Genomic DNA, 570,574 nt, shown 5'->3' with positions numbered 1-570,574 from the left:
AAGTAAATAACAAAAGCAATAAACACCACTTCAACAGCAGCAGCAGCGGAACAAGCAACTCCTATGGAATGCCTTCTGAAGGGTGGAGCTGTCTTCTGGGCACTTCCAACATAATGTTTAAACACTACACCACCCTAGTAGTAGGTGGTCTTTCCATTTTACAGATACCACTCAGCAAGGGTCAGTGCCTTACCAAGGACAAAAGTTCATTAACCATCAGATTAACCATTAACCATCAGAGTTGCCAAACCAAATCCTTACACACAGTGGCATAAAGGAGACAGATGCAATTGTGTTCCAGTCCTTGGCACTGCCTTTTAGTCACTGCAAGAACTGAGGTAATTTATTTAACCTCTCAGAAGGCGCATTTTCTCGTAGGCAAAATGAAGCAAATAATGCTATCTACCATCCCAGGTTGCTGTGAGAATTAAATGCACCATTACATTTAATGAAATGGGGAGTCCCTTGGACAATATCTGGCACACAGGATTCACTTCACAAGGATAAACTTACATCTCTGTCCTTTTAGTAGCTACTTCACATCTCAGAAGGGATCCTGATGATAATGGAATATTGCTGAATTGCCATCCAAATTCATTTACAGTGATTGTGGGTGGGGGGACAGCTAAAAAAGAGGGACAAGATGACAGATTAGAAAGCTTCAGGCTCACCAGTTTCCTTTTAAGAAGAAAAACACATGAAATAATTTTAAACTACACTTCAGCCTATAGATTTTTAACCTTGCTGCCTGTTAGAATTACTCAGACTGATTATATCAGAGCCTATCTGAGATTATTTTTCATCTGCAAAATGAAAGATGGCGTGAGGCTTAGATTAAAACAACAACAAAAGCGTGTCTAGCAGGTGCTCAAAGTGGTAGGTGGTATTACCATGGTAGGGGTCATTCTCATAGTTATTATTATACTTGAGAGTGTTCTGTTTTCTGACCCATGGAGGGCAGGAATTGTATGAGACCATTGCTAAGATCTCTTCTTAGTTGTGACAGTCATTGGTTCTAGAGTTCTCTGGACAAATATATTTGAGACATCTTGGAAAGAGGATCATGCAAGGGCTATAGGTAAGCTCATGTAATTAACTCTGCAGGCTCTGTAGTTCCTGATGGATTACACAAGACTCAGCTGCCTCTTGTGTACACAAAACAACAACACAGCAACCAAAACATTATCCTAGCATTCCACTGACTGTTTCTTCACAGCCCTCACTCCCAGTAGCACATTAAAGACATAGTCAATCAAGCCACTGGGCTGTTAAGATTCTCTGGAATCCATGCAGCTTTTCCACTCTCACAAGCACATTTTTTCAGCTTCATTTCTGGCCACCCTGAACTTGCCAGTCTGGAGTGGGGGGTGTTTGCCCACTGTTTCCAACTCCTCTCCTCTCTTTAGTCTCATCTGGTTCTGGCTCCAGCTCTACATGGACTCTGGATGGCTTCATGCAGAGGTAACCTGACAGCACCCCTCATCTCTTGCCTCTATTATGTATGTCTCTCATGTCTGGGCCTCCATATTGACAATGCCATGGGGTGTAGATGAGCAGCCCTCAATTACAAAAGAGTTAATTCCCTATGAGTTAAACCACTGGTCTGTGGAAGACTGGAACCATTGGATAAACTTTCCTGTTTATAGAGATTCTTGGGGTGCAGTCCCACAGACTCAGCAATCTTTTATACTTGATGGTGGCCAACTCAATAACACAGTATGGATGGCTCTCCCTCCTTCCCTGAGTAACTCCCCCTGTGGCTCATTCCTGCCCTGTGGAATTGCGCTCACTAACAGCCCTATGATGAGCCTTAAGCTTGGCTCTCTGAGAGAACCGGGCACTTAGCCATTGGGTGACCCTAAAGAGTGCTGCTGTAACAAATACCAAAGACTGGGTGTCTTAAAAACAACAGAAATTTGTGCCTCACAGTTCTGGAGGCTGGCAGGTCCAGAGTGGTGGCAGATTGTATCTGGGGGAGGGCCTGTTTTCTGGGTTATAGATGGTGCCTTGTAACTGTATCTGCTCATGGCCAAAGTAGTAAGGGGTCTCTCTAAGTTCCCTTTTATATGAGTACTCATTCCTTTCTTGAGAGATTCATGAATTTGGAGGGCACACATACATTTAGAGCAATATGACAGTGATAAGAACACTATTGCTGGTAGTGACTGCAGATACAAATAACCTCTTGCAAGGCGTAGAATCAAAATGAACCAAGATTTCAGCTCTGAGTACTTGAAATGAAGCTTGGGGACAGGTGGCAACTTGGCACTTCAATTGTACAGCAGTCTTAAAGTTTGTGTCCCCTTCCCAAACTCCTATGTTGACATCCTAACCCCCAATGTAATGGTATTAGGAGGTTGGATTTTTGAGAGGTGATTAGGTCATGATGTGGAGCCCTCATGAATGGGACTATAAAGGAGGCTCCCAAGGGACCCTGACAAGAAAGTACCATCTGGTGGACCCTCACCAGATGCCAAATCTCTTGGCACCCTGATCTTGGACTTCTTAGTCTCCAGTACTATGAGAAATAAATTTCTGTTGTTTACAAGCCACTTGGTCTGTGGCATTTTATTATAGTGGCCTGAACAGACTAAGACAGGAGCCAATGCTAATTTTAAGGAGTACTCTGACTTCTGGTTGGTAAAGGAATAGGATTGGCTAAGGGTAATCAGTTGTGAAGGCCAGAGTGCACCTTGGCAGCTTTGGGGGTAGGGAGAGGTACTGAGGAGGCTTTGTGCATACTAAGCAAGTGTTCTACCACTGAGTTACACCCCCACTTCCTGGCAGCTTTTAAGAAGCAATTGCAGAACAGACTTTGCTGATGATAAAGCCCAGAGTATAACTGTAAGTTGAAAAAGACACAGGATGCATAGTCTTAACCAGACTCCCAGTCAAAGCCAGCACCCTGACGGAGAGTGGAAGTCTGAGTTGTGAAGTGAGGACAGAGGTGGCTAAATCCAAGAAACTTGAACTTTCAGATCTCTCTAGCCTCCTTCAGTCCTCCAGAGGAAAGAGACGTCATGTAAGTTGCCAAGTGGTCTGTTAGACATAGACACCCCCCCCCCCCCCCCCCGCTGCTGACAGTTTCTAGGTAATCAACCAAAGTCAAATCACTGCAGCCTGAGCAAGGAAGTCAATGCCTGCTGGGTATAAAATATCACACTTGCCCAGAGGAGACCCTGGTTACTGTGTATTGGAGGAACTAGGGGATCATGTGTGAGTTCATTTTGGAACTGTTGGATTGTAGGTAGGGTGGAATATAAACCCAGGGGAGGATTTCTTCCCATTTGGGAGCCTTCTTCCATAACTCGATACTATAACAAGAACATCTAGAACTGGTCATAATAGATTGTTGGGATGTAACTTGGCATGGAGCAAATAAGGAAGATATTTCCAGAACTTAAGTATTAGTACTAAGGAAGAGGTCAGAAAGCTGAAGTAGGGAGGAATAGAAGAACTGGCTTACTATGCAGGATCTGAGAAGTCTTGCCACAAGAAGACACCGCCTTCATTAGGGCACTTGAGAGGCTTGATGGGGACAGTCCTCCATTGGACAGTGAGAGGTGCTACTATCCACCAATGGGAATGCTGGGATTCTGAAGTGGCAAAGACCAGGTGATTACATTTAATTATCAAAGGAAGGTAAATGTAGTTGTTGTACAAGTTAAGCATCCCTAATCTGAAAATCTAAAATCTGAAATGCTGCAAAATCCCAAACTATGTGAGGGCCATCATTATGGCACAAGTGGAAAATTCCACACCTTATCTTGTGATAGGTCAGTCAGAAAGCAGACACACTAAAAATATTTCATAACATTACTTTTGGGCTTTGTGTGTATGATACATAAATGAATTTCATACTTAGACTTGGGTCCCATCCCCAAGATATCTTATTATGTATGTGTAAGTATTCCAAAATGCAAAAAAAAAAAAAAGTCCCAAATCCGAAACACTTCTGATCCCAAGCATTTTGCGTGTCTGTATTGGGAAAATTGGCTGGATTGACCATTGGGATTCTTTGACCCCCAGGGATCTGGAAAATGGTTAATGGAACATAGATACAGTAAACATTTCCTCAGCCATTTTCCTAAAAAGACTTAAGGTTATCTTTCAGGGTCATTGAACTGAGAATTTCTAAGGACTGTGCAATATAGGATGTGAGATATAACTGACTGAAACCTGAGGACCCAAAACTTCATGTGCTCTCGTGCTTACAGTGAGGCTTATGGAGTCCTGACTTAAGTACAGCCACTAAATCCTCTCCGTGGTTATTTCCTCAGGAACTGGGGTCATAGAGCAGACATTGTAATCAATACAAAAATATAAATGCAATATTTTTACATTCCTTCTTTAATCTCAAGGTTTTTGAAACCTGGCCTGGGGTCGTTAACTCACTGGCTCTTCCATCCTGCTGTATCCACAGGCCAGGTGCAGTCTAGGTGTTAGAGAAAGGCCATAGACAGAGTCACAGGTGTTCACAGCTGGAGGCTGTCAGGTTAAAGTGCACAGAAATAGAATGTGTACGATTTCTACTTACAGCATACTTTAATTCTATGAGACATATTTAGTGCTGAATGGCTCCATGTGACTAGCAAGCTATCACATTGAACAAGTCAGGTCTGAAGAATCCTTGATTGTCTGGACATGCTGCAGAACATCACACTGGGGCATATATTGATACATCACACCAATCAGACCCAGTTAGCAAGAAAATGGCAAGTATTCTAGATATGTTGGCAAGATACCTACGTGCCACAAGGGTAAAATAGAAGCCTTACAAAGATTTAGGAGCCTGCCACACTGGTGAAGCTTAGAAACCTGTTAAATGTTCATGTAGAAAAGGATTTAACCTTGCCAATGAGAGTTTGGTTTATGCCTTCAGCTACTAGGCCATTGGAATGTCATTCCCGGTAGGAGTGGTTTGTTTTGACTGGGCCTTGGGCCAGCTAGATAACAATGTGATTTGAGTTCAGAACTTGGGGTCATACAGCATCAGAATGACCTCCTAAGAGGTTGGAGATTGGGATCAGTCACATGGGCAGAACCATAATTACATAATGGAACCCCCAAAAGACTTTAGATAGGCAGGCTTGGGTAAGTCACTCTTGTTGGCATTCTTGTTTCTTGCTGGGAAACTGCCTGGGGAGAAGACAGCCAGAGGTTCTGCATTTGGTACTTCCCTAGACTACCTTGCATATTTTTCTCTTTGGTCAATTCTAACCTGTATCCCTTGGCTATAACATACCATAATCTCCTGTGAGTATAACAGCCTCAGGGAGTGTTGTGAGGCTTTCTAACAAATTATCAAATCTTATTATCTAAACTTGAGGTTAGTGTCAGAAGTGAAGGTGCACTCTAGGACTAAACTATACTCCCAGCCCAGTCCTTTTTTCATGAACAGCAACTGCTCCCACAGTAAGAGGGCCCCAAGTACAAGACTTAACTCTCTGGAGTTTTTCTTCTTTTGGTGGGACTAGGGTTTGAACAAGGGCTTTGTGATTGCAAAGCAGGCACTGTACCACTTGAGCCACACCTCCAGTCCATTTGCTCTGGTTATTTTGGAGATGGGATGTAGAGGACTATTTGCCTGGGCTGGTCTCGAACTGCAATCCTCCCAATCTCAGCCTCCCAAGTAGCTGGGATTATAGGCGTGAGCACCTGACTTGTTTTCCTTCATTGTCTTTATACAGTAATTCTTCTTTACCTTCTTATTGTTCCAATATCTATTCTATTCAGCATTTTGTTCACTCTTTTTAGTTTTCCTTAGCACATGCCACTCCAAATTACTTGCAAGATCTGTTGTACAAATTTAAGAGATTATTATTGTTGATATCTCCTGGGTACTTGTTTTGAGTTTTTTTTAATGGGATAATGTACAATAAACTCCCATTTATTTGGCACAATTAGAAACTCTAGAAGTGATTGATTTAATTAAAACTAAAATCAGAAGCCACAATTGTTTTAGATCAATTTCAAAAAACTATTGAGGAAAGTGCTTTTGATAACGTAAAACACTGGGTTAAGAATCAATATTTGTGGTTCACATGGTACAGTGGCTGCCTAGCAAGAGTGAGGCCCTGAGATCAAACTCTAGTGTCGTCAAAAAAAAAAAAGAGTCAATCTTTGGCCAGGTACCCATGGCTCATGCCTGAAATTCTAGCTACTCATGAGACAGAGATCAGGAAGATTGAAGTTTGAGGCCAGCCCAGGCCACAAAAGTGAGACCTTATCTTGAAAATACCCAACACAAAAAAAGATCTGGTGGAGTGGCTCAAGTGGTACAGCACCTGCCTAGCAAGCTTGAGGCTCTGCATTCAAACTTCAGTACCACAAAAAATACAAAATCAGTCTTTGGGGATAAGAGTGTGGCTCACATGGTAGAGCACCTGCCTAGCCAAGTGCAAGGTCCTGAGTTCAAACCCCAGTACCACCACTACTGAAAAAAAAAATCACTCGTTGTTTAGACAATTAATGAGGATTTTAAATTATATTAATATGCAATATCAATCTTTATGCCATAAGTCTGAGTTTGCAATTGCTTACTAAAAAAGGTCCAGGTTTTCTTTTTCCTTTCTCAAAAGATGTGTTCGAGTAGTTTCACTGAGGTTGTGAATGTTTGATGTAAAAAACTAGAAGCTATTCTTTTAAGAATGCTTGTTGTAGAACATTATCCATTAATTTACAAAAAGTGTTTAATATAGATTAATTTTATTCACTGGCTTTATGATAATGAACTTTCTAATTTTACATCACTGATTTGTTACAATTAGTACAGCTGACATTTAAAAAATTCTGAGGATTCCCTTAAAATTAGGAGCATAATTAAAGGAAGTCCTTGTAAGAATTTATTTTATTTTGCATGTAAATTAAAATGACTCTAACATATTAATTTGGAAATTCAATACTGTAACAAAATACCTAATATAATCAACTTATAAGGAGCAAAGGTTTATTTTGGCTCATGGTTTCAGTCCATGGTCACTTTGCCTCATCTCTTCAGGCCTTTACAAGGCAGAGCATCATGGCAGGGTATGTAATAGAGCAAGGTTGCTCACCTCATGGTGGCTGGGAAGCAAAGAGAGAGGAATGTTACAAATGACTGCTGCGGGTTCTTCTGCTCAATGTGAATGGGAAGGAACAGCTCCGTGAGTGCAGGGTTTGTAGCCCTAGCTCTTGGGTGCCAGTGGCTTATGGGCTGGTCTTATAAACCCAGAGGCTTGGAGCTCTTGGCCCTAAGAACTACAGCTTATGGCTCCAGGCCTTCAAAGATAGAGACTTACAGTCTCCTGACAACTAGATACTTATTGCGCCAAGCATTCAAAGCCAGAGAGAAACTTGTAGCTGTAGGTGTTCACATCAGAAGCCTATTGCTCTGAGCTTTCAGTGCCAGTGGCCTAGTACCCAGCAGCCAATGCTATTGCTCTGAGCTTTGGGTGTTGGGGACCTTATATAATACCAGTAGCATTCTGCAACTCTTTTTCAGTGATGGCGGCTTGCAGCTCTTGTAGTCCCAGCTCTTGCCTTTGGCTTGTCACAGCCTTTTGCTTTCTGTAGTTTCAGTTCTCTACAATTTCTACTCCCCGCCACTCTCTGGCACTCTTCAGCTGCCTTCTCTCTGGCAGTTGGGTGAATCTGAGGTTAAAAACCCCAAGAACTTGCTTTTGATGCAACCAGCTCAGACCACTCTACCTATGATAAAGAGTGCAGATAGGCAATAAGACTATGCTAGAGAAGCTTTTGTTGCACCTAATGTTATAACATGGGGGTGAAGGAAGAGTTCACAGGAGAAGCCTTCTGGACTAACCCCAATAGAATGAGAAATAGCCTGCTTATACAGGTAGAAAAGGGGCGCGGTGGGTTTATGTTCAGACTCTAATATCACCAATCACAGCCTTACATGGGCACTTCTACTTCTACCAGTAACAAGCCTTGCAAATACACTTATCACCAGCCTTGCTTATGAACCAATCCTCGAGTTGCACCAATCACAGGGTTTTTGCTGAGTCACTGGGGAACATTCTCTTCCTCCCAAACCGAGTAAGAATAGCTGCGTGGTGAGCTGACTCCTCTAGAGTTCACAGGGACTTGTCCTGCCGGAGTGGAGTTCTCCAAAGCCCAAGCAAGTTGCCTGGAGTAGTCATGACTGGAACAAGGCCTGAGTCAGGAGTCATGGCTTCAGCAGCAGCTATGGTTGCAGGGGTCCTTGCAGCTGAGTGTCCTCAGAGTGATTATGGAGTGTTCACAATAGCTGGATTGCCCTCAGCTGGTTGCCAATGGTGCTGCTTATCTAGAGGCTCTCTGCTCATGGCAGCCTGGCATAGGAGAAGGAACTCAGTTGTAAAGGATGATTATAATAAAGACCTATCATGGAATTAACATTCTCAACAGAACTTAATTGTGCTTAACCCCTGGCCAAATACCTTAGGGAAAGTGGGTCTCTCTGATCTGTCTCAAGAGGAAGAGGCTGAGATTCCACAACCTTCTTCAAGGGCACATCCCCAGAAACCTAATCTTCTCTCACATAGTTCCACTTCTTAAAGGTTCTACCAACTCCCCAATAGCACCATAGGCTGGTGACCAAGCCTTTAAAAATATGAGCCTTTGGGGGGACATTTCAGATCCAAACCATAACAGTGATTGTGATTCAGAAGGCACCTGAAGTATCTGGGCTGATAAATACAACTTATTCCCTTATACATGCTCAATAGGGATCCTGTTCTGGGATATTGGATGTATGAGTCTTAGCTGGAGGTAGAGGGAAAGACAAGAGGAAGTGGTATAAGCTCATGGCTTTGGAGTCAGACAGACAATGACAATTCTGTCTCTACCTCTTATTAGTCTTATGATCCTGGATCAGATACACTAAAACCTCAGGCTGTCCTTGGTAAATTTAGGATAATGATGAAAGCCATCTCACAGGGTCTTTTTTTTTTTTTTGAGGGCGATCATGGGCAAATGATTAAGTGAGGTTGTGTCTATAAAGTGCTAAGTACATGAAGAGCACATCATGAGACTTCATAATGACAGCTATGCTTAGCTGACTGCATGTCTTGTCTTCAGCTGTCTGGGGGAATAAAAGCAATTCCAGAATTTCTGGTAGGAGGGACTTCAGGAGCAGCGGTCATACTGGAAGTCAGGGTAAGACACTGCTTCTACATTGGTCATGCCAACCTGGAGAGAATGAGAGCATTTGAGGTGATTTAGAGGAACTAGTGCCCTCCCCTTGGTCCTCTAGGCTCTGCTCTCATCCAGGAAATATTCAAAGAATTTGTCCCCCTCCTCCTTTCTCTATGTCGCTCTGGCTCTAGCTCAGACCAGTCAACAAGTACAAAATGGCCTCAGCAAGGGAAAAAGAAGGGAATGAGAGAAGGGCTCTGGGCTTGCTTGCTAAGAGTGTGGACATGCTTGTTAGATCATTTAGTCCCTTAGACTCAGCTGGTAGAGAGATCTCACTTAGACCACACCCCAGGCCTGTTTGTCTCCAACCTCAGCCAACCTCCCTTTTGATCTGTGGATTTATGGGCCATAGACAAAGGTGGGTGTCCCTCCAGTGCAGATCATTTTCCAAAGGCATGGAGCAGTGTCACCACTCAGACTCTCCTCAGGGGACAACTCACTAGTGACACACATTCACAGCCTTTGTCAGTCTTTCCTGATCCTGCCTAGCACTCCTATACAGGCTACCTGGGAGAGACTGGACCTTGAAATTCAGGTCTCACCTCTAGTTAGCTTGTGACTTTGGACAGGTGACTTTTCTGTGCCTAGTTTCCCCGTAACAAGACCAAGCCTGGGGACTATTGCTAATCTGGAGGAGTTAGCAAATTTTCAGTAAATTTTAGCTCTGGTGACTTTTCATGCATTTGCAAACATGTCCTGAAACAAAGCAGGCAAATCTGTTAACTTGCTCTTATATGCTGAAAGGACCCCAGGTTCTAGTTATAATCTTAATGAAACCAGTTTTGGACCCAAGACAAATATGCCATGTCTGATCACCCTTCCCTAAGCACCAAATAGACATGGTGAAGGCAGAGAAAAGAGATTTATTACACGGCTCGGAATATGCCCTGGGAAAAGGCACAGTAAGCACTCAGCTCATCCTCAGTCGTCTTCAAGGTACAAACAGGTTTAAATAGACAAAGAATTGGGGACAGGGGACAAAAGGTATGCATAGTTAAATAGTCCCAGTTACAGGTGTGTCCTGGTTGACTATTATCTGTCCTTATTCTGGGAAAGGTTCCAGAGTTGTTATCTGGATTTATTGTCAAGTGGCAGGTGGTCCATCCTGAGGAAGATCTACTGTTGAGGGTAATTTCGGTGTCTTGTCATGAAAATGTTATCATCTGTCTTTCCTGGAATCCAAGGTTACTGCAAAGTGACCGCATAGAGAATGGCTTGGAGCAAAGAAAGATACAAAAAATGGAGGACAGATGCCATGCTTTTCTCTTACTATTAGTTAATTCATGAGCCCAATTAAACTCAGTGTTTTTCAGCAAAAGCAGGTTAAGGACCTGTCACAGAACAAGACACAAGTTTCCTCTTCTGGACCTCAGTTTCCCTGTCTGTCCCATGACAGACTTCATTGATTTAAAAAACCCAGTTAGCCGATACTTTAGTACTGAGTTGTTAATACCTGTCTCCTTCCCAGGCTGGAGAAGCTACAATCACCAGGCAGTCGCTGAGAACCTACCGGGTGACAAGGGGCACTAAAGGTTGTTGAGGCTTGATTCACTATGCTTTAAGGGAGGGCCAGAAGATTCACAGGTAAATGGCATTCAAACAAGACTGAAAAAAATGATGCATTGGCGAGGTTTTTCCGCGGCCCCTTTCGAATTTGCGCATTTGCAGCGATCGCGTTCTGAAAAGTAAACCCATTTCTCCCCTTTCCATCCTGAGGTCACTATGAGCAAGGGAGCCTTCGGAGCAGAGCTGCGTAAAGCAGGTCATTCCACTTACTCATTATTAAGGTTCTGGCTCGACTTGGTGGCCGGGTGGGATTGAGTGAGCACAGTGCAGATGCCTAAGTCCGGCAGTGCCTTTCAGTAAAGCTCTGCGAAGCAGGGGGCGTGGCAGTGTAGGTCGCGCCTTTAGAAGAACAAGCTCTGCAAAGTGCCCATCGGCAGGCTCCCTGAACCTGCTCATCCAGCTCCAGAAGGGATAGTTTACAGAGCCTGGGTCGGCAAACACTCCACCGAGGGCCAGGGCCTGGCATCAGAAAGCCAGGGCGGGAACCGTTTCTAGCTGCAGACACCAGGTCACCGGGAAGAGACGCAGGCCGCACGCGTCCGTCACGTGGGTGGCGTGGGCGCGCGCCCTTGCACTGACGGGAGGAGGCGAGCGGGAGGGGGCGTGGCCGGCGGCCGGGCCTCCCGTGAAGCCTCGCGCGGGGAAGGACCGGAACTCCCGGCGGGCGGCTTGTTGATAATATGGCGGCGGGAGCTCCCTGGGCATCCCGAGGAGGCAGTGGAGCCCACACCCGGAAGAAGGGTTTCTTTTTGGGATAGTGCGCGGCGCCTGCGGACCCGGAAGTCCGGGCAGTTGCTGAATGAGGGGAGCCGGGCCCTCTCCGCGACAGTCCCCCCGCGCCCTCCGCCCGGACCCGGGCCCTGCCATGTCCTTCTTCCGGCGGAAAGGTAGCTGAGGGGGCGCCGGCGGGGGGCCAGGCCGGGCGTCTGGGACGCGGCGGGTCAGGTGGGGCAGCAGGCGTTTTTCTGTAGCGGCGGCGAAGGCTCTTGGGGAGCCTCCGCCTCCGCGCAGACGCCCCCTGACGCCTGGCTCTGCCCGGTCCTCTGTAGGAAGGGAGAAAGTGGCCTGTTCGGGGGAGGTCGGAGGCAGTTGTCGCACCGGTGCGAAAGTGTTTGCTCAGACCAGTAGAAGTTAATGCTTGGTTGCCTCGGAATGGTATTTGAGGTTGTCAGGTTTTTTGGTTGTTGTTTTTTGCTTTTGTGTGTGTGTGTACTGTGGCTCAAGATCTAGGAAATCTCTTTTGAACTTTATTACGGAAGTCTCTTTCTATTATTGAGTGTTTATATCTTAAAAACAACACGCGAAACAATAGTTCAACCAGTGTCATTTTCCAGTTTCCTCTTTTGGTGGGGAAGGGGACCAGCTCTTATTCCTAAAATAAAATTCCTTATTGCTAAAGTTCCCTAATGAGGAAGACTGCTTCTTTTGATGACTTAGCAAGTTTACTTATTACGAGAACCCTAACTTGATAAACGAGCTACTTATATTTCTGATTTTCAGTTTAAGAGCTGCCCCATTTTTAAGTGGAGACAGTATGGTTTTGATCCTGGGAGAAGGTTGTTGTATTTCAATGGCAAGACAGCTCCAAAGTGAAAGACCCTCTTTAGAAGGCAATGGTTATCCTGTCAATTCTCGTTGCCTCATTGAAAATGTACCAGACATCAGAAAGGGGTTTTGAAAACATTACGCAAAATCAGGAACTTGGGTTCACATGACAGCTCTGGTATTAACTGTATAACCTGAAACTGGCCAGTTAACCCACTTTTCCCTCTTTCCTCAACTGACAATCTGATGGTCTCTAAAGGCCCTCTTAAACTATAACTGACTAAAGAATTTCTCTTCGGTAGGTGCAGGGTTTTAGTAGCTGATGCTAGGTGATGAATGAATGAAACTGCTAAAATGGTAGGAAGCTTTATTGGTTAGGTACCTTCATAGCTTTAAAGAGTTATTAATTATTCTTATTGTTGACGTGGTTAGGGTTTTGTATTTCTTATATTTTTAGGGTTTTTTTTTTAATTGGGGGAAAAGCATTCTAAGTTTATTGAGGCTAACTGCGTGTTGTATTCAGACTGTTGACTTTTCAACAAATATTGTTGAGTTATTTAACAAATACTTTTGAGTATTTGCAATCTGCTAGGCGCTGTGTTAGGCTCTCATTGACCAGTGAGACAAAACCTCTGCACTTACGGACCTTATTGTCTGCTGCTGTAGACTGACAATAAATAGGCAAACAATCTTTGTGTATAAGTGTGTGCACGTGTGGGGGGGGTGCTAACAAATTGAATAAAGTGTAATGAAAGAGTAACTGGAGAGGAAAAAGATGATTTGGTTGGATGTTAGAGAATGGACTCACAGGTAGCTTTGAAACAAAAAGTTAAAGAAACAGTAAGTAGGAGGGAAAAGTTCCATAGACACAGGGAGCTAGGTACCCTTTGGGAAAGGAAAGATAGCTGCCATGGCTGGGGCACGGATAAATGGGCAAGCATCAGGTAACTGAAAGTTTTATTGACTGTGGTTAGGTGTTATTCCAAATACAGAGAGAACATTACTTTATAAAGTTTTAAAGAAGAATGATCTGATCTGTTTTGAAAAGAATCATTCTATGCTGACGATGTGGTTCAAGTGATAGAGTGAGGACCTGTGTGGCAAGCGTGAGAGCCTGAGTTCAAACCTCAGTGCTGTCAAAAAATAAATAAAGTCTTCTTGAAAAAGATCATTCTTTATGCTTTTAAAGACTGATATGGCAAGAATAGAGGCTGGAGACAGTTTTGCTTAAAGTCCCATCCAGACTTTAAATGCCATCTCTTTTCTTTCTTTCTTGACAAAGAAAAGTTTATTTCACAGCATGTTTCACTTAAAACAGTAAATTTGAAAACAGGAATTTCTTTTTAAAATTACCTTAGGATTTTTTATTTTCGTCATATTTGCCTCACTGTTGTCTATTATCTTTTGATTTTCTTCTTCATCTAAATCTTTTGAGAGATGCTTTTTTATAATTTTACTGTGATGTTATCTGTCCCTTCTGATGTCAAAGAAAATTGTGAATCTCATGCCCTTAAGTGAATGAAATTACAAGATGAATTCTCATTTGCCTCTTTGAGTTCTTTTTCATGATAATTCTTTTGTTTCCAGTTTCATTTAGAAATTCTCTCTAGGAATCAGTATACTTTTTTCAGCACGGTTTTCATCATCTTGGTTTCTTGTCACATGGCATTTAGTTTTAGAAGTGAGTTTCAGAGGTTTTAGTCCATGGTTTGCTGGTTCAGTTGCTATGGGCCTTGTGGTGAGGCAGAACATCATGGTAGCAGGAGCATATGGTGGAGGAGGCTGCTTATTTCATTGCATCCAGGAAGCAGAGCCAACACATCTTTAAATACCACCTGTGTGTTTATGACTTTCAAATTTACTTCTTCAGCTTGGCCCCTCAATCCAGACTGGTATATCCAGCTGTTGGTCCACTTTTTATCTCTACCTGACAAGTTTACTTACAATATCTAAAATTTAACTCTAGACTTAGTCCTTCTAAACCTGTTCATCAGGTTTTGGGCTTTTAATTACTCAGGCTAAAACTTTAGTGCATCCTTGAACTTCTCTTTCTCTCCTAGTCTATCTGACCCATCAGCAAATCTAATAGGTCTGTCCAAGAACATGTCCAAATCCAACCACTTCTCACCATTCTGACAATTAACACCCAAGTGTAGACAAGTCATCTCTGTTTAGATTGGGTGGTTAAGGAAGTCCTCTGAGATGTCATTCAGTTTCATCTCAAATACCAGGAGGGAGCTGGTTTCATGAAGATGGAGAAAGCAGTATTATTTTGCTGTATCTTTGCATTTGGTTTCTCTTCTTTTTTTTTTTACTTATGGTGCATTTTCAAAATGAATGCACAGAAACAGATCCAGGCGTATACAGGAACTCAGTTTATAAAAAGGAGTTCTTAGGCTGTTGGGAAAGGATGGAGCAATCAGTAAATGATGCTGTTACCCATCTTGCAAAAACAAAGAAAAAAATTGTTTCCAGATTATAAATACTTTAGTCTCTGTCACATACTCCTGTGTCCTTGTGGCCATAGACAGTATGTAAACAAATGTGTAGTGCTACACTAAAACTTTATTAAAAAAACAAACTGGCAATGGGCTAGATAAAACTCATGGGCTATGGCTTGCCAATCTTTGCTATACAGAAATAAATTCCTGGTAGATGGAACCCCAAATTAAAAACAAATAAAAAACATATAGAGGGGAAACCAATCTGATCTTAGGGTAGGAAAGAATTTTTTTTTTTTTTTGCAGTACTGGGGCTTGAATTCAGGGTCTTCACCTTGAACCACTCCACCAGCCCAATTTTTTGGTGATAGAGTTTTATCAGATAGTGTCTCTTGAGCTATTTGCCTGGGCTGGCTTTGAACTGCAATCCTCCTGATCTCTGCCTTCTGAGTAGCTAGGATTATAGGCGTGAGCCACTGGCGCCTAGCATAGAAAAGAATATTAAAAAAAAAATAAGACACAGGAAAATAAAACAATGTAAATTTAGCTACATTAAAATTAAAGCTTACAATAAAATATGCCTAGAATATTTGCAACACAAATTGCAGACAACAAAGGGTTGGCACCCAGAATATGTATGGAATTTTTAAAAATAGTATCATAAAGTAGCAGTCATAAAAGAGGAAATCTAAATGGCTAATAAACATGAAAGACGTTGAACTTCAACTGAAATAAGGAAATTAATTTAAAACATCAAGTAACATTTCTTTCTGTCTTTTTTTATGGTAAATAGAAGATTTTTTTAAAGCAAAAAATGCATGTTGTTTTCCTTGTCAGACCTCACATGAGATACTAAATGTTCAGTTCAATTTTCCATCCTCTCTCTCTTAGTTTTGAATACACAATAACAGAAAAAGGGGATCAATTCCAAGCACAGCTCCTAAGAGTGAATTCTTGGGATTAGGTTTGAAATTGGGATAGACCTGCTGTTCTTGATAATGTCTAATGAATTCAGGCTCATTATGGATGAGCCCTGGGCACTTGGAGTTGTTATGGATACATTTAAGTTGGAATCTTGTGGCCTACCTGCTTCTGGTTTCCAGAAATACATTGTATTCATCTAGGTTGAGGGTAAAGGGGGAAGAATGGCCACAGCTGATGCTTATACGTTGGGGATGACATCTTGGCACACAACTGCATCCACCAAATAACTAGTAAGTTGGCAAAAATTTAAAAATACCAAGGATGAGAATATGAAGCATGGCTGAAGAAGTATTAATTGGTATAGCCACTTTCATTTAAAATGCAGTTTGTTATCTTAGCAATTCTATTTCTAGGGATTTGCCATAGACAAATTTTTGCATATTTGCATAAGAAGACATGTACTAGAATGTTTCACAAACACCAATGTTTGTAAGTGAAAATTAGGAAATAAATTTACTTACGGGAAATGGGTAAGTAAGACATATTTATAAAGGACCTAAGTAGCTATACTGAATGAACTAGAGCTGCATCAATGTAGACGTCAAAATGTTAAATGACTGCAAGTCCTATAGGCATAGAATAGTATTTATGTAATTTTAAAGAGGAGCAAAATAATACCATTTTTATGTATTTATATATGGTAACAGTCTAAAAACATGGAAGACAGGAAAACATCTAGTTTAGGATAATGTTTATCTCTGATGGGGGGGGGAAGCAATGGAATCAGGTGGGGATTCACAGGAACCTCAAGAGCTCGGTTGTTAGTACATACCTATAATCCAGTACCCGGGGAAGCTGAGAGCTGAGGAAGGAGGACTTGAGTTTGAGGCCAACCTGACCTACATAGCAAGAGTGTCTCAAAACAAAACAAAAAAATCAAAGCATAGGAACCTCAAACTATATTTACAATATTTACAGAGGAAAAGGAAATAAAGCAAAATGCTAGTATTTGATGCGCATTTTTATGTTTGAAGATCAAATAGGAGGAGGAGTTTTTTCTTTTTTGGTGGGATTGGGGTTTAAACTTAAGACTTCGAATTTAGAAAAGCAAGTGCTCTACTGCTTGAGTCACACCTCCAGTCCGTTTTGCTCTGGTTATTTTGGAGATGGAGTCTTATGAACTTTTTGTCCAGGTTGTCCTTGAACTGTGATCCTCCAGATCTTAGCCTCCCAAGTAGCTAGGGTTACAGGTATGAGCCACTGGTGCATGGCAAAGAGAATGTTTTGAGTGTGGCAAAAGTGGAGCTGTGGTGGCATATTTTGCTGGTATAATCCATTCTTAGAAGTGGTTTGGGCATGGGAGATAAAGAAGAGACATTGTTAAGGATAACTCCCAGATTTTTGTTCTGGGTATCTGGTGGCTGATGGTATTAAGTGAGAGAAGATGAAGACTGAGGTAGGAACAGGTATGAGAAAAGATGGTCCACACAGGTAGGTGAATAGCTGTATGAATTTGATATGAAAGAAGAGATTTAGAATAGAGATACAAATTTAGGAGCCATAGCTTATACATGGTATTGAAGGCCTTCCAAATAGGGAACCCTGACCTGATCATGACATATACATGTATTGAAAAGTCACACTGTATCCCATAAATTTGTGCAATTACCATGTGCCAACTGAAAATATATAAGCCAAGCATTGTGGCATATGCCTATAATCCCACCTACTTGAGGCAGGAGATCACTAAGCCCACAACTTTGGGGCCTAGGCAACATAGAGATTCAGTGTCTTATTTTAAAAAATGTATGTGTGCATCTGTATATATAAACATACAATGTAAATATATACATAAAATATAAATATATATTTACTTATGAAATACACATGTACTCATTTATAAAGAGTAGGAAAATAAGCCAGGAAATATACATGTATATGTAGTGTAAAAAAAAAGACAGAGACCTACTCTTTGCTGAGAATCTTCCAGTGGGCCAAGGCAGAGAGGTCAGCAAGAGGATAAGCTGAGAAGGAGCAGCTAGAAAATCAGGAGAGTGGAGTGCCATGGAAGCCAACACAAGCTAATGCTTCAAGCAAGAGATGAAGCTGTTTGGCAGATGCTGCTGAGCAGGCTGCAGGTACATCACTCTCCCACACTTTGTTATTTTACTTTCCTGATAATACTAACTGGTATCTGAGATGATCTCAATTTTTCTATGTTAGTGTCCACTCTCTTGAAAGTAAACTTTTTTTCCCCCTTTTTTTGAGGTACTAGGGATTGAACTCAGGCCTTGAGCTTGCTAGGCAGGCTCTCTACTGCTTTAGACACCCCCCACTCCCCCCGCCTTTTTGCTTTGTCATTATTTATTTAGGAAGTACTGAGGTTTGATTTCAAAGCCTTGTGGGTGCTAGACATGTGTTCTACTACTTGAGCCACACCCCCAAGCCCTTTTTGTTTTGGTTATTTTGTTTATTTATTTATTTATTAAGGGCATTTAGGTTTAAACTTGGCATTATGCTTGCTAGGCAGGTGCTCTTACGCTTGAGCCACTCGACCAGCCCACTCTGATTATTTCTGAGATACGGTCTCACTTTATGCCTGGGCAGGAATCATCCTATTTATACTTCCCTGCCTGATGGGATGACAGGCAAGAACCACCATTCCCAGCTTTTTATTGATTGAGGTGGGGTTTCCTGAACTTTTGTTTTGCTGAGGCTGTGCTAGGCTGGCTTTGAACCTCCAGATTAGCTAGGATTACAGGCTTGAGCCACAGACCTGGCCAAAAGTAGACTTATGGAAGGCAGGATCACTCTGCCTTTTCTGAGCCAGAAGTCTGGCATATGCTAGGCACCTAAATAGTTGTTGATACCCAAATAGTTGTTTAGAAAGATACCGTGAGAGCTTAGTTATTTCTTCCTACTAGCCATTTAACTTTGAACGTTTTTGAGCTCATACAGAGAGATGGGAACATTTGGGAATTTCTTATTTTGATAAACTTTTTGTGAATTTAAAGAAAGCTTATTGTTGAAAACAACATAAGAAAAGTAAAGCGGGTTAAAACAGTCTTCTTTCAGATCCTGTAATAGAGTTCATTCCTGACTTCAGCTACCTTGCACTTTCCTTGAATGTCACATTGTTAGCTTATCTGCAATAGAATTTTCATTGTTTTGTGTAGTAGAGGATAGTTCATGTGATCATTTTAGAAACAACTTATTAAATCTTGAGACTTAGAAGTTTAGAATGTTTGTATTTGACTTGGGGAGGAAATATAAAAGAAGTAAGATATGAAACATAACCAAAGAACTTTTTTCTTCACTACACTTACAGCAGCTAGCAGAGTAGGTAGTATGTGGTAATAATGATAGTTCACATTTATCCTAGATTTAACATGTTAGTGAGAGCCCTCAACAAGCATTCCTCAAGTGTTTAGTTTTTCATCAGTATCCCTGTAAGATAAGTTTTATTATTGACCTAATTTTATTTTTAAAACATTTTTATTAGTGTATATTAGTTGCACAGGGGGGTTCATTGTGACATTTCCATATGTGCTTATAATGTGCCTTGGTTAGATCCATCCCCACTATCATTCTCCCTCATCCCCCTCTCCCCTACTTAAAACAATTACAATAGGTTTCATTGTTCTATTTCATATAAGTATATAAAGTGCATTGACCATATTTACCCCCCTTATCCCCTCCATTCACCCCCTCTCACAAATACCTGCCCCCTTACAGGACCTGTTTTACAATCTTGTCCTTCATTTTAAGTCCATATCCCTTGTTCAAAAGTGTTTCACAATGGTATTTCACCTGTGAATATACTGAACTTCAGTCAGATTAACCCCCCTTTAATTACTCTCCTTCTCTTTTCCCCCTCCACTGCCCCCCCCATTATCCAACAACTTTCAGTGTTTTGTTGTTGTCTAGTTTTATTAATCAAGGAAATTAAGACCTAGTGAAGTAATCTGCCCAAGACCACACAAGTAATAAGTGGCCAAGGCAGATCTTGAACCCAGGTATTGTGACTGTGTTGTCTCTTCAAAAGCCCAAAGTTTTTGACTGACCACTGTGCAGAAATCACTTTCTTTAGAGAAATCTTCCCTGACACCTACTGTTACTGTGCCCTAATCCCCTTTAAGTCACATAGTCCATTGTTCTGAAACTTTAATACTTATCTGTTAGAGTCAAGCTTCTCTAATTTTGACAATGTCAAAATCAGTCTCTGTCTGCAGAATTTGGTCACAATGCCCTTTTGTCTTCCAGTGAAAGGCAAAGAACAAGAGAAGACCTCAGATAGCAAGTCTATTAAAGGTGAGTTCAGTTGCATTACATTGTATTAAAAAGTGATGTGCTTTGCACTTACGAGCTCTTTAATCTTGTAATCTTCTCCCTTCTTTTGGCATTAATCATTTCTGCCCTCTTGTAATTACTTATGATTGTGACTTATCTCCCTTTTTAACCTACTGTTAACAGTTGACTCATTATAGGCTTTTACTGAGCATTTATTAGCTGTGTTAGTGATTACAGCGATCCAGTGCCCTCATTAGTCAGACATTTGATTGTTTCCAAAAAAGTAATTAGTTGACTTTATTCAATTAACTAAAAACTGAGCAATCTGACAATGGAGGGAAAGCACTCCTACCTATGTTAGAGTTGGTTTTCTGTTTTTTCAGAAATGTGGATGATTATAACCTTTACTCTTTATTACTTTGGATGAATGACAATTTAAAATTGATTCATAGTGGATTTTTGGCATTAACATAGGGTCCTTTTTTATTTAGGGTATGCTTTTTTAAGATTGTAATCTCTGTGGTAGTTTTGACTCATTTCATTATGTCCAATGTACAGAAAATGGAATGAGAAAATTACAGTGGAAAATTGGGTCCATAGTCACTACATATAAATTTCATAAATGTAACTTATATAAAACCTGCAAATTGCTACTTATTTAGTTTTTCTTTCCAGTGTTCATATGTTGTATGGCCAGCATTGAGTGTGGATGTGTTCTATTTGCCAGAGAGAGATTAATTGTAATTTATTATGAGATTTGGAAGATTAGAGAAAAAATAGGTACTTTACAGCCTCGTTGTCTGCATATTTCTGATCATTTAAAGCCAGATGGATTCCATATTAGTTCAAATGGCCTTCTTTAAGCCAAATGTGACTGGCATTGATAACAGCTGAAAGCTTTTAACAAGCAGAGGCTGTGAAGACTAGATCTAATTGGAGGAGAAGGAAGGAATTTTGATGTCTTGGCAGTCAGAATGAAATTAGCATTTTAGACCCCAGCCTCATATTCCTGCCAGCCACTCTCCCCATATACCAAGTAAAGAAACATGGTGAAGCCAGAGAAAGCAGGTTTTTACATGGCACAGGCATGCCATAAGAAGACAACATTTCAGTTTATCTTTGGTCATCTTTGGGGTACAGATATGAACAATAGGTTTAAATAGACAAAGAACTGGGGCTGGGGAAGAAGCATATAAAATTAAACAGTCCCAGTCACTGATGTGGCTGATTGACCATTATCTCGATCTTTGTTGTGAGAGGAGATTCTGAGAAGTTGTTATTGCAGGTTCAGGAGGGTCTCCTCTTTCAGGGCAGTTTCCTCTATCCCTCCTTGTAAACATGTTGTCCATGAGTTCCTGTTCTTCCTAGATTCCCAAGTGACTGTAAGGTGAATGGCTTAGATAAAGCAAAGCTTTTCTCCTTCTTTTAGTTAATTCCTGGACCCAAGTAAGGAGTCAGTGCTTATCAGAAAAACCAAGGCATTTGAGATCAGCAAATGATTTCTGAAATTTATGGAAGACTTCATGGAAATAAGACTTAGCTTGTACAAAAGTTGAAGAATAAGAATTTGGTTGAAAGGGAAGATTGTTTCTTTTCTTCCTACTAGCCTAGATATTACTTCTTTGAGTATATTTTGGGCAAAGGGGCCTTTAGCTAAGTAAAGGGAAATTTTTAGAAAGATTGAGATGAGGTTATAAGAGGATCATAAAGACCAGAAAAGAAAGTTGAGCCAGAGAAAAGAGGGAGTCACTAAAGGCCTTTGAGCAGGATACTAATGCTGTATACACCATACAGCATTAACCTTATGAAAGGTTAGTCTGGAAGAGTTATATAGGATAGAGACCCTAGAGGTTCTTTTGTAATTCAGAAAGATGTGTATTAACAGTGGGATGTTGAAAATAAGTAGATGTTTAATAATCTTGAAGAAAAAGAACAAATATTGACAGGTAAATAAACAGTGAAGAAAAGTTGGACCATGATTTTGAGCTTTGAGAACTAGTGGATTGAACAGAGACAGGAAAATTAAGAAGGAGAATTGGTTTAGAAGAAGATGTGATAAACTTGATATTTGGAAAAACTAGACTTGAGATGGTAAAGTCAAAGTGGGAATGCCCACCAGTAAATAGACACAAGACCAGAGCTAGGTCAAAGAACTGAGATTCAGTTTTCAAAGTAAGATTTGTCTGTTTTAATTTTCATTTTTGTATAGTATTTTGAAGGTAAGAAATAATATTAGAGTATTAGGCTTTCCGGTTTTCTGATGCTTGATTAGGTTGTGTTTCATCTTAAGTATTTTTTGGTGAGTGTGCAGTTTAAGTGAAGTGTTAGAAATTTTAACTTTTTTAAGTTTTCTTAAAGCCCTCTTAGGAGAGTTTTAGACTATCAAATTGTGTTTAATTTTTAACAATTTTTTTGAAAAATTATAGCTTCAATATCTGCACATTCCCCACAAAAAAGCACTAAAAATCATGCCTTGCTGGAGGCTGCAGGACCAAGTCATGTTGCAATCAATGCCATTTCTGCCAACATGGACTCCTTTTCAAGTAGTAGGACAGCAACACTTAAGAAGCAGCCAAGCCACATGGAGGCCGCTCATTTTGGAGACCTTGGTAAGTGACTGTCACTTTTTGTTAACTCATGGTACTGTTTTTTTTTTTTGGTTTTTTTTTGTTTTGGCAGCACTGGGGTTTGAACTCAGGGCCTCATGCTTGCTAGGCAGATACTCTTACTGCTTGAGCCACTCTGCCAGCCCTCACTTTTTGTTAACTCATAATAGAGGAGTACAATTTGTGAAACTCCTGTCATAGGATACTGAACTACATGCATAATTGGAAGGGATTTTGAAAAAAATACATTTAAGCTGGGCATTGTGCTACATGCCTATAATCTTAGCACTCAGGAGTAATCCTAGCTGAGTCAGGACAATCATGAGTTCAGGCTAGCATGGGCTACGTAGTGAGTCCTTGTGTAAAGGAGGGAGGAAATAGTTAAACTAAAATAATGGTAACAAGTATGAGTGGCATTGCACTATGTTTCTATGAATATAAAACATAAGAAAAATGACCAGTTTCCAGAAGAAAATACACTTGACCACTAAATAAAAATAGATGAAAAAGATGCCTCACTTCAGTAGTACTCAGGGAAACAAATTAAAATAGTAAGTTAAAACGCATTAGCATATATTTAAAGTTTGATCATTTGAGCATTTGTAAAGATGCAGGGAAATGGCCACTCCCCTTTAGTGAAAATGTAAATTGGTGTAGACATTTTTGGGAAGCAGTTTGGAAATAGTTATCAAAAATAGAAAACATGGGCCTGGATGTGTGACTCGAGTGCCAGAGCATCTGCCTAGCAAATGCAAGGTCGTGAGTTTAAACTCCAGTACCACAAAAAGAAAAGTTGTATATGTGGGGGGAAGTGTATATGCATACATTCATTTAGACACGATCTGGCCCTCAGATAGGCTCACGTGTGTACAAAGATGTATATATAAGTATGTAGAAGGGTATTCATAATAGTATTGTTTATGATAACAAAAAAATAACAACCTAATATCTGTTAATAGAGAAATAGTCAAATTGTGGTGTACTCATACTCTGAAATACAATGTAGCCATTTTAAAAGGCAGAAAAGGCTTCAGTGGCTCACGCTTGTAACCCTGATACTTGGGAGGCTGAGATTGAGAGGATCGTGGCTTGAGATCAGCCCAGACAAATAGTTTTTGAGAACCGCCCCCCATCTCCAAAAGAACCAGAGCAAAGTGGACTGGAGGTGTGGGTGAAGTGGTAGAGCGCCTGCTTTGCAAGTGCAAAGCCCTGAGGTCAAACCTCAGTCCTCAAAAAAACCTCAGTCCAAAAAAAAAAAAAAAAGCCAGAAAAATGGGAAGGTAGAATGGCTTAAATGGTGTCTGTCTAGCAAGCCTGAGACCCTGAGTTTAAACTCCAGCATTGCCAAAAAAAAAAAAAAAAAAAAAAAAAAAAAGATGGGCACCGGTGACTCACATCTATAATCCAGCTACTCAGGAGGCAAATATCAGGAGGATCATGGTTCAAAGCCAGCTGGGGCAAATAGTTTACAAAACTCTATCTCCAAAATACCCAATATCAAAAAGGGCTGTTGGAGTGGCTCAAGTAGTAGAGCGCCTACCTAGCAAACATGAAGCCCTAAGCTGAAGCCCCAGTACTACAAAAAAAAAAAAAAGGCAAGAAAAGTGTACAACACATGTTAAAGTGAAAAAAGCAGGCTACATGACAGTATGTATAGTAAGATCCCTGTTATATTAAAATAATGTTCCCCAAAACAAAGACATATATAAGAGATCCTTGTTTTCTGAGTGTTACTCAAATTTTGTGCACTTACAAAAATTGTATGTCATGTTGTCATAAATTGAAAAAAAAATCCACGAATGAGTTAACTTGTAATAAAATTACTCCCAGTTTTGACATGTCTCTGCTTAACAGTTATATGTGTATTCAAAGCCAGGGTGTCAAAGAGTATTTGTGGGTCACATTCAGCAATGTACTACAAACGAAATGTTTATTAGTCAGAAAATAAAATTGGAAGTTTTACTCATGGAAATGTAAAATCATACAGCCACTCTGGAAAACAGTTTGGCAATTTCTAATGATGCTAAGCATGTAGTTACCATATGACTTTTGCACTTCTGGCATTTATCTCAGATAAATGAATTTATGTTCATATAAAAACCTGTGGATAGCCAGTGCCAGTGGCTGTCACCTGTATTCCTAGCTACTTGGAAGGCTGAGGTCAGGAGGATTGAGGTTCGAGGCCAGCCCAGGCAACTAGTTTTTGAGACCCCATCTCCAAAATAATCAGAGCAAAATGGACTGGAGGCATGGCTCAGAGCAGTAGAGTTCCTACTTTATATGAAGCCCTGAGTTCAAACCCCAGTCCCACCAAAAAAAAAAAAAAAACCCAAACCAAAAGAAACCCTGCAGGTGAATGTTTGTGGCAGCTTAATAGTGAAAAAGTGTTGTCCTTCAATAAGTGAATGAACAGATACTTTTATACCAAGGAATACTATAACTATTTGGATGACTCTCAAGGGAATTATGCTGAGAGAGAAAAGCCAGTTCCCAAAGGTTATAATACAGCATGATTTCATGTATATAGGAGTCTTGAAATGACAAAATTAGAGTTATGAAGAACAGATCAGTGTTGGTCAGGTGTTAGGGATGTGGAAGTAAGAGACATAGATAAGTGTGTTATAAAAGGGCAACCTGAGGGATCCTTGTGGTGTTGAAACTTTGCTGTGTTTTGGCAGTAAATACACATATCTACACATGATAAAATTATAGAGAACTAAATACACAAAAGAGTACAAGTAAAATTCTTGTTTTTATTGGCCACTTTACTTTCTTTGGGACTAATGTTCTAAGATTTCTTTTTCTTTAAGAATTTACATAATCAGGCACAGTGATGTATATCTATAATCCCAGCTACTAGGGAAGATTGTGGTCTGAGGTCAACCTGGGCAAAAGTTAGCAAGACCCTATCTCAAAAACAATCCAGGTGGCATAGTGCTAGGAGGCCCTGAGTTCAAACCCCAGTACTACCAAAAAAATATAAATGAAAGAAAGCTGGATGTAGTGTGGATGCCTGTGGTTCCAGCTTGTCAAAGGGCAGAGGTAGGAGGATCACAATCCAAGTCTAGCCAGGGCAAAAGCTCAAGACCCTCTCTGAAAAATAACTAAAGCAAAAAGAACTGGGGGCATGGCTCAGGTGGCACAGCACTTGTCTAGTAAGCACAAGGCCCTGAGTTTAATCCCCAGTACCGCCAAAAAAAGGAATTTATGTGGTCAGAATTGCTACTGGAAGGGATATGAGGACTGAGTGACAAAGTACTATTTTTTTTTCCTTTTGGTAGTAAAAATGATAGTAAAGTTTATCAGGGAAAAAAATTAGTATAACAGGTTAAAAGTGGGGAGAAAAGGAAATGGGAGTAGAGACTCCAAAAAAGTAGCTTTTAATAATTTAATGATAAGTTTTAGACAATTTTTCTTTGCCATGTTTAGAAACCAAACTCTTAGTACTTCTAATTCTTTGCTCATTTTAATTGCTTGAAAGTAAAACTTTTTCAAGACCTCTGGTTCCACTGTTGCTAAAGGTGGTTGACTATTCTTTAGATTTGAAATTGTTACTGAACTAATTATTATTTTCCTTCTGTCCCTTAGGCAGATCTTGTTTGGACTACCAGACTCAAGAGACCAAATCAAGTCTTTCAAAGACCCTTGAGCAAGTCTTGCATGACACTGTTGTCCTCCCTTATTTCATTCAATTCATGGAACTTCGGAGAATGGAGCATTTGGTTAAGTTTTGGTTAGAAGCTGAAAGTTTTCACTCTACGACTTGGTCCCGAATAAGAGCACACACTCTGAACACAGTGAAGCAGAGCTCACTGGCTGAGCCTGTCTCTCCATCTAAAAAGCACGAAACTACAGCATCTTTTATAACTGAGTCTCTTGACAAGAGATTCGAGGATTCTAACTCAGCTCAATTGCTTATGACTCAATCAGAAGGAATTGAGCTGAATAGTAGAACTAACAACACTCAGAATCACTTGCTGCTTTCCCAGGAATGTGACAGTGCCCATTCTGTCCTTGAAATGACCAGAGCAGGAACTCATCAAGGTTCCATGGACATCCAAGAGTCTTCTTCCAGACTTACAGTAGCCACTAGAAATAGTCCCTCTTCTCCACTGAAGGAATTATCAGGAAAACTAATGAAAAGTAAGTATGTGACTTTCTTTTCTCTCAAAACAGAACTTAAGATGAGTAATAAAAGTATTATAATTGAGTCTTTTCTCCTCTAATTGTTTACAGATGTGGGAGGATTTGGGAAGTGGAGTGGAGTCAGGTCAGTGAATAAAAAAAGAATCGAAGGGTATTTTCAAGTGACTACATCCTCTACAAGTGTATTGGCAAATTGACAAGGGAAGCAGGGTCAGTGTCCTGCTCTTCCTTCACAGATTTGGAAATCAAACCATTATCCAGATAGGCTTATTTCTTCCCTGTCTTAATCTTAATTCTATTGCTATTATATCACACTTTGCAGATTAATTTTTTTAATTGCCACTAGGTGACATTGAGTTCTGTGGCAAGTGTATGTTTGGATCTTGTTTAGTAGTCACAGTGCCGGTATGAAGTGAGAAAACCGTGGCCTTGAAACGTTTAGTAACTTACCCTCAGTTGTATAGTAAAGTGAAGAGCTAGAATTAGAACCCACACATTTGACAGCAGCACTTTTTCTTTTTTCTTCTCTATTAGTTTAGAAGCTGCAGGTTCTTATTACCACCTATGGAATTCTGATTACACAGCCTCCATATTTTTCTCGTCTTTCATCTTATCTCTTCTGTTTCTCAAAGGGCAAGGTGATTTCTTCTGATCTGTCTGTTCATTTATTCTTCCTAAAGATTGGTCTGATTTGCAGTTGAATCCATTTTATCATGTTATTTTCATCTTAAAATTACTGAATTTTTCACTTCTAGAAAATGTTTTTCTTTTTTTTTTTTCAAATTTCTTGTGTTTCATAGTTTCTTGTTCCTTTTACCCTTCATCCCACCTTGGACCCATTCTTTTATTTCTTTAAACTTGTTGAACTTACATTCATGTCTGATACTTCCACTATCTCCAGTTTTTGTGGATTTGATTCAGCATTTCTTTGTTTCTTCAGATTTACACTCTTGGTATGGTATGTGATTTCAGTTATCTTTGGCTGTTAATACGTCTTGTGAATTTTTATCACGCAGCTCTGACTACCTGTTTTGTGAACTTGTATCTGTGGACATTCTTTTTTTTTTTTAGTTTAGTTTTTTTGGTGGGACTGGGGTTTGAACTCAGGGCTTTGTACTTACCGTGCAGGCACTCTACTGCTTGAACCATACCTCCAGTCCAGATCCTTCTACAATGGTAAGCAATTAGAAAAGACTCAATTCCAATACTTCTAGTTGTTGGTGATTATAAATAGAACTGCTATAAACATTTATGTACAGATTTCTGTGTGGACATAGTTTCTATCACTATAGGGTAAATACTTAGTAGGGGAAATACTTTTGCTGTGCTAAGTATATATTTAATTATAGAAGACAGACGTAGACTGTTGTAAAGTGTACCATTTAGCATTCTTAACAGCAGTTTATTACCTTGTCAGCACTTGGTGCTGTCTGTTTGCTTGGAGATTTAATAGCTAATAGCTGTGTAGTAGACTCTGCATTTCCCTACTGTCTAATGATGGTGCATGCTTTTATGTGTGCGTTTTTCATCTATGTGTGTTCTTCAGTGAATTGTTCAAATCTTTCCTCATAGTGTATTGGATTTTCTCTTAATGTCAAGTTTTGAGAGTTCTGTATATATCCTGGATATAACAGCATTATTATTTATGTGACTCGCAAATGTTTTCTTCAAGGTTATCATTTGACTTTTAATCCTCTTAGCAGAGAAAAAGAACTTCGAAAAGTTCAACTTTTTCTTTTATAGTTTGAAATAAAACCTAACACCCTTTGCCTACTCAGCAGTCAGGAAGATTTTCTCCTAAAAGTATTGTGGATTTATCCTTTACATTTAGAGATATGATCTTTTTTGAGTTGATACTATGCATGTTAGGTCAAGGATCTTGTTTTCTTTTGTTATTTTTACAAATGGATGTCCAGTTGTTTCAACACCATTTATTGAAAAGACTACCCTCACTCTATTAAACTGCCTTTCCACCTTGGCCATGGTAGTATAGGCCTATGAGTTCATTGAGTTGATATTTTTTTCAAAATTATTTTGACTGTTTTAGGTTTTGTTTTTCTTCCCATGTAAATTTTAGAATAATCTCCTCTGTACCTCCAAAACAACAACAAAAAAATCCTGCTGCAGTTTTTATTGGAATTATGTTCAATTTATAAGTCAATTTGGAAAGAATTTAAATCTTTTTTTTTTTTCCCTGGGTGGTTCTGAGGTATTGAATTCAGAGCTTCCCACTTTTTAGTCAGACACTCTACTGCTTGAGCCATACCTCCAGCAAGAATTTAAATCTTATACTCTATCTTACAATCAAGGAAGGAACATGGGATAGCTCTCCATTTACCTAGGCCTTAGGTTCCTTTCATTAGCATTGTATAGTTTAAGCATACAGATCTTTCATATTGTCTTAGAATTATATTTAAATATTTCTCTTTTCGCTTTGGTGCTATTGTGAATAGAGATTAAATTTTTTTTGTTTTAAGTTTCTCATTGCTAGTAAATAAAATATGATTTTTTTATATGTTGACTTTGTATTTTATTACCTTGCTAAACTCACTACTTCTAGGAGCTTTTTTGTAGGTTTCTTGGGGTTTTCTTTTTTTGTTTGTTTTTTTTGTTTTTGAGACAGTCTCATTATGTAGCCTGGCTGGTCTCAAACTTGGTGTTCTCCTGCCTCAGCCTTCTGATTGCTGGGATTACAGAGTGTGAGCCGCCACACCCTGTGGTTTCTTGGGATTTTTCTACATAGGTAATTGTGTGGAGGTTAGCTATGGGATTTGTGTAAACTCACTTTTATCAGTTTGATAGAAGTTCTCTTCACTTGCTAGTTTGCTGGATTGTTTTTGAATCATGAATGAGCATTGAATTTGTCAGATACTTTTTTGTGTCATATTTTTTTCTATGTGATTTGATACGACTTTTTGTCAATTAATATGGATTGCATTGATTTTTTTTTTTTTCAGTACTGGGGCTTGAATTCAGGGCCTTCACCTTGAGCCACTGTGCCAGCCCTTTTTTTGTGAAGGGTTTTTTTTTCAAGATAGGGTCTCAGAACGATTTTCCTGGGCTGGCTTCGAACTGTGATCCTCCTGATCTCTGCCTCCTGAATAGCTAGGATTACAGGCCTGAGCTACGGGTTCCCAACTTTGATCTTTTTGTTTGTTTGTTTTGGTGATACTGGTGTTCAAAAACTCAGGGCCTAGCACTTGTTAAGCAGACATTATACCATTTGAGCCACAACTCTAGCCTTGCAGTGATTGATTTTTGAATATTGTTTCAATGTTACATTCTCAGGCTAAGTTCCACCTGTGGTGTGTTACTCTTTTTATATGTTTCTGAGTTTGATTTTCTGATGTTTTAAAAACACTTTTGCATCTTTGTACTTCTGTTTTGGTATCATTGTAATGCTAGCCTCATAAAATAAGTTGGGAAATTTTTCCTCTTCTATGTTGTGGAAGAGACAGTATAGAGTTAGTGCTATTTCTTTCTTAAATGTTTAGAAGAATTTACAACTGAAATCATCTGGGCCTAGACTTTTCTTTTGCAGAACATTTTAGACTGTGAGTTCTGTTTCTTTGGAAGGTATAATGCTATTTCTTCTTGAGTGAGTCTTAGTAGTTTGTGGCTAGTAGGAGTTTGAATGTAGTAGGTGTGGCTCACATGTGTAATCCCAAGCCACCCAGGAAGCAGAGACCAAGAGGATCATGGTTTAAGATTATCCGAGGCAAATAGTTCACACCCTGTCTCAAAAATACCCAACACAAAAAGAGGGCTGGTAGAGCAGCTCAAGTGGTACAGCATTTGCCTAGCAAGCATGAGGCCCTGAGTTCAAACCCCAGTACCGCCAAAAAAAAAAGTAAGTATTGGTAAAGTTCTAGATATAGTTGTATTATCTCATGCAATCAGTGCCTTGTGTTTTGAGGTTTGTTGTGCTTAAAGGTTGGTTCTAGTTAAAAAACAAGATCTGGGTTTTTTTCCAGTTATCTGACACCTCCTAGGATCCTAAAATACACATTTAAAAACAAAATGTTTTAAGCAATTTCTCTATTTATTTATTCATTCATTTATTTTTGCAGCACTGGCGTTTGAACTCGGTCTCATACTGGCTAGACAGGCACTCTACCGCTTGAGCCATTCCTCTGTCCCTGTTTTAGTTGGGTGTTTTTTGAGATAGGGTCTCACGAACTATTTGCCTGGCTGGCTTCAAACCATGATCTTCCTGATCTCTGCCTCTCTTTGTAGCTAGGATTGTGGGTATGAGCCACCAGCCTCTGGCTCTGTTACTTTATTTTTATTTTTTATTTTGTCAGTACTAGAGTTTTGTTAGGCAGGTCCTCTACTACTTGAGCCACACCTCCAGCTCTTTTACTTTAGTTATTTTTGAATAGGGTCTCACTTTTATGCCAGGGTCAGCCTGGACTGCAGTCCTCCTGTGGTTAACTAAGATGACAGGCATGTGCCAGCACATCCAGCTTTTACTGTTTGAGATGAAGTCTAGCTAGTCTCCCAATCTCTGCCTTCCAAGTAGCTAGGATTATAGGTGTGAGCGTGAGCCGTAGTGACCAGCCTCCTTTATTCTTTTTTTTTTTTTTTTTTTTTGGCAGTATCAGAGTTTGAACTCAGGGCCTCATGCTTGCTAGTCAGGCACTCTACTACTTGAGCCACTCCCCCAGCCTTCCCTTATTCTTTTTATTAAAGAATATTTTTAAGTGGGACCAAAGCATTTATTTTAGCCTACATTATTGGGTTTTTTTGTTTTTTTGTTTTTGGGTTTTTTGTTTTTCAGTAATACAGGCTTGCCCTGAACTCCTAGTCTCAGGTGATCATCTTATCTCATCCTCTGCAGTACCTGTGACTACAGGCAGGTATTACTGCATCCAGCTTACCTAGTGTTTATTATTTTTTAATGTATTGATTATTTATTAAGGTGTTTAAGAATGTTTAATGTCCTCTTATCCTTAAAATATGCAAAAACCGAGTTTTCTGGATCCAAAAGAAAAATGTAACGTTCTGTGTTTCTAAAAAGAAATAGTTAGTGTTTCATTTAAGGTATCAAAACATCTTTTAGTGTGCTTAATCCCCTAGAAGATGCATAGATGTCTACATAAGTTCTCATTGCATTTGTCAGGGATTAGAAACTTTTTTTTTTTTTTTTCCTTTTTTTTTTTTTTCCGGTGCTGGGGACCGAACTCAGGGCCTTACACTTGCCAGGCAAGCGCTCTTCCACTGAGCTAAATCTCCAACCCCTAGAAACTTTTTTGATTAGTTGAAAAAACAAGTATTTACAAACAACCCAAGTTCTAAGTAAAGCTTTTTGTTAGATGTTTTCTACAAACCAGGTGTCTTTCTTCTGCCTCTTAATTTGCTCATAATAACTACAATAAATGTTTGCTCAAAGAATGGTGTTAACTTGGATTAATCCATTTTAGATCTTCACTAGATGAGAACATATCCCAAATCATCACAAGTGGTATCTTTCATCAAGACCTGGGTTACAGAGAGGATTAATTCACTAGCACAGCCCCCCTTCCCAGAAACATTTCTATTTGTAACTTTTTATCTTGGAGACAGAACAAGGTATGAAATCACACATGAGTTTTAGTCCTGACTCTGATGCTTTCTTTTCTTTTTCTCTATGAATAGCAAGAGAATACTTTGTTAAATTGACAAATAAACATTACATATACTTTGGAATAACCATATAATGTGTTGATATATTTATACATTGTGAAATGGCTAAATCAAACAAATTAAATCTATGCATAACTTGCCAAACTTTTTTTTTAAATCTTAGCAGTTTTCAAGTATACAACAAATCATTATTAACTACAGCCCCCATGTTGTTTAGTAGAGTCTCTTTTTATGGCTAAATAGTATTCCATTGTATTAGTATATCACATTTCATTTCTCCATTTTACCTATTATGAATAATGCAACAATGAATATAGGAGTAGAAATATATCAAGATCCTGGTCTCAATGCTTTTAAATAATTGGCCAGCAGTAGGATTACTGAATCATATAGTAGTGCTATTTTTAGTTTTTTGAGGAACCTTCATACTTCCGTTCTAGCTACCCCATTTGAAACTCCCACCAGCAGGGTATAAAGGTTTCAACTTCTCCACATCCCCACATCTTTGCCAGTGCTTGTTATCTTTTGGCTTTTTTTATAATGGTAATCCTCACAAGTGTGAGATGACATTTCATTGTGGTTTTGAGCTATATTTCCCTGATCATTCTGACATCAAGCATTTTTTTCATGTATCTCTTTTCACAAGAAGATATTTGTTTTTCTTCCTTTGAGAATTGTCTATTCAAGTCCTTTAGCCTGTTGTTTTTAATAATCCAATTAGAGCTGAGAGAGTGGCTCAAGTGGTAAAGCACCTGCCTAGACAGCACCAGGCCCTGAGTTCAACCCCCAGTATTGCCAAAAGTAAAATAAAAATTGTTTAATTTGGGAGTTTAGTGCCATTAAGTTATAGGAGTTCTTTATATATTTTGCATGTTTAATCCTATATCATATATATGGTATGCATACATTTTTTCCCATTCCACGGGTTGTCTTTTCAACTTTTCTGTTTCTTTACTATACAGAAACTTTGTAGTTTGATGTCGTCTCCCACTTACTTGGTTTTGCTTTTGCTGCCATACTTTTGATGTTACATCCAAGATAGTATTGCCTGGTCCATGTCATGAAGCTTTTACTGTGTGTCTTCATGTAGGAGTTTTACAGTTTTAGGTCTTACATTTAGGTCTTTTATCTTTTGAGTTAGTTTTGGTACATGGTGTAAGATAAGGGTCTAGCTTCATTCTTTTGCAGTGAGTTTCCAGATTTCTCAGCATCATTTGTTGAAGATATTGTCCTTTCCACATTGTGTGTGTGTGATGCTCTTGTCAAAGGTCATTTAACTGACTTTATTTTTAGGCTCTCTATTGCAGCCCATTTGGTCTGTTTATTTTTATGTCAGTACCATGCTGTTTTAATTATTGGCTTTGTGATCTATTCAGAAGTCAGAAAGTGTGGAACCTCCAGCTTTGTTCTTGTTTCTGAAGATTGTTTTGGCTGTTCAAGGTCCTTTGTGGTTCCATAGGAATTTTGGAACTTTTTTCTATATATGTAAAAAATGCCATTGGGTTTTTTTATTTCTGAACTTTTTATTTCTTATTTTAAATTTTATTTCATTTTTAGTTTACACATAATCACTGTACATATTTATGTGTTAATAGTATAATATTTCAAAACGTATATATAGTCTATACTGATCAAATCAGAATAATTAAACATTTCTATCTTATGATTTCTTTGTATTTGGAGCCTTCATGCTTCTTTTCTAATTCTTCATTTGTAACAGGTTTATTGTGCTGTAGTACTCTAGAGTATATCACTCCTATCTGGTACCTGTTATTCCAGTAGTCCTTACCTCCCTCCTCCCCTTTCTAGGCTCTGATAATTACTCTTCTACTTTGACATCACCTTTTTGGCTTCAACATGTGAGAGAGAACACACAGTATTTGCCTTTCACTTAGCATACCGTCCTCCAGTTCTATCCATTTTGCTATAAATGACAGGATTTTATTCTTTTTATGGCCAAATAGCATTCCATTTTGAATGCCACATTTTCTTTATCCACTTATTTATCAGTAGGCCTCTAGGTGGATTCGTGTCGTTTGACTATTGTGAATAGTGCTGTAATAAGCATGCCTTTGGTATTTTGATAGGGAAGCATTGAATGTGAAGATCACTTTTGGTATTATAGACATTTAAAAAATATTAAATCTTCCAGGGCCAGGCATGGTGGTTCATGCCTATAATCCAGCTACTGAGGAGGTAGAAATCAAGAAGACTGTTTCCAAGGGAGATATGAGGATAGGTAAGACACTTAAAAAATTAAATAGCATTTGTTGCCCTCAATGCAGAGAAACTAAAGCAGATACCTTAAAAGCAACTGAGGCCAGTAAGAGAAGGGGACCAGGAACTAGAGAAAAGGTTAGATCAAGAAGAGTTAACCTAGAAGGTAACACACATGCACAGGAAATTAATGTGAGTCAACTCCCTGTATAGCTATCCTTTCTCGACTAGCAAAACCCTTGTTCCTTTCTGCCAGGTATCAAGGGGGTGGGAGGGAGAGGGAGGGGGAGGTGGGTGGTAAGGGAGGGGGTGAGGGGAGGGGGGAGAAATGACCCAAGCATTGTATGCACATATGTATTAAAAAAAAAAGCATGAAGCCCTGAGTTCAGACCCCACTCCCACAAAAAGTAAAGAAACACATAAAATCAATCTCTTCTTTTTGTTTCTGATTTTTTGAGGGGTCAGGGAGGGAACTGTTTGAACTCAGGGCCCCACACTTGCTAGGCAGGCACTGTACTACTAGAGCCATTCTGCCAACCCTTTTTGTGTTGGGTATTTTTGAAATAGGGTCTCTCTTTTTGCCCTACTTGATCCCTACCTTCCAAGTAGCTAGGATTACAGGTATGAGCCATCAGCATCCAGCTTAATTTCTGATTTTATTTGAATCTTTCTTTTTTCTTACCCTAGGTAAAGGTTTATCAATTGTGTTGATCTTTTCAAAAAACTGTTCTTATTTTATTTGATTTCTCTATTTTCTTCATTTTGGTTCCAATTTTACTGCTTACTTCCTTCTAGCTTTGTATTTAATTTGTTTTTCTTCTAGTTTCTTGAGATATACAGTCAGGTTGCTTATTTGAGCTCTTTTTTTTTTTTTAATATAAGTGTTTAGCACTATAAACGCTTTTTTTTTTTGGCAGTATTGAGGTTTGAACACAGGGCCTCATGCTTGCTAGGCAGGCACTCTACCATTTGAGCCACTCCACCAAGCCCTTTTTGTGATAGGTTTTTTCAAGATAAGGTCTCTCGAACTATTTACACAGGCAGGCTTGGAACCATGGTCCTCCTGATCTTTGCCTCCTGAGTAACTAGGGTTACAGGCATGAGCCAACAGTACCTGACTATAAATGCTCCTCTTAGTGCTATTTTTGCCACATCCCAGAAGTTTTATCTCAAGATATTTTCTGATTCCCATTTTGATTTCCTCTTTGATCCATGTGTTTCCACTTACTTTAAATTTTTCCAGTTTGTCCCTCCATTGTTGGCTTCTAGTTTCATTCTACTGTGTTGAGAAAAATACTTACTATGATTTCATTCTTTTTTTTTTTTATTCATATGTGCATACAAGGCTTGGTTCATTTCTCCCCCCTGCCCTCACCCCCTCCCTTACCACCCACTCTGCCCTCTCCCTCTCCCCGCCCCCATTCCCAGCAGAAACTATTTTGCCCTTATTTCTAATTTTGTTGAAGAGAGAGTATAAGCAATAATAGAAAGGAACAAGGGTTTTTGCTGGTTGAGATAAGGATAGCTATACAGGGAGTTGACTCACATTAATTTCCTGTGCGTGTGTGTTATTTTCTAGGTTAATTCTTTTTGATCTACCCTTTTCTCTAGTTCCTGGTCCCCTTTTCCTATTGGCCTCAGTTGCTTTTAAGGTATCTGCTTTAGTTTCTCTGCGTTAGGGGCAACAAATGCTAGCTAGTTTTTTAGGTGTCTTACCTATCCTCACCACTCCCTTGTGTGCTCTCGCTTTTATCATGTGCTCAAAGTCCAATCCCATTGTTGTGTTTGCCCTTGATCTAGTGTCCACATATGAGGGAGAACATACAATTTTTGGTCTTTTGGGCCAGGCTAACCTCACTCAGATTCATTCTCTTTACATTTGTTAAAACTTATTTTGTGGCTGAGGCAGAAGGATGGTGAGTTCAAGGACAGCCTGGGCTATATAGTTAGTATGATGACAGGTTGGGCCTCATAGACTTGATTGATGACCTAACATCTGATCTTTCTGGGAAAATGTTCTGTGTGTGTGTGCTTGAGGAAAAATATATGTTCTGTTGCTGTTGGGTGAAATATGTTAGGTCTGCTTGTTCTATATTATTTAACTTCCTGTTTCCTTACTGATTTTCTGTCTCATTGTCTTATGAAGTACTGAGAGTGGAGTATTGACTTTCCTACAATTATTGTGTTGCTGTCTGTTTCTTCCCTCAGTTTTGTTGATGTTTGCTTTATATATTTAGGTGCTTTAATTTGGGGTGCATATATGTTTATAATTGTCATATCTTGCTGATGGATTGGCACTTTTGTGATTACGTACTGTCCTTTATCTCTTGTGACAGTGTTTTAGTTAAAATCTAATTTGTCTGATATGTGTATGGCTCTCTTTTAGTTATCATTTGCATGGAATATATCTATACACACTGAGTTTTTTTTTTTTTTTCCATCCCTTCACTTTCAGCCTGTATGTATCTGTCAGTCTAAAGGATTTTGGTCTTTTGCAGACAACAAAAGACTGTCTTTTAATTCATTTAGCTGCTTTATTTCTTTTGCTTAGGGAATTTAATACATTTTCACTTAATATAATTATTGATAGGATAGGCTTTTTTTTTTTTTTTTTTTTTTTTCGTTTTCCTTCTTCCTTTGTTTTTGATTTTTTTTCAGGATGCCATGCTTTGATTCCTTTTACCTTCCTTCACTTATTTTTTATAGGTATTTTCTTTGTGATTACCACAGGGCTTACATAAGACTTACAAAAATCTATTTTAAGCTGATAACTTCAAATACTTATAAAAATTCTTTACTTTTACTCCTCACTTTCATGTTTTCTTTTTTGTACACAAATTTTCTTTTCTATAAAAATGAGGGTAATAGTCTGTTCTGCTAATCCGGGAGTTGTCAAAATGTGGTTTGCATGCCTGTAAGGGGTCCCTGAGACTTTTTTTTTTGTGTGGTACTGAGGTTTAAATTCAGGGCCTCATGCTTGCTAGGCAGGTGCTCTACTGCTTGAGTGATCAAGCCAGCCCTTTTTTGTGTTGGGTATTTTTGAGATAGGGTCTCTCAAACTATTGGCCTGGGCCGACCTCAAACCATCTGCCTCCTGTGTAGCTAGGATTACAGGGATGAGCCACCAGCACTTGGCTGCCCGAGACTACTTTTTCATGGGAGGTCATGAGGTCAGAATTGTTCTTTTTATGATTCTAAGATGCTGTTTGTCCTTTTCACTACATTGCTATTTGTAATGATGGTACAAGAGCAATGGTGGGGAAAACCTCTTGGCATTGGACCAAATTGTAGTAGTAGTAGCAGCTTAATTCTTTACTGACACGTATTCATAGTCTAAATAAGTCCCAGTTTTCTTCAGGATGTCTTTGGAGCAATAACTAGTCTTATTAAATCTAAGCCTTTGGGTACATGATGTGCTGTCTTCTTAATATGTGTGAGGAGGTGGGAATTGTTCGTAAAGTACTTATGAATGATAAAGTATTGTAGTTGGCGCAAAGAAGCACACACTTGTGATTGTGAACTCAGTTAGCTGCTTTTTTAGTGGAACACCATATTTATTCCAAAGAATGACTTCTTATAAACTATGATTATTTAGACTTGGGTATTCGGCTGATACTTGTTTCGATATGAATGAAGTAAGCCTGACATTTCAAGGCAAATACCTGACAGTTTTTGTTGTCCAATGATAAAGTTCAAACTTTTCAAGTGAAAATTAGAATTCTGAAAAACTTTCATCCACCATCATGTAATTTGATAGTGTTAAAGGGTATTCTGAGACAATCATTGGTGGTGTTAATGATACTTTTTAAAAATACTTTTTGATGCAGTATGTCAACATATGGAAGACCTATAAACCGATGTACTAGTATTTTCCAAAGTAGCAGAAAATGTATTATATTATAAAGTCATTCCTGAGTAAAAGAACAGGAGATGGGCCAGTAGATTTTAATGTAAAAGAATATGAGAAGTTCATTGACACATTCTAATTAACCTTTAAGAAACTACCATTTGTTAAGTTTTGGTGTAGTATCAAAGAAGAATATATCCACAGTAATATCAGAAAGCTATTTGAATTTTACTTTTTCCAGCTACATATCTCTGAAATCAGATTTTCTGTATATGTATTTTTCAACCAAAGCAACATTGCACAAGATAGAATACCAACAGTTTGCCATCAAAATAAATACTAAAGAGTTCCAAATTGTTAAAATAATCTTTTCATTAATATTTTCATTTTGAAAAGTTATTTTTTTATAAAAATGTCTATGTTGATCACCCAAAGATGTGATATTATTTTAACTGAATAAATAACTTTTTCTCATTTTTAGTTTCTGATACCTTAATATGTATATATAACATTCTTTAGGAGCCTGTGTTTTGTTTTGTTATAGTGCTAGAGATCAAACCTAGGTGTGCGAGGCAAATGCTCTACCACTGAGCTCTATTACTGGGGTATCCCAGCTCCACAATAACTTTTAACACTGCAGAAAAGCTCTGAGTCTAAAACATTTGAGATTCATTATTTAACCTTCCAGTTTGTTGAAGGTCAGATGAATATATTCATATATGTGAGATAATTCAGTAAAATATTTTATTTATTTGTTTATTTATTTTTGGCAGTACTGGAGTTTGAACTCAAGACCTCACACTTGCTAGATAGGCACTCTACCACTTGAACCACTCCACCAGCCCAATATTTTAAATACAGATTCATAAATAATTTTTGGGCTCCTATTGTTACATTGCTTTGCAAGTTGGGACTTTGGAGAACAGATATGGAAAGAGAATGTGGATAGATAATTGCTATTAAGGAACTTGTTGGCTCACGAGGAGACTGGAAGAGAGAATTCACATGTAAGGTTTTTGTCCCATGATCCAATCAATTACAAAGCACCTTTGATGGAAGTTTTGTAATAAGGTCACATAGAAAACAAAGCCATAGTCCATTGCTGTGATCCAAGTTGCTTTTTGATTTTGAAGTTGTCCCCTTCTTCCCTTACAGGTATAGAGCAAGATGCAGTAAATACTTTTACCAAATATATATCTCCAGATGCTGCTAAACCAATACCAATTACAGAAGCAATGAGAAATGACATCATAGGTAAGCAGTGCTCAAAGCTATGGCAAAAAAAACCAAAAAAACTATTTTTAATTATTAACTAAGAATTATTTATGCATATGGAATGTAACATTTCCCTCCCTAGTCTGTTTTCAAAGTACTCTCATATCTGATAGCTTACTTAAAAAGTGTTTCTCACATATGGACTCAGATTCCCAGACTTCACCTAAATAATAGCAACTCTGCTGATTATAACTGTTTTCAGCAAATAGGGGCCATCTCCACCTTGAAACACCTAAGTTTCACAAACTAACTCAATTTTCACAGGGAAACAATGTGGTTGATGCTTCTGCTTCTACAACAAAGGATGTTCTTTTGAGAGATACATTTGGTTCTTAAACTTAGCTGAATAGGCCTATTTTGAAAAAATGAGACTTTCCCCACCTTGATATTTCCTATTTGACAGAAGTATTCTTTCAAAAACTAACTCGGTTTTCACTGGGAAAGAATGTGCTGGATGATCCTCCCTGTAACACAATGGTTTTCTTCTGGGAGATACACATGTTTCTTCAAGTTAGCTGACGAAGCCAATTTGCATGAAAGTGAGCCTTTCTGAATTTGAAATTCAGCACAGTTCTTTAACATTCACTATGTCTTAGACAGCGTTCTAAGGACATCTTATGTATAAACTCATTTGATGGAGGGAGGGACGGTACTAGTGTTTGAACTCAGGCCTCACACTTGATAGGCAAGGTTCTACCACTTGAACCATGTCCTCAGCCCTCATTTAATCTTTTAAAGAGCCTTGTGGGATAAGTAGTTACTATTTTATAAATGAGAAAACTGAAGCACAGAGAAGTTAAATGCTTTGTCCAGGATAACAACTCAGATATGGCAGTGTTTCCATACTGTAGTTTGGGCCCAACCTTCTTTTATTCCCTCACATCCCTGCCAAAAAAAAGAGACAGGAGTGAAAATCAAAGTGTTGTAGAGTAGAAAAGGCAAATATCACTTTAAGAAATTGTTTCTATCGTGTGTGTGTGTGTGTGTGTGTGTGTGTGTGTGTGTGTGTGTATCTATCACAGTAAAGAAAAAGAATTTGAAAGCTTCTGTGTTTCATCAGGTAGACTTTAGATAGTTCATTTTTTTTTTCATTTTTCTTTTATTATTCATATGTGCATACTAGATAGTTCATTTTATTGATTCAACAAACATCCATTACAGTAGACCTTTGGTATCCTGGTGCGTCTGGTTCCAAGGAGACCACATTGAAAAAAAGCCATGAATGCTTAGGATGAATAGAGTTCAGTACTATACTGTGGAAGCTTGATGCTCTTCTGCTAAAGATATGCCACCTAGCCAGGTGCCTGTAATCCTCCCTACTCAGGAGGCAGAGATATCAGGAGGATTGCAGTTTGAAGCCAGCCCTGGCAAATAGTTTGTGAGACGCTGTCTCAAAAATAACCAACACAAGCCTGGCGCCGGTGGCTCATGCCTATAATCCTAGCTATTCAGGAGGCAGAGATCAGGATTGCAGTTCTAAGGCAACCCAGGCAAATAGTTTACGAGACCCTATCTTGAAAAAACCAACACAAAAAAGGACTGGTGGAGTGGCTCAAGGGGTAGAGTGCCTGCCTAGCAAGTGTTAAGCCCTGAGATCAAATCCCAGTATCACCAAAAAAAAAAGACATACCTTCTTTCAACAAATCTAAAATTTTTGCTTTATCACTTAAATTAAGCACATTCACTTTTATCTTACTGTTGGAGCACCATTTGCTTTATGAGAGGCATATTTTCATAAAATAAATGACAGGGAAATAGCAGATCATATAATTTAAACACAACTGACAATAATGTGATACTGACCAAGAGTTTCTCCACATCAACTGAGCTGCAAGCATTTAAAATTTTCTTTTTGAAATTTCTTTTATTATTTATTTTTGACTCTGCTTGGTCAAAACTGCACATACTAAATCTGTAAATAAACTTTATTATTTATTATATTTTATTATATATTATTTATTATATAATCCCACAAGTCCTAGTACTAAGTTTTGTATTTTTATTCATGAAAAATTTGTTGTGGTTTACAAAATAAATCACCTTGTTCCACTCCTACCAGATTCTTCCAAGTTAGAACTTCTTTGGTTTGTGAGTACTTTACATTCATTGTGAAGAAAGCATGCCCCTTTTCAGATCTCAGCTGTCTTAAACTAGCCCACCAGACTTCCCAGCAAGCATCTGTTGGCTGTTCTGGGGTCCATTGGATGTTGCCTCTATTTCCCTTTTCTTTCTCCTATGCAGACACCTATAACACAGAGTTCTTATGACTGTTCATGGCTTGTCTCTATTTGCTTTTTGTGGTACTGGGGATTTTAACTCAGGGCCTGCACCTTGAGCCACTCCACTAACTCTTTTTTTGTGATGGGTTTTTTTGAGATAGGGTTTCACAGACTTATTTGCCTGGGTTGGTTTCAAACTATAATCGTCCTGATCTCTGCATCCTGAGTAGCTAGGATTATAGATGTGAGTCACTGGTGCCCAGGTTCATTTGCTTGTGTTTTGGAGTTTCACCCAGTTTTATTGACAGATATTGTCAAGGAATTCTGCATTGCCTTTGTAGTTGCTCTATTTTTAAGTGGGAGTTTGCTGCTACCATCTCCCAAACTTCCAACTTTTCCTAGTAATACAACTTGGGTGTCCCAAGTGATTAGAATTTGGCTATTTGAAGAATTGATTGGCTAGTGATTCCTTTGGAAGTCTGTACCAATTGGTAACCAAACTGGGGTTGGGAAGAAAAGGAAGAAGTTTTGAACCAAATGAAACATTTTATAATGAAATGTCACTGCAGTTCTATTTTTGCTTTACTTAAACTTTATCAAATTAATGTTGTAATCCCGCGAGGAGAAAAAAAAAATCTTCTGAAGGTTCAAGTTGATGACATTTAATGATCAAGGGACTTAAGAATATTTGATCCCATGTCAATTTTGCATTTTAGAACATTAATTACCTGTATGGCTTTAGATAAATTACTTGTCCTCTTTGAGCTTCATTCTTCTGAATCTTGCCCTAATTATTTATCTACTCATGCAATTGAAATAGATTAATATAGCTGTCCTTCAACTGAATTATTTCCCAAGGAGCTATTGTCATGTATCCAACCTGCCTAGTTTTGTTGTCAGTGCTAGCCATGGGGTTTTAGAGTTGCTGTCTAATTACTCAATTCTCTCATGTGAAGATTCAGAATGATCCAGAGACTATGCTTCTTCTCTCCCATCTTCCACAAATCCTTGAAGTAGCAGAATTTTTTAAATACTTTGATGATATAGCTGACAGAATCTGCTGTTTCTCTAGAAGTAAGTGGTATGTAGGAGAAAAAGGAACCAAGCATGACTCTAAAACACTGAATGCCTAGAATAACGGAATTGCTATTTATAAGTTGAGAAATACCATGGCGGAATGGCTTATGAGGAAAATCAGGAGTTTGGCTGTAGACTTCCAAATAGTGACTATCAAGTCGGCACCTCCATTAGGAGTTCATGATAGTGGTTCAGATTGGAGATAATACGTTTGGAAGTCATCAACATAAAGATAGTGTTAGAACCTCCAGAATGGGTCATATTACCAAAGGAGTGAGTGTATTGAGGGGAGACAAGAAGTAGAAGGACAGGCTGGGGATATAGTTCTGTGGTAGAGCACTTATCTAGCCTACATGAGAGAGACCCTTGGGTGCACCTGACATTTAGAAGTCTGCAGAAGAGAAAGAACTAGCAAAAGAAACAAATAATAACCACCAACTAGTCCTTTTACATCAACTGTATATCTAGAATCGTTTTTTCTGGAGGCCAGGTGAAAAATGGAGTGAGTGATCAAAGATGTTAAATGATGCTGGCAGGTTAAGTAAGATGAAGACTAGGAATTGAATGGATTTGGCAAACCTGTGTACACGGTCATCTTAATAACTGAATTATTGCTGACAAAAATTTAATTGGAGGAGTCTTAAAAAAATAGTAGAAGGAGGGAAACAGCAAGTGTTGACAATTGTCATGAGGCCTATTGCGCTGAAGGTGAGCTAGAAGGGTATGTGAAGTTCAGAGACAAGATCTTTGATTTTGTTTTTCAAGTGAGATGTATTATAAACATATAAAGTGTATGATAACATTCAAACAGGCATGTGTGTATTGCATACAGTCTATGCAGCTGCTGAGAATGAGGCAGCAGTGAAGGAAAAGTTGATAAAGGAGAGAGAGAAGACATTTCTCACAGGAGAGAAGTCTTAACGATGCAAAGGAGGAAAGACTCCATTCCATCTAGAAGTAAGAACAGTTCATCTTTAGTGAGATGAGAGAATTTAGAATACATGGGTAGAGATGCGGGTGAGTTTGAAGTTAGAAATAATTTTCCTATTGCTTCTGTTTTCTTAGCGATGCAGGAGTCCTCAGGCAAGAGAATAGGAGAAAAGGTGTTAGATGTTTGAGAAAGAAGATGTGCTGCTGTAAGGATATAGAAAAAATAACTCAGTTTATCCTACTATAGTCTTACAACTCAGAAGACTTCTGTGACCCCAGATATGAGGGCCTTTTTCTCCATCACCAACCAATTCTACAATGAATGTTCTCTATTTCAGTTCAGTTCTGTCAGTGTCTACCTGGAGATAGCATCAGATCCCACAGATTGAGTGCTCAGACTTTAAGCCGCCTCCCTTGAGATGCCATTCACAGCATAGGTTTTGGCCTATCCTTCCAACCAGTGGGCTGTAAATTGGGGTTGGAGTTCTGTGGGGAGTGGATTATGAGACAGACCGAGTTTGGCATGGCCCCAGCTGCAGAAGGGATCAAAGGCAAGGCTTTCCAAAATTATTTACATTCAGAGAAGTAAGAAGGCAGGTTTCTCTTGTCACAATGTCATGTCTCCTCCCAGAGAACTGTTGCTCCACCTTCTTGTTTACCGCTGGATACAAAAGACTTGCTGAAGGAGGTTTTTTGGAGGGAGAGGTTTTTTGAGGGGGATTTTGATTGGCTGCCGCTGACACTGCTGCGGGCTGTGTGTCTCTGCCAGAGCAGCTTTCTGCACCCAAGAACTTTATACATAGGCTTTAGAAAAGCTAAGCTAAAGAAAAGCTTAAAAAAAAAAGCTTCTGATTGTAATCTATAATTACTTCATTTCATTTGACCTGTATCTTTTCATGTTAGCTATTTTATGTTTGTTCTTTTGTGAGTTGTATGTCTTGTCCTTTGTTCACTTTTTTTTTTTTTTTTTTTTTACAGCACTAGGGTTTGAACTAGGGCTTCACACTTGATAGGCAGGTGCTCCATCACTTGAGCCACTTCACCAACCCCCCTTTGCTCATTTTTCTTTCGAGACATTTCTTATTAGTTTGTAAGAGCTCTTGATAAATTAATGATAGTAATCTTTATCTTACATGCTCTGATTTTTTGTTTGCCTTTCTATTTTTTTTTGGAATAATGTATAAAGATCAATTTTATGTTGTTAAATCTTTTGATTTCTGCTTTCATGTGTATATCTCAGAAGACTTTTCCTACCTCAAGTTATTACCTATATTTTCTTTTAATTTTACTTAAAACTTTATTATCTTTATGCCCCATATTATTTCCAAGTTTGATTCACAAGTGGGTATAGTTTGAATTTAAAAAGAGTTTAACTATTTACTATTTCTTTCACAGCAAAGATTTGTGGAGAGGATGGACAGGTGGATCCCAACTGTTTCATTTTGGCACAGGCCATAGTCTTTAGTGCAATGGAGCAAGAGTAAGTTAGTTTCATATTTTTTTACTTTGCATTCTTGGGAATTTGGATTTAGTGTTAGGACTGGACTTCACTCAACTAAAAACAATGTTTTATTTTTGAAGACTTAAGTAATGTGAATATTTAGAAAATCGTACAAGCATGCTCTAAGCGTCTCTTGGTTAAAAATCTCTTTGAAATATAAATTATGTGAACTCTATTAAAGATAAAACAATTTTCACTTTTAATTTATTATTTCCTAAGTTGACAGAACTTGTTTTTAGTTTTGAAGTCATTTGGAGGTGATTCAGACTATAGCATATGACTGTTAGAATTGGTTTATTTATTTAAATAATGCTGTCTTTAGGTAGATAATCCTGATTTGTTAGCTCATGCTTTCAGCTCAGTATATGTTATTATAGCTAAATTCACATCTGTTTGTTGAAACTGCCTCCAGAGTTTTTTTATATCAATTATTGCTGCACGTCCTTAAAAAAAAACCAATGTATGCATTCTTTAAACATTTATTAAATGCCCTATACAGGGCACAGGTAGATATAGTACTTGGCTGAAAGGAAGTTATAGCCCATTGAAAGAAATAGGGCATGCTCTTTGGTTACTGTAACATGAGGTAGCATGTGTTAAATATCAGAGGAGAGATACAAAGTCATTTAGAGGTGGAAAGAGATTACTTACAGCTAAAGAAATAGGGAACAAGAAGATGGAAGTGAGATGTCCTTGACCTAGTCCTTTAAGATTCAAAAAGGATAATTATGGAAAGAGTATGTTTTTCCCAGTTGAGCTCTTTCCTTGGTCATTCCCTCAAATTTTCCCTTTTATCCACATGCAGGCACTTTAGTGAGTTTCTGCGAAGTCATCATTTCTGTAAATACCAGATTGAAGTGCTGACCAGTGGAACTGTTTACCTGGCTGACATTCTCTTCTGTGAGTCAGCCCTCTTTTATTTCTCTGAGGTAAATTCTCCATTTCCTTTTACATTCTACTAGAGCATTCCAACCTTTTAACTGTAAGCACTGGGGCCCTGTCTATAGGAAATGACAGAAGAAACAAATCATTTCCAAAAATGTTTATTGTTTTAACTTGTATCTAATGATCTAATGGCAGGAGTACTTTTTTTTTTTTTTTTTTTTTTGTGGTCCCTGGTTTTAACTAACTGCTTCACACTTCCTAGGCAGGTGTTCTACCACTTGAGCCAAACCTCTAACCCAATGGCAGAAGTACTTTAATGGCATATTTATCGAATTAAAGAGAACATGAAAGTTCCGTGTAAATTAGTTCTTAGTGTTGAAAAACCTAATTATGCTACCGCTGATAAGAGAATGCATATTTTTAACTAATTGGAGCTCTTAAAATTCTAGTGCACAAATAATTGCAGATCAGACTTTACAAGAGAAAAGGAAGAGCAGTGAATTTTTTTCCTGTTCTCATTTTTATTTTACCTTACTGCTTGATAGGATTGCCCTGTGAAGCATTTGCAACAAATAATAAGTACATTAGCTTCTTTGAGGCATACAGTTTTCTATAATGGTATTTACTAGCCTCCAGCAAGTGAAATTCTCTTGCTGTAAAGCAAATGGCTACTAAGAGGATTCCCAACCTCATAAAGCAGTAACCAAGACACTTGGATTTGCCTCTTCACAAGAATACTCAGTTGACTTGGTTTTTTAGCATTTGTTCAGATTAATCTGTCCTCTCTTGTGGAACGATGGAAATGATCAGGTATAAACACTTTGATTTGGTTTGGTTAGCTCATTATATGTTCGCTGGTAGGAACTGCTAATCCCATTTAGTGTAATTTTTACTTCAGTTCACTAAACTTTGCATCCAGCTATTTGTAGTGGTTTTATTGCTAATTTTAGGGTTTTGTGATTTTTTTTTTCCTTCTAAAACCATATTTTAAAGCTGTCTTCCTCAAATGACTTACATTGCTGACTGATGTTCAGTGAAGAAGTGGATCTTTTTTGCTTCTTGCTTATGTCCTGTATTTTAATACTTGGAGCTTATAGATTACAGATGGTCAGAGAAACCTGTTTTCAGTCTATTTTCCTTTTTTGTATTTTTTTCCTTCCTAGTACATGGAAAAAGAAGACGCAGTGAATATCTTACAGTTCTGGTTGGCAGCAGATAACTTCCAGTCTCAGCTTGCTGCCAAAAAGGGACAGTATGATGGACAGGAGGCACAGAATGATGCCATGATTTTATATGACAAGTGAGTTTGGTTGGTAGATGCATTTAGTAGATATTTATTGAGCATTTGCTGTGGATCATGGAAATACAGATGAATAAACTCAGTCTCCTCTGTCGAGTTTACAGAGGACAGCACAAAAACTGATTTGCATATGGTAGATGTAAAGCTTTGTGGAGGTCTTAAAACAAGTTTCTGTTGGGAAAAGGAAGTGTTGATATGTGGCAAGCAGGATAGCGGCAGTGTTCAGGGAGGGTTTCACAGAAGAAATATTTAATTTGAGTCCTGAAGAGTAAATTGGATTTTTCCAGACAGAGAAAGTAGCAAAGAAAATTTAGGCAAAGGCATGGCACACAGCAAAGTCATTGAAACTTGAGAGAACGTGGCACATTAAAGAAACTTGAGTTTGGGGACATAGTATGTACAGCTCAGTAATAGAGCCTGAGCCTAGCATGCCCAAGGGCCTGGATTCCATCATTCCTAGCACAAGGAAAGAAAGAAAGAAACTTGAATTTGGATAAAAGGGATAAGGAATATAAGGAACATGAAACTAATTGGAACAGACTGCATATAGTCTGAAAATAGTCAAAGTCCTGCCACTAACTTGCCCTATGACTTTTAGAAAATCACTTCCTCTCTAGGCTTTAATTTTCTTATCTGTAAAATGAAGTGTGGCAGGGCGGGGTGGGGGGTTGGGGGGAGAGATCAGACTAGATCTCCAATCTGGCTATTCATCAGAATTATCTGGAATATTTTCTAAAAATAAAGATTCCGGGGTCACACTTCAAACCTATCCCTGAGCCGATTTTTCATTAATTCTCACTGAAAACAAGAGATTAGGAAAAACAGTGAATGGAATTGAAAACATCTGCTCAGGGGTATAAGACTGTGGCCAATTCCATAATCCTTTTCATTTAGTTTTCTCACTTTGTGAGGAAATTTGGTATTTGTATCCACAAGCAACTTGAGGATAAGAGAACTCCATGGGATGTTAGGGTTGGAAGAGGACCAAGAACATCTAGGCCAGTGGTTCTTGAACATCAGACTGCAGGTTCACACCAAGCTGTGTCTGCAAAAGAGTCACCCAGCAGCTTGTTAAAAATAGGTTTCTTCTCCTCCTCTCCAAGAGATTCTGATTCAGCTGGTTTGAAGTGTGACCCAGGAATCTTTATTTTTGGAAAATATTCTAGATAATTCTGATGGATAGCCAGATTGGGAGATCCAGTCTGATTTTTTCCCCCCATTTTGCAGATAAGAAAATTAAAGCCTAGAGAGGAAGTGATTTTCTAAAAGTCATAGGGCAAGTTAGTGGCAGAACTTTGACTGGAATACAATTCTTAGTATTCTGTCCAGTGCTTATTCTAGTGTAATACATTTGTGGAAGATATTGTAGAAACAATGTTAATGACTGTTGAAATAGCAAGAGTTTACATTTGGAAATTTTGTCTGCAGTACCTGAAAATTCTAATCACAAAGAATTATTTACTAACTTACTGGTTACAATAAGGAAGACTCACTTTTTGTTATGAAAATACTGATTAAAAAAGAGAGGGTTTCTTTATATTGGAATAGAACAGTGGCACTAGCTCCTCGCTGGAGCTCAGTAACCATATGGAGCAAGACCATTTTCCTACTGGATCTCATTTTCACCTTGGGAGCCGGTTTTAAATGAAGAGGACTGACATCCCAGTGGTGCTGTCATTTTGTCAAGTTTGATGTTCTAGATTTGACTTTACAACTCCCTGCTTGTTTATTGTTATATTCTATATGTGCATCATCAGCCCTTCTATGTTTCTGCCATAAACAGGAGATATAAACCTCTAGAGTGCTTAAGAGAGATCATTTTTTTGTATCCACTTAATAATCATGTTAACAAAGCATTAGCTATATTCCATAAAATTAGGAATCTTTGAGTTCTCTTTAACTGCTCCTTTTCCTTTCTGTGCCAAATCATCAGCAGGTCCTATGAGTTCTCCAAATACATCAAATCCATTCACTTTGCCTTCAGTGCCATTTGTTTTTAATTCCTACATGTTTATTGCTTGTTCTTCATAGTTAGGGTGATCCGTTCTCACTGTATCCTATGCACAATTCTTTTCTGCTGTCTTTTCAGGGGAAATACCATATCTTACTTTCTCATGAACCCATTTCTATCTGCTAAGTCCTGGACAGAGAATAGGTGCTCATTAAATGTGTGAGGTTGATTGATTTCTTTGCCTTTGTTGTAGCCTGACTCTCAAAGCTGTTAAACAGGGCTGGTGGAATGGCTCAAGTGGTAGAGTACCTGCCTAGCAATCTAAGGTCCTGAGTTCAAAACATAGTACTGCGAAAAACAAAACAAAAAGACAACACCAAAAAAGTACATCAGAGCTGTTAAACAATGGCAGAGTTGGCTTGGTAGGAACTAAGGATGGTTGGAAGGCATATAAGAAGGTAGCAAGTTGATCCAATTATCTTTGAGGATGTAGGTATAAACAAAAGTTATATATAGTAGGGTTGTCATCACCAGCAGTATGGTACACAGTCTGCAGCTGAATCATATAGCTCCATATAGGATTCTCTAGTGTAGGTGCCAAAAGTTGCTTATACTTGCTATGGAATTTTGTCTTACTTTGGATGTCTTTCTGCCATAGGTACTTCTCTCTCCAAGCCACACATCCTCTCGGATTTGATGATGTTGTACGATTAGAAATTGAATCCAATATCTGCAGGGAAGGTGGACCACTCCCTAACTGTTTCACAACTCCATTGCGTCAGGCCTGGACAACCATGGAGAAGGTAACCAAGATCTTCAAAGGATTAAATTACACGAAGTTTTACTGGTGGAACTCAGAAAGTATAACATGGGAAAAGCCATACTTAACATGGGAAAATTGAAGCAGTACAGCATAGTGATTAAGAGCAGAGACTTTGAGTCTGACTTGGTATGTATTAATCTTCACTTTTGCAGGCTTAGGGAACCCAAACAGTTACTGAAATTCTCTAATGCCATTTTCCTCATCTGTAAAGTAGGGTAATATCAAAGCTATTTTTAGGATTAAAACAAGGTAATGTATATAAAATGCTTATTAACTTAGTGCACAGTATATGGTAACTATTAAAAAATATAACTGCTATTATTGTTATTATGATAATTATTACTAGTTAAATAGCAATATGAGACAAATATTTACCAGTATCTGTCATCACGGTTGAAACACTAGTTTTATAAGTGTCATGATTGTTAACAAAGAGTCACGAATAGCTTATTAAAAAGAAAGTGTTAAACTTGTGAATTAGTTATTTTTCTAATGAACTAGATTTTCCTAGGAATTTCACATAGCCTAGGGTAAGTCTGTTATGTTGCTGATACATGTCAGGTGAATCCAGGTGAAAAAAGGTTAAGTAAGCACTCTTACATAATACATCTGCAAAACAGAATATAAAAGAATAATATGTAAAAGTCAGATCATTGAAAAGCTGAAAGTAATGTAATAGAAAATAATTACCAAGAGATAATAATTTTTTCATGATTAAAATTAAAGATTTTCTGATTTTAGAGGAAAAGTCTAGATTGGTAGCATACAAAGATTATAAACTTACAGCTGGCTGAGGGGTTCAAGTGGTAGAGTGCCTCCCTTGCAAACATGAAGCCCTGAGTTCTAACCCCAATACCACAAAAAAAAAAATCCTCAAGAATGTAAACTTTCTACGTGATAAAATATTTAGAAAAATGCAACTGGGCATGGGTATATATTCCTATAATCTCAGCTACTTAGGAGCCAAGGGAAAGGATTGCAAGTTTGAGGCCAGCCTGATCAACTTAAGGAGAACATGTCTCAAAATAAAAATAAAGGGCTGGGGATGTCACTTAGTGATAGAGCACTTGCCTAGAATGTATGAGGTCCTACGTTCCATTCCCAGTACCACAGGAGGAAAAAAAGAGCAGAAATAGTTCTTATTAAACATTTGTAGATAAAGAACTTGCACTAATTTTAGGAACACTAGCAGAATCCTTTTAGATAAGTGGGGAAAGGGCATTAATGGTTCATTCAATAAATACATTGAGTATTTCTATACTAGTTATTGATGTTACATTGATAAACAAAAAAAAACTTGGTTTCTAACCCTCTGGCGCTAAGTCTGCAACAAAGACACATACCAAATACAGATATAAATATTTCCAGTTGTGCTAGGTGCTGTGAAGGAAGTTTGTAATAGAAAATGCAAATAGTAAACATGGAAACTTCACATCATTAATAATTCCTGAGTGCAAATAAAAACATTTATGCAATTAGGCATTTATGTAACAGTGATTGGTGGGGGAGTCTCATAACCCAGCATTGGAAAGTTTATGTATAGAAACAGATATTTTGATACTGCTAGTGACAGAAATTGATAATGTCCTTTTCAGAGTACATTGGGCATATATTCCAAGGTTAAAACTTAACTCAGCAGTCATATACTGGGTAATTTATCTTAGGGAAATTAATTCAGAAGCAAAAATCAGCATATCCCCAAAGACTTTTTTTAAAATGAAAGTAATAGTAAAGCTTATTAGGAAAAGAATACATTTTCAGTAGACTGAAAGAGGTCATCTCTAAAGTGAGAAGGAGAACCACTCCCAAACAAACCAAAAAAATCTAGTTGGAAACTGTTTTCTGCTCACTAAGAAGTATTAGTATCAAGCTGGGCACCAGTGGCTTGTGCCTATAATCCTATCTGCATTGGAGGCTGAGATCAGGAGGATTGTGGTTTGAAGTCAACCCAGGCAAATAGTTCAAAAGACCTCATCTCCCAAAATAAACAGACCAAAATGGACTTAGAGGTATGGCTCAAGTGGTAGAGTACCTGCTTGGAAAGCCTAACACCCTCAGTTCAAACCCCAGTCCCACCAAAAAAAAAAAAAAAAATATATATATATATATATATATATATATATATATATATACACATAATATATACATACATATATATATATACATATATGTATGTATATATTATATACATATATATATACATATATATATATACATATATGTATGTATATATTATATACATATATATATATATACATATATATATATACATTTATGTATGTATATATTAGTATTGAGTATTCATGACAAGGTTTTGGGGTAGAAAAACCAACAACATTGTATGCATTGTAATTTTAGAGTGTAAAGGGATAATACTAAGAATGTAATAAGAAAAATGAACAAATACTCTGTTACAAGAAGTATAAACATTTGTATTAACTGGTAGAGTTATAGGTAAAGTTTATTTAAAATAAAGTATCAGGTGCATTTGATTTTCAACTTTGATGTTTTTCTTCTTTTTCAGGTCTTTTTGCCTGGCTTTTTGTCCAGTAATCTTTATTATAAGTATTTGAATGACCTCATCCATTCAGTTCGAGGAGATGAATTTCTCGGAGGGAATGTTTCACTGGCTGCTCATGGCTCTGTTGGCCTTCCGGAAGAGTCTCACTCAGGAGGTTCTGACAGCTCCACCTCTCAGGTATTGCCTGATTTGAATCTACCATTAGGAAGAAAGACATACAAATGGTTTCCTTCAAATACCAGCAATAGACTCCATCTATGACTTTTAAGAGACAGATATAAAAAAGAAATAAAATTAGCCTATTTTTTATAAATTCTAATCAAAGTATGTGTGTTGATTAAATTTACATTGTAAACCTATATTGTAAAATATACTTTTCCATTCAGGTCATTAATCTGGTTGACACCATCTGGCTTTTCTTAATAATCAAATACTTGAAGTGAAAAAATATAGCATCTGAAGAGTTCTTTGTGTACTTAGTTGGTTTCTTGATATTGTATGCCACTCCAAGACCTTTTACGTTCATTTTGAACTAAAGTGGGGAGTTTTGTTGAGTGTGGTCATACATCACACCTTACTTGATCCTCCCCAAAATCAAATAAAGTTAAGTATTCCCAAGACAAGAAATCAAAAGGAGACGTTAAAAAGTTAACCGATTTTATTGAAATCACACAATAACTGGCAGATCCAGAAATGTTCTGTCTATTGTTCTTCACCAGAGTTTAATAATATAGGTTAATAATTTTCATATCACTATTACTACATTTTTTGATACTGAGTCTTAAATAAGTTTCTTATTTTATAAAATAGTACAATTTTATTACCATCAATAAGACTCTTTCCAAGAACCTTTTTTCCCTTATAAATTTCATTTATAAAATGATAAGTAAAAGGGGTATGGGAGGGGAGGGAGGGGGTGAGGGTCGGGGGGAGAAATGACCCAAACAATGTATGCACATATGAATAAATGCATAAAAGAAAATGATAAGAAAACATAATGCTAATCTATGCTACCATGTCAGGACAGTGGCTACTATCATGTTACAAATAAAATCGTACTATATATTCTTTGTCTTTTTTTACCTAACTTTATGTGATAATTCACATTTACATTCTATAATTCAGTGATTTTTAGTATATTCAGAGTTGTATTAACCATTTCTGCAGTCAATTTGAGAACAGCTTTTAATACTGAGAAGAAACCTCATTTACTTTAAATGTCTAACTTCTCTAGCTCTAGATAGGAGCTGCTTTTTGTCTCTGTAGAGAGCATAGATTTGCCTATTCTGGTCATTTAATACAAATGGAGCCATAAAATCTGTGGTCTTTTGCAACCGACTTTTTTCATTTAGCATCATATTTTCAAAATTTGTCCATGTTTAAAAGCATACATCAGAACCTTGTTCTTTATGACTAAATAATATCTATTCTAAAGATGTACCATATTTTATATTATCAGTTGAATTGTTCCACCCTTTCTGCTTCTGTGAATAATGCTGCCATGGACATTTGTAACACAAATTTTTGTGTGGATATATGTTTTCATTTGTGGCATTGTATCTATGAGTACTTTTTAAGGAATTGCCAGAGTGCTTTCCAAAGTACACTGCTTAGCCATCCCACCAGCTGTGTATGAGGTTTCTACTTTCTGTGGTGAAAGTTCTCAACAGAACTTACTATCTATCATTTTGATTATAGCCATCTCAGTGGATGTAAAGTTCTGTCTTACTATGGTTTTTATTTGCATCTCACTGATGACTAATGATGTTGACCATCTTTTCATGTATTTATTGGCCTATCTTCTATCTTTGGAGAAAGTTTATTCATACTCTTTGTAATCACAAAAGAGTATTGGATTTTACTATTTGTTCTTTATCAATTGAGATGACCATGTAGGTTTTGGAGTTTCATTCCATTAATATGATATAGTATATTAATTGATTTTCAGATGTTAAACCAGCCTTGCATTCCTAGAGTAAATCCCACTTGGTCATATGGCTGGCTTCAGTTTTATTGTGGATTTTCTATCTATATTCATGAGATATTACTTGCACTCCATAGAGTAATTGGTCTTAGTTTTCTTGTGATGCCTGACTTTGGAATCTGAGTAGCAGTGGTCTCCTAGAATTAATTTGGATGTAGTCCTTTATTCTAGTGTTGTTTTCTTTTTTAATTCTATGTCTAGAGATTGTTTCTTTTCTGCATATAAAGAAACACGATTTCTTCCCACTATGGAGAGTTCTCTAAGTGGCTATTCACTGTGTTTATTTAATTTGTAATGTCTGTGGATATTAAACTTCTTCCCTTTCGCTAGTCTAAACAACCTTACAGAGAACAAGCATATATAAGTCATCTCACATAAGTGTGAATCTGTCTATAATTGTATTTCTAGGAGCAGAATTTCTGGGTCAACCCATAATAAGTATTTCATAAAGATACCAATCCTGACTGGCTTTTTGTGTGTGTGGAGGAGTAGGAGATAAAATGCTGGAGGGCAATTTCCTGTATTTACCTAACTAGCCACTATAAAAAATGTTTTTTAGCTTCTTTCTGTCACATGGCCTCACTGAGAATAAAAAACATTCATGGTTGTTTACCCTGTAAAAGTTGGACTTTATATTTGTTAGCCAAGGTATAAATGCCTGGATGATGAGAGTTTTGTACACTGGGGACATAATGCCTATAAGGACAGCATATTTGTTTGAATATAAGTCGTTAAGGAAATAGGTTTGTACCAAGGCAAAACCCCACTGAACAGTGAACAGACACTGAAACAATGAAGGACAGGAGTGTAAAGCAGATCATGTTCAGGAAGGGCACTAGGGAGAAGAAGAGGGTAAAGGAGGGTGAATATGGTTGGTATATTTTCTACACATATATAAATATGTATGAACATTGAAGCCTGTGAAAGCCATTTTAAGAAGGGGGAGGGAGGAGAGGGAGAACAATGAGATGAACCAAACTGGGGTATATTGTAAGCATGTATGGAAATGTCACAATAAAACCCTCGTACAACTATTATTTACTAATAAAACATTTTCTTTAAAAAGAAAAACTGATAGACAAAAATAAAAAGAATATGTGATTTTTCAGTGGGAAGGTAAATGTCTTGTAAAAGTCTTTGTTTTTTGTGGGGTTTTTTGGTGGTGGTACTGGAGCTTGAACTTGGGGCTTCATGCTTGCTGTGCAGATGTGCACGAGAGAGAGAGAGAGAGAATAGGTTTGGCACATTTTAATCTTGTGCTTCCTTCTGTAGTTATAATTTGAGGATACATTTCAGAATCATTGCCATTAATCTTCTTAAAAATGAGGGAGTTCAGTAAAAATTATACACTTGAAACACTGAAGAGTTTCATATTCCAAACTCACAACTGATTTGTTTCCTGAATAACTTACTACTAATTTTACAATTTCTGTTATAGTCCAGTGTGAAAAAAGCCAGTATTAAAATTCTGAAAAATTTTGATGAAGCGATAATTGTGGATGCTGCAAGTCTGGATCCAGAGTCTTTATATCAACGGACATATGCAGGGTAAGCTTAGCTTATGTCTCAACTGTTTACAAGTATAAAGAACTTAGCGTCTTTTTAAATTTTTTAATTAAATTTTAAATAGTTTTGAGTCTGTTGGTATATGCCCAGCAATTTCATGTACATTGTAATGTGGTGTTTAAAGTAGGCTCTGGAGCCAGGTGATGGTGGTTCACAACTGTAATCCTAGCTACTTGAGAGACTGAAACTGGGAGGATTGAAGTTCAAGGCCAGCCCAGGCAAATAGTTGGAGAGATTTCATCTCCAAAATAACCAGAGCAAAATGGGCTAGAGGTGTAGCTCAAGTGATAGAGCACCTGCTTTGTAAGGTTAAGCCCTGAGTTCAAACTCCATTGTCTACCAAAAAAAAAAAAAGTGAGTGACTTCCTGAGTTCTCATCTTGGCCCTGCTAATTCTGGGCAAGCTGCTTAACCTCTTGTCTCATTTTCACCTATAAAATGAAAAAAATGTTACTATTTCATTGGGTTATTGAGAGAAATAAATTAGATAACATTTTTAAAAACATTTAAAATGTTGCCTAATACCTACTAAGTATTCCATATACGGTAAGCCTGCTTTGTTCATGAATTATAAACGGTTTTGACCACAGTCAAAAAATAATAAATAAACAAATGAAATTTCAAAAACAAAAGTTTTCAATTCCCACACACAAATTAAGCAGATCAGTTGATTTGGAGAAGTTCTGTCAATCCCACATTATCGTCAACTACATTTAAATTGTGTGATCCGCTGAGTGTTTCCATGCCCTTAATTTTGTAAAAATATACCGCCCAAACAGCAAGGTAAAAATTACGGTAATCTTCCCAAGCCAAAAAGAGCATATAATACACTTAATTTTAAGTGATAAAGTGAAAATTTCAGATTTGTTGAAAGGTAGTATGTCTTTAGTAAAAGTTGGGTTGCATTAAGGGAAAAATGAATCAAGCACTCATGGTATTTGAGATAAAGAGTATGAAATAAGATCTAGTTTTGGTGAGCAGTATTAATGTGTATAACAGTAGTTTTTGTGGTAGTGTAGCCTTCTCAGTGCAGTTTCAAGTTAAGGATGCTCAGATCTACTGTGTGTATGTTAAAGGTAAATGTGAGTAATTTTAGAGTACTGAACTCTTCCCCCTAAGCATTCATGGGTTTTTTCTCAACAGCGGTCTCCTTGGAACCATATAACACAAATACCAAAGGCTTCCTGTACAACTTTACCATTTGTATTCTATCATCATATACAGATTACTGAGTGTCCTATTTATAGAGTATGTTCCAGTCTTATCTGTCTCACACATTTCATGTGGTTCATATGTTAGCTTTTTCAAAGTCTTGATCTTAAAAGATATTAAGGTAAAAAGATGCCAACCTCGTTTATTGTGGGCTATATAACTAATACTTGGAAAATGGGATAAAATTAGTCCTTTGTATTTAAGAATTAACTTCGGTGTTTATCTTAGCCTGGAGCAGAAAGACAGTGATACATAGATATATCACTTAATGAACTTTACAACAGTCAAGCCATAAAATCACTTCCTCTTCCCTAAAGATGGTTTGATAAATCTGTAAACTGTGTAGACTTGATACCCTGCCCCATTTTCTACCCATCTCAGCACCATGAAAGAGGGATTTCAACATGTCTAATTGCTTTTACTGAGAAGTGTGCAAGGAACTTTGGAAAAGATAAAAGGTCATTTAATCACATTTTCTTTGGTCAGTAAGCCAAATGAGTTAATTCCTCATGACATTTATTCTTAAAGAGTGGTTCATTTACTTGAAATTTTGAATGGAATTGCATTAAATTAGTGGGGGGTTTTCTGTTGGGTTTTTTTTTTTTTTTTTTTTTTTTTGGTGGAACTAAGGTTTGAACTCAGGGCTTCACTCTTGCAAAACATGTGCTATACCATTTGAGCCACACCTCCAGCCCATTTTGCTATGGTTGTTTTGGAGATGAGCTAGCCTTGAACCAAGATCATCCTGATCTCAGTGTCCCAAGTAGCTAGGATTACATGTATGAGCACTGGTGCCCATCTGGAATTACTTTGCTTTCTTGTGAGGAAGGTTCTATTTCAAATAGTCCTACCTTGAATGACATGGAATAACTGTCTAGATTTAGATGGGATACTTTAAAATTGATTTTGATTGTTAGAAGTTATATTCTTCTTTTCATCCTTACTTAGGAAAATGACATTTGGAAGAGTCAGTGACTTGGGGCAGTTCATCCGAGAATCTGAGCCTGAACCTGATGTAAAGAAATCAAAAGGTTGGAGTATTTTTATACTTCATATCTATAAGCTTTTTCTCACAGTAGTCACTAACTGTAAAAGAAGTATATAAGGTATAAGCTGGTTATAACTGCCACATCTTTGACTTTGTATTTATAGTTTTCAAGTAAGTGTAAGTGTGATTACTTCATGTAATTGCACCTTTATAAAATCTCTTTCTTTGAATGAGAAGTTATTGAACCTACTTTACCACTACAGAAGGCATTGCAGTATAAAAAAACATTGTTTACCTTTTTACTTAATGGATTTAGGGTCATAACATAAGACCTCTTATGTTATTAAATTTCCTCAAAATTACTGAAAGTTTATTTTTTGGTGGACTGGAGTTTGAACTCAGAGCTTTACGCTTGCAAAAGCAGGTACTCCACCACTTGAGCCACACTACCAGTCCATTTTGCTCTGATTATTTCAGAGATAAGGGTCTCTATTAACCTGGGCTGGCCTCGAACCTTATTCCTCCCAATTTCAGCCTCCCAAGTAGCTAGATTGCAGGTGTGAGCGACTGGTGTTCAGCTGTTGAAAATTATGAAGTGTATGTTGAAAATGTTAGTGAATTGAAATGCGTATCCTTTTTTTTTTTTTTTTTTGTGGCATTGGGGTTTGAACTTAGGGCTTCGTGCTTACTGGGCCAGTGCTCTTACCTCCAACTCTCGAAGCTTTTTTAACAAGTACCTTCTTCATGACTGATTTTAGCTTCCAGTTTGTTTACACAGAGAGATTGTGGGAACAGATTGTGGATGATCTTTTCAGTGTTGTTGAAGTGATAGTACTGTCTTGAGTAAATGATGCTAACTTTTGTAAAAGAAAGTAAGTGTGCTTAGGGCTGGTGGAGTGGTTCAAGTGGTAGAGTACCTGCCTAGCAAGCCTGAGGCCCTGAGTTCAAACCCCAGTACCACCAAAAAATAGATAAATAAATACCAAGAAAGATTGTCATTCTTCCTGTTGAATTTAATAGTGCTGCATCCCTGTTACGCTGATCTTATTTTTTAATGAGTGTTAGAAGATGAGAGACCATGGCAATGGCAAGGCCTGGAAAGGTTGGAACAGGGAAGCAGTGTGATGTGACTTATGTGTTAACCAGATTTCTCTGAGAGCCCCTTGGAAATAGACTTGTAGGAATTTAAGAGGAGCAGAACATTCTTGTTGGAGTGTTAGTAAGGGATAATAGTGGTTGTGTGTTAGGCTGGTAGAAGAACAGTCAGATTTGGTTTTGGGTTATATTTGAAGGTGGAGGCAACAGGATTATTTGCCTGCTGGCAAGTCTATGTTACTTGCATTATTAATTTAATCTAGATTTGTCTATATAAAGTAGTAAATGGCAGTTTCTGCAGTTTAGTTTAATGCATCCATATGTACTGATACTTCCTTCAGTTGTCCAGATGTCTCTTTAGATGAAGTATTTTTTTGGTGGTGAAGGAGCATAAAGGTAGAATTTATTCACTCAGAAGTCATTTAAGTGATTCCCATGGACCAGGTGCTGTACTAGAATGAGAGCTATAAATAAGAGGAGGCAGAGATCAGGAGGATTGTGGTTCAAAGCCAGTCAAGGCAAATAGCTGAGAGACCCTATCTCAAAAAAAAAAAAAAAAAATCACAAAAAAGGACTGGTGGAGTGGCCCTGAGTTCAAACCCCAGTACTGCAAAAAAAAAAGAAAAAAAGAGGGTACTACCTGAGTCAGTTTTATTCTAGGTTGGTTCTTTATTAGTTAGGACCCTTACCTGTTAAACATGTCAGACTAATGACACTGCAGAATGCTCAACCTTCTGGATGTTCCTAATTTTGTTATTTAATTTATTCTCTCTTCTCAGCATTTCTTGTAAACTGGAAATCATATGGAAAGTCTTGATGATTCAAGTTACACATTTTTGGTAGGAACATGTCATAGGTTCTGTTGAAAGTAGTGTTTTTAAATGGCTCTCCATAATATAATATTGGAGGTATACATTAAAATAACACCTGAAAAGATATGAAAAAAATAAATTACAACAGGATTTAACTTTAGAGATGAGAAAGGGAAAAGGTACCTTTTACTTTTCATTATACCTTTTCCTCTAATTTTTTATTTTTCTTACCCTGTATATACTTTGCTACTTCATCATCTACCCCACCCCTTCCCCCATAGCATCCTATTGCACTTGAAATAAAATCTATCCTCTTTACTGTAACCAATCAATGTCCTCTTCTGCCCTGTATAACTTTACTTTGAATCTCTCTTCCTTTCATAGGCTGAGGTCTAGTTGGACTATCTTTTACAGTTCTGAGGTTTCTTCCTTTGCAGCACCTCTATAGTTGCTGCTGCTTCTGTCATGGCTTTCACACAGTGACTTGACTCTTTTTTCCCATCTCATATTGTCTTTCCAAAGAGACTTTTCCAGCCCACATGATCTAAAATCATCTGGCCACCAGCATATCATTTTCTCATTTGCTGTCTGTAATTGTCTTAACTTATTTGCATTCTTGTTTATGGTCTTATTTTCTTTTGTGACTAAATATTACCTCTGTGAGAGCAGGGGTTTTGTCTACCTTATTTGGCACTGCATTCCCAGATTCTAAAATTATGCCTGGCACATGGTAGGTACTCATTAAATATTTGCTGATTGAATTAATCTTTAAGAATTTCCTTGAAGATTATCTGAGTGTTAAAATTATGGGCAATATTTATTTTATTTGAGGAAAAAAACTCATTTTTAAACTTGGTTGAAATGGTAGAGATGAAGCTGTGCTCTTGTTTGAAGAGTCCTTCATGCCATATTAAGGAGCTTGGACTCCCATCTTACAGGCATCAGGGATTTATAAACAGATTACTGACCAGATGCATTTCTCTGGCAGCAGAATGAGAATGAACTGGAGTTGGGGAGAGACTGGGTGTCAGGGAGACCATCATGCTGTAGGATTATTGGTAATGAGAAGAAGATTTGAAGTTAGGTAGTAGTAGCAGGAATTAAAAGGAAAGTCATATTTAAGGAGAGTTCCTAGGTTGGATTCAACAGATTGAATTCCAAGGCATAATTTTGTGATAGATTTCATACGTAAATGAGTAAATGAGGAAGATAGATTTGAGGGGAGGGTTTTTTTTGTTTGGTTGGTTTTTGGTTTTTTGTGATATTAGGGATAAACACAGGGTACTCCTGCATTCTAGACAAGGGCTCTACCACTGATCTGCAACCCTTACCTTAGTTTTAAGCAAAAAAATTTTCTTAACTTGGGTTCTCTGCATGAAAAATTATGATATTATCTGAGAGAAGACACACACAAAAAAAAGTTAGATGGGAAGCAAATGAGGTCACTTTAAAGCCTGTTAAATTTGAGATGTCTTTGGATAATTTAGAAGTATGAATTTGATACCCAAGAAGGAGTTTCTGAGTTATTTGCATATTAAAGGAAGTTAAAGCTACAGTGGGGGAAGGAGGGATGAAATGCCTCAAAGAGGATGTGTTGAAGAAGAAGACTGCAATGTCACCTGGAGAAGCACCATGTTATAGGAGGAGGGGCTACACAGAGGAAGATTCAAAGGTATAGATACTAGAAGGAAAATGTGAGCAAGTCGGAGACTGTCAGAAGTGTGACTGATGAAAAAGAAGTGTGGTAATTGAATAGTCAGGTGAGATTTTATGCAGAGCACTTAACATTGTGGCCCTATTGGCTCTGCTTGACAGTAAAATTTGACCAGACCAGTATCCAAACCCTAAGTAATAATAAAAATTATTGAAAGAAAAAGGACCCAGTTTTTGTACTTTTCAAGAATGTTCTGTCTAGGCCTTAGGGCTAGAGTCAGTTGGTGAATTTATCAGGACCTTGCCTTAAGAAATAATCTACCCGGGCTGGCAGAATGGCTCAAGTGGTAGAGTGCCTGCCTAGCAAGCGTGAGGCACTAAGTTCAAACCCCAGTACAGCCAAAAAAGAAAAAAGAAATAATCCGCCAACAATAATTCGCTTGATTTAGGCAATGCTAGGAAGTGAATTATTAAATAAATGGATAAGCTGTGTATTTCATTCATGGAAACAGAGGTTAGCCCACTTCCCTGGTAGTCCCTTAGCATCTGAGGGCAGATACAAGTCTGGGAGTCCTAGGAAGTTAAGGTGTACTGTGTCTTGGATAGAGCATGGCTGTCTAAAACACTGCTCTCCCCCAGCTAATTTATGCAGACCAGGCATCTAGCTTGTAGCAGGATAATCTGTACTAGAATCCCTTTTGTACAGGAGCTTATCTGGATGGTTTGAAAATACAAGTGAACTGGTGTTTTCTGATGTGTTGTTAAGATTCTTACTGAAGACTAATATCTTTAGTTTTGTTTTTAATGTTTGCTACAAATGTAACATTAGATGAAAGTTTCTTTTGTCAGGTGAGGAAAATAGAAGAAAATTCCATAACTCTGAAATAGCTTTCAAAAGCATTTCAAACAATGATGTTGGCCAGGTACCAATGTCTCGTGCCTGTAATCCTAGCTATTTGAGAGGCTGAGACAGGGAGGATCAAGGTTCGAGGCCAGCCTGGGCAAACAGTTCATGAGACCCCCATTTCCAAAATAACCAGAGCAAAAATGGACTGGTGGTGTGACTGAAGCAGTAGCGTGTCTGTTTTGCAAGCATGAAGCCCTGAGTTCAAACCCCAGTCCTATCAAAAACAAAAAAAAACCCATAATGTTTGCAAGTTGAGTACTCTGTTATAGAATGAATATAACCAGTTTTTATTACTAGTAACGTATTCCTTAGTGTTTTAGGTGAGATCATACTAGAAAAAATACCCATATCTATCAGTAACAACTTTTAAGTAGGAGGAACATTTTAAATGTAAAATTATGCGTGAAATCCACATTCAATTTTATCTTTGTTTACTAGGATCCATGTTCTCACAAGCTATGAAGAAATGGGTACAAGGAAATACTGATGAGGTAAATTCTACTTTTAGTATAAAAGTACACTTACTACTCTTCTCTACGTAAGGTTTCAAGTTTTCTCTTTCTTTAATTTCTGTGTTTAAGCAGCATGACCCATCGTGCTTCCTAGGTTGTAACAAGAAAGGGTGGCCCTTCTTAGCAACTATCAATTGCCTGTAGATGACAGTACAGGTATCTTCTGTCCAGAGGCTGTGGCTACTGAGGACTATCCATCAACCAGGCATCAGTCGTCAGTGCAGAAACAAAAGCTGAAATGTTTCCTTTTCTTCTGTCAGTTTATTTTACTTATAGAAGAAGTTTGCTTTTTGAATGGTTAAATTCATTGAGAGGTAGGAGTAGAAAAAGATAAGATATAGTTTGACATCTAACATGAAATTAGTCATGATGTTAGCTACCTAGTTAGCTGACTCTGCAAGGCAGTGGATGACATGTTAATATACCATAGCTGCAGGGCATTTGGATTCTTTCATACATAAGTGTGTCTTATCCAAATGATAAGCATATAGAGTTATGTTTGGAGCACTGATTATAAGCTTCTGATTCTTCTAATGAGTAACCATTATCAACAACTTGAATTGTTTCTTTTAGGCTCAAGAAGAGCTAGCTTGGAAGATTGCTAAAATGATAGTCAGTGATGTTATGCAGCAGGCACACTATGATCAACCATTAGAGAAATCTACAAAGGTAAGGATGACTTGTGTTCTAACCTAGCCTGCATTAAACTGAAAAGAATTGCATTTCAGGTATTTAAAAATAAAAAAGGACGTAGGGTGCTTCTTCATCTGCCTTTGAAATACTAACTGCTGTAGTAATTGCCTTCTCATCATAAAACAACTACAAGATGAAAAACTAAATTAAATATCTGTTTCCAGACACTGAACAATGGGCAATATAGGGCTGTAATTCTTGAAAGAAGAGTAACATTGAAGTGATTTAATTCGCTGCTTAAAAGCAGTTTGTAAAGTTTAGAGAGGGGAATCCAAACAGAAACCAGGAGATTTGCTGAAACTAGTAATCACAAAACAAAGTTTGGAGAGCCTAATATAGCTAGAGTAGTAAAACAGGGTACCAGAAAAGCGGGAACTACTCAGAAGGAGTTGCAGAGATATTGGGGAGGTCTCAAATTGTTGACCAAGGACTAGTGTTTATATATTCTGCATATATGTGGGATAAAAATGCACAGGGAAAGAATCCCCAAAGTTAATACCCCGAGTGATACCTGGAATATGGAGCTAAGGGTAATTCATATTCCTTTTGACTAGTGTAATACACAAAGCATTGGGTAGATTATGTCTTAATACTAGAGCTAAATTAGCCCTAGAGTAAAACACCTCAACCAAGTTTAAAAGCAAGTTTTTGAGGACTGGTGATGTGGTTCAAGTGCTAGAGTACTTGCCTACCAAGTACAAGGCCCTGAGTTCAATCCCTAGTACTATTTAAAAAAAAAAAAGTTACTGCTCTGTAAGTAACAACTGCACACCAAAACAAAGTCCAACCCTAAAATCAGCTAATTTAAATAGTAGAAATTCATTAAAGATTGTCAGAATAAACATGAATACAGTGAGAGAAACAGAAGATAGTTAAAAAGGCCAAACTCAGATTTCTTGAAATAAAAAATACATAAGATCAGAAACGAAAAATATACTGCATGAGATGAATTGCCACTTAGAATCCACAGAAAAAATGATCAGTGAAAAGTAGTGGAAGCTATCCAAAATGAACTCAAACAGAAAAAGACTAGAAACAGAGATAAGAAAAAAATCAGATCACTAGTAAACTATGTTAGAAGATAAGACCATCTAACATACACACACAATTTAAACTTTAAAGAAGGTGAAGTATAGAAAAGAATACATGAAGAAATAATGATCAAAGAATCCCAAATTTGATGAAAACTATAAACCCATAGAATCCAAAAGGCTTATCAAAACCCAAGCAAAATAAACATGAAAATTGAACAACAAAAAAAAAAACGAAGAAGAAGCAGGGTGCCAGTGGCTCATGCCTGTAATCCTAGCTACTTAGGAGGCTAAGATCAGAAGGATCTCAGTTCCAGGCCACCCTGGACAAATAGTTTAAGAGAGCCCATCTCCAAAATAACAGAGCAAAATGGACTGGAGGTGTGACAAAGGGTAGAGTGCCTGGTTTGCAAGCACAAAGCTTTGAGTTCAAATCCCACTCCCATCAAAAAGAAGAAACAGAGTAAGGCACATAATCAATTGCTGGAAACCAATAATAGAGAAAAATCTCTAAAATAGCTTATTTTTATATTATGTATAAAAATAAGAAAGATAGTCTTCTTGTCAAAATCTAAACAAGCCAGAACAGCTGAGCCAACATTTTTAATTTTTTAATTTTTGTTTATTTTTTGATGAGACTGGGGTTTAATCTCAGGGCTTTGTGCTTGCTCTGGTTACTTTGGAGATGGGGTCTTGAAAACTATTCACCCTGCATGGCCTCAAATTGCAGTCTTCCCAGTCTCAGCCTCCCACGCAACTAGAATTACAGGCATGAGTCCCCCACACCTAATTTGAGCCAACATTTTTAGGGTACCCAAAAGGAAAAACTCAAGAATGAAGACTTCTTTTTAAAATTAAGTTAAAATAAAAGCCTTTATCGTTCAAACTCTGAGAGAATCCTACAACTAAAAAAATATCTTAAGAAAGTTCTTTAGAAAGGAGGAAATGATGCCAGATAGAAATTTCATCTAGAGCTGGCAGAGCACCTGCCTAGTAATCCTGAGGCACCCCAGTGTCACCAAAAAAGGAAATTTCATCAGTACAAAAGAAGTGGCAAATAAATGGGTAAATGTAAATTATTATTTTCTCATTTTCAGATGTATTGAAGATATAGCTAAAGAAAAATAGTATGTCATGGGACTTCGAATATACATAGAAGTAAACTATATGACTAGTACTAAGGACAGGAAGGGAGAAATGGAAGTGAACTGTTTTGATTCTTACTCTAAATAATCTTTCTTTTTTCTTTTCTTTTTTGAAAGTGCTGGGGTTTGGACTCAGGGCCTCACACTTGCTAAACAGGTGCTCTACCACTTGAGCCACTTCACCAGCTTGATTCTTACTCTAAATGTGAAGTGATATGATGTTACTTGATATAATGTGATAAATTAAAGGTGTAGATTCCAAACCTTAAGAGCAAACACTACAAAGAGAGATACAATTATTAGGCCAATAGTGAAAGATTAAAAACCAAACATACATATATGCAAAACATGGAACTGTTAGAGGAGACTAAGGGAGGAGGAAAAGAATGATAGCAAGTCAGTACTGGAATACTTCACGTCTGTGGGTGAAACACACTGGAAACTAGAACAATACAGGGTAAGAGGAAAAGGTTAGGGAAGAAGAGTGTGGGGGGCGGTTAGATTGATTAAGTAAAATATATTTACAGGTAAAATGCCAAGGCAGACCCCCACTGAACAGTGAATAGACACTAAAACAATGAAGGACAGGATGGTAAAATAGGTCATGTTAAGGAGAAGGTAATAGCAGGAGGAGGAGGGTAAGTGAAGAGAGTAGGGAAGGGTGACTGTGGTTGATGTACTTTCTACATATGTATGAATATGGAACATTGAAATCTGTCGAAGTCACTTTAAGAAGGGGAGTAGGGAAAGAGAGAAAGTAATGGAGGGGATAAACCAAACCAGGATACGATATATGTGTATATGCAAATACCACAATGAAACCCCTATATAATTATCATATACTAATAAAAATGTTTTTTAAAAAAGAGATTAAATAAACTAAACTCTATAAAATGCTGAATCAGGGAATAAGCTTGGGAAGACTCCTGTAATCTTAGCTCCTTAGGAGGTAGAGAACAGGAGTATCATGATTTGAGGCCAGCCCAGGCAACAAGCTGGGTATGGTGGTGCATACTATAATCCCACTCACCCAGGAGGCCGTAAGTAAGAAGATAGTGGTCTGGGATTGAAGTAGAAAGAACCAGTGAGATGAATAGCAAGATGATAAATTTAAGCCAGATCATATTAATAATTGCTTTAAATATGAATGGTCTGTTAAAAAGCAGATTGTCAGATTGAATAATAAAGTAAGACAGTATTAAAGGAAAAGGATGAAAACAGTATACCATGCAGACACTGGACACTATCAAAAGTAAGCTGAAATTGTTACATTAGTACAGAGCTGAGTAAACATCAAAATAACGAGTATTACCAGGCACATGTTCATCCAGTAAATGTGTATATATCTAAGAAAGCTTCAAAATGCATGAAGCAAAAATGGGTAGAACTACACACAGAGATACACAGATCCGTAACTGTTGGACATTTCAGCAGTCCTGTCTGGGGAATAGAGCAGTGATACAGAAGACTTGAGCACTGTCGACCATTTTGGTCTATGTGACATTTATAAAACAGTGCATCCAGCAACTACACAATATACATTTTTTTATATACACATGAAACATCTACCAAAATATACCATACTCTTGATCATAGAACAAGCTTCAGGTTTTTGCCTTTTTTTTTTTTTTTCTCCATACTGGAGTTTGAGCTCAGGGCCTCACACTTGCTAGGCAGGTGCTCTACCACTTGAGCCACTCTGCCAGCCCTTTTTTGTGTTTGGTAATTTACAGATAAGGTCTCTTGATGCATTTGATGAGCTGGCCTCAAACCCCAATCCTTCTGCTCTCTGCCTCCCAAGTAGCTTGGATTACAAGCATCAATCACAGGCACCCAGCCTCAATACATTTTAAAGGACTGAAAGCATACAGTGTATTCTCTGATCACAAAAGAATTAAGCTGGAAATTAAGAAAGATAATGTGATAATCCCCCAAATATTTAGAAATCAAACACTTCTTAGTAACCTGTAAGTCCAAAAAGAAATCAATGAAAAAATGAACCTTGGCTATTACATGATATACAAACTTAACAGGAAGTGGATTTTAGGCTTAACGAGGTCAAACTATAAAACTCATAATAGAAAATCTTTATGATCTTGGCTTAGGTAAAGATTTCTTAGATTACACAAAGCATGAACCATAAAATAGGGGAAAAATGATAAATAGACTTCATTAAAAATGAAACCTCTGTTCTTTGACCAGATTTTATTTAAAAAAAAAAAAAAATAGAAGTACAAGTCACAGATTGGGAGAAAGTATTTGCAAAACACCTTTCCAATAAGGGACTTGCAACCAGAATATTTAAACAATCCTTGAATTCCTAAGACTGGCAGTCTTGATTTTTTTTTTTTAATGGCCAAAAGATGTGAACAAACACTGCACAGAGAAGATACTCAGATGGCAAATACTCCCATGCAAAGATTCCCAACATCATTAGCTATTAGGGAAATGCAAATTAAAGGCACAGCACAGTGATACTCCACCACAAACCCAAAAGAACTACCAAAATTAAAAAGGCTGACTATCGTGTGTTGATGAAGACGTGAAATAGTTTGATCACTGTTGGGTATGAAAATTGGTAACAGACACTTTGGAAAAAAGAACAATTTGGTAATTTCTTATAAAGTTAAACTAAGCAGACATTTCTTGGAGAATCTGATGTCAGAATTTTTTTTTTTAAGTTCTTTCTTCATGGACCATATTCCCCAGAGAAAACTCTACCAGCCTCCTGCCTACAAAATAAAAGCCAGGTGGCCAGTTATCTAAGAGGCAAGCTAGAAAGGGCTCAGTATTGTGTTCAAACCCCTCCTTGACTCATTTTCAGCACAGCATTGTTGATTGAGACATGCCTATTCTTCCTTAGCCCAGAGATACTGTGTTTTATTGTGTTCAGAGAAGAGATCTCAGATTTTCCTACTAGAGTTTTAGACAAGGACAATCACTGACTGATTAGTTGGTAGAGCTATCACTGAGCTGTAATTGCTTCTAAACTGAGCTTTTTAAAAAGTCCTTGGGTTTTCACACACCCCCGTTCCCTGCCCAGCTCCCTCAACTCCCCTACCCCATTCCTTTTACCAGAGGTACCAATGCCTCCAGTTCCCCAGGCTTTGAGGGGTTCTGTAGCATTAGCCAGATTGCTTCTCTGCTTTCTTCATTTTAGTTTTAAGGTGGAAATTTTTAAGTCTGTTAGGTCATTATCACTCATCCATTTGTTTCTAGCTTCTGACATTTTTTGTTGCCTCTTCCCTTTTTCCCATACATGTGAGTTTATGCTGAAAAAAGTCATTTAAAAAGGAACAAATTGATTGGGTGTGATCAATCTACTATCTTTTCTTAGAGGTCAAACAGCTGTTAGTGAATTCTGACTTCCTGAAAGCTAATATTCTGTTTCTCTGTATCACCATTTGGTTCTGGTTATATCCATGAGAGCCACACAAACACCTTTGGAAAGTTGAAGGCATTCTTAGTACCCCACACACACTCTTTTATTTAAGCCAGATGTTCTCAGTTCTTGACATTTTACCTCCCCTAACTCAAATTGATTCATGGAGATTTAATGTGATAGAATTTCTGCTCATATTCATTGTGAAAGCAAAAAGTTAGGAATCAGGGAAAAGTATGTTTGTTACAGGTCCTTTGTTTTTTAAAATTTTTTTGCTAGGGATCAAACCCAGAGTCTCAAACATGGTAGATGAGAGCTTTACCACTTGCCACTGAACTATACACCCCAATCCCAATCCAAGGAATGTGTGTTCAGTGACATCCATATAACCCTCAGTAGTCTGGAGGGTTTGAGTTCAGTATAAGTCCAGCATCACCCTTTCCCTGCCAGCTGTCTAGTCATCCTTTTTCTCTGAGAGCTATCATTACTCATTACAGAGCTTAGTTTAATTGTGAGTTTTTCATTGACCTGATTCACACCAAAGCCCTATTCACTTTTGCAGACTATCCTCTCTCCTGTGTAAGGATGGTAATTTTTGTCTGTATTTATCTTTTGGCTCAGTCAAACCTAAAATAGTAAAGAGCAAGTTTAAGGTGTGTAAGAAGTGCAAGGAAGTTACTTCTGTGATTCCCCATCATGTTGCTTATCAAAGATCAACAAGGAAACGTTCTTTGCAAACCATTTTGTAGCTTTACGTGTTTAAAATTCAGGCTTTTCATCTAAGTTGCTTCTTCAGATTTTATTTCCAGGTGTTTTTCAGTTTTAAGATGTACAGATATATTTTGCTATATTTTGTTTTTTGAGCTTGCTTGGCCTTGTGTATGTTCTACCTGGCCCTCAGAGATCAACAATATATTAATATGAGGGTGGGGGGGAACACTAGAAGAACTAGCTGAATCTGTTTGTTTGTTTGTTTTAGTGGTGCTGTGGATGGAGTCCAGGTTTAGGCAATATGTGTGACCTTTTGCAAGTGACTTTCCTTCTCCTGTGCCTCATTTCCTCATCAGTAAATCAGAGATACTGGACAAGAAAACCTGGAAAGATCCCCTTTGATTTTCATTCTATGGCTTTATGAAATGTGAACAGTCCTAAGCCCATGCAGGATCATTCAGTCTGTGTAACCCATGGTAATGCCTCTGCTTTGAACTCCCATCCCTTCACTTGCCCATAGAGTATACTTGGACATTCAGCATAAACCAGCTCATGTCACTACTGAATTCTTTCATGAGTTTGTCCCATCTTACAAATAGCAGACCATGTCTTCCGTGATTTGTGTTTCCTACCCAGTACTCTGAGAAAAAGGAGGGATTCAGCCTCATGAGCTTGGTCTTGGGAGCCTAAGAGATACTATTCTTCATAAAGACTATAGGGTATTCTATATTAAAGTTTCATCATTATTTAATGGATCCCCTGTGAATGTTTGTTTAGGATGTTTGAGGTTTTTCTCTGTTAGAAACAATATTTTGCCAGTGCTGGTGACTAATGTCTATAATCCCTGCTACTTGGGAGGCTGAGATGGAGAGGATCATGGTTCAAGGCCAGCAGGGCAAATAGTTTGCAAGAGCCTATCTATTTCCAATCTAACCAACCAAAATGGACTTGGAGGTGTGGCTCAAGCAGTAGAGCACCTGCTTTGAACTCAAAGTCCTGAGTTCAAATCCTAGTCCCACAAAAAACAAAGCCAGGTACCAGTGGCTCACATCCGTAATCCCAGCTACTCAGGAGGCAGAGATCAGGAGAATCACAATTTGAAGCCAACCTGGGCAAATAGGGCAAATAGACCCTATCTTGGAAAAACTTATCACACACAAAAAAAGCAGCTGGTGGAGTGGCTCAAGGTGTAGACCCTGAGTTCAAACCCCAGTACTGCCAAAAATAGTAATAATAATAATAATATTTGAATGAATATTTGTGTATGTATGCCTTTAGTCTTTCTCATGACTATGAAATAAATCCTAGAAGTAGATTTACCCTGTTACAAAGTGGGAATGTTTTTCATTTTAATAACCATTGCCAAAACAGAAAAATAAAAGCAAGTTCTCAACCTCTTCAAGCTTCTTTTTACTCATATGTAAATAAGAATAATTTGAATATTTAACCTAACAAGATAATAATCAGCTCTGGCTATCCTAAGTTCTGACAAATAGTAAACACTGAGTAAGTGCTGCTTGCCTTCTTCTTTCATCTGTAATGGTATGTCGCTTGTTATAGAAATGTACCTAACCTTTCTCTCTCTCTCTTTTTTTTTTTTAGCTTTGACTCAAGACCAGAGATAAGGAAATCCGCTTTTGAAAAGTGAGAGAACTTATTTCCTTTGGTTGGATTCTTCAACACAGCCAATGAAAACAGAGCACTGAATTTCTTTTCACTGGTAGATCACTGTTGTTTCCATGAAAAGAATGGGAGACAATTCTAGACTTCCACCACAATGCAGAGTAACTTGTAGACATAAGTGATGCTATAATGTTCACACAGTGAGTCACAGAGATGCAAAGTGGAATTGTTGACATTATTAGAAAATGGAAATTTTCTGGTGGCAATAACCCACTTAGAGTTGCCCACTGGAATAGACAGGAAGCACGTCCTGTGTGAGGCAGATAAGTGCACAGCTGGTATTTGACGTAAATCCTTGTAGCGAGAATCCATCTCTAGCAGCATCATAAGGCACATGGCAGAGGTGCTTTGCTTTGTCCTCCTAAAATTCACAGGTGAGTCAGCCCCACCAAGAGTCAAGCTGCTCCAACTGACAGTGTAGGGCCAGCGGCCTGTGGAGCAGGGTGAGGATTCCTTGTGTAGTCTTCCTTCACAGAGGCATTAATTTAGGAGGAAATTAACAAGTCACGGTCAGACCTTCTGTTTGATGGCAGGATATAATTTTCACGTTACTTGTTCCTGAGATGCAGCATCCTTAAAACCAGTCTCTCCCCGCTAACAAAAGGGCAAACTTAGTTTACTTTGAGCATTAGGACCTGTTTCTGGAATTTTGCACTCCAGTTGTTTCCCACACATATTCTGTGTGGGAAGAAAGAAATAATGTAATGATCACTCCAGTTTTTCCCTGTGGTACCTTGAAGAAAATGGTTATTCCTAGATTGTACTTGTTTTTTTTTTTTTTTTTTTTTTGAAAGGTAAAGTGGGGAGGGGAGCACTCAACTGTGCTTGACTGCCTCCACATTTTTCACTGTGAGTGAGAAGTATGCAGTTGGTGGCCTTGTCCCCTCCTGTATTCAGGACAGTGAGAGGCTCACTTACTGCCCTTCTGCTCAGTCAGCTTTGCCTTGGGACCGCACAGCCATCATCAGTTGGCAAGCACATTCCATTGGCCATCCGGTGCCAGCGCTTCCTCCATGTGTGTGACTGCTTTAGGGAAAGAAAGTTCTCTTAGGGATTACTGCTTTACTCAGACTTTGAAAAAATAAAAGTGAAAATATATATATACATATATATATATATATATAAAAATATATGATTATTGATCACCTCTGTCCTTGAGAAAGTCTTGAATGAATACAGAATTTATTCCATTGCAATATTGATTGTATAGAGACACACTGTTTCATCAACAGAAGAAGCAAAAAAGCTGTGTATGAGTTTTTGGTACTATGTACCACCTCTGTTATTCTTCTAAAGTTGAAGTATTCATGTACTTAAACCACATTCTATTTAATTGTGTTTGATTTTAAATATATACATATGAATTATATTTAAAATGGTGTCAACTTTCTGCTTTCAGGGCATTTATGGCTCTTCTATTGAAATATATTGATCCTTCCTAATAGTACTATTTGTTCTACAAAACCCCAAAATATGAGCCACTATTGAACTTAATCTTGTGTTTGGAGTATAGGCATAGACCTGAGGTTTTTACTAGGTATATCTGTTGTAATTAACTTATTTTGCTCTTTTAACAAAATATTTTTATCCATCTCACATTGCTCCAAGCTTTAAGAGTAAAGCAATATAAAGGTCAGAGAATAAAATGTGGTGTGGGGTAACTAACTGCCTCCCACAGGTTTTGGGGCAACAATTTCTATAAGACTTTAAGGCTATTTAAACTAATGCTTTTGGTTAAGATAATTTCTAGTCATTTCTTTGTGTACATTTTGTGTGTCTGAGCTAGAGATTCCAGTAACTATAAACTTACAAAGGGAAGAATAGCAAATTTGAGATTCAGTTACTACTTTCTGCCCCACTTGCTATGGGACACAAAAGCAGTGTAGCCTGAAATTATTAACCAGATGTAATATTTGATCTAAAGTAGATCCTATACTTATGTTAAAATTTGAATTGTATTCACCTAACAATGAGCACTAACTCTGTTCTAGGCTCTGTGCATTGTGCCGACAAAATATGACACCCTGACAGGGTTTTTTTAATAAGTTCAAGGAATTAGTTGAATATTCTTCATCCTTCTTGTGTCATTGACATCAGCACAAATTGTTTAAAAAGTAAAAATATTAGTAAGAGAGTGGTACCTTTTGTAACTTGAGGTGTCTTCATCACTCCTGTAAAATTTGATGAAAATAGAAAGCAGATATCAACCAAATCCAGTGAAGAACAATAAACCAGGGAACAACTTTTTAAACTTTTTCTATTTGTGTTCCAATATTCAGTAGAACTCGTTTCATAGTTACTTGGAAAGGTCATTCTGAACTATAGAAAATGATGTAAACTTCATTGCTGTTTTATTTAAGTACTGAGAGCTAAGCACCTGATGAAGCAGCTGGCCTCTCTAATGGCATTCTTGGAAACCTGCCTGAGTCAAATACCTCCACACACACACACACACTGCACAGGAGTGAAAGCCATGTTTGTGCACAGTGACCTTTTTTCTCTCACCCTTTCCCCCTGCATATCAGTTGATTGGACCAGGATCGAACTGATCCAAACAGGACAAAAACAATTCTTTATCTTAAAAGAATTGCATGAATGAGAGAAAGCGGTACCATCTGGGACAGTGGCTTAGATGGTAACTTGGGTCAGGCACTTACAAAGACAGGAGCTGGCACTGCATGGACAAGCATCCGAAAGCAGCTCCCTTAGCAGCCCTGAGGACTTCCTTGGTTTTTGCATCATCCAGGCCTGCGTCCTTGCTTGGACTCTATTCATTCCTCAGGTATGCTTAAAATGAATCTTGAGTGGGTTTTTTGTTTGTTTTTTGGCAGTACTGGGGTTTGAACTCAAGGCCTTGTGCTTGCTAGGCAGGCACAGTGTACTAGTTGAGCCATTCTGCCAGATCTTTTTTGCTTCAGTTATTTTTCAGATAGGTCCTGTTTTTTTGTCTGGAACTAGCCTTGAACCACAATCTTCCTACCAACACCTCTTGCATAGCTAGAATGACAGGTGTGTACCACCATTCCCAGTTTATTGATTAAGATAGGGTCTCACTGAGTTTTTGCCCAGGGCTGGCCTCAAACCTCAATCTTCACCTCCCAAGTAGCTGGGATTATAAGCATATACCACCATGCCCAGCCTGAATCTTGATTTTTAAAAATAAGCCTTAAGTAAGTTTTTATTAATACAACCAAAAGGACCTTGACTAAAGTACTACCAGCCAGCTCTGTTTCTTAATGATCATGTGTGTTCTGCACATCTGCAAAGTAACACTGCATTCTGGAGCAGAATTTTTCCTTTTGTTTGTGTTTTTTGTTGTTGTTATTTGATGGTACTGGGGTTTGAGCTTAGCCTGCACCTTCTGCTACTCCACCAGCCCTTTTTTGTGATGGGTTTTTTGGAGATAGAATCTTGCAAACTATTTGCCCAGTCTGGCTTCAAACTGCGATCCTCCTGATCTCTGCCTCCTAGAAGTTTTCAGTAGTAAACCTTCCTTGGTCATCTGGTGTATGCTGTCAAAATGGAATCCTAACCTAATGTAATTAAAAGACACTCCCTTGGTTTTATAGTGAGGAGTTACTGAGGCCTCAGAAAAGTCCCTGACCTATTGTGGGTTGGTCACTATTAGAACTCATCCCTCCTAAGCCAGGGCCTCTTCATACTTTCCCACATCCTACTGGAGGATAAACATCATTCCCACTCATAACGATATAATAAATGTAGAAATAGAAGGCATTTAGCCTAATGAATAAATAATACAAGCTTAAAATGGGAAGGGAGATAACTATTATCAAATCCGTAAATGCTGACTACTTCTATGTATTAGGCTAAGTCTTTGGCCTTTGGCTGGAGCTACAAAGTAGGGAGTAAACCACAATAAAACCCTTCACAGTTATGAGCCCTGGGAGAGGGCTCATGCTAATAGTCACCCTCTGAGGTCTTTTCCAGGTGGGCACTGAGGAAGCCTCTCTCAGCTTGAGTGTGGCTCAGAGTAGTACTATGGATTCCAGATAGGCAGGGATAGCTATGGAAGGCATTGAGGGGATAGTGTGAGCAAAGGTCCTAGGAGCATTCATGTTCAAGCAAGGTTTCTGCCTAGCTGCCAATCTGGCACAAGTAAAGTGAATGTTCTTGGCTTAGTGATTTTATGCAAACAACTATTTGCTTTCAAACTGCCTGCTTTGGCACATCCAGGATGTCACAGGACTTAACCTGGAGTCATTAAGCTCTTTTTGCCTAGGGTGGTGGTGCATTCACACTCCCTGGTACCACTAAGGCATCGTAGGCCTGGGCCCTCAGGGATCCCCTGAGTAGCATTTGGAGCATGGACTGAGGCAGTAGGGTCCTTTGGGCCGGTAAGTGTGTTATGGGCATGGAGCTCTAGAGAGAGTGGGCTTGGGGACTAGGGGCTCAAAGCAATAGAATACCTGCTTTGCAAGCACAAAGCCCTGAGTTCAAACCCCAGTCCCACCACAAAAAAAAAAAAAAGGCTAAAGTTCAGCTGTAAGGGAACTGCAATTTTCCAAGTTGCACATGAAAGCTGAGGGCTGGGACAGCTGTGGCACATCCCTCAGCTTCAGATTTCCAGGTCCCCTATCTTGAATGTGCCTCAGGCTCATCCCTAAATGATCCCAAGCTGTCCTCCGCCTGTGTCATGGTAAGAATTCTACCTGCATACAACTTGTGAAAGAGGCTCCAGCAGATGGGTATAATAGTGCACACCTATAATCCTAGCACTCTGGAGGCTGAGACTTCCATTGTGAGTTTGAGGCCATCCTGGGCTACATAGTTCCAAACCAACCTGGACCATATAGTGAGAGCCTGTCTCAAAAGAAAGACGAGAAGGAAAAAATACGTGCTGTGCTGGGGTATAGCTCAGTGGTAGAGCACATGCTTAGGGTTCATGAGGCTCGGGCTTCAGAGCTAAGCACTAAAAATAGCTACATAAAATATGTGCTGGGTTTTTTTTACTTAAGATGACTTTTTGAGCCCATGATTTTAACTTCTTTATCTCCCAGAGTACTACTGGAAGTCATGAAGCTCCTGCTTAGCCCATGGAAGGAACTGCAGGAGAAGGAGCAGGAGTTCCTAGGCAGGCGTCACCCTTCCATGAGGACCAGTTTCTGTGTCTGATAACCTTCTGCAAGACTCAAAGATTGGGCACTTAGGTTTTGAGCAGGGTGTCGCCATCTTGAAGTCTTATGATAAAGGCTAGTCTCTGAATAGGCAGGACTTGGAAGAGCCAGTGCCTTGGGACATACTCATTCTTAGAAACCAGAAACACAAACAAGAATGTAAGATGTAAGGTATTCCATGAGTGTGTTATAAAATCAGATACCTTGGAAAAATATGGCTAGCTATTGAGCTAATTCTATGAAGTGAAGAGCTCCATGTGAGTGTACTTTAGTGATAATAACCAACATCATTCAGTATTACCATGTGCCAGGTATTATCTCATCTGATTCTTATGACTATCTTAGAAGGTAAGTGCTTGTTTTGTTGCTTGTTTTGTCTTGTTTTTCTTATAGATGGGGAGACTAAGCCTTAGGAGGTGAAGGAATTTCTCCAGAATTGTAGAGCTAGGAATCAAACCCAGGCAGAGTGCCTCTTACCCACTTTGCCAGACTGCAGATAGTCGTTTCTCTTCCTTCTCTCATTTTGCCACTTACTGATATTCACCACAGACAAGTATAGTAGATGTCTAAGGCTACCATAATTTAGATGGGTATAGCTTTAAAATGGAAAATATTCTATCATTGCCTTAAAGTAATAGTCGTTAGCTGGGCATAGTGGTGCACATCTATAATCCCAGTATTGAAGCAGGAGGATCGTGAGTTACAGGCTACCCTGGGCTAGCAAACAAAGCAAAATGAGTAGTAGTTCTTAAATGTTTGCCATATCTAGATTCTTTAAAAGATTTATTAACATATGAGTTGCTGGGCCTAACCCCCAGAGTTTCTGATTTAGAGGTCTGGGGTGGAGCCTAGTTTTTTTTTTATTTCTAACAGGTTCCTAGATGCTACTACAGGCTTTGAAAGACCACCCTTTTGAGAATCACTGCCTTGAAGTCTTTCCTGCAACTTGGGAAATGGATATTTTCATTCCCACTTTTTAGAGATGCCATGCTATACAGAAATGTAGTTTGAGACCTATTCGACTCACTTGATACAAAGCACATGAGTCCTCCATTAGTATTCAGTTGTTATCAAAGCTGTGAACACCCAAACCACCCCACTCTCTCAGTTTTTGGGAGCCTGGTCAGATCTGAGGCCACGGATGCCATTCTCTTTGTGGGGAGCTTAAAAGAGTCCACAGATCCAACAGCAGCAGCAATTGGCAATTCCCAGTCTCAGTGCCCTTGCTGCAGATAGGGCCCCTGGCCTATTCCTCCAGGCTTTGGCCGCTCAGGATCACACCCAAGATCCCCATGGAACCTTTTGCACAATCCTGTGTAGTCCATTTCCTTCCAGTTTGCCTGCTGCCCCCTGAGGTCCTGACCTTCCTCTCCTTTGCTGACCACCTTTCCAAGGACCTTGGTACCTTAGCCTTCCTTTCTTCCCCTCTTTTTTCACCTTCTCCCTCCTTTGATTCTTCCTCTGGCACATACTTCCTGGGGGTCCGTTATAATATGCCTGCTCTAGTTGCTAAGGATATAGTGGTCCCCAAGGCAGACATACTGCCTGTGCTCCTTGGCAGTCTAGAAAACAAGTAATGAACTCAACGTGACAAGTGCTGTAGAGATTGCAAGGAACTTTTGGGAGTGTATTAGATGGACTTCCCCTCCCCTCTTGTGATCAACACTCCCTGCCCTCTCAGTCTTTCTCCAGGACCTGTCCATTTTCCCTCCAGATACTATGTCCTCACCGTCTTGACATGTGCAGGCCATTCCCAGTCTCCTAAACTAGACCAGGGCTCCATGACACCACTGTTAATGAGTATCTCTTCCTGCTGGTGCCACTTCTGTTTCCACAACCTTGCTCCAGATCCTCATTCAAACTCTTGCCACCTGGAGAGGCTATCCCCTCATTTCAACCCTCTGCTCCACTCCTGGCTGCTCTGGCTTCTTTCTCTGAGTCTTTGATAGTCCACTCCCACCTTTCTTCATGCCTTCATTCCGGCCCCCCGCACAGGAACCGTTGCTGTCCATCTGTTAATAATGATCTGCCCAACAACTTGGCCTCCAACACTGGCCTCTTCTTGCTCTTTTACTCCTCGATCACCCCATAACCAACCTTGTCATTTCCTAAAGCTGCCCTGCTTCTGACTGCTCTTCACATGATTTAGCCCACACCAATCTTAAGCAAGGCAAGTTTTGTACGGCTATAGATTCCTCCTATTGGAATGGGTTAGAAGAAGGGAGGGAGAAAATTGTCATTATTCCAGGAAGATGTTCTCTCACTACTACAAGAGTTAGGTTTTGCAAGCCAGCCTTTCAAAGAGCAATTTCAAAAGCAATAAGCAATTGGTTCTGTTGAGAGGATTACAAACATATACACACTTAATAAACGGGGTTGAAAGGACAGTCCTACAGTGAAAACTCAGATGAAATTTTCCAGTGAGAGTGTCAGATGTTTATTTTTAAAGAATTGTATTTCAAACAATTTCAGTGCAAGCAAAGGATGTAGGTTTTACAAAACTGCAGATATCATGCAGACGTTGATACACAAGATGCTTGTAGAGAAATTGAATAAAATTGTTACTTGAAATGTGAGAATGGGAAAAAGCAATATTTTGTATTACTGTATTATATATACTGTTATTTTAAAATAAGCATGTGTAACTAAATAAATTAGATATTATAAATCGATATCTGACTATTTGATGGACATTACTAAAAGTGTCAATACTCAGATTAGTGCCTTAAATTTTTTTTTTTTGTAATAATTGAGTTTTGAACTTGGGGCTTCGTACTTGAGCCATGCGTTCAACCCTTTTTGCTCTGATTATTTTGGAGATAGGATCTCACTTTTTGCCCGCGGTGGCCTGGACTAAGATCCTCCTATTTTAAGGAGGATCCTTATTATCCCCACTGTCGCTGGGATAATAGGCAAATGCTACCACACCCAGCTTTTTTCATTGAGATGAGGTCTCACAAACTTTTTTGCTCAGACTGGCCTGGAACCAAGATCTTCCCAGTCTCACAGCTTGGGATGACAGCCATGTGCCACTGTATCCAGCTGTTGGTTGAAGTGGGGTCTCATGAACTTTTTCCCTGGGCTGGTCTTGAGCTTCCTAGCCTCAGTCTCCCACATAGCCAGGATTACAGATGTGAACAGCTGGCACCCAGCTACCATAATTTTTTTTTTTTTTAACTTTTGAGACAGGGTCTCACTATATTGCTCAGGCTTGCCTTGAACTTCTGGGGTCAAGCAATCCTTCTGCCTTAGCCTCCCAAGTAGCTAGGACTATAGGCATGCACCACCACTCCTGGCTCAAAAAAAAAAAATGTTTTTCATTAAGAAAATAGGAATGTGCCTTAAATACAGGATTATCTGTATATCTGATGAATTTCCTGTTTGCTGAATAAAATCCAAATTCCTTAGCACTGGAGACCCTTTCAGACATCGTCTAGTTCTCAGAGCCTCTGCCTTTGCTCAAGCAATGCCCACAGTTTAAAATGTCTTCCCATCACTGAGTGTGGTCGTGCATGCCTGTTATCATAGCTCTCAGTAGGCTGAGAGGAAGATCACCAGTTCAAGGCCAAAAGATTAAGTCTTCTCTTCACTCTGCTTAAAGAAGCCCTTATCTTCAAAGAAATCCTCTTCACACTTCCTTTTTCATTTCCTCCTCCCAAAGCCTTCCCTGGTGCCCAGTTTGGCCGAGTCTCCCAGAATTGTCCTTACACGTATCTGATTCGGAATCGCTGTGAATTGATCTGCTCCACCAGATAGGCGAGTTCTTCCCAGGAAAGGCCTGGGAAGCATAACCTCAGGGAGCATGACCTAGGAGATATGAGGGCAAAAAAAAGTTACTTTAAATGAAGCAGGCCCAACTAAGGGCCTAACGGTGCTCACCTGCACAGACTCTGAAGCAAGTAAGCCTTCCTATGCCTGAGAGGCTAGACATCCTGTCTATTCTGCAAAATCTAATGTTGGGATGTCCCTCTCGTGCTAGCTGAGCAGTTCACAAGGCATCATTTGTGGGTATCTTAAGTGTCCCCGAGACCCTTTCTGGAGGTCTGCGAGGCCAAAACTTTTCATAGTAATTTTAACATGGGGGCTGTCTTTGTCACTTTATGAATATTTGCACAAATGGTGCAAAAAATCAATGGGTGAATTTCTGGCATCTTAGGAGGAATGACACTAAACAGTCCGGGTTGTCATCGTGTTCTTCAGCACTGTACACTCACCAGGGGGTGAGGGAAAAGCCAGCTTCTCATAAGAAGGTCCTTGGTGCAGCAGTAACAATGACTCATTTTGTAAAATATCAGCCCTCAAGTACATGTTCTTAATATAATGGGACAAAATGTGACAGCCACATAAAGCACTTGTGCATGCTGAAACATGGTCATCGCGTCCAGGAAGGGCAGTTGTATCCTGGCTTAGCCACCATTTTCACAGAAAACCATTTCAACTTGAAAGGACAACTGACAAACCAGCTATTCATACTTGGTATTTAGAAGACATTTTCTTGAAAATGAATGAAAGCCTGTCACATCAAGGAAAACAACACTGACATTATTTAGTGCCAAGGATAAAATCTGAATTTTCAGGAAAAAATTATGATTTTTTTTTTTTTTTGGAAAGCCAGTATTCACCATGGCGAGTTTGATAGCCCCCAAAGTATAAAGCCATTTCTGATGAGATCTGGCTAACAAATGTGATTTTTAAATGTTGTATAATAAAGTGTGTCAACATTTGGAAGGTCTGCATTAGCCCAGTGAGACAATCTTTTCCAGACGATGAGTGCATGATGTACAAAACCATGTGTGTAGGTAAAAGTCTACAAGTGCAAGGCCCACCAACACATTTCAGTACAATAGAGTATTTCCTTGTAAATAGTAACTTACTGTTAATAAACAGCCACTTGGGCCAGCAGAGTGGCTCAAGTGGTAAGAGCACCTACCTAGCAAGCGTGAGGCCCTGAATTCAGATCCCAGTGCCGCCAAAAAAATTAAAACCACTGTGCAAGGTCCTGAGTTCAAGCCCTAGTACACCAAAGGAAAAACAAAGACCACAGCTTTGTTTGTTATATTATCAAAGAATGTCCACAATATCTGAATAGGCTGAGAGTTACCCCCTTCTCCAAGTGTGAGGCCACATTTTCTTCAGCCAAAGCAGTATATCACAACAGAGTTAGTGCTAAAACAGGATAATCCAGCTGTCTTCTGTAAGCCATACTACAGAATTTGAAAAACGTAAAATAATGCTAAATTAGATTTTGGAAAATAGAGTTTTATTAATGTTTGTCAATTTATAATGGGCTTATTACTGTTTTCTTTAAAGAATAAATATTTTTTAAATTTCATAGTTAATTCTTTTTTTGGTAATGGTAGAATTTTGTTTTAGTAGTACTGGAGTTTGAACTCAGGGCCTCACACTTTCTAGGCAGGCACTCTACCACTTGAGCCACTCCACCAGCCCTTATAAAGTGCTGTTAACATCCCAAATCAAAGAGAGGTTTGGTCTCTGCCCTGACTTGTCCCTCAAGGATGAAAATTGTTCCAGTAATCTGTTGCTAAATTGCAAAACTTAGTCGCTTTTTTTTTAAATGTTCACAATCCATGAAAGCCCATTAGTGGTGGCCCATCTCTGCCTGTGGTGGCTCAAATAAGGCTGGAGGACCCAAAACAGCCTCACTACATTCTCGATGCCTATCTGCAGTTATGGTTGAACAGCTAGGGCTGGTTGGGAATGCCATTCTCCTGTAGGGTGGGCTGGATTCACTGTTATCTGGAAATTCAGTCCCCCCCTCAAAGACCCCCGCACTACCCTGTCACTACCCCCAAAGGTAGCACTACCATAACTTCTACATTTTTTGTTTGGTGGTACTGGGCTTCACACTTTCTAGGCAGGTGTAATTCTTGAGGCACTCTGCAAGCCCTTCTTTGTGTTGAGTTTTTCGAGATAGGGTCTCAAGAACTATTTGCCCAGGCTGGCTTCAAACCGTGATCCTCCTGATTTCTGCCTCCTGAGTAGCAAGGATTACAGGTGTGTAGCCACCTACACCTGGCTATCTTTCTAACTTGTATATTTAATTGTGCCTGGTTCACATCAGCATAACACATATGAGAGCCGTCCTGTAGTTCATATAGTAGGCATAGACCACAATTTATCTATTCCACTGTTACTAATTGTAGATTGTGCCAAGGTTACAAATAGTGCTGTTGTGACCACGCTGGGACGTGAATTGTGGTGAACATATGTGCACATTTTTATTTGGTATATATACATAGCAATAGAATTGTTGGATTGTAAACAATGCATGTACTCAACACCAACACTAATAAAATGTTTTCTAAAGTGTCTCTGCCACCAGCAGTGTGTGGTTTCTCCATGCTCCATGTCATCAACACATAGTGTTAATAGTCTTTTTATCCATTTGGTATCCATTTGGTGGATGTGACAGTACAGTCTTAAACTATTCCTGGTGGTCTGTAAGCTATATTCTATAGCCCAGGGAAGACCAGGTGCTGGTGTCAGGGGCACAGCTGACACCTCACCTCTGGATTGCAGCCCTCAGGAACTGCAGCTTCCTGGCAATGGGCTGGTCAGAAGGCAATTTGAAAATTAAAGTTAATTTGAGGGAAGTGGGTGGTGGTTTTGGTTTCCTTGAAGTCTCATACATCACCAGAACCAGAATCAGGGCCCCTGGATCCTGCTGGTACCTGGCTCAAGTGATAAAGCACCTGCCTAGCACGTGCAGGGCCCTGATTCTGGTTCTGAGAATTCATGAGACACCATGAATTCAGACCCACACACCTTGTCCCAGTCATTTCCCAAATACATCAGCCCTTTACATCTCTAAGACCTCATCGCTGTCGTGATCTTTCTGGCTGGCATGACTTTCTGTCAAAATCCTTCACATTCTCAAAGGTCCAACTCTAATGTCACCTCTATAGAGGTCTCTGATTCTCTTGCCCTACCTGAATCCCCTTGCCACATGTTCTTGGGTCTTGCATTAGGGTCTTGCCTGACAGGAAAAAGCCTGAATTTGTTGAATGAATCTCCTGTCTTGATTTACCTGGTCCCTTGGCCCTGTTGTAGCCCCTATTCCTCTTTTCTTTCTCCACTAAATGACACATTCCTTGGCCTCAAGGATCATGTCCCAGCAGTTCTGTAGTCTTAACACCCAGCCAGGGCTGTTATGTAGTGACTGGAGTACCACACAAGCTAGATCTGTCAACACCAGACCTAGAATTAGAAGCAATAAATGGATCTGAATGAAACCATGGGAGACAAAAACTGACTTTAGACAAATTGGGAAAGCAAGTCAGGTGTACATGAGGAAGAAAGGGTTTTCACATCAAGTTAGCAGACTGTGACAGGTACAGCAACTGGAAATAATCCAGAAGGGCTGGACTATGGGATGGAGGAGATAAAGCTAGGAAGGCAGTGAAGGGTACACTTCATTTCTTCAGTAAATATTTGCTTGGTACCTAGACAAGTGAGAGACTTGGGATTCATCAGGGAATGTTTATGAGAGAAAGCAGAGAGAGATTGAGGCAACAGAGACAAAAAAAAAAAAAGATGGACCTCAGGAACCCCAAAACAGATCTTGTAAGGAATCCAGAGCTATTGAAGCAAGAGGGCATTAAGAAATCTCCCCTAAGCCAGGAGTCATGATACAAATTATAGTTCAAGCTTCTCAGGAAGCTGAGTGAGGCAGGAGTTCAAGGGCAGCCTGAGCAACATAGTAAGACCTTCTTTCTTTAAAAAAAAAAAAAAAAGTGTTATGGTTGGACTATAAAATGTTCCCCAATATGTTCTCGTGTCAAAGTGTTGGTCCCAGCTGGTGGTGCTGTTTTGGGAGCTTTAGAAGCCTGAAGAGGTGGGGGCCCAGCTGGAGTAGGCCAATGGGGTGTGTCCTTGGGGGATTGTGCCATACCCTGGCCCTTTCTGTTACTCTCTCTACTTCCTGGCCACCATGAGGTACACATTTTTGCCCCCTCATACCCTTTTGTCTTGACATGCTGCCTCACATCCCAGAAACCATGGAGCCAGCTGACCATGGACTGAAACCTCTGAAACTGCAAGCCTAAATAAATCTTTCAAGTTGTTTATGTTAGATATTTGTCACAGGTGACCAAAAAACCTGACACAAAGACCGAGAGGGATTCACTGTGGAAATTCTTGAAAATTTAAAGTGCCACTCAGTCTTAGTAATGAAACTCACGGCTCCTTGTCCTATATGCCTTGTAATATGCCTGAGTACCTCTAGGGTTTTGTATGTTTTATTATTTTAAAATTTATATCTTCGTGTATACACAAATACTTTTGAAAAGGATATAATAAACATGCTGGGGGTTTATTTCCATACTTGTTTCTTTTTCATTTATTTTTGCTCACCGCCCTCTTCTGCCTCTCCCAGGAAACACATTAACAACCTATTGTTAAAGTGGGGAATCTTCCCCATCCAAATGCATACAGAAACATATGCAATCAGATGGTTGTTAATGTGTACAGGCAATGTCTGCCTGTGCATGTCAAAGCTACACAAACACAAGACCACGTGATACGCTCCTGCATTTTACTGTTTGCAAGTTATTAGCTGATGAAATTCCTTCCTGTCAGCTGAAGTGACTCGAACCCTTCTCAATGGCTGCATAATATTCCATGGTGTGGATGCACCAGAATATGTTCGGCCATTCCTTATTGCCAGCCACTCCCTGTTTCTTGGCACACACGCCACTGTGAACTATGTATTGCTGCTTTTATTTATTGGGATAGACTGCAGGGGTGGGATTTCTAGGTAAGTGGATTTTAAAATGTGATAGCTTTTTCCAGATCACTTTCCTAAAATGCAACCATACTTCTCACTTCTACCTCATTAATTTTTGCCTGCCCAATGACAATAAAATTATATTTCATTTTCCTCTCATGTACTGTTCCCTAGAAGCACATCTTTCACATATTTACAGACCATTTGGATTTGCTCTTTTTTGATTTGCCTCTTTGAATATTTGGGTCAGAAGTCTTCATAGAAATATATACATATATATGTTACATACATACACAGTCCACCTATGAACACACACATGCATACACCATCATTTGACTTGAAAATATTGCTTCTCAAGATCTGTTATTTCCCTGTTGCCTTTGTTTACGAATTCCTTCCTGGTACATTTTAAATTTCAAATATGCCTTTCTGCTTTATTTTCGTTCATTTGGGTTTCTTAATTTGGAAGTTTCTCTTTCTCTATCTCGCTGTTCACTTAATTTTGAATCCATCTAAAACTGAGATTTCCCTAAAGTATAAAAAAATGAAACCCTACTTCTTAAAAAATTGCTCTTTAGTGCCTGCCTAGCAAGCACAAGGCCCTGCTTTCAATCCCCAGTACCGTAAAAAAAAAAAGCTCTTTTGCTCTTGCAAGGTAGTTTATTAAATGAGGCACTTTTGTTTTGTGACATCACAGTCATTTCATCAACATATCAGGTGTGTTGAGCATAAGGTCAGGCACTGGGACCGCCATGATGCAGGTGTGGATAATGGGCCTTTCATAGGAGAGCTATGTGGACAGGTTGCCCCTCAGAGTCAACATTCAAAACCAGCACAAATGGCTCACAGCAGAGGAAATGCAAGAAGCTTAGAGAAATAACACTGCTCCAAGTCAACAAGACCTTCAAGATAACCATGTGGAAAGCAAAAGTGAGCCAGTTAGAAAGGGGCGGGGAACCTTGGAAGAGGAAAATAATGTAGTCAGAGAGATGATCTGGGGAAGAAAGTATTGCTTAAGAGTTTGCGGTGACATAGGTGATACCTCCAGCAACTTTGCACAAGGTCAGCACGCACCCGTGACACTGATTCCAGCTTACTCTATCCTGGAAGCTTTACTTTCCATGTAGCCTAACAGGTGAGGGTAGGTGATGACCTACAAATATTCTAGCACATGGAACAGACTGTCCATTTATTCATCCAGCCAACAAGTAGTCGGGATATTTACTTACTCATTTATTTAGATGAGACAGGGTCTCACTTTGTAGCCCAGGCTGGTCTCAAATTCATGACCCTTCAGCCTCAGTCTCCGGAAGTGCTGGGATTACAGGCATGAACCATCATGTCCTGTTCAACAAGTGTTTAGGAACAAACAAAACTGATAAAAATCCCTGCCCTTAAGGAATTTGTTCTATAGTGGAGGAAGCAGACCATGAACAGGAGAAAAGGAATAAACTAGAATGTGAATTAGCAATAAGTACTAAGAATAAAGCTTAATCTGGGAAGGGACACAGGAAATATGAAAGGAAGGATACAATTTTAGAGTAGAATGGCCTCACTGAGAAGGTGCCATCTGAGTCAAGACCTGAAGGAAATGAGGAATTCCAAATGAAAGTATTGAAGTCACTGATGATTCTAATCAGATTTTGGTCCTTGTGCTCTGGTGAGGAAGAATCCAAGCAGAATATGTGGATGTCGTGAAGGAAATAATGGAGTTTTATTATAAGAAAGGGGGAAGAGGATTACAGGTGGGGTCTCTGCCAGGTGGGATGGAGGCACTGCATGCAAGGAAAAAACACAGGGCAGGGATTTTATTTTACGTCGTTTTTATATCATCCTTAACTTGCAGGTGGGGAGAAGACCCATGTCACTCCCATCTCCATTGACCACGCATACACCTATACTAATTCTCAGGAACCCTAAGCCCAGGCGGGAGGAAATTTCCACTCTAATTTAGCCTAACAAAGAAGCTCCAACTGGAATGGAGCTCTCTGGGCTCAGAGGGGATTGGTAAGGGAGGGCTGAATGAGATGCTCTAAATCAGGCTGTATGGTTTTTACAAGTCCAGAACTTTCCCTAATGTCTAGTCTGCCTCAAAAGGAATAGCAAGTGGAAAGATCCCAAGGCAGGAGCCTGCTTGAAGTCTGGTTATTGAAGCCAAGTGAAGCAGATGGGAGGTGATTAGAAACACCACAGAGAAAAGAGGTCAGATACTGTAGGGTTGCATAGGTCATTATAAGGATTCTGGTTTTCCTCTGGGTCAGATGGGAAGACTTTGCAGGGTTTTTAACAAAGAGAGGCAGACAGGCAGAGGCAGAGAGACAGATTATTATTATTAGGTTCAGAGCAAAACTGAGCAGAAAGTACAGAGAATTGGGGCCGGGGTGTAGCTCAGGGTAGAGTACTTGCCTAGCATGCATGAGGCCCTGGGTTTCATCCCAACACCACAAAAGGTACAGAGAATTCCCACAGTCCATTTCTCCGCCCTCAGGCATACACTTTCCCTGTCAGAGTGCTACTTTGGTAATAATGAATGACTACACTGACACACCTATTTGCCAGAAGTCTAAAGTTTACATCCCAATTTTGTCCCTTCTATGAATTTTGACAAAGGTCAAGGTTAGGAGAAGCTCCTCTCCGTTTCTAGTTTACAGAGTGTTTTTATTATGAGTAGTATTAGTTTTGTTAAATGCCTTTTCTAGTGCTCATGAGATCAGTTTCGTGGACCAGCCAAGTCAACTTTGACGTCCTGCACTGTGATGGATTCTCTACAGAAGGTGCCTATTGTGAAGCCTTCAGGAGGACAGCAGGGCCGCCAGCTTCTCCTGATGATGACCCCGTAGCTATCATCTCGCAGTGCCACTGGATGACCTCACAGCAGGGCTCAAGTTGGTTTCTCTGATCTCTACTTCTGTCTTTCTTTTGGTGCTGGGATGGAATCCAAGGCTCTGTGAAAACTAGGCATATGTTCTTCACTGAGCCACACCCCAGACCTTGTCTACTATTTCTTCTCTGAGATCACACATAGCTTTGGGTTTTTATATTTTTGGTGGCACTGGGGTTTGAACTCAGGTACTCAATACTTGCTAGGCAGGTGCTCTACCTCTACCACTTGAGTCGCTCCACCAGTCCTTTTTTGTGAGGGTTTTTTCGAGACAGAGTCTCTCCTACTATTTGTCCAAGCTGTCTTCGAACCACAGTCCTCCTGATCTCTGCCTCCTGAGTAGCTAGGATTACAAGCATGAAGCACCAGCACCTGGAGCACACATAGTTTTAGTGCTTGGTGCCACTGGGTTTTGCTCCTTTCTTCCTTCCAGGAAGGCCTAAGACCCAACCCATGGACTTCTTCCCCAAGAGGTGCAGATGTCAGCTGTCATTGTGTAGCTGATCTCAGACAGAGATTTGGGCCAGGTCCCCAAGAGGAAGAGGAGATGGCCTGGGGCCCTGTTGTCAAGACAGAGTGTTCACTTCCTCTTGAGTTGGATGAAGAAATCAGATCAGCAATTCTTACCACAGTGGGAGAAAAAAGGGGAATCTGTTTCCCAGTGTTGGCAGTTACACAACTATAAATAAATCCTCATGATTAGAGACTTCTCTAATAATGTACCAAGAGCCACTGGAGTTGCACCAGGAGAGAAGCCTTGGGGACACAATTATTCAATAGTCATTAAGAAACAAACAAGAAAACAAACAAAAACCCAAGTCTTCACACATACACCCTTTGAAGAAGATATTATTGGGAGGCTTTTTTTTTTTTTTTTTTCTCCCTGGACTACAGAAGGAGACCTTGAGCTCATCAGCTTCCTGTGTCAGCCAACTTTTTTTGGGTGGGACAGTGACTTGAATGCAGGACTTCTGGCTTACTCTACCAGTTGAGCCACAACTCCAGTTCATTGTGTTCTGGTTATTTTGGAGATGGGGGTGTCTCTCGAATTATTTGCCTAGGCTGGCCTTGAACTGTGATCCTCCAGATCTCAGTCTCCCAAGTATCTAGGATTATAGGAGTGAGCCAACCTCACTCAGGCACCTGGCTCCTGGCTCCTGGGTCAACCTCTGAGTGCTAGGATTACAGGCTTGAGCAACCATGCCTCTTTTCATAACACATCAGGACCTCCTGATTCTACCACTAACCAAATGTTTCTCAAGTCAGCAAACTTTTCTCTCTGTCACCCCTAGCCACGGACCCTCATTCCCTCCATTTCAGTAGGTAACACACAGGCCCAGACAGGTAAACGAAAGGCTGCAGGTCCCACAGTGTGGATGTGATACAGCATGAACTCAAGTCTACTTTCCCGCAAACAGTACAATGTAGACAAAGCTTGGCTTCCTGAGCTCACTAACCTGAGCTCGGAGTAGTGGAGTGGTTCTCAAGCCTTTTCATCTCATGAACTCTTCACACTTAGAAAATTTTGTTATTATTTTATTTCTTTGTTTTTCTTTCTAGGTGTGTGTGTGTGTGGTGAAGGGGATGGAGCACAGGGCCTTGCATATGTAGGCAAATGCTCTACCACTGAGTCACATCCCTAGCCCATTTTATTTCTTTGTAATTAATTAATTAGCTAATTAATTAATTTCATTGAGACAAATGCTTACTCTGTCGTCCAGGCTGGCTGCAAACTCCAGGTGAACTCAAGCAACAATCCTGTCTCAGCCTCCTGAGTAGCTGGTACTACAGGTACCCATTACTACGCCTAGCTAACTGAATATGTTTTGAGGGTCTCAAGGAACTTTGTTTTATGGGCTCTATCTTTTGACTATACCATATCAGAAATTTTAATGGACAAAATTTTTAATTTTTTACTTTATAATTCATTTTAGAAGAAGAATAAATCAGTTCACATTCACATAAATGTCATGAAAAATAAATACGCTATTAGGAACAGAAAAGTTTGTGAGCATTGCTTCGAATGTTTGCAAATCTTTTTAATGTCTGTCTGGCTCATGGAGGATAACTGAACTCTCATATCTATATTTGCTTGCAGTTTGTTTTGATATGCTATTTTAGTGGAAGTATACGAAAAAACATGGCCTCATAGATATGTAGTTGGAAAAGGGAGGAATTTAGTTCACCTAAATTTGAACTTTTCTTAATTTAGGTTAAAATCTGTTCATGAATCTCATACTTTTTTTTGCAGTACTGGGCCTTGAACTCAGGGACTGAAGTTTGCTAGGCAGACACTCTACCACCTGAGACACACATCTGTCTATTTTGTGGTAGTTGTTTTAATTATTTTCCAGCTAGGGTCTTAAATTTTTGCCCAGACTGGCCTCAGACTATGATCTTCCTACTTACCACCTCCTGAGTAGCTGGGATTGCAGAATTCTGTCACCACGCCCAGCTTGTTGTTTGAGACAAACTCTTGCTAATTTTTTGCCAGGGATCAGCCTTGAATCTTAATCCTCCTAACTACTACTGTTGGATTACATATGTCTATCACCATACCTGGCTTTTTTTTTTTTTAAAGACAAGATCTCTACTGTATAATCCAGTCCAGCCTCAAACTCGTAATCCTCCTGCCTTGACCTCAAGTGCTGGGACTATAGATGTACACCACCATGGCTGCACAAATTTTGCACTTTGAATGGAATTTTTACCTACACATGCTTTTGTACATGTGGAAAAGATTGGTTCTTTGCTGACATTCCAAATGTTGACACATTGTACTAAACAACATTTTAAAATCACGTTTGCTAACTGATCTCATCAGAAATGTCTTTAAGATTGGGGGAGCTGTCAGGGTAGCTCACAATGGTCAATACCAGTTTTCAAAATCATAATTTTTGCTTGAAAACTCAACTTGCATCCTTAGTAATAAATACTATTGGTATTATTTTCCTTGACATGAGAGAGGCTCACTACATTCATTTTCAAGAGAATGTCTTTTAGGCAGGCACAGTGGGGTTGGGAAGGGTGGGAATGAATGCCTATAATTTTAGCAACAAAGGAGGCTGAGGCCAGAGGATTGTGAATTCAAGGCCAACCTGGGCAACAAAGGGAGACAACCCCCTCCAAAAAAAGTCTGGGAATACAGCTCAGTGTTAGTCACTTGGCTAGAGTTCATGAGGCCCTGGGGTGGATCCCCAGCACCCCCTTCCCAACACACACACACAAATGTTTCTTAAATATCGAGCCTGGTTGCTGGTGATTGTGTATATTTGTAATCCCAGCACACAGGAGGCTGAGGCAGGAGGAGCAAGGGTTTGAAGCTAGCCTGGGGATTACACAGGGATGCTGTCTCAAAACAAAAACAAATAAATAAATGCCAAGTATGTAGACAAGTTGATCCTTCAAGTGGAACTGGTATTCTGTGAAAACAGTGGCGTGGCTAAGCCAGGGTATGCGTGCTCTCCCTGGACACGACCACCATGCTTCAGCCTGCAGAGGTGCTTTATGTGGATGTTCCGTTTTGTCCCATTTTGAGGTTAAAAACATGTTCTTGAGCAGTCATTGTTACTGCTGCACCAAGGACCTTCTCCTGGGGATCTGGCTTTTCTATTTTATCCTGGTGAAGGTGTGGTTGTGAAATATACCACGATGACTAGTAAAGTTGGGTGTCACTGTCCAGATTCCTGCTCAGATGACAGAAGTTTCAACCACCACTGGTTTTACAACCCAGGTTAAGTACTGGGATAGTGAAAGGGGCAATTGATCTGTGTGTATTCCTATGAGCCTTGAGAGTGTCTTGGAGACCTCAGGGTGTCTCCTCAAAGTCCACACTGAGAATGATTGGGTTGATATGCCAGTTTAACAACTTTTTTCCTTTTTTGGTGCTGGGGATGGGATTCAGGGCCTCACATATACTAGGCCAGTGTTCTACCACCTAGCTTTACCTTCAGCCCAGTTTAATGATACTCTTGTAAAGAATTGACTTTCTGTTACAATATCATTTAGTAAATTCAAATTCTTAAGAAGATTTTACTTATTTATTTCTTTTTTAGCTACTCCCATTTTACTTTTTTTTTTTTTCTTTTTGAAACAGGGTCCTACTATGTAGCTCAAGCTGGCCTGGAATTTATAATCCTAGTGATTCTCCCACCTCAGCTTCCCAAGTACTGAGATTACCATGCCCATCTCTGTTTTACAGTTTTCATTAAACTTAACAAATAGGGATTGATAGCATTTTTTTTATTTGCAGTACAGGGGTTTGAACTCAAGGCCTCATAATTGCTAAGCAGGAGCTCTACCACTTGAGCCATTCCACCGGCCCTTTTTTGTGTTGGGTATTTTGGAGATAGTGTCTCATGAACTGTTTGCCTGGGCTGGCTTCAAACTGCAATCCTCCTGATCTCTGCTGCCTAAGTAGCTAGGATTACAGGTGTGAACCACTAGCACCTGGCTTTGATAGCATTTTTTAACTAGCTTGTCATTCCAGGGAAACAGGTGTTATCAAGGTCCATGTTTCCATCCAGTTGTCTTTGTTTCAGTCCCAGCTTTCAGATATTTTATTTCATTTTTCCTTCAGTTTATTTTATATATAGCAGCAAATATAAAATTTAGCAAAGATGAATCTGTTTTCTTTTTCTCTTCTTTTTTTTCTTTCTTTCTTTTTTTTGAGACTGATTTCACTTTGTAGCCCAGACTGGCCTTGAACTCAAGTTCTTCCAGCCTCAGCCTCCCAAGTAGCTGCGATTTCAGGCATTTTGCTACTGCACTGGGCTAAAACTTGTCAAGGAAGTACTTAAAGTGATTTACTTGATTTATAAATTTGTTGCATCATCCAGTGATAATTGGAATATAATAACTAAATGCCAAATTAAAATGTCCAAAAATTCTCTAAAGGCTAGATTTTCTCCCTGGCATTAATTACACTGTTGCCATCTGTACAAAACCCAATACAGTTTTTCCTGTTTTCAGTGATGGAATCAAACCCAGGACCTCAAACATGCTAAACACACACTCTACCACTAAGCTGTGCCCCCAGGCCCCCAGTGTAGTTTTCACCAGCTTGTTTCTCATTGAAACCGTTTTTCTTGGGCACTGACAATAAAACTTCATATACACTTTCAGGTGTTGTTTCCACTAGCCCCACACAGTTCACCAGGCTCACTAAGCTGCACATTATTGAAATACTTTTATGTGAAATAATAGACATGACACTGACAATGGTGGAAAATTACAGCCCGACCTCTAAGTTTTCCAGTTGACTGGTGGCTGACTCAGTGATGTGCTGTCCAGACTCCCCTTGGGAGGATGGAGGTGCTGCCCAGTTGGGGAAGCACAGGCTCCAGAGGTCTACTCTGTCAGCATCTCGGCTGCAGACAGTGACTTCACCTGCAGTCAGAGACCTCACCTGCAGACAGCAACCTCACCTGCAAGGCAGGGAATGGAGTGAGGTGGGGCACTGGGCTCCATGCTGATCAACTCTGATGTTTTGCTCCAGAACTCTCTGGTCAACCTGTATCAGGTTCTTCTCCCTCTGTCCAGTCCTGCTTCCTTTCACTACTGATAATCACTAAGAATTGCACCCAGTCCACATCAGTGTCTGTTTCTAAAGAACCATTCCTTGAGAGCTGTCTGGTCATTTCAGTGGATCTTTGTTTTATGAAAAGAAGCACAAAACTAAAGATTTTGATGATGTTCTTCTCTGTTTCTCTCTTTTTTTTGGTGGTACTGGGGTTTGAACTCAGGGTCTTGCACTTGCTTAGCAGGGGCTCTTACACACACACACACACACACACACACACACACACACACACACATACAGCCTTTTTTTGCTTTAGTTATTTTAATTATTTTGCTTCTGCCCTGGGTTGGTCTTAGGCCATGATCCTCTATCTCTGGCTCCTGAGTAGCTGGGATCACATTCTCTCTTTTTGAAATTCTAATAAATCCATGATGGCTAAAAATGCTGTATTCTTTTTAAACCATACAATAGATTCTGTTTAAATTTTTTTTCTTGCAGTTCTGGAGTTTGAACTCAGGACCTACACCTTTAGCCACTCCATAAGCCCTTTTATGTGATGAGTTTTTTTTTTGTGATAGGATTTTGCGAACTACTTTCCCCAGGCTGGCTTTTAACCATGATCCTCCTGATCTCTGCTTTCTGAGTAGCTAGGATTACAGGTGTGAACCACTGGCACCCAGCTAGATTCTGTTTAATTTTTTGATATTTAAAATGTTTTCATTTTCTTTGTTATATGATCAATGAAATATTTTGTTTAGGAGTTTTAATATTTTAGATGCTTCATTTGGGAAAGACTCATGATATTCCTTGAAACATCTCAGTGATGCTTGCAAACATTCTTTATTTCAACAATGTGCATTGTCAGAGCACTATTAAATCAGCCACTCATTTTGAGGTGAAATAATCAAATTATTGTTCGTTTTATTTTGTTTGGTTTGGCTTTGGTTTTTGGTGCTGCAGATTGGTCTCTGGACCTTGCATCTGCTAAGCACACACTCTGTCACTGAGTTACGCTCCCAGCCCCTGTTGTTCATTTTATAGATGCAAATTTTAGACTGCTTCTTGCATAACATTGAAGCTACTCTCTGCTCATTTTATTTTCTGTATTCTATCAAAAGATGCCCAAGCCGACAGCTATTATTGATATTATTTCAGAAAATTTATGTGTATGAGTCACAAGGTTTTTGCTTATCATATTTCTTTAAATATTTAAGAAACAGGGCTGATGGAGTGGCTGAAGTGTAGAACTCCAGCCTAGCAATCTCGAAGCCCTGAGTTCAAACTCCAGTATCGAAAAAAAAAATTTAAGAAATATATCCAAACTTTGTTGTCTCTTCCTTTTGTGTGGTTAATTTCCATATTTTATTGCATATTCTTGTGTGTATAAATATCAACACTGCACCCTAAGTAGTCACAAGAATTTCAAAGCTTCAAAGATGAAGCAAAGTAGAAACAATAGAACTAAAATAGCACCAGCAATGATGTGATTTGGAGATAATAATAAACTGAGGGTTCTGTTAGATCTCAGAATGCTTTGGTGCCAAGCAGAACACTTCTCACACTGATTTTCACAGGCGGTTCTACACCATCACAACATCCTACAGCCTTGGGCTGAGCAACTAATGAGCTTATATTAGAATTTACATTAGTCATTCATTTTACCTCTCACTGCAGTTACCAACAGACTATTTACTAAAGGTACTGAAACATTTCAGTAGTTTGTCATAGTCACACACACAGACACACACTAACGGGACAAATTAAGAACAATGAAAATGAGTCCAGTCGACAAGCAAATTTCAGAGGCAAATTGGATATCTTCCCCTGCCTCTCTATTCCTGAACAAAGTCTAAGTGTCAAACATTGTCTGGGGGACCTGCTCAGACCCACCTTCTAGGGAGTAGCCATGATTATCCAAGGTGACTCAGCCCTTCTCAGCTCCACTGCCCGCTTTAGATGGTGGTTCACTGCTGAGCACCTGACCAAAGTTGAGCTTCTCAGAAACTCTTCCTTAAGGTTGGGGCTTGAGACTGGTGTCTGTGAGTGCTTATCTTTCAGCTACATAGGACATCTGTGGTAAGAGAGGAATGAGGCAGGTATATGTGGAAAGCAGTCCTCTGGTTCTGCTGGTAGTCTTCTTTGGAGGCCCTGCCTGGGGACTTGGAGTGGCACCCTTGTAACTGTATCTCCATCCTTTACTTTTACTTTACCATGTTTGAAGATCCTTATTTGTTACCCATATAGTCCTAGCTAAGCTCCTACTGTGGCCACTTCTCATTGACCATGCAGCTCAAGGTTAAAACTCCTTATGTGTGCAAGCTGCCGTGCTTGGCTATGCATACAAGCACAATGCACATGCACATTAAGGACCCAGAGGTGGCTTTTTTTATTGTTTTATTATTCATATGTGCATACAAGGCTTGGGCGGAGGTGGCTTCTTAACACCTTTGTAATGTCCTAGTGTGGGATGTGAGCTTAGTGGCATTAATTATGAACACCTCAAAAGGCCGGCGTGTCGGAGGCTTTGTCCCCAGCTGGCAGATCTAATCCTTGAGAGGTGATTGGATCCTGAGGGCTCTGACCTAATGAATGGATTAATCCACTGGTGGACTCATATTTTGATGATATCATTGGGAAGTGGTGGAAACTTGAAATGGGACCTGTTTGGAGGAAGCAGATCAATGGGGGAGTGCTCTTAAAGGGTACATCTTGTCACCTTGCTGTCTCTCTCTCTCTCTCTCTCTCTCTCTCTCTTTCTCTCTCTCTCTCTTTTTGTGGTACTGGGGCTTGAACTGAGGGTCTACACCTTGAGCCACTCCACCAGCCCTCTTTTGTGAAGGGTTTTTTTGAGATAGGGTCCCATGAACTATATGTCCAGGCTGGCTTCGAACTGCTATCTTCCTGATCTCTGCCTCCTGAGTAGCTAGGATTACAGCTAGGATTACAGGATTACAGACACCCAGCTTCTGACTCTCTCTCTCTCTCTCTGCTTCCTGGCTACAGTGAGGTAAGCATCTCTGTCCCATCCATGCCCTTCTGCCATGATGCTTCTGCCTTGCCACAGGCCTAAAAGGAATGCAGACAGCTGCCCATGGACTAAAACCTCTGAAACCGTGAGCCAAAATAAACCTTTTCTCTCTTAAATCCTTTATCTCAGGTATTTTGTCACAGCGATGACAGGCTAACACAGGCAGTTTTGAGGTCTTCAGTCGGACTTTTAGGGGTTATTAATTATATCTTACAAGAAAAGTATGGAGACACGGATATGTGTAAAATATATATTGGTTCAGTCAACAAAAGATTCCTTGTCCTCATCTGGATGGTGAGGAGACCAGCAGGAAAGCTGGGTGATCCTTCATGAGTACTCTGACACCCAAGGAAGTACTTCAGCAGACAGACACTGAAGCCAGCTTTGTCAGCCACCTTGGGACCAGGGCAGGCTCTCCATGAATTCCTTTCGACACTGGCTGCCACCAGGTACCACATGGAAACTGCTGCTAGTCCCACTCCAGCTGTGTTGGCCCCCTCCCCCATTGCATCCCTGATATCCAGATATTTTATACTCACTGCTTCCTCAAAGAGAAAACTATGGGTAGTGAATTCTCCAGGTATCTGTTAAGGGAACTGCCCTGAGGAGGTATAGGTAAGGAGGATTTACCACTGGAGGTGAAAAATTTGGTCTCTAATTTACCTGAAAACCAACTGAGCTGGTGTGCTGTGGTACAAATGACAGCCTCCTCAGTAGTGTATGAATCCTGTTGCTCGTGTGGGTTGCCCTAAGGGACCTCAGAGACAGGTTTCCACTGGATGTTCATGTCTCTGATCTCATGTTGTCCCCAGTCTAGGGTCCAGATAGGTATGTGGGGTGCATTTGGGAAGCTCCAGGACATAGTGGCCGGGTTCACATTGGCCAGGTAATCATTTCCCCTAATCGTGGTCCCCTGAACAAGTAGGGGGCCCTGCACTCGTGAGGGCTTCCCATTGTGCTGTCCCCTCCTTAGTCACCTCAGTCAGGCTCAATAATAAATCATCCTTTCCACCTTAAAACAAAACAAAACACCTGGGAGTGTATGGAGGACAAGAGAGGGGAAAATCCTGAGGGCACTGAATTGGGAGCTGCCTAAGGCCGGCTTTGATGCCACTTTACTTACTTCACCAATACTTAAATAGTACTTTGTACATGCAAGGCAGTGTTCCAAGCACTTTACACTTTGAGTTCATTTAATCCCCTTAATGACTGAATGAGGAAAGGGCCGTTCATATCTTCAATTTACAGATGAGGAAACTGAGGCAGGGGAGGCTAAGTAACTTGTTCAGGGCCCTATCTGCCTCTAAGGTACATACTCCTGAAGAGCTATTATTTAGTGAATTTTGGCATTTTAAGTCCTATATCCTCTTTAAATGCTTGTATTTAAAGATAAACTGTAGAGGATCTTTCAATGAGCTAAGGAAACTTCTCCAAATCATTCTTTGTATGGATGTGAGCAGATTTTCAGTGTCTAACACCACAACCTGGGTCAGATTTTGAAATAAGGATAGGATTATGTAGGGATATACAGTAGTGGAAGCAGAAATGGAAAAGCCCTACAATTTTTTTTTCAGTATTTAGGGGTTGAACTCAGGGCCTTGTGCTTACTAGGCAGGTACTCTACCACTTGAACCTTGGCCCTCAGTCCTTTTTTCTTTAGGTATTTTTTGAGCAGAGACTTTCATTTATGCCCAGGCTGGGCTGGTCTGTGATCCTCCTTATCTCTTCCTCCTGAGTAACTAGGATTATAGGCCACCATGCCTGACCAAAGCCCTATTTTTGAGGATGTGAGGAAGAAAGATGCTATGAGAGTGGGTCTGCTATAGAAGAAGTTTGGAGGATGTAGCTCAGTGGCAGAACACCTGCTTAGCATGTATGAGACTCTAAGCCTGATCCCTAGCACAGGAAAAAAAAAAAAAAGCCAGTTTGGCTGTCCAGCTCAGGATCCTGCCAGCAAGAAAGTGACCCCCAGATGCAGTCCCTCAATGTTGAACCAAGAACTGTGAGCTAAAATAAACCTCCTTTCTTCATAACTCTTTTCTATGGTTTGGATAGGATTTGAGTGTGTCCCCCAAGAAATTGTGTGCTGGAAATTTGATCTCACTGTACTGGTGGGGAGGTGGTGGGAACCTTAAGAGATGAAGGCTGGTGAGAGGTCATTGGGGCACTGCCCTCTAAAGGAATTCATGTAGATCTTCTGGACCCATTAGTTCTCTCTGGAGTGAGTTGTTATGAAAGAGTAAAACTGGTCCCTTCCCACCCCTTGACTTTTTCCTTGGGTGGTCTTTTCCTCTCTTAGTGGCTCCCCTCACAATGCTCTTGTCCATGAGTCCCTTGCTGGAGGTGGTGCTACTAGATGATCAGCCTCTCAAATTGTGAGCTAAATCAATCCTCTCCTCTCCCCCACACGGGAGGTCAAACCCAGGGCCTTGCACTTTGTCACTGAGCCCTTGTGTTTTTGAGATAGGATCTCTGTCTATGTACCCCAGTCTAGCTTTGAGCTCATTATGTTGCCCAGGCTGGCCTTGAACTTGAGATTTTTCTATCACAGCCTTCCAAATACTGGGATTACAAATGTGTACCACCACTCCTAGCTCTATAAATCGCCCTTCCTTATAAAGTACCCGGTCTTGGATATTTTGTCATAGCAATGGAAAATGAACTAATGCACTTACTCAGTCTGTGGCTATTGTGTGATTAGCAACAGAAAGACAAAGACAAGTTTCTCTCAGAATTTGGCAGACAGTCTCAAGGCTGGAGGTTTTTAAGGTCCTTGTCTGCCTTTCAGAGATAGGTTTGCAGAGATAGGCAATGTATTTGAAGTGATAAGAGACAATCTCAAAGCAAAGTTCTAAAAAAACCAAATACACACTGAACTACAGGGCCTGAGTTTTCTAGGACATTTTCAAGCATATAAAATGATTTCATAAGACACTTCCTTGAGGGAAAGTTATCAAGTAAGTTCCTTGTCACTTGAACAATCTTAAAAATCAGGTAGAAAAGAGAGCCTGAGGTCAAACTGGCAGCACACCTTGAGTGGGCTAGGGGAGCCCACGGAAAGGCATGCGATATAGAGTCACTGTGTTAAGCATTTCTCTGAGCTGTAACTGGCTTCTCAGAGGTTAAGGGGTCCCCTCCCATTTTTCTCCCCTCCCTTCCCCCAAAAATGATGCAGAATCCCTGCCAGACTATCTCTTTCGAGGCTCTGAGTGAGCAGAGCTCAAGAGGGGTGGGAGAAGTTTTGAGGGGGGCATGGGAAAGTCCAGGCGCTAGGAGTTGCTTTGTCCTCTTAGGGTCTACACTGCACAGGCGATACCCCGACCTGCCTGCAGCCAGCTGGAGTGCAACACCGGCTCCTGTGAAGCCCGCCTCCCTCCCAGCAGACTGGAGGCCAGGGCGTGGCCGGCCACAATCTGCTCCAAGAGCCGGTGCGAAGCCGAAGTGGCTCACCAGCCGTGGCCACAGAGGGTTGTGCAGTGCGCGGCTGTGGGCCCGCAGGGGCGGCGCGCGCCGCATTCCGGGGAGCGCACTCCTTTTCTCGGTGGATGGAGCGGGCCCGGCTGCGCGCTGCGTCCTACAAGACGTGCTGACGTCGCGGAGGGCCGGGAGTCGCGCGGGAGCGGCCGGCGCGCGCCTGTGCGTTGGGCGCCGCCGCGAGGCAGCCAGTCAGGCGCGGGGATCGCGGCTGTGCGGGGTTTTAGGGCGGCGGCCGCCACAGCAGTCGCGCCCCGGGCAGAGCGGGCCGAGGTGGCCGTAGGAACTGGGGATGGGGAGGACTGGGCCCTTCACCTCTCTCGGGTGCGTGTGCGGCTCCGGGGGCGCCCAGTGACGGCGGCGGCACCCCTGGCCCGGCAGCGCCGAGGCCGCTTTACCAGACAGCCGGCGGCGGGCCGGGCCATGAGGAGCCACTGGGGCTGGGCCAGGCCTCTCTGACCCCGGCTCCGCGCGGCGGGTTCCCTCCTTTCCGCTCCGGCCTCTCGGCATGAGCGTCCGCCTGGGCCCGGGGCCGCGGCTGCCCCAGTCCCGCCGCCCTCGGGCGCGCTCGGGACCCGCGGGCCCGCGGTGCTGATCCCGGTTCGCCGCGCCGCACTGCCGGGCCGCCCGCTGTATGCCCCGGGGGCGCGGCCATGGAGGTGGTGGGCGACTTCGAATACAGCAAGAGGGACCTCGTGGGACACGGGGCCTTCGCCGTGGTCTTCCGGGGGCGGCACCGCCAGGTGAGCGCCGCCCGCCGAGCTGGCCCGGGGAGGCCGCGACCCCTGGACCGCGACTAGACCGGAGTGGAGGGGGTGGGGGAGGGGTGGTCTTGAAAGTTGGCGAAGCCCAGGGAGTCAGCCCAGGCCTGCCATTGTGCGCCGCTGTCAGTGTCGCGGATTTGTTTTGGTGGTTGGAGGATTGTTTTGAGGCCGGAGCCTCTAGGCAGCGCTCCACCTACCGATGGGCGCCCGGCCACTGATGTCCCCTCGCCTGTGTGCTTGGTAACCACAGTGCGCCCAGGGATGTGCCGCCCGCAGAAGCCATCCACCCGAGGCCACCCAGGGCCCCCAAAGACGTGCTGCAGGGTCCCATGCACCTCCCAGGCTCCAGCATGGATGAACCTTTGGGGTCCCCGCCCTGGGATGTAGGGCTTGTCACCTTTAAGGTTGGTTATCACAGCCCACTGGAAAATGGGCGGGTTTCCCGTTAGCTAGAGGCTTTCTCAAACGGGGAGGTATCATTTTCCCCAGCGTTGGTTTCCCTACGCCCCAAAGATCCTCATTCTTCTCCCGCTCCTCGGCCAGACTGGCTCCGGGTGGAAGATAGTTGAATGCTGATCCAAATAAACACGAACTCATGTTCAAGCCTTTAAAACATTAAAAAAAAAAAAAAGCCTCTGCTATTTTGCAAATTGGGTCATAGGAGGTTTTTGAATCTAAAGAATTTGAGAAGACACATCGGTCGTGGAAACGATCTTAAAGCTTTGGCTGTTTCGATTGCTGTCAAGGGGCATGTTAAAAGTGGGCTTTCTTTGTTCTTTTTCATTTATTATGCAAATAACTTAAAAATCAAGAAAAAAGTTAGAACGCCGTGTAATCCAGCTGAGAGAATAAATGTTTTCAATTAACCATATCACCTTCCAAGTTCATTACACATTTAGCTGTGTGTTCATCACACATGCAAGCTGTGTTCTTCTTTCACTTAAGTATTAGTTCCTACGTGGTGATCATATTTACCATTTTTAGTGACTGTGTTGTGGGGCATTGGCTTGTTACACTGTAATTTATGAAATCGTTTTCTTGTTGGTGGAGTTTGAAGTTCATTTTCATTTTTTTCTCCAGTGCCATACATTTATTTATTAAAAACATCTTTGTACTTACAGATTTTTTTTTTCTGTTGAATTGTTTCAGTGCAATTAATTTCCAGGAGTAACACTGTTTTTCTTTTTCAGAAAACTGATTGGGAGGTAGCTATTAAAAGTATTAATAAAAAGAACTTGTCAAAATCACAAATACTGCTTGGAAAGGAAATTAAAATCTTAAAGGTATGTTACTTTATGTAGTATTTGCATGCTAGCCTAAAACTTAATTGAAATTAAATGAATACATGACGATAACCTTTGCAATTTTAGTAATTGGGTTCAAGTTTGAGAATTTTCAGCTGCTCCTCATTTTTGCATGCTTGAGTTTTTGAAACTTTGAGTACTCTGAAGCTATTTTTAAGAGTAGATGTTTGTGGCTCTTGGCCAAACTTAGAGGAATTCTATGAAGATTGAGTTTAGCCTCATAACTTCTTCTTTTTTCTAGTTCCTATATTACTGAGAAGAGGGACAAACAGGTGCATCTGATACCTATTTTATCTCTTCTGTTGACCCCTTCATGTTACCACTAAGTTTTTTGAGAGGAGTAGAGGGACTTTGGATATTTTTTTCTTTATAAGTTGAAAGTTATTTTCCTTGGAGGTGGTCTTTAGATCACTCAACCTATAGTATTATCCAAAAGATACTTTCAGAAAAACAGGTTCCATGATCAGATAAATTTGAAAAATCCTATTAACTACTTAAATAGTCACAAAACACTTGGCTCATTAAAGAAAATGCAAAATTCTACCAGTTTTGGTGTACTTAACCCATTGTTTCGCAGACTAAACATGAGCTTGGAAACCTCATCCAACACTTTCCACCAGCTTTCCTCAAAACTGTTCTGTGGAGCCTGGTGCTGGTGGCTCACACCTGTAATCCTAGCTACTTGGGAAGTAGAGATCAGAGGTATTGCTGTTTGAAGTCAGCCTGGGCTAATAGTTGGCGAGACACTCTCTCAAAAATACCCAACATAAATAAAGGGCTGGTGGAGTGGCTCAAGTGGTAGAGCGCCTGCCTAGTAAGCATGAGGCCCTGAGTTCAAACCCCAGTACCATCAAAAGAAAAAAGAAAAAAACAAACCTGTGGGAGAGTTCTTTGTTAAGAATTATAGCTAGTTGAGCTAAGAATTATACTTTGTTTTCTTTCAGGCAAATTACTTTTTAAAAGCTCTTTGAGATTTCATGTCTCTATTGGCAATAAAAATTTATATTAAAATTTGAAGATTAATAGAAAGTCTGCAGTCATAGTGACTGTACTGACTTTAGCATTTATTTTGTAAACAGAAATACTCATTTTGTTAGGAGTCTAAAAAATTACAGTGGTGAAAATATACAATTAGACCCCAAGTAAAGTTTGATCAGGCACTTTTTTTTTTGTTCTTTAGTAGATTGAATTCTTCTAGGTTATTAATAAAGGTGTAATATGCTAGATATAGTGTATTTGTGTATGTATGTAAATTATATTATTTGCATATTATATTTAAATTACTAGAATGCATATTAATATTTTTCATTCTTAATTTCCTTACCAGGAACTTCAGCATGAAAATATTGTAGCACTCTATGATGTTCAGGTACTTTATTTTGGATTTTTAAAAAAAAACTTTAAAAAATTTTAAAATTCTTTTCATGAAAATTTAAGTGACTCTTAATGAAATTTACAATTGTCGATTCTCTTTTGAAAAGACAAGTTTGAGTTACATTAAAAATTGTTTAAATAGCAGAGCAGTAGGCTAAAATGCTAAAATAAATAATGTGCTACATGATGAGTAAATTTATTAACAACTGATCATGTACTGTGGGGTAGTATTGTTTAGGTTAAGTAGAGGAATACTGACACCAAAGCCAGCATTTCTGTGATAGATGTGGAAGGGACTATTGTGGACTATTTAAAAATTAGTTGGTTTTTTTTTTATTATGAAAACAACATTTGTAAATCTTAGAAATTAGGGAAAATGAAAAGGATGCTATACATACTCATTATCTCTATCTCTATCTATCTATCTATCTATCTATATGGCGTACAGTAAAGTTACATTTTATTTGGAAGTGGAAAAGCTGGGTTCTAAAGTAATTTCCTAAGGCAGAATTTCTCTATGGTTAGAATTATTCTTGAAAATTCTTTTAGGAGTCCACTTTTGGAGAAAAACTACTGTCTTCTTAGTAGAACATCAGATGAAGTAGGTGGCTTATATTTAGGGGCTGTTATGTTACAGAACAGAAACCTTCCTTTACATACTAGAATCACACTTTTATATTTTTTTCTTTTGTTTTGTTTATTAGTCTGGACAGTTGAATTCTAGTATACCAATGGACATGTTATGTGTTATGTGTTATATGTATTTCTAGCTAAAAACTTCTCTGTCTTCATTTGCATTATTCAACTTCATTCATTTTGCAAGTTTGTGAGTGGTTATTTTATGCCGGGCATTGTTCTGATTGCTAGAAATAAAGTGGTGAGTAAAACAAAGTCCTTTTTCTCTGTGTGCTTAATTTTAGTGGGGTAAGACAAAATAAACTGTTCTAGATAAAGATTTTTTTTGTCTTTTTTTTTTCCTAGATACACTTTTTAATGTCATTTTTCATGTCATATATCACAAAATATTTAACTAAATATTAAATTACAGAGTATGACTGCTAAAAAATTTGAAATTTAAATTCCCAAGCACAGAATACATGAATTCATGAATACATGAATATACATGTGGGTATATGTTATTACCTGTTTAAATAGGTATAATTTGTTCCTTCATTTGAGAAATTCAAAGCTGTATAAAAAGGAGAAAAAGTTCTGTAAAGTCTGAACTCATTTCACATTCCCTAGTTGAAATTCCATTCTCCTCAGAGCTGTTTGTGTAGTTTGTCTTAGTCTCTATAGATAGAGGGCACCAAGTAGTACAAGTCAGTGCCTAGTACAAAAGTTGTTAAATAACATCAACTCTTGTAGTGGGGCTGGGGAGAAGGCTTCCTGAAAAAAATGATATTTAAATAGACTTGATCGATGAGTGGGAGAAGGCTAGGTTTAAGGGGTTGTGGAAGAAGAGCAACTGAGCTTCCCACACTGTTGAAGTCTTGAGTAAAGGTCAGAGACAGAAAAGATCACTGAGTTTGAGGACCTGGGAGAAGGCCAGAGTACAAGAATGAGCAAGAGAGTATGATGCTGGAAAGGTTTGTGGGGACCAGATGTGATCTTTATCTAAGGATAGTGCAAAAACAGGAGAGTGAAGTCATCTCTGTTTTTGAATGATAAATCTTGAGTATTCTGGGCATGAGATAAGTATTAACAGGTATACTAAACCTGCCCACATGAACAGGGTAAATATCCACCTCTTGGTAGTTTTTAGCATAGCAAGAAAAAGGTGATTCATTTAATAGATGGTACTGGCAAAACAGACATCCGAGAAAAAATAAAGTTGGAATCTCATTCTTATCGTTCGCCAAAGTAATTTCCAAATGCATTACAGGCTTGGATGACAGTATATACTTCAAGGGGTAGAAAGACATTTTATTTATTTATTTATTTTATTTTACTTTATTTAGCAGTATTGGGGTTTGAACTCAGGGCTTCATGCTTGCTAGGTAGGTGCTCTACCACTTGAGCCATACCTCCAGCCTAGAAAGACAAACATTTTAAATTAAGAGAAAACGCTCAGAAGCTATAAAAGGTAGAGACATGAAAAAATTTTAAAGCTTGTTTGATGGCAAATAATACTATGAATAAATTGATAAATAAATGGAACAGATAGTATATATTATAACATGAATCTCAAACATAGAGAAAAAGAAGCCACTATGCATCTGTTTTTGTGAATTTCAAAAGCTAGAAATTAGGAAAACTAGAACAGAGGTTCCTCTCTGTTGATGAGAAAGGGGTGTGAGAAAATGTTCTGGGAAAAGGTTATGTATTTTGACTTGAAGGCTAATCACATTGGTGTATAAATTTGTTGCAACTCAGTGAACTGTATGTACACTTAAATAAGTGTGTATTAATGTATGTAAATTATACCTCAGTAAAATGCAAAAACAGGGTGATTGACAAATGAGAGTTTGAGAAAATATTTGGAACACAGGCTTATATCTAAAATAGCTAAATATATAAATCCTCTCAAAAATTGATAAGAAAATACAATCCAAGGAGAATAGAGCTGCCTTGTCCCTTCTACCATATGAGGATGGAGAAGATGTCTGGCTGTGAACTAGAAGTGGTTCCGCAGCAGACACCAAATCTTTCTGTGCCTTGATGGACTTCATAGCTTTCAGAATTTTGAGAAATACATTTCTGTTACTAAGCTACCCAGACTGTGGTATTTAATTATAGCAGAATGGACTAAGAAATGATCTAAGGTGAAGAACCCTAGATGTGAATGAGACCTGGCTTAGAATACTGTTCTTATAGCAAGCTCACTTAGGATCATGAGCAAGACACTTTTCTCCATGTTAATACTATCCCCTCCTAAAATGGGCATGATTATTTTGTCCCTACTACAATCAGGCCATCCAGTATCTGGTAGCCCCAAGGAAAATAAGTCTAAGGATTGTAGGAATGGTGTTTTTTTAACTCCTCTTTTCCTGTGAGATAACCCATAAAAGAGTTGCCTAAAGATTGGAGAATGAATGAAGAAATGTGGCATAGAGATGGGATTTTTCTGGCAATTTCTCTTTTAATCTTTCTTTGTTATTTAATTCTTTTCTATTGCTTTGTTTCATACTGTTGCTTTCTCCGCTTTGCCTTTAGTTATCTGAATTCTGCTGGAGAGAATTCTGCTCATAATATCCACCTTTTTAAAAATTCATTTTATTTTTTGTATTACAAAAGTATTAATTTCTTAGTATGAAAATAGTTCAAATGGTCTAAACAGTATAGAAAGTAAAAAAAGAGCATTTTTATTTATTTTATTTTTTATTTTTATTTTTCTTTTGTTTTCTTTTATTATTCATATGTGCATATAAGGCTTGGTTCATTTCTCCCCCCTGCCCCCACCCACTCCCTTACCACCCACTCCACCCCCTCCCTCTCCCCCCCAATACCCAGCAGAAACTATTTTGCCCTTATTTCTAATTTTGTTGTAGAGAGAGTATAAGCAATAATAGGAAGGAACAAGGGTTTTTGCTGGTTGAGATAAGGATAGCTATACAGGGCATTGACTCACATTGATTTCCTGTGCGTGGGTGTTACCTTCTAGGTTAATTCTTTTTGATCTAACCTTTTCTCTAGTACCTGTTCCCCTTTTCCTATTGGCCTCAGTTGCTTTTAAGGTATCTGCTTTAGTTTCTCTGCGTTAAGGGCAACAAATGCTAGCTAGTTTTTTAGGTGTCTTACCTATCCTCATATCTCCCTTGTGTGCTCTTGCTTTTATCATGTGATCAAAGCCCAATCCCCTTGTTGTGTTTGTCCTTGATCTAATGTCCACATATGAGGGAGAACATACGATTTTTGGTCTTTTGGGCCAGGCTAACCTCACTCAGAATGATGTTCTCCAATTCCATCCATTTACCAGCGAATGATAACATTTCGTTCTTCTTCATGGCTGCATAAAATTCCATTGTGTATAGATACCACATTTTCTTAATCCATTCATCAGTGGTGGGGCATCTTGGCTGTTTCCATAACTTGGCTATTGTGAATAGTGCTGCAATAAACATGGGTGTGCAGGTGCCTCTGGAGTAACAGTCTTTTGGGTATATCCCCAAGAGTGGTATTGCTGGATCAAATGGTAGATCGATGTCTAGCTTTTTAAGTAGCCTCCAAATTTTTTTCCAGAGTGGATGTACTAGTCTACATTCCCACCAACAGTGTAAGAGGGTTCCTTTTTCCCTGCATCCTCGCTAACACCTGTTGGTGGTGGTGTTGCTGATGATGGCTATTCTAACAGGGGTGAGGTGGAATCTTAGCGTGGTATTAATTTGCATTTCCAAAAAAGAGCATTTTTTATAATTATTTCCTTTTTTCAGAAGAAACTACTGTTGTATCTCCTTTGTGACCTCCTTTTTTTTGCCTTTTTCAATACATGTATGCATGTATACATACACTCAACATTTTTTTAAAGCATGCAACTTTGAAGCCATGCATGGTGGCATGTGCCTGTGATCCCAGGTAGAAGGGTGGTGTAAGTAGGAGGATCACAGTCAGAGGCAAAAAACAACAGACCCTATCCAAAAAATAACTTAAGCAAAAAAGAGCCTCAGCCGCCATTCTCCTATTTATACTTCTCTCATGACTGGGATGACAGGGCTGTCTGTATCCAGCTTTTTATTGGTTGAGATGGGGTCTCATAAACTTTTTGCTGGCCTGAGTAGCTAGGATTACAGATGTGTACCACCATACCTGGATGATTTTATGTTACTTTTTACACTCTCCCATTCCCAGTGCCACCTTAAGAGGCTTATAGCAGAAGTGATAATGGCTTGTTGCCATGGTTTCTCCTTTGGTTCCTCATCACCATTCCTTCATGTTGAAATGGATCTTGCAAGCAGCAATCTCTAGCAGAATTTCTAGATTTTAGGGTCTGTATATGCCCAACTGTATTAGATACTGCCAGTGCATTGCTTTACACTCCTACCAGCAATTGTTTGACGAGTCTAGTTGCTCCACATCTTTGCCTAATACTTGGCAGTTTAGCCATTCTGGTGAGGGTATCTAATTATGATTTTAAGTAACACCTTCCTGTTGACTACTGATTGGAGCACATTTTTAAAGTTTTTATTAGCGATTTAAAATATCTTTGAAATTCCTGTGGAAGTCTCTTGCCTATTTTTCCATTGAGTTGTCTTTGTTACTGATTTTGTTGGAATTCTTTGTATATTGTATGTGTGAGTCTTGCCAGATACATGTATTGTAAATGACCTATCCCACACTGTGACTTTTTTACTTAGTAGTTTATTTTTTACTTATTTCTAATTTTTTAAACATTTTTATTAGCATATAATAGTTTTACAGGGGGTTTCATTGCGATATTTCCATATGTGGTTACAGTGCACATTGGTTAGGTTTATACCCACCATCATTATCCCTTATCCTTCTCCCCTCTATTTAATAGGCTTCAGTGTTCTGTCTTTATTCAGTAGTTTATTTTAATGAGAACTAAATTAAGTTCTTAATTTAGGTTAGGTTATTGTTTCTTGGTTTTATATTTAGTGTGTTTATATCATATTTAAGAAGACTTTCTCTGCCTACCTTGGAGACATGAAGATATTTTCCTATGTGTTTTCCCTAAATTCTTTATTGTTTTTTCATTCACATTTAGCTCTATAATCCTCCTGGAAGTGATTTTTTTGTTGTTGGTGGTGGTGGTACTAGGGTTTGAACTCAAGGCCTCACACTTGCTAAGCAAGTGCTCTATCACTTGAGCCAGTCCACTGCCTTTTTTTTGGTATTGGTTATTTTTGAGATAGGGTATCACTTTTGTTGCCCAGGCTGGGTTTGAACCAAGATCCTTCTGATCTCTGCTTCCTGAGTAGCTAGAATTACAGGTGTGAGCCATGGGCACCCAGCTGGAAGTGATTTTTGTGTATGTCATGAAGTAGAGGTCAAGACTCATTCACTTTTACAAATGGACAGTGAGTAGAGCTCCTGTCTAGCAAGAACAAGGCCCTGAGTTCAGACCCAGTACTACCCCTACCCATTCCCACTCCCCTGCAAAAAAATAAAAGTGGACAGCCAGTTGACCCATTGTATTTATTCCCTTCTGTGTGGTAGTGTCTCCTTTGTTATATATGAGTGGCCACATTGGTGCGGGCCCATTTTGGGACTCTTCTGTTGCTAAACTTTTACAACACTGTTTTTTTCTTACTGTAGTTAAGCCTTAATACCTAGTAGAATAAGTTCTCTGATTTTAATTTTTCTTCTTCCAGATCATATCTAGGTATTCTTGGCCTTTTGCACTTCAATACAAATTTTAGAATAAGCTTGTCAGTTTACACACACACAAATCATATGTGATTTTGATTGAGATTATACTGAAATGAGAATTCCTCTGTGGAAAGGTTTTTAATAAATTAAATTTCTCTAATAGCTATTGGCCTTTGGAAATTTTCTGTCACCAGTTTTGTATTTTTCATCAAAAAATTTTATTCATCTAAATTTTCATGTATTGTCATACAATTGTTCATAATAACATCCTTTTTCTTTCTTTTCAGTAATTAGGTTTTTAGCCTTATTAAGGAATTTGAGTAAGGAATGATAGAATGAAATTCCTCTGACTGGTTTTATTGATGGAAGTGCTAAAGAGGAGTGTTGAGTGAGGATTTCCAGATACTAGGAAAACAGAACATGTGTGTAGCTGTGGCAACCCTTAGTGGTCTGGCTCACAGATTATATGGGCCTCACTTCTCAGCCTTTCTTATCCTACAAATACCTCTTCTAAGTTCTCCTGTGTCTAAACCACATGGGTTTTGATGTGTCTATAGGTGACTTTTGATTGGTTCTCTTAGGGAAAAAAACAAACCACTTTTTCTTTATTTACTCTTTCCTTTCACTTGTAGTTACTTATGTTACAGATTACTTAAGTACTTCATTAAAAAAAAGTGAACTGTTTTGTAAAGGGGGTATGAAAGGAGAGGGTATGGAAAGAATGGTTAACTTTGTGGAGATCTTCATTGCTTTGAAGGTAGACAAAGAAAAGTTTGCAGGAGAGGTCAAGGATATTAAAAAGCTTTCTGTTTCATTTATTATTTATTAGATGAATGAATGAATGAGTGAAGAAAATTAAGTAGTTAATGTGTATCTTCAAAACCATGACTACCAACCCAGGCATGATGGCACATGCTTATAATCCCAGCTACTCAAGAGGTGAAGGTAGGAGGATTGCAGTCTCAGACTGGTCCAGGCAAAAGTGCAAGACTCTACCTGAAAAACAAACTAAAAGCAAAAGTAGTGGGGATGTGGGACAAGTGGTGGGGCCTTTGAAGGCCCTGAGTTCAATCCCTAGTACTGTCAAAAAACCACAAACAAACAAAAAACCTCAAAATTGTGAAAACCAAATATGAGTGAGTAGAAATTATTGATAGCTGTTAAACCTTCTCTTAAGTATTCCCAGCTCTCTGTTCTCTGCAGTAAGCTATAATGTGCTATTAAGAAAAATTGATTTGAGATAATATTGTGTACTTCATACTTAGGAAAATACTGTTGAAAGTATTTTTAGGGTTAATATGACATTTTGGTCTGGATTTGACCAGATTTTGTGATTAAAAACTATCTGGTTCATGATAGAGATGATTTAACTCTTAAAAATATACATGGTTTATTTCTGATACAAAGAAATAAACCAAAGCCTTCCTTCTTTCCTCTTTCCCTTCCTTCTTTCCTCCCTTCCTCCCTCCCTCCTTCAAGACAGGGTCTTCCAGGCTGGCCTGGACCTCACTTTGTAGCCCAGGCTGACCTGGAAATCAACAGTCCTCCTGCCTCACCCTCCTGATTGCTGGGATCGCAGGCATGCGCCACCGTGCCCTGGAAGGAGGTGTTTATTTCTTACAGACCTGATCTTCTAGCCTGCTGGACTTTGGCTGTTCTCCACCTCTCTCCTGCTTTTTTTAGGGTAGCTCTGCTGTTATGCATCTGTTTAACTCCCCCAAGTTGGGATTCTGCTGTGACAGGAGCTGGTTCCTTCTTCCTTAGCAAAGAGTAAATGCCATCACCATTCTTGGAAATTTCTGTATACTTCTGGGATTAAAGAACTGGGCATGATGTGTTTCCATTTTTTTATCTGGTCCTCTTTGAGAAATAAGTGAAGTGTAGAGCAAGTTACCCTAAGACCCTGAGTTTCTTATAGACATAATTTTACATTCAGGTCTTGAATTGCACTGTGCAGCCTCTTTATTTATTTTGTGCCTCCAGCCTCTTGATGATAGTGAAACACTCCATGGTAGCTCTTGTGCTGATCCTCATTGCAGCAAGAGGGCACTAGATTTGCTGTTCTTAAGCACCAGTTTTTATTTTTGATTGGGGTGAATGGGTACTTTTGTGAGATACAGTAACAGTAAATTACAATAAAAATGAAATTTAAAAGGGCCTACAAACATGCACACTTTTAGACATTGTTTTGTTTTGTGGTGCAAGGGATGGGTTGGGTATGGAACCCAGGGACTTTTGTATGCTAGGCAAGCACTCTACTGGTGAGCTACACATACAGCCCAAAGTTTTATTATTAGGTTCAAAGTTAGACAAAATTATTTTGAGGTGTTGCTTTAAACCTTTTCATATTCTTACTGTCAGTTTCTATGTATCTCCCATGTGGGCCCCTGTGAAATAATTCTCTGACTAGCACTGGTTCTTGAACTGACTTCTGAGTAGGACTGATCTAAAATGCCCCCTTTCTGCCCTGCTCCTCTTGTTTTCCCATAGAATGCTTATTTTTGAGTTTAGGATGTTGGTGAAGTCCAGTGTTACTTGGGAGCAGTATATTTTGAATCACATTTAAGTACTGGCTTAAATTAAGCCATAGGGAAACCCAACTTAAAATTTACTTAACATTATAAAAATTAACATTGCAGAGCCAGCTAATCAGTCTTTGAATTACTTAGCCAAGCAACAGATCTGGAGCTATTTCTCGAACAATTCCTAAAAATCTTGGAACATGTCTTTGTGTAACGTGTGATAAAATATCTTCCCTTTGCCAACAATTTCCTGCTAATGTGACTGCCCCAGATAAACATAAAAGTCAGAAAAACAAGAAACTACTCATCCGGTGTCACGAATTTTCAGAAATCAGTTTGTGAGCTTAGTGTTGCAAGGGAAGATTGTAAATCATTTTGCTACCCAACTCTTAAACTTTTCAAAGTGTCGAGAATTGAATTTCTTGATGACTAGATTGGTATCATAAAAATCTTGATTTGAGGGCTGGACACCAGTGGCTCACACTTGTAATCCTAGCTACTGAGGAGGCAGAGATCAGGAGGATTGCAGTTTGAAGCCAGCCTGGGCAAATAGTTCTGAGAGACTCTTATACCTTGAAAATACCAAACACAAAACAACTGGCAGAGTAATTCACATGGTAGAGTGCCTGCCTAGCAAATGTGACACTCTGAGTTCAAACTCCAGTGCCACTGAGGAAAAAAACAACTACTTTACTAGACTTAGGAGATACGTAAATTATTTGTTGAAATTTTAAATTTCTCTTTCTGATGAGTTTAATGAATTTATTTAATAATGAAAAGTATTTTTCATTAACTGTCATTATTTTTAAACTTATTGTTTCATTTTTTTTTTCTCTGATATTTTATATGTTTACTTTGTAGGAATTACCCAACTCTGTTTTTCTGGTAATGGAGGTCAGTATTATATCAGCTTCTGTTTAATTTATTTCAAATTTCTTTTAATTAATAATACACTTTAAGATTGATAGTAGGTTATTATTGGAAATTTTTTTGGGGGGGTTCAGAGTTTTTATTTATTGGGAGATTTTGACTACTAATTAAAGTTCCTTCTAGTTACAGGTCAATTCAGATTTTCTATTACCTCATAATTTAATTTTTTTTTCTTTTATTCATATGTGCATACAATGTTTGGGTCATTTCTCCCCCGGTTCCCCCTGCCCCCTCCCTTACCTACCCCACTCCGTTATTGGAAATTTTAAATTAAGTTGATTTGCGAATTTAGATTCTACTTTATAAGGAATATAAAATTTAAACATTTTGATTATGTAATGATATGTTTTTCGGCTATATTTATATTACATACAAGTGATTTTTAAAATTAAAATCAACTGAGAATTAAATCATTGTCCTTATTTTGATAATTTTTTCTTTTATGTATCAGTATTGCAATGGTGGAGACCTGGCAGATTATTTGCAAGGTAATTTCTTGTGCATGTATCAATGTTCAGTACGGTATCTTTTGCCTGTCTCTCTGTTACAGTGAGAAGGGGGTCTTCTCATTGAGAAGAAATCAAATAGAATTCTCTTTTTTAAAAGGCTTGACTGGGTTGCCATCCATGAACTGTTAGTCCCTTTCATTTTTTTTTGAAATAAAAAAATCATAGTGGAAAGATATATTCAAAATGTATTTATATGAATATTTATTATAATTTTTAAAATCTCAAAAATGTTATAAAAGATTAAATATAACAGTGAAATTATTTTGTAAAAAATAATCCTGTGGTACCAGATAGTGCTTGCAATTTTGTACCCAAAACACATACATGCAAGATTTGAAGCATTCAAATCAAATTGTGTCTCTTCAAAGTATTTTGTTTTAATGACGCTACATGAGGCCAGTATCTATTTGTTTATCCCTTAAAAGATGTAAGAGAAACACTCAAAAAGATTGTAAAAGATTCATACATTCAGTTTAAAAATAGGTCATGGGCTGGAGGATGGCTGGAGTGATAGAGTGCCTGCCAAGCAAGTGCAAAACTCTTGAGTTCAGTGTTTCCATCACTTCATTGCGGTACTGCCAAAATAAAATAAAACTAAATGAAAACAGGTCATGACAACTGGTGATAAAAGCACTGAGATCAAGCTGGGCGCTGATGGTTCAGGAGGCAGAGATCAGAAGGATGTAGTTCAAAGCCAGCCCAAACAAATAGTTCGTGAGACCCTATCTTGGAAAAAACCCTTCACAAAAAAAGGCTAGTGGAGTGACTCAAGGTGAAGGCCTTGAGTTCAAACCCCTAAAATAAAAGCACTCAGATCTCAGTGGATACACACACAGAAAATTTACAAAAGAGAACATATTAAAACTATTCGGTTTCACTTAGCAGCCAAGGAGCGCAATTAAAGATGAGAATTTAAAAGTTGTTAAAATACAGAATATTGCCCACATTCACAGGCGTGTAGAGAATAACATAAAGAACACTGATGTACACCCTCAATTTAAAAAATAATTATAAATACACTTGAAGCTTCCCTTCTGGTTCTTTTCTTAGGGCACAACCATTGTCATGAGTTGGTAGTTTAAAACATTAGGTACATTTAGAAAAAAAGATGTTTTGAAATGCCAGGGGAATGAATTCTGCCTTGTCTGTCTCTGCATCTTGCATTCCTTGACATTCTTAGTGTTCCAGATGAAAGCACCTTTCTACTAGAATCAGGCCTGCCAGCTCAGAGCCCTCATTTTTCTCCTTCATAAACAAGTATTACTCACTGATGTAAGTACTTTATCCAGTGTAGCAGATTTAAGTTTAAAAACACATGAAGGAAATTATAGTCCTTCTCAGCACTCAGGAGGCAAAGACAGGAGGATCGCAGTTTCTAGGCCAGGCTGGGCTACATGTAGGGACACCCTGTCTCTTGCCCTTCTGGCTAGATAAAGATACCTAGACCACACAGAGGGTCTTGAACTGTCACTAGTCTGAATTGAGATGTAATGTAAGTATAAATGCACACTGGATTTTGAACACTTCATCAGAAGAAAAAATGGTTGATTCTCATTAATTTTTAATATTCATTATAAGTTGAAATGATAATATTTTGGATGTATTTAAATATATTATTTTCATCTTAAAAAAATGTGACCACAGAAGATTTAAAAGTTTCATATGTGGTTTATGTTTTATTATTGGAGAGCACTGGTAGCAAGGTTTGGAATGTCTAGAAGGTCAACTGCCTGTCATTTTATCTCAACGTGGTCATTTAGTTTTTTTATTTGCTCTCATAAATAGGACTTTCATATTTTTAAAAAATAGAAAACAAATTCTGTCATTTACAAGTTTAAGATGAAATAAATTCTAAGTTAATTAGTAAATTGTAATTTAACATTAATTATAGTGACTATATTAAGTGTGGTAGCACTGCCAAGCCTACTTTCTCAGTGTTAATTTGCTCAAGAATTCATTTAAAAGAGTTTTGATGTTGGCAGTGCCTTTAAAGTATTAAGGTTTTGATGTGAGAATTTCAGTTTTGGGGATTGTGTTGAAAGGAGAACACACTATATTCATTTATATGTATGTGTTTTTATTATAGTTTGTACTTAAAAGTGCTTAAGACTTTGGTGGTACTGGGGTTTGAACTCAGAACCTCAGACTTGCTAGACAGGTGCACTATCACTTGAGCCACTCCACTTGCCCTCAGAAGAACTTACATTAGGTCATTGTTTTTATTCCCCGTATGAACACTTTTAGAATTTAGACTCTGGCAGTACTTGGGTTTGAACTCAGGGATTCACACCAGCTTAGGCAGGCATTCTACCACTTGAGCCACACCTTGAGCCCAGAATTTGGACTCTGAATTAAATCAATCTTGGGTGTATTCAGTAGTATGTCTCAGAACAAAGAACAAATGCTGGAGTAATTTTAAAGTGGCAAAATTATTCTAAGGTCTAAAATGAAAATATAAATGAATGAAATGGTAAAATCCTATCCATTTTAATTGTTACAATGTAATTTAACTAAAATATTACAAAAATAGGGCTGGTGGAGTGGTTCAAGCAATAAGAGCTCCTGCCTAGCAAACTTGAGGCCCTGAGTTCAATCCCCAGTGCCACCAAAAAAATAAAAATAAAGCTCTAGTCATTGATTGATCCACCCACTAATGTACATGTTGGTATCTGTAAGAAAGTAAATCTGGAAGAATGTACTCCAAATTCTTAAGTGTTCGTCTCCCAGGATTATGTGAAGATTGTACTTTATATGCTTTCGTGTATTTTGAATTTTTTTTTTACAGTGAGCATCAGGAAAAGAACCCCAGAGAATAAAGAGGGAGGATAGGATAAGGACAGCCCTCACAGGAAAAATATTTGGTAATTTTTAAACCATGGAGATTTGTTTTATTTGAAGATGTTAAGGACATAAATGTGAACATGTCATGAAAGTGATTTTTGAAACCATGAAGTATCACTTTGACATGTCATTAAAATTATTTAAAAATTATAATTCACGTGTTCCAGGTATTAATGTTATTTTCACCTTTCTTAATGAAAGGAAAGTTTATATAGAATATATTTTTTTGAGAATTGTATGGACAGAAATATGTTCACAAAAGATTTAAAATAGGTTTAAGAATACTAAATCTTTAATGTAGATACAAGTAATTGTACTTGTGATGTTTAGATCCGTTTCATTAGAAAGTTTATATTCATATACTTAGTCCATGTGAGTGTGTATTATGTGCTAATCTTTTTAGAAGTTTGTTACCAACTGTGTTATCTTGTTTAATCATCACAGCAACCTCATGTACACAGTCATTAACCTTATATGAAGGAGGGATCATCTTCCAGGGTCACACAGGTGTGGAGCCAGGATGTGAACAAAGGCAGCCTTATTCCACACCAGGCAATTAGCCATTACCCACCCCAAATGCTGTGATGGTTACTGAATGATGTTTACCTCCTAATGATGTGCACACTACTTCCTTGTAGTAATGAAAACATCTTTATTTATTTATTTATGAATGACAGGGACTCTAAACTGGCCTTAAACTCGAGATACTCTGTCTCAGCCTTCTGAGTGCTGGGGTTACAGATGTACACTACCATGCCTGGCTTAAACATCTCTTCTTAAAGGCATTTTTAGTTGGGAGAGATCCTGCATGGGACAGAGTTGTTGGGACCACAGGGGAGACAAAAGAAATAAATAATGTGGAACATAGATCATCTGTTTTTAATTTGTGCTGACAAAATGATTGGAATTAAATGTGAACCTTTATTCCAGGTACTTGATTAACATGAAGGAGAACTTATTTTTTGGCTTGCAAAGGAGATTCGCATTTGTTGAGCCGGGTGGGCACTTTTAGCAGTAAAAATGGGAAGGGAAAAGAAAAAAACACTAGCGAAAACAAAATGCAAATCAGTTCTCTTTATAACAGATTGGTTATCAGTTTTGAGAAATCTGTTATCTTTTCATAGACTTCAGTTATTTAAGTTTAAAAAAAAGAGGAGTAAATGTGAATCTCTGTTTCTTATTCCTGTCATGCTCTGTCACAACTCAATTCTCTTGATGGAATATGCAGGTGGTATTTGATATTGGGTGCTTAAATATTTATGTCACTCCTTTTCTTCCAGCTAAAGGAACTCTCAGTGAAGATACTATCAGAGTGTTTCTTCATCAGATTGCAGCCGCCATGCGAATCCTGCACAGCAAAGGAATAATCCATAGGGATCTCAAACCACAGAACATTTTGTTGTCTTACACCAATCGCAGGAAGTCAAGTGTTAGTGGCATTCGAATCAAAATAGGTAAACAGCAATGTCTTTTTTTCAAGGGAAAGAAATTTTGAGGCTCAGTACTTTTAGATAATTTTAGTTCAACTTTGTTAGATGATGGATTTTATTGAAGTAATTTTGAAAATTTGATGGAGTTCATTGAGTTCTGTTTAGTCTGTGAATCCTTTTTCCTTATTGGCAGTATATGCTAAATTTCAGAAGAGCCAAACTAAACATGGATCCCAGTAACAAATCCTAATACTCTGGAGCTGATGTAGTATGCATACTAGTACAAATTAGTAACCCTGATTCTTCTTAGCTTGTGAGATTTTGACAGATCCAAAAGATTGTCTAGTTCGGCCTTTGGCAGTCTTAGTGCTTTTGTATCTAAAGTCATTTGACGCTGTTAGTAAAGACAGCTTAAATTTGTATCTGCAGAACTGGGGGTTGAACTCAGGGCCTACACCTTGAGTCACTCCACCAGCCCTTTTTTATGAAGGGTTTTTTTGGGATAGGGTTTCATGAACTATTTGCCCGGGCAAACTTTGAACTGTGATCCTCCTGATCTCTGCTGCCTGAGTAGCTAGGATTACAGGTGTGAGCTACTAGTACCCGGCTATGCACTATGTATTATAATTAGCATTTTTACTTGTAGAGATTGGTGCCCCTTCATTACAAAACTAGTAAAGTAGTGACTTACACGTTGATTATTACTGCTATTTTTTAGCTTATTGAAATTGAGATAGCTACTTTGTTGTCTTTGGTGGATGGACTTATTATTTTCACAATTCTTTTGTGCTTCTTATGTCTTGAATCATATGGTACATGTTAAGTGTGAACAGAGTTATTTGTCATTCTACTTTTTATTTTATCAAATAGCGGATTTTGGTTTTGCTCGTTACCTGCATAGTAACATGATGGCTGCAACACTGTGTGGATCTCCAATGTATATGGTGAGTGAGACTTTGCATCTTGTGTGTTTAAAGCCCAGCACCATAAACATTGGCACTTAAGCTTGTTTCCAAGTAAGATGTGATTTTCATATATGGTCTGAATTATTACTGATGTTAATTATGTTACCAGTAATTCTATAATACAGGTATCTTTTGCTTTAGCCTAGTGAACTGTAAAGTAAGTCATTTTTGCCCATTTGTTTTTATTTTTTAAGAAGATTAGCTCTTATGATAGAAATTCCCTGTTAAATTAAAAATAAAAACTCATAAACTATAGTTATGATACAGTTTATGTGTAATATACTGGAATACTTAAAAAATACCTCTTTTGCTATAGGATATGCTCATCCTTTACATGTTGTCTGTCTCAACAAGATTCCTATATTTAAAAACAATTTTTTTTTTAGGCTATATTTGTCATATGGGGGGATTCATTGTGACAGTTCCAAATAGGCTTATTGGTTAGATTACCCACACTACCTCTCCCCCTCAACCCCCTCCTGGCCCCACTTGAAGCAATTGCAAGACGTTTCTTTGTTCTATTTCATATATGTATGTGAAGTTCATCAACCATATTCCCTCACCTTCATCTCCTTCACTCCCACTCCCCTCCCATAAATACTCCCCCCACACTGTACTTATTTTACAGTCCTGTTTTTCATTATTAGTATTTCAAGATTCTACATTGTAGAGGTTTTTTTCTTTTAGCCTTGCACTTAGTGTTGAAAAATCTTTACTCTTTCATATGTATTATCCTTTCTATTACGGTAAGCCATGAAAATTCTGAACTAATGTGAAGTATTAAGCCTAGAAATAATTTAATTCTGGAGCTTCAGAGTTATGTGAAGTAGATAAGTAAGCTGTTTCAGGTCTTAAGTTTAAGATGGGTTTCTGTACCATGAAAAATTTCTCTTAATTGGTCTGGGGTGATAGAATTCATTTCATGTAGATAAAAGCGAGAGCACACAAGGGAGGGGTGAGGATAGGTAAGACACCTAAAAAACTAGCATTTGTTGCCCTTAACGCAGAGAAACTAAAGCAGATACCTTAAAAGCAACTGAGGCCAATAGGAAAAGGGGACCAGGAACTAGAGAAAAGGTTAGATCAAAAAGAATTAACCTAGAAGGTAACACCCACGCACAGGAAATCAATGTGAGTCAACTCCCTGTATAGCTATCCTTATCTCAACCAGCAAAACCCCTTGTTCCTTCCTATTATTGCTTATTCTCTCTCTACAACAAAATTAGAAATAAGGGCAAAATAGTTTCTGCTGGGTATTGGGGTGGTAGGGGAGAGGGAGGGGGCGGAGTGGGTGGTAAGGGAGGGGGTGGGGGCGGGGGGAGAAATGACCCAAGCATTGTATGCACATATGAATAATAAAAGAAAAAAAAATTCCTTTCATGTAAAATTTAAAGCTGGGTTGGTAGTACAACCCTGTAATCTCAGAACTGGGGAGACAGAGGCAAGAAGATCACAAGTTCAAGGCCAGCCTGTCTCAAAACAAAACATAAATGAATAAATCAGTTTTGGAATTAGAGGAACTAGTAGTCAAAGGTCACTGTTTTGCATCAAATTTATTTATTTGTTTTGATTGATGGGATTTTTGAAAGGCAGTGTTTGAAAAGAGGTAGGAAAATACTTTTAACAAAGCAGCAGAGAGAAATGCGTTTGCTTTTTTTTTGAAGACGGTTTTGTCATGTAGTCTAGTCCCCCTCAAACTTGGAGCTCTCTTGTTTCAGCCTCCCAAATGCTGGGATTATAGACATGCACCACCATTGCTTTTAACACAGTTTTTATTAATGTGTTTTATGTCATAGTTTTTTTCCCCCCTCAAAGGAAAAGAGTTATTGATTCTTTTAAAAAATTGAAACAATATAATGTAAAATGCCAAAAGTCAGGTGATGTTAAGACATATTTTGCTTCTTAGGAGAGTGGACTTGCATGGAAGTTTTCTCAAATCATAGCTTCTGTTACTATGAAAGCTTTCAAATTACAAAAATATATATGGGATAATGTGGCAAACACTTGTGTACCTACCAATTGACAAAGTTAGCATTTTGCTATGTTTGCCTTGATCATTTTTTAGGAAAGAAATATTTCAGATAGCCTGAATCCCTTTTCTGCCTCCCTCTGATTCCATTACCCACTCTCCACCTTTCATAGCCGTTAGGGAACCCCTATCCTATAACTGATGTGCGTTTTTCTTTATTATTATTTATTTTAATACACTTGCTGTACTTTGTGTCCATCATAATATTAGAAACATTTGTTTCTCCTTTTAATGCAACATTGTTTTTAAGATTTTCTCATAAATCTTAATATAAAAATTAGTTCTAAGTTTGTTGCAGTATCATTTGATGGGAGAAATATTACAATGTATTATTTTAGTAGTTAGGAGTGTGACCATTACCAATTAATAATTAATATATATGCACTAGTTATATAACTAATATAATTCATATTTTTTAATTTTTTCTATACCCAGGCTCCTGAGGTTATTATGTCTCAACATTATGATGCAAAGGCAGACTTGTGGAGCATAGGGACAGTGATCTATCAATGCCTTGTTGGAAAACCACCTTTTCAGGTAGCCTGGACTTTTCTTCTATCATCAGTTGTGGGATCTACTCATTTTGCAGTTGCCTTTGATTTATAAAATGAGGACTAGTTTGATAGCAGTGTATTTGGCTCCATTAAGACTTACTTGATTTTGTTATAGGCAGAAACTGCTATGGTGAGCCAAATATTGTTTGTCCCCCTGCCCCCCACACCCCTTTCATCTGTCTGTCCTTTGCAGTTGGATTGAGCATGAGCATTGGTGGATTTTTTCCAGAGTGAACTAGGGTCAAGGCACACAGCTGGTGGGAAGTGGGTATGAGCAGTGACAAAATCTCTTCTTGCTTAGCCAAGTTTTGGGGTCCAAGACTACAAGTGAGAAGTGGGACTGGTCTTGGAGATCATTGGAAACTCTGTCTCCAACTCTATTACTGACACTGCTGGGTGAGAGGGAGGTAATTATTGAGGTTTTATGGAAATTATTTTGGGTCTTTATTTGCTTCTTTTCCCCTAATATCCTATCAAGAGGTGGCTCTGCAGAGGATAATATGACGATTTCTCTTGAGTCCATATCACCATGTTATAATTTCTCAGGACAAAGAATTTTGAATCTGAGAACTTAAACAAAAGAAATTATTTGCCCAAGATGGTAAAAAGAAACCAGTAACAGCCAGATTAATCACTTTTAATTTCCCAATCTATTTTGTATGTATCAGCACTTTCACTAAATTCAGCAGCTCTTACCATAAGGGTGCTATTGTTGTTAGGGAGAGACTGGTTGCAGTATACTTAGTTCTTTTCCTTGAGTCCCAAAGGTCCTAAGGTACAATATGCCAGATTTTACATAATTATGAACCTATTGGGTAGGCCATGTAACTTCCAGAATAGTGATTCTTCTACTTCAGGCTCCTTTGACATCTGACTTCAGAAAATGTTTATGGTACCCAGATGTGGGGGATTTGCATACTACTTCCTAAGTTTCTAATGCCCAGCTACTCCTTTTTCAGTAATTTGTGGCTTTCAGGGTAGACTTTGTATTCTATAGCAAGAATATGGGTATCAGTCATGATTTGGAAGTTTTGCCCTCCCCTACTTTGTTTAGGAAATTAAACCTTTTTTTTTTTTTTTTTTTTTTTTTTTTAAAACAGGCCAATAGTCCTCAAGACCTAAGGATGTTTTATGAAAAAAACAGAAGCTTAATGCCTAGGTATGTGTTTAGATTGCACTGTGTAGCCCAGGCTGATTTAGAACTTGAGATCCTCCTACCTCAGCCTCTTGAGTGTTGGGATTATAGGTGTGCACCACCATGCCTAGTTTGTGTTTGCTTTTTACTCTGCAGTATTTATTAGATGTTCAGCAGTAGTCTGTAGAGTTACTCCATCCTTTTTAATGACTACATGAGTCTAGTAGTTAGGTGTTTCATATTTTATTTAATCAGATCCCTGTTTTCTTTTTTTTTTTTTTTTTTTTGTTACTACAACAAGCATTGTGTGTGGGGGGGATAACCTTTGCATATTTGTGCATTTCTTTTAGATGCTGTCATAGAAATTAAATTGTTAGACTGAAAGGTATGCTTTCCAAATAGGCTAGCCCAGTTAATACTACAGTATAAGAGAATGCTCTTTTCCCCACATTTTTACCAACATGGAAAGTTACCTACAGCAGATTTAATGTCTTACAAATGGAGAAAGACCAATTAGCTATTAATTTAATTTGCATTATTCTCAATAGTGAAGTTGGCTCTTTTTTATTTGCTTTAGTATTTTTTGATAGATTTTATTCTGTGACTTTTATATTCCTTTTACTCATCTTTCAGTTGCATTGTCATTTTCATATTGGGTTTAAGAAATTGTATTATTTTTCACTTGTATTTATTTAAGCTTTGCCTTTTCTAGACTAAATTAGAGATGGCTCTTTTTCTAAAAGACAACTTTATGTTAGTAAAAGTTATGCTAAAATTCAAGATGTCTTTGAAGTGCTTTTTTTTTTTTGCAGATGCTTGTAACAAATACCAATAATAAGCATAATACAGAAATCTTCTCAAATTGATGGTATTTATCAAAAGTTATTGTAGTGCTTATTTTTCCCCTCCTCACTTGAAGGCCTGAGTCTTCATGGTCTTCTTGTTTTGGACATAGTATTTGTGAAGCTGCCTATACATTTTCATTTACCATAATGAAGGTAAAAGTAATATAGTTAATATATATAGACTCACCACTTAGGTTTTTTTTTTTTTCTTTTCTCTCAGTATTCCCAGAGAAACATCACCTTTTTTAGCTAATCTCCTTTTGGGTTTGCTTCAGAGAAACCAAAAAGATAGGATGGACTTTGGTAAGTAATAGTTTTACATTTTGCATGCTTTCTGATTTTATTTTTATGTGTTTTGAAAAGATTAAAAATGACTATAGAGATTTCAGAGGAAAATTAAAGTCAGATTCACTTTTGTTTTTATTTTCTTTCACTATTTTTGTAAATGTTTATTGAGTGTTTATTATGTTCTAGGTGTGGGAGTAGAGTAATAAAGAAAATCCCTATCCTATAGTGTTTATTCTAGTGTGAGAGAGACCTAATAAACAAATTATAAATTGCAATTATGTATTTTAGTAGAAGGTGCTAGGTACTGTGGGAAAATGTAAATAAGGAGGAGACATGGAGTAGGGAATGGAAATAAGATAGTCAGTGAAGACCCTATTGAAAAAGTGGCATTTGAACAAAGAATCAACTTGAAATGAGGGTGAGCTGTGTGGATATCTGTGGGAAGAGCTTTTCAGGCAGCACGAATAGCTAGTGCAAAGGCTTACAACTGGAAACATGCGTTGAAGCTTAAGGTCCAGCTAGAAGGCCACTTAAACATGGGTTTTCCCGCAGAGTGTAATTTGGCTGCTGCTTGAAAATAGATTGTCTGATGGAAAAATCAGAAGCTGGGAGAGTAATTAGGAGCGTGTTGGTGAGAGGAGGAAGTACCTTAGACTTGGGTGATAGTATTGGAAGTTGTAATAAGTTGTTAGACTCTGGATCCATTTACTAATAGATTCCATGTGGGGCATGAAACAAAAAGATTAAGGATGACTCCCAAGTTTTTGGCCTGAGCAACCGAAAGCATGGAGCCGTCAACTGCAGAGATGGGAAAGGCTATACATAGAGCAGGCTATGGGAGCCAGAAGAGGAATTCCTGTTGGACATTAGCTATCTTAAGTGCAGATTTCAGAAGGCATTTGAATTTCAGAGGAGATATGTATGCTGGGGAGAAATTTGGGAGATGTCAGCCAATGGATGATATATATTTTAAAAATTTTATTTATATGTTTTTTTAATGGCTCTGGAGTTTCAACTCAGGGCCTCACACTTACTAGACAGGCACTCTTACTGCTTGAACCACCCTGCCTGCCCTTTTTTGTAATGGCTTTTTTTGAGATAGGGTGCCTTGAACTGTTTGCCTCAGGCTGGCTTCAGACCTCTATCCTCCTGATCTCTGCCTCCTGAGTAACTAGGATTGTAGATGTGAGCCACCAGTGCCCAGTAGGATGATATTTATTAAACAGATTATTTTCTAGTTGCACCATTTAAATTTCTTTATTGATTTTTTTTGTTTAAAAAATTATTTTTGCATTATTTTCTTGATGGTTGCTCCAGAGATTATAATGTGCATCTTATCAAAGTCTGTTTCATATAAATAATAGTTGAATTCCAGTAAAATATAGAAACTTTGTTTTCTTATGTAGCCCCATTCCTTTCTCTGTAATGTGTGTGCTGTAATTGTCACATCTATGTTGTAATCTCAACAATTCACTATCATAACTATTGCTTTACATAATTTTATGTTTTTACAGACATTAAGGGAAAGAAATCTTTATACTATAATGTGCTAATAAATAAAAAGTCTTTTATAGGATCTTACATTAACCTATATATATATTTACAACTCTTCTCCTCATCCTTTTTTCTTGTGGATCCAATTTGCTATTCTGTGTCTTTTTTTTTTGGCTCTAATATAATTCTGTTTCTTCCTGTTTCCTTTGTGCTGTCATTGATTACCTTACATATTATTCAATGTCTGTTTAAAGATTATATTTTCATTTTTCATTACAGAAGCATTTTTTAGTCATCCTTTTCTTGAGCAAGTTCCAGTAAAAAAATGTGAGTTCCTCATTTTTTGCATTTTTTTACTTAGAGTAAATGCAAGCTAAAGGCAAAACTAGTATTTTGTATCAGAAATTTAATTTTTTACTGTGCTTCTCAAGATTGTATTGAGCTTTCCCTAGATACCTATAATTGTGTTTACTTAATAACAGTTCTGGTTTCCCCTGTCCCCAGGAACAGGGACTCGCATATCCTTGGCAAGTACTCTACCACTTGAGCCATACTCCCAGCCTCCCACCCAGCCTTTTTGTTTGTATTTTGTTTTTGAGATAGGGTCTTAATAATTTTACCTGGGTTGGCTGAAGTGTATACTACCACATATGACTTAACAGTTCTGTTTTATTTCCACATCCAAGTTGAAAAGTGTTTAGTAATTCTGAATTTTTAGTTTCATCCATGGAAGTTGTAGTAAGTAGGCGAATGTAAATTTTTGGTTAACACAAGGTGTTATAATGTACTATAGTGTGATGTGGCTCTTTGGCTGTGTTTTTTTTTTCTTAGCTTGCCCAGTCCCAGTGCCCGTGTATGCTGGCTCTGTCCCTGGAAGTTCTTGTGGCAGCTCTCCATCTTGTCGCTTTGCCTCTCCACCAGTAAGTTCTGGTTTTATTAAAAGTAATTTCAGAGTTAGCGCTGTTGTATCTGTTTACAACAGAACATGCAAGCACACTGTGGATGCTCTTTTTTTATGTTTAGTGTTTACTAACTTAGCTGAGGTTTTAAAAAAAGAGCATTAGAGTTGGATCAAATGGGTCTACCTTTGGACCTCTGCTCACTCTTAGCTGTGTAACTTCAGCAAGAAATGTCACCTCTCTACCATCACCTTTTATGCCCTGTGGGATTTTGGTGACGTGCAAAGAAAGTGTACCCATTATAGGTGGATATACAATAAATCATTATTTTTCCTGGATGCTGTTAATGTCAGGATTACATAGGATTTCCAGTGGTGAAGGAGTGACCACAGAGCCAGATTTTACTGGCTTTGATTCTCTCAATTGTGATTACTGACCCTTTAAGGTCACTTCCACTCAAGCTTCTTGTGTCTCTTGAAGTTCCTAAGCCATTTCCTCCATGACCATGTTCCCTCCAGTATAAGTGCTTCTTCTTGATCCCTGAGGTCTTCTGATTACTCTGGTCTCTTCCTATTCTACTGTCCCAGGTTTTACCTAGTTCTCGTTTGTGCTTCATTAGACTGACCCTCCCCCAAATCGCTGTTGTAGCCTTGTGACCTTGAGGTTTTTCTCAGCTGAATGCCCAAGGGCTTGGTCAGCTAATATGAGTATTTTCCAGATTAGCTGTACAGACATAATTTCTTGGATTTTGCTGGCAGAAAGGTGAGGGAGCCATAAAGGAAGGCAATTGTGTGATTAGTCGGTTGAAGCAACTCGAGGTTTAAGATCGTGGGGCTTGGGAGCTCCTGCATTCCCTACTTGGATATTAACTAGGATGAGTGCTTTCATCTTTCTGAGCCTGTTTCCTCCTATGTGAAATGACATCTACAGTTTACCTCTTACATAGGGTTCTCTAAGGATTAATAAGCATAAGCCCTTATTACTGTGTCTGGCACGCAGTAAATTCTAAGGTAATGAAACTTCTGTTATCATTATTTTCCTCGGAAACCTAATAGCCCATAGCCAGAGCAGATGGTGAAACAGCCAAGTCTTAAAACTGGCAAAACAAAGCAAAACTTGCACAATTCCTCAACCACAATCAAAATAGAAAAAGCAGGTATGTTAAGATTTACATTGCATTTCTATGAATATGAAAAGTTAAGAGGGGAGAAAAACCATTGTATCTCCTGTGTCAGTCTGAAATATTTTGAAAAAACAAAAACTCAACTACACTGGATTTGGAACTTGTTGATGAGAAATGTAGAGGAAGTAGATTGACTTACAAAGGCTTATTTCCTGGAGCCAGCCAAACTGGCCTCAGTCCTAGCCCTGTGGCTTGCTCACTGGTAACTTTTTTTTTTGTGGTGGTACTGGGATTGGAACTCAAGGGTTCGTACTTGCCAAGCATTTGCTCTACCACTTGAGCCACACTTATAGTTCAGCTCACTGTAACTTTAGGGAAGTCAGTTAGAGAGCTGAGCCAGGGTGTCCTGATGTAGAAGTAGGCTTGGTTAACCTTTGCTTGCAGAGCTGTGCCGGTTATAGGTGGGAAGGTCTAGTCATAGTGAATTGTAGCTAGTATATATATATATAAAGTATATATTTGACACAGTATGATACATAATATGAAAAGCAGAGCTTATGGTTGAGAAAAAGAATAACTGGAAAGATCTAATTATGGGAGAGCAAAGGACATAGGCCACTAGGGGGAATTGGCTTTGGCTGGCAGAGCCTGTTGGAGTTTTGTTGAAAGGTGAGAACCAAACAGAAGCTAGATTTGGGCTGCCTGAAGAGAACAGAGTGGGGGACTATCAACAGGAATGGGGAGGATGGAGGGAGAAAGCAGGCTTGTTTAGATGTTAAAAATTTTGGACTGGAGGTATGGCTCAAGTGGTAGAGTGCCTGACTAGCAAGAGTAAAGCCATGAGTTCAAATCCTAGTACTGTCAGAAAAACTTTGATAGGAGAATTATTTTTAGAAGACCTTTATTAAGAGTTAATACTTGTACTTGTACATGGAAGCAATGCTAGGAATCTCTCTGTATAGCTATCCTTATCTCGACTAGTAAAAACATATGTCTTTCTTATTATTGCTTATGTCTGCTCTTCAACAAAATTAGAAAAAGGGGAAGAACATGTTCTGCCTGGAAGCGAAGGGGGTTGGGGAGGGAGAGGGAAGGGACGGGGGGATGGAGGAGAAATGGCCCAAACAATGTATGCACATATGAATAAATGAATTTAAAAAAAAAAGGTAACAAAAAATGTCAATACTTGAAGTGAAAATACAAAGGAAACCAGGGGAGAAAAAGAAAGCAGAAATGTTTGTATATAATTTCCAATTAATGAGATTAAAAGATGAGGTGGTTTCATATACCTCATATTTAACATAATCTACATAAAGCAAGATTATTTTATTTATTCATCCTCTTCCTTCCTAATACTAGTGTCAACTCATACTGATGGTTGATACACACAGGCCTGTAATGTAACATGCTTGTCTTTACATTCTTATGAAAATATTTAGCTGCTTCTTTATTTCAGAAAAATCTTTGAAAGGGGGGGGGAAAAGTCATAACCACAAAACCCCAAATTGCTCTTTTAGTTACGATTGCTGGCTTTAGATTAAATGCTGTTTAGATAACAACTCTTGATTATCTATTTGCTGATCTCATAACATTTATTGAATTCCTGCTTCTTGTGAGGTTATGGTTTATGCTCACAAATGAGATGATTAACTCCCTGACATTTAGGTGCTTTTAATTTTATTGTGTGGACATTAGGTAGATAACTTAGTCTCTATTAGAAGCATATGTGTATATATATCTTTATTGTGTATGGGCGCATGGACAAGGGGCATCAAATCACAACTAAGACTTAGGAAGGCTGTTCAGAAGGGATTCTTAATCAGCTGAGTTTTAGGGAAAAAAAAAGGCTTGCAAGATGAATTACTTTAAAAAAAAAAAGTTGATGGTGTGGAGGGCTGATGGAGTGGCTCAAGTGATAAGAGCACCTGCCTAGCAAGTTCAGTGCTAAAAAAAAAAAAAAAGGCATTGTAGTCTGAGGAATCCTATATAAAGTTATAGACGCGTGACTCACTGAAGAAACTCTGCAGCTCCCTGTGATCACTTACGTTTAAATTTGTTAGAATTCAATGAAATCTGAAATAGTAAAATCAGCTGGGCATGGTGATGTGCTACTGTAATCCCAGCACTCAGAAGGCTGAGATGGAAGGATCATTTATGTCCAAGAGTTCAAGAATAGCCTGAGCAACATAGCGAAACCCCATCTCAAAACGAGGAAAAAATTGTCACACTAGCACATGTTAAGGGCTCAGTAGTCATAGCTGGCCTAGTGGCTACCATCTTGGACAACTCAGATATAGAACTTCCCTCATCATTGCAGAAAGGACAAGGCTGCTCCAAGTTGTTCAGTCTGTGGATATTGAGGCATTGGTAATATGGTGAGAGGAAAATAAAGCAGAGAGCTAGGCAGAGACTTCATCTTGACAGGAGTTGGGTGCTGAGCAAAGTTTGAACTGTATCCTGAAGGTTGCTGTGAATCACTTGAATGATTTTAAGTGGAAGAGTGCTATGATTCACTGTTTAGCTAGATTCTCCCAAAGCAGGGTAGAGGACTAAGTTGGAGAGAGAGATACAGTGTTGAGGAGTCTCTGCTAGAGAAAAGAGATCAACCTGAGACTATGCAGCTCTTATTATTATTATCATAATTATTATTTTGAGAAAAGAAGGAGCCATCTAATAGGAAGGTAAAGAGTTTGTTTAAACTTGTGACTCAGGAGAAAGGCGACCTTGTTGGTTGACTGATGAAGTTCACTCAGTGAGGGAGTAAGGGAGCAGTCTTGGGAGTATCGGGATGAGCAGTTACTGTTGCACAGGCATGGAGGTGAGCACGTGTGGTCTAGAGCTCCTCACAGAGAATCTAGGTAGCAGAGAATCATTTCATTCTCTTTAAGTGGTAGTTGAAGATATGAGGGGAGAGTGATCAATAGGTAAAGAAATAAAGTGAGGAGTGGAGGGTCTGGGGTGGTTCTACATCTTTATTCTACTCTTTAAGTGGCTAATTAGAAAATGTACCCATAAAAGAGAGTCCCCAGTAAGTAGGAGGACAAACGAGAGAGCAGGAATGTGAATGAAGGGGAAAGGTGTCAAGTAACTTTAGGATACTTGGAATTACATCTCACCTTGACTACTCAACTGTGATCTCTGGCAAATTACCCAACCATCTGAGCTTTTGTTTTGGATGTGGAATGGAGTTCAGAATAAGGCTGCAGTTGTGTAACAGAGAGTTCTGAACAGTGCATGGCCCATGGTTGATGCTTAGTAATGTTAGTCCTTCCATCTTCCTTTCTCTTTATTACATAGAAAGTCTTCAAAAAGTGCTATGGAGAGTTTATGGTGAGTGTGTGTCAGATACACAAAAAGGTACTTTAAGACTGGTTTCACTGCATAGTGATATTCAAAGGAACAACAGGACTGAATTGAGTATTTAAGGCTTGATGGTTTTTTTTTTTTTTGGCAGGGAGTACTGGGGTTTGAACTCAGGACCTTGTATTTGCTATGCATGTGCTCTATACTTGAGCCATGCCTGCAGACCACAACTTAGGTTAAAGAGCATGATTTAGTGTTTTTCTACTTCTGAAATAGAAGCAGGGATTAAACTGGGTCAAAGAGAATTAACACAAGAAGTTATGAAGTTCATTGTTTTAGAAAATCATTGTATAATCAAGATATTCAGAGTTGCCACTAGATTCTTTGAATTAGGTAAATGCCAAAAGATAGGTAGTTACACCTAAGTATTTGTTTAAATATAATTATATATTTTCCTTCCCCTCCTGTTCTATTTCCCACAAACCACTTGTTCCCACTAACAAAATAAAAAGGAACACATCCCTACCTGTAAGGTTTTCCACATCTTTCTTTCTGTAAGTAAATATCTAGTTGAACATAGTTATTTCTTCTGATTTGTCTATTGTTTTATATAATGTGGTCTCTTGCTTTCCCATGTCGTGTATGTTTTCTTCCTCTCTCTCTCTCTCTCTCTCTGTGTGTGTGTGTGTGTGTGTGTGTGTGTGTGTGTGTGTGTAGAATGTGATTAAAGTTCTGGACATTTTGTGTTTAGTCATTAAGTGAATAGTTACTAAGTATCTGTTTTGCAAGGCCACAAGCTGCAAATGGAGATGTTCCAATGATTAAAAACTCTCAAAAGCATCGGAAGATATAGACACATACATGTGCTAGGTAGTAAGTATCATTTTTGGAAAGCATTTTAGAACTACTTACAGAAACACTTTTAAACTGTGCTTTTTCTAAAAGAAAGATTTTCCAATGAGATTTTTTTTTTTAATTTTAGATTGAATTGAACTTTATGGCCATTTTTATGATCAAGAATATTCCTTAGTCTAATGACTATTCTGACTTGCATTTGACTTTTAGGTCAGTTTTAATTTTATGTTGTTAATTTTAGTCCCTTCCAGATATGCAGCATATTCAGGAAGAAAACTTATCCTCCCCACCATTGGGTCCTCCCAACTATCTACAAGTATCCAAAGACTCTGCCAGTGCTAGTAGCAAAGACTCTTCTTGTGACACGGATGACTTTGTTTTGGTTCCACACAACATCTCGTCAGACCACTCATGTGAGAATCTTTTCTACTTGTACACATTATATTTATTAATTTACTAACAGCATTTTAAACTTTTTTTAATCATACATTCTTGTGTAGAACACTTTTTTAAATGGGCATTTTATTTAGTTGTTTGAATTCTCAGAATTATATACCTACCTTTCTACGATCTGTTCAGTCATCTTCTATAAAACAATTTTGGATTCTGGAGGTACATGAAATCTTTATAAGAAATGATCTCAAATTATGTTTGTATCTAAGCAGAATGAGAAAAGTTATGAAACAAAATAAAGAACTCATTTTGGGGGAAGAAAACCTAAGAGAGGACTCTTGTTTTGTTTCAGTTTTTGTATGTGTTTTGGGACAGGGTCTCACTGTATATCCCAGTCTGCCATTGAACTTACTCTGTAGTCCAGGCTGGCCTCAAACTCATAATTCTCCTGCTTTCACCTCCCTAGTGCTGGCATTATAGGCATGAGTCACCATGCCTGCCTTTGAGAAGTGTTAAAAACACTGTGTGTTTTAGAACATACATGAAAGATTGTCCACAAAAATAACTAAAAATTGCCAGGTGCCGGTGGCTCTTGCCTGTAATCCTAGCTACGAAGGAGGCAGAGAACAGGAGGATTGTGTTTCAAAGCCAGCCTGGGCAAATAGTTTGCAAGACCCTATCTCAAAAAACCCTTCACAAAAATAGGACTGGTGGAGTGGCTCAAGGTGAAGGCCCTGAGTTTAAGCCCCAGTACTGAAAAAAAGACTAAAAATCAAAAAGATCTGGGGTCATAGTTCAAGCAGTAGTGTGCATGCCTAGCAAGTGTGAGGCTGAGTTCAAACCCCAGTATCACAAGGAAAAAAAAATATTCTTTTTTAAAGGAGCCAGGTTAACTAAATACAGTTTCTTTGGATTAGTAGTAAAAGGTACCAGAAAACCCACAGAAGAGAGAAGTTAGGGAAAACTGTTAAAAAAGAAAAAAGCAAAATTTGAACACAAAGCAATTAGGATCAGAGGAGCTGGAGATTTGGCTGGTTTAGTTATTAAGTCATATCAAGGGCTGTCTGTGCAGGAGAAGTTTGCAGCAAGAGCCCTGTCTACTTAGTTGTTTGTCAAATAGTTATTTAATAGGTGCTTCTGCCAGGTGCTGTGCTTATTGTGAAGGCCATAATCTCCATCTGAACAATTTAAGGATTTATTGCCTAGGGAAGAGACAACATGGACTATAGCAAGTGCACATGCAGCTTAAAATCAGTGCCGTGAAAACTAGTATTTAACTTTTTAAATCACCCAGTACAGTGGTTTTATTTCCTTATAAAAAGTATTAAAACTTTTGGACTTGGGTATGTGGCTCAAGTGGCAGAGCACATGCCTAGCAAATGGACCTGAGTTGAAATCCAAGTACCACCAAAATAAAACTTAAAAAAAAAAAAAAATTTAAAATCTACCACTTGAACCACTTTCTGCCTGCCCTTTTGGTGTTGCTTATTTTTGTGACAGGGTCTTGTTTCATGCCTGGACCTCAATCCTCTTGTTTTTGCTTCCCCATGTAGTTGGAGATAACAGGTATGTACTACTGCCATTGGCTGATAAGAGGTCTTGCGAACATTTTGTTGGGCTGGCCTCAAACTGTGATCCTCCCCAGTCTCTGCCTCCCAAATAGCTAGGATTATAGGGTTGAGCCTTAAAAAACGTATGTTATGAAATGTTTCAAACAGAAAATAATACGGTACATACTCAAGTCACCCACCATGCTATCTTGCTTTTTTTTTTTTTTTTTTTTTGGTGGAACTTAGGTTTGAACTTAGGGCTTTGCACTTGCAGACCAGGCACTCTACTGCTGGAGCCACACTTTACTATATTGCTTTTATCCATGTCAACATTTTGCTATATTTGTTTTAAATGTCTTTTTTTTTTTTTGGTAGGACTGGGGTCTGTTAAGTGTCTTTTCTAAAGAAATAAAAATGTTGTAGGTACATCTAAAGGCCCTTTCCTTCTCTTAATCTTTCTGGACATATATTCTTCCTGTAGGCATTTTTATTCCTCAGGGTGTGACTATATCCATGTAGAGCATAGTATTTTTCTTTTCACACTTATGAGTAAGTGGTATAGAGAGTGTTTACTTCATCTAGTTGATTTTTGCTTTTCTGTTCCTATTTTTGTTTTATATCCGGACATGTATCTAGTTAATGTGACTAGTTCATTTTAATATTTCAATTTCATAGTACAACTAAAGCCCAGTTTGCCCATTTCCCTACAGATTTATACTGGATTCTTTCTGCCTTTTGAGTACATTGTAAATATATCATACTAGGCATTCTGTGTACATGTGCTAGGATTTCTTCTAAGTATATAGCCTAAAGAGGTGCAACTTCACCTCTATAAAAGATTAGCACAAATCTAAAAGAAATGGACAGATTTCTAGATACATATGATCATCCAAAACTGAACCAAGAGGAAATTAATCACCTGAATAGACCTATAACACAAAATGAAATTGAAGCAGCAATCAAGAGTCTCCCCAAAAAGAAAAGTCCAGGACCTGATGGATTCTCTGCTGAATTCTATCAGACCTTTAAAGAAGAACTGATACCAACCCTCCTTAAACTGTTCCATGAAGTAGAAAGGGAAGGAAAACTGCCAAACACATTTTATGAAGCCAGTATTACACTTATCCCAAAACCAGGCAAAGACACCTCCAAAAAGGAGAACTATAGGCCAATCTCCTTAATGAACATTGATGCAAAAATCCTCAACAAAATAATGGCAAACCGAATTCAGCAACACATCAAAAAGATTATTCACCACGACCAGGTAGGCTTCATCCCAGGGATGCAGGGGTGGTTCAACATACGAAAATCAATAAACGTAATAAACCACATTAACAGAAGCAAAGACAAAAACCACTTGATCATCTCAATAGATGCAGAAAAAGCCTTTGATAAGATCCAACATCATTTCATGATAAAAGCTCTAAGAAAACTAGGAATAGAAGGAAAGTTCCTCAACATTATAAAAGCTATATATGACAAACCTACAGCCAGCATTATACTTAACGGAGAAAAATTAAAACCATTCCCTCTAAAATCAGGAACCAGACAAGGATGCCCACTATCTCCACTCCTATTCAACATAGTACTGGAATTCCTAGCCAGAGCAATTAGGCAAGAAGAAGGAATAAAAGGAATACAAATAGGTAAAGAAACTGTCAAAATATCCCTATTTGCAGATGACATGATCCTATACCTTAAAGACCCAAAAAACTCTACTCAGAAGCTTCTAGACATCATCAATAGCTATAGCAAGGTAGCAGGATATAAAATGAACATAGAAAAATCATTAGCATTTCTATACACTAACAGTGAGCAAACGGAAAAAGAATGTATGAAAACAATTCCATTTACAATAGCCTCAAACAAAATCAAATACCTAGGTGTAAACCTAACAAAAGATGTGAAAGACCTCTACAAGGAAAACTATACACTTCTGAAGAAAGAGATTGAGGAAGACTATAGAAAGTGGAGAGATCTCCCATGCTCATGGATTGGTAGAATCAACATAGTAAAAATGTCGATACTCCCCAAAGTAATCTACATGTTTAATGCAATTCCCATCAAAATTTCAATGACATTCATTAAAGAGATTGAAAAATCTACTGTGAAATTTATATGGAAACACAAGAGGCCACGAATAGCCAAGGCAATACTCAGTCAAAAGAACAATGCAGGAGGTATCACAATACCTGACTTCAAACTATATTACAAAGCAATAACAATAAAAACAGCATGGTACTGGCACAAAAACAGACATGAAGACCAGTGGAACAGAATAGAGGACCCAGATATGAAGCCACACAACTATGAGCAACTTATCTTTGACAAAGGCTCTAAAAATATACGATGGTGAAATAGCAGCCTCTTCAACAAAAACTGGGAAAACTGGTTAGCAGTCTGCAAAAAACTGAAACTAGATCCATGTATATCACCCTATACCAATATTAACTCAAAATGGATCAAGAATCTTAATATCAGACCCCAAACTCTAAAGTTGATACAAGAAAGAGTAGGAAATACTCTGGAGTTAGTAGGTATAGGTAAGAACTTTCTCAATGAAACCCCAGCAGCACAGCAACTAAGAGATAGCATAGATAAATGGGACCTCATAAAACTAAAAAGCTTCTGTTCATCAAAAGAAATGGTCTCTAAACTGAAGAGAACACCCACAGAGTGGGAGAAAATATTTGCCAATTATACATCAGACAAAGGACTGATAACCAGAATATACAGGGAACTTAAAAAACTAAATTCTCCCAAAACTAATGAACCAATAAAGAAATGGGCATGTGAACTAAACAGAACTTTCTCAAAAGAAGAAATTCAAATGGCCAGAAAACACATGAAAAAATGCTCACCATCTCTAGCAATAAAGGAAATGCAAATTAAAACCACACTAAGATTCCACCTCACCCCTGTTAGAATAGCCATCATCAGCAACACCACCAACAACAGGTGTTGGTGAGGATGGGGGGGGAAAAAGGAACCCTCTTACACTGTTGGTGGGAATGTAGACTAGTACAACCACTCTGGAAAAAAATTTGGAAGCTACTTAAAAAGCTGGACATCGATCTACCATTTGATCCAGCAATACCACTCTTGGGGATATACCCAAAAGACTGTTACTCCAGAGGCACCTGCACATCCATGTTTATTGCGGCACTATTCACAATAGCCAAGTTATGGAAACAGCCAAGATGCCCCACCACTGATGAATGGATTAAGAAAATGTGGTATCTATACACAATGGAATTTTATGCAGCCATGAAGAAGAACGAAATGTTATCATTCGCTGGTAAATGGATGGAATTGGAGAACATCATTCTGAGTGAGGTTAGCCTTGCCCAAAAGACCAAAAATCGTATGTTCTCCCTCATATGTGGACATTAGATCAAGGGCAAACACAACAAGGGGACTGGACTATGAGCACATGATAAAAGCGAGAGCACACAAGGGAGGGGTGAGGATAGGTAAGACACCAAAAAAAAAAAACAAACTAGCTAGCATTTGTTGCCCTTAACGCAGAGAAACTAAAGCAGATACCTTAAAGCAACTGAGGCCAATAGGAAAAGGGGACCAGGAACTAGAGAAAAGGTTAGATCAAAAAGAGTTAACCTAGAAGGTAACACCCACGCACAGGAAATCAATGTGAGTCAATGCCCTGTATAGCTATCCTTATCTCAACCAGCAAAACCCCTTGTTCCTTCCTATTATTGCTTATACTCTCTCTACAACAAAATTAGAGATAAGGGCAAAATAGTTTCTGCTGGGTATTAGGGGGGGAGAGGGAGGGGGCGGAGTGGGTGGTAAGGGAGGTGGTGGGGGCAGGGGGGAGAAATGGACCAAGCTTTGTATGCACATATGAATAATAAAAGAAAAATGAAAAAAAAAAAGATTAGCACAAACAAGTTGTAGCAATAGTCTCTGTCATGCTTCTCCAATGTTATAATGGTATTTTATTCTAGTTCCTTCTAAAGGTTTTTATTTTTTATTTTTTGTATTTAACCTTATCTGGAATTCTACTTGAGCTGTGCCTCTACCCCCTTTTTATTTTGCTTGTTTATTTATTTATTTATTCATTGTTTAGTTACAAACTGAGATTTGTACTCAGGCCCTTGCTCTTGCTGGGCAGGTGCTGTACCACTTGAGCCACTCCCCCAGCCCCTTTTGATTTAGGTTTTTTTTTTTTTTTTTTTTTTTTTCAGATAGGGTCTAGAGCTTTTTGGCCATTCTTACCTTTGTCTACAGTCCCTCCTTCCTCTTCCTCCCAAGTAGCTGGGATTATAACTTGCCTGAGTTGTTCCTTGAGATAAGGTCTCATTAACTTTTTGCCCAGCTGGCACTGAACCTCTGTCTTCCTACTTATGACCTCCCGAGTACCTGACATTATACGCATGAGCTATTGCACACAGCTCAAAGTTCATTTTTGTAGATGAAGTGTAGGGATCTGACAGTTATCCAACATTATTTGTTTGACTGTCCCATCCTTTCTCCATTGATATGCAATGCCAGATTTGTCAAATCAAAGTTAAATACAGGATTGGGTTTTTTTTAAGATTCTTTATGCCAGGGCTAGAGGTATGACTCCAACAAGTAGTAGGCTGCCTGCCTAGCAAGTGCAAACCTCTGAGTTCAAAACCTAATTAATAGTACTTAAAAAGAAAGAAAAGTTCCTCATTCTATTTCATTGGTGTGAGAGTAGGTGTGTATTTTGGGTTTTTTTTGTTGTTGTTACTTTGTTTTTTCCATCACTGGGAGTTTGAAACCAGGACCTCACTTTTTGCTAGGCAGACCCACTACCACTTGAGCCACTACCTTTTTGCCTTTAGTTGGATTCAGATAGCATCTCTTGCTTTTGTCCAGATTGTCCTTGGTCCACAAACCACCTTCCTCTGCCTCCTATTTAGCTAGGATTGTAGGCATGACCACCATGCTTGGCTTAGTCTTTGAGATAGGGTCTCACTAACTTTTTGCTTGGATTGGCTTTGAACCTTGATCCTTCTTTCTCTACTTATGAAGTAGCTTGGGTTACAGGTATAAACCACCATGCCTAGACTGGTCTATTATTTTACGATAATTTTTTGTATTTGTGTTAGTATGTACATATGATCAGGAAGGGGGAGGAGAGACAGAGAGCATTGTAGCGTTCTTTGTAATCATACTAGTGATCGCCTATCACACGTAGTTTAACTTCAGCTTGACAAATTCTATAAAAACCATTTGGGGATTTTGATGGGAATTACACTGACTTGATAGATTTGTTCAGGGTTAGTTAAGATCTTTAAAATATTAAGTTGTCTAATCAAAGTGTTTATGTCCCCACTTATTTAGATTTCTTTAATGTGTTCTGATACTTTTTTTTATATTTTTCCACATAAAGAGCATTCAAGAGCATTCACATCTTGGGCTGAAGGTGTGACTCAAGCAGTAGAGCACCTGCCTAGCAAGTGCAAAGGCCCAAGTTCAAACCCCCATACCACCAAAAAGAAAAAACAGTGAAATATATTCTGGTCACTTACATGTTTTGTGTTGGTGTAAACTTTTCAAAACTGTTCCTGTCAAGGTCATTGTACTACCAAATTCCAGTGGTCAGTTCCTAGTCCTCCTTGATATATTCTCGTTTGTTATAGTTGACCATGTTCTTTTCAGTTAATGAAAATTTATTATTGTAAAATATATATGCAAAATATTTTTTTTTCTCTCTTTTTTTTCATTATTCATATGTGCATACAATGCTTGGGTCATTTCTCCCCCCTGCCCCCACCCCCTCCCTTACCACCCACTCCGCCCCCTCCCTCTCCCCCCAACCCCCTCAATACCCAGCAGAAACTATTTTGCCCTTATTTCTAATTTTGTTGAAGAGAGAGTATAAGCAATAATAGGAAGGAACAAGGGTTTTTGCTGGTTGAGATAAGGATAGCTATACAGGGAGTTGACTCACATTAATTTCCTGTGCGTGTGTGTTCCCTTCTAGGTTAATTCTTTTTGATCTAACCTTTTCTCTAGTTCCTGGTCCCCTTTTCCTATTGGCCTCAGTTGCTTTTAAGGTATCTGCTTTAGTTTCTCTGCGTTGAGGGCAACAAATGCTAGCTAATTTTTTAGGTGTCTTACCTATCCTCACCCTTCCCTTGTGTGCTCTCGCTTTTATCATGTGCTCAAAGTCCAATCCCATTGTTGTGTTTGCCCTTGATCTAATGTCCGCATATGAGGGAGAACATACGATTTTTGGTCTTTTGGGCAAGGCTAACCTCACTCAGAATGATGTTCTCCAATTCCATCCATTTACCAGCGAATGATAACATTTCGTTCTTCTTCATGGCTGCATAAAATTCCATTGTGTATAGATACCACATTTTCTTAATCCATTCATCAGTGGTGGGGCATCTTGGCTGTTTCCATAACTGGGATATTGTGAAAAGTGCCGCAATAAACATGGGTGTGCAGGTGCCTCTGGAGTAACCTGTGTCACAGTCTTTTGGGTATATCCCCAAGAGTGGTATTGCTGGATCAAATGGTAGATCAATGTCTAGCTTTTTAAGTAGCCTCCAAATTTTTTTCCAGAGTGGTTGTACTAGTTTACATTCCCACCAACAGTGTAAGAGGGTTCCTTTTTCCCCCGCATCCTCGCCAACACCTGTTGGTGGTGGTGTTGCTAATGATGGCTATTCTAACAGGGGTGAGGTGGAATCTTAGTGTGGTTTTAATTTGCATTTCCTTTATTTATATGCAAAATATTTAAAATATCTCTACAGTTTAATGGTAGTATGCAACAAATATGTGAGTGACCTCCTGATCTTCTTTGTCTGATTTTCCATCTTTTTTGTCTTACTGCTTATTTTTTTCTAACTCTTGTCAAAGGACAAAATTACAGCTTTATTTTCTACTCTAGAGTTGGACAACATGTTCCATGAAACAGGACAAGTGTTCCCGTGGACTGAGGAGAGAGATTTTATAGACAAGCAAAGAGCCAATTTTTCACTTCAGAGTTACTTTTCTTGTAAGACTTGGACAGGGAGACAGAACAATGAAAATTAACTGGTTAGTTAACATCAGATTACTTTAGGTTACCCTTCTGTGAAAGACTAAAGGTAAGGGAACTTCATTAGCAAGCCTGTTGGAACTGAGCTGCTTGCAAAATTTGGCTGTTATCTCCCTAACCCTGATTTCTTGGTTGGTCAGATAAAAAAAACTTAGTTTCAGATTGATGATATGGAGCTTCAGTGTGAGTGACTCCATTTTGATTTTTAATTGACCCCTAGTACAGAGCTTAGTCCAAAAACAATGGCTTCCTTTAATTTTTATTTAACACCCTTCTATTTAAGTTTTTCATTATGCCATTATGTTTTTAATTTTCAGAAGTTCTTTTTTCTCATTCTGAGATTGTTGTTTTAAGGTCCAATATTCTGTTTTGTTGTAAGCTCATAGTTAGAATGGAGAATTTGAAACTTACTAGAAAGCTCTGTATATAGGTAGAGCTTGTTGACAGTAAGCCTCTATTCTGGGTCATATGGCTGGAGCATTTCCTTGGGTTATTTCCTTTTTGGATCTTTCAAAGATTTATACACTTGTCTGCCTAAACAATGTAAACCTGATGCTATTTGGGGGAACAATATGGGGTAATCTGTATGAAGGTCTCAGTAGTCAGTATACAATTTCACCTAATAATTTTTCTCTCACCAACCTCTTTTAACTGTAAGTACCCATGTTTTAAATTTTTTATGGTGTCCTATAGTACAGAGATCCAGTTTGACTCAGTCTCAAATATAAACATCTGGTCTTTGGCTGTAGTGGGTGATGAGCATTGCCTATCTGCATAGAGTTGGAGAAAGGATATGAAATTCTAACTGCATTTCATTTATTTATTTACTTATTACTTTTTTGAGGCAAGGGTTCACTATATAGCCCAGGCCATCTTCCAACTCTCTCTGTTATTTAACTCACAAGCCTCCTATCTCAGCTTTTTGAATGCTGATATTATAATCAGTATTTTAAAAATAAATTTAACTGTGCATCTTTAAGGTATACAGCATGTTGTAAAGAGATTCCTTGTAAAATGTACAATAATGAAACAAACTGACACATCCACCTATTATTTTCCAGGTGGCCTCAACAGATATAATCTACTCAGTTAGCAAAAATTCTGAATATAATACACTATTTACTATGTTATGACTTCTTCTAAACAGACTTTCAAATAGTCCTACTTTCTAGGTTACTTTGAAAGGTATCTGGTACTGCTAATTATTCAGTCTTTTGGTGTTTGTGATATAAATTTGTCTACTTCTGGGTGAAGGATTCTATCTTCTTGGGTCAAGTACATATGAAAGAACCTAGTCTTAACTGTTAACTTTCTGGCTTCCTTGCTTTTTTTTTTTTTTCTTTTGAGGCAGAATCTTGCTGTGTAGCCCAGGCTGGTCTTACGAACTCATGATCTTCCTGCCTCAGCCTCCCAAGGGCTGGGATTACAGGTCTGTGCTACCATGACCAGTCCTGGCTTTAAATTTTTGTGGCGATAGGCTTTTCTTTTTACATGTGTGAGCTTAGACGCTTTTTTGTCCTTCACTCTTTTGAAATAACTATTTCAGAATAACAGTATGGTATCAAAAAAGCAACTGAATATCACTTAAAAATAAGTATTAAAGGTTGCTTAAAATTTTTGTGTGGTTCTTTTTGCCTTTAGGATAATCCATTAGGGATGTGCAAACTACTGAATTTTAAAGTCACTTGGAATCATTTTTCTCTGGCAGTTAAGCTACCAAATTGATATGTAATTAGGTTCCTTTGCTTCATTTTACTTTTCTAGGGATTGATTTTTTCTTTTGATTTTATTGTGTTTTATAAATAATAATAATCAATTGTAAAAACTGTTTTACAATCAGTTCTGGTATAATTTGATGTATGTGTGCGTTGCAAAACTATGTAACAAAAATGACAGAGCAAGCCCAGCATGGTTGTACACAGCTATTTGAGGGTGGAGTAGGCTGAGGCAGGATGGTTGCTCGAGACCAGTCTGGGCAACATAGCAGAATTACATTTCAACAACAATAAGCAAGGTTTTCTCTTTCTCTCTTTCTCTCTTTCTCTCTCTCTCTCTCTCTCTCTCTCTCTCTCTCTCTCTCTCTCTCTCTCTCACACACACACACACAGACACACACACACACAAATCTGGCGAAAGGAAGAAAAGATAGCACATGGGCAAATTAGGATCAGAGACACAACATTTGAAAGTTCTTTCAGTGAGCTATGAAAAAGAATCTGACAAAAATAACAGCATAGTTTTTGCACACTTTAAATGGTAGATCATGGCAACACATGTAGTTTGCTTTTAGAAGTGAGCAGTAAAGGGTTGTAGCCTGTGTTTTCAGCGGGGTGCTGTTTTCTGTATTCATCTATTTCTCATGGATGATATCGAAACAGAAAATAAGTAAAAGGTAAATTCATATTGTACTCAGATTGTTTCCCAATAATCATATTGGAATGAAAGCATGTGGTATAACAGAACTGATTGTATTTTTCTCTTTCTGCTTAGATGATATGCCAATGGGAACTGCTGGCAGACGCGCTTCAAATGAATTCTTGGTGTGTGGAGGGTATGTTTATATGCATTTTACAAAGAGATTTTTCATATTTTGTTATTTTTGTGAATTTATAGAACTTTTGTTTTTGATCTAATATTTATTTCATTTTAATAACTCATTTTTTTTAAGAAAAAGTTTTGGTTTTTTTTCTTTTTCTTTTTTCATTTTGCAGTACTGGGGTTTGAACTTAGGACTTCACGCTTACTAGGCAGGTGCTCTACCACTTGAGCTGCTCTTCCAGTCCTTTTTTTATGTTGGGTATTTTCAAGATAAGGTCTCATGAACTATTTGCTTGGCTTGGCTTTGAACCATGATCAAAGCCTCCTGAGTAGCTAGGATTACAGGTGTTTGCCCCTGGTGTCCAGCCAAAGGAAATGTTTTAATTATCATAACAAGTGCACATAATCTACCCTTTTAACCACTTTCAGGTTTCCAGTTGAATAATGTTAATTATGTTCACATTGTTGTACAACCAATCTCCACGACCTTTATCATTGTACAAAACCAAAATTCCATACTTATTAAACAACAGTTCCCAATATACCCCTCCTACAAGGCCCTGGTAACTACCATTATACTTGGTGTTTTTATGAATTTGACTTCTTTAGATTAAGTGAAATCCTATAGTATTTATTTTTATTTTGGTGAAGCTGGGGTTTGAACTCGGGTTTGTGCTTGCAAAGCAGGTGCACTTCTGCTTGAGCCACATTTTGCTCATTATTTTGGAGATGAGGTCTCATGGATTATTTAGAGTGGCTACAATCTTCTGAATCTCAGCCTCCCAAGTAGCTGGGATTACAGGCATGAGACACTGGCATGAAACACTCTTTTCCATTTTTGAAAGAATATTTTACCTGATGTAGTAATCTTGTTAATAGTTTTTTTTTTTCTTTCAGTATTTTGACTGTCATTCCATGTTCTTCTGGGCTGCAAGTTTCCTCCTGAGAGATCTTCTCATAATCTTTTAAGAGCTCCCTCATGTGTAATTAGTTACTTTTTTTCTTTTTGCTTTCAAGAGTCTTTCAGCAGTTTGATTATAGTGTGTCTCTCTGGATTTATCCGTTTCTTGAGCTTCTTCAATTTGTATGTCAATTTCTTTCCCAGATTTGGAGTTTTCTGCCATATTTCTTCAAATGTGCGCTCTGCCTTTTTTTTCTTTCTTCTCCTTCTAGTAACCTTATAATACATACATACATTGGTTAGTTTGTTTCCCTTAAATTTTCACTTTTCTTCTTGTTTTTTTTTGTGGGGGGGGGGTACTGGGAATTAAACTGTGGTCTCTCTCTCATCCTAAACATGTAGTCTATTGTTGAGTTAAAACTCCAGCCTTGATTCGATTTTCTTTTTGTCCCTCTGACTTGATGATTTCAAATGACCTGTCTTCACATGTGCTCTTTTTTCTGCATTCTTCCAGATCTCTGCCTCCTGAGTAGCTGGAATTAGAGGCTTGAGCCACAGTACCTGCCTTTCTCATACCTTTTCTAGATGTATATTCTGCAAGGGTTGTACAGTATACTTTATTGTAGTATATACAGATACTTCTTTTCTCATGTTGGGGATTAAACCCTGTGCCTTGTACATGCTAGTCAGATTTTCTACCCCTGAACTATAGCCTAACCCCCTCACAGGGGGTTTTAACTTCCTGGTTTTTTGTTTTTTTTTTTTCATTTCTGATCTGTTGTATTCCTCTGCCCTCAGTCTCTTTCTCCCTGGTACCTATCTTTAGAACTACAGAGTTTCTATTGCTCTAATGCGCTTGGGAGTTTGCGTCTATTTTCACTGGCTTCCAATCTGGTAGACAAACTGTGTCTTCATTCTCATATATGCCCCAAGCCAGGCAAGACAGACACCAGTTCCTTAGGCAGATCCTAGACAACTCATAGTGCTGAGCGCAAATTTTTAAGGGAAGAACTCTTTGATTCTACCTCCATTGGTTTGGTGGGAGGAGGGGCCAGAGCCAACAAAGTGTGAACTCTCTTATCCTTCTTGTACTATCTCTTTTCGTGTATGCACTCACCAGGGTGTTGCTACCCTTAACTAGTTTCTGGAGTTCCCAAAAAAGATACTTTGATGCCCATATGGCCATTAATTTAGTGTCTCCGTGGGAAAAAAAAGACCTGTAGCTTCCCAGTCCTCTATCTTACTGACATTATGTGTTCTCATTGTTTCTTATTTTTTAAATTTTCATTATTTATTTTAATTTAAAAACAAATTTTTTTTCAAGAGAGGGTCTCACTTTGTAGCCCACAATGGCCTTGAACTCGTCATATTCTGAGTGCTGGGATTGTAGGCATGAACTATCATGCTTGGCTTTATCATTCATTTTAACATGAGGTATCTCAAGCAAAGAATGGCGAAAAATATGAAGAATAATAGACTCATTACTTGTGTACTCATCCCTGAATTCTATTAAACCCTTAACATTTTTGCTCTAAAAGAGTCATGCTATGTAGCCCAGGCTGATCCTCTCACCTCAGCCTCCTAAGTGCTGGAATTATAGACATGAGCCACCATACCTGACTGCCTTTTAATAACTTTTAAGAGAAATAAAAATATCATAAGGTCAATTGAAATCATTCATATACATATATATATGTATGCACATATGTATATATTATCTATATGCAATGTATATTTTTGCATGTTTTATATAAGTGGTATAGTATATATTTTCAATTTTTTTTGTTTTTTTACTCAATAAGGCTAAGCTGATGTTTCAAATTATCTGGGCTACAGTATTGAAGTCAATAAGGAAAACTAGACAGGAGAGATGTGAACACAGTCAGATTCAAGCCTTCTGTAGCTTTTTAAGGGGTGAGGTTAGGGTAGGAGGGCTGTGGTACTAAGGAGATGGTATAATTTAGCTTTTGTGTGTGTCTGTGTGTCTGGTTATTGAACCCAGGTCCTCGCAACATGCTATACAAGCACTGTCAGACTGAAGCTATGCCCTCCAACATTTTGTTTTTTCTGTTGTCTTGTTTTTGAGGTAAGGTCTTGCTAAATTTGTCTGGTCTGGGCTCGAACTCACCAGCTACTCCACCTCCTGAGTTGCTGTGATTACGTATGTGCGTTACCTTGCCTGGTATTATTGAGCTTTTGCTAGATTAATGCTACGATAACAAATAATCATGAAACTTCAGTGGTTTATAAGAAGGATTGATTTTTTAGTCATGCCACTATTGACTATGATTCTGCTACATGTACCTTCTTCTTTCTGGCTTCCATGTTAGAAGCATAGCTCCTGTTTATAACATGCTCTCCTCATAGAAGAGTGACTAAAAGTGAAAGAAGACTCCACAGTGGCCTTGAAAGCTTCTGGCCTGCCATTAGTCTCTTATCCTCTGCTATGAGGAGAGTACCATCCAAATAGGAACTGCTCTTTCAGCCTGCTTCCAAGGGTTTATGGCAGAGAGAGGGTACTCATGGAATGTACAAATGGGTTCAGAGAGAGGTCATTAATAGTTTGAAAAAATGAATACATTCTACCATACTTACTAAGTACAGGTGGAAACAAGTATAAGTGAAATATTAAAAGTTATGGTGTATGCAAGATTAAAATGATTGATGCAGGTGAAAAACTTCTTCATGAAACCATTAAGATTTTGTATCTTCATATCCCAATGGATATTACCTCATGATAGCTCCTGAGTTTTTTATAGTAGGGGACTCAGCAAGTTAAGTGATAGTAAATATTGGCAGCTAGGTGGAAATCCAGGGGAGACTTTCTTTTCTTTCGTTTTTAAATTAATACCATTTTTAAATTGTACAGTAATTATACTTACTAGGTACAATGTGGCATTTCAGTATGTGTACAATGTGTAATGATCAGTTCAGGGCAATTGACATATCTATCACCTTAGAACTGTTACATTTCTTTGAATTGGGGGTCATTAAAAATCCTCTCTACTCACTATTTTGAAATACTCAATTAATTATTGTCAGTCATAGATACCCTGCTGTGCTATAGAGAATTAACTTCATCTTCCTGCCTAGTTTCCCTTGAGCCCATTCACCACCTTACCACATGCTTCCCCAGGCTCTGGTAACCATGTTCTATTCTCTACTACTTTGAGATCAACCTTATTTACTTACTTGCTTATTTGTCAGTAGTGGGGTTCAAACTATTAGGCCAACTGGTATTTCCTTGAGAGGGATGTGTAGAATTATGAGGTTGCTAAGTGCATTTCTTAGAGTACCTTTCCTTTGGTGGTTAACAAGTACAGGGAAAATACTAGAACTTGACAATATATAAGTTTTAAAAAATTCCCTAATGTACTTCATCAGGGAGTGAATGCTTCAACTACTTATTTATTCCCTAAGTGGACTTAGAAGAAAGATGGCATTGGCTCATTCACATTCTGGTTGGCTTATGGCTGTGCTGATTACTTTGTTATTAAGGAACTTAGGGCTTTGAGGCCTAGAAGTGCACTGGCTCGCCAGCACCAGCGGTGATTAGTGACGTTTTCAGAAACTCTTTTAGTTTTGAGTGGTAGAAAGCTTGATTTTGTTTGTATTTTGTTTTTCTATTTTGAGGATGTAGCTAAACCTCATAATGAGGTGGATACATATTAAAAACATTAAATACTGTGTTTCAAAGACACTTGATAGAATTACCTAAATGGAAAATAAGAGCATGTATAAGTACATTAAATGGTGGAGCAGTTACAAATTCCACTTGTCTATAAACAGCTGGGTCCTGACTATAGTGTGATTGAACATGTCAAGAGAAGTCAAGATATTGGCCTTTGTTTCTGTGGCTCAAGGAAGTTAACTATCTCCAATTTTCTTGACCTTTTTATAATGTTTGGAAAGTAGCTACCAAAGCTCCAGCAAGCTTACTCAGATTCTGGCAGAGATTAGGAGGATCACGGTTCAAAGCCAGCCCAGGAAAATAGTTTGTGAGACCCTATTTCAAAAAACCCTTCACAATAAAGCAACTGAGGCCAATAGGAAAAGGGGAACAGATACTAGAGAAAAGGTTAGATCAAAAAGAATTAACCTAGAAGGTAACACTCACGCACAGGAAATCAATGTGAGTCAATGCCCTGTATAGCTATCCTTATCTCAACCAGCAAAACCCCTTGTTCCTTCCTATTATTGCTTATACTCTCTCTACAACAAAATTAGAGATAAGGGCAAAATAGTTTCTGCTGGGTATTGAGGTGGGGGGAGTGGGAGGAGGCGGAGCGGATGGTAAGGGAGTGGGTGGGGGCAGGGGGTAGAAATGAACCAAGCCTTGTATGCACATATGAATAATAAAAGAAAAATAAAAAAAAAAAACCCTTCACAAAAATAGGGCTGGTGGAGTAGCTCAAGGTGAAGGCCCTGAGTTCAAGCCCCAATACTGCAAAAAAAAAAAGAAGAAGAAGAAAAATGAGTAGAAGACGACTTTCACTTATATCTCACTACTAAGAAAGACATATGGTTACCTTTCCCTACAAGGGAGTCTGGGATATGTTGTAATTTAGCTGAAAACATCCATCAATAAATTCTGAGTTCTGTTAGTAAGAAATAATAAGTGAATAGATACTGAAAAACTAGCTAACATCTCTGCTACACATGAGATTTTTATTTAAATATAAAATACTATGATGGCTCACTAAGTTCTAAAGTGATAACCATATTGTTTATTTGAATGACTAAATATCTGATCTCTTTATGTCTGTAGAGTTGGGAAAAATGAGAGATTCCTGTAATTCTTTTTTTAGAATTATGAAGGGCAGAAAAGTGAAATAAGTTATCTTTCTTACAGTCCATTATTGTCCCTAATATGTTTCAGTATATGTTGTAAAACAAATTGAAGGTCATCTAGGAACATACTGTTTGTGAATTTATGATGTTAGAATAGGAACTGTCAAACCAAATGCTAACACTTAAATGTGAACTTCACATCAGCTGTATGTTCTTGAGTGTTGCACAGTGTATTTTCAGTCTTTGTGTAGTGAGAGTCCTTGGGAATGCATACTGCATTCATGTTTACTAAAGTAAACATTCCGGTCATCTTTGTTCTTGAACTTCCTTTTCTTTTACCCAGCAGATTTTCCTAGAAATATTTTTCTCTCATGTACAGTAATAGTAGCAGAATGAGCAGATGAAACAGTGCCAGCCTGTGGACTTTTTTTGTTGTTGTAGAGGAACTTTTTTCCTGGTTATTGATACAGTTCTTTGTCCTCAACTTTGATATGAATGCCAAGAGAGTTTTTTAGATTACAGGTGTGATTTTTTTGGTTTTAAATGTATTTTTAACAGGATTATTTCTTGCTTACATACAGAAGTGATCATTTTTACTTTTTCTAGAATTTTCTCTAAATATCATTAAGAGTTCAAATGAAAGAAAAACCATCTCACCAGTATTTCTTTTCTTTTTCAATAAATTATGATGGCAGGCAGTGTCAACCTACTGTGTCACCTCACAGTGAGACAGCCCCAATTCCAGTTCCTACTCAAATAAGGAATTACCAGCGCATTGAGCAGAATCTTACATCTACTGCCAGCTCTGGCACAAATCCACATGGTTCTCCAAGGTAAGCCAGTGTCTTAAGTCTTTTTATTTTTTTACATATTTTTGTTACTAAAGATGTGTGCATGTGTACACATACACGTATTTGCCCACAATTTTAATTACTTTAAAGAATTGAGGAAGAACTTATTAAAAAATGAAATCTCTAGCCAGACATGCTTGGCACACTCCTATAATCATAGCACTCAGGACCCTGAGGCAGGAGGATTATAAGTTTGAGGCCAGCCTGGGCTATATAGTGAGTTTCACACCAACCCCTCTCTCTCTCTCTCTCTCTCTCTGGCAGTACTGGGTTTTGAACTCAGGGCCTCACACTTGCTAGGCAAGCATTGTATCATTTGTGCCATACCCCAACCCTCAAGACCAGCCTTTCTCAACAGCAACGACAAAAAGAAATCCCATTAGTTACAGGAGATTATTTATGGATTGTATTTTTCTTCTTTATTAACATTAAAATGTTAATAAAAGGTTGGGAATAGTGGTTTAAGCCTATAATTCTAGCTACTTGAGAGGATAGCAGTTTAAGGCCAGCCCAGGCTAAAAGTTCCTGAAACTTCATCTTAGCCAATGTCTAGGTATGGTGGTGTATGCCTGTTGTTCCAGCTACTGGTGAGTACAGTTAGGGAAGCATAAATGGGGGATTGTGGCCCAGCAGGGCGTATGTAAGTATGTGTGTAATCAGGATTCTGACAGAATGAGAATTAGTGTGCCACACAGTAGCCCCAGAGAGGCATAAATCTCTGAGAATTCATGTAGAGTAAAGGGAAGAAATAGCACCTCACCTCAGCCTTTGGTAAATAGCTTACCTTATGTGTATGTACATAGTCAGATACATATTGTCCATAGATACTCTTGTGTATGAAATTGCATATATGCAAAGTTATTAACAGTTATGATAGCAAAGGATGAGAAGAAATAAGCCACGTACCCACCAGTAAGGGACTGATTTATTAGTCCATCAAGAATAGGAAGCTTTCTAAGCACTGAAGCAGAGAAATTTCCAAGGTATAGTATAAAATGAAAAAAGTAGGGTGGCTAACAGTATATCAAGCAGTGGTTCTTATAAGTGTAGTCTGTGGCCAGATGGGTGGCTCACACCTGTAATCTTAGCTGCTTGGAAGGTGGAGATTGGTAGGATCCTGGTTTGAGGACAGTTCAGGCAGAAGGTTAGCAAGACCCCATGTCAGCTATTAAACCAGGCATGGTGGTGTACATCTGCGATCCCAGCTATATGGGAGACTGCAGGAGGATCACTCTCCAGACCAGCCCCGGACGAAAAAAAAATAAAAAAACAAGAACAAACAGCAAAATAAACCCATGAGACCCTATCTGAAGAATAACTAAAGCATAAAAGGGCTGGGAAAATGGCTGCAGTGGTAAACCGCCTGTCTACCAAGCATGAGTCCCTGAGCTCAAAGCCCACTACTGCCAAAAAAAAAAAAAAAAAATGTAGTCTGTGAATCCCCCCATAGAGACCATGAGGTCAAAATTGTTTTCATAATACTATGATATCGTTTTCTTTTTTACCACATTGATATGTGCACTGATGTTTAGTAAACAAAGATGAGTAAAATTGCTGGTGCCTTAACATGAATCAAGGTGGTGACATCCACATAGTGTTAGTCTTTGTACGCTTCACCAGCACATTCTTGCAGTGCAACAGAATATCCTTGATGAAGCAGCAAAAGTTACTTCTCTTTGAAAATTACAACCCTTAGCTGGGTGCTGGTGATTAAGGCCTGTAATCCTAGCTACTCAGGAGGCAGAGATCAGGAGGATCACTGTTCAAAGCCAGCTTGGCAAATAGTTCATGAGACTCTATGTCAAAAAAACCCAATACAAAAAAGGGCTGGTGGAGTGACTCATGGTAGAGTGCCTGCCTAGCAAGTGTGAGGCCCTGAGTTCAAGCGTCAGTACCACCAAAAAAAGGAAGAAATAAGAAAATCACAACACTTGAGGTAGAATGTACACATAAAGCAGTTTTGCTACATATTAGAGTAGTTGTCCTAGGAAAAGCATTGTCTGATTATTGTAGTTGCAAGTTAAACTAGCCACTTTTTCATAGAGCACCCTTTTTATTTTAAAGAATAGTGGGCAAACTACTATATGAGAATCTAGCATCCACTTTGTCAAAAATTAACTAAGTTTTGCTACTTTGAAGGAAACAAGTGACTTCTGGAAAACTCATATTCACTACTGTGATGTTGATAGTTTCTGTTTCTCTCTTAAGGTTTTGATGTAGATGTGACCTTTTGATATCTAATGTGTCAACATTTGGAATAGCTTTGTAACAGTGAACAGTATTGTCCTAACAACATGATGTTAAGCAATGATGCACAGATAAAAAATTTATTAAAAATGCAATATATTTTGCAGAAGAATAGAGTTTAATGTAACAGGGTACAAGAGTTCATGGATACAACTTCAGATTCCACGTTGTAGCTCACTACTTGCTGAGGTTTGGTTTAATATCAGTTACTTGAGAAGGCTACCAGACAAAATATTCCTTCCTTTTCTAGTACATGTGTGTATAAGAGTGGGCCTTCCTCAGATTCTCCAAAACAACAGATTGAATGCAGAAGCATTATAGAAGATTATAGAAATCCAGATGTCTTTATTAAGCCAGGTGTTAGAGATTCACAGAAATTTAAAATAATACAGTGCTTCCCATTAATTTATTTTGTTTTGGAAATACTTATTTTTCATAATCTTATGTTAAATGCAGTAAGTTTATTACTGTTAATGAATTAGTGATTTTTAAAATTTTTTTATTTTAAATACTGTGTATATCTGTAGATATGTTATATAAACAAACTAACTCTTCAATAGTTTTTAAAAGCATAAAGGAGAACTAAGACCCAAAAGGTTGAAAATAATTGGTATGTAATATAGCACCTTTGGTGTTAAAACAAGGTGAAAAATATTATTATATATTAAACTTGCTTGTATATGCATTAAGGAGCTCTGGAAGGATCTACTAGAAGCTAAAAGTAATGGTAACCTTTTGAGTAGGATTGTTAAAAGTTAGGCTGTATGTCCTGGTGGCTCACACCTATAATCCTAGCTACTCGGGAGGCAGAGATCAGGAGGATTGCCTTTCAAGACCAGCCTGGGCCAGGTGCCAGTGGCTCGCTCATTCCTGTAATCTTAGCTACTCAGGAGACACTGATCAGAAGGATCATGGTTTGAAGCTAGCCCTGGGCAAATATTTTGTGAGACCCTACTTGAAAAAACCCATCACAAAAAGGGGCTGGCGGAACCTCAGCACCTCTTAAAAAAAAAAAAAAAGACCAGCCTGGCCAAATAGTTTGCAATACCCTGTCTTGAAAAATACCCAACATAAAAAGGCTGCTGGAATGACTCAAGCAGTAGAGCACCTATCTAGCAAGTGTGAGACCAAGTTCAAACAGTACTGCAAAGCAAAACAAAACTCTATTGTGGCATTGTTAGGAAGCATAAATAAAATAAAATCCCTAGACCCTGCCACAGAAGGAGTAATTCTCTTTTTTCTTTTCAGATCTGCAGTGGTACGAAGGTCTAACACCAGCCCCATGGGCTTCCTCCGACTGGGATCCTGTTCCCCAGCACCTGCAGACACAGTCCAGACAGTTGGACGAAGACTCTCTACTGGGTCTTCCAGGCCTTACTCACCTTCCCCTTTGGGTAAGGAGAGTGTAAACCATTTGTTTTCATTGTAACAAATCTGACATGGCACACTGCCTTTAGAAACAACGGCTCACCATGGCATTTATTCTGAGCTGATTAGAGGCCATGTCCTATCTCACCTGCTTTACCCCACTTCCAAGTCTCCCTTGAGAATCTCTGTATAAACCTGTTAGGTTAGCTGTTGGGAGTATAATAATATAAATGGATCTTACACATCAAAATTGGATTTGGGTTCTAAACATAGTCAGAAACCCTAGGCTAACATGCATAAAATGCCAGTCCTACTTATCACTCTTGTTATATGAGGATTGAAATACAGCAGTTCTGTGTCACATTCACCAGAAGCCTTCTAGCTCCAGTGGGAATATGGCTGCAGTTTTTTTTGCACTTCACCTAGATGTTATTCACAATTACATGAAGAACCCTAAAACAAATAATAGAAACCCTACTAAGTAGAAAAACAAACCACATCTTCCGTGAAACTAAGGAACAAAATGCTGAAACTCAGAGTATTTGTAAGGGAGGCCAAAGCCACTAAGTCTAAGTCCATAGCATCTATGAGCAGCAGCACACAGGTGGTGGGAAAAACAGGTGATGTAGAGGGGCCCCACCTGCAGTCAGAAACCCACAGGAGCCCTGGGATAATGTGTTTATAAAAGTTTAAATTGCTTTATCTCCTATTGCAATAGTTTTAGCTGTTTCTAGCCAAAAATCTTCAAATAAAATCTTGGCCTTTCCTCATTCCCCTGGTAGTCCTTGGAGCACTCCAAGGTCTCCAGAAACAAGATCTAAACCTTATCCTTACTCTCAAGGAAAAGGCTGTTGCCTTATCACCATGACCCTTCTTGTAATAGACTTGTCTCTTATCTGTGTAAACTCCCTGGAACCTTCTTTCTGTGTTAGTTTGGGTTCTCAGGGAGGTGGGTGCAAAGAAAATAGTGATAGTCAAGAGATCGACTGGGATAACACCTGTGAAGGCTAAAAGGAGACTTGAGAGGGCCTGTAGAGCAAGGTGCAGGTCTGACACCTAGGAAAGGGAGTGTGGGAAGGAGGTAAAATTGGGTAAGAAGAGCCTCAGACTACAGTGCAGTTCCCAGAAACTACAGGAATAGCCCCAAGTACTGTGTTATCATAGGAATTCACTCATCTACTTCAATAATCCTGAATTAGTCATTGGCTGCGAGCTACCCTGGGAAGCCTGGTCTCAGCACAAATGTGAGTCTGCAAGAACCACAGCTGGGCTGACAGGTAGCTGTGCCCTGCAGCCTCAGAAACCCCAAGCACGTTGTACAAATTCTTGTGTTTCAGTCTTATACACATATCTGATATGGGTATTTATTTGTTTTTATAGCTTTCTTTCCTAGTGATCTAATGATCTTGTTTTAAACTGGTTGTATGGTATTTTTTATCTCATTGTGCCTAGTGCCTAACACATTGGTTGCTAAGTAAATGTTAATTGAACTAAATCTTTGCAAATTAAAATTTTGTAAACTGTTACACAGTGAGCAGTTTGTGCATGTGTTACCTGTTTCTATCCTTTGCTGATTTAGAGTAATTTCTTCTTCTTTTCCCATGTCACTTCATAGTTGGGACCATTCCTGAGCAGTTTAGTCAGTGCTGCTGTGGGCATCCTCAGGGCCATGAGTCCAGGAGTAGAAACTCTTCAGGTAGGAAAATAGATTTGGTAGATTAATAACTTGAATTTTATTATGAACAGATTTAAGGTATGTTGTGCTATTTTTATCAAAAGAACATAAATGATATGGAATAGTTTCCCTGCTATCTGTGTTTTAGAATTTTTGTCTAATGTGTTTTTAGCCTGTTACATAGTTCATGTCTTTTGGGCATAAGATTCTCTTTTGAAAATAAAGGTAAAAGTCCCTCCCACCCCCCACCGGAAAAAAAAATCTTAGATATTAAATTAAGTAACATATAAGTTTTGGTCTTTGTCATACAGATAATGAAAATTAATTTAGAAAATGAAAGTCATCACTTTGATTAATATATTTCTTTATAAGAGTCACCAGTCAGCACTAGATATAAGGAAATCTAGATGTTTATCGTTTTATTACATAATACATGTGCCTGAAAAGATGTGTGTAAGCACACTGGTATAAGCTAAATTCTATTTGTGTGGCATGTGAGGAGTTGGTGACTTGAAGGAAATTCAGTATTATTTTAAAAAGCACTCAGTGGCTCACACCTGTAATCCTGCCTACTCAGGAAACAGAGATCAGGAGAATTGCAGTTTGAAACCAGCCCCATAAATAGTTCATAAGACTCTATCTTGAAAATAATTCACCACAAAAAAAGGGCTGGAAGAGTGACTCAAGTGGTAGAGCATCTGCCTAGCAAGCATGAGAACCCTGAGTTCAAACTCCAGGACTGCCAAAAACAACAAAAAACCCACTCATTAGTAAGTTTAGTGGTTTTTGTGGGGTTTTTTTGGTGGTCCCAGGGTTTGAACTCAGGGCTTTACGCTTACTAGGGCAGGTGCTGTACCACTTGAGCCACTCCCCCAGCCCTAAGGGTTTTTTATATTTTATGTTTTCTTAAAAGTGAAGCTGAAATAACTTTTCCCCTGATCATACCATTTTGCCACTATTTTTGCTTACTTATTTATTCATTTACTTATTTGGCAGTCCTGGGGTTTGAACTTAGGGCATTGTGCTCTACCACTTGAGCTACACCCCTATCTTTTTTTTGCTTTAGGTATTTTTCTGGTAGGGTCTCACCTTTTTGCCTGGAGTAAGCCTCAGACTTCAATTCTTCTACCTATGCCTCCAACACAGTTTAGCATTACAGGAGTGAAGCACCATGCCTGGCTTATTGATGAGGATGGGGTTTCTCTGACTTTTTGCACAGGCTGGTTTTGAACTGTGATCATCCTGAGTAACTGGGATTACAGATATGCTCCACTATGCCCATCCTAATTTTACTTATAAAGGGCAGGACATAATTTTGAAAAAGTGAATGTCAGGTTTGGAATGAGGTCAAGCCAGGAGTAGTCCATAACAAAGCTCCTATCAGTGTCTGTTTTGTTGATGTTTGAGGCAGGGTCTCACTATATAGCTCAGGCTATGTTCAAACTCAATTCTCCTGCCTCAGCCTCCTAGTGCTATGTTTATAGGCATGTGCCCGCATGCCCAGTTTCAGTGTCTGTTTTTAAAAAGACAGCGGTTAGGTCATTAAGAATAATTACATGCCCTTAATGTTACTGGTGATAGTTGGGCTTGCAAGAAACTCCAGAGAACTTATAACTAGAGTTCAAAAATGAGTGGACTTTCAGTTGGCAACAACTTGGTTTATATGGAGAAAGGGGTGCCCAATCCCCCAGGCTCTTGGTATGGTGTTCCCTTAAAAGTTAAGAAAATCTGCGAAGCTAGGTGCTGGTGGTCACACCTGTAATCCTAGGGATCAGGGTTCAAAGGGGATCCTAGGGATCAGGAGGATCAGGGTTCAAAGCCAGCCCTGGCAAATAGTTCATGAGATCCTATCTGGAGTGGCTCAGCTGATATGAGCGCCTGCCTAGCAAGCATGAGGCCCTGAGTTCAAATCCCAGTACTACCAAAAAAAAAAAGAAAAGAAAAAAATCTGTTAGCAAGTGTTTTCTTTGTAGAGAATACCAATACTTTAGATTTTAAAGGTTACTAATGAAACTATTAAATACTTAATTTTCTTTTTTTTTTTTTTTCTTTTGGATGATACTAGAGCTTGACCTTGGGGCTTCTCACTTGCTAGGCAGGCACTCTATCATTTGATCCACTCCTCCAGCTCTTTTTTTTTTTTTTTTTTTTTGCTCTTGTGATTTTTGGAGATTGGGTCTCTCTTTTTTTACCCAGACTGGCCTGGACCGATCTTCCTATTTCACATTTCCCGCCATAGCTGAGATAACAGCTGGGTGCCACCACACCCAGCTTTTTTCCATTAAGATGAGGTCTAGCAAACTTTCTTGCACAAGCTGTCTAGAACTGCGATCCTTCTTATCTCAGGCTCCTAAGTAGCCAGGATTACAGGCATAAGCCAACAGCCCCCAGCTAAAATTTTTTTTAAGCGGGGTAGTACTTTGAAATCAGGGCTTTGCTTCTGCTCAACAAGAGAAATGGTCTCTAAACTGAAGAGACCACCCACAGAGTGGGAGAAAATGTTTGCAAGCTACGCATCAGACAGAGGACTGATAACCAGAACATGGAGGGAACTCAAAGAATTAACTCTCCCAAAATTAATGAACCAATAAAGAAATGGGCAAGTGAACTAAACAGAACTTTCTCAATAGAAGAAATTCAAATGGCAAAAAAACACATGAAAAAATGCTCACCATCCCTAGCAATAAAGGAAATGCAAATTAAAACCATACTAAGATTCCACCTCACCCCTGTTAGAATAGCCATCATTAGCAACACCACCAACAACAGGTGTTGGCGAGGATGCGGGGGAAAAAAAGAACCATTTTACACTGCTGGTGGGAATGCAAACGAGTACAACCATTCTGGAAAAAAAATTGGAGGCTTCTTAAAAATCTAAACATAGATCTACCATATGATCCAGCAGTACCACTCTTGGGGATATACCCAAAAGACTGTGACACAGGTTACTCCAAAGGCATCTGCACACCCATGTTTATTGCAGCACTATTCACAATAGCCAAGTTATGGAAATAGCCAAGATGCCCCACCACTGACGAATGGATTAAGAAAATGTGGTATTTATACACAATGAAATTTTATGCAGCCATGAAGAAGAATGAAATCTTACCATTCGCAAGTAAATGGATGGGACTGGAGAACATCATTCTGAGTGAGGTTAGCATGGCCCAAAAGACCAAAAATTGTATGTTCTCCCTCATATGTGGACATTAGATCAAGGGCATTCACAACAAGGGGATTGGACTTTGATCACATGATAAAACGAGAGCACGCAAGGGAGATATGAGGATAGGTAAGACACCCAAAAAACTAGATAACATTTGTTGCCCTCAATGCAGAGGAACTGATGCAGATACTTTAAAGTGACAGAGGCCAATAGGAGAAGGGAACCAGGAAGTAGACAAAAGGTTAGTTCGAGAAGAATTAATTTAGAAGCTAATACACATGCACAGGAAAGCAATGCATGTCAACTCCCTGTAAAGCTATCTTTATCTTAACTAGCAAAAACCCTTGGTCCTTCCTATTATTGCTTATACTCTCTCTTCAACAAAATTAGAGATAAGGGCAAAATAGTTTCTGTCTGGTAGCGAGGGGGTACGGGTGGGGGGGGGTGGAGAAGGAAGCGGGTTAAGAGAGGGGGCTGGGGGTAGGGGGGAGAAATGACCCAAACATTGTATGCACATATAAGTAAATAAAAATTAAATAAAAAAAAAGGAAAAGCAATAGTCCTTTTACTCTCACTAAAATCATTAGTTGTTAATAAATATGTTGAATAAATTATCTTTAAAATAAAAAAAAAAGAAATCAGGGCTTTGTTTCTACTTGCATCTGCAGGTGCTCTATCACTTGAGCCTCCAGCTGTCTCTCTCTCTTTTTTTTTTTTTTTGGTACTTGAGTTGAACCCAGGGCCTGGAGCATCCTAGGCAAGTTCTCTGCCACTTAAGCCACATCCTAAACCTATAAGATATCCATTTTCTTATTATTTTAGACAAAGTAAAATCCAGAATAGGTCTGTTATCTTTTGATCTTCTTTCCTCTGTCCTACCTATTTTGTTTTTTCAAATAAGAGGTTGTACTAGGTTGAAAAGTTTATTTTAGTTGCTACGTAAGGAAAGAGAATAATTATATTAATGTACCCAAGTATGTATTCATATAAAGAATAGAAGTCATCCTGTTCAATGTAGGCCTTTGTGGTTTTTGTTAACTTTAACCATTATCTAAATAGATCTCTTTATACCTTGTGTTAATCTAAGTTGTCAACTGCTGATAAAAGCAGCTAATATATCCATCACTGAATTCTATCTCCTGAGAATAACAGCAGTGTACTTGTTGTTTTGAAAAGGATACCAGAAAATACCTGTTGCCAGGCAAACTCATCTCATAAAAAAATCAGACATGCATTTGAATTCCCATTTTAAAAATTGCCTTATTTCCTATACTTCTTTACTATGGGCTAATACTGCATTCATTTTGTTGGTAGGTTCTCCAGTGCCACAGACTCAGTCACCACAGTCTCTCTTATTGGGTGCTAGACTGCAGAGCGCCCCCACCCTCACTGATATCTATCAAAACAAACAGAAGCTTAGAAAGCAGCACTCTGACCCTGTGTGTCCATCCCACACTGGGGCTGGCTACAGCTATTCACCTCAGCCCAGTCGGCCTGTCAGCCTTGGAACCTCTCCCACCAAGCACATGGGATCATCTCCACGGAGTTCTGATTGGTTCTTTAAAACTCCTTTACCAACAATCATTGGCTCTCCTACTAAGGTGTGTTTCTTAAACCTTTTCTGGGTTTGGGGAAGAATTCATGATGAGGGAAAGCCATAATTTTAATGAGCACTTGCTGTGTGCCAGCACAGTATAAGTACTTTACTTGAATGTTTTATGTGCATGATCCCATTAATCTTTAGAAAAGGTAAATAGAAGAGCCAGTATTTGAATCTTGTCTAATTCCAAAGTAGATACCATGTGTCCTTCCAATTGTGAACACTTCACATGTCATATTAACTAGCTTACATATGTTTCTTCAGACCACCGCTCCTTTCAAAATCCCTAAAACACAAGCGTCTTCCAACCTGTTAGCCTTGGTTCCTCGTCATGGGCCTACTGAAGGGCATTCCAAAGATGGGAGTGAGCCACGTGAATGTTCCCATTGCCTGTTAGTACAAGGAAATGAGAGGCATCGGTCTGAGCAGCAGAGCAAGACAGTATTTGGCAGGTAAACACCGTTTCCTCTCTAACTTTAACATGGAAACTGTTAGCAGAATAAATGTATTTCTATTATAAAAGCAACCAGACCACATTAATTTAATAGCTGGTTTATGCCATATGATTAATAATAATATGTACCAGGTACATTGAGAATGTCTGCAATCCCAGATGCTTCCTATGACTGTAAATACAGAACTCTTCCTGAACTTGTTGAATATGCTGTTTCTGCCTTTTATTTTGGTTATGGAAGTTTATCTACCCTGAATTGTTTGGCATCTATTTTTTGTTTCCTTGTTGTCTGACTTCCTGTTAAACTACCTATTTTTACAAAGTGTACTTTCCCATTACTGACAATCACTGTTCTTTTTAGATCTGTCAGTACTGGAAAGTTATCAGATCAGCAAGTGAAAGCACCTTTAGGTGGACACCAAGGCAGCACGGATAGTTTAAATGCAGAACGACCGATGGATATAGGTAAGAAAAATCTAGTTTTTTTTTTTATACAGCTAATTTGTTAGTACATACATTAGTTTGGTGGCTTGCATTATTTTACAGTTGTGAAGGTTGTCCCTGTCTCTCATCTTCCTTCGTAGTACCTGTCAAGACAGAGATTTTCTCAGTATCTTGATGATCAACACCCTAGAGTTGGATTTCTGATCAAAATTGTTTATCATCAGTAGGATCACACTGACCAAAGTTAGCCTAAACACACATATGCTCCTGAGCGTTTCTTCAAAAGCAGTTGGATCCTATAAGACACATAGTTACTTAGATACTGAAACCTTTCATAGTGTTCTAGGGATTGTTACGTATATTGATCACTTATATGTAGATTATTTAAACTGTCAAAAAGTAGAAACAAGGGCCAGGCACCAAGGATCAGGTGCTGGTGGCTCACACCTGTAATCCTAGCTACTCAAGTGACAGAGATCAGGAGTTTCACAGTTCAAAGCCAGCCCCAGGCAAATAGATCATGAGACCCTATCTTGAAAAAGCCCATTACAAAACTGGGCTGGCAGAGTGGCTCAGGTGTTAAGAGTGCCTGCCTAGTAAACATAAGTCCCTGAATTCAAACGCCTGTGCTGCCAAAAAAACAAAATACCCAAACAAAATGGAGATTCCAGAGCCTAACCCAGTCTTGCTTAATCACATTTTTTTGAGTATGGATTTTAGGAATCTCTGGGTGGTTATTATGTACACTCAAATTAGGGAATCTATTCTAACCTCTTTGTTCTTGTTTTTTTATAATTTTTTAAATTGACATTCCCTCTGAGCATCCAAAAGAGGAAATATCTGGGCCAGCAAAATACCTGATTGAATACAGTTTCTAATCCAAACAGAATCCTGTAGGAATTAATATTTCTGCTTACCCACATGATTTCCAAAGAGAAATACAATGTAATTCTTGTAATGGTTGTTTGCATGTGTCATTTCTTATCACTTTACTTTCAAACTAGTTTGTCTTTGACAGAAAGTATGTCCTCTATAGACACATGTAGTTGGATCTTATTTAATGTGACACTCTACCTTTTGATTATATTATTTCATCTGTTCATATTTAATATTATTGACATAGTTGGATTTACCTATGCTTTTTCCTTTTTACTTTTTTCTATCATGTCATATTTTGTTCCTCCATCACTGCTTTCTTTTGCATTAGTGAATATTTTCTAGTGTCATATTTTGATCCCTTTAATGTTTTTCACTTTTTTTAGTTCTTACTAAAAAGCCTTTATAGCCTATTATCTGTCTATCTATATATTAAGTTATCACAGTCAACTTTAGATTTACACTAACTTGAGTAAAATAGACATTTTAGTTCTAAGTAGCTCTTCCCTCTGCTCTTTTTGAGTACTATATTTCCACCTTCCTTTTATAGTGCTATATTGTTATACATATTTTGTTTGTGTATATATAAATATAAAACTAGAAACCTATTGATACATTGTTATAATTATTTTATATAATTTTACCTCTTTTAAAGAAACTGAGTTAAGAAAAAAGGTTATTTATAGTTTGTTACGGTATCTTCTTAACTTGTTTCTAGTTCTCTTACTTTTTGTGGATTTGAGTTGCCATCTGGTGTCACATTCTTACTCCAATACATCTTGCCTCCATCTTCCCTCTTTGTGTTATTACCAAATATATTGCATTTGTGTATGTTACAAGCCCAACAATGCAATTATATATACATACAGTTGCTGTATACAGCTGCTTTTTAAATCTTAAATTTAAGAAAGGAAAAGAAAGATGCTATCATGTTGCGTTTTCTAATCACTAATTACTTTTATCTGTGCTGCTGTATTTTTCCCCTCATGCAGAAGAAGTTCCCTTGGTATTTCTTATAAAAATACCAGATCTGCTAGCTATAAATTCTTTCGGCTTTTATTTATTTGGAATGTCTTTCTTTTGGCTTCATTTTTGACAGAGTTTTTCTTAATAAAAGATTTTTGTTTAACAGCTTGTTCTTTTAGCACTTGATGCTATCCAACTGCCCTGGGGCTTCAACTGTTTCTGATCACAAGTCAACTTTTACTCTTACTTGGGGTCCTTTGTATATGACAGGCTATTTTTCTCTTTCTTCTTTCAAGATTTTCTTGTAGTTTGTGTCTTCACCAGTTTACTGTGATGTATCTGGGAGCAGTCTTCTTTGCTTTTATACTCTTGGAACGTTATTGAGCTTTTTCATATAGAAACTAATTATTTTTATCAAATTTGGGTAGTTTTTGGCCTTTTTTTTGAATTTTTTTTTTCTGTTCCTTTTCCTTCCTCTTCTTATATTCTTATTATGTGTATATTTGTGTACTTAATTGTCTCATATTTCTCTGAGCCTCTGTTCATTGTACAGTTGATCTTTGAACAAGTTTGAACTGCATGGGTTCACTTATGCAGATTTTTTTTTTTAGAGATTTATGACAAATTGAAAAAAATTCACAAACTGTGTAGCCTAAAATTAACAAAAAATTAAAAAGATATATCATGAATGCCTAAAACATATGTAGGTAACAGTCTGTTTTATCATTTATTATCATAAAATATACAGAAATCTATATACATAAAATATACAGAAATTATAAAATTAAAATTTTCTGAGTGTAATGGCATACACCTGTTATCCCAGAGAAGAAAAGGCAGAATTTTGAGTTCGAGACCACCCTGGACATAACTATCAAGACCCTATCTACAAACAAACGGGCTAGGGCCAAAATCCAAGAGATAGAGTGCTTGCCTAGCAAGTTTGAGATCATGTTCAATCTCCAGTACCACACACACACACACCAAACAAGAAATGTAAAATTGCAGTATTAGAGCATAACTGCATAAAATTAACTAGTACTTACTGTACCACTGTAATAATTTTATAACTATCTCTTGTTGCAATGGCAACAAGTACCTGCCTAAATTGCCATGCTACTTTATAATCAACTCCAAATGAGCAGTTCACCTCTCTTAAATCATATCACAGTGCCAAGAGCATACGCTGGGGAAAGGACAGTCCCTTCAGTAAACGGTGCTGGGAAAACTAGACATACATGTGCAGAAGGAATGAAGCTAGACCATATACAAAAAGTGAACTCAAAATGAATCAGGACCAAAACTAAGTAGGACCTGAAACTAAGACACTAGTAGAAGAAACCAGAGGGGGGAACACTTCAAGACATTGATATAAGCAAAGGATTTTTTTTTGGATAGACTCTAGAAAACACAGGCAAGAAGACAATGGAGTATATGAATCTAAGAAACTTCTGCACAGCAGAGCCAAGAGAAAACCTGCAGAATGGGAAAAATATTTGCAAACTAATGATCTGGCAAGAAATTTTTGTGTCCTGAGTGATAGGAACTTAACAGCAAAAACTTAAATAATCCAGTTAAAAAATGGGCAAGGGTTGTGGGTATAGCTCAGTGCTAGAGCATTTGCCTAGCCTGAGCAAGTCCCCAGGTTCAATCCTCAGCACTGCATACAAATAAGCAAAAAAGAAAATCATCTGAATTAAACAGTTCTGAAAAGAAAACATACAAGTATATGAAAAAAAATGCTCAAAATCCTAATCACCAAGGAAATGCAAATCAAAGCCACAATGAGATTGTCTTGTCACTCCACGTAGAATGGCTATTATCAAAATGACAATACCAAGCCTGGCAAGAATGTGGAGAAAAGGGAACTCTCATACATTGTTGGTGGGAATATAAATTAGTACAGGCATTATGGAAAACATATGGAGGTTCCTCAATAACTAGAAACAGAGATACCATGTGATCCAGCTATCCCATTACTAGGAATATATCCAAAGGAAGTGAAATACATGTCAAAGAGATACCTGTACTTGCATGTTTATTACAGCACTATTCACAACAATATCCAAGATATGAAATCAACTGAGATGTCCAACAATGAATGTGTATATAAAGAAAACATGATATATGTACACGATGGAATATTATTCAGCCATAAAAAGAGATGAAATGCTGAGGCAATATGGATGGAACTGTTAAGTGAAATAAGCCAGGCATAGAAAGACAAATAGCATGTTCTCAAAGTTGATCACATACAGAGAGTAGAGTAGAGATTCCTAGAGGATAGAAAGAGTAGAGGGGAAGGAGGTAGAAGGTGGATAATGAGTATCAAAATACACTTGCAGGGGAGTAGATATAATGTGTTCTGAAGCACATTAGGGTACCTGAAGTCTGTAATAATTATACATTTCACAAAAAAAACAATGAGTTGAGGATTCTCAGCACATAGAAATGATAGCATTTGAAGAGCTAGAAATGTCAAATACCCTGATTTGATTACTACAGTGTGTACATGTATAGAATTATAATATTATAAGCCATATTTTGCCAATTAAAAATTAAAATTAAATGTAAAGTAATAACCCTACAGTTCTTACACATTTTTGCCATATATAATTCATGTACATAAAACAAAATGTGTTAATCATGTATTTATGTTACTGGCAAATTTTGGGGAGTTAAAAAATTATACTAAAACTGTTCTTCAGATTGCTTAATTCCTGCTGATCTGTCTTTAAATTCATAAGTTCTTCCTGCTAATTCATATCCACCATTGAGCCCCTAGAGTAAATTTCATTTCTGCTCTTATACCCCTTTTCTTGTCTCCCTTTTCTGCGGGGGTTACATTTCAAGACCCTCAGTGGATAGTGGATGCCTGAAAGCACGGCTAGCACCAAACCCTGTGGATACTGTGTTTCTCTTTTACATGTACACCTATAATAAAGTTTTAATTTATAAATTAGGCACAGTAAGAGGTTAACAATGACAACTAAAAATAAAACAATAATTATAACAGTATAATAAAAGTTATATGAATGTGGTCTCTGTCTTGTGTTCTCAAAATATTTTGTTATAGTGTACTTACCCTTCTTCCTGGAATGATGTGAAATGATTTATAAAGGAAGTAGTTTATGGCTTCTGTTTGACCAAAATCACTCCTCTTGCACTTTGGGACCATTAATGAAGTAAAATAAGAGTTAGGACAAAAGCACTGAGAACTGCAAAAGCCCATCCAATAAGCAAGACAGCAGTAAGTGACTATACGACGGGGCGTGTGTACAGCAGGGTATGCTGGACAAAGTTGTGTCATGTCTCAGTGGGACAGCAGAGGTTTCCTCACACTACACAGAATGAAGTTGACTAAGGGTAACAGAAACCACAGAAAAGTGGAACCGTAGATAAGGGGGATCCACTATACTTTTTAACTCCAGCATTTCCATTTGGTTCTTTTTTTTTAAGAATTTCTCTTTATTGATATTCTGTATAATGAGACATTTATTCATCATACATGCCTTTACTTTAAAGCAGGATTTCCTTTAGCTATTTGAGCATGTTTTAAATAGCCACTGTGAAGTTTGCTTGCTTTGCAATTTGAGCTCTCTCAAAGGTAGTTTTGTTGCCTGCTTTTCTTCCTGTATATGGTTATACCTTGCTGTTTATTTGCATGTATCAAATTTTTTGTTGAAAACTGGACATTTTCTACAACATTTTGTAGCAATTCTAGATGTGGGTCCCCTCCCCCCACCTGTTTTTTGCTTTCTTACTTGTTTAGTCTTGGTGGACCGTTTCAGTGAAGTCTATTTGCCCTGCAGTGTGAAGGCTTTGATATAATTCCTCAAAGGTCACAACCTTGGCTATGGGGACAGTAGTTTTGTTTCATTTTTTCTTTTCTTTTTTTGTGTTTTTTTAATTGGTGGGGCTGAGGTTTGAACTTGAGGCTTCATGCTTGTAAAGCATGACCTTTACTGTACCACTTGAGCCACACCTCTAGTCCTTTTTGCTCTGATTATTTTTGGAGATGAGGTCTTCAGAACCATTTGCCTCAAATGGTTGGCCTCAAATGGCTATCCTCCCAATCTCAGCCTCTCAAGTAGCTAGGATTACAGGTATGAGCCACTGGTTCCCAGTACTTTTTTTTTTTCTCCATTTTTTCCCAGTGCTGGAGGTCAAACCCAGGCTTTTGCACTTTCTATGCAAATGCTCTCCACTGCTGAGCAGTTTCCAGTCCTGGCATGATAGTTTTAGAAGGCCTTTCTTTGTCTTTTGCTCTCATCTCTTAAACTGCATTCATTGGTAGTGCAGCCAGCTGTTAAGCATTCTAGATTGTCCTGTTGTCTTTGACAGTACTCTGAGGAATAAATTGTTTCACAGATCTAATTAAATACTGGCCCTTTTGCAGGAATGGTTTCGAGGATAATATCTGAACTTTGGACCACAGAAGGGTTTTTCTTAGATGTCTCCATGGTTCTCTCTTATAAACTTGTAGATGGTCTCTTCAGCTTGTTGCTCTCATATCGCCATCAGCCTCTTCTTATTTGCTTACCACCAAAGCCTTCATCCTCTTTTTTTTTTTTTTTTTTTTTTTCATTTTTCTTTTATTATTCATATGTGCATACGAGGCTTGGTTCATTTCTCCCCCTTGCCCCCACCCCCTCCCTTACCACCCACTCCACCCCCTCCCGCTCCCCCCCTCAATACCCCGCAGAAACTATTTTGCCCTTATTTCTAATTTTGTTGTAGAGAGAGTATAAGCAATAATAGGAAGGAACAAGGGGTTTTGCTGGTTGAGATAAGGATAGCTATACAGGGCATTGACTCACATTGATTTCCTGTGCGTGGGTGTTACCTTCTAGGTTAATTCTTTTTGATCTAACCTTTTCTCTAGTTCCTGGTCCCCTTTTCCTATTGGCCTCAGTTGCTTTAAGGTTCTGCTTTAGTTTCTCTGCATTAAGGGCAACAAATGCTAGCTAGTTTTTTAGGTGTCTTACCTATCCTCACCCCTCCCTTGTGTGCTAAAGCTTTTATCATGTGCTCATAGTCCAATCCCCTTGTTGTGTTTGCCCTTGATCTAATGTCCGCATATGAGGGAGAACATACGATTTTTGGTCTTTTGAGCCAGGCTAACCTCACTCAGAATGATGTTCTCCAATTCCATCCATTTACCAGCGAATGATAACATTTCGTTCTTCTTCATGGCTGCATAAAATTCCATTGTGTATAGATACCACATTTTCTTAATCCATTCATCAGTGCTGGGGCATCTTGGCTGTTTCCATAACTTGGCTATTGTGAATAGTGCCGCAATAAACATGGATGTGCAGGTGCCTCTGGAGTAACAGTCTTTTGGGTATATCCCCAAGAGTGGTATTGCTGGATCAAATGGTAGATCGATGTCCAGTTTTTTAAGTAGCCTCCAAATTTTTTTCCAGAGTGGTTGTACTAGTCTACATTCCCACCAACAGTGTAAGAGGGTTCCTTTTTCCCCGCATCCTCGCCAACACCTGTTGTTGGTGGTGTTGCTGATGATGGCTATTCTAACAGGGGTGAGGTGGAATCTTAGTGTGGTTTTAATTTGCATTTCCTTTATTGCTAGAGATGGTGAGCATTTTTTCATGTGTTTTCTGGCCATTTGAATTTCTTCTTTTGAGAAAGTTCTGTTTAGTTCACATGCCCATTTCTTTATTGGTTCATTAGTTTTGGGAGAATTTAGTTTTTTAAGTTCCCTGTATATTCTGGTTATCAGTCCTTTGTCTGATGTATAATTGGCAAATATTTTCTCCCACTCTGTGGGTGTTCTAGCCTTCATCCTCTTTGACGATACCCATAGACTAGAACTTCTCAAGACCTGTGTATCAGACACAGGAGAAAGCTTCAGAATTCTCTGTTCCTTGCCTCCCCCACCACTAGGGGAGCTCCTCTGGAGCTGGGGAAGAGAGCACTAGCCCATTTTTCTTGTATGTACACTCCATCTTTGTGAGCGAGACACTGGGCAGAGGTGGAAGCCCTGGTCACCTTGGTTTACTTAGACTGGCATGGAACGGATAATCTGGGATGAGTACGCTAAGGGCCCCAAGCTGCTGGCCTAGGTTAGAACTGTTGCTCTGTGAGTAGCTTATGGATAGAGTTTTTAACCGAGATGGAGGGTTTCTTCAGTGTTTCTTCTTCTCTTGGACACCCTAAGGACAGTTTCCTGCTACCTTAAGTGGTTGTTTTTAAAAACATTTTCACCAGTATAGTTTCTTTGAGGGACAGGTAGAGCTCTTCACACCGATAATCTGGAAGTCATTCTTCTCCTAGGTGTTGTCAGAGTCCAAACCAGGAGTTAGGACAGTTTTTAAAAATATCTTCTAAGTGACCATATAATGTTTATTTTCCTTTATAAAATTTTACAGCATTTACTAGTTCTATATGAATATGTTTTATAATTTAAGTATAAGTTAATAGCTGTGAACCCAGATTTCTTTTTTTTTTTTTTTTTTTTTGTGGCAGTACTGAGGTTTGAACTCTGGGCCTCATGCTTGCTAGGCAGGTGCTCTATCACTTGAGCCAGTCCTTTTTTGTGTTGAGTATTTTCCAGATAAAGACTCTCAAACTATTTGCCTAGGCTGGCCTTGAATGGTGATCCTCCTGATCTCTCTCTCTCTCATGTAGCTAACTAGGATTAGAAGCATGAGCTACTGGCCTGGGTTGTTTTTTTTTTCGGGGGGGGGGGGAGCGGGGGGCAGGGCCAGGACTGGGGTTTGAACTCAGCTTCACACTTGCAAAGCAGGCATTCTACTACTTGAGCCACACCTCCAGCCCATTTTGCTCTGGTTATGTTGGAGATGGGGTCTCACAAACCATTCACCTGGGCTGACGTCAAACCACGATCCTCAGCCACCCTGAGTAGCTAAGTAGCTAGGATTACAGGCATGAGCCACTGACACCCAGCCATATTTCTTTTTCTTAAAAAATATTTAGGCATGAAATGCATCTTTAATAATTCATATTCTCTTTTTTCTTTCCTGCACGTGTTTTGGAAAATAAAAGCTGTTGATAATAGGAAAACCTTAAGACCTTCAGAAAAAAATAATTAAGGCTACTTGGCCTTAAAATACACCAGCACCCTTAAATGCTTTATACCTGATAAAATATTAGGGACATTACATTGAATAAAGAAAATACCTGCATTATTTTATACACCTCGTGTAATAGTAGGTACTGTTTAATGTCTTCTTACTGTTCCCTTGCTTCTTTTGATAGATGCTTTGTTTGCTGTGCTCTGTTGTAGATGAGGTGAACACTAAGGCATTTTCTTCCAGACTTTGTCCAGTATTATTGTAAGACTTAGGACCAGCTGCCTACCACTTGAAAGCCCATACCTACACATAACAATTGGTAGGAAGGAGATTAGTTTTATTTAGGGACTTGTACCCCAGAAGATAGAAGGGCTTATCATCCTCAAAGCTACATCTTAGCTCAGGAGCAAGCACAAAGGGCTCCTTAGGGAGGGAAAGGGGGAGCAGGATGCAATGGTCAGGAAGACTGTATGCTGAGTTGTGCATCCAGACTCGGTAACCATCTCTGTCTCTCAAGGGACCTTTTTCTTTCTCTTTTCCCTATTGGAACATCCTTGCTATAATAGTCAACCATCCTCTTCTAGGCAACTCTTTGTAATAAACACGTTTTCCTGTAAATTAAGCAGTTACCTATACTTCTGCTTTTAGTTAAAGAATAGGATTAGCAACTTAAGTGTTTTGTGTTAGATGATGCACATTTTGATATCTGAAGGTTATTAGATGTCCTAGATTCTGTAAATCCAGATAAGAGTTGTTAATTAGTAAATTTTGTGGCTTATATCCTTTTAGTTTCTTTTCCTAGGAACAGAGTGTTTTTGCATTGTTTTGTGTGTTACTGGGGATTGAACTCAAAGCCTTGTACTTGCTAGACAAGTGCTCTGCTGTTTGAGCTACACCCCCAGGAATAATTAACCTTGCAGTTAACATAGAGAGCAGAGGAGGACAACAGAAAGCAACTTTTTCTAGTGAACAACTTTAATCCCTTTTAGGCACTTTCAGTCAGAGGTATCATCTACACCAGAGCTAGTAGGAGACTAATAATATGTTGCTCAGCTGTGTGATCTCCAAAATTAGTGCTTTTTAAAGTCAACTAAGAACAAATGAAGGTCTGGGGATGTATCTCAGTGGTAGAGTACTTGCCTAGCTTGTGCAAGGCTCTGGGTTTGAGCCCCAGCACCATAAGAAAACAAAAACAAACAAGAAACATTGTCACCAGGTGCCAGTGGCTCATGCCTATAATCCTATCTACTAAGGAGTCAGAGATCAGGAGGATCATAGTTTGAGGCCAGCCTGGGCAGTAGTTCATGAGACCCTATCTTGAAAATATCTAACACACGAAAAGGTTGGTGGCATGACTCAAGTGATAGAGCACCTGCCTAGCAAGCTCAAGGCCCTGGTTCAAACACCAGTACTGCCAAAAAACAAAACAAAAAATCTTACTGTCTAAAAGCAAATAACACTAGAGGATTTATTTAGGTTTTCCCTCAGTAATAGTGTCTCTTTTACATTTATGATTTGTGGTGTTATCTCCTGCCTCCATTTCGTAGTCCCATAAATGCAGTATTTGTCAGTTGCCTGTATGTAAAAGGGCTTTGGACAAATTTTATTGATTCTTCATGTTTCAGTGACCAGGGGATTTTTTACTTATTCATTTAGCCCAAGCTCTGCCCATCAGACCTTTGCAACACCTGTCTCTCTTCCTTCTTGACAGATGTAAGGGTGTGATTCTAAGGCATAAATGTACTTTGACTCAACTTTCTGTGTCTTTCTAATGCTATATTTCTATAAAGACTCCTAATAACAATTCAGCTAATTTAACCTCATGTTTTTATTACGTTATTCTTGGTTTTTACTTTTTCAGATTATCCTCAACAGGTGTAACTTGAAGTTCATGTATTTTAGAAGTATTCAAAAATAACTCTGAATACTAGACTTTGGTTTGAAGAAGATTCAAAACTGTGAAGAGATTACTTTTTTTTTTTTTTAGACATGGTCTCACTATATTGCTGAAGCAATATAGTCTCAAGTTGGCTTTGAACTTACAATCTTCTTGCCTCAGCTTCCCCAGTGCTAGGATTATACATACACACCACCACACCCAGCTCTAAAATATTTTTAGTGGAAATATATCAAATTTTCTTATTTTAAAACTAATACAGGGGCTGTAGAGCACATAGCCCTGAGTTCAAACCCCAGTACTGCCACAAAAAAAAAAAAAAAAAAAAGATAGAAGGAAAAGGAAGAGAAGAATGTGTGTGTGTGTGTGTGTGTGTATGTGTGTGTGTGTATGTATGTGTATGTCTTGGGCTGGTGGAGTGGCTCAAGCTGTAAGAGCACCTGCCTAGTGAGTGTTAGGTCCTGAGTTCAAACCCCAGTACTGCCAAAAAAAAAAAAAAAAAAAGTTAAAGTCTCCTTATAATCTCACCTCCAGATAGGAACATTATCAGGGTAATGCAACATTTTGCAAAATCTTTATTCTAGCTCCTGCAGGAGCCTGTGGCGTTGTACTGGCACTGCCAGCAGGAACAGCAGCAAGTTCCAGGGCTGTCCTCTTCACTGTGGGGTCTCCTCCACACAGTACCATGGCCCCCACTTGTACCCATATGGTCCTACGAACAAGAGCCACCTCAGGTGAGGAACATTTGTCCTAGTGTAATATGTGGCTAGTATCTGGAGTGTGGTGTTCTGATAGTGAGGCTATGTTAAGCTTAGATTAGTCACTTAACTTCCAGTGAAGTGGACATGGATGTGGGTGTTTCCTTCCCTTAAAGGGTTATAACATTGTGAGGAAAAACTTTATGAAGTAAAAGTGTTATATATAACATGTATATTAATCTATAAATATACACTATATACGTTACATATGTTCACATGTAATGTAACAATATAAATATGACTTTTCCATGAAGAAACAACTACGTATCTATAGTGTTTCTCAGGTTATGTGTTGAAATCCTATTTTGGTATATCCAGCAAATTATTTGAAAATGATATACTGTTTTTGTTTTATCTTTTAGAAACTTAAGTTTTACTTCCTTTTATTTTTGAACTTTGGATCCAAATGTCTAAATTAACCCAATGTATTTTTAGATAGGTTAACAGATATTTTTATTATTTATACTCTATATAAGCAAGTTGTTAATATCAAAAGTTAATTAAGAAAGCATTTAGATTGGACTTGAAATCAATATATATTATCATATGTATCATACCTTGTGTCTTTTAAGTTCTCCTTTTCTAAATAAGTTGCTAATCAAGCTATCAGTAGATTAATAAGAAAAATATAGAAATAGATAATAGGAAATGAGCTAAAACCTTATTTTTAAACTAACAAATAAGAAAATACCATTTTTTAAGTGTAACTAACACCAGTGTTGTAGAGGTTTAGTGGTATCTGTGCCTAATGCTGCTTTAGAAAGTAATATGGCAGTACGTAGGAACAGCTACAGAAATGTTTTAATGTTTGAACTATGGGAATACCATTCCTATTTATAATACACTTTGGAGTACTTATCACATGGTAATCATTCAAAAGAAGTAAAAGCTTTGTACATTTCATTGCACATTGGTATTTGTAGTACAAAAAATCAGAAGTACTGTAAATGAATCCATATAAACATTATGTATTTAAAGTTAGTGAACCACTGTGCATCAATTGAATTTCATAATTATGAGGCCTATGGAGCAGCAAGGAAAAATGTATATGATATAAATTGCATATGCTATAAATTTGTTTAGAACAGTATATAAGAAAGCTGGCTATGGTGACTTGTAAAACATGTATGAATAAAGAAGAATGAACATGGAAAAATATGCTCAAATCAAGTGAGGGATCAGGGATTTTTCTTTGAATGTTTCCTTTATTAGGAGGAGTAATGGGTTTGAAAGCTCCTCGAACCTAACCCTGGCCATGGTGCTCTGTGTCCTGTGTTTCCTTGCAGTTGGGTCCAGTAGCTTGGGAGGCTCCCTTTGCTCTGCGAGTGGCCGTGTGTGTATGGGCTCGCCGCCTGGGCCAGGCTTGGGTTCTTCCCCTCCAGGAGCAGATGCAGCTCCCAGTCTGAGATATGTGCCTTATGGTGCTTCACCTCCCAGCCTGGAGGGGCTCATCACCTTCGAAGCCCCAGAACTACCAGAGGAGACACTGATGGAGGTAGCACAAAGACCACCATGGTGTGTTAATATCATGTTGATGTGAATGTTCTAGTGATGACAGAAGAACAAAATACATCAAATAATTCTGGAGATACTTTTTTTTTTTAAGTTTTCTATTTAAAAAAATGCTGGCCTATTTTCACAATCTTGACTGACACTCCATAGCAGCCTTTGAACGTAGGAAGTGACACATAGTTTATGTATTTTTAACTTTCTTATTAAAAGTTTCTTTACTATTTGTTTTATTTTTATTTATTTTATTTTATCTTACTAGTTTTTAATTTCATGCAGTGTCTCACTGTGTAGCCAAAGCTGGTCTCAAACACCTCAGCTTCCCAAGAGCGAGGATTACAGGCCTGCACTACCCACACCTGAATCTATTTGTAGGATTTTTTTTTTTTTGGGTGTGTGTGTTGTACTGGAGTACAACTTGGTTGAGCAGGAGCTCAACCACTTGAGCCACGCCCCCACCCGTTTTCTTTTAAATAAATTTTTTGAATAGAGTCTTGTGTTTTATCCCAGGCCAGCCTAGACTGCGATCCTCCTGTTTGTACCTCCTATGTAGCTGAGATGACAGGTGCTTGCCACCACACCCAGCTTATTGGTTGAGATGGAGTCTTGCTAACTTTTTGCCTGGGCTGGCCTCAAACTGTGATCTTCCCAATCTCCACCTCCTGAGTAGTTGGGGTTCTAAGCATGAGCCACCATGCTCAGCCCCTCCAGCCCTTTTCACTTTAGTTATTTTTCAGAGAGGGTCTCGTGCTTTTTGCCCAGACTAGCCTCGGACCTCAGTCCTCCTACCTATTCCTGCTGTGCAGCTGGAGTTACAAGCATGCCCACCTTGTTCTTTTAAATAAGGTCTTACATTTTTCCCCCCCAGGCTGGCCTCAGACCACAGTCCTGCTATATCTGCTTCTTAATTAGCTGAGATGACAAGCTATGAGCCACTGTGCCTGACTATTTTTTTTTTTTTTTTTTGAGATAGGGTCTCACTCTGTAGCCCACACTAGCCTCAAACCCATGATCTTCCTACCTCTACCTCCCACATGCTAGAATTGCAGGAGTGTGCCAGCACACCCAGCTATTTGTAGGATTATTTTTTTTCAGTACTAGGAATTGAATTCAATGCCTCACAACTTGCTAGGCAAACACTCTACCGCTTGAGTCACACCCCCAGTCCTTTGGCTTTAAGGTTGGTTTTCAGATAGTCTCTCATTAACTTTTTTCTTTTTTCTCTACATGGGGCATATTTTTTGTATCGCTGACTTTTTGCCCAGGCTGGTCTCAACTGTGATTCTCCTACTTCTGCCTCCCAAGTAACTGGATTACAGGTGTGTGTTAATCACACCCAGCTTATTCATAGAATTTTTAAAGTGCAGTCTTTGCTCTAAAAACATTTTTTTGTTAAAAAATAACTTTTTATCCTAGTAAAAAATAATGTACTTAAACCTAGGTTTAAAATGTAATGTCAGGAAAGACCCTGTCTCAAAAAAAAAAAAAATTAACTGTGCCAGATTAGTCAATAACAAAGAAATGACCTGCCAAGCACATTGGCTACTTGTATTTGTAGATCATTACCCTCTCTGTATGGGTCCAGTTCTACAAAGTCTAAGGGTGCTCAGCACCAGTCCAGAACTACAGAGGTTCGTTTTTTTTATTTCAGACCTGTGCCCACTTGGTTTCTCAGGACAACACTCAGTGCAGTAATGTGTCCTCAGTCCCTGGATGCCTGGGTTTTAAACTTTGTTAAGTTAAAGTAACTCTCCAAGCCAACTAAAGAAGAAATTTTCTCCCCATGGAAGACTGCTGACATTTCTAATTGTGTGTGAATAAGACTTAAATATTTTACATAAAAGTTAGAAAATATTGCACACAAAATTTTAGTAGTAGTTTTGAAATGTCTAAACCAGTCTAAAGTTGGAAACAGTCCTGAACTCGTTCAGCCTTCATCAAGTTAGGTGTAAAGTATGCTACAGCATGTGTTCCAGTGTATTGGGAGAGTCCAATCTTTGGTCATAGAGCAAAAAAACAAAAATTCAGTACTTTATCCTCCTGTCTCTAGGAAAATGGTTTTCTTTTAACCATAAAAGGAGGGAAACTTTTAGTCTCATTTGAGATTTCAAAATTCATTTATAACTAAAGATAAATCTCAAAATTAATTTTAGAATATCTGTTTATGTATTTTGACTGTACTAAGGTTTGAACTCATGGCCTTGTGCTTGCTAGGCAGTCACTCTACCTGTTGAACCACTCCACCGCCCATAGAATGTCCATTTTAAAATGACGTCCTCAGAATGCTGTTATGTACTTCTGTCTGGATAGGTTACAAAAATTAATGCATTGTTATTAAAAATCACTGTTAACAAAATTCACAAGAAACTAAAGAATGTTTGAAAAGTTAAGTCAGTAGAATTTACTGAACCTGTTAAGAAGTGTGATTTAAGAGCCAGACATGGTGGCAAGCACCTTGAAGTCCTAGCACTGGGAAAGCAGAGGCTAGAGAATCATGAGTCTGGAGCCATCCTGGGCTACGAAAATGAGATCCCATCTCAAAAAGAAAAAAGTGTGGTGTACTCCAAAGAAGATCCTTGTAATCTTGATATCTATCTTGTCATGTTTTTGTCTCATGTGTTGATCTAACCATTTTTTTTCTGGTAAAAACACAATGATCCTCTTCAGAGCTTACTTATGAGTGCTCTGATACATGCACAGAAACATGCACTCCCCCATATTTGGTTTCATTTGTGGTACTTGTTTTTCATTTTTGGTGATACTGGCGTTTGAAGTCAGGGGTTCATGCTTGCTGTGACGGTGCTCTCCCACTTGAGCCACCCTCCTAGCTCTTTTTTTTGTGTTGGGTATTTTTGAGATAGGGTCTCAATTTTTTTGCCTGGGCTAGCCTCAAGCCTCAATCCTCCTGATCTCTGCCTCCTGAGAAACTAGGATTATAGGTGTGAAACAGCTGATGTGTGTTTATTCTCTCAACAGTTTTCTGAAATTTAAAAATGTGAGTCTCTTTGACATTTATAAGTATAGGAAACATATATACAGAATATACACAGAGCAGGCAGAGTGGCTGATGTTGTAGGGTACCTGCCTGGCAAGCAAGAACTCCCCTTCCCCCTAAAAAAGCAAAATATACACAGAAATCCTTAATCTGACATGTTCTAAGACACATTGCCTTTGCTGCAGCGAGAGCACACAGATACCTTACGCCATCTGAATGTGATGCTGATGTTCACTGAGTGTGTGCTGGACCTGACAGCCTTGAGGGGAGGAAACCCTGAGCTGTGCACATCTGCAGTGTCCTTGTACCAGATTCAAGAGAGTGTGGTCGTGGACCAGATCAGCCAGCTAAGCAAAGACTGGGGGTGAGTACCTCCTCTGTCCTTCATTTCCAGATTTCTCATGCTTTCTGTAAACTTGAGTTTAACAAGTAAGCAGTATCATCTGCTGAGAGTCCTATTTCATTATTAAAATTTGCAAGGGAATCTCAAAGTTATTTTATTGTGTAAGATGTCTCTGTATGAACCAAGAGTTTATCATGCAACCTTAATATTGCCTTTTCCCTGTGAATTATACTATTAAAAATACTTTATGATAAGGAGATGCTATGGATTTTTTAGTATTTCCGTTGCATTCAAAGTTCATGCATCTTTCTCTATGTCACGTCCTTCAGGAGTTATATGTGCATTAAAAAAAAGTCAAGGATGAGCCTATGCTTGTAATCCCAACACTCAGGAGGCTGAGGCAGGAGGATTACAAGTTTGAGGCAAACCTGGGCTACACAGAGAGACCTTCTCTAAGGAGAAAGGGAGAGAGGGAGAGAGACTGGGCATAGTGTCTCAAACCTATAATCCTACTTACTCAGGAGGCAGAGGTCAGAAGGGTCATGGTTTGAGGTCATTCTAAACAAAAGTTACAGAGATCCTATCTCAACAAACTAGCCAAGCTTGGTGGTGCACTTTTATAATCTCAACTATGCAGGAAGTGGAGTTAGGAAGATATGGTCTGAGGCCAGCTCCACGCAAAAAAATAAAATAAGGCTCAAGACCCTATCTGAAAAATAACAAAAGAAAAAAAAAGGAGAACAATACCTCCTAAGAAAGGTTGTTTGAATGGTGACCTGTTAGGTACCACGGAGCCTGGTGGGTTGGTTCACAAGGTAACACTATGCTTCTGTCTTCCCATGCAGGCGGGTGGAGCAGCTGGTATTATACATGAAAGCAGCACAGCTACTTGCAGCTTCCCTGCATCTTGCCAAAGCCCAGATCAAGTCCGGGAAACTGAGCCCGTCCACAGCTGTGAAACAAGGTACAGGAGCAGATGGCAACATGTGACTCCAGAGGCCCTGGAGTCATCTCTTCCCATCCCACCAAGATAGTTTCTGATGGGGAATCACTGTATTACTCATGATTCTTGTTTGTTTGTTTGTTTGTTTGTTTGTTTTCAGTGCCGGGGATTACATCTTGAGCCACTCCACCAGCCCTTTCTGTATTAGGTGTTTTCAAGATAGTGTCTCATGAACTATTTGCCTGGGGCTGGCTTCAGACCACTCAGTCCTCCTGATCTCTGCCTCCTAAGTAGCTAGGATTACAGGTGTGAGCTACTGGCACCTGGCTACTCAGGATTATTAACAGGGAAAATGGTGTGGGTTTTTTTGGTTTTGGCAGTGCTTGGGTTTGAACTCAGGGCTTCATGTTTGCTAGGTAGGTGCTTTACTACTTGAGCCACTCCACCACCTCTGGTTTTCACCATTGACTTTTTTTTTCTTTCTTTTGACACGGATTTGACTGCAGGATCTCACACTTGCTAGACAGGTGATCTACCATTTGAGTCACGCCTCCATTCTCTGTACTTACTTGATACACAAAGAAGTCAGAAGGACTTTTTTCTATCTTTTCATGCTGAATGATCATAGAAACCAATTTCTGGTCTTCTTCTTCAGTGATCATATAGTGTCACTTTCCTTCAGGAAGGGTGTGTGTCACTGTGCTGTTATTTCTGGAGGAAAATTAAAATTAGTTCCCATCTTAACTTTTTTTCAGTTGTCAAAAATCTGAATGAACGATACAAATTCTGCATCACCATGTGCAAGAAACTTACAGAAAAGCTGAATCGCTTCTTCTCTGATAAACAGAGATTTATTGATGAAATCAACAGTGTAACTGCAGAGAAACTCATCTATAATTGTGCTGTGGAAATGGTAACCATTTTAAGTTTAATATTGCATAGCACTGTAGTACTTCCTCTAAGATTTCTTTGGAATTGAATACCTATCTGATATTGTCCTTTAAAAAAGAGTTTATGTCCTCCCCTTCTCAAGCCCTTAGTAAACTGATTACCTCCTACTGAAGGAGTAATTGGACTTAATAACACTTAAGTGATACATATATAGTGAACTTAACTGTAATTTATAAACCTGTTTACCACATTTCGTACTTCTTTGCTAACATTAGGCACAATCTCATTTCTTTGTAGTTTGGGTCTAAAAGCGTAGGCTGGATCTATTTCTACATTGTCTTTCACTGAAGAAATTTTGACTTGATAAAATTGTTAGGAAAAAAATACTGCTTTTTTAACAGTATTTTTTTGAAGTACAGACACCAAGTAACATCTGCTTTTTTAATTGTCTGCAGTAATATCTGTTCTGTTTCTATTGCTCTGAAGCATATATGTATTAAGTGGGAAAAATTTACTGACTAATATTATTTTTACCACATTAACATGGTAAATCTCCCCCCATTTGTGTACTTGGAATTGTCTTGTACCCATGACCTTATTTTGAAAGCCATTAAAATAGTGGTCATGTGAAAATAATTTTGGAACATAAACTGACAATAGTATGTTATATTATTCTTACATTGCTCTAAATTGTTGATAGGCATAATATGCATTACATAGAAAAAAATGTTCTATCATAAGGAGCTATATTGCTTCTTTCCTTTTTTGATAATAACACTATAACTTTAGTAGTTTCTGTCTTCCTACATGGTTAAGTAGGCTTTTATCATTTCATTAAAGTATGTACATTTTAGGTAGATGCTGCATTAGAGCTGCATTGCCCAAATGTATTTGTATTTTCTTGGAAAAGTTGAGAATCTTCTTGTTTTTATTGACTGGTTCCAGGTTCAGTCTGCAGCCCTGGATGAAATGTTTCAGCAGACTGAAGATATTGTTTATCGCTACCATAAAGCAGCCCTTCTGTTAGAAGGCCTAACTAAGATTCTACAGGACCCTGCAGATATTGAAAATGTACATAAATGTAAGCTGACTTACACAGTAGTCTCCCCTTATCCACAGTTTTGCTTTCTAGTTCCTTTTAACCAAGGTCAACCAAGGTCCAGAAATATTAATGGAAAACTCCAGAAATAAACAAACCATAAGTTTTAAATTTTGCATTATTCTGAGTAGTGTGATGAAATCTTGAGCTTTCCCACTCCATGCCATGTGACTCATCCCTTTGCCCAGTGTATTCATGCTATATATGCTACCCATCTGTTAGTCACTTGGCAGCAATCTTGGTTATCAGATCTCCTGTCTTGATATTGCAGTGCTTCTAGATAAGAGTTTGGTATTATCTGTGGTTTCAGATATCAACATGGTTGTGGGGATGTGAGGAGTGTTGGAACAATCCCTTGGGGATAAGGAAGGAGCACCGTATTATTGATTGCAATTTAGTTGTCTGCTATAGGTATAGTCGAAAGAGCTTAGAGTTTGGAATCTTACTGCCTGGGTTGAATCTTAGCTTTCTAAACTTTACTAGATCACTTAACTTTTCTGTGCTGTCAGTTCTTTCTATAAGATGGGATACCTACCTTGCAGATTTGTTTTAAGGATTAATGACAATGCTTGTGAGCATAAATGACTTGTTATTAGTCTTTAGATTTATGTAGTACATTACTTTGTTGGCAAAGTATGTAGGAAGACATTGTTTTTATTACTAACTGCAACTATTTTAAGCCTCCTGGGCTTAGTGACTGAAGAATCCTATAAAGATCCTATGTGGTGCAGATTTGGTGGAGACATGGCAGAGTGGAGGACACCAGGATGATATATTGCTACTATCAGATATGAGCCCAGTAATCTGGTTTTGGGGAATTTGTTTTTGTTTGTGGTGGTACTGGGGTTTATACTCAGGGCCTCACACTTGCTAGGCAGCCACTCCACCAGCCCAGTAATATGGTTTTTGAGGAGTGGTGGTGGACCTCTTGGAGTACACATGATCACAAGGAGATGGCAATCCCAAAGTTATTGACACTTGTAATCAAGTTAGCTATAAAAAATCTAAATGTTCTCTGTGTAAGATGCTTATCTGAATTTTATTACTCTCTTGCTAGCACTAAACTAAAAATCATATCTAAACTATTACCAGGTAGGGGGGAAGAATATGTTCATTTTCTGTTAACTTTTGGGACAAAGATAGAACAGAGATTATGGTTGAGATTTAGTGACTTTTTCCCCTTAGTTCTTCTGTCCTCACTATGAATTTAATTTTTAATTTTATTTCTAGATAAATCTAGTATTGAAAGAAGATTGTCAGCACTCTGCTGTAGCACTGCGACTGTGTGAGCAGCAGGCTTATCTATGGACCACTGTGGGAGCATGAGGTGATGCGTTTGGGATTACAGCTTGGTTCTGTCACCCATCCCCAGGAAACTGGTTTCTTAACTGGTGACTACCAAAGAACAAGCAGTGATTTAAAAAGGAAAAACAATCCAAAACCTACATGTTTGTAGAAAATCTGCCTTATCAGAGAAGTCCCTTTCCCTTTTTCTTTGTAGAAGCAGAAGTAGGAGCATTCCGTTGGCTCCCAGTTTGAACTTGGTAAATAAATGTACCTTAGAACTAGAATCATCAGTACAGTTTTTCTTACGGATAATTAAACATGAAACAAGTAAGTGGCACTTCACTCAGTTCACAGAGCAGTGTGTGAGATTCCATGTTCACTAAATGTGTACAAACAGAAGAGTCAACATTTCATCCTGGCAATTTGATATTTGGAGTGAATTTTTCTGAATCTGAGCATGTGTCTTTAAACACCTCAGGAAGAAATTGTTTAAGAAGAAGCAAAATATGATTCTTGGAAGAAATTTTGAAATCTTCAATTTGATCTAATATGGACACTTTAATCTTACAAAATCTTTCATATTGCACTAATTTATTAAAACAGCTGTGTATTGGATTTTGCAACTTAAAACTAACTGAGGCACAATGGACTTGTTTAAAATATTTTACTTGATTATATACAAATACCCTTTCTAGAATTCACATGTAATCTCTATTGAACTTTGAAACGGTCATGGGAATTGTGTTCATGTGAACTTTTGCAGGTTTTTTTTTTAAAACCTGTTTGTTCTACACCTGCAGATCTCAGTAATATTTTGAGTTGCTGGCTGTTTGCTTTCATTTGTGTTTTTTGTTGTGCATGCAAAATGTGCATTGATGCCTATGACCTTAGGTTTATTAAAGGCTAGGTTTATTTGGGCAGTGTTAGAAAAGCTATCATGAATCAAGAGATACTCTTGAGAATTTTAAGAGGGCCAAAACAAAGTGATGATTAAAGGCTTGATAGTGATGTGGAGCTTCTGTGTGAAGTTGGTGAGAGATGAGATTTGTTTTCTCATAGGAAAACGGGCAGCTCTCTCCAGCCCAGTGTGTATTTTTAATGTTTATTTTGGCAGTTTGCTGAATAGCCAGTCATGGAGGATACAGGCAGTTAATTTAACATCCCTCCAGGAATGGCTCCTATATTGTATACTTGTTTTCTTTTATTTACCTGCTAGAATACTTGAATAAACCATTCACCAGTTTTAATCCTTTTATTTTAATCCTTTCACATAAAATAATCTGTACTCTGACAACTGCACAGAAGCTCTTTGGCATTACTCTGATTTTAGTGTGCTGATAAAAACTAACAGACAACATTGTTTTCTTTTACTTGGACAAAGTAATGTAATTTTTTACCTTATTTATCTGTATGAAATTTCAGCAGTTAATTTGAACATTTATTTATATGATGTTTGTATTTTTAGGTCTTTAATACAGTGTTTCTACCTCTCATTTGTAACTGCATGCATTATTCTTGAAACTAGGTAAAACTCACTGAATCATTGTGTAATAGCCTTTTTATTATTGCCAGTACAAATGTATATTAAGGTAAAATAAAACTGACAGTGTTTCTAGGTTACAATTGGATCCATATTAAGTGGCTTATCCAGCCAGCTGTTCCCTCAGTGAGTGAGTCTGGAGACTTGGTCATTAATATCCTTTGTCCTGACCCAAGATTTAAGACTCTCAGTGACTGTCACACAGGCTTCCATAAACTCAGACTGTTCAGTGATGATTCCTCCCCCTCCTTGCATTAGCGATACTGTATTTTGTATAGTTTTTTAGGGTTTACAGTGTGATTTCATTTATGTTCTCTCCATTACCCCCTGTGTTATCTTAGTTGATCCTCTTAAGTGGGTAGTTTTATTCTGCCCCCTCCTCTCCCACTTTTTTTAAACACAGGGTGAAGCAGGTTCAGAGAGAGAGTAATTGGTCTGAAGTCAGGAACTAGGCAAGTAGTGAAGCCAGCCTTTGTAACTTCCAAGTTCTTTCTTCTTCTTGTATAACAAAGGTGTTGTAGTAGGCGGTGCCGTGTCAAACAGTGAAGTCTCAACAGCAGCAAATAAACTGTAAATTCATGGGTTCTGATTATACTTCCATTATCAAGGCCAATTGTTTTAAGAGATTTTGCCTTGATTATAGCAATAATAAACAAGTGCTTTATGTTCTGTGAGTATTTTTGATTTCATATCATGCATTTTTAAGATGGAAATGGACACCTAAATGCAAGTCATAATCTGGAAAACTATTGACCATTCAAATGTAAATAGAGGAAATAATTATCAGTGAATTTGCTCATTGTCTCATCCTACTGTAAGAATTTGGTTTCCCACAGCCCCATACTCCCTTCTACTTAGAGGAATAACCATACCAACAGGAGTTAGGCATAGGTGGGGAGGAGGTTAATGTTAGGCCTGGAGCACCTTGGTCTCCAAGGGTAGTAAGGAAGAAGCTGAGCTAGATGGAGTAGAGGTGAAGGCATGGAGTGGGTCCCCTAAACCAATGCATGTGACACAGCTGGATCCCCACACTTCATCCTCCATGGAGGAGGTGCTTCATGTCAGCCATCTGTGACCTCCTCAGGTCCCGGGGGTGGCATCCCTCCCACCAGCTGAGCATTCCCGCTCCCCCACCGAGGCTTCCTTCTCTATTCAGTTGGCTGTTTGTAGTAGCTTCTCTTCTGGTCTGGGAATATTGTGTTTAAAAATGCCAACAGTCAATGAAGACCGATAAATAACTATTTCCCATAGTCCATGCTCCCTGTGTCCCCAGAAGAGGAACTGTTCTGCCCTTCCTAGAGTTGGGCATAGGAGCCATTGTTAGGGCCAGGCTGCCTCAGTCTCCAAGGATAACAAGGAGTTGGGCAAACCGGGTATGAGGGTGTGGACTCAGACACTGATAGCATCTTGAGGTGATACTAGTGTATGAGCTCAGGCTTTGGTGGAAGGCATCACATTTTTGTATGTGTTCCCTCAAAGTTTCTGTAAGAGGTCTGTTCTTTATGGAAAGCAAGGTTGATCAGTACAGGAGGGTTACTTGGTAGGGAACAGCTGTTGTTCAGAAAACTTGTCTGATAGCACCTGATATGAGTACCTTAGAAGTATCTGCACACACTTCTAAACAGCTTTAGATCTTTTACTTCTGTGTCCTAGCCTCTTGAATCTGCAACTAGTTTCCTCACCCTCAATCAGGAAACCAATCAGAAATGATCCCCCTAAAAGCACTGAATATAGAAAAACTATGACAATCTAGCTGAAAATCACACCATTTGCCTCTTCTAGTAAAGGATCAATTCAGCGATCACACAGGGAGGGAGCAACAGAAGTCACATAAGAACCGGCAGAGGCCGTGCAGGAGTCCACCACAAAGCAAGGATGAACTGGCCTCCAGCGCCCTGTCCTGGTCCTGAGTGAGGCTATCTGGTGTGCTGGGCAGGTAGATTTATTTGTAGTTTTTTTCCTTTACCTAGAAACCCTCTTAGCCCAGTTTCAATGTGCCATGAAGATCTTTTGTTACTGAATGTGTCCTCTTTTGACAGCTCTCCCAGCATGGCCCAGAATGGATCTGGAGCAGTGGAGGTTGAGCTGGTGACAGCCCAGGTCAGGAAGGCCTCAGGCTTGGCTTGACCTGCAGGCTCTTCTGCAGTCTGTGTGTGGGCTGATGGGGCTGATGGGCAGGCCTCTCCCGGGCAAGGCCACCTCTCTGTGACAGTCCTAAGCTGACATATCATGAGGAGATGTCAGCTTGAACACTCACCTGTTGAAAACTGCTGTCTCCACCTCTTTTGGGGTTTCTGCAACTCAGTTTGGCAGCTTAGCTTGGGGGCTGCAAACTCCAGCTCTGACCTCTTCAGTCCTTGGGCAAGTTTTTCCATTCTTTTCATTTCCTTTCCCTTCCTTTTCTTCCTCTGTCTCTCCCTCTCTCCCTTCTCCCTCCCTCTCCATCTCTCCCTGTTTCTCTCCCTCTCTCCCTGTTTCTCTCCCTATCCCTCCCTCTGTCCTCTTTAGCCCTATCAACTGTGTCTCTATGAGTAACTTTTTTTTTTTTTTTTTTTTGACAGCACTGGGGTTTGAACTCAAGCTTGATGGGCAGGCACTCTATCACTTGAGCCATGACCCCAGCCTTTCTTTCTTTCTTTCTTTTTTTTTTTTTTTTTTTTCAATAGGAGCTCTGAGTTTTAATTTTTTTTTTCCTCAAGGATTTTGAGGATACAAAAGAAATTTCCATTCAAAAATTTAACACAGCCTATACTCCTAGCTACTCAGGTGACAGAGATCAGGAAGATCATGATTTGATGCCAATCCAAGCAAATAGTTCGTGACACCTTATCTCAAAAATACCCAACACAAAAAAGGACTGGGGACTGGCTCAAATTTTAACACAATAGTGGGAGGCTGAGCTTGGGAGGATAGAGGCTCAAGGCCAGCCTGGGCAAACAGTTCTTGAGACCCCCATCTCCAAAATAACCAGAGCAAAATGGACCAGAACTGTGGATCAAGGTGTAGACCACCTGCTTTGCAAATTCGAAGCCCTGAGTTCAAACCCCAGTTCTACAAAAAAAAAAATTAATACACTAAAGCTGTTTAAATAAACAAAAGAATTAATGCAGATTATAATTCTCGTGTTAAGTCATAAATGAACTATATTTCAGGTTTTAAAAAATATTAAAATGGAATTACATTAAGAAGAATAGTCTTAAAAATAGCACAGTACAAGGAATATGAGAAAACTGGCATTGTGATCACTAGTGCAAAGGAAGAAAAAAATTGAGTGGTACCAGCAGACTGGTTAAAAGTACTGCAACTAAGGGGATTGAGGGGGAGAGGCAGCGGGGGCAATGGAACTAGTGTACAATGTCTAATTGGAATTCTCACTATGAATCCCCCAATAATGAATGCATCCTAATGAATTTATTTTTTAAAAAGTGCTGCAACTACATGGTAAAATGTAGTTTTTAATTAGGTTTTAGTTTTATGGGATACAATATAATGTTTTGACACATTCTGGAATGAGCAAGTTAGGTAGTATCTACTTTGTGATGAGAACGTTGAAATTAACTCTTGTAGCAATTTAAGAATATACAGTGCATTATTTTTAACTATAGTCACCTTGCTATATACTTGTTATTTTTTCCTGAATTCATTTTAAAGTCATCATACAACAAGGCATATTATGTTAACTTTTATTTTTAAGCGCATTCCTTATGTAGCATTTTACTTGTATCTAATGACAGAACAATTTTTAAGACTTCAACAATGCAAAGAAGTTTCATTTTGCACAGATTTAAAGATGTTACTCTATAAAACTAATAATTCATCAATACATATTCCTTAGGAATTCTGTAACATTCTCTTCTAAAAGCTGTTTGGCAATTCAGCCTCCTTTTCACAGCTGCTTGTAGTTGGGCTTTCCTTTTAAGAAGTATCTTCTTGTTTCTAGGCACTTGTCCGTTTAGGACCTGCTCCATTTTGGGAGGCACAAGGGAGCACAGCACAGCCCAGTCAGTGACGGGGAGGCATCATCCAAGTTTCTTAGCCTCATATCAAGTAGGAGGAAAGTTCAAATCTTGTGAAGTTGAGGCAAATTGATGATACAAAGTCATTTGAGCAGCACCTGGCCCAGATGAGAACTCAGTGCTGGTCACTCTGCAGCTCCTTATGTTTTTATTATGTTTTGTTTGGGGTAAGGCCTATTCTCCGGGTTCTCTGGAACCATTTGCCCTTAGGCCAGACGGCTGCTGAAAGTATCCGGTTCCACAGCTGACCCACCAGGCACCTGGCTTCAAGCATCCTTTGACTTGTACTTTTAAGTCATTTTGGCTGTTTTAATAAATTAGTTGAATCTGTCTAGTATGTATTACTTCTTGAGATCCTCACACCAGTCTTAGCTGCCCATTTTACAAATGAAAAAGCCAACCTGATGTCATTCCCCAAGAGCAAAGCCACCCAGCTAGACAGTAGTGGGAGCTGCCAGTCACTGTTGGGGTTTGAACCTGCAGGAACTCAGCTGACCACAACTCAGAGCCCCACAGTGACTCACCCTCAGTTTCTCAAGCTGACATTCAGTACCCATCAAACTCCCTAGTTCCCTTTCCTCAGCTCCTGTCAACTACCCATACTACTTTGTCTCTATGAATTTGACTAAGTAACTCACATGTGGAAATATCCAGTGTTTGTCCCTTGGGACTGGTTCATTTCATCTACAACAGTGTTCCCAAGTTTCATCCATGCTGCAGCATGTGTCAGCATTTCTTTTTTAAGGGTGCATAATATTCCATTGCACGTGTCATGAGGATGGTTTTGAATGGGACCTCACACTCTGTATATGTCTTAGGGTCCTGAGATCAGTTGGCAGTCCCTCCCCAGCATCACCAGGCATGGGCACAGATGATAGTATGTGCTCCCATCTGGGAGGCACCTGGAAAACTCACCAATTCCCCACCGCCTAATCAAGGCTTTAAATGCCACTGTTAACCTTGAGTTCTATATTTACTTTGTGTAATCTGGGCCCTTTGCCCCTGCTAGGCACCTCTCCCAAAGGTGAGGGGGCTGAACTAGACCTTCCATCCTTCCAGCATCTCCTATGCTACTGGAAGTAAAGGTCTAGGCTGCTTACCTCTCAAAGGCCAATATGCAGGAGATGAAAGTCGGTAGGAAGGAATCAGGTTTATTCAAGGGCTGGCATCTTGAGAAGATGGAGGGGCTCAACTTCCACATTCTGTGTTGGACTCAGTGGTGCAAATGGCTTTTATGTGGAGGGAAAGGAGGAGCAAGGAAGACAGGCTATGTGCTGAGCAGGGTCTTTGCCATCCAGGGCACGTGGCTCCTTTTCCCGGCCCCCTGGATCATTGCAGTGGACCTTAGGCCCTGGGCCACCTCCTGCAGTTCTCCTCTGAAAGCTGGTGCACAAAGGCAAAGCAGGAGCAGCATCAATGCCAAGGCCATCAATGTTCTGGGTTTTAACGTCTTAGCCATCTCGATGGGGCTTGTCTACAGCGAAAAGATTGGGGAGGGCTGCGAGCAAAGGGAGAGGAAGTAGAGGACACCTCCAGAGGAGCACTGCCGCTCCACCTGCCATGTTAGCAGAAACCTAGACACGGAAGAACTTGTAGATCTGAAGGAGACGAGGACCTCCAGGCAGGGGCTGCTGGGCCGGGTTCACTTGAGACTGCCCCCTCGGAATCCTGCTGGAGAGGAGCCCCTCAGGTTAGCCAGCTACGGGGGGTGGAAGTCTTTGGATGCTCCCCCAGAGGAGGATGCTTCCTGCTCCTCTGCAGATCCCACCTGCACCTGTGCAGATGAAGATCTCATCCTGCCAAGACCCTCGATTCCCACACCCCAGCTCACCCCACTCAGGCAGCCAGGAGAGAGACCTCACTCCACGTCCTGTGGAAGTGGAGTGGGGGCGGACAGTGGGGAACGCAACAGAGCAGGGAGAAGCCACGTTCACACCGTCAGTGGGATAGTACAGGAAAACGTCCACAACAACAAACCCGTTGCTTTGGTGATTTGGGGGGAGGGGAATTGGAGTGTGAGGTGACGAACTGCCTTCCCTCCCCATCTTTAGTCTAACGATCGTCCTTTTCACACGATTTTCTCCATATGCCCTCTCCTCTCCTCATGTTCTATGGGTTGACTCAGATAAATCTAAAAACGTGCAGGAAGAGCAGATAGCACTCTGGAGAGGGAGGCCCCACCCAGCAGGGGATTTACTGGCATTGTCCGTTGTATCCCTTTGTCCCCCACAAAAGCCCTCACACTCCCTGAGCCCTTGAAGATGAAGATTTGAGAGGAGAGGTCTCCATTTTCCCCAGGACTGTCCTTGAATGAACCTGTTTCCTTCCAGCAACTTCTGTCTCCCAGGTGTTCTGCAGAGCGGTGAGCAGTATGGACCTCAGATCCCTGTAATGGTTAATTACCAGGATGGTTAATTCTTCTTTAAACCAAGACTCCTGAGACCAAGGATCTCTGAAACAGGAGGGTTTATCGAGCCTTACAAATGCCAGCCAGAGAAAGGATCAGGTCCTGGAACCAGGTCCAACACTTCCAGCGGCTGGGCTGGAGAGCAGCTGGGAAAATGGTGCTGGACCTAGTGTTTAGAGTGTTTTTACAACGAAAACCTGGAGAAGGAAAGCAGAAGTTGTTTCCACTGGACCTGCTCGGGCTGCGGAGGGGAGAATTGGGATGCTGGCAGCAGGAAACGTTGTGGAATGGGAGGGCAGTAGGGACTTCTGTCCAGATTGTTGGGGTGTGAGCAGGATGCAGTGGCTCCTGGTGGGTTTTAAATCCAGGTTTTAACATACATTCAGGAATGTGGACAACTTGTTGGCTTGGCCCTGCAGCTGTTCACTGATTGACTTTCCCGATCTCTTCCCACCTCTGTCCTTCTGCCCTTATAATTAAGTTTAGGACATCCCATCCCAGTATCTTCCTCCTACCACTACTTTCCCTCCTTATAACTTGCTTTTGCTAAAAGAAGTAACTTCACTTGAGTCTGTACATTCTCTGTCTTCATTTTACATACATCTCCTTTGCTCTTAGCATTCTCTCCTGCAGTCACTTTGTAGCCATCTTGGGTTCCCAAAAAGGGACAGGACTGATTGATAACATCATGACAGGGGCTGAAACTACTTCCAAAGAAAGGAACAGCAGAGCCTGGAAGGACAGACCACCTCCCAAATGATGACCTTTACCTATGATGGTGATGCTGCCGCTGGAGCAGAAGTGATCATCTCGGGAACCAGATTGCTCTCCTCAAGTAATGACAGTGATAACAACGCCAGAACCCCTCACAGAACCAGAGCCAAGATAATGATGAAGCAGGCCATGTTTGCTGAGGACTGTTTTTAATTACATGAACCTCTCATCTCCCACCTCAATTATTCCTCACCAATTTACCATCTACCTGCAGCTCAGTTGGAGCTCTTGCGCTCACTCAGGACACTGGAGCCAGAAGGCAGTGTCCTCCCATTTCAGGAGCTTCCAGAGGGGCATCAGGAGCAACCCAAGTTCAAGTGCAAGCACAAAGTGAAGCTCGAACCAATAAGGGCTTTCAGAGAGATTGGGTTGTGCTAGCACAGATGCCGGAACCCCTGCCCTCAGCAAAGTACTTAGGACCGGGAAAAAAAATGACCTGTGTTGTGGGAATGGATGAAGTAGCCCAAGTGCAGCCAGCCTCACGCATGAGAAAATTGATGTGCAAGACACAGACAATGGGGCCTGTGTGTGGGAGGGGTGAAGGGGTTTGGCTGAAGAGGTGAGGCAATGTGGGAGAAGTGCCACTTTCCCTGGATGCCAGGAAGAGGAGAGAGCTGGGCTACACTTTCATCATGGATGCTGGGCTTTCTTCCCACCACAGGCTCCTCAGCACCTGTGACTTGCATCCCTGGGAGGAGTCTAGCTCCCAGGCTGTCTTTATGAGCAACAGCAAAGATCAAAATTTTTACTGGTGTCCAAATCACTTACAATTCACCTTATAAAACACTTTAATGACTGTTTAAAAGTACTTAACTGGACTGGTGGAGTGGCTCAAGTGGTAGAGCACCTGCCTAGCAGGCATGAGGCCCTGAGTTCAAGCCCCAGAACTACCAAAAAAAAAAAAATATTTAACAAAATTAAGTACATACAGCACTTTTTAAGTTGTGGTGATTATGAATATTTATTTACAAGTCATGAAACATAAAAACCCTTCCTAGTACTATTCCTTAAGTGGGTGATTGAGGCTTTGATAAAATTTCCAATGACAGCATCTGGAAATGCCTCTTACAGTGTTTAAGTTGAGACAATACCAAGAAGTTGTTGCATTAAAACAACATTGACATCTCAGGAATAGGAGTCTAAGCACTGTTAAGGCTTTTGTCGTATTTCCACATACATGATGGAATGTTGCTCTGACCATTTCACACAGAAATTGTCATGGGAGTGGGTTTTTCACTGAGTGGAGAAACTTGGATGTTGCCTCTCACTTGACATAATGGAAAATAGAATGTTCTGGCTGAAGCCGGAGATAGAGGCTCTGGTGGACATTTGTTCTTTATAGCTGTCCAGCATCTCTTCCTCCTTTGTCTGGTATTAGAAACCTTCCCCCTACCTAACTACCGGCTTGCATTGCTGGCCGGTTTACTGGGCTGCTTATTCAGGGATCCAAATTGACATTTTCCCCGCTTTTCTCTGTCTGTTTCTCCTTCAAGAACCAAAAGATTTAACACTCTTTCAACCATGCTGGACAATCTCCCTCCCGTCCCCTCTTACCTCTCTCTGGCCACAGGAAGGAGTAACTTAAAATTTCAGAAATGTGGTGCCAGTAAACCAGGAGATGAGACCCAAACAGAGCCAGGTGCAGCGGCTCACACTTCTAATCCTAGCTAACCATCAGGCAGAGTTCAGGAGTATTGCAGTTCCAGGCCGGCCTGGACTAAAAGTTCATGAGATGCCCATCTCAATGAAAAACGTCGGGCATGGCGGTGCAGGCTAGTAGTCCCACCTTGATCAGGAAAGCACAAATGGGATCATGTTCCAGGCTGGTCTGGGGATACAGTGAGACCCTATCTCAAAAATAATCAATACAAAAAGGGCTGGATGTGTGCTTCAAGTGCAGAGTGCTGGCCTAATAAGCACAAGGCCCTGAGTTCAAACCCCAGTACTGCCAAAAAAAAAAAAAAAGCCAAGTGGGGCACCATCTGTCTTGGGGCACACACTCTGTCACATACCCTGGAGCAAAGCCACTGAACGTCCCCTTAAAACACATTTTCTCCCACAAGCAGGATGGCAAGCCTTTGAGACTTGATCCCACTGTTTTCCTCATTTGCCTGGCAAATCAATTACAACCACAATTTCCTTTTCCTCAGAGCCCTGCTCGAATTTTTAAATTGACATAGAGCCAGGGGCTGAATTACTTGTTGCAGTGAGAACCAATATACTGGCAGACACTGAGACTAATTGCCCTTCACAAAATACCTCTACTACTTGAGCCATGCGCCAGTCCTTTTGCTTTTCAGTTGATTCTTCTAGACAGGGTCTCGAGCTAACTTGCCCTGGCTGGCCTGAGAGTGCAATTGTCTTCCCTCTTGAGTAGCTGGGATCATACCATGTTTGGCCCTATCATAGAGTTTTTAGGAGAGTTTTTGCTCTGTTTCTAACTTTGGTTCTATATTTAAACTAATACTAGAAATTGTAGAAATTTAGAAATGCAAAATCTGTCTCAAAATTTGTATTACAAAGGGATGGAAAGGTGTTTTCTAAATCATTCCATTAAAAGTATATTTAAAACATTTTTTATATTTTGCTGTTTTACTTTTTTAAATGTCTCTCTTATTCTTTATATAATTAAAGTATACATGTTTTGCTCCAAATAACAACCAGTTCTAGAAGCAGAGTTTCTCAATAACCACATGGTAAAACAAATTTAAAACATTTTTTGTATTCTAGTTTTTGAAAATATCTACTACAACTTCCTTGTATCACATTCTAACATTTCAAACTTTAGAGGAGTTTGTGCTTAATTATTTAAATATTCACTTAGAGCTCCTTCATCACTGTGCGTTACAGGCGGTTAGGGACCTGGAGCACCCAGAATTTGGTATTGGATGTAAGAAGCATTTTCATATTTCTCAAATATGGATAAATGAACAAATGGATTTCTACAGTGGAGTGTTAAAAGTGACACTATGCATTGTATACATAGGAAAGTCTACTGAATTTCTAAAAATAGGACTTAAATTTATATGCTTTTCAGATATCCAGGGTGTAGGTTCAGGTGAAGCAATCATGAGGAAATACATCATAATTAAGAAGGAAAAATAGAGAAGTGTCATAGATACGAATGGTTTTCAGCGTATTCCTACTATGAGCTTAGATTAGGATTTTGGATTAAATTTTCTTAATGGCTTTTCAGCCCCATCCTAAGTCCTATTAAATGTACTATTTTCAAGCTATATATTACTCTTTAGAATTCCGATAACCATGTCTTTCTCCAAATGGAAATTAAGGGAGTATTTATTTTACCATTTGGTAAATAAACATGTTTAGCTAATTGAATTGCTTATTTGATGAAGTTAAACTTCATCACAGTGATTCTTGCAGAACCGTGATTGTACCACAGTTAAAATCAGTATTATCAGAGATCCACTGGACGAAAGTCTGTTATTTGTTTGCAGACTTTGTTGTTCTGCAGTGAGGGCGATGGAACTCAGGGTCTCACACACAGTAGGCCAGCGCTCTGCCACTGAACAGCACCAGCCCTGGACAGGACTCTTCATCTGTGTCCGTTAAGAAGAAATTAAATTATAAACTGCAACATCCTTATACAAAAAAATGTTCCTGGAGTGATTGCGATTTCTCTCTCTGTCTGCATGTAACGGAAACACATGCGCACACATCCAGGCAATGAAATCACAAGTCATCATTTTTTTTTTCTAAATGAAACTACCTGTTAGCATAGAAGCATAAGGAAGGAAAGATTGCCAAATAATCTCTGGAAGATGATTTTCTGCTTTTCAAAATATCACCAGCAATAGGAACATTTCATGTTCCTAATAAAGTTTCTTAGGAAACTTTATTAACCTTAGTTTTCACAGCTATTTTGTTGTTGTTTTCTGATTACTCTTTTCTTTTTACAGTGCTAGCTACCGATGAAACCCGGGGCCTAATGCATGCAAGGCAAGTGCTCCTCCACTCATCGGCATCCCCATCTCCAGCACTTACACCTAAGTTCTCTGGTCTTTGAACCTCTGAAATTCTGCTGATTAGATATTTTCATCCATACTTCACTCCTCATATGAATGTTGGGTCCAGATTGACAAGCATATTTGAATAGAATTTGAGAAGTATTTGCAGCCTTATAAACATTCAACATAGGGAATGATAGCTTTATGTTTTCATATGAGATCCTTTCTCTGTTGTTTAATAAATTAGAACTGTTAGCATGCTATTTATGGGGGAACAGGAAAACCATACGGATTTCAAAGTAAGGTTTTACATTTCTTTCTTTTATCATACTGGTACTTTAAAAATGCCTAATTGTTATAATCACATAAGAATTTTCTTTTCTATGCCAAGGATGGTAGCACACATCTGCAATCCAAACTACATGGGAGGCATAGGTAGGAGGATTGTGGTTCAAGGGCATCCCCAGACAAAAAGTTCAAAGACCCTACTTGAAAAATAACTAAATCCAGAAAGGGGTTGGGGGACAGTGGTGGCTCAAATGGTAGAGCACCTACCTAGCAAGCCTGAGGCCCTAAGTTGAAACCCCTGTTCCACACACACACAAAAATTCTCTTCTACAATTGAAAACTTTTTTGAGATGCAATTTCACTGTGTCGCTGAGGCTGCACTCAAATTCATGAATGAAGATTCTTCTTCCACAGCCTCCCAAGCTGTTAAGACCACAGGCATGTACTACCAAGCCTGGCTGCAATGTTTATGTTCCTCCCACTTGAAAATCACACCCATTCCCACTTAATACTTGCCTCAGTCTCTAGTCTCCATTTTTTATGATTTCAGGCTCAGGCTTGAGGTGTAATATTTTACCATCATCATCGAGCCCAGGTGGGGATCAGGTTTCTAGATTGCTAGAATGTAGCACCTTGAATACAATTCCTCTCCATCCAAAAACTTCAAAAAGAAAGTGGTAGGTTATCTGCAGCCCACACACCAACCCTCTGGTAAGACCTCCCATTCCAGAGGGAAAATGGGAGGCCCCAAGGAGGCACTGAGCCCACTGCCATATCTTTGATGAGGAATTGGTCCTCAGCCTGGGAGTGCTTTTCCACGGTCCTTTGCAAGCCCTCTGGGGTATCTTTCTTTTCTTTTCCTGTGAAATAGCTTGTGTTTGCAGCTGAGAGTTTTCTTGGCCTGTCTCCTGCCTATAGAACTTCCAAGGTCCAGTGGCCTCTTTCATTTCTCCTGGCCTGGCCTCTCCTAATCCAAGCTAGCAAGCAGTGTTTTTACTCCCACGGACCCTTCTGATGTACCACCAGCAGGCCATGCAGGCTGTGCATAGTGATGTGTGATAGTGGTGTGACTAGAAAGGGGGCAACCAACTATTTTCCGATTGGGACTTAGACCTGCTCCACAGGAGGGGACCTGTATTGGTACTGTGAGCCAGGACAGGAACATCCTGTGGTGGGACGTCATAGGCCCCAGCAGAGAAGAAACTGTCATTGCTTTGTTAGATGGCTGTGATAGGCCAGTGACAATGTCATCTAAACACTTGGTTCCATGCCCATAGGCTGTTGCTGCTGCCAGCCACAGTGACCACCCACAACACAGAAAATTCCACTTGGTGAACTTCTCCTATCCCATCAAGGGGGCATGCCTTAGAATGTGCTGCTCCTGCACTCCCCCCCCCCCAGAATTGAAGAAACTTTCTGGGGACCCTGGCACCAAGACAGGCTCTTTTTTACTCTTAAAGTAAAAAAGTGAGGGGAGTGGGGCTTTGGTGGTCTCAGTCCCAGGATGACACCTTGGTGGTAGTGAGAGAATGCATGAGTGAATACCAACCCATCCATCCCACAGTATGGGATGGAATAATCTGGGTGATAGCTGAGCACAGACACCCATATACTTATAAAACTGACACTTCCCTTCATCAGCATAAGGGGTAGTTACCCCCAAGAGCTATGTAAATACATGCAGGTTTGGATACAGGATAGACCAGGAGACAAAATGCCTTCTGCATACCTGGAGCATACAGCCTACCAGCAGGTGTGGGATAGTTGTGTGGGAATCACTTGTATCTATATTTACCATACAACTGGGCTGACAGACATTCAGGTGACCTTTCATGCTTGACCCTATCTGTGACCCCTTGCATATCCAGTACTGATGCCCATTTTCCCCAGGGTCTGGCATGGAGGACCCCCTCACCCTGCTTGCACCCCAAGCAGGAGTGCTGGATGCTTTGATTCAGATAAACGCTGTCACCAACTTTACCACCAAAGCATTAAACCACACACGTGAAAGCATACTCTCGCTACATGAACCCTGACACAGCACAAATGAGGAAGGTAGTAGTGCAAAACAGACATGCTGACTGCTGCCCAGAGGCACCTGTGGCCTCATTAGCACCACGTACCATGTAATATAACAGATGCTTTATTTTGTTTTCTGAGACAGGATCTTGCTGTCACTCAGGCTGGCCTCAAACTCACCATCCTCCTGCCTCAGCCTTCTGAATGCCGGGATTTCAGGCATGCCCCACTATGCCCAGCTCTCAGCGGATTCTTTAAACTGCTTAAAAAAAAAAAAGATGCTGATGATATAGATCATTTAAGATGCCTGTGGTGCTCTTGCACATTGGCTGGGCTGTTCACCTGGTGGTGACTGGGGATGTGTGCTCCTGATGGGTGCTTGTGACATTTCAGGAGTAAGTATTGCTTCTGCAGTCTGTGCTGCTGCTGTGGCATAATGGCCAGCACTCAGATCTCAGCAAAGAAGACAACCATATAATGCTCCCTCCAATCCTCAGGGACAGTCCAGGAGAGGGGGTGGCATGTAGGGAAAAATGTCCTCCAAATCCAAGCCAAATGAACACCATTTTGCAGCAGGCCACCATTTAGCTGTTCTGGTCACTGAGGCTGTGCCCCAAACTGCAGCAAAACAAAGCCATCTTTCCCATTGGCTGACAGTGTGTGCTGAGACATTTGACATGTCTAACAAGGACAAGGATGGAACACACCCAAACGCAGAGTTCCTTTCTAGGTCTGGTTTGCTTGGGTCCTCAGCTGAGTATCATGTAAACTTGGGGCTCTATGCAACAGAAGCATGGATGGGGGGTGTAGGGCCAACCTTGTGGGTGCAGCTGCCTGTAGGTTGTCCGGTGCCCTGTAAGTGATGCCTAATAAATTCATTTGCTGGCCAGGCTTGACTTGCTTGAGTCATTCTTTGGTCTCTTGGTGCCTTCCCAATTTGGCATTTCTTTTATGTCCCCCTAGGAAATTCACACCAAGGTGAAGACTTAAGATAACAATAAGACTTATATAACATGAAGAGGCGTGATGAAAAGTAGCACAGATGCAAGTAAAACGTCACCTCCATGCACGATGACATCGAGAGCCTGGGTCCCTGCCTACCCTTTAGATGTCATAAAGTTATACTCCTTTGTCCAATGCTTCAAGTCAGCTTGGGGTTTTCTCTCCCCACATGCTGTGCTGGCTCTCTTATATACAATATAAGAATAAAGCTTTCTTAAACAAGCTGCTTCTGTCTGATTCCTCAGGTAGACAGCACCCACGGAGTTGGAAACACCCCCTCTGGCAGATCCTCCTTAGCCGTTTTGAAACATACACCATTATTATTAACTGTGCCCACAAAACAGTGCAGTAGATGACAAAAACCTTTCTCTCCATTCCGACTGGGGCTTTGTACCCTTTAATCATCATCTTCCTTTTCCCCATCCTTCTGGGAACTAGATTATTCTTTTTGTTGTTGTTGTTTTCTCCCTGTATTCCTCTACTCATTTTGGCTGCCACAATCAGAAAGCATAAAGACACTTTTTTCTTGCATCAGTAGTGAGAACCTTAGCAGCAGACAGTATCCATTATTCTTAAAAATAAAATTGCAAGGTATGAAGTTTCAAATTCCTTGGATCACACTGCCAAGTCAGGCGTTCCCTCACCAGCAGAACATGCTGTTCCAGATTAAACAACTAAACAAAACATACTAACACTGATGCTTTAATGTACATTTCTTTCATTACTAATGAGGAGATACTGGGTAGTTTTATTTTATCTATGAATTCAGGTGTCATCAGTCCTACCCTATTACTAATCTGTAGGTGCTGTTATAAAGAAAGTCAATTTATGGTATGTAAATTATGGCATGCAAATTAAAAAAAATAAACCTATCTGAATGGCTCAAAGACAAAAAAAAAAAAAAAAGCCAGAATGCTGTGGCACCACCTTTGGGGGCTTTAAATGGGCTCAGTTGCATGGGAAACAGCAATGTCTGCTAATGAGAAAAAATATATAAAACCCCATTCCACTCATAGGTCTATACCCCCAAATGCATGTGTGTCCAGCCAAAGACATGTAAGCGCTTCAGAACAATGCAGCTCATAATTGCCCCAAACTGGCAATCACCCAACAGAATGGGCAAGTGAGTGTGGGAACCACAGAGTCATGAGAGCAAATCATTTATAATGTGACAGCTCACAAATATAATGGCTTTGTGGATGAATGGATAAACTCAACACTGAAGGGCTGGAGGTGTGGCTCAAGTGGTAGAGCACCTGCCTAGCACGAAGCCCTTGAGTTCAAACCCCAGTAATGCAAAAAAAAAAAGGAAAGAGTAATGTTATGTGAAAAAGACTCCCAAAAAATATTCTGTAAGACTCTGATATAGAAATGACAAAAACAGGAAAGGTTAATTTCCATTGTGGTAAGTCTTATCTTTCGGGAGGAAGAGCAAGAAGTGTCTGGTTACATGGACTTGTTCACTTTGTGGAAAATCATCAAATTCAACATGTAAGAGTCACTTTTCCACTAGGTGCCAGTGGCTCACACCTGTAATCCTAGCTACTCAGGAGGCAGAGATCAGGACGATCATGGTTCAAAGCCAGCCCAGGCAAATAGTTTGTGAGACCCTATCTTAAAAAAAGAGGACTGGTGGAGTGGTTCAAGGTGTAGGCCCTAAATTCAAACCCCAGTACCACAAAAAAGAAAAAAGAGTCACTTTTCTACCATGTGTGGTGTCACATGCCTGTAATACCAACACTTGGGATGCTAAGGCAGGAAGATCACAAGTTCAAGGCCAGCCATAGCAGGACTTTGTTACCTTTCATATTAAAAAGTACAAATAATGGATCAAAAACAGGGCTGGTGGAGTAGCTCAAGCTGTAGGCCCTGAGTTCAAACCCCAGTACCACAATAAATAAATAAATAAATAAATAAATAAATAAATACAAAGAATGGAGACTGGTTTCTTGCTTCTCCATCTTGTCCTTGTGGTTACTCTGTAAACTACAATGCTCAAACTAGGTGCTGGTGCCTGCTAGCACTGGGCCCAATGTGAGGAATGCTGGTTAATTTTAGCAGAAGACAAATCCAACCAGTCAGACAAACCAGATCTATTCTAACATAACATAGTTCTCAGATACAGGACCCAAATGTCTACCCAAATGGATTAAGACCAAGTTAGCAAACCAGTCACTTCCTTCTGGTCTTCCCTCACAGCTGCCCCCATCCTACCCTTCAGAACCCAGTTTCACCTGGATTCCTCTCCTTTGCCCAAGGTCTCTGCCCATGCTGACTCCACCCCAGCTCCAGCTGTGACCGGTGGAATTCACCACAGGACAAATAGTGCTGACATTTCCTGGCTTGAGGATTGGTTCAGTCAGACATGTGAACAAGTCTGTCCAATCACAGTGAATCCTGAGAATGTTAGTTCCTGAAGAAGACAGTTCAAAAAGCCATGGCCCACCATATGATGACCTGTCTGCAAATGGAAGCAACATTGAGGCTGAAGCCAAGGACATAGGGAGAGATCGTCCTTTGATCTCTGGGTCAATACTTGCCTGAAACTGAATCCAGAAGTATTTGGTTATGTGAGAGACAGTTCCCTCCTCTTTTTCTTCCTTCCCCCTCCTTTTCCAGGTAACTGGAACACTTAGATGGGTCCTATGGTCAGGAAATCAGAGGGGCTGCAGGAGACGGATTTGTATTAGGACTTGAGGACAGGTTGATTTTTTTTTTTTTTTTTTGGTAGTACTGGGGTTTGAATTTAGGGTCTCATGCTTGCTAGGCAGGCACTCTACCATTTGAGCCCCTCCACCAGCCCATGGATTTAAACAGGCAGATTTAACTCATCAGCCATATATCACTTAACCTTGAGGACATGTTCTGGGAAATGTGTTGATAAGTGATTTTATTGTTGCAAAAATATCATAGAGTGTACTCACAGACACTGAAATGAACCTGATGTTACTAGGGGATACAAGGTAGGGCCCCACTGTGTTTCCTGTGGTCCATCATTGACCAAAATGTTATCACGTGACTCATGATTGCATAAGCAAGAAGCAAATTCCTCCATTTAATAAAGATTTTTTAAAAAAGGGTTGGGGGGTTGGGCGTGGTGGTTCATGCCTGTAATCACAGCAATTCAGGAGGTGAAGGCAGGTAGATCACAAGTTCAATGCCAACCCAGGAAAAGTGAGAACCTGTCTCAAAAACAAAATGAAAACAAAGGGGCTGGGACCACACAGGTCAAGTGGTACAGCACTTGCCTAGTGTGCATTAGTCCTTGAGTTCAATCCTCAGTTCTGAAAAAAAAAAAAAAAAAAAAGGCTGGGGTATAGTTCACTGGTACAGCACTCACCTAACTTGCGTGAGTTTCCATCCCCAGCATAGCCAAAGGAAAAAAAAAAGATTTAAAAAAGTTTCCCATAATGAAAATTTTAAGCATAGACCAGAGGAAGAAGCATTTGGTAAGCATCCGATTTCCCATGGCCTAGATTCAACAACTTAGTGTTTTGCTTCCTTCCTTCACTTACTGGCTAAACCATTTCATAAGTGGCAGACAGCACCACTGGAGGGAAAGCCATCAGATCAGCCAGTGTGTGAATCCCCTCCATTCTACGCATTTGAGTTCTGCTCTGAATTTGAATGAGTTCCCGATGGGCCTGTTCTGTGCTGTGAAACTAACTGAAGCATGCCAGTGGTTAGTTCTAGTGGAATTTGGAATTTATGTTTCTACGGGAGAATGGGAACCAACTGCTTCCCTTTACAGAGAATCTACGCCAAGGGACCTCAGGCCCATGGGCTTCCCCTTGCTGATGGTACCTGAGCTCAGGTGTGCCTCTCCTTTTCTAGGCTCACTGGTGCCAGGTGGCCCGATTGCTTGGCTTCTCATGAGTTCAGTTGTCAATTACAAACCAAAGCCCATTTCCATGGTCTTGTGGTAACTTTTCAACTCTCGATCCTCAAGCATGTGCCTCCTAAAAATAAGGATATTCTACATAACCAAAAAGGCATTATCATGTGCAAGCACATCTTAAAATTCTAACCATAAGAAGGGGACCAAGGTAGAAAGAAGAAAAATAGAGGAGATGAAACAATTCAGGTTATAATACATACATATGTACATGGATATGTCACAAGAAAACTCCCTGTATAGCTAGCTTAAACAAACAAAAAGATCATTTTTTTAATTTTTTTTTTACAAAGTTGGAGAACAGGAGGGCAGAACAGTCCTGTCTGGGATGTTGGTACCAGTGGGAGGGGGGAGGAGATGCGGAAGGGTGTGGGAGGTGAATATGGTGCAAATACTGTGTGCACATGTATGTAAATGGAAAAATGAGACTTGTTGAAACTGTTCCAGGAATGGGGGGTGGAGGGAATAAAGGAGAATGAGGGAGGGGGTGAATTAAACTATGATATAAGAACGTTTGTAAATGTCACAACAGTAATTTAAAACAAATAAATAAAATTCTATAGTGTTCCTCTATTATCCAGTCCACTTTTAAGTTTTCTCAACTATATCCAAAATGCCACATTTAGCTGATGTTTCAAAATGAAATGGAAGGAGAGATTTGGATGGGCCAAACCTTAAGCACTGTGTGAATCGCCTCTCACACTCCACCTTCCAGAGTATTTCTATGGCCCAACTTCACTGCAGATACTGTTGAACCAAGCCATGTTTCCTTCTCTTCCCCCTCCCTCTCCTTCCTCTTCTTGGCAGTACTGGGTTTGAACTTAGGGCCTTGTACATGCTAGGCAAGTGCCCTACCATTTGAGCCATACCCCAGCTCTTCTTGCTTTAGTTCTGTTTTGAATAGGGTCTTGTGCTTATGACCAGGTCAGTCTGGACTGATAGCCTCCTATTTATACTTCATGCTTAGCTGTAATGACAAGGGTATACCACCACTGGTTGAGATGGAAGCTCATGAACTGTTTATCTGGGCTGGCCTCAACCCACAATCTTCCCAGTCTCCACCTCAAGTAGCTAGGATTACAGGCAAGAGGCATCATGCCCAATGCTCCAAGCCTTGTTTTCTCTTACACAAAGTCATAGAAAGAACAGACACCAAGAACAGCACATCCCAGACGAAAATTTTGATTTGTCTCTGTCCATTTGCTGTTGCTGTAACGATACCTGAGACTGGCTGATTTACAAGTAAGGGCTTATTTAGCTCATGGTCCCAGTGCTGGAAGCCCATGATTGACAGCTGCATCTGGGGAGGGCCCCATGTTGCACCATACAGCACATAGCAAGATGAAAAAGCAGGGGTACACGCAGAAGAGGAGGGGCAGCCTCAATTCCTAGCAACCCACTCTTGTGTAACTAATGCAGCCCTTGGAGAGTGGGAAATCAGTCCTGCAAGAATTAACCCAGGAGAGTAGCAGTGGGACTCTGGAAACCTAGACACCTCCTATAGGTCCACCACCTGTTACATTGGAAATCGAGCTTTCTTTTTCTTTCTCCCTTCTCTCCCCACCCCCCACTTCTGTATCTCTCTCTTCAGCTACCATAAGGTAAGCCACTTCGCTCCACCATGCACTCCGACCCCGATGCATTGCTTCACCACAAACCCAAAGCCAAGTGACCATGTACTGAAACCATGAACCAAAATAAACTTTTCTTCTTTTAAGTTGATTATCTCAAGCATTTTGTCACAAAAAGCTGACGAGCACAGTGTGAACCAACAATGACTTGGGGCTCATTTGTTACTGCAACTAAACCCGGCCTATCTTGACCAGTAGAGAAATATTTATTGCCCTCCTACAAGGCTGTCTCCCTAGACAGGCCATGCATGTCTGCTGAGGCAGCTCTGACAGCTTCCTGAAGCTCAGGTGAAGCCTGTTTCGCTGCAGCCTCGCCATTGGCCCTGGTTGCCCAAGGTTGAGCAGGGCCCAGCTGCTCCCTCCCATTGGACAGTCCTGTGATTTGCAGGGAGAGGGTCCTCTGCAGGGCCTGCCCCCTGGCTTCCAGGAAAAGCCCACTTTATTTGGCAAAGATCTTTTGGCACCAGGCCCAGAGCTTATGACTTTCAAAAACCCTTCATTTATTTATTTTTATTTCTTGCAGTGCTGGAGATGGAGCCTCTGGGCCTTGCCCATCTTAGGCCAGTGCTCTACCACTGAGCTACACTCCCAGATCTTCATTTATATTTGAAAGCTAAAAGTTTTTTTTTATTATATCCAAGAATTTTTTAAACCTAAAAATAAAAAAATCATAAATATGATCTAAGATTATAGTCAATGTATTCATTGTTAAATCTGGTGTTCATAAAAATTTCAGACAGTGGACATCCTCATGAAGCAGGGTGAAAGACAATGGTTAGAAACCCTGGTTGGACTTAAGTTGAGTGAATTGCTTTTAGCCAAATGATTTTTGAAGTGAAATCATTAGTATAGCAATGAGCTATATTCTCTGCACTACATGAGTGGGTTTTTACACATTTGATGGGGGTGCAGAGAGTGCATCCAAAGGCAAGATTTGGAGGAATGTCCATAAGTTTGTGGGCCTTTGTGGGACATGGTTTGGATCCCTCGTCGACTGTGTTGGAGATAGCCAGTAGCTCCCCAACACACACTTTCCTTCCGTCCTTAGAAACACAGCATCTGGACAATGGTTCTCAAAGTGTGACCCCCAGTTCCACTGTGAGCTCAAGTTCCTCTGGGAACTTGTTAGAAGTCCCAGATTCTACTCCAGCTCTACTGAATCATGAACTCTGGTGCTGGGCCCAGTGCTCTATATTAACAATCCCTCAGCTGAATACAGTATCTGCTCAAGTCTAGGAACGAATGCTGAGGCTGGGGATGTAGCTCGGGCGGAGCAGCACTTTCCGAGCATGCATGAGGCCCTGGGTTCCATCTCCAGTCACTGTATTCTATCTGATTCGCCATCCGGGCCAAATTCTCAGGCTCACAGGCTACGGAAGCAGGAGCCCTTGTTCTGCTTTTTTGAGTCCTGGAGCCGGGCCATGCCTGTCTTCTCAGCCTCCTCCTGGGTCTGTCCTCTCCTCCCAGGTCCTAGTCTGTGTCATCCCCTCCTCCTGGACAGTGAGGAGGTGGTTATGGCACTGTCCATCCGTGCTCCTGCTCTGAGTCTTCACATCCCATTCTCTTCAACCATAACCAATTTCTTGTGAGTTGGCTCCCTCAGACCTTAGCAGGGGCAGAATATGATACCTCAAAATGTCAGAAGAGAATTGGGGCAGAGGGAGAAGCTTCTCAGAGCTGGGCCTTGGTGAGGACAGGATTTTTGCAAGCATCAAAAGGACAGAGAGAACATGCACAGTAGAGTCACTGAGGAACAAACAAGCCTAGCTGGAGGGCAGGGCACACCAAGGGTGTGATGGTTAGGATATGATTTGAGTGTGTCCTCCAGGGGTTCATGTGCTGGAGGCTTGGCCCTGGTATAGTGAAGTCAGAGGTGGTGGGACTTTTAAGAGGAGGGGCTTAGTGGAAGGAGTCGAGGTTATTGGGGGTGTTGCCCTTCTAAGAGATTAGGTAGATCTGTGAGACTCCTGAGTTAGTCCTTTAGTTCTCACAAAGGGTTTATATAAAAAGAGCAAACCTGGCCCCTCTCCATGCTCTGGCTTCCTGTCCAGTGAAAGATCTCTTGCTCCCATTCATGCTCCTGCCATTATGATGTCACCATGTGGTCCTCACCAGAGTTGAAGTGATGCCCTAAGCCTCCAGAACTGTGAGCTAAATAAACCAGTTTCAGGTATTTTGTTGCCGTAACAAAAAGCAGACTGATGCAGAAGAAGCAAGTCAGGACAGGTGAGGTGAGGACAGATAGGTTCATAGGGACCAGCGTACAGGGTAGAGGGTCTGTTTCTTAGGCCAGGCAGAGTTTTAAAATAAACTTTATAGAGGTATGACTTACATATCCTAAATTTGTATAATACAAAATGGAAAATTTTTGTGATACATGAAACTACAGAACTTTTCTGTCATTGAGAAAAGTTCTCCCTCGTTGCTTTGCAGGCCTTAGGCAACCTCTGATCTGCTTTCTGTCAGCAGAGATTAATTTTATCTTTTCTGGAATTTCATATAAAGGGACCAATACTGTGTAGGCTCTTTCTTGTTATCTTCTTTCACTCACACGATGGTTTTGAAAGGTATCCAATGAGCCAGATTCCATTTTATGAGTAGATTACAATTTGAAGTTGCATAAAATGTGTACCGCACATTGTATGACTATAGCACATCCATACAATAGGGATAGTTGGGGTATTCCCAATTTGGGGAGACTATGTTTCAAGCTGCTGTGAATATTTATGTATAAAGCTTTTTCATGGACCTAGAGGAGGGATTGCTGAGTCTTATTGAGATTGAAAGTTAGGAGATAGAAAATGGTCAGGCAGATGGGGACAGATGAACTCGATGGAAACTTACCAACGACACAGAAACAAGATAACCAGATGTGGAGAGTCTGGGGAGTCTTAAAACTGCTCGCCCAGGCCTTGAAACTACTGAGGCATGCTTTGATACGATGCCCAGCCGATTTGCTGGACCTTGGAGCCATTGGGAGGGGAAAGGGGCATGCACAGTGTCCCGATGAAACACATTGGCTGGTGATGACATATATCCCCTAAATGAACCAACAGTACAGAGACACACCAGCTTCCCTTCAACCAGGAAATACAATCCTTATAAAAACCTCTAGAGTAAGCAAATGTAAGAACAATAAAATAACATTAAAACAAAACAAAACAAAACAAAAACACTAGTCAAAGAGCCTGGGGCGGGGGCAGGCTCAGCCTTTCTGGGATCCCACCCATATGGGCGTTTCTTCTCTCCTTTCCTTTCTGCTTAATAAAACTGCTCTTTTGGTCACCCTGTTGTCCGTGACTTTCATTCTTCCATCACATGAGACAAAGTTCCTCGTAACAGCTATAGCACAACTGAGACCATGACAATGTTATGGCAAGTGTGCATTTTTTTTATAGACTACCACCCTACTTTCCAAAGTGTACCATTTTAAATCCCCACGGTCAGTGTGGATTCCTTTCCTCCACATCTTCACCAACAAAATTGTTTGTGTGAAACCAGAGTTGTGGACCCAAGGCTCAAACTCCTGGGCTCTACATGTCAGATCTGGTCACTTGTCCCTATACACCAAATAAAGAGACATGGTGAAGGGCAGAGAAAGGAGTTTGTTATATGACAAGGAACCATGGGAAGAGGCAGAGTAAGCACTCTGCTCATCCTGAGCCATCTTCTGCATACATTGAAGGGCAGAGGACAAAAGGTATGCATAAACTGTCGCAGTCACAGGTGTGTTCTGGTGGTCAGAGGTAGCAGCAGGCAGGCAGTCAAGAAGCTCATTGTCTCAAGATTGGTCGGGTGGGGTCTGGTTGACCAATGTCTCAGCTCTGGTTCTGCAGGTCCAAACTCTAGAAGTCTTATTTTTAGCCGTTTTGGTGCTCGAGAGGAGCAATCTGGTTCCCATGAGTTGATTACTCTGGCCCCAGGTGCAGCCTTGTCCTTATAGGTAATTGTCTTCATTTGGGAGGTGGTCCGTCCTGCCAGGAGCCACAGTTCCTCAGGAGTAGTTTTGGTACCTTGTCATAAAAAAGTATTGAGCAGCCCTGTTCTTTCTGGGTTCCAAAGTGATTGCAAAGTGAATGCAGACAGAATGGCTTAGAGCAAAGACAAATACAAAATGAAGGCAAGCCAAGCTTTTCTGCTTTTGTTACTTCTTGGGCCCAAGTAGGGAGTCAGTGCTTTTCAGAAAAAGCAGTTTAAGTACATCTTATATGTGTTAGTTAGCTTTCTGTCATGATTACAAACTATCTTAAAAAATCAATGTAAAAAGATTTATTTTGGCTCCTGGTTTCAGATGTTTGAATCCACGGTCACTTGACCCTGTTGCGTTAGGCCTCTGGTGGCACAGCACATCATGGTGGGAGCTTGTGGTAGAGGAAGACTGTTCAGCTCATAGCAGCTTGGAAGCAGACAGAGAGAGAGAGAGAGAGAGAGAGAGAGAGAAGGGGCCAGGGTCCCAATATTCTCTTCAAGGGCATGTCTCCAATGACCTAACTTCCTTCAACTAGGTCACATCGCTTAAAGGTTCCCCACCTTCTAATAACACCATGGGTTGGGAACCAAGCATATGGGGTGTTATTCCAGGTCCAAACTCTAGAAGTCTTATTTTTAGCCGTTTTGGTGCTCACTTAGTGATACAGCATTGTGCTTTATATCTTGCTGAAGACCAACGAGAAGTCTGGTGTTTTTTGCAACTCATACATCTTCTTTTCTTAAGCCACTACGTAAATCTTGTGGCTGCTTTGAAAATTGCACTACTCGCCCTCTTACTATTGATTTTTAAAGGTGAAATGCAAATAACCTATCTTTAAGTTATTTACTTTGCAGTGCCAGATGACTGGCAGGACTCTACCAGTGGAGCAAGATCCCAGCCCAGCCCCAAATAGCCTTTCTTTTTTGGCTGCACTGGGGCTTGAACTCAGGGCCTCATGCTTGCTACACAGGTGCTATTACTGCTTGAGCCCCTGTGCTAGTTCTTTTTTGGTGTATGTGTGGTGGGTTTTTTGGGATAGGGTCTCATGCCTGGGCTGGCTTTGAGCTGCAACCCTCCTGATCTCTGCCTAGGATTATAGCCGTGGGCCACCAGTACCCTGTCCCCTTCAGCAGTCACTCCTATTCTCCCCTCCCTCATCTCCTGGCAACCACCAATCTGCTTTCTGTCTCAATGGACATTTCATATAAACAGAATCATATGTGTGAGTTTTTGCACCATGTTTCTGAGGTTCACTTATGTTACAATATGAATCAGCATATTCTTTTGTTGTTTGTTTAGGTGTTTGTTTGCAGTGTGTGTACGTGGGGAATGGAACCCAGTGTAACGCACATGCTAGGCAAGTGCTCTACCACTGAGCTACATCCTCAGTCCTATTTTAATCCTTTTTATGGATGACTAATATCGCATTGTTAGTTATGAACCACATTTTATGAATCCGTTTGTGGAGAGACATTTGGGTTATTTCCACCCTATAGCCATTGGGGAATAATGCTACTATGATTCAGATACAGATATTTGTTAAAGTATCTGTTTGCAATTCTTTGGGGCACATAACTAGGAGTAGAACTGATGAATCATAAACTGATTAACTTTTCAAAGATCTAAGAAAATGTCCTCCACAGTGCTTGCATCATTTTACAACCCCCATCAGCAATGTCCAAGGTGCCAGTTTCTCCATGCCTTACCAACACTTGTTATTTTCCCCTTATTGCACAACCTAGTGGGTGTGAAGAAACCTTACTATTGATTCTTCAGAGTCTTTTATAGCCGGGTGCTGGCAGCTTGTGACTGTAATCCTAACTATTTGAGAGGCTGAGATTGGGAAGATCGAAGTTCAAGACCAGCCTGGGGAAATAGTTCATGAGAACCCCCCCACCCCCAATCTTAAAAATAACCAGAGCCAAAATGGACTGGTGGTGTGGTTCAAGCAGTAGAGCACTTGCTTTGCAAGTGCAAAGCCCTGAGTTCAAACCCAGTCTCATCAAAAAAAAAAAAAAAGTACCAAAGATAATTTTCTCTCTAGGTGAGATCAAGGCAAATATCTTTTTAATTTTAAAAACAATTTTCTCTTTGTTTACTTGATTTTTTACAATATGTAAATATTATTATAAAAAAAAAGAAAATGAAGTTCTTTCCATTTAGCAGAAAATTAGAAAGAGGAGAAAAGCCAGAAGATGGAGGAAAGGATTCAGTGAGTAAAAACTTCCCAGGCTCCTTGACTGGCCACCTGATTTTGGCCTTTGCTGCCTCCCACAGCCAGACTAGCTGCCATTTTCCTCCTCCACTTGGGGAAAAACAGAAGCCTTGTTTTTCTTCCCTGATGGGCAGGGATGCAGGGGTGGGGAGAAGCCTTCAAAACTGACTCTTCTCTTCTCGCACCTCCTCCTCACAGCCTGCACCCTCCCCCCTATACAGCTAAGGGACCATATTTCAGGTGAGGAAACAAAAGCTCAGAGAAGTGATGGGAGCTGTTCAAGATTATTTCTAGAATGTGAAGGAAGCAGGAAGCCGACCCTGGTCCCAGCATCCGACAGTCGTGTCCCTGATTTTTTCCATTTCAACAGCATTTAAAGGAGATGGAGACTCATTCTGTTGCAAATTCTGCAAAAGTTTTTTTCTTTCTTTAAAAAAATGTCAAAGGGAAAAGTCCTAGTCGTGGACATCTTGATTCATACTCTGTGTGCAGCAGTTTGGCCTTGAATATGGCCAGGGCTGTGTGGAGACACACAGAGTCAAGGTTAGCAATGGACTAACCAAACAGGGCACTAGTGCACAATTGCCTGCAGCCTTTCAATTTTGCACTTGTCCATTTTTGTAACAAAGTATCCCCAAGCTCAGTTCCTGAACACAACATGTTATCATTATCTCTCAATTTTCTCTGGTTTGACTGGGCTCAGCCCGGTGGCTCTTGCTTAGGCAATGTCTCTCATCCAGTTGCAGTCAGCTGGTGGCTGGGGCTGCAGTCACTTGGGGGGCCATCTGGGCTGGATGTCCACCTTGGCTCATTCCCGTGACTTAAACCCCAAAAACAGGAAGAATGGGAGATTTGATATCAGCCTATGAAAGGGTTCGAGAGTCTTCAGAGAATGCAAGCGGATGGAGGAGGAGTACTGTGGTAGCTGCATTGCAGAGCAAAGGAATGTATGAGCTTGGGGCCTGCAGAGAGGGCAACGGAAAAGAAAGTGCTTCATCTCACTGCAGCCCCTGGAAGCAGGAATATGCTAGAGGGCCGTACTAGTGTCTGAGAGATAGATTTTCTCAAATCTCAGGAACATTGTCCTTGTGAGGTGCAAATAATACCCTATTCTGTGCTACCACTCATCTCTTTTCCGAACAGCAAGGGGCACTCACTTGACATTTCTTTGAGTACTGGCCTTATGCCAGGCACTTTGCTGGTACTGTGATACAGTGATTGGCTAGAGAGACAAAGAGCCTACCCTTGGGGGGCTTACATGGTTAGCGATGGGGATATTTATCCAATTATTGCCCAAGTCCAGGTTGTGTATCCCTAATCCAACAGTCCAAACTCGAAAATGCTCCAAAATCCAAAACATTCAGAACACTGATTAAAACACAAGTTTTAATTCTACACCACGAGTGATACTTTCTTCCATACACAAAATTAACAATATTGTATAAAACTATCTTCAGGCTATGTGTATAAGGTGTATATACCATATAAATTTCATGTTAAGACTTGGGCCTCGTCCCTAAGGTATCCCATTATGTATATGTAAATACTCCAAAATCTGAAAAAATCATTTCAGATAAGGGGTACTTAACGTGTAAACACTTAATTAGAAATTGTGACAGGATCAAGGAAAAAACAGTTTTATTTGCGTAGGGCGTGCTTTGGAAAATACTTGAAAGTAATAGTTGTGCTGAGATATAAAGTTTAAGGAGAAGTTAATTGGGGAGGGGACAGCAGGAGGAAGTGGAGGGAGGCCTGCAGGGTCTGCAAGCATGGCTTCTGTTCAGGAATGGAGAAGTGGAGAACCAGGCAGTGAAGTTAGCAGAGAGAGAGAATAAGCAGGACTCTGCAAGCGAGAGAAACCAATCCATCTCCACTGACCTACTGACTTCAGGGTTCAGCTTAGTCTACGTGGGGGCCAGTCTGTATCCACCTCTTCTTTTCTCTTCTTTCATCTTTAGGTGGTTTCCCTCCTGGTATATCAGCAGCAGAAGCTGCAAAAGACAACGAACCTCCGGCCACAGGGCCAGCCCTGAGCTCCTGAGCTCTGATTGGCTCAGCTGCCTGCCCTTAGAGCGAATCAGCGAGCGGGGAGAGATGACCTGCCCTGATTGGCCAGTTCCAAACGCATGCCAACCAGTGAAGGATGGAGTCGACTCCACCAGATGCAGATGGAGTTAGGCCAGCAAAGGTCCTCCAGAGGAGGAATAAGTTCTGTAATGCAAATATATCAGTGGGCTCATAGGCAAAGAGGTATATCCCAATAAATTTGTCAGGCAAAGGAAATGAACGTCTCAAACAACTCTATTTTATAAAGTATCACCTTTGTCTAACCTGCAATTTGAGGTGCTTATGTTCTTTGTAAAGAGGTGGGGCTGTATAGCCGGGGGCTGCCTGTGCAACCTCCCGTGAATGATTCCACACCTCATTCGTGTGAAAAATCCAAAGCGAATTGGAGAGGCAGTGTGGCATGAGAGTTAAGTCTAGACCTAGCTGCAAGGCCTGCTGGGTTGACAGTCCACCATTGCTTTATCATTGGAAAAGTTATTTTAGGCCATTGTCTCAGTTCCCACAACTATTAAAATGGAGATAATAATTCATATCTCATCTCTTGTGAGGATTAATTACTGTTAATAAATGGAAAGTACTGACAGCTGGCAAGTGCTACATATACATTAGTTATTATCATGTTATACACACACATATATAAAGAATTGAGCCGGGCTTGGTGGGACACGTCTGTAATGCCAGAACTTGAAAGGTGGAAAGCAGGAGAAACATGAGTTTGAGGCCAGTCTGGGCTACATAGATAGCAAGACCCTATTGAGCAAGTAGGCTAGGCAGTATAACAGTATACTAGGACAGAAATTTCTAGTATATAAATACTAGTATATAAAACAGATATAATAACAGTATATCTAGGACAGAAATTTCCCTGGAAACCTCCATTATGACCTCCCTGTGACCTTAAAGAGTGGAAAGAAGGAAAAGTAGGATGGACCAGAATGAGGACACTACAAGGACTAGGGCACAACCAATCAGAATGCTGCAGGCACAGCCAACCGAGATGCTGCCTTCTGCACACCTAGTTAGCGGAGAGTTGAGCAATGCCTTGAGAAAATGGATAAAAACTTCTGATAGCGTCACTTCTGATTCAGCCTTTCTGAGACCCCTCTCCTATGGGGGCTTTTCTTCTCTGCTTAATAAACCTCTGCTCTTTCGCTCACCCCATTGTCTGTGATTTTCATTCTTCAAAATTGCGAGACAAAGACCCCGGGTTCAAAGCAAGTTTGGTAACACTATCGCTCAATAAATAAATAAATAAATAACTCAGTCATAAAATTTTCAAGCAATGGATACCAAAAGGACCGACTCCTTTATTATAACAAAAAAAATAACAACACAACAAACTGATAATATTTACTGTATGACAGGAACCATGCTAATAGGACTGCAGGTATCTCATTTAATCCTCACAATAACCCCATGAGATGGGCACTAATATCATCTCTGCTTTTCAGAGCCTCAGAGAAGACTTGAACCTAGACATCTGTAAACTCCAAACCTCATACCCAGTTCACATAAACCTTGCAACCCGCAGCGTCCTCTCACAACCCGCCCGGGGCTAGCTGCCTCCCACGAGCCCAAACAGGGGTGGCCCCACCCCTGCCCCGCCCCTGCCCCGCCCCTCGTGTCAGCCTGACCCCACTCCTCTGGCCACGCCCACATACTAATCCCTTCCCCTTGGGCGGACCACGCCCACAGCCCCAAACCAAATGCCCCCGTCCCAGCCCTAGGCCCCGCCTCCTCCCCGCCCCTCTCGCCACCTGGCCCCACCCCATAGGCTGACCCGGAAGGTTCCGCTCCTCTCCCTAGCGGGCCACGCCCACAGCCCCGAGCCAGGTGACTCCTGGATGCCCGCTCTGGCCCCGCCCCGCCCCGCCCCCAGGCCTCGCTGTCGCTGCGGACGCCGTTCTTGCGCCTGGAGTCGCCATTTTGCTCCAAAGAAGAGACGCCGTCTGGAGGCCCTCGCTTTCTTCCTTCGGCAGCGGAGGCTGCGGCTGGGCCAGGGCTGGGGTCAGGACCAGGTAGGCGGGCGAGAGCCAGCGGCGAGTGGCGGCGCGGATTGGCGGACTCTGGCAATACCCGGTGCAGGTGCACGGGGCGTGGAGTCCTGCAGCGCCGGCCGGCTGTCGGGCCGGGTCCTGGCGGCGGCTGTCGGGGACCGAGGGAGACCCCAGCCTCGCGCTGGCAACCAGCCGTCTCTCTCTCCCTCCTTCCTCTCGGACGAGGGGCGGGGGCCTGGCGCGCGGCCCCGGGGGTCCCAGGCGCCGTTGAGGGGGTCAAGCCCTAATTAAGGGACCTGCTGCAAAGCAGCTCCACGAGTCCCAAAAGGGCATCTAATCTCTTATCCCTAATCCACCCGCAACCCCTGATTTTAATTTGCCTGGCCTTGCTGGTCGCGAACATTTACCCAAGAAAGGATGCTTTTACTCCACTCAGAACTCAGCCCTGCAGAGTCTTAGGGAGGACCGAGGTGTAATTTTCACATCTTCTACATGAACTGTTTTGCCCCAATCTGTTCTCTTATTACTGGCGTAATTTGAGTGTTTAGCGTTGGTAAGGAATATGGAAATGCGAACTGAGGCTTTGGGGCTTGAGGAAGAAGTGTTTTAAGTTTTTTGTCCTTTTTTTTTTTTTTTTGCCATGCTGGGAATGGAACCGAAGACTTTGCTAGTGCTGCACAAGTGCTCTACAACTGAGCTGGCCCTTAGTGTTTTAAGAACTTAAATGCACAAATAAAAAAATAATTCACCAGCATTATTGAGCTCCACTAAAGAATACCTTTCTTGCCTGTATTCTTTTCCAGCCTGAATTGTACCATTATTACCAGTTTCTGCTACATCATTCATAAACATCTTTGCATAGTGTTGACTGTTATATTGAACGCATATCCTGAGTTTACTTAATTACCCCCTTATGGAATGTTTCCCACGGGCAGTGTTCCCGATGTTACAAAAATCTTGCAGACAACCACTGAGCATATAGCTTTTTCCTTCTTTCCTTGGAATAAATTTGAAGAGTTAGAAATAGTGAATCAAAGTTCCGTGTTCTTTTCTTTTGTGCTTGATATAAAATATTTTCTAAACAAGGCATGTTTACAATAGACATTATTCAAAATCTGGATGTTTGTCCTTTTCTGCTCACTATACAGAATTCAGCAGGTTGTTGAATCATTTTTATATGGGTTGAGAGCCAGACTGCAGCTTACTGTTGTGTACTACTAACTGTACTACCAGCCAGACTGCAACCGAGGTCTGTCTGCTGCTTAGAGGCCAGGCAGCCTTGAGCAGGTTTCTTCATCTTAAACCTCACTTCCCCATGTCTAAAATGGTTTTAATTCTAGAACTTGCTTCATTGGGTTGTGACAAAATTCAGGACACTGAAAAAATGTTGAGCCATAAGAAAACATTGTGATGACAGGAGCAAAGTGCCTGGCATCCCAAGAATGACAGAGTAAATTTTGCCCTCCAGATTCTTCTCAGTATTGATTTTTAGTTTTTACTTATTTGTTTTTGGTACCAGAGATTGAACCCAGAGCCTTCCTTGTGAAGCACCCACTCTACTACTTATACTCCAGCCCATCTTTTTTTCGTGTGATACTGAGGATGGAAGCCAGGGTCTCATGCATGCTAGACAAGTGTGCTGTCATTCAGCTACACCCCAGCTCTTGATATTTATTTATTCTTGCAGTATTGGGATTGGAACTCAGGGCTCATGCTTGCCAGCCAGGTGCTCTGCCACTTTATCCACTCAAACAACCCTTTGATTTTTAATAAAGCAAATTTTCTTGGAGTGAGGTGCATCACTAATAAAAGTAATAATCCTGTTTTCTCTTTGATGCCTTTCACTGACAGATAACTTTCAGTTCCATTTGTTACTCATTGCAAGTCAGTGGGGGGAGGTTTGTTCACGTATTTCTTAAGCCTCTACCATGTGCCAGGCATTGGGTATACGGCACAGAATAATACAGTATTTTGTTTTCTTTTGTTTTATTCTCTGCTGCCTGGACCTTAAATTCTGGTGGGAGAAGCTTAAAAGCTTTTGTCTGACTGGTCTGCAGAATAAAGACAGGCCCAGGAGGCTAAGAGATATGCCCCAGACACATCTGTCTGTGAAAGGCAAGCCCAAGACTTCATCCTCCTCCTTTAGCCATCTTTTAAGTTTGAATGGGTGGTTTTGAAATGAATGCTAGTCCATCCAAAGCAAGTGATCTCATTCAGTGTGGTTTCATTCATGAGACTGAACAGATTCTTGTTTGTATGTGTGTGTTTTCTTTGAAGTACTGAAGTTTGAGCTAAGGCTAGGTTAGGTAGGTGCGCTACCACTCAATCCACACCTCCAGCCCTCAGATTCTTTTTTTTTTTTTTTCATTTTTCTTTTATTATTCATATGTGCATACAAGGCTTGGTTCATTTCTCCCCCCTGCCCCCACCCCCTCCCTTACCACCCACTCCGCCCCCTCCCTCTCCCCCCCCAATACCCAGCAGAAACTATTTTGCCCTTATCTCTAATTTTGTTGTAGAGAGAGTATAAGCAATAATAGGAAGGAACAGGGTTTTTGCTGGTTGAGATAAGGATAGCTATATAGCAGCCCTCAGATTCTTAACTTGCAAAGAGGAGTAGAGAGCTTGAATCCCAGTGGCTCACACCTATAATCCTAGCTACTGCGGAGACAAAGATCAGGAGGATTGTGGTTCAAAGCCAGCCCAGGGAAATACTTTGCAAGACCCTATCTTAAAAGTACTCAACACAAAAAAGGGCTGGTGGAGTGGCTTAAGTGGTAGACTGCCTGTCTAGCAAGCATAAGGCCCTGAGTTCAAACCCCAGTACCCCTCTCCCCCTCCAAAAAAAAAAAGTAGAGGAGTGTGATTTGCTCTTTAAGAGGTGCTGAGATTCTCTCTGGAAAGCATGTGTTTTCACACATGCTATAAATAATTCTCACACATTCCAGAGTAAATTTTGGTTAAGCATGAAAGCAACTGTAGATACTGGGAAAAAGTGGGGTCAGTCTCTGTACTCTTCCATTTCATGCTGAACCTTGAGTAAATGAGGTGCTTGCCGGCCCTGCCTGTCATACTTGGGGAAAAAGCACACCTGAGTTTCTAATGGGAGGAAGGAGAACTGAAACTAGAAACAGCCTGTGGAGTGAGTAGTCACAGAGCATGACTATATTGATAGTTGTTTCTTGGTGGGTGCCCCTCCCTATCATGCCATTTACATTAGGGTTTGTTTTTGAGGTCTGGGGATGGAACCCAAGGCTTCACACAAATGAGGCAAGTACGCTACCCAGCCCTTACATCAGGGTTTATTCATAGAGGCCTAATCTCTGGAAACTGGAACTTCAGAGACCACAGTTAGGCTGATACTATCCATATGAACCTTGAGAGAGAGGGAGAAGTTTCAGGAAATGTCCTGGAGAAAGGCACGTGTGGGCAGGAGAGCTGTCTTGAGATAGATTGGGGGTTGTTTTTGAAAGAGGAATCTGATGTTTCCTATAAATCTTCAAAGGAAAAACAAGAATGATAGCGGCTGTAGGGAGTCTCAATGTGTTTTAAGGAGAATGTGGAATGAAGGGCTCAGTGATGTGGGCATCAGGCTCTGCGGCGGCTCAAGTGTCTATGGAGTGGTTCCTTGGAATCCTGCAGATGGGTTCCTAACAACAGATGAGGAGAGAGAGGCCGAATTACCTCTAAGATCTCTTCCTATCCTTAAAACACTCTAATTCCAAGTCCTCTCAAGAACACCGTTCTTTGTCATTTAGGAGCTTGATATTTGAAGGCAGGAGGCATAAAAAATGGATACCCCATGCATATTACTGTATTTGGTAGATAACCAAGATGTTAGAAGTTGAATCACATTGTAGCTTGTCCTGTATGCAACGCACTGTGTTAAGTGCTTGGCAGAAATTTTACAGTAATCCTATGGACACTTTTCACAGTTGCTTGAATGATAGACCTTAGAAAGTGTTACAGAGATTTTAAGTGACTTACAAAAGGTCTTCAAGGTAGTTAAAGGAAAGTAGGAGCCAAGCTGCAAACCTGACTCCAAAGCGTATTTGTAACTAGAGAATTAACTTTTGCTTCGGTGTCCACTCCTGGACCTGTACCCTCTGTTCCTATCAGGGCCCTAAGAGACGGTATTAGAGGACATCTGAGATCCCTTTCAACTCTGAATGTGGATGATTCAATGTGGAATTTCTTTCATTTATGCCATCCACTATGTCTTACTCTCATCAACCTTTGCAGATGATGCACTCCCTTGAAAGCAGGGATCAGCAACCTTTTTCTGTAAAGGGCCAAATGATACAGGCTCTGTGGCTTTACTCAGTGTACTGTTGTGTCCAGGAACAGTTGGTAAACTAGTGAGCTGCCTGAAGACTTTGGAGAGACCCAGTTTGGCTCATGGGCTGTATTGACTGATCTCTGCTCCAAATCCACATTCCAGGTAGACTTACTTCAGTGGTCCTCCTTGGTCTCTTTAGGGCTTTGGTTGTGCATGCATTGTGTTTGTGATTTGTAGACTTAAGGTAAATTGTGGGGGTTGGGGATTTAGCTCAGTGGAAGAGCGCTTGCCTGGCAAGTGTAAGGCCCTGAGTTCAGTCCCCAGCATCGAAAAAAAAAAAAAAGGAAAGGTAAATTGTGTAAGCTTAAGGTAAATTGCACCATAGCTTGTTAATTTTTCTGTTTTGGAGTCCTGGGCTGACCCACTTGGAATACCCCTTTTTAAGGGGTGCTCGGCTGGAAGTGCACTCTCCTAGCCTGTTAGTGGGCTATGCACTAAGCTACCATTGTGAGCCAGCAGTCCCACTGCACATGTGCACAAGGAGGCCTGTTCAGGAGGCTAACAGCAACAGATTCACTCCATGGAAGACTAGGCAGCAGTTAGAACAGAATAGGTCTGTGTCTTTTAACCCAGGTTGTTTGGTAAAAAAGCAAATTACAGATAAAGTATGTGCAGTGATACCTTTTTTATGCTAGAAATATTGTATATATTTTTCATCCATATTTTTTATAGAGGTTACACATGTGTAGGAAAGGCCTAAGGTATCCATATCAAATTAGTAGGAACCTTACTACTGGAAAAGAGCCTGGGGTTGGGGTTGGTTGCTTCAGCCTTAACTGTCATGTTTCATTAAAAAGTTTTAAGAATAACAAAAGTGGCTCAATCAGTTTCAGCCCATTCATAATCTCTACCAGCCTTCCCAGAGCTATCCCAGGTAAACACACAACCAAAGATGTGCTGTGGGTTTCCTGGGAGCCTGCACCTTCCCCCACAGCCTGCTAGATTGTTGCTCTTCCTTCCAGGTGTGAGGACACTCAGCCCAGAGTGGAAGATGACCCCTGGGTCAGGGTCCTATTTACTTGTGTCCTGCTGCCTGGCACTTGGTGGCCACTTAACTTCTCTTCAAGGTTATTATCCAGTCAACCTGGGGTTCCAGTTGAGGGAAATGAAGTTGACCAGGACAGTTTTAGAATGACATGGGGCAACTAAAAGGGCAGGGGGAGGCTTTCTGGGAAACAGGTATTATGCAGGTGGGTCATTTAGTCTGTTTAAGGATCAATCAGTCCATGTCCTTGCTAATGGCTCTGCCATTTTTCTGTGTGTTAATCCAGGAGGAATTTTGTTGTCAGAGAATAACAGGAGGTTGTCCATAATTGACTTTAAGCAGCAAACAGTAAAACACTGAGCTCTTCAGCTCCACCTTTCTTGTAAGTTTATCATTTATTCCCAATGGTTATGAAAAGTTAAGTCATATGATAATGTATTTCCATCAGTTTGGAATCCTAAAATCCAAATGAGCTTTCTGTTTGCCCATGTATGTATGTACATATATGTATATATCCTCTAATATAAAAGACACCATTATGGTAAAAACTGCTTTCCTTCAAGCTAAAGTCATTTGCTATTTAAAAAAAAAATCCATTCAGGTATATTTCATATCATATGGCAGTTCTTAATATTTATGGTATTCTTCTAGGCTCTGAGAATTGGAACATCAAGAAGGTTTTGATGTTTTGTGTGGCGCCATCTGAATTAGAAACCAAGATGAATGTAACCAAAGGAGGTCTGGTTTTGTTTTCAGCAAATTCCAATTCATCATGTATGGAACTTTCAAAGAAGATTGCTGAGTGAGTATAATTTTACTGTTCAAATCTGTATTCATTGCAAGATATTTTAAATTTGATAATCAAGTTAGCAGTGATTGTCAAGCTTGAAAGCAGATATTTTATAGTCAGTCTGTGTATTACGTGCATAGATTAAAGGGTAACCTTTTTGTAAACTATCTATCACAACTCCTTACATAGTCATTTGCGTATTTATATGAGGGCCTCATAAGCACTAGGGGTTGTGTTAGGTGCTACCTTTATGAATAAAATATTCATATAGCAGGGAAGTATATAGTATGAGAATGGTTTATAACTTATAGTTCAGTATAATTTATTTTTTGGTGGAACTCAGGGCTTCTTGCTTGCAAATAGGCACTTTACTGCTTGAGCCACACTTCCAGTCATTTTGCTCTGGTTATTTTGGAGAGGGAGTCTCACGAAGTTTCATGAACTAGTTGCCTGGTTTGGCCTTGAACCACGATCCTCCTAATCTCAACCTCCCAAGTAGCTAGGATTACAGGCATGAGCCATTGGCACCTGGTATAGTTCAGTATAATTTTAGATGTAGTAAACAAATCCCTGCTGTGTACAAGACCTTGATCTAGATGTTGGGGGTTAACTGAGAACAGGACAGTCAGCCTTCCTTGTTAGGAAATTTTCATCCTATCATGGGTGCCAAACAAGAAGCAGCTCCACCCAACCAACAAGAAAATTCCAGATGATGACATATGCGAGGAAAAAGGCAATGGGAAAGCAAGGATGGGGCAGGATGTTCTACTTTAGCATGGGTTCTCAGGTACCTTTAAACTGAGGGAATGGTGTGTGAATTGAGAGATCTGAATGAGCCATCAAGTGAAGGTTGATGGCAGAGCCCTCCAGGCAGAGGGAGTAGCAGATTCCAAGACGCTGTGGTATGCAGGAGAGGTGTTGGTGCATGTTGGGAACATGAACTGGAGGGTCAAGAACACCAAGAAGATGATTGGTGAAGCAAGCAGAGCTGGATTAGGTAGGCCCTGGGTAGACATGGGGTGGAGGTGGGGGTAGACAGTGAACAGACATAACAATTTAATACTGACTTTTTTTTTGTAATAAGAATAACTGTTTCATTTTACTTTCATCAATTTATGAGTCATCTTAAACAGTGAAGATGTTGGGTTTATTCTGTTACCTTCTCAGCTTTTTTCCCCTTTCTCTTCTCTAGGCGGCTGGGGGTGGAGATGGGCAAAGTGCAGGTATACCAGGAACCTAACAGAGGTGAGCTATCTTGGATATGCATACTGCTGATCATTTTGTGGTGTGTGGTGTATTGGCTCAGGCCTTCATCCTCCAATGAGACCTTGTCTCCAAGTTGAGACAATTTGATTCAGTTGTCCAGTTAGTTCTTTAGCAGAAAGTTAGGCAGGCGAGGCAGAAGGGGATGGTTTTTTGGCTCTTACTAATACCAACTAGATATAGAGCCGTGGTGCAACTCACATTTGGGGGCTTGAATGCTGGTTCATAGGCCCCATTCAGTACGTACTGCTGAACCATAAACCAGCTGGTCATTTCAATGAGAACATCAGCACAGCTGTCGGTTAAATTTATGTCATTTTAGGGAGGATGAATGAATCCATGTGGCTACAGTTCCAGTTACTGGTTACTGTGTGTGTTTGCTGGGTTATTGAACCCGACCCGGGGCCTCATGCATGCTAAGAACACACCCTGCCACTGAGTTGTGTATACACTTCAGCCTCAAGTGGTAATTCTTTATTTCCTCCTAATCTAATGACATCTAATGGATTAGATGTCATAAAATCTTGGTAGAAAATAGTTTTTGCTAATCAGTATCTTTTATTATGTAATCACCCAAGTTGTAAGGAGTGTGTTAATCTTTGTAATTTTTTTAGAAATGATGGCTATTTGAAATTCTAGCAGGAGTGATGGGCAGCCTTGCAAGGGCATGAGAACTGTACACCTTATCTTGACAAACTATTTAACCTTTCTAAACTGTAGACAAAGCTGTTTGGAGGATTAAATGAGATAATCCGTGTGCCTAACAAGTTGTTAACGCATAGTAGGTGCTCAATAAATACTCATTCCCTCTTCTTTTCCACTGTAGGATTTTTTTCAAGTATTTAGATACCACAAAGCTTTCAGGAGGCTTTGATAGAAAAGCACAAATCCCCTATTGAGCTCTCCAATACCACTTCTTTCTTGTTTCCCAAGATCCTTCAGGACATCTCAGCAGAGATGAGTATGATTGAAAAAATGATGCTGGGAGAGTCAGGGGAAGAGTTTCCTCTAACAGGGATTGGATGAGGAAGGGCTACAGGGAAGACCAGTGCTATGGACTTAGGGGAGCTGGTTCTCTTTCCAGGTTTATGAATGAAGGGAGGGAAAACATGGTGTCCCTTGGGAAGGAGCTAACATTTATGGATTCCTTATTGTCACCAGATACTGAAAAAATGATTTCAGAGATGATGTTAGGTAAAAGCTCTCAAAAGTAGCAGCATTGGGATTTGAATCTAGATCTCCCTGACTCTAAAGGTCATTTCTGTAGCATTACACTGCATTGTTTTGTTAGCATTCATTCTGTTTTTCTAACTTCTTTTCCTTGGTGCTGGAGATGGAATGCAGGGCCCTCTGCCTGCTAGGCAAGCATTCTACCACTGAACTACACTCCCCAACTCTCCAGCATTTTTAGTGAAAATGTTCAAACATACAGGAAAGTTGAAAGAATAGTAATATGAACACCTGTATGTATATCTACCACTTAGGTTCACTATTTTAGCATCTGAATATTTATGTTTGGAATCATTTGAAAGTAAGTTGTTGCAGACATCAAGACATTTAATCCCTGGGTACTTGACTATAAGAAGTACGTTCTAGTATATATGTAAAATATTGTCACATTTAAAGAAATTAATAATAATTTTGTGATTATGTAGTATTAGTCTATATTCAAATTTTTCTAGTTATCCTATCCTAAAACAGCTTTTTATGGCTATTTTTGTTTTTAATTCAAACCACAAATTTTAGTTCAAGTTGTGTTTTTGGTTTTTTTGGCAGTACTGGGGTTTGAACTCAAGGCCCTAGTGGTATGTTTTTTATATCCCTGTGGTCTCTTCTACTCTAGAACAGACCCTCACCTTTTCTTTCATCTTCCCATAACCTTGACTAGTAATGCAATAGTCGCGTACAATGTCTTATCCTGGATTTGTTCAGTTGTTTCCTTGTGGCTGATCACAAATATTTGAGAGTCAGATACTGAATTTTCTTTCTTTTTGTCCCCACACATTCAACATCCTATGCCTAAGATCTCAGTTGGCTCTGGTTGGATGAATAAGGCCGTACTTCCCTATACAGATACATTGCTTTGAATGACACAGCACTCATTGCTTGTGTGTGAGGGATGAGAAGCTAGATTTGCTTATTTTAAGTCAGAAAGGAAATTCCCATTTAAGGTTGTATAAAAAGTATAATTAATGGCATTGCATATTGTCTATTGTAGCATCTAATAGTTTGAGTTTCTGTATCTTATAACATAGGAGATTGATGGAGATGTTTTGTATTTTTTTTTAAAAATTGAATTATATGCTTTCCTCTCCCCTCTTTTTTCCTTCCTGCCAGAAACAAGAGTACAGATTCAAGAGTCTGTGAGGGGAAAAGATGTTTTCATTATCCAGACCGTCTCAAAGTGAGTAGTTACCTAACAGAGATGTTGCCTTCTGGGTTGCTGTTTGGGCATGAGAGTTTAAAATACTAAGAGTTGACCAAACAGCAAGAATTAAGTGTCCTAAAATTGGTGTCTCTTCACTGATTTTTCTGACATAACTTCTGACTTTTATGTGTTCTTTTCAGTATTTCTCCTTATTTTAAGAGACAGTGTCTTATTGTGTCCATGCTGGCCAAATTCCTGGACTCAAGTGATCCTCTAGCCTCAGCCTTCTGGGAAAAATAAATAAATAAATAAAAAATTTTAATATAAAATTTATATGTATATGATTTGTATATAAAATTTATATGTATACATAATTTTATATTTATATATATATATATCTGTATTTTTTTTTGTACTTGAGGTTGAACCCAGGATTTTGGGCTTCCTAGGCAAGTGCTCTACCATTGAGCTATACCCTCTCCCGGCCCTTTTTGAGATTCTCCTGCCTCTAACTCGCAAATAGCTGGGATTATAGATTTATACCACCATGCCCATCTCTGCCATTTTCTGTATTCTTGATGGGTGGAAATAATCAAGTATTAGAGTGGAGGCTGTCAATGAAAGAACTCATTAAGATCCTCATAATCAACAACCAGGATTTTTATTTTATATTTTTCACAATGCTGGGGATCAAACCCAGGGCCTTGTACATGCTAGACAAGGGTTCTACCACCAAGCTGCGCCCCCACCCAGTAACCAGAATTTTATTAAATTTGCAGGGTCACACTTCTGTTCCTCCCTCAAAAAAAGACGGGGGTGTTGGGGAGGGGAATTGCATGTAATTTAAAGAAGGCCACCATTTATTATTTTGTTGCATAAATTAAATGAACTGACAAGATAGAAGAATGGAGTGATGGAATGTATGTTTCTGTCTGGTGTGATAGTTGACATGATGTGTTCTAGAAATTGTTCACATCAGCTGGATGTGAACAATATAGTGCATAAGGCTGCCTGTGCCACTTTCAATCAGGCTCAGAGAATGATCATGTGGAGCCCCACTTTCCACTGTACTTTTGTGCCCAGATGCCTCTGTGTATGAAAATTCTTCACTCAAAACAATTATTTTTTTCCTTGTTTTAATGGCCTAGCTGGACCTCCCAATTCTGGGCTTCCCTGTTCAACAGTACTGTCTATGTCCGTCCATCCCCCTTCTCCACCCCACCCCACCCCCAGTAGTCTACAGTAACCATATTGCTCCAGGTCAGAGTGGGAAGGGATGGAACAGCTTCGGTTTCTGCCTAAACAAAGTTGGAGCAAAGGTCCCAAGTGCCCCAGCCTTGACCAGCAGAGTAGGCTGCACAGTGGCTGGAAACTTCCAGGTGCCCTCCAGCCTGATCTGCCCTGCCCTCTCCCAGTAATGATAAAGTAGAAGAATTCATGGGTCCTAAATCAAAGAACTCAGATGTTGTATATCTCCTTCATGGAGGCTGGAAGTTTCCCAACCAGGGAGATTGACTCCTGTCATGACACTTCGGGAGAAATCTGACTGAGATAAAAACATAGAACTGTGTTCTATCTTCCATCTAGTCTCCTGAGGGCCTGTTTGTTTTTTCTCAAAGCCACTTTAAGTGTCCTTTCTCTGCTAAGATGGCATATAAGCGCCTCATTCTAACCACTTTGGTGAGCCACATTTTCTTTGAGCTCCTACTTTTGCAAATGTAAGAACTGTGGCCATTGAACAGTTTTTAATGATGTCTAGAAATCAGTTTGTATAGTACATCATTTTTTAGCAAAGAGTCTGAAAATTGCTGCATGATGAACTTAGATGTGTGTGTAGCTTTTGTAGAATAAATAGCAAAGAAAGAGAAGAAAAGCCAATTTCAGAGGAATTAGTCTTGGAACACATATACTTGCACCTAAATTTTGCACCCATCTCTCCTGATCTTTGCTTCCAATGGAATCATACCCAGCCATCCTAGGAAGAGAAGTGGCAGGAATCTTTTGTAGCATCCCATCTCCCTGGAAAGCTCGTGTGCCATGAGAGAGGAAGGCATAGCTATTCTTTACTGTGGAGCCCTTGCTTCCTCTTTTGTTGAGACATCAGGGTCCTTAGCAGATCTGGGAGTGGGGTGCCACGTGCTTGCTACCCTGCTGCTGCTCTCCTTTTGCACCTGGGCGCCAACAAAGCACCCACCTGTGACTGTCTCCCCCTCACCGTTGGGGAGGGGAGGAGCAAGCACAGGATGATTGGCTGATTTGGAGCATCTGCAGTACTCTATCCCAGACAATTGTGATACCATTCAATAAATACAGAGGTTCTGCAGATTCCCTGGGGCAAAGCAGATGATAGTACCCCAGTTGAATTAGAATTCAGGACTTCAGAGGGGTGACTTTGCTAAGCTTTCTCATTTTCAAGTCCTTCCATTTCTTTTCCTTTACTTGTTTTGTTTACTCTAACACTGTTGTCAACTGTCCCTGCCTTTTTTCAGTTCCTTATTCCTCTGGTCAGAACCACTCAGCATCCCCTTAATTTCCTCTTCAGTTTTGTCTCCTTTTGTCATCCCCTTAGTTTTTTCATCTTTTGCATCATCTCATGTCCCAGTGTGCCACAGACTCGTGTGAAGTCAGGTTCTTAGTTTTGTCCAGCTTGCAGGAATCCCAAATATCAGGGTCATCTTTCTGAAATACCATGAATTAGCCTGGACATTAGCTGCTGTCAGATACAACTGCTGCTTTATTTTATTGATTGATTGATCGATTGATTGCAGTGCTGGAAATCAGACACATAGCCTCTTGCTTGCTATACCCTGCTGAGCTATACCCTAGCCCCTTACTTCATTTTAGTACAGATTAGTTATAGCTACTAAAGGTATAAGACAAATTTCAGATGAAGAAATTTTGTCCATTAGCTGAAGTTTTCCTATAGTTCACATGAGATTTTCATCATTTGTGTTGGGTCATAGAAAACCTTATTCCTTGGTGCTTTGATTTGGGAGCCTGCAATGACTATTCTCACATTCAGTTCCTCTACTCATCCTTCCACATAGAATGCTTTTCTGAAAGCATGGACGTTGGACTTGTTAGTTAATAACAGAACCTACTCATCCAAATGTTCTCTGTTTCCATGTATTCAGTAACAAATATTTGTTGAATGTCCTTATAATTGAGTTTCTGTTGCAAGTGTGTAAGATGCCTTCTTGCTTGAAACAAGTAAAGATGCCTGTGCTTGTGGAGTTTGTATTCTAGTGGAGGAGAACACTAAGAGGGCTGCATAGGTTTTCTAGTATGTCACAAAATGTTAAGTGCTGTGGAAAAAAACAAAATGGGATGTCAAAGAAATTGGAAGTGATGGTGGTGAAGGGGCAGAGGGCCAGACAGTGCAGGACTCATCTTGAAGGAAACAGTGGAGCCAAAACCATAGAAAGGCCAGGTTCCACTGGCTCATACCTTTAATCATAGCTAGTTGGGAGGCTGAGATAGGGAGGACCATGATTCGAGGCCAGCCTGAGCAAATAGTTAATGAGACCCCATCTCCAAAATAACCACAGTAAAAATGGACTGGAGGTGTGTCTCAAGCAATAAAGTGCCTGATATGCAAGCATGAAGGCCTGAGTTCAAACCCCAATTACACAAAAAAACCCCAAAAACAAAACAAAACCTAGCAGGACAAGCAGCAGACCCTCAGGGGCAGCGAGTAACCCAGGACTAACCAGGGTAGACTGTGGCTGGACTGAGAAGGGGTGAGGAGCAGGAGATGGCAGCAGGGGTGAAGACAGGTTGCAAAGGGCCTGGGAGCCTTTGTGAGGCATTAGGCTCTGGCTGTGGGTCCTGAGCAGAGGCCTTCATTGTCTTTCACTTTCAAGGCAAGCTGCTCTGTATGCAGCAGCTCCAGGAGGAACACAGGCCTGTGCCAGCAGGCCACTGTCCTTCAGTGGAGGGTGAGTGGACCAAGTGGTGGGGAGTGTGGACCAGGTGGGGGGGAGTATGGAGTGCTGAGGTGTGAAACTGTCTGGAAGAGAGAGGAATTCAAGATGGCCTTGACGTTTTTGTCCTGTGTGACTTAGAGGAACAATGTGGCCAACAGCTAAGCTGCTGGTGTGGTGACACAGATGTTGGAGGAGAGTAGGGGGAAGGGCAGTTCAGGGAATATTAAGTTTTGTGATGTCTTAATAGACATTCATGTGGAAACCTCCCCCAGTAGCAGTAGAATTTCGTAGACTGGGGTTCAGGAGAGGAACGTGGACTGGAGATTAGGACTGGGACAGTCACCAAGATTAATAAAGCCCCACAATTGGATTATTGGATGTGAAGCCCAAGAGGTGAGGGGAGACAGGAGGAGAAGACAAATGTGTCTTAGACAGAAGATTGGGCTAAGGGAAACCAGCAAAAGATTCTGAGGAAGGCTGGAGGAAACCAGAGGGGCATCCTAGATGCATGTGCAAAGTGTGCCTAGGAACAGGTGAGTAGCTTCATCAGATGCTGTGGAGCAGCCAAGGAAGAACACTGAGATGAATTGGATTTAGCTAGTGAGGGAGGTCTTTGATGACACTGATGAGAACTGTTTGGAATGTATATGGGTGAGATTGAGTATATGTGCTGCTGAAGGGAGCCCAGTGTTTGGAAGATGTTGAGAGTAGATGGACTGGAGATAGCAAGTGTATAGATGACTCTCTTAAGATGTACTACAAAGGGGCTGTGAGAAAGGTAGTTAAATGTTGTTTCTAACAGAAGAAGGGCTAGCTAGCATGTTTATAGGCTAGTGGGAGTGAGCTAGGGGAGCCTAGCAAGTGATGGTAGAGGCAGGAGATGGAGCGTTGCTAGAGCAACCTCTTCCAGTGGGTGAGAAGTGATAGGGATTAGTGTGTAATTTTAGGGTAACATGGTGTGGAAAGTTCCTCTCCGACTAGTGACTGAGAGCAGGCCAGCATGCACTTGGCAGTGGAAGCCCAGGGAAGCATTCTTCTGATCGGTTTATCTTAGTGAAACAGAAAGTAGGGTTATCCATGGGGGCAGCTGATGGAGACCTGAAGAGAGGGATTTATTCATTTCTGTGTCTTGGGCCTTAAATCTTATTAGAGGCATGAGTGGCACACTGCTGACACCTTGTTGGAACAGGAAAACATTGCTGTTAGTATTGTTATTAATACTTTGGTTATGGGGATGGAACCAAGGGTCTTGACCATGCTGAGCACATGTTCTAGTGTGGAGCTACATTCCCAGGCCAAGGAAATAGTAACACCATGCAGTGAGATTTTCTGCCTCTGTTCCAGGGATGTGAATACCACCATCATGGAGCTCCTGATCATGGTGTATGCCTGTAAGACCTCTTGTGCCAAGAGCATCATTGGTGTGATCCCCTACTTCCCTTACAGCAAACAGTGCAAGATGAGAAAAAGAGGTTCTATCGTCTCTAAACTGCTGGCTTCCATGATGTGCAAAGCTGGTAAGTAGAATGGCAGATTTGCTGGGCATCGGTGACTCACATCTGTAATCCTAGCTACTTAGGCTGAGGTCAGGAGGATTGTGGTTTGAGGCAAACTGGGGCAAATAGTTCACAAGATCCCCAAGGCCAAAATAATCAGAGAAAATGAATTGGAGGTGTGGCTCAAGCAGTAGCAAACCTGCTTTGCAAGTGTGAGTTCAAACACTAGTTCCACCAAAAAAAAAAAAGAATGACAGATCTTTGACAGTTAATTGCAGCCCTGCAAGGTTTATTTTTTACCTTGGAAATTTCAAAGCATTGTTGTAACTAAATTACAAGAGAGTAAACATAGTGACACAACTTTTACAACTAGTTTATATAGTAGTCTATCCTTTCCTGCAAGAGATAGGTGCCAAGACCCCCCCAGTGGATGCCCAAAACCACAGATGGCACTGAATCCTGTACACAAGCACTACAATACTGTGACAGCAGATCTGATAACTTAGATAGATACTGAGTGAGTAACGAATGGGTTGCATAGGAAGCATGGATAATTCTGTCCTGGGTGGTAGAGTGGGGTATCAAGAGACTTGATCACATTACTCAGAATGATACATAGTTTAAAATTTAGGAACTCTTTATTTCTGGAATTTTCCATTTAGTATTTTTGGATCATGGAAATTGCAAAAAGCAAAACCATAGGTAAATAGGAACTACTTTAATGAGAAAATTGCAGAAAATTCTGTTTCCAACTCCCTAAAACACAAAGGTAATGAGAACAACTTTTGTTTTCATTTTTTCCCAAATTCTGTGTTTGAAAGTTATATTGAACTTTGAACTGGTGGCTCACACCTATAATCCTAGCTACTCAGGAGGCAGAGATCAGGAGGATCTCTGCTCAAAGGCAGCCTGGGCAAATAGTTCACAAGACCCTATCTTGAAAAAACCCTTCACAAAAAGGGCTGGTGTAGTGGCTCAAGGTATAGGCCCTGAGTTCAAACCCCAGTACCTCAAAAAAAAAGAAAAAGTTATATTGAAGAGATGATTTAGAATCATAGTAAAGTTGTTTTGAAAGGGGAAAAGTCATTCTGAACCTTACTACTACACTCTTTATACAGGCTTCTTCCTTTCCAGCACAGATGGGCATATTTTGTATGCTGTAGGTATTGTTTTATATTCAGCATTCTCAGATAGTTTACCTTTTTCTAAATACTCTTCATAGTTGCCATTGTATATGTGTGTTTGTATGTGTATGTCACATTTGTGAGTGTCGTGTGTGCTGTGTACAAGTGTGTATGGTTATAGAAGGTACATATCACAGAGCATTTGCACATTGAGGAAGGGATAAAACATCCTCACATCACTGCTTTTTTTTTTTTAATTTTATCGTTTTTACAATTACTTACATGTGTATACATTATTTGGGCCACCTCCCCCACATCACTGTTTTTTAACAGAGACACTTACTATAAAATACATGGTCCAGTATAGCATTGAACAAACAGATTAAAAAAAACCCAGAAACCTTAGGCACGTACCCCCTTGAAAGCACTGTGTCAGTCCTTGGCAAAGGGACAGGCTGGCTTACTGATCCTTGTGGAAGGTTTTACCTGTCTCGTCCATCCTTGCTACTAAATGGACCACCAGGCTCACTTCCCTGCTCTTTTGGGCAAGTGTTGAGTTTTAAATGTTTCCATACACTTTTCTGGTGACCATGTTAAATGTCCTTTAAGAACACGGGTGTGTGTGTGTGTATGTGTGTGTGTGTGAGAGAGAGAGAGAGAAGGTTTCTCATTTTCTCCAGTTTCCATGTTGATGCACTTTGTCTTGGTATCTTCAGATCAGGCTTCGCTGTGTCTATTAAGGAAATATCCAAGAAGTATAATCTGCTCTGACAGAACTTTTAGAGACATTTCTGTGCTATTATCACCTTTGCTATTTCTGTTACTTTAAATTAACATGAAAACCATGCATCTCATCGTGCTAAAAAATTCTGAACAGTAAAGGTGCCAGTTTTTTTGTGGTACAAGAGCACTTTTTTCACAGTAATTTATTATATATAGCATATTATTTTATATTACATTTACTTCCTACAGTGCAACTTAATTTTAACTATGTATTTGTATCTGCATTATTTTCAAAGGTTTGACTCATCTCATTACTATGGATTTACACCAGAAGGAAATTCAGGGCTTCTTCAATATTCCTGTTGATAATTTAAGAGCATCTCCCTTCCTATTACAGTATATTCAAGAAGAGGTAAGCTAACTCATATATTTTATTTTAACATTCATGTAAGCCAGGTGCAGTGGTTTACCCCTGTAGTCCCAGCTACTTAGGAAGTAGAGATCTAGAGGATCATGGTTTTGAGGTCAGCCCAGGCAAAAGTTCTCAAGAGCCCATCTCAGCCAATAAAAGCTGCGTGTGGTGGTAAGCATCTGTCTTCACAGTAACATGGAAAGTATAAACAGGATTGCTGTTGAGGATAGTACAGTCATAAAAGCAAGACCCTGTTAGAAAAATACTTGAAGCAAAATGGACTTGCTGCATGCCTCAAGTGATAGAGTGCCTGCCTAGCAAGTGTAAGACCTCAAATTCAAACCCCAATGCTGCAGGGGGGAAAAAAGAAAGAAATTCTGGTAAAGGAAGGTATAGTTCCATTTCTTTGAGCTGTCCTTAAGGAAACAAAATGTGATATATCTGTCCTTTGTAGATCCAGTTCTGTGTATTTCCATTTTTTTTTTTGTTTTTTGTTTTTTGGGAGGCTAAGATAGGATGGAGGTTTGAGATCAGCCCAGGCAAATAGTTCATGAGACCCCATCTTGAAAATGACCAGAGCAAATGGACTGGAGGGAGGGGTGGCACAATCCAATTTCTTAATCTGCAGTTTACTTCTTTTGCTCAGCTCTTAAAGTCACTTTTTCTTTTGGATCTCAAGTACTTAGAATTGGACTGGTCATTGATAATAACAAATAACTCACTCAGCATTGATCCATGTGTGTTCTGGCCCTTTGGAATATATCCATCGTCTGGCATCATTTGTTGAAAAGATTATTCTTGGGCCATGTATAGTGGTACATGTCTGTAATCCTGGCTATGTGGGAAGTAGAGACAGGCAGATGGTGGTCGATGGCCAGCTCAGGCAAAAATGGGAGGCCCTATCTAAAAAGAAACACACTAAAAGAAAAAAAAAAGGACTGGATTGTAGCTCAAGTGGTAGAGTGTTTGACTTCAAGCTCCAGTTAAGTACCACCAAAAAAACCTACAAAAGGATATTATTTCCCCTATTGGATGGCTTTGGTACCATATGGTCAAAAATCAATAAACCATAAATGTTTGGGTTTGCTTCTGAACTCTGAGTTGGTCATATGTTATTTTTATACCACGACAATATTGAATTTTATTTATTTATTTATTGATTGATTGATTGATTGATTGATTGGTGGGAGTAGGGTTTGAACTCAGGGTTCACACTTGAATTTTTATTTAAATTATAAGTCTTCCAAGTGTTGTTTTTTAAGATCATTTTGGCTTCTTGGAGCTAAAACAGGTCATCGGAGTTTTGATAGGGATTGTATTAAATCTAGTTCACTTTGTATAATATAATATTGGCCACCTTGTTTTTTGTTTTTTGGCTTTTTTTTTTTTTTTTTCCTTTTTTAGCTGTAGTGGGGTTTGAACTCAGGCCTTGACTTTGCGAGATAGGTGGTTCCCATCCTTTTTGCTTTGGTTATTTTGGAGATAGGATCTTGCATTTTTCCCAGGCTGGCCTGGATTATAATACTCCTATTTTAAGCTTCCCACCACTGCTGGGATGAGTGTGCCACCACGCCCAGCTTTTTTCCATTGAGATGAGGTCTAGCAAACTTTTTCTCTGGGTGGGAACTGTAACTGGGATCCTCCCATTCTCAGTCTCCTCTGTAGCTTGGGATGGCAGTCACCTTGGCCAGATGTTGGTTGAGTTGAGGTCTCCTGAACTCCCCGCTCAGACTGGCGTCTCTTCCATCATCCTGCCCTCAGCCCTCCAAGTAGCTAGGGTTACAGATATGAGGCACTGGCTCCAGCCAGCTGGCCATGCTGGTATTAACCCTTCCAGCCACGAATACCAGGTAACTTCCTGTGTACTGAGGCCTTCTTCAATGTTTCCCAGCAGTGTTTTACAGTTTTCAGTGTAAGGCGTTTCACTTCTTAGCCTAGGTTAGGTTTATTCCTAGATAGTTAATTATTTTATAGGATACTGTAAATTTTTTTCATTGGTTACTTTTTGGTGTGTTTGTTGCTGGTGTATAGAAAAATTAAAATCAGCTTTAAGAGCTGAGCTGTTGATCTTGCGCTCTGCAGTTCTGCAGTCCATTTATCAACTGCAGTAGTTTGTTATGTTCTACTTATCAGGTCATGTCCCCTGCAAATGGAGTTAGTTTGACCTCTTCTTTTCCAATGTAGGTTCCTTTCATTTCCTTTTCGTGTGTAATAGTTCTGGGTAGAACTTCAGTGCAAAGTTAAATAGCAGAACTGAAAGCAGTCATCCTTGTCTTGATCCTGATCTTGAGGAAAAGCTTTCAGTCTTTCACCATTAAGTCTGAAGTTGGTGGTGTGGTTCTTACACCCTTTATCACTTGGGAAGAAATGCTCTCCCAGTCCTAGTTTTCTGAGTGGTACTTTGTTTGTTTTTGCAGTTCTGAAGATTAGACACAGGGCCTCAGACACTCTAGGTATAGGACTGGGGTTACATCCCCAGCCCCTGAGTATTTTTGTCATGAAAGGGTATTGGATTTGTCAAATGCTTTTTCTGCATTAATTGAGATGATTATGTGGGGGTTTTTTTCCCCACATGACTTACTATATAGATCAATTTTTTCTTCATGTCAAATTACCCTTGCATTCCTGGGTAAATCAGTCTTGTATAAATTTCATGTAATCACATTAGTTTTTAATTTTAATTTTTTTCCTATAAAAACTTTTTATAGGGGTTATTCTGATTAAAACACAATTTTATCAAGTGATACATAACAAGAGTATAAACATTCATATCTAATGTAAGAGCAAAATCTATTCATCAGCATCCCAGTTTAAATACAGTGAGAGTCAGTAGTGCTTACAAAAAGGGCCCTAAGTATCAAAATAAGGCACAGCCTGTTATTGTCACAGATTTGTGTTAGGCAGTAGTGTTTTTTCCTGGAAGGCACAAGTTGGAAATTTGATTACCCAGAGGTTTAAAAATGTGGTTTTGAAGATATTGTCGAAGACCAGGACAGCTAATTTGAACCAAATTCTCTTAACTGGAATCAATGGCAGGTAATTAGTGACAACATGTTGTCTAGATGACAGCATTCTGGAGCTCAAGAAGTCTCTCCCAGCCTGTGTGTACATCAGTAAAGACCCTGTGCAAGATGTGAACAGGGCTGGCCACACCTCGAGTTGGTAGTGCATATTCAAAACAAAGGCACATTCCTTAGAAACCGAACTCTATGTGAACTAATGAAATTAACCATTTTAGAAAGAACAGTAGGTAAGCTTGATGATGTAGCAGGTGCTAAGTCAAAAGTCGAAGAGGTTTCGGAACAGCAGGATCCCGCCTCTCGGGTTCTTCATGAGGTGACATGCCACATGATGACCATGACAACAATGGTGGTGAAGATCACCAGAACGCTAATCCCTATTACCACATCTTGCAGTTTCTCCACCAATATTTTCTCTTCAGCTTGGCAGCACTTGTTTCAGATTGAGAAACTCCTGCCTGCAGCACATGCGTCTGCATGGTTGTCTAATTCAGAGATCTTCTGGTCTCTTTCTAATGCCTCATCCACATTGACTCTCATTATGTCCACCATCTCATCTACTTGATGCTGTGTTTGCTGAAGTCTTCGATTGCTGCCACTGGCAGCACTTAAACCTGCATTTGCACCTCCAGACATTTTGGTGGTTGCGGGGGTAGCTGGCAAGGGTCAGCAGAACTGCACAATGGGCTGCACAGGCCAGGGAGGTGGGCGGCACGGCATGGCGGTGACATCATCAGAACTTATTTTTATTTTCTGTTGTTTTTGAGATTGAGTCCCTCTATGTAGGTTCAGGCTGATCTCAAACTCTAATGTAGCCCAGACTGCCTGGAGCTCTCCATCCTCTGGCCTCATCCTCCTAAAGACTGAGAATGCAGGCTTGCACCACCACACCGAGCCAATATTTGTTTTTCTTTTTTGTTGGTACTGGAGTTTGAACTCAGGGCCATGTCATGCTTGTTAGGCAGATGGTCTGTCACTTGAGCCTCTCTGCCAGCTCTTATTTATTTATTTATTTATTTTTGGGGGGGGTGGCTTCACACTTGCAAAACAGGCTCTCTACAGCTTGAACCACACCTCATGTCCCAACATTTGTTATTCCTTTTTTTTTAAGTTTTTTTGAGACATGGTCTTGCTTCATAGCTCAGGCTGGCCTCCAACTTAATCTTCCTGCTTCCTGCCTCATCTTGTGTGCTAGGATTACAAGTGTGTGCTTCCATACCCAGCTTTTTTCTTTTTTTATTCTTAATTTAAATTTTTGCATTTTATATATAGCATTCTGAGAAAATCCTTGGCTTGATCCTCCCAGGTTTGTTGTTAAGCTGTGTTGTTGTGTCATTTCTGTTGTTAAGCCAGCCAGCTGGCTACTGAGCTTTTATTTAGACCACAATAACATCCTCTTCCAAGATTTCTTTTGGCTCTTTTTCATGCTACCTTTTTTTCTTCCTGTCTCCCTCCCTCCCTTCTTTCCTTCCTCCCTCCCAGGGCTTCACACTTGCAAAGCAGGCACTCTACCACTTGAGCCAAACCTCCAGTTTGTTTTGTTCTTGTTATTTAGGAGATAGAATCTTGTGACCTGTTTACCTAGGCTGGCCTCAAGCTGTAGTCCTCCTGATCTCAGCCTCCCAAGTAGCTAGGATTACAGGATTGAGCCACCAGCACCTGGCAAAAACTGAACTTTTTTTTTTTTTTTTAATGGTACTAGGGATAGAACCCAAGGCTTCATGTATGCTAAGCAAGTGCTCTACCACTGAGCTATGTCCTCAGCTCCTGCCTATTCTTTCTTTATGTATATGAACTCCTGTTTTATCCTCTGAAGAGACAATAAGGCCTGGCTCTATTAGAGTCATTTTGTGTTATTAACGGTTTTAATAGTGGGTATATCTCTTCTTGGTAGGGTTTAGTGCTATTTGATGATGTTCAGTGAGGCAAGGGATGTACATGAGACAATTCAGAAAGGCTTCGACCAAAAATAATAGAAGTACTGAAATGAAATTGTACTTTGCTGCCGTCCTCGCAGAGTACTGGATGAATTAGGCTTTCCTGTACACACACTGATCTGAAGTGATCAGATGGTCAGTATATGGATACCCTTGTACCGCATCCTTCTTCAGAGTAATTAGTTTTTTTCTTCACCTACTGAGTATTTAGTGCTTTTTACGTGCTGGACATTGTAGCTCTAGGTGTTATTAACCACTTACATTAAGATTCATTGGTGTGTCTGGTGTGATGGTGCAGGACTGTAATCTCAGCACTAGGAAGGTTGAGGAAGAAGGATTGAGAGTTCCAGGCGAACCTGGGCTGCATATTGAGGTCCTGTCTCAAATACAAAACAAGATCAGATTCAGTGCCTCACACTCATAATCCTCACTACTTGCAAAGAGAATCGAGAGAATCACTGTTTGAGCCCAGCACTGGCAAAAAGTTTGCCAGAGCCCATCTCAACCAATAAAAAACTGGGTGTGGTGGTGTACACCTGTCATCCCAGCTACCTGGGAAGCATAAATAGGGGGCTCCCATAATCCAGCTGGTACAGGCATAAAATGAGATCCTATTAAAAAAATAACTAAAGCAAAAAGGTCTGGCAGCATGGCTCGGGTGGTATAGCGTCTGCCTAATAAGTGTGGTATCACCAAAAAAACAACAAAAAATAAAGGTTGGCTGGTGTGATTGTGAGACAAAGCAATGAGAATGTACTTAAGTGAGATAACATAATTTAATGGTTATTATTAATTTAACATTTCAAGAACATAATTTGAAAATATTGCCAAGATGTCTCTCTGCTGAGCTTAAAAATAGTTCTCTTTTCTACACTCTCAGAACTTGACAGTGGTTATATCTTTGACTCTAATCATCACTAGCACTGATTAAATTTTTAACAGTAACAAAGACTCCAAAATAACTGATATTTTAGTTGGGATTTTTTGTTGTCTGGTTTTTTGTTTGTTTGTTTGTTTGTTTTTAAGGGCTCTTAAAGTCTTTTTAAAATAGCACTGGGCTGGGTACCCTCTCTTGGGACCCCTCTCAGCTCTGGGAGCTCTACTCTTTGCTACTTTTCTATCTCAAAAAAATTCTCCTACTTTGCTCACAATAGATAGATGGACAGATGGATGGATGGATGGATGGATGGATGGATCAAGCACTGGACTGATTTGGTTGCCCTTTTACAATTGGCTTTCTCAGTATGTTGTAACTATGTACAATATGTTAAATAGTCACTTGTTTGGACCACAGTGATTGTGATTTGACAATTAACTTGGATCAGACTGGATGGATAGTGTCCTTCTACTGTGAAGTTGCATTTTAATTGGGACTCATGAGAGGACAGTAGGCTTTTAGACTTTATATTTTTATTTATTTTTTGAGACAGGGTCTCACTTTCTAAACCAGGCTGACTTTGAACTTTTGATCCTCCTGCCTCATCCTCCTGAATAGCTGAGATCACAGGTATGCACCACTTTGCTCAGCTTCTGTTGTTATTTCGAAAATATATTTGTATTGCATTATCAGTTTTTGCTGGCACAGAGATGTGAGCTAATCACTGATTGTCCATACTTTTTTCTTAAGTCTGTGTGTCTCACAGTTTAATAGTACTTTTCCTAAGTAGGCAAAAATACTCTTTTAGAAAACATTTTCATTTTCATTTTCCAAAGGAGAGTTTTACTTTGAACTTTTTCTTTTTTTACAAGTAAGTAACTTCCAAGTAAGCAGATGACAGTTTTGAGTATTTTGGAATGCTCCTTTTTATTAATTGTCAGAATATCCTCTTAGAGACATTGTGATAATCCCCAACCTCTTGTATGTCACAGATCCCAGACTATAGGAATGCAGTCATCGTGGCCAAGTCTCCAGCCTCAGCCAAGAGGTAGGTGGGCCTTACAGCCTCTGCTTGGATCTACTTCTAAGGGTGATATATCTGCTGAGTCCCAGGTGTTCCCCCTGGTCTCACTTACTTTTCTTCCATGGATTGATTTTAAGATTGTCCTGCCAGTTCCACTTCTGAAGTAAGTATTTTAGTTTCCTCTTTTATTTTCAATCCCAGTCTGTGACTGCCAGTCATATTTCTTGACCAAAGGTAGCCAGAAGTGGGGAGTACTGATCTAGCATGTCCCTCCTTTCCAGATGGACAACCACTTGGTCTTCAAATCAGTGGTTAAAATACTGGTGAATATACTTCATGATTGTTTACTGCCTTTTATTCAGAGAACTCAGTAATTTATTAACAGAGTTGTATCCACCTGAGAAGCCACTTGTTTGTATGTGTTAAAAGGTGACATTTAACAAAACTTAAGCATGCTGAGAGTCTGTAGAGAAAGTTAGATTTAGCCTGGAGTAACTGGTAAATCGATAATACTATACTTAAAATTGGATTTTGAGAGGATTTCACACAGCATTGTTTTCTGAAAAAGCCACCATCAGAGAGAGTAAGAACAAAATCACATGTAGGAGAGAGGCTTTTTTTCCTTAAAAAGCCCTTTAAAATTATTTTCTAGTTGAATATTTGGGATTACTGGATCACTTTTGAGTCCTGAGACATGTAAAGTTCCTCCAGCCTGGGCCCATGGGCTCTCAATGTCAAAGGATGATGGGGAGTTTGCACATAGTAAGCCATAGTTTTAGAAGTTTTACAGATAAGTTGTTTGGCATTTTAAGTTAAGCATGACACTTGGTGCATGCTCTTGTAATAAAATAAATTGACTTTTACCATGTTCTTATGGCACACCAGGCCTGTGCCCCACCCCCCTGTGTGCTTTCAAGAAGCACACGGGGCCCCTCGTCTCCATTTGTCTACATTACAGGAAACCTTGACTCATTGTGGAACATAAATATTTCAGTCAGCTTTTCTGAACATTAGTTCAAAGGCTTAATTCATTTTAATTTAATATGTGCTTTTTTTTTTTTTCTTTCCTTCTTTTGATGATACTGGAGTTTGAACTCAGGGTCTCATGTTTGCTAGGCAGGCACTCTACCATTGGAACTACTCCACCAGCCCTGATTTACATGCTTTTAAAAAATTAAGGTGAAATCATATAGCATGCAATTGTCTTTTGGTGTTTATAGGGCCTTAGTTTCAGGACACCCTTTCGATACCAAAATCCACAGATGCTCAAGTCTGTATTAAGTGGCATAGTATTTTCATTTGACCTATGCACATCCTCCTATATTCTATAAATTATCTCTAGATACTTACAATATCTAGTAAAATGTAAATGCTGTGTAGTTGCTTTACTGAAAAAATGACAAGAAATAAAGTTCATACATATTCAGTACAAATCAAGTTTTTTTCCTTATGTTTCCAATCCTTGGTAAATTGAATCCATAGGTGTAGAACTTGCAGAGATGGAGGGTGATTGTAATCATTTTCAAGTTTGCAATTCTCTCGTATTTAGGGCATGTAGAGGGTTGTGCAGCTGCCACCTGCCCCTCAGAAACACCCTGTGCCCATTAAGTAGTCACTCCCAATTCCTTCTCCCCTTCTCTTGGCAACCACTTACGTAAGTTCTGTCTTTGTGGATTTGCCTGTTCTGGACATTTCTTATAAATGGAGCTACACAGTATGTGGCCTCCTGTGTCTGGCTTATTTCACTCAGCATTATGACCAAAACATTCATCCATACAGTAGCATGTGTCAGTGCTACATTCCTGATTTCATGATATTCATGAATCCTGGAGACCTGTGCAGGTGGATTCCTACTGGTCTCTTCTAACTGCGCCTCTGGTGGCTGCTGCAGCCAGTGGTTACCACCAGTACTAAGTTTTTAATTTGGCTATTACTTTTTTGTTTTGATTTGACGATGGTAGAGATTGGACCCAGGCCCTCAAATGTGCTACCGTTGAACTACACCCCAAGCCCCTGGTTATTGTTTTTGGTGGGGTTTTTTTGTGTGTGGCAGGGGGAGGAGAGTACTGGGGTTTGAACTAAGGAGAGCCTCAGGCTTGCTTGCCAGGTAATTGCTCTACCACTTGAGTCATGCCCCCAGCCCTTTTGCTTTTAGTTTTTTTGTTTTCCATGTAGGGTCTCATGCTTTTGCCTAAGCTGGCCTCCAGCCATGATCCTCTTGTCTCCATCTCTGTCTTTTTGAATCCTAAATCTACTATTTGGTTCTTTGTTCTGTTTTGTTTCTTTGCTAAGACCTATTTCTGTGTACAGGCTTTCTGTTTCTTCAAGCACATTCATAATTGCTCCTTACTGCATTTTTCTGATAACTGCTCAGATTTCTCATATAATCCTAATGTGTCTGTCGTCTTGGCATTAGCATCTGTAATTGGTTTTTTTCATTCATTTTGAGATTTTTCTGGCTTCTGATATGGTGAGTGACTTTCAGTGGGAGTCTGTACATTTGGATATTGCTTATGAGTGTCTGGATCTTACTTAACCATGTTTTTGGCTGAAATGTTTTTACTCCCCCTTGGTGGTACAGGAATTTGAATTTAGGACATTGCACTTCCTATGCGCCTCCTCCCCCGCAGCCTTTTTGTTTTAGTTATTTTTCAGGTAGGGTCTCGTGTTTTTGCCCAGGTCTGACTTCAGACCATAATCCTCCTACCTATGCTTCCCGGGTAGCTGGAATGACAGGTGTGAACCATCATACCCAGCATGTTAAATAAGATGGGGTTTCATTAACATTTTCCTGGGCTGGCCTTAAACTGTGATCCTCCCAGTCTTCATCTCCCAAGCAGCTGGGATCATGGGTGTAAGCCATTCAGTGACTTCTTATGACTCAGGCAGAGAAAGTGGTGAAGAAAGAAGGTTAGGTTTCCCATCCCACCTGTGGCAACAAGCCAAGGTGAGAGGGGCAGCTAGACACCTGTGAGAGGAAGTGGAAGCACCTGCTCCCCATAGGCCCTCCACTAACACTAGAGGGCATGTCTTCACTACTGCTGGATGGTGATAGCAGTCCTGATTCATTGGGCCTCTTCTAGACTAGCCTGGACTACATAGTGAGAACCTATCTCAAAACAAACAAAAAAAGAAATATAAATTAGATACAATTTATATTTAGAAATACAAATTCAACCACACCAATAGGTTTTTTGTTTTTTTTTTTTGTGGACCCTCTACCACTTGAGTTATACCTCCAGCCCTTTGTACTTTTTCAGATAGGGTCTTGTGCTTCTGTCCAGAGGCAGCCTTGGACTGCATTCATCCTGCCTATGCCTCCTGTGTACCTGAGATTACATGTGTGTGCCACTACACCTGTTCTTTGAGATAAGGTCTTGCTAACTTTTTTCTCTGACTAGCCTTGAGCTCTGTTCTCCTTTTTCTACCTCCCAATGTAGTGGGGATTACAGGTATGTATGAGCCACTGCACCCAATTTGATCTTACGTTTTTAGTGTCAACAGCAGAGTTAAACTATTGTGCTATAGTAATAATGTCACACTCTGCTGAAATAGGCAAAATACAGTTTTTTACTAGTCTATAGCAAAGCTTTCCTTAATTGTAGAGCGCATATAGAAAACCTGACAGAGGCATGAATTCCATCCCTCTAGGGAACAGTATTCATGTGTTCAAGGGCCCAATATGTCTTTCAAATGTATTGGTTGTGTCCAGTATAGATAGTGCTGATGGGATTCGGTACTGTCCTTATTGCTTCTTGTTTGTTTTTAGCTCCCAAGGGGGAACTTGTTTGGAATTTTTGGTGTAAGAAAACCAAGATTGGGAGAACTTGTTGGGTACCTCAAGCACTTGACATTTACTGTACATTAGGTGCTGAGGATGGAAAACAGTGGGGACCCAGTGTCCCACTCAGGAATGTGGCCCATGGGGGAGATGGACCTAATGAATTAATGAAGCAAGGTGAGGAGGAAGGAATAGGTTTAAAGTAAAACGACAGAATAGTGATATGCCTTGGTAAAACTAGTACTTTAAAAAAAAGGTGGAGTGGTTATATGACTATCAGACAAACCAGAACAAACAGAATTGCCAGGGATAAAAAAAGTGCTTTCATAATTATAAAAGGGTCAGTTCTTCAATAAGGTTTGATAATACTAAACAGTGTAAACTGAATAACAATTTCAAAATGTATGAAGCAAACCCTTGTAAGGAGGGTTTTGTCATAAGGAGAAATTGATAATAGTAGGCATTGATCCATTATTCCATTGTTAGTAATGTGTAGAACAAGTAGACAAAAACTCAGTTAACACTGCAGAGGGCTTGAACTGTACTGTCCACCACCCAGGGCTAATCAACAGGTTAGAACACTCCATCCAAGGACAGCAAAATATCCCGTGTATATGTGCATATGCAAATGTATACACATTCATTTATTAAGATATTCTAGGCAATAAAACAAGTCTCAAATTTAAAATGACTTAAGTCATGCAGAAGGTATTCTCTGACCACATTGGAATTAAGACTAATTCCAATAACAAGTATAAATCCTGAATATACAGTAACTAAATAACACAATTGTAGATAACCCATGGGTCAAAGAAGAAATGAGAAGGGAAGTTAGAAAGCACTTAGAAGAGAATGAAAATGAAAATTTGTGATGTACCACTAAAACAGATTGCCAGGGAGAGATATAAAGAGCTGTAAGCACCTTTATTAGAAAAGAAGACAGATCTCAAATCAGTGATCTCAGCTTCCACCATACGTAAGGTACCAGAAAGAGGACAGCAAATCAAAACCAAAGTAAGCATAGGAAACAGAAATCAGTAAAATAGAAAGTAGACAGACAAACAAACAAACAAAAAACAGAAAAGCAGGGAACAATGAGAACTTTGGGGAAATCAATAACGTTGATAAGCCTTTATCCAGACTGGACAGGAAAAAAAGACACAAATTATAAACATGAGGGATGAGAGATGTGGCATCCCCGCAAATTCTGTGAACCCATCTTCTAATGGTAATTTCTGTCAAACATTTAAGGAGGAGGTAATGCTAATTCTACATTAACTCTTCCAGACAGTTAAAAAATACTTTCCAACTCACTCCACGAAGCCATCATTACCCTGATAGTCGGACCAGACACAGACATACAAGAAAAGAAAACTACAGACCTATATCCATAATGAACATAGGTGTAAAATTTCGGAGCAACATTTTAGCAAACTGAATCCAACAATATGTAAAAGGTTAGTATATCATGACCATTTGGAGTTTGTCCCTGGAGTGCAAAGTTGGTTTAACATATTTTTTTTTTTAAATGTAAGTCACCATGTTAATGAGCTAAAAAAACAAAACAACAACAACAACAAAAAAAAAAACTTATGATTCCCAGTAGACTTTTGACACAATCCAACTTCTATTCCTGATGAAAACTTTAAGCAAACCAAGAACCAAATGTTGCATTTGGATAGTATTCAATCTGCCACTTTCTTCTTTTACAAAGTTGTTTTGCTGTTCTACATTCTTCGTATTTCCATATGAATGTTTTAATCTGCTTTTTCATTTCTACAAAGATGTCTGCTGAAACTTTGGGATGGTGTTGATGATATATGCCAATTTAGGGAGATATTACATCTTATAGTGTGAGCACAGTATCTCCATCAGTTGAGGTCATTAATTTCTCTCAGCAGCGTTTTCTAGTTTTCAGTGTAAAGTGTAAAGATCTTTTCATAGATTTATTCCTATGTGTGTCATTTACTTTCCTGTTTGTATGTTCTTTTTCACTTTATTTCCAGTTGTTTGTATGTTGGTCTTGAATCCTGCAACCTTGCTAAACTGATGTTTTTGGATTCCATCAAACCATATATGCAAATTAGATCTGTTTTACATACTCCTTTCTATAATTGCATTCCTTTTTTGTTTGTTTGTTTTTGTTTAATCAGTACTGTCTAGAACCTGGAGAACAGTCTGGCTATATTTTAAAGAGGTGAATAGATCCCTACTATATGATCCAGCCATTCCACTCTTAGGTATTTACCCAGGACAAAAGAAAGCATATGCCATGCAGAGATCTGTCTGTACATGAATGTCCATAGCAGCTTTATATGCTTAAAACAAAAAAACAAAAAAAAACCTCAACAGTCTGACAAGACAATGGTTAAACTGTGTTATAGTCATACAATGGAATATTACTCAGCAATGAAAAGACTGAACTCTTGGTATAACATGGGTGAATGTCCAAAACGTCTTGAGTGAAGGAAGTCAGACAAAAAAAAAATACATATTATGGTTCCACTTCCATGAATTTCTAAAAATGGTTAAAAATGGTGATAGAAGGCAGATCAATGGTTGCCTAGGCCTGATAGGAGAAATACAGAGGGCACAAGAATACTCTGTGTAACACTTCAACAAATACTTAATGCACTTTGTCTTGTGTGGTTGGTTCACACAGGTGGGCAGTTAGAGTGAGCAATTACAGGAGATGAAACAGGCTGAGAGGAGGCTCCTGCCGTGCTCAGGCTCTCAGCTGGCTAATTGCAGACCAGACCAGGCTGCTGGTCATCATTGGTGCCCATGGCCAGAGGGCAGCATCTGTCATATGTGCTTGCCATGCTTGGCCTTGGGTTCTAAGATTCTCTTTTCATTATTCCTTCAAAAACAACATTTTATTTGTGTCCTCTTAATGTTGTCTCCCTATACATGAGCAGACCCCAGGTGCTGCTTGAGTATTGATTTGTGTTTCATGCTTCCTCTTTAGGGCACAGTCTTTCGCAGAGCGCCTGCGCCTAGGAATCGCTGTGATTCACGGAGAAGCACAGGATGCCGAGTCAGACTTGGTGGATGGTCGGCACTCCCCACCCATGGTCAGGAATGTAGCTGCCATCCACCCCAGCCTGGAGATCCCCAGTAAGTGTGCCGCTGTCCTCTGATTGTAAGACTGACTAAATTGTGGTTTTTTTTTTTTTTTTTAAAAAAACATGAGCTCTCTCTTTTTGGTTTGTTTTTTGAATTGGCAAAAACTAGTCTAATACCTTTTCTTCCCCATTCTAACAAATGCACTCCTGCTGACCTATGAGTGGTAGAGCTCTTTAGAAGCAGTCTGGTCTGTCATTGTAAGACCTAGGAAGATGTTCAAACTGTTTAGACTCAGATGTAGCACTTCAGGGAAGTTCATTTACTTGTTCAGCTGTCTATCCCAGGGTGTACTTTAGCATAAGCAAAAAGCTATTTTATACACAAAGTCCTTCACCATTATGTTATATTCAAAATACTGAACAGGTTTAAATGGTTTAGCAGAGAGGAAGGCCTGATTAAATTATGTTGTGTAAGTACAGCTAATTATGCAGTCCTGTGAAATAATCAGGACTGTCTGGAAACAGGAGAAAAATCTGTGGAATGTCAATAAAGGTAGAATACAAGACTGTATTCCTGTCTGTCTTTCCTCAGGCCACTGTGTGACAAAATACCTTCGACTGAGTAATTTAGAAACAACAGAAATTTATTGCTCATAGTTCAGGAGGCTGGGAGTTCAAGGTTACAGTGCCAACAGCAGCAGTGTGAGCCTATTCCTCACATGATAGAGGCTCCCTCAAGCCTTTTGTCAAGGCACTTAATTACCTCCTAAAGGCCTCATTTCTCAATACCACCACAATGAGTTTCAGCATGAATTAGGAGGGATACAAACATTCAGATCATAGGGTTTCACCTTTGGCTCCAAAATTCCTGTTAATTTCACATGCAGAACATATTTCTTCCATCCCATAGCCCCAGAAGGCTTTTACTTAGTTCTAGCATCAACTCAAAAGTTCATAGTCTCATCTAAATCACATATGGTTGGGGCCCAAGGTAGAAGTCATTTTAAAGCAGATTTCTCTCTTGCTTTAATTTCTCTCCCTCTGCTCTGTGAAATCAAATAAGCTATGTACTTTCCAAAATGTAAAGATTGGACAGGCACAGGCCAGACATTCCCCTTCTAAAGTGGAGAAATAGGCAAAAAGAAAGGAGCTATAGGAACTAACATAGTCAAAACCCAGTGGGGAAGACAGCATTAAATCTCTCAGGCTGGAGTTGCAAACAGGTGGCTCTACCAATCAGGAGTCTCGGGTATCCCTGTCCCCATGGCTCTGCAGGGTATTGCCTATAGGGGGCTTTCCTGTGTTCTCTGCCAGGGCCTGAAGGCTCTCAGAGTTTTCCTGTGACGCCTAGGATGTGATAACCCTGTCCCAACAACTCATTTGCTCTGTGTTTCATTGAGATGGTACTGCACAGAGATGCTGCTGTGCCTTCCAGAAGCGTGGCTTGAGCCTCAGCTGGGGCATCCAAGGAGCACTGCACCAGAATGTAGGAAGCAGAGCCTTGAAGTTGTTCTGCTCCCAGGGCCCTGGTGTTCCATTGCAAGAGTACATCACTCCTTATCCATCATCAGTTGACAGTAACTTAGATTTTACTACCTTTTGGGTATAATGCTGCTGTGTGCACCCGTGTACAAGTTTCTGTGTGGACATGTGATTTCATTTCTCTTGGTATATACCCAGGAGCGGGATTGCTTGGTCACATGGTAGTTCTGTGTTTAACTTTGAGAAAGGATTCCAGATTCTCTAGTACTTCTGACTGTTTTTAAAAGTCTAGCAATCCCATGGGTATTAAACATTGTGCAAATCAAAATTTGCATTTCCCTAATGAGTAAAATGTTGAGTATCTTTTCATATGCTTATTGGCTATTTGTATATGCTTCTTTGGAAAAATATCTATTCATAGACTTTTAACAATTGGGTTATTTTTATTGAGTTATAAGTGATTTTTTTCCGCTATATTTTGAATACTAGATACCAGATACGTGATTTGTACATACTTTTTCTTATTCTATGGGTTGTCTTTTCATTTTCTTCACAAAAAGTTTTAATTTTGATGGAGTCCAGTTCTTTTTTTTTTCTCTTTTGTTGCTTTTCTTTTGGTGTAATGTTGAAGGAATTTGTTTTCTTTCCTTCCTCTCATGTTTTGTCATTTTCAGGAGTTTTTCATCTTTTTTGGTTCAGATGTTTGTGTAAGTGGAATTGCTCTCTTAATTTGCATTTGTATTGTTTGTTTCTAGTGTGTAGAAATAAAACTGATTTTGTCTATTCATCAGTTTCTGTGCAATTTTACTGAATTCATGTGTTAGCTTTGGGAGTTTTTTGGAATTTTCTATATGTAGGATCACATCGTCTGCCAGAAGAATTTTACTTCTTCCTTTCCAATCTAGATGTTTTTTATTATTCTTTTTCTGCCTAATTGCTTGGTTTACATACGCATTGCCACACAAGGTGCAAGCAGGCATCCTTGTCTCATTTGGTTTCAGTCTCTCACCATTGAGCATCACGTTAGCTGTGGGTTTTCATAACTGCCCTTTATTGGTTGAGGAGGTCCTTTCGCTTCCTAGCTTTTTGGGAGTTTTTCATCAAGAGACATTAACTTTGTAAAGTCTTTGTTTTTACTTTAGCATAGACACTCAAATGTGTGTGTTTTATTCTGACCAGTGCTGATTCCTAAAGAAAAGCCCCCAATCACAGTGGTTGGTGATGTTGGAGGAAGGATCGCCATCATTGTGGTATGTAGGCCTCTTTTATTCTGTTGACTTATTTGTAAATTGTGTGCATAGAAAGGCCTAGGGACAGTGTATGACCAGGTAAGTCTCCTGAAAGTTGGTCCCTTGTGCTAAATGTTTGCTTTGACCCACGTATTGAAAAATGCTAGTAGTTTGTTCAAATTTGATAATTAGTAGGTTATTATGCAGCTGTTTGTTAATCATATTGTGGGCAATTGTTTTATGATAAAAGTAGTGTACAGAGTTGATTATAACCATTTCAAAACACATACTGAAGACTAGGGATGTAGCTCAGTGAAGCCCTGAGTTCAATCCCCAGCACCAGAACAAAACAAAAGACACGAATCATTTCACACTTCATAAAACCAGTGCACACACACAGTACACACACTATCTCTTTAATTAAGACGAATGGATGAGCACCTGGGAAGTTCACTACTCTCTGGAGAGAGAGTGGGTGGCCAGGTGCTCCAGAGGCCTTCCCAGGTTTTCCCTGGTCTCTTCCTTCTCCCTCTCCAACAGAAGTTGTTGCCAGCCTGAGAGTTGTAGGTTCACACCCTTACTTATCTTTACAGTCTACAGTGAGTGCTGTGTGACTTCAGTGTTTATAGAAATGATGTATCTGTGTAGTTTGTTCCCTTTCTTCAACATTGTTACTAAGATTTACCTGGGTGGTGACTTGTGATTGCCCTTTATTCTTTCTCACTGTTAGATGGTGTTCCATGTTGTAACTGTTACACAGCTATTCTCCAGACATACAGTTTTTCCTAATTCCAACTAATGCCACTTTGAACATCCTCCTTCGTGTCTGTTTTCTGGTGCATCCCTGTGAGAATTTCTAGGTGCTTGGGGTGGAGTTGTTGGGTCTGAAGATCCACACGTTTGCAACTTAACTAGGTCCTGCCAAGTGTTTCCAAAGTGGTCCCAACAGTTTCCCAACCACAGTTTCCCTAGTGGTGCCCCTGCTTTCCCCAGTGCTTGATTGATTTTTATTGGCACCTTTTTCAAGAAACTGGCTGTAAAAACAAGGTGTTATAGGTACAGTAGCAATTTCTTCTCCTTTCTATTCCAATTGTGTGTGTGTGTGTGTGTGTGTGTGTGTGTGTGTGTGTGTGTGTGTTAAAAACAAACTAACAAACCTTTTTATTTTGAAATAGTTACCGATTCACAGGAAGTAGTAGAAAAATGTACAGGGTGGTCCTGCATGTGCTTAACTGATGCAGTAATACAACCAAGAGTTAACAGTGTTCTTTTATTACTTTTTGATTCTCATTTTGTGTGTGTGTGGTACTGCAGAGTGAACATCATTTCTTTGGATAGTAGCAGTTACATGTACTGTGTGTGTGTGTGTATAGCCATCGCTGTGGTCAAGGTGCAGAACTAGCCTGTTTGCTCCCCACCCAGTCACTAACTCCTGGCAGCCACTTATCTTCCTCAATCTCTATAATTCTTATTTCAAGAATGTCATAGGGCTGGAGGGCTTTCCTCAAGTGGTAGAATGCTTGCCTAGCATATGAAAGGCTCTGAGTTCAATCCCCAGTACCTCCAGAAAAATACAGAATGTTATGTACATAGAACATATAGTTTTTAACCTTTTGAGGTTAATTTTTTATTTAGCATAATTCCAGCACCTGTTAACTGTTGTTCAGAAGGCATCTGAGTTGTTTCCAGTTTTCACCTATTATAAGTGAAACTGCTGTGCACTTCTATGTATGGACTTTGTGAACAGTTTTAATTTCTCTGGGTAGTGCCCACGGGCACTTGTTGATTTGCATGGTGGTTGCATAAGAAACTGAAAGCCAGCATGGTAGTTAATGCCTGTAGTCCCAGCTACTCAGGAAGTAGAGGATTGCAAATTCAAGGCCAGCCCAGACAAAGTGAGAAAAATCTTACCTCAAAAAAACAAAAACAATAGGGCTGGGGTTGGGGTAGCTCAAGTGACAAAGTGTTTGAGGCCCTAGGTTCAGTCCCAGTACCACAAAAACAAAACAAAAAAACCCTGCCAAACTGCTAAGTTTGATCACCAACACTGCCCACTCCCCAGAAGAAACTGTCAGACTTTTCCAGAGTGGCTATACCACTTTACCAGTAGCACATTTTAAGTAATATGTGTGTATATATATGTTTTTTTTGGTTGTTGTTGTTTGAAGTTTTTTTCTTATTGTTTTTTGTTTTCACAGTACTGGAGGTTGAACTCAGGGCCTCCCATTTGTACTACTCTACCAGCCCTTTTTTGTGTTGCTTATTTTTGAGCTAGGGTCTTGTTTTATGTCCCAGCTCGCCTGGACTGTGATCCTCCTATTTGTGTTTCCCCACATGACATGACAGACACGTGCCACCACCATTGTTCAGATAGGGTCTTTTTTGCCCAGGCTGGCCTCAAACCTCGATCCTCCTGATTTCCACCTCTCATATAGCTAGTATTACAGACTTGAGCCACCATGCCTGTCTCTGTGTGTGTGTGTGTGTGTTAATCATAGTATTAATACTATAAAAGATCAATGTTAGGCAAATTCAATTCTAGACAGTGCTTTATACCAGAATGGGTTTAAAAGAACTCTGTGAGTCTGGTAATCTTGGAAGTATCAGGTAAGGTATCTTATTATTAAAAATAATAATTAGCTGTTGTCCCACCTACTGAGGAGGCTGGGGCAGGAGGATCACTTGAGCCTAGGAGTTCAAGACCACCCTGGGCAATATAGCAAGACCCTGTCTCAAAAAAAAGAAAAAAATGAGTAATTTTTTCCCATTGTAAGGACATATGTCAGAAGCATATTTCCCATATGCTCAGTGGAGAAAATATGGAAAATAAGGAAAAGTTGCAAGAAAAAGCTAGCAGAAAGCCAATTCCATTACCCAGCCAAAGCCTCTAGAACCCTCAGACGAGCCTGGAGCATGTGCCTTGGAGGGCTCAGTTCTGGCCCACCAGGCATGCTCAGAGGGTGGAATGGCTTTCCCCAGGAAGCCTCCGGCCTGGCGGGAGCCTGTCCTGCAAGTGGAAGGGCAGGAGGTGACTCATAGGAGAGGCCTCGACAGACGCTGGGGCCAGTGACAGGAACATGCCACCATGCTGTCTGCATGTATCAAGATGCATTTAGGCAGACCCTTCTTTTCCTGGTTGTTTAGTCTGTCTTTACAAGTGTTCATGTGCCTTTTGCTCCTTGTGATTTGACAGGATGACATCATCGATGACGTTGACAGCTTTCTTGCTGCAGCAGAGACCCTGAAGGAAAGGGGCGCGTATAAGATCTTTGTGATGGCAACTCATGGCTTGTTATCTTCTGATGCTCCCCGGCTAATTGAGGAGTCTGCCATTGATGAGGTAGTGGGCCTGGTGGTGTGTGGGTGGTGTTGCCCAGGCATTGCTTGTCCAAGTCCCTCATTTCAGAGAACAGGTATAAGAATGAACTTGTTTGTGGTTAAGAATAGAATCAAAATGTGGTTGTATTTGCATTTCATTGCATATAAGCTTCTAGCTCTGCCACTTTTGAAAAATAGCTTTATTGAGATATAATTCTCATACCATATAATTCATCCACTTAAAGTATACAAGTCAGTGGTTATTAGAATATTCAAAATTGTGTAATGATTACAGTTGATTAAAGAACATCTGTCCATAAAGAAACCCTCTACCCATCAGCAGTCACTTCACATTTCCTCTCAACCACCCTGGGAACCGCTCATCTACTTTCTGTCCCTATAGATTTGCCTAACCTGCACGCTTCATATAAAGGAGATCATACAACAAGTGGTCTTCTGTGACTGACTTATTTCAGGTTTCATCCATGTTGTAGTATGGACCAATACTTTGTTTCCTTTTATGACTGAATTATATTCTGTTGTACAGCTGTGCAACATTTTGTCTGTCTCTTCATAAGTTGTTGGAAACTTGAGTTTCCAAGTTTTGACTGCCATGAACAGTCATGTGTAAGTTTTTGTGTGGATGTGCTTTTTCAGTACCCTGGGGTGAGAGTAAGATTGCTGGCTTTTATGGTAAATCTGTAAACTTTGAGAGATTGCCAGACTCTTTTTCCAGAGTAGCTGCAGAGTTTCACAGCCCCACCAGCAGTGAGCAGGGATTCCAGTTTCTCCTCATCCTCCCCAACATTGGCTATCCCTGTCTTTTTTGGATATAATTGTCCTAATGGGTGTGAGGTAGAAACACAGGTAACTTCTCAATGATGGGGACCTTGTTGAAGGTAAGTTAGACTAGCCCTGTCATGCCAAATAGAACCACATCACATTTTCAGAGCAAGGTATGGCTTTCTTGCTTGCTTGCTTTCCTTTCTTCTTTCACTGGGGATGGAACCCAGGGCCTCACACATGCTGGGCAAGTCCTCTGTCATGAGCCACACCCCCAGCTCTGAACCTGCTTGGCGTCTGATGCTCTTGGTTGTTTCTCATGATTCACAGGTGGTGGTGACCAATACAATCCCACATGAAATCCAGAAGCTTCAGTGCCCCAAGATCAAAACTGTGGACATCAGCATGATCCTTTCAGAAGCCATCCGTCGCATTCACAATGGGGAGTCTATGTCCTACCTTTTCAGAAATATAGGCTTAGATGACTAAACAGCTTTCTTTTTGTAAAACTGCCAAGGGCCAAACTGGAAGCCTGGGCAGGCGGGCTGAGGGTCGTGCCCAACTGGATATACTTGACAGGAGCCAATGTGTTTCTTTCCTTCCCTTTCCCCGACCCTCTCTTCTTGCTGATTCCTAGGAAGACAGACCAACTTTTTATGTCAGTTTGGGTATTTGTGAAATTGGGGCATTTTTTATAAAAGAAAAACTTTATTCTCCTCTTAAATAAATAAGTTAAGACCTGATTGATTTTAGTTTAACTATTTTTTAAATCGCACTTGGAGTAAGATTTTTAAGCTCATAGCCTTTTTCCAGAGTTGCTTGAGCCAAGTGTTTGGATGGATTAATGAAATGATCTACGTCTAACACCTGCAGTCAGAAGGCCAAAAGGAATATACGGTTGTTCCAGTAAATGATGTTTTCAGAAATGCTTGTCAAGACGAGCATATGGACTATGTGGTCATATTTATTTTCTGCAACAAAACAAGGAATAAAACTTTGTGTTTTGTGTGTTTTTTAAAACTTTGTGTTTTAGCAATTGTTTTATAACTAAAATAAAATGGAAGCTGAATATATGTGCTGTGGATGTGTAAATGTTCGTCAGCTTGTTATGTTTTCTCTCCTGCAACTCCTTGGGGTCACAGAACCTCTCAAGTATATTATTCCTTGCTCTGACGATTGCTCAGAGGTCCTGAAAGTTGATGATGTGAAGTCACTTGGCTGAGGCAGGAGAGAAGTTGGAAGCAGGGACAAGAGTTGCAGGCTACATCTGAGTGTGGCTTTGCTTCCTTTGCGAGAGTCAGGATGTACCGCCGCATGCTTTGGGTAAGCGATGTGCCAGGGATGGGTGCAGCATCTCAAGTGAGTAGTGGCACCCTTGTCACTGTCACGGGTCTAAGAATTGTCTCACTTGGAGTTTTGAGTTTAACACTCTTTGTCTCTCTTTTGTGTGTGTGTGTGTGTGTGTGTGGCAATACTGGGACTTGAACTCAGAGGCTTCTGCTTGCTAGGCAAGTGCTCTACCACTTGAGCCATGTCCCCAAACCTTTTCCTTCTTCCTTAGAGGTTACTCAACAATGATCCCAGAGAACTCTGGGGCCCAGAGGTGGCTAATCAGACCTCCCACTGAGCTCACAGTGGCAGTGGTAACAATATTCAGGAAGTACTAGTTGTACACTTTCTCCTGCATACAAACGCTTAAACCTTTGCCTTCTGCCTGTTTGTGTTTTAATATGGAATAAATAATTGGCTTAGCGCAAAATTAAGGTTAGTAACTTATTTGGGTTTTTAGCACTCCTCAGAAAACAACAGACTCAGGGCTTGCTGGAGCAGGCCTGGGCCTTGTGTGTACAGAAGCCACAGAGGCTCTGCTTCTGGCAGTGCCCACCCACCTCATTTCACTAATGAGGTAACAGCTTGGGAAAAAAAGTGTCCCCACCACCAAGTTTTCAGATTAACAGAGCTGCTAAGTTGGGGAGCGTGTCCTTGCTTTTCAGATCTGTCCCTAGAATGGGGAAACCAATCTTCATGAAGGGATGGGCATAGAGAATGCCACGTTGACGGCCATATCTTGAAGAGCTTTGGGAACAGTGCCACTAGTGGCCTATTAGAGGAACTAATCTGTGTCAGGAACTGGACTTAACTGGGCTGGAGAAGCTGCTACAGCAAAGGTCCTTTCTTTTTCCAGACTGCTGTGTGTGGTTTCTCACTGTCTTCCATATAAACATCAGTGGAGGAAGTCACCGTGTAGTTTCACTTTGGAACAAGTACAGCACTTTCTGAGTGGCCTTGAGCGCTTCCATGTGGTGCTCCCCGTTGCCACAGTAGCTCTACCAAGTGGAGGATGGGCCCTGCTCTAACCCTGGGAGGAAGTGCACTCTTCAGCTCTTTTCAGTAGGAAATTTTCCCTGGGTGACTGATCAGTGAGCATTGACCTCTGTGTCCTCTTTCATGAAGAAAGTCAAATTTACCGAAGAGAAGTGAGTGAAAAGAGACATCATGTGATGAGGCTGGGACCCTCCCAACCCAGAGACTTGTGTTCATTAGCTCTGGTGGAGTATGAAGATGAGCAGTGGAAGGAGTCCAACCCCAGGTGTGGGTAGAGCCTGACACCTGCCAGCACAGGGCTTAGCAGAGTGGAGGGCCTGGAGGAGCTGCCCCTTTGAGAATAGGAAGGCATAGCAGGTGTCCGGGCCAGGTACACAACAGCAGCAGAGTGCCATGTCCTAGCTTGCTGCGGCTGGGCAGCAGGATGGAGGTCCTTGAGAGGCCCATGTGGGAGGCCCTGCTGCATGGTGGGGAGCTTGTGGGGCGAGGGCCACAGGAGCTGCCAGGGAGGAGGAAGTCTCCCATTTGGGCCCCTCTGCCACCCACTTCCTCTTCGAGAGGAAACCATAGTGACCAGGTCTTCTGTGTCATAGGCTTTTCATGAGCCAGGGAAGCCCTGCTTGCCTTTCAGACTGTCTCTACTTAGTGACCAGAGACTGAGGAGTGGAACCCTGAAACTTACAATAAAAATTGACTTTGTTTCTCATTTGGATTGGTTGCCTGGGAGGAGCACCCAGAGAGTTCTGTTGGCCTTGACTTGGTTCATTCATCTCCATTGATCTGAATCCAAGTGTTGCTGGGTAGCCAAGCTGCCCCCCTAGTCCTTGGGTGGAACTATTTGAGCCTACTCAAATACAGTCAGATTGGCTAACTGCTGTGACAACCAATAATGGATGCTACCATCTATTAAATATGCCGGGCATTGTCCCAGCATGCTACTTCATTAACCATCACTGTCACAGCATTCCTATTTGAGTATGAGAACACTATCCAAGAGAGCGAAGGGCTTTTCCTTTGACACCAGACGTCAGCCATCCATCCCGTGATTGCTTGTGCCCTGCACGTGCAGGAAAGTACTCCTCCTTAGGTGATCATGTGAAGTAATACAATGATGTTTGGGCCTAATCAGACTTGAACTCTGCCTTGTTAACCCAGCCTCCTCACTGCTGCTGACCTACAAGGATGCAGGCTGCCCCGTCCGTGCCTGGTCTATGAGCAAAGTTTACTAGGAGATTAAAACAGTAACTGGTTAGAGCATGTGATATAAATTGAGGTGGGTTAGGGTTCTCTAGAGAAACAGTGGGAGACTATAGATAAAAGGAGACCAACAAGCAGAGACTGCACTACTGATTAATTTTCAGAACTGGTTCCCATAGTTGTGGGATCTGGCAAGTCTAAACCCTGCCAGGCAGGTGTAAGCTGAAGACCAGGAAAGAGCGGATGTTGCAGTCTCAAATTCAAAAGCAGAATTTACTCTTCTCTGAGACCTTGTTCTTCTCTCTTAAGGCCTCCAACTGGTTGAACATGGCTACTGACATTATGGGTAGTAGTCCACTTACAAAGCCTACTGGTGTGTGAGAGGCACAGCAAAGCTCTTGAGGGCCAAGGAAGCCCAGGTCAAGAGCATGCAACCCCATCTGAAAAAGGAACCTAGGGCTGCGGAATGACTTGAATGGTAGAGCACTACCTGGCAAGCACAAAGCCCTGAGTTCAAGCCCCAGTGCCATCAATATATATATATGTATATGTATGTATGTGTGTGTATATATATATATATACACACATATATACATATATACATAGTAGAGGAAAAACCTATGAACCCCAAAGTCGGTTCATTGAGAAAACTGACAAAATTGACAAATTAGCTATGCTAACCAAGAAAAGATGACAGAAGACTCAAATTACTAAAATGAGAAAAGAGTGGGGACATTTCTACTGACTTTACAGAGTCAAAAGAAATTATAAGAAAATACTAAACAATTATATATCAACAGATTAGATAACCCAGGCAGAATGTACAAATCCCCAGAAATAAACTACCAAAACTGACTCGAGAATAAAGAGAAGATTTGAATAGATCTATAAAAAGGAAAGAGATTGAATCAATTATCTAAAACTCTAACAAAAAGAAAACCCAGGACCAGATGGCCTCACTGATAAATTCAACCAACATTTGAAGACGCATTAACACCAATTCTTCCAAAATTCTGAAAAAATTAAAGATGAGTGCTATGAACCTCTCCTCCCCCAGTTCATATGCTGAAGCCTGACCATCAGTGTGTTTGTAATAAGAGATAGTCTTTATGAGAGTAATTAAGGTTAAATGAGGTCAAATGGGTGGAGCCCTAGTCTGACAGCATTAGTGTCCTTATAAGAAAAGACAAAATCAATCTCTCAGCCCCGCCCCCCTCCAGAAATAGAGCCCTCACCAGCTGTAAACTGGCACACAAGTTGCTCTTTCTCACTGCTTGGACATTGTAATGGAAGTTACAGCTACAGCAACTAGGCAACAAGTCACACATGATAAAGGAAGAAGTCTATTTGTAGATGACATGATGTTCTGCACAGGAAATCCCAAAAGACACACTCAAAATGAACTATTAAAACAATAAGTTATCTTGGCAAAGTTACAGGATACAAAAGCAACAAAAATCAGTTACATGTCTATACATTAAAATGAACATTTCTCAAATGGTAGCATCCAAAGGAGTGAAATGCTGAGGGGCTGGGCACAGTGGTTCATAGCTGTAATCCCAGCTACCTGAGAAGTGGAAAATGGGAGGATTGTAGTCTGAGGCCAGCTGAAGCAAAAAGTAATTGAGACCCCCATATCAACAAAAAAGCTGGATGTGATGGCAAGCAACTCTCATCCCAGCTACATGGGAGGTGTAAGTAGGAGGATTGTGGTCCAAGCAAACCTAGGCAAAAAGTATGAGAACTTACCTGAAAAATAACTAAAGCAAAAAGAGCTGGGCGCATGGCTCAAGTGGTACTGCAAAAAAAGAAAGAAAAGAATGAAATGCTGGAAGTACCGTCATCTTAGCAGCATTAAGTCTTTGCAATCCAATAACATGGAATGTATTTCCATTTATTTAGCTCTTTAATCTCCTTAAGGTAGTGTTTTATAATGTTCATTGTGTAAGTGTCATACCGCCCTGGTTAAATTTATTCCCAGGTATTTTTTGATTTTGTAATGGAAGTGTTTTCTTAATTTCATTTGTGGATTATTCATCACTAGTCCACAGAAATACAACTGATGTTTGAGTGCTGAGTTTGTATCCTGTAATTGTACTGAGTTTTTAAAACTCTTGTGTGTATATGTGTGTGCTCTTAAGGACTTTCTACACAGAAACAAAATCATATTGCCTGCAAGTAGAGATCATTTTACTTTTTGCTTCCTACTTGAAAACCTTGTTCCTTCTTATTTGTCTGAGCACTCTGGCTAGTATGAAGAGGTAAAAGTGTGCAGCCTTGTCTTATGCCTGATCTTAGGGTAGAACACTTCCAGTCTTCCACCATTGAGTATGATGGTGCCCATATGTTTTCCTTATATGGACTTTATCATGTTCTGGAAGTTCTCTTTTATTCCTAGTTTTGAGTCTTTTTGATCATGAAAGGGGATTGGATTTTGTCAAACATTTTTTTTTTTTTAGCAGTTGAGATGATCATGTTGGGTGTCTTTCCCATCACACTTTGTTCTGTTAATGTGGTGCTATATAATCAAATTGATTTCATTTGTTGAAGCACCCTTCTATTTCTTAAATAAATCCCACTTGGTCATGGTGTGTAATCCTCTTACTGTGTTGCTGAATTCACATAGTTGGTATTTTGCTGAGGATTCACATCTAAACATCTAAATCAAAGGGCTATTGGCCTTTATTTCTTGGGATATCTCTGCTGGCTTAAGCGTTAAGGTAATGTTGGTTTAGTTGGTAATGAGTTAGAAAGTGTTCAATTTTTTTTTTTTGATACAGGGGTTTGAACTCAGGGCCTAGACCTTGAGCCATTCCACCAGCCCTTTTATGTGATGGGTTTTTTCCAGATAGGGTCTCGAGAACTATTTGCCTAGACTGGCTTCGAACCATGATCCTTCTGATCTCTGCCTCCTGAGTAGCTAGGATTATAGGCATGAGCCACCAGTACCTGGATAAAGGTGTTCAATTTTTTGGGAAGAGTTAGTGAAGAACTGACATTAATTCCTCTTTAGATATTGGGTGGAATCCACCAATGAAGCCTTCTGACCCTGGGCTTTGTTTGTAAGCATTTTGGACTTCTGATCCTGTCTTCCTTCTTATATTATTTAGTTTGTATTTTCTAATTCCTCTGAGTCCATTTTGACAGTTTGTGTGTTTCTAGGAATCTGACCATTTCCCCTAGGTTATCCAATTTACTAGAATGCAGTTGTTCATAGCATTCATTATAATCCTTTCAGTTTCCGTAAAATTGGTTGTAACATTTCCACTTTCATCTTTGATTTTAATAGCATGAGTCTTCTCTTTCTTAACCCAAATAAAGATTTGTCAAATTTGTTGATTTTTTTCAAAGAACCAAGGTTGTTGGGTTTCTCTATTATTTTTCTATTTTTTTTGTTTTATGTCAATGCTAGTCTTTATTATCTATTTTTTCCTTCCTTCTAGCTGTTAGATTTAATTTATTCTAACTGTTAGATTTAATTTGTTAGATTTAATTTAATTTAATTTAACTTAATTTAATTTGTTCAATTAGGCTGTCAATTTGAGCTCTTTTTCTTTTAGAATTAGATGTTTACCCTGTGCATTTGTATCTTGGAAGTATGAAACTTTCTTTTTGATTGTCCCAGACCTCACAGCTAAGAGTTTGTCTTGAGTCTCTTAGGAGTCTCAAAGAGACTAAGAGTCTCAAAGGAGATTTTGGACTTGGCCTTTTGAGCAGTGCTGGAAGAGTTAGACTTTGGGGACTCTTGGAGATAGTCAGAATGCCTTTTCCATTGTGAGATGGGCATTAGCCCTTAGAGGCTAAGGGCAGACTATAGAAGTTTGCATCAGGAATGTCCCCAAAGGACTCATGTGGTAAAGACTTGGTCCTCAGCTCAGCGCTATTGCTGGGTGGTAGAAATGTTTAGGTGAGGCCTAGTAGAAGGTTTTGGGACATTGGGGGCACACCCTCAAAAGGAATTATGGATAGCCAGTCTTTTCAACTCATTTTTGCTTTCCAGCTGCCATGAAGTGAGCAGTTTGTTCTACCATGCACTCCCCACCCCCCACCCCCAATGATGTTCTCCTTTGCCACAGGCTCCAAAGCAACAGGGCCTACTGATCATGGACTCAAATCATGAACCAAAATGAATCTTTCTTGTTTAAAGCATTTTGTTATAGTAATTGAAAGCTAACACTGGTGTTTATAATTTTAAAATTGCTTCCGTGTATTGCTTATATCCCATAAGTTTTGGCTGTGGCATTTTCTCTTCCATTCATGTCAAGACATTTCTAATTTCCCTTATGATTTCATCTTTGTTTAAGAGTATGACATTTGCTGGGTGCCAGTGGCTCACACCTGTAATCCTAGCTACTCAGGAGGATTGCGGTTCAAAGCCAACCCCAGGCAAATAGTTTGTGAGACCCTATCCCCAAAAAATCCCATCACAAAAAGGGCTGGTGAAATGGCTCAAGTGGTAGGCCCTATGTTCAAACCCCAGTGCCACACAAAAGAAAGAGTGTGACATTTAATTTCCACATACTTGTGAATTTTCCAGTTTTCTATTTCACTCATTGCAATCTGAAAAGATACAATGTATGGCTTCAAACATTTTAAATTTATTAAGAATTGTTTTGTGGCCTAGCAGGTGGTCTGTCCTAGAGAATGCTTTAGGTGTCCTTGAGAAAAGTGTGTTTTCTGCTGCTGTTGGGTGGAGTGTTTATCATATGCTTATCAGGTCTAATTAGTTTTCACTTACCTAAGCGCTCTATTTTCTTGTCCATCCTCTGTCTAGCTATTCCATCCATGATTGAAAATGGGGTATTGAAGTCTCCAAGTGTTATTATACAGCTGTCTGTTTCTCTCTTGACTCAATTTTTGCTTCATATGTTCTAGAACTCTATTGTTTTATGTAGTCAATTTAACTCATTTACATTTAAAGTAATTACTGATAAGAAAACACTTTCTTCTGCCATTTATCTGTGGTTTTAAAATATGATTTATCATATTTTATATTATTTTTATCTATATATTTTTATTTATATATATTTTTTTTTCTCAATTCTTCCATTATTGGCTTTTTTGAAACCCATTTTTTGTAGTGTCCCATTTCGAGTCCTTTGTTCTTTCCTTTTCTGTATATTCTTTAGTTAGTTCCTTAGTGTTTCTTTGGGGATTACAGCAAACATCTTGAACTTGTAATAATCCAGTGTGAATAATACCAGCTTAGTTTCAATTGTATGTAAGCACTGTGTTCCTGTACATCTCTGTACATCTCTGTCCCTCCTATATGTTATTGTCACAGATTACATGTTTTCTTTTTTTTTTTTTTTTTTGGTGAGACGGGTTTGAATTTAGCTTTGCGCTTGCCAGGCAGGCACTTTACCACTTGAGCCACACTCCAGCCCTTTTTGCTTTAGATAGTTTTGGATAGGGTCTTGTGTTTTTGCTCCATGCCAGGCTCAGAGCGTGATCCTCTTACCTGCAGTTTCCTGGTTAGCCAGGATTGCAGTATGTGCCACCACACCCGGCTAGTTTGTCATGATGAAGTCTTGGTAACTTCTTGCCCAGACTGGCCTTGAACTCTAGTCCTCCTGATACATGCCTCCCGAGGAGCTGGGATTACAGGTGTAAGTCACCACATCCAGAGATGACTTCTTTATGCATTGCATACCCACTAACACAATTGTTGCTGTGCACACTTTCCTTCTAAGCCATATGGGGAAAGGGAGTTACAAACCAAAATCCCAGTAACACTGGATTTTATTTTCATTTACGTAGTGAATTTTACTATTGTTCTCTGTTTCTTCTTATGGCTTTCAGTTACTACTTCTTGTGATTTTTCATTTTAGCCTCAAGTGTTCCATTTCGGGTTTGTTCCTTATAGGGCAGGTCTAATGACAATAACAAACTGTCTCAGTTTTGTTATTTTTTAAGTGTGGAATGCTTTCATTTCTCATTCAGTCTTGATGCACATTTTTTCCAAGTATAGAACTCTTGATTTATAGTTGCTTGCTATCAGGATTGCTATGCCAATGGCTGCTAGAGGCTGAGGAGTGAGTTGTGCTGCTTTTATTAAGGCTTCTTTGTCCATCACAAGTCGTGTCTCTTTGACTTTTGGGTTTGGATAATACGACTATAATATGTCTCGGTGTGGGTCTCTGAGCGCACCCAGCTTGGACTACATCATGCTGCTTGGACGTACATACTCATTTATTCCATTTTTCTGCTTCATTTTCTCTTCTTGCTGTGTGCTCAGTGGCGTCCCACAGGTACCTAGGCTCATTGTTAATAACTCATTTCTTCAACTGCCTCATTTTCTAATTCGCCCCTCGTCCTTCTACTCAAGTCTATCCTCAGCCCTCTAGTAACATTCTCATAAAGGCCGCCCTTCTCTCAGCACTCCACTTCTTATTCGCCTCCTGCTTATCACATTCCCTTATCAACATTCCCCATTGTCCATGTGTCACTCTTCTGCTTGCCTTTTGGGTTTTCCTGGTAGTTTCCTTTAGCTCACTGAGCACGTCAGAAGTGGCTGTCTTCCTGTCTTTGACTAGAAATTCCAATACCTGGGCTTCCACATTGGATGGTTTCTGTGAAATCTCTTCTTTCCTATGATTAGGCCACTCTCTCATAATTGCTTTGTGATTTTTTGTTGAGAACTGGTGGACCTGTCGAGTATTATAATAGGTTAATTCTAGAAATCAAATTCTCTGCCTCCTCAGAAATTTCTGGCTGTTGCTTGTTGTGGGTTGTGATTGTTCATTTATTAAGTGACTTTCCAAACTACTTTTTTGCAACATGTGTATTACTCAGTTGTTTGTGGTCATTTAAGTGTGTTTTGTTATATCCAAAGTCAGCCAGTGGCTTGACAAAGATTTCTTTAAATTTCTAGCTCCAAAAAGGAAAAAAATCCAACGGGGACAGGAATGCGGGGAGGAAGGAGGAGCCAGGGAAGATTTCACAGAAGCAGTGACATCTCAGCACAACCTTGAGGGATAAGCAGAAGTCCACCAAGTGGAGCAGAGGTAGATGGGCGTGGAGGGTTGGTGTGGCATCTGCATCCAGGGAGAAGCTGGGCCGCAGGTGCTCGAGTGAGTGGGGAGGAGGGCAGGGCCCTGGACTTGACCTTGGGGCAGTGAGGACCATTGAAAGGATTGTAGGTTGTTCTGACATTCTGATCAGCACGGGAGCTTTGACCTGCTCCGTTTCCGACCTGGGCCGGTTCACCCCTCCTTAGGCAACCTGGTGGTCCCCCGCTCCCGGGAGGTCACCATATTGATGCCGAACTTAGTGCGGACACCCGATCGGCATAGCGCACTGCAGCCCAGAACTCCTGGACTCAAGCGATCCTCCTGACTCAGCCTCCCGAGTAGCTAGGACTACAGGCGCGCGCCACCGTGCCCGGCTGTTCTGACATTCTGTATATGGCAGATTAAAGGGGGGAGAGATGAGATTAGAAGCAGGGAATGTGAGAAATACATAGACAGCATAGTCAAGAAGACCGGATGGGTCATTTGTTCCACTAAAAGCCTGTCATGGACTGTACCAGGCAGTAGAGTTTAATATTAAAAGGGCAGACCCAGGAGCTGAATAGCTGGGATTCAAAGCCCTTCTCTGCCTCTTAGCTGCTGTGTGACTCTGAGTAGTTTCCTTAATTTCTCTATGCCTCAGGTAGTCCATCCATCAAAGAAGTATGAGTGTTGAGGGTGGGCAATGTCTGGGCACACCATGACCACTTAGGATCAAGGACCTTGAGCAAGATGGTGAAGGCTGGAGCCAGCTCTGGGGTCATCGCCAAGCCCTTTGAGCTTTGGAGAGGAGAGGTTTCCATGGGGGATGTGAGGGCTGGATTGTTGAGTCTGAGATGCTTGAGGGAACTGTTGAGTGGGCATCAGGACGTGAGCATCCAATAGCTCACGCTGCCGACCAGCGGGGCAGAAGTTCAGGGAAGCTGGTGGGGAGGCTGGCCATGCAGACATGGCCAGGCAGGAGGCAAGCAGGCAGGCATCCAGGTGGCCTTGCTTGCCTGAGAGTGCAACGTGGAGGAAAAGCTTGGGTTCCTCTCTGCTGTCCTCTGGGCTTCTCTCCACAGAAGCTGGAGCCTGAACCTGCCCATCTGAGCCAGAGCCAATGCTGAGATCTTACAAAAGACTCAAGCACACAGAAACATAAAAAGTAATGGTTCTCCCTTACTCTCACCCTTTATCTCCTCCCCTTTCCCACCAACTTGGTGTGTGTCCCTCTGAACATTTCAGCCATTCAGATACTTACTCTTAATGAGAGGATTGGTCTATTTATCTATCTATCATCTATCTCTCTCTTCAATTTACTTTTACTTACAAAGGTACCATCTTCCATGTCATTACATAAAGCCTAACCTTTTTGTTGAGGTACTGGATTTGAACTCAGGGTCTTGTGCTTTCTAGGTAGGTGCTTTACCACTTTAGCCACTCCCTAAGCCCTCACCTAACCTTTTTTGATGGACACAGCATGGAGGTTCCAACATTCCTTCATCCACCCACTATGGGAGATTATGAGGAGTATTTCCAATTTTCTGCTGCCCTAAGCTTTCTTGCACTTGTAGCTCGGACCTCCGTGTGAGTGTTTCTACAGGGACAAATAGGCAAGTGATAGTTTGCAGGAATAAAAAAGTCCTGTGTTTATTGTAAAATCAGGGGCAACAGATAACCCAAACTAGTTCAAGCAGCCAGTCCTGGGAGAGGCTCCCAGGGATCAGTCCCCTGGCTGTTGGAGAACATCTGTCACTTCAATAATGTGTGGCCTTTTCAGCTCTTCCACATGGTTGTCCTGCCTCTATCACAATCCTGAGGCACTTAAGAGAGAAATACACCTGTAGGTAATGACTTCCCCAACAAAAGATAACATGGTTCCTGTTGTTAGCTGCCAGGCAGGAACTCCCAGGGTGAAGCACCTGTGCTTGCAGGACCTGTGCTTGCAGGGGAAGAAGGTGCTGACTCTGACATCCCATCAAGTTGTTTCTTTGTTTCAGATGAGACCCTCCGCAGAAGGCCAGGCCACCAGGAACCGGGCTAAGCCAGCCAAGGCTGCCAAGCCTCTCTTTTAGGTGACCTAGAATAAACTTTGCTCATCCTAATTTCAAGATAATGCTAAATTCTCCATGGAGAGGGATTCCTGTCCACCATCTTTGAGCGTGTGATGTATGAAGAAGAATGCTGTCTACACATCATGACAGTCTCCCCAGTCCAAATATACGTGTCTCCCTGTGTTCTGGGAAACCCTGCTTTGTGAGACACCCAGGGTTCTCCTTACTTGCTGCAAGTAATAAACCTCTTCTCTCTAACCTACTGGTTATGCTGATAGTCTTTGCACTCACTAAGAGGCATCCCCCATTGTGTTGGTCACATCCTGCTCTGGCCCCACCCCCACTATACCCATTCCTTGTCCAGGAAGATGGTTCTCCTGAGTCCAGGTACCTTCCTCTGGGATGGATGCAGCTTAAAGAGGTGCAGTGCTCTGCTTTTAGTGTATTCCCACATTTCATGAGCTGGAAACTTAATCCCCAAAGTCATATGTTAATTATGGTCCAGGGGGGACTTTTAAGTAGATGATTGGGTCATGAGAGTTCTATCCTGGTGGATTGCTGATGGATGGGTTATCTTGAGAGTGATTCTGTTACCAAAGCCAAGCTGGCTTTGTTTCTTGGATATACTCCTCTCACCACGTGGTACCCTATACCACCTCCAGACTCTGCAGAGTCCCCACCAGCAAGAAGAGACTCACCAGATGGGGCCCCTTGGACTTGGACCTCTCAACCTCCAGAACAGTGGTCTGAGTAAACCTTTATACTTTATAATTTACCAAGTCTGTAGTAATCAGCTATAGCAACAGGAAATGGACTAAGACGTGTGGTCTGGATGGCTTCCCAGCAAGGGTTAAGTCAACAAGAAAGGCTGGGTCTCCCATGTGATTGTGATCAGGAATCTACTGTGACCGGGTTTAGGAGGAAGGGTGGCATCTCTCCTCCCCCCCAGGGATGTGCTGGGGCCAGGCTTGGGCTGTGCAGTAATTCTCCCCGTGTCCTCCACTGCCACTCTCCCCCGTCCCCGCCTTTCAAGGCAAAACCACAGCTTCCTTGCTGTAGGGCTTTTGGTTGGAAGGGACCCAGGTTATCCTTCTGAGACGCCACTGGGGAGAGAGGTCCGAATGTTGTTGGTTCAGCCGCTTGGTCTTAATGAGGTTTAGCAACTCTGACATTACGGGCTGAGTCTTTGGGTCTGGTGCCAAGTGAGCTTTTGATTGACAGCACATTGATTTATAGTCAATGGCTTGGGAAACAAACTCCAGCCAAGGCTAGCTGGTTGAAGGTGAGCATTGCAGGTGAGCCTTGCTCTGAGCTTGCGTGAGATTTGCTCTCAGCGTGACTCATGTTCCCCTTCTCAGTCTGGTCCTATGTGGAGAGGTTAATCTTTACCCCTGACTTAGGGGTAAGAAGCAAGGTGGGTTTGCAAGCCAGCATGTTCTCAGCACAGCACTCACTCATTAACACTTCTGGACAGGCTGCATGTCCAGTTAAACTCCAAATACTTTACAGAGCCATAAGCTGTGTCGCTGAGTAGAGGTGTGCATTCCAACTTAACTAGAGAGTGAGCATCAGGCCCTGATGGAGTCTAAATGGAACCAGAGCCATCACTGCCACCCCGGTGGAGACTCTGAGTCCAGAACTGCAGCAGAATGGCAGTGACAAACAACTTAGCCTCCTGCCCCCCCACCCCCGTTGCCTTGACTAGGATGAGATGTCACCTACGCTGCGGCATTGCTTTGAGTGTGACATGGGAGCTTATGTAGAACCACATAGCACGGTCCTTGGGTGTCCATCCTGTTGTCCCAGGCAGACCATGGTGTCTGAGTGGATGGTCAAGAGGAGCAGCTCAACCTGTCTCACTGGGTGAGAGAAAAGAGCAGAAATGTTCACAGCAGGACTTATTACCGAGGTGTCAGGAGCCACTATCCCAGGTCCATCTCAGTCCACTCACAGCCCCATGGCTGCAGAGGACACAGCTGCCTGTCATGTTGATGTCCTAGAGGGGAAGGCATCTGTCCCAGTGTCTCACATGTCTTTTATAAATTAAATACAGGTCCAGCCACCTGTTAGGCAGTGAGGCTTTGTCTTTCTGGAACTATTATCGTTTCCTTCAGATACACTAAACTATCTTTGCCCCAGCCCCTCTGAATTTAAGGAGGCTCCCTCCTCCTGCCCACCCCTTCTTCTGGCCTCCCCAACTCTGGCTCTGGGATGTGCCTACCTAGAGGGGGATGAAGGAGACTGAACTGTACTGCTAAGCAGTCACTCTGCATGCAGCCACATCGTGGGCTGGAGATGCTACTGACTCGCTCGGTTTAATGATCAATTAATTCCTGGCCAGAAAGCCCTCTCCGACCTGGTTTGTCCTCAGTCACTTGGGCTCAGCACTGGCACCTGCTGCAGGATGACTGCCAACAACTCCACCAGTGGCCTCCATGCTCCCGGATCGCAGCTGAGTGTGACCGACATTGTTGTCATCGCTGTGTATTTTGTCCTGAATGTGGCCGTGGGCATATGGGTAAGAGACCCCTGCAGTGGTGGCCAACTGGGCTCTTGGGTGGGAACTGGGACTGGCATGTCCCTGAGGAGTCTGTATCACTCTCATCTGGTGGCCTGCTCTCCAAATGATAGAATCACAGGTCACAATTCAGAGTTGAGGAGGGGACCTGAGAATCTTCACTTTGAAAAGGTGTCCTGCCAAGCTTAGCCCTAGTGCATAAGCCCACTTGCTTCCCTCGAGAGGGGGCACAGGGGATTCGACCCCATCAGAAGATTCCAGCAACAGTAGGTCCCCGCCATGCAGGCAGGGTGCCAGGCCCTTCCTCGGCCCCATCCCCCACAGCCCTGGAGAGAGGGCAGCATGTGTGCCTGGGAGCCCTGCGCAGGGGAAGCAGCTCGCTCTGTATACTGAGGTGCTCCCCACGGTGGGGTGCGTGCAAGCGCCAGCCATGCTCCATGTTTAGGACTAAGAGAAGTCAGTTCCTCATCAGGCCCAGACGTCCCCAGGTAGCACTCCTGAGGAGAACGAGTAACTCTTGCTGCTAAAACCCCTGGCCTGAGATTGAGAGCCTGGGGAATGAGAGACTCAGCTTTCTGGAACACCTGCCTCATGGGGCTTGCAGAGGACAGGACGCTGCTGCCACCATTGGATCTGTGGTAGTAGGGGTGCGGGAGGAGGGGCTGGAGTGGCCCAGTGGCGGTAGAGGTGGAGGTAGAGGATAGAGGTGGTGGAGGTGACGGTGATGGCCGTAGCAGTGGCAGTGGTAGCAGCAGCAGTAATAAAATTAATTACAATGGCCCATGCTGCCCATCGGCAGGGCTGGACTCCAGTTCTCTTCTGCTCTGTGGGAAGACGCACCTTTATTGTGCTTTGTCAGTGCTGAGGGGTTTTTACTTTTTTACAAATTGAAGTTGTGGCAACCCTGCATGGAGCAAGGCTTTTGGTGACTTTTCTGACAGCACGTTCTCACTTTGTCTCTGTGTAACATTTCGGTAATTCTCACAGTCCCTCCAACTTTCTTTTTATCGTTTTATCTGGTGGCACCCTGAGCAGTGGCCATTGAGGTTACTATCAGAATTGTTTGGGGGTGCTTCGAGCTGTGCCAGTGAACTTAGTGTACACATATTGTGTGTTCTGACTGCTCCAACAACCAGTTGCTCCCAGTCACACTCCCTATTTCCCAAGACATGATATTAAAATGAGGCTAATTAATAAACCTACATCGGCCTCTAAGCGCTCGAGTGAAAAGAAGACTCACACATCTGTCTCTTTAAATCAAAAGCTAGTAATGATTAAGCCTAGTGAGGAAGGCACGTGGAAAGTCAAGGTAGTCTGAAAGTTAGGACTCTTGCTCTAAACTGTTAGCCAAGTCATGAGCGCACAGGGAAAGTTCTCCAAGGAAATTAGAAGGAACAAGAAAGCCAAACAGCCTGCTGCTGACATGGGGAAAGTCGTCGTGGTCTGGACAGATCAAACCAGCCACCACATTCCAAAGCCTAGTTCCCAGCAAGGCCCTAATTCTCTTCAACTGCGAAGGCTGAGAGAAGTGAGGAAGCTGCAGAAGAAAAGTTCAAAGCTAGCAGAGGCCGGTTCATGAGGTGCGAGGAGAAAAGCCGTCTCCACGACCTAACGGTGCAGGAGAAGCAGCCGAGCCCATGTACGCACTGTGGCAAGTTATCCAGAAGATGGAGCTGGGACAATGACAAAGGAGCCGCAGTAGACAGCAGGTGCACAGGGTCACTGGGCAGCCGTCCATTGGACAAAGACGCCATCTAGGACTTCCACAGCTCGAGAGATGCTAACGCCTGGCTTCAAAGCTTGAGCCCAGGCTGACGCTCATGGGAATGAATGCGGCTGGGGACCTAAGCTGAAGGCCACGCTCGCTCCCCTCCTGATGATGCAGGGTTTTGGAATCACTCACTAGGGTTAGGTGCCTGTCTAAGTGTGAGGCCCTGAGTTCAAACTGCAGTATTGTCCAAAAAAAAAGTCAATCAGCATGGTGAACTTCATCACTGTCTTATTTTAAGGAACTGCCACAGCCACCCCAGCCCTCAGTCACCACCACCTGATTGGTCAGCAGACATCACATCAAGACAACACAGATCCTCTGTGATAGTTAGCTTTCTCTAACTATCACAAAATACTTGAGATAATCAACTAGAAAAAGAAAAGAGTTACTTTGACTTACGATTTGGGAGCTTCTAATCCATGATTGATTGGCCTTATTGCTTTGGGCCTATGATGACAAGGCAGCGCATCCAGGCAGGACTGCGAAGTGGAGCAAATCCTCACAGATCATGAGTCAGGGAACAAAGAGAAGGAATTTGAGCCAGGTCCCAGGATCCCCTCCAAAACCTCACTCCCAGTGACCTAAGGACCTCCCACTCAGCCCTACCTCCTACAGACCCACCACCTCCCAATAGCACCACTCTGGGGACCAAACCTTTAAGATGTGGCCTTCTGGGGAACATTCAATATCCAAACCACAGCACCATCCAACAGCAAAAAGATGAGGACTCACCAAGAGCACAGATGAGTGGTACTATTTTTTAAGCAGTAAAGTAGTTTTAATTAAGAGATTTACATTGTTTTTTTAATGCTATATTGCTCACTCAGTTATAAACTAATAAGATACAGTATAAACATAACTTTTTTGAGGGGCAGTACTAAGAGTTTGAACTCAGGGCCTTGAGTGAAACCCCAGTCCTTTTTGTACGTTTTGAGATAGGATCTCATACTTTTGCTCAGACCAGCCTCAGATCGTGATCTTCCTACCTCCACCTCCCAAGCAGCTGGGATTGCAGTCATGAACCACCACACCTTCCCTAAGCATAATTTGTATATGCCTTGGGAAACCAAAAAAAATAAATAAATAAAAGCATGTGACTCGCTTCAGTATGATACTCACTTGGCTGTGGTGGCCTAGAATCCAATCTGCAATGCCTCCAAGGCAAGTCTGTGCTTCTCTGGGCTCCAGTTTCTTCACACACACCACATGGATGTCTGTGCTGCCCACTGCTCAGGGCTCTGCAAAGAAGTAATGGGCCGGTGGATGTGAAAACTTGTTGCAAACTACAATGGTCTGTCCTCATCTCAAGCTTTACTTTCCATGGGTTTCAGTTCCCCAAAATCTGAAAATAGTAAGCAGAAGGTCCCAGGAATAAATAATTCATGAGTTTTAAATTGCATGTCCTTGCCAGTAGTGTGACTACATCTCATGCCTTCTCCTCCATCTTGCTTGCAAGGTTAATCAACCTTTGTCCAGTTTTTCCACACTGTGTATGCTGCTCACCTGTTATTCACTCGGCAGGCAGCTTGGTTATGAGACCTGCTATTGTGGTGTCACAGTGCTCGTGTTCAACTAGCCTTTGTTTTACTTAATAATGGCCCCAAAACATAAGAGTAGCGGTGGCAGTGGTTTGGAGATGCTAAAGAGAAGCCATCATGTGCTTCCTTTAAGTGAAAAGGTGAAGGTTCTCAATTTCATATCTAAGGTCTTCAGGAAGAATCTTCTATCCATGAAATTGTGAAGAAGGAAAAAGAAATTCTCACTAATTTTGCTGTGGTACTTCAAACTACAAAAGTCATAGCCATGGTGTGTGATAAATGCTTAGTGAAGATGAAGAGACGGAGTGGCTCAAGCAGTAGAGTGCCTGCTTAGTGTGAGGCCCAGAGTTCAAACCCCAGTACCACCAAAATAAAAGAGATGGAAAAGACATTAAAGACAAATGTGCATGTATAGGGAAAAATAGTATGTCTATATCTGTGACTTCAGGCATCCAACTGGGGACCTAGAATAGGGGACTTTTATCCCCTGTGGATAAAAAAGGGATGAGTGTATACTCCGCTACATTCCTGTGAGGTGACAGGAAGTCAGAGGAGGGTGCCCTGGGGCCGATGTGGGGCAGAACACGCAGTGACTGCTTTCGGGATGAGGTGGAGTGAGAGCCAGGCGCCAGAGGTTGGCACGACCTGAGAGGGACAAGGAGAGAAGCTTTCCTGGCCAGCATGGTGGGGAATTTATTTATTTATTTGGAAGTGCTCATCTAAGAAGGATGCCCAGTGCACCTGGGGCCAGGCCCTCTGCCACCCAGTGACTCAAGTCAGCAGCCCTGGCTGCCCAGGCCCTGACTCTCAGCTCAGCCTTCCTGTGTGTAGGCTGGTGCCCTGGGCAGCAGGGTTATAGGAGTTCCTGCTCTGTCCCTCCAGGGAGGCCAGCCTGGCCCAGCTGGGTGCAGCTGGCCAGAGAGGGGCAATCCCATGAAGGAAAGAACAGGACTAGACAGGGTAGACCTGGAGCCACATCCCACAGGGAGCAGCACACTCAGCCCACGGCAGGCCTAGCAAGCTGGGGGGCTTCAGTCCTGCAGCATGCCCAGCGGGTGCAGCTGGGAAAGCCCCGAGGAGGGCCGTTAAGGAGGAGGCACTCCTGGAGACAGAGACATTAACCTGACCTTTGCATTCATTAAAGTATCTGTTAAAAAGTGACAGAAAACCATTTCCAAATAAGCTCTAACAAAGAAGGAGATGCAATACTGTCCATACAGCAAAGTCCAGCTAGATAAGGCTTCAGGTACAGTGTGATCCAGGTGTTCACAGCATCATTAACACTATGGCTACCCTTCATTGTGGTTCTCTCAACCTCCATTCATGTGTGGCTTCGTCATCATTTGGAGGTGGCATGTGTCACAAAGGTTCTCGAGTTGGAGGCTTGGTTCTCAGTGTGGCCATGTTGAGGAGGTGGAACCTTTAAGAGTGGGGTCTAGTGCAAAGTAACTAGGTCATTGGATGTGCTGTGCTCAGAAGGGGTGACTGCTATCTAGTTCTCACGCGAGTGTGCTGTTTATAAGAGTAAGCCTGCCACTGGTTTGCAGTCTGGCTTCCTGCCTCACCGTGTGATCACCCATGTGATCACTCTCACAAGTATTCATACCCTTGTGGTGCTGTCTGCCATGATGTCCTCACCAGAGCTGAGCAAAAGCCGGTGCCCCACTCTTGTGAACCTCTTGTCTTTCTGCCTCTCCCGGCTTCAAGTAGTCTGTTATAGCAACCAAAAACAGACCAATACAATCCCAAGACCAGTTTCCCCACATCTGGAGGTGAGACGACAAGCCTAGTGATTGAACCTGGATTCAAATCTTGGCTCCACCACTATTGGCCAGATGACCTTTCACTTCTGAGAGCCTCATTGATAATGTGGGATGATCAAAGTGCCTCCTTCACGGGGCTGTAATGAGGACTAAAACCCACACACAGGTAAAGCAGCCAGAGCCACCTCTGACTCAGGGGCAGTTGGGGAGTATTAGCTGGGTATACATGCCCTCCAGCAGCCCCTGGAGTCAAGGAGGCCAGTGCATAATCTCAACTGCACCAAAAAAAAAAAAAAATTCTTAGGGTCTCTGGAGCTGGAGATCGGTCAGGACTACCCAAGCCAGTTGCTGAGGAGGACAAGGCCCCTTTAGGAAGAGAAAAGGAACTAAAGAGCAAGTGCCAGTGCCCAGTAATCCTTGAAAGAAGACAAGTGCTAAGGAAGCCTGGGCCACGAGCCAAGCTGCCTGGGATTGTGCAGTGCACAGTTTACGCTGCTGCCAAGGGCCATCGTGGCTGAGACCAAAAGGGTCAGCACAGCGAGATCACAGTGCACAGCGAGAAGGTAGTCAGAGGCAAAGCTGGAGCGAGGCAGGTGGAGGCCACATCAAAAGTCTGAAATGGGGGGGTTAGGACAATGAGAATCTCATTCATATAGACAAGGCGTGACAGAGTCAGGAAGGACCTGCAGATTGATTGATATTTTCTGACCCAGCATTATAATGTTGTGAAAATAAAATGCAAAACTCTGTTCTAAGAAATGTGTTTTTTGATGCAGCTGGCCCCTCTGGTCAAGTTTCTCATCCTTACAATTGCACGTTTTCTGAGTCTCTCCATCCAGATAGCACTCAATGGAGATTTAAAATCCACATAGGCTGGGTGCCAGTGGCTCACGCCTATAATCCTAGCTCCTCAGGAGGACCAGAGAGCATTTTCTGAGCTAATCTGCTGTACTAGGTCCCAACAGACAGGCTAAAAAATAACTCACACTGAGGTTGCACATTCCAAAGGTGAAGCAAAACTGTTTTTCTGATCTTCTAAGGAATCAGGATTAAAATGGAAACACACAAATTTCCTAAATAGACCCATTTCCAGTGGCATGATTACACGTTTTCTGCCTCAGTCTCTCCACAGAGAAAGTGACCTAAAGTCACCTAAGGCTAACCAGTTACTCATTTGTCCTGTGTCCCTGTCCCTGCCTTAGAAAGAAAGTAACTTTCAAAAGGCCAACCTGCTTCTTGGTGTTTTGTCATTGTTATTCCGCAAGCTTGTCTAGAAGAGCAATTTCTGCTGCTGCTTCTTGGCTAATACGAACAGTTATTTTAATTTTAATTTTTATTGTTTTGGTGGCACTTGAGTTTGAACTCAGGGCCTCATACTTGCTGTAGCCCTTGAACCATGCCTCCAGTCCTTTTTGCTTTACATATTTTATGAAAATTTTTCACCTTTTATGAATAGGATCTCACTTTTTGCCTGGGCCATCCCAGAATGCAACTTTCCTATTTAAGCTCCTAAGTACCAGGATGACAGGATGAGCCACCATGCCTAGCCCCAATTCTAAAATAGAAAATAAAGCCAATTAAAATGATTAAACTAAACTGTTGTCATTTTGTCCTTTGATGAGGTAAAACTCACATCACATAAAATTCACCATCTTGTCCCTTTTAAAGTGCTAAATTCGTGGCATTGGTACATTTAAATTCTTCTATCTTGCTCAAAAATATTTTCATCACTTCAAAAGGAAACCCTCCTTCTTCCTGCTTACCACACCCTGGAAATCACCGTCAGCATTCTATCCCCATGACTTTGCCTACACTGGACAGCTCATATAAGGTTCATGGCCATTGTGTAGCCCTTTGTGCCTGCTTCTTTCATTTAGCGTCAAGTTATAAAGGCTCGTTCAAGTTATACCATGTGTCAGAACTTCATTTCTCTTTTTCTTTTTCTTTCTTTTATTTTGGTGTCAGGAATGGGATAACTCGATTCTTTTTGATAACTGAGTAGTATCCCATTGCGTGGATACACTGCATCTTATTTACTCATTCATTAGCTCGTGGACCTTTGGGCTGTTTCCACTTTGGCTATGACGAATAGCATTGCTGGGAGCATCCCTGTGTAACTGTAACGGGACATTTGCTCTCAGTTCTTTGGGGCGTAGAGTAGACCTGGGAGCAGAATTGCTGGATCACTTGATAATTGTATGCTTAATTGTTTGAGGAGTCACTACGCCGTTTTCCTCAGTGGCAGCACCGCTCTACTCCCCTGCGCCCACAGCAATGCATGGAACTCCCATTTCCACCTCTTTTCTCTCCCCTTCCAGTCTTCCTGTCGAGCCAGCAGGAACACAGTGAGCGGCTACTTCCTGGCAGGCCGGGACATGACATGGTGGCCGGTGAGAGCATCCCGATTTCTGAAGCTTTGTCCGTTGGGCTGTCTGACTTGTAGGTCAACTGTCATCTGACTCCCTGAGGTCACTTCATGTGCCTTTTTCATCCAACACCACTGCCTGCACCAGCTCAATGGGACAGGTCTGAGAGTGGCAGGAGAGCCCCAGCCTGGGGGTATAGGGACAGGGTCTTCAGATGTCAAGGTACAACAGCACAGCCGGACAAGTGGGGCTTTGGAGTCTAGAACTTTGTTCCTTGGCTGGCCATGGACACGTAAGCTTGTACCCCTGAGTCTGGTCTCCTTATCTGTGAAGTAGGGACCGAGGTCTCCCTTAGGCCTGTGAGGTTGAAGGTGTTGTTGGGTCCAGGGTGGGGCTGGTGTGGGAGTCCTGCCACTGATTGTTTTTCCTCCTTCCCTTCCAGATTGGAGCCTCCCTCTTTGCGAGCAGTGAGGGCTCTGGCCTCTTTGTGGGACTGGCAGGCTCGGGGGCGGCTGGAGGCCTGGCGGTGGCTGGCTTCGAGTGGAATGTGAGCCACAGAGGACGGGTGCAGCCTGCAGGGGCCGGGGCAGAGGGCAGCCAATATGGCTGGCGCTTGGACGAGGCAGCTTCCAGCACTGCATGTCAGCCTGCGTCCAGGCAGGCTCTGGGAAGCAGTGTTCCTGGGCAACCTGGCCATCAGAAGTCAATGTACTGACCAGGGCTGTTGACCTGGCCTGGCCCATCTGTCAACAGAGGCCTGGAGGAGGGGAGGGGCTGCCCAGGTTTTCACAAGTCAGGCAGGTCTGGGGCATACGCTCATCTCCACCTCACTCAGCTGTGTCTAGGGGCAGGGCTTTGGGGAGCTGCACCCTGGTCCTCAACTGCCTCTGTCCCCACAGGCCACGTATGTGCTGCTGGCACTGGCATGGGTGTTTGTGCCCATTTACATCTCCTCAGAGGTGAGTCTGCTTCAGGGGCCACAGACAGGGACTGGTCCTTGGGGCAAGTTGGTGACAGTAAGCAGGACACCTGAGGCTTCATGTCACAAGTTAGCGAATCCTCAGGGCTAGGTAAAACTAACTTTCCTGTCAGCCCTTTGAGGGAAGTCTCTTTGGACCTCAGTCTACATGTGTGGCTGGCTACTTCCACTGCCCCACAGGATGCAACTCAGGCAACACACCTGGACTGCACATCTGGGTGGCACACTTGAACAGCATACCTGGAGTCACACTTGGCCGCATTGTCTTTTACTCTGCTCATTCCGTCAGCCCCAGCCCTGTAGTCAATCCATGCTGTCAATTCCATTCTGCATCTCTGTCAGTGCCTCCTCTGCTCTGCATCTCACAACCGCTTCCCTGTTGGCCTCAGCGCAGCTCATCTGGATTTGTCATAATGGCCTCCAAACTTGTCCCTCTGCTGCCAGATGTGATTCCTTCAACCCATTCCTCATAGCGCTGAGGAGGCTGTCTCAGACCAACACACCCCTGCCTAAAACCCTTAGGAGACAAGGGCAGGGGCAGGAGTCAAGTGATAGACTGTTTTCCTAGCAAGCATGAGGCTCTGAGTTCAATCCCCAGTACTGCAATGAACTCTTAGGAAATAGTCAGAACTCAGCCTGGAATTCAAGGTCTGGAGCTGGGGCCGGAGAGAGTAGGCCTTTGACCCGAAGAGGCTCATATGTCAGGGGAGAGGCAGCGATGGGGACAGCCCTCTTCCCTGAAGGCTGAGCATCATGTCAAGAAGTGCTTGGCTCTGTCCCCTATGCCTCAGCAGATTGTCACCTTGCCTGAATACATGCAGAAGCGCTTCGGAGGCCAGCGCATACGAATGTACCTGTCCGTCCTGTCCCTGCTGCTGTCTGTCTTCACCAAGATATCGGTGAGCTTGCCCCCTGCCATCCATCAGCAGAGCCCAGAAACACCCAGGGTCTGAGGCTCTTCTAAAGGACCTGACATCCTCTCATCTGTCTCTTCCTTGGGCAACAGCTAGTGAAACTGAGGCCTAGAAAGGGATAGTGACTTGGTCAGGATCATACAGCAAGCCTAGGATAGCTGATCCAGGGTCCCTGGCTGTTAGGTTCAACCACAGGCCCCAGTGGGGCAGAACAGTTGGGGGCAAGACTTGGGCATCTTCCCTGGAGCCCACACTGAAGTGATCAGGGCCTTCCCACCAGGGGGCGCCAAAGCCCATGTGGTACCAGCGACTTCCGCATCTGCTAGAAGCCGGACCTCCACCCTGTCTGGGGCTGGCAGCTCCGGGGCTTCATCTTTCCCATGGGGACCTGGCCCTGGGAACATCAATAGCAGGACATCCACCTTGAATGGCAGAGTCAGGAGGAGCTCAGGCCTGTCTTGGGCAAGCCCCTGATTTTATACATAAGGAAAGAGAAGGATCTGGTCTTAAGCCTCTCCCTCTGTGACTGTGGCAATACCACACCTTCCATCTCTCATTCTAGTTCCCTGGGGGTGTCCTCAGTCCTGGTGCTCATGATCCTTGCTGAGGCAGAGTGACACTGGGCCTCCCTGTCCGTCCTCGGCTTCCTGACCTGTAAAGTAGGAGGATGAAGCCTGATCTCAGGGACTGGTTGGGGATGGACAAGGGCCGGCATCTCATCTGTGCTCCCTGAGTTATGGTTTTCTCCTCCCAGCAAAGTTTTTCCTATCCCTCTTTATTCGCTGGGCGTGTCATGGATTTAGTGGAGGGAAAGGAGGCCACAGAGGCTGAGGCCTCTCTGTTTAGCCAGGGGCTGTTGAGCCACCTAAGAATTGGGCCCTGAATGCCCCAGACCCTGCCCGGGGCCTGTCTTGGCATTGACTTGCCCTCTCACTCCCTCTGCTTGGTGTGCCGAGGGCCATCTTGTAGCATTTCCTAGGATTTCCTAGGATCCCTAGTGGAAAGAATTGCATTCACTGCTTCATTGGATGTGCTCAGAGAACCTGATGAGTTTCTTCCTCTGGGGGTCCCTTGCCAGACTGGAGGGACCTGGCCTTGGGCTGCTCCTGGATTCCCCCTCACACTTTTCCTCACTTCCTGCTACCTCTCCGGAACCAGGGCTGCAGAAATAAATAAGACCTGGACCCCAGACCTGCCTGGGGCTCACACTGCAGTGTGGATAACAGGACAAGCAAGTAGGAACCTCAGCAGGGGAAGTGACAGAGCTGGGGGTGGTGTGTGGGGGGAGTTCAATGGAGAAGGGGCAATAAGTGGGAGGGCAAATGCCAAGGAAAGAGATGCGCAGTGTATGATGTCACCTGGGCTGGACTCTGATGATCCTAAGCAGGATGCTTCCAGGGACCAGATAGGACCCTGTGTGAGGAGAGGAGAAGCTGGGAGTGAGGTACTGGGGAGAAGGGGACTGGGGCAAGCCAGAGCCCATGCTGCCACATTCACAAAAGCAGAGCCAGGTGCCAAATTTGGCTCTGGGGTGGCCTGCATTCAGCCTTTACCCTAGAGCTACCTGCCAGTCGGCAGGTAGAAGAGCCCCAGGCATCCAGCGGGTGTGACAAGGAGTGACAGGGTCAGGCTTGCATCTCAATGCCCCAGAAATTGGGCTGGGGGAGGGGGCAGGAGGGAGGCATATGAGCTGAGCCCTGGCCTGGGGTTCCTGTACCCCGTTTGCCCTGCTGGCCTCCACATGACAGAGCTCACACTGGGAGCATACTGGGTGGCTGGGGCAAGACTTCCAGAGCAGCAGAGGGACACACTTGGTGAAATGGGACAGTCCTGAAAGACCAGCTCATTCTGTCCCCCAGTTTACAGATGAGACCCAGACCACAGCTGGCCATTTCCCTTGGCCAAGGTTCCAATGACCCAGGCCTGGAGCCCATCCACCACCCCTCTGAGACCCAAAATAGCTAGAACGAGGTCCTTCAGACTCCGCCTTGGGATGGGGTGACTCAGAGCACCAGCTGTAAAATGGGGAGCAGCCAGTCCCACCAAGGCTGGGCCTCAGAACCAGCACCAGGGTGGCCTGGGGAAGCGGAGGACGCTAATTGCTGAGCTTGGTTTGGGAAGGGCTTGGGGCCGCCCTGGCTCTCCCTTTGGAGTGGAGCTGTTTGAAGTGCAGGCTTCCCACCAGCCCCCAGAGTCCTTGACTTCTCTGGGCCAAGCCCCAGGAACATGCCCACATGTCGGCCCAGCCCGAACCTGGCTCTGAGCAGTCCATCCAGCAGAGATCACAGGGTCACAGGACACTGGCCTGTACAGGACCCACCATGGCAGGGTGTGGAGAATTACCACTCAAGCTTGGTCACCGTCAGGCTCTGAGACAGGATTTTTAGGTTTTTGGTTTTTTTGGGTTTTTTTTTTTTTTGATAGTACTGGGGTTTGAACTCAAGGCTTCGCGCTTGCTAGACAGGCGCTCTACCACTTGAGCCATTCCATCAGGCCTTTTGTTGTGTGTTGGGTATTTTGGGTATTTTTGAGACAGGGTCTCTTGAACTGTTTGCCCAGCTGGCTTCAAACCTACAGCCTCCTGATCTCTGCTTCCTGAGTAGCTAGGATTACAGGTGTGAGTCACCGGTGCCCGGGGTGGGGCTGGAACAGGAATTTAACTTCTGGAAAATAGGGAAACTGGGCATGACACCCCACGCCCCTTGGAGTAAAGGCCAATTGTGGCCCACGAGGTAATTTGTTATGTGGTCCCTGCTACCTCACTGAACTCCCTCTCCCTCTTTGCTCCATTGCACACTGTTCCAGCCACATTGGCCTCCTTGCACTTCCATAAACACTCCAGGCATGGTCCTGCCTCAGGGCCTTTGCACTTACTATGACCTCTACCTGGAACTCTCTTTCCCTGCTTGTGCTCATGGCTCCTCACCTCTCTCCAGTCTTTCAAATCTCTCCTCCTTTACTCCTGCCCAACAGGTCCAGTCCCCTGACCTTCTCTCCTTTTTATATCCTTAGCATCTTCCAGGCTGCTGAAAAATTGACTTACAACATCTATTGTCTGTCTCCCGTTTTCTCTTTGTCACTGATATGTCCCAGTGCTATGGCACCCCTCATGGGACTGAGTGAAATGACATATGCCAGAGGTTGGCTGATTTTTTCTGCAACAGAGCAGACAGTAAACATTTTCAGCTTTGGGGACCACATGGTCTCTGTCCTGACTCACCTCTGCCAGCTGTGGACAATAGTACCATGGGATAGGACTGGCTTTGGCCTCCAGGTTTTGGGGTGCCACTCCCTGAGTTAGAAAAACGTGCCTAGTTATTGTGTACCTATTGTATGCCTTGCTCTGGTTGAGCAGCCCAACCCTACGAGCACTTTCCAGACAGACACTATCTATAAACAGATCAATACAATCAACACTGCCAACGTCCCATCTGAGTACATGTGACAAAGGAAGAGTGTGGTCCGGGGTGGCCATGCCGCCCTTGCTGCCGTGTCCAAGGCAGGAAAGAGAAGGGGAAGCTGGTGGCACTGGCACATGGGGTGTGGGAGCGGGGAGCGGGGGCAGTCATGAAACACCCAGGCTTGTGCACTTTATTCCTGTTGCCTATACTGCCATTCCTTCACATAGGCAGGGCCCAAGAGGGACTGCAAAGGGCAGGAGGTAGATCATGGGGATGAGCGTTTGGGGAGAGAATCCTCAACAGTGACTGGTGGGTGGAACGCAGGGAGTGTGAAGCCCCCAAGGGACATGACGGCCTATACAGAAATGGACAAGGGGGCAGGAAGTTTGGTTCAAGTGGTAGACAGCCTGCCTAGCAAGTGCTAGCCTTGAGTTCAAGTAATAGAACTTCCAAAAAACAAAACAAAAAAACCCCCAAAAAACCAGAAATGGACAAGGTTCTGGGCAGGAGACACAGGGGTTGACTTGGAAAGGGGAGGGATAGTACAGTAGCTTGGGTAAAATGTCAGCACAGGGACCTCCCCAGCTCCTCTGCTTCTCCACTGAGGAAGGAAGAGAAGGAGGAGGGGGCCAGAGGGTCAGAGGAGGAGGCAGGAGCACTGAGGCAGTCCCCTGCCTTCTTCAGCTTCCCTGGATGTACTCTTAGGGGACCCAAGGGGAATGGTGTGAGGCTCCATCATGTGTGTCAGGCTTTCAAGCTGTGTAAGCCCCCACGCAGATCAGCTCCAGGCTTTACCTGTGCAGTCCCACGCATCCCTCACTTCTCCCCGCATCCCACGTTCCTGCCTGGCACCTGCCCAGTGGCAGTGAGGCGATGCAAGGAGTGGGGCTGCCTGCTTCTTTGGGGACCTGGTCAGGAGGTGCCTCCCCAGGAACTCATGGGCGGGGGCCAAGGTCAGGCAGCAGGAGGACTGGGTGGGACACGGAACATGACGCTCAGAACAGAGCCAGGCATGAGAGCATGTCATTTAGCAAAGTTCTTGGCAGTTGGCAAGGGCTTCCTATGGAGAACTGGGGCCTTGGAGGGCCAAAAGGGTTTCAGGGCACAGCAGGGGAAGCAGCATATGGTATAAAGCTTGGCACAGTGTGGGAGACACACTGAGGAGGAGCAGGGGAGACCTGCCAGCAGCAGCAGGAGCCCAGGCTGGTTTCCAAATCTGGAGTAGGGCAGCAGACCCAACCTGCTGGGCAGCAGCCTGGAGTGAGGCCCTGGCTTACTTCAATCCTGAGTGACCCTTCCTTAGGGCTGCAGGTGCCTGTTGCTGTCCTTTTGACTGTGTCCCCAGGCTTTTCCCATCATCAGCAAGTCCCTCCACTCTCTTAGCCTCTCTTGGTCCTTCCATCTGTGACTTTCAGCTACCCTCTGGAGCCACCAAAGGAGGGAAAGAGACAGGAGAGGAAACCCAGGTCTCCATTGCCAGGTAGCAGGGGGCAGGTGGAGAGGGCTACAGGATGGCTGGCCGGGTGCTCTTGCCCGGTTGGCAGAAAGGAATATGTGTGCTCCACACCTGCTCCCCCATTTTACAGATAAGGGCAATCATGACCCAGGAGGTGAAGTGACCTGCTCAATGCCGCGTGGCTGGGACATGCAGACCAGGGGCACATTTCCAGTTCCCTGCAGTTTTTAGCTTTTACCAGGCCCAAACTTGCTTGGGTCCCAAGAAAGAGCTCAGGCTGCAGAAGGATGAGACGGGGCAGGTGATGTCTGCACCTCCTCATTGGGAGCTCCTCTGAGGTTGCTAGCATTGTGCCCTTGCAGGCTCTCTTTACTGGACACTGGGCAGGGTCTCATAGAGAAGACAGTCAAGATCCAACCCCCACACCATGCTTGTCTGGTAGCCTCCTGTCACCTTCCACAGTTGGCTCCCACAGGAGAGAGGGACAGAGGAGTAAGCCTCCATGAGTAGAGGAAAGGGGCTGGGATGGTGAGTTTGGAAGATAATGGGCAGAGACTGGGACAGTCCCAGGCAGAGGGGAGGTAAACTGAGGCCTGGAGGCCGCAAAGTGCTGGGCATGATAAGGAAAGCCAGTGGTCAGGTGCATAGACCAGGGCTCCATCCTGGGGGCAGCTGGGGTACAGCAAGGAGTCTTGAGTAGGGCTGAGGACAGGAAAGGGAGCCTGGAGCAGTGGGCCCTCTAGACGTCTCCTGCCTCGCCTGGCAACTGCAATCGCTGATCACGCAGGAGTGACTTTGGGAAATCTCTTCCCTCCTTGGGCCTCAATTTCTTCTCCAGTCCAGCAGGTTGGGGACTCAAAGATTCCTTCCTGCTCTTATGCTCAGTATCTCTGCCTCTGCTACGCCTAGAGCCCATCTCTTCCTGAACCTCCCCCCACCCCCCACCCGCACAAAACATGCATACATGCACACAGACACACGCATGCACACACATGCAGACACACTGCTGAAGTCAGGGGGTCAATGGCCTGAAAGCAGCCAAGCTGGCTACCCGGTCTCCTCTCCAGAACAGAGACACCAGGAGAGGGGTTGGGAACAGACTTTGGAGTCAGATCCTGTTCCCACCTGGGCTGTGTCGCTGGGTCTCTGGTCCCTGGAGCCTGGCTCAGAGGAATGCTGGCTGCTCCAAATTGGGCCAGACCCTGGAGGCCAGACCTCAAAGGGCTTGGGCTCCATATCTCCTGGGTACCAGTAAGGCTGGCCTTGTGCAAGCTTGTTCCACACATCTGTGGACTCAACGACCCACAGCCTTTCTTCCATCTTCTCGGGAACCTCTCAGTCCCTAAGGCTAGTCAAAGTGGCAGATTGAGACATAGGGATGGGGAAGGGAAAGCCCAGATTCTGGTCCCAGGTTCTTCAGCTCAGGGCTTTTCTCTCTCTCTGGGCCCCACTGCAGAGTGGAGGGCGGGATTATGGACTGCAAGCCCACTCCTGCCCCACCCCACCCCAGTTTGCCACACCCCAGGCTGCAACACCTGCCCCATACGTAGCCCCAGGGTTTGGGATGGCAAAGGCAGTGTCCAGATCAGCCCTGGAACTAGCCTCAGCTGGTGACCTGTGTCTCTGAGTATCCTGTCCCCACTGGGACAGCAAGCAAAACTGTCCTTCCATTCTCACACCCATCCCAGCACGCCAGCAGCACCCACAAGTCCTCCTGGTCCTCCCCTGAATTCCTCTCTGACTTTCCTAGTCAAAGTCTCCTAGAAAGTAAAGTGACAGGGATCTACCTTTTATTTTCCATGAGTACAGGCCAAATTCAATAACCACACTGCTGTCTGGTGGGCACTGGCTATTTTGGACTTTATTAATGGCAGTAATGTCCTCTGTACGTCTGAACACAGCACCCAGATGTTCACAGCCAGTTCTTCCTCCCACCCTCAACACAGCCCCAGGAGGGAGAGCAGAGGGAGTCTCCCCTCTTCATCCACGGGTGCCAGGCCTTGCCCGGGTCACACAGCCAGTCAGTAGCAGCACCCAGGTTCTGAGCTCTGTGTCTTATGGTAACCTCCAACCCCTGCCTGCCTTTTCCCTTCCCCAGATTGACCTGTATGCAGGGGCACTCTTTGTGCACATCTGCCTGGGCTGGAACTTCTACCTCTCCACTGTCCTCACACTCGTCATCACTGCCCTGTACACCATTGCAGGTATGCTGCCCATGGCAGAGTGGGTCAGGGCTGCAAGGGGGACCTGTTTGCCAACCCACAGAGCAGCCCACGACCCCACCTGGTAGCTGACTCACTGGCCGGGACCTAGGCAACATGTGAAAGAGTGGAGTGGTCTGTACTGAGCCAGAGAGACGAGAATCAGGGAACTGGCTCTGCAGGTCCAGCTGTTTCAGCTCACAACTCAACCACCTATGAAAGGGCAGGGGGCCTGCAAGGGGACAGCTGCCCCACTGGGAGCTCTGGAGATTGCTGGTGTCCCTCCTCCCCTGAAGACCAGGCGCATCCTCCAGCAACCTCGTTCCCCTACAGGTGGCCTGGCCACTGTGATCTACACAGATGCCCTACAGACGATCATCATGGTGGTGGGTGCCATCACCCTAGCAGTCAAAGGTGAGGGCTGGGGGCTGTGACCTGCGGTGGGGGAGGGCTGTCTCAGCATCCCACAGGGCTCCTGAGGTAAAGCCACTTGGCTGGCCTTCCTGGCTAATGGATGCTGCCTTCCTCCTGCCACGCTGCCCAGCTGTCACTATGGCACAGCGGGGCACTGACTCAGGAACACAGGGCCGCCACACCACCCTGGCTCAGGGCTGGAGTGAGGTGTGGCTGCTGGTGGGTGTGGAGGCACACAATTAGGTGACCACAGAACCACCCGGGTGTCTCCTCCAATTGTTTAAAATCATGTACACACTCCCAGGAGGTGATGCTGCCTCCTGCCAGACAAAGGCCAGGGTGGAAGAGTTTGGGAGGTTGACCACACCAGTCTGGGAACAGAGAAGAAAGCTTACAGAGCTGCCCTGGGAGGGAGGGAGGGAGAGGAAGAAAGAGAGAGAGCTCCTCATCCCAAGAAGCATGCATGCAGGGCTGGGAGGATCCCACAGGTGAACAGGGTTTTGAAAGGTAAGGCTGCTAGGCAACCTGCCTAGACTCAGGGTCTGACCTTTGGTTGAGCAATCTCTGACCCTGTGTAGCATTTGTTCATTTACTCTGAGCCTCACAGAGATTCCTGGGTTGAGCCCAGAGTCTAGCCTGGGCGCCATAGTGCAAACAACAGGCTTCCTTTTCCCGGGTCCTGCTGGGGACCAGGGCCCGGGGCATAGACAGGGGCTCTCCTACACTTGCTTCTGGGGTTAAGTCTCCAGAACCCACTGGAGGTGAGGGACCCAGATAGCCAGGCCAAGTCTGGATCAGAAGGGAGTGACAAAAATATGGCAAAGTCACAGACAGGCCAAGGCTTGGCCACACACAGCCGTGACCCTGAGGTAGACAGGACAGTGAGGGTACAGACGCGCTCGACTTGAAAGACCCCTGGCTAGAGGCCCACCTGCCCAGAGGGCTATGTGGCCTTGGAGGCACCTCTACCTCTCTTCCCAGTGACCCAGCAGGGTGGGCCCAGGTCAGGACTTTAACACTTAAAATGCCTCCGGAGGGTTCTGGAACGCCAAGCAAAATACTTTTGCTTCCTTAGGTGGACAGTCCAGAGCTAGGCAGAACCCCCTGCTTGAGGCTAATAGGCCTCTAGAGATCAGCAGTGATTCCCTTTGGGCCAAGAGGACACTGTGGTGCCCACGTGCAAAATGCTCATTTAATAGAATTATTTTAAATACAATAAAATAGTTATTCAAATTCATCTTTTTCAAAAACCTCTACCTCACCCCACCTTCCCAAATACCAGGAAAGGCGAGGCGGGAAAAACTCCAGTTTGATGCATCAGAAGTTGTGAGATGAGACCAGCAGGAGTGGGGAGTTGGGGCCACCCAACCAAACTATCCCTGTCCCATCTAGCTTTTGGCCAGATCGGAGGTTATGGGCAGCTGGAGGCAGTGTACGCCCAGGCCATCCCCTCCAGGACAATCGCCAACACCACCTGTCACCTGCCGCGTGCAGACGCCATGCACATGTTCCGAGATCCCTACACGGGGGACCTTCCGTGGACCGGGATGACTTTCGGCCTGACCATCATAGCTACCTGGTACTGGTGTACTGACCAGGTGAGCACCAGCATCACCTGCCCACCCCACTGTCCTGCCCTCCAGGGTGGGCTTGGTGGGTACAGCCCGGGCCGGGCTGCTAGGGGTCCTTGTGGTCCCGGGGGGCCTGGGCCCTCCGCTTAGAGTCAGACGGGGCCCACTGGCTGCTACCCGACTTGGCCTTTAGGTGCTTCGACTGGGACAATTTGGAGTATGGGATTCCGAAGGGACTGGGATGCTCCTCGGTGGTTCTGCCATCAGCCAGGATGCCAGTATTTCGGGCCGGCCTTGTGTTCCTGGGATCTGGCAGCATGCGGGGTGTCGGGCCACCCTTGGGCTGCCATTGGTGTGGCCCTGCTGTGGCTGGGTTCACTTTCCTGGGAGAGCTCTGGGTGCCATCAGCAAGGCGGAACCGGGGTGCCCCTGGGGTCCTTGAGGTTGGGCCCCCAGGATGGTGCAACTGCTGGCCCTGGGAGAGAAAAGATACAGTGAGGAACTCCAGAGGACACACATGGCAGGGAGGGTCAATTGTCCTTTGCAAGAGACTCTCACCAGGCACGGCGAGGCCTGGGTTTACCTCCTGGCTCTGCCACTCACCAGTGGGTTTCCATGTTTTTCCTCAGTTTCCTCATCTGTAATATGTAATAATCCTGCGCTTTGTGGTTATAAGGCAAGTTCCTGCCACTCTTCCTTGCTGTCCCAGCCCCAATCCCCACTCTGTAATAGGGTGGAGGTGGCTGGAAAAAGCCTGAAAGGGGTTGAGTCTGCTGATGGTAGAGAGATGGCTATCAGCCACATCCCCCATCGTTAACTCTCCAGGTGACCCCAGATGAGCCACGTCCCCTTCTGAAAGCCAGGGCATCCCAAAGAGCCTGAGGCAGAAAATGGGCCTTGCAAAGAAGCAGAGCCTTGGTGGGCACAGGTCCAATGACCATCTGTGCCTCCAGCCCCAGCCCAATGGGCCCATCATGGGTTAAAGCAAACAGGCCACAGCTAGCCAAATGTGACAAATGTGACAGAGCGCACAGGCCTCCCCGTGAGGCAGGCCAGGCCAGCCCACACACAAGCCAAACAACTGAGGCCCAGGGACAGACCTGAGTGCACACTCAGGTTGGCAAGACACTTCTGGGGCTCCCAAGCAGGAGGGGCTCCATCAGTGTGTGCCTGAAGATCCTCTCTGGCTTCTAAATTGGGAAGTGATCCCAGCTGAAAGGTGTCAGAGGTGCTGGGAGGCTGGTTCTGTTTCACCGTCTGTAACATGTTGCCCTCAGTCAGGGTGGCATCCAGTGACTCCAGACCTCTGAGATCCCTACATGGGCTGAGATCCCCTGCCTGGGCCTTCCAGGGAACAGGTGACTCACAGGAGGGTCTGCCCAGCTCCCTTGGGAGGCCTGAGGCTCAGACCAGGAAGGTAAAAGGTGACAGTGGAGTGGAGGGTGTACTGGGGGTGTGGACGTCCCTCCCGTTTCCTCCCACGTGTTGTGGGCCTGGCATGGCCCAGGCATCTCTGAATGGAATACCATTCAGGAGACTTTCCCATAAAGGACAAGTGAGTCAGCACACATCCTGGCTTCAGAGTCAGGCTGAATGGGCCTCATTGCACAAGGGACTCTTAGGGCACCCAGGCACTCTATTGTGCATGCTGGAATGATGAACACTTGTTGTTGACTTTTCACTATCTTCAGGCTCATCCAGAATGAGCAGGTAGCAGTTTTGGAATCAGAAACAAATAGCAAGTGAGGCAGAGGGTCCAGAAGCAGAGCCGTGGCCTAGGCCCCTTCCCAGGGCTGTTTCTGTCTGAAATCAGAAGGCATACAGACAGGAATACCTCCAGTTTGGGAGGCTCTGGGCTTTCTGTCCCCTGCTAATTGTGAAACCAAGCATCTTCCTCTATTGGTCAGCAGCAGCCTCAACCACAGCCATGACCACAACCTTTTGTGGTCAGCTATGGCTGGCTGGTGACCACATGCTAAGGAAGCCTCAAACTCACTGAGAAAGGGAGCTGACATCTACTGAAGGCCTGTGGAGTCAGGCACAGGCTAGGTCTTCTGTATCAGTGGCCTCACTTGGTTGTGTAGCAGTCCTTGGGTCAGTGGCAGTAATCCATTTGCAGTTAGGAGGTGAAATGGCCAACCTTGGGGTGGCAGCATTGGCCTCTGCAAGGAGGAGGACAGGCTACCATCCTGGTGAGAGGCAGTGGCCTGCTGACACCAAGGGGAGGACCCTTGCTCAGCTGGGGAGGGAACTGATGGGCTTCACATCTCAGGGGTACTCTGAGCCTCAGGTGACACACATGTTCCAGGGCCAGCTGTCGTGAGCACAAATGTCCATCAACACTAGAAGATGACAGACACTCGGGGCTTAAGGGACGCTTCTTTCCCATGACAGTCACAGGACAGAGGGTCAGAGACTAGACAGAAACTCTCTAACACCTTCACTGTCCACATGGGAAAACTGAGGCACACAGTGAGGCAGACTTGTCTTGAGTTACAGCAAACTGGTAGAGAAACATGACAGAAATCAGCTGTCCCACATCCCAGATGCTGGAGCATAGGCAGGCTCTTCCTCTACAAGGAATGCCTTGGGAGAGCTGCACTTGAGTGGTCAGTGCACCCGAGGGGTTGGTGCGCCTGAGGAGCTCCCATTACACATGCTCAGAAAAGCAGCGAAAAATCACAGCTCATTTCTACTTCTGAGTTGCAGGCAGTGACTTAAGCTGTGGAACAGCACAGGGGAACTGCATTTCAGAGTTCTAGGATGTACAACTCTGTGAACATTCTGCAAACTGTTGGAAAGACCACTTTAAATGGGGTGGAGTATTAGAGTCTGTAAATTACCAGTTCTCCACCAGACAGGTGCTCTACCACTGGGCTACAACCTAGCTTCCCCTTGTTGGTTTGTTTATATATTTATTTATTGGTGGTACTGGAGTTTGAACTCAGGGCCTTGTGCTTACTAGGCAGGTGCTCTATCTCTTGTAAGCCCCGCCCCCAACCCCCATGGTTTTTTTAAAGTAGAATATGACAGCTGGGAGGGTTCTTGGATGTCACTGATCTGAATTATGGCTCACTCCTCCCTCCACTTTGCAGATCTGGAAACTGAGGTTGTTAGGATTTGCTGAAGGGCCTCAGAGAAGTTGGTGTCCTGGCAGCTTCTAGTGACCCTCACCACTGAGCTGCAAGCTTCCCTAACCCTAGGTCTTAGCGCTCCCACCTCTGCCTGTGACACACAGTTGGTGCCAACATCTGCTCCTGGTACATGCCTGAATGCTCCAGCCACTCCAGTGAGGGTTTCAGGGAGCTGTCTGATGCCACCCCACCCAGGGTCTTCTCCAGCAGACAAATGTCAGGGGACATTTGGGGATGGGGAGACAGTCCTGGAGCAAGTGTATCTGGCCTACTGAGCTGAGCTCTCCTGGCAGGTTGCAGTTAGGTGTTATCTAGGGTGGGCCTGGGGCTCCTGAGACCACGTGCTGTTCATGCCACTCCGAGGCCCATCAGAGAAAGATCCTGACACAGGCCTCTCCAGGGGCTGGACTCACTCCCTCTCTCCTCTGGCCCCTAGGTCATCGTCCAGCGTTCACTGTCTGCCCGGAACTTGAACCACGCCAAAGCGGGCTCCATCCTGGCCAGCTACCTCAAGATGCTGCCCATGGGCTTGATGATCATGCCGGGCATGATCAGCCGTGCGCTGTTCCCAGGTAGGACAGGCTCTGGGGCTAAGCCAGGCGGCAGGGCGCCCGGGGTGCTGAGGCCTTGTCCTGCAAAGGTCACTAGGAGGAGGCAACGGAGGGATGTGAGCTGTTGCCCAGTATGGGTCATGGAAGGGGACTAGTGCCTGGGGCCACAAAGGCATAGACAGAGACGTGGCTTGGTACAAGGCCCAGACAAGGGCCACTTACAGCTGTATGATCTTGAGGGTCACACAGGACCATCTCTGTGCCCCGCCGCTCCTTTGCTGCAAATGGATTGTACCACCCACCTGCAGGCAGTATTCTGTAACTGAGGCACTTGGGACCTATGGGTATGGAAACAGGCATTTCTTTAGGTTGCCTCGTGGAGACTCTGTGACCAAGACTCCTGAGCAATGGTAATGGCCAGCCAGTCACATGGCTTTGGGTGTTCTCACCCTTCTGTATTCATCAGCTCCTCTGTCTGTAACAAGAGGAGCCTTCAAGCCCAGGGACACAATGGCCCAGGGGACAGCAGATCTGGGCTGTCTGGCTGACTGGGGAGACTCCCATGATTCAGGGACAAGGAACGTGGACCCACCTGCGTCTCCCTGTCCACAGGGCGCTGGGCCTGTGTCCTCCTTGGTGTAGCCACCTCTTCTCTCCCCTGAACCTGGGCCCATGGAGGGCCACCCAGAGGACTACCAAAGGTCCCTCGGGTTATGTGGGGGGCACTCAGCTGTCGGCGGGGTGACTGGGCTGGCCCGTTGGCCATCTGTTCTGAGTGGCGCCTCCGGAGAGGGACTGCACGCTCCCTCACCTCGAAGTATTCATCTGACATGGATGAGGCCACTGAGGGCCGCCGAGGGCCAGGGCCACGGCCAGAGCTGCCTGAGAGGCTGTCCTGGTCACTGAGAGTCACATAGTCATCATCATCTTCCTCCTCCTCCCCATCCAGCCCATTGGGGAGCTCTGCTTCCAGACCATCAGGGTCATCCTGTGTTACAGACAGCTGCCGCTGGAGTGAGGTATGGCCTGGGCCTACCATCCTGGGCAGCACAAGGTCTGTCCCATTTGGGGGTGTCTCCTCTTCTGAGGTATCCAGGGCCCAGCTGACACCACCGCCATCCTGGGCAAGTAGGTCTGCCACAAGGACTGTCCGGGGCTTGGGTACAGGGGGCTGAGACTCAGTGTCCCCTTGGGGGAGGCCGTTCTCAGCTGGGGTCCTGTCCTGGGGATCCCTGGGCCCTGGAGGAGTGTGGGGCTCTACAGAGGGGCGGTTCTCCTGGCTCTGCTTCCACAGCTGGTGCTGGGTGCTGGCATGGGAGGTGTCGCGGATCTTGATACGGTTCATCTGACTGGGCTGCGGGTTCCAGATGTTAGGGTCGATGATGTTGATGTAGCCCAGGATGTCACTACCAGGCTCCGGGTCTGGCTCCACCCACGTGGGCAGGTACTCAAACATGTTGGCCCTCTCCAGGTTTTGTAGTCCTGGGTGGACAGGTGGTGGCAGGTCAGGGAGGTCCCCTGGCCGCTCAGGCAGCGCAGGGCCCCGCGGCCCTGGGGGTCTCTTGCTGTCCTGCTTCTCAGAGGAAGTCTTGGCAATCTCGTCGACACTCTTGGCCTTGACCAGTGCATACTTGGGGTTGACAAGCTTCTTGGCCACTGTGCCTGTGGGGGCCAAGGGGACCACAGAGGGCAGCACGATGGGCTCTGGCTCTGGCTCCTTCTCCATGGGGATGTCCTTGAGACTGACACTCTGTGACATGAGGTACAGCTCCTGGAACTGCCGGTCAAACATCTCTACCACTTGGCCGGACAGCACAGAGATCACATTCCGGTCAGTCCTTGCTGCCGACCACGTGAAGCTGCAACACAAAGCAGGGGCCATGCAGTCAGGCACGCAGCACCTCGGGCCCAAGGCCCCCATTTTAGCAAGTCTCCCGCCCCTGCTGCAGTGGGCATGTAGAGCCCACCATGTGCCCCTGGATGGTGTTCATTAGACTATGGCCACAGGACCCTGGGATCAAGATGTGGCATGGGAGGGCACAGAGAGTAGCACATATCTGTGGGGTTGGACCCGAATCTGGGAGCCCACACCTACCTCCCTGCAGCTCCGTGCTCCCTCAGACTGCTCCTGGCCCCATTAGGGCCCCTCAAGGGTGGCCAGTACAGCCTTGGGTATCAGGCATTGCTCCGCATGGGGTACCATTGCTGCTGGCTTTGCTGCCATCAATTCCCAGAGTGACTGTAGGCATCTCTGCCCTACTGTGTCTTGAGGGATGCAGCCTGCAGAGCTGGCCCTGTCCCCAAAGATGGTACTCAGAATGGTTTTGGGAGCCTGGCCTGGCTCCACCTCACCTCCAGGCCAGTGACACCACAGGCTGGAACAACAGTCTGCTGGAGCAAAAGCCCTCCCCTGCCTTCCTCCAGAGACAGATGGGCAGGCAGTTTTGGAACCAATGAACCGGAATAACCAGAGTTTCATTTATTGGGATTAAAGGCAGATAGCAGCTGGGAGCCACAGATGCCTCTTCACCAAGTCCCCATGGAGACTCACCTGTAGGAGCCGCACACAGCCCTGTCTCCATCCACAAACATGAACTTCTGAGCCAGGGCGCCCTTGAACTTGGTGGCTGACCGGGTGAAGAACTCAGTTCCCCCACTGCTGCGCACCCTGAGATTCTGTGTTGGGGGACAAAGAGGCAGGACTAGATACCACAGCAACTGACACAGGGGCCAGGGAAGGCTTGGGAGAGTGAAGACAAGGAAGAGGCTGCAAGGACTAGAGAAAGGGCCTGGGTGAGGGAAACCTGGGGTGGACGTGATGCTGCTCATGGGGGGGGTCTGGGCCAGGATGGTGAGAACTTTGGCCCCAAGAGTGTCCACAGAACATGATGGAGCAGGGAGAGATCTGCATGGCCAGCTCGGTGTGGGAAATGCAGTTGCTAGGGCATTGAATGGAAGGGTGATGTTTGAGAAGTCTGCGAACAGGTGGGGGATATACAGCTGGGAGAGGAGGGAGAGAAGTGGAGGGGTAGGAAGGGGCCCTCCCTGAGGAATATGGGCCTTGCACTCTGACAATCCCTGGCCTTCCAGGATGAGGTGACTGCCCAGGCCTCTCTTCTGCTCAACACCCTGTGTCATTGTCCTTGTGAACTGTGCTCCCTGAGAGCAGGACTCAGCATCTCTACTACTTCCCCAGGCCAGGACCAGGACACCACCAACACCATGATAGGCTCAGGACACAACCAGGAAGGCCCTGGGAGTCCCTGGATGCAAACTTAGTCCCAGAGAGGAGGGGGACTCTCCTAGGCCTGAGGAACAGGGAGGGGTCCACAACTGCAGGCTTTTTCCTGGACCTGTGAGGGCCCCCCTCCCCAGTGCCAAGTCTCTGGAACTGTCCGAAGGCCTGGGCACTACAGGGCTCCAGTGCAAACCCTCCTCCCCTCAGCAAGCCAGGACTGGCCCAGCAGAACCAGGAGGGTACCCAGACATCCAAGAATGGCTAAGGCTCTCAAAGTGGAACCTCAGGTGGAGGGGGGACCTGGAGCTCATCAGGTCCTGGGTATCCCTAATTCTACAGGCCTGTGATCAGGCCAGGAACTTCAGTTTTAACACAAAACCCAGGGACTCTGTCACCTTCCCACGGCAGGAAGGGTTTGAGAGCATCCTGACAAGTAGGCTTGCACGGTTCCTGTTCTGGGAACCTCACACCCTCAGGGACTCTGTGGTGGTCGGACCTCTAAGGTAACACATGCTTTGTCAGACTGAGCTGTGACTTACCCATCTGTCCTCTCACCCACTCACTGGCTCCCGCCTATTAACTGCCCACAAGTTCACTTGTTCACTGACCCCCACTGTGGCCACCACTGGCAGACAGATGTGACAGTGACCAGGATCCCTCCATGGAGACAAGGAAGGAAAGACATGGCATAAACAGAATTGGGAATGTCCAGACATGGAGGAGTAACTCTAGGGGTGGGTGGCTAGGGGAGGCTCCCAGGAAAGGATGACGCAGGTGAGAGTGGGAAGAGGGCAAAGCCCTCCGGGCGGAGGGGTACAAAGGCCTGGCATGAGAGGAACAGGCTGTTTAAGAAACAGCATCAGGGAGGAGCAGTTGGGGGGCAAGGGAGTTGGCCAAGTGGGCTGAGCCAGATGCTGATGAAAGACCCTACACCTGCTTGGGGCCTGGACTTGGCCAGGTACGAGTGGGAGCCATGGGAACACACAGGGCAGAGTGTGAGATGCAGCTGTTGGTCAGGAACAGCTCTGGCATGGGGAGTGGGGCACGATGTGTGAAATGAACAGGGAGCTAGAAGGTAGAGAAAGAGAGGCTATTGGGTGAGGGAGGTGGGCCTGAAAACAAGAGCACCATCCCCTGAAGTAACGCTCTCTGTGCTCCCGTCTGCATCCCGGTTCCCTGTGGCTGGGGCAGCCCTAGGGCAGTACCCTCAGAGGCTATAAGGGGTAGCCCCTGCGTGGGTCCCCACAAGATGCCCACCCACCCAGCCATGGGGCGAACAATCACCTTGCTGTTGGGCCTGGCCCAGAAGGCAGATAAGCCTCGTTCCCAGGGCCCTGAAGGCTGCTGTCAGCACATAGCCAGCTCAACAGGAAGCTGGCCCCGGTCCAAGGCAATTAGTTCTTGTGACTTTGTACCCAACACAGAGCACGCTCAGGGACCAGAGGTCAAAACAAAGATCTTGGAGGCCTTCTCCTAAGGCCTGTGCTCAACCACAGCCTGGCTCTAGTCTCCTGCGGTCCCCCAGCCCAAGGCTGTGTGCTGGGGCCCTGTGTCCCTCCTTGGCCATCTGTCTCCACACCTCTCACGAGCGTCTGTCCCCACCCATCAACCTTGTCGTGACAAATGACTCAGAAAGTCACCACTTACACCGCAGAGTGACTCAGCCGCCACATGAGAGGCAGATCTTGGTTGGTCCACTCACCTGCTGTGTGACTCTGCAAGCCCCTGACCTTCTCTGGGGTAGTTTCCCTGTCTGCACTCTGAGGCTTGGGCCTGAACCCCAAGGCTCATCTAACACTGGGGCTCAATGGAAGTGGGAGCATGCATTGGGCCCCCCACCCTCTGCCTCACAGTCTGTCCCTGGCCTGCTCCTGGGTGGCCCCGCCCCATAGGCCTGGCCCAGATGAGGTAACGTCTCAGGTGTCTGGGCTAGTGTGAGCAGAGGTGGAGGATCCCACAAAGCTGCATTGTCTCAGGTCCTGGGGACGCCCCAGCCGAGGATGAGCAGATGGGTGGAGGGACACTGGGCTGGCCCAAGTGTGAGCATTGGGCAAGTCCCTGGACCCTCTGAGACCTCCAAAGGTCAAGGGCAAGCCAGGGAAGGGTGAGGAGCACCACAGCTGGGGCAAACTGCAGGACCCTAAGGCCTCCAGGCCACCTGTGCTCATAAGACCCCATGACCTGAGTGAAGCCAGAACCCTCTCAATAGGTGCGTGTAGGCCATTCTTGGGCTCTGATCAAAAACAGCTCCAGTCCTGGTGCCAAACAGACTCTGCCCAGGCCTCTCCATGCCTCAGTTTCTCACCTGGGCTACAGGCTTCCTGAGGACCCAGTGGAGTGCAAGGGTCCTAGAAGGTGCCTGACTCTCAGTGGAGACCCAAGAACTCTAGGTGGCACATGGACTGTGACTGTACAGTCTGGTGAGAGACTAACATGGGGTCCAGAAAACACCTGGGCTGGCAGGGACCCCCTTCAGGGAAACCAGAACTGTTGGCCACACTGGGTAGATGACTGGGTGGGCTTGTGGAGGGTTGTGATTTGGCCATGGTCTCTCAGTGAGTGGGGCCCAGCCTAGATCCGAGGACTGTGGCTGAGGTTTTCAGCTGTCCACCCTCTGCAGGAGACTGTCAGCCTCTCCTGGTCTAGAGGAGGGGTGGGGAGGCCCAAAGGTACATCCTGGCCAGGGCTGAGCTGGGAATGGAGGGGTCGGGCCGAGTGTGTGGAATGCAGGGTAAGGAGCCTGGTGTAGGAAGTGGGAGCCCATATACCTGAACTGCTGGGCCACCTCAGCTCTCTTCTGAATGGCCTATCTCACTCTATAAAGCATGTGCGTGTGGACATTCACCCCGGCCGTCATGAAACCAGGATGGGAAGTTCCTTGTGAACCAACTTCATATGCTGGGGGATGGGGACAGAAAGGGCTCCACCTGGAGCCACTCTAGCTCCAAGCCCTTGTTTGAGGGTTCCCAGGCTGCTCAGTTGTAGCAGGACTGATGATATGGGTTAGGTCACTGTGGTGGGGCCACCCTGACACTGAAAGATAGGTAACAATGTCCTTGCCTCTACCCACTAGTTAACTACCTATAGTGCCCTGATTTGTGACAAAAACATCCCTGGCCAGGCTTGGTGGTATACACCTGTAATCCCAACTACTTGGGAGGCAGAGGTAAGAGGATCATGGTCCAAGGCTGTCCTAGGCAAAAGCACAAGACCCTGTTTGAAGAATAACAAAGCAAAAAGGACTGGAGACATGGCTCAAGTGGCAGAGCACCTACCTAGGAAACACAAGGTCCTGAGTTCAAACCCCAGTACAACCAAAACAAAAAAACATCTCTGGGCACTGCCTTTAGCAAGGTGAGCCCTCCTCACCCCTGGGTTACAAATCCTTGCCCTATAACCTGGATCCATCAGAGACCCAGGCCCAGGCCACAAGCATGGTGGGGAGTAGAGGGAGCCATGGACCAGCCTGCCTCCCACATTAGACTTGTCCCCTGGGTCCCCAGCTCACTTGGGCCTCCCCATCCCTCCTCTAGCCCAGGAGAGCCTGGTAGGCCTGGCAGCCAGGGCCTGGGCTGCAGCTGAGCCTGGCATCCTCACCATGTGCCTTCCCATGAGTCCACTACCATTCCTTTGTTCATCAGAAACGGACTGGGAACAGCCAGCCCAAATGCCTGCTGGTTTTTCCAGTTTGCCTATACAGTCTGGGCTTTTCACATTTGCCAGCCTCCTACAGCTCCTGTTCTAGGGGAACCATGAGTTTCATCCCCAACATGGCTCCCACTGACTCTGGGGCACCCCTCACACCAAGATCACCCCCAAATGAGGCCTCGTCACTGGCCTGGCCCTGTGATCCTGTGGGGGCTGAAAGGCTGGTTACTCTTCCCAAGGCCTGCTCCCCATTTGTAATATGGGGGTTCATTCCCCTACTCCTGCCTGTAGGGCACTGGGGGCAACTGGGCCGGTAGGCTGGAATGCTCATGGTGGTTGGGGCCCACGTCTGGGGAGAGGCTGGGCACCTGACTTCCCTTCACCTGGAGACAGGAGCAAAGTTGGCCAAGCATTAACAGCCCCACTTTCAGAATGTGTTGGTGCAGACTCAGAGCTACAGAGGTGGGAAGAGAGCAAGGGTGGTCCAGCCAGACTCCAGCTACCAGTCACCAAATAGGACAGGAAGGGGCTTGCTCCCAAGGCCCTCCCCATCATGCCTCCTTCACTCTGAGCAGCAGCCCTGCTACACAGATGACATTGTGCCCAGTTTTGAGATAAGCAATGGAGGCTCAGAAAGAGTCGATGACTGTCCAAGATTACTGTGCAAGGCTAAGGCTCAGGCCTGACCTTTGGTGTCTCCTCAAACTGACACATGACACACCCAAGTTCACAAACACGACTACCAGGTGCAACCTGTACTGTGGGCCTCATGGATCCAGGGGGCAAGTTGGTGCAGGGACGGGCAAGGGCAGGCCCACCAATTACTGCACAGGAAGTGCTCCTGAGACAGGTCCGGGCCCAGCCAGCCCGTGGGCAGAGATTCTGGCCAGGTTCTCCACAAGGTGACATCTGGCCAGGGAGGAGAGGTAGGCCAGCACAAGGCAAGAATAAAGAATACAGGGTCACACTTTCCCATGAAGGTGTCTGGCTCCTGGGTATGTCACCCTGAGACCTGGCCACCTTCCCAGAGAGGGAGGCAACCAAGAGGGGCAGGCTGAGCCAGGGTCTTTGGTGCCAGCTGCCCTTCCCCTACTCTGATGGTCATGAGGCAGCTGTAGGGCTGGTGGTGGGTGTGGAAGGCCTCACACCCAGGCCCTTGCCTAGGCCGCAGGCCTGCGGTTTATGATTTATTGTTACTGCCAGCAGCTGCAGAATTGTGCTTGGCTCGCAGAGTGCTTTAACAACCCCCATCCTTTAATTTCACCCACAAGCAAACCTATGTGAGGCACTGGAGATCCACAGGGGTGGAGCCACACGCCGAAGTCCCACAGTGGGTTATTGGCAGCCCCAGGGCATTCTGAGGTACAGGGTCTGTGCCCTCCTTGCCAAAGCCCATTTCTCACTGCTGGCTTTTAGGTTCAACCCCTGACTTGGCAGGATGTTTGGGCAAGTAACACCTCTCAGACCTCAGTTTCCCCACCTGTCCTATGGGAGCCTAGTCCAGGCGGCTCAGTACTCCTCAGGAAGACATGGGTAGGGAGTCAGGTAGGGAGTTTTGAAGCCACCCCTGCCATTTCCCACCCACCTCCCACTTCTGAAAACTCAGAAAACTCCAGGCCAGAGGGGCAGGCCCTGAAGGGGAAGGGCTGAGGCCTCTGGAGTGGCCAGCCTTGGGTCAGGATGCCCCAGAACACACAGGCCCACACCCTGCACCTGCATCTCACCCCGGGGGACAATTGGGCTGAGTGACACAATGCGTAAAGCTCCTGGTGGGCATGTGGCAGATCCAGAAGTGTGGTGGCCCCTGCAGAGCACCCTACTGCCGTCCACAGAGCAGTCAAGTTCTTAAAGTTGCCTTTTCCACTCTGGCATGAGCTGTCTGCCACTGGAGCCGATTCCAGTGGCTAATTACATGATGGCAAGTGAGCATGGGGTCAACTCTCCAGGGAGACCACATGAAAATGTCCCCGAAATTAAAGACTTGCAGAGAGAACTTGCACCCACTTGAAAGGATTCAGCTGGGGGAAGTGGAGCTTGACAAATGCCGACAAATTACAGGCGCAGAGCCAGCCCAGCCCTCGTTAACTAGCCCAGCGTTGCCCCTTTTGGGATCTGTGTTCCAATCACGGGCCTGCAGCTCAGGAAACTGGGACCTAGTGGAGTGTGGTGCTGACCTCAAGGAGCCTAGGGATGGCTGTCTACTCCCTCGTCTCTAACCTCCTGGCAGTTACATCTGGGCCCATGCCTCTACTTCCCCATCTGTAGGATGGGTTGTCAGCAGAAAGTGCCTTGGAGGGGGCCTGGCCCATGTCCCACAACGGAGAAGCAGAAGCTGTCTCTGCACACTGAGCTGCTCTCAGGGAAATGCTCTGCAGCAGTGGCTGAGCAAGGGCTGAGTGGAAGGAGGGCTCTCCTTGCCCCCAAGCCAGGTGCCAAATGCCAGTGTCTGAATGGAACGGCCCAGCCACAGACTCTCTGCCCCTCCGGAGGACCAATGGGATCCTGGAACTCAGAAAGGGAGATGATGAGCTCAAGGACACACAGCAAAGCAGTGCTGAGAACCCAAGCCAACCCAGACTATGCAAAGCCTCTCCTCTCCAACTCTGTTCCGTGTCCCCGTCCTGAAGACCCATCTATTCTGCTGGTGCCTCTTAAGTCCACATTAGCTCTGACCTTGGCCTTGCGGAGCTTCCTCTGGCTGAGCCAGATTCTTGTACTCACAGGTGGCTATCCTAAGGAGACAGGTGTGGGTTTAACCCAAGAAAGCCCTTCCAGGGTCAGAGCTGCCCTAATGGGCAGGAGCTGCCTAAGGAGGTGGTGAGCATACGCCGGTCACCAGAGGTATGCAGGCAGACAGGTAACCTGTGCGGCCTGGGCTCTGAAATAACACGTGATGCTGTACTTGGCACAAGCTCCGGCACCTGGTGGGTACGCACTCCATCCACGTGTATCTTATCTGCTTGTTGCAGGGAGTATCCTGTCCCTCGGGCACTCAAGTTATGTGACCACTTGGCAGGAGGCTAGAGAATCACTGAACTCTGTGTGCCCCGACAGGGCTCTGTCCACAATAGGCAGGTACTCATAAACTGCTGACTGACTAAATGATCCCTGCAAGTGAACAGCCAGCTCACCTTGAGGTGCCCCAGGTGCATGCAGGCCCGCTCACACATGTGCAGGAAGTACTTGACATTACTCTCGTCCACAATGATGTACACGGCCACTTTCCTCTTGAAGCCAGCGTCCAGCAAGTCCTTGAAGATGTCCACATCAGTGAACGTGTCCATCACCACAGCTATCACCTGGAAGCAGAGAGGGACCAGGTCATGAGTCACTGCAGCAGTGGAGACCTCTGCAGGATACACGCCCCTCCCAGTCACCCCCTTGAGGGTACCCACACTAGTTCCACCCCCATAGCCTCAGGACTGGGCCTGGGTCTGCCGAGGGCCAGCATTCAGTCAGTGCCTCAGGCTGGACTTGCCAGGGCAGCAGGGGGCAGAAAGCACGCACAGGCGCCTGTCTGTTGTTCCTGTAACACAGACTGTGGAAAACACAGCCCAGCTGACCAGCAGTGAGGAAGGTAAAAAGAGTGGGACGGCACCGGGAGAGCAGGGGGCCCACAGGCTGCTTGGAAAAAGTTATTCTGCCAAGGTCAGCAGTCAGGAAAGTCTGTGGGCTGAGGTTCTGCAGTGTCCCAACTGGCCACTAGGGCCTTCTTCCTCACCCATGTGGGGACCCTGGGCCCAATGAGGGGCTCAGCCCATGGATTCTCTGCTGGTCCATTTCTGAGCCAGAGCCAGCTACGCAGTGCCCTCTTCCCGGTGCCGACCGATGCTGAGCGTCAGTAATCAGGAAAAAGGACAGCGGCTGGCACGATCATTCCCTGGTCCCTGTGCTGTGGTGGATTTTGGCCAGCCTCTTGCTGCCATCACTCCTGTCTGGTCTGGACAGAGCCCACATCAGCACATGTGCTCTTCTTGTCACCTGACACCTGTTTCCATCACAGGTGATCTTCACTGTCCTGGATCTAGTTCAGGGTGGGGCTCTAGAGGTCAAAAAGTGCATCTACCCACCTCCAGCCTGGCCCAGCTCAATCATCTTCCTTGGCTTCCTGGGCCAGGCAGACAAGTGAAGACTAGGGCAAGGCAGGCCATGGACAGAACTGGGGGTGCAGGCCTGGCGCTGGGCCTTTCATCCCCTCAGCTCCTCCCTGGCCACCAGGCAGCACAGGGCAGTGGTCAGATCAGGCTGTGCCAGCCATCACAGCCACCCAGTTCTCTAGACTTTGCAGGGGGTCCCTCTGCCCCTGGGAATGTGTGCACAGGGAAACTGTACAGAGACACCAGGGGCTGGCTCCAGCCCATGCAGCAAGCTGGGATGGCTGGGCTGGGACCTACCCAGGCCAGGGAGCCAAGCTCATCCCCTCCACTGTGATGCCTGACAGCTCCCTTCTCTGGGATGCATGCACACAGGGTGACAGAAGGCTGCCTGGAGCCTGCTGGGGACGTGTCTGCACACCCACAGTGAGCTCACCAGGCTGGCCACTGCAGGCCCATCTGGACTCCTCCCAGGCCTCAGGCCCTTGCTGACGCCTGCTGCTCATCTGGCACCAAAACCTAAACTCCAGCACAAAAGGGTGCCAGGCCTGCCCTGCCACGGACCTGCTGTGTGACCCTGAGCAAAACCTCTCTAGGCCTAGTTTTCTCATCAGCACCACAGGCTCCATCTCTCAAGGCAAGCACATTATTCTGATCCAGCAATGCATGTGAAAGACCCCAACCTGAAGGAGGTCCTCAGGGACGCCCATGTGCTGCCTTCTTCCCACCACCAGCCTCGCAAGTGGTCCTCTCAGCACCCACCCTATCCTCACACAAGCACCGTGGTGGTGATTCCAGCACGCAGCCAGGCAAACTGAGGCTCAGAGAGGTCCTGAGGCTCGCTGGAGGTGATGAAGCAAGCCAGCTCAAGGCTGGTCTCCTGCCCTGTACCTTGGAAGCATGGTCTTGGGGGCCTGGAAGGTACTGGTCCTCCCAGAGTAGAGATGCAGGACCCACCAGAGAGAGCTCCATGGGGACTGAGGCCTAGGATCCATGTCCTCTGAGGAATAGGTACTCACTGTTTCTGAGTCTGAGGGGATGTTTGGGGGCAAAGGGGGTGCAGAGTGGGACTGGAGTCAGCAGGGTAAGCCAAAGGATGTGATGTTGGTGTTAGATGAGGAAATGGTGACTGCAGCACCCCCAGCTGTCAGAGGCTGGGCAGAAGTCTTGAGGGAAGGAAGAAGCACTCTGACCCAGGACATGTTCAAGCAAAGCCCAGAGACTGCTCGGGTAGATGGCAGGCAAGGGAGGGAGCAAGGAGACACAATGTCTGCTGGGTGGGCTTCTTGGATCTCACCACAAGCTGAGGGTGATGGACTCCTAAATTGGTGGTGGGTGGCAGCAGGGACCTCCTTGCCTGGGATCTCACAGACCCCAAGTCACTCCAGTCCTGCAGCCCCCTTGGACAGCCATTAATGGGGAGACAATCAGCCTCACATGCTGCCCTGGAAAGGGGCTGAATCAGGGCACAGCCAACACGCCTCTGCATGGAGGTGCACCAGCCCCTTCCCAGCCCTGGATCTGTCATGGATGGTTTCAGGCTGGCAGTTGGGATTTGCCCTGGGCTTTGGCTGGGGACGTGCCCCAGCAGGACCTGCACCATGTGCACTTGCTCGCCGAGGGCTGCTGTCCTCAGCCAGGCAGGGTGTCTGATCCAGGGATTGTCTGCTGCCAGGTTAGATCCGTGGATGCCTGCTCGCCGGGATGGATGAGTAGCGGGGGCCGGTGGCTGAGGGCTGGCTCTCCCCAGGCATTGAGGTCAGTATCTGGGGGTAGTCAGAGGACTTACAACAGGCTCTGGCTGATGCTGGGACAGGAGGCATTGTCTGGGGCTCCCCAGCAGTCCCCACAGCTTGGCTGTCCACATTCAGGCACCAAAGGTTCCTTGGAGGCCCTTGAGACCTGTCATGCCCTGCTGACTTTGTAGAGGAGAAAGCTGGGAACAGTCAGTGACAGAAACTGGAACCAGGGTCAAGCACCCCATCCCCAAACTATGTGCTTAAAGACTGGGCCAGTCCCCAGCCCTTGTGCTGTCTGAGGGTTGACACCTGTTATCTTGTGTGGTCCTCATAAGCAGCGGTTCCTTCTCCCATTTTACACATGAGGAAACTGTGGCACAGTGGTATCACTTCCTGGCCTAATCACCTGTTTGGTCATCCCAGTTCACCTGTGACAGTGTGAGCTCATCAGGGGTAGAGCCCATCATGGTGCCTGGCTGGGGGTGGGAGAGGGGTGTCTCAGGAAGATTCTATCAACAGAGGACAAGACCAGGCAGCTTGGCCCAGGAGCGACTGCAGCAACCAAGGCCCGGCATAAGTCACAGCCCTCCTGGCCCCTCAGTTTCCCCATCCGCCAAATGGGAGTGTGGGGATGGCTGCCCACAGAGCTGGGCCTGCAGAGAGGAGAGCACCAGGTACCTCCCACGCCTCAGCCTGAGCCCAGCAAGGGCAGCAGCCCCAGCGCCTTCAGCTCTAGCCAGGGCTGTGACCTGTGTCCCCTCTCTAGGATGGACAAGATGTCCAAGACCTGTTTTCTCTGATGTAGTTGCTGAAGCACCCTGCCTCGCTGTGCCCTTGCGTTCTGCCCAGGGCCCAGTGAGGCCTGTCTAGGCCAGCTAGAGCACATCACCACACCCATAGGCCTGGAGAGGAAGCGCTGGTGGCCACTCCACTTCCAGCACCACAACAGGCTCCTGCCCTGCCAGGTGCCAACACCAGCCCACAGCTCCCAGCACCCACAACAGCTGTTTTCTAGCTGTTTCCTGTGCCCACAGATTCCACTTGATACAGCAAAAGTGTCCTCAGAGTGAGTGGGTGGACAGGTCTCCTGGAAGTGCCAGGGAGGAAAGACAGGTGAGACAGCTGGCTGGTCTGTTACCGCTAGAGAACTGTTGTTGTAGCCCCAGCTTCTGCAGCAGCGTGTCTCCTGGGGTCCCGAACTCACTGCCCCCTCTCCCCAAAACTTCCTATTTCAACCCACCAGCTCTCTATACAGGCTGCCTCCTGGTGGGCTGCTTGCTGATTTTGTGTCTACCTAAACAACTCCTATCCATCCTTCAAAACCCAACTCAAGTACTACCCCTGGCTCCTCTATCATTACTCTGGCTTATCTGGCTTAAACATGCATCATTTGTGCATTTCTGAAAATGCCATGGTGACAAGTCCTTTAGGCCTGGATCCTGAGATGGAATCAGAGGGACAGTTTCCAGCCTGCATGTGACAAGCCCTCTGCCACGACCCCACCTGACTCACTCTCAAAGACCTCAGACTCCTGGGGCTGCTCAGAGAGCCAGCTGAGATCTTTCTGCAAACTGTTCCAGAGGAGCAGGACAGATACACACCCCAGTGCTCCCTGGGCCTGGAGCCCTGGAGTGGCCTCAACATAGTACAGTACACAGTGCTACAGACAGAAGGTGTGGCAGGGGAGGGCTCTGTCATTCTTAGCTATGATGGCAGACGCCCAGGCAGTGATGGTGTGGGCTCTGGACCATCTGGCTCCCAGCCTACCTCTTCCTGGGAAGTCAGTGACGTCAGGCAAGTACCTCCACTTCTCATGGGGATCATAACAACCCCCACACTCCCCGCACAGGGCTGCTGGAGGACAGTGATAAAGCCCTCACAGGACACATAGGAGGCAGCCACACTCACCCTGCTCCTCACCCACCAACTTGAGTCCTGCTGCACCAGACCCATTCTACCTGTGGTCAGACAGACCAGAAATGGTCACCACCCGTCTCCCACTTCTGTCTGGCCAGCTGGAAAGCTGAGGAAGACAGTGGCTGACATCCAGGGGAACAGAATGAGGAATACTGATCTTCAAGGTTGGGGTCATGGCCATGAAGATCTGGAGCTTAACTTCTACTCTTAGCCATGATGGAAAAGTAGAGGCTGAATCCATACAGCTACCTTAGTAATAAAAAAATTCCTACAAGCCAGGTGCTGTTGGCTCACACCTGGGAGGCTGAGATCAGAAGGATCATGGTTTGAGGCCAGCCAGGGAAATTCTCAAGAGACCCCACCTCAACCAATAATAGCTGGGTGTGGTAGTGTGCCTGTCATCCCAGGTTATACGGGAGGCTGAGCTCGGGAGGATTGCAGTTCCAGGCCAGCCCAGGCAAAAAATTTTGCAAGACCCCCATTCTCAACGAAAACAGCTGGGTGTGGCACATGCCTTGTCATTCCAGCAATGGCAGGAAGTGTAAAATAGGAGGGTCTCGGTCCAGGCCATTCTGGGTAAAAAGCGAGCCCCTATCTCCAAAGCAACCAGAGCAAAAGAGGCTGGAGAACCTGACTTACAAACATGAAGCCCTGAGTTCAAACCCCAGTACTGCCAAAAACCAAAAACCCTCCCACAAAAGCTATAAATCCAGGGACAACAGGTGGTGCAGCAGAGACCCCAGAAAGAACTGACAACATGAGCCTCAGAAGGCACTAGCTCAAAAACCCAGAGTAGAAACATGGAAATTAAAAAAAAAAAAAAATTACCAGGCTCATGCCTGTAATCCCAACTACATGGGAGGTAGAAATAGGAAGATGTCAGGCAAAAAAAAGTGAGTCCCTATCTCATAGAACAAACTGGGCATGGTGATACACACCTGTAATCCCAGCTACACAGAAGATGTAGGTAGAAGGATCATGGACCAATGTCAGCCTGGGCAAAAAGTGCAAGACCCTATCAGAAAAACAACTAAAGCAAAAAGGAATGGAGATGTGGCTGAAATGGTAGAGCACCTACCTACCAAGCTCAGGATGCCTGAATTCAAATTCCTTTACTGCCCCCCACCGAAAAAAAACCAATAAACCGAACCTTGAGAATGAGAAATGCACTGTTTAAGATGAAAAATATACTGGGTGGAATTAATAGCAAATTAGACACTATGAAAGAAAAGATTAATGAACTGGAAGATATATCAACAGAAAGTATCCGACCTAATGAACAGGAAGAGACTGAAGAAGCATGACTGGTCCATCAGTGCACTGTGTTCAACCTCAAGTCGTCTAACGCACATAGAACTGGAGACTCAGAAGGCTGCTGGGTTGGGGTGGGAGAGAGAGGCAGAAGAACCACTTGAAAAAGTAATGACCAAGTCACTCCCACATTCCATGGCAACTAAGTTCACAGGTCCATAAGTTCAATGATTTCCAAGCAGGAGAGACAAGAAGAGAACTGTGCTAAAGCATCACAACTGAATCACTTAAAATCAGTAACAAGAGAATCATGCAAGCAATCGGAGGAAAACAGCCTGTGACATATCAAGGAACACGGACAAACAGGCAACTCGCTGCAGCCACAAGACAGCAAGCGACATCTTTAAAGTACTGATGGAAACAAACCATCCACCTGAAAGTGCACGGCCGGTGGAAATACTGCTCAAAACCAAAGGTGGAAGAACAGCCTTTTCAGGTCTGGAGGTGTGGCTCGGTGCTAGGACACTTCTCTAGCACAGCCAAAAAAAAGTTTCTCAGCCATACGAAGCTACAAGAACCCATCCTGCACACTGCACTGCAGTGATCACCCCCTCCTACTGTAGGCAGAGAAACAGGGCTCCCAGGATTGCAGCTACCCCTACACGGGGGCTCAGGTGCTCCCCTCCCTTAGGGGGTGTACAATGGGACAGAGAAGAGCTAGTCTCCTGCCCCCACCTGTCCTCCAGCAGCAGGACCAGGATGGACAGACTTCAGTCCTCACTGGCTGGCTGTCCCCCCAATGCTGCTGGCAGGATAGACAAGGCTCTGGGGTGTTCGGGAGGCCTCCAGGGATTCCTGGTGGGCTCCCCATGGCTCCTGGCACTCTTCAGGAGAGTTTTCCTGTCCTGTCCTCTGAAGACAGGTTTAGAGAGAACTTGCCTCATGGGGTGGAGGGATCTAAGCCAAGTATAGCGAGGACAACTGGGCCAACTGACACTCAGACATGTCTCCCTTTTCAGGGGACCAGGCAGGGTGAGGATGCTACTCCCACCTCCCTTTCCCAGAGGGGCAGTCACTGTCCCGGGCTGCACAGCTCCCACTCTGTGCCCAGGCTCTCCTGGGGCAGGGATCCCATGTCCATTCCTAGCTGACTGCCCCCCAGCCTCTCAGCACCCCCCTTTCTGAGGAAGTCCAGCCTCAGTGCTGTCCTCACCTGCACTGGGTGGCCCCTGGGTGGCTATGGCATGTCTCTTTCCCCTGTAAGCCTCAGTTTCTCTTCCTGCTAATGTGCAGGTGGGCCAGATGGTATTCTTGGTCCCGCCCCCTCTGACACTCAGCTGCTGGGTGAACATCCCCACCCTGACTATTAGAAAGGAAGCCTCATTAAGCCAATTAAAGGAGGCTGAGGCCTCCTGAGTGCCAAATGGCTGTGGATCATGGCCAGAAAGCTATACCAGTCACACCCAGAGCCCTCTGACCAAGAGCCCAGCGGAGCAGTGGAGCCCAGCCGAGCCCAGGGTATGGGGATGCAGCCTGGGACGTCTCCCACTCCCCAGAGACCAGCCCTCTCCTGGGGGTTCAGGAGTGGGGCAGAGATGTGTGAGCACAGCCTGCGCTCTGTACATGAGACAAAAGGATAAGGTCCCGCCCTCCCCCTGCTAGCCACATCTGGTCAGGATCCAACCAAACAGAGCACCACATGGGAGCCATTGAAAATCAAACCAGAAAATCTCAACCACAGAATCAAAAGACTCTGAAACCCCCACTTCTATGGGAGTGTGATATACTGGGGTCAGTCCCCGAACATCCTACTCCTAGATACCTGGCCCAGAAAGGACTTGCCCAAGGTCACAGGACAGGGCTGAGGCCACCAGCTGTCCACATCCTGACTGCTGCATTCCACAGAGCCCCTACTTGAACTCCTCCCAGGCCGGGGAGCTCACCGCCCCTTGACCCAGGCTCCCCCGGAGGGGCTCACTGGAGCTGGATGAGGATGAAGGTGGATGGGACAAGAGAAGAGGACGTGACATTCACTGGCTATGGCTCCGTGCTGGACACCATTCTGAGAGCGTTGTGCCCATTTTTGTTTCACTTAAATCTTACCAGGATTCCAGGAGGCAAGTGACGACCTCAATGCAGCACTGAGGCTGGAGAGGTGACCGCTCTCTTAGGTGGTCACCAAGACAAGACCTGGGCTGGGCTTGGGCGTGGATTTGCATGATACTAAAGCCCATCTTCTCACCATCCACATGTCACTTAACCTGAGAAGATGCTGGAATCCAGGGGTCATTTAGACTCCAGGAAAGGAGGCTGGGGCAGCCTGCCCAGCCAGGGCCGGCATGGACACATGGTAAGACCCCACCTCCCTCCTTGGCTGCTACCCCTGCCTGCATATCCTCAGAGCTCTCAGTACTTCCAGGTCACTTCTTCTGTACTAGTAACCAATCCCCACTCTACAGATAAGGAAACTGAGGCCCAGAACTGAGCAGCATGGGAGTGGGTCCCTCAACTTCAGGGTAGCCTTCCAAACCAGGGAGACAAGGAGCTCCATGGAGCCCAGTCCAGGCCCAGGCACATTAAAGACCCTTATGTGAGCTCTGGCAGGTTCTGGCCCACTCGAACCTCTGTCTCATCAGTGATGTGAGCAGGCCTTCTTCCTGGCAGGGCCGCTCTCACTCTCAACAACTCTCAATTAAGACGTAAGCGCCGTGGGGAAGGAACCTTCGGAGAAGATGGCAGCCAACACCCAGAATTATGGTATCAGATACTTCCCCACCCGGATAGGTACGGCCCTGGGCCAGGAGCTGCCACAGCAAGCAGGAAGCTGCTCCCCTGCCTGCCGAGGAAGCCTAGGCCACTGCTGCCTGCCTGGGGTTCCAGCCAAGCCATGTCAACCCAGGGGTGGCTCTCAGTGTCAAAGCGCTCTCCTAGCCCAGTTGCATGAAGCTTAATGAAGGGGTTATTTGAGAACTGCACTGTTAGGAGATGTCGTTGTGTGGCCATCATAGAGTGCCACACAAAGTAAGAAGCTGGGAATCACGAAGCAACCACAACCTGTCGGATACGCGGGTTGTCACTGTCCTAACATCAGTATGCAGTGCACGACTGTGCCCCTAGATTCAGATGTGATAGGAGCCCTCCCTCCTGGTCCTCAGGAAGAGGCCAGGCACAGGTTCCCATCACCAGTCCCAGGGTCATTAGGCTCTGATCTGGGCTCGATTCCTTCTTACTGTGTGGCCTTAGGCAAGAAACTTAACTTTTCTGGGTTTCCATTCCCCTGTGACCAGGAGTCCTGTGTTCAAGTGCCAAGGAGCCTGTGAACACGAGTTTACTGTTCTGAGTCAAGCGGGGGTGGGGAGTGAAGCCCACTGCATCCACCCAGGGGCAGGGCTCAGAAGGAAGAGCCTGCAAACTTAGTAGGGCTGCCCGGCATCTGCACACTTGGCTTCTGGGCCCCCTCTTCCAGTTGTAGGCTCTGTGGCCTTGGGCAAGTTATCTGCTTTCTCTGAGCTCCTCCAAGCCTTGGTTTCCTCCTGTGAGAATGAAGGCAACACCTAGTTTATGGAGTCGTGGCAAGGATTACACAGTGTAGGTAAAGAGCCGGCTCAGCGCCTACCACATAGCTGACATTTAATAAATGCCTCATTAAGTTGCGTTTATTCTCCTGGAGCCAAGCTGTAGGCCAGGACTGCAGCGTGCGAAGGCGGAGTCCTGACAGAAAGCATGAGAGGTCAATCGGGCATCATGAAACTTGGGCTCGATTTCCTTCCTGCTGTGTGGGTTTGGGCAAGAAACTTAACTTCTCTCAGTCCCCATGGCTGACCCAGTGGGCAGAGATCTGGGTTCTAGTCAGGAGCTCACCATTGGCACCTCAGCCTCCCTCTGCTTCCTCCATGGTAAAATGGAGAAGGCCTGATTGGCCCCTACCCCTGGCCTTCCCAGGGGTGTCTAGGTTGGGGAAGGGATCCTGCCAGGGGCTCTGTCCCATGTCACCAGGATGGGAGCTAGGCATGTGCTGGAAGTCTTGCTAGAACACCCATCCCAGCTTCTGGCTGAGGCCATCCACCCAGCCCAGCCTCACCCCTCTGGGAGGCTGCAGCTTGTCCCTCCCAGGCGTGATTCTACAGGCCCAGCCTCTGGTATGTGGCTGGAACCTCACAGCAGGTTTTTCCCCAGATAAATCACTGGCTCCTGGGGGCTGGGGGAAGGGTGGGCAGGTGACCTCCGCCTTGGAGTAAAGCCACTGAGGCTGGAGGGCAGCTCAGAGAGCGCAGGCTGCCGACTCAGGCCACACAGCTAGGACAGGTATTAGGCAGAACCCACTGTCCCCTGTCCTAGATAAGTCTAGAATCCAAGGGCAGCAGGTGTCAGAGACCAAGGGACCCCCATAACCTTCATTGCCTGTACCCATTTTACAGAAGGGATGGTGGGGCTGGGGAGGAGCTGGGGCCAGTCTCAGTCCCACAGCCAGACCCACACTCTTGGCTCCTGTTACCACACTGTTGCCCCCTAGTTACCTTCCTAGTCTTCTGGGAAGGGGGATCAAGCAGGTGGACCTGCCAGAAACACAGCCTCTCCCCAGTGGTGTGGTGGAGCTGGTGTAGGCTGAGTGTGTGCTGTGTCACTTCCCTGCCCCAGGGTCTGCCAGCTGTGCTGACAACAGGGCAGGGTGAGTGCGAGATGCAGACTGGGCCGCCCTGACTCAGCACCAGCAACCACAGCCCAGAAGCCCTGTGGAAAGGGGGTCAGACAGCAAAATCCCCACTACAGACCCAGGGGACCTCCTGCTTCTTACAGAGTGTGTGTCAGGGGAGGGATAAAGATGACTCACGGGGAGAGATAAGGAAGAAGAGTGAGGAAGAGCTCCTGGGAGGCAGGCAGAAGGTGAAGGCGGGCAAAGTTCCCCGTCAGCACCTCACAGCGTCCTGGCCCTGCCCCTGCCAGCCTGGGATGTGGCTGGGAGGGGAGATGGAGGATTGCAGGTCTTGAGATCAGTGGCCTCTCCCAGGCCCAGCCTGCCACTGTCCTGCTACTGAGGGGTGGGGGAACACAAGAGGAGGTTCTAGAGTTTGAGTGTGACTACATGTCACAAGAACTAGCTAGGTGACCTTAGGCAGGGACTAACCAGTTTGGCCTTAGTTTCTACACGCGAGAAATGAGGCAGATAACACTACCTGAGATCAACAGCAGCCACTATTACTGCCCGCCCCCACGGGCCACGTGTCAGGACCACGAGCAGAGACTCAAAGAGAGCAGGGCCAGAGAGCAGGAGCTTGGCACAAGACAGCACTATGGGTTCTGAACAAATCCCTGACCTGCATGCCTTAGTGTCCCGTTGGTGAAATGGGGGCATGGGCTGCACTGCCTGAGGCCCCTCCTCTTGGACCCTAAAGGACTCCCAGCTGACTGGGAGGCAGGCTTGAGGGGTATGAAAGCAGAGGGTAAAGCCTACCTGTCCAGGGCTGCAGGAAGTCACCCCCTACAGTGCCACACAGACAGAAGAAGACTCAGCATCTCCCCAGCTGTCACCTTAGCCGGGCGACACAAAAGCACATGGGGCTTTCATGGGATACGAATGAAGCTAAAAGGTCCACTCCATGACTGCCTGGAGTGTCTGAGTCTCAGCTGTGGTGACAGACCAGAGGAGGAAGTGGGGACTCTGAATGCCCACCCTGGCCCAGGGCATCCCTATCTGGTCCCATCGATGGCCAGAATGTCTGTCATTCTGTCTGCTGGAGATTAGAACCCAGGCTGTTCCCACGCCAAGCTGGTAAGTGGCACCTGTGTCTTTCTATTGTGGGAGCTCTAACACTGCAGGTCAAACCCCCCCACCCTGGGCCTCAGTTTCCCCATTTTAAAAATGGGGTGGAGGCTGGGTAATGGGATCCTAGCAGGCCCTCTCAGGATACTGAGTTCTGCCACCAGCCGCAGCCATCTTCACAAGGCATGGGTATTAGCTACTTCCCAACCCTGAGTAGGTGTGAGATGGTTATTCAGCCTGAAAACTATGAAAATTCTTCCTCCTCCCCCACCCGCTTCCCCCAGCTCCTTCCTCACTCCTGTCACCCGATACGCCACCTTCACAATAGCCAGAGACGCCTTTGGTCCTCATTTTACAGCCAACCAGCCCCTATGGGGCAGGAACTCCACCTTCCTAAAAACCTGAGCCAGGCCACCTCCTCAGTTCCTGACACACTTCTGGTCTCTGAGCAAGAGCTCTCCCTGGCCCCAACAACCAGGATGGTCTCCAAAGCCAGCATCCAGCCTTGTGCAGTGAGTGGTCCTGCTCCCTGAGCAGCGACAGCCCCCATCTAGCCATCCTACTTCCTCAGCTAGAGGCCTGACTTGCTCCAGAGCCCTCTGCAACACCCCCTGCAAGGCACACCTCATCAAGCTTATCAGGACATTTGAGGAGACCATGAAAAGAATCACCTGCTCCTAGTCACCACTGTTCAGTGATGGTCTGGCTGTCTCCACAAGCCACAAGCCCTGCTTCTCAGAATGTGTGTCAGTGTGTCAGCAGACAGCAGCCATATGGCCAGGGCACTACTCGATCAGCCCAGCAGGGGTCAGGAAAGGGAGGTCCAGGCAAGGCTTGGGAACTCTCCTAATCCCACTGCTGAGACCCACAGCACAGCCCCGCCCCCATCCAGGTTCTGCCTCTGCAAAGCTCATAAAACAGCTGGGAGGGGGTGAGCAACTCACTCTCTGTAGCTCAGCACAGCTAGGAAACACGCAGATTTGAACTCAGATCTCCAGGCCCGCTTCAGAGGGAATAGCGGGCTTCTCAATTTCCATGCCTATCTCTGCAATTGTCAACGATACTCTGCCCACCAGAGAGCTCACGGTATGAGTGAGAGCCTTCCGACTCTCCTCTCCGCAATGAATCTGAGCCATCGGAATGGAGAATAGGGGAGAGGAAGCCCTGCATTCCTTCCCACCCACCCCATGGCAGTGCATTCTGGGGGGGGGGGGGCTGCTCACCAGGCCTGAGGAAACCAGAAACACTCCTACCCATGCACAGAGACCCTATTCCTCTGCAAAGCCACTGAGGAAACCCGTGAAGGTGGGGAGGCAACTAGGAAAGCAGCAGAGTCTCACAGGGGACAGTTTTGAGGTCCCCATGTTGTGGTCAGAGGTTCAGCCGCCTCTGCAGGTACACCCCACCCAGAGGTCCCTCACCTTCTGGGCCTGGCTGATCATCTTGCGTACCACCTCTTTGATGTGGGCCTGCCCGTCGATGGGGGGCTGCATGTAGACGCTGGCCCGCGTCACCCCGCGATAGGCGATGGTGTCAGGCCAGCCTAGGTCCAACTGCGGGATGGAGCGGTCGGACTTCTGGGGCCAGTACTCCAGCGAGGGCAGCGGCTCGGTCTCGGGCTCGGTCCCTCCCACTCTGCTGGCTTCCTCGCTGTCGCCCAGCCCGTTGTCCTGGGACTCCTGGGAGCGGCGGGGACCACGAGGGTCCTCGGAGCCGGGGTCGTACACCTCGATGGCCTCCAAGATGCGCCTGAGTTCCAGTTCGGAGAGGAAGTCTCGGATGTTCTCCCGCTTGAGCACCTCGTAGAAAGCCTCGCGGCCGCGGGCCACCAAGGCCTCCAGCGCCAGCCGCTGCTCCTCGCTGTAGAAGAACTCGGGCTTGGACTCGCTGGAGCGCCAGTTCACATGGTTGTCGTCCAGACACTGCACCTGGGAGAAGGCCATGGTGGCCCTGCCCGCGCGCTCTGCTGGGTGGCTGTGACACTGCTCCGGCCCGGCGGGGCACCGCGCGCTCTAGGACCTCCGGGCGGCCTCGGCTCCTCCGCCCATCGGAGACCTGTGGGAAAGAACTGAAGAGCGCGGGCCAGGTCAGAGAGCGGAGCGGGGAGGGACGACGGGGTGGGGCCGGGCGGGGGGGGGGGGGGGGGCGCAAGGGAGTGGGCGTGGCCAGTGTGCAGGGGGCGTGGCCGGCGGCCAAGGGCCGCATCCCGACCCCGGTGTCTTTAGGGGACCGGGGACCCACATCCCAGATTTCTCGGGCAGTCTGGAGCCTCGGGCAACTTCGGAGGGCAGCCAGGACGGGCAGGGAAACTTCCCCGAAGTTTGCGCACCTCGGCGGGAAGCAGCGGCGCGCCGCATCCCAGGGCTTCCGGGAAGGGAGGGGTCTCGAAGTCCCCGAGCCCCGGCAACCCCCGAGGCCTGCCCGGAGGAGGCCCGGGCCGCGAGGGTCCGAGAGCTCGAAGCGCACAGACGGCAGCCCGCGGGGACGGGGACCCAGGGGGGGCGCATCCGGGACTCGCTTACCGGGTGACGGGCGCGGGCGCAACGCGGAGCACTGGTGGCGGCAGCCCGAGGCTGGGCGGAGGCGGGCCGGTGACTAAGGGCCGCCACGCCTACCCCACCGTCGCCACCTGCAGTCACGTGCGGCCCCGAGGGCGGGGCCGGAAGCTGATTCACACCCCCCGCCCCAAGACAGACAGACATGCGGTGGGGGCTCACCTTCTGTCCTGCGCGGCCCCCAACCCCTGGTCCCCGCATTTGGAAAAACTGCCGGGAAACTGCAGCCCAGAGAGGCAGTGTTCTCCCTCAGTCACACAGCGGGCACCACGGGGTCTGTAGGCCATCGTGGTCCAACCCTGGCCGTGTCCAGCCTCGCAGGTGGGACAGGAAGTCCCGGAGACTATACAGACGCTGGGCTGCCAGGATGTGGAGGTGGGATTGGGTTCCCGGCCCAGGAACACTGTGTGACAGCCCCTCTTTCCCCACGGGACTTCAGAGCGCCTGATGTGGACAGAACAGAGGTACCCACTTCTCAGGCCTGGGGACCCCAGGCCTGGTCCTGCAGGGTGAGCCAGCGGCAGCGCCCTGCCTGAGCCCTGAGGCAGGGGTGGGTGGAGAAGGCTGTGCCCTAGGGTCAGACCCAGCTCTCTTCTCTGCGTCCCTGGGGCTTGGGACCCTGGTTATGGGGAGTATGGGGACCACATCTGAAGGCAGGCTGTCAGGGCGCGATGGCAAAGCCCATTAAACTCTGCCCAACAAGCAGCCCCTGCCCTTTCGCCTGGCGTGCACAGCCAGTGTCCCAGGCACATTCCTCTCCCAGCCCCCACCATTGGCTCTGGATCTGGAGGGAGCTGGCTTGGGGCCCTGAGGACACTGCCCTGTGCCTCTGAGGGCCAGCATCTCTAGGCCTTGTGCCCCCCAAGCCCTCCCCAAGGTCCATCTTCCCTCAGGCCTCCTTACCCCTGAGTTCATTGCCTTGAGTGGTGACTGCCCTCTTCCAGGCCCAGCACTGATGGGGTCCTCATCACTGACTCCTGCAAGCTGTAGGCTCCTTTCAGGTGCCACCCACCCCAGACTTTACTCTGAACACAGTGGCCCCAGATTCCTGCTCAATGCCCGTGTTACACACCCCATGCCCGTATCTCCCCCACCAGAGAGGGACGGCATTCCCTGCCAGTCCTGAAGCCCCATTCATAACTCCTGTAAGCCCCTCACAGGCCTCAGTTTCTCCTCTCGTTTTTATCAATGCAGAGAGGCGCTGAGTTCACAAAGGGCATCCTGGCTGTCTGGGCTGAAGGCTTGGGCCTGCCATCTGCCCATCCTTACAGAGTCACAGGAGGTTGAAGAGTGAATAGGGAGGCCACATGTACCTTTCACCAGTTGCCCCCAGTGGTCACATTTCCCATGTCAGAAAATTGACATGGTACCATCCACAGAGCTCACTCAGGTTTCCCCAGCCACCTTCACTTGTGTGTGTGTGTGTGTGTGTGTGTGTGTGTGTGTGTGTTTGTGTGTGTGTATAGCTTTGTCACCTGTGTGGATTTGTGTAGCCACCATCACAGTTAACATGCAGAACTGTAGCCAGGAGCAATGGCACACCTGTAATCACAACACTCAGGAGGCTGAGGCAGAAGGATCAAAAGTTCAAAGCCAGCCTGGGCTACATATCAAGAGCCAGTGCCAATCAAACAACAACAACAAAAAAATGAAGATGCAGAACTGTACCACTGCAGACCTCCTTCCCTTTTTAGAGCAGTACTCACCCACCATCATTCCTAACCCCTGGCAACCACTAATCCATTTTCCATTTCCTTGTTGTCAAGAGTGCTATATAGGTGCAAGACCAGGCATGTGACTGAAATCCCAGCTCTGCGGGAGGTGGAGGTAGGAGGATTGAGGTCCAAGGTCTAGGGCAAAACCACGAGACTCTATCTTAAAAATAAAGTAAAGCAAAAAAGAGCTGGGGGCATAGCTCAAGTGGTAGGGTACTTGCCTGGCAAGCTCAAGGCTCTGAGTTCAAACCCAAGTACTGCAAAAAAGAAAAAAGTGCTAACGCTATATAAGTGGAGAACACAGTATGTAACCTTTGGGGACTGGTTGTTTTTCCCCACTCAGCATAATTCTCAGGCAATCCATCCAGGTTGTATGCATATTCATACTGGCACTCCTCAGTTTATGATGGGGGAGCATCCCAAACCCCATGTAAGTTGAAAATATTGCTAGTCAAATGTGCTCTGAATCCGCCTAACGCACTGATTGGCACAGCTTGGCAAGCTGCACTACACACTGTAGTCTCTGTTTGCCCTCGGGATCCTGGGGCTGACTGGGAGCTGCAGCATCGCTGGTCCAGAAAAAGATCCAAACTCATGATTTGGAGTACCATTTCTGCAAAAAAATGGTTTTTTTGGAGGTACTGGGGTTTGAACTCAGAGCTTCGCAATTATGAAGCAGGTACTCTCCCACTTGAGCCACGCCTCCAAGTCCTTTTTGCTCAGATTATTTTGAAGATAAGTTCTCCCTTTTTTGCCAGGCTGGCCGGGACCATGATTCTCCTATTTTACAATTCCCACGGTGACTGGGATGACAAGCACACGCCCAGCTTTTTTCCCTGGAGATGGGGGTCTCACAAATATTTTTTTGCGCCAGCTGACCTGGAACTGTGATAGTCCCAATCTCAGCCTCCTTCCTAGCTGAGGATAACAAGCATGAGCCACCAGCACCCAGATCCACCATTTTGGCTTTTTTGGGGCCATTCTGATAAGTGCATGATATCTTATTGTGTCTTACTTTATTTACTTACTTCTACAGTGCTAGGGACAGAACCGGAGCCTCTTGCTTGCTACGCATGTGATCTACCACTGGGCTACATCCCCAGCCCTTTTCCTGTGCCTTTAACTTTCACTCTCCTAGTCAGTGGCTGGTGTCATTGAACATCTCATGTGCTCATTTGCCATCTGTATGTTCTTCGGTGAGATGTCTGTTCATGTCTTTTGCCCATTTTCTAATGGGTCCTTTCTTTTCTACTGTTGAGTTTTGTGAGCTCTTTACATATGGTGGCTAAAGGGTCTTCGAGCTGTGCATGGCTTGCAGATATTTTCTCCCAGTCTGTAGCTTATCTTGCCATCCTCCTCACCAGTGTCCTCCACAGAGGAGAAGTTGTTCATTTTTCTGAGGCCAAGTTGGTCAGTTTCCCTTTTATGGAGGATACTTTGGGAGTCACGTTCAAGAACTTGTCACCTAGCCACAGGTCCTGAAGATTCTCTATTATTTCCTAAAAGTTGGAGCATTTAAAAATATTCTACATTTAAATCTGTGATCAATTTGGAATTAGTTTTTGTAGAAGCTGTGATGTTTAGGCTGAGGTTAAGTTTTTCGGTTATGGACAGTTCCAGAAGGGTTCTTACAGAGGCAGAAACAGCCTCAGAGACCTTAAATAACCACCGAGGATCACACAGCTAGGGATTGGGAGAACTGGACTGAGTCTGTGAGCCTTTCTCCTGCCCCCTACTGCCCAGTAGCGTCTAGCTGGCTCTCAGGGATGGGTTAGGTCTGGCTGGGGTGTAGGGAGCACTTCAATTACCTCTCAAGTTGGTGTGTCCAGTGGCTTCCTTGGGAGAGGATCAGTCAGTCAGTCAACATGTTGGCCTCTCTCAGGGTCCCTGGAGCCATAGTGTGATCAGGAGGCAGGGCTGATAGTGGCTGTGGAGTTATGGGTGCCATGGAGGATGTCGCTCCCAAACCTGGGAGTCCAGACATCCAGGAGTTGAGAAGAGTGAGTAAGAATTCCTTGGGTTTAAGGAGGGAAGAGCATTCCAAGACTAGGGAACAGCAAACACAGGGCCCAGAGGTGTCTGACAGAGCCCAGAGTGCCCACCCACTGGGAAATTGTGGGGGGCGATGGTGGCAAAAAGAGTGAGGTCTTGCCTGGCACCCTCTGAGCCTTGTGACCCCCTGCAGGTCATGGGGAGCCATATAAGGAGTGCAAGCAGAGAGGGGCGGCGTGGGCGGGTGGCATTAGAAGGGGCAGGAATGGGGTAAAGCAGTTGGATTTGGTGTTGGCTGGGGGGGAGGACGTGGGAGCAAGGAGAGGGCATTTCCCAGGTTCTGGAGTAAGCAGGACAGACTGCTGGAGCAGAACTGGAGCCCAGCGGGAGCCCCTAGGCATGCATTGGCCAGCACTGGCAAACCCAGAACCCTGCCTGTTCCCTGCCCTCCATGGCCCCAAGAGTTGGCACATTGGGGACTGTGTTCGAATGGTGACCTGCCGCCACTCTGTCATAAAGGTGAGGTCTCCTTTTTTGCTATTCAGCACAAACACACAGTCCAGCCCACAGTGCCCAGGGGCAGTACCCCATGCCAAGAGCCTGGAACGAGCTGAATACACTGAGAAAAATCTCCTGACTCTGGCTTTCTGAGCCATTATGTGGCTATGATGCTTCAACAGTCCCTCCCAAGAGGGCTGGGCCCTCCAAGTGCCACAGCCAGCTGGTCTTGGCCCAGAGTTCATCAGGAGGAGCCCTCTAAGTCCTGAACCTCAGCTCTGGATCTGACTGTGTGTCTCAGGCAACTATGTCCTTTTCGGTCCCATAAAACTCATGGGGGTAGAAGTGGTAGGCAAGGCAGCTGGATCAAGCCATTCCTGAACTCCTTCATGGATCTTTCTGGAATCCTTTCTCTCTTTCTTCCTTTCCTTCTAGGCCTTTCCTCCCTCCTCCCCACCATTCACTCAGTTATTCATTCATTCATTCAGTAAATTCTCACAGACTGTCTCCTCTGGGCCCAACCCTGGACTGGGTGATACTGATTAACTCGGAGATGATTCAAACCCAGTGTCTGCCCTTGAGGATCTGCAGGCCTGGTGGGGAAAGTAGACTAGTAAACCAGCAAATCCTGGCCTCAGGAGCCCTAGGGAAGTTACTGCTACTGCCTGGGGGCTGGGGAGTGGTTGGGGAGGCTTTGGAGGAAGAGCCCTTTGCAATGGGCTTGATGCAGGAGGTAAACAAGGGTGGTGGCTGCATTACAAGCACAGTGGCACTGGGAGGAGGGACAGTGTCTGTTGAGGCAAGGCGTCAAGGTGCTGGGTGTGTACAAGAAAACACAAGCAGGTCAGGGTGGCAGGTGCCCAGAACCGGGGTGCTAAGCGGAGGTTTTGGGGCCCGCTGCCATAGGAAGAACTTTTCCCCAGAATGCCCTGAGCCCCCAGGGGTGGGGTGAGGAGGAGGGTCCTGGGAGGCTGCATATGCGGGAGGGAGGCCTGCGGGATGCTAGGCTATGAAGGATGAAGCTGGAGTGGCAGGCAGGGCCTGTCCCAGGCCCCGGAGGGGAGGATAGATAAGCCAAGGGCCTGAGGGGGCTGGCGGGAGGTGAGAGGACATGGGACCAGGAGGGGGAAGGACACACTGGGCCTGTGGAGAGGACCAGCAGCAGGAAGTGGCTGGGCTTGACCAAGTGGGGTGGGGATGGGGTGAGGACCGACTAAGCCCTGCAGGCAAAGATGGTCAGGCAGGCAGTCAAGCAGGCAGGCAAGCCACAGTGGTCTTGTTGGGCTGGGTGACCCCTAGGGGTGACTCTGCCAGCCCCTGCACCAGGACATGCCACTCAGTGGACACAAAGGCCAGGCACAGGTCTCCCCTCTCCTGTCTGCTATGTCCCCCTTGGTGGTGGAAGGCAGGGGACAGGAAGGTAGGTAGGCCCAAGCACTCTGGATCTGCTTGGGCCACGCTGTAAGCCATCCCTAGCCTGGGGCTGGGGAGCCAAGAACACCCAGAAGGCCCTGGGATGGAGGTCATTAGCAGGGAGGCCATGGGGAGTGGGGAGGAGGCGGCCACTCCCCAGGGCTCATGCTGGGAAACTGAGACCCAGAACACTAAGTAGCCAGGAGCAGTGGCAGAGCCCCGGAGGTCAGCTGGCCCAGCGCAGGTGCCCATGTTTGGGGGAGGGACGTGGGCACTGAGCATTCATCCCCACAGATGACGTGGGCTGTGTGGTGCCCTCCGAGTGCCTGCGGGCCTGTGGGGTGGAGATCGGCTGCTCCAACATCGCCTACCCCAAGCTGGTCATGGAGCTGATGCCCATAGGTGAGGCTGGGTGGGTGGGGTCCAGGGGGTGGGGTGGGGGAGGAGTTCGGGAACCACCCTGGATCCAACATGACACAGTGTGACATCCACTTGAGAAGAGAGAATAAAGCGTGAACAAAACCACTGAAACTAAGCTGCAGGGACCATCGGGGCTTACCCACCCCAGTTCCTCTTCTCGAGACCCCTCTGCACAGGTGGCATTGCCTGTCTCAAATATGAAGAAACGGAGCACCACACAGGCAAAGCAGCCTTGCCCTGGCCACATGGCACATTAGCTGCCATGCTGGGATTTGAACCTGGCCACCTACTTTCTTGTCCCTGGTGCCGGGCCCTTTAACACCTCGTTTAATGTTAGCGTTATTGGCTCCATTTTACACATGGGGAAACTGAGGCTCAGAGAAGTGAAAGGTTACAGAGTGACCTTGGACACAAACCCAAGATCAGGAGCCCAGGGTCCCCAGGCCCCCATGTTTGCAAGCCTGAACCCCAGTCCCTGCCTGCCCCAAGATACCGCAGGCCAATGGGTAGAACCATGGCCAGCTCTTGCCCTTCTCCAGGTTTCTGGGGGTGGCAGCCTTGCTAGTCCGATGGGGGAGGTGAGTTTTTCTCCTCCCTTCCCCCATCTGCCCACTCCCAGTTATCAGCCTAGCCCCCTGGCTCACCCTCCCTCTCTCCCTGCCTCCTGCAGAACCTGGCCCAGGGCACAGAGTGTGCAGACCTGGGAACAGATCTTGGCTCTGCCACATGCTGGCTGGGATATTTGGAGTACTGTCATCTCCCTGCTTGGAGCCTCCCTGTTGACATCTGTAAACTGGGGATAATGACCCTACCCAGCCCTCAGCATTGTTGTAGGGATTAAGTCTAATGACACAGGGATGCAGCCTGGCATGGGCCTGGCCAAACTGTGGGTTCCCACCTTGGCTCTGCCTTCCCTTCTGTTCTGGGCTGGGGACTCACTCAGCACCCAGCACTGACACCCACTGTTGAGCCATCAGCCCTCTCAAGGCCTTGAGCTACCTGTCTGAGAAATGGGTGCAATAATTCCAGAGTTAATCTGCCTCCCTGACTAAGGTCCCACCCCAGTCAGTCTGAGAAATGAACAGAGAGGATCATGGGATGGGTGGGAGCACACAGCGAGTCAGAGGCAGAACCAAGGCCAGGCAGCCCCACCAGGAAGTAAATGGCACCTTTCAGGTGGAGACCTCAGGGGACAGGGGCATATTTCAGCCCATCCTAGGGCAAGGGATAGAGGATAGAAGTGTAGAGACTCTGCTGCAGTGAAGGAGGTATTTAAAACTTGGAGGCAGGCCAGGTGTGGTGGTGCACACCTGTAATCCCAGCTACACAGAAAGCAGAGATTAGGAGAATCACATTTAGAGGCTAACGGGGAGAAGAGTTAGGGAGACCCCATCTCAACCAATATGCTTGAGTATGGGAGTGTACACCTCTCATCCCAGCTACACAGGAGAAGTAGTAGAGGATGATCTTGGTCTGAGGCTGACCACAGGCAAAAACTCCAGACCCTATCTGAAAAATAAATATAGCAAAAAAAAAAAAAAAAAAAGGATTGGGGGTATCACTCACTAGGTAGAGTGCCTGCCTAGCAAAGTGAGGCCCTGAGTTCAAACTCCAATACTGCCCAAAACAAACGAACAAACCAAAAACCAAAAACCAAAAAAACCCTCAGAGACAGACTTGGAGAAAGGCCCAGAGATGGGAGGTGACCAGCCTGAAGCCACGCAGCACTGAGTTGGCAGTCAAGCATCCTTCTGTGTCCTTCAGGGTCCTTACCCTCAGGCCTTCCTGAGCCTGTCACTCCCAGAATGGCTCCCTGCCCTTCCTAGCAACCCTCAGCTCATTTTCAGGCAATAGCGAGGGTGGTCCCCGTCCTGGTCTCTTTTCAGACAGCCGAGGAGAGAGGTCCACCACGCCTGCTGAGGCTGCCATGTACAGGAAGTGACTGCTGCCCATGGGGACGAGGTGTGTGCTCTGCCAGGGTGTAACCTCCTGGCAGAGGGTCCCACCCAGCCCTGCTCACATCCCCTCCCTACCCCAGGTAGTGCCTCTGGGCTGCTGGGAGCCCCTGGGCTGCTGTCACCCTGTCTGAGTTCTAGTCCTCCAGTGAAGCCAGGGTGTGAAAGTGCTTTGTTAACACCAGGCTGCTAATAACACCACAGCCCGTGTAATTACAGCCGGGCCAGCACAGCCGGCAAGCTGCAGGCTTGAGCAGCAAATCCAGAAGTTCCCACCACTTGTCCCTTGGCTGCCCCGGCCTCTCCTTTTTGGGTCTGACTCAACTCAAACATCCCCAGCCTCTCTCCCTCCTGGACCTCTGCATGGCCATGGAGCCACTCAGGGCTGACATGGAGGGGCCTCAGGCCATAGCCCCCAGGCTTGTGGGGCTCCTGAGGACAGGGGAGGGCCACCCAGGGTCACAGCAAGCCCCTATCCCCACCCCCAGGTCTGCGAGGGTTGATGATCGCAGTGATGATGGCGGCACTCATGTCTTCGCTGACCTCCATCTTCAACAGCAGCAGCACACTGTTCACTATGGACATTTGGAGACGGCTACGGCCCCTGGCTGGCGAGCGGGAGTTGCTGCTGGTGGGACGGTATGGTTGGTGGGTGCCGGGAAACTAAGGAGGAGCTGAGCAGTGGACTTCTGCAGCCACATGACCAGCCCACTGAGGGCCCACCACGGGTGGGCTTTAAGGGATGCATAGGAGTTTGCCAGGTAGAGAAGAGAAGGGAGAGGCCAGAGTATCCTGTCCATCCCACCTTCCACATTGCTCTCCTTTCCAGCTCTCCATGGTCACAGCCCCCATCTGAAATATGTCTCTCACCCTGTGCTGATTCCCTCTGCTGGAGTCAGCCCTGCCTCTCCCAACCCGAGAGCTTGTCTACCCAGAAGCTGAGCCCCTAGCTCTGCTGAGGGTCCCAGCTCTCTCCAAGGGGCTCCTGAGCTAGCACTCAGACTGGCCACTCCCATGCTACCGGGGTCCCTCTGACCCCACACAGCACCTGCCATTTCCTCCTGGTATAGTTCAACGACTCAGCCAGCTCTTTCTAGACTCTGTCTAAGGGTCCCCTTCTCCACACAGGCCTCCCTGATACTTCCCGCCAAAAAATGAGCACCTCCCCACTGTGCCTCACAGGATTCCTCCACAGCACGTGATAGATCCACACTCTGGGGGTGGTGGGATGGGATCTAGTGCTCCCCATGAGGACATGGGCTGTGACTGGCCAGTGCCTCTGTCCCTATGCCTGGCTGGTGCCTGGGAGTCCTTGGCCATGAATGGTGGAGGTTGGTGTCTGAGTGTGCACAGGTGTCTGTCTGGGCCGTGTCCACCCTCTGCCAACCCCTCTGTCCTCCCTCCAGGCCATGCGGCCCCACGCCACCAGTGAGGCCCTGGCCTTCGGGGAATTGGCCAACTGCAGCCTCCAGCCAGGAGCCCATGGTGCCTGTCCTCTGGGGTGGGGTCTGCACTGAACTCCAGGCAATTGTCCCCGTGATGCAAAGCAGTCACTTCTGTGGGAAGGGCTCTGTTGGGACATGCCATGGCAGGCGGGTGTGAGCTCGTCTCCGGGCAGGGAGCTGCTCGCCTCCCCTTGCAGGACACTTCTGTGTCCACAGGCCCCTGACTGCCTCATCCTCTGGTGCTTCTGCCCCCTCAGCTGTGGCATGGGCCCTCTCTGTCCATAGCGGCTTCCCTGCTGATTCCTCCCATGCTCTGGCATCCTGGACATGGCACCTGGATGCCCTCTTGCTGCCCTGTGTGCGCCTTGGCTCTTGGGCCCGGGACCCTGGCGCCCTAGTGCCTGCCCCATGGCCCTCACACCCCCTGACTGCTCTTCCCTGGAAGAAGGCTTCTTCCCCACTCCATCTGTAGCCAAAGTCCTGACCCAGTCTGCTGGGGTCAGCTCACCCATGCCCACCCATGCCCTTGACCTTCCCTCCTGCCTCTTCCCACCCCAGCCCACCCCAGGCCCTGCCAGCCTGGTATTCAGCCCAGAAGTGTGGAGGCCCTGGTAGGACAGGGGCATGCAGTAACCCAGAAGAAGCCACAGGAGCAGTCACAAGCTGGGGGCAGGGGACAGCGATGACATCAGCTCTGGCCCCTGATCTTTGGTAGCCCCAGCGCCCCGTATTTCTGTCCCTTCTCTCTCCTCCCTGGACCCTGTGTCCAGCTGGGAATATGGTGGACTCAGAGAGATCTCAGCCCCCGCCCCACTCCAGCCCCGCTGGGACCACAGTAGCACCAGGGTAGGGTGGAGCCCACGTGTCCTGACATGAGTGTGAGGGTCCCAGCCATGGAAGCTCCTTAGAGGCTGCCAAGAAGCTGGAACTGGATGTCCAGCAGAAAGAGCCTTTGGGTTTGGGGACCCCGCTGGCAGGCTGGTGGTGGTTGACTCGAAGAGTACTCTGGACGACAGTAGGAAGACAAGGCTAAGGCAGCCCAGTCACAGAGGCTCCACACCCTCCCACCTTGGAGATGCTGACTCTGGTGTTGGAGGGCTGGATGGACGGTGTGATTGGAGACTGCCTGGGCCTTTGAAGAGGCAGCGCCTGCCGCCCGCCAGGCTAAGAGTTAATTAGCCTTAATCAAGGTAGCACCTCCTTCCTCCACCCTCCCCCTCAGGCCTGGAAGGGAAAAAAGGGAGGCAACACCTGCACACAGCCTGTTATCCCTGCTCTCCTGCAAGGCCAGGCTTCACCCACCTCCCCTTGGAGATGGTGGTTCAGGATATGGATAAAGGGGCTCAGCCAGAGTGGAGCAGATGGGCTACCCGGCCCCAGCCCCATCCTCTGACTGGGTCTCATATCCCTTCAAGGTTCTTGGGACCTCCGCTTAGAAGCCCTCCTAAACCTACTTCCTCTGGAAGCCTCGGTCCAACCTGCATTGGTGACAGTTTGATCTGTTTGCATTGCTGCACTGAGATCCTTCAGGTGCCAGGCTGCTGGGCACTGAGTTAGGGTGCACAGTGCTATGCCCAGTGCCCAGGCTGCTCCTCAGAGTAGAGTGTGGGAAGGGGGCATGGAACAGCCCTGTAGTGGAGGGAGGGCAGCAGGGAGGTCCCAGCAGGGTGGGGAGTGGACAGGCTCCACCAGCTGGCCAGAAGGGCTCAGGCTTCAAAGTGGAGGAGTTCAGACTGTGACCCCAGCCCAAGCCTCCTGGCTCTGAGCCTGACATTCCTAGGACAGAGCTCACCCCAGGATGGATGGGCAGTGGGGGATGGAGAAGGGACCAAGACCTGTGGGAGTCAGAAAGCTCTGAGACCAGGAGGGCTGTCTGGCTGAATGTAAGGGCAACAGTTCATTCATATTTTTGTAGTCCCCATGTTTAGTGAGCGCCTACTGTGTGCTGTGAGCTTCCACTGTGTGCTATGAACTCCTCCTGTGTGCTGTGAGCTACTGTGTGTTGCGAGCTCCTGCTGTGCGCTGTGGGTGCCCACTGTCCTCTGTGAGCTTCTACTGTGTGCCGTGAGCTGGAGGGAGGGAGCTATAGCAGAGCCGAGTTGGAGCTGGATCTGTAGGTCCTGTGGTTCTGGAGCAGGAGCAGCACTGGGTTGCAGGTGGAGTGGGCAGCAGGCAACAGTTGGAGTCATGTCTTAGCGACCAGGGGGAGATGGAAGGCTGAGAAAAGGTCTCTAGGGACACCTGCCCACAGGTTGGTCATCGTGGTACTGATCGGTGTGAGCGTGGCCTGGATCCCCGTCCTTCAGGGCTCCAACAGCGGGCAGCTCTTCATCTACATGCAGTCTGTCACTAGCTCCCTGGCCCCACCAGTGACCGCAGTCTTTGTCCTGGGCATCTTCTGGCGGCGTGCCAATGAGCAGGTGGGTGGCAGGGACAGGACACAGGTGAGGCTCAGTGGGGAGGGCTCCCAGCCTCCCCCTGTGGATACATGGCACACGCTGGGGGTGTAGGAGAGCTCTTCCTCTCACAGTCACACACACTGGTTCCCTCCTCCCAGGGGGCCTTCTGGGGTCTGATGGCTGGGCTGGCAGTGGGTGCCCTGAGGCTGGTCCTGGAATTCCTGCACCCAGCCCCACCCTGTGGTGACCCAGACACACGGCCAGCCCTGCTCCGCAACGTCCACTACCTGCACTTTGCTATTGCCCTCTTTGTACTCACTGGGACTGTTGTGGCTGCTGGAAGCCTGCTGACCCCACCCCCTCAGCACATTCAGGTGAGCCCACCCTGATCCCTGAACCCCTCATGTTATCCCTGACCTTCCCCCTGACAATTCCTGACTGTGGTCTCATTCTGATCCCTGATCCTGTCTGACTCCAGAATTTTCTAGTCCCTGACACCTGGCTGGCCCTGATCTCTGTCTCTTTTTAAACTGGGCTTCTACTTTCTGTCACTGACAACCTGAACCTCTCTGGGCCCACTCTTGCCTGCCACACACCCCATTCCCACTCATCCCTGCAGGTTGAGAACCTTACCTGGTGGACCCTGGCTCGGGACCTGTCCCTGGGAGCCAAAGCAGGTAAGTGGGTGGGTCTGGGCACCCCATTCCCCCCATTGGTGTAGCCTTGAGTTTTTCATCTGTCCCTCCTCTTCTTCCTCCAGGCAACAGCCAAACGCCCCAGAAACGCGCCTTCTGGTCCCATGTGTGTGGCTTCAACGCCATCCTCCTCATGTGCATCAACATATTCTTCTATGCCTACTTCGCCTGACGCTGCCACCCTGGCAGGAAGGTGGGAGCCCTGTGTCCTCAGTGGGCACTGAAGCCCTCACAGCTACATAGTCGGCCAGTGCCCAGGGACTGCACAGTGAAACTGCCCCAAAAACTTGGGGGTGTGTGGGAGAGGAATGGGGAAAACAAGACATTTAAAAAATAACCAGAACTGGGAAGAAATTAAGCTTTCTGATGGATGTCTCTATATTGGTTTCATGGTTTTTATTTTGAATACACAGGCCCAGGTCAGCAGTGGAATGTGCCAGGGTTCAGGGCTTAAAGAGTCTCGGGCCAGCCCTGGGCTGAGAGAGGTCCTCACATTCCTACAACAGAGCATCCTCTTCAAGGGACTGCAGCCACCTCCAGGGCTCCTCTCTCCATCCCCCCTCACCCTTCCTCCCAATCCCATCCCTCCACCCTCAGCCTGGCATTTGAGGCCTTCCCAAGTCCATCTTGGGCTTTCCCTGCACCCAGAGGTGCCCAGGCTCTGGCTGGCTGCTCAGCCCATCTGGATGTCTTGCGTTCACTCAGGCTGGGTCCCTCCCTCAGCTGCCTGGCCTGCTCTGGTCCCGTTAGACCTCCAAAACCCAGCTCCAGCCCTAACTTCCCATTTGACCTGCAGGTTGTCCCACCTCCCCAGACCCTCTGGGCCCTGGTCTGGGAGCCTGAACAAACTGAAAGCCAGTGCAGCAGGGATCACCCACATGGCTGGACCTTCAGACCCTCTCAGCAGGGCCACTGCCTGCCCCTTACTCTGGGGCTCAGGGCCTCTAGTCCCACCCCAATGTGCCTGTGATGCCCCAGGTGGAACCCGAAGTCATGGGGTTGCTAGGAAGCTGGTGTCCACCTGTACGTTAGACCACGTCCCTTAGGACTGTCACCTCCCCAGCAGCTCCACTTGACAGGCCTTTAGAGGGAGGGCAGGCATACCCAGCAGAAGGTCCGCTCAGGATTCTTGGAGCTGAGCCCTGGAAGTTGGGGTCCTCAACTCTGGGGAGGGTGGAGCCATGACTTTTGTATGTGGGTGGGGCCTCCAAAGACTTCCTATGACGTCACATGCCGGCTGCCAATGGGGAGCAACGAGGCGAGGCGGGAAGCCTGGGCGCTGCGTTTGCCACGTGGTCACTGGAAGCCATGGCAGTTCTTGGCCCTGCTGGGTTGTGCGAAGTGGCCCTGGGTGGCCTGGGGTGGGGGTCCAGTCCTCTCCGGACATCAGGTCCTGGGTGGCAGGAGGGCTGGGCGCTGCCCGCTGCCATGGAGCTCACAGGTGCACCGGCTGCACGTAGCTCCGCGGGAAGAAGCCCTCGCGGCCACAGGCCCGGCCCCGCCACCAGTGGGGGTCCGGCCGCTCCAGGACCTCGATGATGTCACCGCGGCGGAAGCTGAGCTGCGAAGGGTCCTGTGCCGAGAAGTCGAACTGGGCCTGGACGAAGCAGGACCGGGGCGACTGAGAAGGAAGAAAGTAGTCAGCCCTGAGCCACTGTCCCCCGCCTGGGTTCCCCCCAGGATGTCCCACAGGAGAAGCCAGGGGGCTTCTGGGAGGGGGAGGGTGTCTTGGGGCACTGCACTGGGGTTGACCAAGTCCAGATTGGTGACAGGTGCTCAGTGTCTGCCTTGCAGAGGCCACATCTAAATAGAACAACCCGGCTTTCCCCAGCTGGGACCATAGGGTTGGTGGGTGAGGGGACCTGCATCCCGAATTTGGTGAAGTTCTTGTCTCCCTGAGTGTCATTTCCTGCCTCTGTGGCAGGCGTGATGACTTTGATTGCAGGCATGGAACCACAGGAACGGGCCTCATACACTTCACAGTGGTGCCTTCTAGAAGTGATAGGGCTGCTTACTGCTAGTGCCCTTGGTGGGACTTGGAGGACATCTCCAGCTGTCCCACCTCTCCAGTCTGGCTTCAGTGAAACCTCAGGCACACCGTTTCCTCTCCTGCACTTGTGGCTGGGTAGGAGCTCTCTGCTTCACATCTGCTTGGTGCCTGACTGTGGCACCCAGCACATTGGCTATGCCTGCCCTACTGGGGTCTGAGCTCTAAACCTGCAGAACTTCATCCAGGACAGTGATAGGATCAGCAGAGGCTCTGTAATTAATGGGTCTCTGCCCGGGAAGGAGGAGGCGTCATGGGTCCCAGGAAACTGAGCCAATGCTGCAGTCACCCCACTGGGTGGGTGACCCCAGGGCCCAGGCAGGGCTGAGTGCCTGGTAGGGACCCTTAGTTGGCCCTCAACTCCATCCTGGATCTCTCACCCTCTCCTAGGGCAGAACTGGCCCTGGGGGTGAATGGGAGGGATGGAACTCTGGGGAACAGAGGCCTGGCTTAGGGAGAGGACTCCCCGGAACTGAGAACTCCCAACTGACTGGGTCTTGGGGTTTTGCAGAGGGGGCCCACAGGGGAGACTCTAGCATGGTCTTCTCAGGTGCTGTTTTCCTTTCTTGGCAAATTAAACCTCAGTATTCATCCTGTTGAGTAGAGGGGAAACTGAGGCCTGGCTGAGGGCTGAGCTTGCCCTCAGGTCACAGCGAAGTGTTCAGGGGTCCTAGGAACACTGTAGGGCTGGACTTTCTCTGTGCAGTGGTCAGCATCCTCCCCAGGCTTTGGTGATGGCAATGCATCCCGTATCCTCTGCAGAGCACAAGTTCAAACATCCCAAGGTCTCGACCTCCTGCCCCAGGCTTTGCATACACCCCCCATTTCCAAGGAAAACAGCATGTCAGGGCTAATAACCCCATTGACTGGTGTCATCACCTTAATGAGAGTGAGAGCTGGTCCCGGGGGCCCCCTTGATGAAAGGGCTGGCTACTGGTAAATTGCTGTTATTGTGAGGACAAGGGGCGGATGGATCTCCCCACACCCTGTGCCCAGCCAGTCCTTAGCCCCCAGGGCTCACACCAACCCACATCCCACCCAAGATCAGCTCCTCCTGGGTAGAGCAGAAACCAAGACTGAGCTTTTGGAGTGTGTGGCCTTAGTTGAGTCACATCACTCTCTGAGTCTCAGTATTCTCATCCATAGGATGGGAATGGTGAGGCTGTCAGAGTGCAGAGACCAGCTCAGTGTATCTAGGCAGGTGTTCATACATTCATTCAACAAACTTTCTTGAGCACTTATGACATGTCACACACTATTTTAGGAGATGAAGACAAGCCAAACAGTTTGCAGGTGGCAGGAGACATGAGACCCAGCCCTGGCCCTACCTTGTGCACTGGCTCCTGGTCTCGAAGGAAGATCTGCCTCCTCTTGGCGATGGTGGTGGTGCGGTAGAAGTCCACCAGCTCGTTCAGAGAGTTGAACTTCTCTTCCCACAGGAAGTACTTCCCCGAGGCCTCACGCAGTACTTTGAAGTGTTGCACCTGGTCCCCATAGCTGGGAGAGAGGACCCAGGGCACCTCAGTCCCTGCCCCCACCCACCACCCAGCACTGTCTGGCACAACTGCCTGGAAGCAGGCCTTTCTCCTGGTCAGAGAAATGGGGAGACCCAGTGACCTGGCTCCATATAAGTTTTGGGAGCTACCCGCCTACCGGCAGTGGAATAGGGGGCTTAGGGGGTAGGCTCTGGACAGGTCACTTTCTTGCTGTGTGACCTTAAACAAGTCACTTAACTTCTCTGAACCTTAGTTTCCTCATAATGACAACACTTCGTTTAGGACAAATAAGCAGCAAGTGCTGACTCTGGCTTTTTGGCAACATTAAATGACTCCCTCTGACTACACCTCTTCAACATCCCCCCTTTTGACATTCTCCTCCCTCCCCTGTCCCTTCCTAGTCCCTGCAGTCCCTTGGGGAGTAAGTCCTGAAGTCATCTTGACTCATACTAAAACCTGCTAGTGTGAAAGGAGGGCAGGCATTCTGGGTACTTCATGTCCTTTCCTCCTCCTCAAGATCCTTATACAGCTCCCATTGCCTCCATAATCAATTCTTAACAACTCGGGTTCAAGATCCAGCCCTGATGACACGTCCAGGCTCATTTCTGTCACGTCTTCTCTGATGCAGCCAATGAGCCCCTTTCTTTCTCATCCTTTCCCAGCCTCCCAGCCCACTACCTCCAATTTGTACCAAGTCCCTCCCAGTCCAGCTGAGGACATGGCCTGTTTTCCCAATCTGGCCAGCAGGACAGAGCCATCCTGGCAGAGTCTGGGCACCCAGCACGTCCCACAGCAGGGCAGGCCATGCAGGGCTGGGACAGAAGGTGGCACTGGCATGGAGACTGGGCACAGGCAACTCCCCTGATTCACTTCCTTGCTGCAGGGGCGACTAGGCCTGCCTCACGGCCCAGTACACAAGCTGGGCCTTGTGTACAGTGGGGAAACTGAGGCCCAAGCACAGCTACAGAGCTCCACAGCAAGGAAGGACTGGCAGGGGCCACATGGGAGCTCAGATATGCTCTAATGAGCTCTCTGATTGATTAGCAGGGTGTGACAATAGCAGTCATCAGTCCCACAATATCAACTCTGTCCCATATCTCATTCCTAGTGCAGTTCCCCTCTGTCATGCCGCTCCTGGGCTGAGCCCCCAGGCTGCCTGCCTCTCTCCCTAGTTCTCTCCATGGGGGCCCTTCCCAGCTGGCCTTGGTGTCCCCGCCTAGGAAACAGCACAGTTGCCCTCCTCACAAGCCAGGGGAAGGAGGCTGAGCTGGGACCATGCTGTCACCTGGCCAGACTGGGGCCACAGAACACAGAACAGCTCCAGCACCCAACCAGGAAGAAGCCAGGTGGGAGCCCAAGGCCGGGGTGCTGCCCAGGTGGTTGGTGGGGCCAAGAGCTGAGGAAACGTAGGGGCCCTTGGGCTGGGCTGGTGTAAGATGGGTGTGGGACAGCCATGGAGAGGGCATGGCCCCTCGGCCTCCTGAGCCACAGTAGAGACCAAATGACATCCAACCCCAGTGCAGAGGTTAAAAACCAAGCAATCAACAATGCCAGGTTCTACACTGAAGTCTCGGCGGTCAGACGGCACACAGTGCATTTGCAAGTCTGGGTTCTCCCACAGCCCAGTCGCCCTGATGACAGGGTGGTGGCTGTCACCCCAGTTGCCCAGCCCTGCTACTCTCCATGTCCCACCCCTGCCTGAGGTTCAGTTCCTCCACCTGTCAGTCCTGGCACTGGAAGGCTGCTTCCTTAAATGTTAAAGATGTATCCAAGATAACCAAGGACCCCTCCCATCCAGCTCGAGTCAAGGGGTCCACACACGGGGAGGACCTGTCTTCTCTCTTCCTCCCCCTTTCCTGTCCCCCCCCCTTCTTTATGGGACTGGGGTTTGAACTCAGGGCTTTATGCTTAAAAAGCAGGCACTCTACCACTTGGCCCACACCTCCAAATCCATTTTGCTCTGGTTATTTGCCTGGGCTGGCCATGAACCATGATCCTATCAGCCTCCCAAGCAGCTAGGATTACAGGTGTAGCCACCAATGCCTGGTTTCTCTCTCCACTTCTAAACTTTCCTCTAGGACTTTGCACCCACTCTTCCTCCAGGTAGAAGAAATTCTTCTTAAACTCCTATTCCTGTCTTTAAAAAACTCATCACAAGAAAAGGACTGGTGGAGTGGCTCAAACGTTAAGAGTAACTGCCTAGCAAGTGTGAGGCCCTGAGTTCAAACCCCAGTGCTGCCAAAAAATATATAAAAAGACCCCCCCACCTCATAGCCTGTCATCAGAGTGAAGGGAATCCTTGAGTCCTTCAGTGCCTCCCCCACCTGCAGCCTCCTTATAACCCACTGCCCATAATGACTTGCATACTAGACACGGAAAGTGCAGATTGGAGGGGAGGCCCTGAGCAGTCTATCTGGCCAAAACTTAGGGAGTGGAGTATCACCACCCAAGCCTAATTCCTCAGAGGAACGCGCTATTCTGCTTCTGGAAGCTCTGAACCAGGACTCCTGCCATCAGCATCCTGCCCTGAAGCAGGACCCAGTGGCAACCAAACACCAGATGTGCAGAGCTGACACTCAGGCAGTTCCCCCAAAGGGAGCAAGTGCCCCGTGAGAACGGGAGGGTTTGTAGGGGGGTGGGAAGCCATGAGCTCCAAGCCTGGGACAAAGTTGCTCACGAGCACTGTACCTGGGTGATGACACTGCTTGCATTGGTAGATATGGGACATGTGCCTGTGTGCCTGGGATGCTGAGACAGGTAGGTAGGGAGCCATGGCTCTGCCCCATCCGATGACACCTCTGAGCCCAGTGGCTTCTCACTGCAGTGTTCTAGTGTATGCTTGGGGCTTTCCTAGACTTTGGCTGGAGACTGGGAGGGGCATCACTCTGAGTGGTAGAATGACAGGGATGGATGGCTAGTCAGGTAATAAGCCAGGAAGCAGAGACCTCATGGCTGTGTGTCTCAGGCATCCCCTGCAATGGCTGAATGCCCTAACTCCATGCTGGCCAGTGGTGGCCCTGCTGCTCTGTGCAAGGGAACAGAGGGGTGTGGCAGGCTTAATAGAACCAGGCTTCGACTTGCAACGACCATAGCTGTGACATCTCGGTGTCTAAAGGCCATCTCTAGTCACCTGGAGAACCATCAAGAACAAAGCATTCTTGGATCAGCTGGGAGGCAGGGAGTGGAGAGCCAGAGACGAGTAAGGGAAAGGGGTAAAAGGACCCAGCTATTCTAGAACTTTCCAGCTTGGGAATTGGAAAATTCTCAAAGCTGGGAAATGTGACAGCCCCAGAGTGTGTGTAGCACACAGTAGGTGCTCAGCAAATGTCAAGTCTTGTCCTTTCTCTCACTTGCTCCAAACTTTCTGTTTCATAGCTTCTGAGGGGAGGCCAGGAGAGCAAAGGGATGACCACAGCCACACACCAGCTGCACTGGCCCCTGCCTGTCCATGTGACAACCCCATACTCAGCACTTGGGCAGCCCCTTGCCAGAAATAACGGCTGTCCCTCTGCTCTACCTGGCCTTGACCTTTGTCATCCTTTGAGGCCTGGGTCAAGCCTCAAACCTCGGGGCCTCTGAAGCCTCCAGCCCCGGTTGGGCCTGTGCCCCATGCCTACAGAAGTTGAGTCACCTGGGCAGCATTGACCACGACCTAGGGACCCAACTGATTGCACACAGAGCCACAGGGCCGAGGGGCTGAGCCAGGCCCCTGGCTGTCAGAAAACCCAAGGACCAAGTAAGGCCGAGTACTGGCAGCAGCCGGTCCTGCCTGGCGGGTTTTTCTGGCCTGGTGGCGGCAGCAGCAGCAAAGGTGACAGTAGCAGCCCACAGGTGGGGGGAGGGCAAGCCCCAGGACTCCCCGGCTCCTCAGCCAGGGCTGTGGACCCCACAGGTCTGGGTGCTAACTGCTCAGTGTTGGGGAGGGTCTGTACCAGATATGCCCCATCTCCTGCCTCAATTTACCCATCTGTAAACAGGGAGAGTGGATAATCTGTACTGCAGCAGACAGGAAATAGAATAACACTGACCTCCAAGGGGGTGGGGCACAACCCATGGAGACAGACCCTGCCAGGTCTTTCGGCCTCAGGGAATGTGGGTCAAAAAATACACCAGGCCTGTCAGGGCCCAGAGGGTCAGTGGGCACCTGCTCTGCTCTTCCTTGCTATGTGACCTGGGGCAAGTTACTGCACCTCTCTGAGCTTCAGTTTCCTTACCTACAAACTTTGATACAGGGATTCTGGTGAATTGCCTGCACATGGGATAGGGCCTAGCCCACAGCAGATGTTCACTAGCCAGCCAGGCAGGCCAAATACATGCACTGACTTCCAGGGCACTGTTGTGACAGAAGAGTCCCCTGAAGCCTGGGCAGGAGTGTGGGGCACTGGTTAGGCAGCCCAGGCATTGCACACCTGTCCCTCTGGCTGCCAACTCAGAGTGCTCCTTGAAGGAGGGCAGCCCTTTGTAAACTCATGAAAGGGAGCTGGCTGTGGCCGCTGTGCGCTGTGAGGCAGCCTGAGGCTCATAAACCCACCTCTGACACCTTTATGGGGCTTGGCGTGAGCGTGTGGGAGATGCAATGCGTGGTGGGGTCAGAGTTCCTGAGGCCCATCCAGAGCAGGCAGGGAGCTCACACCCACTGGCCACATGCTGGTCTGGATGGTCACCTGGCCCCTGGATTTCAGAGTCTGGGGTCACCATTTCCAAGACAGAGATGAGAGGTGTCAGCCAAGAGGGGGCCAGAGCCTGCCTGAAGTCACACAGCAGGTCCAGGGTGGCACCATGTCCCCAGGCCAATCTTTTCTCCGAGAGGCCTGGATATCTATGGGTGAGGAAAGCAGCCTTCTGGCACACTGCATGGCCCGGGGGGTTAATGACATTAATAAATGTCATGGACAATTATTGAGCACTTATTGTGTACTAGTCATTGTACTGATCTCTTCACCTAGATGTCCATTTTATAGAAGAGGAAACTGAGGCTCAGAGGATAACTAGTTAGGTTATACAGCTAGAAGTTAACAGAGCTGAGACTGGTTCACAATTCTGCACGCCTAACCACAGGCCCCATCAGAGTCTGAGTTGCCCACTCTGACCCCTGCCTGGTGGTGCTCCAAGGTCACTGACCCGCACCACAAAGGTGAGGCACTAAGACTGGAGCTGGACCAGGAGCCGCCTGGGAGAAACTGAGAGTCAAGACCGCCCCCTGGTGGTGATGTGCAAACCCACAGCCATTGAGCAGGGGAGCCCTGGCTGCCTCTGCCTTGGGTTGGGAAGGGGCACAGAGGCAAATGCCAGGCTCTCTTCTCAGGACACATTGGCCTGGACTCCCTTCAAGAACCACTCCCCGGCACTGCCTGCCTGCCCTCCTGCTCAGCTTTGCTGTCCAAACAGCTCTGCCTGTTCTACCTCTGGGTCTTTGCATGCACTGTTCCCTGTCCCTGATAGGTCCTCCCCTCTCCTTGGGCACCAAACTCCTACTCATGTTTCAGGGCCCATCTCAGATGCAACCCTGTCCTGGTGCCTACACCTGTCCTGGTCACTCCTCACCTTGGAGACATGCTGGGCACATTATTTCCCTTCACACTCCTTGGGTTGGACCCCTGTCCAAAACTGCCCTGCAGCTCACACATGGGTGATGCTTAAGGATGCATGTGGACAGTACTCCCCAGGTCAAGGGGCTCAGAACTGGTGACATGAAAGCCACAGACAGAGCTGTGCTCATGGAGTGCCTGGAGGGGACAGCACAGGGACAGGAGGCAGCTCACGCTGGGATTAGTACCCAACCCTCCCCTCTGCTCAGGCTCCAGACATGTCCCTGCAACCCTGCTTGGCCGAGTGACCTTGAGCTCCAGGGTTGGTTCCAGGAGTCACTTGAAGCCAGGCCAGACCTCCTGGCAGGCGCCATTCCCAGGAGCTGGCCAGGCTCTGGACAGCGGGACTAGGAAAAGAGCCACTTTCTTCCTGCTTCTGCATCCTGGGGGCAGTGGTCAGGGCCAAGCACTCACAGGACCCTGTCTTCCTCATGTACCCACACAGACAGTGCCTGTTTTTAAGACAGGGAGACCCAGGCTCAAAGATGGTCATGTGGCCCCTCAAGATAACCAGCCTGTCCCCAGGGACAGGGTTCAAAATGAGTGCTGGGCACTGTGACCCTAGTCACGGGTGGCAATCCCTTAGGGATGGGCTGACAGTGGGCAAGTCACAGGGCTCCCACAGCCCTGGAGCGTGGGAGGTGAGCTTTAAGCAGGGTGTTTTCTGCTCATGGGAGTCCTGTGGCCCCACTGGTGTGGGCAGCACAAAGACAAACATGGACTGTCCCTGCCCGGGCCTTCCTTCTCCACTTCTCAGGGGCCCCAGATCCCAGTGCCTCAACACTGTTTTCACACCCAGCCCCAGTGTTTGCCATCAGAGCAGCCCTGTGTCTGTTTGTCCTTTGGAAATTGTGACACCACTAGTTGTGTGTCCGCCTTGGTCTGTGAAAACAGGAGTCCCGCAAGAGCCACAAAGACCGCAGTGCCTGGTCCACCCCTTCCTCCCATCCCTTCAGCACTGAGGTGGCATCTTCTGTCCCAACACTGGCTCTGGAAAGTAGCAAGGGGAGCTGGCACAGTGAGTGCCCGCACAGCCTGCAAGCTGCACAGAACCATGCCACCTTCCAGATGGCCACAGATTCTCAACCCTCACCCTCAAGTTCCAGATGTACCACCTCCTGCCTCTGATGGCCTTCCTGTTGCCACCTGCACCCCCGACAGTCCTTCCTCCTCCCAGCAGCCAGAGGAATCTGCAGAAAATGGTATCTGATCATGCCTCCCTCTCCCCAAGACCCTCCTTGGCTCCCTCTTGCTCTGAGAGAAGACCAACCTACTGTCAGGCCCTCTGCGGAGCGACTAGCTCATCTCTGTGACAGTAACCCTCAGCCCCTGGCCCTTGCCCACTCTGCTCCAGCCATGTGGCCTCCTGTGGGCTCCTACACAGCCTGAATGTGTTCCCAACTCAGGGTCTTTGCACTCGCCATTCCTTCTGTGAGAGCCTCTCCCAGGCACCTGGGAGCCTCTACCTCCTGGTTAAGCTCCAGTGCTGCTGGCTCCTCTAAGCAGACTTCCTCATTCTCTGCCCCTTGCTGAGACACCCAGAGGGACAGCAACTGCTTCGTTCAGTGCTGTTTCCCCAGCTCCCAGCACAGCCTAGCCCACAGCTCAGAGCTCAGTATCCCATCTTTGAACTTGTGGGACAAACTCACAAATTCCTCTGACCCCTGGAGTGGGACAGAGGCCAGCCAGGGGCCTGATCTGTCACCCACCCTGCTCCTGCCACACCATAACCTAGGAACCATCCCATCACAAGCCAGACAGTACCCCTCCTGGTCACCCTACTTCAATGCTGCTATTTTCTCCTCAACCCGAATAAACGAAGCTTTAAATATGTTGACTCATTCACTCTTGCAATAGCCTATTTTACATGTGCAGAACAGGCTCAGAGAAGTGACACAATTTGCCACAGGTCACACAGCTAGGAAGTGGAAGCACAGAATTAGAACTCAGCCTGCCTGGCCTCAGGGTCTGTCGTGGTAACATCACTACAGAGTGGAACCCTGTCCAGAGCACATCCCGGACCCCTGCCCTGGGCACTCAACCCTCTTCCACACTCCATGTCTCCCCACCTCACCTAGGGACAACATCCTTTCTCGCCTGACAAAGAAGCATCCATGGCTCCCTACCATTCATGGCAAAAGTCTGGACCTCTCAGCCTGGCATCAGAGGCCTGGGTGTGGTCTCTCAGCACAGCCCCGAGGCTCTGGGCTGCTCCCTGGAGGCCCAGACCACCATATGCTTCCAGGCCTCTGGCTTGCGATCCAGCAGCCTCCCACCCCCACCCCACCCTCTGCACAAGTCGCAGGGATCCCACTCACTTCACAGAAACGGAGAACTCCCCAGGGGAGCTCTCGCTCTCTCGGATCAGGAAGGCGCCTAGATGGTTCCGCTGCATCAGAATCTCTTCCGCAAGCTGCCGAGAAATCCGGCCCGAGTACCACCTGTGGACAGAAGGGCTGATGATGGTGGCAGGGGCCAGGCTGTCACTCTGTACCCCACTCCACCTGTGTGCTATGCATCAATACCACTGATCTCACAGAAGTCCTGAGACATGGGAGGTGCTGCATCTGGTCTACAGATGTGGAAAAACTGAGTCACAGAGAGGCAAAGCGAGGTCACACAGCTGAGGCAGTGAGGAACTAGGACCCCAGCATTTTGCTTCCTGAGGCCAGCCAGCCTGTCCTACCATGGCAGACAAACACACCCCGAAGAAATAAAAAAAATCAGCCTGGTCAACCTCAGACTAACTTTTCTGTTCTAGATTCTTCTTTTTTTTTTTTTTTGGAGGTTCTGGGGTTGAACTCAGGGCTTCATACTTGCTAAGCAGATGCTCTTACTGCTTGAGCCACTCTACCAGCCCCTGTTCTAGTTCTTAAAATTCAAAAAATGTAAAAACAGAGCTGGGAATGTGGCTCAGTGGGAGAGTACCTGCTTAACATGTGTGAGGCCCTGGGTTCCAACTTCAGCCCAGCAAATAGATAAATGAATGAATACAGAAACAAACATTTATAGTGGCCTGGACCTGGTAAGGAAAAAATCACTCCCTGTACCCAGCCACAGAGGCCAGGCTTGGGCCCCCTGGATATTTTCACAGGCCCAAGTTCCTTTCCCTGCTGCCCAGACAGAAGGGGATGGACAGAAGGTGCCTAGCAAATGCTCAAACTCCTGTGAGGTCCCAGGCAAAGCTGGGAACCAGTTTCTCTTCTGGTCCTGCCTGCTCTGCTGTGCAGTTCCAGGCAGCCCCTGGCCTCTCTGGGCCTTATGTACTGCTTCAGGCTGACAGCTGCCCCCAGAACTCACATATCAAAACCTAATCCTCAGTGGGACAGGCCTTAGTAAGTAAGTTAAGTGCTCTGCCCCAGAAAAGTTCCTGTGTTGGCAATTCAGTCCCCAAAGCAACAGTGCTGAGCGATGGAGGGAACCATTGGAAAGTGCCAGGGTCATGGGCTCTGCCTTCATGAACGGATTAATGGGTTAACCAGGACCTGGCTTTGTTGTGCTCTCTGGCTCACTTGCTCTGGCTCACCATTTGATGCTCTCTGCCATGTTAGGATGCAGCAGGAAGCCCATGCCCTGTTCCTGGACTCGAAGCCTCCAGAACCCTGAGCTACACAATAAAGATAGCTTGCCCATAAATCTCTATGTTTTTAAGAGAATACTTTATTAGTTTCTATAATCAAACCCACATAGATAAGATCTTACATATTTAATACAGTGTGTTACCCCTGTACAAATGGAAAAAAATTAAGTTTAGTATTTCTAGACCAATATGGCTATTAATTTCTGTACAATGCCAACTCAACATGGCAAACTGGAATACTTTTCTCCAAAGTTGACAGCACAGCTAAAGTTTCCAAAAATTCAAATTATATGTATGCATATATACATCTACATTTATACTTATATAAAAAGACCTATAATAGCGGTATGGTATACAGCAATAGCAACAGCTTTTCCAGGTTCTGCATTCTAAGTCTCTATTCTTTATCAATTACCCAGTCTCAGGTATTTTGTTGCTCTTACTAGAGCAACAAAAATGGACTAAGACCTTATTAAGAAAAAAAAAAAAAAAAAAGGCCAGACGCCAGTGGTACACTCCTGTAATCCCAGCTTCTTGGGAGGCAGTGATTGGAAAGGAGGCAGCAATTGACTGGATCACAGTTCGAGGCCAGCACAGGCAAAAAGATCCTGAGATCCTCATCTCGACCAACAAAATTTGGTCATGGTGGCATACTGTCACCTCAGCAACATGTGAAATATAAATAAGAGGACTGCAACCCAGGCTATCCTGGGCAAAAAGCAAAATGCTATCTGAAAAGTAGCCAAAGTGAAAAGGGCTGGGGGCACGGCTCAAGTGGTGGAGCACCTGCCCAGCAAGTGTGAGGTCCTGAGATAGACCTAGCACTTTGTGCACACACAAAAAATCCCCAGAGAGTTTGTATGTCCTTTTACCACATGAGGACAGTGGAAAGAGGGCCATCTATGAACAAGGAAGTGACCCTTGTCACACAGGAATCTGCCTGTGCCTTGATTTTGGCCTCCCAGGTCCAGGATCTGTGAACTCTGAGCCCCCAGCCTCTGCCAACTGCTGCAGCCTGAGAGGCCACCACTGCAGGAGAGGCCAGGTGGCTCCCACTGGCTTCCTGGTCCAGCATCTTAGCTCAGCTCTGACTCTGACCCCTTTGCTGTTTACCTGGGGAAACTGAGGCCCAGAGTGTCCAGTCATCTCAGGGTAGGCAGAGGTGCCATCCCCATGGCACTTTGGGGTCCTGCTCATTCCCTTTCACTTCTCCTGAGTAGTCTACTCTGTATAGATTCTGTGCCACCCCAGCAGGGGGACAGAGATGACTCCTGTTGGTGCCTCCCATCCCTGCACTCGCCCTACTCCTTACATCATGCTTCTGGGGAGCCCAAACCCCCAGACATGAGGTCCTGGGTCACTGCTGACCCCCAGCTGCTAATGACTGTCCCTGAGATGGGGGAGGCTGGGAAGGCAACTGTTGAATACAGGGGCTCAGGCTACCATCTGGTACCCCCACCCCCAGCCCAGGCAGGTCGTGGGATGCAGAAAACCTGGGGGTGGATGGCCAGGAAGGGGACCTGCATCTGTTCCCCACAGTGGGGCCCTGGACGGGAGTTTCCTGAGGAGACTTTGAGTCCCAGAAGAATCCACAAAACCCCCCAGGAGATGTCAGTGTGGAGGTGGCTGTTGGCTTGAGGGTGTCACAGTCACAGGCTCCAAGGGGCTCCTACCCCTGCCCCCCAACCTGGCTGGGTTTGAGGGGGAAGAAAGCACTCCCCAGGCCCAAAGAGCAGCTTTTCTTCCACAGGCTTCACTCCATTTCCCTTCTCATGGTGTCCCCTTTTACTAATGCAGGACAAGGTCCCCCTGACAGGCTGCCCAGCAAGTCCAAGGCTTCGATTCTCCCCAACCCCACAGCGACTCTGCCCCTTCTGGCCAGCCCCGAGCTGGGAGATGCAAGCTCACATTCCCCAGGTGAAATGCCACTCTGCTCCTAGTCCACTGTATGATCCTGGACAAGTTGCCCAACCTCTCTGTGCCTGTGTCTCCTAGTCTGTGAAACTGTGCCCAAAGTCTCACTTTACAGGGCCCTTGGGAACGCTGCCTGCAGGTGTTTTCTGCTGTGATGATATGGTTCACACCCCTCCTCCCACGTATCCCTTGCTGGGCCTGTCTTCTGCCCACCAAGGATAGCGTAGAATCCAGGGGCTGTATTCTAACCCCTAGGCCCAGTGGTCCATGCCCTTCTGGGAAGCCCTTCCTGTCCCCACTGATCACTTGGCTGCTCAGGTGCCCTTCTGCCCAGGGGTTCAGCTCTAGGTCTGCATTGTTGTCTCCCAGGGACTCCAAGAGGATACAGGATGACAGTGGGTTTGGGGCCGGAGTGCGTCTGGTATAGCAGAAACCCTTCTGGGGCCCCAGCTCTCCCCCCAACACTATCCTTTCCCCTCCTCCCCTACTTCCTCATAGCTCTTTCCGGCCAGGCCAGAGCAGGTGCTGAGATTACCAAACTGGGCCAGCTCCTAGTCATGGCCTTGGGCCCAAGCCCCACTCCCCACCAGGCACAAGTGGCCAGAGGTGTACCCTGGGCTTCAGAGGCTGCAGTGTAGCCTCCGTGACTCCCAAGTGCCTGCTGGTCTTGCCTCCAGGCTAGCATTCCCCTTGCAGGCTTGGCCCAGCGCCACCATTCTCTGCCATCTCTTCCCCCACCCTGCACAAGTGCCACCCTCTGTTTTCTCCACCCAACGTCCTCCCTGACTCCCACCCTGTAATCACCACCCTGCTCTCCGACCGCAGGTGCCGGAGGCCCTGCTCACGGCCTGGACTCTCTCCACCTCTTTCTCCGCCTGCACCCTGTCCTGTCCCCCTTGAGTGAAGGCAGGAGCAGGACAGTGGGGAATCCCTGGAGCCCAGCAGAGTGGCTGGGGACCCGGTGCCATGCTCAGCACAGGAAGCTGGGGGTGGCAGCAACTTTGGAAATAACTCACAGAAAGATAAAGAGGAAATACCCCTTGGGCCCCACCCTGACCTGCACCCCGTTCCCCTTCCGCCCCAATCACGCATGTTGAAGTCCTAACCTGCCTCTGCAGCTGCCTGGTTCTGTCACCTGACTCCACATCTGACCAAATCCCTCCCTCCTCTAGCCTCTCCATGGCTCCTCCACTACACTGAGACTGGCATTTGAGGTCCTCCTGCCTGTCCCTTGTGCCACAGGTTCTCCCTCACTGCTCTCCCTTGGCTCATCTTGACCGTCCTCCATTTTCCGTTTTCTTTTTCTACATAACCAACTTCTGCACAACCTTCAAAGCCTCTCTCTTTGCCATCTCTTCTGAGAAGTCTTCCCCAGTTAGTCACCTCAGTGCTGACTGCTTTTCCACAGAGCATTTTCTTTATGTCGTGTATCTCCCACAGAACAGTGCTGTTCTGACCCTGTATCTCCAGCACCACCCATGCTGGGCCCTCTGGAGCACTGTTTGGTGAGTGACTGACAGAAGCATATCCAGCTGGTTTCATGGATTTAGCGGCCCAGGCTGCTCTGGGCTGGGCTCTGCTGGCCATTCTCAGAGCAGCAGCGTTGCCACTTGCTATGGACCTGACCTGCCTTCAGGGCCAGCAGGTCCCAGACCCTAGGATACCTGGGTCCAGCACCAAACCCTGCCCCCAGGCAGCTCAGCTCAGCTGGGACAGGCCAGGAGGGGACAGGCCGTCTCTGGAGTCTGGGGGGCTACTCACGGGTGGGGCTTGACGCGGATGTAGTTCTTGGGAACGAACCCCTCGGCCCCTCGGAGCTCTGCCTTGTACCAGTTCTGGTCATCCTCCATGTTCAGGATCTGCGGACAGGAGAGACATGGCCACTTGGTCACCAAGGAAGGACCACTGTCACCAGCTGAGGTCCTGCTGCCTGCTGGGTCCCTGGGGGGGGTCCTCCCCTCAGTGGCTCCTAAGTCACCACAGTGGAGTGTGGGGGTCTGAGGTGGGGGACCTGCCCAGAGTCCCATAGGCTGAGTTAGAGCCAGCTGGGCTGAACCCAGACCACCCGATCTCTGGCCCTAGGACAGTGACAGCTGAGGAACCAGAGGCTTGGGGAAGAGGGCTTGGGACAGCTGAAGCTAGGCTCTCTGGCTCTGCCACCCAGATCCCAACAGTGAGAGCTTGGGGAGCAGATCCAGGATCCCTCAGATCCAGGGCTGAGCCCCAAGTGTGGGGCCCACGACATCTTCCCACCATGCAGACGATGATGTCAGGGTGAAGGTTACAGGAGGACCAGGGAGCCCCAGCCTGAACTCCATGACCAGTGGTCACCTAGGGCCACTTGCATTTAAAACACCCTTACAAGCTGGGTGCCAGCAACTCATGCCTGTAAATCGTAGTTACTTGGGAGGTAGAGAAGGGGAGGATCGAGGTTTGAGGCCAGCCTGGGCAAATAGTTTTTAAGACCTCATCTCCAAAATAGCAAGAGTAAAATGGACCAAAGCTGTGGCTCAAGTGGTAGAGCACCTGTTTTGCAAGCGCAAAGCCCTCGCCACAATGAATGAATAAATAAATAAATAAATAAATAAAACACCCTTACAGCCTGTACTTGGGGGGGAGGATGACAGTCCAGGTGGGGACAGGCTCAGACACTGGGGAACAAATGGGGGAGGCCTATGGGTTGACCAAGCTTGTGCTCAGGCCCTGGCCTGGCCCCTTAGGTTCCACCGCTCATCTTCTGTCACCCCACAGGTGGGCCAAGAGGAATCAAAATAGCAGGAGTGTTACTGTCACGTGGCCACACAGGGTATTGTAGCCCACCATATACTGCTGTGGCCAGCATGGACCATAAATGTGTCCATTTAATAGACGAAGAAACTGAGGCCAAGGGCCCAAAGAGAACGGAAGCAAACAGAGGGTCCTGGAGCCCCCATCTAAGGCATCTTCCTGGTATCTGTGACCCTTGCCAGACAGCCCACAGCCCCTGATTTCCTCGTTTGGCTGGGGAAATTGTTGTTTTGTTTTGTTTGAGCGAAAGTTTTCCTGAGCCAGCCACCTGCTTCCGCTTGTCCCTGGGGTGGCTGACCTTGCTCGAGCTCAGAGCAGGAAGGAAGGGCTCCTGGCTGGTGGACAGCCCAGAAGATGCCACCAGGGAAGGGATTTTCAGGTCTGGGTAGAAAAGGAGGTTCCAGCTGCTCTTGGCAAAGTTTTCCTACTGACATTTATGCCCAAGCCTTTGAGGCTTTGTACCTGATGTTTTCAATGACAAATGTACCCTGGAGGGAACCAGTGCTGTAGCCTGCCCCAGGCCTGACAGGAGAGGTCCCTCAGGCTTGGCTCCAGGAGCAATGTAGGAGTGGAATGGGGTTAAAAACAGATGGTCAGGGCCCCCTAGACCAGCTGAGTCAGAGCCCCAGGCCGGAGAGTCCTGGCTGACCACAGGTGCTCTGTCTCTCCCCTGCTGTGTGGCCTTGGCCAAGTCGCTTCCTCTTTCTGGGCTCATCTGTAAAATAGCACTGGGTGATGTCCACCCAGGAGGGTTGCTAGGGAATTGGGGTGACACATGGACAGTGTGCCCAGACCTGATTGGCTGCTCTCTTCTGTCCTTAGGTTGCTCACCTACAAGGAGGGAGGCTTTGTCTCTGGCAAGTGACCATCCAGGCCGGGCATACAAAGTGTATCCACGTGGCACTGAGTTTTTCTTCCCAGACCAAAGTTCAGATCCAAGCAATGTCTTCTGAGCAGGCCCTGGAGGCTGGACTCTGTGCAGGTGCTCTGGGACAGGCCTTGCCTACAGGGGCGGCCAGGAGACAGTTGTGGGAACAGAGACCAGGATGGTCACTGAGCTCAGCCCCCACTGGAATCCAGCAGGGGAGGCCCTATGGCCCTGGCTGGGCAGGTGGGCACTTGGGAGTAAAATGTAAAGGAATCCGAAAGCCTTAGGAATCCAGAGAAAATTTGAATGCTGTATGCAAAAGACAGCTTCACATTAACACAGAACTGAAGAAGGACATCAGTTGATGATAATGTGCAGCTCTTGGGTCTCATGGTAAAGGCATGTGCAGGGTGTGCTCTGTAAGGTGCTCACGAAGGGGAAGGCTGCTGAGCCCAGGATGTGCAGGGAACCCACTATGCTGTCTTGGCAATTTTCCTGTAGTATTAAAACTGTTCTAAAAAAAAAAAAAGCCTATTTAATTTTGTTTTCTTTTTTTGTAGTACTGGGGTTTGAACTCAGAGCCTACACCTTGAGCCACTCCACCAGCCCTTTTTTGTGAAGGGTTTTTCTGAGACAGAGTCTCAAAAATGATTTACCTGGGCTTCAAGCCTTGATCCTCCTGATCTTTGCTTCCTGAGTATCTAGGATTACAGACATGAGCCACTGGTGCCTGGCTACAAAGCCAATTTAAAAACACAAAAATCCTATCAAATTTTTAAGTAAAGGGCTGAGGATGTAGCTTGGTGGTAGAGCACTTGCCTAGCAAGTATGAGCTCTGGGTTCCATTTCCTGAATCATTAAAAAAAGAAATCTTGAACAAAGATGGAGCCTATGGTAGCATGCACCTGTCATCCCAGCTACTTGGGAGGCAGAGATCGGAAGGATTTAGGTTCCAGACCAGTCTGAGCAAAAAGTTAGCAAGACCTCACCTGAACGAAACAAGCTGGATGTAGCTCATGCCGGTCATCCCAGCTAAGCATGAGGTGTAGGTAGGAGGATCTCAGCCCAAGGCTGGTAAAGGCAAAAACTCAAGACCCTATTCACAAATACCCAAAGCAAAAAGATTTGGGGCATGGTTCAAGTGATAGAGCACCTGCCTAGCAAGCTCAAGGCCCTGGAGTCAAATCCCAGTGTGTACAAAACAAGCAAAAAATAGAATTTGACCTTGCACTTGCTCAGTCCTGAGTGAGAGGCTCACACCTCACCCCATCCTGACCCTGGAGAATTCAGTCATACTTTGGGATCAGGGTAGGTTGATGCCAGGACCACCTGTTCCCTCTCTAAGAACACCAAAATCCACAGATGCTCCAGTCCCTTGTATTTGCTTGGGATTTATGTGGAACCTATGAGCACTCCTGTTCTCCCTTCAGGGTGTCTAGATGATGGGTGATATTGAAAGCAACGGCAATGCTAGATATTCCTCTATTGTTTAGTGGAGGGAGTGTCTGTACATTTTTGAACAGAAGCAATTTTTTCCTAAATATTCTGGATTTACAGAGTCCCTGGCTGTAGAGCCTGGGGGTGAGGGCGGCTGGTTGGGTCAAGGACACAGGAAGAGTGAAGAAAGAAACACACGATCTCCCATGCACCTCTAGAACCCACAACTATCCAGTGCTTTCTATGTATGCATTGGGTACAAGGATGCCAGTGTCCCCCAACAGAATCGGTAGCTATTGCTGTCTGGGTTTGCATTCTGCCATTTGACTCAATGTTGTGCATCACAAGCATTTTATGTCATTAAACACTCTCCCAAAATACCATTTGGGGAGCTCTCTAATAATTTCGTACCATCTCGTATGGTAGTCTGTATTGCCGACCCTCTGCAAGCTTCTCCCTCCCCTGCAGGCTTAAATTTCTCCCATGGCACCTTGTCATCCAATAAATGAGGATTTTATTGATCGTCTGTGCTCTGTCTACCAGCAGAACACCAGTTTGCCTGAGAGCAGCGACCTTGTCAGTTTTCTTCCCCCTTGATCCTCAGGCGCCTAGGACAGCACCACTGGTGCTCCCGAGCCCTGGTGAATGGGAAACTGTAATCACTGAGTATAGCTTGAGCTCCCAGGAAGTAAGTGTGCTGAGCTCCAGAGCACAGAGTTTGAGTTTTTATTCATTTATTTTGAGATGGAGTCTCGCTATGTTGCCCAGACTGCTCTCTAACTTGTAGGCAGAAGTGATCCTCCTGCCTCAGCCTCCTGAGTGCTGTACGTTCCCTGTACCTATATATATATATATATATGTAACTGGGATTTGAACTCAGGGCCTACACCTTAAGCCACTCTACAAGCCCTTTCTTTTTTGTGATGGGTTTTTCTAGATAAGGTCTTATGAGCTACTTGTCTGGGCTGGCTTTGAACCACGATCCCCTGATCCTCCTGAATAGCTAGGATTATAGCCTGGCTATTATTTTTAAGGTTTTTGCATATCACCCAGGTGCCCTTTGGTATGGCTGGGTCACTTTGCCTGTCCACCACCCATCTGTGAAAGTGCACATTTTCTCACACCCTCAACAACCTCGGAGCTTTTTTTTAAAATAAAATTTTGCTGATTGGACAAACAGAAAATTGTTGCTTGCTTTAAGTTACAGGTCTTTTGTTTTGATGGCACCAGGCATTTTCTTACTTGCATTGCTTTGGTAATTTTTCTATTCACATCCTTTGCCTATTTTTCTCTTAATGTTGTTTGGGATTTTCTTAGAGATTTATAAGAGCTCTTTACATACCAAGGGCATTAAGAAGTTGTCACTTTTGTCATGAATTCTGTCTTAGTTCAAGCTCCCTTCATTTGTCACCGGCATCACTGCAAGAGGTCCTGACTCCTGCCTGCTCCCCCATCTCCCATCTTCCTTATGCTCTCCAGTCATAGACTTTTTTTTCAACTCCTCAAACACATTAATATGGTCCTGCCTCAGGGCCTTTGCACCAGCTGGGCACTCTCTTCCCCTGACCCTTGCACGACCAGTTCTTGCTCATCCTTCAGGTTTCAGTGTAGGTGTCACCTCTTTTGAGAAACTGTCCCGATCAACATGCATAAAGCAGTCCTGGCTGCTCCTCACTGCTGTACCTTCCATCTCCCTGTGCACATAGTCAGCACTGAGCACAAAGCCTGGCACACAGTAGATTTCAACAGCTCAGTGTGTGTGGAATAATGAAGGTAAGGGTGGCTCCTCCACGCCTGTCATTCTCCTCTCACTCTTGAGCTATACATCCTCCGTCTGCCTGCCACTGGTCTCCACGGATGTGAGGCACCCTCCACCTCCCCACCCCCAGGAGATGGTGCAGTTTCAGCTCTGTTTTCTTCCTGTCTGCCCTCTTCCCTTCCACAGACCCATGTCTGACTGAAAGCCTACTATGCGCCAGATACCGTCTTATGTCCTGTCACTCCAGCATGGTCCCCACCCTCAGGGTGCTTATGATGGGGGTTGGAAGTGGGGAGCTCCATCCATAGCAGCCAGCACCTTGGTTAGACATGAGCCCACTAGGAGTCAATCAGCAAGCACTCCAGCCAAGCCTAGCAGCAACCAGTCTTGGATGCAGTTGGGGGGCCCAGGGGTCTGGGAAGGGGGTGAGGATGTCACAGTCTTTTTAACAATTACCATGGAGGACCCTGCTGGTCTGCCCTGTCCACTACCTTTCTGTCCGGCTGAATCTGGGTTGGACCCCTGCCCTCCCCCTTCCTGTTTTCCCACTGTCTCCCTCCAGTTCCTGAACCAGTTTGGGGCTAAGAGATGTCCAAAGCCTTTCAGAAGAGTAGCCGAGGCCTCCTAAACCAGAGTTGGGTCCCATGAATGGTCTCCTGCCCCAGCTACCAGTCCCAGTGCACAGCCTGGCCCAGTTAAGATGGCTGCATGTGCACAGGGCCCAGGGCCGGCAGCTCAGGTGAGCCAGGTGCCAGCATCTGGCACGGCAAGAGACATCTCAAGAGCACAACCTGCCCAGCCCCGGCCCGGCCTGTCCAGTCTCACAACAGACCAAATGCTGGCCCCAGAGGCAAAGGGACATAGGTTCAAACTGGACCCCACGCAAGTTTAATAGCAAAGATGCTGCTCCTCCCACCACAGCTGCCTAACGGAGACGCAGGTCACATTGCTGAGTTTGGGACCTGGATATGTGGGGTGCTGGCAAGGCGGGATTCCTGTCCCTTCTTGAAACTGGTGGTCAAGAGCAGCACCCACTCATGGTGGAGAGTCATCACCTAATATCCATTGCTCGCATGGAAAGGGTGGGGACCAGGAAGGGAGTGATGGGCTCAGGGTGAGTTAGCAGCAGCTCCAGGGCCCAAATCTTGGCATGGCGACCACTCCTGGAAACTGGCTCCTGGTTCTGCTGTCATGTGCAAGTTATAAGCAAAGACTTTTCCAGAGAGAGATGCCACACACTCATCTGCCTGGACATCTTAGGAGACTGCTGTCCATCCAAAGGAAAAATTGTGATGCAACTCTATTTTCCCTTTTCTCCACACTGCTGGGAAGCTCCTCCTTGATCCTCAAACCATTTTAAGGCTATTTTAATTCTATTAGGTTAATGTGTGAGCTTATTTTTTCCCCAAGACCTTCTCTCACATGTGCACATGTGCTGTCTTATTCTCCCCACTGCCTCTTTATCTCTGTCTCTCTCTAACTCTCATTTTCTTACTCTCAAAACTTGCCTTTTCAAATTGTTTCTCCTGGAAAACAGGGATCAAACCAACTGCTTCCAGACAAGTGGTAACATCTCCTTGAATTGTCACACTGACACCCAGAAGAGGAATCACTAATTATTTCCCCATTTTCTAGGAGGGAAACTGAGGCTCAGAAGGAGGAGGGGGCTTCTTCAGACTCCCACAGCCAGTAACTGGAAAAGCCGAACCCGTCCCTCAGACATCAGACTCCAGTTCGGGCCGACTTGGACCTCTGGTTCTTAAGCCCACCCTCACCCCACAAGGGGCCAACATGGCCTGGCTGCGGTGCACTGTACCTTAAGTGTGTCCCCCTTGTTGAAGGCTAGCTCATCGCTCTCTGTGGCCTGGAAGCTGTACAGGGCCACGGACTCCATCCTGCTGTCCCCAGCTCCCCAGCTGGGCTCTGAGCAGGGCCAGCAGCTTCCTGCTTCCTCTGCAGTTAGGGACGTCTTCCTTTGTTTTGAGCCTGTTTGTTCTTTAGAAGCTGAGACTGAAATGCCCTGGGTGGGGGAGAAACAGGAAGCAGAGACATGTCACTGAGAGCGTGTGAGCTGCAGGTCCCTGCCACAGGCCCTGACAGCTAAGTATGGCCCTGAGAGGTCGCCCTGCAGCCCTGGAAAGGGCCCCCCATGTACCCACATTACAGATGATAAAATTGAGGATAAACGCTGCAAAGTCATCGTGCCACTTTGGGCATTGTGCCTCATGGCCTGTACATGTTCCAAACCCCAAAGCCTCTCTCAGTTCCCGGACACCTGACCCATCGTCCCCAAACCCAGCTACAATGACTTGCATCCCCTGCCTGCTGTTCTCCTCCATCTGTAATCAGAACACTTCTATTCACCCATCAAAACCCAGGTCTTTTCGGCGCGAAACACTGGGTACCACCTTTTTGACCACCTTAAGGTCAAAAAAGAATTGTGGCTCATGCCTGTAGGATCAGGATCTGAAGTCAAGTGGTAGAGCGCCTGTCTTGTGAGTGCCTGCTTTGCAAACACCCCGGACCTCTGTTCCACAGTCTGTCCCCCCACCCCCAACCTACCCCCCAACCCACTGTGGCAGGAAGTTATAAGGTGCCTCCTTCTGCCTCAGTCTCAGCTGAGGTTTCAAAGCCTCCGAACGGTGCAACGGGGGATTGGTATCCGCCCCCACCCAAATCTGAGTAGCCTGAGCCCAGTGTGGGGAGGGCTTCCCCTGTGGAAGCTGAGTCTGGGTCCCATGGGGCTTTGTGGGCCAGGTGGCTGGCTTATTTTATGTTTTTTAAAGGTATTCATTCTGGGCCAAGTCCTGTACAAAGAAGTAAGTCACACCCCCAAAGGCCAGCAGCTAGTAAGTGGCAGGTCTGAGATTTGAATCCAGGCTGGCATGAGGCCCAACTGCCACAGACCAGATAGGACACCTTAAGGTGTTAGGGTGGGATCAGGGCCATTGGGAGCTGGGAGAGCATCAGACCCTATTATGGGAGCTACAGTCAGGGTGCCCCTGAGAGGTCCCTCCAAAAGCTACCCACAGGACAGAAATCAATGTTGGCCACCGGCCACACCAAGCCATGGCAGAATTAGCCATTGTCTCAGTGCTTAAACCTGGGCCCTGAAGAATGACCCCAAAGATGTCCATACCCCACTCCCTGCAACCTGCAAGTTTCCCACATGACAAAGGGACTTTGCAGCTGTGATTAGGTTGAGGACCCCAAGGAAAGGCTCTTGGATTATTCAGGTAGGCACTAAGTGTAGTCACCAGGGTCCTCATGAAGTTGACTGACACCTGGACACACCTGGACCTAATTTCTTTAATAAGGAAGCACTCATACTGTCTAGGAAAGGCTTCTAGAATCCACTCAGGACAACCTGGAACCAGTTTTTCAAGAACAGAAATTAAACTGGAGTTTTGGGTTCCAGGCCCAACTCCTGGAACACATTAGGTCAGCCACTCGCCAGGCCCGACAGATAAGGAGACACGAGGAAGGGCAGAGCAAGGAGGTTTACTTCATGGTGCAACAGCCAAGGAAGACAGCACTTCAGTTCATCTTCAGCCATCTTCAGGGTACAGACCTGACCTTTACCTTTACATAGATAAAGAGTTAGGGCAGAGGGCAAAAGGTATGCAGAGTTAGACAGTCCCAGTCATGGGTGTGTTCCAGATAGTCTAGCAGTTCATTGCCTCTGGATTGGTCAGGTGGGGACAGGTTGACCATTATCTTGGTTCTTGTTGTTTGAGGTTTCTGGAGAAGTTATCGCTGTCATCATTAGAGGGGAGCAATAAAGTTCCCATGAGATGATAACTCCTACTCCAGGTGATTGTCCTCATTTCGGGGGTGGTCTGTCCTGGGAGGCTCACTATTGCTTGGGGGTGGATTCAGTCCCTTATCAAAAAGATGTTATCGATCAGTCCTGTCCTTTCTGGAACCCAAAATGATTGCAAAATGACTACAGAGAGAATGACTCAGATCAAAGACTGATACAAAAATGGAGACAGAGATGTCAAGCTTTTCTCTGGCTTTTAGTTAATTCATAGGCCCAAGTAAGGAGTCAGTGCTTTTTAGCAGAAGCAGCTTAAGCACCTGTTACAGATATTCGAAGAAGTCAGCTTGCCCAGTCAACGACATTTTGATGTGACAAGCTCCAAATCCCCTTCGCAGAATATAACTATTTCCAAAAGGAGCAGACGACCATGGAGTAACACAATGACTGTCAGTACTCCCATGAGAGAACCCCAACTCTCCCCCGCCCTCACTGACCTAGTGGGAGGCAGATGCCTTCTGGCTGATCAGCCATGCAATACAGCCTGTACTTTTTGCAAATCCCCAGTGGGACAGGGAGCCCCCTTGCTTACTGTGACTCCCAAGAGGAAGGCAGACAGAGATGTGAGGAGGAGGGGAGGTGACTGGGGAAGCCAGAGCTATGCCTGCAAAGCCTAAGGAAGGGGCCCTAGCTGAAGAATGTAAGGAATGTGGCTGTAGTTGGAGAAGTGGTCAAGGAAGGACTTCTCCCTCTTATGGTTCCAGAAGAAACCCGCCCTGCCCACCCCCCCACTTTCACTGGTAAAACTAACCTTGGCACCTGGCCTCCAGACAAGGACAACCTGGTGTGTCATGAGCCACCGTATCTGTTACATGAAGCAACAGGAAGCAAAGACACCCTCTCTCCCTAGGGGTTGGTCTTAAGGCCAGGCAGAAATGGCAGTTCGAGATGAGGGGAGGAGGAAGATGAGGTCAGAGAAAGGAATTGTCCAGGACCTGCCATTCCAGCTGGGAACTGGAGTGGCCAGGGGAGGGACTGCAGTTTCAGTGAAGGCTGGTGTTCTGTACCTATGAGATTGGAAGAAACTAGAGCCCTCCCCCGCCCCCAAGAGGTTGTGTGGGGACTTTTATCATCCTGAGTGGCTGAAACAGTTGAGGGACCTCTCAGGTTTCTAGAGGGGAAGGGAAGGAAGTTTGTCAGGAAAGAAGACTGGAAAAATGAATCAAGTTCTTTTCTGTTATTTATTTATCCAAGACATAACTGGGCATAGTGGTGCACACCTGTAATCCCAGCACTAGGAAAGCTGAGGCAAGAAGATCACAAGTTCAAGACCAGCCCGGGCTATATAGTGAGACCCTGTCTCAAAAATAAAACAACTAGCTGGGCACTGGTGGTACACACCTGTAATGATACAAACTTGGAAGGCTAAGATCAGGAGGATTGAGGTTTGAGGCCAGCCCAGGCAAATAGTCTGTGAGAGCCCCATCTTCAAAATAACCAGAGCAAAATAGACTGGGGGTGTGGCTCAAGTGGTAGAGCTCCTGCTTTAGTGTGAAGCCCTGAGTTCAAATCCCAGTCCCACAAAAATAAAATAAAATAAAATATAAAACAAAACCATCTGTGAACAAAAATCATCCTTTCCCTTGCCCCTCCACCCAGCTCAATGAGTCAGAGACTCTACCCCAGACAGCTGCAGTCAAGAATGTGGGGCCCACTCTCTCTTCAGACCAAGGAAACAATTCCCTGCAGAGGGATTTCTTCCCAGGAAGAGCAAAATTTTCCCATCTGCCCCAGCTACCAGTTGCAAGACTGAATCCTGAGAGATGGCAGTCAGGGGACAGGTCTCCCTTCCTCCTCCTGGCCCCTCTCACGGGATGGAGGTTCTACCTTGGGTTCACTGTGCTGTGAAAACTGGGGCCCTGATCACCCTGCACTGGTCATGAGGAGGTGGCTCCTCACCAAATGGCAAACTGCAGGGACCTCAGGCTACTGCACTGTTCCACCTGAGTACTTAGCTCCTAGGACATATGGATGTCATCAGAGTCAAATGAAGTCACTTGTATCAAACCCTAAAAGAAAACAAATAAGCCAGGAGGCTGTGAAGGAGGGCGTCTCACCATCATATGCCTCCTAACAAGAACTCTCCCAAAAGACTCTGCTAGCTTGCCTAGAGGCCACTGCAAACTTAGACAAAAAAATACTTCCACAGAACATCTGCCTGAAACCCGCATGTCCATTCGTGGATGGATCTGCTTTTGCTATCCATCCTTGTAGCCAAGAATTATTGTATCAAAATAATTTATGCAATTATTCTGGTTTTACCTTTAAAACCTCCTCATTTTAGCCTCTTTAAATATGCACAAAGTTTGCCATGGTATACAGAGTCCATTCCCAAGTAAATTCATTCTCTTGGGAGGCTCTCTTTCTATGGAGTGTCAAATGGAGGGAAACTTATCATTGTCTCCAATCCCACCTCCAGAGCCCTTTCTCAGAGCAAGGTTTTGCCTAAGGCAGAAATAGATACTGAAATAAAGACCTGTTGACCTCTTCCCAAAGGAACTAACCTCTTGTGCAACAGGGCATAAAAAAAATTCAAGGACTGGCAGAGTGGCTCAAGTGGTAGAGCACCTGCTTTGCAAATGTGAAGCCCTGAGTTCAAACCCCAGTTCCACCAAAAAGAAAAAAAAAAAAAAAAAAAAGAATTCAAGCCTAAAGATGCAGTGACAATAAGAGGCAATTGGAAAGAATTAAAATACAGGCTCAGCTGTAGGCAAGTAGTAGACAGAAGGGAACCGAGAGTGGCACAGGGAGGAGGAACTCTTCTCAGGTGAGAATTAATACCACATATTGAGCTGGGGTGTGGCTCAGTGGGAGAGCACTTGTCTAGCATGTGCGAGGGCCTAACTTTGCATCCCCAGCACCTAAATAAATAAATAATGCCAAATATGGACCTCACACTCTATTCCTTCAAAGAAGGCAGAGTTAATTGGATACTTTTGTAGAGCAATTTATGGCTCAGGGCATTCTAGAAAATGATAGTCAATTGACAATTAGTGGGGCTCGACAGCTAGGTGTGGTAAAAGAAAGAAGGTGAGCCCTTGCAAAATGACGGTCATCGTGGATGACAGTGGACACACTCAAAGCTGTGCCTACCTGAGGAGCCAAGCTAGATTGAGCATCATAGGGAGGAAGCACACTGGCTAAAATAATTCAGCTGGTCACTCTACAGATACACAAGAAATAACAATAGCAAGCCTTGGAGGAGACCCACACCAGAATTACATAATGTATTATCTGCAATATAAAAAATTAATGAAGCATGTAAGCAAACAAAAACAGGAAAGCATGACCTATATACTATGAGAAAAAAGCAACAGAAACTGCCTGTGAGAAAAACAAACTTAGATTTTTTTTTCAGGAAGACTTTGAAGTAGCAATTATACACATGTTCTCAGAACTAAAGGAAGCTATGTGAAAGAAAATAAAGCAACATATGATGACAATGTCATCTCAAATAGAGAGTATCAGTGATATAAAAGGAAAGAAATTATGAAAAAAAAAAAGCCAACTGGAAATGTTGAAGTTGAAAAGTGCAATAACTGAAAAAAAAAACTTTTCCACAAAGACTTACAAGTAGATTTGAACAAGAAAAAGAAAGAATAAGTGAATTTGAAGATAGATTGATGAATTAGAGTCAGGTGCAGTGGTACATACTTGTAATCCCAATACTTGGAAGGCTGAGGTAAGAGAAGCCCTTGAACACAGAAGTTTGAGAACAGCCTGGGCAACAGTGAGACCCTGTCTTAGAAAAAGAAAAGAAAGAAAAAGAAAAGATTGGTAGAGATTATACAAGTTGAAGAACAGAGAGAAAATAATGAGCAGAAGACAGTCTCTGAGAAATGTGAGACACCATTAAACACTTCATCACACTCCTAATGGGATTATGAGATGGAAAGATAGGGGAAAGGGGGTAGAGAAAATATTCAAAGAAATAATAGCAGAAAACTTTCCAGTTTGAGTTGAAAATCCACATCCAGGAAGTTCAACGAACTTCAAGTAAGAAAAACACAAAGCAAGTCACACACAGACACAGTAGCAAAAAATGCTGAAAGTCAAATGCAAGAAGAAAATCCTAAAAATAGCAAGAAAAAGACTCTTTAGGGCTAGAATGTAGCTCAGTGGTACAGCATGTGCTTAGCATGCATTATGTCCAGTGTTCTATACCCAGCACCTGCCCACACCACCAAATAAATAATTTTTAAGCAGGGCAATCTGTCTGTAATCCCATACCAAAGGGGGCTGGTGCAGGAGGATCAAGAGTTCAAGGCCAGCCTAACCTATATAATGAGTTCAAGGCCAGCCTGAGTACAAAGTGAGATCTTATCTCAAAATAAGAGAAAGAAAGAGGCCAGGAGCAGTGGCTCAGCCTGTAATCCAGCTACTCAGGAGGCAGAGATCAGAGATCAGGAGGATCCAGGTTCAAGGCCAGTCTGGAAAAAAGTTAATGAGATTCCATGTCAACCAATAACCTGGGTTGGATGACACATGCTTGTCACCCCAGCTACTCAGGAGGCATAAACAGGAGAATCAAGGTCCAGGCCAGCCTGTGCAAAAATTCAAGTACCTATTAAAAAAATAACTAGGCCAAACTGGGTGCCTGTGGCTCACACCTGTAATCCTAGGTACTCAGGAGGCAGATATCAGGAGGATCATGGTTCCAAGCCAGCCCGGGCAAATAGTCTGTGAGACCCTATCTTGAAAAAAACCCATCACAAATAAAGGGCTGGTTGAGTGGTTCCAAGTGTAGGCCCTGAGTTCAAATCCCAGTACCTCAAAAAAACTAAAGTAAAACGGGCTGGGAGCATGGCTCAAATGGTAGAGCTCCCGCCTAGCAAGCATGAAGCCCTGAGTTTGAACCCCAGTACCAACAAAAAATAAGGGGAGAGAGGAAAAGGAAGGGAAAAAGCCTCCTTACTAACGAGGGGACCCGAATAATACTAACATAATAATACTAACATCTGACTTCTTAGAAGAAACTATGGACAGAAGGTGGTAGGACGACATATTTAAAGTGCTCACAGGATAAAAAGGGGTGGGAAGACAACCAAAAATCCTGTATCCAGCAAAACTATTGCTGGAGAATGAACATGAAATAAACTTTCCCAGATAAACAAAAATGAGAAGCTCTATTGCTTGGAAACCCACTTTACAGGAAATGCAGAAGGAAGTTCGTCCAGTTAGAAGTAAATGATCTCTGATGGTAACTTCAATTCACATAGAAAAAAGAAAAATATAAAACCAGGGCTGGGCCAGGCGTCAGTGGCTCACCCTGCAATCCTAGCTACTCAAGAGGCAGAGATCAGAGGATCGGGGTTCAAAACCAGCCCAGGCAAACAGTTTGTGAGACCCTATCTTGAAAAAAACAATCACAAAAAAGAGCTGGTGGAGTGGCTCAATGGTAGAAGTGTATTTTATCTCCTGTCTTCTGCAAGTGCATAAATTATATATTACATTACGTTTTACATATATATGTATATTTATACACGCACACATATATTGTTGGGCCTTTAATATATAAAAGTAACATATTTGTCAAGAACAGCACAAAGAAGGTGGGTGGGAAAAAATCTGTTATAGGCCCAAGGAAATGACTACAGATGGCGAATGAATAATTCTAACAATGTATTGTTGGGTTTTAACATTAGTAGATCTGCACACAATAACAGAACAGAAAGCAAGGAAGGAGAATGTACCCAACAGGAGCCAGCTTAAATCAGAAGCAGATTCAAGTGAGTTAAAATGTATAAGCAGGAGTTGGAGGTGTAGCTCAGTGGTAGAGCACTTGCTAGCATGTGCAAGGCTCTGGTTCAATCTCCAGCAAGTATTGCAAAAAATAATGTATAAAGCAACTACAGCAATACTAAATTTTTTTTCAGTGGCACTAGGATTTGAACTCAGCGTCTTCGCTTGCTAGGCAGGAGCGCTACCATTTAAGCAATACCTCCAGCCCTTTTTCATTTTAGTTATTTTTTGGATAGGCTCTCGTGTTTTGTTACTCTTTTTTGGGGGGAGAGGGGGTACTGGGGCTTGAAATTAGGGCCTACAGCTTGAGCCCTGATGGTTTTTTTTTTTTTTTTGAGATAGGGTCAAAAAAACTATTTGCCCAGGCTGGCTTTGAACCCTGATCCTCCTGATCTCTGCCTCCTGAGTAGCTAGGAGTACAGGCATAAGCCACAGGCACCCGGCTTCTGTTTTGGCCTGGGGCTGGCCTTGGACCACAATCCTCCTTCTTATGCCTCCAAGCATAGCTAGGAACACAGATGTGTACCACCATGCCTGGTTTTTTTGCTGGGATAAGGTCTTACTAACTTTTTGCCTGGGCTGGCCTTGAACTGTGATCCTCCTGATCTGTGCCTCCCAAGTAGCTGGGATTTCAGGCATGACCCACCATGCCCAGTCGAATATTTTTTAAAATAGTAAAAAAAATCATTAAAGGAATTATAATGCTGTGGTAGAAAAGATTCACTTAATGCAAAAGAAACCCATAAAGAATAGAGGAAGTTGAGCATGATAGCTCACACCTGTAATCCTAGCCGCTCAAGAGGCAGAGACCAAGAGGATTACAGTTTGGAGCCAGCCCAGGCAAATAGTTCGTGAGATCCTATTTCAAAAAGCCCTTCACCAAAAAAGGGCTGGTGGGGAGGCTCAAGGTGAAGGCCCTGAGTTCAAACCCCAGTACCCCAAAAATAATCCAAGACTCAAGTGACGCAGCACTGGTCTAACATTCGAAAGGTGTTAGGGTGACTATAGACATGGCTCAAGCGGTACAGCTCCTGCTGTGCAAGTGTGAATCTCTGAGTTCAAACCCCAGTCTCACCCTGAAACAAAACAAAAATCTTTTCAAGCAAGGTCATGGGTTTAATCCTCAATACCACAAAAACAAAACAAAATAAAAAAAGTTAATCCTTTAAATATCAGTGCATTAAGCAACACATTCAAAAGGCAGAGACTGTGGGACTGGATTTTATTCCAATAAAAATTTTACTGGTGCCTGTTAATTGTTCAAAGGAGTTACACCATGGTGTTTCACACGTGCATATATTATAATTGATCAGATTAACTCCCTCCATTGCTCTTTTCCCTACTTATTCTTCCACACCACAGACTGGATTTTAAAACATGATCAAACTATACTCTGTCTACAAGAGACTCCAGTTAGATTCAAAAATACAAACAGAGGACTGGAGAAGTAGCCTCATGGTAGAGTACTTGCCTAGCATGCCAAGGCCCAGGGTTTGATTCCCAGCACCTCAAGAAAAAAAAGATACAAACAGATTGAAAGTTAAACAACAATCACAAGAGAGCTGGGGATATCAGACAAAATAAATTTTAAAACAAAAAAAGTAACTCGAGATAAAGAGAGACTTTATAATAAGAAAAGGGTAGACCCATCAGAACAGGTAACTATTGCCAGGCACCGGTGGCTCACACCTGTAATCCTCACCACGCAGGAGGCAGGAATCAGAAGGATCGAAGTTCAAAGCCAGCCCAGGCGAATAGTTCCTGAGACCCTATCTCAAAAAAAATCCAACACAAAAGGTGCTGGCAGAGTGGCTCAAGTGGTAGAGTACCTGCTTAGCAAGCATGAAGCCCTGAGTTCAAACCCCAGTAATGCAAAAAACAAAACAAAACAACAACAACAACAAAAACCTCAACAAACCAAGAATAGAAGTAAATTTCTTCAACACGAGAAAGGACATTTATGGTAAACCTACAGCTAACGTCATACTTGGTGTTAAAAAATGAGATACTTTCCCCAAGACCAAACACAGGAAGGTCTACTGTCACCACTTCAATTTGATGTTGTCCTAGAAGGTGTAGGCAGGGCAATATGACAAGAAAAAGAAGTAAAAGGCATCAACATCCTGAAAAGGAAGCAAGCCAGATGCTGTAATCCTAGCTACTTTGGAGGCTGAGATGGGGAGGATCAGTTTGAGGTCAGGCTGGGCAAATACTTCTCAAGACCCCATCTCCAAAATAACCATAGCAAAATGGACTGGAGGTGTGGCTCAAGCACTTCACAAGCATGAAGCCCTGAGTTTGAACCCCAGTTCCACCAAAAAAAGAAGACTCTTCAATGATGGAGAATCAGCCCCTTTCTGGGCTAAGAACCCCTGTTAGCGTTGCCCCTGGCCTGTCCCTAACTTTGGATCTGAATTCTGCCCAGATGAGTCCCCTGAGGTAGCCACAGAGGCTGCTCTCACCCAAGCCTGGCTGTTCTGGTGGTGTTGTTGGAGGATGGTGGTGGTCAAGGGCCCCTGAGGGCCTCTGATGCCTCTAAAGACTACCTGTGACCCCTCCCTGAGTTCCTGCTGCCTCCCTGGTGGCTCCCAGACACTCTCCAGATTTGCACTCATCACCTTCCCTCCTGCTGCTTCTCCTCCTTCTTGAGGGCCTTCACCTGCCCAGTTGCCCATGGAGGGTCCTGGTCCCCTCTAAAGTCCCCCAACCCTGCAATCCCTACATCCAACAATAGCTAGTCTTGAAAGCCCACTCTGCTCAGCATGATTTGGGATGTGTTTCTCCCCAACTCCCCCATGCCCTGCCCCTCTGACAGGGAAGGCCGTCCTTTCAGATCCCTCTCTCCACCCAAGCCAGCCTTCAAGACTCAAAGGTACAACACAGCTCTCCTCCTGACATTGGGGTTGGAGAATGAACCTATGATGGGGATTAGAGGGGAGGAGCAGAGGAGAAGGCTTGCTGTAGTTGGATCTGGAGTGTCTCTCTGTTAAAGGCTTGGTCTCCCAGTTGTAGCCATTAAGAGGCGGGACCTAGGGGAAAGTCTTTAGGACATTGGGGACATGGTTTTTTTTTTGCGGTGCTGGGATTTGAACTCAGGGCCTTCACCTTGAATCTCTCCACCAGCCCAATTTTTTGTGATAGGGTTTTTCAAGATAGGGTCTCTTGAACTATTTGCCTGGGCTGGCTTCAAACCACTCAATGCTCCTGATCTCTGCCTCCTTCATAGCTAGATTACAGGTGTGAGCCACTGGCACCTGGCTGGGGACGTGTTCTTAAAGGAGATGTGGGACCCCGCCCCTTCCTCTTCCTCTCTCTTGCCTCCTGGCCATGAAGTGAACAATTCTGCTCTGCCATGCCCTCCCTGCCTAATGTGCTGCCTCACCTCAGGTTCAAAAGCAACAGGACCAATTGATCATGGACTGAAACCTCCAAAACTGTAAACCACAACAACCCTTTTCTCTTTATAAGTTTATTAGCTTAAGTACTTGTTATAGTTGTGGAATGCTGACTGGTACAGGATCTAACCAGGGGCCCAAGCAGGAGGGGTGGAAGGCAGGAGAAAGGAGTCCTCTAGTGGGGAGGGGCCAGGGGCTCCACAAGGAGGCAGGACTCACAACTGTCCTCTCAGGGATCCAGATGTCCAAAGAATCTCTCCCCCACCCCACAGTGGAGGGAAAGAGGATGTGATCGAGGTCCCCAAGAGGATGAGATAGAAAGGGTCTATAAACAAACAGCAACAACAAAGTCTCCAAATGAAACCTACATTGATTGTACCTTGACCTCAGACTTCCAGACTCCAGAACTGTGAGAAATAAATTTCTATTGTTTAAACAACCCAGTCTACAATGGTATTTTGCTATGGCAGTCCAAGCTAAGGCAGGCAGTTTCTTACAAAACTAAACATACTCTTACCATATGGTCCAGCAATCGTGCCCCTTGGTGTCTACCCAAATGAGCTGAAAATGTATGTCCACACAAAACCTGCACATGGATGTGTATAGCAGCTTTATCCACACTGCCAGATGGCTCTCAGTAAGTGGATGGGTAGATAAGCTATGGACCATCCAAACAATGGAAACTATTCAGGAATAAAAAGAATTGAGCTGTCAAGCCATGAAAAGACATGGAGGAAATTTCAACACGTATCATAACTAAAAAGCCAATCTGGAAAGGCTTCAGACTATAGGATTCCAACAATATATTCTGGAAAAGATGAAACTGTAGAGACAGTAAAGAGGTCACTAGTCGTTGGATCATTACACACTATATACATGATACATTGTACTCCATAAATATGGGTGATTACCATGTGCCAATTAAAAATAAGAATACATATATATTTAAAAAAAAAATTAGTGATCACCAAGGGCTAGGGCAGAGCACAGAGGATGGGACTGGGGTTTGAACTCAGGGATTCAAGCTTGCAAAGCAGGCTCTGTACTGCTTGAGCCAAACCTCCAGTCCATTTCGCACTGGTAACTTTGGGGATGGGGTCTGGTGAACTATTTGCCTGGGTTGACCTCAAACCAAGATCCTCCCAAGTAGCTAGGATTACAGGTGTGAGCCACCAGCGCCTGGCTCAGAGCATTTTTTTTAGGGCAATGAAACTTCTCTGTGTGATACCACATTGATAGAACCACGGTCATTAAACCCATAGAGTGTACTACATTAAGAATGAGCTCTGATAAAAAACATAACTTTACTTAATAACTATGTATACATATAGTTTCATCAATTGTAACAAACGTCACATTCAATGCAAAGTGTCAGTAATAGCCAAGGACTGGTGGCTCACACCCGTAATCCTAGTTACTCAGGATGATAGTGGTTCGAAGCCAGCCCAGGCAAATAGTTCTAAGACCCTACCTTGTAAAAAAAAATGGCTGGTGGAAGTAGCTCAAGGTGTAGGCCCTGAGTTCAAATCCTAGTACTGCAAAAAAAAATGTCAGTAATAGGTAATGCCTGTGGGATCTGTGAGATGTGGGTGACAGAGGATATGTGGGAGTTCTTTGTACTTCTGCTCCATCTTTCTGGAAACCTGAAACTGCTCCCCTGGAAAAGAACTGTTAAGCAAAACAACAGAATGCCATCGACTTGGACTGAGCTCCCGCACCACCCCCAGCAAGCCAGACCACACCAAAATGTAGTCCCTCATGCTAAATGCCACATCATCAATCTGAAACTTTCAGGAAGCAGACAGATTCCCAAACAGACGTGCTTTTCCTGAAAACACAGATTCCAGTCTACCTGAGTCAGCAGAATAAGGAAGTCCCCTCTGCATTTGCCCTACAAAAAAAGGGACCTGCTGTCAACCATTTGGCTTTTTTTTTTTTTTTTTAATAGTACTGGGGTTTGAACTCTGGGTCACACACTTGCTAGGCAGGCACTCTTCACTTGATCCACTCCACCAGCCCACCAGTTGCCTTTTTTCTATTGCTCTGTTTCCTTGTTCCAACCCTACAAAACTCACTGCTGCCCAGTGAGGGTGTGAGGTGTGGAGGGGGATCACATTCTATTTTGCAGAGTGGAAGCCAACCCAATTCATGAACCATGAACAAAAAACAGTAAGGTCTTGGCTGAAGGAGTGAAGAGGTAGAGCACCTGCCTAGCAAGGGAGAAGCTCTGAGTTCACATTCCAGTACCATTAAAAAACCCAAACAAATAAATTAAGTCTATATCTAAGCTTACTGTAGTTTTGCCTTTGGACAGTCCATTAACTAATTTTCAAACACATACACTGCGGTACACAGAAGAAATATTGCGTGGATTATGATGCCAGTCTTAAAAACTTTATTTGAGCTGGGCGCTGGTGGTTCATGCCTGTAATCTTAGCAAGTCAGGAGGCATCGATGAGGAGGATACTTCGAAGCCAGCCCAGGCAAATAGTTCCTGAGACCCTATCCTGAAAATATCCAACACAAAAAAAAAAGAACTGGCAGAGTGGCTCAAGTGGTAGAGTGTCTGCCCAGCAAGTATGTACGCCCTGAGTTCAAACCCCAGTACAACCAAAGGAAGACAAAAAAAAACCCTTATCTGTGCATCCATCCAGATGGCTCCTCCTGAGTGAGGCTATGCTGAGAGAATTCCACAATGATAGTTATGAGATGTGAAATCCTACAAATTCTGGGAGGTTTATTGCCTTTTTCCTGTGTTTTTCTTCTAAGTTTCTTGGATTTTTTTTTTTTTTTTTTGGCTGACTACATTTTATTTTTATAAAAAGAATAATCACAGTCTGGAGGCATTGTCAAGCTGTATAGCACCTGCCTAGCAAGCATAAGCCCTGAGTTCAAACCCCAGTACTGTCAAACAATAAAATTAAAATAGAACAGTCATTGTTTAAATTTTTAATAAGGTTTCATGACAATTCTCAAACCACTGAATTTGTATATATGAGTTTGCAAGTATTCATATATTTATATTTGTATATATGAGTTTGCAGTGAGAAAAAGACTGTAAATCCATAAGCCAAAACCTGCTGTGGTTATTTACTTATTATTATTTTTTTGGCAGCACTAGGATTTGAACTCAGACCCTCACACTTGCTAGAAAGGTACTCTTACCACTTGAGCCCCTCTGCTAGCCTTTTTTCTGTGATGGGTTTTTTTCCAAGATAGGGTCTCCTGAACTATTTGCTCAGGGCTGGCTTTGAATCAGATCCTCCTGATCAGCTAGGATTACAGGCATGAGCCACCAGTGCCTGGCTACTGTGGTCGTGACAGATGGAATTATAAGTAGTTTGTTTTTGAGGTGCAGGAAATTGAACCCAGAACCCCACAAATGCTAGGCAAATGCTCTGCCACTGAGCTACCCCCAGCCCTCCTTTTTCTTTTCAATTCTTTATTTCTATATTTTCTTTCTTTTTTCTTCCCCTCCCCCACTCCCTTTTTAAAAATCATCTCTCTGCTCTTCACTCTTTACATCTGGCAGGAACTGAATGAAAACTCCTTAAATTCTTTTAGCTCATTGACCGGCCCCCGGTCATGGGGTAGGTTCACAGTTCCGCCACAGGTTCATGAACCTGGGACTCGTTTTGGAGTGCAGGATTAAAAACGTTAGCCTAGGGACAGAGGCACCTAGGTTCGAACCTGCAGCAGCGCGTCAGCACGTGCGTGTCTCCAGGGCTCCTGGTTGACCTTGCCCTCGACCTGTGCAGCTCCAAAGCGCAACCCCTCATCCGACGGCCGCTCCTGCCCTCTTGCGGCACCTTCCGGAACTACAGGTCGCGGTCTTGTCGCAATCAGGTGAGTGTTCAGTGGACGGGGGCTGCCTAAGACTGGTAGGGACACTACCCCTCTGTGCCCAGGATACACCGACAGAACACAACAGAGGGACTGTCGCCACTCTCACCGGTTCCCATAGACGCAGAGACTGAGGCAGAGATAGCAGGAACTGCCGGAGGTAGGCTGCAGACAGACTTGGAGACAGAGCCCAGCCATGGTGCAAAACTGAGCCCTAGGGTCTCCCTCACTTGCTTCTTCTCCTGTCACCCTACCTACCCTCCCTGAACTATTACTACTCACCAAAATTTAAGATTATTCCACAAATAGATGACTTTTAAAAACAAAAGAAGTGGCTCAAGTGGGAGACAGCCTGCCTAGTCCTGAGTTTAACCCCTCCCTTTCCCTCTCCCCTCCTGCCCCCTCCAGTACCAGTTGAAAAAACAAAAGTAACATTTTAGTGAAGCCAGTTAAGCCGACCAGCTTCCTTTACCATGGGACCTGGTGTGCAATGGCTACAAACAGCACCCTCCTCGGTAGTGTATGCAGCCTGCTGTTTGTGTGGTTTGCTCTAAGGGACCTTGGAGACAGCTTTCCAGTAGTGGTAGTGGGGTGGGGAGAATAACATTTCAAATGTTGAATCTGTTTAAAGGAGGACCTTTCATATGGCTACTCTTAAGTGGAAAATGTCAAGATTCACAGATAATAACAATGAAAATAAGTAGGATAAAAACAAGACAATGTTACTAAATGCTGTTGAACATTTTCCCTCAAAGGCTGGTCAAGACTTTGTTCCAGCTGAGTAGGTGGCTCACACCTGTAATCCTAGCTACTCAGGAGCAGAGATCAAGAGGATTGAGGCTGGAAGCCAGCCAGGGCAAATAGTTCATGAGACCCTGTCTCCAAAACACCCAACACATACACACACACACACACACACAAAGAAAAAGGCTGGAGGAGTGGCTCAAACAGCACCTGCCTAGCAAGCTGAGGACCTGAATTCAAACCCCAGTACCACCAAAAAAAAAAAAAAAAAGACAAAGACTTTGTTCTAAAGATGAGTTAGCAAACTGTCGGAGAACAATTCTGGTTTTCTTTTGGAGTTCCTGTGGTGGGAATGAATCCAGGGCCTCTGGCTAGGCAAGTGAACTGAGCCTCCCCACTACACCAGCAAGACTTTAAGCATTCATATTTTGACTCATTAGACACATAAAGATTTAACAAAAGTTTCACAAACAATACCCTTACTTTTCCAATATCTTCTGCTGTACTTCAATCCACTTATTTTTCAAATATTCAAAAGTAGATAGATGTAACAAATATATAAACTATTCTTGTTGCACATGCAGTGAAACCCTGGGTTTGGTCCCCAGAATCACCACCACCAGCACCACCAGCACCACCAGCACCAACACACACACACAGAGGAAAAAAAAGCTGGGGCCTAGGGGCAGGGTAGGGAGCTGTGGCTCAAGCAGTAGAGCACCTGCCTTGCAAGCACAAGGACCTGAGTCCAAATTCTTCATAAAATGTATTTCTGTGCATGTTCAGAAATTGCAAATTAAATAGAATTTTTTTTTATTATTGTTGTATTGGGAGTACATTGTGACATTGACCAAAGTTTTTACAATATATCATAGCTGAATGCATCCCCTCCATCATTCTAAAATAGAATTTTTAGCCAGGCGCCAGTGGTTTGTGCATATAATCCTAGCTACTCCATAGGCAGAGATCAGGAAGATCAGGAAGATTGAAGCTCTGAGTTCAAACTTCAGTACTGCAAAATAAATAAATAAAATAGAATTTAAAAAAACCACTTTTGTTTAGATCCAGTGCACTCATTTTACAGCTTACTAAGGGGACAAAACCTAAAGAAGAAAAACTGTTTGGGGAAGATTTAAAGTTGCCCTAATACCTGCAGAGGTTTTTCTTGGATGTACTCAACAAATTGAAAGAACATTCAGAAGCTGGGCACTGGTGGCTCACGCCTGTAATCTTAGTTACTTGGGAGGCTGAGATCAGGAAGATCTTGATGCCAGACCAGCCTGGGCAAAAAAGTTTGTGAGACCTCATCTCAATGTGAAAAAATAAGCTGAGCATGATGGCACAAGTCCATCATCCCAGCAATGGCAGGAAACATAAGTAGGACTGCAGTCCAGGCTGGCTTGGGCAAGTAGTTCTCCAGATCCTATCTCCAAAGTAACCAGAGCAAAAAGTACTGAAGGTGCGGCTCAAGTAGTACAGCACCTGCCTAGCAAGTGCAGAGCCCTGAGTTCCAACTCCAGTACCACCCACACAAAAAAGAGCATTCAGCAGGGAATTGCCAGGCCAGTGGTGTTGCTCAGTGGTACAGCATGCACTTAGCATGTAGGAAACCCCATATCCTTTCCCACCCCAAAAGGGAACTGCCTTTCCATTCTCCCAAGATGGAATGGATGGATGGTATGTATACATACCATTCCCACATCAAGAAGTGTGTTATTTGGTCAATGTGACAAAATACCTGAGAGAATCAACTTAAAATGAAGAAAGGTTTGTTTTTGGCTATGACTTCAAAGGTTTCAGTCTATGGTCACTTGTCCCTGTTGCTTTGGGCCATTTGCAGCACAGTACATCATGGTCAGAGATGTGGCAGAGGAAACTTCACCTTATGGCAGTCCAGAAGGCCAGGAATCAAAGAGAGAGACAGGAGCCAGGTGCTGGTGGCAAGTCATTTCTGAGACCCTATCTCAAAAAAAAAAAAATTCACAAAAAAGGGCTGATGGAGAGGTCCTGAGTTCATACCCCAGTACCAAGAGAGAGAGAGAGAGAGAGAGAGAGAGAAAGAAAGGGAGAGGGAGAGAGAGAGAGAGGGAGAGAGAGAGAGACCCAAATCCTAATTTCCCCTTTAAGGGCATGCCCCCAAATGACCTAACTTTCTCCCACTGGGTCATACCTCCTAAAGGTTCCATCACCTCCCAATAGTGCCACAAGTTGGGGATGAAGCCTTCAACACATGGGCCTTTGGATAACATTCAAAATCCAAACTAAAGCCTTTCTTCATGCAGGAGACAACCATGGCACCCAGCAGGAATGGCATGATTCTGAAGCCCTACTTCCATAAGGACTGGCAGTGACCACTGGTTCAACCAGTCAGCCCTGCATTGTCCTGTGTCCTGCTTCTGGACCCATCTGGCCCATAGGGAGGGCAGTAGCACACCAGAGTCTGAGTTGGCAGGGACTTCAGCTTGGAGGAGCTGCAGGTGGCCAGCATTCACAAGAAGTGGCCTGGACCATTGGCATCTCTGTGGATCCAAAGAAGCAGAACAAATCCAGAGTCCCTGCAAGCCAGTGTGCAGTGGCTAAAGGACTACAGCTCCAAGCTCATCCTCTTCCCCAGGAAGCCCTCCACCCCCAAGAACGGAGATGGCTCTTTTTCTGAACTCAAATTGGCTACCCAATTGACAGACCCAGAAATGCCCATTCAGACTATCTAAAAAAAAGAAAGAGCCAGAGTCATCACAGAGGAGGAGAACTTCAAAGCATTTGCTAGTCTTCCAATGGCCCGTGCCAACACCTGGCTCTTTGGCATCAGAGCAAAAAGAGTCAAGGAAGCTGCATAACAAGATGTTGAGAAAAAAATAATAAAGTGATGTTGGAGCTTTGTAAAACCCTCAGGAAGCCAGGAGTCAATGGCTGTAATCCTAGTTACTCAGGAGGCAGAGATCAGGAGGACTGAGGTTTGAAGCCAGCCTGGGAAAATAGTTCATGAGACCCTATCTCAAAAAAAAATCCCTTCACAAAAAAGGGCTGGTGTAGGTACAGTGTGTGTGGAGGGTATTAGTGAAAGTGGGGAGGGTGAATGAAGGAGATTAAGGTTAGGGTATATGGTTGATGGACTTCATATACTTATATGAAATAGAAAAAAGAAACCTCTTGCAATTGCTTTAAGTGGGGTGTGGAGGAGGTGATCTAACCAATGTACAATATAAGCCTATTTGGAACTGTCATAATGAATCCCCTGTACAACGAATATATTGAAAATAAAAAGGACTGGTGGAATGGATCAAGGTGTAGGCCCTGAGTTCAAACCCCGGTACCACAAGACAAACAAACAACAAAAAACTCAGGAAACATATGAATAATAAAAAAATTAATAAATTAAAAAAAAAAACTAGGTAGAAAAAGGAAACTTGTATACCCTTGGTGGGAATGTAAATTAGTACAGCCATTATGGAAATAAAGATGTCTCCCAAAAAAACTAAAAAAAAAAAAAAAACTCAGGAAAACTGAACAAAAAAAAAAAATCGAAACCATAGCAAAACAGTGAAATCTATTTCCCCTCCCCTTGAGTCCCAGCTGGCCCAGTAGCTGCTCTGAGCCATAGAGAGCCCTGAGCTAAGCCCTCAAAAGGATAAGCAGCTTCTGGAATAGCCAAGACCAAGATGGAAATATCCACATGCCCAGCACCAGGGGCTCCCACCTGTAATCCCAGCTACTCAGGAGGCAGAGATCAGGAAGATCATGATTTGAAGCCAGCCAGGCCAAATAGTTCAAGAGTCCCTATGTCTAAAAAAACCTATCACAAAAAAAGGGGGGAAGGCCCCCTTTTTTTGAGTGGCTCAAAAAAAGAAGTTAAGTGACTTACTCAGCATCTCATTGCTGGAAGCAACATAAGCAGGATTCACACCTGGATGGGGCAGAAGACAGCATGGCTGATAGTCAGAGAGGACTGTCCTCTTCGATCTTCACTTTGGAGTATCATTTTCTGAGCCACTGCTCCAGTTTGGAGCTGTTATCAGTAGTGGAACATTCTAGCACTGCCTTTTTGGTACACACCCACACACTTCTGTTGGGTGTTGGCAAGGTGGAGCACTGGCTCTGAGAGTTGCCCAAGGTTCTCCTTTACCAGCCCTGCCAAGCCGTTTTCCAAAGTGATTGCACAGAACAGCAAATTTTTGTTATTGTTTTTAAATTTTTATTTTATTTTTTGGGGGCACATCCTGAATACCTATAAGTTATTTTCATAGCTTATATCTTACTATCGTAGTTCTGAGCTCACTTTCCTCCCAGATCACCTCATTTCATATTGGTAATGCTATGTTCTTCTTCTCAGAGGGCCTCTTACATTCCACAAACTTCAGACCCCAGGAATCTGAATCAGCTCTGAAGGGGGTGACTGTGTGCCCCCCCAACACACCCCACGTTGGCCCTGAGTGAGCTGGGAGCCCAAGAGGGTCTGGCACAGCAGTAGGTGATATGGTAGCCAGCTCTCTGCAGGACACCCCCACCCCCACTGCATGGAGAATAGGCTGCTGGGACCAAGGTGGGGAGCAGCTGACTTCTGAGCTGTCATTGAAGAGTGCTGGGAGCTGGCCGCCTCCAGTGGCTCACACCTAGCCTGTAAGAGATCAGGATTGTGGTTCCAAGCCAGTCGGAGCAAATAGTTTTCGAGACTCTATCTTGAAAAAAATCCATCACAAAAAAGGGCTGGTGGAGTGGCTCAAGGGCTGAGTTCAAACCCAGTACCACAAAAAAAAAAAAAAAAGTGTTGGGGTCAGGGCTCAGGGTGCAGCAAGCCAGAATTGCTGGGGAAAGTCAGTGCCAGGCATGAGAGAAAGAAATTTTTCACCCAGCAATTAGCTGACTGGAGTTTTGCAGCATGTGAGAAAATGAGTGTGTGGCTGTGGCTGTGGCAGTGCTGGAGGCAGGAGCCAGAGTGAGAAGAGGTCTGAGGACAATCATGAGAATTGTCAGAGCATAACTGATGGTTAGCGCTTCAAGACCTGCTCAGGCCATACCCAAAATTAGTGTAGACAGAGAAGAGGCTCCAGGGTGCAACCTGACTACCCCAGCATTACAACTCAGAGAGAGGAGGATCCAAGGGCTGAAAGGAGGAGGCCCAGTGACGGACATGTGAGGAGGGGTGTTGTATACATGTTGACCCCAAGTGGGCAGGCACTGATGTCCTGGCCTCCCTGCCTCCCTTCGAGGTCTCCCTCAGCATCCAGCACTGATCTGCTCACCTCTGGGATTATTCGAAGTCCCACCAGTGCTATCTACCTGACACTATGCTTTGGGTTTGTTTATTGCCTGTCAGCTCTCTGTCAGCTTCCTGAGGAAGTGACTTTATTCTCAAGGCCTCAGGAAATACTTGTGGAACAAATATTCACATTTGCAGAAGTGCAAGCTCAGACTATGGAGAGGGAAGGTGATTTCACTCGGGTCACACGCAAGAGAGAAGGTGCCACAGGGACTTGGGCAGGATCTACGGCTTCAAGTCGAGACCCCTCTCTGGATGCTGCTCTTGGTGGGATTCCAGCCTCATTGAGACCTCTGGACCCTTGGCACCTCCCACCGTAGTCCGGGCAGAGCTGGGTCTCTAGACAGTCCCGGAAGTGGCCGGCAGAGGGCACTGCGGGTCACGTCCAGGTCTCCATGGTTCTGTATGGAACGGGACAGGGGACAGGATGGGGAGACTGAGGCCAGAGAGGGGTTTTTGGAGTCCGGAGGAGGGTCTTTACCAGCAGGGTGAAGGTAGGCTTCCCACCCTACCTTTGATGGTGTCCTGAAAAATATGAGGGAGGTGACATTTGAGAAAGCTGACTCCCAGATCCCTCACTCACACTGAGAACTGAGTGCTTGCACACAGCTGCCACCTGGCCAGCCAGGTGAGGCTCCCCAGAGGAGGGGAGACTGGGCTAGACCCTTCCCAGCCTCATGTTGGGGTGAACATAGGGCAGCCATGTTGGGACTGGACCCCATCCCACACACAGGTGGCTTACTAGAAACTCTCCACCCTCCCTTAAGCCATTATCTCAGAAAGGTCTGAGGGCTCACTGAGGATTTTCCCACCCAGCAATCTTCCTGGGACTTCTCTCACTGATCTCCTATAACTACCTCCAGTCTCTAAGTGACAGTGGGCTCCAGCGTCTGCTGGAGACCCCCTCAGTGGTTTCCCACTCCCAAATAAAACCTGTGCTGGCGTGTTGAGTCATCCCCGCCTACCCTTCTGGGTCTTTTTTTTTCGGTGTAACACATCAGAACCTGATACCATGCCAGGGATGTTGGTGCCTTTCCCAGTGGGCTGCCCAACCATGCCCTACCCTGATCTGCCCACCCAGCTCTGGGCCACCCAGCTCCTGGATGTGGCTTCATCCTTTCTCAGGTGCTCTCCCCGGGGCCCACACAGCCCTCTTCTCTGCACCTGCAGAATAGGCTATAATGATAGATTACCAGTGATGTCACCCAAGGGTCACGGAGTCCCTGAAGGTTGAAGGTTGAAGTCAAGCCTGAGAGGACCCCCTACACTTCTGGGAGGCTTCTGGTCTCTGCAGTGCTGGGGAAACTAAGGTGGCCTCATCCTAAGGGACAAGAGGGACTGGGGGCCAGGGGAGGGAGCCAGGGGAAAGGGTACCCTGGATTGCTTCCCTAAGTGTCTTGACCCAGTTTCCTCACCTGCAGAACCAGTTTCAGGGAGTGTTCTGGCTCAAGACCCCACTGCTGTCTGTGGGGAGTAGGGAGAGTACTGAGGTCTTTGTGAGTCCAAAGCCTTGGTTCTTCCACATGTAGTTCCACTTTCAGAGCTGGTCCCACCCCAGGGCAATCAGCAGGCTGTAGGGGAGACAGCTTGGGGCTATGCAAAGGAGCTGAGAAGTCAGAATGCCCTGCTAGGTTTCAGCCTTGACCCACCGTGGGTCACCTTTCCCTGGACCCTTCTAAGAAATGAGAATGGGAGATCAGCCAGTTGGTGAGGATAGTGTGTGGCACAGTGCACTCCCAGCCTCTTATGTTGGGCTCAGCCAGGTGACGTACTTTGGTCAATGGAACAAGATGGCAGCTGATATGATGATACGAGAGGCTGGAAGCATGCTTGCTCAATGGGGCGGCCTTTCTGTGCTTCTGTTTTAAGAAGATTGACCCAATGCACTGCTGCCAGCCATTCAGCCTAGCCCCAAAAGGAGATACTTGGGGCAGCCAGAGCCCAACCCAGAGGCTGTATCAATGCCCAGCCTGTAGCAGAGGCACCCAGCCACACCCAGCCAAGGTCAGCTGACCCTCAACCCATCTGCAATGCATCAGAGAATTAAATGATTGTTGTGTTAAGCTTCTTAGCTCCAGGGTGGTTTGTTACACAGCGTTATTGCAGCCACAGCTGTGCTGATACAAACCCTACCTCACTCTTGAACTCTTACATCTTGAACCTATCACTTATTGTGACAAGGAGTCAGAGCTTTATGATTATAATTATTCATTATACTCCACCTGCTTCCAGTCAGTTTTGCATAAGAGATACAGAAAGTGTAAGGGCCAAAGATTTTGAGCCACACAACAAAGTAAAGTACAAAATCCCAGGCAAAGAATGGTGTACAAGCCAAGCTCTGAGGTTTTTTTTTTTTTTTTTTTGCAGTACTGGGGCTTGAACTCAGGGCCTTCACCTTGAGCCACTCCACCAGCCCTATTTTTGTGATGGGGATTTTCAAGATAGGGTCACAAGAACTATTTGCTGAGGCTGGCTTGGAACTGCTATCCTGATCTCTACCTCCAGAGTAGCTAGGATTACACGCATGAGCCACCGGCGCCCTGCTAGAAATTATTTTTCCATCATAAAAAAGTCAAATATTAACCCTCAACCCTAAATTTAATCGTTTCTTTTCCTTCCCATCTTCCAGCTTCTCTTTTTGGCAGTACTGGGGTTTGAACTCAGGGCCTTATGAGGCACGTGCTCTAACACTTGAGCCACCCCACTAGCCTCAGTCCTGGATTCTTCTTAATTATACTCATTCTCCCCAGTAGCTTGGACCACAGGCATGTACTACCACACCTGGCTTATTGATTGAGATGGTGGAGTCTCCCTAGCCTTTTGCCTTCCAAATAGTTGAGATTACAGGCTTGAGACACCGCAACTGGCTCCTTCCCATCTTAAATGTGAATGCAGATGCAACACAGGTTGCACACTTGGTGCCAGGCACAGAATTTATTTACACAGATCAACTCATTGACTTCTCTCTCCTGCTCTAATCCCCAGCCTTCAGAGGGAACTGCAGCCCAGAGGAACAAAGTGACTTGTCCTAAAGTCCTACAGCTAGTCGGCGGTGCAGGCAGGATTCAAACTCGGGGAGACGGCACCAATCAAAGATGGATTCTTGGACTCCTGTGTTCGCAGGAGGGAGTGAATAAGGATGTAAATAAATGGGCGAACACCCCCTTCTCGGGCCTCGTCTCCCTTGAGTGATGTGGCTGGCACCTGCTGCCGCAGCAGGGCGGGGGCGGCGCTGTGTGGTGCGCGGGCGTGGATCCTGCAACCGCCTCTTCTCCGTCTCCGCGTCGCTGCGCGCGGTCCGGGGAGCCCAGCCCCGAGCCACCAGCGGGAATGGAGGTGATGCCGCCCCGGTGTGGGAGGGAGGCACTGGGATCCGGAGAGGCCATGGTCCTCTCGGAGCCTCAGTTTCCTGCGCTGTAGGACAGACACTGAACTCACCTGGTGGATGCGCGGGGCGCGCAGACATGGCCGCAAAGCCCAGTGCGGGGCGCCCGGGCCTCCCAGGCCATCCCGCCCACCGGCCCGCCCAGCGCCGCCCCGAGCATTTCCTGCCCGGCCTCAGGAAATACCAGACCCCCGCCACCCCCGCGGGGCCGCATGTCACCGCCCCGAGCTCCGGCCAGCGCCCCGCCCGGCCCTCCTCCACCTCCTTCCGGCCGCTGCGAGTGCGGGGGACCTCGGAGAAGCTCCCGCCGGTGTCTGGACTCTTCTTGATGCATCTGGGCCTCTTTCCTCTTCCTCTTCTTCCGGCCTTGCATTCCTTGGCCATGGCTTTGTAAGGGGCGGGGGCGGGGCCGGATTACCGGGTAGCTACTCCCAAATCCTCCAGCAGTTTGCGAAGAGGGAAAGGGAAGGAGGGCAGGAGAGGTCCTGGGAACCCAAAAGAGAACCAGGGAAGCAATCGGAGGTGGGGGGGGGGTGGCTTCTTGGAGGAAGTGGCATTTAATTCTAGACCAAAAGAGCAAGACACTAACCAAGGACAAACGTTTCAGACAGTTATTTAGTTAATAAACGTTTATTGAGCACTTACTGTGCGCTGGATCCTGCACCAGGCCCTGGGGCTGCGCAGGAGGCAAGGTAAGTTTACGTGCTGGTACATTTTGCTGGGGGAGGGGTTACGAAGGACTAGCCTGTAGTCTCACAGACTGGACTTAGCCAGGGGAAAGAGTTCCAGGAGGGATGCGAAGGGGGCCTGGCCAGTCTGGGGAGGTGACCTGTCAGGGCTTTGCTTCCCTGAGGAGAGAAGGAGCAACTGCTGAGATGGCTTAAGCTGAGAGGGAAGGCCAGGTAATTCCGTGGGGAACAAGATCCTGAAAAGGGGCCAGGGGCCTGGAGAAGATGCTGGAAGGCCCTATTCCAGTCTTCAGAAGGGATCCGGGGAAAGTTAGCTCCGTCTGATCCCTGAGGCCAGAAAAGAGCTGGGAGGCAGTGACTTGCCCAAACTTCTAAGTGGTGACACTGGAATGGGACTGGTGATAAAGGACCATGAGCTATCAACCCCTGGGATCTCCGTGGCCCTTGAAAGCAGACCCCCTGCCACACACACAGCAGCTGCCAGCCTCCCCCAGGGGCCTTGCTCTAGGTAGAGGCAGCAGCGGAAGTCCCCGTGGGATGGTGGAGGCTGTGGTGGCCATGATGTGGTTTCTCCCCGGTCCTTGTGGTTCCAACCTGGGCACTGTGCCTGCCTCCTGTGGCTTCCTCACCCACAGAGAGCCCTCACTGGTGCATGTCCTGCCTCCTGGTGCTGGGAGCCTAGTTGGCCCCTTTTCACTTTCCAGAGACCACCCACCGTTTATCTGCTGGGAGGCTGGGGCTGGCGTGCTGCTTTGTTGAAAGGGAAACCAGGTTCAGATAGGGAAGGTGGCTAGTCCAGGGTCATACAAGCAGAAAGGCTGTATCTGCTCAGAGCGTGTAGCTACTTGGCTCTTTCTAGGATGCTTCATTCATTCACTGTAGGAGATACACTTTCCCCCAGGTGCTTACTGGTCACTTGCACACCAACCTGAAGGCTTCCAGCTAGGAGCACCCAGTGACTCTGTCTAGGGGTTTCTCTAGCAGCTGGAGTGTCCTGGGCCCTGCCTGTCTGAAGGTGCTAGACAGTTTCCCCTATGGTCCAGCAGCACCACCACATCACCGAGGGACCTGGTGGAAGCTGGCAGTAAACAAATCAGCTCCCTGGCCCCTTGGGCAGGATAGCTCCCGTTCAAGTTCTACATCATATTCCTCCCACCCCTCAGATTCCCCCAGCCCTGAGAGCCAGTTGTCCACAATATAGGCACTCATTCACACTCGCCTTTGTTAGCTCCCCCCATCCCCAGTCATTTCTGAGGTTGAGGACCTCCATCCATTCATCCCTCCCATGCTATGAGCTCCACCCTGAGCCCCCACACCCCCATCCTTGGGGAGTGGGACATGATTCATTGCAGTGCTTTGGCCTGCAGGCCTGTCCTAGAAGGAGAGGCAGGAGCAGCAGAAGATGACTGTAAGCCAAGATAACGCTGTGACCAAAGAATCCCTCAGGGAGAGTGACCACTTCTGCCTGGGAGGTCAAACGGCTTCTCAGATGTTCCCCTTCCATTTGGCTCTGAGGGACCAGGAGGCATTTCCCAGCAGGACGGGTGGCTGGAGGGAGGGCATTCTTGGCACACACAGCAGCATGAGAGACTTGCAAGGAGGGACTGGCAGATGGCAATCCTGGAGATGTGAGTGAGGTCAGACATACTGCCTTGAATTCAGGGTGAGGGTAGAGGACTGAGCAAGGGAAGAATTTGACTTTAGGAAACCTACTTTGTTTGGAAACATTCTCCCTCCCAGGAAATGAGGGTAACCCACTCTGGACAGCCAGAACAGCAGCCTCAATATAAGCAGAGCCCTTGCTAATGTTCTGGGTCCCTACACCCTGAGTCATCTCTGTTGATAATGGGGAAACTGAGGCACCTTGTGGGAACTCAGTCAAGGCCTCATAGCTAGGAGGTAGAACACTAGAATTAGAAGCAGGCTTCTTTGGCTGTAAGCCCATCCTCCAAATTGCCCCCATGCCCTGCCCCTCGGGGCCTGGAGAGTTCCAGGTCCTCTCTATGAGCCTAGCTGAATCAGGAGGGGCGAGCAGACAAGTCACTCCCAGGGACAGAGCAAGTGTGACAGAGCAAGGGGGGACTGAGGAGCCGGAAGGTCACTCTGAGCCAGGATGGGAAATGGGTTGGAATGCTGGCTCTGACGCTCTATGACAAGCCTCATCCTCTCTCTGTCTTAGTCTGCTTCCTGTTGCTGTAACAGGATACTTGGGACCAGGTAAGTTAAAAGAACAGACATTTACTGGCTTACGGTTCTGGAGGCAGGGAAGTCCACAGTCACAGTACTGTCATCATTGGTATATGCCTCATGCTGTGTTAGCTCTTGGTGGAGAGTGGGAGGGCAAACATGAAGGTCTGTCTCACTTTCCCACAACCCTCTGCGCTGGAGAGAGAAGACACTCACTACTGGAGAATTAACCCAGTTCTGCGGGAAGGGTGTTAGTCCCTGTTTTGACCAAATCCCACCTTCAAGGCCCCACTTCCCCACAGTCAGAGTTTAGCATGTGTTTTGGAGGGAACTCACCATATTCAAACCTGAGCACATACCCACCTGTGAAATGGACATGTTGAAGACTGTCAAGTTCCCAGCATGCTGCAGGGCACATAGGAAAGGCCCTGAGGGCCTCCGCTTGTGGGGGTTGGAGCATGGTTTCTAAACTCAAAACCCCAGTCTACCAGCCACTAGTCCATTTGTGACCAGGGGCAAGTGACTTCACCATCCTGTGCCTCAGTTTTCTCATCAGTAAGATGGGGTGCCTTCTTCCCTGGGTTGCTGTACAGGGTAAATGCAATATTTATGGAGAGGGATCCCTCAGGAGAGGGATGACACAATGTTTTCTATGTAAGTGTCGCTATCACCAGGTACCTATGTGCTGTGACTGTGTACAGAAGATGGACCTTCCTCACCTGCTCAATCCTCAAGTCACCCAATTAGGTTAGCACTTCCATGCCGCTCCATCATCGACATGAAAACAGAAGTGCAGCGAAGTTTGGAGGCGCCCCAGGGTGTGGTAGGGGTGGTGCGGGGGCCGGAACCCAGGCCCAGGCTGACAGGGTGGCTGTGACTCAGGTTCTTAGGCTCTCAGGAAGGGGGGTGAGCTGAGTGAGCCCTCAGCTCCTGTGTCTCAGAAGTGGAAGTGAGGGCCACACGCTTGTGGCTGGAGCTAGCCAAGCCACTTGACAAGGCCCTGGGAACTCCTGCCCTCTGCAGAGGCAGCCAGATTGCAGCCTGGGCTTCTGATGCCTCCACTTGGGGCACAGCTGCATTTTGGGAGCTCAATTCTTCACTGCATAGGGATGCTGAATCTCTGGCTCTGCTCTGACCTGCTGGGTGACTTCAGGCCCAGGCATGAGTCTGTCTGGGCTCTGGTACCAAAGGAGAGGCAAGTGGCTGGGACAAGGCCCTGTCCTGACTGGCAGGGGCATGCCAGGAAGACCAAATGAGGTCACATCAGCCCCTCTGATGTCCAGCATCAAGTTCTCATGTGGTCATCCATGAGACTGGAACTCAGCTCTGGGGTCTGCTTTGTCCTCAGCCTGTGATGACATTGTGTGAGGAGCTCAGCTAAACTGTGTCTATAGGATAGCTCCACCAGGGTGTCCTGCCTTTCCTGCTTTGACTCAGCACACACTCAGGCATTGTTATCCGTGGCCAGGACCTTGAAAAGTCAGAGACACAGATAAGTAAGAACTGGTTCTAGCACTGCCTTGAGGAGATGCCATCCCACAGGGTGACAGAACCTATATGGAGTGTCACCATCCAGGGGAAGGTGCTGACAGAATGAGCAGCCAGAGAAGGCTCCTGTCTTGGCTATCAAAGAAGACTCCCAGAGTGGGATGCCTCCCTGAATCTCAAAGCCTGTTAAGATGTGGCCTAAGTGGAACAGAGAGGGCATTTCAGGTAGGGGGAACTGCACACACAGCAGCTCAGAAGTGGGCACCAGCAGGCTATGCCAGGGACCACAGAGGGTGAGTGGAATTTTGGTGGAGGATGTCTGGAATCAGTGCCAGCAGATGAGCCAGCAGGCCACCCTTACTCACACTGGAGCTCAGTTTCCCCATCTATTCAATGGAAGACATGAGAGCAAGGTTGGGAGGGGCCGGGGTGGGGGGGAGGTGCCAGCTGTCTTTGCTGGGGCACGTGGGTGGCTCACATTTAGCAGCCCTGATGGAGAGAATGGAGATGCGATTTTGTTCTCATCTTCTGTTCAGTACCTCTAAGCTAAGCACATTTATAAAAATTATTAATAATATTTGCTGTATGTCCTCAACTTGAATTTCTTTTGGATTAAAGAAAGTAATGGAGGCAAAGAAGGAAGAAAGGGAGAGAGGGAGAAGGAAAAAGAGAAAGAGAGGGAGGAAGGAGGAGATCAAGGAAGGGAGAAAAAGGCAAAAAAGAAACCGGGGAAACTGCTCTTTTTTTGGACTAAAATTCCCTGACCTTTGCATTTTCTCACTCCTTGAGTCACTAACCTCTTGTCTTCTTTTTTGACCTTGATATCCTGGCTATTAATATCTATGTCTGTGCCAACTTCCCCCACAGCCAACGGGCCCTGGGACAGACCTGTGGCCTCAGTTCCAGGTTCCCCGCATCATGGAGTAGGAGTTCAGACAGCAATGGTTGAATGGAGGGCAGGGGTGAAGGTGGAGGAAGTGCTCCAAGGTTTCCAGATTGACTGGTAGGCCTGACACTCTGCTTTATCAATCTCGGCCTTGAGCCATTCCTGTGCACAGAGTCCAGCCTCTGGACGACATTCCTCTGCCACCCTGAGGTGGGAGTTCGTGAGTTCCTCTCCTGACTGCTTTCCATCCATCAGCTCAGCAGGGTGAAATGGGTATTTCAAGGCTCAGAGAGGAGCAATGACATGTCCCCAGTCACACAGCTGGGAAGTGACTGAGTGGATCTGAACCCAGACCTCCTTCCCAGGACCTGAATTTTCAACCAGTATATATGGCCTCTTTAAGGCACGAGGGTGCCATGTCAGGGTTACAAACCCCATGTAACAGTTTGGAGGATGTAGGCCTGAAGAAGGTGACATCAATTCATGAGCTCAGGAGCTAGGGTTTGAACCTTGGCTTTCTGACTTCTAAGTTCATGCCCTTGGCATTGGTGGCAACCACACACCCAGAGAGTTGACTGTCATCTCTGTCTTTTTTTTTTTTTTGGCAGTACTGGGGTTTGAACTCAGGGTCTCACACTTGCTATGCAGGTGCTCTACCACTTGAGCCACTCCACCAGCCCATTTTGCTCTGATTATTTTGGAGATGAGGATCTTGCCAACTATGTGCCCAGGCTGGCCTCAAACTGTGATCCTCCTGATCTCAGCCTTCCTAGGATTACAGGTGTAGGCCACTGGCCCAGTTAGTCCTCTCAATCTTGATTTGTACTTTTTGCCCCAAATTATCAGCTGATGCTTGCAGAAAACTGTGATGCAGGCCAGGGGCCACAGGGTGTAGGGGACAGTTCCCAGCATGGTGGCAAGTCTTCAATCTATTTCTGCGATGTTTTTGGAATACAAGCAGGAAGTGATTTATTACTACACATAAAACATGTTTGGGAGGGCACTCCCAACGTATTTAGCATGACATCAGCAAATATTTATTTAGAACTGAGTCAATCTCAAGAAGGAATGGAGACAACCTCAGCAGGATAGAGGGTTGGCACAGCTGTGAGGTCTTACAATTGCTCACTAACAGTGTAAATGTGGGCACAGTGTGTGGTCTGCTGTTTGTTGATTTTGTACATGACTAAAAACAGAAATGGAGAAGGTGTTAGGTTATTAGGTAAAGTTCTTTGCTCTGGAGCAATAGAGATGGATTCCAGTTCCAGTTAATTAATGAGAGAGAGAGAGAGAGAGAAAGTTAGTTGAAACAAGTGGAGTAGCTCAGAGAATCAAAGGTAAGGCATAGAAAGGCCACCACCCCAGGCAGCTCCAGGCTCTCAGAAGTGAGAATTACTGAACAGATTTTTGAAGATGCCATTGTTGTAGATGATCCACAAAGAGTGGATCAATGCCAGCAGCTAATCCAGAGGAGGACCCCTCCAGGTAGCTAGGAGTTGGCTGATGCCCGTTCTCACCTGTGGCAATCCTGCCTTTGGGCCTCTGAACCCAATGCAGGTGGGAGATGCCTGACCTGACAGTCACCTAGAGATTAGGACTATGGAATTGCTCTTCTGGAAACTTACCTTGCAGACACTTTCACAGGAGGCAAAGAGAGATGCGATCAAGGACACATGTTGCTTGCAGCATTGTCTCGAGAAAGAGACTGCAGGTGATGGTGTATGTCATCCCATGGGGGCTGGTTGAATACACGACGGCATTAAGAATAAGGCAGTTAGGCCGGTGTGTGGCTTAGGGGTAGAGCACTTGCCGGTCATGGACAAGGGTCTGGATCCCATCCCCAGCACAAAAATCAGGAAAGAAGGGAGGAACGGAAAGAGGGAGGAAAAGAAGGAGCAAGGGAAAAGAAGAAAGAAAGTGAAGAATTTCCAGGAGGTGTACTGGTAGGTGGAGAGGCTCGAGCCAGTGTGCAGGGGAGTCTCTGTTCATGTGGGGTGGAGGGGGTAGATATGTACAGTTATGCACTGCATCCTGACATTTGGGTCAGTGGCGCACTGCATATACTGTGTTGGCCTCATAAGATTCTGTTACCTAGTGATACTCTGTGTATCCCTCTTGGCTTGTGTAAGCACTCTTTGTGATACTTGATAAGCCTAACATGATAGAGTTTATATTTAGCATGTGTGAAGCCCTGGGTTCAATCCCCAGCACCTAAAAAGAAAGAAAGAAAGAAAACTGGGTGCCACTAGCTGCTTGGGAGCCTGAGATCAGGAGAATCACCGTTTGAGGCCAGCTTGGGCAAATAGTGCACAAGACCTCCATCTCTAAAGTAACTGGAGCAAAATAGACTAGAGGTGTGGTTCACGTAAGAGAGCACCTGCTTTGTAAGCACAAAGCCCTGAGTTCAAATCCCAGTCCCACCAAAAAAAAAAAAAAACCAATAAAACGGGAGGGAGGAGGTGGGGGAGTCATGGCTGTACAATTATCATGAGAATCTCTGTGACACCGTGATTCTAGGGAGGACTACAGGAGGCAGACTTGTTTTTCAGTGTAAGCCCTCATGCACTCAACCCTCAACCTCCTTTTTTCAGCTATGGACTTATTCAGGATTCCATATCATAGGTAAAGCCACCGGCATCTGGTTCCCCTATGTCTTCTTAATCTCCTCCTGTCTGTGGCAGTTTTTTAGTCTTTCTTGTGTTTGTGACCTTGAGAATTTTTCTTTGTTTTGTTGGTTTGGTTTTTTTTGATGGTGGGATGGGGTTTGAACTCAGAACATCAAGCTTGCAAAGCAGGTGCTCTACCACTTGAGCCACACCTCCAGTCCATTTTGCTGTGGTTATTTTGGAGATGGGGTCTTATGAACTATTTGTCTTGGCTGGTCTGGAACCACAATCCTCCTGATCTGAGTCTCCCAAGTAGCTAGGCTTATAGGGATGTACCATGGGTGCTCAGCTTTTTTTTTTTTTTTTAACCAAGACATAGCAGGGTTTTGATATATAGTCCAGGCTGGCCTTGAACTAGCAATCCTCTGGTCTCAGCCTCTGGGAGTATTGGGCATGTGCCACCATGCCTGAGGCAACCTTGATTTTTGAATTTTTGAAGAGTATTGTTTAGGTTTTTGGAAAACATGTACATGAGCCGGGCATGCTGGTCCATACCTGTAATCCCAGCAATGCAGGAGGATCTTGAGTTCAAAGCCTGACAGGGCTACACAGTGAGATATTGTCTCAAAAAAAAAAGGTAGATATTTTTATAATCATTTCTAAAATATCTACCTCATTTAAAAAGACATAAAAAACAAAGAAACAAAAAGAAAGAGTGAATAAATGAAAGAAAAAAACTGGAAACAAAAAAGGAAAAAACTTTGGGTTTTTTTTTCCTCAATAGACAACTCTGAGACAAATGGATGTGGTCTTTGAGAAATTTACTGAGTATTGGGTGCTAGTCATTCACACCTATAATCCTAGCTACTCAGGAGTCAGAAATCAAGAGGATCAAGTTTTGAAGTCGGACCTGGCAAATAGTTCACAAGACCCTATCTCAAAAAAAAAAAAAGAAAAAAAAACCCTCACAAAAAAGGGCTAGTGGTGTGGTTCAAGGTGTAGGCTGAGTTCAAACCCCCGTGCCATAAAAAAAAAAAAAAATAAGGGCTTGCAGAATGGCTCACGTGGTAGAATGGTCTGGCTAGCAAGTATGAGATCCTGAGTTCAAACCCCAGTGCCACCAAACAGAAAAGAAAAGAAATCTACAAGGTCGGGGTAATATACTCAGGGGCAGAGTGCTAACCTAACAAGTACAAGACCCTGGGTTCCATCCTAGCATCCCTGTGTCCCCTCAGCCCTCCCCCGCAAAAAAAAGAAAGAAAAACCTACAGTAGTGCTAGGCTGACCTACCTGGCTCTGGTCCCCGATTTCTGAGCTGATCTGAACTGGACGTGTAAAGACGGCTCCTGGTAGCTCTAGGTTTCCATGGTCCTTGGTACCTACAAATTCAGAAGCAGAAGGGGTGTTTTCCTGATGGTTTTAGCTAAAATCCCAGAGGAAGCTCTTATTGGCTGGGCATGTGATACAGACCAATCAATATGGCCAAGAAGAGGTAATAGTTTCCTTTGCCAGGTAGGGATATGCCTGCTTTGGGGATCTATATGAAGTTGCCCTTCACATCTTCAGAGTATCCACATCACCTTCCTCCTCATCTCTTCTGTGGCTTAAATTGGCCACAGAAAGGGTTTTATTGGTATTGACGCTCAACCTATCTTTTGTGTCGCCTTACATGGGATCACATCAAAATATCCGGGGGATCCCTGGCAACAAGGGACAATTAAAGCCAGACCAGAGTGATTGGTCAGTGGATATCTTCAGTAGGAAAGTGTTGAAAAACAAGGGGAAAGTTGTCAGAATAAAGCCATGCTGGGATGGTGGTGTACGCCTGTAATCCCAGTGATTGGGAGGCTAAGTTCCAGGCCAGCCTAAACTGTGTGAGACCCTGTATCTAACCCACCAATAAAAAAGTCATTCCTGCCAGCCTTTCCAAAGTAAAGCCAAGAGGTTAAAAAGAACTGGTCCTTATGTGTAGGTATTTTGGATAGACAATTTAATTAGAGGTTTTATTCCTAGAAATTAAATCTATTGGATTTAATACAATTATTAATTATTATTACTTTAATTTTACTTTTTGCAAGGGATAACATTTACTCTAATGCTAGAGACTAAAACTTTGTTCTCTATGGCTCAGATGTAGTAGGTCAGATTCTAAACTTGTTTTAAGGTCCTTTTCAAACTGGAGTCTTACTGCAGTAAGCAAATGTGACTTGTTATAGAATAGAAGACACTCAGGGCTGGAGTCATTCCTCTCCCCTACCCCATCTCAAGGCCTACAGGATTATCCCAGCTATAATACAAAAAAGTATTTAGGGGAGCTATAATTCAAGGAGCAGCACTTGTTTTCAGTAAAGGTGGAACTTTCTTTATATTTGATTGTGAGGCTACTACTGTAACTTTACAAAATAACCTTTGCTTATGGGCATATTATAACTGTGGTGGGCACTATGAACAACTTTACCCTTGCAGGGGAACACTGAGTGACCTCACAGGCAATTAAGGATGACCTGTGGGGGGGGTCTAACATGAATTATTCTATCCAGGACCCCCCGAACAAAAATCATATTAAGATATTTCATAACCTACCAGTTGACTTAACCATTATCATCCAAAATGGACAGCAGATGGATAGGGGTCGCCATCTTTATAGAAGCCTCTGAATGTTTTCAGCATGTTAAAGCTATACACTTTATACATTTCCTCAATGTCATTATGATTCTTCTTAAGAATCCTATTAGCTTTAGCCACATAATTTTTTTTTTTTTACTTTAAAGGATGGCTTACTAACTTCTCTTTGATTTCTCTTTTAGTAAAAGAATAACTTGATGTTTCTTGGTCCTGATCCTGACAACCCTTCAACTAAATTTTCTGCCAACTGAATTTCCCTTGTTACCTCCTAAATTATTAGGAAAACTTTTTTGGTTCCCTTTTTAGGTAGGGTCAGTGCCCAATCTCAGCTATAGAAGATGGACTGTCACCCCTCTGTACCCCTTTTAAGATTAAAAAGGACCAAAGTTTAGGGGGGAAATGAGATAGGATAGATAGATGAGGAGACAGTGAAACTTACTTTAATCAGTATTTAAAGGACCAGACTCTGACACTGGAACAAGGATAGCCAGAGCAGAAGGCCCCCCCATCTTTTAGATGCTAAGTTACAGAAACAGGGAGACAAAGAGGAGCTACCTGCTTCTGCTTTCCTCCTGAGATGTTAAGAGCTGCAAGGATCCTGGGATGGGTGGAGAAATAACCACATCTAGGAAAGGGAAGTTCTAAAGCATCTCTGATTTAGGGTATGATTTGGAAGGGTGACCCCTCCCTGTCAGCCATCTCAGCCACAGAGCCCATTATCTTTGATCACGTGTATTCACCCAGCTCTCCACTATAAAACTAAGAGTTGGGGAGCACCATTTGGAGTCTTTGCTCCCATTTCCTGCGTGGGGAACAGGAAATGTTTCTCTCTCTTCCTGACCCCCCCCACCCCGCCTATACTTTATCCTGTTATACTAAAATAAATCCTTGCTAAAACTTTTATCTGGTGAGACTCCTTGTTGTGAGATACCTTAAAATGCTTTTCAATGTTTGTGGATCTCAAGGACCTGTGATTTTGCGTGGAAACTGAGAACTTGTGGGAGCCCTCTCAACCATCCTCTGGTGACAGGATCACAATCCTCCTGATCTCTGCCTCCTGAGTAGCTAGGATTACAGGTGTGAGCCACCAGCGCCCAGCCTAAGAAACCCTTTGAGTGGCCCCTTTCTCATGAGAAATCCTTAGGAATCCCCACTCCTGGGCTTGGCTCTCAGTTATCCCAGAGCACTTGCCTGTGCTGGCTCTACCAGCCTGGTTGCCCTCATCTCTGTGCTCCTGCCACTAGTGCCCAGCTTCCAGGCCCTCCTTTACTAGGCAATTCTTTTCTCCTGGACTTGCAGCCTTTACCTGCATTCTTGCTAATCTTCCCCTGAGGCCCTTCCTCCCTTGAAACCCTCCTCTCCTATTCCAGAGAAATCCCTGCTTGCACTGCCATCCATTTCTTCTTCTGAAATACACCCATGGACCAGCCCCAGTCCCTCTGCCTCATTGTCCAATCATAACCAACCTCCAAATCAGTGTTAGGGCAGATGAGAGTGCCCATTCCAGTCCCTGTCCCTGTGGATGCTTTGGTCAATGGCGAAGCATCCAGTTTATCCTGCACCCTTCTCTACAAGAATGCTTACGCACTCTGGGCTTGGCGAAACTGGATTTAAATCCCGGTTCTGCTGTGTGCTGCCTCAGTTTCCTCATCTGTAAAGTGGGAATAGGGCTGCTAAGTTCAAGGAATTGTCATGAGTATGAATTGAGAGACTGAGAGGGAGGGTGGCATGCTTTAAAGGGGGCTGGGAAGGAGGAATGGCTTGGATGAGTGCAGGAATGTCTCCTCTGACCTTGTACATGGTAGGGAGGGGCTCCATTGTAGGGTGTAGCAGGCCCTCCCCCACCTCTCTAGGCCAGCCCAATCCCTTGCTGTCCAACTCACTTCCTGTCTGTCCTGTATATTAGCTCCTCACCTCTTTATCTGTGTCCAGCTCTTTTTAAAACTTGCAGCTTATCTCTGTGACTACACACAGGCGCTAATGGGTGGTACAGGGTGTAGGCACTGCATGGAGAAAAATCAGCTGGGTGGCTAAGCCCCAGCAGCTCTCCAAACCTTAATTTAGTGTCTTTAAACTGCAGACAATAAAAATATGCACCTTGTGGATGTCTTGAGGTTTCAGGCCAGTACCATTCAGCATGGTGGCCTCTAGCCACACGCGGCTGTTTAAATTTAAATGAATAAGAGTTAATTAGAGTTTTAAAAATTCAGCTCCTTAGTCACACTTGACACATTTCAGGTGTGACCTACATGTGGCCAGTGGCAACCATATTGGATAGCACAGACAGAGGACATTTTCATCACTGAAGGAAAGACCAGGGATGAGGATCCGGTCCAGGGGCAAGATCATTTGCCTAGCATGTGCTAGGTCCTGGGTTCAATCCCCACATGGACAAAAAAATAAAAAAGCATAAAAGAAGGACGATCTATTAGACAGCTGCTTTGGTGTGGACAATCTATGTGTAGCACTGGACCATTCATCAGCTATGTGTTATAACTCATTTGAAATTGCAAACTGAGATAGGGCCCACAATTTCAGTGCAGAATTCTGCACTCCTTGAAGTGACAGCATAGACCTCACAGGACTCCTTGAAGGCATTCTCTAGGATGGGTCTGAATGGGGTCCTTGGGGCTCAGACAGCTGAGTGCTTTATGACATGCTGAATACTTTAGCCTGAAGGACATTGTAAGTCTCTCTCTGACTTTTTCTGCTCTTCTTTCTCCTGTTACCCGTTACTCCCTCCATCTCCCCCTCAGAAATTCTCTCACCTACCCTGTCTGATAGTCAAAAGACCTTCATTCAGGAAGGAGTCCTGCCCTATGTCTGGGAAAGGAATGCCACACAGAGAGGCCAGGAAGAATCTGTGGCTCATCCCTGCAATTCCAACTATTCAGGATGCAGAGATAAGGAGGATTGTGGTTTAAAGCCAATCTGGCCAGAAAGTAAGAACCCCATTTCAACCAATAGATGGGTGTGGTGGTACAAAACTGTAATCCAAGCTATCAGAGAGGCACAGGTAGGAGGACTGCTGTCTGAGGCCAGCCCCAGGCAAAAACCCAAGACCCAGCCAGACACAGGTGGCTCGCACCTGTAATCCTAGCTACTCAGGAGGATCGCAGTTCAAAGTCAGCCTGGACAAGTAGTTCGAAAGACCCTATCTTGAAAAAAATCACAAAAAAGGGTTGGTGGAGTGGCTCCAGGTGTAGGCCATGAGTTCAAGCCCTGGTACTACAAAACAAACAAACCCCAAAAACCCAAGACTCTGAAAAATAACTAAAGTAAAAAGGGTTAGAGGTGTGGCTCAAGTAGAGCACCTGCCTAACAAGCATGAGGCCCTGAGTTCAAACCCTAATACCACCACCACCACCAAAAAAAAAAGACAAGTCCTGCTGTGTTACTTCTCCTTAGCCTACTACATCAGATCATCCCCTTTCTACACATCTGTTCATCCTTCATCAAAAGTGTAAACATTGATGTTTTTTTCCGAGTCTTTACGTCTTCACTTCTGAAGGCTCCCGTGTCAGCAAAAAGTTTGATTGAATGAATGTTATGCTTTTCGAGTGAGGCAAGGGATCACATACACCTTTCCACCCCTACAGAATGGACCAAGTTCAAAACAGAGTTACAGCTCCCACTGCAGGCACACAAAGTAGGAGTCACTCTCCAGATGGAGAAAGAAGCAGTAGCAGGGGCAGCTAATTATGGGGAAGGGCTTCAAGCAATAAGAACTTTCCCATATTGGGCTTTTCAAAGGAAAAGTGGGATGTGGGTTTTGTAGATGTGTTATGTTAGGGTCTCTTCTCTCCTCTTCCCAAATTTTTTTGGGTTTTGCCAGAGAAGAGAACTCTAGATCCTGGGTACTTTTATCCACATGGCTCCTTTATAAGGAAAATGAACACTTGGCACAGAAAAATTCAGTGACCTGCCCAAGGTTCCTCAGTGAGCAAGAGCAGAATGGGACTTCTGGGTGCAGTTTCCTGAAGCCAGAGTCTAGCATAGTGTTGATGTCACCCAGGCGACAGCTTGGTACCGCTCAAGCCCTGATTCATGTGCTAGACCCCATAGTGAGAGGTCTCTGCTGACTCCTACCCTGACTGGAGCAGGTAGTCAGCTTTGAGGACCAGCCTTCTGTTCTGATCCCTCTGAGAACCTCTTCCACGGAAGGCAGGGCTTTCTCTCTATGCACTTGTGTTGTCTTTCTGTGTCCAACACATGACTTGACACATAGGAGATGCCTGGTGGAACCGAGGGAACGAGGTGGCTCACCTAGCCCTGTGAGACCGTGTGGGCTTGCATGAGGGGCTCTGTAAATCTCAGGGTTCCTGTGAGCCTAAGGTTCCCACCTTTTTAGTGATTTGAACCCTTTTGGCAGCCTACTGAATGAAGCCCTTCCAGAATAGTTTTTGAGTATTTATCTTATTGAAATACAACACACATATGGAAAAGTGCACCCATCTATAGTGCACATCAGTGAATTTTAATGAACACACTTGTAGCTAAATAAATCAACCATGACCAGCGTCCAGAGGGGCCCCTCGCCCCTCCCAATCTTTGCTCCCCAAGAGGAGCCTCTATCCCAGCAATATTTTCAAGCGCAAAATTGCAAGGGTAAGAAGAGGCGGTTCAGAGGATGATGGGGCGGGGTTCTGAGCGTGTGGGCTTGAGGTGGGGAGTGGGAATGTGGCTGGAGGTCGTAAGGCGTGGGGGTCACTGCGTGGCCGCTGGGGGTGGAGGGATTGATAGGGAATTTGAGTGTAGGTTGGGGGGTTGCTGCATGAGGTCTTGCGGACTTTCTAAAGTGCATGTGTGGGCGGGGCGGACAGGGGCGGGGCCTCGGCGGGGTCGAAGGGGCGGGTCCGTTCGTGGGCTGCGGGGTCGTGAAGGGCGGGGTAAATGGACAGGGCCTCAGGAGGGGCGCCAGCGGGGTCGCAGGGGCGGGGCTGGTGGGCAGGAGGGGCGGGGCCGGCGGGCGCGCGCACGCCGCCGGCGCGCCCCCTCCCGGCCGCCATGTTGGCTGGTGTGTGGGTGTCAAACGCTGCACGGGCTTCAGTCGCTCCCGCCTCTCCAGCGCTACCGGCGGCCGCAGCCGCGCACTCGCGCTGGCCGAGAGGAGCGGAGGTGAGCGGAGCGGAGGTGAGCCGGGACCCGCGGGGTTGGGAAGCCCTGCACCCAGGGCGCGGACGCGGCCAGAGCACAAGCTTCTCCCACCTCAGAAGCCCCCTAGCATGCACCCCTGGCGCCTCAGCCGGACCCCACCCCGGACGGGACTCTCTTCTCTCCAACCAGGCCCCGCCCCACAGGCTGGAGCATGGCCCTTTTCGCATCGGGATCCCTCTTAATGCTTCAAGGACCCCATCCGTTTCCCTATCTGGGAGCTCCCCTTACATTCTCGGAGTCTGGGGTTTCCCTTACTCCCACCTCAGATCTGGGAGCCCCCTCCCCAGAGCGCATTCCTCCTTTCCCGGGGCCAGGCGCCCCTTCCTCCAAAGCCTGGTTTCCCTTTCGCTCCCGTGCAGAGTAACAGCCCAGCCTCCCTCCAGGAATCGGGGGAGGGGTCCTCTTCTCTGTGCAGAATCCCGGCTCGTATCTTTCTCCTTCGGGTGGACCAGGGCCCCTTTACCGCTCCGGGGACTAGATTTACCCCCTCCCCAGCCCCCACCTGCACAGCGCAGAGGGGACGGGGGCGGCAGAGCTAGGTTCCAGCTGCCTTTTGTTCCGCGTGGGATGGCAGAGACCCGGCCCTGCGGTCCTGCTCGGCTAATCCGGGGTGGGTGAACTAGGCGCGTAGGGGCCAGCATCTTCCAGGAGACCCTTCTCTCTTCCCTTGGGGCGGCTCCCCCGGAGCGGGAGCTGGGAGCGTTGGAAGAGGCAGGCCCTTACTTAGAGGAGTCCGGGCCAACAGGTTTTGTTTGCGACCTGAAGTTGGCCCAGCGGTTTTGTGGGGCGGGGTAGCTCCCTACCCCAGCAAGGCCTGTGAAAGTCGCTTCCTCGAAGAGTCCAGGAGCTCGGTCTCTTCCGGCGGCCCCTTCACTGTATTGCTGGCTTGGGGGACGCATTGGAAGTGTGTGCTTTTGTGGTGGTTGTGGGGTTATTTAACTACCATTGGAATTCTTCTGATGGGGGAAACTGAGGCCCAGATGCAGTGATTTGCCCAAGGTCACCCAGCGATACTATGTCAGTGCCAGAGCTGGAAGCTCCATCTCCAGGGCACTCCACCACACTTACGATTTTTTTTTTTTTTTTTGAAGAGATGCTTAGGATTCCCCCAACCCCCCTGCCTTTTATTTTTAACATTCACACAAGGAAATGGGCAGGAAAAGATGAGTATGAATTCGTCCTGTCCATCTCCAAAAAATAACCTGTGAAAGAAGGGATTGGAATATGAGTGGAAATGATTGAAAAAGGTGAATTTTAATGACCTACACTCACCCCCCTCATTACATAATGTAATGAAGATTTAGCAGAAAACACGTGCATCTTGTAGCTCTTGATGTGGATTGGGAGGTGGTGACTAGATCAGATCCTCACACACAGTGATTGTGTTTGTACTGATAATTAAGTTTTCATTTGTATTTGAATGGGCATCGAAAGGGACTGCAATTTGTTTCTGCAATTTGTGCTTGTGTTTGGGACAAATGATTGCTGTGGGGAAACACGTGTATCTCATCTTTTACTTGTGTTTTTACCTTTGTAAAGTTTGTTCTCCTAGTTTGAAAATTGGGCTACTTATCCTTACCAGCTGGGCTATTCTTTTGTAAGCATTGGTTATTAAAGAGTTGGGTAAAGTGTAAATTCCCTTACTGCATGATTCAGGACTGCCTGCATCCCACAAGCTCCTGGATCAGGAGGAAGTTTGGATAGTCCTGTGGGGTGTACTTATCTCTGGTTTACAGGAGAACTCTCCCAGAGCTCTGAGCTGGAGGGAGAACTCTCGCTGCAAGGTATGTGGGGCCAAGCATTTGAGGTGTGAAGAAATGTAAAACTTTCAAGTGATAATACCTGGTCTGCTGTAGGCAGTCTTGAAAAATGACCCATCCTTTGTAGAAACCCTCGGTGGAAATACTTCACATCTTACGTAACTTTATTTCATAGTGTAGCATGGGTTTCCCAAGAGGGGAGGTTCCGATAAGAATCCTGCAAAAGTAGTTGAAAAGCTTTGGAGACTCTGATTTATTTTAATGGTTTGGCATTTTCTAAAGTTGAAGTTCTTTGGCATTGCTTGTTTTGTTTTAGCTTCAGTAGAAGTGAAAGTTTTGGGTTCTTTGTAGACTAGAGTCCGAAGAGAATGAGTTCTATTCAAAATGCAGGGAATTATCAGTGCCTACATTTGGGACTTACCTTTCTAAGCTTTCTGGCAATTGTTCTCCCTGTTCCCCAGAGCCTTCCTGTTCATGGTGATGGACTGTGGATGACTGTTTTATGGCATGAGTACCTGGTGACCCTGAGCCTTGGGGAAGAAAAAGGGCTTGGATTTGGGATGTTTGAGGTTGGACAGGGACAGGATGTGAGGAATTAGGCAGTTCTACTCTGTTTGCTGGACTTTTTTTGGGGGGGGTGAGGGGGGATAATGGGAGAGGTGAGCGGAGACTGGGTCTTGCTATGTAGCCCACTCTGGCCTGGAACTTGTTATCCTCCTGCCTTAGCCTCCTGAGTGCTGGGATTATAGGGGTGCACCACCTGACTTTTGTCTCCTGGACTTTTAACTCATGTTTGTTTTAAACCTTTTGTCAAACCTTTGCTAGCAACTCTGCTAGCGTTTGGGTCCCTTTCCTTTGCTCTCCTAATCTTTCCACACTCTTGAGTTTTTTTTTTTGTTGGTGGTTTTGGAGGTACTGGGGTTTGAACCAGGGCCTCATGCTTGCTAGGAAGGTGCTCTACTGCTTGAGCCATTCTGCCAGCCCAAATGTGAGGCAAGCACTATTGTTATTCTCATTTTTTTCCCCCTTTGGAGGTCCTGAGGTTTGAACTCAGGGCCTTGAACTTGTAAAGCAGGTGCTCTACCACTTGAGCCACACCTCCAGTCCTCCACACTCTGTTTGTTGGAGCACTTTGCACATTGTGTGTTTGAGATTCTTGTGACGCTGTGACGTCTTAGAAGCCAGTGGTTGCCCTGTTTTTTTTTCTTTCTTTTTTTTAAAACTCTCTGGCGCCCAGCTTGGTCTGTGACATGTGGTAGGTGCTCGGTAAACGCCTACAATAAGTTGTCCTGGGAGCAAGTGGGCACATTTTTATTGTTAACTCACTAACAGGCTCCACTGTTCACTCTCGCTCTGGCTTAAACCACCACTGTTGGTCTAGCAGTCATGTGCCAGTCACACAAATATTGTCCCCCTTCTACAGATGAGGAAACAGACCCAGGGAACTTAAGTCATGTGCCCCAAATTACACATCCTGCAGTAAGTGAGGGGGATAGAACTTAAATGGTATGTTAGACTCTGTAATATTATATCTGTGCTCTCATTTGAGAAACCCAGTCTCACAGGTATGACGTGACATCCTGCAAGTTAACAATGGACTGAATAATGTGGGTGATATATTAAGATCGTTTTTGTCAGATGCATTGTGAAATGACTGTTTATGTTGAGGTTTTGAAAATTGACAAGTTTTCTGATTAGTTAGTGGAATTTTCTTTCCTAATTAGCTTATTCATAGTGTCTTAAAAAAAGGAACTTAAAAAAACAAATACAGTGAAGTACATGTACGTGCAGTTAAGTGTGTATATTCTGTCACTTCCATCTTTGAATATGTTTGACCATACTTGTTTCCAGTCAGGAGGTTAAGTTTTCATTGTTCTGTAATCTTGAAAGCTCTTTCAGAAGCCTTAAAAAAACAAAAACAAAAACAAAAGCTAAACAAAAAGTGCACTAATTTCATCAGCATAATATTGGGATTACTACCCCTCTGTGAGTGCAAAGACAGAGACTGAGTGGTTAAGTAACCTGGGCCAGGAGTCAAACTGAGCTGTGATTCCCAGACCTGGGTCTCTTCTTCTCCAGCTGCTCCTGTAGGAAGGTGCCACAGAATGGGTATTCCTTTACATTAGAAGATAAATCTGTGATCTGAAATTACCATCAAGTTTACTGGGAAGGTTGACAGCTGTGAATGAGGAGGTTTTTGGCTTTCTCCTGACCTTAGGATCTCTGAAAGCACTGCGGTTTGAATGTCAGTAATTTAATGGGCCACTTTATCTGACAGAGGCTAGATTTAGGGTTTGATTAGAAAAAAAAAAAAAAAAAGCCTGCCTCCTTTGAACCAGATCTGCTGCATTGTTACAGTGCTCCCTAAAAGTGTGTTGGATTCTTTCTGGTGACTCATTCTTAGCGCTCCCAGGTACTGGAGCCAGCTTTGTTTCTGGGCACAGAAAGGCGCTTTCCTGGTTCCGTTTCTTGTTGGTCCTGCTCAAGGCAGAGTATACTGCACTTTCAAGCAAGGAACCAGGCACACAGAGGGCTGTAAATAAAGGGACTCACGTGTCTTTTTTCATAGAACCCAGTTTGATAAATAGAACAAGGAAAGCAGGCTCTTCCTGAGGGATGGCTGGCCATCGAGGGCTAATGCATGATGTGGAAATCAGAGTATTTATAATTAATCACTTCTTAGTGCCGGCTGCATCCTTCCTTTGGCTCCCAACCCTCTTTGCTAATGTCATTGTCAAATCGCTCACATCATGGCAACTCAGGAGTTGTGAGTACCAAATGGCAGTTTGGCTACAAAGGTCATGTGGCAGATATGTTTGGAATCAGTTGTGAGTACTGTGTGGTCTCCTGGTTGGGTGGCTTGGGGTCCATCAGTCACTTATTTTTGGTGTCTTCATCTCTGAAGTGGGGCTGGCAGTGACTACTTCATGGAATGGACTTGCAGTTCCTCAAACTCCAGTGTGTCCGAATAGTTTAGAGGGCTGGTTCATGACACTTCTGGGCTCTACCTAGTGTTTCCCATTCAGTAGACGGGCCTGAGAATGTACATTTTGAGTCACTTTTCATGTGCTGCTGGTGCACATGACCTAGAGAGGACAGAGGAGAAGGCATGTAAGTATTTTGTACCAGCTGGCTGTGCAGAGGAAACTCAAAATGGCACTGCCTTTCTGCCCAGCAATGCTGCTAAATGTTGCTCTGAAGATGGTGGTGTGACATTTGGGAAGGAAATTTGGGTTCTCAGAGCAGTGTTTTTACTTCGTTCTTTCATGATTATAATTTGAATTGTCACAGGCATTAACTACGACTCGTGTTAGTTGAGATGTTTTCCACAGAGAAGGGAACATGAGGTGTCAGTGGACTTCAAAGAAGCAGAAAGTCCTGGAAAAGCAGGCTCATCGTCCCCACACGTCTGGCAAGATGTTCACTGTCCTGGCTTCTTAGAAATGCAACTTGGAAAGGTTGGGGGAGCTGTGGGTCTGAGCAGAATCCCATGGGGCCATTAGGGATGGGCTAGTGGTGCTAATGGAAGTTATTTCTCTTCACTCTCCCTCCAACAGTTCACATTGATTTAATCTTTGGTGTTTGGAAGATTTTTTTTTTTTCCCCTCCAGTAGTAATTAGCAGTTTGTCCATCAAAAACAAATCCTGTGTGGGTGTGTGAGGTCTCATGATTTTGTTAATGGTTCCTATGTGCCAAGCACTAGCTACTTTCTTTCTCTCTCTTTTTTTTGTTTGTTTTGGCAGCACTGGGGTTTGAACTCGCACTTGCTAGGGCCTCAGCACTTGCTAGGCAGGCACTTTACCACTCTATCCACCTTACCAGTGGTTTTTTATGATGGTTTCTTTTGAGATAGGGTCTCTTGAAACTATTTGCCTGGGGCTGGCTTCGAACCTCTATTTTCCTGATCTCTGCCTCCTAAGTAACTAGCATTACAGGCATGAGTCACTCATGCTCAGGTAGTTACTCTTTTTATGTACAGTATTTGATTTTCCATGCTGATTACCATCTAGTGATTGTCCTCTTTTTGCATTTGAAAAAACTAAGACTCAAGGGTTCAGTAACCTACCGAGGCCACACAGTCAGTGAGTGCCCAGCTGCTGTTGGCTGCCACCTGTGTCAGACTCAGAGCCACATTGTTTCCACTCCCTCTCCTGGGTGTGCCAGGTGCTCCCATTACCTCACTGTACCTCACAGCAGTCCAAAGAGGCAGGCATTTCACAGACGAGCACACCTCAGCTCAGGAGCGAGCTTGGCATGTGCCCCCAGCCTGTGCTCTCAGGACCTCAATTCAGTCAGGAGCTTTATGAAGTCATTTCCATGACAACACCTCACCTCCCTGGGCAGGACTACAGAAGGAAACTGTAAGATGCTTGGCAGCCTGGATGCATACCACAGGGACCTGGGGGTCAATCTCCAGCTGGGTTGGCTGGGAGGAAGTCTATGTGGGCTGGTAAGGGTTTTTGTATTTGTAAAGCTGTGTCAAAATAATTGGCCAAAGCTCTCTGAGGGAAGGGGGCATTTCTTTTTACAGTGTGGTTCTGAGGCTCTGCACGCTGGTTTTGTAAACATTACACGTGGGTACTAAAAGACTGAAATCACTCTCTGGTACTGCTGTGGTTAAAACTGTGATCCGATTCATGCAGAAGAACTTGGTATTCTTACAGAGTTCTGTGTAAGTAGAAATATAAAGTAGCTCTTTCCTCAGTAGGTAGTTAACATGAATTCCAGCCAGTAGGTGGTTTGCTCCAGTCTTGAAGTGTCTGGAGGAGGCCGTGTGTGGGCTCTTTCCCAAGTTTGAAAATGGCCTACAGCTTTTGCTCCCAGTGCGGTAAACAGCTCTGAGTTGGTGCCTGCCCTGCGTTTGTGGGAGGTGCAGGAGGTTTGAACTAGAACTTGTTGTTTTGTAAAGTCTTTTAAGACTCCAGAGGTGAGTAAATGAATGCAAGCAAGAAGTTGCTGTTGAAAGATCCTCTCTGTCTCACACCAAATTGTCACAGCAATAAAGGAATGCTGGCAGGCTAAACGTGATTCACATTTTTTTCTTGAAAGCATGTCCTCTCTGCGTACCAATTTGATATCCAGAGCTGTTCTGGGACACAATGACTCTACTTTGGGTCAAAAAATTGGGGAAGCATATAATCAGAGAAAAAAGTTTTATGCCACTCATGAGCAGCAACTCAGAGATGTAGCAGTATTGGCGTTTCAAAATCAGTTTTGTGACACCAGGGCAGAATATTCAAGGGCAGTGTCAGCCTGGAAAAATATGTAACACGTGGTATCCAGAGTTAATGAAATGCCATATTTCTTGCCACTGAACTTAGTCTAATTGAGAAGACAAAGTCAACAGTTGTGAGACAATTGGAAGCTAGCAGTGTGTTGGGCTGTGATTTTGAGATTTTTTTTGTCAGGAGGCCAAAAATGTAAGAAAAAATCTAGAAGAGTAAGGGAGAATGTAGGATTGGAACTGGCCTTGAAGGACGAGGAACATTGTGCAGGGAATAGCAGAAGGCATAGCTTGTGGCAGGTGTGGCTCGGTGTGTGTGCAGTGGATGGTTGTGTTTGTGGTTGCCCACCTGTGCGTGCACATGCAGCCTGCCTGGACAGTGTCTGTGGGGTGTGGTGAGGACCAGGGTGGCCCTCTGAAGAGGCAGCAGCTTTGGGTTTGGTTTTGATGATGGTGGGGAGCAGAGTAGGTATTGAGGGGCGTGTGCCATCTTTAGTGTTTGTGGAGGAGCTCAGGCAGTGGCTGCAGAGTGGAGGAATTCCAGTAGGTGACTGGCTTTGTGAGACTGGCCAGATCAGTGGTGCAGGGAGACTAGCACCAGCTCTGTTTCGGAGCGGCAGTGGCTTCTGTTGGCTGGGAAGTTTGGTTTTGACACCCTGGGAGTCTGCAGTTCTTATCCCTGAGTGCACCTGCAAATCATGTGATCTGGAAAGCTTTAAAAAAAAAATGCCTTTGATGGGGCCCACCCCAGACCAATCAAGGAGGAGCTAGTAATTTTTAGAAGTGCCCCAGACAATTCTTTTAATGGTCTGTGTGGGCTGAGAAGCTGAGCTATGTGTGCTCAAGGGAGCCTCTGAGAGTGTCAGAGATTTGAAGGTGGGAGGAAATTGGAGCCAGAGAGAAGAGGAAGCTTTTGCAGTGAGAAGGCATGGATGCTGGGGCCCTCAGTTCTCCTCAGAGTTGCTGTGGATGGGCTCCAGCAAAGAGGGAGGGCAGAGAGAGACGGGTGATTTGAGCCATCTTGGGAAAGGGAGTAGTTTAGCAGACTGTAAAGAAGGCAGAGCAGGAGGAGAGATTGTGATCCACCTGTTTGGTAATCATCTTCCTTCCATCTGAGCCCCAGGCATGAAGCAGGCAGAGCAGGTTCTTATCTGTTCATTTAGGGTTCCTTCCCACACCCCAAATTATAATGGCCACAGCAGGCTGTAAAAGTTAGAACTGCTTTTCTTTTTTTCTTTTCTTTTCATTTTTCTTTCCTTCTCTCCCATCCCCTCTCCTTTCTTTCCCTTTTTGGAGACAGGGTCTTGCTGTGTTAGAGCCCAGGTTGGCCTCTAACCCTCTGTGTAGTGTAGGCTGGTCTCAAACTTTTGTTCTTCCTGCCTCAGCCTCTGGAGTGCTGGGATTACAGGTATGCCCCACCATGCCTGGCAAAATGGCATTTCTTTAAGGTAATTTTGTTAAAGACAGTTGTTCTATAGAGCTCCTGCTTTAGATAAACTTTACTAAGTTAAAGATTAGAAGTGAGGTTTTAATTGGTACATTTAATGCATGTCATCATACCATTAATGGCATTTTGAACAAAAATGAGTTCATAGTTAATTCATGCACTATTTAGTGCTTATTGAGCACATGTGTTATGTGCTCTGGGCTGGGGTACTTTAGATGAATGAGATGTAAGTTCCCACCTTCGGGTAGCTGTGGGTCTGCCGAGTGTGGCTCCTGATGTAGTAACATCAGCTCCAGAAGAGAAGGGCCACTGGGGAAGATTAGGGTGTGGTATCAGACACTGAAGATGAAATCTGCAGATCAGAGAGGGGACCAGAGGAAATGATCTGAAAGTCAAGTCCTGAAGGAAAAATGGGAGTTGTGAGGGACAGAGATGAGAAGAACCTGGAATTGGGAACCCATGGAGCTGTGTTGTACAGAGGCCTGGTGGGCAGAGAAAGGAGGAGGAAGGGCTGGTCATATGGCAGAGGCCCAGCTACAGGCTGATCAGGCCGTCTGGGCAAGCCCTGCCAGAGTTGGGTGAGATTTGACTAATGGCCTGTGGTTTTCACACAGCCTTTTGGCGGTGAGTGGGCAGGGCTGTGGGTTCTCCGCCTCACCCCCAATCAGAGCAGTTTTGTGCTGATGAAAGTAGAGAACCTGGCAGTGCTCATTTGAAAAGTGCTCCTGTGTTGTTTAAAACCAGCCACACAGCCTCCTTGCTATAGGTGCTGGGTGCCAGGGTGAGCACAGTGCCCTGTGGTGTGGGTGTTGAGCGGGAGGCCTGAGCTCCTGAGGACCTGCCCAGCACTCTTCTTTCTGTTCTGTGTGCACTGAGAAAGGTGGGGTTGAAAGGAGTTCCTGCCCCACCCTGTCTTCCAGGCTGGTTTCTCAGGGCCCAGGGTGACATCTCAGCCCTGCACTGGTTCTGGGATGAGCCGCTCCCTTGGGATTAGAACTCCCACGCTTAAGCAGTTCTGTTTTCTAGAAATCCCTAGAGAATTTTATGACTATATGGTAAAGATAAGGGACTTTCTGATTAACTTGAGACATGTCAGAGAGATACTGACCCTGGCTCTGTGCTGAGAAGATGGTCCCAGTCCTCCACTCTCTTCAGCCTGAACTAGAAAAACCTGGGGGAGTAGGGGGAAGACCACAGAGGTGCCTGGTTTGGCTGAATGTACTATGCCTCTTTGAAATGTTAGCATTGAGTGCTGCAAAAGCTTCCTGTGGCTACCTTGACAAGTGACTGCAGCACAGCGCTTAGATAACACAACTGTGTAAGTGACAAGTCCAGCACGGGGCTTGGGGCTGGGCTGTGTACTGCTCGGAGGTTCTACTCCAAGTATATCTTCCTATTTAAAGTCAGCTGACTAGAAACTTTAATTCTGTCCACTATCTCTTTGCCATTTACGTTAACATATTTACAGGTTCTGGAATTTGGGTGTGGATATCTTTGTGAGGCCAGTATTTGCCTACCATAGTTGCCAGCATTAAAATCAGGAGGTCCTGTATAGCCATCCACAATTGCAGCTTCATGGACAAATCAGAACACTTGGCAGCTGGGGGGGGGGCGGGCTGCACTGTTGCCTGGCAACAGTGGATTGGAGCCAGTGTCAGCGCCATCTCTAGATGGGGTTTGTGTGTGCCAGTTCTCTGTGGGCCCCTGCCTTCCCCAGGGTGGCCACTGGTTTCCTTTCGTTGTCTAAACCCCGCTGTAGGGACTTAGGGGCTTACCCAGAGTCCGTTCACACCACTATCCTGTGTTAGGGTGGTCGAGCTTGCCACCTTCCTGTTTTGTGCCCTACTCTTTGCCCTCTGCACCTTGCTCACACTTCCTGCCCCCAGACTCTTGTCCTAAATTCTCTTCTGCCTCTGCCTGGTACACACTGTCCCTCCTCCTCTCCTGACCCAGGGCTCTGTGCTCTGCAGCATCTCTGATGCTATTTTAGGTGGTATTGTTTGTGCCATGACTCCTTGTCTCCTGTCCCCTCCTTTTCTGGCACCCAACTCTAGTACATTCTGGTGCCTTCCGTTTTATGTTTCACATTGGAGTTTGTGAAAAGCAAGTCTTTATAATGTACCTTTAGAGCCATAGCCATCAAAAGTCAAGATGACACAACAAGCACGTGGCCAAATATCTCTGTGCCATGCACTCTCTAGACCCTGGGCCTGTGACAGGAAATGACAGACTCCTGTCCATCTCCCCCTCAAGACTGATTGTAGAAGAGGAGAGAACCAAGTGAATGGGAAGGACAGTATGAACCTCGTACTGCATCAAGGGGGTCTGCGTCCTTCAGCTCGAGGCCTGGCAAGCTTTGTGGGCATTGTATTTGAAGGGGCTGTTTCTGGAACTTCTGTTCCAGGCATTGGGTGAAAGATCCCTGTGTCCAGACAGTGCCTGGACCCAGCTGACAGTTGAAGATTGAGCAGGCCTGCCTCTGGCTGTTTGCATTGAGAAGGTTCAGGGCAGGCACCTCCTTGTGTTGCTGCCTAGAGATCTGAACTGGGGCCCTGTGTAGTTTCTGAGGGGCTGTTTGTATGGCCTCTTGTGGAGGGACCTGTATCAAGTGACCCTGAACTGTTGGATTTAGAGTGGAGGGCGCCTGGCTGAACCCCCAGAGACTGACAGCTGAAGGATAGCTACTTTTATTTATACAGAAAAAATGTGTTAAAGAGCTTTGAAAACTTGCTTATAACAAAATTTCCCATTATGAAGGATTTCAGACATGTAAAACTAGGATAGTGTGGTGAACCCCATCACTCAGATTCAACAGTTTTAATCTAGGCTCCTCCCTCCTGGATTATTTTAAAGCAAATCCCAGACTTTAAACGTGTGTCTCTAACAGTATGAGTTCTTTGCATATTTTTCCTGAGTGAGAGGCCTCCATTCCTCTTTAATTCTGGTTTTCATATGCTCTGTGTTTGAAGCTGATTTGTTTTTACTTCTGAAATAATGATCATCACATACAGTTTTGATTTAGGTTGATTTTTTTTTTTTGGGACCATTCTGAGGTTTGAACTCAGGGCCTCACACTTGCTAGGCAGTGCTCTACCACTTGAGCCACTCCACCAGCCCCTTAGGTTAAATTTTATTAGCAATTCTATTAGGGCAAAACAATGAGAGGATTGCTCTTTTAATGTTTTTTATTGTAAAACATACATAAACTTTACCAGTGTAACCATCTTGAAGTGAATAATTCAGTGGCATTTGGTCCATTCACCACTAGGTAGTTCCAGATCTTTTTTCTCGCTCCAAAAGGAAACCCACACTTACTCAGCAGTTGCTCCCCCACTCCCGCCTTCTCCTGCCCCTGGTAACCACTAATCTGCTGTTTATCTCTGTGGATTTGCCTAACCCAGGCATTCCATGTAAATGGAATCATATGTGGCCTTTTGGCTGGCCTCTTTCACCTTGCATGTTTTCTAGCTTTGTCCATGTTTATAGCATGGATTGCTTTTTATTCCTTCTTATGGCTGAATAATACTCCCCTGTGTGACTGGACTACTTTTGTTTGGGTTGTTTTGTCTTTGGCAATTGGGAATAGTATTTTAACTCAGCATTGTTTAATTTGAAATGTGGTGATAGGATGTCTGGATCGAAAAGAAAATGTCATGTATGAGAGGGCAGGGGAGTGATTTGTTTGACTCATTTATTTCAACAAACACCTTTCAGAAAAGCTTCTGAGTTGTAGTCTACATAGCAGAAAATATACTTATGCATGTGTATAATACCAGCACAAAAGGAGCTTGGCCCCTTCTGGTTTTCTGCTGTTTGTTTTTGGTGACCATGAGGCCTGCTTTCAAAACTGCTTGTCTGATGGACAAGCTGAGTCTTTAGAGACCACACTGCAGGTGTGAGGGTGGGCAGTAGCCTTTCTGAGCACTGATGGTGGAAGACTTGGCAGTGTCTGGGACTTTGCCCTCTTCTGAGTTTTGGGAAACTCTTCTGAGTTTCTTGATAGGGCTTGTTTTCCTGGGTACCAAGTCGATGCATTTGTCTACACCCCACAGGAACATAGCAAAGAGCCTGTGTCTTAGCGTAGCCTTTTCCCCAGTGTGCCGGAGTCTAGGAGGGCAGGTTAACTGTGTTGTCATCTGTGTGCAGGGCCTTGGCAGGCTGCTCTATATCCATGCAGGAGTTAGTGAAGTCCTTAGTGAGTAGCCAGGTGCTGACAGGTGGGCATTCTTCTCAGGTCTGCTTCTGTGGAACCGTGTCTGAGAGAGTGGTGAGCATGGCCCCATGCCACATGTCTGGGGGTTATGGTCATGAAGTTGGGGGGCATACTCTGCTATGTTGTGCCATATGTCTCCCTTTGGAGAGCATAGGGGAGGGTTTGTCTCAGGTCCCAGGACAAGGAAAATCTGTGAATCTGGTTTGTTTTTTCTCTTGTACACAGCATGAATCTTCTGTTTTGGCCACTAGGAAACTCAACTCAGAGCCAGTCATTTGTCCCAGCAGTAGTTACCCAACTTTGGGCTCTGATCTTGCTTTCTGACTCAGCTTTAGTCTTTCCTTCTGCTTCTCTGTTGGCTTCTCGTACTTCTTTTCATTGTGTTCTCTGGATTTCTCTATGTCATTGCTGTCAGCTTTGGTTGCACTTCACCAACATTGGCGGGCAGCGTTTTTTTTTTTAAATGTACTGATGTTTCAGTGGTTCTGGGATGGGGTCTGATCATAAGTATGTTTCCAGAACTCCCCAGAGAGCCACAGGGAGAACAGGTCATGAGTTTCTGCTTGAGGCCTTTTCACTTCTCAGTGACCAGGTGAGTCTATACAGACTAAAAAGGTGGGGTCTGAGAGATAGCCAAACCCAACGACAGCCATTCGAGCTCAGAGAAGTGGAGTTAAAGAGGGTTATGTAGCGGTTTCCTGCCTGTGGTACCTGTAGGGTACCTCTGAGGGGCTCTTCTCCTGTTCAGAAACCACCATAGGAGGCTCAGTTGGATCACAGTGGGTTTTAATCCCTCTGAGATTCAGCTCTGAAGTCCTTGGGCCTGCCTAGCTATGGTGTGCTTTTATAACAAGATCTTCTGTGCCATTCAGGACCAGGTCCTGTGCTCTAGTTAATTTATGCTTAATGCCATTTACTGTAGTAATTATAGAGAAGACTTGGTGCATAAAGAGAACATTTAAAACATGCTCCTTGCAACTAATCTGATCCTTCTGTGCTTTAGAAAGAAAAAAATAATCTCACTCTCCTTGCTTTGAAAAGAAATAAGAAATTAGGAAAGAGAACACATTGTTGATTTAAATAATAATTTTTTATCAGTAGAGAAAAAGACAAAAGAAATTACTATGTAACCTGACTGCAAAGTATTGGGTGGATAATAACATTCGAAGAAAGAGAAGCAAAAATTTCTTTAAACAAGCCAAACCCCTAATTCCTCTCCCTCCCAGAGAAATCCCAGGTCGTTGTTTTCATTTATTTCTTTCGCCTTTGAACAACTGTCTTGCTGACTCTTTTCCCTTCCCCACCATCTGATAATAAAGGGTTTCCAAAGACTGGTTAAAGTCAGCTCTACCAAAGTAGACTATTGCAATATGGTGTCTTCAGGCAAATTTCCTTTTTTGTACTAAGTTCCCTGAGGTTGGTAAGGGTACCTGCTTTAATGATGTAGGGTGGAGAGACGTGATCCTTTTCCTCCCTGTTATAAGGATCACAGTGGACAGACACCCCCAAAACAAAAGAGAGGTTTCCAGGAGAAGCCTCTACAATGACAGGGGAAAATATCTATTTTATGCATAGGTGCTGTGAAGCAGAGATGGCTATGTAGAATTGTAGTTGGACAAAAGGGTATGATCCTAATAGTCATAGACTGGGTGGGGAAACCTAGCAAGGCTTGGCCATTCACATTCCTCTTGGCCTCTCAGCTGAACCATTCTTTCCTCCTGGCTTTGGGACAGGACCCTCTGGAATGAGAGTCTTAGAACCTACTATTGAATAAGGTGGGTGAGAGAATTTCCTTATGGCCAGCCCCTAGGCAGAATGGCAGGGTGTTGGAGGAGGAAGGTAGAATAATTCTAGTTTTGTGGCTGGTTTTGGAGGAGAATGAGGGATGAGAGACAGGAGAGCAGGAGGTCAGAGAGACCTTCCATGCTGTCAGTTCAAAGTACTCAGCATGCCAAAAGGCTAGGGCGTTATTTTCTGAGCCCAGCAATGGTCATCAGAGAAAATTCTGGTTTATTTCCTCCCAAGTTTCTGTTTGTTCACTACTGCAGTCCTGGTAGAATATCTAACCATGATGGGGTGACAGGTGGCCATGCTGGGAAGAGACCCGATGTCTTCTGTGACTTGTCTTTCTGGGAAACCAGTTGCTCCCTTGCTCTGGCTTGTGGGTGTCCATAGCCCTCCAGAGGCTTTGAGGGCCAGGCGGGAACTAACTGTAGGGGAGAGATTTTGCTGGAAGCCAGTTGGGTGTGGTGACGGAGAAGGAGAGAATGGCAATGTGGGTGTGCTACGAGACTGCTGTGCTGTGGCTGAGCTGGGAGTATGGAGGAGGAGCTGTGCTGTGGGACAGGATGTTGGGCTAAATCTGGGGAAACAAGGACCACTGTGCTGCACGCATTTTAGAGTCTTCCAGAGTGTGACAGGCCATCTTTTGTGTAGCCACTGAATGCTCTCTGTGCCTCAGTTTCTCCTCTGGAAGAGTAGCCTTTCATTTACACCAGAGGCACCAGCATGCTTGGGTTCTGGGTCTCTGGAGGCTTCCCATTCTTAGGTGAGTGCAGCATTTGGCCAGCAGGGGTTTCTTTGTTATTTTATTTTTTGGCAGCACTGGGGTTTGAACTCAGGGCCTCATGCTTGCTAGGCAGGTTGCTGTTACTGCTTGAGCCACTCCACCAGCCCCCCATGGGGTTGCATTTCTGTATGTGGCTTCTTCCTTGATGAGATAGAGTTGGCTTGATGACCAGAGTCTGTAGTGAGTGTCATCATGTCCTTCCCATCTGACTGCTGCCTTTCTCTTCAGGAGTCTCCAGAAGAGAAAACTGGCCAGTTCCTCAGGACAAGTGTGTGCCTGAGCGCTTATGCAACTCAGAGAGGTGGATCAGGCTGTGGAAACCAACCAGCTGTCTGCAGGGGACCCATGGCATGCCCACAGCTGTGATTCCCTTCTCTGGCCCTTGACATTGGTGCTGTACATGCTCAGTCAGAAGTTGTTTGAGAGTCCTTGTGAGCCGGTCTCGCACAGTGGTTATGGTTCCCTGTTTCCTATTCTGTGGTGTTAGGCCCACAGAGCCAACCCCAGTGGAAAAATGTCAGTCTTCCCATGAGACTTGTGGTCACCAGGAAGCTGGTGGGTACCACATGTGCAGCGTGTCCAGCAACATTGCACTGCCAACTGGTGGATATTCAAGAAATCCTTTTGACAGAAATGTGAAGGCTACCAGGCATAATTTTCCCCCCCTTTATTGTGTTAGGTGGGGGTACATTGTGGCATTTATGAAGGTTCTTACAATGAGTCAAATATATCATACTTGAATTTGCCCTTCCACCACTCTCACTTATCCACCCCCCACCAAAGAATTTTTTTTTTAATTTGGAAGAAAAAAAATCAGTTTTGAGCTCAGAAAGGGGAAGCAAATGTTATCTTCCTTAACAGAAAAACTTGGTCTGCAGCACATTGGCTGCTGAGTCAAGCTGTTGGAAATAGTGTTTTTCACTGCCCTTTGAGGACCATGGAAGTACAATTTGGGATTGCTTGGCCTGAGGTTTTCTCCTTCTGGTGGGTGATCTGGAAACGTGGTTTTGCTGCTGTTTTTGTTAAATGTGAGAGTAGTAGCTCGCTGATCTGGTATCTTTTGAGCCTTGGGTTATTTCAGAGAGAAACCACTGGAAAACAAATCTCAGCCCTTTGAGGGACAGAGCCCTCTCCTTTACTTTTTCCTCTTTTGCATTTTTCCTATTACCTGACTTAATGAAGGCCAGGCCTGTTGGTCTCCAGGGGAAAGACTGAGGGGTGCCTGGAATGAGGAAATGGGATTATGTCACAGATATCCCTTGGGATAGCCACCCATCACTCTTGCACCCCTAAGGAAAGGGCCAAGTTTGTTGTCATGGGCGTTCAGGACTGTTCTGTCTGACTTTGGCCCTGTGACCTTATGATGGAGCATAGATCTGCTCTGGGCTGCACTGGATGGGGTTTGCACACAATGCTATGGGTGGTTCATGGAGAGAGAAAGTTCAGTCTGGAGTGGACAGTGGGTTGGATAGGGGCATGGACAGTGAGGGAAGTTACTGAGATATGAAGCCGGAAGGGCCTAGAGGAGAGTCAGAGAGGAAGGGACAGCTCAGGAAACCCTGAGCCTTACTCTCACTGCCATCCTTTGGTGCCCACCTCTCTCACAGGAGGATGCATAAGGACACAGCTGGGCCTGGGCTGGCACTCAGCTCCTGGGCTGCCTGGCACTGACTGGTATCTGAGACCTGTTGGCTAAAGGCTTTGATGTTGATCTGGCATTTCTTTTTGAAGCTTCTTAAAATTGGGGATGGGGACTTTTTAAAAAATAAAATGCTCATTTGAATAGTCAGTATATTCACTCACTTTTAAAATAAAATAATATTAAGATACACTTTTTTTTGTGGTACTGGGGTTTGAACTCAGCGCCTTGCTTGGCTTGAGGCTCCCCCGACCCCCAATCCTTTATGCTTTAGGCTTCAAATAGGGTATCCTGCTTTTGCCCAGGGCTGGCCTCAGACCATGATCCTCCTATCTCTGCATTCCACATAGCTGGGATTGTAGGCAAGTGTCACCATGCCCAGCGTAAAATACACTTTGAGAAATATTGACCTTCACTACTGATCTTGTCTGCTCTGCCTGTCCTTCTCCCTGGCATCCACTTACATAGTTTGAATTCCCTTCTGGTGGTTCTCTATGCAAATGCAAGCAAGCACAAGTGTAGATTCTTACTTCTTTTTAATTTTATTTACACTATTCTTTATTTACTGGAACATTGTACAGATTTTTCCCATGTCAACACATAGTGAGTCATTGCCACTCTTTCGTTTAGTATTGTGAGGTTTTCCTTTTTAATACCATTCCTTAAAGAAAGACTTGCTGGTCATTTCCAGCATGCTGTTTACTGATGTGCCTGCACTGTGTCATCTTCCATGTGCATTGCTGCGTATATATGTAGGTCATTCCACAGGGACACTGAAGGGTCAAAAGGGAGACACATTTGTCACTTTGACAGAGTCTACCAGTTCTCCTCACCCAGGGGGTGCTCCACACTGCCCTCTCAACAGCAGTGTAGCTATCTGTTTCTCAGCCATGTCAACTGCAGGTGTAGTCAAATGTTTGGATTCCTGCCAACTTGACAGGTGTAAATAGTATCTCAATACAGTATTTGTGTTTTTCTGAAGTGTGAGCTGATCATGCTGTCATATGTTTAAGGACCATTTGTATTTTTTTCTGTACAGTTCAGCTCGCATTTTTCTCGGGTTATTGGTTGCTCATTTTTCAATTTCTCCCCCTGACACCTCACCCCCCCATTTTGGGGAGGGGGCAGTATGTGGATTTGAACTCAGGGCTTTGCATTTGCTAGGCAGATGCTCTGCCACTTGAGTCACACCTCCAGCTCTTTATGCTTTAGTTATTTTTTGGGATAGGATCTTGTTTATGTCTGGGCAGGTCTGGACCACTCCTGTTTTATGCTTCCCAGTAACTGGGATGCCAGGCATACACAGCTTTTATTGATTGAGATGGGATCTGAGATAGGGTCTTGTAAACTTTTTGCCTGGACTGGTCTCTAACTGTAATCCTCCCAGTCTCTCCCTCCTGAGTAACTAGGATTATAGACATGAGCCACCATTCCTGGCTTCAATTTCTCTTTATAGTTTTGGAAGGTTGGTTCATTGTGTTATGAATTATAAATATTTTTTTCAACACTGGATTGAGGCGTTGAGGACTGGTCCCTTCTGAATTTTCATGGGAGGTGATGGAGGCCCAGTGTCTCATCTCAGATACCTCATCTCAGTTTTCTGACTTGTCAACTCTCTTCACTTGTAAAATGCCTCCTCTGCAGAATTGCAGCAAAATTGGTGCTGTGGCCATCTGGGCCAGTGCTGGGCACATAATATAGGTAACCAATCAATTAGAGCTGTTGCTGTGATTTGATCAGGAATTATTCTGATCAAGCCAGATTCTTAAATTCCTTGGGTTCAAAGATTCAGACTTGTGGCCTTGGGACAGAGCCTGGTTCCTTTTGGGAAAGATCACAACTGTGGCTTCCTTCCAGAGTTTGAAGTTAATTGGCCACAGACACATTTTCAATGGGAACATACGATAGTGTGGGTGTGCTTGTGTTGGACCCAGATGGGCTCTGTGCCGCTGTGAGCACAGAAGCCCCCTTGCATCTCCGTGGCCTGGCACAGCAGGGCTTGTTTCCCCCTGGGGCTACGTGTCTAGTGTGTGCTCAGGGGACTTTGCTCATGGCCATTCATGAATCCAGGGTGGTAGAGGTCAGGCTTTTCTTTTTCTTGTTAAGTTTTATTGATACATAATTTATGTACCGTGCGGTGAAGTTCACCACTTACAATATGCAGATGGTTTTAGTGCTGGGGGCGGTTCCGCAGATGGTAGTGCATTTAGAGCTGTGCAGCCATCAGCACTACCTTTAGTGTAAAGTACTCACCACCCCAAAAGAAACCCTGTGACCACCGAGCAGTCATTTCTCCTAACATTTTCTCTCCACCCCCTGGCACCTATCAATCCACTTTGGGCCCTATGTTCTGAACATTCCATAGAAGTAGAATCATGATATGTGGCTTTTTGGATCTGGTTTCTTTCACTGAGCATCATGTTTTCAAGGTTCATCTGTGTTGTAGCACGTGTCAGGACTTTATTTCCTTTTTGGGATGAATTATAGTTCCATTGTATGGCCAGACCAGGTTTGTTTATCTCCTCATCTGCTGGTGGACAAAGTTGTGTTCACTCTTTGGCTCTTGTGAGTAGTGTGGCTGTGCACTTGGTGCATGAGTCTGTGTGGACATGCCTTATCTCTGGGCAAATGAGGCGCTGTCTTGATGCAGGTGTCCACCATCACCTCCGTGGAGGAAAGAGGATATGGAGAAAGGCACCCTGCCTTTTAAAGCGTGTGACAAAGACGTATCTCATTTCTGTCTCATCTTACTGTTCAGTACAACAGCTGACTTCAGAGGAAGTGGGAAAATGTCGTTCTGTTGTAGGACCAGGAAGAGAATGGGATCACAAATGTGCTGGATAGAACTAATACAAGAGGAGAGGAGAGGAGAGAGGGAAGAGAGAGGGCCTTCCTGGGCCCCAGGGGAGGGGTTCCACATAGATAAGGTCACTGAGGAAATGTTTGTTAGTAGACGTGACAAGGGTTGACCTGGAAAGCTTCCTTGGTGGAGAGATCTCACATACTCCAAGGGGCATCCTAGATGGGTGTGTGATATTGGAACAGGGAAGGGCAAGAAACCCAGAGGTGGTGATGCCCTGAACTGAGATTGAGGATCAGGCCCTTCGGGGTTTTTCCTGGAGGCAGCGAGCCTCAGTAGAGAGAGCACAGAGTCTGTTCCAGCTCAAGGACTCCCCCGACTTCACTTGTAAAATGCCTTCCCTGCAGAATTGCAGCAAGATCAGTGCTGTGGGCCACTTGGACCAGTGCTGGTACATAATGGGCATTCAGTACATTACAGCCGTCGCCTTGGTGCATTTGACCATCAGCAGCTGAGTTCCTGTATGACCAGGCACGGATTCCGAGGCTTTGGGCTCATGCTTTCCTTGGAAGCACTGACATGCTGTGGGACAGCCCTGTTCTCACGGCTTGGTTATGCCATTTTGGCACAAGGATGAGATGAAGGCTATTGTGAGGAGGGACATTGGTAGCACTGACATGGCTGGTACACATTCCAAGGGCAAGTAAACAGTTATTCGTTGGCCTCTCGGCACAAGTTTCTAAAGAGCAGCATTTTCTGGGCACAGAAGCAACTGTGTAACGCACCCAGTTGTTAGTGCTGGAAACATGCCCCTTGATTATTAGTTTTCCAAACAAAGCAGGACAATGGCCGTGTAAACAGTTTGAATGAAAACATTTGGCTAATGGAGATAAAACCAAAAGGAAAATAACAACTTTCATTTCCTTTTGGTTTTTATGTTTTGACATTTGGCAGTATATTTCTAATCTTTACAGAATTAAAAAAAATTACATGGTATGCAAACTTCTGTTTGTTTATGCTTGTTAAATTTAGTGTGAAATAGACTAAAAAATTCCCTCCTGTTCCATGTCAGCTTGCTCTGTTTTGCTTTGCTTCCGGAGGGGGTGTGGTCAAGGAACCAGCAGATCAGAGCAGAGAGGCCAGTCAGAAGTGCTTAGGGACACTCCTGTAGCAGAAGTAGAAGCCTTTAGCCTCATTTTCTATGCTCTTTCAGGTCCTTTATCTCACTGATGCTCCCCGACCACCATTACCATTTTATGAGTTGAGGACACTGAGGTTCGTGGAGGTGACTAAACTGTCGGGTACAGCAGCAGTGTTTTCACTTACTGACTTGTTTAAAGCTATAACAATATCCATTGGCTATGTTTTTATTTATTTATTTATTTATTTATTTATTTATTTGAGACAGGGTCTCCCTGTGTAGCCCAGACTGGCCTCAAACTCAAGACCCTTTTGCCTCTGTCTACGGAGTGCTGGGATCACAGGCTTGTGCCACCTTTTTGGGGTGTGTGTGTTGATAAGTCATGTATTTATATTTATTGTGGGCATTCGAGGGGCCATGTTTGGAGGTTTGGTGAGGGTGTGGAGGAATAGCAAATTCTGAGTAGGGAGGGAGGAAGAAAGTTCGAGCAGGTGGGGGCTGGTCTTGGTGCGCTGTGGAGTCATTCATTCCTGCAACAGATGTGTGCCAGGCGCCTTGCCAGGCCTGGCATACAGCAGTGAGGAGACAGTCGGGGCCTCTGTCCCCCAAGAGTCTGTAGTCCAGAGGTCGTGGGAGGAAGGAGAAAGGGTGGAAGGAGTGCCGGATGTCCAGGCGCACTTCGTGGCAAGGCTTCTCTGGCTTGCCTCATTTGGCCTGGCAGCAGGTGGTAGACCCTGGAGGAATGGGAAATGTGGGGTGGGCAGGTGGAGAGTAGGGGTAGTGAGTTCAGTTTTGTCCTAATACTGGCATGCCCAGCAATGTATACAGGGCATCTGAACTGCTCTTGTGGTCATTAGTGCTGCATACTGCTGTATACAGGCTCACAAGTGTGCCCCCTGCCCTCTGCTTCCCTGGCACTGAATGAATCCCCTTACCTGCCTATTTGTGGCCTGTTCTCCTGGCTTCATCATTGTCCCATTTCCCCAGCTCTCTATCCAGCCCTCTCCCTGTCTCTTTCCCCCTGCTCCTCCTAGATGAACATGCCACCCCAGTGCTCCTCCTGCACCTGATACTAGGTGCGAGCTGCCACTGGCTGTCCTGCCACCAGTGCCAGCTCTGTCTGCCTGAAGTCAAACTCCCTGAAACCCTTCCACTGTTACTGCTGCCTCCGCCCCTCCTACGCTGACTTGCAGGCCGCAGGGCTCTTCCTCCCACTCTGTGTTCATGGCTGTCTCCTGCCCTTTCCCATTCCCCCGCCAAACCTGGATTCAGGCCCAGTCTCTTGTCATCGTTCTGTTGTGGCATCTAAGTGTCTTCCTGTCTTCATCTTCCCCCCTGCCCTGGCCTCTCCACTGCTTGATGAGTATTTCAGAAATGCCATTCTGACTACGTCAGTTCCCTGCTCCCAAACAAAACAAAACAAAACCAAACCCAGTTCCAGTAGCTTCACTTTCAGCAGTATTTTCCAAAATAATTTTCAGTGGTATGCAGTTCCATGTTAGCTTTACTAGTTCTCTATCTTAAAAATTCCATAGAACTTTGGCAAATTCCTCAAAGAGTTAAGCATGTAGTTACCATGGGATCAGCAATTCCACTCCTCAGTATATACCCAGGAGTGTTGAAAACGTCCACACAGAAACTTGTGCACAAATGTTCATATCAGTGTTGTTTGTAACAGCCAAAAAAAAAAAAAAAAAGGAAACAATGCAAAAATGTGATACATCCATGCAATAGAAAATTATTCAATCATAAAAGGGACTGGAGTAATGGTATATAACCCGACAGGGATGAACCTTTAAAACATGATGCTGAGTGAAAGAAGCTAGACACGTTTTGTCTGATTCCATTTACATACACTAAATATCCAGAACAGGCAAATCCGTCATGATAAAAAGTAGACTTCCGTTGCCAGGGACTCAGGGAGGGGCATTGGGAGCAACTGTTAATGGATACAGGGTTTCTCTTGGGAAGGATGAAAATGCTCTGGAATTAGATAGTAGTGATGGTTATACAACATTATGAATCTTAAAAAAAAAGACAAAACACTGAATTGTGCTCTCTAAAGGGGTGAATTTTATGTTGTGTGAGTTACAGCTCAATAAAAACAAAATAAAAAGATACCCCCCAATAGATAACAAGGATACTTGATTTCATATATGTTGTTACTCAAAGTGGGTAGTTGAATTTAAAGACAAATTGATTTAAAGAAAAACATGAAGCCAGTAATAGTGTGGCCTATAGTAAGGCTTCCAAACTGAGCTCATTTCTGAGTTCCTGCCCCACAGTAAGTGCTCTGCCATAGTTAGCAAGTGTTATTGTTTGGAGGAGCTGGCAAAAATCTGGAAGGTGAATAACCGGACTTGGCAAGTCCATGTTTGTTAACATGCCTGCTGAAACCCTGGTGCTGCAGCTTCCACTTGTTTCCTGGGGTGCCTGTCTGGTTTTGGCCAGTCTGCTGGCTTCATGGCTCTCCCTGAGGGCTCCTTATTCTTCCATGGCATTGCCGCAGGTGCACTTGATGGTACCATCCTTTCCCCAGCTGGTCTCATGTCCTGCTTGGAGCGCAACCAGTTGTGTGTCCCAGACTGGAAGCTGCATCTTGTGTGTCCCTAAATTTCCTGCATCTGCTGGCATTGCCTTCTTTATACACAGTGATGTGAAGAAAGTACTTGTCAAATCTAGGATCAACTAAACAATTATTAATAAATCTTTGTGACAACAAAATGATATCATAAAACAGGATGGCAAAAATATTTTTAAAATTTGGTGCAGGGAGGATTTGTGTACCTCAGGAATGGGCTGTTCTCCTGGGAACATTCTCCTAGAAAAGCTTGGCTTAGGTGTCCCAAGGGACACATATGCACACTACATCGCTATGGTGACAGAAATCTGAAAGTAACCCAGGTGTCATCCATGGGCGTGGGGGAGGTGCACTGTTAAATGGTAACAGAATCACATGGAAGCCGGCGACTGGGCTGACTCTCAGAAACATTGCACACAAGTGAGTGTGGAAGACCAGGCATCATTTAGGTTTATAGTGTGCATGCTACAATTACTTCCTTTTTTAATAAAACAAGAGACTAGCCAGGCATGTGCCTGTTGTCCCAGCTACTTGGGAGGCTGAGGCAAGAGGATTGCTTTAGCTCATGAGTTTGAGCCCAACCTGGGCAACAATAGTGGGATCCTGTCTCAAAAAACAAAACAAAACAAACAAACAAAATATATATAAAATAAAGGGCTGGAAACCCAGAGCCTAGACTGTTTGCCCAGGAGTGGAGGAGTGGAGGCGGTGAGGAGGGAAGGAGATCTGCTTGGATCTTGTGATAGTGTTCCAGGCCTGGCGGGGCCGAGGGGTCACTGGGCTCATTGTGTGTGCGCCTCACATGTGGTTTGCTCGCATTTTCTTATATGCACCCAAAGTAACCCAGTGAAACATTTACACAAACACAAGAGCCACAGTAAAACATTAGGGCTGCCCCAGCTCCCACCTTTTCTGGGGAAAACTCTTGACATTTAATAGGAGTTAGGAAGGAACATTTCCTCTCCATGTGGCCAGTCTGTGTTGTAGTAAAAATAAAAAAGTACTAGGAATGTGTCCAGTAGAGAGGAAAGATAGACGTAATATTTATATTCTGTATCAAAAAATGAAGTTTACCTTGCATCATTAAGATGCTCACTTTTTTCTGAGTGGTGTTTCAGATGATGTAGGTCATTTCAAAGGAGCAGTGCAGACTTCTCAGGTTATTACAGTCCGTTTGGCTGACTTAATGAAGACATTGTAATACCCAAAGAGGCATTATTTCTTTTCTTTTTTTTTGGTGGTACTGGGGTTTGAACTCAGGGCCTCATGCTTGCTAGGCAGGTGCTCTACCTCTTGAGCCACTCCACCTGGGTATTTTTGAGATAGGGTTTTGTGAACTAGGCTTTGAAATATGATCCTCTTTATCTTTGCCTCCTGAGTAGCTGGGATTGCAGGCGTGAACCACTGGCATCTGGCTGGCATTATTTCTTAAGAATATGAGTACATTTTTTTGTTTGTTTTGAGACAGGGTCTCACTGTATACTCCTGGATGGCCTTGAACTCAAGATCCTTCTGCCTCCGGCACCCAAGTGCTGGGATTACAGATATGTGCCACCATGCCCAGCTTAGAAAAATGTATGTGTGTGTACTTTTTTGTGTGTGTGTGTGTGTGTGTGGAACTGAGGTTGAACTTGGGGTTTTGTTGCTTGCAAAGCAGGTGCTCTGGAACTTGAGCCATACCGTTAGTTCATTTTGCTCTGGTTATTTTGGAGATGGGGTTTCTTGAAACTGTTTGCCCAGGCTGGCCTAAAAATGTGATCCTCCTGATCTCAGCCTTCCAAGTAGCTAGGATTACAGGCGTGAGTCACCGGTGCCTGCCCGTGAAAAATGCATTTGTAAGAACTATTTAGGAGTCTGTGGGGTGTATGACTCCTTCAGCTGACCCCACTATATTGTCAGTCTGTGCTCCTAACCTCTTTCAGAGAGAGCTTTCTTTGAAGAGTCTCAGAGCCCCTTCCCCTTTGCTGAGTGCACTGGAAGTTGCTGGGATCCCCAGATTGTGATCCTGGCCCAGCAGGAAATAGTTGCTTCCCTGCTATTAGTCCAAACACCTACATAAGAGGGGCCTTTCTGGGCCTGCAGTCAGCCAGGAAAAATTCCTTGTTCTTAGGACTTTCAGTGCTAGATTTGTCTAAAGCCAGAAAGAATAAGGGTTAAGAGGGTGAGACCAGAAATTGGAGGTCTGGGATCAGATCCTGCTCTACCACTTGCTGGCAGTGCAGCTTTGGCTCAGTGGCTTTCTCTCTTTGCCTCGTTTCCTCCTCATAAAGATGGAGATGAGAAGAATAACTCCTTCATAGTATTGTTCAGAAGATCCAAAGAGTAACATCTGCAAAGTGCTTAGAGCAGTGCCTGGCAGATCAGAAGGGCTCAGTTACTAATCACTAGCATCTACTTAGAGCCCCTTCTGTTTCCTAGTACTATTCTAGTTTTGTTGGCTGCAGTAGCAGAGCCAGCACTCCTGAGGCTTGTCTGGGAACTCCAGCTGCAGAGAAGAGGAGGTGAGGAAGTTAGTTGGCAGGTTCCATACCCAGTCTGGAAGGACAGGCTTGTGTGCCACACATCCGCCAACCTGCCCAGCCATATCCTCCTTGCCTTCTCAAGGGAAGCTTCTGTGGGTTCATTTCTGTCCCGGTGTCCTCAGGACCTGCAGAGAACATCACTGTAGACATTCTTATGCATCTGGTGGGCAGATGGTGGGGAGAGGAAGCAGCTCTTTGGATATGGATCACTTGCCAGTTCCATTCTGGCAATCCCACAACTGCCCTGAGCAGCAGTTGGCATTACCTGTGTTTACCAGATGTAGAGAGAGAGAGGGGCTCAGTAAAGCATATCCATGGGCCTCAGGCCACACAGCTGGGAGGCAAGAGGCAGATCCATTTGTGGTGAGGAAGAATTACCCAGCTGGGCCTGTGGATGCTGTCCAGGCCAGCCCACTGGCCACACTCCAGTCCAGGCTGTAAGGGTGCTGAGCTACTTCTCTGACCCAGGTTTAACTGTTCCTGTCCCAAGGCAGTTTTATGATTGAGCCTGAAGCACAGTAGCTGTTTCTGGAGCATGAAAGGGAAGCAGGAACTGGGAGAACAGTGACAGGGTGTTAACTCTGCCATCTGAGGCTATGGGATACGGATATTTTTCTAGACCTTCTTGTTTTGGCCACATTAGGTGCTTATTGAGTCCCAGTTGTGTGTCAGACACTGTTAGAGGCTCTTGGAGACAGTGGGCCAGCATGGAGGGTTGGGGCTGGCAGGACCTGAGTAGATAAACAGGCAAGAAAATGTCAGGAAGTTGGGGCTCAAAGAGTTAACCTTCAGGCCTGGCCCTTCCTCAGGAAAGCCCAGGGGCTTCCATTTAGGGTGATTTGGTTCATCATTTGAGCTGGTCTCTGGGATTCTGGCCCATCCTCTCTGCCCCAGTGCTGCTGGGGTGGGTGGAGTGGGCACTGAGGCCATTAGGCAAGACTGGGAGACCTTAGCCATCATTACCAAAAATCTGTGAATGCAGTTGAGAAACCTGCCCTGTCTCTCCACAGTACTGGGAGAAGCCGAGGTGGCCTCCCAGAAGGCTGGTCACAGGAGAGTGGGGCTGTACATGCGGATGGGGAGAAAATACTTGCCCTTGATAGATACCCTCCTGGCACATATCCTCTGCTCCCTTTTGGGAAGTGTGTGAAGTCACTGTGGGCCTGGAAGCACAGAGGCTGCTGAAGTTTGGCCAAGAGCTCTGCTCGTCACCCCATTTCACTTCCACATTCCCTGGCTCTTTGGGACATGGCAATAGCCCAGCACTTACCGCCACCAGTCACCAGCCTGCTAAATTGAGCACAGACTCATGGGAACTCAACATTTTCCCAAGCTGCTCTACATTTTTCTAAGCATCTCAAGATGGAAAGTTGTACTGATATAAGTGATGGCAATCCAGCACCTGGCCTGCCTCTGGGGTGGGGGAGGTCTCTGGGAGTGCCTGGCACTGGCATCTTCCAATAGCAGTGTCTCCAGTTGCAGAGTCACAGTGTGTTAGAAATTTGAGTCTTGGGGGTCACAGTCAGGCTTCCTTGAGTGGGGAGGGGTTCTGAGCATTTCTCTTCACACTGCCAGAGGCCAAGGGAGCCCTCCATTTTGCCACCCACAGAGCCCCATAGGCCAGCAGAAGCATCCAACTTCTTGGCTTGTGGCCTGAGTTCTAGCCCCTCAGTTGGTGACCTGTGGCTGGGATGGTCAGAAGCTTGGGCTCTCTGTGACACCATGGAGATAGGTGGCAGGGAATGAGCCATTTGTCAGAATTGGGGCCTTTGGGACTGAAGGGTTTGGAGAGGGTATCTGGTCTGATCATTTCAGATGCCAGAACCTTGGTCAACAACTTTGTTGGTGACACATAGGGGTCACAGTGTTGGACCTTGCTTCTGCTTTCCTAAGTTAGGCTTTCTGTACCATGCCACATTCACTTTTCCACGATTTTTATTTTTATTTATTTATTTTATTTTATTATTCATATGTGCATACAAGGCTTGGGTCATTTCTCCCCCCTGCCCCCACCCCCTCCCTTACCACCCACTCCGCCCCCTCCCTCTACCCCCACCCCCTCAATACCCAGCAGAAACTATTTTGCCCTTATTTCTAATTTTGTTGTAGAGAGAGTATAAGCAATAATAGGAAGGAACAAGGGTTTTTGCTGGTTGAGATAAGGATAGCTATACAGGGAGTTGACTCACATTGATTTCCTGTGCGTGTGTGTTACCTTCTAGGTTAATTCTTTTTGATCTCACCTTTTCTCTAGTTCCTGGTCCCCTTTTCCTATTGGCCTCAGTTGCTTTTAAGGTATCTGCTTTAGTTTCTCTGCGTTAAGGGCGACAAATGCCTGCTAATTTTTTAGGTGTCTTACCTATCCTCACCCCTCCCTTGTGTGCTCTCGCTTTTATCATGTGCTCAAAGTCCAATCCCGTTGTTGTGTTTGCCCTTGATCTAATGTCCACATATGAGGGAGAAACATACGATTTTTGGTCTTTTGGGCCAGGCTAACCTCACTCAGAATGATGTTGTCCAATTCCATCCATTTACCAGCGAATGATAACATTTCGTTCTTCTTCATGGCTGCATAAAATTCCATTGTGTATAGATACCACATTTTCTTAATCCATTCGTCAGTGGTGGGGCATCTTGGCTATTTCCATAACTTGACTATTGTGAATAGTGCTGCAATAAACATGGGTGTGCAGGTGCCTCTGGAGTAACCTGTGTCACAGTCTTTTGGGTATATCCCCAAGAGTGGTATTGCTGGATCAAATGGTAGATCAATAATGTCTGGCTTTTTAAGTAGCCTCCAAATATTTTTCCAGAGTGGTTGTACTAGTTTACATTCCCACCAACAGTGTAAGAGGGTTCCTTTTTCCCACACATCCTCGCCAACACCTGTTGTTGGTGGTGTTGCTAACGATGGCTATTCTAACAGGGGTGAGGTGGAATCTTAGTGTGGTTTTAATTTGCATTTCCTTTATTGCTAGAGATGGTGAGCATTTTTTCATGTGTTTTTTGGCCATTTGAATTTCTTCTTTTGATCCACATGATTTTTAAAGAATGCTCTCCACTAAAAAAAAACAAAAAAACAAAAAAACAAAAAAAAAACAGTGTTGTCCACAATTTGGTTATTTGCAAAACTTCTTTGCCAAATAGAGGGGAGGTGGAGGAACAGGAAGGAATTCTTGTTTCCCCTTTGTGCGGTGGTCAGGGTGTTTACTTTCCACCCTAGGGGCAGATATAGCAGTTCATTGTGTCCCCATTCCTTGACTCAGGTCTCCTGACCTGTCCTTGCTTCGCAGAGTTTTTAAAAATGATTGGATTTCACCACCCATGGAATCTGCACTGACTCCTGCCCTTTCCAGGGGCTAAACAGCATGTTAGTGAAAATAGAATTTCCCTGCTTTCGTTTTGGTTCTGGATTTATGCTTTTAGAAAAATTAAGGACACATAAAGATGTAGGAGGCTGTCTGACATCTCTTAGCTCTCCTATGCTTGTTGCAATGGCTTTCGGATCCTTGGAGAAGCTACTGGGTGGCTCCTTGTGGCAGACCCTTCTTGTGGTGCTGACTAGTGAGGGGGTTGGTTCTTTCTATGCAGTCTGTCTTCCACACCACCCTGATGTAGGGAACCGACACCCTGGGATCCTTCTGTAGACGGAGGAAAGTACAGGGGTAGTTTCATGTTAAGTGTCCTGTTATCTAGAAGTCACTTGACTTAAGACTTCTTAAGTATTTGTTCCCCTCTGGATTCTTTACAAATTTGAATGTAAAGGTTTTTGAAGCCTGCTCTTCAGATACGGATATAAAATTTGATTTCTCTAACCAACAAGAAATCATTGGAATGGAGAGGCCCAGGTTCATTTAGTGTGGAAGACATTTCTTTTTGGCTGAATCTCACTGTTTTGCCTGTTGTGAGAGGACAACAGAGCTTTCGCCTTTCCATTTTTCCCTTCTGCAGGAGCAGCAATTATTAGGCTTTAAGTTAACGCTGGCATAGCTGAGGCAGAGCCATAATAGTCCTTTCTCTTTAGCTGAAATGATCACTGTTGAAAAGAATGTGGCACTGTCCATATTGTCCTGACTGGGCCGTTGTCCTCTGGAGGGCCCGCTTGGCACGGTCATGTGAACTGCTGCTCGGGACCCCTGACTGGGCCTCCTTATAGTGATCGTCACTCCTTTTCCCCAGAGGAAGGTGGAGGTATTTCCTCTCTCATGGATGGTGCACACAGGAGACAGTCAGTTAGCAAGGACTGCAGACTCTTGCACCCAGTTCAGGTTCTTACATGTCATTGTAGATGCCTTGCTTCTTGCCTCAGTATTTCTAAAAGTCACCGGCAGAGCTTGTGAAGAATGTGGCTCCCTTGCCTCTACCCTAGTTACTTTGTTTTCTGGATTTTTTTTTTTTTTTGTGGTACTGGGGTTTGAACTTAGTCTACACTTGAGCCACCCCATCAGCCCTTTTTTGTGCAGGGTTTTTGGTGAGATAAGAGTCTTGTGAGCTATTTGTCTGCACTGGCTTTGAACCTTGATCCTGGGATCTCTGCCTCCTGAGTAGCTAAGATTACAGGCATGAACCACCAGCGCCTGGCTTGTTTTCTGGATTTTTGAACAGGCTCCAGGAGCTTCTGATAAATACAGTGCATGGACCACACTGGTGTGACACTAGGGGAAACGTGGGCGTATCCCTTTCCTGAGCTCACTTTGTCATCTGCTTTTAGAAAGATGAAGTATGTGTGAAGTCACAGGAGGATGCCAGACTCTCGTTTGAGCTGCCATCTGAGGCGAGGATGTTTTAGTCAGTTCAGTTACTATTGACTGACTGGGACTGGATTAGCACAGTCACTGTTGAGTGACCTGTGACCGTTAGGTTTGGGGAGGGAGTGTTGAGGGACAGTTTGTTGTCTCACAGTAGATCACCATCCTCGATAATGGCAACTGTGCAAATCTCCTTAGGTTTCTCATGTGTATGTGTGTTCCCAGTCTCCCCTTGCAAAGGCATAGGGTAGCATCCTTGTGTTTGACAGGAACCCACCTAGGCTGCACAGAACTGCAGAAAGTCTCTCTGTTTCCCCCGATGGGGAGTGTGGGATTTGGAAGGTGTTTCCCCTCCCAGCTCCATAAGCCCTGGGAGCACATTTGTTGGAATTTTTCTTGCCTCCACAGGCATCACCCTAGTCTTGGAATTTTTTTCCTAGGTTTTAAAAAAAAATTTTTTTAACCCCCTATTTGTTATTTCAGTCTTTCCAGTTTCCTCTGTCACTTGAATTCTGACTATGTTTCCAAGTTTGCCAGACTCTGCACCCCTACCCCCCAAATCATCTGCACATACAGGGATACAGCGGTGGTGACATTATGGTTCTCTTCCTACATCACTCTTGCAGAAAAGTGGGTGATCCCAGCCTTTGATTGGGCGTGCTCCATTCTTGGGGAGTACTGAGCTTCTCTAGGAAGATATTGGGCCTCCTTGGTCAGCTGGTATTCTAGGAGTCAAGTGTGGACGGGAGCCATGTGGTGTCTCCACACTTGCACTTGAAGCCTGAGTGGGGTCCAGAGCACCATACTTGGTTGCTTGCTATTGCTAGCTTCCCTCCTCGTATCCTCTCAGGTGTTCCTTTCAGTGTTCTTGCATGTGACAACAAGATATCCTGCTGCTGGTTCCAGATGGGTTCTGAGAAGTCCAGCAGATGGATGGCCTCAGGCACGGGGGGCCCAGAGGTTCACATGTTGCCATGTTATGGCAAATACTCTCCTCTACTCTGCTTCTTGCTTCCATCTTTGGCCACTCAGTCTTTAGTATCCCTAGGTCCTGGCCCTTAGGTTCTGGCTTCCAGAAGCTTAGCAGCCTTCTGCATTGCTCATTAGTTTTAGGTCCCATCCAGAAAGGTCTCTAGGTGGCCCAATCTGGATTGTTTGTCGTTGGTGTCCCTGATCTAGCCATTGGGCCATTGGTAACTGTGGTGCTCTGATTGGTCTAGCCTGAGTCCCAGCCTCCTGGCTAGTTCCCAAGGAAGACTGAGATTCTCTTTCCAGGACAGTGGGATGGGAGATGGTTGTTCCACAGATAAACCCAGCAGATTCCAGTTCCAGGCTGGAAGTTAAATATTTGGCTTAGAAAGCTTCCTAGTTCTGGGGACAAACTGTAGAAAAGTGTCTCTTTCCATATCAAAAAGATTGTGGCTTTTTGACTTCAAGGTTCCCACAGTCTTCCAGAAGGCCTAACGTCCCATATATATATATATATATATATATATATATATATGTAAAAATATACAAAATACTTATGTGTATATTTTAGATAGAGTCTTGCTAACTTACCTGGGCTGGTCTTGAACTTGGCAGTCTTCCTGCCTCATCCTCTGTAGTAGCTGGGATTATAAGCATGAGCCACTATACTCAGTTACTTTTCTTTCAAAAAAATATTTCATTGATGGGGATGGAACCCAGGGTCTTCATTGTTTAGGGTACACTGATGAGATCTGCGTTGCCCACCATGCAACTTCCCCAGACTAGCTGGTATGTTCAGTTTCTTTGCTGCAAATTCAGATTTTACCCATTCATGGATCATGTGCATCTCATGTGTATCAGAAACTGATTCCTAATAAAGTGAATTACTAATTAACTCATTTTTCAAAACATAGACCTTTTTAGGCCTGGGTGGACATAGGACAGGATGGTCAAATTAGGCTTCTTTGCCTGGTCACCTTCTCTTCCCATGGGCCTGCATAGCCCTGTTCCAGCCCTCTTGGCAGACATAGAAAAAATTTTCTGTCTCAAATAGTAAATCCCAGCTAAAGTTACTTTGCTGTTTCCATTCAAAAATAGTCATGGTTGTCAAGAGAATTGTACATAGTCGGCCACACAGTGGCATTTGTCCCTCTGTAGTTATCAGTTTATAATTTATAAAAATAAGTCATCCTCCTCCTTTTCCCTCTGATCTAAACTGTGAACAAAGCTCATTTTTTTCCTTCTTGGTTTTACATGCTTTTCTTGCTCCACATCTTACCTATAAATTACCCATAGCTGGAGTCCTTAAGACATAGCTAATGTTTGTGAACTGACCACACCTGCTCAGGTCTGAGTGAGGAGCTCAGAAGGTGACAGATGGTCTGTTTTAGGGGCGGTTGTGTGTATTTTCGTTCAGCCTCAGCATGCTGAAAACTTTGGAAGGACAGTTGTAAATTGGGAAGGAACATGCAAACGGTTCAGAAGAGAGCGAGAACAAAAGTCAGTTCTAGATATAACAGAATGTGTCCTTGAGGAGGGTGTGAGTTCAGGGCTTGCTGTGGGGAAGGAATCCTGGCAGCTGCTTGCCAGGAGAGGGACTGCTTAAGTGTTTGCAGCCCCATCCTGAGGTATAGGGAAGGAGTTAAAAATGGGAAAATTGGGTCTGAAGTGTATATAGCTCTGTTTGGCAAAACCATGGTGGCTCAAGTGTTCAGAGCCTAAAACTCTTCCTGCTGGCACTGCCAGGGACCTGGTTTGTGTCAGTCACATGGTGGGAATTGAAGTTTTAGTTTGTAGTGCCTCACTGGCTCCAGTGAGAAGCACAACCTCTCTGGTCTGGAAAATGGTTTCTTGGGGCACCTCTGGTGTACTTTCAACTAGTGGGGATTTCTTACCCCTTCTTACCATCTGTTCATCCCAAAAGCCATTCTTGTCTATAAGTTTTAAAAAAGTAGCAGGCAGCTATGTAAAGTAGGCTTTGTTTGTTTTTCTGACTATTACAGATCGTTCATAAGCCTGAGTATTTCAGGCTGCCACCAGCAGGCGTCTATGCAAGCTGAGCCTGTTGGAGAAGGGTCCTACCTTGGTCTGGGTGTTTGTGTTCTTTTCCAGCCAGTGTCTGGGAGCAGAGGTACCCCGGCCGGTGCTCACAGGATTTGCTGCCTTTTCTTGCCACAGGCCTTGGAAGCTCTGTGGGAACCCTGGCAGAGCTTCACAGCTTCTCAGGTCTCCTGAATGATGCTGGGCCCTGATGGATTGGATGCTTTCTGCCACTGTCCTTACCCCTAAGGTGGCTGGGTTAGTGGAGGGCAGCAGAGCCCAGGATATTGTTTCTACTTTGGGAAAGCCTTCTCTTTTTCCTAAGATATTCTCAGCCACTGGAGGCCTTTTGACCAGTGCTGTTTGTTCTTGTGCTTAGTCAAGCTTGGAGGGAGGTGCTGAAGGACTCTTCAAGGGAGAGGAAGTGGGGTGGGCAGACTGTGCACCAGAGTGACACATAGAAGTGCTGGGTCCTTGGCATGTCATAGGGCCCTGAACTAAGTATATCTGAACTTATCTGTGACTTTGACAGATCTCTGTGTGCTGGGAAATGGTCACTGAAAATGTTCCTTTTCCTTTGCAAAGCCTCGTCCATCTCTGCTAGTGATGAATGTTGCATTGGGAACATGCCTACTTTCAACTGGCTGAGACCAGAGATGGCAGGTGGAACTTTGGTGATGAGTGACCTTTACATTTCCATGCCCCCTTTTTGTTTATTTATTTATTGATGGTACTGGGGTTTGAACTCAGGGCCTCGAGCTTGGTAGGCAAATGCTCTACCACTTGAGTCTTGTCCCCAGTCTTTTTTGTTTTAGTTATTTTCCAGATAGGGTCTGACACTTTTGCTCAGGTCAGCCTGAACTTTAGTCCTCCTATTTATACTTTTCTGTGTAGCTGGGATGGACAGGCACGTGTCTCTGTGCTCAGCTTGTTCTTTTCTTTTCTTTTTTTTTTTTTGGCAGTACTGGGTTTTGAACTCAGGGCCTATACCTTGTGCCACTTCACCATCCCTTTTTTGTGATTTATTTATTGATTTATTTATTTGAGTTAGGGTCTCAAGAATTACTTGCCTGGGCGGCTTCAAACCGCAATCCTCCTGATCTCTGCCTCCTGAGTAGCTAGGATTACAGGTGTGAGCCACCAGCACTGGGAAAAGTGTTTTTTTTTTTTTTCATCATTTTTAAATTTTTTTTTTTTTTTTTTAGCTGTACTGGAGTTTTGAACTTGGAGCTCTTGTGAACTTTTTGTGTGGGCTGGCCTGAAACTTTGATCCTCTCATTCACTGTTTCCTGAGTAGCTGAGATTTTAGGTATGAGCCACTGTGCTCATCGACTTAATTTGTTTTCAACATGCCATCTGAGCCTTAGATATCCATCTGAGCCTTAGATGAGGAAGATGGAACAGTCTGTTTCTCTGGCAGAAATAGCACAGCAGCTCAGTGGAGAGGAAGGGCTGCAGGAGGAAGGAGTAGGTGGTGAAACCTAGGTTACCTGGGAGTATGCTAGGCAGAGGGTACTAGCTGGGTGACTGTAGTAAGCTAGTCTCTTGACTACAGACTTCAGGTTCCTCATCTGTACAATGGAAGAATAGTCCTTACTCAGAGGGTTTTCATACATGGTAAGACAGAGCCTGGCCTAAGGGTCCCTGAATAGCCAAGTAGGCAGCGATGGTGAGTGGAGCTCCTTACTCTCTCTCCAGGCTCCATCTGTGCTGGTGTATCTTTGACCATCCCTGGAGTCTTCTGGTCCTCAGTTTCCTCATCTTATAGACAAGGAACTTCTATCCCCTGCTGAGTTGTGGCCCTCTTGAGGGCAGGAATGCTGTTTCTCATCTGTGACATTATTTATTCAACAGTGTTCTTTTCGTGTTGGACACAGTGCATGTTCCTGGGTACTCATTGTGAAGGAGACAGATGGCATTCACCAGACTCGAGGTGCAGAGCCCAGTGTTGGAGATGTGGACCTCACTGTAGCTCCGTAAGTTTTCTCATGTGGAGTAGGAGGGAGAGACGCCTTAGGAGCCAGCAACAATCTTCTCCTGTGAGATGAGGGGGTTGTTAGGCTAGAACCTGAGCTGTTTTAAGGCTGTTTTAGCTTGACCACTTGCTGGAGGCTCTTTTTTTTTGTCATTTTGGAGTTGGGAGGTCTAGTGAACTATTTGCCTGGGCTGGCCTTGAACCTCCTTCCAATCTCAGCCTCCCGAGTAGCTGGGATTACTGGCGTGAGCCACTGGCACCTGGCTTGCTGGAGGCTCTGGAAAGGCCAGAGGAGGTCTTAGCCTTGCTCTAGAAGAGTAGTCAGAACCTACATAAATTCTTGAGCAGGGAAGGTCAGGAGAGAAGTGGACTATAAGGAGAATTCCCCAGGCAGTCAGAAGCATGATGGACCAGTGCCAAATGTTTAGCAATTTTAAAGGTACGGAGAGGGACTTTGGGTTTAATATAGCCCTGAAATGAGAGGCTTTCTAGCCCTCTCCCCACGCTCCCATGTGATTTTAAAACTATCAGGATTGGGCTGGGATCAGAACTCAGTGGAAGAGTGCATGCTTTGCATGCATGAGGCCCAGGGTTCATTCCCAAGCACCACAAAAAATAAATTTTTCAGGATCAACTTCCCCAACATCCTGATTGTTTTGCAGCTGGCTTCTGCCTAGTAGTGAAAATATAACCCATAAGATAGTCATTCTAGTCATTCTGTTTTGAAAATAGCATAGCAGTCATACTGTTTACGTCTTGTATTTAAAGGTTTAAACCTGAGTTTAAATTTCTTAATTTGTAACTGGTGTTAAGGATCGTCCTCGTTTTGAAAGCAGGATGACTCTCTTGCATTCTGAGAAGGACAAGGTCTGCCCACTCACAGCCCACACAGTCATACCCAGTGCCTGTCCTTTGCAGAAGTGTCTGGGCCAGGCACTCCCACTCTCACCAGTGTGTCCTTGCTCTCTCTAGGTCATGACTTCCAGCTTCTTGGATCTGGGGCTCCAGAGGAGGAAATGATTGTCAGGGCTCTTGCTCTTGTTTCTGCTGCATTACAGAAAGTGGACCTTCATAGAGTGTGGACTTACCAAGGACAGGAAAGTTTCTCTCTTTGAAGGACTTTAAATTTGTAACAAAGAACATAAAAATGACAACTTCATCTATCAGACGACAGATGAAAAACATTGTGAACAATTACTCAGAGGCAGAAATCAAAGTCCGGGAAGCCACTTCTAATGACCCATGGGGCCCATCCAGCTCTCTGATGACGGAGATTGCTGACCTGACCTACAATGTGGTGGCGTTCTCGGAGATCATGAGTATGGTTTGGAAGCGCCTGAATGACCATGGCAAGAACTGGCGGCATGTGTACAAGGCACTGACGCTACTGGATTACCTGATCAAGACGGGCTCTGAGCGGGTGGCCCAGCAGTGCCGAGAGAACATCTTCGCCATCCAGACCCTGAAGGACTTCCAATACATCGACCGTGATGGCAAGGACCAGGGCATCAATGTGCGTGAGAAGTCAAAGCAGTTGGTGGCCCTTCTCAAGGATGAGGAGCGGCTGAAGGCTGAGAGGGCCCAGGCTCTCAAAACCAAAGAGCGCATGGCCCAGGTGGCCACAGGCATGGGCAGCAACCAGATCACCTTTGGCCGTGGCTCCAGCCAGCCCAACCTGTCCACAAGCTACTCGGAGCAGGAATATGGCAAGGCTGGGGGATCGCCGGCCTCCTACCATGGCTGTGAGTATTGAGGTGCTCCCTACCCTTTGCCCAAGTGGGCCTGTGTACAGAGGCAGCAGCACTAGCACTGTGCAGAAGGTGGTGTGAGTGCCCTGGGGCAGAGGGAATAGTGGCTACCATGGGGCTGGACTTTGTACTCAATTCTCAGCTTTTGTCAGTCACACAACAAATCTCTTGGTCTGGATTGAGTTATAGTTACCAAAGGGACTTTTGGTCCCTTGGCTGCTTGGTGGGATTCACTCCATGCACCTGGGAAGGGTGGCCTCTGGTTTCCTGGGTTCTTGGGAGATGGTGGGCACTGAGGCAGGTCTCACCAACTTCTTTGTCCAAGAAGGTCTGCTAACAAAGGGATTGTGCTGCTGCCTAAACAGTGGGGAGCTGCGCATGTGGTAGCCAGGAGGAAACAAATGCTCTTTCTTGGTAATCTTGTTTTTTAATGTCATATTAAGTATTTTTGCTGCTGGCTGAGCTGCAGTCCCCTGGAATGGCTCTGTGTATTATTCTACTTCAGCCTCCCAGAGGGATGGAGGTTGTATGTCTCTGTATCACTTAAAAGACGGGAAATTAAAGGGAATCTCTTCAGATTGTTAATGACAGCAAGGCTTCCTTTCCAAACATGCAGGGAGTTCTGGGAGATTTGGTTGCATGACTGGGTCTGCACTGGGTGGGGCTAGTCTGTGTTCTGGTTTTACATGTCAGATTACTTTGGGTCTTTGCCTTATGTTCAGAAGAGGTTTTTGAGAGTAAGAAGTAGAGTTCAGGCCTGATAGAAGATAGTCTCTGAGCCACATTGGTATCCTGGCTGGTCACTGAACAGTGCCTCTTCACAGTGTTGGGTGGCTACACGTGGACCGTGTCACCCTCAGAGAGATAGGTGGTCCTTTGTGGCCTTTGGGGGTCAGGTAGAGATGGGGGTGGAGGATGCAGGAGTTGTATTTTCTGACTGCAAAAGCAAAAGTACAGGTTTCCATACCATACTTTTTGGAATTAGTAGCACTACGTCAGCATAACAGACTTTCTTCTACAGGAAGTTGTTTGTAGTTTTGACGAACCTCTTGCTTAGTCAGTGATTCTGTCACCAGACCACTTGCCAACATTTCCTGCTTTCGCAGGTTTCGATTTGACTTTTACTGCTACCACCAGCATTTTGAGAAATTTGTTAAATGAGAGATTTGCATGTCAAAATCAGACTTCCTGCCACTAGGAATTCTAAGTTATTATCAAGCTTGGAGCAGGTTAGGGTTTTCTTGTCCTATTTCTAGTTGACATTTTCTTTCAGTTTGAAATGTTCTCCTTAAATGGTTGTAACCTCCGTGAAACCACTTGGACGTGATTTAACCCTAGGCCTCTGAAGTCTCCCTTGGGATTAAATTGCACCAAAAGAAATGAAGATTGCCCATTAAGAAGAGAAATTGGGGCTGGGTATATAGCTCAGTGGTCGAGTACTTGCTAGCATATACGAGGCACTGAGTTCGTCCTCAGGACCACCAGAAATAAAAGGGGAGGAGGATTGCTTCATTTCTCTCAAGGACCCTCCTGCCACCCCCCAGAAAATCTCCCTTTGCATTGCCTTGCCCTTGCTCCCCTTGGCTTCCTCTGTCATTTGTGGCTGTGGTTGTCTGTGATTCATGGCCCGGGGAGTGGCCATTATTCTCAGGAAGCCAGAGGACACACACAAGGAACTGAAGTAGCGTCACGTTCATGAACAGCCGGTGGAATGTCTCAGGTGCAGAGGCGAGACTGGGCTTCCAGGAGCCTGATTGTTGGAGTGGCTCCCTCCTCCTTACACCAAGCCTTGGGACCCCCAGCCATGACTCTTAACAGGGTTCTACTGGGCTGAATGATGTCCCCCCTCTGAAGTGTTCTGGTTCCTTTGGACCTTGAGCCTGAGCTGCATATTCACGGCTTCCAAGCAGGGGAGAGGAGAGACCCTGAGTGGTATTGGCCCATGCGCCCTGAAGGGTTGCTGTGCATCCTCTAATGGTGTGTCTCTCTTTGTGTGTGTATGTGTGTGTGTGTCCCTGCCGGACAGCGCCTGAGGCCTCGCTGTGCCCCCAGCACCGCACAGGGGCTCCGCTGGGTCAGAGCGAGGAGCTGCAGCCACTGAGCCAGCGCCACCCCTTCCTGCCGCACCTGGGGCCGGCCTCCCGCCCAAATGGCGACTGGTCCCAGCCCTGCCTCACTTGTGACCGCGCAGCCCGAGGTGGGACAGCGGTTTGCTTTTCTCCTTCCTAGAAATGCTGGGCAGCTTGCTGGGGGGCTGGGGTGCTTGTGCCAGTACAGCCAACTCTCTCCCTGTCTCCTGCTGGACCTGCTGTCCAGCCTTCAAGCAGTCTGGGATTCCTTTTCCTCTCTCCCCAGGAGCTTGTTGCCTGGCCATACTCCCCTTCCCTGCTTAGTAGGGGAACTGCTTTTTGGGTTGGCATAGGGTGATGATGGCCTCTTTTCTCCCCATTTCCCTCTCCCCCATTCTGATAAACTGCAGGGGCTCTGCTATCTGCTAGGCCAGTGGTGGTGGTAGATCCAGCCACTTGGCTTTTTGACGTGGAAATGTGTGATTTAAACCTCATAATGCTAGACAAATACCAGATCCTCATTTGATGGTTTTTGAAAACATCGTCCTTAATGCTCTAATAGATGCTTTTCTGAGCATCTAGTGGGATTGTTTTTGCTTCCCAATTAACTGCTGTCATTCCTAAAAATCTCCATTACTGTGTGGAACAGAGAGTTAGCTGTACTGTCAATTCTAGGTCCCAGTGTTTGAAGATACTGAATTGAATGGGTAACTAAAAATGGGGCTTCTTTTTTGACTAATTAATAATGTATCCTGGTCAGAGCCCGTACTGTTGCAGGTTAAACTGGAGACAGATTTTCACTGTTGCCTACAAAGAAAATGCTCTCAGCGTAATCTCCCTTTGGTCACGAATGGGGTCCCTGTTCCAGAAGAAAGTTATCTCTTCTACTCTTACCAGCAGGGGCACTGACAGCAAGCCTTTGTGTAGCTTCCCTGATAAGGTAGCTAGCTTTATTCAGCCCTGGAGATAGTTACTTCACTCATGCCTCATTAATATTATAGCTTGTTTGACTTGGGTATTTGTGTGATCCCTATATTTAGCTCTGGGATATTTTCTTTCATGCCCCTGTCTTTTTCTAACAGTTTATACAGGCTTTTGGCTTCTTCTAAACTAATGTTAGAAAATATAAAGAGGATTGGCTTTGTACAGTAAAAAATGTCGAGGTTAGAGCTTGTTTGGAAGGGTCACCCAAAGACGTGAGTTACATGCCCATTTCTGCCACTGCATACATGGACTGTTTTAGCAGGTTCTCATAACTGGAGCTCCCCCTCTATTTTCATACCATTTTGTAAGCAGTAAGATCTGTCTTGAACTTTGATGGTCAGTTTTGGGTTCACCTGTCATAGCTCTGCCGTTGGCCAGCTGGCTCTCCTGGGACATTTGCATATTAAGAGCAGGCCTGGTTGCCTCCTCCTCTGGTCCTGCCTCTGCACCTTTGCTTGTGTGGTTCCTTCTGCTTGGATGGCCATCCCACAAATCTGGCAAGTTGCTCAAGGCACACAGCCCATGTGGATCTCCCCTCCTTCAGCTCTGATATGAATTAAAAATAAAAATGAGGGTATTAAAAAATATTTTCTTTGCTATTGATGAATTTTGAGGCAGACTGAGAAGCCCCACACGTGTGAAACAGCCGTAGTATAGTGGGAGGGTGTCTGGCGCCTCTGACTGCTGTCCTATTTGAGAACAGTTTTCTTTTGTGAGCTACATCTCATTTCATCTTCCCTCTACGTCTTGCCCTCAAACATCTGTAGCTCTAACCTTGGAAATCTCTCAAATCCTCCTCTTCATCTTGTTCCATGGCCTCATTCCAGTGCTAGCCTTCTGATTGGTTTCCTTGCTCTCACCCTCTCCCATTCCCATCTACTCTCCCCTCTTTATAAATGATGCTTTGGTCCTGATGTGAAAAAGCCCCTTCAAATGCTGGGTTCCCTATAGGATCATCCCAGAGCCTTTGACACAGAAGACAAAGTCTTTTCTGATAGACCTTGGTCACCTCATAGCTCTGTACCCCCTACCTCCTGCGGTCCTAGGTCTGTGTGGGTCCTTGTCTTCCCTTGGAAGCACCCATATCTCAGATCTGCTGATGATTGCCCTTAGCTTGGCTCCAAGTTCTGCCTTTGCAGCCTGCCCCCTGCCCCCACTCTGTGCTCCAGGTACCCACATTTCCTCTGCCATAGTGTTTAGAATTCCTGTTGTGTGCCAGGCACCATGTGCTAAGCACAGAGCAGAGCACCTGTCCTTGTGGTGCTTCCTTAGTCATGGAAAGGAAAACATAATGTAAGTAAATTATGCAACATGTTACATGACGAGTGCTCTGGAAGACAGCAAAATAGATAACCCTGCTAATGGTTTTGTGGGGAGTAGAGAGAACGGTTTGCAGTATGAAACACACAAGAATTGATGGAGAAGAGCATTCCTGGGAGAGGGAGGCAGCAGTGTGGAGGCCCTGAGGTAGGAATATGCCCAGGGCATTTGAGGAATAGGAGACTGGTGCTGAATCAAGGAGAGTTACAGATGGGAGTTAGGGTGGAGCATGGCGGAATCTGGTCTACAGCTGGGACAGGGCCTCCAACTTCTGACAGGAAGTAGTTCTTAAATTCCTAGTTCTTTCGCAGTGTTTTGTAGCCACAACTCAAATGGCTATAAAATTTCTAAATGCTTTCTCTCATTGTATTTATCTTATCATAGACTATATGCTCTGTCAGGGCTTTCTGTGTCTCTCATCAAAAGACCCTCTGGAGCTGGCTGCCAATCACGCCTGTAATCCTAGCTACTCAGGAGATCAGGATTGCTGTTCAAAGCCAGCCTGGGCAAATAGTTTTCGAGACTCTGTCTCAAAAATAGTCAACACAAAAAAGTGCTGGCAGAGTGGCTTAAGCAAATGTGAAGCCCTGAGTTCAAACACCAGTTTTCTTACTCAGTGAGATTGGGAGCTAAGGAAGGTCTTAAACCTCAGAGGGTTTTGGCCTCTGAGTGAAGGGTGAGAAGAGTTAGGAGAATCCCTCTGTGCGGGGGTGGGGCACGAGCCAGGAGGCCATTGCCTTTGTCCAGGTGGGAGGTGATAGAACCTGGAGTGGGTGTGTGGCGGAAATCTGGGAAATGGCCAGGCCTTGACTTGCTGGAGACTTGGACCACACTGAGGAAGAGCTGGTGAGGGCAGCTCTGAGGCCTGAGTGGAGTGCCAGGAGTGAGGATGGCTGTGAGACAGCAAGTTTGGTGGTAACACATAAAGTATCTACATGGCATACAAATTTAGAGTTTGGGAGGGAACTCTGGACTGGAGATGCGGTTGTTAGTGCAAGGGTGGTGCTTCCAATTCTTGCTTTTTGGCCTCCCCTGGTGCTCATGTTTACTTGAAGGATCAGGGCCCACTGGCTGCCCCGGGCCCACCCATTGGCTGCCCTCATATGGTCCTGGCATGCAGTCAGTGCTCAGGACTGTTGTGTGTCTGCCAAAACTGTGTGGCCCCAAGGAGGCCTCTAGCTTAGATGGTTGAGGAATTTGCCCTACATCACAGAGATAGCCACCGGACTAGACTGGAGCCTGGCGTGAACAGCCTACCTATTCCCTCACCCAGGGTTCTTGCCACTCTTTCCTGTTCTGCAGGACTGGCTATGGCCTGAGCACCAAAAGAAACTGCAGAAGTTTTAGGGTGGCAGGAACTTCCATCAAAGGTGGTACAGAGGGGATGGGAGAACTCTTCTGTGGGTCAGGGTGCAGGCCTCTGACAGTGGCGTTCTCAGATCAGGGTCAGGTCTCCTTCTCTTCCTCCTCCTCCTCCCTGGCTCTCCTGCCCTGGCCAGGCCTCCACTGAGGGATGGTAGGAAGTAAGTAGTGCCCAGTTCAGCAAGCTGAGCTCCCTGCATAAACCTCTGGAGCCAGGGAGCCAGGGTTGCAGCTGTCCCCATACACCCCAACCCAGCCCTGTGTTGCCTGTGCCAACCTTCTTGTTCTTAAAAAAAAAAAAAAAAAAAGTGGGGGGGCAAGAGACCAGGTGCAATGGCTTAAACCGTAATTCTCGCTACTTGGGAGGTGGAAATAAGGGGATTGAGGGTCGAGGCCAGTCTAGGCAAAGTTTGTGAGACCATATTTCAACCAATGACTGGGTGCAGTAGTGTGCCTGTCTTTCCAGCTATGCAAGGAAACACAAAGAGGATTTCAGTCTAGGCTGGCCAGGACATAAAGTGAGACCCTGTCTCAAAAATAACTGAAGCAAAAAAGGGATGGTGGAGTGGCTCAAGTGGTAGAGTGCCTTTCTAGTAAATGTGAGGCCCAAGTACTGCCCCCAAAAAAAGATGAGAAAGGAAGGTAGAAATGCTCATCGCTCTCTGATTCACTCTAGTGGGTCAGAAGTCCCGGAACCAAGGTGGCAATGGTTGACTTTGCCCCAGGTGGGTGCTGCCACCAGCTACTGGTCTTCTCAGAATGGCCTGACAGCCACACCCATCTGGGTGATTCCTTTGGTTGGTACAGAACACCACCTGTGGTGTGGCTCAGGTCTTCATTCAGGGGAATGCCAGGCTTGAGCGAGTGCCTCGCGCCGAGGCCGCCCTCACACAGCGTGACAGTGGCTTACCAAGTGATTACTGGAGATTATGATCATTGAATGCCTTTGCCCTGCATCACTCCACAAAGGATTTGAGTTGGCTTACAAAACACATGCGATGCCACAGGATTAAATAGATACCAGAAGAAAGGGCAGAAGGAAAATAAGGGTGAGAAAATAAAACAGAGCTGGAGTCAAACACAGTTGCTAGAGGTGGATCCAAATTTGCTTTGAACTTCTTAGTCCCACACTAAAAGAGGGTAGTTTTTCTGGTTTCTGGACAGGTGTCCAGGGTCCAGATGGAGATACAGGAAGGTCAGGCAGTTTCTGGGCAGACATTTGGGGCAGGGTGTGAGGGCAGCTGGTCACAATGACTCTTGTGGTCAGCACTATCTCTGAGGCCACCACCCCTATAGATGGACTTGGTCCTGGAGTCCTGTGGGCTGTGTCTCTACCTGCCAGTGGCCCAGCAGAAATCCATAGAGTGTTCCAGGTCCCTTTGGGAGCAAGAAAGTGGCATGGCCATCTCAGTTCCTCCACAGTTCACAGCAATTCTTAAACCCAATAGGAAGGGCCCTAGAGAACATGCCCTGGGTGCTGCAGGCCTCTGGCAAGCTGATGTTCCAAAGCAAGGGAATGTTGGGTAAGCCAGACTTCTTGTGGCCCCAGCCCGGCTGGCCAGATTTCATGAAGAGAGCACTTTGTAAGGAGGCATCTTAGAAAGGGAATCCTACATAGGCCTATTTTTGAAAACCCAAGGGTGTGGGAAAGAAACAAAAACTTAGCCAGCTTGTCTCTGAGAAGTGCTTTTGAGCCCTGGATAGTCCAGGTCCCCTGAGAATGTGGGAGGGGGGAAGGTGTGAAGCTCTGAAGTACAGAGCTGAGGATAGAGGGGAAAACGGGGCTAAGAAGCAGTTGCTGGCACCAGGCAGGTATGTCTTGGTATAGTTGGCTAGAGAGGAATGTGCCCAGCCTCTGGGTCCTTGCACAAACTTCGGGAATGAACTTGTTTTGGTGGATCAAGTGTTCACTGCAAGGCCTGGGAACCATGGATGTTCCTGGTAGTCATTTCGAGGCAGGTGGCAGGGCTGTCGGCATTAGTGTGCTTCAGAGAGAGTTAATGTCTTCAAGTGGAAAACGGCATCTAAGACACTGATCAGTGGCATGTGCACATCCTCAGACGAGGTGGTTTTATGGACACAAATCTGCCAAAGTGTCATAGAAAAGGTGCTCATCTTAGCACAAAGTCTTGGTTCTTAAGTGAGATTTGAATGTGTGGGTGAGTGGCTGAACTGAAGTTGATGTTTGCCTGAGGGTTACCTCTCGGGCCACTGCTGTCCCTATGAGGAGTCCCTTTGCTTCTCACACTTGTACAAGGTGGTGGGAGGGCAGGGATGGTTAATAAGGGAGCATATGGCATCAGCTCCGACATCCACTCACTCAGAAGTGACAAAGGGTCACACTCTCTCTATCGTCCTCCCTCCTCCCCCCCCGGCAGTACTGGGGCTTGAACTCAGGGCCTCATCTTGCTAGGCAGGCACTCTGCCAATTGAGCTACTCTGCCAGCCCTGTCTTTCCTCTCTTTACAGTTAAAAACTTCCCAGGGGCATTTAAAAGTTACATGAATGAAAATAGGAGGGAAAGTGTAATGATAGATTTCTCTTTGCATGGGAAAAACAGACTATATAAGATTTGAATATCTGTCATGTTCCCTTATGATGTTGTCTTGAGGGTGCTTTTCTCTCTCTGGAATTACCTTGTGTAGTTTGTCTTCTGTTACCTGAACAGATTAACTCTTGGGGCAGGAACCCTGTCTTCACCCAGTGGTATTCCCCGCCAATCCCCACCCCAAGTGCACTCAGCAGTATGCTGTGCCTCAAGTAGATGCTTAGTAAATAATCCTGAATGATGAATTAATATAAATAAACCCTAGTTCTTTTATTTATTTATTTATCGCTGTTATTTTTGTGATGTGCTCATCTCTGTTGGTATCAACTCTGGGCATAACATTAGTCTTTTGAACCACAATGACACACAGTGATACACAATGGTACACAGTGACACAATGTATATAAAGCAGTGGTCCCCTAAGATTATAGTGGACCTGAAAAGTTCGTATCATGTAGTATATTTGTTTTTGTTTTGTTGGTGCTAGGGATGGAACACAGGACCTTGTACATGTAGAGCACACTCTGTACCACTGAGCTACATCCCCAGCCTCACTTAGCATTTTTCACTGCACCTTTTTTTCTGATTAGATATTCTGATGGATACAAATACTGGTGTTTCCATTGTTTCCAGCGTGAGGACAGCGCTGTGTTGGTACATGTCTGCCACCAAGGAGCAGTGGGCTAGCCCATGGAGCCGAGGTGTATAGCAGGTTGTGCCATTCAGGAATACAACAAATTCAGGCAGTATTGCACATGTCCCCATTGTTGAACAGCACACAGCTGTATTTATGTGAACTCTAGATAGTTAGGTTGAGTTCAGCAACAGTGTGATTTGTACCTGTTATTGTTTAGTAATAAATTGCCATTTTCATTTTGCATTTTCTCTTTTTCCTATGCTACCAGCTCTCCAGCTGACTGCCTGGGAGCTTTTAAATGTCCCAAAGCCTGGGCCGTATCTCTGGCCACACCTCTCACATCAGCCCCAGTGTCACAGTGCTGTATGACTGCAGGGTACCACTGGGCTGCAAGCACAGCTCCAGGGGTAGATTCCATGCCAGGCTTTATTCAGTTGAAGGGTTCTGCCTCCCCTCCCTTCAGTTGATGGCCTTGTAGCAGTATCCTTTGGAAAATTATAGGCAGCAGATGATGCTCCACTCTCAGCAGCTTGGAGGACTGGTGTTTCACACTGCCTTAGTTCCCTCCTGCTGACTACCCACAGAGAGTTCATGTCAGCCCCCTCACAGGGGCTCACTCAGTGATTGCCTCTCCAGCTCTGAAGTGGTGAGCATGGCTTGGGCATGAAGTAATTCTGTTTTCATTATACTGATGTGTGGTCATTTATGCTGTTATAGAACATGTAGGGAAAAAAGAAGACAATAGTAAACTGTAATCTTACTACACGGACAGTGTCATTCACTTTTTGGTATGTTTCTTCATGAAATTTTCCCCAAGCACTTTCTTGTCTCCCCTTGGTTGCACTGTAAATGGAACTCTGCATTGCTGCTTTCTGTCTCATGACATTGTAACAGAAGCATTTCCTCTGGTTCTTACACAAGCATGTAAACATTTTGACGGTTGCTCACAATAGAGTTGTCCCTGAGTATCCTCAGGACACTGGTCCTGAGTTCCAGGACTCAAGAGGACACCAAAATCTGCCAGGTCCCTTATAAAAATGTATAGTATTTGCATAGACTATACCCATCTGTATACTTAAATCATCTCTAGATGACTTATAATACCTAGTATGGTGTAAATGCTATGTAAATTGTTGTTTTACTGTATTGTTTAGGGAATAATGACAAGAAAAAAAAACTGTGTTTTTTTTCCCCAAATATTTTTAGTCCAAAGTTGGTTTACTCCTCTCATGTGGAAGCCATGGACACAGAAGGCTGGCTGTATTCCATGTGGTTTAAGTCTTAACTTGTCCTTGCCCTGACATGGAACTGTCAGCCACTCCCCTTCATCCTAGATAGCTTAGCAATTTTTAGTGGCAGGGTTTCCTAGCAGCCCTGATTGGACCCGCAGGTATTTGGGAACTTCAGGTTGTGCAATTTCATCGTGACTGTCACCAAACAAGTCCTTTATCTGGAGAAGAATTGAAGGCCAAGTCAAGGTTCATATCCCTTAAAGATGGTCATAATGACACATCAAATGCAGGTCTAAATAGTCCCTGTGAAAGCAAATTTGACTTTGTATATTATACAGATAATATAACAGTGTAGTGGCCATATTATTCATAGCCATGTGCCATTTTCAAAGCACATTTTCCAAAATGTTACTATGTTCATTACTTATTTTTTTGTACCAGTTTATGTCAGAGCCAGTCTTAAGTTTTGAGAGACTTACAGCAGGTAGCTGAGACTTTGCCCTGGATAGGCCTTGGTTAGGACAGGCAGACACATCAATAGCGCGCTTAGTGTGACACCTGGGGCGGTGGGGGTGCTGGGGTAGGTGGTGCAGAGCATCCGCAACCATTTGGCTCCATTGTTACCTCTGTGTGCACAGGCATGGTGCTATAGGCCCAGGGCTTACGAAGGGAGGGTGGGCACTGAATGTGGAGCAGTGCCCCACTCCCCATGCACCTGACTGACCCCGAAGTAAGACATTTATGTGATCTGATTGTTTGCATCTAACTCTCTATTCATTTTTCATGTTGCTGCTAAGTTACACTTAGTTTTAAAGATTAAACCTTGGCAGGTTACTTAACCTTCAAGTTTAAGCCCTTTAATCAATAAAATGGACATAACCACCATGCTTCTCTCCTGGGTTATGCTGTGAATTACATATGCTAATACATGCACATCACAAATGCTCCAGGAGTGGATTATTCATTGTCATTTTTACGATCAGTTATTTGCAGGATCTCACCCATGTACATGACACTGGTAAACTTCTTTGTGCAGAAAGTTGTTTTTAGTTTTAAAGGATTCTTTGGATTATTTTATTTATGTAGAATTACCAGAAGTGAGATTGATGGGAAAAGTGTAAGAACATCATTGTCTCTTTCCAGGCAGAGTGCATTGTGCCCTGAACACTGATGAGGGTGCTCAGCTGATAGCCCCTGGGCCCATAGTGGGCACTGTGATTTTTGTAATCATTATCAACAATTGAATAGATGGAAATTACTGTCAGAATGAAAAAATAAAACTCATTTTCAAAAATGGGTTTCCCATTTAGAAGTACAGGTTGAATATCCCTTACTTAGAATGTTCAGACCAGAAGCATCAGATTTCAGATGTTTTCGAATTTTGGCTATTTGTTTATGCATAGTGAGATGTCTTGGAGATGGGACCCAAATCTAAACACGAAACTCATTTATGTTTCATTTATACCTTATATACATGGCCCAAAGGTAATTTGTTACAATATTTTTAGTGCATCTGCATTGTCACATAGAGGTCAGGTGTGTGGAATTTTTCCACTTGTGACATGTTGGCACTCAAAAGGTTTCAAAATTTGGAGCATTTTAGATTTCAGATGTTTGGACTAGGGATGCTCAACCTGTATTACTCAAAGTGCAATAGGCATTTCACTTTTTATTTTAAGCTTGTGACTGAACTTATCAAGAGATAAAGTATGTCTCTGTTGAAGTTCTGCCTCACTTGGTGTCTTCACAAGCTTGGGTGCCAACCTCACTGGTACTGTGGACCCAGTGCCCTTTTTCTCCACCCTGGCTTTGCCTAGAGAACTGGGCCCCCCAGGTGGGGAGTGTACCACTACCACTGTTTGCCAGCTGATGCTTCCTAAGGAGGGCCAGGTTTATGCCTTTGGTACTCTTACCATGAACAGTAGTGGCAACACAGGAACCCCTCGGCAAACAGTAGTGAGAAAAAGCACTTGATGTTTTGGGTGAGTCCGTCCTTCCCCACCCAGCAGGCGAGTGATCTGCAAGAGAGTTTAATTTGTAGCCTAAGACAACAGCACAAACTTGATTTTTATTCAGCCCGAGGAGGGTTTTGAATCATGTGCACAAATAGAGGGACTGCCTTCTGCTTTCATCTCTGTGCCTCATTCTCCATCTCCCTCACCAGCCCTGTGCTGGGGCCTAATATTGGCCATTGTTCAGGCTCTGCCTTCCTTCTCCCTGGGCTTCAGACTCTGTCTATAAACTGAGGTGGCAATACCAACATCCCAGGGCAGTGGTAAGGAAGTTACACTCATTATTAGTTTGCCCCAGAAAATAAAGTTGAAGCTGAACCCATAGACTTTGAGCACCTGCTTGTGTGGGAGCAAGCTGGTGTGCCCCCTGTCTTCCTAGAGTTGATGGCTGGCTGTGAGCAGGTCACCACTGTAGAAGGCACAATTGAAGAGGGTGAAGGCTACAATGTGTGTGCATTGTGTACCAGGGTCTGTTCCAGCTGCCTGGAGTCTGGTGAATAAAGCTGATAACCTTCTGCCCTGTAAAGCCCCCAGTCTGATGGAAGTCCATCCTGATAGCACAACCAGGGAAAGTACATTTGAGAAAGTGGCACCAGAGCTGCCATTTTAGGGTCACAGATGTGCCTTTCCCATTTGAGGACCACAAGGAACGTGCTCAGGAGCGGTCTGGGCAGGCCACGAGCTCGAGGCAGGAAAGAGTCTGGTATGGCAGGTGTCCTGTGAGTATGAGAGAATGAGCACAGTGCAGAAGGTGGACAGTCATGCTGCTGGAGCTAGGGGACAAGGCAGTCTGTTCCCATTATGTCAAGGATGCCTCTGTGAGCATAGGATGCATTGGAAATGCCTTGAGATGCATATGAAAAAGGCTTTGGTCTGCTGTAGGAGCTTCCTGGGGTTGCTGCAACAGAGTTCCATCTCCACGAGGCTTGAGGCAACAGAAATGGATTGTCTCATTGTTCTGGAGGCCATGATCAAGGTAGTGGCAAGGCCATGCTCCCTCTGAAACCTAGCTTCCAGGGGGTTGGCTGGCAGTGGTATCACTCCAGTCTTTGTCTCCGTTGTCACCTGGCATGTTCCCCTCATTTGTGCCTCTGTGTCTCTTTTCTTCCTATAAGGGCACCTGTAACTTCGTTTTAACTAATTATATCAGTAAAGATCCTACTTTCAAATAAAGCCATGAGCTGAGGTCCTGAGAATCAGGATTTAAGCATATTTGAGGGGACCCAGTTCTGCCCACAACCCCAATCAGAAGAAAGTGCTACCTGCACACCCATGTTTATTGCGGCACTATTCACAGTAGCCAAATTATGGAAACAGCCAAGATGCCCCACCACTGACGAATGGATTAAGAAAATGTGGTATCTATACACAATGGAATTTTATGCAGCCGTGAAGAAGAACGAAATGTTATCATTCGCTGGTAAATGGATGGAATTGGAGAACATCATTCTGAGTGAGGTTAGCCTGGTCCAAAAGACCAAAAATCGTATGTTCTCTCTCATATGTGGACATTAGATCAAGGGCAAACACAACAACGGGATTGGACTTTGAGCACATGATAAAAGCGAGAGCACACAAGGGAGGGGTGAGGATAGGTAAGACACCTAAAAAATTAGCTAGCATTTGTTGCCCTTAACGCAGAGAAACTAAAGCAGATACCTTAAAAGCAACTGAGGCCAATAGGAAAAGGGGACCAGGAACTAGAGAAAAGGTGAGATCAAAAAGAATTAACCTAGAAGGCAACACACATGCACAGGAAATCAATGTGAGTCAATGCCCTGTATAGCTATCCTTATCTCAACCAGCAAAAACCCTTGTTCCTTCCTATTATTGCTTATACTCTCTCTTCAACAAAATTAGAAATAAGGGCAAAATAGTTTCTGCTGGGTATTGAGGGGGTGGGGGTAGAGGGAGGGGGCGGAGTGGGTGGTAAGGGAGGGGGTGGGGGCAGGGGGGAGAAATGACCCAAGCCTTGTATGCACATATGAATAATAAAAGAAAAAAAGAAGAAGAAGAAGAAAGTCTATACGTGCTGAGTCTACACCAAGGGCGTGTCTGTATCTCATGAAGCTTCCTGTTTTGCTGCCAGGATTGGTCTGTGTCCCCCGGTCAGGAGGCTCAGGAGCATTGCCTAAGTATCTTGGCATCTCAGTTAAATACATCCAGCATTGCATGCGTCACATGTCTTTGAGAGCCTCTGGCTGGCCAGATGACATTGCTGCTCTGCTTGGACCCTCCCCAAAGTTCCTCAGAAGGTCCAAGTCCTGGGCTCTTTGATTTTGAGTAGCTGCTTCCCACCCTTACTAGCTTCCATGTCTGCCCAGTGTCATCTTATATCAGTGAGGCCCTGCTGTTCTCTCTACCCCCTTGGTTTCTTTTACTGTTTCTGATCTCTTCTCACTAGAACCCAAGCCCCAAGAGAACAGGGCATTTTCTCGAGCTTAGTGGGGTGGCATGGTATGCTCATGTCACTAGCTGAGGAGCTTAAAGCTCCTTTATGGTGCTGGGTGCAACCTTGGGATTTAGGTCTGAGGCCTTTATGTTTGAGTTCTTATCCTGTTGCTGTGCACAAATCATCACCTCTTTGGGTCCTAATTTTTTCATTTGGGTGATGGGCTCAGTGGTAGTGTGCTTGTTTCACATATACAAGGCCCGTGTTTCATCTTCAGCATTGTGCATACACACGTGAACACACACACACACACACACACACACACACACACACACACACGAGATAAAGAAGAGCAGTCTTTGGGATCAGATTCCATCTCTTCCCCAGCTAGGTGGCTTTAGGCAAGTCATTGCTCCCTAAGGCTCAACCCTGGTCTGTGTGAACTGATAATTCAATGAGAGACATATGAGGATTGTACAAATGTCACAGTGTTGTCTACATAGTAACTTACTTGATTCTCACAACCCCAGTAGGTAGGTACTCTGACTCCATTGTACAGATGAGAAAATTGAGGCACAGAGTGTTTAATCTCCCAGGCCAAGGTCACATGTTAAGAATTGCAGAGCCTGGATCTGAGCCCAGGCATTGGGACCCCCGGGCCTGTGCTTGCCCTCCATGCGCCTTCCATACCTGAAGCTTGTTCTGAGGCCAGTGATGCTCAGCCTAGGACAGGTGCAGGTAAGAAATGCAGCACACAGAGCTTCCTTGACACAGCCTCTTCCCTGAGAGAGAATGTCAGGAAGGGAAGCATGCCCTGCACACGTACACACACAAACCAAGAGTTAAAAAGCTGTTGTGGTGGAGTTGCAAGGAAATGAGACCAGCTGCTTCCACTGAGCATGTAGGGGCAGAGTGAGAAGATTTTCATGCTAAAGTCCCACCCCTAAACCTCAAGGATGCATCTCTTCCTGGCCAGTCACGGAGCCCCGTCACACTTCACAAAATCAGGAATTGCCAGTATCCTACCCAGTCCAAGTTTGATTTTGACAGCTGTCTTGGAAGTGTCTTGCTGCTGGCTCTCTAGGGTCACGCGTTGTCTGGTTTGCCTGTTCCCTCTTCTCACCCAGATGCACCAAGAAGACTTGGCTGATTGTCTGTCAGGGTGTCTTTGGCCTGGGTCTATCTACTGCCTCTTGACATGCTCAGTCCAATCTTTGCCCTGAACTTTCTGTGACCTGGGAGTCATATCCAGAGCCTAGTTTCTGTTTGTGTCAGCGATTTGATGGGACTTCTTGGTGGTGGTGTGATAGGCAGCCTTCCTATCACTGGGAGTTCTGGGTTAGCCATGTGGCAGCAGGTGGCAATAGCCCATCTCTCTGTTGTAAAAGTCAAATCCACCCTATCCAGCGGTCTGGCTTCAGTGTGTGTCTCATTTTGTTCATCTTTGGTTTTGCCCGTGTGTTTATATTCCTTCTTTTTTAATACTATAGGGAGTAAGCTAAGATAATTTTCTCATAATTTGCCTTGTTCAACTAAAAGCAATTCTTCCTACTTCTCCACAGTGAGGGCCCTGGAGGATCTCTGTTGAGAAGCTGCAGCTTAGGCCTAAGGTGCAGGTAGGAGTATCCTCTTTGACTGGGTTGCCCAGATTCAGGAAGTAGCCTGGTGAACCACAGGAAGATGTCACCACATTGAGAAGGTGCTTTCCTGCAGCTCAATAATGAGGAAGGAACTTAGCCAGACTGGAGATCAGGTCGCCCAGTGGACAAAGCTGGCCCTGAGCTGGTCTTGGGCTCAGTGTGGGCTTCTCGTCTCTCCTCTCCTTCCAAAGTACACCATACAGGCAGAAAGAGAAGGACAGAGACCAGCAAGGCTGGAGCCCAGCCTGTTCCATGGAGGCCTGGAAGGACAGGTTTCTGCTGAATGAGGTAAAGAGTGGGGGTGTCCAAGAGAGCGGTGGCCACTGGGGTGGAGGAGAGGAGAGGGTTCTGGCTGAGGTAAGGCTCACCTCTTTAGGGGAAGACCAGTGGGGTCCTGGGTACTCTTGAGCTTCCCTCAAGTCCTACTGGTCTCTATTTCACAGAGATGAAAACAGAAGTTCAGAGAAGTTAGGATATTTGGATATGGTCTCACTGCTGGTCACTGATGGGGACAGGAATTGTTCAGTTGGTGCTCTTCCTACTATCTGGTCTCCTCTAGGTGACATGCATGAGCAGCAGTGTTTGGACCTATGTAGGGTCTTCTGAGGGCCCCGAGGCCTGGCCCCTTGCTCAACATGCCTGTGTGCCCAGCATCACCAGACCAGGCCTGGGACTCTCAGAGTTCAGGGCACTCCCTTTCCTCCCCCAGGTCTGTGTGAGGCTCGTGGACCAGAAAGTCATGCAGGTCAGCCACTACGCAGTGTCACAGCCCCCACGCTCTGCCCTCTGTGGTCAGCATTATGTGATTGGAAGAGGCTGCTTCAGTGCTTTCTAGGAAAATTGCAAGATGTAGCCGTTAAGAGGCAATTTCCTGTTTGTTTGGTTTTTTTTTTTTCCTATCAACTTGACTGCTTCTCTTTCTTTGAAAATTACTGAAATTGGCCCATTGAAGCATCTTTGTTGGGAATCTCTCAGAAAAGGGGATCTTCTGCAGTTCCTTGGTCTTGAATTTTGAGGGAAATACTCAGCACCGGACTGACTGGGATAAAACTGGGCCTGCCATGGTTACAATTTTTGGCCACAGTGAGTGAAGACTTAGAACTCTTCCAGGTGGGGTCAGTAACACAGACAGAGAGAGGCTTTTCTCAGGGTAGGTGAAGGCCTGTGCATGATTCATTTGGTGCTACTTTAGTGGTTAGTATATACTAACCATTCCTGTTCTTCCCTGCAGAGGGTAGCTGGGAGAGGAAGCCCCGCAGCAGCAGGTGGCACGTCCTTCAGGCAGTTGCTTCAGCTCCTCAGAAGGGGCCAGGACCAGGCTCAGGTGGTCAGGGTCCCTTGAGGCCCATCTCACAAGAACATCTGTGTTCTCTGTCATGTGCCTGAGCACAAGGGGCCCTTTGTGGGGCCGAAATGCTTTCACTGAGGCCAAGAGTGTCTCTGCTGGAGTTCTCTCTCTAAGCCAAGACCGCTGTGCACAGCTCATCTGACAGTCGGGGCGGTGACTGTGAATTCTGCCACCTGTGGAACTGAGAGCTGTACATCCATTTTTAAAAACCACAGTGAGCAGGGGGAATACCCTTTTTCTTGAATCTCCACATTGATGTGATGAGTTGTTTCCGTATGTGTATTATTCTTACCGCATCAGTGATGTTGGACGTGAGCATTTGCATTTGAAACCATTCTGGCCTTGCAGGTGTGCCAAACAGCTCAGAGGACAAGGGAGGCCTCTACTGCAGCAGATCTGCTCAGAGCCTAAGCCTTTTGTCCCTGGCCTGGCTGAATCAGTCCCTGTGGCCATGAGGCCAAGGAGCAGCTTTCTCTGCCAGGCCAGTACTCATTTTCCAGAGCATTCTTTTGGGTCTGGGGGTGGTATGCGGTCTTCTCCTTTATTCACTTGTGATTTCCATGTAGCTGTAAACAGAAGATGTCAAATGCTGTATCTGTTTAAACCGAGGGATTTCGGGGCCAAGCCCCAGATTTTTTTATCAGCAGAGAGGCTGGGAATAGGTGGCTGAGTGTGAGTGATTTGCAGAGGGAGCCACATTCTGTGGGCAAGAGTCCTCCAGAACGGTCTGCACAACTGTCTCCCAGGCTTGTCCCCCCAGCCTAGATGGTGGCATCTATGCTGCTTGAGCCCAAGAAAGCCAAAACCTGAGCATTCAGAATTGATTGACATAGGTGAGTTTGGAAATAAAATTGACTGAAAACTATATTGCTTTTTTGGTGCATTGTTAAGAAATTCAGTTATTAAGATGGATTTGAGGACATTTCATTGTCATCTAACTTTATTTCTAAAGAAATACTTTGGAAAATACAATTGGGGGATTGCACTAGCATGAGTTTCTTTTGGTTGTTACTTTTTTTTTGTACTGTAGTTCGAACTCAGGACCTTACACTTGCTAGGCAGGCACTTTACCACTTGAGCCACATCCTCAGCCCTACAAAGTTGACTTGATTTTATTTAGAGAAGTACCTTTGTGTTTTATGTAGGTGCAGTATTTATTTATTCATTCATTCATTCATTTTGGCCTGCCTTTGCCAATTAGCAAAGACACGGACTAACTGGTTGCTGGAGCAAGTGCTCTACTACTTGAGCACACTCCCAGCCCGAGCTCTTTTTTTTCTGGATGACAGTAAATCTCAGCAAGTATACTATACTTCGTGTTCAGACTTGTTCCAAATTAAATCTGTTGATCGTTTGTGTATTTAAAAAACTTCACACAGGTGATGCCACCTCAGTGTGGCAACATCACAGTAGAGAAAAGTTTCCAATCTGTTGCCCGACCCTACCCCATCTAGCCCAACTTTCTGCTGAAAGTATCCTCGTCCTCTGGCTGCCTCACCTGGCCTGTCTGGGTCAGTCACCTCTGTGACTCCATCTGCTCTTAGGACTCTTCTATCTCATTCACCATAACCAGGACCCAGCCTTTGTCAGGAGTCCTTTCACTTTTGGACCTTTTACTTTCTCCCAAAGAGACACATTCTCCAAAGCAGGTTCATATTAGAGCTACAGAAGCATCATTTGGCGAGTGAATCCTGGTAGTTATGAAGGAAGGAAGAAAACTAGCACAGAATTAGAATATTTTAAAGCAACTACCTCTGAGCCATGAACTTGAATTCTCCATCTGTCTCTCCATCCATCCATCCATCCATCCATGCCATTGGTTGATTGATCAGATTGATGTAGCCATCAATCTGATAGATATTTGCCAGCTTGGGGTGAGGCAGGGAGGGAGGGGAAGAGTCTGCCAGAGCCTAGAGGTGGAGCCTATCCCCAGTGCAGGGGGCTGAGCTCTGCACACTGAGTAACCGAGCTGCACAGAAGTCCAGAGGATGCTAAGCCAGGAACCATGTGAAGCAGCAGCTCCATGAGATGGCAGGCCCTACTCTGAGGATTTTAGAGAAGCGCATGCTCTCCATACGTTACATCCAGTTTCTGGAGGCATCCAGATTCCCTGACCCATAAATCCTATGGCTTTGTGAGTCCTGGCATTCCCTGGTGAGAACTGCCTGGTTAGTGGGAATGAAGAGACTCCATCATCTGAAATTTGTTACGTCAACTAGCCATTCACATCTCATTCAGTAACAGCTGTCTTTCCAGGAGCTGCTTACAAGTGTTCAAACTAGCTAAGTACTTATAGCAAAAACATCTGCACCTGTGTACAGTGTTAGAAAACAGAAATGTTCAGGGTCACCACAGAAATGGGTGGACTTCATTTTCCCCAGTCCTTAATACTTCAAGATGGCAAGTGAGGCTCTCAGATGTTGGTTTGTCTCGAGTGGAGCCCAAATGAAGCATGTTCTTTGGTCCAGCCTTCCAGATCTCCACCCTGGATCTCTGAGTTACTCCCTTTCTAGAACAGTAAGATCTGCAGCAAAGACTGAGGTTCTGGTCCTTATGAGGTTTGACTGCGGCTGAGGACTTGCATACCCGAAGGCATCTTCTCTTGATTATCCCTTTGGCTTGTATAGTTATGAAGTCATGTTTGAAGGCCACTTGATTTTAATTTTACAATATCTAGCCAGTTCCTGTCCTCTGCTGGTATCATTGGGCTCTTGCTGGGCCACATGGGCTTGAGATGGAAATGGGATATGGTCTGACCATGGAACTGCTGGCATGAAAGGGACAGCTTGGCTGCATGTGATGACTTTGTTTTCCTCCTACAGCCACCTCCCCTCGGGTGTCCTCTGAACTGGAGCAGGCCCGGCCACAGACGAGTGGAGAAGAGGAGCTGCAGCTGCAACTGGCACTTGCTATGAGCAGAGAAGTGGCCGAGCAGGTTAGTGCCCTGGTGGGTCTGCAGTGACTGTTGGGCAGGAGGTGTGGTGGTGTGTGGCTCTCCAGGAGGACAATTACACACATAGCTCTGTCTTCAAGGCATTTTGAATGTGCTTGCCAAGTTTATTTCCTGTGGCTACAAGTGTGTTCTTGTCTCTTGCCCTGGATGGAGCCTGTGCAGAGTCACTTTTAGGAACGGATTTAGGGAAGTTGTTACAAAGGAAAAAAGACTAGCCACAGTGCTTTCCAGAAATGCTTGTGCAGACATGGCAGCATCTGGGGTCTCCTGAGTGAGCTCAGTGCCCACAGCCACCTCCAGTGTGTTGAGCAGCAGATGTGCAAGTGAAAAACCTGAAAGTGCTCCAGTAAATGAGAACCCTCGTTTGTCTGTGACATAAGTATGTATAATAATAATAATAATAATAATTTTTTTTGTGGTGCTGGGGTAGAACCCAGGTCTTTTGCATGATAGTCAAGCACTCTAGCACTGAGCGTACGTAGCCTCTTAGCTTTAATTTTTTCCCAGTTTTTTTTTTTTTTTAAATAAGCAGGTATACTTAAAAATGTGGGAGGAGGGAAAGGAGTGATTCAGGTAACTTTAGAAGTTGCAGTTATCAAATGGGTGGGTGGATCTAGAGATAGGAACACCTTTCATTTAGAAGCTGGCATTCAGAGAAAACGTTAGGAATGGTTAGAATTTAGTACAGGGAGGTTTGTCTGACATTGTTGGTGTGTCTGTAACTGAAATACCCTTAAGCTGAGTAACAGTGGACAGCCTCAGTCATGGCTTCTGTCCCCATGGTAGAGAGTGCACAGCTGTTTAAAGTCTCTATACACACGAGGGTGTGGGGCATGGCTCCCAGGCCTCACCCTGGATGATAATGCTTGTTGGGCTCACAGATAGCTACCAGGACAGGCAGGTGGCTTGAGCTGTTTGAGTTAATATTTATAGTAAGCCAAATACAAGGAATATGTTACAGTTGATCATTACATAAAAGCCAGGGTAACTCCATCATTTTTGCATATAGTGATTTTGCCTTAAGTGAAAAGAATGAATCATTTCTGCTAGAAATCCTAGAACTGCAGTTATTTTGGGGGAGTCCCACAGTGGGAAGTAGAATGAGGTATAGGTTTCATTCTCTATTTCCTTTATCATATTTGTGTTTTATAAGGAGACGTGCTTTTCTATAAATAGAAAAAATTATAAACCCGTGTTTATTTTAAGAAAAAAAATTTTAGGTATTTTTCCCCTCACTTTGGTGGTGCCCCAGCCCCAGTCTCCTTGTGTGACCCCAGGGGGTGGAGTTATAGGCAGTGCATGAGGTAGGAGTCTGCTGTGAACACTCTGGGCATTGGAATGTCGTTGAGTTTTCAGCCCCTTTGAAATGCTGCATGCTACAATGTGCATTTCCTGTTGCTGGCCAGCATGGTTGTGTGTCCTGCTGTGATGTTGTTCCCATTACCTTCAGCCTCAAACTAGCCTTATTCCCTCTACAGGAAGAACGCCTCAGGCGGGGTGATGACCTCAGATTGCAGATGGCCCTGGAAGAAAGTCGGAGAGACACTGTTAAAGTCCCAAAAAAGAAAGAGGTAAGACTTGCTGGAAGGTATTTGAGGTTGTCCTGTGGTTATTGCCACAAGGCCCCCACATCCTGGGTGAGACACACAATAGGCTCTCCATCCTCAACAAGTAACCTGCAGACCTGTGATGGGCAACAGGGAGACATCCGAACTGAGAGAAGATATCTTGGTGCCTCATCTGTAAAACACAGTAGTGTCTGCCTCCTGTGGTTATGGGAGCCATTGAGTAAGTTAAACGACAGTGCTTTGGACCTTTCCTGGGCTAGGGGAAGCCCTTGGTACTGCTGGTCTTCAGTTCCAGCACCATCATCCTCTGCCAAGCTTTCCGCTTGACATATAGATGACAGGACATGGATTTGCTCCTGACAGGCTGATCATCAGGATGATCATCAGGATGATCCACACACACACAGGGCTCCATAACAGATGTGATCATGGGAGTCAGGGGTGGTTGGCAGCTGGAGTGCCGAGACAGGTGAAGAGGGATAGCATTCTGGGGCAGGGGCTTTGCAGCCTGAGCAAAGGTTGGCATTGTTCTGAAAGAGTTTGGGAGCTCTAAGGACTCTGAAAGCCCATGGGGTGTTTGGCAAGCAGTAAATACCTTGATGTAGGTGGAGGCTGGGCTGCCCTGGGAAGCAGGACAGTGGGGTGAGGGGGAGGAACATGGGACAGGAGATGGGACAGCTCAGTTTCCAAGTCCTTCTGAGCCCCTCCCAGAAGGCCTGTGCTATAGTGAGAGAAGATATTTATGGCTAGTGCATGGGTATTTGCTTGACTATAACAAAGTGAAACTGTCCCTTCTCTTTGTCTTAACAGCTTGGCTCCCACCCACAGCAGACTACCCTGTTGGATTTAATGGATGCCCTCCCTAGCTCAGGACCTGCTGCCCAGAAAGCTGAGCCCTGGGGCCCAGGGACTCCTGCTAACCAGACCAACCCCTGGGGCGGGCCAGCAGCTCCCACAAGCACTTCAGACTCCTGGCCATCGTTTGGTAAAAATCCTGTCATTGGTGTCCTGTGCTTGCCTCTTGAATGTGTGAAGGGGATAGGGCAGGACTCTGCTCTCAACTGGCCATCCATTGAGGTGGGGGGGGCGGGGGTCAAGCCTCATCCGGTCCTCAGCAGTGATGCCCAGCAGGGAGTGATGTCCCTCCTCCTTGGGGACTGAGGCACAGTGCTCTCTTTCTTTCTATTTTGAATGGTTTTCTGCTTTGGTAGAAGGAAAGCTGACTTCCTCTCTGCCCCTCTTATGCATCAGAAATGACTTGTCCCTACAATGGGACACATTTGAGCTCGGAGCATCAGAATCGGCATCCAGTATAAGCAGCCACGATACCCAGTGTGAAACATCTAAGTCAAGTAGTTAGCTGAAATTATGATGTGTTTATCACCACTGCTAATGAAAAGGGAAATCATTTGATGTAATTCTTTTTTTTCATCTTGCTTGGGACTGGGGTTTGAACTGAGGGCTTTGCACTTACAAAGCAGGTGCTCTGCTGTTTGAGCCACACCACCAGTCCATTTTGCTTTGGTTATTTTTGAAGATGGGGGTCTCGTGAACTGTTTACCCAGGCTGGTTTTGAACTGCAATCCTGATCTCAGCCTCTCTAGTAGCTAGGATAATAGGTATGAGCCACTGGCACCTGGCTATTTTCTGTAATTCTTGTTATTTAAAGCAATAGTAAATCAAATTGATAGGGGAAATGAATATTTCTAAGTTTTCTTAATGACAAATGTAAGAGATTTAGAAAAAAAAAAAAACCAAAACACAACAATTGGTTTGCCCTGGGTGATGTTTCTGATATGTAAGTTTCTTAATTGCTGGGCAGAGGGCAAGGCTTTATAAGGGCTTCCTGGCCTGGTGCCCTGGGATCTCCTTCTGGTGCTCTGAACCCTGCTGGCCATGGCTGACCTGTTGGGTTTCTGTCTTGCTTATATCTCTTGGAGTCCCTGTTTCCCCAAATCAGAACCTTCTTTTATGTTCAGTTCAGTTCCCTGGATGTTTGTTAAAGTGTACCAAGTGCCAGGCTCTGTCCTGCCACGTGAGGACCCTGGGACAAACAGGTAATGGTTCTAGCCTTTAGACTCAGGTCAGGTGTGGGCAGGATGGGGACCTAGTACCATAGCGGTGCCCTGTAGCCTAGGCTTTGGTGAGGTTATGTGAGGGCACCTGGGGCAATTAGCCTTGGAGACCATGGGGTATGAGGAGAGCATAGGAAAAGAGTGCTGCTTCAAGTCTTCAGGGAAGAGTAGGCAAGTCAGCTCAAGAGGCATGGTGTTCCCTGCAGAAGATGGCATGTCAAGAAGCAGCAGGGTAACGATGGTGCCGTGGTCCGGGCACAGGGACATGTGTAGTGTGAAGTGGGCAGCAGGGGCTGGAGGGAGTTGAAGGTAGGTTGTCAGGTCACTCAGGGCCTGGCCTCAACCCTGCAAGTGCTTGAACTTGGCCCAGAAGGGTGTCAGCCCCAGGTGCCCTTTGATTTCAGTGGCCCTGTGGAGCCCCACCTCCCTTTGGCAGGCAGAATTGTCCATAGTTCTCACTCACTGAAAACTGGTTCCAAGGCTACTCCCAGGTTGGACCTCAGAAAGCCTGTACTGGTTGTGGTCTTGCTGAGCACGTACAGGTTCAGCGTGTGAGGTATGTTGGCTGGAGACACTGCACACGTGGTACCTAGGGACAGCAGGCTTCCAGGCAGTGGTTTTGACTTCGGTTTCAAGTCTGAAACATGACTCCTCTGTCAAGCTATGGCTACATTAAGCTATGCATCAGGTGTTCTTAGGAAACTCAGTCCCTGTCAGAGCTGTGTGATAGGACACTGAGTGAAAGTGTGATCAACCAAAGTCAGGCAGGCTCAGGAAGGCTGTGTCTGTCAAGTCTGTGCTGTGTTCTGGGCCGAGTGGGGGCCGAGGGTGGGAGGGATTCAGCTTCCATGCCTCACCATTTCCCACTGCCTGACTTGTGTGTGAGTGGAGTGTCACCTGTCAGAAAAGACAAATGGCAGTTTTACATGACCAAGTTCTGCCCATTCCTTCCATTGGCTGGTGGACAAGGCTTTGTCCTGGGCTGAACCCTCAAGGTCCAGCAGGGAAGTCTCCCTGGTGGGTGGGGACAGTGCCACCTCCAGAGGCTGGAGCCAGCACACCTGTAGGCTGAGGGATGGGCTGCTGTGGAGAGATACTGGGCATCCTATAGGGTGTGCCAGGGCCTGAACTGTTAGTCTTTAAAGAACTGGAGATCAATTCATCATTCTAACCATTTTATTTGAAGTGGAAAATCCATTGGTTTTAGTGCATTCACAGTGCTGTGCAACTACCACTATTACCTAATTCCAGAACATTCTTACCACGCCAGACAGAACCCATACTTGGCAACTGCAAACCTGCCTTCTGTCCCTTGGGATTTGCATATTCTGGACTTTTTTTTTTTATTTTTGCAGCACTGGGGTTTGAACACAGGACTGTACACTTGTAGGCAGGCGTTCTTACTGCCTGAGCCACACCACCAGCCTTTTTTTTTTTTGTGAAGGGTTTTTTCGAGATAGGTTCTCATGAACTGTTTGCCCAGGCCTGGCTTTGAACTGCAATCCTCCTAATCTCTGCTTCCTGAGTTGCTAGAATTACAGGCGTGAGCCACCGGCACCCAACTTGGATATTTCATGTGAATACAGTCCAACAGTATATGGTTTTCTGGGTGTTAAGCATGCTTTTGAGGTTTGTCCCTGTTGTAGTGTGTGTCATTCCTTTATTCCTTTTTGTAGCTGAATAATATTCCATTTTATGAATATAGCATATTTTGTTTAGCCACTGATGGACAACTGGGCTATTTCTGCTTTCTGGTTGTTGTAAACGCAGTTTTTTAAACAAAAAGTTTTTCATAGAAAACATTAAAACTTGAAATCTATTAATATTTAAATGTTAGCAAGGATTTTAAGAAATTAAGACCATGGGGGCTGGCAGAGTGACTCAAGTGATAGAGCACCTGCCTAACAAGCACAAGGCCCTGAGTTCAAGCCTCAGTACCGAAGGAAAAAAAAAAAAAAAACTATGAGCTGAGTGCTGGTGGCTCACCTGTCATTCTAGCTACTTGGGAGGCTGAGATCAGGAGGATCATAGTTCGAGGCTAGTCTGGCAAATAGTTCACAAGACCCCCATCTCCAAAATAATCAGACCAAAATGGACTAGAGGTGTGGCTTGAGTGGTATAGCACCTGCTTTGCCAGTTGTGACACCCTGAATTCAAACCCTAGTCCATCAAAAAAGTTTTCTTAAATAAAGAGTGCAATTGGGGTTCATCAAGATCTGAGGATGGTTACGTGTGGCTTTTGTCCACCAATTTGCTACTTCTTGCCACTTGCCCACTCAGGGCCTCTTCGTTCTGATAATTTTGGCATTTTAACCAGTAACATGAGGAAAAAACAGTCCACCAAAGCCCATAGAGTTTGTTTATTCCTTTGGGGTCACCCAGACAGTTAGAGACAGGCCCAATGCTTATGGTACTACATTGTGGATTGCCACAAATTTCTTCTGTGGCTCTGGAAAGTCCTAAAAAGCCTCGGATTCCAGCACCAATTAGCCATTGTTAAAATGGGAGCTCTTCAGCGTCCTGATTTTTTTCTGACATTATCTTTTTACTTAGCTGAGGCCACATTGTGTATATAATTTTACATGTACATACACGTACTACCAACTTGTGCTGTCACGAGCACTTCTAGACATCATCAGAAACTAAAAAACTTGGTGCTAGAGGGACGTTTTGTGGCTGTGCCATCAGCTCAGTGTTGTACACAGAGGTGGTCTTGCAGCCCCAGATCTCTGCTGGCATCGCGGTGTTGTGGGTAACCCGGTGCATGGTCTGACCACTGCAGGAGACACACACCCCATACCACCCCAGCCTGTTTGCTTCTTAGCAAATGCTTTGCTTCTTGTATCACTGAGTGGTGTGTTGGGTTTACTGCTCAGCTTCTGGCAAAACCCAGCACTGCATTTACAGGGCCACTCCTGTGTCCCAAAATGTGCTCATAAATTATAAAGGTTAGAGCCTCTTCCCATGCACTATGACTTGTACCCTCCAGAAGAGAGAGACTCTTCTTTGAAAGCCACCATTTGTTGTGGACTTGTCATTACTAGTTCCTTCCAGTAGCATTAGGGGCTGCTGGGCCAAGTGGCCTTGGGAGGAAATGCTAAGGGCTGAGAGGAAGGAAATCAGAGACTGCCAGGTCAGCGGGGCACTTCCTGCTCTATTCCAGACACACAAAGCGGCCACCTGGTCCTCAGAGGCCATACAGCCTGACAATTGAGAAGGCCTTGGCCAGCTTTCCTCCTTAACTGTGCATCCGCCCACCACAGGCCAGGATGGGGTCTGTCTCCCACCGCCTGACAGCAGCAGGTGTGTTGCTGGCTTCTCCATGACCCCTTCATGGCTGTGCACATGAATATTCATCTAGATGTGCTCTGGGCTGGTGGGACTCACACTCCCTCTGAATGGCCCTATAGCGGAGGAGGCCGGAAGCTGCTCGTCCTTCCAAGCTTGATTCCACCCTCCTTTCCTCTTCCTCAAGCTTTCAACAAGTGTTTATTTATTGGGTGTGTGGCATGGCTGGACCCTCTGAGGGCACAGAGGAGCCTTGCAGCGTCTCTACCACCATTCATGGAGGAGACTCCCATGCCTGCAGTGGTCCCTGAGGGCATCTGGGGCCTGGTCTGTGCCTGGCACTTTCCCACAGAGGGAGGAGGGGTGCTGTCTGTTTCCATAGCATGTTGGAAGAAAGCTGTGCTGGTCATAGGACTGTTTACCCGTGTCTGTGGAGGTTTGCTCATTTGGCACAAATCTAAACTCAGCCCAGCAACTTGCAGAACCCCAGATATACCTAGGTCCCTGATGTCACTTGCAGAATACAAAGCTGACGAAGCTCACCCAGGCTAAGCAGCCTGTCCAGTGAACTATGTGAACTGAGTACATATTTCATTCCTTGTCCAGAGCTCGCTGAGCTGTGGCCAGTTTTGTCCTTGCAGGCTCCGCACACTGCTGATGTGTAAAGAAAGCATTACAGTTCATGTAGTCACTGCAGCAGTGCATTGTGGGGTTCAAGGTGGAAAGAGTTTTTCCAGAAATGTTAAAACTTTGTTTTAACTCTTTGGGGAAAAACTGTGTTTAGAATGACATTGTCAATGTCTAGACACATTGTCAATGTGTCTAGATGGAAAAATGAATCCTACTTTTACACACACACACGCACGCACGCACACACGCACGCACGCACGCACGCTCAACAACTGAGGTCAGGAGGCTAAGATGCAGGCCCCCAGGCTGGAGGAGGAGGGCTCCGGCATCTCAGTTCCCCCAAATGCTTAATATTTGTATTGTGTGTTGTCTGCCTGGGAAACTCCTGTTTGTGGAAGACACGACTTGAATGTCACTGCCCAGGGAAAAATGGTCACCTTGTCCTCCAGGCCCCACTCCTACCCTGTGCCCTGACTGATTGCTGCTTGGGATCTGTGGGCTAGTGTGGTGGTTGCTGTCTTTTTCTCAGAGACAGGGATCATCCCAGACCTAGCCTGGGGAATGCTGAGCAAATGCTGTGTGGGTAGAGCAAGGTGATTGTGTGGGAAGCCTGGGGTTGGCCCCACTATGTGTTCACAGCTTATGCCTATGTTTTGAGCTGGGCCACCAGGTGGGCCCTCACTTGAGAGAGGCTTGGCAAGGGCCAGAGTAGACCAGGAGCTCGGGTTCTTACACATCCTGGTTCCCCGTTCGTGTTGCCTGAGGAGCTTCTAAATATTTGTGCCTGGCACTCTTCCGCATCTTGTGTGCATGAGGAGAGGAGACCATGTTGATACTTTTCTGAAGTCCCAGAGAGCTTCCCAAGGACAGCTATAGTTGATAACCATTGGTGCAGTGCTCCCACACGCCTTGTGAGTGACCTTTCTTGCTAAGACTGGAAAGCTTCCTGTGTAGATTGTTGGTACAGAGACAAGGGCAGCTCATGCCTGTATATGTAACACCTAAACATGCTAGGCGCCGTTACCAGTGCTTCACTGGAGGGTTAGAGCAGATAAACTGCAAAGCCCCTTCCAGCCCAAAGTCCTGGATTTCCTTGGTCCCATGTCACCTTCCTCAGTCCCTCCTCATGTCAGCACAGAGCCAAGGGGGACAGAACAGCCCTGGCCCTGTTCTTGAGGGAGCACATGGAGCCTGAAGACAGATACCTCCTCCTGTAAGCAAAGGCTGGTTGGGGGTGCCAAGCAGGTTTAGGGTTGTGGGGCTGTGGAAGTCCTCCACCAGACTGTCTGGTGAGGCAGTGTGGTCAGGATTCTACTTTGAAGACATCTTCAGGAGCCAGGTAGCTGTGTCTTCAGCAGCATGATCCAGTGGCTCAGCAGTGACCATCCAAACTTCAGACCTGCTTGGCTCTGATGTCAGCCTCTGCCCCCGGGAGCTCAAGGTTCTGCTCTTTTGTAGGCACAGGACTACCTTGAGTGTCCAGTGCATGTTCCATCTACATATCCCAGGGGATAGATAGGGTCACTCTGCAGCTCCTGTACTACTTCTGGGATTGGGGTTAACTTCAGCCCAGAGGAACCCTCCCTCCTTTATAGGGAGTGGGTGAGGGGACAATTCTCCCAAGGAGCATGAGGGTCTCCTTGTGGAAGAGGAATGGAGGCTGGAAGTACTAGGGCATGACCCCTGATGGAGGCAAGAGGAAGGGAAGGACAATACTTATCTGTCTGCAAGGAGGCTGGTGGCCAGGGCTGCAGGGGCAGTGGAGGCCACCAGCCTGTGTCCTTCCAGACACAGTCCAGCTGGCAGAATGTGGGCCTTGCAGCAGACTGCCCCCCTCATGTGAACCTGAGAGGCACAGATGAGCAGGGGCAGCCCGGGAAGGTGTGCCAACATCCCCATGGCTTCCACATGGCACTGGGTCCCAGGGCTTTCGCTGTCCTCTCTGTTGTGTCACATCCCAGCTGTTCTGGCATGTGCACTAGCTCTCTCATTTAGAACCACTTCCACCATGTGATTCCCTCCAGTCAGGACAGAGCCAGGGCCTGTGCCTTGCCTCATGGAGAACAAAGAAAGGTTTGGTCCCACAGTGATTCCAGTGAGGGCAGGGTCCTGATCAACCCTCATCATGTCAGGTAGATGTGCACCTGAGAGAGCAGTTTCAGTCCCATAGGGAGGCGATTCTGCTTGAGATGCTGGAAGACCTGTGGTCAAGTATCAGAAGGAGTTTCTGTACAGGGAGACAGGTGTTTCTGGAGCATCTGGAAGGTGGTGGGTTTTGGGGCAGCAGTAGGAGAAGCCAGGGGGTCTAAATAGGAGTTGTGAGGCCATGAGGACAAGAAATGGGTCCACAGGGTGCTGGGGGTGCAGCTTGTGGATGGGTGTCTGCCTGGCTGGCTCTAGCTCACAGCTTAGGGATAGATGTTCACTGCAGCCAGCCTGGGCATAGCAGCCAACTGTCCAGGCCCAGCAGTAAGGACTGCAGTTGGGATGGCGTAGTAGACCCACAGGAAGCCCTTTGGCATTTCAGAACTTAAAAAGGCATGAAGCCACACAATGGAAGGACTAGCAGTTGGTGTGTCTTCATGAAAGCCATGTAATCTTCTGCCATGCAGGAGCACTGGCAGTAGGGCTTTGAGGGGCACATGGAGGGTCCAAGGAGTTAGGTCTTTAGGAGCTCAGGGGAACAATTGATCCTTTCTAAGATTGGCAGGTCTCTGCCACCTCCTGCTTCCCTCCTCTGATCCTTGGCTCAGGTAGGTCATCACAGGCTTGTTGGATGTCCCCTCATGAGTGGGGCTCCAAAAGGAGTTCACAGTCTAGGGGAGACCTGTAGTTAATCGTGGAAGTGATCTAAAAGAAGGGGAGCCGAGGACTCCAGAGGGGTTGGGGAACACAAGACTAGGTAGTAAAACAAGGACTAGGGTGGCTCAGAGCTATTAAGTAGGTTGCCACCCTGGTGTGTTTGGGGAGCAATGGGAATTGGTGTGGCTGGGCCAAGCATGAAGGCATTGAGGACATCTATTTCACATTGATTTGGCATTCCGGAAGAGTTTGTGTTCAAGAGGTTAATGACTGAGGGCTTTTGAGAATTGTAAAAAAGTGCTGCTTGGGTACAGGTCCTGGGCCAGATTTAGCATCAGGCAGCTGCAGAGCACCAGGGAAAGTAGCCCACAGAGAGCAGGCCGTCCACTAGCAAGGAGCATGGTTAAGCTGATGTGTGGCTGCGTGGCAGTGACACAGACACAGAGGACAGTGGAAATATCTTCAGCATGCCTAAAGAAAAACAGTCTCAGCCAGGCACTGGTAGATCACCTGTAATCGTAGCTAGTCGGGAGGCAGAGATCAGGAGGATCATGGTTTGAAGCCAGCCCAGGCAAATAGTTCGTGAGACCGTATCTCAAAAAACCCTTCATAAAAAAGGGCTGGCAGAGTGGCTGAAGTTGAAGGCCCTGAGTTCAAACTCCGTACCACAAAAACAAAACAAAACAAAAAAAAACCCAAACCAGCCTCGCTAGACATCCATTCCTAGCAAAAGAATCGTTCTTCCAAGGATAATGGTGGAAAAAAGGTATTTTAATTTTAGAAGCAACTACAAAAAAGTCGCCAAAGGTATTCAGGCCTGGTATTCTTGAGGAGTGAAGGGGAAGTGCTGGCATCTTGTGGTGACAGAACAGGAAGAGAGCCTCGGTTCGGAAGGAGCATGGGAAGGAGCATGGGAGAGTGCTTTGAAAGTAATAAGAGTGTAAGAAAATTGATTTGGCACATTTTAAAGCTGATGCATTTGTTGTTCCCCGCAGGCAGAAAATGTAATTCTTTGCAATTACATGCATGTAAATTAAAAAATTTCTGTGCTGGAAAAAAAAAAAAAACTAATCCCAACAAATGTCAAAAAATTAGAATCACATGGCATTTGTTTTCTGATCACAGTGGACTAAGTTAAAAATTGTTGACAAAAAGATAAGTAGAAAAACTCTGTACACCTGAAATGTTCAAAAACACTCTGAATCCTGAATCAAAGAGAAACTATAATGAAAATCAGAAATATTTAGAAGCAAATGTAAGTATTTTCATAACAGAATTTGTGGGACAATTTAAGTATTCTAAGATAAAAATGCATAGCTTTATTTTTTATTTTGAGTTTAAATGCACTTTATTTTTAGGTAACCTACTTGACATTTTTTTTTTAAACTGAAAATGTAGCTTTATGTTCATATTAGTAATGGAGAAAGGCACAGAATTAATGGGGATAGAATGGCATTACACCCAAATATAATAGAAGGAAGGGAGTCATAAGGATAAGAAAAAAAATTAGTGAAATAGAACATAAACATAACAGTGTCTATAAAGACAGAAGTTGGTAATTGAAAAGAGTAATAAAATAAACCAGTTTCTGGTAGGATTAATTTTTTAAAAAGAGGCAAAGCACAGAGTTAAGAATGATGTGACTGATTTGTAGACTCTGCCAACACAGTGAGAGGCTTTTGATCAACTCTGCTTACAAATCTGAATACCTACATAAAATGGATAAAAGAAAATTTGGCAAAGCTGAAGAATAACAGTAAATCTATAACTAGAGATACGCCTATCATCATGAAAGAAATTGAATCAGTAGTTAACCCCTCCCCACAATCCACTCAGAGGGGGTTACAGGCAAAGCCTAACACTTGCAAAACAGTTCCACTTTTACCCACAGTCCTTCAGAGAACAGAAAATAGGGAATATTCCTACTTATTTCTGTACCACTGTCACCTTAGCACCAAACCAGACAAAGACAGTATAGTGTGAGAAAAACCATTCAGGCCGGTGTTGCTTATGAATATTGATGTAGAAATTCCTAGGAAAGAATTACAAACCAGGAAAATATTTAAAAGATGAAGTACATCATGAAAACCTTCATTTATTTGAACCAAGCCATTTGAGAACTTAATATGTGCCCTATTAACAGATTAAAAGAGAATAATCGTGTACCTCTTAATGCAGGCAGACACAGTTCAATATTCATCAACCATTCATTGTCAATTTGGAATAATGGGGACCTCCCATAAACCAATAAAGGGCTCCTAAAAGGAGAAAGAAAGGTAATAACATGGTACTTAATGCTGAAGTGTTAAAACACTGATTCTGTAAGGTCAAGAACAAGATGAATACCAGTGATCAGCCTGTCTTTGTTTTTCTCTTTTCTTTAAATTAGGTATATTAATTGTACAAAGGGGTTTCATTTCAGTGTTTCCATACATGCATATAATGTACTTTGATCAAATTCACCCCATCTGTTGCTCTTTCTTATCCTCTTTAAAACAGTTCTAATGGATTTCATTATTCTATTTACATACGAGTGTGAAATACTTCACTCATATTCACCTTCTTTATCCCTTCTTTCCATCCTCTCCCTTCCTGTTGGCTCCCACCCCCAAATAGTCCCCAAGATTAAAGCATAGGTCTACATTTTGCATATGAGAGAGAACATGAAATATTTCTTTCTTGGCCTGGCTTATTTCACTTAACATGATGAGCTCTAGTTCCATCCATTTTCCTATAAGCAACATAATTTCATTTTTTAAAAAATTGATTGTATTGGAGTTTGAACTCAGGGCCTCAAGCTTGCTAGGCAGGCACCAGACCCACAATTTCATTCTTTATGATTGAATGATACTCCACTGTGTTTATATATCACATGTTCTTTATCCATTCAGCAGTTGCTGGATACTTAGGCTGATTTAGTAGTTTGGCTATTGTAAATAGTGGTGTTGCTATAAACATGGGTACACAGGTATCTCTGTTGTATGCTGATGTATTCCTTTGGATATATGCCCACCCAGGTGTGGTATAGCACGATCATATTATAGTTTTAATTATTATTTTTTTTTGTTTTGTTTTGAGGAACCTATATACTGATTTCCACTGCAACTGCATTGTCACCAACAGTGTAGAGGGTTCTACCCTTCCCACTCAAGCACATCCTTGCCGACTTTTGTTTCTTGTTTGGAGGGGGCAGCACTGGGGTTTGAACTCAGGGCTTCACACAGCTAAGCAGGCACTCTCCTACTTGAGAGTCCTTTTTGCTTTGGTTATCTTTACTTTTTTTTGATGGGGGGGTTTGTGAGGCAGTATTAGGGATTGAATTTAGAGCTTTGCACTTACTAGGCAAGTGCTTTACTACTTGAGCTACTTCACTAGTCTTGCCTTGGCTATTTTATTTTTCAGAGAGCTTCTCACTTTATACCTGGGTGGCCTGGGCTTTGATCCTCCTATTTATGCTTTCCATGTACTGAGAATTTCAGCTACTTGGAAAACAAAGGTAGGAGGGTTGCACTTCTAGACTGGCCCTGGCAAAAACACTAGATCCTATCTGAAAGCAATAGGATTGGGGGTATGGCTGAAGTGATAGAGCTAAGTGAGTCCCTGAGCCCAAGCCTCAATACCACTATCCCCCCCCCCCCAAATTCACTGAAAGACATTAAAGAAGACTTAAGAAAACAGAGCTATCCTGTGATTTTGGTTTGGAAAATTCATTATTATAATGATAATGTTTCTCCCCAAATTGACATGGGATTCAATGCAATTCTGGTCAGAATCTCAAACAGGTTTTTGTTGTTTTAATCTTGCTTTTGTTTTTAATCTGATAAGATGATTTCATGGTGAATATGGAAGAACAAAAAAGGCAAGAATAGCCAAGACAGGTTGGGATTTGCTGTACCAGTTCTCAAGATTCATCACCATAACACGTGTGAGGATAACTAGGAGCGTGCAGGGATGGAGAGCCAGTGCAAAAGAACAGGAAACCCAGTAATAAACACCTGAAGACCTGGCTGAGCCCAGGAGGCACTGTCCACCATTCAGTGGGATTTCTGGAACAAGTGGGCGCTCTAATGCATGCTGCTGGGACAAGTCAGTAAGACAAAGATAAACCCTAAAGCAAGGTGGGTGGAAGACCCAGCAGGCACCTTATAGGAATGGAGCTGTGAGTGACCTGTAAGTATATGAAAGGATACACTTTATTAAGGAAGAAGGAAATGCTCCAAAATAACTTCAAATCTACCTGACTGGCCCAAATGAGAACGTAAGATGCTGTGAAGCCCCACGGAGGGGCTCACAACGGAGGTTGTGAGGCAACTCCCAAGGCAGCAGGGCTTCATAAAATGATAAATGAGCAGGAAAAGCAAGAGATTGCCTGGTACACAGCTCATGAAGGTTGGGATTGAGAGGCACTTTGTGGTCCTGGAAAGGCAGCAATGATGCTTAGACATTTGTTGTGCTTCAATGCAAGAAAGGAGGTGTATGATTTGTTCCATATTTTCACATTTATGCAAAGTACAGCATATTGCACCTGAAAGGGAATGATGTCTAGTGCTAGACGCACACAGTTGTGACCTGCTAAATCTTGTTGCTCAAAGTTTGAAAGTGTTTTACTCCTGTAGCTGATGAAGTGTCCAGCAGTTGGCTCTGTTATCCTCTGTATTCGGTGTTCGTCTGGCCCATTCCCTTGGCAGAATGGTTCAAGTGATAGAGTGCCTGTCTTGCAAGCTAGGGGCCTTTAGTTCACACCCCAGTACTAACACCAAAAAAAAAAAAAAAAAGGGAGAAGAAGCAGAAACCACTCAAAACAGGTGGGAGAGGGTGCCTATGGGTATCTCTGGGGAGCTAGGGCAGAGTAGGGAGGGGTGCCTGGCTCCTCGTCTGAGGGAACACCAGAATTTGGGAGAGTAGGCTTGTTCCCCATAGCCTATTTTGCTCAGGGACCACCCCCACCTCCAAACAAGCCTCTTGTATGGCAGGGAGCATTTAGATGGTTTGTCAGCTGTGTTCTCTCTGGTTCTTACCAGAGGGGCTATCCCTGGTCATCCTGGCCTGACTCTCCTCCCTAGGGAGTGACAAGGGGCTTCGGCTCTGTCTAGCCTTGTTGCTGTGTCACACCGACCGCCCTTTGGATGGCCACCTCACCTGGCACAGGGCACAGACCCCAGTATGTCCCACAGTGTTTTCTCACCCCAGCGTATCTGAACTTAATGAAGTTAACCTCTGAGTTCTGATCCTGCCTTGCTACAGGTGCCAAGCAAGCTGCCTCTGTGGACCCATGGGGAGTGCCCACCACAGCCAACACACAGTCTGTCCCCAAGAGCTCAGACCCCTGGGCAGGTTCGCAGCAGCCTGCCCCTGGTGCTGGGAAGATAACGGACGCTTGGGGTGCAGCCTCTGCTGTCAAGCCTGGCTGTACTTCAGGTGAGCACCTTGATCTGCCTAGGCCCTGCGACTTCCCGCCCAGCAGCTTCTCCCCGTGCCTTGGCAGTGGCCTGTTGGGTTGCTGTGTTTTCTCCTTCTTTCTCTGCTTAGGCTTTGGCCCCAGTCCCAGATCCTGAACCACACTGGTGGGAGTGGGCACTCATCAACCCTCCTGTGTGCCTGTGCCTCCCTGCTCAGAAGCTTCCTGAGGGGGTATTTAGAGGTGTTGCTCTGGGCCCCAGCTACAAGCCCTGTTCTCACCCCAAGCTGGCCTCAGCACTCTCTCCTGTCACTTCCCACAGATCCTCACCCAGTGTCCAGACCCAGCTCAGTTGTGCCCCGCACTATCACTTGCCTCTTACATTTGAGTCAAGGACAGTGGCTGGCCAGGCTCCCTGCTCATTGCTCTCGCAGCCCACCAGATACCTGAGCCTATCCTGCTTTGTTGGCCCTGAGTTCTGCCCCATGAGATGGAATACCCAGAGAGAGCCCCGGTGCCTGACCACCCACTAGGGGAGTGGATAGAAACCCCCTCCATCACTAACCTCTCTGTTCCTGCAGGGTCCTTTGAGCTCTTCAGTAATTTCAATGGTACAATTAAAGATGACTTTTCTGAATTTGATAACCTCCGGACTTCAAAAAAAACAGGTAGGTAAACAGCTTTGGGACCTGTCAACGTCATTTTCTTCTTTTCATCTTAGGAGCCTAAAGCTTTTAATTTTAGGAATTCACACAGAAACGGAAAAGTCACAAAAGCCAGAGGTTGAGTTTTTCTTTGAACTTTTCTAGTGTTAAACAGGTATTTTGTGACTTGTTGCCTCTCCCCTGGAGCTGTGCCACCAGGTCAGCCAGGGCCACTAGCCTTCTCACCTTGTGTGGTCCACCCCAGGTCTTATCCACATGTCCAGTAGCCTTCTTCCTGCCCACTCCCCAGAGACACCTCCTTTCCCCAGACCACCTACCTCTGGGCATGGTGGGCCAGTTTCATTGTTCTCACCCCTTCCTGGTGACAGTTCTTGTGGCCCTGCTTCCAGGCCTCTGTCCATGCAGACCCTGGTCTGCTTCAGATAACAGCTTCCCTCCTGTGTGCCCTGAGCTAGGAGGGCTGGAGGTGCAGAGAAAAAGGGCCTAGCAGTAGAGGCAGACCCAGAATGGGCAGAGGGGGAGACCTGGGGTGTGTGCACACCCTGTGGACTTAGGGTAGCCAGGCAGCCTCTGTCCCATCTCAGGCCTCACCTCCCAGTACCCACAGCAGTATCTCTTTCTGTTCCCTCCCTCAGCTTCTGCCCTTGCCTTCCCCGCTTCCCCACCATCTTCCCTTCCCTTCGATACCTCTCCTTTCTCTTTTAGTCCCCCACACCTCACCTGTAGCCACGGACCTGGCTGACCCTGGTCTAAGGTCTGAGCAGTCTGGCACTCATGATTTCCCATCCCATTCACCCCAAGACTCAGGCTGCTGGCCAGGAGACCAGAGGCAGCTTTGAGAACGTGCTGCTTTTCAGAGTCTTTTGCTTGATAGTTTCTTTTGCTCATCATTAAATATTATTCTATCCCTCCATTTTGGTGTTTGGTTATGTGGGTACCTAGTTTCTTTAATTCACCCATGGCTGTGTGTCCCCATTCAGGGCAGCAGGAAGCAACACTGCAGTGAACATGTGGTCTTGTGTATAGCTGTGCTGGCCCTGGAAGCCACTGGCCCAGGAATGCCTTATAGGGTAGGCAGCATTCAGCATGTGGTCTTAGTCCCTTACCCCCACACTCAACAGTACTGTCTTGTGTCTTGTAGCTGAGTCCGGGACCTCCCTGCCATCCCAGAACAATGGAACCACTACCAGCCCTGACCCATTCGAGTCTCAGCCCCTGACTGTTGCCTCGAGCAAGCCCAGCAGTGCCCGGAAAACGCCTGAGTCTTTCCTGGGCCCCAACGCGGCCCTGGTGAACCTTGACTCGCTGGTGACCAGGCCTGCCCCACTAGCCCAGTCCCTCAACCCCTTCCTGGCACCAGGTAGGCACATGTCTGGGCTTTATCTATTTGTTCTGCTTGAGGCTGGTTATGTGGCCTGCCTCTGGCCCTGACTTTGTTCCACCTCTCAGGACACTTCTGTCCGTGCCCCAACTGCGAGCCCTGAGCTCCGGGGGCTGGCTGGCCTGGGGCTGGGCAGGAGTGGAGCCATCAGGAACTCCGTGCTTCTACCCCTCTTTAGGATTGTATGAGATGGGCACGAAAATTGCTGTTTTAAAGAGGGAGGGTGTGGGGAAAAACAAAAACAAAAAACACCTCTCTTTTCAGTTGAGAGCACCAAGCAGAATCTGCCCTGATTCATTGGTTCCAGCAGGAAGACCCTTGCTTGAGGGCCACTTCTGGGTCCAGTGAAGGCGGGTGGAGTGCTGGAGTGAGGAAGAACCAGGGTTTGCTACTCGGCATTCTCCTTGTGAGAGAAACTGTAACTTGGTACTTTTAACGAGCCATTATCGGGGAACCAGGTGATCCTTGCCACAGTGCCTAGCTCAGGATTCTGTTCATCCCCTCCAGGATCTGTACATTGGTACAGGACAGGCCCTTGGCTGCTTGATCCAGTTATCCAGGGCCCAGCTGTGCCCTCTTCTCTCCCCATGTGCCTCATGCCCTCAGCTACACCAGGCTTCATGATGTCCCTCAAACATTTACAAACCTTCTTCCCCTCTAGACTGTGACATCCTCCATCCCCTCTGCTTGGAACATCCTCCGTTTTCTTTTCTTCCCAAACCCAGCTCAGGTGATCACCTCCTGTAGGTAGTCTTGCCCCTCTCCCTTTGCAGATTCTCCAAGGGCAGGAGCGTGTTCTCCAACAGATGTCAGCGCTGCCCTGGCCCTAAGCTACAGGGGCTCTGAGAATCTCAATAGCCTGGCAGGGGACAATGACCACTAGACCTAGAGGGACTGAGGTTGGGGCTCTCAGACAGAAGCCCGGTTTTGGAGTTCCTGAGTCCCATCCAACTTTAAGGTCCTGATGGGTAAAGATGTGGCAGGTAGCCTGTGATTGGAACTGGGTACTCAGGCAGCCTGGAGCCCATCCCTGCCCAGGATACTTCTGCCTGCCTCTTCTGTTGGAGTCCAGAGGCCTGCCGGAGCCAGTGGTCAGCCTTGTCCCTCTGCTGTCCATGGCACTCTTGAGCCTTGGGGTAGCATTGTTGTCTGCAAACCCATCATGGACCCCAGGGACTGTTGCCAAGAAGGAGGCGGTTTGGGTAGGCCTGCCTGCTGCATCTCCAGGGCCATTCTCTGTGTTACACAGGAGGTCCTGATTGTCATTTGTGGAGTTGCAAGGAGAGCAACTCCATAGAGCTGCATTCCTGGCTCTGTCCCTTCCTGGTGGGGGAACTGCAAGCCCAGGGTCTAGCTTTGGAAGGAGAAACCCCCATTTCCATGAGGGTCAAGGTGTGGCAGCCTCATCTCTACAGTGGTGACTTGGGGCTGCCCCTTGCCAGGCATGGTGGCGTTGGGTCGGAGGGAGTGGTGGTGGTGCTGGGCTGGGGACCAGCAAGAAAAGGCTTTCTGGTGTGAGGAAAGTTTGGTGAAACTGATTGGCTTGACAGCAGAACTTCCCAAGCCTTCATTTGCCAATGTGTGGGTCCCAGAGTGGCATGTGGACTGAAGTTCCCGCTATCCCCAGACCTCTTCTCTCCTTGGCATCTGTGGTCACAGCTGGACAGACAGAATGAGATAGCAGGGCAGCCATTTGCTGCTGACACTGACCTGGGCATCAGACCCAAAGAGGAGCTGGGGGTCTCGGAGCCTAACATGCCCCTGGCCATGGCCTTATTTAGATTTGACTCTGAACAAGTCATACACTCCTTCCTGCTGCAGTCTTGCCCTCCACAGGGTGCTTCTTGCAGTTAGTAGCCATTTGCTGGCATCTCCTGTGGAAGCTGGGGGCACACCAGGGACGGGACACACACAGTTCTGACCTGGGCTGAGAATCTAAGGTGAAGAGCCGGGTCCAGAGGGTGACTGCGCTCTGCCCAGAAGGGCTGGTGCCTTCCCAGCAGCTCACCCTCTGTCCCCTACTCTCTCCCCAGGTGCCAGCACCCCGGCCCCAGTCAACCCCTTCCAGGTAAACCAACCCCAGCCACTGACGCTGAACCAGCTGCGGGGGAGCCCTGTCCTGGGGAGCAGTGCATCATTCGGGCCTGGTCCAGGGGTAGAGCCCATTGCTGTGGCCCCCATGACCTCAGTGGCCCCACACCCAGCTCTGGCAGCCAGCAGCTCCTCTTTGACACCACTGGGCCCTGCAACAATGAACATGGTGGGCAGTGTGGGCATCCCCCCATCGGCAGCGCAGACTACCGGCACAACCAACCCTTTCCTTCTCTAGTGCCACCTGGGATCTGTCCAGAGCAAACACCTGGCGCACCTGTGCCAGAGGACGCCAAGTGGGGACTCTCTCATTTGTGGGGTGGTGGCCAAGAGTATGGTGGGGGTGGGGTTAGGGCTTTTCAGTTCCAGCTTCCTGGTGAAAGGGTTGTTGATATAGCCAAGACCCTCATAGACCGAGCGATACATGCTCTCCTCCTCCCAAGTGCTCAATTCCATACCTGCTCCTCTGAGGCCTTGGACAAGGAGGACAAGTTGTCAGTGTTGCCCTTGCCCCAGACCAAGGGTTCCTGAGACGCTGCCTAGCCCAGGACTTGGGACAGTCACCGCCTTGACTTTGCCCCAACCCCTAGCCCTAGGGAGCCCCCAGGCAGTCCAGGTATGGATGGGGTAAAGCGTGGGTCCATCTCACACTGACCTTTGGGGAAGTGGCTGCGCATGTTTTATTTCCTTTGACTCCTGTGAGTTCAAAGTAAACACTACCACGTGGACAACTCTTAAATTAAATCCACTAGAGCGAGCTTTAAAACTAATCTGAGCATAACCCTGCCACGTGGCTCTATGCTTGTACACGTTTGCACATATTTTGTTTAGTACAGTTTCATATTTGAGTTTGCAGAATTATCTAATAGTCTTTTTTTGGCTAATATTTTTATAATGTGGTTCTTATTTAACTGTCTAGTTTTGATAGAATTTACCAGGTCTTGCTGAATTGAGATCTTGGCACATGTCATTTTAGTGGTCTAAATTCTCTTATTTATGGTTTTAAATGTTAAAATTTTAAAAAAGAGATGCTTGGATAACAAAAATATGCCTTATGGAAAAACTAAAGCAAATTCTTTATAGGAAAAAAATATGGGAATTTGATTACACTAAAAAGACGATGTTTATTTAAAAAAAAAAACAACAAAACTCCAACAGCAACAAAAACTCATAGCCTACAAGTTGCCTTTTCTTTCTCTAGCTCCCTTTTCTGGTGAATTACCAAACCAATTGACTCTTAGCCTTTTTGGCTAGATCCCGAGAGAAGCTTTTTTTCTTACCAATATACCAACATCTTGAAAGTTAAAGGAAAAAAAAAAATCTAACATATGAATGTGACTCACCAGTTTTTATCAACTAATTCCTTCTTTAATGGGCATGCAGGGATTAACGTGGACTTGTGTTTACAGTGGACCGGAAGTGGAGAAACTCCCTTAACTTGTGGCTGTGTTCCCCGTCTCTGTCCATGCTCAGGTTAACTAGGGGATCATGTGGAAATGGTGGTGGTGGGGTTTCTGTTTCCATGGGTTCCTAGGGGATAGTCCCCAGGCCCAAATGGGTGAGGGACCAGGACTGGCCCTAATCTGCCCACCTGGCGGCTCCAGACCCAGGTTGCAGACTGAGAAGTAATCATCTCTTCTTTTGGAGACAGAAAAAGCTCATTCTTGCATGGGATGGGTTTCTAACAAACATGCACTAATATCATCTCCCTCTTCTAACTTCCTGCTGTCCTCACGCCATCCCCACGGTTTAAAAATTATATACCAGGAAAGACTTCTCCCCAGGGAGGGGACATTCCCCTGAATGCTGTGTCCCAGCAGCTTGCCTGGTAGGCATTTCTGGTTCGCCTTGCAGTATAGACTTCTCACCTGCCAGTCCTCCGTGGTTCCAGATCTGACCCTCAGCATGTATAGGATGGGCTTGCAGTAAGTAGTCTCTGGGCTGCAGGAAGCCAGGTAAGCTGGGTGAGGACTAGCTACTCAGGCCCCTCTTGTGCCTCTGAGTGAGAGCTCCATGCTGCTTCTAGGCTCCAGGAGCCATGGACCAAGTCCCTATCAGCCACTCCTCCTAAGATCTTAGGCCTGGGGCTGGACAGTGGCTCCAGTGCCATTCAGAAAAGCTGGTGGCTGGACTCCTCCTGCCTGGGGAGGGATGGAGGCGCCTGCCCAGGATGGTGCTTCCCTCAAAACGGTGCAGGGCCTGGGCCAGCCTACAGAGCAGCATGTCTGCCTGGGGCCAGAGATTCTCCTGTAACAGCCAAGATCCCTTCCTAATAGGACTGAGGCCCTCCTTCCGGCCCAGGCCGTCCCAAGCCCACATTGTCCCTGTTGCCCACTGCACTGATCATGAAGCCACCGGCCACTGCCACGCGTGTTGCACACATGCCACCATGCCCCCTCCTGATGAGTACCATGGTGGAGGAAGTCACCCAGCCACTTCTCAGTCCTAGGGGCCGGTGGCTGGTTTTGAACTTGTGTTGACTGTTGATACTTATTTACTGTATAAATATAATTTATCATTTGTATCATGATGCGGTTTCTGGCTTTGTCCTTTCCCCACTCTCTATCCATCCCATCCTACGGAGAGGGCTGGTGGGCTAGGGAGTCCTAGTGCCTCAGCTTCAGGGGAAGGAGGGGACTGCCACAGCAGGCTGGAGGGTGTGGCAGGGGAGCATTGGGTTCCTGGCCATGCCTTTATCATGGTGGAGGCCTGCTTTGAAGGAGGTGGCAGCTAGTGTGCCCACTCCAATATCAATTCCTGGTGTGCCTCGAGGCCCCCTGTGTTGTGCTTCCCTCATCCCTGCCTCAGAAGAGCTGCTCCATGAGAAGCTGCTGTCTGTCAGCTGGGCAGACTTCCTTTGTGTCCTCTGGTCACCAAATCCTCCACTCTTCCCACACATGGACAGAATGTCCCATCCGTCTCTGCATCCAGCTTAAAATCCAGAGTCTCAGTGAAGACAGCCTTCTTCAGCAAGGCAGACCCAGCCAGAGGCCTCTGGGGGGGACCAGGAAGGTAGTGGCTGTCTGGGATGTGGGAGTGGGACTTGGAGGGAGCAAACAAGAGGTTTGGAGAGAGAGTGTGGGAAGGAGGGCCTTCTCCGAGGAGGCTGGAGGCTGGAGGCTGGGCTAAGGGTGGAAGGCACTGCAGTGGGGCAGAGCTGGCTGAGGTTTTCATGCCGAATTTGCACAGAAAGGAAGAAATTACAAAGACGTTGAAGAGACAACTAGAGTGCGCTATGATGGCTGAGTTCTAATATGGGGATTGAAGGACAGCAGGGCTGTCAGGAGGCAGAAGGGGGTTGGCAAGCAACTTTGAGGACCTGAATGGAACAGAGGACACTTGGATCCAGACTTTGAAGGTGATGCAGTTGCTGGAAACAAGCAGCTCTGACGATGGGATGGGGTGGCTGGCAGGGGATAGAGGTCAAGATCACTGCAAGTAAGGAGGCTGAGAAAAATGCCAACTTGGAAGATCATCCACATGGATCAACATCATCAAGAACAGCTGGAGAGGGCAGGGGCTTAGGTGGTGGCGTGTACCTAGCAAGCACTTTTGAGTTCAAACCCCCCAGTGCTGCCAAAAAATAGCTGGAGAAAAAGACTGAACAGAATAGGCATGTCTTTGGTGACACCAACAGTTGTGGTAAGGTCTGATAGCTTGGGCTTCCAGAAGCTGGGATGGGAAGGAGGGAAGTGGTGTGGAAACACTGACGGGCAAGGACACACCCCACTGAGGCCCTGTGGTACTGGGAATGTGAGAGGGGACAGATGCCACTCCAGAGGGCTGCAGGGGACAGGGTGGGTTCTGGAAGTAAGAGGAAGCTTTCCATTCAGAGGTGATAACAATCCTATCAATTTAGCTAGAAATAACTAGGAATACCGGAAAGCATAGTGAGCTGGGGGCAGGACATGGGAGAAGCCCTGGGAGAGAGGGCAAGTTCCAATGACAGCCCAGAGCAGTGTGCAGCCAGCTGGTGGCTGGTGGAGGTAGGGTCTGTGGCCTTGCAGCCCGCTGAGGGCTGGGCATGTCTGGGCCCAGGCACTACATGTGCTTGGAGAGCTCTGCTCCTATCCCTACAGGGCTCGCCCAGGCTGGGAGGAGGCTCAGGCCATGCCAGGGTGTGTGCACAGGTGGCTCAGGACCCCCACGGATGCCAGGGTATTGAGCTGTGAGGCTTGCAAAAAGCTGCATTGCAGCCAGCAGTCTCCCACCTCTGGAGGGTCTCTAGCTCCCACTCTCAGGCTGCAAGGGAAGGCAGACAGAGGGCAGGCCAGGGGCCACTGTGCCTGGACACTTTGCCATCTAGCTCCTGCTAACAGGATTTTTGCCAAGGGAAGCTGGCAGTCATGGAGCAGAGTTTGTGCACTGAGCAAGTGGTTCTACTTAACTATATACCTCAGAGGTGGACAGTGTGCCCATTCCGGATGAGTGTAGGAGGCTGAAAAGGCCTCCCAGGTGTGATGGTTTGCTATCCTGGAGTGTAGCCTTTTATGACTTCTACCACCACCCCAGGACATACTCCCATGGAGAGCGGCGTGAAAGGAGAGGATAGCCCTAGACCTGGGGTATCTAAAAATGTGACTTTATTATATAAAACAATCCCATTGTCCCTAACCACCCCACCCCCACCCCAGGCTGCACTTAAGGCCAGTGGGTCAGTGGTAGATGGGAAGGGGGAAGGCAGTAAGGAGTCCGTAGTTACGGTTCCGTTCAGACTCAGGGTAACAGAAAAGGCCTTCATCGAGGGATGCCCTGGGGCGGGCTGGGCCCTAAGACACCCTGTGTGTCTGCAGGCCCAGTGTCGTAGCCCAGCTTCCTCATGTCCTTGGTCACCACATTGAAGAGGAGAGTGACAAATCCCTGGGAGCAGACACGGGTCACTAGGGACAGAAGGACAGCATCAGCTGGGCTGGGCCCAGGCAGAGGCAGACCTAGGCTACTTTAGGCATCTCTCGGCCTCACTATTCTCTTCTGTAAAATGAGGATGGTGCAGGCCTGCATTCCTCACTGAGAAGTCAAGGGGCTGCAGTGGGACAGATAACAACAAACCCTCCACTTCAGCCAGGCCCTTATCTGGGAGGTGGTCTAGGAAAATTCTTCGACTGGCTCCCATCTTACTAGGTCCCAGGGACCACTTTGTCCTTCCCCAGCTACAACCTGCCTCTGGATGGAGAGGGGGGGGTGGTAGCATCAAACTTTACCTTCCCGGCCTTCACCCTGAGCCACCACCTTGGGGTCTGTGTACTCAGGCCGCCGTCCCATGAACCAGCTGGGAACACAGGAGAACATGGGTGAGCAGGACCCTGTTGCTTTCAGACATATGTGGGCTCTCCTGGCTTTAAATGTTAGCATCCCTCCCCCAAACTGTCTCCTAGGAACCAAGTCCTGGGCAGAGCCTCCCTAGCACATCTGGGTCTCACTGCCTACAGAGGCCTCAGGTGCCCTGCAGCATCCCCCTCCCCCCCAACTGGCCAGGTAAGTGTCTAGCTTGTACAGCCCAGGCACTCTTGGATCTGAGCCCCTGAGGATGATCTGGGGCTGGGTGGGCTGCATCCAGGTAGAAATCCCAGAAAGGTGACAGCTGACTTGTGGGAGGGGAAGTGAGGGGACAGTGTGAACCCCCTACCCTCCTCTGTGATAAGGGCCCCACCACAAAGAAGGGCCAGATCTAGGCTGCCCAGCTTTGCTTCTGAGTAGTGTGGGGTGCTGGACAAGTCCCATCACTGAATCTCAATTTTGCCAATTAAAAGGATAATAATGACACCCACCTCACTGTGAGGTGAAGGCACTCAGCTGCTATATAAAACCCTACCCTTCCTAGGTAGGATTTGGCCCTGGGGTGCTTTGGGGACATCCGTGGCTACCTGACTCAGCAGTTATTCATCCCCCAGGCACTGGGCCCAGCAGTCAGTTTATCCTCACAGGAGCCTTGCTCTGCAAATGCCCAGTGACAGGCTGCAGTCTTACAGTGTGGTATCAGGGCTGGCGAGGGCTTTGTGCACATGGTTGGGGCATGCAGGCCCTGTCCCCAGCACGCTCATTTGAGTAGTGTGTACACTATTCCTAATGGGTACATGTGGTGAGGTAGGAACAGTGCCCAGGAAGACTCTTGCCTTGCTCGGCAGCTTCACCTGTGTTCCTGGGTCCCCTGTGTGTGGGTGGGTGTGTGATGGGGGCGCTCAGCCCTCTCCCAGGGCAGTTCCAGGCATGTCCTCTGGTGTCCTTGACAACATGACCGTTGACCACGCCTGCCACTGTCTCAGATGCACAGTACCTCTTCTACGGCTCTCCAGAGGGTCCCAGGGCAGGAGGTTATGGGGGGTACTACAGTGAGGGACCAGCAACCACTACTCATGGACTCCCAGTGTGAAGAAGAGGGAAGGCAGGATCTCTAGCAGCAGCTGTGTATTTCAGAAGAGACTGGATGAACCAGCTACCACTTCTCTTTACCTAGTTCCCCATCAGAGAGCAAGACTCTAAGGGTGCCCACCTTGTGGGTGGTTATGAGATCTGAGGCACAAACAGCAGTCCCTACCATGCAGGCCAATCCCACCCTCACATTTCCAGTCATCTCCTGGGTCTGCTCATCTGATGGTGAAGAGACATACTGTTCAGGAAAGAATGTTCCAGGCATAGCCTAAGACACAGCAGGACACAGTGGGCTGAGGAACACCAAGTGCAGTCAGATGGGAAGCAAGAAGGGGAGTGACCCCCACACCTGCAGGGCTCTGTGTGGTCTTCTGGCCTTAGTGAATCCTAGCTAGGTTGGAGGGGCTGCAGGAAGCTGAACTGGCCTCTAGAGGGATCGGGTCCTAGTTCCTGGAAACTGAATGTGACCTTAGGTCAGTTAAAAAGGCTGGTGGCTCATGCCTATACCCATCACAAAAAAGGAGTGGCTCAAGGTGAAGTCCCTGAGTTCAAGCTCCAGGATTGAAAAAAAAAAAAAAAGGTCTTTGTAGGCATGTTGTTAAGGACCTTGCAATGTAGATTATTCTGGATTACCCAAGTGATGAGCCCTTCCTGTTGAAGCATGCCAAGGGAAATGAGACACACCAAGGAGGCTGTGAAGGCAGACAGCCATGAGAAGCTGGAAGGGGCAAGGAACGGTCTCCCTGGAGCCTCCTGACGGGGTGTGGCCCTGCCAGCACCTGATTTCAGTCCAGTACTAGGAGTTTTGGACGTCTGGGCTTCAAATTGAGAAAATAAATTTCTGTTGTTTTATACCATCAAGTTTGTGGTAACTAGTTCCAGTGGGCACAAAAAACCAATATGGAGGTGAGAGTGCTGTGGCAGGCGGGCAGGCTGAGGAGGGATGGATGGGGAGGCAATGGGAGAGCAGGGAAGGGAGCAGGTGGCTCTGCCTGACAAGTGGCCTCCTTGGATTCTGCGTCCAGGAAGATAAAACCCTGCCTTCACTGTCAGACCCTCAGGGTGGGTCCCTCAGGATCATGGAGCAGGGCAAACACCAAGCAGGATGCTGGATGTCTATGGGGAGTCAAAGCCCTTCCCCTTCCCAAGCCTGCTGATATGCTCTGGCCACTGCTTCCCTGACAGCCCCATTAATTAATTAATGTTAATTCTTACATTAATTAACAGGTATCTTCTTTATGATAGGGGAATAGCAAACATGGGGTTCACCCTTCAAGCACCCAGCAAAGAAAAGCCCAGGACCGATATGGTAAAGTGTTAAGCATTTCCATGGCGTGGTACTTATAGGTACTGTCACCTCCAGGCTTCTGCCCCCTGGGCCCTTCCCATAGGACCTGTGTTCTGGCCCTGTCCCCACCCTCACTCACCACCACACTGACTTCATAAGCCTGGGGTGTTCTTCCCCAGACGTTCCCTGAGGGCTGCTTGGCTCCACTCTAGTCCTCCCAGAGGCACCCATGGTGAAGGTACTTAGTAGCTGGCTGGTCACAGCTCCCCAGGACCACTGTCACTGAAGGAGTCTGGTTGCACTGCTGGATTGTAACTAACAACACACTATGTTGTGAATATTTTCCTATCTGACAGGAGCTCTTCCTCTGCTCCATCTAACACAGGGCACAGAGGAAAACCGCATGGCCTGGTGCTGCCAGATGGTGGCCCATGGGAGCCCAGTGAAAGCCCAATGACTGAGCAGTCCCCCCTTCCCCTCCTATTTTCATCTGTCCACAGTAGGTGGGGCAGCCCGAAGACCTGGGAGGTTTCTCAGCACATACACAAACCACTAGATCAGAAGGAGGTGCCTGGGGCTGTAGGAGGAAACTCACCTAGTGAACTTCTGCAGTTTGGATGTAGACTCTGGCACAAACATGGGAATGGTCCTTTTGTGCCTGAAACATGTTTTCACACACAGATGTGGGAGTAACACAAAAGTGATGCCAGGGGTGCCAACAGGGTGCAGACAAAGTGGTGCTGGTCTCAGGCCTCAGAGGTCAGTCTGCAAGTCTTTCTTTTCAGGATCCACTCCCTGCCCTCCCCACCTGGTGTTTGGCCAGCAGCACGAGCCTGGCACTAACCCACATGGGTCTCCTCCCCATATGGGCCACACCCACCCAATGCTCCACCTAGTGAGCTGCCCAAGCTCCTGAGAACCTGGAGCATGGCTGGCCTGGGCCTAACATGGAAGAAAAGGGGTGACTGTCCCAGGAAGCCCTACTGAGTGAAGGTACTTTAGCCCCAAGGCCAGAATTGCCCAGTGAGGGACAGGCTGCAGGCCAGGGAGTAGGTCAGGAAAAAAACCTACCGGCCAGGTGAGAAGGGCACGTGCACCGCTCCATAGCCTCGGACCACATCATTCCCGAACACGTCTGGTCCGTACACGCTGAGCACGATCTGTGGCCCTTGGGAAAGACAAAGAAGGGTCAGCATGTGGGAAGCCCAGGGAAAGTGCAGGAGGTAGCAGGCCTGAGTCATGGGATGGTGCTCAAGGCTCTGGAGACAGTGGTAGGCTCAAGGGGGGACATGTTTTCACACACAGATGTGGGAGTAACAGAAAAGTGTCCAGAAGCAGTTCTAGACACCCTGTGCCAGGCTTGGGCCCCGGCTGCAATCAGGGTCAACAAAGGGCCCACTTACTGCTTGTTTCCTCTCTGAAGCAGGGGGTCACACTCAGGTGTGCACTGCATGGGCTCATGGGACCAGAATGGACGGGCTTGTTTTGGGGGTGTCTTGGAGAAGTTAGAGAAAGCAAGGCTTTCCAGACCTCCCTTTAAAATATTAACAATTATACCTGTTTCCTGTTAACATCCAGAGAGGCCATGAGGTGCCTCCACCCTGTTAGTTTCTCTGTCCTCTATGCACAGGGGGAGCTCATCGTCCCAGGTGACAGGTGAGGCTCAGGGAGAGCCCACCAGGCAGACTCCCATCTGTGGCCACTACCAACTGACCTTAAGTAAGTTACCTACCCTCTCTTGTTTAAAACCCTTGGAATAGTGTCTATGCAGAGAAAGTGCTCAAGGAAGGATGGAGAGGTTTGTACCTCCCACTGCTCCTCCTCCAAAGGAACTATGGTTCTGAACTTTACGAAACTACCCCTTCACTTTCCTTTAAGGCTTCCTTGCCAAAGAATGTATCCCAAACATGGTACTTTATTTTTACTCATTTTTTGGAATTTATAGAAAAGGAACCATACAGTATGTTTATTTTTATACACTTTTTTTTCTAATGGTTCTGGGATTTGAACTCAGGGCTTTGTGCTTGCTAGGCAGGTGCTCTACCGTGTAAGCCATGCCTCCAGCCCTCTTTTGCTTTATTTTTCAGGTGGGGTCTCATGTTTTTGCCCAGGCCAACCTGGACTACAATCCTCCTACCTATGTGGCTTTCTGTATAGCTAGGGTTTCAGGTGCATGCCACCACACCCAATTTAAAATTGTTGGTTGAGATGACAGACAGTCTCACTAATTTTTTGTCTGGGCTGGCCTGGAACTGTGATCCTTTCAATCTCTGTCTCCCAAGTAGTTAGAATTACAGGAATAAGCCACCAGCTGTACCCAGCCTTTTTAATTCAATGTTATGTTTGTGGGATTGATTCCGATGGTTTTATGTACAGAGAATTTGTTCATTTTCAATGCTATGTAATACTTGGCCATCAGAATTCCCACAATAGCTGCTCATGGTAGTGCTGATGGGCACACAGGCTGCTCCTCCTTTGGGAGCTATTACAGTGAGGCCCAGGTCACTGTGGTACAGGCTGTTGGCACACGTGTGCACACACTGCTGTTAGGTATAGCCCCAAGAAGGGAATCACACAGGTAGGTCAATGCACAGTTCTGAAAGGTCACAGCGCGCTGTTTTCCAAGGTGATCCCATCAATGTGTGCTCCCCAAGCAGTGCTCTCTGAACTCCTGTAAGCTACACCCTTGCAGACCTTGGCATACCAATCTTTTAAACTTGAGCTGTTCTAGGAAGTTAAGAGTGGTAGCTCACTGTGGATTTTATTTGTCTGTCTGTCTGTCTGTCTCTCTCTGTCTCTCTCTCTCTCTGCATTTCTGGTGCTGGGGATGGAACCTGGGGCCAGGCCAGTGTCAGAGGTATTAGTCAGTCTTTCCAAACACCTTCAGGGGACTCAGCAAACACTCCCAGGAGCAATGTGACAGGACTGCTTATCTGGATTTTTGGTTTTCTGCTGGAACTTGGCTTGGTAAATCTCCACTACTTTGCTAGCTCTCTGACACCTTCAAGAGTTGGTTTTTGGTTTTGCCTTTCAGTATTTTATTCCTCTCTCTCAGTTGTCCTCAGCAGGAGGAGGCTGGCCCACTGACTTGGGAAACCTACAGAAGATTTCTTGCTCATGGATGGAAGTCTGCACCCAGATGCACCAGCAGGCAGCCCTGACTCCAGATCCTCCGAACCCTGGGAAGCTGGGTCCAGGCCATATGCAGTAGAGAGACCCAGACTATGAAATCAAATGGACGTGAATTCAAATACAGACTCAGCCTCTAGAGGTTAAGCTGATGGCAAGGGCTGTATGGGAAAAGAAAGGGAGAGGAACCTATGCAGTAGAAAGGAGTAGGCAGTGTGGACAGGCCATATGGGAAAAGTCTTCCCAGTCCTAGGGAGCCTGCCCCACTTCATACTCAGCAGACGCTAAGATACAGTGAGCAACTAAGATGGTTAATTACTACCAGATAAGGCTGGTAGTAAACACTGTAAGCAAGGAAGTTCTTGGGAAGGAGGTAGACGGAGGATGTGGGAAGGGTTATCCGGGCAGAGGGAACAGCATGAACAAAGGCTCAGAGAGGGCATTTGGGGACCAGCACAGGAGGAACAAGTAGCTAGGCCTGGCAGGAAAAGTTGAGAGACACAGAGTCAGAGCTCAGGGCCTGGCTGCTATAGCTCTGTATACCAGGCTTGAGAATCTGCCCTGCCTTCCCAGGCACAGCACCTGGCAAAGGCTTCAGACTGGAGCCTGACCTGAGCTACTGCCAGAAGGCCAAGTGCACAGCCTGCAGAAATGAACTGGGGTGCAGGAGGCGAAGGAAATGGGCAGGTGGCAAGCACTCCAAAGGCTGTGCAAGAACCCAGATGCCAGGCAGTGGCCATCTGAACGTGGGCAGTGGTGACAGGAGGCGGCAAAGGCTGTCTTCCCAGAGTGCCACATAAGAGCTCAGCCCCGCACCCCCGCAGACTCACAGCCATAGGGGTTGGTGCTTTTAAAGGTGATGTCCATGGGGAAGTTCCACACCAGTGCTCGCCGTGCATCCTGGCTCTTGGATGCGATTTGTGAGATCCCTTCCTCCAGACCCTGTGGGGACAGTGACAGAGACAGCTGGTCTGAGCTCCAGGGGCCATGTCCCTTCCCCTTACCTAGTATAGGCAGTTGGGAGGGCTGTTTCCACAACTATCTTCTACCAAGACTGGAACTTCCAACAAAGGGAATTAAGAGATAGTGGAGCACCTCTTAGGTCTGGAAACCTTTTTGTTTGTTTGTTTATGAGACAGGGTCTTGCTATGTAGCCCAGGCTGTCCTCAAACTCACAAGGCTCAGCCTCCTTAGTGCTGAGATTATAGGTATGCAAAACCATGCCTGACTTAGATCAGGTAGTTTAATTATCTTATCAAGGTGTGACAGCCTCTGGTGGCGGCCAGCCCCTCCACCAGGTACCTGAAGGAAGTGGCAGCAGTACTTGCAGGCTCCTGTGTCACTAGTCTCTCCCAGACATTCCCATCGGCATTCACATGTTATTTTCTCTGTCACCACTAATCCTCTCCTGACTCCATACCTGCCAACCCCATTTCCTGCTCACCACATATGGCAGACTCCTTGGAAAAGGTGTCTCTCTCACCACCTCTGATGCCTCTCTGCTGTTCTTTCCTGAACGCACTCCTGCCTGACTATGGGCCCCACCACTCTACCACAGGATTTTGCAAATAACACCCATGACCCTGTTCCCAACAGTCCCTTCTCTCTTCTCACTGTACCTGACTCATCAGCAGTATTTGATAGAGCCAATCACTTCTGAAAGTTGATCTCTTTTTTTTTTTTTGGTAGGACTAGGATTTGAACCCAAGGCTTTGCATTTGCAAAGTAGGAGCTCTACTGCTTAAACCAGTCTGTTTTTTTTTTTTTTTTTTGCTCTGGTTATTTTAGAGATGGGATCTCAAGAATTATTTGCCTAGGATGGCCTCGAACCACAATCCTCCCGATTTTAGCCTCCCAAGTAGCTACGATTACAAGCCTGAGCCACTGGAGGCCAGCTTTTTTTCCTTTTCTTTTTTTTTGACACAGTGTCTATGTAGCCCAGTCTGATCTTGAACTTGAGATCCTCCTGCCTTAGCCTCCCAGTTGGTGGGATTACAAGCATGTACCACAACACCTGGCTAATGTGCCTTTTTTTTTTTTAAAAGTCTTTTTTAAACCTAATGTCTTATTTTTTGTATTTTTATTTATTTATTTTTTAAAATTACTCTTGTACTGGGGGTACATTATGATATTTACTACAAAAGTACTTACAATGTATCACAGTTGAATTCCCCCCCTCCATCATTCTCCTTTATCCCCCCCTTCCCCCATTCCTGGAATAGTTTCAACAGGTCTCATTTTTCCATTTTCATACATGAATACATAGTATTTCTACCACATTCACCCTCCTACACCCTTTCCTTATATCCTCCCCCTCCCTGATCTGCTTCTTGATGTGCATTTTCCCTTGGTTTCTAGGGCGGTGGTCTCTGGAACTTTCTGTCTCGGGGGTGACTCCTGCTCAGCTTCTGTGGTCAGCCCCTCTGGGATGCTAAGTAGTGTCCTAAGTCCCCATCTTTGGCCATTTCTCCACCTGTACTTGGTGATCTCACTGGTCACCTAGCTTTCAATGTGGTCTGCAGGTGGATGAACTTCAATTTTATGTCCTCTCTGAGTCCCAGATTCAGCATCTCCACGTGGATTGTCTTAACACCTGGCTGAGCTTGACTTCTCCCAAATTTGCTCATGGCAGTCTTCTCACAGAGGCAAGGGCTATGTGCCTTCCAGGGGCTCAGGCGACCCCTGGGCACTCTTCTTTACTCTACACTGGTCCAGCAGGAAACCAGTACTTGAAATTCAAGTCACCTCTCACCACTCCACTGCTGCTGTGCTCTCTTCTGTGTCACTGTAGTCAGTGGTCTCCCTGCTCCTGCCCTTGCTCCCAGTCTAGTCTTAGCATAGAAGCCAGAGGGTACTTTTTAAAACACAAGTCATACCCTTTTTTCCTCTGTTAAAAACCCTCTGATGGAGCTGGGTGTGGTGATATACACCTGTAACTCAGAGGCTGAAACAGAAAGGGTTCAAGGCCATCCTGGGTTACACAGTGAGATCCTGTCTCAAAAAAAGAAAGAATAAAGAGAGAGAGAGAGATGACCCAAAATACCCCAAGCCCTCTGAAGGGGTCCCATCATCATCCCTGGGTAAAGATCCTGGTCCTCACTCTGACCTACATCTGGCACTGTACTCCCTGCTTCATCTCCAACTATTTCTGCCTTGCTCACTCTGTTCACTGGCCACACTAGTTCTTCACTGTTCCTCAAACACACCAGGCACACTCCTGCCTCAGGGTCTTTGCACTCTGCTCCTTCTCCCCGGGGAGTTCTTTCCATGATTTCCTCATGGCTCGTTCCTTTGCTTCTTTCAGATCTTTACTCAAAAGTCACCAAGGTACAGCCTTCCCTGGCCATTGTATCTAGATTCCAACCTCCTTCTTCCTGACTTCATTTCCTTCTTTAGCACTTAGCACTGGCTGACATACCAAAATTGTACTGCTTTATCCTATTGGTCTCTCCCATAACAACTGTACTCCAGAAAGCTAGGGACTTTTGTTTGGCTTTGGTCAACACCTGGAAGACTTGATAGTAGAGTAGTTATTCAATGAGTGGCTGGTGGAAAGTATTAACATGACAGCTTCCAGATGAGGAACTGAGGCTCAGAGAAGTTACATAAGTGGGTGTCCTCTTCTTAAACTGCTGTGAGAACTAAGCAAGTACTTTGCAAACAGTACAACATGGTGGTTGGCAGAGGTTTTCACCACAGCCCCCTGCCTCTGCGAGGACAAACTGTTCTCTAAGCCTGTGATAAGAGCCCTGTTTTCTCTTTGTTCACTTCCTGTGCTTTCTGCTGGCTGATGAGGGGCCACGTTGTGGGGGGGACTGACCCAGAGTGTTTGCAGCTCAGCCACGTCCAGGCTGCTCTGCAGGGCCTGCCTGCTGCACTGCCATGAGTCCCTCTTGGCTGTCACATGCAAGCACACAGGGTGAGGCATGTGAGTGAGCCTAGTGGTGTCTGTGTTCTCTACTCCAGCTTTGCCAGGAACTAACTTGTATAGGAGTCCTCTCTGACCTCCACATCTATCTCTCAATTGGTTCAGGAAGGGAAGGATGTGATGAACACTTTCAGAAACCCCAGCAGTCACAAAGGCCAGGAGTAGGGGGACCAAGAGTCCAGCTTACCGCCGTGGGGGCCCAGTCCTGGCCGTACACAAAGCAGTACTTGCAGTACAAGTCGTCATATTCTGGAAACTGTGGGAGAAACACATGGGATCTGTCTGCTGGAACTCAAGTTGAGGCCCAGGCACTAGCTAGGTAGTGTAACTCGTAGGACTTCTGAACATGAGCCACCTGAGTGGGGTCTAAGATACAGCCGGTGGGGGGCGAGGGGGAAGGGGTAGACATGGAGCTGAACAGGGCTGGGGCCTGAGATGTGGGAGTCTGAGGAGTGTCCCAGGTTGCTATTGTTCCTGGGCAAACACTGATATGCCCTTCCCTTTCTATCATCTGGCAGACTCCTGCATTGACTCCCAGACTGACTTAAGGGTCACCTCTTGGCTCCTTCAGCCCCTGTGATTCCCTCCATCAAAGCACCAAATGCCTATGTCTGTCAACCCTGTTTGACTGTGAAGAGGGTACAGGTTTCATGCCTATGTCCCCAGTGCCTGGCACAGGGTGAACACTGACCAGATGGAAGGGAATGGTGAAAGGTCTGAGAACCCAGGAAGCCATCAGGACAGAGCATATGCTTGGCTGGAGCTGAGGGCTTGGCGCTCCCTGTCACAGGGAGGTGTTAAGAGCACCCACCCCAGCTGGAACCTCTAATAAGAACAGAATGGGGGAGATGATCTTGGGTATCAGGCTAAGGTGGAGGTGAGCAGTATCCCTGATGAATCAGGAAGGCAAGAGATACTCTATGAAGCACTGGACCTGGCAGAGCTTAGTAAGATTTCCCAGTAAGAATAATAAATTATCATCAACAAACAGCTTGAAGGACAGAGTAGCAACTCTTTGACTGTCAGACAGTCCTGGGTTCAAATCCCAGCTTGACCACTTCCTTAGGGCAAGATTGAAGCTGTAAAGTGGAACGGCTGAGCCTCTGTATTTCTGCCCGTGATTCAACCAAGTGTGACACGATGGAACCACAAGCCAGTGACCTCCGTGTCAGCTCAACCTCTTCAAGTCTGTTTCACACCTACACATCGAGACTAAGGAGCCCAGCAACCTGGCACCAAGCCTCACAAATGCTGGCTCTCCTCCCGCCTAATTCGAAGGAATGGTACGGCTCTGCAGGGGCTTCGCTGCAGCCCGCGGGGTTGAGGGAAGGGATCCCGGGGAAAACTGGAGGGTGACCCTGCACAGTAAACGGTCACTTACCTGGGCGCTCTCCACCTGCCCATTGACCATGAGCAGGAAGACGCTGGGACTCGCGGCGGCCATGGCAGGGTTATAGGCTCCGGATTGCTAAGAGGTACCGGGGTTACCTTGGAAACAGACGGCGAGGAGCGTGGGACATGTTTCCTGGCAGCTGCAACTTCGCGAAATACAAGTACGCCTGTGTGTGAAGGTGCGCAGGCGCAGTCGGAGAGTGCCATCGGAAAGGGCGGGACTTGTGGGGGCGGGGCTCCGCGGCCCGACGTCGCCCGGGGGCTGGGAGGGCGGTCCTTCCGGTGTGCAGACCCAGCCCCACCGTCGGATCACAAAACACCCGCAAGGGAGCGTGTGTTATTGTGGTTTGGCCCAGCCCCACACCAATGGCGATGGCGGAAAAGATCTGGGTCGTGGGGAGAGGCGCCCCAGACGCAGGCCTCCGGAAGCCACGTGTTAGAAATACTCATTGCCACTAGGTGTCACTGTGGCCCCACTTGGAGGGCGGCGGATGCGGAGGTGGCTGCGTGCCGCCCGCTAGGGTGACCGCAGCGCCCTAGGCTAAAGTTGGAAGACCGGGTGGTCAGACCGGGGCTCTCTGTCTCAGGTGAAGGGGATGCGTCCTTGTAGTTTTTGAGACCCTCGCCCCCCACAAAAAAATTTTGTGACAAATTTGGAAGGGACCTCAAGAATCCTTGCATCCAAGCCACCGCTTCTTAATGTGAAGCTGGGGAAACTGAGGCCCACGGAGGGGCAACACTCGGCACCCCAGTTACCCAGTGCTCGGGGGAGTTACTGGCCAGAGCTCACGGACCTGTCAGGGCTCTGTTCAAATGACAGTTACTCCCGGGCCATTGCAGCCACCTCAGTCGACACAGCTGTTAACACGCGGATCCGGCTGCTATCAGCCGGTGCATTTGCACACTTACTGTTGTCCTAAGTCGGCCTAACGCTGGCCTCTCCGGCTAGACTGCCAGCTCCATGAACCGGGGGACCCCAGGCATCCTTGTTGCCTGGCACGCAGTAAGCACTTGGTAACTACTTGTTTAATGAACAAATAATTGAATACATCTCCATTTTACAGAAGAGGAAACTGAGATCGAGGTGGGGAAGGTGACATGGCTGCAGTCGCAGCAATTTACCATCAACGTTAGGATTCACATCCAGGACCTCACAAATGAAAGACCCTCACTCCTCTGCTTTTTCCTCCAAGTCCAACAGTACCTCTTGGCCAGGTGTCAAAGGAAACTTGATATGGGGCAGGGCAGGGAGTTTCGAAACTTGGTGGCTGAGAACCATGGCTTGGATGTTGATTAAGAATCATATCCTGGACTGGCAGTGTGGCTCAAGCAATAAGAGCACCTGCCTAGCAAGAGTAAGGCCCTGAGTTCAAATCCCAGTGCCACAAATACAACAAACCCACATCTCATACTGCTGTCGTAGTGGCTTGTGATACACTTCAGTCTTCCTGACCTACAGCCCCTGGAGCCTGTGGAAATAGCCTCATTTTGACTGTCCGAGGTGAACCCCCCACCCCCATCCAACATATGAGAGGAGTTGATACATAGCCCAGTCTCCAAGTTAGTGACACATAACCCAGTCAGGACTGACCACCTTCATGTCTACGGACACCAATAAAAGCTTGAAGTCTTGGACCCTCTCAAGCAGCACTCCCTCCTGAACCTGCTCCCCTCCTGTTGGAAAGGACATTTTGCTTTGCATTAATGAGCCTGGTCCTGCTTAAGTCTCCGTGTCAGTCCTTAAATTCTTTTTCTGATGAGACCAGAATTTTCTGGTCCCAAAACACAGATATTCAAATCCAGTAACATACTTTGGTGAGCCAAGACAGTAGACTCAAGGAGATCCCTACTCAGGAGCAAGTGACTTTTCTTCTCTGACTCTGGTAAGCCTATCTGATTCCTTATCCATCTGGGGGAGTCACCCTTTCAGTTTTACTCTCATTCTGGACTGTTATCTAACAAAACTTGTGCAGGAGTTATTTCCTCTCTCCTGTGTCTACAGAGGCCAAATAATCACTCTCAATTTGCCTTTTGTATCCTAAACTGTAACCACAGGGGTAATTGTAAAGATTTTGGGCTCTCTGTATATTTTCTCTCCCTTCTGCTGACTTCTTGCTTGTACTAAGAGAGTTTTGCTGTTCAAGGTCATTTGGAAGTTTTATCTTAGTTGGAATGACTTTCTGTAATTTAGACTCATGTAAGACCAAAGGAAAAAAATGTGTAATGCACCTTTTAGAAACCCAAGAAGAAGCAAAGTTTGCATAAGACCTGCAGCAGTGTGTGGACATGTGAGTTTTATTCATTTCATTCTGTCATAAATATAGTTTTTATTAAAATTGAATGTAAGCCAGGCGCCGATGGCTCAAGCCTATAAATCTAGTTACTCAGGAGACAGAGATCAGGAGAATTGCAGTTCAAAGTCAGCTCTGGCAAATGGTTCACAAGACCTTATCTCAAAAATACCCAACAGAGAAAAGGGCTGGTGGAGTGGTTCAAGTGGTAGAGAACCTGCCTAGCAAGCCTGAGGCCCCAAGTTCAAACCCAAGTACTGCAAAAATTAAAGGTAAAAAGGAAACAGTAAATAGGAGGTGAGGAGATGTAAAGAAGGAGAACATTTTTGTATAAAAAACGGTTTTGTATGTAAATAACGTTTTGTCCTAAAAGCAAGGATTGCTTCAAAATGGAAATAGGCAAAACCAGAAGGCTAAAAGCATGTCACACAAGGATTATGATAGGGTTTATGATAAGGTATAATTAATTTTAAAAGCCAATACTGTGTTGATAAATTTATAAAGGCTCTCTAAAAACTTTCTCTTAAACTCCAATCAAACTGGACACAAAAAATACTTCGTCAATATCCTGTCTGAGACAACCCGCTCTTCTCTATAAAAATGTGTCCTTGCTTCTTCTAATAAACTTTTCTATTTTGGGGGGGCAGGGGTGGTGGTATTGGCTTTTGAACTCAGGGCCTCAGGCCTGGCATTCCACCATTGTAGCCTGTTAGTCCTGAGGCTGGCACTTTGTAGAGTAGGGTTGATAGGTAGCAGCTGGACACGAGCGGTACAGACAGACAAAGGGAACGCTAAGGTTCAGTGTGTACATGCTCAGAGCCCTGCTCTCTCTCTACGGCCTGCTTTCTTCCAAGCTGCAAGCTAAACTTTTCTAGACATAGGCTTCTGGCTCAGCATCCTTGTGAAACCCCAATACTACTGAGAGGGAGGAGGCCTGGTGTGGCCTGGTAAGAAGGCCTGATACAGCCAGATCCTCCTCCAGGTGAACCTTGCTCTAGAATGCAGATGCATCATTTATGGCCACCTGCATGTGGTCTCAAGAAAAGGGAAAAGGCTCTGGTCTAATCAGTTAAGGTGGGCTGCTTCGATGGGGAGTTGCCTTTTGTCCACTGCCACGTCACTATAATCTCCTTGTACTCTAAATTTTTCTTCACCCCCCCCACCCCATGGGGTTTTCTTAGGTGGTCCTGGGTCATTGTATGCTCAGTGATTCTTGAGATGTGTGTCAATCACTCCCTGCAGGCTGTTCTTAGAGAGGGACGTGATGCTCCAAGCCCCCCAAACGTCAATAAGAGACTGTGCTGGGGTGTATGTGATAGTTGGCCTCTTGTTCTGAGGTGACTTACTTTCACCTCTAAAAGTGCCTTTTTCTGTAAACTTTGATCTGCTTAGTAGACTTTGCTATACTTTGACTACATTTCACATCCTGCTTGAAAGCTTCTCAGGCCTGTAATCCTAGCTGATTACACGAGGCAGAGATTAGGAGGATCTCCATTTGAAGCCATTCCAGGCAAATAGTTGGAGAGACCCTATCTCGAAAAAACCTATCACAGAAAAGGGCTAGTGGAGTGGCTCAAGGTTTAGGCCCTGAGTTAAAACTCCAGCAACCCCCCCCCCAAAAAAAAAGAAAATAAAAAGAAATCTTCTCTTGTGTGAATGGAAGAACTGAGGACCCCAAAAGAACCAACTGGTAACAATTAGAGACCCTATCTAGGATCCAGGAAAGGAAGGGATGCAAAGATGTGTAGACTTCAGGGTGGCCCGGCCCCCAGCATGGGTGCCAGGTCATCACATCCTGCAGCAGCCAGCTGCCAGCTTGTGAGCAGACGAAGGAGTTCCCAACAGCCACCTGTGTGGGAGAGAAAAGGCAATGGTCACAATCCAGCTGGGACCCACTGAAGCCCCTCCCCACAGGTGAGTCAGGATACCTGAGGGGAAAGGTGCTGTGTGCAGCCAGGGTCACACGCCCCACAGGAGAGGTTGTGGGGGGTGGGATGGACTGGAGGCCTGAGTGCTGTGCCACTCCCCAAAGACTTGCATGGATTCCCCTCCTCCCCCTCTTGCACTGCCTCCTTTTAGTTACAATGTTTTCTCCCACAAATTCTACCATTGTCACCCAAATCCTTCCTCCCTGTGGCCTTTGAGGCTTTGTAGTGCACAAAAGTCAGTTTTCAGCACAGCACTTGTGTTATTAAATAACCAGGTAAATCCAGTAGTTTAGAACTTGGCTAGGTCCCACCCCCATTCGAACAGGACGCAATGGGGGAGTCTTCCCAAGGGGCAGGAAGCTCTGGGGTGTCCCTGAGAGGTGCAGATAAGCCCAATCCCTGGGCGTGGAGAATGAGGAACCCCGGGGTAGGGTGGAGGGGGTGGCCAGGCCTAACTCTCCCAAGTCCAGTGGCATCAGAAGAGACTTCAGAGGAGGGGCCTCAGGAGCTGGCTCAGGGCCTGCTGGAATTCCTAGCACAGTTCAGGAGTTGGGGTGTGGGGGTGTCTGGTGCATGGGGAGCCCTCGGCAGGCTGGCCTTCAGGTGGGGCAGTCTGATTGGAGGTGAAGGGCATCTTTGCACGTGCTGGTGTGCTGTGCTTTTAGCAGGACACTGCAGGTGACAGGGTATGACACAGGGGTCTGCACAAGGTGGGGTAGACCTTCAGCCTGGGCTGACATGCCGTGGGTTTGCACCAATCCAGCTGCCTAGGTGTCAACATACTGCCAGACTTCCCTGCCACCTCTGCGAAGTCCTCCTGCCCCAGATGCCTTTCAGGCTTCGTCCTGTCACTGACAGTCCTCATTCCCACCTTGCTGGACTCTCACAGTTCCCCCAGGAAGGCCTGAAGCCCTTTGGAATCTGGGATGCACAGAGGCCAGGGAGAGTGGTGAGCAAGGCGGAAGTCAGCTCAGGCTGAGTCTTCATGTTCCCAGATTCATGGTGCTGACAAGCAGCTGGCCAGGGCCAGGCTGTGCTCTGGGCTCAGGGGCTCTAGGGATTACTGCCCCTGGGGGCTCCCCAGCTCTACCCTGGCTGTCCACTTCCCCAAACCCAGCATTTCCTGCCACTCCCTACAGTCCAGGTCTCTGCTCCCATTCTTACCACAGGAGAAAAGACAGGAGCCAGGTGGCCAGGGGGACAGGCTGCACAGCACTGCTAAGGGATGGAAGCTTTGCCAAGCGTGCCAGAACCAGGCCACCAAACCCTCTTGAGGATAGAAGAAGCTCCTTTGATGCTGGACTCAATCTCGCAAGTGTTCAGTCATAGTCACCTGGACCCAGAGTCATGCTGATGTGGAACTGAGGCCAACTGTGGTGAGAGGGAGGTAAAGTGAAATGGAGAAGCCGAGGCCTCTCTCTTAGAGCAGCCCCCTGTCTGTCACCCTGCCTGGCCTGGTACCCAGCAACCAAGGCAGTGGGCACCTGGGAGCACCCCCACCCAGGAGACCTGAGCCCCTCATGCGCGGTCCTGATGGTCCGGAAGATGCTGGTCTTCCAGGGCCCTTCCGCTACAGGCCTCGGCCAGTCGGGGCCAGCACCTTGGAGGAATGAGGCCTCAGGACTCAGTTCTGGACCCTGGGATTCTGCAAACCTATCATCCATCTCTTCCCGCCCAGCCCCTGCTGACCTCTGCAGGGGACCCCAGTCCCACCCCTCACCCTTCCAGCTTGAAATCTGCCTGCCTGCAATGGAACCCTGTGTGACTCAGGAAGTTCCCTAACCTCTCAGAGTCTGGTTCCTCATCACCCTCAGAGGGTTGTTGCCAGGATGCAGTGTGACAATACACGTCTAGTACCCAGAATACTGAGGGCCAACACTTTTCACTATGCTTATTACTAAACCTGGCTGTTAGGATGCTTGTGTGTTTTCATGCCTCCAGGTTTGCACACTCTGTTCCTGCTACCTAGCATTTCATCTCCTGCCTTATCTACCTAGACAACTCCTAATCAGCCCTCAAAACCTACCCGTGTGAGGTCTTCCTTGAACTCCTACCAGGTCTCCACTATCTGCTCTTCCCTTCCTACTCAGAGGCATATGATAGATGGCTGTCCAACTCTGCTTGCTTTTTTCTTGCCTGTTACTCAGGGCGCAGGGCCTTCTTTAGGGAGCCCTCCATCTGTTCCATCTTGTTAATCAGGATCCACCCAGGGTCCTCACAGGTCATGCCATATCTGCTTGGAGCTCCTCTATGCAGGCTGGACACCTCCACTGCCTGTATGGTCTCTGTCCTGATCCCAGGTTCCTGCTACCCAAAGCCAAGACTGGATCACTGATGTTCAGAGAGCCTGGATCCTCCCCCTTGAGGATGAACCTTGCCCCTGCAACTGCTCCTCCCTTCCTGTCCCTGCAGTGGCCACATCTGTATAGCTCCCTGGGTCTCAGTCTCCAGCTGGGTCCAGTCTCATCCTTGCCTGCCCAGGACAGTTAGCTTCTCCTGTGCCTCCTCCTCACTGCTGCATAAAGCCTAGGTCAGCAGGCAAACGGGACAGAGCCTGGGGAGGAGGGAGCTGCCATGCAGAGCCTGATCTCAGAGCCACATTGGTGGCCCTGGGTGCACAGTGGGGGCAGGAGTCCATGCTCACAGCCTTCAGTATTTGTGGGCTCTGTAGAGCCTCCTCCTGTCCAGGTGAAAGGAGGACAGAGGGCTCCTCCTGGACCTGCCTTCCATCTCGGGTGAGATGCAGAGGGCAGCCAGCTGAGATGGGGCAACATTGCTCCCTTTCCACACACCCCCGGGGGCTCTGAGCACCCACTGCTGTGGGCTTCCTACAGGGACTCCACAAGGCCAGTGCTCTTCGCCTCTTTGACAGAATGGGGCAGTCAAGGCGCAAAGAGAGGGAGTGACTTCCCAAGACTACAGCAAGCTGGAAGCAGAGTCAGGATTTGAACCAGGGTCCTGTGACTCCTCTTGCAGTCCTGTGGGTCTTTTTTCGTGGCTCTGCATGTGGCCCTTCCATGGAGGGGCCATACCTGGGATGCTTGCTGGTTTCCTGCGGCTGGGATGCAGGCCAGGTGAGGCTGAGCGTCATAAATGAGGCTGCCCACACCCTCTGTGGCCTGGGTACCTCTAGAGTCTCCTCCTGCGGCATCCTCACCTCGCTCTGCCCTGCAGTGCCTGCACCCACCTTCTTCATGGCGTGTGGATTTATTCCTCACTCTGGGAAATTCACAGCCCGAAATTAACCACTGTCAATGGACAATTCGGCAGCATCTGCACATCACGTTGTCATTGCACGTGCTGTTTTGTCATGCCTGGAATGCTTTTCCCACCTTTTCTGCCAAGAACGTACCAAACTGCAAGAGCCAAATAAATGTGTCCTCCTCCAGGATGCCTTTTTTCTGATCCGCAAGTTTGTCCAGGGGCCTTTGCTGGGCTCTCCTGGTCCCTGGGTCACAGCCCTGCCACACTAGTGATCTGACTCAGTCTCTGCTACCAGATGCAGTCCTCCCTAAGCATCCAGTGATGGGCAGTTGTTAAAGTTACTAAGTGCTTGTTCAATGACTGAGTGGAGGTCTTTGGGGACACTCTGCAGAACTCTGGAGCCTTGTGGTCCAGTGCTTGGTCCTCAGGTTCCAGCCAGAGGGAGGGCCTAGAGGTGGGAGAGAATTCCCAGGGCCCACCGCCTCAGGTAGCACAACAGAGTAACCTGGTCTAGTCTGGGGCAGAGCGTAAGGTAGCATGCAGGGCCCTCAGTTTCCATCCTCGGCCTGTCCCCAGTGTGCAGTGTGAGCCTGGGCTGACCTGTCATTGCTGTGCTCTGGGCCTCAGAATCTTAAATGAGATGAAGGTATTGCCTGGGTTATGTCTCTCCTGTTAAATCATCTGAAGGACTGAGAGAATTCACGATCAGTCAGCCAAGCTGAGTTGTGTCGTACTTCTAACTTCAAGGGAGTCTGGTACTTGAGCATTTGTCATTCCAGAATCCATAGAACAGGATGGCGAGGGAGAAGGCAGCTGGAATGAAATGTTGAGTTAGCTGATTCTTCTCCATGAGGAACCCCATGGCTGACTTTAAGTACCTCTGACAAGGTTAGGAGGCTTGGTTCTAATAGCTACATTTTCCCCATGAGAAGGAGTAGAGCTGGGGATTCCTTGTGCTACATAGTGGGGACTGGAGAAACAGCAAAATGCTATTCAGCCCCACAGTGCCCATGACAGCCCCCTCACAGGGGACACCACCATGATGTTTAGCAATAAACAGGGCCTTGCAAGGGTGTACAAGCAAGGTTAGTGTGGAGTTGGGTTGCGATTCGTGTGCTCTTATTGAGGGAGTGGCCTTGGGAGGTTGGGGGTTGGGAAGAGGAGTGTTAAAGGCTTTAGCTGGGACTTTCACAGGCATATGGAATTGCTCCACCCAAGATGAAAAAATGACCATTGAGGGCATGTGAGCCAAGTATACTGAGCCTAGAGTTATTGCTCACTCAACAAGTATGTACTGGGTGCCTACTGTATGCCAGGCACTGTGCTAGGTGCTTGGGATAGAGTTGAAAACAAGACAGACACAGGCCCTGACTCATGGAGTTGATTTTCTGTTAGGGAAGCAAACAAGTAAACAGATGTTCAAAACAATTTGAAATAGTGGTAAGTGCTATGAAGAAAAAGTCAAAGTGGGTAGAGAGTGATGGGCAGCATGCAGGGTTATTGTAGGTAGTGGACAAGGAAGGTTACTCTGAGGACGATACATCTGAGCAATGTTTTGCAAGAAGTGAAAGGGTGAGCTTTCTAGGATTTGGCAGTAAGCATTTCCAAACAAAGACCACAGTAAGTACAAAGGCCCTGAGGTGGACAGAGAGGCAGAATGGAGCCTGGTTGCACTGGCTTGCATTGACTCAAAAGACACAATCTTGTACTTCTTCTCAACTCTGCATTCAGTGATATCATTTTGGCAGCTTGAAGTCAGTCATGGAAGGAATATTTCTTTACACCGTGGAAATTGGCCAATGCTAACATCAGATCTTTATTTTTTAATTAAGATTTTTTTTTCAGAGAGTTACTTTATCAGCACACTGCTGGTGGTAGATAATGAGGTCATAGAGATGAGGTCAGATTGTCCAGGGCCTCAGAGCAGCTGGAGCTTCTGAGTGGAGGAGGGGTTCGCACCATCTCCCTGCTTACCTTGTGGGGAGAGGCTGCTGGAGAAATGAGGAAAGGTGTACAGATGTGGTCTTCCAGGTAGGCTCACCAGATGGAAGAGTAAAAATACAAGAGACATGCAATACTAGTTATGTATATAACTCAAGAATTATTCATTATCTGAAATTCAAATTTAACTTGATTTCCTATATTTTATCTGGCAACCAGACATCCAGGTACCTGGTGAGAGAAGGTGAACGTTCACCACTGCTTCTGGAAGGCGCCGCTTGACTTTGCCTGCTCAGTCCTTGGGATGGAGACACCACCATCCCAGAGAAAGAGGGAAACCAGGAAGAGGCAGAAGGCCAGGAGCAGGGTGTATGGCCACGTGGCCGCCATCTCTGTGACCCTACAGTCTTGAGTTCTTCCCGAGAACAGACAGCAGATCCTATTCTCGATCCCTACACCCCGGGCAAGCAGGGCTTCTGAGCGAACACAGGACTGCAGCCCTGCTATGGTGGGTATGGCTTGTGCCCCAAAGGTTCCATGGCAAGATTGGGAGGTGGTGTGGAAAAAGAGGTGGGTCATAGCGGGGGTAATTAGGTCATGGAAGGGGTTAATGGTTTTTGTTGTTTGCTGTGCTGGGGATGAACCCAGGCCAGGTAGGGCTCTACCACTGAGGGACACCTCAAGTCCTAAATGGTACTTAAGTTAGTCCTGAGGTTTTTACTTTATAAAGAAGAGAGGTTTATTTAGCTCACAGTTTTGGAGGTCTTAGTTCTGAGAATGGTTGTAGAAGAGCGAGTCCGGCTCCTGAGTGTCTCCGGCTCATCTCACCTGTGACCCCTTCCTAACACACTCCTGCTATGATGCTATCACCATGGCATGAGGTAGCCAGGGGCACCCCGCAGAGCAAACTGATAGGGCTGCTCAGTCGTGGACGCCCAGCTCCAAGGCTATGAGTACATGGCCTGTCATAGGAGGGTCAGCACAGCTATCTCAGTCCTTGCATCCGGGGAGAGAAGATCCAGGCAAGATGAGAAATTGTGTAAGAGTGACACTAAAGTCTATTAAGAGAAACAAAGTTGAGAAAGACACTTTCAGAGGTGAAAGCGGGTCCTCTCAGAGAGGCCAACCATCACATACACTCTGACATGGCTCTTATTGACGTTTGGGGGGCTTGGAGCATCACGTCCCTCTCTAAGAACAGCCTGCAGGGAGTGATTGACACACATCTCAAGAATCACTGAGCATACAATGACCCAGGACCACCTAAGAAAACCCCATGGCGGGGGGGTGAAGAAAAATTTAGAGTACAAGGAGATTATAGTGACGTGGCAGTGGACAAAAGGCAACTCCCCATCGAAGCAGCCCACCTTAACTGATTAGACCAGAGCCTTTTCCCTTTTCTTGAGACCACATGCAGGTGGCCATAAATGATGCATCTGCATTCTAGAGCAAGGTTCACCTGGAGGAGGATCTGGCTGTATCAGGCCTTCTTACCAGGCCACACCAGGCCTCCTCCCTCTCAGTGGTATTGGGGTTTCACAAGGATGCTGAGCCAGAAGCCTATGTCTAGAAAAGTTTAGCTTGCAGCTTGGAAGAAAGCAGGCCGTAGAGAGAGAGCAGGGCTCTGAGCATGTACACACTGAACCTTAGCGTTCCCTTTGTCTGTCTGCACCGCTCGTGTCCAGCTGCTACCTATCAACCCTACTCTACAAAGTGCCAGCCTCAGGACTAACAGGCCCCAAGGTTGGAACACCAGGCACTGCAATGGCATGTACCAATCTCTGTCACCCTGGTCCCGTCGCTGTGGGTCTGTGCAGAATAGAGGAAGCAGGGTGGTGTCCCAAACTGCACCTTCAGCCATCTGACCATGAGGTTACTCTGCCCACCCAGGCTTCTGAAGCCAGGGACAGCCACTTCCTGGATGCTGCTGTGGTCCCTTTCTTTTGGTAAGGTTTCATGCAAATGCTGTCTGCTGGGACCCTCTGCATCTTGTAGGCAGGACAGCCCAATAACTCAGCCCATGCCACCCATCAGGCCACACTGGCTTGGTATGGGGCCTCCACCCCCTCATCTTCCCATCAAGCTTGCCAAGGGGTCCACTCTGGGCTCCCCAAGTCTGGGTTTTATAAGCCCTGCCCCTCTCAGCAGGCCCCTGCCTCTCTGGGAGACACACTGCTCACCTGTCCCCTGTGAGAAAGTAACTTAAGCTGAAGTCATCCCCTCCTATTTTCCAAAACACATGAGTTGGGCAGGTGCCATGGTTGCTGTGCCGGGACAAAGGGAGACCAAAGAGAATCACTATAGGGAGAGAGATTTGCCTGGGTCTCTGTGCCCTGGATATGCACTTGTCTTTGGATGACTGTGCAGGTCCCATGGGTGTCCAGTATAGTTCTAGAAGTTGATGTATATGTGTTCAGTCCCTGCACGTGTAGGTGTGGTTTTGGGTGTGCTTCTGCAAAGGTTGGTGCAAATCCCTGTGGGATGCAAATTTGAATGTGTTGTCTGTGTCCATGTGAGTGAGTGTGCTTTTGTGCCCCTGTGTTTTGTGCACCTGCGTGTATCCTGTGCACCGCAGAACGTCCCTGTTGGGGGTATGAGCATGTCTGTGCTGCTGTGCGGGCAGATGGGCACGTGAATACATGTGTCACAGTGTGACTGTGTGTGAGCACAGAGGGCTTGACGGCAGGGTAGGGATCAAGGAGTGGGTTGAATGCTGCCAGCCAGCTCCTGCCACATAACCACTCCTGGTCCTTCTGCTTGTCACCTGGGACACACTGGGCTCTAGGCTGAGGGAGGCCTTGGCTCCTGACACAACCACCTTGCTTCCCCAAGCACCCTGAATTGGGAATCCAGGCCCACTGGACCCCAGGGTCCCAGCTAGCAGAGGCCTAATCCTGGTCTTGAGTACCTGCATGCCCTGCACCCAGCCTCTTGATCTATACATATGGCTTTGACCCCGTGTCTGTGATTTACCTACTCAATGTCTGTTCTTGACTTCTTTTCTAATTAACCCTGACCGATATTCTTATCTAAGCACTTGATCTTGAGCCTCCCTTGCAGCTAGAAGTGGCATGTGACCCAGTTCTGTCTGAGATCTGCTGGGGGTTACCAGGAAGGCATTTGTGCTTGTGACGATAGGGGACAGAGGTAGTTCCTGTGTCCTTTTTCCCTCTTTATGCTGCCTGAAGCATGAATGTGATGGCTGGAATGCAGCAGCTGTGAGTTAAGAGAGGCGCACTGTTAGGAGGATTATGGGAAGTGAGAGGGTGCTTTGGTCCCTGATAAGCATTGCCTGGCAGCTAACCTGAGGCCAGCAAAGCCCTGCTAGCCTTCAGACTTCTTATGATGAAAGCAAAGTAAATCTTCAAGTGTTTAAGCCAAGGTTGGTGGCTCCTCACCCTCCTCTGCTCAGAGTCCAGCCAGTCCTTAGCCCTCACATTTGTATGGTTAATGGCAGGGTCCTTGTTCAAATAGGATCTGGACTCACTTATAGTGTAGAAAAGTCTCCACTTTCAGCCTTGGGGAGATGCCTTTCCATGTTCAGGGGAACAGATCAACCCCTCCACCTCTCACACACAGTATGGAGAAAGTGAGAGGCAGGCTGGAAGGGCTGAGGCCTACCAAGGGGCCCAGCTGCTGGGATTACAATTCAGCCCTTTCTTCTATGGTGGGTTCACAGCAGGTTGGGAAGAAGTTCTTGGTCCCCAGCTGTCCTTGCCAACCTGTCTTGCTGGTGCCTTAAGCAGTTCCATTAATGACAGGTGGTATCTTCTGTAGATTCCATAGTAAAGTGACCTCCCTTTTTGGGAAGGGGTTATTCCATCTGTGCTGTCAGGTAGGTGGCAGCAGGAACAGGAAGGCCTGAGACAGGACTGGGGTTCCTGCAGGCTGATGATGGCTTTCCTTTGAGTGGGACCTGGGGACAGCTCCCTGCTAGCCAGCAGCCCCTGCAGATGTGGGTGTGGGACGTGGTTTGGGTACATAAGTTTCCCTCCACTGTTCTGGCCACTTGCTGGCTAACTGAACCAGATCACCATGTGTGTGCAAAGCCTAGGAGCCAGGCAGGGAGCATAGGCCAGGCTTCCTGGCGTGGGTCATTCACTCTCTCTCCCCACCTGAGCCACATTTTCAGCAGTAACTGGGGACAGTGCTGCATCCTGGTTCCCCCTTAAAGAAAGATTCAAGCCTGGGTGTTAGTGATGCCAAAGCATGTCTTAAAACGCAAAAGTGTGGGACTGGACAGAGAGCAGTAACAGCTGGTAGAGTGGCTTCTCCTGACGTACAGTCCACCCTGTGCTCCCCAAAGCTGTTAAGCGACTTTCTCCAGTAGCAGAAGGGGCAAGGGCTCGCCTATCATTTCTGCTATTATTTCCCAGTGTCCATCCCACCCCCCTTAAAGCCAAGATTTCTTTGAAAAGACCCTCATTCACCAAGTCTGAGGAGTTTTGGGCTGCAGTCTTCCTTTCCCCCACTTCCAGAGGTGGACAGGTGACTCAGGCCTAGCTAACAGCATACGCCAACTAAGCCTGTCCAATGGGAGGCTCTCCAGAAACTCTGCTGGGACTACTGACAAAAGGGAAGCCCCACTGCTACAATGGGGGACCCAAGGCTGTTTGAAGATATCACCATTGGCAGCTCCCTGAGGAAGGAAAGGCGGGGAAGGTTCTGGAGCTCAGGAAGTCTATGGGGCTTAGATCAGAGATGGAAGGCACCCCCTAAGAGAAGGTGATCAGATGATCCTTGACCTCCACTGCCTAGCTCATTGCCACTCCCCACCCTGCTCCTCTTCCTGAGTCCAAACCTTGGTGACATCCCTATTGCTCATCCAGGAACTCAACCCCATCCATGCCTCCTACCTCTACTTCCCCACATACCTCTTCCACGGAGTCAGGCTCTGCAGTCCCCTGTCCCTGCTTAGTCCAGAGCTGTCACCTGGACTGTTACAGAATTTCCTCCTTGCCTCCAGCCTCTCCCCCTCATGTATATCGTCTGTGCTGTTGTTTTCTTTTGGTGGTACTGGGGTTTGAACTCAGGGCCTCAGACTTGCCAGGAAGACCCGCCACCACTTGAGTCATGCTCCCAGGCCCATCATCCTCTGTGCTGTTTGCCTGGGGTGGCTTTCAGGACGGCAGCTCAGAGGGCATCCTCCTACTCAGAACTCTCCAGAGGCTTTCAGCAACCCAAGCCAGGAATCTTCAACTCAAATGCCCAGGGGCCAGGCTGGAGGTGTGAGATGAGAGGTGAATTTTGTCTATCACGCATTGACAGTCTTCATTCCCACAAAGAAATACGTTTGATGTCATTTTTCATTTTTTGAAAACACATATCCTCTCATCCTGTTGCACTTTCCTGTTTTTAATAAGATGCAGAACACAGCTTCAAGCACCGTAAGTGCCGTTGGACACTTGGCCTGTGCTGGGGAGGCAGGTAGGGAGTGGTGGGGCCTGTGACAAACTGGAGAGACCATGCCCTTTCAATGGCAGGGTTCCAGCCCAGTACTTCCATGGGGAAATGCAGGTCTGATGTTGACAGATTTGACTTTCCAAAGAACCCAGAAGTCAGATTTTTCTGGATTGGGATACTCCCATTTTTAACACAGACAAGTCATTTCAAGCTTTGAAAAAGCACCGTGTGGGTCATTCTCTCACACTGCTGTTGGGTGTCTACCTTGGCATAATCCTAAAGGACAGAAACTGGCATCAGCTAGTAAAGTACAAGTGCGATGTCCTTTAACTTGGCACTTCCACTTCCAGATGCTTTTCCTGCAGATTCACTTGCAGTGTGCAAAAGGATGTGATCAAGGAAATGTATTAAAGCCAGGCATTGGTGGCTCATGCCTGTAATCCTAGGTACTCAGGAGGCAGAGATCAGGAGGATTGTGGTTCAGAGCCATCTTGTGTAAAAACTTCAAGAGACCCTATCTCAAAAATACCCAACACAAAAAATGACTGGTGGGTACTGCGCCTGCCTAGCAAGCATGAGGCCCCGAGTTCAAATCCTAGTACTGCCAAACAAACAAAAAAACTCAAAGAAAATGTATCACAGCATTGTTCTCAATAGCAAAGAATTTGACCTAATCTAAATGTCTGCCTCTAGGAACTTGATTAAAGAGGTTACATTTGTAAAGGAATACTGTGTAGCTATTAAAAAAAAAAAAGAATGAGCTGGTTTGTCAGATGTGACACTCATAGCATAAGTGACAAATGGCAAAACAGAGAAACTGAACTTCATCAAATTTAAAAGCTTGAGTGCAACAGAAGGCACTACTGAGGTGTACAGACAGCCCACAGACTAGCAATACATATTTGTAAATCATGTATCCAGTAAGGGGCTTATATCCAGATATGTCAACAACTCTTACAACTTACCAATAAAAAAGGCAAATAACCCAGTGGACAAAGGATTTGAACAGACATTTCCCGAAGACGAAATGGCCACCACTCCCCAAAAAGATGCCCAACATTCTTAGTCATTAGGGAAATGCAGATGGAAACCACAATGATGCAGCACTTCACACCCACTAGTGAAAGGAGGAAAATAACAAGTGGCATGAGGATGTTGAGAAACCGGAGTTCTTAAATATTCAGGAGAGGCTGGAAATGGTACAGCGGCTGGGGAAACAGCTTGGCAGTTAAACACAGACTTTCATATGGCCCAGAAATTCCACTCCTCCGTGTAAGTCCAGAACTCACAACACGTGTCCTTGCAAAAACCTGTACACGGATCAGCATTAATTCATAAAGACAAAGAATTAGAAACAACGCAAATATCCACCAATTAATGAATGGGTAAACAAAATGGAAAATTATTTAGTCAATAAAAGTAGAGTATTGATACATAATAGAATACAGGCAGATCTTCACAACATGTTAGGAAGTGAAAGAAATCAGACCCCAAGGGCACATCTATATGAAAAGTCCAGAATAGACACAAAGTAGTTCAGCCATTGCCTAGAGCTGGGCAGAAGAATGAGGGGCGATTACTAGTGAGTTTCTGCTTTTTGGGGTGATGAAAATATTATAAAACTAGGCAGTGGTAATGGCTGTCCAACTCTGTGAACATACTAAAAAACCTGAGTTATACTCTATAACATGGTTTTTTTTTTTTTTTTGGCAGTACAGGCATTTGCGCTCAGGGCCTTACACTTGCTAGGCAGGTGCTCTACCACTTGAGCCACTCCCTAGCCCTTTTTGCTGTAATTATTTTTGGGATAAGGTCTTCTGTTTTTGCCAGGGGCTCGCCCTGACTGTGGTCCTCCTACCTGTGCCTCCAGAAAAGCTGGTATGGCAGATATAAGCATCATGCCCAGCTTGTTGGTTCAGATGGGGTCTCACTAACTTTTTTGCCCAGGTTGGCCTTGAACCTTACTCTGCTTCCCAAGTAGCTAGGATTATAGGCTTGAGACACTTTGTCTGGCTAAAATGGTGAGTTTTAAGGTATGTGAATTATATGTCCAAAAATCTGTTATTTTTTTAAACAAAGAGTGAGGGACCGCTTCAATTATTGAATGGAATGGTCTTTGGGAAAGACCATTTTTGCTACCTTTTGTATACAAATAGGAGGCAGTGTTAGAAATATCTTTAAGATATTGGGGTGTCATGAGAGAGACGACACTACTCAGAAGTCAAAAGGCAAGGCAAAATTTACTTCTGCAGAAGGGTGCACACCAGGAAGTCTGGGAGGTATACACACCAAGCAGGAGATCTGCAGGGGTTTTATCTGACACCTTGCTGTTCCTCTCCTGCCCTGGATTAGGCAGATTCTGGGGCTCACAGTCTACATGGTTGGCTAGTTAGAAAGGGGCCACATTAGGAGAGGCCTTTGGGAACAAAGAAGTTTCAGAGAAGCAGTAACTGGTTTTGGTTTTCATGTCTGGAACCAGGGCATCTAGCAGAATTCCTGCCCCAGCCTAGCTGAGGATAAAAACCCTTTGTTCTGAATAGAAACTTTTATCACGTTAAACAGAGTCCATAAAGCCAGCATATGGGAAGCAAATTTCTGACTAAGAAATGTTAGTGAGACTACCATTTGTAACAGCAGTGATTACTGATTAAATCCTTTGACAGAAAAGACCCAACCTAAGTTGATTCTCACAGCAGGTACAAATTATTTGTTTGTATTGTATTTGTATTGCTTTTTTCCACTGGCCACCTAGAGGTGGGACAAAGTTTTTCACTTAAAATGGAAAATTCTGAACCTAAGAATGCGTTATTCAGCAATCTTTTTTTTTTTTTTAAAGAAGTGGTTGTGTCATATGCAACAAATAATTCAGTAAGGCAAGAACTGAAGAATGCTCCTTGGATTTGCCTATAATTAGGTCATTGGTGACTTTTCCAGGACAGAGTCAGGGATATTGAGGGCAGAAGCAGAGTAGCACTCAGTAGATGAAGTAATTGGGAATTAGGGAGTTTTTGCCAGGGAATGTGGAACTGTTTGCAGTTCATAAAGTCAGACAAGATGAAATAATTACAAAGTATTTAAAAGATACACAAGTTTCTAGACTCTTCTGGTATTTTGCCTTTTATTTCTGGATCAGACAGAGGTCTACTTGATCTTCTGAAAAAAACAAAGAATGGTGTTTAACAGGTCTTGCATCCTCTGCTTATGCTTAGGGACACTGCAGGGTTTGAACTGCACATATTTCAGTGGCAAGAGACTGTCTTATTTATCACCTAAAAGTAAGACGTAAAAAGATAGATCTTGGTGACAGAAAGTGCCCATTTCTCATGAGTGTGATTTATTAATGCAAATGGTGTAACATAATCTGGCTTTTTTATGCTGTCAGAAAAATGTGAAACAAATTTATAGTTCAACCTTAACTCAGTAAGCGTATATGATCAAGGCCTGTCTAAATACTAGACATGTATTTGTCCTGGAGCTTTCCTAATACTCCAGTATATTTTCTTCTGATGCCAAGTTTTAAAAATTATGTGTCTTAAAATTCCGTGCAAAACTCCCAGAAGTATGAAAAATAAAAACAAAACAAAACCCCCCAAAGTGTTAATACTAGAAAAGGGGAGGGGCTTCTGAAGGACTGGTCATGTTCGGTCAGTTTTTTTTTTTAAGTCTGAATGTAACACGTGTGTATCATGTGTGAAAATTTATTGGGCTGCTTATGATATGTGAAACTTTTTGTATGCGTTTTTATAAAAAGTAAAAAACAAAACACAACAGAGGATATAAAAAAAATGCAGGCTTACCAAAATTCATTTCTAGTCTGGATCTACTCTGAGTCTTTAGTTTTCGACCCGACAAATAAATGGTCAATCTGGCACTCAGTCCCGATCTCTCCTACTCACTGGTCATGATTCAAGGCTGTGGACAGCCTGTGTCCCTCCACTTCTGGACCTCCACACTTTTGCTAGGCTGCAAACGCTCTCTTTGTCATCTCGCTTGGTGAAAATCCAGCCATCTTTGGCGATCCAACCCCAAACCACTTGTTCCTTATAGCCCCGTCCGAGCTCCCTGCAGAAAACCTTTCCTCCTAGAGCACACTGCCCAATGCGCTCACCTCGGCTTCCTGGGCACTGAGCCGCAAAGGGACGGTGCTCCATAGAGAGGCTACGTGAGTGTATGAACTATAGGGCTCTGGTTCCGCCGCTGCCCAAAGCGCTATCACCAGACAGCGAAACGCACCGAACCAACACACCCAGGAGTATAGAAACCCAGAGCCACGATCCAGGATCGACGGAAGCCGCATGGCCAGCCACCGGAAGTCAGTGGCGGCTTTATGTCCGCCGCTCTAGAATCCCGGAGGACTGGGATCTCTGTGGTTGGACAAGACGGGTCACCGTCTACCGGAGATGATGCATTTCCAGAACTCCGGGAACCAAGAAATCGCGGGGGTGGGGGGGGGGTTGGGGAACAATCCGCCAGGCGTCGAGGGCCGTTAGGCAAGAGGGGCCAAAAGGAGGAGATTTTCGGGAGGTGGTTGCCAAGGTAACATTCCCAGGCATCTCTGTCTCTCCGAACGTCCTGGCTAGTCCCAGAGCTGGCGGGACAAGCTGTGATTGGCCGTAGGAGGTAGTGCCGATTGACGGGGGCGCGCGCGCATACGTGCAGGGGCGTTGCCCTCCACTGGGCTTCCCCGGGCTGCCAGTGCGCATGTGTCAGAGGATGGTGCCGAGCGTGCGAATCCAGGAGAAGTGCCGAGCACCCTTTGGGCGGCTCCCGCGGACTAGCTGGACAGCGGCGGGCGCGCGCGCGGGCAGGAGTGGGTGTGGCTTCCTCGCTCCTACCTCGCATTGGACACAGTAAACCGAAGGGGTGGGAGCCTCCGCGGAGGCCGCTCAGCGGTTGGCTAGAGGCTGGAGAAGGCGTGGTCTTGGGGGGCGGGGCTGGACGGGGGGTGGGGAACAGGCTGCGCTGCGTGCTCCGCCGAGGTGGTAGCGGTGGCCCTTGAACAAGTGAGTGAGTCTTGGAGACCCTCTCCGCTGGAGACGGCGCGCTCTGGGACTCCCAAAATCCTCGAGGAGGCGTGGGGGCGAGGCGCCATTCGGTGAGTGTGGCCTGGAGGAAACCCGAGTGCCCCGCCCCTCCCTTTCTTCCTGGACCGCTCCGCGCCCTCCCCCACCTCGGACCCCAATCTGGTCTCTGGATTCCGACTCCCAGTGTAGGATGCCTGCTACGTGCGAGCGTCTCTCTCTTCCCTCCCCCACCCCCCCATGGCCACGATCGGTTTAGGGAACTTGGAGATTTTCTGGTTCTGCTGCTCCCCAGCCCACAGGGAAACTGAGGCCCACGGGGCGGTCGGGCCCCTCCTCATCAGCGTCTCCACACAGACACCATGGCCGAGCCCCTAAAGGAAGAAGACGGCGAGGATGGCTCTGGGGAGCCGCCCGGGCCGGTGAAAGCAGAACCCGCCCACACCGCTGCCTCGGTCGCGGCCAAGAACCTGGCCCTGCTCAAAGCCCGCTCCTTTGATGTGACCTTTGACGTGGGGGACGAGTACGAGATCATTGAGACCATAGGCAACGGGGCCTACGGGGTGGTGTCCTCTGCTCGCCGCCGCCTCACGGGTGAGCTTCCTGAGCCTCTGGTGGAGGTGGAAACGGGTTCCCAGAGGCAGGGAGGAACCGGCCTGGGCTCCACCAGCCAGGAAGGAAAGCTGCGCTGTGGCTTCTGGTTCAGCTCAACACCAAGTGCCAGCTCCTAGGGAGGCACTTTTCTCATCCTGTCGAACTGCTTCCTCAGAAAAGTGACAGTCCCGGCAGACCAGAATAGAGAGCCCCCCACCCCCGTTGGTGTCCAAAAGAGAGGTGTGTTCTAGAACCAGAGACTGGCACAAGGGTTTGGTGAGGAACATCAGAGATGGAGAGAAAGTGTAGGGAGAGAGAGTGACCTCAGGCGTTAGAGTCAAGACCACCACTAAATAGCTGTGCAACCTCCAACAAGTCACCAGGCCTATTTGCCTCATCTGTAACTTTGAGCTATTAATACTTACCTCACAAGGTAGTGTGAAGGTAAACTTCCGTGATGTACGTAAAGTGCCTAGCACTGGGTTTGGTACATGGTAGGTACCTACTTTATGGTAACTGTTGCTTTTTGCACCATACAAGGGCACTGTTAAAGGGACCTGCAGTTAAGGGTACCAAGGTACCCTCTGGTGGTATCTGCCTTTTCCCTGCTCCTCAGGCCAGCAGGTGGCCATCAAGAAGATCCCGAATGCTTTTGATGTGGTGACCAATGCCAAACGGACCCTCAGGGAACTCAAGATCCTCAAACACTTCAAGCATGACAATATCATCGCCATCAAGGACATCCTGAGGCCCACTGTGCCCTATGGAGAGTTCAGATCTGTGTAAGGAGCTGGATGGGAGAGGGTGGCATAGCTGGGACCATTTCAAAACCCAGGGCCATACTGCTGAAGTTACGGAAGGACAGGTAAGCCTGATGTGAGTCAGACTGAGAAAATTCCCATGATTCCACAACCAGTGCTACTCTAGGACATTGCCAGGGACTGTGGTTATTCCTCAAGAAGAGTATAGATGTTACAGTTTTACAGGATCTCAGAACATAGAATGGTAGGCATAGGATGATCAAACTGCATCCTCCTATTCCCATACCAGACATTGCTAATCGATCACAGAACTCTTTCCTGTAGAAGACTTGGTTTCTATAGGAAACCACACCTGGAGAACAAGGAAAAGGTAGATACCTTGGAATGGTGCAGGCCCCTTTCAACACTGCCTTTCCTATCCTTCAAGCAGCCACTACCAAACAATGGAGTCAGCTCTAAAACTGAACCTTCTGGCCAGCCCTGGTATAGTTGAACCCCATCTTTTATCTGATAGAGAAACTGGATCTGGGAAGAAAAGAGATTTAATCAAGTTCCTGGAAAAGTTGCAGAGAATCTTGAACCTGGCAGTCTTCTTTCATGCTATGCCATTAGCTCTTTGGGGTCCCAAAGTAAGCCCATTACCTGTCTAGATTTAAGTGATGCTGGTAGGGATGTTGGTTGCCAGCCCATGCCTCTCACCTCTTCTCAATTCCAGCTATGTGGTGCTGGACCTGATGGAGAGCGACCTGCACCAGATCATCCACTCCTCACAGCCGCTCACTCTGGAGCATGTGCGCTATTTCCTGTACCAGCTGCTTCGGGGCCTCAAGTATATGCACTCAGCTCAGGTCATTCACCGTGACCTCAAGCCCTCCAACCTGTTGGTGAATGAGAACTGTGAGCTCAAGATCGGTGACTTTGGTATGGCCCGTGGCCTGTGTACTTCCCCTGCCGAGCATCAGTACTTCATGACCGAGTATGTGGCCACTCGCTGGTACCGCGCCCCTGAACTCATGCTTTCCCTGCATGAGTACACGCAGGCTATTGACCTCTGGTCTGTGGGCTGCATCTTTGGTGAGATGCTGGCCCGGCGCCAGCTCTTCCCAGGCAAAAACTATGTGCACCAGCTACAGCTGATCATGATGGTGCTGGGTACTCCATCCCCAGCTGTGATTCAGGCTGTGGGAGCTGAAAGGGTGCGGGCCTATATCCAGAGCCTGCCACCACGCCAGCCTGTGCCATGGGAGACTGTGTACCCAGGTGCTGATCGTCAGGCCCTCTCACTGTTGGGCCGAATGCTACGTTTCGAACCCAGCGCCCGCATCTCAGCAGCTGCTGCCCTTCGCCACCCTTTTCTGGCCAAGTACCATGACCCTGATGATGAGCCTGATTGTGCCCCACCCTTTGACTTTGCCTTTGACCGTGAAGCCCTTACTCGTGAGCGCATTAAGGAGGCCATTGTGGCTGAGATTGAGGACTTCCATGCTCGACGTGAAGGCATCCGCCAACAGATCCGTTTCCAGCCTTCCCTGCAGCCTGTGACCAGTGAGCCTGGCTGTCCAGACATTGAGATGCCCAGTCCCTGGGCTTCCAGTGGGGACTGTGCCATGGAGTCACCGCCACCAGCCCCAGCCCCATGCCCTGGCCCTGCTCCTGACACCATTGATCTGACCCTACAGCCTCCCCCACCAGCCAATGAGCCTGCTCCACCGAAAAGAGAGGGTGCCATCTCAGACAATACCAAGGCAGCCCTCAAAGCTGCCCTGCTCAAGTCCTTGCGGAGCCGGCTCAGAGGTGCTTCATGGGTGTGGCAGTTGGCTGGGAAGTGGGGCGGTAAGTGGGTGACTAACTTGGACAGGGCCGCAAGCTCTTAACCTTTCCTCTACCAATTTCCCTCCAGATGGCCCCAGTGCACCCTTGGAGGCCCCTGAACCTCGGAAGCCTGTAACAGCCCAGGAGCGCCAGAGAGAACGGGAGGAGAAGCGCCGGAGGCGGCAAGAGCGAGCCAAGGAGCGGGAGAAGAGGCGGCAAGAGCGGGAGCGCAAGGAGAGGGGGGCTGGGGCCTTGGGAGGCCCCTCTACTGACCCTCTGGCCGGACTGGTGCTTAGTGACAATGACCGAAGCCTTCTGGAGCGGTGGACTCGCATGGCCCAACCCCCTGCCCCTGCCCCTGCTCCAGCTCCACCCCCTGCTCCAACCCCAACGCCACCCCCAGGGCAGTCCACTAGTCCTCCACCTGGCCCTGTAGCTCAGCACACTGGTCCTCCACTACAACCTTCAGGCCCCGCCCCTGGTCCTGCTCCCCAGCCTGCCTGCCCACCCCCTGGTCCTGCTCCCCAGCCTGCTGGCCCTCCTGGATCTGTCACTGTACCTGCTCCACTCCAGACTGCTACCTCCACTAGCCTCCTGGCCCCCCAGTCGCTTGTGCCACCTCCTGGGTTGCCTTGCCCCAGCGCCCCAGGAGTTCTTCCTTACTTCCCATCTGGCCCACCACCTTCAGATCCTGGTGGGGCCCCTCAGCCTTCCACATCAGAGTCACCTGATGTCAGCCTGGTGACCCAGCAGCTGTCCAAGTCACAGGTGAGAGGACAGGCCCAGGCCATGAGGACCCCTGAACCTGGGCCCAGGGAAAATGGGATCAGGAAGTTGTTTTTGTTCATGAAAACTGAACAGATGGAGTTTTACATCTCTGAACTTGTCCCCTGGCTCATAGAAGGAGCATAATATTAAGGAAGAGATTGTTGGGAGACAGGTAAGATACTACCTGGAAGACGCTCGGCCCGGAGATCTGCTGAGTGCCACTGCGTGATTGATGGTCAGGGATATCTGAGTGGTTAGCAGCATCAGGACAGGATGCTCTGCACACCTCGTGCTACCCTTGCTAGCACCTGCCTTGTAACCTACCATCATCCCCTGCAGGTGGAGGACCCCCTGCCCCCTGTGTTCTCAGGCACTCCAAAGGGCAGTGGGGCTGGCTATGGTGTTGGCTTTGACCTGGAGGAATTCTTAAACCAGTCTTTCGACATGGGAGTGGCTGATGGGCCACAGGATGGGTAAGATGGCTGGACTGAGCTGGAATGGGCTCTGGGAGGGGCCCTGGGGCAGGAAGAGCTTGCCTGTGGGATTGTGCCAAGCTGGCCTAGGCTAATAGCATCCCTCCCTCCCCCATCCCTGATTCCCTTTCTCTGCAGCCAGGCAGACTCGGCCTCACTCTCAGCCTCCCTCCTTGCTGACTGGCTTGAGGGCCATGGCATGAACCCTGCTGACATTGAGTCTCTGCAGCGTGAGATCCAGATGGATTCCCCGATGCTGCTGGCTGACCTGCCTGACCTCCAGGAGCCCTGAGGCCCACAGCTTGTGCCTTGCTGCCAGGGCGGACCCAGCTCCCAGGCCCAGGGGAGCATTCCTGAGGGCTGCAAGCCCTTGACCCAGCAGGTGAGGCTCAGTTGGATTATTTTGCAGATTCATCTCAGACCCACCCTTCAGCCTTAAGTAGCCACCTGAGCCACCACCGAGCCATGAACAGGACTGGGAGGCCCGACTACCCCTGGGCAGTCCTTTACAGTATTGTATTTTTATTATTATTGTAATATTATTATGCAGTCTTTTTGCCATCAAGATGAGGCCTGTGAAATATAAGGTTCGCTTTTACATCTGACTCCAGGTGTCATTTTTGGAGTTGGGGTCAGGACACCATCAGCAGGGGTACAAGGACGAGTCAGGGACCCACATTTGGGGGCCAAGCAAATGTTTGTGTACACAAAGCCAGTTCATCAGGTCCTGAAGGTTTATTGAGACCTCCACTTCCCACCCACTCCCAGCCCCACAGATTGTTCTCTGCCCCCTTGCATAGCCACACTTCAGTCCCTGGGACAGGTGGGGGACCTCGTTTCCATGCCTACCTTGCCCATGGCTATTGCAGGGTGATGTGCAGTAGCTGTAGTGAGTATTGTTTTGGCATTGAGCATTGGGACACCAGTTGGGGGAGCTGAGTAGGTGGGTGAGGGGGAGGCCAAGGGTGGGAGGAACTCTGGGAGCAGCCAGAGGGAGTGCTGAGGTGTAGTGGTGGCCACATAGGAGTCACTGACGTACGCTGAGAGTGCTGGATAGAGTGCTTGCTCGGTCTAAGGGTAGCCTTAGATGAGCAGCCCACCCTAAGGAAGCTGGCTAAGATGAATGCAAAAGCAAGTGCCTGGGAGGTGGCGCCTAGCTTCAGTTGTTGAGACAGGGTGAAGGCAACTCAAGAGTTCCATGGAACCCCGCCAGGTCCAGGCTGGGACAGCTGTACCTCAGAAAAGGCTTGGGAGGGAAGGGGTTGCTGAAAGCCTACCCTCAGGTGGACAGGAGCAGAGCCTGGCTTAGAAATGGTCACTCTAGGTGTGTGATGGGGATCAGCTGTGGCTGGGAGTTGCAAGGCCTCCGTGAGAAGCTGGTGCTCAGGAAGTGGCAGAAGCAACACACTGGGCGATGGGGACGGAGGGCACTCATGGAGGGGAGAGACGGGGCCCGTCCCTCAGGCCCGGCGGATTTTCATCTCGGTGCGCTTGAGGGAGTAGTAGAAGCCCTTCCACTGGGCCCAGTTGATGCCATTGGCATAGGAGAGGTGGGAGCCACCCAGGTAGAAGCCGTTGAGGTTGGCGAAGTGGCAGCTGCGGAACCAGAAGGCTCCGGAGGAGAGGGCTGCGCAGTTCTGCACAAAGAGGTCCTGGTCCCGGTCGAAGGTAGAGAACTTCTGGCCACTGTGGTAGGACAGGGAGTCACCTGGCAGAGGGGAGGAGGGATGAGCTGTTGAGGCAGGGAGTTGAGCCCTGTGCCTGGCAGGGAGAAGGTGACAACAGTGATGAGTGACACTGAGGGACATCACATGGCATCCTGGCGGGATGAGGGCACCCTCCCTGAGTCAGATGCTGGGTAGATGGGCCTCTGCTGTGAAGAGAAACAGCTGCTCTTCCACAGGGCTGCCTGGAGCAGGGCCAGGGTGGCTGCTCCTCAGGGCCAAGGCACAAGCTGACTGGAGCTGGTCTGGAGCCAGCTGTGGTTCTTCCAAACCCGGGAGGGTTGCAGGAGGGGCCAACGGGGCAGGGCCAGCCCTGCTTCGCCCCCTGTGGGAGAAGCTGTCAGGAGGGTACCTGCCCCGCCGTCCTCGAAGCCTGCCACGTAAAGGGTGTAGCCGTCCTCCTCAGCACTGACCGCGTTCGGGGAGATGGAGAAGTCCACGTACTTGGCATAGGCTGTGTTGTTCTCAAAGTCTTCCAAGTCCACTCGCAGCTCATACTTCTGCTTCAGTGTCAGGAGGTGCAGGTTTTGCAGCCCTAGGGACAGGTGGTAGCTGGTCAGCAAAGACCTGGCTGTGGGGCAGTCCCCCTCCCACCTGGCCCCTGCCTTACCCAGCCAATACTCCCCATCCGCTCGGCCAAAACCCAGCTTGTAGTCATTCCAGCCCCGGAAGAAACTCACTGAACCATTGAATCTCTTCTGGAAAACCTGGAGCCGAGAGAACAGGGAACTGGACCATGGAGGGTCCAGAGGGTAAAGGTCTCACCCCACCCTGGCCACCCAGGCCTGGACACTGATACTGAGGCTAGTTTGTTAAATGACTGAATGAGGGAAGAGTTGGAAGGTTGCTGAAACAAGATGAACACTGGCACCAGGCCCCTCGTTGAGCAGCTGTTGTGTACTGGCACTCACCTGGGATCTCCATCAGGTCCAGCTGAGAGACAGGAAAGGGAAGATGTTGGGGGGATAGTCGGGGCTGGAGTGTGGCTCAAGGTAGAGCATTGCCTAGCATGCATGAGGCCTGGGTTCTATCCCCAATACGAAAAAAAAAAAAAAAAAAAAGTGGATAAGGCAGGGTGCTCTGCTAGAGTTCAGGTGTCTGGTGGTGAGTCCTGGTCTTAGCTGTGTGACGTGGGGCAAGTTATTTCACCTCTCTGGGCTTCAGTTCCTCTAACAAAGGTACCTACCTCCACGATTTATTCAGTAGGTTACATGCATTAAACTACTGAAGCACTTAGAATTAAATGTTGACAGCTGCTCAGAAACTCTGCCTTGAGTATAACCCCCATTTTAAAGATGGAGGTGAAACTCCCGGTTACACAGATAGGCCTTTGTCCCCTCCTCCCACTCACCGTCCACTTGCCGCCCTCGGTGGTCATGTCACAAAAGACAGGCACCGGCACGCTGGGTCCCGATGGATAGATGAGGTATACACCATCTGCCTGGTAGCCTTGGGCATAGATGTCATCACAGTCCAGGGGTTGCTGAAGGCAATACTTCTCCAGTGCTGGGGGTGGGGACAGGGAGGAGAGAGGGACAAAGTCGTAAAGGACACCTCAGCACCCCATAGTTTGTCCCGGGAGCCAGGAGATTCTGTCATGAGAAATCTTGATTTCTTCCTTTGAGTGCTCGATCATTTTATTCACCTGCCCCACTTTAGAGGGGGAAACTGAGTCCTGCAGAACTGGAGAGCCTTGAGAGCCAGGCCTCTTTTTTGTCCAGCCAGGTTGCGTCTGGGAATGGTGGTGGGGAGGGCTGCTTACCATCTCCCCGGATCCCAGAGGCCTGGGGGATGCAGGGAGGCGTCGAGAGAAGCAGCAACAGTGGCAGGGCCAGGAGGACCTGGTGACAGGAAATAGGGTCAGTACAGCCCCTGGCCCCAGCCCCAGGGCCCCCTTGCTCTCCTTCTGCGTTTGTGCCATTACCCATGCCGCTCACCCCCTGCCTAAAAGCCTTTCCCTGCCCTTTGCCCCTCTTTCTCTTTCCACTTTCAGGAACAGGTCCAACACCCTTAGGCTTTTCAAGAGAATCCTCTGCCTTTGTAGTCCCCTCTCTGGCAAGTGGCCTTCATTCCCCAAGGCTAGGAGCTCCCCACCCTGGGCCCGGTACCTTCATGCTGTCAGTTCACTCAGAGAGGCTGGGTGTCTGCGGGCCCCAGACTGCAGCTGCCCAGAGTTATGTGCTGGGATCCCAGCCCGCCGCCCAGCTCCGCCCCTGGAGCTGCAGAACCCCCCCTCCACACACGACTAGCAACCAGGGCCAGCTTACACTGTCAGGGGCCAGGGGACCACCTGGGTCTCATTAGGCCTGTCGGCAAAGTGCTGCAGACCAGACGTTGTTAACTCCCTGCTGGCTGCGACTGCTCGCTGGATCCCACTCCACCACAGGCTGGCTGGACCTGGGGGCCTCCTGGCACCCCCAGCTGGCCCCAACCCACCCTCTACTTCCTGACAACTCCCCCCCATATGTCTGTTTCTTCTCTCCCCCTCCTGTCCTGGCCTGATTTCATCAGCCCTACAGAGGAGGGGGGGTGGAGGTGTGCCTGGGTCTGAGGAAGGAGGCCCAATTTGGGGAGAAGGCTGGGTGGGATGTATGTGGGGGGGCAGCTCCAGAGCTCCTGACGTGGGAGCTGCCTGGGCTAGTGGGGGACAGGGGCAGCAGGGGCCAGGCCGTCTCCTGGCAGGCCTGGGACATTTCTGAGCCATGAGCACAGGGCTGCAGGCGGCCAACTGCTCTGTCTGCCCCAGCTTGAGCCAGGCTCTCTCCAGCCCCCTTCTGGGCCCCCCTCCCCTGCTGGGGCCACCTCAGGCCCCCTCCTTTCCCTCCCACAGTTCCCTGGGCCATCTAGGCCTCTTTTGTTTCTCCTAGCCTTACCCCTCCTGTCTTCTAAACCCCTCGGGCTCTCTCTGGGCCCCTCTACCACTTCCCCATTTCCTCCACCCTGAGCCCACTGCCTCTTCCCAGGTTTCCCTGCTTCTGCCTTCTCCTTCCAGCCTCCTATCCTCTACGCACGCACGAGAAGAGTTGTCCTAGGTAGCCATGTTCCCTCCCTGCTGAGGCCAAATTTTTCACCTTGGACTATAAAGGAATTTCAAGTCTGGTTCCGGACTACTTTCAGGACCTTGTCCCTGATTGCTTGTGACTCCTAAGTTATAGTCTAGCCACACCAGACCTCTAGCTAGCAGGTCCTTGTGCCTTTGCCTGTGCTGTTCCCTGTGCTGCCCACTGTCTTGTCTCCTTCTTGGCTGTGTCACTGGGCAGGGCCTGTTTCTCATTTCTACACACTCAACTCTATGCCAGAGTCTGGCATAGAATAGGCCCGATACATAAACCCAGAACAGGTACTGTAAGAGGTGCTTAAGCTGCTTTGGCTGAAAAGCACTGACTCCTTACTTGGGCCCACGAATTAACTAAAAACAGGAGAAAAGCCTGGCATCTCTGTCTGTATTTTGTACCTATTGTCCTTTGCTCTGAGCCATTTTCTCCTGCAGCCACGTTGGAATCAAGGAAGGACAGGAATGATCGGTAACATCTTCATGACAAGGGGCTGAAACTTCTAAGAAACAGCCCCTTGCAGGACAGACCACCCCTCCAAATGAGGACAATTACCTATGATGATGAGGTTTCACCTGGAGCAGGAGCAATTATCTCATGGGAACCAGATTGCTCCTCTTAAGTGATGACAGTGAGAACAACATCTGTGGAACTCTCGAAGAACAAGGGCTGAGATAATGGTCACCCAGACCCCACTGGACTGTTAACTGGCTGAAGATGGGCTGAGTGCTTACTTTGCCTCTTTCCATGGTGTGTCCGGGGCATGCAACAAATCTCCTTTCTCTGCCCTTCCCTAAGTCTTTATTTGGTGTATAGGGATGAGTGGCCAGACTGACATGTCGAAGCCCAGGAATTTGGGCCTTAGGTTCAAAACTCTGGTTTCAGTACCTTTTGGCACCTACAATGTGTTGCTATGCTTTCTGTTGGCTGCTGGCGACACAGTATCTTCCCCCAATGAGTGGCAAACAGTGGACAGTGAACTGCAAATGTAACAATGTGCTATGAACAGACATGAATTGAATGGATGAACACATGAAATATCTAGAACGACGAGACTACAGCTCTGACTTAGGTCCCTTGTCTCCGTTCCTGAGTTAGTAGCTAAGCCCCAGTCAACCTCCTTGACTTGGTTCTGTGAATGCTGGTAAGAGAGACTTCTGTTCGTGTTGTGCCCCTGGGGTTCTAGAATGCACTGCCTGCATCCAAATCCAGGTTCTGCCACTTGTTACCTGAGTGACCTTGGAGAAATTACCTAGTTTCTTTGTTCCTCAGTTTCTTTCTCTATGAAATGAGTGTAGTAATAATAGCATCCATTTCACAGGGGTGTGGTAAGGATTAAGTCATACAACTCAAGTGCCAAGAACAGTGCCCACGATTACTTGTCAAAGGAAAAAAATCTTAAAGTAATTAAGCTTGAATTTATTTGAGCAATTATAAACAAAACAGAACAAAGCAATACAAAACAAAATGATTTGTGAATTGGGCAGTCCTTAGAGCCAAGGCAGATTCTGGAGAACTCCTACCAATAACATAATCTGACAGCATTTATAGGAAACAGAAGTGTGGTGCAGAGACAGCTTAATTGGTTGCAGCTTAATTGGTTAATTGGTTACAGAGCCTCCTGAAGTTAACTGAAATCAGATACTGTGGTTAAACTCCATGTTAATTTGATCAGTTGGGCTCAGTGCGGGAGTTTAATCACAATCAATGGCCTCCTACAAATTTGATCTTATGTATCGTGGTAATTATTTAGCAAAGATTAGCTAATCACCATCATCACTGTAAATACCATGGCTGAACAGGAAAGGGTTGTCTTCAACAGGATTTTAATCCTTGTCTGTGGAAGAGATAGTTGGCAGTCCTCAGTATTTATTCTTCCTTAAATTCTGAGTAGTAACAGCCTTATTTTTATCTGGCTCATTGTGTAGCCTCCCTTGTGGCTGGGTGAGGTCACACAGTCCAGATTTTGGCCAATAAGTTGCAAACAGAAGTGTTGTAAAGGTAGGTGGCTCATCCCTCTCCATCCTTCCCTCTGTCCCCCTGAACATGATGGTTGGAGCTCTGGCTGCTACCTTGGACGTGGGGACGAGGCTTCATAAGAGGAGGGATCCAGAGGAGTTGGGTCTCTCTCAGCTCTGTAGAGTGGGTCCAGGGCCAGCTCTATTTTGTCTTTCCCTAGGCCTTTGTCATGTGGAAGAGAAAGGAACTTCTATTTAAGCCTCTGGTTGTTTTCTATAATACACAGCTGAATCTGATCCTCATCTCTTCTTTCAGCAAATGCATCAAATTTTAATGCAAGTTTATAAAAATGAAAAAAAATTAAAGAATTGGTCACTAAATGAATAATGAAATATGTTCAAAGTCAAGTATCAGAGACTTTTGGAGAATACTACTAAGAGAGGGAGGGAGAGAGAGGAAGGGGGAGGGAAAATATTAAACTGTGAGGTGAGGTATCAATCATATTTTGATTATTAAATTAGTTTTAGAAAATTTATTACGTGCACATGACAAAGCAAGCACTCTGTTGGCTAGATGTGGTTGAAGTCAGCTTAACTCTTTTGGGAAAGAAATTTGTCAGTGTATCAAGATTCTGTAATCCTGCTTTGGAGGAACTGTCTGAAGGCACCACTCCAGCGTATTGGAAAGGTCCATGCACAGCGAGCCGGCATCACTTGTTGCCAGCCCAGCATGGCAAGGCTCCTGCCGTGTTTGGGGGCTCCCTTCCCCAGACATCCTTGCTGTTCCGTGAAAGGCACATGACATCAGTGCGCTGCCCTGGGTTTCATTTTGGAAGAAAATGGCTTGAGAAGCCAGAGCAGGAAGATTCCATCCTTAGGATGGTGGTGTCTGGGTCCTAGGCCCTCTGGCTACTTGGTGGTGGCTCTGCAAGTGCAGTGTTGAATGACCCTGGCTGGGGCTTGGCCTGCAAAGCCCTGAGCTTGGTTCTCAGCCCTCCTGACAGTAGCTTTGCACTGCCCATTATTATTATTTTTTTTATGAAAGACACTAACTCATGCAGGTGCTGGGGATCAAACCCACAGCCTCTCACATGCTAAGCGTGTGCCCTACCAATCATGAGGAGCCCCAGCAGGATTTGGAGGGCGGCAGGGGAGAGAAGTTGGGATATTCATTTCCCTCCTTTCATGGTTCCTGCAAACTTACCTGTTTCTCAGCCAGAGGTCTCAGGTCCTGACAAACAGCCTTCCACACAGCCTTCAGACCCAGGGTGAACAAGTGCTTCCTTGGGCCCCTTCAGGTCCAGGGGTGGTGACAACTCTGGCATTATCAACCTGGGGATATGATATCATATACTGCTCACACCCCAGCAAACTGTTATTTCATTACATGCGGTTCAACTTGTTCTGAAATGCGTTTTCCTTGGAGGGGGCCTGATTACAGCATGCTTGTTCCAATGCAGGAAGGGAAGTGGTTACAAGGCATGTGAACAAGACTCCACTAACTAACTACCCTCTGTATTTTTACTGTGAGTTATACTGTAATACTGCCCAGCCTAGACTGCTAAGTGAACTCTGAGGACCCCCTGCTCTTCCCAGGTGCTGTTTTGGTGGGACACTCCTCAAGTCAGGTGGCTCTAGTTCTAGACTAGGCCTGTGCTGGCTATTCTCTGCCTTCCCTGACCCATGCTCCACCCTGCTGTATGCTGGGGACTGCCCTATATGGAGGACACTACAGGTAGCCGTGGCCTACAAGAGGCACCAGCAGGAGATAGGAAAAGGAAGGAGCTGGGATGTTTTTTCCTGGCCACTGTCCTACCAGGCACTGCAGTTTTGGTAATAGCTGTACCTCTCACACATACTGCCTCCTGTTACCACTCTGCCATGACCCTGTTCACTGATTCTGGTTACCCTGTGCCCTCCTCTGACTCTTCCAGCCTGGGATGGTATTGGCTCTCACCTATGCTAGATCCAAGATGCCCAACACCCCGTGTTGGTTTCCTTAATGCTCACGTCCAAGTCAATAGAGCCTTCATTAAAATCTCTTTAAACAACACAGTTGAGCCCAACTTTGGTTTCATGCCTCGAGCCTGACTGACACAAGGTCTCAGTTTGGTTTCTTGGAAAAAAGGTACAGCAGCCTGTGGGATAGGACCTGTGAGCTAATGGGTCTTGCTGGCAGGCAGCCAAACTGCTCCTTGTTGTCAACCCCCTTCACCCGAAGTGGGGAAGGCCTGTGACCTATTGGGTGAGGTTTTTTTTTTTTTTTTTTTTTTCAGCACTGGGGTTTGAACTCAGGGCCTCACACTTGCTAGGCAGGGGCTCTTACCACTTGAGCCACTCCACCAGATGAGGTGAGGGCTTCCAAGAGGGGCAAGGTCATCTGTGGAAAGGAGATACTTTGCTGAACTGCTAAAACTCAGAGCCTCTCCAGAGGCCGCGTCTGCAGTCAAGTGGCAGTCTGGGAGACTGGAGGATGAATATTGGGGCTGCCTGTGGTAGTAGATTGGGGGAGGCTGCACCTCATCATTTGGCAAGATAAGGACATAAAATTCCTTGGGGCCAAGCGGGCACTTCAGAATATCAGGTCAGATTGGATGTAGGCCATTTTACCTTACTTACCTCTTTGGAGGCTCTGTCTCCAAATCAGTGTTATTCTTCCATAATGGGAGGCAGGGCTTCAGGGTGAACTTTGGGAAGTCCCAATTTTGGGACTGACCACCCAAAAGTGCAGTCCAAAACAAGCAGCTTTGATGCATTAGGTACTGCTTAATCTCTGTGATTCCAGTGTCGGTATCTTTTAGCCCTTCTGGAGCTAGTGAGGAAACACAAATTAAAATGAAGAGAAAGGATGGTGAGTGCTGTGAGAAGTGCAACAGGGAGGTGGGTTAGGAATATGGCATGAGAAGCCCACGGTAAGGAGATGGCGATGACCACCTCAGGGTCCAAGGCCAGGCACAGAGCTTTTGTGGTGGGGACCACACTCTTTATACCCTGGGTTTTCCTTGAAATTGGGGGACATGAGGAGCATTTGGTTCTCTCTCTGCTTTACAGTTTGAGGCAAGTTCAGCTGATGGAGCTCAGGGTATGGCCTAGAGTAGAGGTAGGTTGGAGATGGGGAGTGTGTTGAATGCCAGGCTAAGATGTTTGAACTTGGCTTTGAAGGCCTTTGTGATTAGGGTATGCTGACATGCAAAATTTGGGTGTTTGATTTTACTTTAGCATGTGGATGCTACAGAGTGGGGAGAAAGCATACAGAGTAAAGGTGATTAAAAAAATCAAATTACTATACTTGCATATCAGAAAAGGGGGCATTCCCAGCCCTCCTGTTGGGTGGGCCTTGGGTTGGGTCTTTTGTATCATTCTGACTACCACTAAGTGGGGGCTTGTGTCTTCGGTCCTGAGAAATTCTTCATTGTTACTTCTTCACTGGATATTTCTTCCCTCCCATTTTCTTTTGTTCTCTTTCTGATATTTTTATTAGTTAGATGTTGGACCTCCTGAATTACCCTTACTTTTTTCTCTGATATTTTCCCTCTCTTTGTTGTTGTTTTGTTTTTAGATGTACTAGGGTTTAACTTCAGGGCCTTGAGCTTGCACACACTCTACTACCTGAGCCATGCCCCCAGCCTCTTTGCTTTAGCTATTTTTGAATAGGTCTCGTGTTTATTCCTGGGTAGCTTAGACTGTAATCCTACTTATGCCTTCCACATAGGTGGGATGCCAGGAGTACAGCACTCTGCCTAACTTTTTGCCTGGTCTGGCCTTGAACCTCACTCAGTCCTCCAGATCTCTGCCTCCTGAGTAGCTGAGATTATAGGCATGAGCCACCTCTCCTAGCTAATTGCTCCTTTGTAAAGGATTTATTGTGGTATACTTTACATATCATAAAATCCACCTATTGTAAGGGTACAGTTCAGAAGTTCCTTTTAAAAGCAAATTTAGAGAGGTTTTAAGTTCATAGCAAAACCCTCTGTATTTAGAGAGGTTTTAAGTTCATAGCAAAATGGAGCAGAAGGTACAGAAATACCTCATGTATTTCCTGTCCCACCCCCCACACCCAGCTTCACAAATGGTACGTTTGTACCAGTTGATGAACCTAGATGGCACATTGTTGTCACCCAAAGTCCATGGTTGCCATCTGGGTTCACTCTTGGTGTCTGCCTTAATCCTATGGGGCTGGACGAATGTGTAATGAAATGCATCCACCCTTTGAGCACAATACAGAGTAGTTTCACTACCCTAAAAATCCTCTGTGCACTGCTATTCATCCCTCCCTCGCTCCTAACCCCTGCCAACCACTGAACCATTGTGCTGTCTCCATAGTTTTGTCTTTTCCAGAATACCAGATAGTTGGAACCATACAGTACAGAGCCTATGCAGACTGGCTCCTTTCACTTGGCAATATGTATTTCACATTTCTCTACCTCCTTTCATGGCTTTGAATGCTGAATACTATTCTTTTGCTTGCTGTCCCACAGTTCATTTACTAGTTTACCTATTGAAGGATATTTTGGTTGCTTCCAACTTTGGGCAATTATGAATAAAGCTGTTATAAACACCCATGTGCAGGTTTTTCTGTGGACGTATGTTTTCACCTCATTTGAGTAAATACCAAGGAGCACTACTGCTGTGTTGTATGGTAGGAGTGTGTTTAGTTTTGTAAGAAACTGCTAGAATGTCTCCCAAAGTGGCTGTAGCATCTTGCATTCCATCCAGCGATGAACGGGAGGTCCTGTTGCTGCACCTCCTTGCCAGCATTTGATATCACATTATTTTTTATTCTAGCCATTCGCAGAAGCTTGTAATGGATGGCATTTCATTGTTATTTTAATTTGAATTCCATACCAGCTAATGTTGAACATCTCACGCTTACCCACCATCTGCGTATCTTCAGTGAGAAGTCTGGTCATGTCTTCTGTCCATGTTCTAATGAAGTCAGTAAGGGGAGCAATGGCAAAGGTGACTCCATTTTGGATGAGAGAGGCACTTTAAAAGCAGCCATCTAAAGAGGCATGGGAAACTGTGGGCTTCTCAGGGAAATAACAAACCCCTTACCAAAGTAGCAAAATACAGCTGCATGATGTGGGTAATGAGCCCCAAGGCAGGGAAGAGCTGGGCAAGCTTACAAGGCCAGGACAGCTGACCAGACCCTCCTGGAACATCCAGTTGGTTAAGGAGAGGGGCGGACAGGGGTCAGATTTAGTGAGAAGTTGACTAGGCACCAACCAATCACAAATATAGTTTCAAGGTAGACTAGTCATACCTAAGCCAGTTAATGCCCTATGTCATCTCCAAGACTTCAGCCATTGTTTGGCATAGTTCTTTCGCCAAGTCCCACCCATTAGGGTGCTTTGCTATCCTTCCAATAAACTTTGTGCTGGCTTTACTCTTAACTCCTGGTATGGAGTCTTCAATCATCAACTATGGCCAGGATACAAACTTGGGATCAACAATCCAATATCAGATCAATGGCTTTTTTACTGCTAATGTTTTGAGAGATCTTTATGTTAGATACGAGTCCTTTGCAGATAAGAGGTTTGAAAATATTTTCTCTCACACCATGGCTTGTCTTTCCATTTTCATAATGGCCAGTCTTTCATTGAGCACATATTTTAAATTTTGATTAAATATAGTATATGAATTTTTCCTTTTACAGATTTTGTTTTTGGTGTGATGTTTAATAACTTTTTGCTTAGTCCTAGGCACTAAAGACTTCCTAGTTTTTTTCTAAAAGCTTTGTAATTACTATTATTATTATTATTATTTTGGTAGCACTGGGGTTTAGACTCAGGACTTCAACCCTTGACAGGCAGATGTTCTATTGCTCGAGCCAAGCCTCTAGCACTTTTTTTCATTTTGGTTGGTTTGGAGTGAGGGTCTTGCTTTTTGCCCAGGCTAGCCAGGACTGTAGTCCTCCTGTGATGACAGGTGCATGCCCAGCTTTTCCCCCTTGATTGCCTGGATTGACCTGGAACCACAATCCTCCTGATCGCAGCCTCCCATGTAGCTAGGATTACAGGCTTGAGCCACTGATGCCTGGTACCACCAAACAAAACAAAACAAAACAAAACAGGTTTAACATGCACAAGCCAAGAAAACCCATGATGTTAGATACCAGATTTCTTTCACACTGTCCTTTGAACACACTAGCAGGAATAAGCTTCTGAGTAAAGATACCTTGCAGTATAATCTGACTTCTTTAAATATGTTTTTCTTTGTCTAGTTTTCAGAAGTTTAATTCTGATGTGTTCTGTAATGAATTCCTTTGAGAATGTTTGGGGTTTGCAAACATTCTTGAATCTGTAGGTTTATGTCTTTTGTTAATGTGGGAAGTTTTTGCCATATTTTATTTGAGTACTTTTTCTGCACTACCCTCCATTTTTCCTTTTAGGACTCTGCTACAGTTCCACAGGTCCCCAAGTCTCTGTTCATTTTATTCTCCAGTCTCTTTTCATCTTTGTTGTCTGACTAGGTACTTCTTTTGTTTTATTTCCTGATTTGTTGATTGTTTCCTTTCTTCCCTCCATTCTGCTGTTGAGCCCATCTACTGAGCTTTTTATTTTGGTTATTGTGGTTTTCAATTCTAAACTTTTTCTTTGGCTCTTCTTCATAGCTTCTGGTGTTTTCAGAGGCTTTCTGTATTTTCATTTGTTTGAAGTATGTTTGCAGTTAGTCACTGAAGCATTTTATTATATCTGCTTTAAAATTTTTGTCAGATAATCCTAATATCTCTGCCTTTTCAGTATTGATGTCTTTGTATTGTTCTTTGCCATTCAGTATGAGATTTCGTTGGCTCTTGATATGATGAATGCTTTTTGATTGAAACCTGGGCATCATGTTATATTGTGAAACCTTGGATCTTATTTAAACCTGTTTTAACTTCCTCTAACATCCCTCTGGCAAGGGAAAGGGATGGCACTGCCTCAGTGCTGCCAGATGAAGGTAGAAGTCCATGTTCCTCATTCTGCTTCTTTTCACTCCCAGTGTGAGGGGAATCCCTCTTCATGGATAGGTGGTGGAACACTTATTACCGTGGAGATAAAAGTCTCATCTCCCTACTTGGCTTCCTCTGACATCACCACATAGGGGTATTTGGACCCCTTTGTACTGCCTGGTCAGGGGAAGATATGGGCTCCCACTTAACCTTTGTGGCATGGGTGGGGTGGGGCTGTAGTCTCTATAGTCTCTATTGTGGCATTCATTGGCTGGGAAATGTATTTATTGTTAGAGTTTTCTTCTTGCCACCCCTTTCCTGGTCCTTTGGCTACAGAGAGCACCTTTTGGGAGAAGGGTTCTACTTGTGCACATTGGTATATCCATGTACCAGCTGCTCCAATACCTGGTTTGGGATACTGAGACAAAAAGAAAGCCCAAGGTACTTGCTTCCATGTCTGTGGGGAGCGGATTATGAGAAGCCTATGAGAACTTGACATAAGCACAGCTGTGCTTAATGATCTACAGGCTGAGTTTGGCACGGCCCCAGCCACAGAAGAGAGTGAGAAGGCAAAAGGCAGCACAGCTGCACAGCTGCTTTTCCTAAGTTGTTTACATTCAAAGAAGTAGGAACACAGGTTTCTCTTGTTACAATGTCATGGTCCTCCCTGAGAACTGTTGCTCCATCTCCTTGTTTACCCCTGGATATAAAAGACATACTTAGGTGAGGTTTTTTGCTGGGCAGCTGAGGCTGCTGCTGGCTATGTGTCTCCACCAGAGCAGCTTTCTGCACCGAGAACTTTTTACATAGGCTTTAGAAAAGCTAAGCTAAAGAAAAGCAAAAGAGAGTCTAAGAACTGAGACTTTAAGCATTATGCTAATGCAGTTTTTAGATGCGGCTGCTGTTGTTTTTCTGCAAGTCTGAGCACCGAGACTTTAAGAAAGGGAACATGGGACAGTGCAAGTCAGAGGGCCAAGACTTAGATTAAAGAAAACATGGGACAGTGCAAGTCTAAAGAAAGAGACTTTAAAGAATAGAAAACAAGAAAGACTTTAGAAGTGAGGTTTTAAAGAACAGAGAAGAAAGACTTTAGAAGGAAGGTTTTAAAGATAGAGAAAAGAAGCAGAAGGAAGAGAAGAGAAGTAAAAAAGCATTGAGGCTGTTGTGCATCTCCATCCGAGCACCCAGCACACCTGGCCCCAGCTTTGTCTTCTATCATTTGTCCTTTCTGCATCTCCAGTCACCCCCAGTTAGGTCAGGAAGAACCAGGAGCATGAGAAAGCTCTACACATGTCCATCCTTGGGTCCTGAGGTCCCTGGCTCCTCTGCCTTCTTCTGTCTTCTGAGTCTTCTTATATACATGGCATCCAGGGGTTTTAGTTGTCTTAGCACAAGGAATGGAAAATGTACTTCATCTTCCTACAAATGGAAGTCCCTTAAAAAATTATAACTTATAAATGATTCTGTGCATCAGTCTTTCAACATATGTGTACCTGGGAACCAGCACCCATAGAAAACATTCCTAGCACCCTATCAGGCTCCCTTCTCCTGGGAGGACACATTTTCATTTGCATCTTTAAAATAATCTGGCTGATTGCTGGATGGATTGGTGAGAGGAAGGGGAGGGAGTGGCAGTCAGGGTTCTCAGGCACCCTCGTCTTTTCCTGTGGGTGGGGGTGGCCTGACTCTGCAGATCATATCCAAGTCTGCTCAGGCCTCTTGGCTGACCATGTCCTCCTCTGTGGCCTGGGCCATGAATTAGGGTGGAGGTGGCCACAGCCATCCAGTGCAGGTGGGAAGCCCTGCTCTGTCTGCCATCAAGTTCATTGTTGGGAAACAGCAGCAAATTCTAGCCTTTGGATGCCCTCTTTCCTGACCTCTGGTGTCAACTGTTCAACTCCTGTTACTCAACCTCATTCCACATTCAGTTAGTAAACATGCTGTGTTATGGATTGCCAAGGGAATGACTGCCATGGCTGTTTTACACTGCCTGGCCCTGGATTATAGGCCTGTAAAGGCAGAAAGCAACTGATTGAGGGGTCAGAGAGAAAGGAAGAAGAAACACTGGTGGGGGAGGGGAGAGAGGGAGAAAGAGAGAGAAAGAGAATAGAGAGATGGAGAGAGAGAGATGGAGAAAGAAAGAAAGAGAGAAACATGGATTTAGCTGTGAGTCAGTTGGACAGCCTGTTTCCTCATCTGTAAAATGGAGCCAATATTCCCATCTTTGGAGGAGTGGAGGGTGTGGAAATTCTTTTGTATGAAGGACTCAGCCTACACTAGATGCCCAGTAAATATGCATGCTTGTTGTTATTAATATAACAAATTGATGGAAAACAGTCTTCCTTCTCCACCTGACACCTGTCCTCAGGTCAGATCCCTAAGCTTCTGTAGGACTCTGGGCTTTTACTTTGATAAAGGGGAAGAGATTTGGCCTTGGGGAGGGAGGTCTGAGATCCAAGGTGGGGCCCGCTGACTGGTGCTTGGGAAGATCTGGGAACAGTGAGGCAAGCAGGCCACATTCACCTGCCACACTGAACAGCTAGCATGTATCAAGCACCGGCTGTGGGGCAGTACTGTGCAATTGGGCGTAGGAGCGTCTTCAGTTTCACAGCTGAGGAAACGGGGCGTGGGCAAAGCAGGAAGGTTGGCCCTGTGAGTTGGGCAGAGCCAGTATTTGAACTGAGGCCCCTTTGGTGCCAAAGCCTGGGTGCCCCACGTGATTCTGCTGATCTGGTCTGCATGAAGGCAGTGTGCAGGCCAGCAAGCTGATGGAGGACCATGCAAAGGCCTGAACCGCAGCCGGCTCCCGGCTCTACTCCTGGTTGTCTGCCCATCAGCCCAGCTGCATGGGGCTGCTTCTCACTTCGGAAGGGTCTCGGGGCCTAGTTCCAGCTGGGCAGAGTCTGTAGGGGGGCAAGTTACACCACATGAGCCATCTGGCCATGTTTCTCAACTTGCTGGCTGACTGCCTGGATGCTCCAGACTCAGGGTCATGGTAGACAGGATGGGAGCTGGCATGGGGTGGTACTGAGGGGGGAGGGTCTGGACTCAAGTCTCAGTTCTGATTTTGAGGGTGGGAGATGACCTGTGAGGATGGGGGATCCCACCCCACCCTCATCCGCTGCTGCCAGCCAGCATGAATATCTGAAAAGGGGCTTGAAGTGTCTTCTAGCTTTGCCTCCTCCTTTCTTCCCTGCTGTCCTCCACATCATTTAGTGTGCCCCCAACTTATATATCTGCTTCCACCCTGCCTCTGCCATTCATCTTCCTGTCCCCACTCTCTACCCCCACCATCTTTTGTCTCTTGTCCCCTGGACTTTAGGCTCTGAAGTTCAGCAGACCATATTTGAATTTTATCTTCCCTACTTTCTTAATGTAGTTAGCAAATGTTTTCTGCTCCACTCCTCCCCCCAGGCTTGACTGTGTTAGCTGTCAAAACATCCATGAAAGAAACTGCTGTCATAGCCAGGTATGGTGGTATGTATCTGGAGTGGCAGCTGAGGTAGAAGGATCACAAGAGTTGGAGACCAGCTTGGGCAATGTAGGGAGACTGTCCTAAGTGTGTGTGTGTGTGTGAGGGAGAGAGAGAGAGAGAGAGAGAGAGAGAGAGAGAGAGAGAGAGAGAGAGAGAGACTGCTGTGAGCATTTGGGTGGTCATTTAACTTCTCCAAGTCTCACTTTCTTCATCTATAAAATGGACTAATATCCACTGCAATGTGTTGTGAGGGCTAATGGGAGGAGGCTCCAATCAGGTGCCTCCTGCTCCTCCTTCCATCACCACACATTGAACCCCTCCAGTTTCTCTCCCCACCTCTGACCCCTCTGCCATGCCAACTGCTAGACAACGGTCTAAACACTACTGCAAATTCTGCATTTGTGGTTACCTCCTATTATTTTTAGGGGGCAGAGTCCAGTTTTCTTGGCCTGATAGTCAAGGTCTTCCTGCCAGCCTCTCCAAGCTCCTTACCTCATCCTCTTCACATCACAGGCTAGTTGTCCACTTGGGGCCTGCTATGAGCTGAATTGTGCAACCCCCCAACTTGTATGTTGAAATCTTAACTCCTAGTACTTCAGAATGTGACTGTTTGGAGATGGGGTCTTTTTAAAGAAAAAATTAAGCTAAAATGAGGTCATGAGGGCGAGCCCTAATCCAATATGACTGTCATGCATCTAAGAAGAGATTAAGACACAGGCATGCCCAGAGGAAGGACCACATGAAGACACGTGAGGAAGGCAGACATCTACAAGCCAAGAAGAAAGACCTCAGAAGAAACCAACCCCGTAGACACCTTGATTTTGGACTTTTAGCTTCCAGAACTATGAGGAAATGAATTTTTGTTGTTTAAGCCAGTCTGTGGTACTTTTTTATGACAGCCTGAGTAAACTCAGACAAGGACTGTCATAGGCCAACTACAATGGGTCTCAAATTTAAATTGTAGACCTTCATTGCCAGATGAAATTCTTTGTTGTTTAAGGCATTTATTGAAACTTAAAAAATATGTCTTAGCATCTATGTTAGACTTTTTGTTGCTGTGACAAAATGCCCAAGAAAACAATTTAAAGGAGGAAGAGGTTTTTTAGCTCATGATTTCAGTCCACAGCAGGCTGGTTCCATGTTTCTGGGCCCACAGTGAGGCAGAACATTATGGTGGAAGGGCATGGTGGAGCAGAGCTGTTCAACTCATGGCAGCCAGGAAGCAGAGTGAGCTACAACAGGAAGGGGACAGGGCAAAATAAAGCCCCCAAGACTTAACTTCCTCCAACCAGGACCCACCTTCCAGGGTTCTACCACCTCCCGATGGTCTATTGAAAGTTTGAATCCATCAGTGGATTAAAACATTGATTAAGTCAGAGCCCTCACGATCCAGACACACCCAGACACACCCAGAGCTGTGTGTAATCTCTTAGGCATCTCAGTTCAATCAAGTTGACAATGAAATTTAACTATCATAGCACTTCATTTATTAATAACCTGGGAGCTTCTCAAACTGGAAGTGTCCCAGGTCTTCCTGCTGCCTGGAGTCCCTGTTGTTCCTCTTCTGTCTGTCCTCTTTGCAGATCCACTGTGAGTGTTGCTCTTTGTGGGCTCCTTCCCTGACCATGGCCTGTCCACGAAGGGCCTCTGGCGTTAGTGTCGGCTATGTGGAGCAGGGCTGCCAGATGGCTCCCTGAGGCCTGGGCTATGTCTGCTTCAGGCAAGGAGCCCATGGCTGGCCTTTGGTGGAAGTGTCCACACTTTCCTGTTGTTGGTGAAAAGTCAATAACAGCCCCTTACTTCTAATCAAGAATGGACTCAGTCTAAAGGATAGACTTCTGAAGTCCACCACCCAACAGCAGTTCTGCCCTATGGTGACTATTTAACCATAACTTATTTATTTGTAACAATTTTTAAGGGTGCTTTAAATCTTTCTCTTTAATTAAAAAACATTCCCAATTCAGTTTTTGGTACCATGGCAGATAGGAAACCTAAAATATTCAGAACAAACTAGAAATACTGAATAAAATAATGTTTGTGGCTGTAACAGGCAAAGGGCCAATGCTTGATAATGTGCTATGGTGAGGGTAGGCCCACATTCCACCAAAAGTAGTGTGAGAACAGGGATAGTCATTATAGCTCTGCTTGCTATAGCAAAATGTGAGTGACCCTCCAGGGGTCTGTTGCTAGAGCACTGGCTTGAGGACTTGGTTAATAACTTATGCCAAGTGGCTATTCAGAACAGTGAGGTCCCTCTGATCTGTTGGCCTTGGGCACTCAGAGCTCAAGAGCACAACTCTGGTTCATATTCATCACGGCTCAAAATTGTATGTGATTCCCACTGCCACACAAGTAAAATACAAAATCCCTGCCATGTGTTCCCAGTGATCTGTTCTCTGCTGTCTACAACCTCAGGCTGCTGGCTCTGCCTCTGGTCTTACCAGCCCCTCCCTGCACCCAATCCACTCCCACACTGACCTGCTCTGCTGACTCCTGCAAGGCCTTTCCCCATAATTTCCCTGGGTCTGGAATCTTACCTCTGACACCTTTCTCAAGTTAATTCTTCCTCATGATGCAAGGCTGAACCTTGGTGACTCCCACATCTGAGTGAGGACTTCTCTGGGCTTCCTATCCACCAACATGGGTCTTGTGGAGGGGCAGTGGACTGCTTGCTCATTTGCTTATAGCCTCTGAATTCCTAGGCAAGGGCCTGTCAAAAGACACAATGACAACAAATTTAGTTTAAAGATGGAATTGACTTCTATTTGTAGTTCTAACATCAGGCAACACCTCATTCTTAAAATATAGAAGGAGTGTTTCAATGAGCTAAGCAGAAGAGGTTGACTTCATTGGCAGAAAAGGACTGAAAAACGTGGAAACAGGACCAAAAATGAATTGGTTGTTTCAAAATTAATTTTCTTGTAAGGGCTAAAGCAAAGGGGATGGTCTTTCACGCTGGCTAAAACCGGCCCATTTGGGAACTTGGCTGTTACCTGTCTCCTGATTTCTTGGAAGTTTGGATAGACCACTTAGTTTCAGCTTAGCGGTGTGAACTTCACCATGAACAACACTGTTTTGCTTTGGTGTGTTGGGCCTAGTGCAGGGGCTCACTCCCACACAATGGCCTCCTAAAATTTTATTTAGCAGGCCACTTCTTATTCATTGTAGCCCATGCTACACCAGCACCATGCTTGGTACATCAAAGGCATTTTATGAGTGTTTGAAGAACAAAGGGGAAGACAGAGAAGGATCTAGAAGTTTGAGTCATCCTAGGACCAGGGCATGGGTCTCATGTAGGGAGACAGACAATGATGAGGGCATGCAAAGCAGATAAAAATGTGGAGGTGGGGACCTCAGCACACCGTGGGCCTTCCAGGGCTGTCATTGGAAGGTGTACTCAGCTCTCTGAGCTTCAGCTTCCTCACTGGAAAACAAGGAATGTTGGTCACCATGTTGTGAGATTGATCAAGATCATGGTTCCTGTGACAACACACTTTGAACCCTAATTGCTAAGTGAATGTTGGATAATTGTATGTATTACTGATTATTTCAGGAAATCCAAGACCGTCTTGGTTGGGGGGGGTGGTTCAAAGCAGAGCTGGGGAGCTCAGACTTGCCTCCAGCTGCAGATGGGAGTCCCTGGAAGCTGGCCAGCAGGAGAGCCAGGATACAGGTATAGTGTCTTGAGCAACCACACGTGGTCTGGCCCCTCCAGCATCTACACTGCCTGCTGCCCAGCTGTGGGGTTCAGGCACTGGTTCCTCTCTGCTGATTGCTTCTCCCCATCTCCCCCAAGCCTGAACATTATTGTTAAAACTAGACACCCACTTGTACTGTCCATGGATTGAGATCACCTGGCTTCATTTGTGGGCCTGACTGTGCTGTTAGCTGCTCTCCCAAGTCATTAGGGATTTGGGCATTTGGACTTGTTTCATGGAATGGGTCTTTCAATTCTGGGACTGGATGGGGGACCCCTGTGGCTGAGGGCCCCCGGCAGGGACTGTCCAGGAAGTTGATCTTTATTTGAAACTAAAAATGCCAGCCAGATATGGCAGCTGCTAGAGGGGCTGGCACCCTATTTCAACTCTGTTGTTCCTGGCCCTGGCTCTCATCCCACTTCTCCAAGACCCAGTCTTCCTGCTCTTGAAGGAGATCTGACCCTTCAGGCCTGGCTGCTCACCTGGCCTCTGCTGCTCAATTGTGGAGGCCTGGCTGCACCCAGCTGTGGGGAAGGCCAGGGTGAGAGCAGGGAGGGCCACTGGGCCAGGGTCAGGAGGATGGTAAGTACCAGGAAGAGAGGCTGCTGCACTCTGGCGCCAGCGGGGAGGATCCAGGCCTGGAGGCAGCCGTGCTGGCATGGGTATGAAGGCAACCGGAGGTTCTGTAGCCCCCCCCAGCTTACCACACCTGGAAGTACCTAGAGGCTGTTGGCTTGACAGGACAGCGGGGCTCCTGAGCCCTGCAAAGAGCACTGTGGGGGCAGGGACTGGGGAATAATGCCAAATGTGGAGGGTTTATATGTCTGCATGTGACAGTCTCTGTTCTCTTCTTTGTGCTTTACAACTACATTCCAGCTGTTTGTCATGTACCTCTGGGTCACATGGGCTGGTCTCCCCGCCAGAAATGTCTGCTCATCCCCATACCTTCACCTGGTCACTTCATGTTCGCCCTTTAGATGTGGTCTGGGTAAGAAACCATCTCAGCCACCCAGGTCTGAGCAAGGTGCCTTTGCTTGGCCCTCCAGCATTTCCCCACCACCGCCCCTGCCACCCCCTGTCCCTCATCAGAAAACTTATCACCCAATTCTTGCCTGTTGACATTTCTGTCTCCTCCAGTAGACAGAAGCACCCTGATAGTTCATCGGTGTATTCCAGGGCCTGGTATGATGCCTGGTGTATAGTGTTCCATACATGTTTGTAACGTGGATGGATGGATGCACTCATGTAGGGATGGATAATTATAAGAATGGATGGTGGATGAGTAGACATATGGATGGGGGTGAAGGAATGATGGATGAAAAGATGTATGTTTTATGGGTAGGTGAGTGAGGGGGTAGATAGATAGATGTATAGATAGGGGATGGGTGGGTGAGTGACGGATGAAGAAAATTATACATGTGTGTGAACATGGAGCGATACATGGGTAGTTGGAAAATGGGCAAATAAAATACTATAGGAAAGCAATGGTAGACACATGGATGGATTAATGGATGGATAATGAATGTGGTGGATGGATAAATGGGTAATCAGTGTGTACGTGGATGGATGGTTGGAGGAATGGAGAATGGATGGATGGATGAGTAAATAGATAATGAATGAATGGATAAATGAATAGATTGATAACCGGGCTTCTCTCTCACTTGGCAGGCATCTGAGACACCTGGAGTGTCCTCCCACCATGTCCTACCTCATCATCAGGGTCTCTGGGCTCTTTTAGAAATACCTGTGGTACAGAAGCTTTCATGTCCAGGAGAGGCACTTGGACCTGCTGGATACCCTGCAGGGAAGAAGCTCTGTAGGGAGCTAAAGGATGAGGAGTGACAGGGTCTTGCCTTGAGCACAGTTAGAGAGTTGTTTGCATGCAGGGACAAACACATTACAGATGGAGCAGAAGGGAAATTCAGGGGCTGGAGAGGAGCACTTGGATTCGGGGTGGTAATGGGGTGAAGATGTCAGCCCCAAGATCCCCAAATTTGGGCCTCTTTCCTTTCTTCTGGTCAGTCACCCACCCAGTGTAAGGGCCTCTATGCAGCCTGGCAAAAGCTGAGGAGACAGGAAATTCCCTGTGTAGATGTGCAAAGACTGGGAAGACAGATGGATCTATGGAAGAATGCTATGGGCCCAAGGCTGCATTACTGGGGGTGAGCTCACCATGTTCAGTGGTGGGAATGTGTTATGTGTGTCTCTGTGTGCACAGGAGTAAGTGAGCCCATGTGTTAAATGAGCATGAGTGTGAGGCCAGGAAGTGCACGTGTTTGTATATGAGTGTGAATATCAGCTTAGGAGAGTGTGAGTGTGCACACGCATTTGTGATGCATGTGTGAACGCTGTGGGTCTATATCAGACTTGGTGGAGTAGTGGATGTGCTTGTGTATGGTGTGTGTGCACAGAGTGTGAACTAGTTCATGTGTGAGAATTTATTGGGAAGGATGTGTGGGTATGAGAGAAAGAGAGAGAGGGAGAGAGAGAGGGAAGGGGGAGGGGGAGGGGGAGAGAGAGAGATAGAGAGAGAATATCTTCTCTGTCCACATTGGGGGCCCAGAACCTCTACAAACATCCCAGTCTGGGAGACTACATTTTTGGCTCCTGATGCTCCTTATTCCAAAGTCACTCCACCCCTTCACTTCCTCCCAACTCAAAAACTCAGATACTCACCAGAAGCTAGGATGTCAGAAGACCAGTGGCCTGGACTGAGCCTCTAGGAACCTGTCACAGGGAGGGAGGAGAGGAGGGAGAGCAGATGCTGGAGACCTGACTGGCTCAGGTGGTAGAGTGCCTGTTTTGCAAGTCTGAAGCCCTGAATTCAAACCCCAGACCCACCAAAAAAAAAATCTGGAAACTAAGGGCTGCAGCTGGGCAGAGGGGTTATGGGCAGGAGGAGGGGCTGCTGCATGACAGCCTGGCCTGGCTTGTGAGAGGAGCCTGGCAGCTAGACACACAGAGACTCCCCTGGCCCATCCAAATCCAAGTGCTGTAGTCACTGCCATCCAGGGCTAGAACAGAAGACTCCAAATGGCCGGTCCACGGGCCCCATCTGGAGGCTGCTCAGCAAGTCAGTGGTCCAGCTGGCCCTGCGGGTCCAGAGTCCCTGGAGTCTGTATAGACTCTCAAGGGCAGGAGGCTGAGACACTTATGGCCATGTTCCAGGCCCTCATGGTACTCGGTGATGCTTCATGGACAAAGGGGTGGAATGATGAACCATCTGTCTTTAGGGCCTGGAATTCCTCCCTCCCCACAACTCAAGCTCCACACCTGAAACCCGGGACTCCCTCCCATCACCACCCTCCCTGTGGAGTCCACTCCAGCTCAAACCACTTCTCAGTCCCCAGCAGTATTCCAGGAGACTGTCCACTTTGCAGGACTATCCTGGTTCATTGTGACCCTTCCTATCCCATGGAGCTTCTGGGGCATTCCTGCCTGCTGGTGGGGATCTTGACTCACTCCTACTTCCTCTGCACTCCAGCTTCAAGGACTTACAAATACCCCCCTTGTCTGGGCAAAGGCCACTGTGACCTCTTGTTCAAAGAGGTAAAGTGAAATACCCAGAAATTTCCCCTCCTGGGAAATGAACCTAGATCAGCCTTGCTCTAAAGCCTGGGCTGCACCAATCCTGTCACAAGTTAGACTTCCAAGCCACAGCCTCATGAGGTCAAGTCACATCCAGTTGGGAGGGGTGAAGCAAGGAGGCCCCAGGGAAGCCATGGCACCTGAACAAGGCATGAAAGGCTATGAGGAAGGATGGAGGAGGAAACACCAGGCAGAAGTACAGAGGCAAGGAAGGGTGTGGTGAGCCATAAGGTTAAAGAGAATTATGATCTGACAGTAACAGGGAGTCACAGAAGGTGTTAGAGCAATGTGGGGTCAGCTGTGCTTGGAGCATCTATGCAGCCTGTGCATTGGACAGTGGGATAGAAAGAGGCAGTGAGGAGGGGGCTCTTCACAAGGTTGCAGCATAGCATCAGCCACCAGCAGGGAAAGACACCAAGGGACATGCAGGGCCCCAGGGTGCTGAGGAAGACTGCAGTTGGGACGTGTACCAGTGACATAAGCCTGGGGGAGGGTGGTGGGATACACAGGGCCACAGTCAGCATGGCAGCAGCATGCAGCCCTGCACATAGTAGGTGCTCAATGAAAGTAGGTCATACAAATGAATGGACCAATAGCCTCCCTGCCTTGTTGCCCTCCATGCTGGTTTCCACATCTCTTCTCTTTGCCCACCCTGTCCTGTAGCCCTGAAGGGCCTCAGCTGGCCCAGTAGGGGCAGTGCTGGCCCACTGTTCCACTGAACACCCCCTCCCGCTGTGCTGCTGCACGCACATGGCTTCTCTCTCTCTCTCCGTCCCCTTCCCCCTCCCTGTCCTTATCTTTCCCTCCCGTCTCCATGGCGACTCACCACCTCAGCTTGCCTGCATCCCAGTCTCTGCCAGGGATTCTGAGCTGGCTCTGTCCCTCCCTCCTCTGGAGCCCTGGTACCCGCAGCCCTGTCTCCTCCCCCTGGGGTGAGTCCAGCGGCAGCCTCCTCTTTCCCAACCCAACCGGCACATTTATTCTCCAGCTCTGACAGGAAGTCAGCTCCTCTGAGGAGACCATCCCCCTGCTCCACCTTCCACCTGCCACCTCAGTCAACCCTCCAGGAGAAAGCCATCCCACTTCGGGTTGAAGATCTTGGTGGAGCTCCTCTGTCTGCGGTGGACCCTCTTCCATCCCAGCCTCCCATGCCGAGGCCCGCCTTGTCAGTCACTTCCTTTTGTCATCGGCTTGGCAAACGGGCAAGTCTTCAGTCCTAAGATCTGGAGAGGAGGGTGGGGGTGGGAAGGAGCCACCTGGGATGGGGGATGGGCCTGGGGAGGGTGGGGGAGGGGTCTTGGAGAACTAGGATGAAAATGGGAGTCTGGATTCTGTTTTAAATTTTTTTTTTTTTAAATCTCCAAGGAGAGAAAATGGAGCTTCATGGGAAACAGCAGCAACAGTTGGTAAGCAGTGGGGCCTGCCGGGCTGGGATTGGTGCAGTGGGCTTGGAAAGGCTGGTCCAGGAGTACCAAACCCTGCGGCTGGACTCAACCAACCAAGGCTCCGCAGGGCTGTCCTGGGGAGGAAGCCTGAGGCTGGATCGGACAGGCTGCGGAGGGGGACCAGGGTGTGTGCTGCAAGGAGGCTGTAGCTCAGCTCCCAGAAGGAGAGCAGAAGGAATCCTCCAAGAACTAGAGCCATCTGCTTAGCTGCAGAATGGCACCAGGAGGCTGCCGCCTTCTCCTCCCTGTCCCAGCAGCTGGGGGTTGGAGAGTTGTTACTTCCTGGGGCCGAGGGAGGGAGGGTCCTGGTTCAAGTCAGCATCTCCTTGAGGGGGCCCTGCTGCAAAAGGCTGGGGACAGAATTTTCCTGAGCGTTGGCACTGGACGCCACACACATGTGACAGCACGTGCATCATCTCTGGTGATCGCCCCCATGCCCAGAAGCTGACGCTGTCAATGTCTCCATTGGAGCAATTAGGAATTGGGGCTCCGAGAGGGGCAGGACCTCACCCATGGCTTCATGACTGGGATGTGGCAGAGCCAGGGTTCCATCCAGTCCTCAGTCTTGGGTGCTTTTTTCCAACTGCTCTGCTGACGCCACTTTGGGGCCATTAGGACTTGGGGTGCAAGGAGTCAGGGTATGAGCAGAGCTTGTCCTCTCTAGGAGTTCTCTCAGGTCATGGAGGCCCTGAGGGAAGCTGAGGTGGCGCAGATCCCCCAAACCTTGCACCCAATAGACATCCTGTTTTTTGGATGGCTTGTCCTACCCTTCCCCTGCCCCCAACGCCTAGGTCCCATGCACCATTCCCCAAGCTGGAGCTGGGCCTGGGACCCCGTCCCACGGCACCCCGGGAGCCACCTGCCTGCTCCATCTGCCTGGAGAGGCTTCGTGAGCCCATCTCGTTGGACTGTGGCCACGACTTTTGCATCCGGTGCTTCAGCACGCATCGTGTCCCTGGCTGCGAGCCGCCCTGCTGCCCTGAGTGTCGGAAGATCTGCAAGCAGAAGAAAGGCCTCCGCAGCCTGGGGGAGAAGATGAAGCTCCTGCCACAGCGGCCGCTGCCCCCTGCGCTGCAGGTGCAGGATCTGGGTCCCATGGCTGGGTGGGGTGGCTCAGAACTCTCTGGTCAGATTCAAGAGCAGGGAGTGGCTTTGGCCCTATTCTAGAATGTTATGATGGAGCACAGAGTTTCAGGCTGGATGCACTCCAGACTTTAGGTCCCATTCGGGATGCTCAGGGGTCCCCCTTCTCTGCCCCACCCAGGAGACCTGTGCTGTGAGGGCAGAACGACTGCTGCTGGTGCGCATCAATGCCTCTGGAGGCCTCATCCTCAGGATGGGGGCTATCAACCGCTGCCTGAAGCACCCCCTGGCTAGGGACACCCCAGTCTGCCTCCTCGCTGTCCTGGGGGAGCCACACTCAGGGAAGTCCTTCCTCCTGGACCACTTGCTCCGGGGCTTGCCAGGCCTGGTGAGGGTGGGGCTGGCAGGAGGCTGGAGGGGGTCAGGGTGGTATGGGGATGCAGAATGGACCAACTGATGCCCCCTTCTCTCCTTGCAGGAGTCTGGTGAGGGAAGCTGGCCCAGAGGAGGAGAGGGGTCCCTTCAGGGGTTCAGATGGGGTGCCAATGGGCTCACCAGGGGCATATGGATGTGGAGCCACCCCTTTCTGCTGGGGAAAGAAGGGAAGAAGGTGAGAGAGAAAGGGCAGAAGGAAGTCAGGGTGGATCAAGGAGGGGAAGAAGAGGGGGAGAGGGGAAGCAGAGATAGATGAAGAAGAAGGGAATAAGAAGGAAATCTTTGGAGGTGAGGACCAAGAGAGTGGGTCGGGGAAAAACATGGTGGGGGTAGGCAGGCCTGACCCCTAGGCTCATCCCCTCTGTCCCCTGCATAGGTGGCTGTGTTCTTAGTGGATACAGGAGACACCATGAGTCCGGAACTGAGCAGGGAAACAAGAATCAAGCTCTGTGCTCTCACCATGATGCTGAGCTCCTACCAGGTGAGAGAGGTGCTGAGACCAAGTGCCCCCATCCCAATGTCCTTCTCCAGCTCAGCTTTCTCAAGGTCAAGAAAGGAGGCTCTCAAGGAGGCTTTGGTGACTAGAGTCACAGCAGGTTCTGGGGGTGACTCTGGGAGAGGTAAGATGCTCTCAGTCAGTGAAGGTGGGAAGATGGGTTACTCTAAAGATGGGGTGATGTCCCCAGGGGCCATCCTAGACCTACTGGAAGGTATGGGATACCTAGAGGTGAGCCCAGCCCTTCAGGCTAGAGAGGCCCCTGTGCTGAGCTGGTCCTGTGTTCTGAGGCCTGAAGGTTGTCTGGGAGTCTCCTCAGCATGGTCTTTCCAGCGTTGCTTTGACTCTGCAGCCCCTTGTGTCTTCTTGGTTTCAGATCCTGAACACCTCCCAGGAGCTGAAGGACACAGACTTGGGCTATCTGGAGGTGAGGAGGCCTCTGATGTTGGGGCATCACCCCAAACCACCCTTCCCATAAGGCCAAAAGGCTGGACCAGAGGGAGCTAGTGCCCTCCCATTTTGGCTCAGGATTTTATGCCGTTTGAACTGGATTGGTGGCTTTGAGGGCAGAGGGTGAAGTGTGAGGTTACCTGGTTTGGAGTAGGCAGGAGAATCCCAGAACAGGGAAGTGGGAAGCTTGGCTCTTGTAGTGGTGCAGGGGAATGGGGTGTGACTTGGAACAGATCATAGCCCTTGTAGCGGCCCAGCTCTGACATTATCTGTGCCCCCTCACAGATGTTTGTTCATGTGGCTGAGGTGATGGGCAAGCATTATGGAATGGTGCCAATCCAGGTGAGACACCCATGCCTGGACTTGTCACCCCAGACCCCAATACTCCTCCATCTGGTGGTGTCAGAACTCCTTCTCTTCCAGCATCTGGACCTCTTAGTTCGTGACGCATCCCACCCCAGCAAGTCAGGGCAGGGGCACGTGGGTGACATCCTCCAGGTGAGTGGACCAGAGGAATGGAGGGCAGTGACAGGGCAGAAGGCAAGGGGGCTGGGAGGGAAGTTGTCCCAGAGGGCACTCACAGTGGGAGGCTGTTCTGACTCAGAGCTCTCTACAATTTATTTCTCAGAAGCTGTCTGGCAAATACCCCAAGGTGCAGGAGCTGCTCCTGGGGAAACGAGCCCGCTGCTACCTCCTGCCTGCTCCGGGGAGGCAGTGGGTGAACAAAGGCCAAGGAAGCCCAGGAGGTGGTGAGTGTCCCCAGGGGCTGAGGCCTCCTGGGTGTTACTCCCCAGTTTCCCCAAAGGCCTCTGGTGGTACCCAGCCTCTCCCCAGGCCCAGTCTCCTCAGCATGAGAAATCTCTTCCTTAGACACAGACGACGATTTCCGCCACCTTCTCCGGGCCTATGTCTCAGATGTGCTAAGCACAGCCCCCCAGCACGCTAAGAGCCGCTGCCAGGGGTACTGGAGCGAGGGACGCGCCGTGGCCAGGGGGGACAGACGCCTGCTCACGGGGCAGCAGCTAGCTCAGGAGATCAAGGTGTGAAAACTCCCTGGAAACCCCAGCACTCAGCAGGCCCCTGCTCTCCCTGACCCGGCGGTGGTGTCTCTGCAGAACCTCTCGGGCTGGATGGGGAGGACAGGGCCCGGTTTCAGCTCTCCAGATGAGGTACGGAGGCCCCCGGGTGGATGGGATCTGGGAGGAAGGCCTGGGGGTGGGGGTCTGCAGGCCCTGGGAGTAGAGATGAGGAACAGGCAGCGCCCTTGACTGAGGAGGAAGGAGGGAGGCAGCCTGGGCTTTCCCATGGACAGATGGCTGCTCAGCTGCACGACTTGAGGAAGGTGGAAGCTGCGAAGAAGGAGTTTGAGGAGTATGTGAGGCAGCAGGTGAGCCCCCCGGCCTGCGGGGGAAGCTGGGGTCTGCCAGCAGGGCCCACATCGGGGAGGGGACGCCTGGGTCTCCTGGTCAGTGCACCTCCTTCTCTCCTCCTGGTCATTGTAGGACATAGCCACCAAGCGCATCTTCTCTGCACTCCGGGTCCTGCCCGATACCATGCGGAACCTCCTATCCACCCAGAAGGATGCTATCTTGGCCCGCCATGGTGTAGCCTTGCTATGCAAGGAAAGGGAGCAAACCTTGGAGGCCCTAGAGGCTGAGCTCCAGGCCAAGGCCAAGGCCTTCATGGACTCCTACACCATGCGTTTCTGTGGCCACTTGGCTGCTGTGGGCGGTGCTGTGGGGGCTGGGCTCATGGGCCTAGCGGGGGGTGTGGTAGGTGCTGGCATGGCAGCGGCCGCACTGGCTGCTGAGGCTGGGATGGTGGCAGCCGGGGCAGCAGTGGGAGCCACTGGGGCTGCTGTGGTTGGTGGTGGTGTGGGCGCTGGGCTGGCTGCCACCGTGGGCTGCATGGAGAAGGAAGAGGATGAGAGGGTGCAGGGAGGGGACCGAGAGCCCCTTCTCCAGGAAGAGTAACAGCCAAGAGACCCAAAAGGGTGAGAGATGCAAGTTGGGAAGAAGAGTGGGGTGATGCCACTCTTTGGAGGGGCTCACACATACCATACTACCCCTGCTGAATTCCCAGTGTCTGACAACTGGATGAGTTAGGTACTCAAGGTGTCTTCAGGAAGCTGGGAATGCTTCCTGAGGACTTGAGGGCAGGAAATAGAGCACAGGGCCCATTTCTGTTTGTAGATGACCATGAATCTACCGTCATCTCAGATACAGTAGACCCTGGATCTCCCACCACAAATGAGGCTCTACCCTCCCCACTCTAGTTTATTTTCTCTTTGATGACCCTGGGTTGTAGGAAGTTTGAGCAGTGCCATCCTGGAGTACCCATGGGTCCAGAACCCTTGTCCTTTCACAGATGGGAGAGGCCCCAGCATGATTGACCTTGGTGTTCAGGAGCAGGGGGCCCTGACAAGAGCTGGGACACAGGGCAGAGCCAAAGAGGTGGAGTAAACCCCAGAGTAGACACTTGTTCCCAGACTCCTCCCACAGTTGCTCCAGCAGGACTAAGTGACTGCCTGCCTCCCCTCCGCAGCTGGACACCTGTGGTATATCCTGAACTGTCTGCACTGCCGTGCACCTGTCCCTCCCTGCAGGCCACTCAGGCTCATGCCCCCTGTCAAGCCCACTCAGTGAGAGGAGTGCCCATGTTCTTTGAGGAATGCCCACATCACATCAGACTAAATGCCAAAGAATCTCCCTTCAATTGCATTCTGAGCTAAGCCAGTCTATATCACATTCTATCAAGGTCTCACAAAGGAAGTCACAGTGGAGAGATTCTATCTTTAAACATGTTCTTTCTCCCTGAGCTTGTGAGAATACTTTGTACCATCTTAGAAGACCTCCTTAATACAGCTCCCTGAATGTCAGGCCCCACTGAGAACTTGGGGACAGGGAGCCTCTCTCAGGGGGATGGAAAGTTCTGTTATAATGGAAGACTTCTGGGCTATTAAACTATAAAGGATGCTGTGCACATGACCTTTTGTTTTATGAAAAATAAAATGTGTGTATGTGAATGTCAGATTCCCAGTATGTTAACTGAAACAAGAATTCAGCTCCCAGAGGACTTCGGGGTGCAGGAGGTGACAGGAAGCTCCATTAATGGGATGTGTGGATGGAAAGAGGGGGACCAACATTCAGAAATTATCTGAGACGGTCCAGAGGAGGCCCTGATCCATGGTGGAAGGAAGGCTCAAGCCAAAGGCCAAGTGCATGGCTACCTCTGTAGGCTTGCTGAATAGGATTTTGAGTCCTGGTCCTCTTGTCTCTCTTCTGAGAAATGGCCATCTAGCCAAGGATGGCTATCCTCTCAGCCCTGGCTCCCATCTCAAAATTACAACAGTGCTTACTTCACCCACTTCTGTATTTTATAGATGAAAACCCCAGGAAGGGACATCTCAGATAAGGCTGTCTAGCTGGCTAATGGAGAGGCAGGGGAATGCCGAAGCCCAGGCTGGCCCCACTCCATAGACATCGGAGAACGTGCTATTAAGCTCAGCTCTGCTGAAATCAAGATACAACTTTTCAGATGATTCTGACTGATCGGGCCAAGCACTGGGAAAATGTGGGGGTGGCAGAGGTGGAGGACAAGGTTTGGGACAGATGGCTTAATAGTTGCAGCTAACAGACTGGGGACAAAATACATAAGTAGGGAAATCCCAGCTGGAGTGGGGATGGGTGGGGTAAACACAGATGAGGGTGACTCTCTTTCAGAAACTGGGCCAGGGGTGGGGACAGGGTCTAGACTATGAGTAGTGTTTGTGGATTAAGCCTTTCTGGAAGCATCTCTGAGTGTTTCCATCATTATCTGGTGGACACATGTGCCTTCTAGCTTTCAGAGCATTTTCCCAAACATCATCACCCTAAAGCCTGGGAACCAGCTCAAATGGAACCATCTCACACTTTCACAGAGGACACCAAAGCCCAGAGAAATGATGTGTCAGTTGAAAAACTGCTCAGAGATAAGCCAAGACTTGATCCCAGGATTTCTAATGCCAAATCCCTTGCTTAGCAGAACACTTGTCCCCAAAAGTCTCTCCAGCCTCCAAGACAGGACCTCAGAGTCCTGAGCCAAATCAGGTGACCTCCTCAATGTATGATTCAGTTTTCTATTATGATAAGGAAGTAATAAGGCTGGGTACTTTGTAAAGAAAAGAGATTTATTTAGCTCACACTTTTGGAGGTTCAGGCTATGGTGCTGGCACCAGCTTGGCTCTGGTGAGGATCTTATGGTGGTTGCATAACATGGCAGGAGGGCGTGCAAGAGGGAGATCTCACATAGTAAATTAGAGAGAGTGAGGGTCCCGTGGGAACTACATTAATCCCTTCTAAAGGTTACCCCCCACACAATGATCTAATGACCTTCCACTAGACCCTGCCTCTTGTTGGGCTTTTCTTTTGGTGAGACTGGGGTTTGAACACAGGGCTTTGCGCTTGCTTCAAGCTTGTGAAACAAGCATGGCTTGAGCCATGCCTCTAGTCTAGACCCTGCCTCTTAAAGGTCCCACCACCTCCAAATATTGCCACACTGAGGACAAAGCTTCCCACACATGAACCCTTGGTGACACACTTAAATCATATCCAAAAACCAGCACTGGACTTTCAACATGAGTTCTGCATTTCACCAGCACCCAGGTGACTCCATGGCCAAGGTCCCCCATGGTGCTCTGAGATCTGGCTGGTTTCCCTTCCCTGACTTGTGGAAAGTCAACCACTCCCAGATTCTCTTGTGACAAGTCTCTGGGGTAGAAATTTGGTGTATTACCTTGCAGTTTCTACCTCTGAGCACCCTTCCAGCTGAAGATGGCAGTACCACCAAGCAAAAGGAACCAGCATCCTGAAGCCCCTTGCCTGCATAGGGCAGGAGCCTCCCACTCCACTAACCTGTAAACCAGGCTAGGAAATAAACTTTTATTTCCTGGAACAGATGAGACACACGGGCTGACTTGTTACTCTGCTATTGCCTGCCCTACCCTAACTAACACTGACCTGTATTCCTTCTAATGGAGTGCTGACATAACAAACACTTAAAATGTTGCTGGTTGGGGGTGAGCAGTAAGGAAACACACTGCTGGGCCCATGCTATGTTGTGACAAAACATTTGATAAACTGTTGCCTACAATATCTGGGAAAGCAGAAGTAGTCTATTGAGGAAAAAAAATAAAGTCTCCTGCCAACCCAGAATATTCTACCAATGTGGAAAAGAAAGAAAATAGTTCTATTATGGACTATGCATTCAACCAGACTGGGATGCACCCTATGAAATATGCTAATGGTATTACAAAGACAGATGAAATCCCACCATATTTATATAGCCAAGCAGATGCAGCCTGACATGCGTGTTCTCATGGATGAAGACTTATCCACAGGCAAGGACTCTGCAGTGCTGTTTGCCGTCCATGCTTTCTTAGTTTACCCTAAATCCACCTGGTAATTGAGGGGGTCATCTGTCCTTTTTCTGAAGGACAAATAAACATTTTGTTTCTCCCTCAACAGAACTCACAGGCGGGTTAGTCAAGGCACCCAGCCTAAACACCTTCCGAAGGAGCGCTGTTGCCTTTGATGCTTGTACTTGAAAGACATGCTCCAGGACCTTCAGAAAGGCAGTTCTGGGTTTTAATTCTGGTAAGAGGTTTATTTAACCTGTAAAAAGATTTGTATAAGTATCAAGGGAGCAGAGGAAATTGTGTTGTCATTATGGCTCACACTTCTGCATATTTAACTTTTTTTTGTGGTGGGACTAGGGTTTGAACTCAGGGCTTCATGCTTGCAAAGCGGTGCTGTGCTGCTTGAGCCAAGCTTCCAGTTCATTTTGCTCTAGTTATTTTGGAAATGGGGTCTCGGGAACTATTTTCTAGGGCTGACCTTGAACCCCGATCCTTCTGATCTCAGCCTCCCAACTAACTAGAATTTTGATTAACTTTTTAAGTACACTGTGTGTGCCAAAACTACACTTTCCCATTTCAATTCCTTCAAGGATTATGTCCAATGGGTCTTTTCATCCTTGTAGGGCCTCGAGCAGGCCCTTGAGTAAGCAGATTCCATAATGGAGATCCCAGGGGGCCCAATTCGAATTACGAAGATTACTAGCCTCGGACATTTTGAATCACATTTAGGACTGGAGTGCTGGGATGAATATTAGTTATGTTTACTTTAGGATAGCAAAAATTACTCATTATCAAAAAATCCCACTTTTGCTCTGTTGATATTCAGATTGCTGGCCTTATAAATCCAGACCATGTCTATACAGGGAGTATGATTTGGGGGAAAATCTATAGTTGTGGGAAAGTGCAGAAAGAAAAAGCAGTGTTTCTAGTAAATTGTGAATCTTAAAAGTAATTGAAATCATCACTACTGTGAAGAGGCCATGCTACTGTTTGGGTAAGTGTGCCTGCCCCAAAGACCTGTGTGCTAAAGGCTTGGTCCCACTTAGTCCACAGCACTCTTGGGAGGTGGTGGAACCTTTAAGAGGTGGAGCCTAGTGGGAGGAAGTTAGGTCACTGACGGCGTGGCCTTGAAGACTATTGGGACCCCAGCCCCTTCCTCTCTCTCTGGGTCCTGGCCACTACGAGGTGAGAAACTTTTCTCCACCACACACTACCACCATGATTTTCTGCCTCACAACAGGACCAAAAGCAATGTGGGCTGACCAATCATGGTCTCAAACCTCTGAACTCATGAGCCAAAATAAATCTTTCCTTATAAGTTGATTATCTCAGGTATATTGTCACAGTAATGGAAAACTGACTAAAACACAAGTCAATAGGGCCGAAAGAGCTGTCTATAATAATAATAGTTCATTGGCATGGCCTAATGTCAGTTATTCTAGAAAATTTCAAGTGCCAGTGGGAAATGTACCCCAGTCTTCCTGAGGAACTGGCTTCACACGGAGCACATGAATTCAGCCGGATTTTCTTTCCTTTTGATAGTCACAGCAGAACGCTTGAAAGGGTCCCTCCCAGTGTGAAGACAGCCTGTCCTTCCCCAGAGAACCTTTATGCCCATGAAGTCTCCTGATTGGTTGATGGGGTGGTGGCTTCCTCTGGAGGATCTTTCCCGGTCCTTCTGATTTGATGTCTCAGGACTTCCGGGGAAGAGAGGAGCCCTTTTAAATACTGAACACACTTACGAGAGAATTCAGCTAAATTGGGCACAGGACATGGTCCCAGACCCAATTCCCAGGTCTGCCAGACGAGTTCAAAGGCACCCACTGTGCCTTTGCAGGGCTCGCTCTCATTTTTAATGAGGCTGGCGGTAAAGCATTGTGTTCTTGTCACTGGGGACGACTTCTGGGTGAGCTCCCTAAGAGTCCAGATAACCTGCTGTACTTGTGCAGAGGTCTGAGGATGCCTGGGAGAACGAGAGCATGACTTGCCACATTCCTGAATGACAGTGGACTTTACGCCAAGTGGACTTCCCACAAACCATGAGACAAAATCTCTTACTTTCCACCTGCCTGGCTTCTATGGAATCGACCTGCTACCAGGTCCCTGGTAAAGCTGGTCAAGGGGACCTTCTGTGTGGACCTTGGGTAAAAAACCCAGCATGTAAGGAATCCTGCTGTCAGTAGCACATTTGGATGACGTCTCTCCAGTAGGCACAATGGGAGCCCAGTGCCTCTCAAATCCCTCGTTGGCTGAGAAAATATTTGTTGATGATATAACCTAACTAATGGAGCCAATGGGATTTGTGGGACAGGAATTATTTTGTTGACTAATTCCTGTGATCTAGTTGCAATCTTTTAGACCTTTTCTCAATTCATTAGTCTTATTTTCTTTTGTGATGCCACTTTTTGAAAACCAACAAAAGTTACTTCTGTTAGAGGTGAGACTTCTAACTGTGGAGGCTGTCACAACTGAACAGTAGCCTTTATTGCTCGGTGGCAAAATCACCTTCAGAAATGTCATCGTTTTGCCCCAGGTGAATGCTACAGTAGGTTCTGAGTTGCAAGGCCTCGAATAATTCAGTTCTTAATTTTCTATCAGATATTTTAGTCAAGTCTGCAAAAAACTGAAACTAGATCCATGTATATCACCCTATACCAAGATTAACTCAAAATGGATCAAGGATCTTAATATCAGACCCCAAACTCTAAAGTTGATACAGGAAAGAGTAGGAAATACTCTGGAGTTAGTAGGTATAGGTAAGAACTTTCTCAATGGAACCCCACCAGCACAGCAACTAAGAGATAGCATAGATAAATGGGACTTCATAAAACTAAAAAGCTTCTGCTCAACAAAAGAAATGGTCTCTAAACTGAAGAGAACACCCACAGAGTGGGAGAAAATATTTGCCAACTACACATCAAAGGACTGATAACCAGAATATATAGGGAACTTAAAAAACTAAATTCTCCCAAAACTAATGAACCAATAAAGAAATGGGCAAGTGAACTAAACAGAAATTTCTCAAAAGAAGAAATTCAAATGGCCAAAAAACACATGAAAAAATGCTCACCATCTCTAGCAATAAAGGAAATGCAAATTAAAACCACACTAAGATTCCACCTCACCCCTGTTAGAATAGCCATCATTAGCAACACCACCAACAACAGGTGTTGGCGAGGATGTGAGGAAAAAGGAACCCTCTTACACTGCTGGTGGGAATGTAAACTAGTACAACCACTCTGGAAAAAAATTTGGAGGCTACTTAAAAAGCTAAACATTGATCTACCATATGATCCAGCAATACCACTCTTGGGGATATACCCAAAAGACTGTGACACAGGTTACTCCAGAGGCACCTGCACACCCATGTTTATCGCAGCACTATTCACAATAGCCAAGTTATGGAAACAGCCAAGATGCCCCACCACTGATGAATGGATCAAGAAAATGTGGTATTTATACACAATGGAATTTTATGCAGCCATGAAGAAGAACAAAATGTTATCATTCGCTGATAAAAGGATGGAATTGGAGAACATCATTCTGAGTGAGGTTAGCCTGGCCCAAAAGACCAAAAATCATATGTTCTCCCTCATATGCGGACATTAGTTCAAGGGCAAATACAAGAAGGGGATTGGACTTGATCACAAGATAAAAGTGAGAGCACATAAGGGAGATATGAGGATAGGTAAGACACCTAAAAAATTAGATAGCATTTATTGCCCTCAACGCAGAGAAACTAAAGCAGATACCTTGAAAGCAACTGAGGCCAATAGGAAAAGGGGACCAGGAACTAGAGAAAAGGTTAGATCAAGAAGAATTAACCTAGAAGGTAACACACACACACAGGAAATTAATGTGAGTCAACTCCCTGTATAGCTATCCTTATCTCAACCAGCAAAAACCCTTGGTTCTTCCTATTATTGCTTATACTCTCTCTTCAACAAAATTAGAGATAAAGACAGAATAGTTTCTGCTGGGTATTGAGGGGGTGAGGGGGAGAGGGAGGGGGTGGGGGGAGGGGGGAGAAATGACCCAAGCATTGTATGCACATATTAATAAAAAAACCCGATATTTTAGTCAAGAATCCCTGATTTTTTGGGTTGGGTGTGGTAGTGAATCCTAGCTACACGCAAGGCAGAGGGAAGGGGATCATGGACCAAGGCTGGCTGCAGACAAAAATGCAAGACCCTATCTAAAGCAAAAAAGAGCTGTGGCTGAGATGGTAGAGCACTTAAACACAAGGCCCTGAGTTCAAACCCAAGTGCCACACACAAAAAGAATCCCCTATTTTTTCTAAATCTTCTCTGTTGCATGACAGATCTCTATCAGTATGTAGATTCATTTTAAGTTATGACCCCAGAATGGCAGCTCTGGTCCCTGCCATCAATGAACTTGTCTATTGCTGATTAAATTCTCAGGAAAGTATTAGCTTCCAAGGTTTCATGAGCAGCTCCCATAACACAAAAAGCTGGCCATTTGTTCCTGTATATGATCCATCAGGACATATGATCTATCAAAAGGCAAAAGTACAATAAACTTAGAGATCTTAGTACACTTTTCTGTGTGAATCTAGAATCAGACAACCCCTCATTCTATAAAAACATATGCTCACATTGTTCCAAAGTTCTTTGAGGCTTTGTTCATTTTTCTTTCTCTTTGTTCATAGACTTTGCATAAATCCTCTCAATTTATCTTCAAGATCACTAACTCTTTATTATGCCAAGCAAATTATCCAGGTATGGAAATACCTGATGAGCTTGCCTTATCTAATGGGGGTTCATGTGTTTCTAGAATCTTGGAGCATCTGCTGTCTTTTTTTTTTTTGGTGGGGCTGGATTTGAACTCAGGGCTTTGCACTTGCAAAGCAGGTGCTCTACCACTTGAGCCACACCTCCAGTCCATTTTGCTCTGGCTATTTTGGAGGTGTGTCCCATGAACTATGTGCCAAGACTGGCTTTAGAACCTCAATACTTCTGATCTCAGCCTCTCAAGTAGCTAGGATTACAGGCGTGAGCCACCAGCACCTGGTTTAAAACATAAAACTTTTTTTTTTAAGGCACTGGGATTTTGACTCAGGGGCTTGTGCTTGCTGGGTAGGTGCTCTACAACCTAAGCCACTCACTTTAGCCCCCTTTTTTTGTGTTGGATATTTTCAAGACAACTATTTGCCTAGACTGACCTAGAACCATAATCCTCCTAATTGCTGCCTCCTGAGTTGCTAGGATTACAGGCTTGAGCCACCAGCACCCAGGAAATATACATTTTTTTTGGAGGTATTGGGGTTTGAACTCAGGGCCTGATGCTTGCTAAGCAGACACTACCACTTGAGTCACTCCACCAGCCCACAAACAACTTTTAATGTATCATTTTCCTATAGTTGTGGCCATGCTTCTCCTTATACATCCTACTTGGAAGCAGAAATTCCAGCTTTGTTTTTGAGTACCAAATGTCTGCTTCTTTCTCTAGCCCAGAAAGACTCCCTCTTTCTCCTTGAACTCTCTCCTCTCATCCTAAACACTGGGGTAAGAATATTCTCTTCCACAAACTGTAGACATCCATGGGCAAAAAAATGCAGAAGAATGAAATCTAAAAACTCATAGCTGAAAGTATGGAAAAATTTATGACCTTGAGTTTGGCAGTGGGTGTGAAGAGAGGCCAGCATGAATGTGACATTTGCATCACCTGAAGTTCCCTACCAGCTGCTGTCCGATGTCTAAAAACAGTGATTCCAGGACACTTCTGTGTGTCATCAGTCATCACAACAGAACACAGTCAGTGCAAATAGAAGCTGAGATTCTTTTACCCTGAAATGTTTTAAACAAACAAATGTTTTGACCTAGCTTTTAGATAAACACTTAAATTGGAGTTTCAAGTCATTTTTTCACAGAAACAATTCTCTATATTTAACTATTAGTAGTCACATTAAATTCTTGGTACATTTTCAACAGATCCAGGTGAAAAGATCTACTCTTTCATGTTTTCTTTTTTGGTGGTACTGGGGTTTGAACTCATGTGTGCTAGGCAGGCGTGCTACCACTTGAGCCTTGAGTCATTCCGCCAGCCCTAGTCTTGTTAATGTTTTGCTGGTGAGTGTATCAAGCAGCTCTTCTGCACATCAGATCCTCCGAGCTTCTCGTGGTCTGGACTCACCAGGCTGACATAAGCAGCTGTGCAGAGCTCTGGAGCCTTCTGTGAAGCTGGAAGCCGAGAGCACCCACATTTCTTTAGTGTACTTCATGCCTGTCCCACCCCTGCTCTGACTGAGGAGTAAAATGCCCCATGATCCAAGCTCACATAGGCATGGCTCTGTCCCTTTTTGAGGGACTGTGCGCGATCAGAGTATGTGGTCACTGTTGGCTGGGTGAGAAGAGTATGTGTGTGCGTGGTTGGTATTTTCAGGTCATGTGTCATCGGCACACGCGCGCATGCTCAAGGGGGTTTGAGGGGTTTGGAACCTGGAAGTGTAGGTGTTGTCAGAAATTGCATGTGTTTGGCCTGTGTGGCCATCATGGGATGTGTGTGGAGAGCAGTGTGCGTACAGACATTGACTTGGGTAGCAGAGAATTTTGTAGCTTCCTGTTCAACACTCATCACAATATTTCTTTGAGACTCTGATTTCAATTCTTTTTGGAGAAATACCCAGCAGAAGGATTGCTGGATACATGGTAATTTTAGGGTTAAGTTTTTGAGGATCCTTCATGTTGCTTTTCATAGTGGTAGCGCCACTAAGGATTCTAATTTTGCTACGTCCTATGCCAACACTTAATGTTTTCTGGCTTCTTTTTTGAAATTGTGGTCATTCTAATAGCTACAGGGAGCGATCACATTGGGGCTTTGATTTGCATTTCCCTGATGGTTAGTGATATTGAGTATCTTTTAATGTACCTGTTGGCCATCCATATAAAAAGATTTATTCAAGTCTTTTGTTCATCTTTGTTGACTTGTTTATTTTTGTAAGACAGGGTTTCACAATGTAACCCAGACTGGCCTTGAATTTGCCATCCTTCGCCTTAGCTTGCCAAGTGCTGGGATTACAGGTGTTACTGCTATGTACAATTCCTTTGTCCATTTTTTTTTTTTTGGCGGTTTGGGGTTTAAACTCAGGGTCTCAAGCTTGCTAGGCAAGTGTTCTACATGAACTCCAGCTCTTTCTTCATTAGGTAGTTTTTGAATAGAGACTCACATTTACATCTGGGCTGGCCTGAACTGCAACTCTCCTGTTTATGTTTCTCTCATAGCTGGGATGACAGGTGCATGCCCCCACACCTAACTTTTATTGGTTGAGATGAGGTCTTGAGAACTCTTAGCCCAGGCTGGCCTCAAATTATAATCCTCCCAATCTCTGCTTCCCAGATAACTAGGATTACAGATGTGAGCCACCGTGCCTTGGTTTTGTTCATTTTAAAATGAGGTTCAGTTTTTTTTCTATTTCTTTATTATGGATATTAACCCATATCCTGTTATGGTTTTCAGATATTTTCTCCCATTCCTCAGGCCTCTACCCTGTTGACTGTATCTCTTGCTACACAGAAGTTTTAAAGTTTGATGTAGTTTCATTAGTCCGCTTTTGCTTTTATTATCTCTTTGGTGTCATATCCAAGAAGTCAGTGCCCATTCCAGTGCCAGGAAACCTTTCCCTATGTGTTCTTCTAGGAGTTTTATAGTCTTATAAACTTATAGTCTTATAAGACTATTTTCATATAGCGTAAGATAAGGGTCCATCTTTATTCTTTTGCAGGTAGATATTTGGTTGCCTGCACCATTTGTTGGAGATACTATTTTTTCCTAATCATGTGTTCTTGACACATGAAGATCCTTTGACCACACGTGTCAGGATTTTCTCAGCTCGGTTCTGTTCCTTTGGTCTATATATCTGTCTTTATGCCCATACTTACTGGTTTTTATTTTGCTTCGTTCTGCAGTACTGGGGTTTGAACTCAGGGCCTACACCTTGAGCCAATCCACCAACTCCTTTTTAGTGAAGGGTTTTTTGAGAGTGAAAGTGGACTGGAGGTATGGCTTAAGTGGTAGAGTGCCTGCTTTGCAAGTGTTCAAACCCAAGTCCCACCAAACATGATAAATAAATAATAAGTAATTGTGGGTGTAACTAAGTAGTAGAGTACTTACCTAACATGCACAAGGCCTTGGGTTCAACCCCTAGCATCATAAAAATTAAATTGTTGATAGAGAAAAATTTCTCATTTACCATTTTAATTTTTTCTTAATGCCTTATATTTGTTCTTTTCCTTTCTCCTGCCTTCCTTTATGTTTTGCTGATTTTTTTATAGTGAGATGCTTTGACTCATCTTGTATTTTTCTTTTGTGCATCATCTACACATATTTTCTTTATAGTGACCATAGAGATTACAGAAAACATCTTAAAATAGTGCATTTTAAACTGACAACATCAACTACTCCTTTATAATTCCCCCACACTTTATCAATGTTGCAAGTCACATATTTTTATATTCTATATACACTACCATAGCTTTCTGGTTAGTTATTTTTATTCTTTTTTTGTGGGACTGGGGTTTGAACTCAGTGCTTCATGCTTGCAAAGCAGGTACTCTACCACTTGATCTATACCTCCAGTCCATTTTGCTCTGGTTATGTTGGCAATGGTGTCTGGAGAACTATTTGCCTGGGCTGGCCTCAGACTATTATCCTCCTGATCTCAGTCTCCCAAGTAGCTAGGATTACAGATGTGAGCCAGTGGCACCTGGCTGTTATTTTTATTTTTTTTTTTTTGTAGGACTTGGGTTTGAACTCAGGGCCTACACCTTGAGCCATTCTACCAGCCCTTTTGTTTGTAATGGGCTTTTTGAGATAGGGTCTTGTGAATTATTCGCTTGGGGCTGGCTTCAAACTGTGATCCTCCTGATCTCTGCCTCCTGAGTAGCTAGGATTACAGAGGTGAGCCACCGGCTCACCCAGCTGTTTTTATTCTTTATCTTTTACATTTAATTCAAGAATTAAAAATTATTTCTGTACCATCATTACAGTATTTTAGGAGTCTGTATTGTCTGCATATAATATTTTATCAGAGAGATTTTAATTTTCATACACTTTCATGTTGCTATCTAGAGTACTTTCATTTTAGCTTGAAGAAATTCCTGTAGCAATTTTTGTAAGGAAGGTCTGGTGATGATGAACTCCCTCAGCCTTTGTTTTTCTAGGAAAGTCCTAATTTCTTCTTTAGTCTCCTTCCTTCCTTTTTTTTTTTTTTGAGACAATACATAGCCCAGGCTGGCCTTGATTTTGTGATCTTCTTGCTTCCCAAGTGTTGAGATTACGGGCATGAACGACCACACCCAGCTTTTCTCCTTCAACTTTTGAAGAACAGTTTTGTGGATCTGGTATCCTGGCTGGCATTTTTCTTCCCTTTTTAGCATTTTGAACCTATCACCTCACTTCCTTTTGACCTGCAGAATTTCTGCTGAGAAATCTGCTAATAATTTCATCAGAGCTCTCTTGTCCACCATGAGTCACTTTTCTCCTGCAGCTTTCAATGTTCTCTCTGTTTTGAACTTTTGAAAGTTTCATTATGATGTGTATTGGTATAAGCCCCTTTGGGATCATCCTAGTTGGAGTCATTTGACCTCCTTGAATTTGGGTGCCCATTTTGTCAGATTTGGGAAGTTTTCAGCCATTATTTCTTCAGATTTCTGTTCCTTTCTCCTGGAAATCCCATGATGTGCATTTTGGTTGGGTTGATGATGTCCTCCAATTCCCTTATACTTTCCTTACATTTTTAAATTCTTTCATCCTTTTCCTCTTCCAACTTGATAATTTCAGATGACCTGCCTTTGAGTTTGCTGAGTCTTCTGCTTGATCAAGTCCACTGTTACCTACAGTGATTTTTTTTCAATTCAGTTATTACATTCTTCAGCTTCTGAATTTGTTCTGCTTTACGGTTTCTAGGTATTTGTTGATACTCTCATTTTGCTCATGTATCATTTTCCAGATTTCATTTAGTTGTCTACATCTACTGAAAATCATTGAGCCTCTTTAAGACAATTATTTTTAATATTTTGTCAGGTAAGTTATAAAGTTGTCATTTCTTTGGGGGTGGTTTCTGGAAGTTTATGTTGTTCCTTTGAATGGGCCATGTTTCCCAGTTTTGTGTGTGTGTGTGTGTGTGTGTGTGTGTGTGCATACACATACATGTGTGCACACAGGCCTGATGATTTTTTGCTGTTTTAAGCATTTGAAAAAGCAACTGCCAGGACTGGGCATGTTGACGTATACCTGTAATACCAGATGGGGATGGAGATAGGAGGATCTTAGCCAGCCTGGGCAAAATTACAGGATCCTATCTTAAGCCAGGCACCAGTGTCTCACACCTGTAATTTTATCTACTCAGGAGGCAGAGATCAGGAGGATCATGGTTGCAAGATTACACAAAAGGGCTGGGAGAGTGGCTCAAGAGGTAAGAGTGCCTGCTTAGTAAGTGTGAGGCTCTGAGTTCAAACACCAGTGCTTCCAAAAAACAAATAACAAAAAATTACTATAAGACCTATCTGGAAAAAAAACAAAACAACTAAAAGTAAAAGAGCTGTAGGTGTGGCTCAAGTGATAGTGCACTTGCCTAGCAAGTGTGAAGCCTTGAGTTCAATTCAGAGAGAGAGAGAGAGAGAGAGAGAGAGAGAGAGAGAGAGAGAGAGAGAGAAACCACTTCTCTTAGTCTTTACTGAATGACTTTGTACCAGGGAAGAGGTTTCCCCATCAGTCTGGCTAGTTTCTAAGGGCCCCTGAAATCTTTCCTGGGGAGATGCATCTTCCCTGGTCTTCATATGTGTAATGGTTAATCTTGGTTGGAGTGACAAAGCCTGGAAGATTAGCAATGCAACTTCTGGCTATATGTGAGGGCATTCCCAGAGACAATAATGGGGGAAGACCCAACCTGCATGTCAGCTGCACCATCCAATAGACTTGAACCTGAATGGAACAGAAGGAGGAAGAGAGAGGAAGCTGCCAGTGCAGGCCTTCTCTTATCTGCTTCCTGACCTCCAGGAGGTGAGCAGCTCTGCTCCATGGCACCCTCTTCACCATGATGTTCTGCTTCACACAGCCCAGAAACAATGGAGCCAGCCTACCATGAACTGAAACCTCTGAAACCAACGAGCCAAAATAAATCCTTCCTCTTTTTAAATTGTTTCTCTCAGGTATTTGTCACAGAAATGAAAAAGCTCACTAACACAACATGTAACTTTCCAGATAGGTTCTGTTTCAGAAACTCATAACTTCTTGCTCCTTCTGGCTTCTGTCTGACAGTACTGTAGGTTCTCTGTGGTGTCATAGCAGCAAACCAAATTTCCCTTCCTTGTACTCTGCAGCCCTCAGGTGTCCGTTATGCCTGCTCCCTGTCATTCCCTAATCGGGTGAGATACCAGTCCCTTGGCAGTTCACCAAACTATAGAACACAGGACATGTGCCCCACTCAGGGAGAGCCATGATTCCCCCTTCACACATGTTGAGTCTTGCCAGCCTCTGTCTGCAACACTGCAGACAAGATCAACTCCTCTCCACTACCCTCAGGGACTCCCCAGGCATCCAAATCATGCCTGTTCCATCAGTGCTGTAAGTCAGGCAAGACAGAAACCAGTCCTTTGGGCAATGCCTGAGAAGGTGGAACATGGGATGCACTGTCTACTCTTCTCACTCATCTCTTTCTATACCCTTCCTTTCCCAGGGAGAAGTCTCTCTCTCTCTCTTTCTCTGCCACAAAATCCCTCACCCTGATACTCTGCCTTACCACAGACCTGAAATCAAGGGAGCCAATGGCTAGGGACCAAAATCATGAGTCAAAAATAAATCTTTCCTCCCTTAAGTTCACTTACTCAGGTATTGGTCAAATGACATAAAACGGACTAAAACAACAGGAATCTTAGAATGTTCCCTTATTAGGAAATAGGGTTTTTTGCAGGTGTCATGGAGCATCTCAAATGAGATCATCCTGGACATGTGGTGGGCTATAAATCCCCCGACTAGTGTCCTTATAAAAGAAAGAAGAGGGAGGTTTGAGACAGAGACATAAGGAGAGTGCCTGGTGAAGATGAAGGCAGAGATCAGAGTGATGCAACCACAGGCCAAGGAATGCCAGTTGCTGGCAGCCACCAGAAGCTAGGAGAGGCATGGGAAAGATTTCCCCCCAAATCCCCAGAAGGAACCAAAGGAACCAACCCTGTTCAGGGTGGAAAAACAACAGTGACAAAAAGCTGGTGTTCCAACTGAATTAACACCCTCCAAACTCATGACAAGAGGATGTGGTAAAACTACAGAAGAAAGGAGATTCAACAACTGGGAGGACAGCCACAGAGAAATTGTTCCCAAAATTAATTCTATGCTTATTCATTCATAAATGGCTCTGAAAACTAAGGATCTACCCATCACCAGGGGATTGCTTAAACACTGGGTTACACACAGATAGGCAAGACAAGAGCCTCATCTCTTTGAGGTGCTGGCTCTGTGAGACGGTAGCCAAGGGGAACCTTCTCTAATATAAGTAATGCACATATTTATTTTCCAGTTAAGACTTAAATAGTCTAGGCACAGTGGCTCACACCTATAATCCCAGTGACTCTAGAGGTGGCGATTGGAAAGATCACAGTTTGAGGACAACCATGGGTAAAAAGTTAGCAAGGCCCCATTTCAGCCAATAACCTGGGCATGGTGGTACACTTTCATCCCACATATGCAGGAAGTGTAAATAGGAGGATTGAGATCCAGGCCAGCCCAGGCAAAAATGTCAGACTCCATCTGAGAAATAATGAAAGCAAAAAGGGACAGGGTGTAGCTCAAATGATAAAGGACCTGCCTAGCAAGTGCAAGGTCCTGAGTTCAAATTCCGATACCACCCAAAAATTAAACACTTGTAAGAGTGAAAGTTTTTCTTCACAATGCTATCAACTTCTCTAGCGATATCGACTATTAGCATTTTTGCTGATATGATTCTGGTATTGCCCCGTTCATTTAATGTATTTAAAACATGCATGAATATAGTTTAAAAGCAGACTATATAATACCATTCTCCACTTAAAATTTTTTTGGTAGGGACACTAATATGAGATGTACCCTTTTAGAACGCTTTTAAGTCAGTGCTGCTATAGATGTCAGCTGATCGAGCTGCCACCACTTCATCTGCATAACTAAACCTCTGCACTACCTGACCACCAGCTCCCTACATCCTCCCCACCTGGTCACCAGCACTTTGCTCTCTGCTTCTTTGATACCTGAAATACCTCACGAGTGGAGTCGGGCAGTGTTTGTCCTTCCGTGACTGGCTTATTTCCCTTAGTATAATGTCCTTAACAGTCATGCATGTTGTCACATATGGCAGTATTTCTTTCTTGTTTAAGGCTGAATAGGTTCCATTGTACACAATCCACTGGTCCATTAATGGATGCTTGAGTTGCTTCCCCTCCTGGGCCGTCATGAATATCATGCTGCCACAAACATGGAGTGCAAATATCTCATCTAGATCCTGATTTCAGTGCCTTTGGAGAAATACTCAGGAGTGTGATTGCTGCACCATATGGCAGTTCTAGTTTTTATTTCCCCAGGAAACTCTATACTGTATTCCACAGTAGCTGCATTGTCCTCATTCCCACCTGCAGGGTGCAAGGGTTTCAACTTCTCCACACCCTCAGCAGCACTTGCCTTCCCCGCCCTCCCGCCTTTGGTAATGGCCGTCTGGGGCAATAGCGCTTGGTGGTTTTGATGTGCAGTTCCCTCATATTGGGATGTGATGTTGGGCATCTTTTCACACATCTGTTGCCCATTCGTGTGTCTTCTTTGGAGAGATGTCTTCTCAAGTACTTTGCCCACTTTTTTCTTTCATTTTTTTGCGGTACTGGGGTTTGAACTCTGGGCCTCACCCTTGCTAGGCAGGTGCTCGGTCGCTTGAGCCACTCACCAACCCTTTTTTGTGTTGAGTATTTTTGAGATAGGATCTCAAGAACTATTTACCTGTGCTGGTCTAGGATTACAGGCATGAGCCACTGGCTCCTGGCTTTGTTCACTTTTTAATTAGGTTGAGTTTGGTTTTTTTCTATTGAGTTTTGTGTTTTTTATGGATTCTGGATATTAAACCCTTCTCAGATATGTGGCTTGCAAATATTTTCTGATTGCCTTTTCACTCTGTTAACTGTTTCCTCTGCTGTGCAGAAGCTTTTCCGTTTGCTATAATCCCATTTACCTATCTTTCACTTTGGTTACCTCTGCTTTGGTCATAGTCAAAAGAATCATTGCCCATTCCAGTGCCATGAAGCTTTTCCTCAGTATTATCTTCTAGGACTTCTACAATTTCGAGTCTTAAATTTATGCCTTTAATGCATTTTGAGTTGATTCTTCAAGCCAGGAGTGGTGGCTCATACCTGTAATTCTAGCTACTCAGGAGGCAGAGATCTACAGGATCAAGGTTCAAGGCCAGCCTGGGGAAAAGTTCATAAGCTCCAAGCTCAACCAATAAAAAGCTGAGTATGGTGGTGTGCACCTGTCATCCAGCCACATGGGAAGAGTAAATAGGAGGGTTATAGTCCAGGCACAGCTACAAGACCTTACTTGGGGCATTTCAGATTTCTAGTTTTTTTTTTTTTTTGGTAACACTAAGGTTTGAACTCAGGACCTCACACTTGTTAGGCAGGTGCTCTACTGCTTGAGTCACTCTACCAGCCCTACAAGACCCTATTTGGAAAAGTAGCAAAAAATCCTCGGGGAGTGGCTCAAGTGGCAGAGAAATTGCCTAAGAAGTACAAGACCCTGAGTTCAAACCCCAATACCACCAAAAAAAGAAAAGTCTATCTTCTTTATTTTACAGGTAAATATCCAGTTTTCCTAGTACCATTTGTTGAAGAGACTGTCCTTCCCACATTGTGTCTTCTTGGCACCCTGTGGAGGATTAGTTGACTGTATGTTCATAGGTTTATTTCTGGACTTTTTATTCTGCTCCATTGGTTGATATGTTTGCCTTTATGACAGCATCATATTGCTTTAATTACTGTAGTTTTATATTATATTTTGTAATCAGGAAATGTGATAACTCCAGCTTTGTTATTCTTAAGATTGATTTGGCTAATTCAAAGTCTTTTGTGTTTCCATACAAATTTTAGGAATTTTTTTTCTATGTTGGTAACAAATGTCTTTGGTATTAAACAGGGTTGCACTGAATCTGTAGTTCACTTTGGGGAGTGTAGCTATCTGATAATGTTGTTTTGAACTTCCATGAACATAGGATACCTTCCCGATTATTTAGGTCTTCTTTAATTTCTTTCATTGTTATTACTTCTCCAGTGTTTTGGAGTTTTCAGCGTACAAGTGTTTTACCTTGGTTACATTTATTCTCGTATTCTTTTAATCTTTTAAAACTCAACTCCATGTCCTTAAACAATAACTCTCCATTCTCCCCTCCTCCCGGGCCCCAGTAAGCATCATTCTGCTTTCTGTCTCTCAGTTCTTCTACCCCAGGAACCTCACATAAGTGGAGTCATTCAGTATTTGTTGCTTTGTGACTGCTTTGTTTCACTTAGTGTAGTGTCCTTAACGTTCACCCACATTGTAGCCTAGTCAGAATTTCCTTCCTTTTAACACACAATACTGTTAAATGATATGTGTCTATTATGCTTTGCCATTCATTCATCAGTGGGCATTTGGGTTGCTCTCACATCTTAGCTCTTGTGAATATTGCTGCTATAGGAGTGGATGTACAAATACCTCTGCAAGACCCAAACATAGCTGATTTTTGTATGTTGGTTTTGTATCTTGCAAGTTTTGTTAGTTTATTAGTTCTAACAGGTTTTGTGTGTGTGTGTGTGTGTGTGTGTGTGTGTGTGTGTAATCTTTGAGGTTTCTTATTTATTTATATTTTTATTCATATATGAATGCAATGTTTGGGTCATTTCTCCCCCCTTCCCCCCTCCACCCTCCCTTAACCCCCCACCCCCTCCCTCTCCTCCCCACCCCCTCCATCTCCCCCACAGCCCCTCGCTACCTGGCAGAAGCTATTTTGCCCTTATCTCTAATTTTGTTGAAGAGAGAGTATAAGCAATAATAGGAAGAACCAAGGGTTTTTGCTAGTTGAGATAAGGATAGCTATACAGGGAGTTGACACGCATTGATTTCCTGTGCATGTGTGTTACCTTCTAAGTTGATTCTTCTTGATCTAACCTTTTCTCTAGTTCCTGGTCCCCTTTTCCTATTGGCCTCAGTTGCTTTTAAGGTATCTGCTTTAGTCTCTCTGCATTGAAAGCAACAAATGCGATCTAGTTTTTTAGGTGTCTTACCTATCCTCACACCTCCCTTGTGTGCTTTCGCTTTTATCTTGTGCTCAAAGTCCAATCCATTTGTTGTGTTTGCCCTTGATCTAATGTCCACATATGAGGGAGAACATACGATTTTTGGTCTTTTGGGCCAGGCTAACCTCACTAGAATGATGTTCTCCAGTTTCATCCATTTACCTGCGAATGATAACATTTCATTCTTCTTCATAGCTGCATAAAATTCCATTGTGTATAAATACCACATTTTCTTAATCCATTCATCAGTGGTGGGGCATCTTGGCTGTTTCCATAACTTGGCTATTGTGAATAGTGCTGCAATAAACATGGGTGTGCAGGTGCCTCTGGAGTAACCTGTGTCACAGTCTTTTGGGTATATCCCCAAGACTGGTATTGCTGGATCATATGGTAGATCAATGTCTGGTTTTTTAAGTAGCCTCCAAATTTTTTTCCAGAGTGGTTGTACTAGTTTACATTCCCACCAGCAGTGTAAGAGGGTTCCTTTTGCCCCACATCCTCGCCAACACCTGTTGTTGGTGGTGTTGCTAATGATGGCTATTCTAACAGGGGTGAGGTGGAATCTTAGTGTGGTTTTAATTTGCATTTCCTTTATTGCTAGAGATGGTGAGCATTTTTTCATGTGTTTTTTGGCCATTTGAATTTCTTCTTTTGAGAAATTTCTGTTTAGTTCACTTGCCCATTTCTTTATTGGTTCATTAATTTTGGGAGAATTTAGTTTTTTAAGTTCCCTATATATTCTGGTTATCAGTCCTTTGTCTGATGTGTAGCTGGCAAATATTTTCTCCCACTCTGTGGGTGTTCTCTTCAGTTTAGAGACCATTTCTTTTGTTGAGCAGAAGCTTTTTAGTTTTATGAAGTCCCATTTATCTATGCTATCTCTTAGTTGCTGTGCTGCTGGGGTTTCGTTGAGAAAGTTCTTACCTATACCTACTAACTCCAGAGTATTTCCTACTCTTTCCTGTATCAACTTCAGAGTTTGTGGGCTGATATTAAGATCCTTGATTCATTTTGAGTTAATCTTGGTATAGGGTGATATACATGGATCTAGTTTCAGTTTTTTGCAGACTGCTAACCAGTTTTCCCAGCAGTTTTTGTTGAAGAGGCTGCTTTTTCTCCATCATATATTTTTAGCGCCTTTGTCAAAGACAAGTTGGTTATAGTTGTGTGGCTTCATATCTGGGTCCTCTATTCTGTTCCACTGGTCTTCATGTCTGGGTCCTCTATTCTGTTCCACTGGTCTTCATGTCTGTTTTTTATTGTTATTGCTTTGTAATATATTTTGAAGTCAGGTATCGTGATACCTCCTGCATTGTTCTTTTGACTGAGTATTGCCTTGGGTATTTGTGGCCTCTTGTGTTTCCATATAAATTTAATGGTAGATTTTTCAATCTCTTTAATGAATGTGATTGGAATTTTGATGGGAATTGCATTAAACATGTAGATTACTTTTGGGAGTATAGACATTTTTACTATGTTGATTCTACCAATCCATGAGCATGGGAGATCTCTCCACTTTCTATAGTCTTCCTCAGTCTCTTTCTTCAGAAGTTTATAGTTTTCCTTGTAGAGGTCGTTCACATCTTTTGTTAGGTTTACACCTAGGTATTTGATCTTTTTTGAGGCTATTGTAAATGGAATTGTTTTCATATATTCTTTCTCAGTTTGTTCATTATTAGTGTACAGAAATGCTTATGATTTTTCTATGTTGATTTTATATCCTGCTACCTTGCTATAGCTATTGATGGTGTCTAGGAGCTTTTGAGTAGTTTTTGGGGCTTTAAGGTATCGGATCATGTCGTCTGCAAATAGGGATATTTTGACAGTTTCTTTACTTATTTGTATTCCTTTTATTCCTTCTTCTTGCCTAATTGCTCTGGCTAGGAATTCCAGTACTATGTTGAATAGGAATGGAGATAGTGGGCATCCTTGTCTGGTTCCTGATTTTAGAGGGAATGGTTTCAGTTTTTCTCCGTTAAGTATAATGCTGGCTGTAGGTTTGTCATATATAGCTTTTATAATGTTGAGGTACTTTCCTTCTATTCCTATTTTTCTTAGAGCTTTTATCATGAAATGGTGTTGGATCTTATCAAAGGCTTTTCTGCATCTATTGAGATGATCAAGTGGTTTTTGTCTTTGCTTCTGTTAATGTGGTTTATTATGTTTATTGATTTTTGTATGTTGAACCACCCCTGCATTCCTGGGATGAAGCCTACTTGGTCATGGTGAATGATCTTTTTGATGTGTTGTTGAATTCGGTTTGCCATTATTTTGTTGAGGATTTTTGCATCAATGTTCATTGAGGAGATTGGCCTATAGTTCTTCTTTTTGGAGGTGTCTTTGCCTGGTTTTGGGATAAGTGTAATACTGGCTTCATAAAATGTGTTAGGCAGTTTTCCTTCCCTTTCTATTTCATGAAACAGTTTAAGGAATGTTGGTATCAGTTCTTCTTTAAAGGTCTGATAGAATTCAGCAGAGAATCCATCAGGTCCTGGACTTTTGTTTTTTGGGAGACTCTTGATTGCTGCTTCAATTTCATTTTGTGTTATAGATCTATTCAGGTGATTAATTTCCTCTTGGTTCAGTTTTGGATGATCATATGTATCTAGAAATCTGTCCATTTCTTTAAGGTTTTCGAATTTATTTGAATATAGGTTCTTGAAGTAGTCTCTGATGATTTCCTGGACTTCCATGGTGTTTGTTGTTATCTCCCCTTTTGCATTCCTGATTCTCCTAATTTGGGTTTTTTCTCTCCTCATTTTAGTTGGGTTTGCCAGGGGTCTGTGGATCTTGTTTATTTTTTCAAAAAACCAACTTTTTGTTTCATTAATTCTTTGTATGTTTTTTTTGGTTTCTATTTCATTGATTTCAGCTCTATTTTTATTATTTCTCTCCTTCTATTTGATTTGGGATTTGCTTGTTCTTGTTTTTCTAGGAGTTTGAGATGTATCATTAGGTCATTGATTTGGGATCTTTTAGTCTTTTTAATATATGCACTCATGGCTATAAACTTTCCTCTCAGGTCTGCCTTAGCTGTGTCCCATAGGTTCCAGTAGGTTGTGTTTTCATTTTCATTGACTTCCAGGAACTTTTAAATTCCCTCTTTTATTTCATCAATATCCCATTGTTCATTAAGCAATGAGTTATTCAGTTTCCAGCTGTTTGCATGCTTTTTGTCTTTACTTTTGTTGTTGAGTTCTAGTTTTATTGCATTGTGATCAGATAGAATGCATGGTATAATTTCTATTTTCTTATATTTGCTGAGGCTTGCTTTGTGCCCTAGGATATGATCTATTTTGGAGAAGGTTCCATGGGCTGCTGAGAGGAATGTATATTGTGTAGAAGTTGATGAAATGTTCTGTAGGCATCAAGTAGGTCCATTTGTCTATTGCATATTTTAGATCTAGGATTTCTTTATTTTTTGTTTGGATGACCTAGCTATTGATGATAATGGGGTGTTAAAGTCTCCCACAACCACTGTGTTGGAGTTAATATATGCTGTTAGGTCCTTCAGGGTATGTTTGATGAAATTGAGTTCACTGACATTGGGTGCATATAGGTTGATAATTGTTATTTCCTTTTGGTCTATTTCCCCTTTTATTAGTATGGAGTGTCCTTTTTTATCTTGTTTGATCAATGTAGGTTGGAAGTCTACTTTGTCAGAGATAAGTATTGCTACTCCTGCCTGTTTTCAGGAGCCATTGGCTTAGTAAATCTTCTTCCAGCCTTTCATCCTAAGCCTATGCTTATTTCTGTCAGTGAGATGGGTCTCCTGTAAGCAACAAATTGTTGGATCTTCCTTTTTAATCCATTTCGTCAGACGGTGCCTTTTGATGGGGGAATTAAGTCCGTTAACATTAAGTATTAGTACTGATAGGTATGGTGATTCCTGTCATTTAGTTGTCTTCGTTGTTTGAAGGTTTGATTGTGTGTGCCTAAGTTGAGGTTACTGTTTTCTTGCTTTTTCTTTTCCTGTAGTTTGGTGCTGCCTGTCTTTTCATGGTTATGTTGGGTTTCACTTTCTGTGTGCAGAATCCCTTGAAGAATCTTTTGTAGTGGTGGCTTTGTGGTCACATATTGTTTTAGTTTCTGCTTCTCATGGAAGACTTTTATTGCTCCATCTATTTTGAATGATAGTTTTGCTGGGTAGAGTATCCTGGGGTTGAAGTTATTTTCATTCAGTGCCCAGAAGATCTCACCCCATGCTCTTCTTGCTTTTAATGTTTCTGGTGAGAAGTCTGCTGTGATTTTGATGGGTTTACCTTTGTATGTTATTTGTTTTTTCTCTCTTACAGCCTTCAATATTCTTTCCCTAGTTTCTGAACTGGTTGTTTTAATGATGATATGCTGTAGGGTAGTTCTATTTTGATCTGGTCTGTTTGGTGTTCTGGAGGCCTCTTGCATCTGTATGGGAATAGACTTCTCTAGAGGTTTTCTATATATAAGATCATGCCATCTGTAATCCAGGATAAGTCCTTTCCAATTTGGTTTCACTTGTTGTTAAAAGAATATTAGGTCTTAGATATATTTGCATGAAAGGAGAAAATCATTTCAAAAACTTACAATGTGTACACATGAGTAAATATAAAAATGATTAAAAAATTAAAGTTAAAAGTTGGAATAAATGAACTCAATATTCTCCTAAAAAAGTGAGAAAAGAAAAAGGGGGAGGAGGTAAAAGAAAACAACAGGAGTAAAGCTAGAAAAAGAAAAGGAAATAATAACATCAAAGAAGAAAAATAGATTATTTATTACCTGAGGACTGATATTCTGCATTGCTAGAATGTGCATATTTGTGTATATGTGTTTACATCTTTACTAGCCAAATAAGTAAACACTAGTGTTCTCACATAAGAAATTACTAAATTATTCACAGTGCACCGGTGAGATAAGACATAACATAAATGTGAAATTCTGCTTCCACTTTGCAGGTACCGGGTGCCAAGCTCATTTTAATGGAAAAGTTCTCTGGAGAGAACTTGCTTGCTGTTGGGAATGTCACATGGTGCAGCTGCTATGGAGAACAGTAGGAGGTTCCTCAAAAACTTAAAAATAGCACTTCCATATGATCCAGCAATTCCACTTCTGGTTATATGTCCAAAAGCACTGCAATCAGGATCTCAAGGAGATATTTACATATTCATGTGTACTGCAGCATTTATTCATCACAATAGCCAAGAGGTGGAAGCAACCCAAGTGTCCACTAATGAAATGTGGTATATATATATATATGCACACATATTATTCAGCCTTTAAAAGGAGGAACTCCTGTCACATGTGACATGGATGAACCTTGAGGTCGTTATGCTAAGTGAAATAAACCAGTTACAAAAGAAAGGCCTGTGACTCTTATTCACTTGGACAAATCCCAGCATAGAGAACACCACTCAGCGCACAGTACACGTGTTATTCTATTTTGGAGGGAAAGGGGGACCCTTCAGTCCCTAGGAATCTGGCTCCCTAATGAAAGCACCTTCCTGAAGGGTGTCCACTTGACATGGGCTCCTCTCTCACCTCCATGGATGGGTGGAGCTTTTGCTGGCTTATCTGATTCCAGAGTCACAGCACACTTACCTGTGTGATCTGTGTTAATCTAGCCTGGGATTGGGTCTTGGGCATTGAGTTCCTTTAGGAACATCTGCCTTTAGGCAGATAAAAGGAGCTCAGAGAAAGCCTCTGCCTGTATCTTGTGATCCCCAAGCACCCTCGGATTAAAGGAATCAGTGTCCAAATATGCCATATTTTGGGATGGTATTTCCTGCTCTCAGGTAGCGGGAGGTGTCAGGAGCAGCTCTCTACTCAAGAAAGATGCTTTTACTAAGTGTCTTTCCCTCACAAATGTAAGTTGCTTTTACAAAAAGACTGTTTTTCAGAGCTACTCCTGAATCTGCAGTTTCTCAGAATAACCAGCTCAAAATATGCCAAAGAAAAAATATGCAGTGGCATTTTCTAGTCTCTTGCAGTCATATTTGCAGTCATAGAATAAAAGTCTAGATCTTGCAGTCCTGAGCCCCAAGATGGGCTTCCTGTGACCCCAAAACAAGTATTCCTAGTTCTCCTGGCCTTATCCTGGCTTCCCTGTCTTCTCACCTGTACATCCTATCAGTTTCATTTTAATTTGCAGATCCATTTATTTATTTATTCATTCATTTATGTATGTACATAAAATGTAAATATGTACATATATATATTTATGTATTTATTTCTTTTCAGTGGTACTGGGGTTTGAACTTAGGGCCTTGCACTTGCTAGGTAGATGCTTTACCACTTGAACCAACCACCAGTCCTGCATGTCCTCATTTTAAAAGGACAATGAGTCCACAGGTGATCCCAATCCATTCAGGCACCAGAGCTGACACCTGCTGTAATGAACACCTGTTTGTTGTGTGTTCATGGCATTTTCATCTCAGTGAAAACAGAAATAAAGCTGAGGCAGAGTGAGGGGAAACTTTTCAGGCAAAAGCTTTAGCTGAAAGGGAAAAGGGGTTGAGGAGGCAGGCACAGTGCTCATTAAGAGAGATCCCTGAGTCAGAGGATGGGACGGACCCATCCATTTATTCGGCGTCTGGTAATTTTGTTAGTCATGAGGATGGCAGTTTTTAAGAAATCTTCTTTTTTCCAGTACCTGGGTTTGAACTCGGGGCCTTCACCTTGAGCCACTCCGGCACCCCATTTTTTGTGATTTTTTTTTTTTTCGAGATAGGGTCTAGTAAACTATTTACCTGGGCTGGCTTTGAACTGTGATTCTCCTGATGTCTGCCTCCTAAGAAGCTGGGATTACAGGTGTGAGCCACCAGCGCCTGGCTCTTGCTCATGTTTTAAGAAACTTTTCTCTCGTGTAAGATACGGATCAGTAGCTAGTTTGTTTTTGGGAATCCCAGAGTCACCTGTACCTGGTTGGTTTTTGTCACTGCGATGAAGAGAAAGGGAAGGAGGGATGCACACGTTCATGCATCGTTGACAAGAAAAGATAGGGTCTGACTTTTAGTGAGTGACAGGATATTGAGTAGCTCTGAGAACTTGTTTGCCTCTTGTCCCCATGAGGACCCTGTCCTACCTCAGTAGGACAGTGACACCATGGCTTCCAAGACGTTGCAATGCTGGGAGGTAGTGCGTCTCCCTTGTTTAAAGGCTGTCCATTCAAGTGGCCCTTGAACCAAAGCTATGGCTTTCTCTGGCCCACAGGTCAGGGCTCCTCTTACCTTTTGTTTTCAGCCAAGTGACAGTGCACAGTCATTTAAACCCGAGGGAAACATGGCGTCGTAGTGACGCCACCTTACCACCCTTCAAGCCTTCCTTTAAGATAATATAAAAAGTTTGCACAACTGTATCCTGGACGCCAGCAGTCAACAGTGAAGCAACCCGGGCGAGGGAGGGAGGGGAAGCAGGGGTGGAAAGAGAAAAAGAAGAGAGAGAGAGACGAGGAGAGAAGAGAAAGAGAGAGAGAGAAAGGGAGCGAGGGAGCGAGGGAGGGAGGGAGCAGGGGAGCGAGGGAGGGAGGGTTGTTAGGAGGATGTTTACTCTCACCATGGAAACAGCACTCCCGTAAGGGGCGGGGCTTCAGGCAGGTGGTCCCAAGGTCTGGCGTCTGCCAGCCTCGCTGCTCTCTGGACAAGGGAACAGAGTTCAGGACCTGCCCTGCTTCCAGGGATGGATGTGACCCTGGAAAGGTCACTCTCTCTGAGCCCTATAAATTCACCAAGAAACCCAGGACGTCTCCCGACTGGACAGGGTGGAGAGTCGATATGATGGAAGGACTCTGGGCAGCTGAGAGGACTTTAGAGGAAGGAGTCAACTGGGATGGGTCCCACGCCGACGTCACAGATGCCTGTTGTGACGCAAGCAGGCGCTGGAAGGGAGACAAGCACGGGGGGCTCGGCTGCCTCGGCCCGCGCCCGCTCTCTGAGAGACACCACGCTGAGCTCTGGAGGAAAATGCCCCAAATCGCAGGCTCACTGGGCAGTGCCAAAGGGAAACCCGTGACCGCAATGGACCTCATCAGCTCCACGACCCGAGCAGTGTCAATAGAAATCCCCCAAAGCCTGGGCATGCCTGGCCCGCAGGGGAACCGAAAGGAAGGCCGAGACAGAACCATCCAACCCTCATCCTAACCCTACCTTGAGCAGAAAGAGCAAACCTCGCGAGGGGCGGATACTTCTGAGGCCAGCTTTGTTCCAGTTTAGAGAAAGATCTGCGGGACACCAGCCTGTGGCACTCTAGTACAAACCCAGGAGAAGGATCGCTGACCAAGGCCTGTCTGGGACAAAAACACAAGACCCTATTTGAAAAATAACTGGAGACCTTCAGTTCAGACCCCAGTGCTTGAGAGAGAGAGAGAGAGAGAGAGAGAGAGATCTGCATGTCTTCTAATGCAGACTCATGGTACAAGTCAGAGAAGAAAACGTAAGGGATACAGTGGAACAAAAGTCAGAGCCTGGGAGCACGGTGAAGGGAGGATGGTCTTGCAAAGAGGGAAGGGAGGCATGCTAGACCTTTGCTCTCATTCACTCATTTTCCTTTCCACCTCAGCGGATGGATGAACATGGGACCACATAACAGTTTGTTCCTGGAGAGTCGCCCTCTGCAATATGGCCATAGTGGGTTTTGTGGCTCCCCTCCAATCTGGGTAAGGCCTCTGTCTCCACAAGGGTCACTCCTATTCTGATTTTCTTCCACTCTACATTTTGCCCGGTCTAGAACTTCATGTTCATGGAATTATATGATGTGTTCTCTGTTCAGGAAGGCTTCCTTCCACTAGCATAAGGTGGTTGTGTGTTTCAGTAGCACAGTCTTTTTCATTGCTGAGTAGTATTCCATTTTACACAGAACCACAGATTGTGCTTCTTTCTCCAGTTGGTGCAAGCTTAAGGCATTTCCATTTTAGGGTATTATGAATAAAGCTGCTGTGAACATACTTACACACGTCATTTAGTGAGATCGCATTTGGTGGCCAAGCACTTTCCATTATTTATTGGGAGTCTTAAGGACCACAGAAAGCCTGCACCCAGTCACACAGCAAAGCTGGCAGTCCAGAAAAGCAGTCCCTGACATCAGTGACCCGTGCTTCTCCCAGGCCCTGTGGCCTCCACCGTCACTCAAACAGAGTCAGAATTGCTGGGCTTTCTTACCCCATCATGGCAGGTTCCCCAGAGCTCATTTACAGCACTGGGATTAACTCCCAAGCCTCTGTGGGATGAAGAAAGAGGGTAGGTTTTGTTACTATTGTGTGCCTGATGTGCAGCAAATGTCAAATTCTTAGAGAAAGTTCAATTGAGAAGGAACCAAGTGAGAAGAAAGAAAATGCCTCAAATCCACCGGAGCCCAGCAAGTGTGATTGCGGGTTATGTGAGAGAAAGGGATGCAGGTGCGAGCTCAGGGGAAACCCATGGTTTCGTAAGTTTCAGTAAAATCAAGGCTTTCAGACTTCCTGATGCTTGTGGACATCTGATGGGCCACTGAGCAGTCTGCCATCCTCCAAATGAGCTTGTCAACCGCCCTGAGATACTGTTAGTTTATTCTTGCAACGGGAAAAGGAAGTCCAGTCAGCTTGACCAGAAGAAAGAAAAGATGTGCTCCATTTGGTTTATTTAAGCTTTAATTGGGAAGGGAGAATGGCTTAAGCCACTTGGAGGAGAAAAAAATATTATTAACTTTATTATGGGGGCTCAGTTAAAGTTTTCCTACTTCACTTTTAGCCTGGCTTAGGCTGTGAGCAGGATGGAGAGAGGCAACAAGGCTGCGTTTCCAAGTCACAGCATGAACACTGGTACCCCTCCCCTCTGAGCCTCATTTTCCCTTAGTGCCAATAAAGGAGGTTACCTCTCTTCTGGAGCTCATGGCCCCACCAGCCTGTGAGGAAACAACTATACTCAGTTAGTGATTGAGATGGCCTGTCTCTTCCGCTCGGCCCCCTTCAGTCACCTCTCTATTTTCCATGCAAGCTCACACAGAGCTTCTAACCATCACTGGGCTGCAGAGATTCCAACACGGACCATATTGCTTTTACTCAGGCATGGTGAGACCAACAGATCAGGAGAAAATTGTCATCAAAAAGTCGTTAACTTCCAGTTCCTGAGGGGAGGGAGTCGTCACCTCATGAAGGCTGTGCTAGAAGCACTGGGGCTGGTAGAAGGCAGAAACAGCAAGAGCAAAGTGTGGGAAGAACTTCATTGTGGTTTTTGCTGGAATGAAAGAGCCAGGCAAAGTACTCAGCCTTAGGCATGGCCCTGGGGTAGGGTGTCCTGAGTTTTCTGATACCCTGCCTAGAATGATTTAGGGTGCAGCAGGAGATGGCAGGGCCAGCCTTCTCAGCTCTTGGCAGGGCTTCCTTTCATGTAGGCACCCCCTACCTCCATCCCCCACCCCGTTCCCATGCTTCACTTCCATTGATGACCCAGTTCAAAGAATTTGGGGGGACAATCTACAAGACCCATCTTAAACAATTTGCAGCCTTCCAGAAAATAGTCACTTACCTGGAGGCTAGGTTTTGAGTATGGGTTTGAGGAGGTCTGGGAGTAAATGACAGTGACACCTTTTTTTTCCTAAGTGCCTCAAAGAAAGACAAAAAAGGAAGTTCTCTGTACTGAAGTGGTTCATCTCTGAACTACTCTAGGGCAGAGGTGCTTCAACCAGGCATGATCCTCTGAGCAGAGGGGGTAAGTCAGGAGGTGGACCAGTTCAGGGTGAAAGCAGAGATGCCTAGTCTAACACCATGGGTGACCTCTACCATGTGGAGGCCCTGGCATGGTTGAGGACTGTTGAGCTGGCAGTTTTTGGAGAGTATTGCTTCTGTCTAGTTTCAAAAATCTCAAAGACCCAGGAAAACTTACGGACAAGTATGACAGAAGTCCCCCCCCACCCCACCCCAAACCAGGCAAATGTGTGAACTCCAGGAAGTAAGTCTGAGCCTGCTGTGATCTTTCACACCCCCTATCTGGATGTCCATTCTACAGAAAAGGAGCCTATGGCCCAGAGGAGAAAGGACTGTCCACGATCCAACTCTAGCTCAGGATTCGGGAATGGAAACAAAAGTGTGGGTTAAGTTGGATGTTTGTCCCCTGTTCTAACTTCAGCACGAATCCAGTGGCAGATATTCTTTCTTACTAGAAGGTAAGGCACTAATACATTTGCTGGATTCCTTGCTTGCGCTCACTTAAGAGAAAGGGTAGATGTTGCAGACCTTGCCTGAGGCTCTGGACCACTGGACTCAAATTCTAAGTCTCTAATTTCAGGGACTGGAAAATCAGGTATTGAGTTTTTAAAATTTCCTCTTAGGCCTGGAGAAGCCCCCTGATGGCTGGTTTGATAACAGCCATGTGTAATGTTTTCCTGGAGGCTGGGGTATTGTCTGGGAACCTCCTCCTCTTCATCAATGAGGAAAATATGCATAGAGCACTAAATGAAACTGCACACCATGAAATGTAAGTATAAAACATATACTAAGATGTGTCACGAAGACTAACATTCTTGTCTGTTTTGTTCAGACTCTAGTCTTTGCACCCATACCAGTGCATAATAGATAGGTAAATTCTTGCTGAATGACCTTCTTTTTGAATTTTTTATTCTGAAAATTTGATTCTGAAAGTTTTTAATTTTCAATCAATAAACATTTATGCAGCACTTTCTGTGTGAAATATGCCATGGTGATAGTCATAGGGATGAAAAAAAACCTTTAAAATGATATTCTTCTTGTCCCAATGGAGTTGCCATTTCTTTTTATACAAGACAAAGCACTGTCTAAGATCAGAGATGACGTGGCAGGGATGAGGGAGGGTGAACACAGGCAACAGCCATGGCAGGAAGGTTGAATGTCAACTGTACAACTAGGAGAGGCCTCCCTGGGGAAGGTGGTGTATGTCTCAGTCTGTTTTCTGCCGCTATAACAGACACCACAGATGTAGTAATTAATCATGAAGAGGAATGAATTTGGCTCACGGATCTGGAGGCTGGAAGTTCAAGATGGAGGGACCATCATCTGCTGAGGGCAGAAGAGCAAAGAGAGGGTGAGAGGGCTTCGAACTCACCTTTATAACAAACTCAGTCAGCAGTAACAGCATTCATCCAGTCCTGAGGACAGAGCACCTGAAGGCACTCAACACTTGCCCTGGGGACTGAGTTTCCAACACATGAATTGTGTGGACACCTTCATATCATAGCAGCATGAGGTGGAAGGAGAAGAATTTCAGAAGTAGAGGAGAAGGGACCGGCATTCGGGGTTAGGGCTAGGGGTCCTCCATCCCGTCCTTGCATTCATCAACCTCACTCAGACACTGAATCTCCAATACTTCCTCTGCTGGAGACCTGGAGATTGGCTGCCTGTCTTTCCTATGGCTCCTTTCCTCCTGGCCACTTCCATCTTTCCATCTCTGCCTCTTTTCTCTCCCGCCCCCCCCCCACCCATCTTTTTTACCTAGGCTGGCCTTAAACTCTCAATCTACTGCCCCAGCAGGTCTGGTATTACAGGCATGTGCCGCCATGCTTGGCTAGCTCATGATGCTTCTTTCCACCCCACACCTTCACACCCAGCCCTGAAGCTGAGAATGGATGGGCATTTAGAATCTTGCAGCCCCAAGGCTAGACTCCTTAGGTTGAGACTTTTATGGGGCCACCAGCAGGAGAGAAGCCAAAGGACTGTCACCCAGTCAGTGACTGGAGAATGAAAATCAGTGAAGGACATGGAAAAAGGAGTCAGTTAAGGATCAAATGAGACCTTGTTGACATAGTAATTCTACAACAAGTCACAGGAGAGAGGGAGTCAACTCTGGGCTGTTGGAGCAGGAGAAAGGAAGAGAAGTAAACTGAGCCCCATGGACCAGAGAGAGAGAGGTCCTGGGCAGTGGAATTGTGGGAAGAAGATGGGAGCAGTGGAGGACGGGAGACAAGGGTGCTTTAGGAGTGGCAGAAAGTGGGTGACCTAGCTTAGAAGGACTCTCTGGGGGTTTTAGGTCATGTCACAGCTTTATTCAGATATAATTCAAATGCCATTCAATTTATCATGTAAAGTGCACGTTCAGTGGTTTTTAACATATTCTCAGGGAGGTGAAACTATAACAGCTACTTGGAAACCGCTTGGCTGAAAAGCATCGACTCATCATTTGGGCCTGCAAATGTCCAGAGGATAATTAGAAGCTTGACATCCCTGCCTCCATCTTACACGTGGCTCCTTTGCTCTGAGTCTCTCCCCTGTGGTCATCTTGGGTTCCAGGAAGGGCAGGACTTATCAGTAACATCTCTATGACAAGGGGCTAAAAGAAACATCCCCCAAGGAAAGGAACAGCAGAGCCTCAGGGAACAGACGAATGATGAGGTGCACCCTGGAGCAGGAGTAATCATGTCTTGGGAACCAGATTGCCCCCCTCAAGTGATGACAGCTTCTCCAGAACCCTTGCAGAACCAGAACCGAGCTAATGATCAACCAGACCATGGTTTGACAAAGACAGCTGAATTATGCATACCTCTTC

At 45.2% G+C, this 570,574-nt stretch overlaps 11 protein-coding genes, 2 long non-coding RNA genes, 3 other non-coding genes and 3 pseudogenes across 49 annotated transcripts; 11 read left to right on the top strand and 8 right to left on the bottom strand.

Moving 5' to 3' along the window:
- Positions 1–11,375: 11,375 nt before the first annotated feature.
- Akap10 (A-kinase anchoring protein 10) lies at positions 11,376–74,497 on the top strand. Of its 2 annotated transcripts, XM_074046721.1 has the most exons (16): positions 11,376–11,630; positions 17,644–17,791; positions 19,917–19,964; positions 22,370–22,552; positions 26,138–26,692; positions 39,540–39,638; positions 45,281–45,365; positions 46,192–46,315; positions 47,435–47,571; positions 50,181–50,325; positions 52,870–53,043; positions 56,289–56,398; positions 58,576–58,658; positions 63,521–63,573; positions 64,168–64,263; positions 72,159–74,497. In XM_074046721.1, the coding sequence occupies exons 4-16, from the start codon at positions 22,471–22,473 to the stop codon at positions 72,162–72,164; spliced, it is 1,749 nt and encodes a 582-aa protein (XP_073902822.1). In that variant the 5' UTR covers positions 11,376–11,630; positions 17,644–17,791; positions 19,917–19,964; positions 22,370–22,470; the 3' UTR covers positions 72,165–74,497. The 2 variants fall into 2 exon arrangements, with proteins under 2 accessions (XP_073902822.1, XP_073902821.1); XM_074046720.1 differs by lacking the exon at positions 17,644–17,791.
- Positions 74,498–98,214: 23,717 nt separating this feature from the next.
- On the top strand, positions 98,215–98,320 carry LOC141414413 (small nucleolar RNA SNORA70; annotated as a pseudogene).
- Positions 98,321–101,174: 2,854 nt separating this feature from the next.
- On the top strand, positions 101,175–184,309 carry Ulk2 (unc-51 like autophagy activating kinase 2). Of its 3 annotated transcripts, XM_074046717.1 has the most exons (27): positions 101,175–101,767; positions 102,979–103,071; positions 104,420–104,461; positions 114,120–114,152; positions 114,640–114,676; positions 118,819–118,992; positions 119,839–119,912; positions 122,398–122,499; positions 123,617–123,675; positions 124,717–124,799; positions 126,558–126,605; positions 127,110–127,198; positions 132,700–132,871; positions 143,934–143,994; positions 150,369–150,506; positions 154,020–154,165; positions 155,755–155,835; positions 160,295–160,581; positions 160,845–161,032; positions 161,396–161,499; positions 172,860–173,009; positions 174,320–174,528; positions 177,723–177,901; positions 178,726–178,844; positions 179,579–179,736; positions 180,660–180,795; positions 182,044–184,309. In XM_074046717.1, exons 1-27 carry the CDS (start codon positions 101,678–101,680, stop codon positions 182,100–182,102), a joined length of 3,111 nt encoding a protein of 1,036 aa, XP_073902818.1. In that variant the 5' UTR covers positions 101,175–101,677; the 3' UTR covers positions 182,103–184,309. The 3 variants fall into 3 exon arrangements, with proteins under 3 accessions (XP_073902818.1, XP_073902819.1, XP_073902820.1); XM_074046718.1 differs by lacking the exon at positions 172,860–173,009; XM_074046719.1 differs by lacking the exons at positions 178,726–178,844; positions 179,579–179,736; positions 180,660–180,795; positions 182,044–184,309 and having other exon boundaries at positions 174,320–174,548; positions 177,723–177,895.
- Positions 103,873–103,945, top strand: Trnat-agu (transfer RNA threonine (anticodon AGU)). Its single transcript has one exon. It is a non-coding gene; the product is annotated as a tRNA-Thr (tRNA).
- Positions 184,310–200,323: 16,014 nt separating the features above from the next.
- LOC141414064 (uncharacterized) lies at positions 200,324–211,840 on the bottom strand. Its single transcript, XR_012439162.1, has 3 exons — positions 211,704–211,840; positions 201,919–202,073; positions 200,324–200,780 (listed from the first exon to the last, which is right to left on the bottom strand). It is a non-coding gene; the product is annotated as an uncharacterized lncRNA (long non-coding RNA).
- Positions 211,841–213,750: 1,910 nt separating this feature from the next.
- Positions 213,751–252,904, top strand: Prpsap2 (phosphoribosyl pyrophosphate synthetase associated protein 2). Of its 3 annotated transcripts, XM_074046715.1 has the most exons (13): positions 213,768–213,910; positions 219,191–219,295; positions 219,500–219,595; positions 219,865–220,015; positions 221,196–221,248; positions 223,604–223,670; positions 228,905–229,077; positions 231,200–231,315; positions 238,142–238,197; positions 244,923–245,071; positions 247,681–247,751; positions 250,924–251,070; positions 252,162–252,904. In XM_074046715.1, exons 4-13 carry the CDS (start codon positions 219,897–219,899, stop codon positions 252,318–252,320), a joined length of 1,110 nt encoding a protein of 369 aa, XP_073902816.1. In that variant the 5' UTR covers positions 213,768–213,910; positions 219,191–219,295; positions 219,500–219,595; positions 219,865–219,896; the 3' UTR covers positions 252,321–252,904. The 3 variants fall into 3 exon arrangements, with proteins under 3 accessions (XP_020021328.1, XP_020021329.1, XP_073902816.1); XM_020165739.2 differs by lacking the exon at positions 219,191–219,295 and having other exon boundaries at positions 213,751–213,910; XM_020165740.2 differs by lacking the exons at positions 219,191–219,295; positions 219,500–219,595 and having other exon boundaries at positions 213,763–213,910.
- On the bottom strand, positions 234,645–235,217 carry LOC109687739 (vesicle-associated membrane protein 3 pseudogene; annotated as a pseudogene).
- A 13,848-nt stretch (positions 252,905–266,752) lies between the features above and the next one.
- On the top strand, positions 266,753–326,090 carry Slc5a10 (solute carrier family 5 member 10). 7 transcript variants are annotated; one of them, XM_074046706.1, is made up of 15 exons: positions 266,754–266,917; positions 274,308–274,379; positions 274,798–274,902; positions 275,255–275,314; positions 276,126–276,233; positions 283,204–283,309; positions 283,640–283,720; positions 285,113–285,318; positions 288,862–288,997; positions 319,092–319,199; positions 321,661–321,811; positions 324,869–325,037; positions 325,175–325,390; positions 325,636–325,693; positions 325,777–326,090. In XM_074046706.1, exons 1-15 carry the CDS (start codon positions 266,804–266,806, stop codon positions 325,881–325,883), a joined length of 1,797 nt encoding a protein of 598 aa, XP_073902807.1. In that variant the 5' UTR covers positions 266,754–266,803; the 3' UTR covers positions 325,884–326,090. The 7 variants fall into 7 exon arrangements, with proteins under 7 accessions (XP_073902811.1, XP_073902807.1, XP_073902812.1 ...); XM_074046707.1 differs by having other exon boundaries at positions 266,755–266,917; positions 276,129–276,233; XM_074046710.1 differs by lacking the exon at positions 283,640–283,720 and having other exon boundaries at positions 266,753–266,917.
- On the bottom strand, positions 282,949–313,266 carry Fam83g (family with sequence similarity 83 member G). The gene is made up of 6 exons (XM_020187706.2): positions 313,147–313,266; positions 312,046–312,692; positions 298,994–299,161; positions 291,528–291,652; positions 289,569–290,835; positions 282,949–285,766 (listed from the first exon to the last, which is right to left on the bottom strand). The coding sequence occupies exons 2-6, from the start codon at positions 312,565–312,567 to the stop codon at positions 285,398–285,400; spliced, it is 2,451 nt and encodes an 816-aa protein (XP_020043295.1). The 5' UTR covers positions 312,568–312,692; positions 313,147–313,266; the 3' UTR covers positions 282,949–285,397.
- A 2-nt stretch (positions 326,091–326,092) lies between the features above and the next one.
- Positions 326,093–368,727, bottom strand: LOC109699723 (GRB2 related adaptor protein). The gene is made up of 6 exons (XM_074046714.1): positions 368,594–368,727; positions 349,004–349,207; positions 342,098–342,195; positions 337,161–337,283; positions 329,087–329,255; positions 326,093–327,332 (listed from the first exon to the last, which is right to left on the bottom strand). Exons 2-6 carry the CDS (start codon positions 349,079–349,081, stop codon positions 327,147–327,149), a joined length of 654 nt encoding a protein of 217 aa, XP_073902815.1. The 5' UTR covers positions 349,082–349,207; positions 368,594–368,727; the 3' UTR covers positions 326,093–327,146.
- On the top strand, positions 364,427–364,559 carry LOC141414405 (small nucleolar RNA SNORA70). The gene has a single exon (XR_012439441.1). It is a non-coding gene; the product is annotated as a small nucleolar RNA SNORA70 (small nucleolar RNA).
- On the top strand, positions 367,023–367,598 carry LOC109699714 (large ribosomal subunit protein eL13 pseudogene; annotated as a pseudogene).
- Positions 368,728–373,856: 5,129 nt separating the features above from the next.
- Epn2 (epsin 2) lies at positions 373,857–469,313 on the top strand. Of its 14 annotated transcripts, none has more exons than XM_074046698.1 (12): positions 373,857–374,065; positions 424,543–424,641; positions 425,613–426,382; positions 428,415–428,585; positions 446,755–446,867; positions 448,364–448,456; positions 449,264–449,438; positions 450,433–450,510; positions 462,493–462,666; positions 463,228–463,314; positions 464,453–464,671; positions 466,726–469,313. In XM_074046698.1, the coding sequence occupies exons 3-12, from the start codon at positions 425,788–425,790 to the stop codon at positions 467,019–467,021; spliced, it is 2,001 nt and encodes a 666-aa protein (XP_073902799.1). In that variant the 5' UTR covers positions 373,857–374,065; positions 424,543–424,641; positions 425,613–425,787; the 3' UTR covers positions 467,022–469,313. The 14 variants fall into 14 exon arrangements, with proteins under 14 accessions (XP_073902799.1, XP_073902793.1, XP_073902797.1 ...); XM_074046692.1 differs by having other exon boundaries at positions 424,520–424,641; XM_074046696.1 differs by lacking the exon at positions 373,857–374,065 and adding an exon at positions 388,848–388,987.
- Positions 469,314–469,378: 65 nt separating this feature from the next.
- B9d1 (B9 domain containing 1) lies at positions 469,379–483,085 on the bottom strand. Of its 5 annotated transcripts, XM_020184570.2 has the most exons (7): positions 482,879–483,077; positions 481,685–481,753; positions 478,400–478,511; positions 475,512–475,608; positions 475,036–475,098; positions 471,985–472,052; positions 471,350–471,663 (listed from the first exon to the last, which is right to left on the bottom strand). In XM_020184570.2, the coding sequence occupies exons 1-7, from the start codon at positions 482,939–482,941 to the stop codon at positions 471,521–471,523; spliced, it is 615 nt and encodes a 204-aa protein (XP_020040159.2). In that variant the 5' UTR covers positions 482,942–483,077; the 3' UTR covers positions 471,350–471,520. The 5 variants fall into 5 exon arrangements, with proteins under 5 accessions (XP_020040158.2, XP_020040157.2, XP_020040159.2 ...); XM_020184568.2 differs by lacking the exon at positions 471,985–472,052 and having other exon boundaries at positions 471,114–471,663; positions 482,879–483,082; XM_074046704.1 differs by lacking the exon at positions 475,036–475,098 and having other exon boundaries at positions 482,879–483,080.
- A 19,523-nt stretch (positions 483,086–502,608) lies between these two features.
- On the top strand, positions 502,609–507,683 carry Mapk7 (mitogen-activated protein kinase 7). Of its 3 annotated transcripts, none has more exons than XM_020184557.2 (7): positions 502,609–502,751; positions 503,035–503,271; positions 503,888–504,053; positions 504,748–505,826; positions 505,933–506,612; positions 506,952–507,085; positions 507,224–507,683. In XM_020184557.2, exons 2-7 carry the CDS (start codon positions 503,040–503,042, stop codon positions 507,375–507,377), a joined length of 2,445 nt encoding a protein of 814 aa, XP_020040146.1. In that variant the 5' UTR covers positions 502,609–502,751; positions 503,035–503,039; the 3' UTR covers positions 507,378–507,683. The 3 variants fall into 3 exon arrangements, with proteins under 3 accessions (XP_020040146.1, XP_020040145.1, XP_073902789.1); XM_020184556.2 differs by having other exon boundaries at positions 502,973–503,271; XM_074046688.1 differs by lacking the exons at positions 502,609–502,751; positions 503,035–503,271; positions 503,888–504,053 and adding an exon at positions 504,060–504,661.
- A 122-nt stretch (positions 507,684–507,805) lies between these two features.
- Positions 507,806–511,064, bottom strand: Mfap4 (microfibril associated protein 4). Of its 2 annotated transcripts, XM_020184567.2 has the most exons (6): positions 510,918–511,061; positions 510,572–510,650; positions 510,161–510,315; positions 509,420–509,516; positions 509,162–509,344; positions 507,806–508,793 (listed from the first exon to the last, which is right to left on the bottom strand). In XM_020184567.2, the coding sequence occupies exons 1-6, from the start codon at positions 510,921–510,923 to the stop codon at positions 508,546–508,548; spliced, it is 768 nt and encodes a 255-aa protein (XP_020040156.1). In that variant the 5' UTR covers positions 510,924–511,061; the 3' UTR covers positions 507,806–508,545. The 2 variants fall into 2 exon arrangements, with proteins under 2 accessions (XP_020040156.1, XP_020040155.1); XM_020184566.2 differs by having other exon boundaries at positions 509,162–509,516; positions 510,918–511,064.
- An 8,808-nt stretch (positions 511,065–519,872) lies between these two features.
- Positions 519,873–520,008, bottom strand: LOC141414443 (small nucleolar RNA SNORA8). Its single transcript, XR_012439471.1, has one exon. It is a non-coding gene; the product is annotated as a small nucleolar RNA SNORA8 (small nucleolar RNA).
- Positions 520,009–525,704: 5,696 nt separating this feature from the next.
- Positions 525,705–532,506, bottom strand: LOC141413813 (uncharacterized). The gene is made up of 4 exons (XR_012438726.1): positions 532,342–532,506; positions 530,604–530,654; positions 526,767–526,939; positions 525,705–525,994 (listed from the first exon to the last, which is right to left on the bottom strand). It is a non-coding gene; the product is annotated as an uncharacterized lncRNA (long non-coding RNA).
- Positions 532,507–532,584: 78 nt separating this feature from the next.
- Rnf112 (ring finger protein 112) lies at positions 532,585–538,454 on the top strand. Of its 3 annotated transcripts, none has more exons than XM_074046686.1 (14): positions 532,585–532,717; positions 532,881–532,921; positions 533,902–534,037; positions 534,225–534,431; positions 534,522–534,653; positions 534,855–534,959; positions 535,351–535,401; positions 535,710–535,766; positions 535,848–535,922; positions 536,053–536,173; positions 536,295–536,464; positions 536,540–536,593; positions 536,737–536,811; positions 536,927–538,454. In XM_074046686.1, the coding sequence occupies exons 1-14, from the start codon at positions 532,664–532,666 to the stop codon at positions 537,395–537,397; spliced, it is 1,749 nt and encodes a 582-aa protein (XP_073902787.1). In that variant the 5' UTR covers positions 532,585–532,663; the 3' UTR covers positions 537,398–538,454. The 3 variants fall into 3 exon arrangements, with proteins under 3 accessions (XP_073902787.1, XP_020040161.1, XP_073902786.1); XM_020184572.2 differs by having other exon boundaries at positions 533,752–534,037; XM_074046685.1 differs by having other exon boundaries at positions 533,752–534,037; positions 535,710–535,922.
- Positions 538,455–570,574: the final 32,120 nt, after the last annotated feature.

The sequence above is a fragment of the Castor canadensis genome, chromosome 11 (assembly GCF_047511655.1).
Source record: "Castor canadensis chromosome 11, mCasCan1.hap1v2, whole genome shotgun sequence".
Lineage (NCBI taxonomy): Eukaryota > Metazoa > Chordata > Mammalia > Rodentia > Castoridae > Castor > Castor canadensis.
Note: the sequence above shows the minus strand (reverse complement) of the source record. Positions and strands in the feature narration are given on the sequence as shown.

Excerpts from the sequence above, each read along its gene's own strand:
- Akap10 (XM_074046720.1), top strand. The coding sequence starts at position 11,543 with ATGAGGGGAGCCGGGCCCTCTCCGCGACAGTCCCCCCGCGCCCTCCGC. Across the intron at positions 47,572-50,180 it reads GCCATGATTTTATATGACAA|GTACTTCTCTCTCCAAGCCA; the intron begins GTGAGTTTGGTT and ends TTTCTGCCATAG. Across the intron at positions 56,399-58,575 it reads TATCAACGGACATATGCAGG|GAAAATGACATTTGGAAGAG; the intron begins GTAAGCTTAGCT and ends ATCCTTACTTAG.
- Ulk2 (XM_074046717.1), top strand. The coding sequence starts at position 101,678 with ATGGAGGTGGTGGGCGACTTCGAATACAGCAAGAGGGACCTCGTGGGA. Across the intron at positions 114,677-118,818 it reads CCTGGCAGATTATTTGCAAG|CTAAAGGAACTCTCAGTGAA; the intron begins GTAATTTCTTGT and ends CTTTTCTTCCAG. Across the intron at positions 150,507-154,019 it reads AATCCACATGGTTCTCCAAG|ATCTGCAGTGGTACGAAGGT; the intron begins GTAAGCCAGTGT and ends TTTTCTTTTCAG.
- Prpsap2 (XM_020165739.2), top strand. The coding sequence starts at position 219,897 with ATGTTTTGTGTGGCGCCATCTGAATTAGAAACCAAGATGAATGTAACC. Across the intron at positions 223,671-228,904 it reads ATTATCCAGACCGTCTCAAA|GGATGTGAATACCACCATCA; the intron begins GTGAGTAGTTAC and ends CCTCTGTTCCAG. Across the intron at positions 231,316-238,141 it reads TACAGTATATTCAAGAAGAG|ATCCCAGACTATAGGAATGC; the intron begins GTAAGCTAACTC and ends TGTATGTCACAG.
- Slc5a10 (XM_074046706.1), top strand. The coding sequence starts at position 266,804 with ATGACTGCCAACAACTCCACCAGTGGCCTCCATGCTCCCGGATCGCAG. Across the intron at positions 274,903-275,254 it reads TGGCTGGCTTCGAGTGGAAT|GCCACGTATGTGCTGCTGGC; the intron begins GTGAGCCACAGA and ends CTGTCCCCACAG. Across the intron at positions 285,319-288,861 it reads GGTACTGGTGTACTGACCAG|GTCATCGTCCAGCGTTCACT; the intron begins GTGAGCACCAGC and ends TCTGGCCCCTAG.
- Fam83g (XM_020187706.2), bottom strand. The coding sequence starts at position 312,567 with ATGGCCTTCTCCCAGGTGCAGTGTCTGGACGACAACCATGTGAACTGG. Across the intron at positions 299,162-312,045 it reads TGATCAGCCAGGCCCAGAAG|GTGATAGCTGTGGTGATGGA; the intron begins GTGAGGGACCTC and ends CTCTGCTTCCAG. Across the intron at positions 291,653-298,993 it reads TGCACCTGGGGCACCTCAAG|AATCTCAGGGTGCGCAGCAG; the intron begins GTGAGCTGGCTG and ends CCCCCAACACAG.
- LOC109699723 (XM_074046714.1), bottom strand. The coding sequence starts at position 349,081 with ATGGAGTCCGTGGCCCTGTACAGCTTCCAGGCCACAGAGAGCGATGAG. Across the intron at positions 329,256-337,160 it reads GAGTTCTCCGTTTCTGTGAA|CTATGGGGACCAGGTGCAAC; the intron begins GTGAGTGGGATC and ends CCTCTCTCCCAG. Across the intron at positions 327,333-329,086 it reads ACCAGGAGCCAGTGCACAAG|TCGCCCCGGTCCTGCTTCGT; the intron begins GTAGGGCCAGGG and ends CTTCCTTCTCAG.
- Epn2 (XM_074046698.1), top strand. The coding sequence starts at position 425,788 with ATGACAACTTCATCTATCAGACGACAGATGAAAAACATTGTGAACAAT. Across the intron at positions 449,439-450,432 it reads AGACTCCTGGCCATCGTTTG|TTCAGTTCCCTGGATGTTTG; the intron begins GTAAAAATCCTG and ends TTTTATGTTCAG. Across the intron at positions 464,672-466,725 it reads CAACCCCTTCCTGGCACCAG|GTGCCAGCACCCCGGCCCCA; the intron begins GTAGGCACATGT and ends CTCTCTCCCCAG.
- B9d1 (XM_020184568.2), bottom strand. The coding sequence starts at position 482,941 with ATGGCCGCCGCGAGTCCCAGCGTCTTCCTGCTCATGGTCAATGGGCAG. Across the intron at positions 478,512-481,684 it reads AGGACTGGGCCCCCACGGCG|GGTCTGGAGGAAGGGATCTC; the intron begins GTAAGCTGGACT and ends CTGTCCCCACAG. Across the intron at positions 471,664-475,035 it reads AAACTGCAGAAGTTCACTAG|TGACCCGTGTCTGCTCCCAG; the intron begins GTGAGTTTCCTC and ends TTCTGTCCCTAG.
- Mapk7 (XM_020184557.2), top strand. The coding sequence starts at position 503,040 with ATGGCCGAGCCCCTAAAGGAAGAAGACGGCGAGGATGGCTCTGGGGAG. Across the intron at positions 503,272-503,887 it reads TGCTCGCCGCCGCCTCACGG|GCCAGCAGGTGGCCATCAAG; the intron begins GTGAGCTTCCTG and ends CCTGCTCCTCAG. Across the intron at positions 504,054-504,747 it reads TATGGAGAGTTCAGATCTGT|CTATGTGGTGCTGGACCTGA; the intron begins GTAAGGAGCTGG and ends TCTCAATTCCAG.
- Mfap4 (XM_020184566.2), bottom strand. Across the intron at positions 510,316-510,571 it reads CTCTGGGATCCGGGGAGATG|CACTGGAGAAGTATTGCCTT; the intron begins GTAAGCAGCCCT and ends CCCCACCCCCAG. Across the intron at positions 508,794-509,161 it reads CTTCGAGGACGGCGGGGCAG|GTGACTCCCTGTCCTACCAC; the intron begins GTACCCTCCTGA and ends CCCCTCTGCCAG.
- Rnf112 (XM_074046685.1), top strand. The coding sequence starts at position 532,664 with ATGCCGAGGCCCGCCTTGTCAGTCACTTCCTTTTGTCATCGGCTTGGC. Across the intron at positions 532,718-532,880 it reads GTCATCGGCTTGGCAAACGG|GAGAGAAAATGGAGCTTCAT; the intron begins GCAAGTCTTCAG and ends TAAATCTCCAAG. Across the intron at positions 534,038-534,224 it reads CGCTGCCCCCTGCGCTGCAG|GAGACCTGTGCTGTGAGGGC; the intron begins GTGCAGGATCTG and ends TGCCCCACCCAG.